Consider the following 563048-nt stretch of genomic DNA (forward strand, 5'->3'; position numbering starts at 1 on the left):
AAACACCTGAAAAAATAAGCATTCTTGTCTTTATAGAGATTAATATTCTGGTGGAAAAAACCAAACAACATACTTGCATGTAATGTGAACATTCATGCAAAGTCAGAAAATGTAACATAGGACAGTGGTGCCAAGGAACAATCAGGGGATGGAGCAAGGGAGAGTCCTTTTCATTCTTCCCATATAGAGGTATGGAACAGTTTTGCTCTTTTCAATAGAACAGAACTGACTCCCTGCATAGGCGCAAGTAAAGACTTCCTGAACAGAACTTCAGTAGCAGAGGAACTAATAGAAAGAATCAAATAGGATTACATTAAAATTTAAAGCTGCACAGCAAAGGAAACAATTAACAAAGTGAAGACACAGCTTACAAAATGGGAGACAATCTTGCTAGCTACTCACCCAACAGAAAATTAATGTCTGGAATATATTAAAAAAAACCCAACAAACAAACAAACAATACAAACAATATCTGGACAAATGAATTGAACAATCATTTCTCAAAATTAGTACAATGACTAAAAATTTTATGAAAAAATGTCCAGCCTATTTAGCCATCAGGAAATGCAAATCTATGATTACTAGTTTATTATAAAGGGTTACATAAAGGATACAGATGAGCAGCCAATAAAGATGTACAACAGGGTGAGGTTCAGCATGGTCGTGGGCACAGAAGCGTCTGTCCTCATAAAGGTCGGGAACACCATTCTCCTGGCATATCCCTGTGTCCACAGTCTGGAAGCTCTCTGAACTCTATGGTTCAAGGATTAAAATTCAGATTTTTAACAATGACAAAATCCTATTTGTGATGGGAAAAAGAATGCAAATTGAAATAAGAATATGATATTGCTATATATTACCTAGAATGAGGAAGAAATGAAGATTGGGCCGGAATTTAGCTCAGTGGCTCAGACACTTGCCTGGTAAGTGTGAGGTCATGAGTGTGATCCCTGGTACAAAAAAAAAAGATTGATAAAACCAATATTGGTGATGATATAGAATAACTTGTAGAATAACTGAGATTTTTAATACATTGCTGGCAAGAATATTTATAAGATCAATTATTTTGGAAAATGGATTTGGCATTGTCTACTAACAATAACTTATAAGGTAAAACAAATAGTTGGTGATAAATACTTCTAGTATTTGTCTCTTAATCTATGTGTAATTTTGGCTGCAGTGACGGGGGCAGTTCCAGTTCTCCTCATGGTGCCTGTCCGCCACCTCACGTCCATCTCATCTTTTTCCTTAGTCTGCCTCAGCACGTCTCTGGCATCTGTGGTAGCTTGTTACATAGACTGGCAATCTAAGCTCCAAAGTCCAGGGGCAATAACTCTGGGAAAATTCTCATCCAGTGAGGAATGGAATCCAGTAGATAAAAGCTGTTATAGTTTACATCCCAAATGTTCTCCTATATATCTCATGTGTTTGAAGGCGTGACCTGGTTGAAAGAGGTGGATTACTGGCGGTGTGACCTGGCAGGGTCTATTTTTGTCCCTGCCTCCTCCTCTCTCTCTCTCTGCTTTGTGGCCACCATGGGGGTGAGCAGCTATCTTCTGCCATGCTACGGACTAAGCAACCCTGGGCTAAACCCACTATACGCCAAAGCCAGGTAAGTTCTCCTTTAACTTATAAGTGGGAGGTATTTTGTTCCAGTGATGGTAAAATGACTGATACAAAAGCTCTCATCTTTCAGATAGTCTCTTCTGGGAGGTATCCTGCAGGCTTCTAGAGACCTTCAATAACATTTTATCAATTGGGTTTCCTTTTCCCCTGTCTAACTTTTGTTTTCTGGCATTATTTCTAAATAAACAATGTGTTTTCAAGTATTTCTCATGGGTTCTAAGTTTTGAGAGACCAAAACTTAGGCAACTATTCCAAGAGTGACCCTACATCTCTGCAACTAAGTCACCAATTGGAAGGCAACAAGGACACCACTGTTGATAGTCCAGCAGCAGTAACCTCTGACATACTGTACTATCACAATGGCTAGGGCTCTCCACAAGTTCAATCCCCAGCTGGACAGCTCAAAATGCAAAAGGGCGAGGGATGTAGTTCCATGAAGATGCCATGGGTTCAATCCCCAGGAAAAAAATAAGGCTCTTTATCTGTTGGAAAAGTATAAATGGAGGGACTACATTAAATTATGCAACAGCCTTAGCATAGGGAGTCTTAATTGTTATTCATTATTGCCCTTTTAGGGAGGAAAAATACTGTTTTCCTAGCCAAAGAAATGAAATGGTAGTAAGATTTTTTTTTCAAATTACTATTTGACACTTCAGAGGCCACAAATCATTGTAATATCTAAAATTACAATGTCTGAATAAATTAAAATATCCTAAATTCCTTTGCTTGCCTAAGTACCAATTTCCATTCTCTTGGGAACGCTCTCATCCCTTCCTCCCCATAAGAAAGCATGATCTAGCCTTTGAATAGTATGAGGAAAATGTCAATTATAACTTCATGGAGTTGGCTGGATTTTGTTAACAATCTTAAAAGCTTTGAAGAAAGAGAATTCAAGGTTTATGTCATTTCATCTATCAATTTAGGACATTGTGGAATCCAGAAGACTTCCATGAAAGATTTTTAAAAATTTCTATCCTTCTGCAGGTGGACAGTTAACTGTGCTGAATGTGAGACCCAGAATGTGGTAGTTAGGGCACTAAAGGTCTCTTTAATGTTCTCTTATCCTAAAGTCATTTCCTGTTGGTAGGAAGTGAGTCTCTTGAGACTTGGGATGGCACATTGGGATGGACGCAAACATTAGCAAGTATGCCCCTCCCATTTGCTAACATAAAGCAGCCCTGTCCTTGATTGGAAATTGCATTAGTTTCCCTTGGATAGTGTGATAAATTATCACACTGGTAGTAGCTTAAAACAATATACATTTTCAGAAGTCTGAAATGGATATTGGTAGGCTACAGTCAAGGTGTTGGCCAGGTTCTGTTTCTTTCTGGAGCTTCAAAGGAAAACTCATTTTCTTCTTTCCCATCTTCTGAAGTCTGCTTCCCAAGAACAGGGGAGTCCTCATCTCAAAATCCTTACTTTAATCACACATGCAAAGTCCTTTTGCTCATGGAAGGTACCATACTCAGATTTTTCAGGGATCAAATCTGAACATTTAGGAGGAACCATTTATTATTATACCTACCAGAGAGACCACACAAAGATGGTCTAGATTAGAATCAGTTTACTAGGTTATGAGCTTGAGTTGTTACTGAACTCCTCTGTGCCTCAGTTTCCTCAACAATAAGATGGAGAGAACAGCAGTACCCACCTCAAAGAGGTGCTTATTTATTTTGGTACCAGAAATCGAACTCAGGTAGGCATTATTTGTGCCACTGAGCTACATCTTGGCTCTCAAAGAGTTGTTTACAGATTTAAGGAGATAGTGTTTGTAAAGTGTTCACAACATTATGTGGCACTTATTACCTATGAGCATTTATTGGATATCATTTAACAACTGATTGCTACCATGTGTCAAGAAGCATTGCGTAGTTTCTGGACATGTGGGTAAGAGGACAACTTATTCTCAAGGAAAAGATGGAGTCATATACTTAAAGGCAGTTCCTACAAACTGTACCAGGTGCCTTAAAAGACATGGAAGTACCAGAGTATTACAGATCGTTAAGGCTCTAGGACATTTTAGAAATATTAGTTGAATAAATAAGTGAATGTGACTTCCGAGTCCAGCTTTGTAGAATGAATAGGTATTGGCCAGTCAGATAAGGAGGGAAGAGCTCAGTCATGAAGCAGTGCTCAAAGAATGTGAAGTATGTAGTATTTTGGTGTTGCTGAAGCAAAAGATACAGTGTAAGATAAAGCTAGGAAGGTTGGTATAAGCAGCTAGGTGGGAAGTCCCAAGTTAAGGAATTTGGACTTTTATCTTGAAAGCAGTAAATGCATTTCGAAAAGTGCTTCAACAGGGAAGGACATCATCAGGTTTGTGGATCTAAAGGACTACTCTACTGATGAGAGAAATAGATCCGATTTGGAGAGACTAAAAGTTTGTCCAGATTGCCTACGTGGTAGTAGTGAATGAAGAGAAGGCCAAGGACTTAAAAAAGTATGCAGGAACTGCTACCCACCTTGAAGACCAATCTAATAAGGATATTGACCGAGGAAGACTTGGCGATCTATATTTAGATTTCAGGCGGGGGGGGGGGGGAGCGCTCCTGGATGGAGGGCCATTGGCTGAGGTCAGGAAAGAACAGAAGAGAAACAAATATGGGAGAAATTGGCAAAAGTGATAGGCAACGTTTGAATAATACATGCTAAACTGCAGTCACTATTGTAGTAAAACAGAATTAGAGAGCTCTGTTAAGAATACAGTACTTACTAGTATGAAGAAATAAATGACTTATAAATTGTAAGGTCCTGTCACTGACATTCATATAGCTGATTTGGAGCAAGGCAATCTGATTCCAGACTCCTGCCAATAATGCTGTTAAGTTGTGGACAAGTCGAATTTGAGGTACTGTATAGGAGGGCAAGTTATATTGTTTGCCAGGTACTGGAAAGTCTGGACAAATGTTTGAGAGGAAAGTAGCCTCTATGGTAGCTGAAAAACAGGAAAGGGAGCCTATTTGTTCTTGTCAATTAAGGGCAGTTCAAACTTCTCCGTTATAATTTCTTTCCCCCTCTCCTCGCGCTCCTGCTCCGACTTCCTACCTAAAGAAAACAAGTAGAATAATAGCTGCCTAGATTTGAGATCACAGGAGATGGGATAGTTTTCAGGCTCAGTTTTGGGCAGTGAGCTAATGAATGCGGTGATGCTTTGTAACTTGAAGAGGACTCCAAGCTGCCTTTTTCGATCCCGAGTACACCGCGAAGTTTCCCAAAACTCAGCCAAATACCTGCCGGGACGAAGGCTGCTTCGAAGCAGACCACGGGCAGGTAGAGCGCAGCATCCTCGCGAACCCATGACGTCACGCGGAAGCCGGGTGATCCCCGGCCTCTTGCGTCAGGCGCGGATGACGTCATCGGCGCAGCCTCCCCTCGCGGGGCCGGCCTGGCTCACCGAGGTCCGTCCGGCGCTCCCCGCCCCCTCCCACCTGCGGGAGGCGGGGCGGGCGGGGCTCGCGGGCGCCGCGGCCTCTCGGGGAGGGGGCGGGGCCGGTGGGCGAGGCGGTCGGTGGCCGGCGGCGCACAATTGCGCGCTGCAGCTGCAGCCGAAGGTGCTGGCCGCGCCGTGGACGCCCCCGCCCCTCCACCGACCGGCCCGTCCGCCTGCCGCCGCCCGGTCGCAGGGCCCGGCCGGCCGCCTCCTAGACGCGTTCCCTTCACGCCGTCCCCGTCTCGGAGATTCTCCTCAGAGAGCTCCGGCGCCCTCGACTCCCGCCTCCTCCCTCGGATCCACCCGGCGAGCCGCTCGCATCCCCGCCGTGCTCAGCCCCGCGTGGCGCGGCTCCCTCCCGCCCTAGCTGTCCCTTCCCTCGCGGGTCGGCGTTCTCGAGGGGCCCCCGGCGCTTGCAGGAGGGAGCGTGCGGCGGCTACTCGCGCGCTCACCCCGGCCCGGCCGCCGCCACCGGGGCGGAGGAGGAGGAGGAGGAGGAGGAGCCGAGCGCAGCCCAGCGGGCGCGGAAGGTGAGACCCGGCCTCCCGCGCTCCCCGGACCCACGGCGGGCGGGGCGGGTGCGGGGAGCGGGTGGCGCGGGGCCGGGCCCGTCCCTTCCCGCGGCCGGGAACTGGGCGGCGGGGCGGGGGCGCCAGGTGAGCTGCGACGGGCGCCGCCCCGAGGCCGGCCGCTCCCGTCGGGCAACAAAGGCCCCCGGTGCGAGTGCGGGGCGCCCACCGGTCGCCGAGAGCGGGCGAGCGCGGCGAGGCGCCGGGCTGAGCCGGGAGGGTGGACAGGTACCGGACCCGGACCCACTCCCTTCCGAACTTCGCGGTCCTCCGGTGCTAGCGCTGGCCCGCGACGAGGAAACCTGGCACCTAGGCACGCGATTCACTCTGCGTGGAAAGATGACTCCACCCAGGCTTGGGGAATCACTTTTAGGGTTCAACTCTTGGAAAAATAAGACCCGAGTCCTTGACTTGAGCGGCCCCTCCCCCACCCCGCATATCGGTGCTTGTTGGGAAGTTAAAAACAGACTGGAAAGGAGAACCAGTGTCATTTCACGCATGCTACTCCCTTTCGAAAGATGTGATTATTGTAGCCTTCACTGTCTTGAATGTTTTAAAAGTAGATACTACTGAAAGAGTTTCGGAAGAACACTTGGAAACTGTTGGGTGTACTTTTGGTGTGAACAGAATCTTTCTTTGCTAAATTTTTTCGATAATTCCATTATGCTTGACTGTGTTCTGTGTACTGTGATTACTGGTAAAAGTTCAAATTCATTAGTCTTGCGTTTGTTTTAGGAACTATTACCTAGAAAAACCAATATTTTTGCCTTATGTGTCTTTGGGCCCTGAATTCTGTCAGGAGAAAACAGGAGTCACTGGTACCAGATGTCCCCTGTGTCTTACTTTGTGACTTATTTGCCCTGTGATCTTGCATAGGTCACTTCCAGCTTTAAAAGTTTCAGGACTTTGCTTTTGTGTCCCAAAAACAGACAAATAGCTTTTGCCTACTCAGCTTTGAAGATTACACTGAAGAATCTGTGTAATATTTGCTGCCTTCCAGCCCCTCCACCCTCTCAGGTAGAGCCTTCAGAGGCCCAGTGGGCTTTCTACCACTGCATTTAGAACATTTTTGTTTCTGTGTGGAATTGCTAAATCAGGTACTGTGAAACCCATTCCACTTCAGCTACAAACTCCTTCTCTAAAAGTGTTGGGAACATGGACTTTGCAACCTAGGTTATCCATCTACGTGGACTCATGGGTCTACCTGGTCAATTTGCCGATTTAGTCATTCTTTTATCTAGCGTTACTGGAGCCTGGACAGCTATTGTGATTCAGTCTTCCTGCAAAAGGCCATGAGGATCCACAGTCTTGAGACTTTCTCTCTTTCAGGAGCTCAAAGTCTAGAGGGCGAGGTAGACCTGTAAACAATGAAGGCCCTCTGGGGGACTCAAGTTGTACAGAGAGTAATGTACAATAATTGAGGTTGTTGGACCTGTTTTACGACTGTTGTCCTGGCCAAAGTGAACCCTGCAGGCAAGGTGACCGGCCCCTCATCTGTAAAAGGGCACTTGATAAAAAGCTCATTCAGTTCATTTCAATATGCATTTACTGAACATGTGTTTTGAGGCCCTGTGCTAGGCTAGGAAGAAGCAGTGCCTCAAAAGAAGGCGCTTATACATCCTGAATGATTATTATAAAACAAAACCTGATCACATCAATGCTTCTTCCCCTTAACTGTTCATTGTCAAAGGATTAATTTCAGAATCCACATGAAACAGAAGCTCTTGGGGGTCAGACTGTTACTGTCTGCAGCTGCCTTTCCCACATTCTGCTTCTACCAACGTTTTCACCTCTGCTTTTGCTTCCTGTGCTGTTTTGTTTACTTGGAATGCCTGCTTTCTACCCTCTTGCCTGTGGAGAAGTCTTTAATTTTTGGGAAGTAGCCCCTTAGTGTCTCCTTTTCTTCCCATGAAATGATTTGCTTTTCCATCCTCTGGCTCATGTTATAGCACTCTTACAGCCCTTTGTGCATTCTGCAGTTATGTTTGGTTTTGTTCCTTTTCCATTATTGTATGAATTTCTTGAGTTTTAGTGTCAAGTAAAGTTCCAGGAACTTTGAGTAAAATATTTGAATGAATGTATGAATGAACACTGAGTCAAAGCCCATGAGATAGATTATTTTGGGGGTGGAATAATTCTCAGGGTTGTAATCACTGGACCGGCAGTCAGCATAACATGGGACCTTGTGAGCGGATTAATGGGTCTCATCCCAGACCTACAAATGGAAAACTGAGATTGAGGCCCTGAAAATTCTACTTTATTGAGCCTTTCAAGAGATTCTGATGCTTGTAAAAGTTTTAAGAACTATTAGGTTAAAAGATCTGATCTTGATAAAACTATCATCTTGTCAGTTTGCTTCCTTCTTACATAGCACTTATTTCCTGACAGTCCATTCCATTCCATGCCCATCAGATCCAACCATCACGCATCCATCCGTGTATCCTTTCAACGGTCCACTGGAATGAAAGCTGCTTGAGAGTACAAAGTTTTGTTGGTTCATGTTCATTGCTTTAAGTCCAGTGTCTAGCATAGTGACTGCACATAGCAGGCATTCAAATATTTATTGAATGAATACATGGCTTAGTCATATTTACCACCAGCTGTTACATTGGGGTTTTAGTCAAGAATATTAAAGAGGAACCGCATTTTGGTATGCAAATTCAGGAAGATCCCAGCATTTGGGGGGGGTTCATTTTTAGCTTGATCTTTTCTTCTGTCCAGCCAAAGCCTGCAGAAGTTTTCAGAGTATGTATGTATATTCTTTTTCCTTTAGCCATACCCTAAAAACTGTTGAAGTACTCTAGGCCAAGAAATGTTTCTTGGAAATTTGCAATTTGGTTTTGCAAGTCTAAATAAGCACATTAACTCTTGTGTTTTTTTAAACTTGAAACTGTTTCCAGTCTCCTGTGGTTTTTGTCTTTTCTGTAGTGATACTTAAAACCATACAAGGGCCTGTTTGACTCCACACAAAAGTTTCTCTTCCTTATGAAATCCTTAAAATGGTTTGTTTCTTTCACTTTCTTATTAGCCCTAACATATCATGCCCATTTTCTCTTTTCCTAACTCCCCTTTGGGAGAGTGACTTCATTTGTTCATCTAATTAGTTATAAAGTTATTGAGCCATTTAGTATGTGCCAGGCCCTAGATAGGGTCAGAATGTTCAGCTGTACATAACTAAGCAGTCTTAAGTCCTTAAGGAACTAGGTTACTACAACATGGTGCGGTAAGAGCTAAAATGAAGGAATGCAATGGAGAAATATGATTATACAAGTGGAAGATGCTGCATTTTTTTTTTCGATTCAGAGATACTTTTTCAAACAAGTATGTTGATAAGACAAAAATAATGTGAAGTTACTGGATTTGTTTCTATCTGGCTTATCGAGACCACTAAAAAATTGAGGTAGAATTAGCATTTGCCAATTTGCAATAATTCTCAATTCCTTTTTTTCCCCCCTTTTTATCTTTTATTTTTGGGGCAGAGTCTTGCTAAGATTGGGCTTGAATTTGGAATCCTGCTGTGTCAGCCTCCCAGAGTACTAGGATTCCAGGTATATGCTACCAGGTCCAGCTTTCTGCTCTTTTTTTATGTGCTTCTAAGTTATAATCAGAAAGTGGGTGGAAACTTGTTTTACTGTGTATAATAAAGTGATGCTTAATTTCCAAAGATACTTTAATCCTTAAGAGATAATGTTATATAACTTAAGATGGAACAATAATGAAATAGTAGGGAAGTTATGAGACCTTAATTTAGTCTGTGTCACTGCATGACCTTGGGAAAATAATGTATCATTGTGACTTCTGTGCTAACTGCAGTGGAAATTTTAACAGTTGCTGTAACTTGTCACAGGGTTGTAAAGCAGTTGAGTAAAATATTCAGTAAAAAGAAATATTTAAGTAAAGAATAAAACATTAAACCCATTGAGAACCATAATTTGTTAGTTGTTAAGCATTAATAAACTTATTTACAGTTGGTTACATTATTGAGCACCTATTCTGTACCAGACACTATGCAAGGTGTTTAGTATGTTTTTTCCAGCCCTCAGAATAACAGTGTAAGAGTATTACCAGTATCTCTTTTATAGATAAAGAAGCTGAGGTTTGTATTGGTAAAGCAGATTTGTTCAATGCTTTGTTGCAAGTTGATGGCAAACCTCAGGGTAGTCTACGTCCACCTGACTAGCAGCTAATGCTATCTTCAGGTTCCTTTAATATTTCTGCATAGAATTTATAGGAATGTTTTTCCAAGGCCAGGCATGGTGTTATGCACCTGTAATTCCACCACTTGGGTGACTGGGATCTGCAAGGTCCAGACCACTCTGGGCAGTTCAATGAGACCCTGTCTCAAAATAAAAAGTTCTGGGCATGTACCTCAGTAGTGATACTGAGAAAAGGGGGAAAAAAGTTAAAATCTGTTTACCTGACTCTAAAAAATATTGGTGAAGAAAGATTGACATCATTTGCATTTATTATAGCCTCATGACAGCCTTGTGAGATAGGCAGTAAAATTTAATTAGGAGAGAGGATTACAGAAGTGTTGGCTTGCTCAGTGATACATCATTAGCAAATATCTGAATATTGAGTTAAAGCCACGTTTTAAAATTATAATATAGGTCTTCACTTTTGCCACTGTGTCATACTGACTTTTGGACTCTATCATACTAAACTTTGGGACCCTAGAAACATCCTTTGAATTGCTTCCTAATCTCTTTTGCTTCTTCCTTCATAGTCAAAGTCTGTGGTTTGAACTGGAAAAAAATAATTGCTGATAATTTGTCAGATGCTCATGATTGCAGACTTTGAAGGCAGCATTTCTTTATGGAAGCTGCAAAATCAGACTCTGATCCAGTATTCTGAGTCACCTGTGCCTTTTCCATCATAAATTTATTAAGATTACTGCATTTTTCTGCCCACATTTAAGCTTTTTCTCTCATGAATAACTGCTCTCTTACTCCATTTTTGAGGTGGGGGGGGATATTGTTTATGTTTTAGGATTTTCCAGGTTATCCTCCTACAAGGAATAGTGTAGTAATAAATCTAAACAAGGAACAAAGGTCCATCAATCCCTCATTAATACAATTTTGTGTCATATTGATTATTTCTCTAGAATTGATCGAAGCCTTAGTTATAAAAGTCCATTATGTCTTGGCTTTTATTCATAGAGTCAGGGTTAAGTAATTTGCATGTAGCATTGGGAAATCTATTCTTATTTATGGGGCTCTCTTTACCTGTCTACTTGCAGCCCTCTTTCGTGGCTCTTTCCCGATCAGACTGGGTAACTACCAGCTGAGGCTGGCAAGAACATTTTTCTTCTTGTAGAATCTGCCTTTTTAATCTTGTGGGATGATAGATGACATTGTCAACATATGTGTGGCTTTCACCGTCATCTGTCTGCCTGCGCTTGGTCTTTAGGCCCAGCTTTCCTTATTCCCTCCTTTGTTTCTATAAGGCTTCTTCATTTGAACCCTTGTCTTGTTAGCATTTTGTGTATTACTGCAATATTATCTATCATTTTCTAGGGGAGGATATGTAAGATTAAGAATATTAAAGTTGAAGTTATGCAGATCTCTTCATTTGGAAAAGAGAATGCTTAATTCACAGAATTGTGAAAATTAATAATATATGTGGAAAAGAATCATAAGATGTTGAATTATGTAGATATATTGGTAGAATAGTTGTAATTTCATGACTAACTTTATATAGTGTTTTAAATGTTGACTAAATTTGAACTTGTTAAGAGTTCTTTTTTTTAAAAAAAATAGCTGTTTGAGTTCTATCTAAAGCTTACTTAAAATCTCTCTCTCTCTCTCTCTCTCTCTCTCTCTCTGTTTTTTTTGAGACAGAGTCTCACTGTGTAGTGCAGGCTGACCTTGAACTTATTTGTGTATCCCAGGCTGACCTCAAACTCATGGTGATCTTCCTGCCTCAGCCTCTTGAGTCCTGGAATTATAGGCATACACTCCTACATCCGATGACATTTAAAATTTCTTGACATCTGTTTGTAAAGTTTTATAGGTAATTATAATATGCAATCAGTGTTTAAGAGCACTGCCAATACTTTGTATAAATGTCATATCTATTGTATGAAAATGATTCTATTGCCATTTAATTCATTCATTTCCTAAACAAATTAAGCATTAAATATTGGCTTGTGCTCTGAAGAAATAGATGAACCATACCTAGTCCCTATTCTTGAGTTTATGTAGTTTCCCTGAGAACAGTATGTAGACAATTATGCAACAAAAATGACACATGGAGATGCATGCAATGCTTTATGAACCTACAGGAAGACCATCTGCTGCACTTGAAGTGGGGGTGGCCTACCAAGTCTTCTTAACGAGACACCTCAGAAGGGTTCTGAAGTAGGAGCAGGGGTTAACTAAGCACAGTTGTAAACAGTAGTGGGAGGTGGGGCCTGTAAAAGGAGAGGAAAGACTTGTGAAAGCAGCTAGGAATTAAGACGCCAGGAAGATTTGAGGACCTGCTTAGGGAGCCCTGTGTTTTTGATGCTTAGAGGTTAGAGCCTGAGGTGGGGTGTGGAGAGAACAGTGAAGGAAACAGGGCCTAGATGGAAGAGCCTTTAGAGTAGTGGACAGGGTACTTTCACTAGGCTAATCTCTCTTTATTCTTTGAGCAATGGTTTAGGTTGGTTAGAACAGGTACTGTTTTCATTTTATAGAAAACAGAGAGGTTAATTGAATTGTTTGAGACTATGCAGCACAGCTGTGATTTGAAGGGAGACCTTCTGACTCCTGAGTTTGTCCTTTTCTTGCTATGACATAGCTGTCATATCTTTGTAGGTTTGTAAGAATCAGACAGGCCCCATGGATACACAACACAGCAGCTTATAAACTGGAAAGTGCTTGATGGATGTTGACTGTTAGTTGAAGGTTTAAAGTAGGTGACCTGTAGGGTACCTTAACTCTGGGACTTAGTAATCAATCACCTTACCCTGAGATCTTTTTTTTTTTCCTTTCATTTTTTTTCTAGGAGTTGGTAATAGACATTCACGAAGCTAAAATATTGTCAGGTAATTACACTTCTAATTTGTGTTTATTTAAATCTCCTTGTTTTAAAAATGTTGTATTTATGACAGAAATATTTTTTCTCATAGAAATTTGGAGAGAAAAGCTTTAAAAGCCAACAGATTTATCAGAATCTTATTGTAGAAAGAAAACCACTATTAGCATTTTATCTATTTCTTTTGTATCTTTTTAAATATGAGTTTAGGGTAGTGAGCTCTCTTTGTTCCCGAGTCACCGACAGTTCCTCAACACCATTGTGTTTTGAAGATAAAAGAGGTTAGGAACAAATTAGCATCAGTCATCAAGTTTATTACCATCAAGTCACTGGCCGTTTGTGTACATGGTAGACAGATGCTGTACTTCTGAACCCTTCCAAAAAACTTTTTACTATGGATTTTCTGTGCCAACCACTTTACTTTTGACTTTTCAAGTACTCTTCAAAATAATCCTACAGGAGCTACCATTTTACAATTGAGGAAGTTTAGGAGCAGAGAGATCAAGCTAGAATTTGAAGATATTTTAATGATTATTATAGTGTGACTACAGTGAGTCACTTAACCACCCTGAGCCTCAGTTTCCCTTAGCTATCATATGAGTTGTATTTGATGCCAACTTCCCAGCTCAGATGTTCTGACAGTGATTGTCAACCTGGTCTTCTGTCTACTCTTACCCTTTTCCAATAATACATAGTTCATCAGTAACAGTGATTCACTATGGTAACAATTCCCGGTGGGATTCAAGAACATAATTTAAAATTCCAGGTTGGGGGATGAGTGGAGAGATACCTGATTTCCCTTTACCTGCTGGAGAATTACTATTTTATAATGTTTGCTTTCATTTAACATATTTCCCATCTAGAATTATCTGGGCCAGTGTCAAGAGTCTGAGGTTTTTATTTGATATCAGTATAGGATTTTTTTTCAGTGCTGGAGATTGAATTTGGGGCCTCAAACATGCTAAGCATGTACTCTACCACTGAGCTATAAACTTCCAGCCCCTTCAGATAGATTTTGCTTAATTCAAAAAGATACTTACACAGTTTAAATAAAACACTGAGGAAAGTGGAAAAATCCGTAATGAAATGAAATGTCCAAGTTTCTTGAGCAATCTATTTATGTGTATATATATTTCACCTTTTTTTGTTTGTTTTTTGAGAAGGGTCTCACTATTTAGTTGAGGCTGGCCTTGAACTGTGTGTCCCAGGATGGTCTGAAAGTTGAGGCTGTCCTCCTGAGTGCTGGAATTGAAGGAGTATGCTGCTGTTTTCAAAAGTTTTCACTATTTTCAAAGCATTGTCATATACACTTGTATATAGCTGAATTCTATCTTTAAAATTTCCTATTTTTACAAATGATAAGAGACTTGATGGTTTGAATTTAGGTGGTTTGGCTATGATTTAGCTGAGATTGTAAATTAGAATATTTATTTACTTATTTATTTTAAATTGGACTCTTTGATCCATATCTTCTATCTTCAGATCTGGTGTTTGCATCTGGTCATTTGAGTGTGGTCAGGACTCGTGATACTTCTTTTTTTTTTATTTAAAAGGGAAAAGAGAAAAAAAGCAGAACAAAACAAAACAGTGTAAGTATACAAGTAATTGAGAACTACAAAACAAACAAACAAACAAAAAACAGTAAGCTATCACCAGTTAATAGATTACACGCTATCATCTTAGAAACGGTGTTTCAGGTCACAGGATCAATGCATACAAAGTGAACATTCAAACAGTGAGACTGCAAATAGTTGTGTTCAGTAATCCAATCAAAAATATTAATAAGGACTCATGATATTTCATTTTCCCTTGACTTTGAAAAAGTCTTTGAGGTTAAAAAAGAAAAATTGCAGGTTCCTGAACATTTAGTTGCCAAAGCTTTCCCTCAAACTCTCATCCTAGAGTACCAGAATGAAAAGATAATCTTGAACTTTTTTTTTTTGGCACTGGGGATTGAACCCAGAGCCTTTGCACTGAGCTACATCTCTAGCCACACTGCCTCATTTTGAGACAGGGTTTCACTAAGTCACGAAGTTACCCAGCCTGAACCTGTGCCTGTAATTCTCCTGCCTCAGCCTCTCAGTGCTGGGACTACCTGTGTAGGTGTGCACAACTACGTTAGGCTTGAACAACACCTTTAAGCTAAGTGTTTTCAGACAAGAAAACTATGTTTGTCATATCAAACAGACTAAAGTATTGATAAATAAATTTTTAATCTAAGTGGTTTTGCACCTACCTTTCAGTCTCTAACAGATCTAAGATTGAATTTCTCATTGAAATATCTTTCTTTAGATAAATTCATCTTGAAACATGTCTTTTGCATATGTTCAACTTGTAAGAATATTATGTAAGAATATTTTATGATCAAATACTTGGGAGGAATATGTTCATTAGCACTTACAGACTTGTTATTTAAATTTTGTGATACATTGCTGTGTCTACTTTATTGAATGTCTGTTTGTCCCTCAATTTGTTTGTCAATCCACATTATTTTGAAGCATTTCAAATTGCAAACATCAGAATGGCTCACCATTAAATAGGCATTCATATCATTAATTGTTTACAAAGAAGTATGATCTTCCTGATTTACAGCTTTGGTTAATGTCTGTCTGCCCTTCTAGACCCTGTCTTCTTTAAGGCAGGGCCACTCAAAGAGGATGATTTTTTTTTTTTTTTTTTTTTTTTTGGTACTGGGGATCAAACTCATGACTCCGTGCTTGCAAGGAAAGAGGATGAATTTTAACATAGAACCATTTTCTTTAAAAAGTATCTCTTTTTTGGTTCTCTGCTGTATTCCCAATACTTAGCATATGGTAGGCCCTCTAGATATTTTTTTGTTTCCTTTTTTTTTTTTTTTTATTTTGAGGCAGGGCTTGCCTCAAACTTGTGGCCCTTCTGCATCACCCAATACTTTTTTTTTTTTTAAAATGAAAAAGTACAGCCAGCATTCAAACTGTGGCCTATATAACTTCTTTACTAAGAATATTAGTTTGATTTTCCTCAAGTTCAACAGACGTAAAAGAATCCTTTCAGGGTCCTGTAGAGAGAGAATAAGGAAGAAGAAACCTCATTGCGTGTGCTAAATTTATATTTGCTTAGTGCAAATACCTCTGACCCAAGTAAAAGTTGAAGGCGTGCTCTCATGCTATCTAAGGGTGCAAAAAATTCCTAAACTGATCACCAGCACTTTTGCTATTCTGGGTGGTTCTTTATTTCATCTGAATTGATGAACTATATTTACTAAAAAATGGCATTGAAATACCCCTAAAAGGGGTATTTACTTTGTATCTGGTCTATTCTTTTTATTCACGACAATGTTGCAAAGTTGGTAGTAATTTTTTCTTTAATTAGAATAAATTTCTTTGAAGTGCCTCGAAATTCTAATAGGCCTTAACATAATGTTACTTCTGTTGAAATCAGCAAAACTCTTATTTCACAAACTTGTTACATTGTTAATAAAATTTAGCCATAATACTATCATTCTAACATTTTTTTTCTTTTTGGTACAGGTTAATTTACTGAAATAATTGTAATCATAATATAGACCAGAGTTTGTTGGCTCTTTTCTCTTTACCTGTACTAATTTTACTATGTTATTCTTTAGTCTTCGTTATAAAATTTCACATGATATTCTATAATTACCCTAAAACCGTTTATCAGGGAAGGGGAACCTACTTGGAAATTGTTTCTCAGGGAATCCCTAAATTTTGTTTTAAGATTTTGCAACTGAGTGAGTGAAATGCATGTGAATTATGGAGGATAAATTCATTTATCAACCACATGTACACTTCACAGCAACATCTGGATTAGAGTTAAATGATTAAGTGGATATGATGTTCTAGCCAAAGTGGCACATAAGAAGATTTTTAAAAATCGCCTAGTCTCAGTTGCTTTGCTATTAGCAGCAGAATAAAGAGTAAGTCCCTTTTCTTTTGATTTACTTATTTTGAGACAAAGTCTTGCTGTATAGTTTAGATTGGCTTGGAAAACTCTGTAGCCCATGCTGGTCTCAGACTCTCAATCCTCCTGTCTCAGCCTCATGAAAATTGAGATTACAGGTGTGTACCACCATGCTTTTCTTAAAATTCCTTTATTTTACAGTGAAAGAAATGAATCTCTTTCTCGGAAAGGCTATTCTGGCCTGTATGCTTTTGGGTTCCGTCCTATGGTTCTCACTTGGAAACTTTTCTTCACGCTACCTTTGATTTTTTTTTATTGAGTTATTATAGCATCATTAAGACATTTTAGGCAAACTGTTTACTCTTTCCTACCAAACTAAAGTGGTTCTGAGTTCTCATATCAGTCTTGAGTTAAACTCTGCTGTCCTTCAAGTCCAGTCTTTAAATGGCTATTTACAACTTCTGCTTCTAGTTCCTTATCTCCTATTCTGCAGCCTATTGTATTTCTACCCCTACCACTCCCATGACAGCTGTTCTTGTTAAGGCCACTGATGATTCCCTGGTGCCAGATCTCTTATAAAAACACAAGGAGGTCAGGGATTTAGCTCAGTGGCATAAGCACCTGTCTGGCAAGTGCAAGGTCGTAAGTTTGATCCCTGGTACCAACAAAACAAAACAAAAAGAAACATAGCCTTTTCCATACATATGTATTCCCCACCTTAAAATCCAGATGAGGTCTGCACCGAAATTTGTTGACATCTTTTATGTCTCGTCTCTTTTTGTAGTACTATGCTCCTTTTTTGCCTCTTACACCTGCCATTCTTCTATTTGTTGCCTTTCTACTTTGATTTTAAATGTTAGGATATCCCGTGGGAGAGATCAGTTTCTTGTCTTGTACGTGCTCTACCTACTTGATTTCATTCATTTTTCTACCGTTGAACACCATATATGTGGTGGCTCCTGTACTTTTCCAGACAGCACTAGCTTAAATCTCCTTGTGGACCTGATGCCTAGTTACCTGCTTGGTAGATCCACAATTTAATCTGCTCTAAAACTATATTCTCAATCTTTTCCTACAAACTTCATCTGACCCTATTTATCCTGTGTTAGTAAGTGATATCTTTTTCTAGTTGCGCAAACCAGAAATTTAAGAATCTTCCTTAGTATGTTTCTGTTATCTTCCATTTCTGCATGTATACTCCACTCCTAATTTTGCCAAATATACTTCTATTTTTTATAATTATTTGAAAGAGAATAAAACCAAGCAAAATAAATCAGAATAAAGCCAATTAAAACAAAACAGTATAACCGATACAGGATTTCAAAACAAGATAATAGGAAATCAATAATAGCTACCATAACATCTCTTATTGTCTTCAAAATAGTTGCCCATACCATCAGGCATAGTAAAATCAAACAAAACAACAGAATAAAGTCAACAAAAATAAAACAATGAGCATAATACAGGGTTTCAAAATGAGATGATAGTAAATCTAAAATGGCTATCGTAATGTATCTTGACATTTTTGAAATAGCAGCCCATGCTGTTAGATACAATAAAATCAAACAAGACAAAACAATCAAACCAAACCAAACAATGGAAACAATATGGGTTTTTAAAATAGGATAATAGGGAATTAACAATGGCCTCCCCTGGACTCTTCAGAAGGAGATCCTCCATAGAAGCTATACTGTGTATTATTGTCCTCTGCATAGGGGATCAGACTGCTGGCTGTAGGCCTACAAAGTCAATGAAACACTAATTGCTACAAGTATTAAATTGTATTCTATTTCAGTAGCTATCATCTCAGCCTGTGTTTCTCTGGACAACTGGGCTCCTTATGTATTTCTTGATACCTTCTCTTTCTTGTCTGTTGTCACCTCTTTAAGCTCGTAGTCTCTCCCCTGAGCTACCTTTTTTTTCCATCTTGAGAATTGAACCTAGAAGCACTTTAGCAATTTTTAATTTGAGACAGTGTTATGGATTAAAAACTGGTGGACAGGTTAACACTAGCTGAATTAAATCAGTATGGTATTGAGTATAGATGGCCTACCTGAGGAATGTTGCCAGCATAGAGACATGGGGAAGAGTGTGGCATTGTGGGTTCTCCTACGTATTACTGTTTTGAGCCATTGGTTCTCCTGGAGGAGCTTGTCGTGACTAGCTTCTCCAATATGAATTCGGCCACCATCATTGGAGGAGGTCAGGATCTTGTTGCTGAGAGTGGCTGTGGTTCACTTTGGGGAAGCTCTGCTCCTTACAGTGAGCATCCTTCCTGGCTCTGGAGGGGAAGATGTATGCTGTTTTAATTTTCAGGATAAGCTTGTCATGCTGTCTTCCTACATGTACTTGACTGTTCTCATTGTTGGAGGAGCTCTGGACCTCATTGATGCTGAGGGTGGCTGTATACTTTTCAGGGGAGCCTTGGTCCTTATTTTGACTGTTACTTCTTGGCTCCAATGTACAACTCTCAAGCTATTGGCATAGATCCTTCTGCTGGCGTTGACTTTCTAGCTTCTGTTAACCTTTGGCTTCCTAGTGCTGATCCCTAAACAGACTTGCATGAGTTATTGTTATGGGCTGTAGGCCTCCAGTTGGACTCATGGGAGGCATTGTCATGGGCTCTAGGTTTTCAGCTGGATTCTTGTAGGACATTGTTGTGGGATCCAGGCCCTCTGCTGAATTTCTAGGTCTTTAGTGTTATGGACAGATTTCCTGTCCTTTCTTGTGTTTAACTCTAGGTGACTATCATAAAATAGTATTATAAATTCTGTGTCCTATGTGTAGTTGTTCTCCCTGCAACCCCTAACTACAACAGTCTCACTATATTGTCCATACTAGCCTCAGACTTGAAATCCTACTTCCTCAGCCTCCCAAATAGCTGGGTTTGCAAATGTGTGCCGCTCCAGCCAGCTACACAAATCTTTTAAGTGAAATATTTGCTTAAAATCTTTAAAGGCACTTTATAATGCTTTGTGATGACATTTATAATGATTTATAATATTTTGCTAATTTGACTTTTATATGTCTAGACTCTCTTTGGTGGAGTCAAAGTTAATATCTCTTGTTTACCATTGTACTCTATTGCCTGGAAAAGTATGATAAATATTGCTGAATCAAACTCATACTACCAGTAAAATGAATGATCAAGCCTTGCAAGCTTTATCACTGAATTTTTGTTTTCTTCAGATTTGTTTCTATTTTTCTGTTCCTTCTACACAGGTTTAGACTATAATAATCTAAGCTTTTAATAGCCTCTTAACAAGTGTCTTAGCAACCAGTCCTTTTGCTCTTTTATTTACCCATTATTCTGCCTGGAGTAATTTTTCTGATCCTTTAACTGTTCTGTCCAAAGCCAACATTGCTGGTAGGATAAATTAGTTTGTTATTCAGGAAACTGCATCTTTAGTGTCATCTTTTCTGACTTCATTTCCCTAGAAAGATTTCCAGTTTTACTGAATTTCTTGTTATATCTTATTCCCTTAGCGTTGGGTTCTTTTTTCTGTTCTGCCATTAAAGCTCTTCATTCTTCAGGATGCATCTTGGATGCCATTTCTTCTTTGTAGGTCTCCGCAATTCTTATCCACCTGTTTGTGATTATAAGTTCCTAGAGGATAGTACTTGATTTTGTTCCTTGCTATGTCTTTAATACCTTGAACTGTGCCTGGCATATGGTAGACTCTTAGTATTTGTTGAGTGATTGCATAAAATAATTTATTTACTCCCTCAACAAATATTAAGTTTACTTGAATTCCTATAGCACTCTCCTCATCCCTTGCATTAAATTAGATGCACAGGAGTTCATTTGTGTTCCATGGGGAGTGATCACTTACAAAGTCAGGCACCACTCAAACATTTCTCTCTGATCATTATTAGAATCTGTCCTCATTATCCCTTTTGTTACTAAGTGCCTTTCGAATCTGACAATATGGTACTAAGGAGGTTTTAAAATGAATTATGAAGAATTTTATGAAGTTGAAATAAAGTGATAGTAGAGAATGATGAGCCACACACACAAACCACTAACAAACAATAATAGGTAAAATTGGACCGCCTTAAAACTGAAGGGAGCCTCATAAATACATACACTTTTGATGTATACATTTTGATGTATTAAAATTAATTTGAATGGGACTGGGGACTTAGCTCAGCGGCATAAGCACCTGCCTTGCAAGCAGGCAGTCGTGAGTTCGATCCCTGGTACTGATAAAAAGGAAAAAGACAAAAAAAAAAAAAAATTAATTTGATTTTTTTTTTTGGAGACAGGGTCTGTGTAGTGCAGGCTGACCTTGAACTCACTCTGTAGTCAGGCAGGGATCCTGGAGTCCCAGGTGTGTACCACCATTCCTGGTTTTAATTTGAATTTAAAACATAAGTGAAAATGTGGTTAACAACAGGAGATTCAGAAGATAATGATATAAGTAATGGGATTAAGAGAGCCCCCCCGGGGGTGGGGAATTGGTGAAGCTCTTGAATATTTTTACAAAATTGATCTTTTATTGATATGTTTTGGAAGCCATATGTGAAATGACTGATGTTCTTTACGAATTACCTTATTATCAGTTGCAACTTAAATTTTGTTAATAATTACACAAAATTTTTTTAGACTAACCCCCCTCCCAATTAAAGGCCCAAATCACCTTTGCGGGAGGGAGAAACATACTACTAAGTTTGGTCCTCTGTAAGTTAACTTTAGGTGGTATTTTGGGTACTAGTTAACCTCCAGTAACAAGAATCCCCTCTTTATGCTGGTTCCCTCATTAGATTTAATTCCCTGAGAGTGGGACTATACCTTATTGATATATTCCTGTGATGCCGAAGAAGTGCAGGCATAAAGGAAGAAATGAAAAATAATTGAAGGAATTTGCAAAAACTTCTCAAATATACAGTACTATATCATTCAGAACTTGTATGGTAGGTGTATGGTACGCTTTGTTAGGTCCAAAAGGAAGACCTCTCATTCTTTTTGCGGTTCCTGCCTAGTGTACATGTTAGTATTCAGAATCTGTTCTCTGCCTCAATAGCTCTTTTTCTCATTGTAATTCTTCCTGGAGATTGAGATGGAAATGAGAAAGGCTTTGGGCTGCTGCCTAGGCATCCACATTCATGAGAATTTAGAAATGCAGAGGGACCAAATGCTATGCCTGACCTAGACAGCACCAGGTCAGCCAATCATTGCTTTCCTGCTCTCCCTTTGTTCTCTGTGCCTGTAGCCTCCTGTCTGCTGGAGGTTTTTACTACAGCTGTTTCTATCAATTAATGCAATGCTAATGTGCCCCTTAATGAAGCCTTGGAAACACAAGGTCCCAGCCAGTGGCTGAGAACTCCACTGTGGTACCTTCCAGAGTACCTTTTCACTAGCATGGTTTAGGCACTTGAATATCTTTTCATATTGTTTTTGAAACCTGAAAGAAAAGAGGACCAGGACATTGGCCTTGGGAGTCTAACATCAAATTTCATGGCAGAGAGAAAGCAAGAAAAAAATAAGAATGAAAAAGGTTCACACTAAATGAATTCTGAATTCATACATGAAATGAATGTACTTCACATTTCAGCAAAGCTGGGTCTCATGTAAGTGTATTTTTATCCTTTATATTACATAGATGTTAAACCTTTACCTCTGACCTAACTTTGAATCCTTTAGCCCTAGCATTTTCTATGTGATATGAGGAAATTAATGTTTCTAGTTTTAGTTTCTTAACCTTAAAATAATACTATAGTAATAATATTTCATAGGGTTGTTATTAGAATTACATGAGGTAATAATTGTGCAACATTTAGCATATTTTGACACATAACAAGAGTTCAATAAATGTTGGCCATTATTATTCCAGAGTAGAGTAGCTAAAATGATCCTAAATGATTAGTGCTTTAATTACAGGCCTGTCTGGAAATCTTTGTTTCTAAAGGCTTACCTGACCCCTCAGGGATTGAACCCAGGACCTTCACACTGAACTACATCCTAGCTCTTTTTTTATTTTGAGACAGAGTCTTGCTGAACTGTCCAAGCCCAGCTGTAATTTTGCAGTTCTCTTGCAAGAGATTTAGGAAACCTTGTGAAGGTTAAGACCCTATCTGCTTGCTTCCCTGTAGCCTTGCACCTAGAACAATTTTTAGCACACAACTGATGATTTATGTTTTTGGTCAATTATGATTTGAATATTTACTTCACCATTGCATATTTATATGATTTTTTACTCTTAAAAAATATTTTTTGGGCTGGGGATGTAGCTCATCAGCACAGTGCCTGTCTGGCAAGTGAGAAGTCTTGAGTTCAATTCCCAGTTCCAAAAAATTTTGTGTGTGTGTGTTGTGTCCCTGATTTTTCCAGGTAACCTTTGTTTTTTTCTGAATTTTAAGCCTTCAAGAATAAGGGAAACTGACCTCTGCTATAACAATCTCCCCAAAACTTCCTAATATAGTATTTTTGTACACAGTTATTAATGCTTAATAAATACTGAACAACTGGTTGTAGAAATCAGTTGGGTTCAACATTAATTTATTGAGCAAATATTAGTATATATCATAGCATTATTCCCAACTCTAAGATGTTGTGAATTTGTGCATATAATTATTAGCTGCAGGAGGTGCCTTGTTGATTTTATCAGGGTTCTTCTCCACACTTGTAATTACTTTTCCTTCTCTCTCCCTCCCTCCAAATGATACACTGTGTATTTCTTTAGGACCCAGTCATTTCTGTCAAGTCTCTTGTTCCTATCCTCTGTGATCAGCTGCTCTTTATCATGGATGAAGTGTGTAACTTTTGCAAATTGGGTCATATTGAAGGGAATATTCCTTATCCAGGGATATACTGGTGCAGAGAAAACCAAAAGGGCCAGGTGTTATGGGACTATTGCATATTATCTTTGATGTGGGGTTGTGTCAGGTCAGGGTTGTGATTAATAGGGACAAGCAACAGAATCCATTCTAGCAGTTTCAAGCAAAAGTTTATCAAAGAGTATCAGAGATTAAAACTTGTCCTGAGGAGTAGGGGTGTAGCTCAGTGGTAGCATGCTTGCCTACTGTGTGAATTGAGCCCCAGCACAGAGGAAATAATTTTTCTAAGGGTTAAGAAAATGAAAGCCTGACCAAGGAGCAAACTTCCAAAGACTTGTGCTCCTAATGGAGGATACCATTTTTGCCGGACTCAGAAAGATATTGCTACAATGGTAAATCAAGAATTGTGCTGCCTCTGCTCTAAAAGTCAGTGTCTAGTCTGAGAGCATCTGTGTAGCAGAATTGAAATCACATTTATAAGATTCCTAGATACATACAAATTATCAAAGAAGTTATAAAGAGTCTAAATAACTCAGTATGTCAGTGAAATTGAAGATATAATTAAAGATCTACCAACAAAGAAAAGCCCCAGGTCCTGATGGATTCACTGTTGAATTCTATAAGAAATTTAGAGAAGATCTATTGTCACTACTTCTCAGACTCTAATGAAATTGAAAAGGAAGCAATAGTCCCAATTTCATTCTTGGAAGCAACCATCAATCACCCTGGTACCAAAACCAGAGAAGGATCGAACTAGAGAAAAGAACTATAGGCTAATCTCCCTAATGAATACAGATGCAAAATTCCTCAAGATACTGGCAAGCAAAATGCATTAAATTATCAAGATTTTATACCTTGACCAAGTAGGTTTCATCTCAGGGATGTAGGGACAGTTCAACATATACAAATTGATACATGTAATGCACCATAGTAACAGAGCCAAGGACAAAAGCCATATGATTATCTCAACACATGAAGAAAAATCATTTGACAAAGACCATCACCCATTGATGATAAAAATTCTACATAAAATTGGAATAATCGGGGCTGGGGATTTAGCTCAGCAGCATAAGCGCCTGCCTTGCAAGCAGGCAGTCGCGAGTTTGATCCTCGGTACCGATAAAAAAGAAAAAGACAAAAAAAAATATAAAAAAAAAATTGGAATAATCTTTGTCTCAGTCAGATAAAAACTGTCTCAAGAATGTCCTCTGTCACCGATGTTACTCAATATAGTTCTAGATACATTAGACAGAGCAGTTAAACAGAAAAGAAATAAAAGGAAGAAAGATAGGAAAGGAAAAAGTTAAATTATCATTTGTGAACAACATAATGCTCTACATAGAAGACCTCAAAAACTCCACCAAAAGACTTGCAGATTTAATAACCAAATTCAGTAGTGTAGCTGCATACAAAGTCAACACTCAAAAATCAGTAGCATTCCTGTACACCGACTCACTGAGAGATAAATTAGGGAAATGACACCTTTCACAATGGTGCTTCCCAAAATGAAACACCTGAGAATTTAATGAAGAAAAAGAACTTTGCAGCAAAAACTGTGGTCCCTTGAAAAGGATCAAAGAGGATATCAGAAAATGGGAAGATAACGCTTGTTCTTGGGTTGGAAAAATGAGTATGGTGAAAATGGCCATACTTCCAATAGTGTTAAATTTAACTTGATCAGCATACCAATAATGTATCTCACAGAATTAGAGAAAACAATCCTAAAATTCATTTGCAACCGTAAGAGATTTAGAATAATGAAAGCAATTCTGAGCAACAAAGGCAAGACGGGCCGTCACAATCTGTGACTTGAAACCATACTACAGAACTACTATGATAAAAACAGTATGGTTAAAATCCAAAACAAAAAGAGCAACAAAACCCCAGCATGGTACTGGCAAAAACAAAACAACAAAACAAAACAAAACTAGACCTAAGGATCAGTGGAACAAGTTAGAAGATAATGAAACCGCTCCAAACACCTTTAGACATCTTATCTTTGACAAAGTTTCTTAATGCCTTCACTGGAAGAAAGATAAGCTCTTTAATACATGGTTCTGGAGAAACTGGCTATCCACATTGCAAAGATTCAACTAGCCCCACATTTTTCTTTTTTTTTTTTTTATTTAAGAGGAAAAAGAGAAAAACACAAAACAAAACAAAACGGTGTAAGGGTACACGTAATACAGAACTACAAAAAAACAAAACAAAACAAAAAAAACATAACAGTAAGAAATCACCTGTTAGTAGATTACATATTATCATCTTGAAAATAGTTGCTCAAATCACAGTATCAAAGAATACAAGGTGGACATTCAAACAGGGAGACTGCAAACAGCTGTGTTCAATGATCCAAAAACATTGATATAGTCCGCTATTTAACACCCCTAAACACACTTGCTGTTATATCTGTTAGAGCTCTTTTTCTTTTTTTTTTCCCTCTCTTTTTTACAACAAAATTTACACATTTTGGATTTTATTACTCCTTAGTGCTTATTACTTTTTTTTGGGGGGGGGAGAGAATACAGTCAAATATGGCAAAACAAAGCTGTCAGTCAATACCAAGGATAGACATAGCACATGGTGTAGAACAGAGTACAAGGTTATCAACAATGGTTATCAACGTTGTCCCTTGTTTCCTTAAAAAGAATTGTCTATCTCATTAGATATTATAAAGTTGGACAAAACAGTAGAGAACAAGACCAATAAAACTTAGGCATTGTAAACATTACAGGACTTCCAAAGAAGACAATAGTCAAACCAGAATGGGTATCTTAGTGAATCTTATTGCCTTCAAAGTAGTTGCCTATGTCTTCAAACTTGATACTATCATATAGAATGGAACAGAGTCTAATCAGTCAAAACAAGATCGTGGGAGTACTACAGGACTTCAAAACAAGTTAATAGGAAATCATAAAGAGTTACTATTTATATATCCTAATTTTTTAAATTTTTTCTTTAATTAAGACAAACATAAGAAATGACTAAATAATTTTTTTTAAAACAATAGGGGGGAGATTGAGATAAAACAGGACATAACAATATAACAATAGAGGTCAAAGCATGACTGTTTCAGCAACCTAGTACTTCACCACCATATAACCCGACTTAATAGTAGTTACCATAGTGTCTGTCTTTTTCCTTGAAATATTTGGATAAAACTTCATATACTCTAGCTTCAAATATTTTCATATCAAGAAGCCCAGAATAAAGCCTTTCTAATTAATGAGTGAAAACTTTATAAGGCTTCAAGGCCACCTAATGGGGAATCATGATTACCACTTATTTTTATATATTTGAATCATTACTTACATTAGGGAAACTATTCGGTATTCATACATGCGAGATTGATTTATTTCACTTATGAGTATGATCTCAAGCTGCGCCCATTTATTGATAAATATCTCAATGTGATCCTTCTTTATAGCTGAATAATACTCCATTGTATAGAAATACCACAACTTTTTTATCCATTCCTCAGTTGATGGACACTTGGGTTGTTTCCAAGATCTAGCCCCACATTTTTCACAATGCACTAAACTAAAAGATCAAAGATCTAGATATTTAAAGAGATATACTAAATTTGCTGGAAGAGAAAATAGGGATTCTCTTATTTAGAGTAGAATATTTTTAAGAGAAAGGTTCTATCTGAGAGAGATGGAGAGAGAGTGACAGACAGAGAGAGTGACAACCCCCTTAGGTGGGTTGTGAAAGACCCTGCCTTTTCTTGGGATTTTTATAGAGCAAAACCACAAGGTGAGGCATGTCTAAGGTAGGGAAAAATAAGAAGTCATACGATGGGCATGGGATGGGACAGAACTGTGATCAACCAGTAAGGTAATGAGTATAATTGCTCAGATAAAATTGATTAAATTGGGAACAAGTGGGGAAGCTTGTCATGTAGCAAGTGGACATGAATACAGAACCGGGCCTTTTCTGGTAAGGGATTGTGTTAGTGGCACCTTGTGGCTTCTTCAAGGTGTTGATGCCTATTTAAAATATGAATTCCTGATGTTTATCCTTAGGGTATGAGTGCATTTGTTTTATCCTTTGTCTTGAGGTCTGGCCCATAGCAGGAGGTATTTGTTCCCCCAGAAGTTGCAAGGTATCTGGTCTTCTATACTGCTTAGCCCTATCTTACTTCCTTTAATATTTCTAACTTAGCTGCCTGTAACATTGCCCCCCCCCCCCAATTCTTGAAGACATTGGTGTGGGTAAAGAATTTATGACTAAAACTCTTAATTGCACAGAAACTGTCACAAATAATCAACAACTGGGATCTCATCTTATTAAAAAGCTTTTGTATAGCAAAAGAAACTGTCAACAGAGTGAAGAGACAACCCAAGTATGGGAAAAATTTTTTGCTTAGCTGTTCCTCAAAGGACTATTTAGAATATGTAACAAACTAAAAAAAAATCAGACCCTGCAAATTTAAAGGATGGAAATAGTCTTGCTCTCCCTTCCTCTCTTGTTGCTTTTGCTATTTTTCACCACCATGAATAGTTGCCTCTCTGCCATACCACCCTGCCTTAAGGCTGATTATGGACTGAAACCTGTATAAACTATGAGCTAAATAAACCTTTCCCCCTTTAACTTTAGGTGTTGGAAATTTTGTCTCACCAATGGGAAAAGTAACTAAAACACTGGTCATTTGAGAGATACAAATTAAAATAATGCTGAGATTCCATCTCATCCCAGAAAGGATGTCTATTATCAAGAAATCAACCAATAACAATGCTGGTAGAGCTGTGAGGGAAAAAGGAACCTTTCTGCACTGTTGGAGTGTAGACTAGTATAACCACTGTGGAAAACAGTGTGGAGATTCCTTAAAAAGCCAAAACTGGAGGTTCCATTCAGCTCAGCTATTCTTGGTATCTTACCAAAAGAATTAAAAGCATCATATCACAGTGATACATGCACATCCATGTTTATAGTTGCACATTTTGTTATAGCTAAATCTAGAAACAGTCCATATAGGGCTGGGGATTTAACTTGGCGGCATAAGCACCTGCCTTGCAAGTGTGTGGTCATGAGTTCGATCCCTGGTGCCAATAAAAAAGAGAAAGACAAAAAAAAATAACCCCCCAAAAAACCAGTCCATATGCCTATCAGCTGATGAGTGAATAAAGATGTGTTTTTTTATACAATAGAGTACTACTCTGCCATAAAGAAAGATAAACTTCAGACATTTCTAGGTAAATAGATACACCTTGACACCATACTGTCAAGTGAAATAAATCAGACACACATATAAATATTGCATTGTTTCTCCAGTATGAGAAACTGAAAGTGTAAGAACCAAAATGTATAATAAATACTGTGAAGCAGTGTAAGTGGAAATGCCTAGTTCATTTAGCATGCTAATAATTGAAGAATCTGAAAGGTGATTCTTGGCTGAAGTAGCTTGAACTTTATTCTGGGAATGTGGGAAAACATTCTTTGGCAATGTCTTTTAAGACAGTTTCCTTGTTCTCAGCCAGTGTCTTGGGTCTTTGATCATATTCTACTCTTGTGTGAATATGGGTTCTGCCTCTGTGGTCTTATCCTGTGGAACTATGTGAGTTATTTACTTCAGCTGTCAGTGACATGGAGGTTTCTTACTTCTTTTAAAACTTCTATGTATTCAGGCTGATGTGACCATACATGTTTTATGTTCTGCCTTGGAAGTAAAAACCATTACTATGTGTTTTCTTCTGTGACATAATTTTCATTTGTGCCATCATACCTTTCCCCAAAATTTTTATTTTTTATACATTTTGAATTCTGTAAATATAGAGCACTTACTAGGTTACAGTGAGAATGATGTTAAGAATCAGTTTGGACTCACATATTTAAAGAAACTAGGACAGATGGGGAATTTGTCTTATATATTCTACTTTTTTCTTGTTTCTTGGCAGGGAAAAATTTATGTCTGGGATTAAATATATTTTTTGTCTATATTAGTTAAACATTGTTTAAATCTGATGGGTGTTAAACTCTTGAGACTGGTCTGCTACAAGTGAAGCAGAGCTTATGTCCTAACATAGGAAGAGCTTTGTGAATAAAAGTATACATCCAGCAGAAGGATTAGAAGGACCCTGTTATGAACACACTTTTCAAAACTCCTTGGCCTACCTAGGGTATTTTTAGATATACCAATACTGTGTTATTAGGTGGCATGTAGCCTTTCTTCCTCTATACATTAACATCCTCAAAACAAACAACCAAGGAGTAACTGTTGTCTCAGTTTTAAAAAGGAAAAACTATTCATAGAAATTCAAAATCAAACAATACATAAGTGATAGAGCTGATTTGTAAGCAAACTGGCCATCTCCACTTTAAAGTAACTTTTTCTGCTGCATCTCACATTTTATTCTAATAACCTCATGAGGCAAGTAAAAGAGGTATCAGCACAATTCCATTTACAAAAGAGAAAACTAGGGCTTAAGGAAGTGACATTACTTTCTTAGGAACAGATCATTAAGTGGCAGGAACATGATTTGTACACTGATCTTCAAATCCATGCGCTTCCCACTAACTGCCCCAACTCCTTTTAAATTATGCTTTGCAGAGAGGTTTGGTAGAAGTATATTTAACAGGGAGTCAAGATGTGATCCTGACTGTTTAACTTATATAATATTGAATGTGTTGTTTTTCCTTGCTTGACCTGTTTACCTATCCGTAAAATTAGGATGTTGGGTTAGATAGCCCTAAAATCCCCTTCAGCTGGTTATCTAAATTTTAGTTACTACCAACAAGTTTATGAGAAGTGGTTTCCCTGATTTCCTTACCATACAGCAGTAGGTTTTTAAGAGAAAAACAAACAAGCTATTTCTAATATAAATAAGGTGGGAAGTACCTGGCTACAGAGTACAAATTATCCATTCAACTTCATGCCTCCCTTCCTTAAAATTCCTAGACGTAAATTAGTCTTCTCATTACTAGGTTTATGACTGAGGCCCCTATAGCAAGACAGGTTAACAAGAGAAAAGCATACACATTTATTTAATGTGTTACGTGACATGGGAACCTTCAGAAGGAAATAGGTAAAGTTGTTTATTGTTATTCTTAGGTTTGATGGATAAATGATTGGGCAAAGAGGATATGATTTAATAGTAATGAATTAGGAGAACTTTGCAAAGTCCTTTCAGATTCTCTCTGTCTCTGTCTCTGTCTCTCTCTCTCTTTTTGAGACAACATCTTGCTATGTAGTTCAGGCTGGCCTTAAACTCATGGCAATTCTTCTGCTTCAGCCTCCTAAGTGCTGGGATGACAAGTATGCACCATCACATTTTGGCCTGATCCTATATCTCCATGTCTTTGGTAAAGATATTTCTTTCCTCTAGGTATAGGGAGGGCATCTCTTGAGTGAGGGTCTTATTACCTGCTGCAGGGGAGAATAGAAAGGAGAAGGTAAGTGAGACTTTTTTGTGTCTGCTGTTTTTTCACAAGCTCAGGTACCATGTTTTGAGAGTAATGTCTTCTGAAGCCTATTATAAAGCCTTCAAAATGGTGCCTTCCACATAATGGGTGTTCAGTGTTTGAGATCTTCTCAGAAAACAGTTTTATCTTCTCAGAACTGTTCCTCTAAAATCTTAAAGATGGGAGACATTGTTTTGTGTCTTTATTCTCTCCCAGTGGTACTTGGGATTGAACCCAGGAGGGCTTTGCCCATACTAAACAAAATGCTCTACCACTGAGCAACATCCTCAGCCCTCCTGTGTAGTTTTGAAATGGTAGATGTAGGTGGTTTAAAGTGTGTGCTTTATCGTTAGGTTTCCCGTGAGATGTTTCTACTCAAGGAAGGGCCACTAGAGAGGGGAGGGATTAGAAAAGAGGAGGAGGAAATGTAGTTGGGAAACTTGGGAGGGAAAATGGAAATGTGAAAAGTGGTACTACTTCTGGTCACTATGCCAGGATGTTAGTAGTGAAGTCTTTGCATTGTAATCTCAGTTTGAGACTATAAATGCCTTTAAAGTTGGAACCATGTCTGTGTCCTCTGCTGCCCCAAACACCTAATATGCCAGTGTAGTAGTAGATATGCACGTATATTTTAATTGAGAGAATGTCTGAAATGGAGAATTACTATGGTTTACAGAGTTCCATTAATCCCTAGTGGCTCCCCATCTCTCTCCCTAGCACCGTGTTGCAGAAGTATCTTTATTTAAGTAAGCTTTTCTGGTCTTTAACCCTAAGGACTGACAGGGTTTCGAGACTTGGAGTTTAGACTTTGTTCTGCTGCTGATTTTCCTTTGCAAACCTGGTTAGGCCAGACAGCTATTTCCTTAAGCTACAGTTGTTTTCTGGGGCGTGCCAGGTTCCTTTTTCTGTTTTTTAATGTTGAGTTAGGGTTTCTAGTTCTAATGGGTAGAATCTGGGAACAAGAAATCTATATGATCTGGCAAATGACCTTTCCTCAGTGGCTCTAAGATTATGGGAAAACAATGCAGACATGTTCTCTGTTGCTTTCTGCCATTTTAAAAGATTATCTCATGTAAACCATTAATTTGGTAAATACCTATGGAGTATGTACTATAGATTAGACATAGTGTTGAGTGCTTAAAATACATTACTATGCCAAGTACTCACGAGTAATGCTTTGGGTTGGAGTGATGATACTGCTGTAGATTTCACAGAGAAGGAATCTGGAGTTTAGCAAAAGAAATTACTTACCTTAATTAGTAAAATGTAGATGTAGAATTGAAACCCAGAAGTTGATGACTGAAAGGTAATCACTGATTTCCGTGCCTGTGTACCTGACCAGAATGGGTCTCCTTAAAGGCAGACACTGTGAAAGTTCACGTTTATATTTCCTGTTTTCAGAATATTTTTCATTAGATGTTTAAGACATTGAAGAGTCATAGACACAAAGAGTAGTGCAGTTGAAGCCAGTATGGTGGTCTATGCCTGTAATGCTACCACTTGGGAGGCTGAGCTAGGAGGACTACCACAATTTTGACACCAGCTTGGGCTACATAGTGAGTTTAAGGCCAAGACCAGCTTGATCTACTATACAGTGAGACTGTGTCTCAAAAACAAAAGTAATGTAGTTGGTGTGAAGATATTAAGAAACTATTTCCTGGCCATAATATTTGCTAAGGGAAGCCCCAGTTTTCAAGGCAATTTTCTTTTTTGTAATCTGTGGGATCAAAAAAGGAAATACTATAATACTTTAAAGATCTTAGCTGGGCCTGCACTAGTAGCCTGAGCTATATTATTAGAATTATTATTATTAGAATTATTATATTATTAGAATTATTATTATTATTATCCCAGCTTCTTGGAAGTTGAGTGTGGATGATTGCTAGATACTAAGAAGAGCATCCCATCTTGGGCAACATGTGAGATCTCAGAAAAATTAAAAAAAAAGAGGTATGAAAACTTAGTGTGTGCCTAGCATGCATGAGGCCATAGATTCAATCCTCAGCAACTCCAATAAACAAGCAAATGAATGAAAAATCTTTATGTTCCATTGGGCACATGACATCTTTACTGTATTGTTTTGAGGAAATGCAAGTTGATACAAGTAAAAAAGCCTGCCAAAACTGTATGAAGTGTTTTAGGCCTAGTGCTACCTGTTCTGTCCCCTCTGGGGCTTCATTTTTAAAAATATATGATGAATCATTAGCTGAATGATCTGTTTGGCTCCTGATATATCAAAGATTGAGATTATGGTTGTGCAACTGTTCCATTCTTTAACTTCATTCATTAACATGGCAACACATAGTTGATGCTCTGCAGCCATGTTACCCCTTTTTCTTTAAGCCAACTGCCTAGTTTCCTTAGAGCACATTGCCTGTGTGTGGGCTAGCGTTCCCTTTTGAGGTTGAGTTGAGTTGTGCAAGTTCTCAGGAAGTGGCAGAAGCACCTTCCTCAAACCTGGTTGCACCAAGCCCATCAAGTAAAGTATGCTTCCCAAAGAGGAAGAGAAAGCTTAGGTTCTTTAACCAGTACAGAGGAGTTGCTCTCTTCAACTCTTGGGTTATTTCACCATTTACAGAAGGGACATTTCCTTTAAAATTAATTACATGACTGTGTGTATTGTACTGTGTTTTGTATTTAATTGCTGGTTCATATGTACTGTAACTCCATGAACATTTCTTTAGAACAGTGAGTCCTTCTGAGGTTAGTACCTAGCTATACCACTGTTAAATAAAAGAGGAAATTGGGCGTGATGGTTCACACATCTAATCCCAGCACTCAAGAGGCTGAGGCAGGAGGATCACTGGGGGTTTGAGGCCAGCCTGGGCTGCATGGTGTGTTCAAGGCCAGCCTGAATTAGGGAGATCCCATCTCAAAACAAACAATCAAAAAACGTGGGGGGGGGATTAGCATTGAATATCTGACTGCCATGCAAATTGCCAAATAGATATTTTGACTTAATCTCCACAGTAGTTATCTGACATAGATATTATGCCCATTTTACATATGAGATCATTGAAGTCCAGAGGGATAAAGTGGTTTATTGCCTTATATCTGATAATGGGAAATTCAGACTCAGGTTTGTTGACTCCGGCTCTTAACTGTTTAGAATGATTCTTCCTGCATCCAATTCAGTGTTCTTTCTGTACATAGCACCAACATACAAATTGAGTATACAGCTGTGTTTAATGTAGCAAATGAGCAAGCATTTAAATGGGAATAAGGTGAAAGGGGCAGCAAAAACTGGCACTCACATAATTGTTGTGTATTAGGAATTGCCTACACACACACACACATACACACACAACACAGAGGTATATTAAAGTGATAGTTCATGTAGTTATACTATTGATTTTTCTGAGGTCTTTGAAAAGTTTACACTAGTACTGGTCAGATGGTTGAATGCAGATGCCTTGTGCTCTGGATACTTGATTGGGGAGAGCAATGCACAATGTATGTACCATTGTTGTCTCCTGATTGTTGTGTTTTGAAATTTTGTTTTCCTTTGAAATAAAATTGATTTGGGAAAAAAAAAAAAGAATTGTCTTAGAGAGGAAGATTGCTGAGAGTTCGAGACCAGCCTGGGATACAAAGTGAGTTGAAGGCCAACCTGAATTGAAATGTATGGTGAGATACTGTCTCAAATTGACAGAGAGAGAGGGAGAGAGGGAGAGAGGGAGAGAGAGAAATTGCCCTAGAATCTTGAATGCCTTAAGTGGAATTGTAGGCAGTTTTATAATTTGGCATTTGAAAATGAATCTTTTTCAGCAGGTTAGCAGATGTAACAACACCTACCTCTGAGCATGTTTTGTTCTAAAAAGGGATTAAAATACCCTGCTTCTCCCACTACCATGGGCAGGTGGATGAGCTCAGCTTTGAACTGAAACAGTGTTAGTGCTTCTGAAATCTTTTGCTTCCAAGTGTTGTTATATTTTTTTCGTCAAGTACTGATAACCTTTTTTCGAGCTGTTATAGTGTCAGAAATGGAATATGGGGTTCTTAGGGTTCTTATACCTATAGCTTGAGGTTTTTTTTCTTTTACCAAGAAGAATCCAAACTCAATGGCTTTTTTTGAAGTTGATAAAGAAGGCCAAAAATCTAGACCTTGAGAAACACATACACCTCCTTTTTCTGTGGCATAGTCTCTTGATTCATTCTGTATTTGCTTTTTTTCCTCTGTCATGACACTGGTGATTGAACTTGGGTCCTCATGTACGCTAGGCACATGCTCTATTACTGAGTTACATTTCCAATCTTTTTTTATATTTTATTTTGATACAAAGTCTCAAAAAGTTGCTCAGACTGACCTCCAGTTTGTAATCTTTTGAATTTGAATTTTGCCAATTTGAATTAGCAGCTGTTAAAGGAATAGAAAGGTGAAGTGGCATTTATACTTAAAATTGGAAAAACTTCACCATGAAAGTGAGTGAGGAGATAGTAAATGTAGCTGACTTCCCTAAAGATGTTATTTGAGAGCAGTCAGTATAGAAGCTGAAATTTCTTTTCAAATCTGAGCAAATCTGAGTTCAAATCTGCTGCATTCCTTTAGTCATGTAGACTAACCCTTCTATTTGATGGGAGAGGGCTACACAGGATGCAAATACCAGGAATTAGGGATCATTAGAAGCTGGCTACCAATAGAGAACCTTTAATGCCTTCCTGATCTGCTTCATTTATTAAGGAGCGAACCTTCTTGATAAACAAGTTCTGATTTTGTTTTTATGATTCAGGCTTGGTGGATGTGGAGAGACATGTGTTTGTAAAGGATGGTTTCTGGGTATGCAAGGAGCACGGAATCCTTCAAAAGTCTCTTGGGTCTCATTTATCTACTAGCAGTCTTTCTAAGTTAGAAACATAATTATGTCTGCTTCTGCAAACAACCAGACACTTTAGTAAGGATTGGGAAACAAGAGAATTTCTTTGTCTTTGGGTGCTACCTGGTGCCATTGTACTCATAAGTCTGAGCATTTTGACTTTAATCTGTGGAGAAAATTAACTGAGGGAACACCATATGCCTCCAATATTTAGTGCTTCCAAAAACTCTTTCACATTCATTTTCATGTGACCAGTTTCAAATGGGTGTGATGAAATGGGAAGCTGGCTAGCCTTGGTGTCAGTTCATATAGATTTGACTTCTAGTTTGGCATTTCTGACTGATTCTAAATCATGTTCTCTTTCCTTCAAGTTTCCTTAAAACGTGGGGGTATTAAATGAGAGTCTCAGAATTTTAAAGTAGTCCCTGATAGGCTGCTGGGATAAGTTTGGGAAGTGGGAAGACCCTGAGGAAGTAAATTTGCCCACCTCCATGTCAACCAGAGCAGTTCTTTTTATCTGTTTAAATATTAGTGTTACTGTAAGATTTGATTGAAAAGATGTTGAAGCTTTAAAACAAAGCTGAGAATGACTAGACTGAATAGTCTGAGTAGTTTGAAGTCTTAAAGAACATCTCAGTGAAAGGAAAAAAAAATTTTAATGCCATCAGAGAATCCTCATGGGGTAGTCTAAGGTTGTAGGGATACTTTCCCCTGTACATTTCTAGAGACAGAAGAGCATTGGTGGGCTGGGATATCTCCTAAGAAATTGAGGCTTTTCCTCCCCCCTTATATAATTTGGTTTTTAAAAAAGGTATTGGAACAGGTAGGCATTAGTTGCCAATGGCTCCATCTGTTCCTAAAGTGTGAAAGCCTTTTCACAAGTCTGAATGTAGGTATGGAGGAGTAAAGGGCTTTGTCAGAAAGTTGGAGGTCATAGAATAGACCTGAAGTGGAGAGGGCTGAGTGTGTTTTCAGCAGGTAAGGAGGGGTGGTCTTCTAAATTGGCCTTTGCCTCCTTTGGGTTACTAGATGTAACATTTTTCCAGGTCTATGTGATACATCCTCCCATTTTTCTTTTTCTGCTTTAATACCTATAGTTATTTTCCTGCTTGTGGAAAACAGGTCATTGCCTGCTGAGTGAAACTAATCTCTACCCATCTTTTACCTATTCTCTGTTTTCTTACTTTCTAAATAAATATTCTACTTTGGAATAAAACCCTGGAAACTAATAGTTTGGTGGGGAGAGAATTTAAGATCAGAGCAATGTCAAGTTCTAGGTCTTCTACTTATCTATGTAACCTAGGGGACGTTTCTTAACTTTTTTAGTTTGTTTCATTTGTGAAATAGTACTGCTGTGAAGATTAAAGGAGATTATTAGCATGTTAAACACTGGACTTGTCCCTATAGCAGTGATGGCGAACTATTCAAAGACTGGAGTGCCCAAAATGCAATCCAAAACCTACTCAATTTTTGCAGTGCCAATACTGCAATTAAACCTGAATACTGAGATTTTAGTGTAGAAAAAGCAACTCATGTACTTGGCACAGAGAGAGCTCTGTGTGCCTATTGTGGCACGTGTGCTGTAGGTTCACCACCACTGCCTTATAGTAAGTGCTCAGTATTTATTATTTTGGTTTTTATATCTTTAAGAAATTTAGGATAAATACTAATTAAAAAATTAAAAACACCATGTTATACTACAGTACAAAATCAGTGTTAGAAAAATCTTATAAAATGTTCATTTCATACTTCGAGTTGGTTTGTTATATAACCAGAATTGTTTAGTCTCAGAGTGGAGCAGTAAGTGGCTCAGACATCCAGGGAAGGCACTCTTAGTTAAGCCTTTATGTAAGATACTACATTCTGTTGAATTCTCATGCTTTAAACTGTTTTGTAAATTTTTTTAGTTTTCTGCTATTTTTGCTGTAATTGTTTCAATTAAATTTTCTACAAGCAAGCTATTTTTATAATGCTTGATTTCTAACACCTCCCCCCCATCAAAATATGGAACACTCCTATTTCCAGACGCAACTCTGAAATCTTCACTCTTGAAGAGTTTTCTGACCATTCTTCTTCGCTTTTATGAAGTTTTCTGACCATTGTAGAAAGTTCTCATAAGTGTTTCTGGTGAAAAGAACATGGACATTTATTTGTCTTTTTTTTTTTTTGGTACCAGGGATTGAACTCACAACCACGCACTTGCAAGGCAGGCACGTATGCCACTGAGCTAAATCCCCGGCAAACATGGACATTTAATTTGGACAGCAAAGCTGGGATAGATGTTAGATTGGATCAGAATGCTAGGCACACAGTTCCTGAAATAATAGTTACTGTTACTGCAGTCATTGTTATTACTCATCCCTTATTTTCTCTCTGACTTGCCAATTTCTCTCAAGAGCAACGTTATTTTCAAACTGTAAGTCATGACCTATGAGTTGTAGGTTTAAAATAGAAGGGTGGACCAGCATTTTTAAAAAAGTCAGAATCCATCAAAGGAAATATTAGAATGTATTGTATGTAAAAAGAAGGAGGCTTGTTGATGAAACTTTCATCACAGTTTTGTATTTATTGATTTGTGTGTGAATGTGTATATGCACATGTGGGTACTAAGTCTCAGTGCAAAAATATCTTACTGTTGTTAGGTGAAATAGTTTAAGAAACCATATTGGGGAGGAGATTGTCTGATGTTTACATCTTTTATTCTCAAGACCTTGAACAGAATCCGGATCAACTCTGCACATGTAATTTAGATAACGCAGCCTGAAATTAATTTTCTTAATGCATGATACAAATGGCAAGTGTAATACACATTTCAAAAAGGGAGAAATTTTCTTTTAAAAGTTTGATATTCAAGTATCTAATCTCTAGGAAACATCCCTGTAATTTTGACTGCCAGTTATCACCAACTTTATTTTGGTATAATCCTGGCTAACGGTTATTTGCTAAAACATCTATGTCTTTTTTTTAATCTTAAAATTTCAAGTACTATTCATATACCAGTTGAATTTTTCTTCATACCTTTATCTTTTTATTAGTATGTTTGCAGTACATAACGAATACATTCATCATAAGGGATGTGTACATGTACATAGCACATTTTACTTCTTTTTATTTTTATAATTTTTTTTTTTTGAAATTAAGAGGTCTTGCTCTTAATTCAGGCTGGCTGTGAACTCACTTTGTAGTCCAGGCTGGCTTCAAATTTGCAGTGATCTTCCTATTTCAGATTCCTGAATGCTGGGATTATAGGGATCCTATCCCAGCTTAACTCTTTTTTAAAATTTTTAAATTTTAGTTTTCTTTCCCTCCTCTCCCTCTTAACTATAATTCCTTTCTACATTTATGAAAGCTCTATTTCCATTTTTTCTTTCAGTTCTCTTTTCTTTAAATCCCTTCTCTCCTCCCCATTTCTTGTTCCCCTTCCTGTTTGAACAAGTTGCTCTGGCTTTATATCATCTTTTCCCCATTTTTCACTCATTATTTATACTTTGGATTTCTCATACAAGTGAAGTAATATGATATTTAAACTTGTGTGCCTGATTTATTTCACTTAAAATTATGGCCTTGAGATATATCCATTTACCTAAAGTGCCTCGTTTATCCATCTTTATGCCAGAGTACTACTCTATTGTATGTAAGCACATTTTATTTACTTTTTCATCTGGTTTAGCTATTATGAAATGTGGTGCTATAAACATGAGTGTGAATGTGTCACTGTAATATGATGTCTTTAACTCTTTTGGGAAGATATCTTGGAGGGAAATAGCTGGGATTTCTAGTTTTGATTTTTTGAGTACTCTCTATACTGCTTTTCTTAGTGGTTATACTGGTTTACACTCTCTCCAACAATGGAGAAAGGCTCCCTGCTACCCTGCTTGCATTTGTTATTGGTTGATTTCTTGATGATAGCCATTTTTTGCAGAGATGGAATCTCAGTTTTGTTTTAATTTGCATTTCTTGAATAATGAGCAATGTTGAGTAGTTTTCATATATTTATTGGCCATTTGTATTTCATCTGATAAGTGTCTCTTTACTTCAGATGTCCATTTTTGTGTTGGGTCTTTAAATTTGGTGGTCTAATTTTTTGAGTTACTTGTATACTGTAGATATTAGTCCTCTGTATGAGAAGTAGCTGGCAAAAACTTTATCCCATTCTGTAGGTTGTTTCTTCACTCTTACGGTGTTTTCCTTTGTGATACAGGAGCTTTATAATTTGATGTAAACCACCTATGTCTTTGATCAAACTCTTAAGAGCTTCCATTATCTGGTCTCAATACTATATCCCCTTTTAGTGTCATTAACAGTAAGAGACTCTCCATTTAGTTAAACTAGTCTGCTTACTAACTCCAAGCACAATATTTCTTTCTCAGGGTTCTTTTGTTTATTTTGTGTTTTTGAGATGCAGTCTCTCTATGTTGTCCAAGCTGATCTAGAACTGTTGGGCTCAAGTGATCCGTTTATCTCAGTCTCCCAGCTAGCTGGGACTACAGGTAAGAGTCACTTCGTCTGGCTCCTCGGTGCCCTCAATTGGTTTGTGACTCATTTTGTCTGGGACTTCCTATGCCCACCCACCACAAAGCTAAGAAACAAGCAAAGATAATTGAAATTCTACTACATTCAAGACTACCTTAACCTAAAATCCTATGTTGAGTCTACCCTGATAATCTCCAGTAGAAAGTGTTCTTTCTTTTTCCTTTAAGATGTTACAGCATCTCACTGCAAGCAGAAAGAGTCAGGGGTATTGTCTTTCATATCTCTGACTTTGTTCATATGGAAGACATAATAAAAGAAGCAATATATAAGTAAGATTCAGATTTTGGTTAACGTTAAATAAACTTGAAGGATTTGGGAGACAAAAGGAAACAAATATATAAGAATTATGAGTTAGATATTGTAGTCAGAGTTTGCAAGGGAAACAATTTAATACAGGACACATAATTTATAGGATTTTATGGTAGTCACCCAAAGAGTCAAATACATAAAAAGGGGCAGGACATCTGTCCATACACTGAAGACCCAAAGAATTCAACTGAGGACCAGGATCCCATGGTAATGTCCTACATGAATGTAGTTGAAGACCTAGAGCCAATGACAGTGCCCCGCCATGAGTCCAGCTGGAGCCCTAGAGCCCACAACAATGTCTCGTGCAAGACTGTTCATGGATCTGTGCTGAGAAGGCCCAAGGGTCAGTGGTGGAAGCTAGAAAGTCTGTGCTAGCAGGATGAAGGATCTGTGCCAATAGCTGAAGGATCTGCACTGGAGCCAGGGGGTGATGCTAAAGGTAAGGACCAGAACTCCCTCAAAAAGTACCACAGCCATCCTCAGTGATAATAAAGTTCCAAGCTCCTCTGATGATAGTAGCTAAGTTCATATCAGGAAACCAGCATGACAGGCTTCTCCAGCAGATTGAGTGGCACACCATCTTCCCCTCCAGAGCCAGGAAGCGATACTCAAAAGAAGAACCAGAGCCTCTCCTAAAGTGAACTGCAGTCATTCTCAGTGACAACGTCCAGGCTACTCTGACAATATGAACAACTAAGTTTGTATCAGAAAAAAAGTTCAACAAGCTCCTCCAGGAGAACCAATAGCACCAGGAGAGCTAACAACTCTACCTCTTTCTCTCCAGTTGTCCTTTTTATGTTGCTGGCAACAATCCACATCCAGTACTACACTGATTCAGTCCAGGTGGATGTTACAAGTTGATCGTCAGTCAGTCCATCACAGATTATCTATAAATGTATAAATAATCTAATGAGATGTCAACATTTAATTTACTATTTGAAATATTCTAGACCCTCAACTTTAAGGTTTTAAGTGGGAGATATTTTTAATCATACTCTGCATAACAACTATTGAAAGTCCATGTAGTATGTAAAGCTAAATTGTTGCTTAAAAGTACATACAGTTTGGAAAGAAATTGTTTCCAATGATATTAAGTTTTTATTATTTAAATACATAATACAGGACCAGGCTTGGTGGCAGACACCTGTAATACCAGTACCTTGGAAAGTTGAGGCAGAAATATCACAGGTTTGAGCCCAACTTGGGAAATACAGAAATTTAATGAGACCTTGTCTCAAAATAAAATATAAAAAAGTGCTGGGTGTGTAGTTCAGTGCAGAGGTTCCAAGTTCATTTGCCAGTACCACATACAAAAGAAACGAAAAAACAAAAGCACATGGCAGTTTAGTAGTTGAGAGCTGGGACCAGTAAGATATCTCTCCCTACTCCTCAGTCCACTCCATTTTTATTAGAAAGAATTGAGTCACACAATTACAGAGGCCAGGTCTTGTGATTTGCCATCTGAAGGCTAGAAAATCCGGAAAGACAGTGGTATATTTCAGTCTGGTTTTGAAGGCCTGAAAGAAAGATGAGATGCCCCAGTTCAGTAAGCAGGTAGTAAGCAAAAGGGATGAATTTGTCCTTCCACGGCCTTTTGCTCTATTTAGGCACTAAACCTTTATTAGAGGGTCCAGTGATATCCTGAAGCACACACTCAAGAAATAATGTTTAATTTTGGCACTTTGTGGCCAGTTAGCTTGCTACATGAAATTAACTATCATAGGAGCTTAAGTTTTTGGTGTCTAAGATACAGGAAGACAAGAATGTCCACTGTCACCACTCTTATTCAATACAGTTCTGGAAACATTGGCCAGAGCAATTAGACAATAGAAAGAAATAAAAAGAATAATGATAGAAAAGGAAGAAGTTAAATTATCATTATTTGTAGATGATATAATACTCTGTATAGAAGACCCCCAAATCTCCACCAAACTCTTCTTGATTTAATACTCAAATTAGTGTAGCTGGATACAAAGTCAACACCCAAAAGTCAGTAGCCTTCTACAGAAATAACAGATAGAGAGAAAAATTAGGGTAATAACACCTTTTACAACAGCATCTTCCCAATCCCCCCAAAAAGAAAGAAAGACCTGGGAATGAATGAATCAATCTCATGAAGGGAATAAAAAGACCTTTGCATGGAAAACTACAGTATTTTTTTTTCCGTACCGGAGATTGAACTGAGGATCTTGTGCTTGTCTCACAGGCACTTATACCACTGAGCTAAATCCCCAGCCCTAAAAACTATAGTATTCTGAAAAAAAGGTAATCAAAGAAAATATCAGAAAATGGGAAGATGTCTCTTGTGATTATTATGTGTACCTAAAACATACCAATAAACTTAATTTAAAATTAGAATTAAAAGAATAAATGTTATGGTGGTATATTTCAGCTCTACCTATCATTTGTTGTTTCACCTAAGACCTGATTTCTCTAATTCTCACTTTCTTCATCTCTAAAATGGGAATAATAATCTATGAACCTGGTTATGAAGATTCAGTGAGATAAAGTTATTATAATGGCTTGTCTTAGTTAGTTTTCTCTCTCGTTGTTGAGATTAAATATCCAACGCTTAAAATTAGGGAAGGGAAGGTTTATTTCTTACAGGTTGGAGGTTTCAGTGCATACTCATTTGGCTCCAAGCGGCAAGGTGGCATGGCAGGCCACTGTAAACAGCATGTACAAACTGTAGAGAGAAAGACAGCCTTCTTCCCGCCTTTACACTGTATACTGGCTCCACCCCTGGCGGGTGTAGGACTCACACTACCAATCTGAACACTAGACAATGAACCAACCACAAATGCTAGATTCAGCCACGTCCATAATTGCATGAAACTTGGGGGCACCACTGACATAAACCGTGACAGGCTGCTACATAAACAGTACTTGCTTAGATTTTCTTTCTTTTTTTTTTTTTTTTAAGGCAAATATTTGTCCACAAAATATTGGTAGGAATTAGATGTGGGAAATATTTGAAATGCCTTATTTGTGAGTGGGTACTATGTAAGTCCTTATTGTCCTTTTATCTCATGTATTCTTTCTGTGTGTTTTCTCTCATGAAGATATTCAGTCTTTTTTCTCTTCAAAGCCACTTCCTGGGGAAAAACAGTGCATTGATTACAGCTTGCTTTTGTCCTTTCCCTCAACTGTGGTCTGGGAAAAGAAATTAATCCACATTGGCTAACCAAAGTTAAACTTTTCAGGCAGATGCCTGCTGCAGCTTGAGAGAAAGCAGCATGGTGTAGCTCTTTATGAAAGGGACTGGTAGGCACAGTAAGTGAGAAGGGTTGTCTGGGCTAAACTAGACTAGAGCTCAACAGGGCCCATCCTTTGGAATTTAGGCAAATGGGAGGGTAGGGAATGAGGTCAGCAATGTTTGTAACCTCTGATGATGCTAGAAAGGAAAATTGTGAAGTGGAGAGGAAGGCGAGAAGGAGAAAGTAGGGGAAATGCTTGAGAAACTTACCAGTGTACCTGAGACATCCTGTGGATTAGCTGATGGAAGGAATACCAGCCTGGAAGTCAGGAGACCAATGTTTTAGTGTTGGCTGTCTCAGTGAATTGTTGTTCTTTTGTTCCCTGGGGACAAAAAGCTTGATTGAGAATCAGTGATCTGTGTACTGTACATGCAAATTATGGGGACAGCTAAAAGATAATTACCACTACCACTACTACTACTACTTCTGCTACAGTCTCTTATAGCATATATTATCTGCCAGTTACATTTCTGAGCCTTTAAGCATATTCATTTAATTTCTATAAAATTTAATGAATTAAGTACTATCTATCACTTTTACAGATTAGGAAATTGAGGAAAAGTTTAAGTGAATTAACAGTTGCTAAAGTTTTTATAAGTATGTATCAGGGAATGTGCTAAATGCCTTACCTGTGCTATCTGATTTAATTCTTATAGTCACTCTGTTAGGTGGATTCTGATGCTTTCATGGCTTTACAGATGGGGAATCTGCTATATGCTTAATTGGCTACTGAGCATTGAAGTCATCCTGGAATAAAGGAATGATTTCTTTTAAGGATTTAGAATTATCTTCTTGATAAGATACTTAGGTTCATTCATTCTTTCTTTCTTTCAGTGGTGGTACTGGGGATTGAACTCAGGGTCTTGTGCATGCAAGGCAAGCACTCTACCACTGAGCTACATCCCCAGCTGGGCACTAATTTCCAGAATACTTTTTCCTTTTTTTATCCTCAGAACAATACTGTGAAGTAGGTAGTATTACTCCCATTTTGTAAATGAAGAAACAGACTCAGAGAGAAAAAGGGACTTGTGTTAGATTACATAATAACTGATGGAGCTGGCTTGTATTTGTTATACATTGTATGTTAATGTGTAGTAGACCATGATTTCAGCTATACAAAGTAGCAGGTAGTCAGGTGACATAATGAAAAAGAAATACTGAACCTTTATTTGTGATGAAGGGGACAGCTGAGAGAATCTACTTTGATTTGTAACCTGGGATTTATTAGTAAGATTTTCTTTGATATATGTGTTTGTGTATCAACATCTTTCTTCCTGATTTGTACTGACTGTATAATGCAAGTTGTAATTATGTTGTGATTAACGTATTTATTTCTTTAGGATCCAACCCCTGCAATATTCTACCCTGTAAGCTCCGTAAGTGTAGGAATTCTGGTTTGTTCACAGCATCCCTGCACAGTGTCTTACATGCAGTAGTTATTTTGTTTCTGAAAATTCAGATTCAGTGGGCACATTGGAAGGGAACATTGTGATGAAGAGAGACACGATCACTAGACAATTTGGCAGTAGTTCTGATTTTTTTCTACCCTTGAGTCCAGAATTCTTTATATGACTTTATGTGGCTTGACATATACTTATCAAGACTGGGGCTTTATGATCTTGCTATGTATCCATAAGCATGTTCCTTAGTTTTCTTTTTTAAAAACTCCCTTCCATATATATGAGGGAAAGATCACTAGAGAGGATTTTGAGAGTACAAGTTTCAGTGCTCAACTGTGTATTTAACTTATTGTGAAGCATTGTGCAAGTCAGTTCATTCTACTCATGCTTCAGCAGCCCAGTCCATCAAATTGGAATAAGAATAATACTTTTATTGTATAAATTCTCAAAGTCATATGAGACATAAATGATATCCTGGATGAATATAAAACTGTACACATGTGAATTATGTAATAAAGATAAGAGTTGCAAATAATGCAGCAAAATACTGTAACAATGCAAATATAAATAACAGTGTAAATTAATGTTACGGATACTATAAAATAATGCAAATAATATAGTAGATAGTGACTAAATAAGAATTACATGTTAGGCTTCTACTGTGTTTTGGGAATATTTGATAGGTACTTAAAACATTTTTTCAATACTGTGCTTCATAATAGTTATCCTTACTTTATAATTAAGAGCTTCTAGTTCAGGGATAATAACCAGCCCAAGGGGTAGAGTCAAGAATCAAAATTGGGTCTAACTCGAGTCTATATTTTTTCTATAATATTTTGCTTATTTTTGAAAAAGATATATTCTGTCTACTTCTTGGTTTGAAAGGTCTTGGTAATGACTCACATTGGTTCATTTTAGAAAGAGTAAAATTTGTTGTTGTCAACAGTTATCACTTATTCCCACAGCCTGAACAGGTCTGAACATTGGAGGAGACAGTAGGCCTGAGACTAATATAGCCACTGGTTACTTGGACACTCATAATAAGACTGAGCCATAATGAGATCAAGAAGTTTTAGAGTAAGAGTCATTGTATCGGCATGGAAGGAACATTTGAGGTCACTGAGCTTTGCATTGGTCAATCAGGGGAATCTCTGAATGTGTCTTCCTCACCAAAAAAACTGGTGTCCTCTAAGCCTTGGCTTGACTCAAAGGTTTGTCATCTTTTCTCCCTCATTCCAGACCCCTGATATTTAATCATTACCAGATGCATAAGCTTCTAATTCTTAGAAAATAATTTCCTTGGCATTCCATAAGCTATGTACTACAAAAAGGAAATTTGAGGCTCAAAGTTTGGCTTCAACTTTAACTTTTCTATGCAACTGTGTGACCCTGGAAAATACCTTTCTTCACCATTCCCACTGCTCGCTGCTTTATTCCAGATCATCATCTGGTTTCTTTTTCATTAAAAATGTTTTTGAAGCAAATTTTATTTTTTCTATTATGTGAAAATGACCTGCTGACATGATGTTTTATCAGCCCCAAAATCATTCCTACTTAGCAATCATCAGAATAAAGAAATTAGTATTGGTTTATTACTGCCATCTAAGAAACCCTCAGACCCATTCAAGTAATGCCACTTGTCCCACTGTCTTTTATAGTAGAATATGTAGTTCAGAATCACATGTTATATACATTTTAAATGCCACATCTTCTGACAGTCTTCCCTTGACTTTGATAACTATGACCTTTTTTGTGTTGTGTGTGTGCTGGGAATTGAATTCAGGACCTCACTTGCCAGGCAGGTGCTGTATGACTGATCTATCTCCCCAGCCAATTACAGGCTAGTTATTTTGTAGAATATTGGATGTTTCAGATATTTTGAAGAATGTTATCACTGGTTTCAGATTATGCCTCTTTGGAAGGAATTAATGCAAAACTGATGTCATGTTCTTATTGCATGCTTTCAGCTGTGATGTGATTTCATTTTGTCCCATTACTGTTGATGTTCATTTTAGTAACTTAAAATGATATTTAGGGCCAGGGATACAGCTCAGTGGCATGGCACCTGCTTGGCAAGCTGGTAGCAAAAACAAACAGAAACTGAAATATTAAAATATTGTGTGCTAGACCTCTATACTGTGAAGTTACTTTTCTTTTCTTAGTATACATTTTTTAGGGCAGTATTATATAACCTTTTCCTTACCAAACTTTCAATATATTATTTCTAGCTGCATGGATTTGTTTTATTAAATGGGTAATAAGCTATTGCTACCACAATTTATTTTAATATCCAGATTCTCTCTAATTTGGCTTGTAAACTCTCCAAGTCAGACTCCACTTTTGACATATCTGTGCCATTCTATGAACACTTGCTTGCTTTTTGGCCCAATAAGATGTTCTAGGTTCATAATGGATCTTCTCTGTGTTAGCCTTTGATCACCCATTTTACCAAAGACCCTTGGTTTCTTTTAGTGTTAGATGGTATTTCACATCCAAAATCTGGCTGCTAGATACTCTCATTGCTATTAGACTGTTGCTGCTCCCAGGGCTAATAACAGTGAGGAAATGAGGTTTTGTCACTCCCATTACAGGCTCTTCTCACTGGGGCCTCCATCATTCTTATCCTACTTGGACTTAAGAACCCTATCCAGCTGCTTTGCCATAAGAATTTCTTCACTGTGCTTGGTTTTTGACACAATAGGCCATACAATCCCTCCCTAGTCCAGATACCTTCTGCTGTACTTAGACTGATATCTCATACTAGCCTACTTATTAGTCCTTTTGTGGAGTTCCTTCTCACCCTGCTTGGACTTTCCTTCTGCCCATCAAGCTACCTTGCCCTGCCCCCTCCCATGTTAGGCCCTAGCCATAATTTTGGACTGCTTTCACCTGGAATCTAGGGTCTCACACATGCTAGGCAAGTACTCTACTATTGAGTTATGGTGTACCCTAAGCCCCATTTTGTCATAACTAGGTTATTACAACACTGTAGTTTTCATTTCCAGTCTTGTTCACACTTCTGATGGAGTTGTTTTTCTAAAATGTAAGTCAAATTATGTCACTGGTCTGCTTAAAAACTTTTTGGTAATTTTTTGCTTATACAATAAATTTCAAGTTTTATAGGCTGGCATCGAAGGCCATCTAAAAATTTAATCTAAATATCTTTCCTATTTTTTTACCCTCCTAATTCTCTAAACACCTTGCACTGCAGCCATGGCTACTGTTCTTTATACAGGTTGAACATCTGTAATCCAAAAGTCTAAAATCTGAGGTGTTCACATATTCAAAGGTTTTAGAGTACCAACATGATACTACAAATAGAAAATTCTACATCTGACCTAATGTGATGGGTGCACTAAAAGTATTATATAAAATTATCTTCAGGATATGTGTTTAAGATATATATGTGTATATATGAGACATAAATGAATTTCCTGTTTAAACTTGTGTCCTATCTCTAAGATGTCTCATTAGGTATACACAAAATATTCCAAATCTTTAAAAACAAATTGAAATCTGAAAATACTTCTGGTTCTAATCATTTCATGTAAGGTATGTTCAGTCTGTACATTTACCCTCCACATTTCATTTATTTTATTTTATTTTTTTTGAGACAGAGTCTTGCTGTGTAGTTCAGACTGGCTTTGAACTCGCCAAGGGGCCCAGGCTAGCCTTGAACTCCCAGCCATCCTCCTACCTTAGCCTCCTCCTGAGGGATTATGGATGTGTGCTGGCCTTTACCTCTTCTCCGTCTGGCTTAGCTAATTTCTTTACTATTTGACAAAAATCCCTCATAGTCTTAGTTTAGGTGTCTGGTGTGGATGCTAGAGCCTGAGTACAGTGAAAAACAGTATCAGTAATGGGAAGGAGTCTCAGTGAAACCTTTCTGGCTTTCATAGTTACAATGAATGCCTTTTTTTTTTTCCTATTTCTAATGGAATACTTACATCATTCTTGTTTTCATGGTTTTCTCTGTATATCTGTTGCCTCTGATACATTGGCTGTTTTTTAAATGTATGCAACACAGTATCACATCTAGCAGGCTCTCAGGGAAGCCTGATGGAACTTTTCAAGGGAGTGAATCCTGGGTAATGAAGCCACTGCAAGGATGAGTCTATTGCTGTCCTTTGGACTCCATTTATAGGTCTCCTGAGGTCTGAGAGACTCTTGACTGCAGGGAAGGATTTTGCTCCTGGTACCACTGGGTCTAGATATCTACCCTACCCTACCAGAGCTCTTTGCAATAAAATTATATATTCACATTGTCATAATTTTTGTAGGTTCCAAAGAGGTCTTTAAATTTTTTGTATATATTTTTTCTCAAAGAAAAGGATTCCTGGCTACAGGAATTTGGGTTCCTTTTTTTTTTTTTTTTTGTCTTTTTCCTTTTTATCGGTACTGGGGATTGAACTCAATGACTGCCCTCTTGCAAGGCAGGTGCTTATGCCGCTGAGCTAAATCCCCAGCCCCGGAATTTGGGTTCTTAAAGCTGCAAATAATAGCACCTATATCACCCTACCAAAAAATCCTGCCCCAAACTGTCTGAAGGCCAGCATTATGACTGCATGTGTCATCTGACAACCTATCTACCTTTCAGCCAGTCTTTGGAGAGGCATTTGGAGAGGAGAGTTGTATACCTACTCTGTGACTTAGACTGCCTTGTTCCTGACTATGTAGGAGATGAGCCGAATGGAGAACAGAAGCCTCATAGGCTAGGTTTCTTGCAGGATGTGGAGGTGTTTGAGGAGGAAGAAAAAGAGAAAACTATAATTTTTAGGTCTCACGGCCAACCCCACTTAATCCTACTATAGCAGTATGTTAAACTTCTCTTGTTTGCTTATTCATTTCTCCAGGCCTCTGTCCAGACTTTCCTTTCCATCTTGAGTTTGAACTGTTTGATTTCAAAGCCTGGTGTTCGTGTTTCATAATCATAGCAATAAGCGATAAAAAGTGGATGTTCACTTCTGCATTTCTTGTCAGGTTTTCAGTATGGTTAAAAATAATTAAAAAATTTAGATCAGAACATTTTCTCACATAACATACTCAATTTTTGCTTCCATAGGAATTAAGTCGATGCATACTTACTTACAAGGCTAATTCTTAGTTTGATTTGGTGTAAGATACCAAGCTTAGTAGTAATTAAAAGAAGTAATTAAAGAATAAAAGCTAAGATTCAATAATTGTTTGAGAAGTGACATAGAAGTGACATAACTTGGATGTGATGGATCTGAATTCTAATTCCAGTTCTGGTATTCACTACATTTGCAATCTTTGGCAAGTATTAAGCTTCCTTCCCTCATTTTTCTCATTCATTAAATGCAGATAATAAAGCTGATATTTTGGGTGGGGTACCGGAAATCGAACTCAGGACCTTGCACTTGCCAGGCAGGCACTATGCCACTGAATTATACCCCTGGCCCTTAAAGCTGATTTTTTAAGAGAGCTGTTGTTAGAAGCGGTGATACAGTATTCCTGGGATAGATTCTGGCTATAGAGTTGGCTTTGGGAATGGGCTTGACTTGTGAGGATAAGTCTAAACAGATTTCATGTAAGAATTAAATTGTGCAGTGGACATGGATGTGTTTTGTGCATTGCTCATAAGTGCATCTGTTTATAATTGTCATATCTCCTAGAAGATGCTTTTCTACAATTATCTGGTATCTAGTGAGGCTGACCCAATGGAATACCAAGGTTGAAGTCTACACTTCTTTGAAATAAGGAAGATTTTGGTAGCAAGAAAGACGAGGCTACTTTTTTTTTTTTTTTAAAGCGCATCTGAAGTATTTTGACTCTGGGAACCCTTGTCTTCTGCAGTGGTCACAGTGTGGATCTCTGGACTCTAAACTATTAGGGAGCTTACTAAAAAGTTATTTATTATCACATTTTTAAAAGGCTATTTGTGCCGATGCCACATTTTAAATATTTAAAAGAGATATTTAAGGCAGCCTTGAAATAAGCATGTATGTTGGAGTATAAAATGAATAAGTGCAAGATAGAAACTGAATGGCTGAGCCAAATCATATATAATATAGAGTATAGGGTAGAATAGTTTATTTGTTTGGGCTCAGTAGATACAATTGCTGAGAGATTACTATGCACTAAGCTTTGAATGAAGTCTAAGGAGAACAGAAATAGATGAAATATTTCCTAAACAGGGGGACTTAGAGTCTGGCTGGAGGTACAAGGCATCAGTGGTACAGGAAATGTTAACGTTTTTATAAGATAGCATAAGATCCAAACGGTGGAGGATTTACAAAAGCCTTTGGGTGAAGATTGCATTAGAAATGGCAAGTTAGAGTTGACAGTGGAAGATTAAGAGTTTATTGGGAAACAAAAGGATGTAATAAGAGATAGGTGTATCCAGGCAGAAGTAACAGCCTAAACAAAGATTTGAAAATTTACAGTAGTACAAGTTTGAACATCCTTCACCTGAACATCCAAAATTTGAAATGCTCCAAAATTCAAAACCGAGATTTGACTTGATCCCTTAGGTGAGAACAGGTGTACCAGGTATAGTCACCCATGCCTGTAAGCCCAGCTACTCTAGAGGCTGTGGCAGAAGTGCTGCAAGTTTGAGGCCAGCCTTCACAATTTAGTGAGACAATGTTTCAGAATGGAAAAGGACTGGGGATGTAGTTCAGTGAGCAAATCATTTTGAGTTCAGAGCCAGTCTAGGCTACCTGGTGAGTTCAAAGCAGGCCAAACTATATAGACCCAGACTCACAAAATCAAATGACAATAGCAAACAAGCAAAAAACCAAAACCACTACCACCACCATCACCACCACCATCAACAACAAAGGAAAAATAAAAACCCCATAGATATACTAAAAATATTATATAATGTTACCTTCAGGCTATGTGTATAAAATGTGGATGAAATGTAGATGAATTTGGGTCTTCTCCCCAAGATAGTTCATCACATGCAAATATTTCAAAAATTGAAAAAAAAATGCTGTCCGAAACACTTCTGGTTCCAAGCATTTCAGTTAAGGGATACTCTACCTGTGTCTGCCTGTACTTAATCCACTAAACAAGTAAGAAAGGAATTCCTCAGGGCTTTATATGAGGAGGTAGCAAATAATAAGACTTTGTATTCCCTTTCTGAGGAAATGGAAAGAGCATTTTTTAGTTTGGTAGAGTTAGTTGTAATATGTTGGACTAGAGCTTACAGCTAGGCACATGGTCTGTCACTGAGCTGTACCCCAGCCATGGCAGAAGCAGTTTTAAAAAAACAATATATGGGAAGAAAAGGTGCAAGTACGAGATAATCAAAATGGGAAGTTATCATTTATTTGTACTGCATAGCATTTGATATTCTCCATTTTATGAGTCTTTTTTTTTTTCATTTTATGAGTCTTATTAGGGACAAAGATGGCATCCCCTAAAGGGGAGAAAAATTTGGATATTTTTTTCCCAAATTCCCTGCTTTGAGGGTACAGGCACTGACCTAGATTTTACCAACCCCATGTCCCCATATTATACTTGAATGTAGGACTTAAAGACATAAAGGAAAAAAAGTAATAGGAAACGTAAGTTTTTCCTTATTAAGATGAAGATAGTAGCATCACCTACAAGACGGAGCTCTTGGTACTGAAGTGGCATTGGTACCAGTAGCTGTTTCATTGAGGTTGAATTCTTGGCCCAGAAATGGCAGTGATACCCATTCTAGCACCAAGGGATCAGAATTAGCTTAGTGGATGTAATGGTTTTTGTCTGGATGTCTCCCCCAAAGGCTTATGTGATCATGGGGGACAGGCTTTTTAGGGGGCAGCTAAATCTAGAATCTGTGATTGGTTCATTGTCTAGTGCTGGGATTGGGAATGTGCCTGCTACACCTGCCCTCGGTGGGTAGCCTGTATATAGTGTAAGGAGGAAAGAGGCTTGTCCTCCTCCTTTTTGCTCTAGTTACTTTTGTATTTTCCACTGCCATGAACTGTTGCCTCTCTGCCTTGCCACCCTGCTTTGGAGCCAGCTGATTTGGACTGAAACCTCCATAAACTGTGAGCTATAATTATTCACTTGGGCATTTCCTAACCTCCGTTATATAACCTTTCCCCCCTTAATTTTGGGCATCAGGTATTTTGTCTCAGCTGTGAGAAAAAAGTAACTGAAACAATGGACTAGGTTTTCAGCATAGCTCTGTGCTTTGTTCTGGAAGGTTAACTTTAAGCATGTTCCTTCAGCCTCTTCCAAACTTGTGAGCCACATAATAGTCTTTCCATGCATTATTTTTCTGTTTGATTAGCTAGAATGTACTGCTTATATTAAAAATTCTTTGTAGTTTTTTTGAGATAGGTTTTCCCTGTAGTTCAAGCCAACCTTGAATTCACTGTGCAGCACTGACTGACCTTGCATTTATGGCAATCCTCCTGCCTCAGTCCCCAAGGGCTGGGATTTCAGGTGTATATCACTGTGCCTGGCCAGATCAAATAATTCTTGAGTACAGCCTTTGGGACATACGTGACCTGATGCATGTTTTTGTAAGAAAAATTTTGTTGGAATGCAGCCACACCTATCATTTACATATTGTCTGTGGGTGCTTTTGTGTTGTGAGGGCAGAATTGAATAGCTGAGACAGAGATGATGCAGCCTGCAAAGCATAAAATATTTATAATGTGGCCTTTTGTAGAAAAACATTTTCCAACCCGTACTTTAATGTTAATAATTACATCTTAATAAAACATTTCCTTCATCAGAAATAAGTACTGGTTAGGTGATTAATTCCACTCTTTTTCCTTTTGATTTGGTTTGGCTTTCAGGATGTTCAGAGCAAAATTTGGTCATGAATTGCCGTAGCTACTGTTAGTGTCAGATGTTGGTCCTGTGCTGCAGTTTTCTTCTACTTTATCACCTGCATCCTATTGATAATATTACTGTCCTAAGTTATCTGTGTGTGTATTCCTATATGTGTGAGCAATCAGAAAGCCATTTTTGTAATAAGTCATACCATTGATGTGAACTTATGTACACATGGTGCAGCAGATGTATTATTGAAAACTCTAAAAGATTTGCCGTCATTGGGCCATACTATTATTCTGAGATACTTGTTTTAAAGACTTACTAGGGAGAGTAGTTTTAGGCTTGTTCAGAATGTACAAAATTGTGATGTGTGTTCTATAGTCTGGTGCTAATAAGAACTCACTTAGGATTGGGGACTAAGTTCATAAGGAATTAATGTTTTTGACTAGAATGCATTTTTCTCTTTTCTAGTAAGTTTTTTCTTTATATCAATTAGAAATATTTTCAGCAGTAAACAGTAGAAAACCTAATAGCAACTTGAAATGTAGTCATTAATTTTCTTTAGTTAACAAGGAGAGAGGTGACTGGCGGCTGGCATGGGTTTAGGGAGAGTACTCACACTTTCTTACAATATCATTTGAAATCCAGATTCTTTGTCTTTTTCTACTCTCTGAGCCATAGAGTGTTTGCTTTCAACCCTTGCTCTTATAAGATGGCCAGTGTAACCCCGAAAGAATCTCTGAAGAAGGAAGAAAGGAAGCCAGAATGAACACGTCACTACTCCTGTGTCCTATTTTAACTAAAGAATGATTTTCTCAAAATTTTTAGAAGCTAGAACTGTGTTACATGGGCACACAAATCTTTAAGGGTGCCTAGGAAAACTGGTACATACTCCTCTGTTATGGGACTATGTTCCTCCATAAATCATTATAAATTGGAATATTTTAAGTCAAAAGTATATCTGATACAGTACAGTTTACCTACTGCATATCATAGCTTAGCCTCACAGTATGCTGTACAATGCCAGTTGTTTACTCTTGAGATCGTGTGACTGACTGAGAGCTATGGCTGACTACCACTGCACAGCTTCATAAGAGTATCATTCCACGTACTGATGGATGGGAAAAGATAAACATTCAAAATGTGGGTTACAGTTTCTACTAAATATATGTCACTGTTGCACTATTGTAAAGTTGAAAAATTGTGAGTTGACCCATTGTAAGACAGAGACTATATGTAATTGTGTCATTACTTTCCAAGACAAAATTAGGATTTATTTAGTTGAAAAAAATAGACATTTTATAAGCATCTGAAAGTCTTTCAAATAATCACTCTCCTAATATGGTTTTTATTTATTTTTCTGAACTAGGAAATGCACTTGAGGCCTATGCACTAAACTATATCCCCAGCCCATTTTTAAAATTTTTGAGACAGGATCTTGCTAAGTTGCCCAGGCTGGCTTTAAATTTGACATCCTCCTGCCTCATCATCCCTGAGTGCTGAGACTATAGGTATGAGCCCCATTCCTAGCTTTATTTGGTTTTAAATATGTATGTCTCTTATATGTGGAATTTTAAAAAGTCAAATACATGAGTAGAGAGTGGGATGAAAGAATGAAAAATAGGGGCTAGAAATGTATTTGCATTCTGTACAGTATAATAATAATTATAATAATTCCATAGAAATGTGTGGTAGTTCCTATGTTATATTGAAGTTGCATTAATCTGGGCTGAAAATAAAGTAATGAAGAGGTACCACACTTACAGGTGAAAAGAAATATTAACAAATACTTTTAGTAAACTGGGATGAATGTTTGGGTAGACCACTCTCAAGGGCATACGAAGGTGTGGCTAGTTCTGCTTGAGGGATTCTTGGAAGCCCTCATAAAGATGATGACATCTGAGCTTAAGTCCCAAAGGACGGGCAGAGGGAGAAATGATGGGATGGTAATTTGTTACTGCATTTTCCCCGATGGGTTGGTTATAGACACTAATACCTCAGAGATTGCTGTAGATTTCATCACTGGATAGCTCTTATTAGTATAATGTTCTCTCATTCTTGTGCTCTGCTCCTCTCTCTTCTCCCTTGCCTCTCTTCCCCTGCCCCCACAGCCCCCTCTCCTGGGAATCAAACTCGGGAATACTTTCCCATTGAGTTACATCCCCAACCATTTTTTATTTTTTTAAATTTTGAGACGAGATCTTGATAAGCTGCCTATGTGGCCTATCTGGAACTCAAGCGTGGACTCCTCCTGCCTCAGTCTCAGTGCTGGGATTGTGAGCATGTGCAACCATGCATGCCTTGTATAATTCTTATAGAATTCTGTATCTCCTCGTTCCCTCCCTCCTTTGTCCTTTGTTCCTTTTTCCCTTTCTCCTTCCCCCTCTCCCTCCCTCTTCTCTTCCTCCTCCTTTCTCTGTCTCTTTCTGTCTCTGGAAGGACTTTTTCTGTCTCTGGCGGACTTTTATTTCTATGCCCTGAGGACAAGAGAACCAACCCTGTTTGTTCCATCCCTCACACATGTACTTTCCAGTATTTAGGGCTTTGCATAGTTTTCTGACTGGTCTTTCTGGCTACTCTTGTTCATTCTTTCATTCTGTTCTCTACTGTGAATTCGACTTTTTAAACTTCCATATGTAAGTGAGACATACAGTATTTGTTTCTCTGTGCCTGGCTTTATTTCAGCTAACATAATGTTCTCTAGGTTTACCCATGTTATCACAAATGACAGCATTTTCTTTTTATCCATTGATAGACATTTAGACTGTTTTTTTTTTCCTTGACAATTCTGAATAATGCTTCAGTGAACATGGTAATGCACATGTCTCTTTGACCTACTTATTTTAATTCCTTTGGTTGTATACCCAGAAGCAGAATTACTGGCTCATATGGTAATTCTATTTTTCTTATTTAGTGTTTTGAGACACCTTCATGCTATTTTCCAAAATGACTATCCTAATTTATAGTACCACCAAGAGTACAAAGAATCTCTTTCTCCATATCCTTGCCAACACTCATTATCTGTCATCTTTTGTATAATAGGTGGTATTTCATTATGGTTTTAATTTATATTTTCTAGCTGTTCATCATTTGTATGTCTTCTTTTGAGAAACATCTGTTCAAATTCTTTAGTCCATTTTAAAATAGGATTATTTGTTTTCTTAGCCCCTTATCCAGTGTGTGATTTGCAAATATTTTCTCCTTTGTGGATTGTCTTGTCACTGCACTGTTTCTTTTGATGTGTGGAAGATTGGCGGAATCCCATTTGTCTATTTGTGCTTTTTTGTGCTTTTGTGGTCATAGCCAAGAAATTTTTGCTTAGACCAACCAATGTGAAGACCTTTCTTACTGTTTTTTTTTTCTAGTAATTTTATAATTTCAGATATTATATTTAAATTAATCCTTTTTCAGTTGATTTTTTGGATCTTTTGTGTTTTTTTATAAATGATGATTATTATTTGTAAGTATCCTTAATGGAAAGGTAGCCTGCTATCTAATTATTCTAAGAGAGAATGGCAAGCTGAGTGCATTGGCACATGGCTATAATCCTAGCAATTTAGGAGACTGAGGCAGGAGGAATGCAAGTTCAAGGCTAGCCTGGGTAACTTAGTGAGATCTTATCTCACTAAGCTTAGTGGTAGAGTGCTTGCCTGACATGCATGATGCCTTGGGTTCAAACCTAGCACCATATAACACATGCACACACGCATACATGGAATTTGGGGTAGTTATTTTAAAGTTAAAAAAAATTATTGTTGGCTAATTTCCTTATACATTTATCTTGTGGTATCAGAAGATCATAATTTTCATTCAGTAAATTTATTATACTTGTTGCAAAAGAGTCAAATAAAAACAGCTGCTTTCAAATCCAATGGCATTTTAATCATATATGTATAAGCCAAACAAAGTTTAAACAAAACTAAATTTTCTAATTATTATTATTATTGGTCAATAACTTTTGCAACAGTTAGCATGCATTCAAACTTATATGCCTTCAGAGTCCAGATATGTGACCTAAACATCCTGGTTAGGCCTAAAGCAAAAGACAAAACAAAAAATAATAATAAAAAAACCTAATTCTACAGACAGAACATTATTTGCCAAAGTCTGAGTTATTCACTTTGTAAACTGAAGGACCGTATAAATAATGGAATGAGCCATTTTTCTTAAAATGAGTTGCCATATCAGGGGTTTGCAAAGAGAACAAGACAATATAGGACACATAATTCATAGTATTAATTTATGAAAGTCACCCAAAGATTCAAACACGGGAAGTGGAAGAAATCTCTCCACACACTAAAGAAGTAAAAAAAAATCCCCCTGAGGTCTGGATCCCATGGCAACATTCCGTGTAAGTACAGCTGAAGAAGCTAGAGCCCATGACAACGTCTCATACAAGTCTGTTTCATGGATCTGGTGGGGAAAGCCCAAAGGTCAGCAGTGGGAGCCAGAAAGTGTGTGCCAGCAGGATCAAGGATTTGTGTTAGTAGGTTGAGGGTTCTACACTGGAGCCAGGAAGTGATGGTCAAAGTTAAGAACCAGGGCTCCTCTCAGTGACACCCTCAGTGACAGTGAGCTTCTGAGCTTCACCAACCATGACAACAGGCGAGTTTGTATCAGGAAGCCAGAGTGACAAGCTTCTCCAGATTGACCAGCATATCATCGTCCTCTCTGGAGCCAGAAAGTGATGCTCATGGTGAGGACCAGAGCTCCCTCAAAGTGAACCACAGTCATTCACAGTGACAGCAGGGTCCTGAATGTCTCTGATAATGAGAGAACAAACAGCCACGTTCATATCAGAAAAGAAGCCCAACAACTCTTCCAGGAGAACCAATGGTAATGGGAGAACTAACAACACTACTTCCTTTCCAGTTCTCCTTTTTATGTTGTTGGCAGCAATCTTCAGGTGGACCATCCATGTCCAGCACCACGCTGATTCAGTTCAGCTGCTTGTTATAAGTTGACCACCGGTTGTCTATCCACCGCAAAAGTTAACTGCAAAATTGTATATGTTTTAACAAGTCATTTAGTATGTGTACAGTCTTCTTTTTTTCTTTGAATGTGTCACTTCATCCCTAAAGTTCTTTTTACTGTCTCCTTTGATTTTGCTTTTTCATTTCTTTAGCTAACAGTTTCTTTCTTGATTTTTAAGCTGTTAACTTTCAGTAATAAGTTAAACTGCTGGTGTCTTACCAGCATGCCTCAATTTGATCACAGTGAGTCCAATTTAGGCAAGTTTTCTTTAGCAGCACCCACTATTGAGAGACACAGAATAGTTAGCCTTTATAACCAAGCCAGCATTTGGTTCTTCAGAGCTAAAATAGATGTCTGAATTTGATCTTTCTTGCTAAAGACATTAGTGATTCTGCCTAGTATTATCCAGTAGATGTATTGTTGCTCCTTCTACCTCATCCTATTTTGTTTACTCAGTTTTCTAGTGCAGCACATTTTAGTTTTGTATATACCAACATCTCCTATTAGTGCTAATTTCCTGGATGTACAGGTCATTTCTTGGTCATCGTTAATCCCCTAGGCCTAGAATAGGTAAGGGCACATAATAAATGTTTGAAGAAATGGCATGCTTATTATATTTGCAGGTGACAATGACTAGAAGGGAAAAATTGCTGGATGGCAGAGAGCAAGCTTCAACACATGGGCTGAAGTGAAGGAGATGAAATTTAAGAACATGACAGTGAAGGTTTGCAATTTAAGTCCCTCAGAAATCTAGGACACTTAACATGATGTTCTTCTTATGAAAGTGGTGGTTTTGGCTGCTTAAGCTCAATGTCAGCCAAACGCATTGTAGTGGCTAAAAATCTAATGCAGCTCAGACTGAATAACTAGAAGTACTAAGTCTCACTGCATTGACAATTTTGATTAAAGATTCAATAAACATTGATGGGAAACTCTTGTATAGTTTTTATCTCATTTGGGTAAATTCCTAGGAGTTCAGTTGTTGGTAAGCATATACTTAGCATTGTGAGAAATTACCAATCTGTGTTCTACAAGGTGGTTGTAGCATTTTGTATTCCCATAAGCCATGAATGAGGGTCCTATTGTTTTGCATCAACACGAACATTTGGTGGTGTCACTATTCATTCTAATGGGTATGTGGTGGTACCACATTGTTTCAATTTACAATTCCCTAATGATATATGATTCCCTACAATTCCATAATGATAATGATTTATGACTATATGTTTGTCATGTATATGTCTTCTTTTTAACAAGTGTTCCGATCTTTTTACTCATAGTTTGATTAGGTTATCATCATTGAGTTTTATGACTTTATATTTTGGATGTAAACCTTTACTAGATGTGTTTTATAATTACTTTATCCTAGTTAGTGCCTTGATTTTTCTTTTAATGTTATTTTTTGCAGAAGCTTTACATTTTAATCCAGTGCAAACTTGTGAATTTTTTCATTTATAAATTGTTTTCGGTAATGTATCTAAAAAGTTATTGCCAAATCCAAGGTTATCTAGATTTTCCCCTACATTATCTTTTAGACATTTCCTAGTCTTGGATTTTACATTTAGGTCTGTAATCCATTTTAAGTTAATTTTGATGAAAAGTATGTGTTCTTCTGTTTTTGTTTTGGGATAATACTGTTCCTGCGTATGTTCCAGCAAACTCTGGAAACGATCTAGAAGAGGAAGTTGCCTGGGGTGTTAGATGCTACAGTTATTGATCATTTAACTTGTAAAGCTGAATGTAAGGCAGAGAAGTGTTTCTGGCTCTCATTCACCTTGTACAAACTAGAATGAAGAATGTGTATGAGATCAAAGGAGCATTTTAAAACTACTCAGAACACAGCAGATCTTGCTGTGTTATTGAACAAGTTTTTCTTTAATGTAGCTGTCTTCAAGAAATTCCTGTCTCCTTTACCAAATTTGAGACTTCTATTAATTGGAATAGAATAAGTATGTACTAAAGGCCTGGAAAGAGTGAATAATATTTAACAAAAGAGCTAGGTGTTTTCTCACAGAGTTTTTCCTCTATATCATCTGCATTTAGACTAATTTTGGTACATTGACTCAAAGTTTAGACGTCTGTCAAAGAAGATGGATAGTTCGCATAGACTAACTTGTTCTTTGCCAGGTTAGTGAAGATAGGCATATTGCAGTTAGTTAGAGACTACTAACGGTTTCTCTTATAAATAGCATGATAGAGAAAAGTAAGAGCAGCCTGCTTAGGGGTCAGTGCAGGGCATGAATGCCTCCGTCATTTACCACTGCTCTTTTACCTCTTACCTGCTGTCTTACGGCAGTTCTGCTGCTGCTTCTCTCAAGTTTTTTTTTTATCTTTAGGATATGCTTGTTTCTTTTCATCTTATTTTACATTAGTCTAAATCTTTACCATCTTCTCTTGTCTGTATCTCTAAAAGAATCTTTAAAAAATCTATTCCCACTTTTTTATTACGCAGTGATCTTTTAAAAATGTTACATTTTGTCACTGTGCGTAAAAACCTTCCAAAGTCTTCTCATTGCTAAAACTTGGAACAAAGCATAAACTCCTAATTATGATCTATAAGAGATAATCTGTATAACCTGATTCCTGTCATGTTTCTCCAAAACAGTGGGAGAGCTGGTTAAGTGAGGTGAGTGATGAGGTAATACTCTAGGGGAGCATTTGGAAATGTGTGAAAGCATTTTTTTGTTCCAGTTATCAGTTATTAGGAGTCATCTTTTGGGGTCTAGGCCAGGGTGGATAAATGTTCTGCAGTGTGGTGTTCTGCTCATGTTTCATCTCAATGCTTGAAATGTACTAGGTGCTTAAGAAATACTGTATGAGGTCACATTTTCCTTGAGCCTCAGTTTTGGCATCCTGTGTATGGTAGTGCAGTGCCTACTTCCTGGGCTGTTTGTGTGTAGACATAAGGTTTATAAAGCACATGGTACACAATAAATAGCTCCTCATAAGTGGCAGCTGCTACTCAGCTTTCTTTGCTTAGAAGTAGGTATAGATTCACTCAGCTTTTTCCTGTAGCACCTTTGGAAGGGTCAATGGAAGAAGTCCCGGTAATTTGATCTGATCTCATAGAATCCTGAGTCCATTTCTGCAAAAGATACTTTCTGTGGCATCCCACATAAAGTAAAGCCCGGAGGAGCTGTGGTGGTCTTCATTGTCGAGCTCACCCAGCATTCCTGACAGGCCCTGGAAAGCCAGCCTAGGAAGAAATTCCTCCCGCTGGAAGCAAAGTGCAGGAAAACTGCCCAGACCGTGGGAAGGCAGTGGCTCCCCATGCTCGGCGCCACTGTGCAGAAAGGAGAAGCTCGGCCTCCTCCCGCCCCTTCCCCCTCCTGCCCCGCCCCTTTTCCCCTCCTGCCCTCCGGGCTTTTTGGTTGAGCGCTGCTGGGGCGCTAGCGCGCTGCACCTCAGGAACTGGGCGGGCAGCTGTGCTGTTGGAGTCAGTCAAAGCGAATCCAGCCAAGCTGGTAGATTGGCTTTGTGCGAACCCGGGTGGGCGGGGAGAGGTGCGGCTCTGCAACGGAAACAATCTCCGGAGATGCCGGGGCCGGCTCTCCGCACCAGGTAATACACCCAGCCCAGGGCTCCCCAGGCTGGGTTGTGTTGTTTTGGGGTCTTTGCCGACTTCCGGGTGTGTGTACGCTGGGTGTATTACATTCCTTTTACCTTAAGGGACCCTGAACGAGGGAAGGGCTAAGGATGGAACCCTCAGATGAGTCTATCCAGGCAGGGCCAGGCCTGCACTGGAATCCGAGCTCTGGCTAGAGAAGGGTGTAAACGGGAAGCTGGGCTTTTGGGGGGAACTGCTGTACCGCAGGGGTCCTATGTCTGTAGTCAGCCTTTTGCGTGGTGACCAGGGCGATGCTTTCTTTCCTAAGCCTTAGCTTAGCTGCTGGCCTCCTGGGACCGGTGGGGGGTTGTTCACTGGTAAGAGGTGGGGTGAGCTGCAAGATAGGAGACCTGGGAGGTCCTGAGCATGTGGGCTCTGTGGGCCTCAGTTTCTTTATCTGCAGTTTTGGGCTTGGTACTCCATTTATGATAAACTCTGGCTTTCCTAGGCTGTTAGATTGTCTTTTGGAAAGGTGATCTACTTAAAGGGTTAGAATGGGCTGAGGAGATGCCTCTCAGGCTATGTGGAAAAGCAGACCTTGGTATCTTGTCTTCCAGCCAGTCTGTTGTTTGGCATCTTCCTGGTTTGTTTAGAAACGGATGACTTCACTAGCAAGATAGAGGCTGAGAATATTGATGCTTATTTTAGTGTTGTGTGTAGGTATTAAGGTGTAGGCAGAGGGGTTGAGAATAAGTAGGTCAGAATATCTTAACATTTTGTTTTTCCTTTCAACTGGCCAATTTTTCAACCCTGTACTTAGATATAAAGCTGCTTTAAAATAAGCTGTCTTCTTTGGAGCACTCGTTTTACTCTTAAGTAAATCACAGAAATTGAGGCTGTATAATGTGTTAACCACTATAATTCGTTCCTTTATTATCTGGCACCAAGACCTGCTACTAACCTACCTTGATATTTGCCCGCCCACCCCGTCTTTCCATGACTGTTCATCTGCTCCTTTCTTTTCTTCTTCCTCATCATCCACCCTCATTTTTCTATTCCCTCTTTCTCCTTTTTCCTGCTCTCCTCATGCTTTCTTTTACTCTCTTGTCCCCTGCATAACCAGTTTTTCCTTTACTCTTGGATTCTCTTCCTCTTGATTAAGCTTTCTTCTGTTTTGTTTTTGGTTCTAATGCTTCCTCATTATTGTAAGTTACTGGTTTGTAGGAACCTTGCTGTGGTGTTTGTCAGAGTCCAAACATTCTGTTTTCTACCAACCTTGCTTTTAGCTTTCACTTAAATTCTATTTATTGCAAGTGCCAATCCTCTCACCCTACTGCCTTAATGCTTTGTCTTGCCAGTAAGCAGTCCTTCTTCCTGATTTGTTTCTCACCTCCTTTCCTGGGAGTGGGGTTGGGGAGTAGGTAGACAGTAGGGAAAAGCAAGATGGGAACTGGGGGACTTGAAGGCTAGAGAGCAAGAGTGTTGAGAAGGGCTGGACAGAGGCTGAGATTCCCCTCCGTGAGATGAATAGCTGGGAGATGGTCAGTAGCTCTGAGGCAAAGCTGGCCTGAAAGTTGGTTGATCTGTGAGCCTATAGAGAAGGGAGGAGAACAGCAGTGAGGTGGAGGGAGAGGAGACAGACCAAGAGGGAAACCAGTGGTCCTTTGAAGAAGTGGGTGGTCTGTGTAAGGTAGTGGTTATTTGGAGGTTGAGGTGTATGTAGAAGGAAAGATGTGACAGGAAAAGGGGCCACATAGATTCTCCTCTTCTCTGAAGCTTAGCTCTTTAGACTGGTTTATTTCTCTTAGCAGACTTTTCTTGAGACATGTCCCCAAAGTGTGGGAGTGATAGGATAAGCAGAGACGAGAATGACAAGGTTGTTCTTTTATTGGTATTCACTGTTTAAAATGTGTATATATACAAAAAGCTTTCTGAAGCAAAAGGATTGTTGCAAGTTTGAGGCCAGCCTGGGCTACATAGTGAATTTAGGGGCAGCCTGAACTAGACAGGAAGATCCTGTCTCAGAAAACCAGACCAAAACCCTCTTAGTTATTTTAACTCGACGCTGAGACAAAATACCTGATGACCAAAGTTGGGAAAGGAAAGGTTTATTTCTTACAGTTTTTGGAGGTTTCAGTCCATACTCTGTTGGCTCCAAGGCAGGGTGGCATGGTGGAGCCATAGTTCATGGCAGCTGCAAATAGCAAGGCAGAAACGGGCAAAAGAGAGAGACACACCTTCTTCCTGCCATTACATTAAATCCTAGCTCCACCCCTAGGCTAGTGTAGCACTCAAACCCCCAATCCAAGCGCTAGACAATGAACCAATCACAAATGCGTAATGCAAATGCATGAGGCCTGGGGGCCACCCACATAAACCATGACAAAACCAAACCAAAAAACCTTTCAATATGGCATTGTTAACCCGTTAACAATTTACTCTGAGCATCACTTGGGCAGTGTGTTTGTCTATGTATTGACTATCTCAGGCATCATTTGGGCAGTTGTCATTTCAACCAGTCAATTCTTGTAGTAAATAAAATTTCATAAAATTATTATGTTTACATTTTCTGTAATATTATAAAAATTAATGAAAAATATGCAGTTTTTGGTCATCCCTGTATTAAAATAATTGGACTGGTAAGTAGTTATAGATTCTCTGAAACCTCTGTTTCATTCTAGTTATGGAACTAGATGCTAGAAAACATGGAAATCAGACTTAGTTGTTCCCCACAAAGCAGGTCAAGGAGTATATATAGTATCTCATGTATAAGTATCATAGAGGGGAACACAAAGAGCTATGATGATGTGGAGGAGGAAACTTCAGATTCACCAGTCAGTGGCAGAGTTTGGACCTAAACTCGTCTTCTTAATAGTGATAACTATTTGCTGATACCATGTTATTTCCTTACTGCATGTAGTATACAGAGAGTTTCTTCCATTCTTTTTTTCTGCTTACTTTTGCAGTTACAATCTAGATACTATTGAAATGAGAAAAGGACAGTTTCTTGTGGTAGGTCACTGTGCCAAATACTCATTACCTTGGAAAGGACATAGATTCTGTCCTTGTTACTATCTGGCTCTAGACCACATGAGTGAGTTGGTGCTGAGTTTCCTGTATCCACTTGATCTCTTCTGCTCCTTTCTCTTCTATTTTCTTAAAATCAATTTCTGGCAGGCCATGAAGTCCAGACATCATATGTAGCTAAACTGGGCATTTTACTTTCCTGGCCATCTGTACTTCCGTAGGGGTTTAGCACCTCACTGGTTTGGTGAGGATCAAATGAATAATAAAAGTGTAAAAATGCTTTATAAATTTCTGTAGAGATGTTACTGTGATTGTTCTTGGATACCTTCTCAGGCCTTGAAAAAAGTCTCAGGTGCTTTAGCCTGAAAGCATAGGGATGCCACTGACTAGTCTAAAACTGAGGTTCAGTTCTCAACAAACAAAGGAAAATACAGGGGCTAAATGGACAAGGCTCTGAAGGCTCCAAATGGAAGCCAAGAGATATACAAACACGCTTTATTAAAGTGGCAAGTATAAAATGTTATTTTTGGTGATGCTGTTTCATATAGTAAGAAAAAAGGGAGGGATAAAAGGATTAAAAGCCGATAGAATTCAATTTGAATCCTTGTTCTACCCTTACTAGTTACCTGATAGCTAATCTCTCTAGGTTTCATATATAAAATGGAAGATATTTATATCTACCCAGAAGAGTTACTATAAAGCTTAAAAGTAATGATACAAACAAGAAAAATAATTATATAGTAAATTCTTGATGTACTCAATGTAGTACATTCTTAAAAATGTACCTATTTTTATCCTGCAATACTCTGAAGTTCTTGAGAAAGTCTTTCTTGGCTCCTAGGCTATTAAGGACCCCTTTTCTAGATTGATGTAGCGCCTTTGTATTTCCTCTCAGCACTCAGTAGTACCACTTGCTATGCTGTATTGCTATTGTAGTTTATTATCTGCCTCTTCCATTACTGCCTTTTTTTTTTTTAAAGGGCAGAAACATGATCTGATAAATCCTAAAGTCTCCTATGTGCTGATTCTTCTGAGATCTTATTTAGTTGCTATGTGTACATTGGTTAATACAACACTTAGTTTCTACTTTATGAAGTTTACTGTATATTGAGGGAGATGTATAATAAGTAATCAAATGTAAGTAAAACTCGTGGTAGAGACTGAAAACCAAGAGTTATGTTTGTAGTGTTATGTTTAACTGTATATTAGACAGCTCACTTGCTTTGCTTATTAGTTCTTCAAATATAAGAGTAACGCAAGTGGAGTTGTCTAGTAGAAGCTTATTGGTCTGAGAGAGAGCTGTTTGGTTAAGAGATAGAAACTTGGGTATCATCAACCATCGATGGGGTATAAAGCTCTGGGAATGGATGAGATCACCTTGAAGAGAGTGCAGTGTAGGTGTAAAGGAGGTCCTGAGCTTTGGACGCGTGAAGTATAGCTAAAGAAGAGGTCTATAAAGGAGAAAAGAAGAGACAGAAAAAAAGGAGAGAAAGCCAGCCAGCCAGATTAATGTGCTTACCCAGAAGCCAAAAAAGTAGGGTATTTGAAAAAGAAGGGAGGTTAATTATGTTGAGTATTACTGAGGGTTATGCAAGGTGAGAACAGAAAAGTGACCATTTATTTGGCAAGATGGAGGTGGTTGGTAATCTTGATAGGACTGTTTTTGCTGAAATAAAAGTCATTTATCAATCAGAAAGGGAGGTGGTAGAGACAGTTGAAATAGACAACTCTTTTTTTAGATGCTTTGCTTATTTAGAAGAGCATAGAAATAAAGTGGCGTTTGGAGGAGATTGTGAGTTTCGAGAGAAAGGAGTGGGGTGTGTATGTGTGTGTGTGGTTGATTAGGAGACACTGCAGTGGGTTCATATTCACCAGTATTTCTTGGGTGAGGCCAAAAATTTAGATGTCATCATGAATTTTCCTTTTTCTCCTGTGCTGCATCTAATCTCTAAGCCATTTGACTCTAACTTCAAAATATATTTAACTTTGGACTACTTCTCTGTGCCTACTGCTGGTATCTGAGCCACCATCAATTTCTACCTGGATTATTGTAATCACTTAATAATGGTCTCTTTCCTACTCTTTTGTTCTCCTTACTCTGCTGCAAGAGTGGTCTGTCTAAAACAAATCAGATCACTCCTCTGAACTCTTCAGTGTCTTTATGTACTTGCTACAAAATCTAGGCCTGTCATTGTGACCTATAAGGCCTTGTACAATCTGACCTCTGCCATATCTGTAATCTCCATTTCCTATAATATTTTTCCTTGTTCACTCAATTCTAATTTCTCTGGCTTTTTTTTTTTTTTCTGCAATTCTTGTTGGCTAGTGTATTCTTATCTAGGACATTTGTATTTACTGCTTCTTTTGCTTAAAATGGTCTTCTAAATGTTGCTGTGATTTGTTGTCTTGTTTCACCCAAGTCTTCCTCAGAAAATCCTATAATGGTCAATCCCCTCTTCTTGTATTCACACAGTCATATGAACTTCCCATTGTGTATTTATTTACTTAGTTCTTTGTCTACTTCTTGTTCTACACTATATTCCCATCAGCATGGGAATTTTGTCTTATTCAACTAGATTATACTGATACATTGTAGATTTACAATAAATGGCTGTTGCATGACTGACTACATTAACAGGAAATTCATCATGTACCCAAAAGAGAACATTCCAGGTGAAAAGAAGTTAAGCAAAGGAGTACAGAATTATTTTGAATGAGAAGGAGAATGTGTTTGCAGGTATAGAGAAACATGTAGATTTTGGGGTAGGAAGATGATGTTTTCTGGGAGGATTTTAGTTTTCTCATTGAAAGTAAGCTCAGCAGGGAGGGAGAGGGTGAATGGGAAGTCTTATGGGGAGTTATGTAGGAAGTCTTATGGGAAGTTACATAGGAATCATAACTTTCAAGTGAAAGCATTTAATCAGGTTTTGTAATGTTCTCTGTGGCTTGGACTGTGTCATTGTAGAGGCAGTTGGGAGAGAGTTGAATTCAACTATCCCAAAGCTGGAATTTTGCTCATTAAATTTTGGAAAGGAAGGGAAAGACAAGGGCTTTTTGATGCTTGAATAATTTGGATAGCTTACAGTTTGGTAAAGAGAGACATAAAGGCAGAAGGACTTATGGATAGTTTTGTAGCAGAAGCTCCTGAGCAAGTGAGCTATTGTTTGGGGTATATATGATTCACTTGAGATATTGGAGTTGATGTACATTTTGGTGATTGGTCCAAGGTATAATTATGGAACTGAAGTCATAAAATGGAGTGGACAGAGTGTTGAGAGGATCATCATTGAAGTTGTTGAGGTCATCTAGAATGATAACTAGAAGGGTATAGAAAGGACTGAGGAACTAAACCCTTTGAGAGTCACCAGGAAATGAATAATAAGTAGGAAAGTGTGATAGCAACGAGTAGAGAGTACACAAGGAAAAATACAGTTTGTTTTTTTTTTTAAATCCATACCAGGGATCAAACTCACGACAATGTGCTTGCAAAGCAGGCACTTATGCTACTCAGCTAAATCCCCAGCCCAAAATACAGGTTTTTATAAGAGGAAGGTAAAGAAATAGTTTGCAAATGACACTAAAAATTAAGGACCAAACTTGTAGGCTAAGTGTGAGAGAAAAGACAGCATCCAGTTGAGAGAGCTGCTAGGGAAAATTTCTTCTAAGGCAAAGATGCAGAGGTAAGTGAGCCAATGACAAATGGGAAGTGCCAGAAAAAAATAGTAAAAGATTTCTAAAATTAAGAGAGGAGTAGGGAATTTGATCTATTTAAAAGGTATGTAGAACATGACGGGGACAAAAATTTGGTTGATTATACATGACTGAAGTAAATGGACACTGGAGAATTGACTTAATCCTAATTATTTTTTAGAGGAGGGAGCGTGGTCTGTTTTTATACTGTGGTTGTTAATACTGTAAGAGAAACTATTCCTTTGCGGCCGCATATGGCACTATGAGAAATCACAGGTTGTATTTAGGCAGAGATTGGTTGGAGGGTCAACCATTTAGGAGACAGTAGAATAAATATGTTTCCTGAGAGCTTGAACCGGGAGACCTTTGTGGTTCCTTTTAGCTCTTTGACTATAAATGCTTCAGGTTTTCGTAGTGCATATTATCAGCTGCTAGGTCTGGAGGTTTGAAGCTTAAATTTGAATTTTTAAGATAGGACTTTTAGAGGAGGAAGAGTAGTAGTAGTAGTAATAGTAGTAGTAGTTTCTGTTTTTTGAGAAGAGATCTTGTTATGGTGCCCAGGCTGGATTTGAATGCCAGGGCTCAAACCATCCTCTACTTCAGCCTCTCAGAAAACTCAAGGCATAGGTGCATACTGTCATACCTGGCAGCAATTGGAAATTTTGCTTTTAACCACTGGGAGTAACTGAACTGGGACTACAGGTCAGAAGTTTCTCAAGATGGTAGAGAGTATGTTACATGACCTGTAGTGCTAATTTCTGAAAGTAACTCTAGTGACTGCAGGAGTGTTAGGAGTGAAGATGTGTAGGGATATGAGTGTGTATGTTTATTGGATCAGCCTGAGTGAATTTAGGTCTCACTCCAAGTTGTTTGACCTTTCTGACTCATTCTGTTGCCTCTCATAGTTGTAGGAAGCCTCCCAGTATAGCTCTTTGTTTATTCTAACTCGGATTATAATTAATGTTGCAAATATGTTTCTAAGTGAATCACAGAGGCCAGACATGTCTTTATTAATTATTTTGTCCAGTGAAGTGAGGTAAAGTACATGCACCTATGGCTTCCAGGTTCCTATAAAATGAGAGTTTAAAGTTGGCTGATTCTTCAGGATCCTCCCAAGTTTCCGTATGTTTTCAACAAACCAGGCTGCCCTAGAAAGTTAACTGTTGCTAATTACTTGGTTTGTACCATGTCTGTGTTGGGTTGGCCATGAGGACGTAGAGATTAGTCACAGTTTCATCCCTTGCATTTACTCATGGCCTGGTGAGTACAAGAAGTATGGATTAGAAGTAATACAGGATGGATTTGGAAGTTGTATGGAAATATGGGTCAAATGTTACTAAATTTTGGGAAAAGATGGAATTAAAGGGCTTCTCCAAAGGTTCCATAGAGGAAATGAATCAACTTGGATTTAACAGTTTACTTGAAAAATAGGTTTGGACATTTTAGGCAAATAGAACAGTATGTCAAAGGCAGGAGCATGAAAGCATACAGAGCTAGAATGACAAGTTTAGGAAACAGTAGAGATGAAAGAGTAATGGGTGGGGAAGCAAACAAATATTTATTGGACATCTATTTTGTGCTGGATGGTATTCTGGGTGCTTCTTTTGGTGCATGTTTTTTTTTTTTTTTTTTTTTCTTTTTGGGAGAAGTAAATCATCTTTTATTTCACACCATTTTGTATTCTTGAAATTCTCCAATATTCCATTTATGTTACTTTTTGTAAAAATGTCAACAGCTGTAGTAACATTATCTCTTTTTCATACATCCCTGTATTTTAAAAATTATTACTGTAAATCAGCAGCATTTCAGGAAGAATAATGTCCACCAAGTGACTGAGCTTCTGTCCTCTCCTGGTAAGTTTATCCTGAAGATGAGGACACTGTGAGGTCATCATAACCATCCGGGTTTGTGTTCACACTGGTGTCACAGGTAACCCAAGCCTCTGTATAGCTTTTTGAAAAAGTAACCCTGGCAAGAACATTTCCTATCAGTGATCCCTATAAACCAAAGCCTTAAGAGTCACGTAAATTCTCTTCCAGATTAATTCCACACTTTTCGCTCAGGGTCTGTGGGGGGAAAGGAGCCCACACAGGATAACAACCTTGGGTTCTAAATCGAAGAAAGGCACCATGAATAGAACATAGAGGGTGAAAGGGACACTGATTTGCTGGCACAGAAGTACAGTTCAGTGGGTCTACAGTTAGGGGAAAAATAATCTCCTAATCCTGAAAGAAATTTTAGATCTTCTTTTTTTTTAATTTTTATTTTGAAAGTATACAACAGAACAAGTCAGAATAAAGCCAATTAAGATCGTACAGTGAAATTGGTACAGAACCTCACAGCAGGTTACCGGGATAACAGTAATAGGTATCACAGTATATTTTATTATCTTTATAATAGTTGTTCTTTCAATCCCGTATATCAAAATGAGATGAAATATAGAACACTAAAGAACTTATCAAAACAGAATATTGAATAGAGCAGTACCATTAATCAGAAAAGAGCAAAACAGTACTAAAAATATTTGCCTTCAAAGAAATGGTAGAAGAAAGTCCCCCTTATTTGCTATGGTCAATCTCCCAGAAGATGCTCAGATTTCTGGTTCCCACTTGCTAATGGGCGGGGAGGAGGAGGAGAAGGAGGATATGGGAAGTGGGATAATTGACTCTAGGCTATGTAGCAGTAGGTTCACTATTGCTAAGCAGCGAGGCAGAATGGTCATTTGTTTTCACAGTGTCCTCAGTCCCAACATGGCGTGGATCTCAGGAGACACGGCTAGTTCTCCCCCTGGAAGGGCTGCAGTGGGCCACACTACCGCCGCTTACCAGGGAGGGGAGGTGCTGGCTTGACTTCCCAGAGTCCTAAGTTCCAACCTGGTATATGTTTTTTAATTCTAATGAAAACTGTATATAAAGTAGTTAGTGTTATTTGTATTTTATGTTAAGAGGCAATGGAAGATCAGAAATTACTTCTGTAACAGCCCAGAAACAGCCTATAGTTTTTTTTTTTTTTTTCCTGCTTCCCTAACAGTTATTTTCTTGTTGCTAAACCTGAGCAAGTGGTTGGAGGCTGAATAGTGGGAGTGTCTTTGAGGCATTAGAAGGATATCTCTCCGCAAATTCAAGGCAGCAGTGTTCCAGTCCCTTGCCAAAGAAAACCTCTTGGCACAACTTAATTAAAGATCAGATTCTCATAAGCAGGAGTCAAGGGCATACAGTGTGCCCTGTTCCTGAGCGGAGTGTTGGTCATGCCAGTTGCAGCTGCCCTGGGTTATTCAAAGTATGTGTGGACTAGGTTTTGTTTCTCTTTCTTTTCTTCTTTCATTTAAAATAATGACCTCAGGATTTATCTCAAGATTGTATTAGTGGTTATTGAGTCTATTCCTTTACCACTACAGGCAAAAGTGAAGTGAGATGCAGTGGTTCTGTTACCACACAGACATTTCAGGTTCCTTCCTGTGCTGCCCACTAGTATGACCCTAGGTTATTGACAGCATCCCTCTCGCTTCCTCAGACTTGCTTACTGTTGATTTCCAGCACCTTGCCTAACTTGGCAAAGCAATAGATGCTAAATCTTGGTTTAAATGAATGAGAAAAATGATACTTCCCAAATAGATTTACAGGTTTTCTGTAAACTCCAAAATGTTATCTAATGCTTGTAATTATTAAAATGTCAACTCCAAATGATGGCAGAAATCTTAGTTGTAATTATTTCAAGAGGTTCTCTAGGGAAGTTGTTCCTTAGAATTACAGCAACTTGTTAGTTTAGAGAGCTGTCTGAAACTTCAAGTTGCATGCTGTGAGCTCTGGGCATCTCAGAGTTCTCAGTCCAGATGGTTAGCAGCTGGTTTTTTCCTGTAGGCAACACCTCTTTTCTCTCATTGTAATCTCTCCACAGCCTTGTTTTTAAATCAGTGTCATTTTATTTTTAACATCAGACATTTATTGCCCAGCTCTAGAACTGCTTAGAAAGGGCCATTTTTAGGACTAGTGTTATAGGGAGTTGTAGAACATGAAAGGCCTGCAGTGATCCACCGTGTCCTATTTTTCATGATCTGACTTAGTATTTTATGTTGCATTCTACCCACCATACCCTCCTATCTGTGTTATTCTGTGGTTTACAATGGTCATTTGTCATCATCTTTCTCCATCTAAATGCCTGGTTTTTTATTTTTTTATTTCATCTAGTTTATATAAGTATATCATATGATGGTTATGACACACCCAAGAACATACCTGTATTGTTAAGCAATGTATGACTATCACATCTATTATATTTTATATAGACATATACTGTTATATTAAATCCCTATTTACCCATTAATCATTTTAAAAAATGCATTTCTAAGCAAATTGTAGATATTAGTATACTTTTCCCTAAGCTCTTAAGAACTGGTGTTTTAAAAAGCTTACAGTGGATAATAATCCAACTGTGACAGTCCAGGCTACTAGTCTGACCTATTTGTTTTATAAAGTACTACTTTTTTTTAAAGCACCGAGCTACATACTCCATCCTTTTTGTTTATTTATTTACTTTATTTTTGAGACAGGGTCTTGTAAAATTGCCCATCTTGGCCTTGAACTTGTAATCTTCCTGCCTCAGCTTCCCAAATAGCTGGAATTACAGGTGTGTTCCACCATATCCAGCCTAAACTACTAATTTTAATAACATCCGTTTTTGTGTGTGTGTGAAACTTTACTGATCATTCCAGACCAGTTGTACCAGGGATCGAACTCACAACCTTGTGCTTACCAGGCAAGCATTTAAGCCGCTGAACTAAATCCCCGGCCCCAATGTAATATTATATTTCTATGTTTGGACATTTACTATTTGTTCTAGGGCACAGTTCACACAGTTGGCCTAGCATTGTGGTTTTCTATTTTGTGTATGTATGTATATATGTGTATACTTATGATTTTTTTGTGTGTGGGTTTGAGACAAAGTCTCACTGTGGTTCAGGCTGGCGTTGAGCTCACTAGATAGCCCCGGCTAGCCTTGAACTAACTTGTCTGATCTGCCTGCCTCAGCCTTCCAGTGCTGGGATTACAGGATGCACCATCATACCTGGCCTATTTCTGTTTTTGGTGTAGGGTCTTGCTGTATAGTTCAAACTGGCCTTAAACTCGTACTATGTAGCACAGGCTGATCTTGAAGTCACAGTGATTCTTCTATCTCAGCCTCTTGAGTGCTGGGGTTACAAGTGTGCTCTGTCATACCTCGTTATTGTGGTTTTCTAAATCCCTATTCTTGTTTAGTAGACTGAACGTCTCTAAGGTCAGTTCTTACCTTACTCGTTTATTTATCTATGTATTCATTTACTTGTTCCCGATTTCTAGTTTAGCATCTTATATATAAATACTTAGTAAAAATGTATTGATTTGAACTGCACTTCAATGAGGAATTTGGAGATGCATCAGAAGGTGTATATAACTTTTGTTAATTATATATGCTTACGTTTATGCTGTGTGTATTTTTTTGTTTGAGGAATAAGACATCATTTATATTCTCTACTAGACATGTAGTAAAGTCAGTCAAGTTCAGCACAGGTATGCTTATATATTTTTTTATTTGCCATTTACTGTATTTGGCTGACCTAAACGTGGAATTTAGAGAAGTAGTGGAATTTAGGTCAGAAGAGGTCCATGCACAGTGCCTAGAATTACCTTAAGAACAGTATAGTTGGAAAATCCTTTGGCAGGATAAATAGATGGGATTCGAAGGGCAGAAGATATAGCTCAGTAGAGGGTTTGCCTAGCATGCACAAGACCTTTGGTTCTACCCCCAGCACCACAAAAAAGACATATAAGTTTCACTTTAAAGGATGAATAAAAAGGAAATTTTAAAGAGAGTTTTACCTCTTATCTACTTTTGTTGTGTCAGTTTAGTCCATTTCTGTATTTCTTTGGATCTCAGTAGTCCTAATATGAGTAGTTCAGATTAGATATCTCTGTGGTTGCTTTTGGCTTTGGTGTTATGTATATCTTAAAATCTCTGGTTTCTGTATTATCATATCACTGGAACAGAATACCTGACAGTTGCAATTTAAAGGAGAGGCTTATTTTGACTCACAGTTCCAGAGGACTTAGTCCATGCACGGTCAGTTAGCTTCAAGCCAAAATATGGTTAGTGGAAGGTGATGGCAGAGAAAGCCACTCAGCTCATGGTATCCAGGAAGGAGAGAAAGCAAGAAGAACCAGAAAAGACAGCTCTGTGCCCTCTAAAGGGATATCTCCAGCACCCTACCTACTAATAGCACATTCAGCTATGAATATATCAATGGATTAACCCATTCAGTTTATTAATTCTAGATATATTCAGTGGACTCCAAGGTGGTAGAAGGGAAAGAGGTAGTTGTCAGTGAGCAGACTCCTTCCATGAATCCCTAACAAGTTTCATTTAGTATATAAAGTAACTTAGATATAATGGCCACTTGGAGAGTCTTTTCTTTCCTTCTGCCTTTTGTAAGGGAGTAGGAGGTGAGCGTTGCTGGGGATTCAGCTCAGGGCCTTGTACATGCTAGACAAGCATTCTCTACCACAGAGCCACACTCTCAGGCCTCTTTTCCTTCTTTCTGTTTAAGCATTATGTGCTTTTTACAGCATGCTCAAGCAACACAAATAACTTCTCCTTCATTGCCTTTTAAACTCTGTATCTAAAGAATGTGCAGTAGGAAATGTCAAATCGAATCTCACAGAGAAGGAGACTTTTATAAGTTAATAAATAACAGAGTAGGACTTAAATCCAGACCTCTTAGCTTTATCCCAGTCATTGCTTTTTAAAATTTATATATATATTTAATATATTTAAATTTATATATATATATATATATCTCACGCTGCCAGTAGCTCTTTTGATCTGACATTTATTATAGAGACATTCAGTGGATTTACAATTAACACTTTAGTATAATTAGTTGTTTATAAATTATTAGGTTGCCTGAGACAGTGGTAAAATGTGGTTAGTCTGTCTTTCTATTTGTTGTATTTCTTTGTTGTCCAGGATGGATAAAAAAGAGTGCTGGCTAAGCTTTCACTATAAATGTTGTCTCCAGGTCTGGCTTTTACACTGCAGCATGTCAGAAGGCATTGTTTGGTTTTTTAAATTTTTAAAAATTCTTCCAAACCAGTGACTTGTAGATACTAGTCAACGATTTAAGATGTATTTGCTCTTTTTAGTCTAAAAGTTAAGTGTACATCTTCTTTCTTCTCTCAGGATTGACATTTTGGAATCATTTACCTGTAAACTGATTTTAAAATGTGCTAGATATTGTGCTGAGAACAGCAAGAACAAAATGACCAGTGAGAGGATCTATGAGTGCAAAGACAGAAAAGACTTCTGCAGAAGTTATGGGAAAGGGCTTATTGAGGGACTGCAGGGAAATTGAAAACTAGTATACAAACCTAGAGTCCAAGTAAGTTCAGAAATCATTGATTAAGAAAGCACAAAATTGTGTTCTATGGGTACAGGTTGAAGGTACTAAAAATGTTTATCATTGAGGAAAATAGATTTGTGAGGTCCCAACAGCCTATTTCAAGCATCTAAAGTTCTGTCTGGGGGAGAGGTAGTAGGTTTTTTTTTTTTTTTTAAAACTGTGTATTTATTTATTAGAAAAGACAAGTATTACAGAACATAGTCCTGGGAAGTTTTTTCCTGCAGTGTATGTGATCTATTTTATCTTTCAAGAAAAATACCTGTCATAGGAGAATGCTGGGGATACTATTAAAACAAGAGTAATACTATCACCTTATTGCATAGCATTTATATTTTCTCATTTAGTCCCCATAACAATGCCCACCCCCAATCCATTTTATTTCAAGGATAAAAAGAAAAAAAAAGAAGAAGAAGAAAATAAAGTACAACAAAGTTTCAAAACATGTCAATTGGGGGCAATGATGGTATATACATTGCTCATTGTTATCTCCAATTCATTCACCCCGAGCACAAGACATCTGTGTTCAGTTGTCTGAACAATAGCAGTACAAATATTCCTCTTCAGTGAACTCAGAGAAATTAGTAGTATAACTATCTTAATTATTTTTATATACATATACATACACAAATACATGTTTTTTCTTTCAGCTTGTCACACTAATGAAACGATACGATGTTTACATGTGTGTGTCTTATTTATTTCATTAATGAATGTGTTCTTAAGTTGTATCCATTTACTTAGGTCTCCAGTTTATGGCTGAGTAGTACTCTGTTACAGAAAAATACCACATCTTTTTATCCATTCCTTAGTTGATGGGCATATAGGTTGTTTCCAAGATCTAGCTATTACAAACTGTATTGCTATAAAAATGGGCACACATATATCACTGTGGTATGATGCCCATAACAATGTTTTGAAAAACGTACTAGCCCCTTTTTAGAGGTGAAAGTTTGTTTTGGGCAAAATGAATTACCAAATAGTATTCACAAATATTACTTACCAGGACCAAGACTGAATCTCAGGTATCATGAGTTCACATGTGATCACTAGCACTGATTTTATCATTATCCCAAGACCCAGTAATAATTCATTACCACTCTGGCTGTGTTTCATATAAAATATTTTCTGTTAATAAATATTTTGAACTAGTTCCATTGACTTCTTATTGTCCTAACTAAAAACCATGTAGATCAGCCAAGCAAATTTTTTTAAGTAGCTTCTTTCTTCCTAATATAGCTAATTTTTGTATGTCACTACTTTTAAAAGACTTACTATAGTAAGTCTAATGTCTTCACTTGCAAAAAAATAAGATTTAGAGTGCGTAAGTGGTTTTTCTGAGATGAAAATAAAATTGTCACATAAAGCTGATATTCTGTGTTCTTATTCTAATCCAGCTACTATTCAATTTTGTTCATGTGTATTACCCAATAAGATAATCTTAATATATTACATATTTATACCTTACCTAATGTAATAGCCTAAGGAAATTATTACAGCCCACATTACTTTCAGGATCAGATTCTGTAGCAGATGCCAAGGCTGCAGTTTGTATTTTCTTTTCCCGTAGTTCCTGCTTTCTATCAAATATTTCTTTATGGGCACTTCTCACATGGGACCTTCAGTGATCTCTTGCTCCAAGGGACAGAGCGCATGGTGGAAGAGCCTGGTGGAGGAAAGCTGTCCACTGGTGGCAGGGTAATAATAGACTTTTCTGAATAGCTCCAAAAGATAGGGTTTAGGGCTCACAGATAAAAGTAATATTTTCCTTTGTTTATTTACTTTTTTTTTCTGTTTATTCATTTGCTCAACATATTTTTATTAATGACTTATTTTATACTAGGCCTGAAAAGCTGGAGATTTAGATATACATGAGATATGAACTTGTTTTTTTTCTTTTCTTCTTTGTGACAGGGTCTCGTTATGTAGTTCAGGAAAGGCTTGAGCTTACTGTGCAGTCCAGATTGGCCTCTAACTTGCAGCAGTCCTCCTCCTCCTACCTCCCAGTTGTGAGGATTGCAGGCATGTGCCACTATCTCCAGCTGTGAACTTTGCTCTGAAGGTGTTCACGGTCTAAGGTCTGGCAGAGGAGGTGAAGGAAGAGTGGCAAAGTGTAAACTAATTGTAGTGCACTAAGAAATAGGTAGAACTTAATGTAGGCCACAACTCTTTAAATGAGATGACCAAATATAGAATAGGCTGTCTTTTGAGAGTACAAGCGGCACATTGATTACAAGTGAGTTTAATTCTGTCCACGATTCTGATTGCAACGAATTGGTTGCAAACTTAATCAGATTCAATGGTTAGGTTCAACGCTAATCTTGTAGGGAAATTTGATTTGGTTCAGGACCAAATGGGTTTGCAATCAGAATCATGGAAAGCATTAAGTTTGTGAACTGAGATACCACTGTATAGGTTTCCTATTATTGGAGGTTTTCAAGCAAAGGTAAGATGACCTAGGCTGGAATGTGATAAGAAAGAAGTTCAAACATTAGATTTCCAGTTTTTTGGTTGTATGTAATTTGGAATCACTTTGAAAATGAGATCTACCCCCATAGAATTCTCTAAATATAGTTCAAAACAACAATAACAAAAAAACACAAAACAAAACAAAAAACCTCAAAGAAGTGGGAAAACAGCCTGTATCAGAAAGGTTGCTGAAACCTTTCTTGGTTCTGAAAGGGAGTTTCGTTCAGTGAAGCTGTTGCTTGAAAGACCTGACAGACTGACCAGGAAGGGCTTGATTAGGCTGTCAAGTGGCTGTAGGAGTGTAATTTTAGAACAGGGAGCCTTGATTGGTACACTTGAGAACTGAGACACTTGACCTTCCCTTGGGGGACCTGAAGGACTTGAATTGGGGCTGGGAGGGAAAGCAGGGACAAATTTGGAAAGTGAAACAGGAAGAAATGGCTCAAAAACATACCAGCCAGAGAGTCAATCTAACGAAATTCCTCTTGCTTGGGTGTGTTTTTTTAGAAAAGATGGAGTTCATTTGCCTAAGGTGGGCAAAGATGAATTACACAATGAAGTGCAGTTTGAGTTGGACCTTTTTAAAAGATGAGTAAGAGTCAGGCATAGTGGCACACACCTATAATCTCAGCACTTGAGAGGCTGAAGCAGGAGAATTGCCATGAGTGTGAGACCAGCCTGAGCTGCATAGTTCAAAGCCAGCCTGAATTACAGAGCCAGACAGGGAAAGTAAGATTTTTTATTAGGCAGAGAAGGGAGAAGTCAATGACAGGAAGCATGACCCTGTGTGTATGTGTGTAATAGTATTTAACAGGCTGGTAGTAAAGCTCAGTGGCAGAGTACATGATTACATGTATAAGCCACAGGGTTTGAGCCTCTGAACAAAAAGGAAAGAAGGAAAAGAAGGCATAATTGGCAAATTCAGGTGAACAGAGGTTTCTGGGGGCATAATTTGAATGTAGGCTATTTCTAGGTGTGATGGCTTAATTGGGAAGGTAGACCCAGTTAGAGTGTGAAGGACTGATGACTTCCATTTCTCCAACTAAACTCTTTAAAGGCAAGATATGTATCCTCATGCATCTTTATCAAGTCGCTGTAGTTAGATGCAGTACAAGGCACTGCTGGGTTACAGAGATTGCAAAATTTGGCTCAATATTTGAGGACTATTCTGATTCCTGGGGAAGATATACCTATAAACAATGATAGCATAATAAAAAGCAGTGCAATAACCTACAAAGGGAATCGCCATGCAATGTAAAGATCTACTTTGAAGAATGTCAGGACTTTTCCAGAGACTTTATTGAAGGAGCAGAAGAATTAAGCTATGAAGGAAGTGTGCATTCACACTTGAGGATTGAGAAACTGACTTTCTAGGCAGAGGAAGCAACTTCAGAGGAACGGGAGTGTGACAGCTATGGCATATTTAAAGAAGTTGGAAAAATTGGCGTGACTGCAGTGTAGGGAGGACTAGAGAAAGCTGTAGGGTGGAAATGAGATTGATAGATTAGCCAGGTCAGATGATAGAGGGCTTTTAAAAGATGCTAAAGAATTTAAGGTTTTACTCTGATATGCCAGTAAAGGTCTTTAAAAATGAAAGGAGTGGTGTGTTTTTAAGAGCAGTGATAGCCCCTGGAAAAGAGATTGAGGACAAGCTGGATGTAGGGAATCAGTAGCTTCATTTATTAGAAAATATAAGGATCCAAGTATATTTTGTTTATAACATTTTAATTGATTTCTGAAGCAGTAGTAATCACATTTGACTGGTACTGGAATAATTTTCAAAATACAGAATTTTGGAAGTGAAAGTTTAGGAGGGTCAGGCATGGCATCTAAATTTCTAGAAAGTTCTTGGTGATTACTGTGTTGGGATTTTTTTGAAGCCTGTAATCTCTATAGCACTGCTGTGTTTAATTCCAGGCAGCTTATATTTAAAACAAGCATGATTAAAAATATAATTTCTGCTATAGCATGAATAAATAATGAGAAAATATAAACACTGGGTACATTCATGTTTATTCATTGTTAAAGACAATTTTAAGGTAATAATATCTATCTTCATTAAAATTATTGGTAGTATGTAATAGGGATGTTTTTCTTTTGTATTTTATGCCTTCTATTTCCCAGAAGCATTGGAGATTGCCAATAACTTAAGCAGGATGGTTATTACATTGACCATCATATATTCATAGCAAGATAGGATTTTAGAGAATGGAAGCACTAGAGAGATGCTATAGTCCAGAGGGAACAGACTTTTCCTGTAAAGGGCCAAATAGTAAATGTTGTAATCTCTGTTGTAATTACTCAACTCTGCTAGTATACCTAAAAGAAGCCACAGACAATGTAATGAATGAATGTGGCTGAGTTCCAGTAGAACTATTTAAAGAAATGGCACTTTTCTTAACCCTTGATATAGTCCATTCCAGAAAGGAAAAGTGTAACTTGCCTCATGTTATAAAGTTAGAGGCTGTCATAGAACTCATTGTTAGCAGTTTTATTTAATGTTTGTATAGCTAAACTAGTGAAACCCAACAGGCTGGGAAAGGCATTTCTTTAAACCTAATAAATGTTATTAAGTTTCCCACCCAGTATTGCTAGGCCAAATTTCTGCTTTCCAGCTACATCATGATGGTTAACTATTATCTTCCAATATCTCAGATATGGAAATAGGGTGAAAAACAATAGGAATTTTCAGGAGTGTTTGGTGCATAGTAGGCATTTATATTTGTTTTTTTGAGTGAATAGGCTAGCAATATTCATAGTGTGAGTAAAAGGGCTATATAATTTGAAATCCTTAACATTTTTTACATGTATTTCCTTGTGCTCAAAAATAACTAAAGTTGTATTCTTCTGGTTCTAGTAGCTGCTGCTGCTGGTGGTGACAATGTCAAACAACGGCCTGGACATTCAAGACAAGCCCCCAGCCCCTCCCATGAGAAACACTAGCACAATGATTGGAGCTGGCAGTAAGGATACCGGAACCCTAAACCACGGTTCCAAACCTCTGCCTCCAAACCCAGAGGAGAAGAAAAAGAAGGACCGATTTTACCGATCCATCTTACCTGGCGATAAAAGTACAGTATTTTGGTTTTTCTCATCATTTTTATGCTGGAGGGTGGGAACAAAAAACTTCTTGTAATTTGGATAAAAGATCTGTCCTTCCTAGACTTAATTTTCCTTAGTACTTTTTTATTGTGTTAAAAATTTCTTTTGTCTTCTAAGGTGGTTGAAATCTCTGAAAAATAGATGTTTTGATCTTTATATATTTGATCTTTATATTTGAACAAAAGTCCAAGAAAATAATTATGCTCTTACCAGATCTTGGACAACTTAAAACCATTGATTTACTCACATTTTAAGCTCTTAAACTGTATATGAAATCACAAAACATAAGGAATTTTAAAATGCCTTTATTTGAATGTTTTCCCCAAAATTAGTTTTATTTGGAATGCTTTCTTTTCAAATATTCTCTCTCTCCCCTCTCCCCCTCTCCCCTGCTCCTACTATCCCTCCCCCCCTCCCCTCTTTCCCTTTCTCCTCTCTTCTCTCCTCTCTTGTTGAGACAGGGTCTCCCTTTGTAGCCCAGGCTGGTCTTGAACTTGAAATAATCCTTCTGCCTCAGCCTCCTGAGTACTGAGATTACAGGCATGCACCACCATACCAAATTCTTGATTGTCTCACTTTTATGCATATCTCCTGGTCCTCACATTGAGGTTTGGGGATTAAATGTCAGTAAGAATAACAAGGATTGGCTGAGAAAAGGAAGCAGGACTCATCATGAGTTCACTAAGAGTAAGTTATACTAGGCAGCCTCATTTCCTTCTTATTAAAAACTTCTGGATGAGTAGTCAACGTTTTAAAACACATTTGGAAAATCCTGGCATTTTTATGGAAAGGTAGTAGAAATGTGAGGTTTGGATATCCATATGGATAGATAGCTTTTGTTTGATCCCCCAAAAATGTTAACTAACCTCACCCAAAGTAAAGTTCTCAGTTTTGCTTGCAGAGCCCTGTTCTTGCAGGATGCTAAAGAAACTGGCTACCTATAAATAGTTACCATGAGCTTCAGATTCAGATGAACCTGATTCACTACTTATTGTTCTATAATCTCAGTATGTCAGTTAACTGTTTTGACCGTTAGTTTCCTTACCTTTCAATTTTAGATTATGTGCAAATTTCCTAGTATAATACCTTCCACACATAAGGAATTTAAATGTTAGTTCCTTTTCTCTTCATTCCTTTGTCAATGACTAGAAACTGGGAGACTGAGATTGTGAAACAGTGAGGTAAATATAAAAAGTATGATGATGAATTGTAGAACATATCTCACACTGTAGAAAAATACAGCTGCATAATTACAGATCAAGGTATATAGGTAATAGTATCATTAACCAAATAGGGAACATATGAAAAAATAGCAAATTAGGAGGGCTGGTACTTGAAGAGCAAGGAAGATGATGACTCTGGCTACATTACATTAACATGTGTACCAGGCAGATCTCACATGTGGCAAATATTTGTCAAATAACTGAAATGAGTACTTGAACTACTGAGGACTACTAATGAGTATTTTGGTTTAGGATCTACTTTCTGTTTCTCATAGAACCTTCTCCCACGTATGAAGACACTCTTTAACCTTTTTTTTTTTAAATTTTATTTTAAAAGTATACAACAGAACAAGATAGAAAAAAGCCAACTAAGATCGTACAGTGAAATTGGTACAGAACTTCACAGCAGGTTACCGGGATAACAGAAATAGGTATCATAGCAGATTTGATTATCTTTATAATAGTTGTTCTTTCAATCACGTATATCAAAATGAGATGGAATATAGAACACTATAGAACTTATCAAAACAGAATATTGAATAGAGCAGTACCATTAATCAGAAAAGAGCAAAACAGTAATAAAAATATTTGCCTTCAAAGAGATGGTAAAAGGAAGTCCCCCCTATTTGCTATGTCAACCTCCCAGGAGACACTCAGATCTCTGGTTCCCATTTGCTAATGGGCGGCGGGGGGCGGGGGGAGAGTAGGGGGATGGGGGAATGGGATATTTGGTTCTACACCGTGCATCAGCATCAGTAGGTTCACTATTGCTTAACAAGAAGGCAGCCTGGTTGTTTAGTTTCACAGCATCCTAAGTTCCAACATGGTGTGGATCTCAGGAGCTGCTGCTGGTTCTCCCCCTGGAAGGGCCGTAGTTTGCCAGACCACCACCGCTTACCAGGGAGGAGAGGTGCTTGCTTGGCTTCCCAGTGGACACTCTTTAATCTTTTAATTCAAGTATGTATTTATTTTTGATACTGCATTATGTTAGCCAGTGTTCTTGATCTCTGTACATAAGGCTTTCAGCCCAAGTTTTCACGCACAGGGAAAAAAGACTATAAATTAAAAAGTATAAATTGTTCTTAAACAGATTCAAGCTGGGAAGGATAAAATTTCTGCCTAATAGGCAACGTTAAAAGTTTTTGTGTTTCAAGGGGTACCATGAAGAAAGAAGACAGCCCATAAAAGAGATAGTTTCCCTAAATTATGTATTTTAAAAGATCTTGTATCTAAAATATATGAAGAATTAAGCAATCAAAAACCTAATTTAGAAATGGGCAAAGGATCTAAATGGACTTCTCTCCAAACAAAATACACAAATGGGAAATAGACACATAAAAATTCTCAAAGTTCTTAGCCCACAGGAAAATACCAGTGGAAAGCATAATGACATATCACTTGATAGGCAGTAGTATAGCTATAATAAAAAGATAATATCAAATATGGGTGACATTGTAGAAATATTGCACCCTCATAATCGCTGGTGGGAATGTAAAATGGTTCAGCTACTATGGATGACAATGTGGCAGTTCCTTAATAGGTTAAATGCAGGAATATTATATGACGTACAAGTTCCACATAGAGAATCGCAACACGTCCATGTGTAAAACTTGTACATGAATGTTCACAACAGCAGCACTATTCATAACAACCCAAAAGTAGAAACAAGTATCCATAAACTGATCAATAGATAAATAAAATGTAGTGTATCCATATGATGCAATATTACAGTGGTATCTTGATTCCAGAATGCTTCTTTTTGTTAACAATTTGATTCACAACTTTTTGACAGAATTTTGCTTCCATTTATAAACTTTATATCAGTGACAAATATGACCATGGCCATCTTCCCCAAAATTGTAAAACAGATTAAGTTTGTGAACTGAGGTAGCACTGTATTTAGTAAGAAATGGAAATGAAGTCCTGAGCCGTGATACACCATAGGTGAATCTTGCTGTTAAGTGAAGAAGCAAGCCACAAAGGATTACAAAGTACAATTCCATTTATATGAAATATCTGGAAAAGGCATTTCCATAGAGAAAAAATATGTTAGTGGTTGCCTAGGAGTACAGATGGAGAGAGGCAAGTGCAATTAGGAGGTGATGCCTGAGAAGTGGGATTTCCTTTTGGAGCGATGAAGATGCCCTAATTGTGGTAATATGAATGTGGTAATGTTTGCTTAGCTCTGTGAATTTTATACCCATTGAGTTGCATACTATTATGAATTTTATTGTGTACATATCTATAAATAGTGAATTACATCTCAGTAAAGCCATTTGTGGAAAAAAGAATTCCTGCCTGAAATAACAGAGCCTTCAGACATCACTGGAACTGAAAGGACAATTAATCTTACATGTTGAATGAGGAAGTGAGGGTATGATCTTGGTATCTGTGTTATAATCTTGGTTCTCTTATAAATTGGCTGCCTGTTTTGGGCCAATTACTTTTATGTAGATTTCAGCACCTTCATCTAAAGAAATGAGCGAATCAGAGCAGCATACATACAGTTTCTTTAAGCTTTGAAATCTATAATTATGTAAATGAGGAATTGCAAAGATACCATTGCATCAGGCTTGTCTATATAGGTGAACACAAATTAGGCCATTCTAAAGTGGTTAAATCAATGATAGAACTGTAGACCCAGAGATGCTTCTAGAAATTCCAGCTGAGTAACCTGAGGCCAAATCTGGTCTGAAAATAAATCTCACAGCATCAAGATGAAAGCTGCATCTCTGTAGATTTGAAAGCATAAGGGTAGAAAACAGTTACAAGATATTCTTGCAAAATGATCTAATAACCTCTTTCTCTAATTATAGATATTCTATAGCTTCCCTGAGCACATTGGTTTCATCTGTGCTCTAAGACCTTTGAAAGCTGTTATTAATGCAAATATCACAATGAAATAAGACTGAGGTCTTCCTTTTTTTGGAGCCTTTCTTCAATAAGTTATGCAACTTAGTCCTACAGTAGCAAGATATACCAGCAATGCTGATATGTCCTTCATACAGTATTTGAGAATTTACACCAGCTGCGTAGAGAAATGGTTTAGAACTGGATTTAGAGAACCTAGATTGGGTTCTGCTTCTGGCTGGCATTTAACTGTGTTATTTACTTTAAAAAAAAAATCCTTTAATTCCCATATCCTCATCTATAATGTGGGAATAATTGTAATTTCTACTCATCCTCTGTTGTTGGTAGGCTTTTCTCTGCCATTCGAGATAGTGAATGCTAAAACAATGTAATCCAAGTATGAAATCTGTTTATTTTTTAAAGAAAGTTTCATTTATTATTTTATCTGATAGCCATGCCACCTCATTTTCCATTGGGAGGTTGAAGCTTGGAGACTAGTAAGTTGCTGAAGGTCTCTCTCACAGGTTGAATATGGGAGGCATGGTGTAGAATTAAGTCTTCCTAAAATACTTATTCCATGATAACATATTACTGCATCTCTGTTAGTTGGTCTCAGCCCTGGTTAAAAACTGGAGTCACTGGCACATGTCTGTATCCTAATGCTTGGGAGGCTGAGGCAGGAGGATCACTGTGAGTTTGAGGCCAGCCTGGGCCACACAGTGAGTTCAAAGCTAACCCGAACTGCATAGTGAGACTGTCTCAAAAAAAAAAAAAAAAAAAAAAATTGAAGTCACAGTGATGCTTTAAAAAAATAAAACAAACAACAAATGCTTAGTCTCATCCAAACTTTTGAAGTCAGAATTTCTAGAGGGGTAGTGTGTGTCTACAGAGATGAGAAAACAGTTCTCTGCAGGCTGTGGTAGCAGTTGAGATCCGAGCTGCAGTGGGTAGGTTGTCTGTGGGCATTACCTAATGCTGACCTCTGGCAAGGCCTCCTTGTGTGCCTGAGGGATGCATAAATGATTGGAAGGGAAAGCTGTAATTGAAGGCCTATAATAGGTAGTGCTGAGTTGCAGAATTCCATTTGGGAAAGTCTGGTTCCTGTGGTTGGGATCTGGAGACTTTGGTTTATTCTAAGAAGTCTTGCAACATTTAGCTTGGAATCTTTTTCTGGCTGCACTTTTACAACCAAAGTGGAATTCTGTGAGCTTGGGAAGAGGTTAGCAAAGTTAATTTTAACACTGGACTACATCAATGTTTATCTCTCCCAAGTTTGGAACGTTTTACTGCCTTGTGCTCAGATTAGCTCAGCTGAGCCAATGAAAGGTACTGTTTAGAAATAATTAAAAAATAAAATGTGGCCAATGATTTGTGCTAAAATGATGGCTGTACTGGAACGGGATTTTTTTACAGGGTCAGCTGCTTTTCTCAAGCTGTCAGAAAGCCAATGGACTAGACCACAGATAGGATTAAAGTTAGGATAAGTGTGGTCACAATCTTTGTTTCTACTTTATTTTCTCAAACCTGAGAGCTCTAATGGTATGAAATCAGGGTGATTCTTTTTTACTTTTGTGTCCTTTATCATATTTCCTGTGTCCTAATGAATGGAGAATTTTTACCCTGATACTTTCCAATATTAATGATAATCCATGTTTGTAAAGCTCTTTAGTTTACAAACCCATATATTTTATTTACTTTATTGATTCTTAAAATAGTAATAAAAATAATAAAAGAGTAGTTATAACAGCATATAAAAATAAAATAGTAAAACATTCAAGCATTATTTATTTAATGCCCATTAAGTACCAGACATTATATTAGGACATTTGACTGGTAATGACATCAGTCATTTCAGGTAGATAAATACTTCATTATAGACAATAAAATGAGTTCACAGTGATTAAGTAATTAATCTGCCCCAGGTCATCTAACTAGAAAATGCAAGTGCTGTTTTGGACCTCTCATTCCAAGGACTTTTCTGCTGCAGCACACTTGTACTCTTGGCTATAGAGAATCAGTAATTTGTCCAAAGTCATATGCTGCACAGGTAGAATTCATCAGGTTTGAATTTGTACCAGCATCCTGATTTCTTGCCTATATATTTTCATTCTTAAAAGTACTTGAACACCATGTAGGGCTCAAAAGTTTTACAGCCAAAGTTGTTCTGGCCAGTGTTTACAGGAGAACTGATTTGGCTAGTTCTGTGCATTTATTTTTAAATGTGTTTCATTTAATAGCATATATTCTATCACTTATTGGCATATTCAGTTAGTCTGTAGTATGGATAAGGCATAGTGCATATAGAAGAACCTATGAAGCTGGGCACAGTGGTGCATGCAAACATTCCAAGCTACGATATAGCTCAGGGTGTCCTGAGGGTGTACTATGTAGCCTAACTAGTCTTAACTCACAGCAGACCTTCTGCCTCAGCCTCAGCCTCCCACTGCTGGAATTATAGGCATGTTTTATCACACCCAGAAGGAGGATTGTTTTTACAAAAGAGAGGCCAGCCTGGGTAACATAGCAAGAGTCTCATCTCTTTAAAAAAAAAAAAAAAGGAAGCATTTCTGCCTGAAGTTTGAGCTCGAGAGTGTTACCATTCTGATCTCTTACTTTGTGACCTTTCCTTAGCTGCTTTACCTTTCTTAGCCCCAGTTATTTTACCCATAATATGGGTGAGTAATAATATTTATCTTATAGAATTGCTAAAAGGCATATAATACTAAAGATACAAGTAGTGTTTTGTAGACTGCAATTGTTAATAATTGGTAGTACTTTTGGTGAGAGTCTTACATTAATATTTATTATTACTTACAGTCATTATTTTCTTTTATAATCTATGATTAACAGGATTGTTATGATATTTACAAAATGCCAAGTTTTTAACAGAATGCTTCCAAGTTAGGAATACAGAATGGCCCATTTTCTCCATAAATATAGGCTGCATTTCATGCTGGTTTGCAGAACTAAAGGGAATGCCAGGTTAAATAATTTTGGGCACAGAGACTCAGCAGACACAGGGGCAAGTTTGCCAAGTTCTTAAAAGTTCTATCTAATGTCAGAAGCAGAATTCTAAGTGTAGATATAGGCCTGGTCCTCTGGGATAAATAATATATTTGAAACCGAGGCCAAAAAGAATAGCCTCAAGACTACAGATCTCAAGTACTATTCATTTTTCTCCTGATTTAACTTTTTCCCATTTCCCTTTTCTTTCTTCCCCTCTGGTTTCTCATAATTCACCTATATAGTTAACAACTATTGGAAATACTGATATATGTATATAATACAGTAGGACTTAAGTTTAACTATTAGCTGTTTAAGATTTCTAAGGAAATACTCACTGAACCTCCCTGGGCTTCCATTTCTTTCTATCTATAAAATAAATCAAATTGAATCAGCTTCTGTAAGGTCACATAGACTATGATTCTTATAGGGTCTGCCACTGAAGTTTTGTTTTTTTATATAAAACTGCATACTTCAGAAGTGTACAATTTGAGGGGTTAACATTATCTGTTAGGATATGATCAAAATATTTGGTGAATGTTAAAACATTTATGACAGTAAAAGATATATTGTCATTAATTTCCCTGGAAGTACTCCCCCTTGCTTTAAACACCCTTATCCTACCATTTTTGCCATTTTCTTTTGTTTTTTTATTTTAATTTTTTATGAGTCTGTTGCAATGGTAGTGCATCAGACTCCATGTTTACATCCCTTGTGTGGAGTTGACACATGTACATAACACATTTTAATTACTTTTTATCCTTTTCCCTTCCTTTCCTCTCCCCTCCCTCTATCTCTTGATCCTTTCCCCATCTGAGAAAGATCTATCTCCCTACTTCCCACTATCTTTTATTTATAATTTGGGTTTCTCATAAAAGAGAAACCATGCAATATGTAATTGCATGTGTGATTTAATTCCTTAACATTATGTCTCAAGGTGCATTCATTTTCTTACAAATGCCTCAAGTTTTCCTATGGCAGAGTAGTACTCATTGTATCTACCACATTTTCTTTATTCATATATAAACTGTTTCCAAGATTTACTATTATGAATTGTGCTGCTATAAACGTGGTTATACATGTATCACTGTAATATAATGTCTTTAACTCTTTGGGGAAGATACCTGGAATGCAAATAGCTAGGTCAAATAAACTTTCTAGTTTTAGTTTTTTGAAGAATGCACCTACTGATTTCCATAATTGTTTTACTAGAGTACATTCCTACCAATAATGTAGAAATGTACCGTTTTCGCAACAGTCTCTTCAGCATTTGTTATTTGATTTCTTGATGAAGACCATTCTTTCTAGGGTAAGAGGATATCTCAGTGTTGTGGTGGGTTTTGTGGTTTGTTTTTGTTTTTGTTTTTTTGTCTGTTTGAGACAAAGTCTTGCGATGTGGTTCAGGCTGGCCTTGGGCTCATTTTGTAGCCCAGGCTGGTCTCAAACTTGAAAGGATCCTGATTGCTGGGATTACAGGAGTGTGCCACCATCTTGGCTTCTCAATGTGGTTTTAATTTACATTTCTTTATTGGCAAGTGGGGTCAAGCATTTTTTTCCTGAATTTTTGGCCATTTATATTTCTGTGAAGGGTCTATTGACCTCACCTCCCATTTTTGATTGGGTCTTTTAATTTGGGTGGTCTAGTTTTTTGAGTTCTATTTCTTGAGTTCTGTCTATATTCTAGATATTAATCCTCTGTCTGAGGAATAACTGGCCAAATTTTTTCCCTCATTCTATAGGTTTTTCTCTGTTGGTTATGGCTTTTGCTGTACAGAATCTTCTTAATTTGATATGATTCTCATTTGTTGAGTCTTGCTACTATATCAGTGCAACTGAGGTTCTATTTTTGTCATTGTTAACTTCATTGTCTCTTTTTAAGATATCTTTCAGAAATTTTTGGAATGCTGGTTTAGTGGTCTTGAATTTCTTAAGGTGCTGTTTAGCATGAAAATAACTTACTTCCTCATCAATTTTGAAAGCTCATTTTGCAGAATATACCAGTCTTGGTTGGAAATTATTTTCTTTTAGGACTCGAAAGTCTTCACTCCAAGATTTCTTGGGTTTGTATTTATAAGTGACTCACTGTTTTTAAGATTTAGTTCTTATATTGGACTTTCAGAACTTTATAACATGCCACGGAGAGATTTTATTATTTGTGGCTTTTGGGGGGTCTATGTGCCTCATTTATCTGTATGTTAAATTCTTTTCCCTTATACAAAGAATTTTTGGCTATTTCATTAAACAGATCTTTTATGCCATTTATGCAGTCTTCTGATTTTTCAGTTTCCATTTAATCTTAGTCTTTGCATCATCTGTGAGCTGTTGGATCCGTTTTTCATGTTCTCTTACTTTTAAGGTGTCTCTCATTAATTGGTCATCAATGGGCAGCCTTGTGTTCTAGTTCTGACACTGTGTTCTCACCTTGATTACTTCTACTTATACTTTTGGTAGAATATCTGATCTCCTGAATTTTGGGATCTCTTTTATGGACTCAGATTCTTTTTTGTGCTAGTCATTCGTATTTTGCATCATTTTATTTAGCTCTGCTAGTTTTTTTTTTCTCCTGGTAGTTTTTTTTTATTAGCGTTTCTGTAGATTCAGTGATCATTTTGTTTATTTGACCAAATATCTACTATTTATACCTTCTGTGAACTTGCCAGATACTTTACTGATTTACTTTGTTATCTCCCTGATACAATTTTAAATACTTTGGGTATGTGGCTTTTGGTTACCTCCCTTCAATGCATCATGGATCAACTTTGGCAAACTTGTGAGTTTTTGGAGGCGTTTTGCCTTCTCATGTTTCTATATTTTGTTTGTTTTTGTGTTGAGGCCTGTGAGTTGATTGTGGTAGAAAGCTTTGTTTCTAGTATGGAGACTTCCTTAGTTAATGCCTGCTTTTTTGGTGGTATCCTCTGGGCACCGCTAACTGCTGACCTTCGCCTGGGTAGTAGGATCCAGCCACTTTGATTTACTTGTGATGAGAGGTTGCTGCATATTTGGCCCAGCATCCAGTGCTCCAGGAATGGGCCACAGTATTGTTTTTTGTGGTTGTTGTTGTTGTTTTTTTTGGTCTTTTTTCCTTTTTATCAGTACCAGGGATCAAACTCACGACTGCTTGCTTGCAAGGCAGGTGCTTATGCTGCTGAGCTAAATCCCCAGCCCCTGGCCACAGTATTGTTAATGATCCCAAGGCAATCCAGATATTGGTCTCCAAAGAAAATCAGTTAATAGCCACAGCTTTGTCACATTGGCTATAGTAATAAAATTGGCATCAATTATAGTACAAATACATACAGAGTTTTGACATACCTTAATGACCAACGATATGCTACTGTTAACCATAGAAAAGAGATCTATAATTATAGTATGACCATGAAGACAAGCCAGACATTGACCTACCATTATGGAACAACTTTACCTCTAAAAACAATAGAACAGTATTCAACAACAATTGTGTAAAGTTAGCTAACTATCTAGAGATTCATAGTGCTAGTAGTAATACTAATAAAGGGAAGGGGGAACCAGAGAATGAAAAATTTGAGAAATTAGTCAATGAGATATATGGAGGAGAGAGAAAAGTGAAATAGAAAATCCTTTTGAAGAAAAAATGGAAATTAGTAGTGTTAGAGAACACTTGCAGGAAATAACAAACATGAAAAAGAAGAGAAAAGATATACAAAGAGCAAAATATAGGAATTAAATATAAGCAGAAGATGGAAAAAATTGAAAGGGTAAAAGAGAAAAGGAGAGGAGGAAGAACAGGGAAGAAACATGCCAAACTCAAAATCCCCAATGAAGGAAAGATATAAATAATTTAAAAAATTTTAAAAAGATTGAGTCAAGAAGAAAACTTCCTGTGGTTTTGAATGGGTGGTTTCCTTTCAAGATCTGCATCTTGGGATCCAGCCAGGCACGATTTTCTCTGCCCAGCTGTAGAGCCTTTGAGTTTCTGATGTGTCCTTCCTACACCAGAGACCCTTCTGTCCATTTACCGCAGATTGTGATTATTATCCAAATCAAGGCATGTCCTTGGTCCCACTTGTAGATGGGAAGCATGATCAGTCCTCTGTCTCTGCAGAATTTAGGTTGAAGGGCAGGGTTCAAGTAGACTGTTAGACCTAACTTCAACAGTCATGGGATCTGGTTGCTCCCTTCTTTTCCTGAGTGTTGTCCTTGTCCAGGATCAGGTCAGTTGGTTATTCCTTATCTCTGCTGCTCTGTGCCAGAAAGAAGCAAAATGTAGAGCTGTTTTGTAGTTGGTGGAGGACATCACCTTTTTGTAGGGGTGGAGCACGCTACATGTCTGTTGCAGGTCTGCTTGCTGGGATCACTGAAAGGTATCCTCTGTAGCCTGCTTACTTCTGTGTGGTGGGGCACACATATCTGGCATGGGCCTCCTTGCTCACATTTAGGGAAGGGTGCCAAATGTCTGGTGCAGGTCTACTTACTTGCACCAGGGTAAGGTTGCTATTCATCTGGCATGGGTCTAACACTTTGGAGGCTGAGGCAGAGAATTGCCAAGAGTTTGAGGCTAGCCAGGCCTATATAGTGAGTTCAAGATCAACCTCAACTACATAATGAGACTCTGTCTCTTTTTTTTTTTTTTTTTTTTTTGTCTTTTTTTCTTTTTTATCGGTACCGGAGATCGAACTCACGACCACAGGCTGGCAAGGCAGGTGCTTATGGTGCTGAGCTAAATCCCCAGCCCCGAGACTCTGTCTCAAAACAAAAAGCAAACAAACATTTCTGTCCTTCCCAAAGATAAACATGAGTTTGCCTGGTTTTGGCTTTGATATAGATAAATGATAGAATATATATTCTTTTGTTTGCCCTCATTTGGTCAAATTGTTTATAAGATTTATCCAAATATTTTCTTATAGAAATAGTTTGCATTGTACAACTGATAAACATTGATTTCAGTAATTGACTGTTATGAATAATGTTTTCTGATCATTCTTGTACATATATTGATACATGTGTTCATACTTTTTTTGTTTGTTTATTGAAACAGAATCTTCCTTTGTAGTGTAAGCTTTTTGTACTCACTATGTAGTTCAGAATGACCTCAAACTCAGGGTAATCCTGCCTCTGCCTCACAAGTGCTGAGATTAGAGGCATGTGCTACTATGCCCAGCATGTTCATACATTTCTGTTGGTTAAATATACATAGTGAATTTGCTAGATTTTACTTTTGTTTCTTGCTTAGTTGCACTGACTGATTCCTTCACTACTATGATGAATACAAGTAGTGATAGGGAGTTCTGTTATCTTGTCTTTATTCTCATGAAAAATTCCAGCATTTCAGAGTGAAATATGGTATTTACTCTCTGCAAATTTACATAATTAGGTTTTATTAGATTAAGTAAATTCCTTTGTAATCCTAGTTTGCTAAAAGCTTTTATTCACAATTGATATCATGGTTTAGCAAATGTGTTTTCTGCATTAATTTTTTGATATATAATTCATGGCTAGGGATTTAGCTCAGTGGTATAAGCACCTCCCTGGCAAGCACAAGGTTGTGAGTTCAACCCCCAGTACCAGAAAAATGATATATAATTCATATACCATATAATTCATCATTTACAGAATTGTACAGTCAGGGACTAGGAGTTCAGCTTAGTGGTAGAGTGTTTACCTAGAATACATGAGACCTTGAGTTTGAGCCCTAGCATAACCAAAAAAAAAAAAAAAAAAAACAAAAAAAACCAAAACTGTATGATCATTATAATTAATAGTACATTTTGATTATTCCAAAAGGAAATTATGTACTTTTTAGCAATCACTCTTCATTTCTATCTTCTCCCAGCCCCTAGAAACCTCTAGTCTAGTTTCTGTCCATGGATTTGCCTCTTTTGGACATTTTTTATAAATGGAACTATACAATATGTGGCCTTCTGGGACTGACTTCTTTCAACATAGCATGTTTCTAAGTTTATACATTTCGTGGGGTAAATCAGGATTTTGTTTCCTTTTATGGATGAATTTCACATTTTATCCACTCATCAATCTAGAACCATTTGGATTGTTTCCAGTTTTTGGCTGCTTTGAACATTTCTGTACAAGTTTTTATGTAGATGCCAGTTTGCATCAGATTCCTCTGAACTAATACTTCTCTCACCGTAAAATTTCTGCTGTCGTAGCTGTGGTCCCCAAAAGATGAAGTTTATGGGTATGGAACCATTAGCAGGATCCTGAGCTTGCTTTATTTTCTTCACTTTAATTTGTCCGTAATCTCAGACTCAGAATACACACCTAGATTATCGAATTTGTTTGTTTTTCTGGGCAGGTAGAGAGCTGAAAGATCATGCTGTTTCCTTCTTGTGGCCTTTGCTTATTTTGCTTCTTTCTGGAATGCTCTTCTCCATCTCTGCTTGGCTAGCTCCTGTTCATCTTTCCTGACTTTTTTCAGATACTATCTTCTTTATAAAGGCAATTTATTTTTTCCTTTATCTATATTTTGAGCATGGATCATTCTTCCCACTAATAGATTTCTTTAAATTCTCTAACCACGGTCTTCAGCTATAAAATGGAGGCCATTCCTGCTGTCCAGCATCTAGGTGTGTTACGGGAAACCAGAATGAGATAGGGACTGTGAAGGGCTGTGCACATGTAAGGGAAGTGGTTATTTCTTCCAGTAGCTTTAGGACTGCATGGCTTCTGCTTCAGTGCGTCGTACATTCCTGCCTCAGGAACCCTGTGTTCTACTGCTGGTCCCCAGCCTAAATTGGTGAGTACTCAGCCTAAATTGCACAGCACCCAGCTGTAGCTATCATCTGTATTTTCCTTTTCCCCCTTCTTGCCTCTTTTCCCACTTCAGCCAGGCCCTTCCTGTTTACAGGTCTGGTTTATGTTAAACTGTTATTTCAGTCAGCAGTTGTTTCCATTTAAATCAGTCACGAGGGATGAGGGTATAATAAAGAGTACAAGGCTTAATCAAATCAGTCAGAAAGGACGAGGATATAATAAAGAATAATATGCTCTGTGACTCAGGACAAGTCAGTTGACCTCCCAAGGCCTCTTTTTTCAGGGAGTGGAATTAAATAGTTTCTAAGGTCATTTGCTAATATTTTTTAGAATGTTCTAGAACTAAGTAAGCTCTGTACTGGATTCTGTTTGAGAATATTCACAATAATAACAATTTAGTTAGAATAATAATTTAATTAGGCTATGCCTCCATGAAGAACTAATACAAGCTTAAAATGTAGTAATGTTCCTTTTTAAAATTTTTTCTCTTCTCTATTTCTCTTGCAGCAAATAAAAAGAAGGAGAAGGAGAGGCCAGAAATTTCTCTTCCTTCAGATTTTGAGCACACAATTCATGTTGGTTTTGATGCTGTCACGGGAGAGTTTACGGTAAGTTCTGTGTCACAGAAACACCTTTGGTCTTTTAGAGTTGTGGGCTTTAGATTCAGTCATTTCTCATCTTCCTAATGTTTCATCTGAGCCCTTATTGGAATACTTTCCTAATCTCCAAAATTGTACCCAGGGAAGCTTTTTAATCTCTATTCCTTAAATAAACTTCTGTTAAAGGGCTCCATGATAGCAGATTGTGTATGGGGCACTGATGATACAGGAACAAGTCAGACATGTTCCCTGCTCTAAAGGAATGATAGTCTAGTGAAGTAACACACATCTTAAGAAATGACTAATCTAATAAGAAAGGTACTATAAATGAGGCTTGTGCAAACTCTGAGAGAATAAATAGGAATGACAAGCTTACCTTTGGCTGCTAGCAGGTATCAGAATTACATCCAGTTACAGGTTCCCTTGTAACTGTGTCTTCCTGAATATGCTGCATGTCTTTCTTATAGGGGATGCCAGAGCAATGGGCCCGCTTGCTTCAGACATCAAATATCACTAAGTCAGAGCAGAAGAAAAACCCACAGGCTGTTCTGGATGTTTTAGAATTTTATAACTCAAAGAAGACTTCAAACAGCCAGAAGTACATGAGCTTTACAGGTATGAGAATTATGTCCAGGAAAGGCAAGGCAAGAGAAGGCTTTAATCTGCATATTGGCTGGAAGGAAAGAAGAAAGTAGAGTGCAGGGGACACTCGCACTAAGATGGAATTTTGGGGTTTGACAACCAAGGTAATAGGTCTTTATATTAAATATGTCTTTATTCTGAAACTGTACATGTGTATATATATATTTCAGAGATAGTTTGTGTTATATAGAAAGAAGAAGGTCTAGATTCTGACATTTGTTAGCTTCAAACAGTTACTTTTTATTTTGAGCCTCAAAATGGGATAATGTTTTCTATTTCAAGGGGTTATAGTAAGAATAAATAAGCTCACTGATGTGAAAGCTTTTATGGGTTGTGAAACAGCGTCATGCATGTATAGTTATTGTTACCATTATTGTCAGTGTCATTACTATTTAGTATATCTTTTAAATCAGCAAGCTCAGTTAATTCAAGAAACTGATTTTAATCAAATGAGATCAAGCTAGTAATATAAGTATTTTTAGATGTACTCTATGTATATGTTTTTCAGAGTGTTTCGTTGTTGATGATTTGTTTGCTTTTTGTGGCACTAGGGATTAAATCTAGGGCCTTTGCACATTGAGCTATGTCCCCAGCCTTTTTTTATTTTTTATTTTGAGTCAAGATCTCACTAAAGTACCCAGCTGGGCTCAAATTTGCATTTTTTCCTACATCATTGTCTCGGTGCTGGGATTATAGGTGTGTGCCACTATGTCCAGCTGCAGAGTGTTTTTAATAAAAGAATTGAAATTAGAATCCAGGTCTCTTAATTCTTAGGCCTGTGTCTTGTTAGTTTACTATTTGCCTCTAGTAATTTTAATTTGGAATGCCTTCTTCCACAGTAGAGGAATTATTTTTCCTTGTGATAACTTATGAGAGCTCTGTATTTCTGGAAACTTTGTCTTTTATGTAGTGTTTTAGAACATTAGAACAAGAAGTGCTTAGTATATACCCGCTGCCCTTTGTTTTGCAAACATGAAAGCCAAAGAAGACAGGGCATGTGGCACATACCTGTAATCCCTGCTGCTAAAGCAGGAGAATCACTGTGAGTTTAAGGCCAGCCTGAGCTACATAGTGAGACATTGTCTCCAAACAAATAAACAAACAAAAAGCCAAAGATCTTTGTCATATGGTTTAGTTGTAGGTTAGTCTCTTACTTCCTGATCTCAGTGCTCTTTGCTCCTGCTGTCTCTTTCAAAGGATGATACTGTTGGGAAAGGGAGAATCGCGGTGAACTAGCTGATTTTTGAAGGATGTTTTCCCCAGCCAGTATCTGGCTTGTATCAAAGGGCACAGATGGTGGGGATGACAGACTGCAGCTTCACTCATGCTGCCATGGTAGTGCCCAGGAGAGGGCCATGCATCTTCCCAGCAGTGTGTCCTTCCTCTTGTCTGCCCTGCTGGCTCTGTTTTACTTCTACCATTGAGGGACTGGACTGTTCCAAGGAGTAAGTGAAGTGAGAGAAAGTTTTCTGCTAGTTAAGAAATTATGTTTAAGGAGTTTATTGTGGAGATACTGTTTTGTTTTGTTTTGTTTTGTTTTTAAACTTCAGCAGTGAATTCTTTGGAAGAATATGTTTTCTGTATGCATGCATATTCGATGTGTGCAAGTGGCATGTTACGTATATGGAGACAGCGTTCTAGGTTTGCATTTGTTTAAAATTATAGTCACCTTTATTCATGAATGAATATGCATATGCATATACATATGTTCTTCTGTGCAGGCATGGATGAATGATTAGTGCATATATATAGATGAGCGTATGTTTACTTTTGTGTGTATATATTTAATATGTACAGGATTTTTAATTTCCTAGAAGTAAAAGATAAGGGCCAATCCTAAGCAGAATTTTATATTGGCAACAGTGTTTCTTTTTTTGATTTTTTTTTTTTTTGACACAGGGTCTTTCTATGTAGCCAGGCTGGCCTTAATCTCACTATGTGGCGAGGCTGGCCTTGAACTCACTATGTAGCCTGGGATGGCCTTGAACTTGGGGCAATCCTGCCTCAGCTTCTTGAGTGCTGGGGTATAGGCATGTGCCACCACACCAGCTGGCATAGTTTAAAATCATCTCTCTCCTTTCTGTTTTTCTTCTTCATATACTGTTAGTGATGGTAGCTAATTCAATTTGTATATACTCACACATGAATTACCTTCTGTGATTCTTGAATTCTTGGGGGATTGGCCAGGCAAGGACTATTATACTGATTTTAAATTCAAGTTAATTAGGTATAGAGCAATTAAATGACTTCTACAAGGTGACTCAGCTGATATGTGATGGGAGTATGTTTTAAGCCCGCTGCTATGTATAACCCAGGCACAACTTTCATGCAATTTTTTGGTCAAGTTCTTTATTTTTCAATATTTGATTTTTTGTGCCAGTTAGTAGCTAGTGTGTGAGGGGAAAAAGTAGACCGTTAACTGGACTTCAGCCCTATTTTGTTACGGATTTGTGTAACCTTAAGCCCTTTTTGAATCTGTTTCCTTGTTGTAAAATGAAGAGGTTGAAAAAGTAATTTCGATTCTGTCAACTGTGCTTTGGAATTTGATTTGGTTATATAGAAATTTATATCATTAAATGGAGCAGTGCTCACTTGATTTTAAATATGATATAAGAGAAATGTTTGTAATCAGAATACTCTATCCTCAAAGATACTAGCAATATGTAAGATTCAGGGTAGTGCAAGGAAGACGTAGTGTTACATGCTGCCTGCTCTGATACTTGGATAAGAAAAACAGACTATGTTTAAATTATATCCTGAATTGATATATACAGGGCACAGCTGACTGTTCAGGATCTGTTTTAAGAACATATTGCTGAAGCTTGTTTTGTGAATTTTTTTGTTTGCTGTAGAGCCAGCACTTTCTTAAATAATGAAATTGGGCTCTGACGTTGTCTGGGCTTGGTCCTTGTTGGCAAGTATGTTAAATTTATCGGAGTATTTTTTATTCCTTAATGTCATTGGTGATGAAACTGGCAAATCCATTTTTGTAGGACCCTTAGGTACTAAAGAACAAAATCAGACACAATTTTTTTTTTTTAGGTACCAGGAATTTTTTTAGGTACCAGGAATTGAACTCACAACTTCTGTGTTTGCCAAGCAGGCACTTAATCCACTAAGCTAAACCCCCAGTCTCATGATACCTATTTTTAAAATTTATGTTCTTATGTAGATCTGCTTCATACTGCATTAAATCCAAGATATCATTGTAAGATGTACTATTTTTAAAAATATACCATTCAGGGAAAAAAACTGCTTCTCAAATCATAAAATGCTTTAATTATAGGAACTATGTCTAATTTTTTTTTTCTATGTGAAAAACTGTGTCTCAGAATCAATGAAATACAATTGACACATTGAGAGCATTTGGTCCTATTCTTAAATAACAAGCCCCTGCCTTTAATAAGATGTCACATGATTAATATCTTTTCCTAAGCCTTCATCTTCTGTCCCTATGGTCACTATACATGGACATAAAAAGATCCTTTCTTTGTCTTTTTTTTTTTGTACCAGGGATCAAACTCATGACTGCATACTTGCAAGGCAGGCGCTTATGCCGCTGAGCTAATCCCTGGCTTTTTTTTTGAAGCACTGGGATTGACCACAAGGCTATGTCCACAATCCTGCCTTCCTTTTTTGAGACAAGGTCTTTCTATGTCACTAATTGTTGCATCAGTGGATTTAGATTTGTGATCTTCCTGCCTTAGCCTCCTTGTGTGCTGGGATTATAGGAATATACCTATGCTTCTTTTATAAAGATCTTTTCTTTAAGAAAGCTGAAGCTGCAGGTTGGTCATGATTTTGCATGGATGGCTTAGGACTGTGCCATGTATTCTTGACTTTTAGAATACAGGAAATTTCCTTGAGTATTGAAAATTGAAACATGATGATACATCTGATGATGTGGATACGATTCCAGCACAGTATTTAGATTTAGATCATAATTTAGGTTTTGAATCCTGTATTTAATATATATGTATCCTGGGAAAATTACTTAATTTTTCTGAACTATAAAATCTATAAAAGTGAATATAAGCTGGACATGGCATTGTGTGTCTATAATCTCAACCAATCCAGAAGTTGAAAAGCAGAAGGATTGTAAGTTTGAGACCAGCCTGGGCAATTTTTTTTTTTTTTTTTTTTGTCTTTTTCGTTTTTACCGGTACCAGGGATCGAACTCACGACTGCCTGCTTGCAAGGCAGGCACTTATGCCGCTGAGCTAAATCCCCAGCCCCCAGCCTGGGCAATTTAAGGAGATCCTATCTCAAAGGACTGTGGATGTAGTTCGGTGGTAGAGTACTAGCATGTACGAGACCTTGGGTTCAATCCCTAACACAAAAGGTTAAAAAAAAAACCCCAAAAACTGTGTATAACCCTAATACTCATAGCTATAGTGAGGATGAGAGGAGTTGATGATATGTATAATGGGCTTAACATATGTGGCCCTTAGTACCAGTTATACTATTATCATAGTCTAACCCTGGGAGTTGTTTGACCAGATAGACTTCTTAGCTTTCAAGAAGGGATTAACTCAAACCAGGCATAGTGGCATTTGCCAGGAGGGTGAGGCAAGAGAATCACTGCAAGTTTGAGGCCAGCCTGGGCTATGCAGTGAGTTCAAGCTTAGCCTGAACTGTATAGCAAGACCCTGTTGCAAAAACAAAAAGCCAAAACAAAACAAAGTATTAGCTCCAATTGTTTACTAAATTCTTTGTCTTTCTTCCTTTGCAGATAAATCAGCAGAGGATTATAATTCTTCTAACACTCTGGTAAGTCTTTATTTACTGTATTCTGAAATGAGCAGGAGTGGAAGTAAGGATCAGGATAGTGTGGTACAGACAGAGCCTGGACTGGGAGGCACTCATTTTGTTTACTCTTCAGTGCTTGCCCTCAGGGTCCCATCTATCTCATAAAGGAATTAGATTAATGAACATATGTATCCTCTCCAAATGTTCTAGGTAGTCTAACTTTGGGACTAGAAGACATGTTTCTCTGCTTTTCATTTGTAGCTTTGAATATTTGGAATGTCAGTTTGCCTTTATGAATTTCAGATTCTTCCTCAATAAAGTGAGGATGATGTACTTTGTCTTATCTAGACATGTCTTCAGACACCTGAATTTAGAAGAGAATTCCCTCTCTTTCATAAATTGAGTCTACAAGACCAGCTGTTGTAGGGAGCAGAGCAGATTCTAGTCATTAAAGGTCATTCATTATGCCTTCTCACATTGTTGTGCTGCCCTGTAACTTCAACAGATGTTATAGTCATCAATTGACTACTTAATAAAACTAGATGACCTCAGAGATCCCTCTGTCTCTCTTAACTTATAACTTCTCTTTCCAGGGCAATTAAGAGTATAAAATGAGATTTTGAAATATTTGAAAGAGTTACAAATAGCAAAATATAATACATATAAGAAAATACTCCTGTTCTTTACATCTGATATCGTCTCTTAATGAGAGGGTGGTTGTGCCGTGTTGATTTTTACTAAACATTTTCAAAAGCTCCTACTGCATTCCAGCACCTGTATGGAAACACAAAGGTGATCAGACATTGTCCTGATGCCTAAGGACCTTCAAGGTTTATGGAGGACACAAAGGCAAAAATAAGTAGCTATAATTCAGCTTGCTAAACTTCATGAATGCAAGACTATGTGCAACCTGTTAATTTGCTGTGTCTTTGGCATCTGACAAGTTTAGGCATTCGTTAATCTATTAAATGAAAGATTGGATGTGTCAGAGAGCTTATTGATGAAAAGTCCATACTGAATGAGTGAGTTATCTGGGACAAGAATTAAGGAGAGATGAGAGTATTCCAGGCAGAAAGAGAATTGCATGTACATGGGCAATGAGGTTCACAAAGTATGCTTTACAGGGAATTGCAAGGAGTTTGAAATGACTGGAATGTAAACTGTGAAGAGCATATGTAGAGGAGAGTAATAAGGAGTGATAAGCAAGCCGAGTCATGTAGAAGTTTGATTTTTCAAGGAAATGAAAAGCCTAAATAATTTTTTTTGGTACTGAAAATTGAACTCAGGACCTTGCACTTCCTAGGCAGGTACTGTGCTGCTGAGCTATGTCCCTGGCTCCCTAAATAATTTTAAACAGGATAGTAGTAATATCTAAGGCAGTACTGAATCACAATTAAAAAACTAGTTTGTACCATTCTGCCAGTGCTGGGGATTGATTTACCCTGAGTCATTTATACTCTTAGCAATTACAAGAACTAGTTCACACGGTTAGTACTTTGTAGCACATTGGGTCCTTTTTGTTTGTTTGTTTATTAACTATCTCTTCTAATCTCAGTAGCTTAATCAGGTAGGCTCATTACCCTTGTTTTATAGATGATAAAGCTGAAACAGAAAAGGATTAATGTCAGTGGGCATCTGATCCTGATCTGCATTTTTGTTGTCTTCCTTCAAATAGAAGGGATGTGATTAAAAGAGGGGGTAAAATTTTACAATTATTAGATCTTTGAACAGTAAGTTATTGAAGAAAAGACCTAAACGAAGTTGAGTTGTGCCTTGTGGTTCAAACGAAGTTGAGTTGTACCTCATGGTGGACTGGGGGTTTGGCTCACTGGCACAAGTGCCTGCCTGGGAAGAATGAGGTCATGAGTTTGAGCCCCAGTACCGAATATGTCATGGTTTTTTAGGAAGAGTGACAAGTATCATTTATTGAGGGCATATTCTGCCAGTGTTAATAACTGTATTAGCATAATAGTCCTCACAATTATCTTCTTAAGGAATATTATCATCCCCATTTCACAAATAGAAAAACAAACTTCCCTAAAGACTTAAAGCCATATTAAAACTAGAGTCTTCTGAGTTGTTTTTTCCCCACTGTGGCAGGGAACAGAGACACATGTCAAGAGGTCTTATAAAGGTGACTGTAGTAAAGTCACAGCTATGTTGTTTGTTAGTGCAAAGGAAGAGCCCTGGGGCTCATGCCATATGGCAAAGAAGATGACACCTGCTTGGTAAAAACCTGTACTGATTTAATATCTATAATTAAAACTATCCAGACTGTCAAGGACATTTTTCTCCCTTAATTCAGATTATTGGTCCCTGTAGCTCACTGCTCTATATTTTACTGCTTTTATCTGGAGAGTATGATTTTTACTGTGGTTGCCTGTAATTGTTTTCCATATTGGTTTCACAGAGATCATTCTACTTGATTTGTGAAATAACCAAAGAGGAGTGTTATTTTCCTAAATTATGAAATTGTGACTCAGAAAGATTAATTGAGTTGCTTCCTGTTCTTGAGTTAGTACAAAAGAGTACAAAATTCCATTCTTCTGAACATTCATTTATTCACTCATACCATAAATATTTCCTTAGTACTTTTTTGTGCCAAATATAAGTACAAAAATGAATGTGTACTACCTCAGACCTTGAAGGAAAAAATTAGAAATAGCCTAGGGAGATGAGAGCTGGAAGAAAGGGGGATATGAATAATGTGCAATGGGTCATATTTGATGGAGTGATTTATTTTATGGTAATACAGGGAAGTTTGCATAGAGTTACTGGGTCCTAAACATTTGTGTATTTAACAAACATGAGTTGGTTGGTGTGTGTGCATGAGTGTGGATTGAATCGAAAGCCTTCACAGTGAGATATCTACCCAGCACTTTTTAAAAGTTTTAAATTTTGAGATGGGGTCTTGCTAAGTTGGCCAGGTTTGGCTCGAAGTTGTGATCCTCCTGCCTGAGGTTTCTGGAGTACTGAGATTGCAGGCATATACCACCATACCCGCCACAAACATGATCTTTAAAGTCTCTTCTAGATTTAAACTTTTGTAATCTGGGTTTGAGTTCTCACCCTGTGATTCCGTGGTATTTTAGTTCTTAATTCTCATTTATAAAATGAATACCTATCATGTGATAGGTTCTTTGGATGGTGAGGAGTCAGAGTCTTTTGTTTTTGATTTCACAATTTAGTAGTGAATCAGAACATGTAAATAGGATTTCTTACATAGTATCAATTGAACATTGGTACTGAGAAAGGATAGTACTTTTCTGCCTGAGGGGCAGCATGGACAAAAGTAAGGTTGAGGATTTAGTATATCAGGTGAGAGAACTTGGACTTTGTGTGCTAAAGTTAAGAATTCATTTTAAATAAAACATTGATATAGGTGAATGTGCATTTGAGTCTAAATTAATGTCATATGATCCCTCCAGGAATTTGTTTAAGGTAATAAATCCATCTGTCTTATTAGCTCAAATTTCTTTCTTTCTTTCTTTCTTTTTTTTTGGTCTTTTTCATTTTATCGGTACCAGAGATCGAACTCACAACCACCTGCTTGCAAGGCAGGTGCTTATTCCACTGAGGTAAATCCCCAGCCCCAAATTTCTTAATTTCAGAAAGATATATTAAACTAAAACCAGTGCTCCAAAACAGAAATCAGTTATTGTGAGGAATTCATGAAAGATCAAAAGTAGGTGAGGTTCTATTGATCGGAGTAGAAGCAATCATAGCTTAAGGGGAAGAGAAAACTTATAAGGTAAAAGTAGCTCTAGAGAAAAGGACTGTAGGGACTGTATCTAGTCTTTGGCCCCTTTCTCGTTGGGTCAACTCGGAACCACCATCAGTTAAGCAACTTTCCCCCACCATGCCCTTCTGCCATGGTGTCATGGTTTATGTCTGTGTCCCCCAGGCCTCATGAGTTTACATTGTTCATTTGTGATAGTTCATTGTATACTGCTTGGATTGATGGTGTTAGTGCTACACCCACTTAGGGGTGGAGGCAGGATGTGATGTAATGGCAGGAAGAAGGTGTGTCTTTCTCTTTGCCAGTTCCGGCTTGCCATGAATGGCGGCCCAGCCATGCCCACCTACCTTGGAGCCAACTGAGTGTGGACTGAAACCTCCAAAAAACTGTAAGAAATAAGCCTTTCCTTTCCCAACTTGGGCTTCAGGTATTTTGTCTCAGCGACGAGTACAAAGTAACTAAGACACATGGTGTGTCTTCTGGAACCTACCTTGAAACCACTTTAACCTTGAGGCAAAATAAACATTTCCTTCAAGTAGCAAATGTCAAATATTTTATCCTAGCAAAGGGAAACTTGATAAATACAATGCCTTCAAATGACATTGCTTTATTTTAGTTCTAATGAAACTTCAGGAAATAGATAACACATGTCAGTCCCTGGAACATTCAGTTATTTTTTCATTAGTACATGTTTGCAGTACATAATGTTTACTTTCTTTGTGTGGAGTTGGTACATGTACATAACACATCTTAACTCCTTTTTTCCTCTGTGTACTACTATTTTTATCTAGAGTTCATAGATAAATACTACTATGTATTATCTAGAGTTCATAATGAAAACAATGGTTTTACATATAAATTTTTAAAAATTTAATTTTTAAAATTATTCTACTGAAGTATAATTGATAATACCATGAAATTTCACTTGTCATAGCGTACAGTTTAATGATCTTAATAAATACGTTGAGTTGTGCAGCCTTCACTTCCTCCCCCCCCCCCCACATATATTTCTTTTGTGCCTTTTTAGTATGCAGACTCTCATGCTCAACCATAGGAAACCAGTGATCTACTTTCAGCCAATAAATTTGCCCTACCTAGACAGGTTATATAAGTAGTTATGTAAGTATATATAACATGACACAGTCTTGTGCATATCTTTTTTTGCTTAATATAGTGTTTTTGAGGTTGATCCATGTTGTAGCATGGACCATTTTTTTGGTATTTAAATACTATTCTCTTGTATGGATTTATTGCATTCTATCTCTTCATCAACTGATGAGCTCCTTGAGATATTTTTACTCTTTGGCTATTATGAATAATGCTGTTATGATCATACAAGTGCAAGTTTTTGTGTAGATAAATGCTTTTGATTTCTCTTGACCGGAAACCTCAGAAGTGGAATTGCTGGGTCACATATTAACTGTGAAGTTAATACCCACCTCTATCTTTTTAGAATATGAGCTGCCTAAGTGAGCACTATTTTTAACCTTTGGAAGAACTTTCAGACTGTTTTGTTTGTTTGTTTGTTTTTGTGGTACTGGTGATTGAACCTGTACCTCCATACTGAGCTACATATTCAGTATCTTTATTTTTTACAGAGTCTTTCTAAATTGCCCAGTTTAGACTTGAACTTGGGACCCTTCTGCACACCCTTTCCAAGTGCTGGAATTGTAGGTGTGTTTCACTGTGCCTCGCTTGCCAGACAAAGTGTGGACATCATTTTACATTCCTACCAGCAGTTAGGAGGGTTTCTAACTTGTCCATCCCTTCCTATACTTGTTATTTTCTGTCTTTTGATTATAGTCAGCTTGTGGATGTGAAATGGTACCTCATTGTGGTTTTATTTGCATTTTCTGGTAATAATGTTGAGCATCTTTTTGTGTACTGATTGGCCATTTGTATTACTTCTTTTGAAGGAATGTTTTTCTGTTGATCTCTACTTCTACTGTGTCAAATATATATATTGGGTGTGGCTTCAGTTCTTTTATATTTATTGAGATATGTTTATGGCCTAAGAGTCTACCTTGGATGATTATCTCTGTGTGGTTGAAAAGAATGTGTATTCTGCAGACAGCAGGTCGGATGATCTGCATATGTCAGTTAGGTCAGGTTGATTGACAGTGTTCAAGTCTTTTTTGTCCTTGCAAATTTTCATCCTTGCTCTGTTAATTATTTAGAGTGAAAAAATGAAGTTTCCAGCTATAACTGAAATCTATAATACAAATCTTTACTTTTACTTTAATTCTGTCATCTTTGCTTTATGTAAAACTGTTCTGCTTTATATATGAATATTTATGCTTATAATTGTTAGTTGATACTGTTATATCAATAGTAAAATTATGAAATATCTTTTATCTAATAATATTTCTCTTAAAGTCTTTCTAAATTAATGTGGTCACTACTGTTTTCATAGTATATATTTTTCATTTTTCCTCAACTTATTCATGTCTTTAAATCTATAATGCATTTCTTATAAATAGCACATACTTAGATCATGTTTATCATTTTGCATTCTGAAAATTTCTGCCCTTTTACTGGGTGTTTAGACCATTGATGGTTGTTGTAATAATTGTTTAGGTTGACCTTTGCCATCTGCTGGTTGTTTCAATACAGTTTTGATTATTTTTATTCCTCTACTATCTTCTTTGTATGAAGTACCTATGTTTATTATGTCATTTTTTAAAAGTATTTCTTAGTGATGGTTCTAGATATTGAAATATGTATTTTAATGTATTACAATCTACTTAAACTTTTATTGAAGTTCAGATTAATACAATATTAATATATATATACTGTCTCGTACAGCTTTATTCCCTGCCCTTTTTTTGTGCTGTAACTGTCATCTATTCATACATATTTAAGTGTATGTGAATATATGTTTAAACACATGTACAGTATGTAGAAGCCCAAGAATATAGTATTGTATTATTTTTTCTAAAAGTGATTAGCTTATTTTTAAGAGATCCATACAAGAAGTCCAAAACCTATATTTATAATCTTTTCATATTAATCCTTATATTTACCACTTTCTCTGCTCTTAATTTTTACTTGTGAATTTGAGTTACCTTTTATTGTTACAGTCTTTCAGTTTCAGTATTTCTTGTAAGTTGAGTCTGCTAGCAGTAAATTTTTCCTTTTTAAAAAATCTATGGAGTTTTGTTGGATATAGATTTCATTACTGGAAGTTTTCGAAAATTTTAGGTCTTGAATGTTATCCCAGAGCCTTCAAGCTTCCATTGTGTCTGATTGTATCTTTTTAGTGTGATAATTTTTAAAAGCATTGTCAGTCTTTCATATCTATGGGTTTCACATCTATGATTGCAGCCAACTGTAGATTGAGAATATTTGTGGGAAAAAGATTGCATTTGTACTAAAAAAGTGCAGTTTTTTCCTTGTCTTTGTTCCTAAAATAATGCAGCGTAGTGCCTATTTACATAGCATTTACAAGATATTAGTTGTTATAAACTTGGAGATCATTTAAATTAAAGTATATGGAGGGCAAGGGACTGTGGCACAAGAGTTATGCAACTTGCCCAAGGCCTTGCAACCAGCAAGTTTAGGTCATATGCAAAAACTGCTATAAAAGGAAGTTGAACATCCACAGGTTTTGATATTCGTAGCAGCTCTTAGAACTAATTCCCTGGAGATACTGAGGAACAACTGTATTTTGATCAGAACTCAGCTTTTAACACATTGATTGTCCTTGCCCATGATATTTTTTTCTTGCTCAAGATTTTCACTTTGGCTTTTAGTAGTCTAAACTATGTTCAGTGTGAATCAGTTTTATTTAATCTACTTTGAATTTATTAAGTTCTTGGATCTGTAGATTAATATTTTTCAGTAAGTTTGAAGGTTTTTTCACCCTGTTACTGCTTCAGATCCTGCTTCCTTTTTTTCTGTTCCTTGCGAGATTCCCATTTATATGTGCACTGTGTGTGTATGTTGTTCCAGAGTTCTTTGATGCTCTGTTAGTTTTCCCTCAGGCTTTTCATCCTTTCTGTTCTTAAAATTATAAAATTTTATAGGTTCATTTTCAAATGTACTTAGTTGTTCTTCTGCTATAGAGTCTGTTAAATTTCTCTAGTGAGGTTTTTCACTTATTATTTTTTCAGCTCCAACATTTTCATTTAATTATTTTAAAGTAATTTCTACTGAGAATCTATTTGATTAATTGTTATTCTTTATTTTTAACTCTTTTTTTTTCTTTCTTTTTTTTTATTGGTACCAAGAATCGAACTCACGACCGCCTGCTTGCAAGGCAGGTGCTTACGCTGCTGAACTAAATCCCCAGCCCCTATTTTTAACTCTTAAAATATGTGTTTTAGTTCTTCGACTGTATCTATAGATTATTTTTAATCTTTATTTTCTAAACAGAATATTTGGGGATAGGAGGTTCCTGTTTACTGCTGTTTCCCCTCTTACTGTGTTTCTTTACCTGCCTTATAATTTCTTTAAAATTCAGCATTGCAGATAATATACTATTAGCACCCTTGAACACTGAATTGTTCCTCCCTGCAGGTTGTTGGTTTTTTTTAAAGTTTTTTTTTTTTTTTTTATCGGTACCGGGGATTGAACTCATGACCGCCTGCTTGCAAGGCAGGTGCTTATGCCGCTGAGCTAAATCCCCAGCCCCCAGGTTGTTGGTTTGATATTAACTTACTAGAGATAAATCTGTGAAATATGTCTCTACTGGTATATGGATATTGATATCTCTGCTCAAAATTTTTTTAAAAAATTTCATTTAATGACCTGGCTTCCCAGGGCTTTACCTTACGTTTGCTTAACTTAATGGTCAGCCAGTGATTGGACAGAGATTGCGCTAAAAAAAAAAAAAAAAAAAAAAATGTAAGTGAATAAGGCTTCTGTGACAATTATTTGATTATGTCAATTTAAATAAGAAACACCTAACTAAATTGGATCTGCATAGTTCTGACTTGGCTGAGGGATTTATTGAAGACTGAAGACCCATCTTGGGTGTGAGTGACAGTAACCAATAGGCTTGCTGCCAGAGTGGAATAAAAGAGAAACACAGAAGGAAGGCTTGCTTCTTCAGAGGAGCTCTATTCTTCACCTTCACCTTAGATGTTGTCTCCTGGCTTCCAGTACAGACCCAGGCCTCCAGCACAGACTTTTGAGTCTTCTATCACAGACCCTTCAACCTCCTGATACTGGGCTTGCGCCAAACCTTCAACTAGATCCTTCAGATCTTTAGCACACAGATAGCACTTTTGCACTTTGCAACACCTGGCTCCCACCATTGTATGCCAATCTTATAAATTCTTACATAGTTGTATATCTTGCACAAAATCTGGTGTCTGGTAAACACTGCACAGACTAATGCATCTTTCCCCTACAGATGGATCTGTAGATAGGAGAGTACGTTCACTGTTGAGGACTTTTTCAGGTCTGTCCTGTCTTTACTTTATGCTGTATCCTTTTGAACCTTTTTCTTGCATGCATACAACAGAGAATGTGTGACTAGCACATAGGTCTTTTCCAGTGTTGAGGGTACCTGATAGAGATTTGTCTCCCTGCTTTGGGATAATAGAGCTGAACAGTTGACCTTCAGTGCTTCTCCTTTTGGAATTATCTCCACTGACAGTGCCACTGGGCTTAGGCATCGCATACAATCTTATATGAATCAAACACTCTCATACCACACAGTGATAGCCTGCACTACCCTAGTGGGACTTTCTCACTGCCAAAATTGGAGGTAGGATGCATAGGAACTGCCAATGCTGGAATTTCAGAGATTCCAGCCATTTTTACCTGAGGTCCAAGAGCTTTCCAATTAGAAACCACAGTATTTTATAGACTTTTGTTGGATTTCTGGCATGCTGAAATGGTTCTTATCAGTTTTGTCCAGGATTATAATTGCTTTTGTGAAAGAGGATCTGCTACTTTCCTCTGTCATCTAGCTGTCTCCTTATAATCTTTTTTAAAATAACAAAAGAAAAAAATTGGGCATGGTGTTACATGCCTGTATACCCAACTCAGGGATCAGACTGAAGCTGAGGTTGCAGGAATATAACTTTCTGGGCAAGACAGTAGGACGCCATCTAAAAAAAAAAAGGAAAGAAAAAGATGAAAGGCAGATAATTTGGGGCTATTAGAAAAATGCATGGTAGAGGCCAAGACTAGAGGCTTAGAAGGCAATGAGCAAGCTTCCATCCTTGTTCTTATGTTAAGGGAAGGTATCAAGTTAACCTTGTTCTAGGGTGGGCACAGTTTTCTTGCTCAGACAGAATGCTTAGTGATCACACTTTATTATCTCTTTGGGTTAGGTTGCCAAATTTCAGTTAGGTTGGTACTTTTCAGCTTATTTGAATTATATCAGCTGTTTAATGTCTTCACAGTTCTGTTCTCTAGTCATTTCCTTTTTTCACCTTGACCTCAATACTTTCATTGAGGGAATATGGCTCAGTGGCACAGCTCCTGTCTAGTAAGCATGAGGTCATAAATTTGACTCTCAGTACCAACAACAACAACAAAAAGTACATTCATATCTTTAAAAAAGAAACTTTTATTGAATCAGGCAGCAGCCACCTAATATTACTTTATACTTGTCCTCAAATTTAGAATTTTGGAGATGACCTAACATGGTTTTTAATGGACCTATCTATAGAGTTACTTTAGATCTATTTTAAAGATATAATAAAGCAAGTGAACTTTTATAAGTCAGTTACTAGTATAATCCTTTGTCATTTTGGTCCTTCCACAGTCCTGTTCCCATTAACTCCACCCCCTCAGTTGTTGAATATCCTGCTGGTTCATTCTAGTTCTGCCCCACTGTTACTCATTTAGCATTTTAGCAGTTTTGTATGGAGCAGTCTGTAATGATCTGGTCAACATTAATATCATAGCTAATATTGGAGTATTTTTAAAATAAATATTACAAGGATTATCTCCCTTATCTTCACACTAACACTAAAGTAGATACTATTACTTTTTTTTATGGGTGAGGAACCAAAGAGAATTTAGTATCTCACTTAAACCTTATAGTTTTTAAATGATAGAACCATGATTTGAACACAAGCTGCTTGGTTTCATGTCAACTTTTAACTGTTATTCTCTGTTGCCTGATAAAAGACAGTTTACAGTAAAATCTTTTTTTTTTTTTTTTTTTGGTACTGGGGATCAAATTCATGATCTTGTGCTTGCCAGACAGGGCACTGAGCTAAATCCCTGGCCCTAAAATAAAATCTTAATAACTAGAGAGAATTACGTAAGGAATGATATTATGTCAGCACTTCTAGTGAGGAAGAACAAAGAAAAGGCTAAGAAAAGACAAATTGAAAAGTCAGACCAGTGGAAAGGTATATGAAGTGTATTCTAACATAGTCTGTTTGAGGTCTGTCACCAGAAGAATAATTGAGGAAGTTGCAAGAAGGAAGAACTTAACAAAGTTTGTATGGAGAAAGAAGTAAGTTATTGTATTGATTCCTCACGTTCATCTGGTAGTAGGATAAGAATGCACCTTTTCTTTAAGCACTTGGAAAGATACAGCAAAGATAGTACTGTTCATTTTTATAGTAAAGAAAATCGAGTCAACTTAAAATTCAACATAATACAGCGTGGGGAGCCCCAAACAGAGGGAGATGAATTCTCTCATCCCAAGAAGAAATTAAGGTGAGAAGAACCAACCAAACATACAGTCCCGGTGCTATTATTGGAACAGCTAAAGGTTCAGTGCTCCCGCCACAGCAGGCATCTTGCCGAGCTGACTAAGGTCTCGCCGTGATTTGTGGAGCTCCTACTGCTTTGACTCACTAGAGTCATGCTTCGACTCACTAGGGGCGCAGTTACACTGAGACGGGTCGGCGAGCTGAACAGAGAGCTGAGTTGGTGGGGTGCCTGCATCGACCTGTGGTGAGTGACAGGAGTGGAGACATTCCACAGAAAGGGGGGCTTTGGTGGACGACATTCTGGGACATTCTAGGACCTTCTGGGACCGGGCAGGACGGGCAAGTACAAGGGGCAGCAGTGACTTCAGTTAGTTGTTCCCTTCTCGAACAGGATTGGTGGAGTGAGCTAGGCCTGGGTTACGTGACCTGGCTGAGACCCAATAGGTTATCCAAAATCAAGTCCCTACTGCGGTAGGACACCCTAACCCAGTGAAGCCTCAGATGTTTGACTGACCTGGAGGGGAGGTGGCGCAACAGTGCAGGCCTCAGCAGCTTGACTGATCCCGAGGGGAGGCGGCGCAAAGTAATACAGGGCAGGTCCACAGCAGCTTGACTGACCTGGAGGGGAAGCGGCGTAAAGTAATACACTATAGGCCACAGCAGCTTGACTGATCCGGAGAGGAGGCAGTGCACAGTAACACAGTGCAGGCCACAGCAGCTTAACGATCTGGAGGGGAGGGGGCCAGCATATGCTGTCCCTGTCTGCAACTCACTGCCACATGGCAGTAGGAAGGGTCATCTAGCCAGCACGCTTCAGAAGAATTGTAACCAACAAAGAAAGAAACTTGTTCCTGGAAGAAGCAAAAAAGGTGGGAAGAGGAAGCACCAACAAAAAGTCCCCAGGTCCCAACCCTGAGAACATTGACCCAGGACAGGAAAATACAAAGGAGAATGAGAACAACATACATGCAATATCAGACAGGGCACCAGTGGACATAAAGAGATTTCTTTGGGACCTCATAGACAAGTTCAAAAGTGAAATATTTAGCCAAGTAAAGCAAGATATAAGAAGATTAATAAAAGAGATACTAAGTACTCCTCAAGCAGACACAGATGGAAGAAGGGAGGAACTCAAACAAAGAAGAGAGCCATTTGATGAAGAATATAAAAAAATATAGAATACATGAAGCAGATTCAAAGAGATTACCAGAAATTAAAAACTATGGAAAAATGACAAATCTGCTTGAAAAAAACTAAGGATAGACTATCCAAACTGGAGGACAATTTTGCATTGTGGATTATGAAAGGGAAAACTTTTTAAAAATAACAAGGAAACAAGCAGTAACAATATAAAGGCTAGAAGATGACAAGAAGATCTCTAACTTGAGAATAAAGAATGTGAATGAAGAAGCAGGGGTACATACAAAGGAATTACAAAGGCTATTCACAGAAATAATTAAGGAAAACTTCCCAAACCTAGGAAAAGGAAATGATATTCTGATATATGAGGCATAGAGAACTCCAGCCACCTACAACCAAAACAGACCGACACCCGGGCATATAATAATCAAGATCCCAGAAATTCAATATAAAAACAATATTAAAAGCTGTTAGAGACAAGAAACAGATCACCTATAAAGGAAGGCCCATTAGAATAACAGCGTACTTCTCGACACAAACCATCAAGTCAAGAGGAGCCTGGAGCGAAATATTCCAAGCCCTGAAAGAAAATAACCTTCATCCCAGATTGATATGCCCTGCTAAACTGTCTCTAGAAATTAATGGAGAAACAAGATGCTTCCAAGACAAAGAGGAACTTGGGAACTTTGCAACCACCAATCCAGCTCTACAGAGAATACTGCAGGGCATTCTAGAGAAAGAGAAAAAAGTACTAGCATTCTAGGAACAGTGGCAGAGAGGCCTCAATGAATGGAGCAGAAAACAGAATGAATTAGATAAGCAGACAACTTATGGCAAAAAACGAGCATAACAGAAATGAGGCAGAGAAGATTTTATTCAAAACTGGTAAGATTGATAGTATTAAGTCTGAGAGTATAGGCAACTACACTGAAGATGACAAGACTACAATACACATTCTGGTTTGATAACTGCCTGTTTTTGAAGCTCTATACTACATACAAAGTTGTGTTTTTATTAATACTGTTATGTACTGATACATTCAATTATACTATGTCTGATGATATAGCCAATTCTATTGAAGATAACAAGAAACAACACAGGAACCATTCTTTGTACAACGGTCTTAAATGTTTTTTTCATTTCATGTGTTTATAGGAATATGTTTTGTTTTGTTTCTCCCTTTAATACAGAAAGGATAGAAATACATGTTAAGACTCATGCATGTGTAGAATCTATAAGCAGTTTATGAGAACGGATCTTATGACACATGATGAAATGAACAGATACTCTGAAGAAAAGAGACACTAAAGTACTCAGTGCTGATCCTGGAGGTTTATAATGTGAAACCGAGCAATAGTGTTATTCTTTGTTTAGAGTGATATTAGCCTGCTTGGGTTTGTTCAATCTCAACATAATTGAAGATATGGATAACTGCATGTATGTTTAAGTGTATAGGATTGATAACCATATTTCTAAGTTTTTGTTGGATAGTTGAACAGAACTGGTTGCAGTCTCACTGTTTAAATCTCTACTTTATATGCTCTACTTTAGTATCTTGAATAACTATTTGTAAGAAGACAATCGGTAATCATCAACTAGTGATTTCTTACTGTTTATTTTTTTCTTTGAAAGTATGTATTATTTCTACCCATTTTCTGTTTAGTTTAGTTTTTCTTTAAATTAAATTAAAAAGAAAAAGACACTACATTACAGTGCTGATCACAGAGTGTCATGATGTGAAATCCAGCAATACTATTACTCTTTGTTCAGAATGATTTTAACCTGCTTTAGTTTGTTTAAACATAAATGAAGATATGGATAACTGCATGTATGTTTAAGTGTATAGGATTGACAACCAGGTTACTAAGTTTTGTTGAACAGTTGAACAGAACTGTTTACAGTCTCGCTGTTTGAATTCCCACTTTATATGTTCCACTTTTGTATCTTGAACAACTATTTGTAAAACGACAATCTGTAATCATCAACTAGTGATTTCTTACTGTTTTTTTTTCTCTGAATGTATGTATTATTTCTACGTATTTTCTGTTTTGTTTAGTCTTTCTTTAAATAAAATTAAAAAAAAAAAATCCAGAGCTGGAAATGTAGCCCAGTGGTGGAGCACTTACCTAGCAGGCATGAGACCTGGGTTTCAATACCTGTCTGTCAGAGACAAAAGAAAAGAACATCCAAACTTGTGGATGAACTTGTAGAAATACCTTTAAAATAGTGTTGAACAGCTGAATTTCTCTGAAGAGAAACGTAGGTTATTTAACGTATGTGTTCTACTGTCTGTATGCTAGGATTTTATGTAAAAAAATATTATTATAGATTATATCTAATATTCTCTGCCTATTTACAGTTGAAAAGTTGCCATGAGGTAAATATTTTTGCATTTAAGACAGTATAAAAGACATATTTATATGTGCTTGAACATATAATAAGTAAAAATGCTGTCTGTATGCATTTCAGTAAGTAATAAATTTGGTACCCTTTATGAAAGCTCTGAGTATTTCATCAGATTACTTTTTTTTTTTTTTTTGTCTTTTTCCTTTTTATCGGTACCAGGGATCAAACTCACGACTGCCTGCTTGCAAGGCAGGCGCTTATGCCGCTGAGCTAAATCCCCAGCCCCCATCAGACTACATTTTAAAAGAGCCCAATTAAAAGCTATTTTTTTTTCTTTCTTTCTTTTTTTCCATTTCTTTTCTGTTTTAAATTTTTTTTTTTTTTTGGTACTGAGGATCGACCTCGCGTTTACCAGGTAAGTGCTTTGAGCCACTGAGTTAAATCCCAGGCCCCAGTATTTTATTTCTTGATGTTGGCTATTCTTTGATGATGTGTACACAGGGTCTGGAGTGGGGGTTAGGGGTGTTGTGATCCAGGAGTGGTCTGATTTTCCCTCACATATCCCCTAAGCACTGGATTTTAGTCCAGGTAGATTTTCTCTTTATTCATTCTCTCCTATCAGACTTTATCTTTTGCCCCTGCTCAGGGTATTTGCTTTTCTCCAGCACAGTTTTGGTAATACTCACCCTTGCTGTCACCCCCTAGGTAACTGTCTTCTGTCACCCCTAGCTAACTTTTGACTTTCTTGTCTCATTTCCTCTTGCTTACTTTATTATAGTCATATAGGTAAAACTAGAAGTCATAGGAGCATGTCAAGCATGTTCCCATTTCAGGTTCTCTGTACTTCCTCTGTTTATCATGAATATCCTTTTCCCCCAGAGCTTCTGGCTTCTTCAGTTCATTCAAGTTACTCCTTGTATGGCAATGCATTAGAGAGATTTTCCTGAGACTTAGTTAAAGTAGTGTGTGCCCCCCCCAATCTCTCCTCTCATGTATTTATTTTATTACTACCCAACACTTGGTGACGGTATCATCTCTTAAAAGGTGAACCTTAGAATAGGGATATGGGGATTCTGGTTTTTTTTTTTTTTTTTTTTCTTCAGTATAGCCCTAGAGGCTAGAATGGAGCCTGGAACTCAGTGAGGGATGGATAGATGAATGGACAAATGGGGAAGTGAGTAGATGGATTGGAATTTCTAGATTTTGCTTAAAAGGGGGATGTGTATGTGATTATTAAACACAATGATAATTTAGTTAACCCCTTGTATTTATCTAGCTCTTTATCATTTTCAAAGCATTTCTATATATTGTAATCCAAATATTGTATATTATATTTCCTTGTTTTATCCTCCTCGTGACTTGAGAAATTTTATATTTGTAATTCCATTTGAATGTTGTTGGAATCTTGGCGAGTTAATTCCAGTCTACTATTTTCAGTACAACCCACAGTGAGAATAGACACTAAGTCATGTTCAGAGTTACAGGTAGCCAAGGGGTCCTGAGTCTAGTCCAGGTGAAGACATACAGAACAAAGGCCTTGATCCAAGCTCTCATCCAGAATTTATTATCTCGTGAAGAAGGTAGTGGCTCAAGGATGAGTGATAGATTGGTGGGAATTACATGAGCATTGTAAGCTGAGCTGGCCAGGTGGAGAGCAAGCACCTCTGCAGTGTACAGGAAAAAGAATATGCAGAAAGACCAGTCTGCGTAACTCAATTGAGCTAGCAGTCGAATGATTTAAGAGGCTGTTGCTTTAGTTTCTGATATTTAAACTTTTGTGCTGTGGAAAGTCATAACCTCTTATCTTGTAGCTCAACCCAGTTGACATTCCTGGAGCATTGTGGTTGTGTCATCCTGCTGGTCTCAACTGCTTATAGGGAACATGGTGTGAGGAAACAGGAAACTGTCAGCTGGCTCCAAGGATTACATATCGGTACCTTAGTTAGCCTTATTTGCACTGCTTAGAACCGGTTGAAGAGAAAAGGAAATAGCATAGCTAACTCTGTACGTATCAGTACCTGGAGATAGGGCTTGGTTTAACTAATGCTGAAGCAATTGTTCTGCATTCAAGCGGAGCCCCTCAAGTAGTCTCCTGTATCTGTACCCGTATCACTTCATTTTCCCAGTGATCCTCTGTCTGAGGTAAGCAGCGAGCTGCTGTCATTGTCTCCATTTTCTTGGAAGAGAAATGTGTGGCTTTGAGGCTGTATCTTTTCCCAAGGACACAGGGCTAAGAAGTACAATTGTGGACAAAAACTTTGCTAGTTGTTAATGCCACCACCCCAAACTATCACCTGCAGAAAACAAAAATGTGTTATTGAGGAAGATAATGAATTGTCCTACAGTTTTATTTTATTTTTATTAATACATATTTACAATACATGACTACCGTCATCATGGGGAGTTGATCAGTGTGCATAACACATCTGACTTCTTTTTACTTCTCCTTCCCTTCTCCCTATTCCTTTCATCTCTACTGAGTTTCTGAAAGCAAACAAACCTGGGGCTATCTGGTGATAAAGGAGGAGCTACTAAGCCAACTTCTTTTCCATTTTATGTTCCTAGATAAATTTTGTTTAGTAAAATAGTGAAGAGAAAAAGAATTAGAGTAAAAGAATACCAAAATAAGTGCCCTGTTGAATTTTAGAATGGAAAGTGGCTCACAGTCACTTTCAAAATTATATCACCCTCAAATTATGCACTCCTCTTCCCTCACATTCCTCAAGTGATGAAACTTCAGACAAAGAAAATAGATATGTTGCCTCTGGTCATCACAGTTAGTTGTTTACATATTCCTGGCACTGTCATATTTTAAGTTACGCAGTGTAATGGAGGTCCTATTAGAATCTATCAGATTGCTAACTTTAAATAGTACCATGTATCAAATGTAGCTCTAGTCTAGTCTAGTTTTTTTTTTAGACCTTGTTTTTCTGACTCTTAGCTTTCCTTTCTCAGGAACTTCAAGTGGTAGGCAGGAGAGAACTCACCCGCTTGTCTGTCTCCTACACCAAAGAGCTACTTTAAGACATGTGCTATCTTTTTCATCTTTGAACCTTTCTGTCAACAGTGTTCTTTCCGATATCTTATTGAGCACAAAACAAGTGCTTTGAAAGTATCTGGAACTGTTTACTTACATGAGCATATATTGAAAGATCTTTTATTACCTCCGTCATCTTAATGCTGAAAAATCTCATCAAAATTCCCATATTTTAGAGCCACTTTGTCTCTGGAATCTGTGTGGTAAATAGTAATGGTATGTTGTTTTTGCCTGGACCAACCCTAAAACCTGTACTTAGAATCTAGCTGTGTTACACATGATAAGATCAAGTTGCTACAGATTACAAGTGGTGGTGTACTGGTAAGGCTTATTCCAAGGCCGTACAAAACTAACTTTAGTGACATAGATAGCATCCGTTCTCTGGGGAGAAAATCATTGTTTCCTTCAGAAAGGATGATCCTGATGTTGTGTTCCAGAGATTGAGACAAAGGTCCCTGAGGACCTACTAAATGGGCCAAGAGGTTGATAAGAGAGGAAAATGAAAGAATAAAAGCTCATTTAGATTTATGTTTACCATGTCAGGAGGGAGAAATATATTATAATGAGAAGTATTGAAAAATCAAAAACTTTATTTCTTCCCAACATTTGTACTTTTTAATTATTATTTTTGTTAGTACATGTTTGCAGTACATAACAATAACATCATGGTGAGTTGGTACATATATGTAACACATCTTAATTCTTCTTATGTCTCTTTCTCTTCCAACACTTCTACTTTATTATCTATTCTGTGTGAAGAGTAAAATTCATAGAGTAAGAAGGAAACTATGAGTTTGTTTTTAGGAGTTCAATGGGGAAGCTATAAGCTGACTTCCCATTCCAAAGTTAGCCTTTTGGTGGGAGAAGAAAGTCCCCCAGACTGAGTAGCTAGTTATGGCTAAAGAAAAAAGGGAAGCTGACTGAATGAGAATATAAAAGCAGAAAGCTTGAAGGCTAATACGGGTATCAAGAATAGGATTTCTTCTGGGGAACTGGTGGTTCCAGTATGTTAAGTTCTGTGTCAAGTGGACCAGATAAATATGATCTTTCTTTCCTATGTAGAATGTGAAGACTGTGTCTGAGACTCCGGCGGTGCCACCAGTTTCAGAAGATGAAGATGATGATGATGATGCTACCCCACCTCCAGTGATTGCTCCACGTCCAGAGCACACAAAATCTGTGAGTCTCTGGGAAGCTGGACTCTCTGATTTATTAGAGGAAGGAAGAGGGAAGGAGTGGTACTAAGTAATGCATAGAAGTTTTTCTGATAGGAAGCCTTACATTTTGAACCTGGTAAAATCCCTGAACCATCTTTCTGTATTAAAGACAAGAAGTGCTGTATTTATCATTGTTTGGCAGACAGATCCAAAGTATCCTAGTTAAATGGTACTTAAACCTGTCCACCTTTAGTTTGCTTAGTCTGTTTTCCACCAGTAGGACAGGGAGAATTGGTGCTACAGATTTTTTCTTCACTATTAAATGTGCAGTGTTCAGCCTTTTAGAGCATTAGTGATGATACCGACTCAGGAGATTTTATAAATACATTAGTGCTATTAATATGCTGGACATTGGGAGTGCACTTTGATGCCGGATGTTGGCAGTGACTTCTGTTTAAGTTCCTTTGAGATTCCTGCATCTCATAATAATCACAGTCCCTCTGGTCTCACTTAGCACAGTTTAGTCGCTGTGCTTTTTCCTGATTTAGCATTATAGAGCAGTGATCTCCCATCAGGTAATACATTACTGGTGTTTCTCTATTTGGGCTTTTTATTATAATGAAAAAGCTCAATAATGAAAAAACTTTGTAGGAGTTAAGCTCTGTGATAATGCAGAAACATTTTAGAGGCATATCTAAAATACCATATCTAAAGTCAGTTGAATGACTGTAGAAAATGCTGTGGAGGAAATCCAAGGGGATTAGATAGCCTCTGAGAGTGAGGATTTATAGACAGAATCTGTGGAAACACTTCACAAAAGTCACCTTAAGGAAAAATCTGCTTCAGAATTAAAGAGTTACTGAAAATGTCTCACACTGAAATGACCTTTTTTGATTTGCAAGCATTTTTATTTAAAATATTTTTCCTTATAAACTTCAAACTCATCTATCATAGGAAATTGACAGGTACGCAATTTCAGTGCCTATCATAGTTCTTTGCTAAGATCAGAGGGCAGTAAACACTGAATAAAGGGGCTGGGTATATTGGCATGTGCTTGTAATCCCAGCACTCTGGGAGGCTAAGACAGGAGAACTGCAAGTTCAAGGCCAGCCTGGGTACCTTAATGAGACCCTATCTCAAAATAAAAAAACATTTTAAATGACTGGGAACAAACAAAGGAATGGATTAATAAATTTGCTAAAGCATGTCTTTCTAAAAAGGTATCATTCATTGCTAATTCACAGAATCAGCAGCTGAGATATGGAAAGATAAACAGATCTACCTACAATCACTTAGCAAAAGAGCTAGTACCATATTTGCAAGTAGGTAATTAACTCCAAGTCAGGTGGATTTCCATCATAGCCCAGTGCCATCTCTGTGTGCACAGACTTGCAGTGGGAGCCAGATAAGAAGGATGTTAGATAAAGGCAAAATTAAGAAAGAGGAAAAGACATGAAAATGCAGGTTTAGGTGCCTGGCATATAGTTTGTCCATAGGTACAAGAATAGAAAATTGAAAGATTATGCTAGAATAACTGAAGAATATGAATTGTTTATTAATTGATTTCATCAGACATTTACCAGAATGCTTCTTTTTGTTAGGGAAGTGGCTAGAACTCAGGGATGAGTTCTCATATAGCTTATAACTATCCAGAAGATAATTGTGATATTTTTATGATACCATGAGATAAATATCTTCTAGGGAGGAAAGTATAACTTAGAGTTGCTTCTGAGCATCAGTACTGTATAATAGTTGTTCATTTCATATAACATTTATTCCCCCCCCCCTTGGGATATGGCTTTCTCACCTCCTTTACCAAAATGAGAGGAAAGGTGCATAATTGTACATAGGATTTGTCTTAGAGTAGATATTCAATAAATAATTGTTAAGTAGATGGCTGAATAGCAAATATGATGTTTGCAAAGCCAAAATTTGAGTGCTTAATGTGTGCTGGAGATGATTCTAATCCTATCACTTACATTAACCAATTTATTCTCACAATAACTCTGTGAGATAGGTACCGTTATTGTCACCATTTTACAGATGAGGCAAGTGAAGCGCAGAGAAGTTAAATAACCTGCCCCAAGTGATGCAGGTGATAAGAATAAGAGCTGGGATAAAAGTAAGAGGCAGGCAGTCAAGTTCCTGAGTTTTTGTTCTGAGTCACTATACTACTGCCTCTTGACAAACAAGAGTACTTCCTTCCTTCCTGGAAAGGGTTCATGGTCTAAAGAGGGAGTGATGCAGTAGAAGATTGTAGTATTAGCAGCACCGAGTGATATGGCTGTAATACAAGATTTCATCTCATCTTGGGGAAACAGAAAGGTACAGATGTGGGACATCCTCATCTAAAAATAGAATCTCTTTTAAATAATTTCTACTGTGAGTTACCTAGCCTTTGAACATCTTTAATGCTAGAATTATCATTAACTACTATGGCATATAATAAGAGCAAGGAAAGCCATTTCTCATAGGTGGGCCTAGGCACGGAGGAGCAATATAAATTCTGACGGAAGAAGAAGGGTGCATATTTAGGGAATTGTTCTGTGGATGTTCTAACCATCTAGAAGTAGTTCTTCTATACTGATAAAGACTGTCTACCAAAATTTTGTGCCACTAATATAGGTATATACACGATCTGTGATTGAACCACTTCCTGCTACTCCAACTCGGGATGTGGCTACATCTCCCATTTCACCTACTGAGAATAACACTGTTCTGCCAGATGCTTTGACCCGGAATACTGAGAAACAGAAGAAGAAGCCCAAAATGTCTGATGAAGAGATCTTGGAAAAATTACGTGAGCACTTTGTAGCTTTCTGAGCTTTACTTGGTCTATGACTGGTCAAGCATAAAGGTCCTGATCCTAGGGTGGGGATTTAGCTCAGTAGCACAGCCCCTGTCTGGCAAGCATGAGGTCCTGAGTTCAATTCGTGGTACAAAAAAAAAAAAAAAAATTCTTGATCCTAGGTTTGACCCTTGTGATTGGTTGCCCATGCTTTGGTACCTTAGTTACCAACTGTTCTTCTCCTCACCCAGCCCTCCATTTCCATTCTGTGTCTCATCAGCTCTGGTTGGAAACCACATTAGAATGGAATATAAAGGGAAAGAGTATATATAACTCACTTTGAGGACTGGTTATCCCTTTTCCCATAGGCATGGGTTATAGAGGTGGGCAAATACTTTTCATCTAGTGAATAGAAGATTGAGACATTGACTGTATCTGGTAGGAAAGAGTGCTGTGATTGATGTTTGCTACTGACCTAGGAAAAGACAGATCTGCCATCATAGCTGTAGGAAAAAAAGGGAAGGGAAACTAACAATTTGTGAACCTATATGGTGTACTATATGACAAGCAAAATATTTTCTTGTTTCTTTCTTTTTTTTTTGTCTTTAATACCTATATTTATCATGTCAAAACAGGCATTATGGTTCTCTTTTTTTGCAGTTCATATTTTTGAGGCCCAGAGAGGATAAATACCATGGCTCACATCATACAGACAGAAGGCTATAGGTTTGAGATTAGAACACAAATTTGGGCCTTTGTTAGTAGAGCATGTTGCCTGTGCTATCAGGTGGAAACTTGCATTTTACTTTATTTAGCAGGCAGAAATAAGAGTATATGAGAGTAGCCTATTTTTGCATTTCATTAAACTAAAGAATTACATTAGACAAAAAGATGCGCTTGATCTTTTGGCTTGGAAGTATCACTGGACAAGACCTTTGGTTTATTGTATATGTTTATTTATTTTTAAACAGGATTTGGTGTGACTGATTTGGCCAGGTTTGGAAACTGGTACCAAGTTTCCCTGTTTTCTACTTTAGCAGTTCTCTACTTCTTCTGGATCATTCCTGTTTGACTTTTAAGAGCATTTCACTCTCTTGCTGGGTGTGGTAGCACGTGCCTGTAATCTCAGCACTCAGAAGGCTGAGCAGGAAGATTCACACAAATTTAATGCCAGTTTGGATTGCATAGTGAGATCCTAGCTAAAAAACAAAAAACAAACAAAAACTGTCTTTCACTCTGTTAAAATTTGCTAGTGCCTGGAACCCTTGTAAAAAACCAATGAAGTAAAAATCAGTCACCCAGATTTGTTTGGAATTTTTTTTGAAGGAGGGTCCTGTTTTTGTTTTTACAGTCTTTCTTAGAATTATGGCAAACAAACTTGAGTTAAAGCCCCAGCTCTGCTACTGACTTATGTCTTAGACAGTTTTCTCCTGTCTTCTGAGCCTCATTTTTCCTTACCTTTTAAATGAGGACATTAATATCTTACTTCTTTGTAAATCAAATGAGATGATATGTGTGAAGTTACCCATTCTAATCGTTGGTATTAAAGAAAATGCACATTGGACTGGGAGACTGAAAACCAACCTCTTAACCTTAGATCTGATTCCAGTTTGCTATATGATCATGGGGAAGTCTTTTCCTTTATATGGGCCTCAACTCTCCATCTTTAAAATACATGTTGTGAAACCTAATGAGTTGTCTCAAACTTCTTTACCTTTATACTTAAAGTATTCCCTATTATAATTCTCTTTACCTGACTGGCATCTGCTTAATCTGTAAAAATTGGCCCAGAGATCTGTAAAAATTGGCTTAGAGATCACCTTTCTAAAACCTTTCCATTGTATTTTTCTGTACCTTTTTGTAACTATTTGACATTTATCACAGCAATTAATATATTTTTATAGCATCTTAAGTTTTCTTGTTTATCTTCTTCCATGCAAGTGAACTTGTTAAGAGCAAGGACTGACCTAATTGTGGATTTTCTGGTTCTTTTTCCCTAGCACTTAGTGTATTACTTGGTACATAATAAACAAGTAAATGTTTATTGAAGTAATTAATTCATTAAAACATGAATGAATGACTCTTAATTTAGAAACTATTAGATTACTCTGAATAAAAGCAATCAAGGAAATGAAACTTTTTGAGAAGCTAAGGGGGCTGTTTAGTGTGTTTTGTGGGCATTAGAGATAGATTCTTTAATCCTTGTCAATTCTGGGTAGTAGGGAGAACATAGGTTCTGTTTTTTTCTTTGTCTGGAAAAAAAATGATTCATGGTCTCTGTTTCTTTTAAAGGGAGCATAGTGAGTGTGGGCGATCCTAAGAAGAAATACACACGATTTGAAAAAATTGGACAAGGGTTAGTATGGATATTTTCTTTTCTTGGAGAAATGACTTAAAATTGTGACTTTGTTAACTGTTTTGCCTCTCATAAGCCTTGTTCTTTCTTTAGCTTACCCATCTGGAGGTGATAGGTTAGGCTAACTTCAACCTTGGCAGAATTGTGCTTAATATGAAAGATACGCCATTAACTGGCCATCTTGCTAAAAGTACTCTGTGGTGAGAATTAGAGAATCATCAGTTTTCTTAGCTAAAAACCAGCATCCCAGATTATAGGTTGGCTTTTCCGGATAAACCTTGTTCGCTCTAGTGCTGATGCACTAATATGAAGTGGAAGACTTACAACCACTTCTGCTAGTTAGAGTTACTTATTTTTCCAGGTAGATGTCAGACTTTATGACTCCTTTCAGGTTCATCGCCTGTAACTTCCATGCTACACTCAGTGTACTAGATTCTTAACTGAATTTCAGTTGTGTGCTAAGCACTGTGAAAGTGGCTTTGAATCAGATACAATCTCTTCAGGGATCTTGAAGTCAACAGAGTGAAATAACCAAAGAAAGAAAGTGAAATGTCTTGTGCCATCTTTTAAAGCTACTTGCTCATTGTTCTGAGCCAAAAAAAGCCAGACATAAAATGATAGATTTATATGATTTTGTTAATATGAAATTCAAGATAGACAAAACTAGTATATGGTAATAGAAGTCAGTAATAGTGCTTATTTCTGGGAGATGGGTGTCACTTGGAAAGAAGTATTGAGAGAATTTGGGAGGTGATCTTTGTGGTAAACATAGTGTACATATATATGAAAATCATCAAGTCAAACACTTCATAGTTATATATATTACTTTAGGTAAGTTATACCTCTATATAAAAATAAATTCCAACAGATTTACTAAAAAAACTGAAATTCAAACTAAAAAAATAAAAATGTCTAGCTTTGTGGTAGATTTTTACTAGAAGTGCTAGTGAAATGAAAGCATTGTTGCTCAAAGCTATTGAAATTTTCTTTTTCTGTTTTCTTATGCACCTATGAGCTTCCAAAAGTAGGATAAAGAATAAGGATTAGGGGTTTAGCTTTGTAGTGTAAGTGACTGCTTGGCAAACACAAGGTTGTGAGTTTGATCAGTGGCGTCCAAAAAAAAAAAAAATTTGTAATGCAGAGGTGATATAGTTGTACAACATTTTATAGTGTTCAGCTGTTACTTGTATCTATTGTTGAATTTAATTATTAAAACAACTTTGAGTTGGGCAGATGACATTTGTTTTTTTGCTAGTCTCATTATTTTTCCTACTAGACAGTTCTTTTTTGAATCTGAACTAGTAGTTAGCACTTTGTGAAGAAAGTTTTTTTGCTTGCCCCAGAGTAATGTAGATGGTACTTCCTTTAGGTAGTTAAATAGAGATATCAAGAATGTAACAAAAAAGTACATGAGCAAGAGTAGACAAGTCATTTCCTTTCTCAAGACTTGAATGTCTTCATCTATAAATTTAAAGAAGGACTGTAGATTAAGGGACTTTCATCTCCAAAATGCCTATTTTTAAAAATTGATGTGTGAAACCTCTAAATAGGCAACATCTGCAAAGGAATCATTCTTTCCTGATTATTTGACTGATCTATTAGTGCTAAGAATGAAATATTCAGCATCCGTACTTTCATGTCTTTATAGCCCATAATTTTAAAAATACAAATGTCGCATCAATTTGATAAATCAGGACTACTGTATTTTTTGCTGGCTGTTTTTCCTTTTGAAATCTAGAAATGGTTATGCTTTTTGACCTAGTCATTTGTCTACTTACATAAAAAATAACCAAGTACTAACTAGTGAGCCTGAGTAGTTTTCTAGAACTTTGCAAGCATGAAAACACAGTCTGAAAATGTTCAGTTCTCCGAAGCTTGAACATGTTTGTCCTTTTAAGAATATTTTGCATTAGAAGGATCAGAGAGGGGGCACGGGCAGAAGGATAGTAATCTGCTTTTTGACAGTACATGGATAGGGGTAAGACTATCAGGCAAGTGAAGAGATAACTGCCAGTGCATATAATCTAGTCTTTATTTGGTAGCCAATATTTTAATGATCAGAGTTTCCAGGCATTTATTGGGCTCTCAACTAAGGCATGGGGATTAGGGATCTAGTTGCAAGGCGTACTTATAAGAGACTTTTCCCCCTGAATTGACTTGTTTTATCTGGAAAGTATAATCTTGATGCTTGCCTGAGTGCATTCTTGCAAAAGACTAGAATTTTAAATGTCTTCAAATTGTATCATATGTACTTGATGTATGGCATGTTCAGCTACAAAACTTGAAAGTTACTCACCTATAAATATACAAAGTTGTGGTTGTAGGCATAAAATGAAGATTTTATTTTATTTTATTGGTGGCAGATACTAAGGATCAAACTCATGAATTTGTGCTTGCCAGCCACGTGCTTACACTGCTGAGCTAAATCCCCAGCCCCCTAAAATGAAGATTTAGTCATTTCAAATGGACACGATTATTTTTGTAGTGTTATTTATAGCTTTCCTTTTTCCCACTACTGAGTGTTAAACCCAGGGTCTTTGCACCAAGCTACATTCCCAGTCCATAGGGTCTGGCTAAGTCACAAAGTTTCCCAGTCTAGTCTCAAATTTGTGATCTTCCCTCAGCCTCTCAGAATACTGAGATTATAGAATGCACTACCATCCCTGGCTTATTTCTAGCATTTCTTTTTTTTTTCACTTTATTCATTTGCTTGTGTGAGTGTGTATATACATACATACATGTAAGTCTATATCTAATGCAGTTATTCTTACCTTAGAAATGGGATAGGAATAGTATCAGAACTGAAAACCATAAATTTAATCCTACACCCAACTTTGGTTTGAGGCTACAAGAAATTAAATAACTTGCTAAAGGTGATAGAAGATAGGAGGGTGAGCAGAACAAGAAACTAACGTATCTGAAGCTTGAACTGTTGGTGTACACCTGTAATCCCAATACTTGGGAGGCTGAGGCAGGAGGATTGCTGTGAGTTGGAGGCCAGCCTGGGCTACAAAGTGAGACACTGTCGCAAAAAGACAAGAAAAGGAAAGAAACTCTATAATGTATTTGAACACCTACTGTTTATTTTAGGCACGTGGCTAAGCACTTTACATAAACTAATTGATTTAAAGTCTCATATTCCTATGTTCATGTCACAAAAAGAGGAAAGTGAAGGTCAGAAAACTTACATGAGTTAGTCAGGATCTGATAGCTCAAAATATTTAGAAGCTCTGTATTAAAACTCAGGTCAGTGGGCTACTGCAGTCTCTATTCTACCTTTCAAGTAACAGTTGCATGGATACAAGTGGGGAGGGCACATGGGTTAGATTTGCTGCTATTATTGTCCATCCTTGCTTACACTGCCAGATCATGTGTAGAGCTGCATTTGACAAATTCATCGAACACCTGTGTTTTTTTCCCTTTCTCTTGTACCTGTTCAGTGCATCAGGCACCGTGTACACTGCAATGGATGTAGCCACAGGACAGGAGGTAAGTGTCCACCACCAACTGTTGTGTTTCAATTATACAGTCTTCATTTTAGGTTAGTTTTTAGCCCTTCTTAGCTCAGTAAAGACAGTTTCTATATCAGACCAGAATCAACTGACAAGACTAAGAAGTTGGGACTGAAAACTTTTAGAAAAGTTATTGTAGGTACAGTGTGGAGAACAGAGTGCAGCAGGTAAGAAGGGACCAGGTGAATCAAAAAGTCAGTGGGTAATTCCAGATAAGAATGTCTAAGGGAATAGCAGAGTATAGAAGAAGTGAAGTAGATGGATTTGAGAGATACTTAACAGACAGATTTGACAGGATTTGGTGATTGATGAGTGTGGGAGTGATTTACGTGATGTTATTCAAAGAGAAACTAAAAAGATGCAGGTGTAGGTATGAAGAAGTCAGGTACTGTCTGAGAGCTCTGACAGAACTGCAGATGGACAGTTGCTTAGGAAAGAAATCTCTTACCGACAAGATTTAAACTCATGTCTCCTGACTCCTAATCTACTGGTGCTACTGTTATTCTACATCTAGAATTCCACCAAAAATTGCAGTCAGTTATTTGGAAGCACCTCTTCATTTAAACTAGCAGAACTCTGACTTTATTGCAAAGCCTGCTGATCAAAGATCTTGTTTTCATGGGGCTGGGGATTTAGCTCAGCGGCATAAGCGCCTGCCTTGCAAGTGCATGGTCCTGAGTTCGAACGCCAGTATCTCCCCACCCCAAAAAGATCTTATTTTCAGTAGAAAAAAGCCATGAAGGAAGTAAATATAGAATTTTTGAGGTTTCTTTTCAGTCTGTGCTTTGGTTGATTGCAAAGCAGGAATGTTGGCAGGTGGGGGGTGGTTGGCAGCTGCCTTAGAGAAGTTCTTAAGAGAGTACCTGGACTTAAGTTGAAAGACGCTTTTCTGCTTCCAGTGAAGATAGAACTGGGGTCCTCTAAAGAAGGTTACTACAAATCTGTTTACATATTTTTAATGGTTGAAACACCCTGGTATGTTGGAGAAGTCATAGTTAATAGGATTGACACATATTTCACTGAGCTCTTATTAGTCTGTTACAAATGTTAAACCCACATTCTGTACCTCACTGAGGGTAAGTCAACCTTTAAAATCATTTTATGCTTAAGGATATTAATTATTCTTTGAGATAGGACTCCAAAGACATAGGTGCTGGCCGTCAACTATTTGTATTACCTTGGACAAGTCATTTGACATCTTGGGCTGAATTATACTGATTTATAAAATGTCCATTACAATGTATATTTCACACAAGTGTTGCAAGAATTCAGTAAAGCAATTGTATGAAAATACATCAATTTTAAGAATTAAATCTTTAATTGTATTTATTCCACAAACTAATTACTGAACTTTGGCTTTATATTACACTTTGTAAAAAAAACTATGTGAAAGAGTAAATCCTGTGCAAGCATTTAAACATCAAAATCATACAAAATCAAAAGAGCATACTTTCCATGGTGTACATATAAAAGTTAGTGTAGAGAAGAATATTCTTTAAAGTAAAAATAGTGGTGAGGAAGGAAATATAATATTAGTGTATCAAATTTAAGGTGGCAAGGGGCTGGGGATTTAGCTCAGTGCCATAAACACATGCCATAGGTGCAGGGTCTTAAGTTCGATCCTCACTAACCCCCCCCAAAAAAATTAAGGTGGAGAATTTGATAGAAATTAAAAAGAGAGGTTAAAGAAACCTTTGAGAAAGGTAATAATTTCTTTTTATTGTTGAGGAATTTATAACTCAGGGAATATAAAAAACTTGTTTTACAAGTTGTGCTACCAACAATTAGCAGGGACTGAGTAGAATCTTTTACTCTAAATCCTCAGCAGAGCTGAAGTTAGGCACTAGGACTTCCTCTGTCATGTTTCTAGTCCCTTACGTCTCACAGTCCTTGATATGAGGCAGGCAGGTAATGAGTGAGTGATTCCTGGAAGTCCTAGAAGCTGCCTTTGTGAGAAGCTGACCATAGGAAAGAGAAACTTGACTTCATTATATGCCTGACTTGTGCTTACAGAACTCTTAATAGAAGCAGGTCTATTAGGGTAGCTAACATTGTGGTCAGGAAGCCCTCATTTCCTGCCCCTGGGAATATATATCTTCGGTGGAGCTAGTGGATGCTGTCAGTCTTTGTGAGTGAGTAATTATAAAGGGTTATCCAGCTAGGAAGAATTGAGCTGTTGTCTGTCACAGATAGAAGGATTAGCATGTTAATACTGGAAAATATTCCTGTTACTGGTAAAAATAATCATTATTCAAACCTGGTTACTAATTGATTGATTAAGGCAGAGTATTGCCAAACATTTGAGGCTGTCCTTGAACTGACCCTGTGGCCCAGGCTGGCCTCAAACTTACAGTGATCCTCCTGCCTCAATTCTGGAATGCTGGAATTACAGGTGTGCATCAGCATGCCTGGCTTTTTGAAGCCTGTTTTTAAAGGAAAAGTGTGTAGAAATAGAAAGAAACAGACTAGAAGAGCATTTGGAATCATGTGACCTGGGGGAATGGTTATGACCTTAGGCAGTTTTCATATAACCCTTAGCTTCAGTACCCTTATCTGAAAGTATAAGTGATGATTTTCACTTTGCAGAATGGTTAGGTTTTGCTGAGGTGATATAGAGAATACCTAGCACAAGAGTCTGTACATAGTAGCCATTCAATAACGTAGTGGTTGAAGGGTGTTTGGTTGTTGCTGTTGTCTTATTGGTGCTGTTGGAATTCTTACTGTGCTGTGCAAATTATAATAATCAAATGCCTCTGTAAAGGTGATTTTTTTCCTTGTTGTCTTTATCAAATCCTTTATTTACATATGAATAGCTCATTGACCATTATCTTCGTACTCAAAACAGCCCCAACAGGAAGGGACTCAGAAGACACTGAAACTAAGAGACTTTGTGATTGGTCAGAGTCAGTAAGTGGCAGGCCCAGAGCTTAGGTCCTTAGAGTGGACCTAAGTTCTTTTTCTGATAGAGGAGTGCTCTGTTATCCTGAATAGGCTGAGTTTAATTAGGTAAGGACATTTAGCCTGGGAGAGAAGATGGAAAAGGGTTTCTGGTGTCCTGCCCAGCTTCCATGTTAGCCTCCACCTGCAGTAATCCCTGTCATGTTGATGAGCATTGTCCCTCATCTAGGATGATCTGAGGAGCTCCAAAGACATTCCTCTGGCTCCAGTCCTACTTATAAGGCATTCCAGTACTTAATAATGTTTTGCTTTTCAGGCATGGGGGAAAGTTATCCTCAATTGTTATTTATATAAAGCTGTAGGTAGACCAGAAGCCTGATCTGCTAGGAAAGTAGGTTTCTCACTTGCAGTAGAGAATGAAAGTGTGTAGATGTTAAAAATGATCATTTTTACTCTTCATGATTGACTGAGTCTCTTTAGAAGACTGTCCATATTTAGCTTAAATAATAGGAATTTTTCATAAAACATTGAACCCTCAATCCTTGTAATACCTGTTGCTTCTGGAACAACAACTTAGTTCTTTTAGATGCTCATATTCTTACCATAAACAGTAAAAAAGCAAAATACCTTGAGAGAGTAAGTACTTAGCAAACAACCTAAATGACACTCCTATTTGGATTTAGGAATTTATTGCTGATTTTTTTGTTTTTCTGTTTTTGTGGTTTAAAAACAAAGCAGTTATCAACCCACTGCTTTCTTTCTTTTCATTTTTCTTCTGCACACAAAAATTCTCTGAGTACCATGTATGTTGTGATTCTGGGATTTTAATCAAGTTCCGGATTGCTAGATACATACATGCACAAATGTACACACACACTCATAAACACATGCATGTACTCTTAACTAATACTCATACAAGGTTGTGTGTTCTAAGTTCTATAAAAGAGATATGAATATGTTCTCATAGGGCTTTTAAAAGAGGAAAACGTATATGTGGCTTGAGAGTGACTTCTACTTTGGCCTGATGTAAGCATAAGTAGTTTGGGCTGTATGGAAGTGACACAGTATTGTGAGTGGAAAGAAGATCAACAAAGGGAGGAAGACAGTGTATATGTGAAAGGATAGAATGGGAAGAAAGGGCCTGGATCAGATCATGAGAACTCTGAGGAGTATTTCAAGATAACAAAGAGCTATGTATGTTTTTGAACAGGGAAGAGAGTGAATGTGTACTGTGAGGAAAAGTTAATCTGGCTACGTGTTCAGTATAAAGAATAAAATAAAATCTTGAAGGTTCTAATTCTGACTTTTCTACTGATGGCTGTGTGTGCAAGTCACATACTCTCCTGGAATAACATTTTCTTCATCCATTGAAAAGTTAAGGGCCAGGGATTTAGCCCAGTGGAATAAGCACTTGCCTGGCAAGCACAAGGTCATGAGTTGGATCCCCAATACCAAAAAAAAAAAAAAAAAAAAAAAAAAAAAGTTACTCCTACTAAACATACAAGTTGTCTCTAAGAATTAAGTGAAATAGCAAAGTTGAGAGCCCCTTACATAATACCTAACACATGGAATGAATGAATGCAAAGTACCTTGGAAACTAAAGAACATCTTACATTTGTGTTAGGTGAAAATTTGTTTTATTGACCTATCAAGATCCTTTTCACACAAAACATAAGGATTTTGTCTCCTTTTATCTTCTTTCTTAACTAATCAGCTCTGATTTATCTTTCCACACCATGTTCAGAAAGTCACCTCCCTGTGGAAGTGTATACATATCTAGATTGAGAGTTCTTGCCCTAGTTTGTGTTTCTGTAGTGTATCCCCCACTCCAGTACTTGAGAATGAACCTAGAAACTCTGTATCACAGAGTTATATCCCCAGCTCGTTTTTAATTTTCAGACAAAATCTCTTACTCTGTTGTTTAGGTGGGTCTTCAACTTTATGATCCTTTTCTCTCAGCCTCCCCCACTGCTGAAATTACAGGAATGGGCCACCGTTCCCATCTTCTGTACCTCTTTGATGAACTTTTAAAAAATAATGTCTTTATTTATATTGTGGTGTTGGGGGGCTCGGGTTTTTTTGGTACTGGGAATCGAACTCACGACCTTGCGCTTGCCAGGCAGGTGCTTATGCCACTAAGCTAAATCCCCAGCCCTATATCGTGGTTTTTAAGTTTTTTCTACATTTATATTTGGTACTAAAACTTTGGTATATATCAAAATGATTTTGACATGGCTGATTAAAACAAGTTTCTAACTCAATAAGTTTTGAAGTAAGGTGTAAAATACTTTTAACCATTTCTCAGATGTTGATGCCGATGAGACTTCATTTTCAGAAGCATTTGTTTAACACTGATATATTATGAACTACTTGAGAGCTAAAACTGTGCCTTATTTGTCTTTGTTTCCTTAGTACTTTAAATGTTGAGTGACACTGGTCACACATTGAATGTTTTGTGATTTTAGGTGGCCATTAAGCAGATGAATCTTCAGCAGCAGCCGAAGAAAGAGCTCATTATTAATGAGATCCTAGTCATGAGGGAAAACAAAAACCCAAATATTGTAAACTACTTGGACAGGTATGAAATGGTGGGTCAGTCAGAGGGATGGAGTCTTTGGGACCAGTGGGTTAGAGGAGAAAGCAATACCAGCACCCATAACTGCCTCAGTTTAACTATCTTCTGTGGTGCTAAGGTGTTTGAATCCAGCCCTACATATTGCTAAACACTTCTGATTGCTGGAATACCTGTGTGGGTAAGACCAACATTTGATGCTAGTAATACAGTTTGTTTTGTCTCAGGGAATTCCTTCTGGCCATCTGTCTGAGTAAGACATCTTGGTTCTTAATTCATTCTCTATCAAAAGTCTTTCTTCACCCTTCTCATCCTTTAGAATAACCCATGGTTTGGCTTTATGCTTTTAAAATGTGATGCTTAGTAGTATTTTTTTAATACACATTTGCATTAAATTGGAACTTCTTGTCCAAGTTTCAGAGATGTCATAGGTAGATACTGTACTAAATTTTAGACCCTGATTTCTTTACTACTTGTACTACATTATCAACAACTTTTCTTGGTGTGGCATATTTCATATATGTCCTTTCTTGTGCAGCATGTAAAGTACTCTGGCGATCTTCAGATTCTTTAATGAGGAAAGGAGTTGGACTTTGACCTTCCTTATACATTCATGATGTTGTTAGCTATAAAGAATAAAACCTGCATGGAGATGAAATGTAGTCTTTTGAACATGGAGCTTAACTCTGGCTCTAAAGAATCTTCTAAAGTTATGATTCACCTTCTCACATCTTTTTATTTTTTGTTTTGTGGTACTAGGAATTGAATACAGGATCTTTACACTAAGATACATTCTTAGTCTCTTTTTTTTTGAGACAGAGTGTCACTAAGTTGCCCAGGCTGAGTTTAAAGTTGTGATCCTCGTGCCTCAGACTTCCAGAGTGCTGGGTTATAGGCATGTGCACCACACCCACTATGCTGGTACAGTATAAAAAAAGAATATATCTCCTCGTGAGCACAGAATAGGGTATCCTTAACCTCTGAGGAGCTAGTGCAAGCACTGCAAGTGAGAGTCTGTAGTTTTTGTGAGATGTCCTAAAGAACTGGTCCATATTTGTTCTTCAAATATGTGATATCCTGGGACTTTACTTTGAGATGAAATTTTAGAAGATACATTGACAGAGTATGTCCAACAAAATGTTTGAGATAACATGAATTTAGTTTGCATTGTTTTAGTTTGATGATGACATCAAATCCAGAAGTAGAGATTTTGCTTTGTCAGTGCTGAGAAATACTCACATGGGTCCTCGTACTCTTTCTTCACTCTATCTAAGCTAACAATTGCTTTCTCAGTGAGTGAGTGAAGGGCCATGAATTATATTCTTCATCAAGTAAAAAGTAACCTCTTGCTAGTGGAAGAATTTTGCCTAGTCCTGAATTCTCTTCTGATTCATGTCATAGTCCATTTAGGCGGTTACAGCAAAATCCCAGAGGCTAGGTAGCTTATAAACAATGCAAATTTCTTTTTCACAGTTGTCGAACCTAAGAATTTAAAAATCAAGATGCCAGTAAATTTATCGTTTGGTGAGGGCTGACTTTCTGGTTCCTGCATGGTGCCTTGTCACTAGTCTCACTCATGAGGGCTCTGTCTTTATGAACTAACCATCTTCCTAAAGCCCCACCTCCTAAAACCATCACAATAATTAGATTTTTTTTTTTCCTTTTTGAGACAGGGTTTTGCTATATAGTTCAGGCTGGTCTTGAACTTACTTCTTAGCTCAGGCCTGCCTCAAACTTGCAATAATCCTCCTGTTTCAGCCTCCCAAGTGCTGGGATTACAGATGTGTGTGTGCCACCATACCTGACCCAGTTAGATATTCAGTGTGATGTTCTTTTGGGAAATAAACAGTCAGACCATAGGAGTCCAAAAAAAGGCTACAGAATCTGTCTTGTAAGGGTTCTTAAACATGAGGAGACTTGGGCTGAGGATGTTGCTCAGTGATAGAACACTTACCTAACACATGCAAGGATCTGTGTTCTACCCCAGCACTACAGAAAAAAAGGAAAGAAAACACAAAGGAAAAAAAGAAAAAAACCCCTTCTAATTACAATGAATACAGTCAGATGGAAAGAGCAGTAAAGTAATAGTTAAAGGACTAAAATTATAATCTTACCTTTTGCTTGAGACCATTGTCAAAATTATTTAACAGTTTCCCTGTATGTCCATTAGAAGCTTTATTATCCAGGTGAAGAAAAGGTGACATATCTCACAACTCAAGACAGTCCAAGAAATGTTTTTTGAAAGCTAGCTTCTTTGTTCAAGGCTAGCAGAAGAGTCTTGTAGGGGCTCTGAGCTAACCTTGTTTCTTGTTTGTCACGAGAAAACATTGTTCTGACAGGTTAAATAACCTTTTATTTATCACAGAGCGAGGCTGAGTAATCCAGTCCCTGAGTGAGATTATCAGGTCTAACTCCTGTCAGCCCGAAAGTCCTCCAAGGAGTATGATACTGCACCGTAGCTTTGACTTAACAAAAGAGGCTAGAATCACAGACGTTAAGGTAGACGTCATTGTCAGCATAATGTCTATGTGTATAACATTTTATACCTTTTAAAGGACTTTTATTACCACCACTTCATTTAATATTTACAGTTATCTTTTGTTGTACTCATGGATTTATTCAGTAAGTATTGGCATCTCCTGTGCTGACCTTTGGGGATAGAGTCTTGGACAAGACCTTATAATTAATCTCACAGATTTTAGGTCTAATAGAACTCTGAGACAGTCACTCTCCTTACTGTTCATAACATGGGATCCAAACCTCATTTTTATCAAATGTTTGCATGGCTCCTACATGGATGCCTTAAGAAGTTTAGATTTATGCTAGTCTTTCTGATTTCATGAGTTACTCCTTTGTGTTGTGGTAAAGTATAATTTTATTGCATCTTCTCCATAGAACACGTATGCTTTGTTTTATCCAAGTGCATCCTTAAGAGATCTAAGGTTAGTACTGCCGTCCCATCATTCTGCTTTTCTCTAAAGTAAAGAACTTTAGGCTTTTCCAGAATTCACTGAGATGGTTTCACTAAGATGGTGTACAGTCTTTGTAACCTGAATCAGTGGCTCATTGTACTCTGATTATTCCTTTTCACTCTTGATGTTTTTGCAGTTACCTTGTGGGAGACGAGCTATGGGTTGTCATGGAATACTTGGCTGGAGGCTCCTTGACAGATGTGGTGACAGAAACCTGCATGGATGAAGGCCAGATTGCTGCTGTGTGCCGTGAGGTAAGGCCAAGGGCCAGGCAACCGTGAGCAGGAAGTACCTCCATGTTCCTGTCCATGAAAGTTTGTACCCAGAGAGGATTCAGCCCAGGCTTTGTGGAAGTGGGAAAAATTAGCATGGATACTATCATCCTCCTTCTTCTTTTTTCTTTTTTAATTTTTCCGATATTAGAGATCGAACTCATGAACTTGGGTATTTTTAAATTTGTGAATTTTTCTGTAAAGATAACTTTATTCTGCACATTATAGAAAAGTTAGAAAATAACCAGAAAGTGTATATGTGTGTACATGTGCATGTGTGTGTGCGTGTGTGTTTTGTGTGGGAGGGATACTGGGGTCAAACTCAGAACCTTTGCATTGAGGTACATCCCCGGGCCTTTGTGTTTATTTTTTTTATTTTGAGAAAAAGTCTCACAAAGTTGCTCAGGTTGGGCTTAAATTTTCAATCCTTCTGCTTTTGTCTTCCAAATAACTGAGATTCCAGGCATGCATCATGCCTGACCGAGTATATATTTAAACACATCATTTGTAACTTCAACCCATATTGATAACTTATAAATGCATTATATTTTTCTTTATCTCTTTTACATGGATATATATTTTAGTTATATTTTTATTCTGCTTTCACACAGAATAAAAAGTTCTCTAGAGCCCTTTCATGAGAAGCAGTATCCCTAGAATTCAGCCTTGTTTCTAGGTTTTTGTTAGAGCAAGAAGGTGAAGGGAATATTCAGACATTGAGGATATTGGGTGTTTTGCTCTTGAGATCTGATAGAAAAGTTAGAAAGTTGAGGAAAGAATAAAAGAATGAATGAGATTTCTTTCTCTTTTTTAAAGTAGTTCTTCTTGTTCTTCTTCTCTTCTTCTGCCTCTCCATCAACATCTTTCTTCTTCTTCAAGTTTTTATTTTAAGACAGGGTCTCACTAAGTTGTCCAGCCTGGGCTCTAACTTGTGATCCTCTTTTTCTCCAGGAATCTAGAGTGCTTAGGATCACAGACATGTGCTACCACACCCAGCTAAGATTCAGAATTTTGGAGGAATATAATGTGATTAAGGTTTCATGGTTCAACAGCTGGAGGCATTTATGTAGTTGTATATGTAGTCCATGTTGAAAAATAAAATAGTGTGAAATCTATACTGCTGTGGAAAATTTAGTCACCTTTGCGTTAACAACTTCGGGATGCAGAATGTATAAAAGTAGGTTAATGGAATCAATATCAGGCTAGAATTCACAATTAAGAGCTTACTAATGCAATATTTCTTAACTGTTTTTTTGTAGCTCCTCCCTAAAGAACCTTTTTAGTTTTTTTTTCTAGTCACATTACTCTCATGAAATTTTTATACTACAAACATATAATTATGTACATTATGCTCTTCAGGACCACAAAGTACTATAATATGAAAGTTGTTTTTAATTTCCAAGCCCAGTGACCAGCTTTCATTGGTTAAGAATATATGTACATGTGTATTTGGAGAAATTATTTTGCCTCAAATTATTCATCAGTAAAATGGAAATTGAAACATTCATGCTGTGTGCCTTAGGGGGGTACTACATGAATCAAAAAGCAGTTGGGTGCTAGATATGTGACTTAGTGGTGGCATGGTTGGATGGCACATGCAAAGGCCCTGGGTTTGATTCCTAGCATAGGGAAAAAAAGTTGATTTCACTTTGTGATCTGTGAGCAACTTGTATAAATTCTTCCAGCCTCAGTTTTCTTGTCTATAAAATGGGGATTGAACAGGTTGTAATGAGCATTAAATGTGTTATCACTCTAGACAAAAGCACTTGAAAAATTATCAGACAAACATGTTGTATTACTATTCTTAAAATCTAATAGAGACCATTACCTACTTTTTGAAATGTAGTTTATGTGCCATATAATTTACTCATTAAAGTATAGAATTTACTAATTTTTGATAGATTTCTAGGGTTATATAACCACCATAATAATGAATTTTAGATCATTTTTATCACCCTAGAAGGAAACTCCATATTGACATTTTACTGTGTCTGGGCTTCAATTTGTAATTTTTCTGCTTCAGACTCCCCAGAGTACAAAGGCATAGGCCATCATACCTGACTGATGTTTGGGTTATTCATTTATTATTATTTTTCTTTCCTCTGTCTCTCTCTCCACTCCCTATTATTATGAAAAATGCTGCTATGAATTTTCATATACTAGTTTTTGGGTAGACATACATTTTCATTTCTCTTGGTTATGTACATAGAGGTAAAATTATTGGTCACATTATTACTCTGTATTTAATATTTTGAGGAATTGCCAAACTTCTAAAGCATTGTGTGAGGGTTTCAGTATCTCAAGATCATCCTTTTGATCATAATTTTTAACATTCAGAGAACTGTCTCCTACTGATAGCCCTTATTTTGAAAAAAAAATCCAATTATGAAAATTGCTTTGTTTTTAATTTATCCATTAGGATGTTCTTAGAGAGTAAAGCATTGAATTAGGACCATTTAGATAGTAGTTTCCTGTTGAATTGTATCGCTAATAGTTTTTAATTGATAGAAGCTTCTAAAAATTTAGTTTCAGGCTAATACATTGAAATTACTGCGTTTAGGATAAGAGCTAAGATTATACCTGAGCCCCCATTTTTTAATTTAATTTAATTTAATTTTTTTGCTTTTTTGAGACAGAGTCTCTGCAGTTTAGGCTGGCCTTGAGCTCACTTTGTAGACTAGGCTGGTCTTGAACTCACAGTGATCCTGCTGCCTCAGCCTCCCGGGTGCTGGGATTACAGGCGTGAACCACCATGCCCAGCATATATTTTTTATTTTTATTTTGAAAAGAATAAAACCAAATGAGACAAAACAAAATGGAGTCAGTCAAAACAAAAGGAGGGACATAGTACATGACTTAAAACCAAAATGCTAGGTAATAACAGTGGTTGCCATAATGCCTCTTATATCTTCAAAAGAATTGCCCATGTCAGCAGGCACAATAAAATTGAACAAAACAATTCAGAACAAAACCAATAAAAACAAAACATTGGAGACATTGTAGGACTTCAAAAGAAAATAATTGTCAAACCAAAATGGATATCATAGTGAATCTTACTGTCTTCAAAGTAGTTGCCTCTACCCTCAGACTTCATACTATCAAACAAAACAGATTCGAATAAAATCAGTCAAGACAAGACAGTGATCAAACAAAATAGATTCAAACAAAATTAGTCAAAAAAGACAGTGAAAGCAGTATAGGACTTCAGATTAAGTTAATAGGAAATCAAAAATGGTTACCGTAGTATATCCTGCTATCTGTGGAATAGCTGTCTGTGCCCTCAAATCTAATACAAGTAGAAGAACTGGAACAGAATATAATCAAACTAAACAGCAGTGATGAGCCTCCGTTTTAAAGACAGGAAAACAGGATATCAGAGAAAGTGCTTTGGATGCTGTGGTCAGTTAGCAAGTAGCAGAACCGGGCATTTTAACATCACTCAAGTGTCTCTTTGTCACTCACTGTCTGATACATATAGATATTTTTTTAAGGTTCTTCCCTTTCCCATAGCCTTTACCTGTTTCAGCCATTCCTAAAACTTGTCTGGCTGAGGGTAAGACAGTACACTAAGTTATACAAAGTGTGCTTATTAGTGAATTACCCTGGGTCAGCTCCTACCACCAAAAACAAAACAAAGCAAGACCAAAAAATTTTTAAAACACACCTTAATGCAAATGTCTTATAAATATTTGCCTGTGTATGTAATTTAAGATTTAAAAATTCAGTTGCCTACTACACATTGGTCTTTGTGTTTCATAGGTCTGCTTAAACTATCCCCTTGGCAAACTAAGATCCTGGTAATCCACGGCTTCTAGGTCCGCTTTCATAGGTCTCCTTTGAAAACATGAAAATACACTGGAGGAACTCCTTTGCATACGGGAACTATCATCTGATGAATAGCATAATGGAGTTCTGTAAGAATGCTTATAAAAAGACGATTCTAGATATGACACTACCTCTGATTTAGGGCATGTCCTTTTACACATGGGCACCTTCCTTCATCTGAAAATCAGATTGGAGCTGAGTATGATGGCACACACCTGTAATCCTAGCTACTGTGGAGACTGAAGCAGGAGGATCACAAATTTGAGGCCTGGTTGGGTAATTCAGCAAGACCTTGTTTCAGATTGAAATAAGAGGACTGAGGGACACCCTGTGTTCAATTCTTGGTGCCACCCCTGCCCCCCCAAAAAGAGGAAGTTGAATTAGTCAGTTTTATCTTTTTTTGTTTTTTTTTTTGGTGCCAGGGACCGAACTCATGACCTCGTGTTTGCCAAGCAGGCACTTACACCCCTGAGGGCCTGTCAATTTTATCTTAAATTTTTGTATTTCATGTCTTATGTATCCTTTCTTTCTCTCTTTATCCCCCCCCCCCTTCAATAGTGTCTGCAAGCTCTGGAGTTTCTGCATTCAAACCAGGTCATTCACAGAGACATCAAGAGTGATAATATTCTATTGGGAATGGATGGCTCTGTCAAGCTAAGTAAGTAGCAGTGGTAATACTTCTGTCCCTGTAGGCTCGTGTCTCCTCTGGGATGGTAATCATATACATGCAACTTCTACATTCATCAGTCTTTATCATTTCTTGGGATAGTATGGCCTTTTATATTGCACATAAAGTGTTAATTATTATTATATTATTTTCCATTTTATACATTCAGCTAGTTCTTCGTTTTTTTCCCCCAAATCTATCCTTTGTGCTAGGTTCTGTGATTGGCCTTGGGTTATATTTTGCTGACTTTTGAGGAATTCTTAGTCTATTATGACAGACTTCTAATGAATAATTTGAAAGGAGTTTTATGGCATTTCATTCATTCAGTTACATGTTTGGCAAACAGACATTTAAAGGCTATTACATGCCAGCTCCTCTGGGAGTACAAAGATGAGTAAAAAGACAAACTCTTTACTATCAAAGTCTCCTGATTTAAATACATTTATAATTTTACTATAATATAGAAAGAACTGCAAATGGAGATTCTGTTCAAAAGTATGCAGACAAGTTGTCTAGACAAGCTGATTCAGGTAGACAGGCAGTTTATGAGAGGGCTACTAGCAGCCTCTGGCCTGGGTACTAGGTGAGGAAATGACAGATACAGGCCCATGCCTGGTGGTAGGTGAGGGAGATTGGGATCTAATTCAAGGACTCATGTCTAAGGAATAAGGCAAGGAGTTAAATGTTGTATGTTTAAATGTTGGGCAGGGAAATACTGATTTTCAAGAATAAAGCAGAGTAGGGAGAAAACAATCAAGGCCAAACAACTGTTTGGACTTTATTCTGAGTCCTTTTGATTTGAGAAGAAGGTAGGAAGCTAGAGATCATGTTCCTTAGGTATCCTGCTTCTCCTCAGGAACAAACAAGGAATAGGCTCCCAGACTAGACATGAAGGTGGCAGTCCAGTGTCTCCCACCGTGGTGAAGGAAGATTGCAGAACGGGGAGGCAGACAGGGTAACACCTGAGGGTAGGCACAAAGTCAGCACTCACTGAAGGCATATCCTAAATGTCTGTCTCTCCCCACCCCCTTCTTTTCTAGCTGATTTTGGATTCTGTGCACAAATTACCCCAGAACAGAGCAAACGGAGCACCATGGTGGGAACTCCATATTGGATGGCACCAGAGGTTGTGACAAGGAAGGCGTATGGGCCCAAGGTTGACATCTGGTCCCTGGGCATCATGGCCATTGAAATGATTGAAGGAGAGCCACCATACCTCAATGAAAACCCTCTAAGAGTGAGTGTTACCAGTCCTGTCATTTGGGGTGTTGTCTCTAGTTCCAGGATGTGAGACTCAGACTGTTACCTTTTTTGTGAATAAAACTAACCACTGTTGAACTTAAAATATAAATCTAAGAACGTACTTGTTGTATCCTGAAGAACCTGTGTCCCTGAAGCGAGAGAGAAGGTGTAGTGTGACAGTCAAAGTTAGAGAACTAGCAGTAGGCCAGTAGATAAGACCTTTCAGGCTATTGTGAGAACTTGGCTTTTACTCAGTAGAGTTGGGAATTCATCATAGGGTTTTGACTACTTCTGTGGAAAAACTGTGACAGACTTGAAGTAGTTCAAACAAGGGTGGTCACTTGGATGATATGGGTATGAGCAGAAGTGAAAAGTAGACTCAGGAAGTAAATGTCTCGAAAGAATAGCTAACAAGGTGAATAGGATATTAGAAAAACGGAATCAACAGTAACTGCAAGGTTTTATGCCACAATTGTTGAAAAATTCAACTGCCATTTATTGAGATGTTGAAGAACACTGTTGAGTGACGTAAGAAAGAGCTGACTTATTTCTTTTTTTAAAATTAATACATGTTTGCAGTTCATAATGATTACATGTGCTGTGAGGGTTTGTACATGTACACCCTTTTTCATCTCCTTCCTCTCTTCTCCCTGCCCCGCCCTTCATCTCTTGAACCCTGTCTCCTCATTAGTCAAGTGGAGATGTTGAGCAGAGCTGGACACATGAGTCTGGAGTTTAAGGAGGAAAGGTCTGAGCTATATGTATCTAAATTAACTAGATGATGTGTATGTAAAGCCAGAAGTGTAGGTAGTTGAGATCATTCATTTAGGAGTGAGTACAAAGTAGAGCAAGGAGTTGCCTTCTTAGCATAAGAGAACTAAGAGAAGTGTGTCTGGGAGCCAAGATGATCACGTCTCAGGGGAGTGGAGCAGTGTGTCAGTTGTGATGATCAACTGAGAATGATAAGATGGAGAAATCAACATTGGATTTGCCAATATGGAGGTTATTGATGACTGACAGTTATCGAATGATGGGGACGAAAGCTTAGTCAGGGTGAACTGATGAAAGTGCAGAAAGAGGAGATCGAGATAGCCGCTAGAAACAGTTTCTTTTTCTCCTGAAGTTTTGCTATGAAGAGTAACAGAAATGAAGCAGTATCTTGAAGTGGGGAAGGTGGGTTAACAGATAATGTTTCTTTGCTTTTGGGAATTTGGGACAGGAAGCAAATGGTCTTATACAGAAGAAAGTAACATCTTCAAGAGTGATGTCCTTCATTAGATGAAAGGCGTTGGATCAAGTAAAGGGCATTATATTAGATCATGAGCAGTTTATCCATTGTGATAAGAAAGGAAAGCAGAGTGCATCAGCAAAGACGCAAGTAGACTGGTAATGTGTGTGGGAGATGTGAAAGTTATTCTGATTGCTTTTATTTTTTCATTTAATCCAGCTTCCCATCCAGGGCATAAATTTCGTGTGCATTGTCACTACCATTGTGCCGTCTACACTTAACTACATGATTATGTCACTCTCGAGTAACTGATTCTTGGAGAGTACTTCAGTGTACCAAGCTGAAACTAATTTCTATAGTTTCTACCCTTCTGTTCCAGCTTTGTGGTCTGACTACGTAGAATACATTCTTCTCTGCCTTAGAATGGCCTTGAAGATTTGAAGGTGATGATCAGTGGGGTTTTGATGGAAATAAGACTGAAATTAGAGGACAGGCACACACATGAACAGTGTGATCCTAGGCTATGGACTTATATTTCTGAACCTTATCTGTGAAATGGAGGTGACAAATCTTGTCCTATTTCTCAGAATTGCTGTAGCACATACATTGTGTAGGTACCTCGTGAGTTAAAGTGCTGAGCACTTATAAAGGTTTATTGTTCTATGCTTTTATCTTCCCAAAGAGATGCTTCATATTAGAGGCCAGGGAGGCAATAGTAAAACAGTTTGCTACTTAGCTAAACATTCCTTTTTATAGTATCTCATACCAGAAAAGATCAGTTCTTGGATGACTATGAAGTGAAGGCACCAAGAATAATTTCTGTCTTTAGCTAGGCAGATGTTTAGCTAGTCCGTCAGGCTAAGTGAGTTATAAAGCCTTTAGATCAGTAATAAAAGTAATAATAAATCTTTAAGTTTGTAGCTCACTTTATATGTTCACAAAGTGCTTTCAACTATCCAGATATGCACTAAAGAGAAGTTGGATTTTAGCAGCATGCATATGATCACATAACCTTAAGCTCAATCCTTAGGTCATATTCTTTTCTAGAATACCACAGTTGCCTCTTTGAAACTACCGCAGCTGGCCATAGTTTTAGAGGGTGTGTCTGGGGACAAAAGAGAACGCCAGTTGAAGCTCAAAATGATTCTCCATTTATATTGCCAGGCCTTGTACCTCATTGCCACCAACGGGACCCCAGAGCTTCAGAACCCAGAGAAGCTGTCAGCTATCTTCCGAGACTTTTTGAACCGCTGTCTTGAGATGGATGTGGAAAAGAGAGGTTCAGCGAAAGAGCTGTTGCAGGTAACCACTCCTCTACAGAGAAAGCACATTTTGTACTTCATTTATGTCTGTAAAGTTCTGTTTATCATAGAATTAAACTTCTTTCCTATCATCCCATACTCTTCTGTATTCCTAATTTCCTTTCCTTCGCCCTGCCATCAGTCATAAAATTCCCTTGGTGTCTTCCTTAGGCTATTAAAGTTTTATACACCCTCCTAGGCTCGGCCCACAATCTACTTTCTGAGCTCATGTTAACCTGTGTCTATATCTTTCTTGTTTTGTTTTTTTTTTTTTTTTTTTGTCTTTTTCCTTTTTATCGGTACCAGGGATCGAACTCAACAACTGCCTGCTTGCAAGGCAGGCACTCATGCCAGCTCCGTCTATATCTTTCTTTAGCACTTCCTTTGGTTTGCCAAAGGAAGTGTAGGAGATTTTATTTGTGCTTGATGAGAAGCAACTCTCTGAAAAGTTAAATCTTGAACATTACACTTGATTGGGATAAACACAAAAGATATATTTTTAAGAAAGGAACATAAATTTAGAAAATAATGAGTGCAACTTTTGAAATCTCTGAAGTTTTTATCTTAGAAACCCTCAGATGGGGCAATGATATTCTGCTTGTTTGGGGTGAGATTCTGCAAGGGCACAGGGAAATTTAAAAAACTTTTCATAAAAACTTTGAAGTTGTAGCATAATTACTTTATCCAGTTGGAAAAACTGCCTACAGCAAACCATATCATTTGAATTGAACATTTATGTTTATATATAATTTTTTCTATCTATTATCATTTTACTTTACTGCTAATAGTATAATGCTAAGTATCACGTGCAACTTCGTGATAGTGACTGATCAGTAAGCATTGTCAGTTTGTTTTGTATCATGAGGCCCAAGATTGACTGAGCCGAGCAAGGCAGGACCTAGGGTACTGCTTTGTGTTTAAAGTGGTTCTAAATATCTCTGTCTTTACCACTGGATTATAAGCTCTATTTTTTTTTTTTTGTCTTTTTTTCGTTTTTATCGGTACCAGGGATCGAACTCACGACTGCCTGCTTGCAAGGAGGCGCTTATGCCGCTGAGCTAAACCCCCAGCCCCAAGCTCTATTCTATTGATCTCTGTGAGTCTCTTTTTGGGGCCAGGACCTGACCGGGAATAGATACTCAGAAAATATTTACTTATTAAGTTGAATGGAATTACTCAAAATATTTGCCTATATTTTTAACATCTTTCTGTAATTGAGACTACTAATTACAGAGCACTGGCCATTAGAAATAAGAAATGAATTCAGCCAAATGTAACCCATTAGTCTCTAGATTCCTTTGGGACCAAAAATCCTTTAGAACAGACAGCACAAAACAAAATCCCTTTTGACTTTTACATGTGAGTTGTACTCTGGAAGCCTTATGCACTAGAAAGCACACAAATGCTATTCTAAGCCTGTGAGAGGTAAAGATCCCATTCTGAATTAGGTACTAAACTGTAGTTAATGAGAGGTTAGTGTCTTCTAGAGTTTTATTCCCAATACAGTAATATAACTAATAATAAATGTATTGTATGAATATTTACCATAGTTTAGGCACTAAGTTCTATCTATTTATTTTCTTCACAGAAACCCTGTTATAGGTTCTTTTAGTCCCATTTTTTACAAGTGAGGATGTTAAAGTTTCACATTCCCATAATTATATAGGTGAAAACTAATAGATCAAGGATTTCAATCTGCATCTGTTTGGCTCTGAAATGTGAGTGCTTTTAGCCTCTTCAAAAAGTGTCAGAACTGAAAGATCTGTCAGACTTACCTAGTGTGCTTTGTTCAGAGAAGGAAACTGAGTTGGATATTGGTTGGGTATTGGTTGTTCTTGAGAATCATATTAAGTGTGATCTGAGAACATCAGCTCTTTAACTTGTTAGTATATATTATAAATACTCAAAGCTAAAACATTCAGAATCTTTTTTTTGTTTTTTTGAGACAGGGTCTTGCTATGTAGTTCAGGCTGTGTTTGTTTGCTTATTTATTTATTTTTGTTACCCAAAATTGAACTCAGGACCATGCACTTAGCAAGCAGGTGCTGTGCCACTGAGCTATATCCCTGGTCCCTTGAACTTAATATGTAGCCCAGAATGGCCTTGAACTTGCAGTGGTCATCAAGCCTCTCAGCCTCCTGAGTATTGGGGTTACAGATGTGTACCACCATGCATGGCCTCAGCATCTTAAATCATAAATTTTTCACGTTTCTCATGTCAGAACATATATATGGGCAGAAATACAGAGGATAATATATTGGAATTCCTATCTTCATGATTTAGCAAGTGCTTTTATTCCTTTCATAGTAATAGTAACTTCTTATTACCTTTCTTCTCCTTCTCCTCCTCCTCGTTTATCTCCTTCTCCTCCTCCTTCTTCTCATTATTATTATTATTATTATTTTTGGAGACCGCATCTCATTAAGTTGCCCACATTGTCTTGAAGTTCTTCAGTCCTTCTGCTTCAATCTCTCAAGTAGCTGGGATTATGGGCATGTGCTGCCACACCCAGCTAGAGTACAGTTTTTATGTATTTTCTCCTAAACTAACTTGTACCACTGGTGGTTCAGAGCTGCCCAAGAACAAAATTTATGAATTAGAGCCCGTCGTGAACATGTTAAACACTGACAAGTCCAAATTACAGCCTAGTGAAAATGATTTTGGAAAGGACCAATATGCATTAATTAGACTTACTGAACTCAAGGATAGAACAGCAGATTCTGAGCCAGTCATGATGATATGCTTGTGAAGTCTCAGTTACTAAGGTGGCTGGGGCAGGAGGATTGCTTGAACCCAGGAATTCAAGATGAGTCTGGACAACATAGTGATACTCTATGTCTCTTTTTAAAAAAATTCTGGGTCAATAATCCTGAAATACAGTATTGTATCTTATCAGTGGATCTTGATCAGTCAGTATCTTTCCCCACAGAGGATTGTTACAGTGGTACCTCAGTTCATGAAGTCAATTCTGCTCATAATTCTGGTGGTAAATCAAGTTAAATGAAAACTGAATCAGATTTCCCCATAAGGTCAACATTGAACCTAACCATTGAGTTTGATTCAGTTCTTTTCCAACTCAGTTTGCAACCAGAATTGTGGAAAGAATCACGTTCATGAACCGAGACATCAATATATTCTGATTACTACCATAGATTAGTCTTCCCTAATAAGAAATAGAACCATAAGATATGAGCTGTATGTCTGTAGTCTTTCACTTAACATGTCTGTGGCATTCACCTTTTCAATATATCAGTCTATTTTTATTGCTGTATACTTTTTTGTGTAGTAAATGTGAATATAACATTCATTTTCTTGGACATTTGAATACTTTCCAGTTACTGACTATTGTTAAGTAAAGCCTTTTATATATCTTTTGGCGGTTATATAAACTTGTTTCTCTTGAAAATATACCTAGGCCTTGAATTGCTACAGTATAGGGTAGAGTGTGTATATCCATTGGTAGTTACTGCCAGTTTTCCAAAATTATTATCTCCCAAAGATAATTTGAGTGTGGTCTGAAGCTGTCCTTGCAGCACCTGCTATAAACATTGATGCCCTGTGATGGTTATTAAAGAAAAATGGTATAGTTATGTGTTTTTTGCTTGTCCTTTCTAGCATCAGTTCCTGAAGATTGCCAAGCCCCTCTCCAGCCTCACTCCACTGATTGCTGCAGCAAAGGAGGCAACCAAGAACAATCACTAAAACCATGCTCAGCCCAGTCTCATTGTGCCAAGCCTTCTGTGAAATAAACGCTCATTTCAGAAATTCCAGCCCCTGGCACCCTCTTCTTGCTCTGCTTTTCCCATCTCCTGATCTAGGATTCTCAGGACTTTGATCTTTGGAAACCATGTATCCAGCACTGAAGAGAACTGAGACTGAATGACTAATCCGATGATTACTGTTGCTAAATGAGGAGGTTCCTTCCAACTTGTGAATGGGAGGTTGCTTTATGACCAAGGGTTTACAATGCAAAAATTTTGGACCTCTATTTCTACATAGCAAATTCTCAACCATTCCTGCTTACCTCTCCCCACAGTATAATGTTTGGTAATATTAACAGTTTGCAGTTGGTTGGAATTTCTTTAGTGCTAGCTTTTCTGTGACTGAATTGGCAACACACCTCATTGTACCTGAAAACCAGAACAGCTTGGGAATGCCATGGAGTTTGATAATCTGCCAGGGACATGAAGAGGCTCAGCTTCCTAGACCATGACGGGTACAGCTGATCTGAATATGGGAGAGCTACTACATTTTTCTTTGTGTATGCTTTTGGCAGCTGTTTGGGAGGACCTTGACCCAATAATGTTCCCCATGCTATTTCTTGTGAAGTGATCTTGGCTGTTGTAGCAGCTTCTGATTCCCTGCATCCCGTAGGCTGTTGCCCCTGTTTTATCCTTGTTTATAACACTGAGAAGTTTCCAAAGGCACATGCTGAGTGAGAACACAGTGAGAAGTCAAGAGGAAAAAATGCAGCTACTTTTAGAGCAAAGCTGGGCATCAGCACCTGTTCAACTGTGCTTGTGTGACATTTCAAGAACTCACCTTCTTATTCCATCTTAAATGGACTGCTGAAAGATTAAATTCAGAATATTTGGTGGCCTGAATATTCGGGTAAATGAAAGTGTCTCCAAATCCTATACTATATATATGTTAGTTTTGGTGGATTTGGTGATCTGAAATTATATCCTGCCAGCTCTAAGGGGACCCTGTTTTTAAGATGCATGGCCAAACTCTGCAAATGGAAATGCTTACTGGGTGTTGGGGATGTTTGCTACCTCCTGCAGTCTCTGTGGTTTTGGTCCTCCCACTGTGGTAGGATGCTTGGCCAACATTGTGGTTTGTTATAACAGCCCCCTTGACCACCTTGTCATGCTCTGAGGTACCACTACCTCAGTAGCACAAGTTTCTATTTCCTTCAATAAAAGGAGATGAAAACATTCTATTTAGAGTATGCCATTTTTTTCCTTCCTTTCTGATTTCTTACATTAAATAGTGAATAATGGTTCTTTCTGAAAATTTTGAGAGTAACTTGCAATAGGATGCCCCTTTACTAAATGTACCTCAATTGTATTCTTTCTTACTACTTTTATTTTAAATATAAATGAAGGAAAGAGGGAGTGTTTATAAACACTTGTGTATCTATCATCCAAGTCAAGAAAGCTCTTGGTATCTTAGAACCGTTTGCACCTTAGCATCTGCTTTCTCATCAAAACTGCGTTATCCTTTCAGTAAGATTACATTTTTGTTTCTCTATAGTATCACACTGATGTATTCCAGTAGAGTTTAATTCTGCTAGTTTTGAACTTTAAATATACTGTTCCACTCAAGATTATTTTTAAGAGATATATATGTAGATATTTGTAGCTCTCCTTTCATTTATTGTTGCTGTTGTAAGCACTTGAGAAGAAAGGTTTAACTTGTCCAAGAGTAATTCCCTAAGATTTGACTTCTAGAGGAGTTGACTTTCTCAGAGCATTTTTGAAAACTCCTATACCAAAATGCTTAAGGTAGTCAGTTTGATAGAGTTTCAAGGTGGCTAATCAGGCCACGGGCATATCCCATTACACAAGCATAGTAATTAAGAGAAATCAGGAAGACCATACCATTTACAATAGCATCAAGAGAAATTAAATACTTAAGAATTAAACAAGGAAGTAAAACACCTCTACAATGAAAACTATAGTACTCTGAAAAAAAGAGATTGAAGAGACCGTCACAAAATGGAAAGATATCCCCAGTTCCTAGATGGGCAATATCAATACTGTCAAAATGGCCAAAACTGATACCCAGACTTAGTGCAATTCCAATCAAAAATCCTATCATCCTTCTTCAGAGACCTACAGAAAATAAACATAAAATTCACACAGAATCAAAAGAGATTCAAGAGGAAAAAAAGACCCAAAATAGCAAAAGCAATCCTGGGCAACATGAATAAAGCAGGAAACATCACAACCTCATGCTTGAAGTTATATTACAAAGCTCTAGGATAAAAACAGCATGGTACTGGCACAAAAAAAGACGTGGATCAATGCCACAGAACAGAGGAGGTAAGAACAGTGTTAGACACATTCAGCTGACAGAGGGGTCAAAAGCATACATTAGAGAGAAGATAGTCTCTTTAACAAATGATACTGAGAAAACTGGCTATCCATGTACAGGAAATTAAATCTAGATCTACTAAAATAAAAATGGATCAAAGGTCTAAATATTATAACAGGAACAGTGTATTGGAAGACAGAATGGGTAAAATTCTTAAAGACAGGGATATGCAACAGCTTTCTAAACAGAATCCCAAATGCAAAAGAAAGAGTACCAACAATCAACAAATGGGGTTATATCAGATTAGAAAGTTCTACACAGCAAAGGAAGCAACCAACAGAGTAAAGAGACAATCTACAGAAAAAGTTTTGCCAGCAATTCATTGGATGGGGGAAATATCTAGAATACATAAAGAACTTTAAAAAAATTAGCCTCCCAAAATAAAAAGTCCAGTGAAAAATGGGCAACTGGAATGAATAGATGCTTTTCAGAAGAAGTACAAATGACCAACAAATACATGAAAAATGTGAATTGTCTCTGACCATTGAGAAATGCAAATTAAAACAACACTGAGATTCCATTTTACTCAGAGAAGGCTGTCATCAAGAAATCAGATAGCAAATGCTGGTGAGGTTGTGGGGGAAAAGGAATTCTTCCTTCTGCATTGAGGTAGCAATTTAAACTAATACAGTCATTATAGTGATGCCTTAAAAAACTAAAAATAATAATTCCACTCAACCCAGCTATTCCTTTCTAGCTATCTTCCTGAAAAAAAAATTTAAAGTCATATTATTACACTGCTACATGCATACCCATGTTTATAGCAGCAATACTCATAAAAGCTAAGTCTTGGGAACAGCCTATATGTCAGACGAATGGATAAAGAAAAGTGTAGTATTTGTACACAATGTTGTTTATACAGAATTCTCTGCCATAAGGGATAAACTTGAGTCATTTTTTGAAAAATGGATGTACCTTGAGGCCATAATGTTAACAAATAAACACATAAATATTGCATGGTTTCTCTTAGATGAGAAACTTGAAATATAAAGAGCAAAATAAAAGATAGATAATGGCAAATAAGGAAGTAGATCTTTTGTCAAAAAAATCCTGTAGTGGGAAGGAGGGGATAAACAAGATGAAATATATACATGTATCAACTTCATAAGGGATGTAATCATGTACTACAAACATGTACTGATAAAAGATTAAAAAAAACACTTGAGCCCTAACTCTGATCACACTTGAGAATGTGCTCTCTGAGGTGGTACACTTAGATCTAAAAGTCAGTGTCCCATCATATGGTACTATTTATTAAGCTGGTTCTTCCTAGGTATGCAAATTATGCCCCCACAAGGTCAGGAGTTCTACAGTATGACATCTGGGATCTACTAGATCTCTGCTCCAGAAAGTGGTGGACATAAGAGTTTCCACACGCTGGCAACTGTTCACATCACCATGAATTTCCCCCAATAAACTAGGTTCCAGAAACATAGAGCATATGTCTGGGCTGCTCATGAACCAAAGAATCAGAGAAGCATGACTCAGTGGGGGAAATTCTGTCAGGATTGAACCACTGGCCAACTGTCTTCAAGGACAGGGACTGTGAGCTACTGACTAGTTGCAGAAGCAAAATCTGCCAAGCCAGATTCTGAAAATGAAGACCCGGGAATGAAGGATATCCACCAAGATGCACTCCAGGAGGAGTCTTGGGGTCACCTAGGAGACTCCACTATAACAGAGATTAAACTACTAGTTCCTCTTAAGTTCCTCAGGATATACAGAGTAGATTTATTATGAGCCAGAGACTTGGGATGGAGGTAGGGGTTAGTGACCAGCTCTTCTGGAATAGAATTCTGTGGTGGTTACTAATGACATAGGAGGCAGAATCTAAGTGGATCAGTACAGCAGTAATTCAGTAATTCATTTTAATGAATTAAAATCTGATGTGCTGAATGTATCTCCTGGTGACTTGCCCTTTGTGGTATGAATAGTATATGAATAGTAAGAATGATATATGACCTGAACAAAGCAAATAGAACCTTTTTTTTTTTTTTTTGTCTTTTTCATTTTTTACCAGTAGCAGGGATCGAACTCACGACTGCCTGCTTGCAAGGCAGGCGCTTATGCCGCTGAGCTAAATCCCCAGCCCCTAGCAAATGGAACCTTTGTGTGATTTTTCTCCCCTGGCTGTGAGGAGCATCTTCAGATGTCACAGTGTCACAGTGTTGCCTGCTCTAGTTAAAACAGGAGCAAAGATTAGGAAAGATATGAAGATGATGGCTTTCACTCTATCATTTAAAGGGGTGGACCATAAGAGATACCTATTTGTAAAGAGATGTTGTATAAAGTATTGGCTTTCACTGTTATAGACACACTCAGAAATAATTAACTATCTTGGCAGTCAATGATCCAGTCAAAGTGACAAATACAATTATCCATCAGGTGAAGGAGATAATCATCGAGGGGACCAAGTGAGCTGATAGGTCTTAACACACTGTGGTCATGACTGTTACAATAAAGGATAAAATTGATGAGATGGGTGACCCCAGTGTTGCTTTTGAGGAAAAAGCCCACAGAGGGATGTGAACTTCTCCAGACAGTTGCTGAAAGGACAAGTAACTTGGACCAACTTGGACCAACTCGAACCAACTTGTGCACATGTCAAAAATGTAACCAGGACACAGCTAACTTCAGCTCAGGGCATCATCAGGCTGAACCCAAGGTGTTGGTTAGAGCTGGGGTTCACACAGCGCTTAGAGTCCTCTGTCAGCCTTGCTGGTTGTTGGCAGAATTCATTTCCTTATTAGACAGCCAAGTCTGGTTTAGAGAAAACAAAGTATTCTAATGTGGTTACAACCAATTAGCAGTGTTTCATTTTTAGCTCTGCCACAATACGTGTGTCCTTTGAGAAACTACTATTCTGTTTACAGATCTCTGAAATACAATATCTATCTCTGAGATTTTGAGGAAATAAATTATGCAAACTAATACAATCCCTGAAACACAGTCAGTGCAGCCCCGTTTTGTAATGCTTGCTGGTTTGGCGAAAGACTTTATGCCAACTCTGACTATTGGCACACAGAGCTTTCTCCTCTCCTCTCCTCTCCTCTCTCCTCTCCTCTCCTCTCCTCTCCTCTCCTCTCCTCTCCTCTCCTCTCCTCTCCTCTCCTCTCCTCCCCTCCCCTCCCCTCCCCTCCCCTCCCCTCCCCTCTCCCCTCCCCTCCCCTCCCCTCCCCATCTCTTCTCCATTTTGCGCTCTCTCTCTCTCTGTCTCTCTCTCTCTCTCTCTCTCTCTCTCTCTCTCTCTCTCTCTGTCTCTCTCTGTCTCTCTCTGTCTCTCTCTCTCTCTCTCTCTCTCTCTCTCTCTCTCTCTTTCAAGACAGGGTCTCACTATGCAGTTCAGCCTGACCTTGAGCTCACTTTGTATCCAGGCTGGACATGAACTTGCAGTGATCCTCCTGCCTCTGCCTCCCAGCTTGGGATTGCAGGCGTGCGCCACCATGCCCAGCTTTCTAAAAGAATCAGTAACTGGGAGTTTAATTTGTACTGACACATCTTAACCATTTTGGTCACAGAATCAGAGGTCAATCAAACATTGATGACTGTATCTATTTGAGAATACTCTGTTCAAAAGACTGATCCTCTTTTCCTGTCAAGTTGCTAAGAGATAAAGCACACAATATTAGTATTTAGTCCCTCAGGCTTGTAGTTTAATTTGTATTTACTAGGGTTGTGTTAAAAACAAATTTTAATTTCAAGCCCTTAAATTTTCCACTTAAATGGAGATTCACTGCTTTTAATAAAAGGAACCCTTATCATTCAGGAATACTTGACAGTGAGGTGCGCATTGATGCCCACAGGCCTTGAGTTTATTCCTTTGGGTCATTTTATAAATTTAGATAAGTCCCACTTAGAACAATCCTTGAGTATTTATTTATTCTTCAGTCCAAGCAGTAATAAGATTACTAGAATGAGTAACAAGATTACTGGAGAAATGGGACATTCTCTAACAGTGAGTGTCATGTCTGACCTGAGAGGAGACACTCTTAGCAAACTGCTGCCCTCTACAAACAACAGGAAACCATTAAAAGGGCCTCAGCAAACAGATGACCACAAGAAAATGTAGGACTAGACATACAGTCTCTGGCATCAGCAAGTCCAGCATTATCCACACACCTGGAACTTTGACCCCAAACATTCCATCTAGATTCCTTGGGATTATAACCACATCCACAAACTCTATATAAACGTAACTTCTCTTCAGGCCAGTTACTGAAATCATCCATGATCTCAGCCTGTCTGGACCCAGACAAAATAAATCCAGCACTCTGTTCACATAAAGCCTGTGTTTCCGGGTGGCTTCCAGTGCACTGTTGATAACAATGAGAATGCTACAAAAGGTGGGGATGGATATTTCCTTGACTTGAGGATAAAGTTAGTAATTGGCTGTGTTTTTATAATATTATTAACTTATTTTTCCTGAGAAACTTTTCCTATACACAAAGGCCTAGGTGAACATGTGCCACCCTAGATGTGTAAGTAACAAGTGGCTTGTGTGCATGTTTATGTGGATATAATTATGTTTGCCAAATATTTTAAACAGTCCTATAGACTATAGCAAATGGCAAACTCTTGTGTTATCTTTAGCAGAATTTGATGATAGTATATTGGTGACCATTAGAAAAACTTGATCTGAAGTTGGATTGCTCCTTATGGAAACCTGGATTAAGGGACCTGCTCTGCAGGAGGAAGCTGGAGTTCTGACGAATGACTAGTAAACTTTCAGTTTGTAATTTTGAAAGGTTTATGTCCACTTGGTTTTTTTAAGTTTCTCCAGCACAACTTTGAGTTCATCATACTTTTATTTTTCTATCTAGATTTAGATAGAACCTATCAGACTTTGAACAATATTCATTGTAAAAGGACAGCTTAATTAGATAAGTAATGAGTCTAAAAAATCAAATCAGTTTGTTGGGAAAACACAAAAAGTCTTCCAGATATTAGTGGGAACCTGTGGTTTTAAGATTACGTCATCCCTGATCCCAAAAACAAAAATAAAAACAAAAAAAACCCAAGTGTTAAGATTACATCAACTCTTCAGGTTTTTCTTTTTTCAATCAGTGTATGTTTGTGATACATATAAATAATGTTCATGTTGTGGAATTGGTTCATATGCATATCAAATCTTTTTTTTTTTTTTTTTTTTTTTTTGAGATGGAGTCTATGCAGTTCAGGCTGGCCTTGAGCTCACTTTGTAGCCTAGGCTGGTCTCGAACTCGCAGTGGTCCTCCCCCCTCAGCCTCCCGAGTGCTGGTGCATATCAAATCTTGGTCATTTTCACTCCCTCATACACATCCCATCTCCCTCCTTCCTTAGATCCCTTTCCCATCTCAAAAGGCTTTGCCCTTTAAATTATTTACATTTTGGATCTTTCATATTACAGAAATCATGCAATGTTTAACCTTTATGTCTGATTTATTTCGATTAGCATCATGGTTTCTAGCTCTAGTTAGCCATTTTTTTTTTTTTTACAAACATCTCAAATTTATCCTTTATAGCTGAGTAGTACTCCATTGTGAATGTGTATATATATTTATAATTTCTTTATCCATCTGTTGAGGGGCAAATGGGCTACTTCTATTAATTTAGCTATTGTGAGTTATGCTGCTATAAAATGGCTGTGTATATTATGTGATCACTTCCTTTTGGGAAGATACGCAGAAGATTTACAGCTAGGTCAAATTACATTTTTAGTTTTAGTCTTCTGAGGAATCATTGTACTGATTGCCATAGTGATTGGATATAGAGCCCTTTCTAGACCTCCTCTTGGTCGTAATCCCATGGAAAATTTACTGGAATTCTAGTGACTTAATTCCAATCTACCACTTCCAGTGCAACCCATGATGAGAATAAAGACACTAAGACATATTTATAGTTATGGGGAGCCAAGGGGGTTCTAAGAATAGCCAAGATAGTGGTTCACTGGAGCAAAGCCCTCAACCCAGGGCCCACACTGGATTTCATTAACTTGTGGAGAAGGGAGTGGCTTGAAGATGAGTGACTGTGAGAATGGCAGGAAGAACATGAATACTGTGAGCTGGGCTAGGTAGGAGCCCCGAAAGCACCTCTGCCATATGCAGAGAGAAGGATATGCAGACAGACTAATCTGCATAACACAATTGAGGTAGCTCTAACGTTTTGGGGCCGTGCTTCAGTTCTGATATGTAAACTTTTCTGCCCTAGGAAGTCATAGCTTCTTATCCGGAGGCTCATACAGTTGACAACTGTGGAGCAATGGGTCTTTATCCTGCCTGGCTCAACCATGTTTTTTTGGTGAGAAAACAGCGACTGTCCCTAGCCTGAAAGATTACATGTCAGCACCTCACCTAGCCCCATCTGCTTTGCTTAAAACCTGTTGAAGAGATAAAGACAATGGCCAAGCCAGCTCTGGTCATATCAGTACATGGAGATAGGGTCAGGTTTAGCCAAAATGGAAATAATTGCTGTTTATTCAAGGAGAGTTGTCCAGGTGGCCCTCCACAGTTGTACTAGTTTACATTCCCAAAAACAGTGTAGAAAGATTCCCTTATCTTCACAATCTCAACAGCATTTGTTATTTTTGGATCCCTTGATAATAGCCATTCTTACTGAAGTAAATGGATTCTTAAGATTGTTTTAATTTGCATTCTGTAATGGCCCAAGAGGTTGAAAATTTTTTATGTACTTATTAGCCATTTGTACTTCTTCTGAAAAGTATTTATTCATGTCAATTGTCCACTTTGTGCCAGGGCCTTTTATTTGGAAGGAGTCTGTTTTTTGGTTTTTTTTTTTTAGTTCTTGATATATTCTGGATGTTAGATATTCGTCCTCTCTCCAAGGAGAAGCTGGCAGAAACTTCTTTCCCATTCTATAAGTTGTCTCTTCATTCCAGTAGTTGTTTCCTTTTCTGTACAAAATCTTTATTAATTTGATACAATCACATTTGTTGATTGTTGGTATTATTTCTTGTACAATTGTTCTGTCCGAGAGTCCTTGCTTATGCCCATGTCTTCAAGAGTTTTAGCCATAATTTCTTCCATTAGATTCAGTGTTTTTATTTCTATATCTAGGTATTTGACTCATTTTGATTTTAGTACAGGGTGAGAGATATGAATCTAGATTCATTGTTCTGCATATGGATAATCAGTTTTTCCCAGCACCATTTCTTAAAGAAGCTATGTTTTTTCCAGGGTATGTTATTGACCCCTTTGCCAAAAATAGGTGGCTGAATGTGCTTGGAGCTGTTTCTGCATCCTTTATAGCACTAGGCCATTGGTCCATATGCCTGTTTCTGTGCCAGTACTGTGGTGTTTTTATTACTGCAGCTTTGTGACCTAAATTGAAGTCTGGCATTTTAAAACCTCCTTGCTTTGTCCTTGTTGCTTATGATTGTTTTGGCTCTTTGTTCTGGGTCTTTTCTGGTTCCACACAAAATTTTAGAATTGTTTTTGTTTGCTACTGTGAAAAATGCTGTGGGTATTTTGACTGAAACTGCATTAAATGTATCATTTTTGGTAATATGGATATTTTGACAATATTGGTTATGCCTATACAAGAACAGAGGATGGGCTTCCATTTTCTGATGTCTCTTCAATCTCTTTCTTCAAAGTACTTAAGTTTTCATTTTATAGGTTATTTGCTTTCTTGGTTATGTCAATTCTTAGGTATTTAATTTTCTTTGAAGTTATTGGGTGGCTGGAACTGTTTTCCTTGATTTCTTCCTGAGGGGTCATTGCTAGTCTATAGAGATGCTCTTTGTGTAGTGATTTTATATTTTGCTAACTTTGCTGAAATTGTTTGTTCATTCTGAGTCTTCTGGTGTCATTCGGGATCTTCTGTGTGAATGATCATGTCATCTGCAAATAAGGATAATCTACTTCCTCTACATATCCTTTTTATTTTTTTCCCTTAACTGCTCTTGGCTAAAAGTTTGAGTACTGTGTTTGACAGGAGAGGGTAAGAGTGGGTACACCTGTCTTGTTTCTGATTTTAAAGAGAATGCTCTCAGTTTTTCCCTATTTGATATGGTGTTGATAATTAGGGTTTTTTTCTTACATGGATTTTTTTAGTTTAAGATATGATCCTTCTATACCTTTCATCAGGGTTTTTCTCATAGAACTATGTTGGGTTTTATCAAAGGCTTTTCCTGCATTTATTGAGATGACCATATGGGTTTTATCCCATTTATTTGATGTATTACATGTAATGATTTATATGTGTTGAGCCATCCCTGCATCCCTGGGATGAGGCCAACTTGATCATGATACACGGTCTTTTTAATGATTTGTTGCATTATTTCTGCAAGTATCTTGTTCATGATTTTTATAGCTATGTTCATTAAGGAGATTTGGCCCACAGTTTTCTTTATTTTGTTGAGTCCTTGTTTGGTTTTGATATCAGGATAATGCTAGCTTCAAAGAACATGTTTGGCAGTGTTCCTCTCTTTCAATCATGTAGTTTAAAATCTGTTTGACATTTTCACCTTGTTATAAAATAACCCAGAACGACTGTGATATGTAGTCCTGGTGACAAGTAGGCTGGGATGTGGAGGATAAGAGAAATACAAAGGAAGGAAAGGAAGAGAAAAAAGTAAAGGAGAAAAAAAAAGAGATACTATCAAGTGAAATAGGACTTTGATAGTATTTTTGTAGTGGAAGGCGTGTGGAGAGGGGGTTTGAGAGGTTATTTGCTGGGGTGGGAAAAAGGAAGAAGAGGGAGGGAGGTACATTTGGAGACAGATAGAAGCTGGAGAAGGTCAGAACCAATTAATGTGTTGAGAGGAAGCTTGTGTTTGAGTCCCCTATGCACAAGTTTTGGTGAAGGTTAACCTGGCATGTCCATAAGAGATAATAGTTAAACTAAAGCACTAATTTTTCTTCTCCTTTTCATATAAACAAATACCACACACATATACACATACAAACACACACACACACACACACACACACACACACACATATACGTATGTCTGATAAAAGGAGACATAGAAAAGGAGACCATCCGCCCCCCAAAATACCCTCACATACATACAAAACAGGAGAAAAGTGTCTTCTTGGTTCTATTTATATAGCAGTCAGGATTTGGCCAGTGTGCTCTTCCCTCTACACTTGCAAGAGGAGAAACTGACTTACAGTGGTTGTGGAGGGGCTAAGTTCCAGTTTTCTGTAGTTGAGTGCAGGAAGTTTGTTATGTCTACTGGTGCTTGAAAAACTTCTACAGTTGTGTGTGTGTGTGTGTGTGTGTGTGTGTGTGTGTGTGTGTCTTTGCCTGCTAGTGAGTGATGGAGCCTACTTCTCATTTCCTCTACATGCAGTACTTTACTTGGTTTCAGTTGTGCTCTTGTGGGTGTGGCAAGCCAGCAGGGGGTCGTCTTGTGACCTTTAATAGTATGAGACTTGCGCAATAAGTCCGATCCTTCCGTGTCAGCCTCCTTAGTGTGAAGGGTCCTTCTTGATCTTTGCCCCTTTCCCTCCACAGTGATCCTGGCAGCTGCCTGCTGCTGCTCGGTGGGTCTTAGGGCTTGGAGAGCTCAGCAGCTTTTGACTGCTGGTAGAAGAGTTACCTTGCAGGCACCAAGCTCTGCAGCATCTAGAGAGTGGGCAGTGGCAGGATATCCCCAGGACCCAGAGCTCACTGGTTTTTGGGGAAAGCAATGGGAAACTGCTGATTTTGCTGTCTGCTATGCAAGTCACTAAGTCACAGCTCTCCCTGTCTGGTTCCAGATCTCTAAGCAGGACTGTATCTTTTTCTTTCCCAGGGACCCACTGGCCCTAACTCCACTGCCCTCTGAATGATCCACTAGCTTTCTGTCTCTTTAGTGCCCTGATCTGTAAATATCTCACTTGCTAATCTCCCTGTCCCTGTGAGAAGGGAGTTAGGACAGGTGGGCAGTGACACATGGCACTTCCTAGTGCAGCAACCCAGCTGCTACTGCTGTACTTAGCTTCCTCCCTGCTAAGGTTAAATTTTCCCCTGGATGGTGTGTTCTTGGATCTGGGGTGTAAGAAGCACTGGATCAAAGGTGACCCAGCTTTTTTCTCTAACTTCCCCTGATACTAGAATTCCTCTGGCAGTCTTCTTCAAGTTACCTTCCCATATTTGAGTTTTTGTTCCCCTCCAATTTGTAAGTACCTGCTCCTCCGAGTGAGTGACTTCTGAGTGCACCATGAGCACCGCTGCCCCTGGTCAGCCATGATGGGAAAACAAAGTACAAAATCAAAAAACTCAAAGTCTACTTTCATTACTAATTTTAAACACCCAAATTTTAATCCTACCGTAGAAATTTACTAAATATCTATATTCTTTGAAACAAAGTGTTCTAATTAGACTTATTTGATAGGCTCTTTGATATCTTTTTAAAAATTCCATTTTGCATGCTTTTCTTTTGTCTTGCTTGGTGGTGGACCTTTAAAATCAGGACCAGGCCTGTCTTTGTTCAAACCTCGGACCAGCCACTATGGCTTGTTTCATTAACTGTTGCAAAGAGCGAAAAAAGACTTTCAATAAACAGAAGGAGGTTTCAGAAAAATCTACCTTTCGCATAAGATTACTTAACTCATTGAGTGTTACCTAATCTCAGGAGTGCCAGTAGCTCAGGACTACTATGTTGAGGGTTAAAGGTCTCAGAGTGGAAGTTAGGAGGGTGGGTAAATATCTCAAGGGCAGCCTACATTTCTTCCTCTGCACTGTCACTACCTTAATTCAAACTACCAGTCTTTTCTGCATAGTGTCATATCTTCCCTCTAGTTACTAAGAGGCACACTCTAGGGAACTCGGGTCAAACAAGATGTATCCAGAAAATGTGCAGCTTAAGGGTTGATAGGTCTGTAGCTTCCAGGTATTTATTTAATCAATGAATTAACTGACATGTGACAAGCATCTTAGTAGACACTGTTAATAAACAGATGAGTTAGATATAGGTTAGCCAACAGTAACTAGATTTCAGAACTTCAAAACTAAGTAGGTAATTATCAATGCAGCTAATATAGTACTAAGGGGTTTATTTAGAGGGAGATTTAGGACACAGAGGAACATAGTTAACTGAGTGTGTTGGTGAGGAATAGGGGTATGAAAGACCAAAGAAGAGGTCTTGAACTGAGTTTCACGCTAACAAAAGGAGTTAGCCGGGTAGAAGTTGGGAGTGGGAAGTGGTTAAGCCGGCAGTAGAGACAGCTTGAATATAGACACAAAAAGGTGTAGGGGAGCAAAACAAGAGCCTGCAAGAAGCTGGGCTTTACTGGAGTTTCAGTGTAAGTGGGAATGAAGGAGACTGGAGGGAAGCTGCAACTGAAGAGAAAGCCAGGATCCAATTTTAAGAAGTTTTACCCTTAGCAAGGAATTTTAAGCATAGTCATATTTACATTTTTAAAAGATCACCAGCTGCTCTTTGAAGGTTTGGGGAGAGGTAAAGTGGAAGTGAGTTTCTCTGGGCATCCAGTGCAGTAACTACCTTAACAGCAGCGTCAGTATGGGTGCTGCGGACAGAGATGATTAGGGCTGCATGGCCACTGGAAAAAGAGAAGCGTCAAGAATAACGCAACCCTGATTTCAGATCTTGTCATTACTGATTGGGAGCTGCAGGAGATAGCATAAATTTGAAAGAAAAGATCATGAATTTAAGTTAACATTTTACGAGGCATCTACAGCTGGGTATTTAGATAAAGATGACTACCTACCGCTGTATATAAGGATCCAGAGGTCAGGAACGGGGTCAGAATAAGCAATATAGAAGAATAAAAGGTTAACCAACGAAAGCTAATGCTGACCTTTTGTGACTTTTCAGTACTTGAGATTTTTTTTTCTTTTGTGTCTGTTTCTGTTTTGATTGTTGTTTGTTTTGGATTTTGGGTTTGTTTTGCTATTTAAGGCAAGCTTCAGCCACGCATGTGGGTGCATGTCTGTAATCCCAGCTACTCTGAAGACTGAGGCAGGAGGATCGCAAGTTTGAGACCAGCCTGGGCAACTTAGCACCCTGTCTCAAAATTAAAGCAGCACAAGGCTAGGGGGATGTAGGTAGGTGGTTTCTGAGGAAGGATTTTCTCCTTTTCGGAAGAGAGGAGAAAATGAAGGAAGAAAGAGAAGAAGGAAAGGAAAAAAGGAAGGAAGAGGAAGAGAGAAAAAAGAAAAGAGAAAAAAAGAAAAGAGAGGAAGAAAGAAAGGGAAGGAAGGACGATGTAAAAAAAAATTAGTAACCTCAGTGCTCTGCGCTGACTCAGTCTGACTTTTAGCCACGCCCCATAGCGCCTGGCCACGCCCAGCGCACGAGACTTTGGACCGTGTGCTGCAATTCAGCCCCCAGGCTGACAGTTGCTGGTCTTCTCAGATGTGAAGTCCAGATTTGCGTTTGGAGCTGTGAGTCACTGTTGGGACTGTGAGTCACTGTAAGTAACAAGTCCGTCCCTGTCCCCCGTCCTGAGCATCACTGGAAACAGGAGGTTACTTTAGGATTATGAGTCGCATTTAAATGTGAGGCACCTTGATACAATTCGCTTTCACTACATTGTTGAGAGAGCTTTGCCCCTTCTGTTGTCACTGCCCAGCAGGGAAGGGACTGCGCCCCAGTCCACCCCACCAGGCCTTTCCCAAGGCACTGCACATGTGAAGGGCCTGTCAGGTGTTTTATCCAACTTTCTAGCTGTCTTTGGCAGGGGAGATTAGTCTACTCAAACTCCCTCAAGCCTGACCTCACCACCAGTTGTTTTTACTTAAACAACTCCGTAAGTGGCAGCATCCTGTAAAAGATTGGGGCAGACTTTGGGAAAATAGGTTTTAAAGGGAAATTGGTTCAGTTATGGACATCCTAATATTGAGGTGCATGTGAGAAATCCAAGTAGGGGTTTCTGTAGGCTGTTGGATACATGAACATGAAAATCAAAGAGATTTGGGAGGGAAACTATCGTTTTTTATTTGAAAGAGAAACAATAAAAACAATGATACCGAATTTCATTACAAGATAATAAATTAACAATAGTTAATGTATTGCATGTTGTTATCTTCAAAGTAGTTGCTCAGATTACTAGATAGAGGCATGCAAAATTAATCTAACAATATAAGCACAAACTGTCCTTTTCAGTGGACTTAAAAGAAATTACTAGTATAATTATCTTAGCTATTATACATGCATACATATGTTTTTCTATTTCTTCTTTTTTCCTTTCCCCCATCCCAGCTGTTCTGTTCTTTTTTTTTTTTTTTCCTTTTCATGACATATATTGTAGATTTTGGATCTTATTTACTCCTTCAGTTTCTTATACTAGGGAGACAATATCATGTTTGCACATGCAAGTCTGATTTATTTCACTTATGAGTGTGGTCTCTAGTTGCATCCATCCAAACCTCGAGTTTATCCTTCTTTATAGCTTTGTAGTACTCCATTGTATAAAAATACATCTTTCTTTTTTATCCATTCCTTGCTTGGTTGGTATTTGGGTTATTTTGAACGGGAAACAATACTGATTTGCTCCTTAAGACTGAATTTCAATGTGAACTTGGCTACCCTTAGAAGTGTATAAACTCAATCTGTAGGTGTATGGAAAATGGTTACGGTAGTGATGCTGGTTAGAAAGCTGCCTTTTATATAATGTTCAATCAGTTCAACCTCTTCCCAAAAAAGATAAAAAATTCTTCTGTCCCATGAAGCATACTCAGTAAGAGTTGAAGTGAAACAATAAACAGTAAATATACCAAAAGAGCAAATTATACAGTCATAGCAAATACAAAAGCACAAGATGGCCATGACTATAGTTTAGGCTGTAAATGGGAGTACCCAGGAGGCAGTGGGTCAGCAAGACTCCAGCACAGATGCATCTGTCAATTTCCTGGTGTAAATAACTTATGTGACCATTCGCCCCAAATAAAAGGTCTGGTACTGGTGGACAGTCACTATGTGTACACAGTGGCTGAGTACACAAGAGTGGTTAGACAGAGGATAGTGCTGGGTGGCTGGGCAAATACAGTGGTGACTGAGAATAAAAATGTCAATTTTAATCCATGGCTCTGTGTGTCTTCTTTGGGTTGCCCAAATATCAAGTCTGAATTAGTGAGAAAACAGTTGCCATGTTGTAGCAGGATTTTCCTCAGCGCGGACCATTGCAGAAGCCTCATTAAGAGAAAATGGCAGCAGGAAGTTGAAAGAAGAGGTATATGCTCCTCATAAATCATGTCCACGAAGAATGCGTGCTGCTGAGATAATGAAGCTCACCAACACAGACAGCTTGGGGGCTGAAGACATCAAGCTGCTTTGTTATACAAAGGCCCACTAGGTGGTGATATAAAAAATAAAAACAGAGAGCTATAACCCAGCAAGGTCATGAAGGTAAAGAAGGACACCAGCGGAGCCAGGATGGGGGTAGATCCGCTAGAAAGGCTTTGAGCTGAACATGGAGCACCCACTGGATACGCAAGTGGCATCTAAATCCAGGTTCAAATTAGAGCCTGAGGCAGGCGCAGGGCCCAGGCGAGGGCTGCTGCAGGAGGAGCACCCCATCAGGCCTGAGACCACGTGTTGATAGATTGATACGTGCAGCATAGTGGGTGGACTGGAGAGACTCCAGAGAACTGCTAGAAACTACGAGTGGGTGGCAGTCCTGGGCAGCACTGTACAAGCATGTGGGGGCTGAGCCTGGGACGCTTGCTGCCTAATGGCAACAGTGGAGGCAGTGGGCCAGTGGGAGTTGGGAGGAACTCAGCTGATGCTGCTGGAGCACTGGAACTGGCAGTCGCCAGGAACCAAAAGACAGCATTAAAGCTGGGAGTGAACCCAACACCAGGCAGAGGGGGCAGCTGCAGTACAGATGGGGCACAGCTGGCAGCACCGGGAGATAGTAAGGGCTGCAGAAGGGAGTAACTAGTTCAGGCAGTATGGGGCAGAGGCCCAAGCAGACTGAGAGAAGGACACAATAGGTGACCCATGTATGAATGTGGATCAGCTTCCTCTTGGCAGGTATGGACGGAGAAAAACTTGACAATCAGCCAAATGACATGCTCTTAACACTTTGAAGGCAATTATACCTGCTCTACAGTTCCAAAAGCAGAAGGCTCCACAGCAAAAGCGGGCAGTCCAGATCCAGGCCGTGAACTTGCAAGACTACGTGGCCTCTGTGGATGACACTGTGCAGGTGTTTAATTTTGACAAGGCCAAGGCCAAGATGCCCAGGCATGGGGGGCACTAGAAGACTGAAGGGCTCATGTTAAACTTGTGTTTCATTGGTCCCCCACAAGTGTGCAATGTGTGCTTATGTTAGTGGACAGCGGGACAGACTTAGTCTGATTTATGGCAATCCTGAGAAATTGCTGGGTAAAATGGCCTATGGAGATGGCCCTGGAGGATGTGCCATCAAACTGAAACAGATGCTCTACTGTCAGGCTGATGACAGGACTTAGCTGCATGATCAGCCCCACAAGAAGTGTGGTTATTTCATCCTGGTGGTTTTCGGCAGCATCTAGCAAAATACAGATGAGCCATCGGCAAGGTCAGGGGCCAGGGGTGTGTGCTCTCTGTCAAGTTTTTGAATGTTGTCTGGTTGGGTGGAAGAGGCTGTCACCAATGAGATGTGGAGGTGTCCTTGTCCTACCACAGTGAAACAGAGACTTTACTGGGGCATCTGGGATATTAGAGAGCCTTTATTTCCCCAATTAACCCAGATCTTTTTGTCCTTTTTTTATTTAATGAAAAACACTACATAACAAAATAATAGTTAAAACACTGTGTATCATTATTTTCAAAGTAGTTACTCAGAGTACAAGACAAACCAAAACAATTCTTGCAAGAAAGAATAACATAAAACTTTTTTTCAGTGAACTAAGATAAACTAGTAATATACAGGACCCTAATTAGCATTTATTAAAAATTTTTTGAAACAACAGAATATGTAATTTGGGGAAGTATTTGAATTTGTACCTACTGTCTGTTTATCTTTTTTATTTTGCTCTCTGTCTCTCTCTTTCTGAAACCATGTGATATTTGAACTTGTATGTCTTTCATTTAACATTACGTTCTCAACTTGGATCCATTTACATACGAATGCGCCAAATTTCTCTTTCTTTATGACAGAGGCGTGAGCACTCCCTTGTGTCTAAAACACATTTTCCTTATCCATTCATCTATTGCTGTTTCCAAGATCTAGCCATTATAAATTATGCTGCTATAGATATGATATGCATGTATCCCTGTAATATGATGCTTTTAATTCTGGGGGTGATACCTAGAAGAGGTTGGGTCAAATGAAATTTCTGTTTCTAAATCCTTGGGGACTCTTCGCACTGATTTCCATAGTGGTTGTATGGTAAGTTCTTGACTTCCAAATATTCAGATTGTGACCTTTCACAGATATGAGCAGACCTTGCATTATGAACTTTCAAAAACGCAAACAAATCATGGAATTAGTACATGTGTCTATCTTACCATGATAAGGTAATTATAAAAGTAAAAATAGCTTAATTACTACTGTTTGCCATGTATTTGGTTTTTTCATCCTTTACATTGTATATTTGTGTCAAAGGATGTAAGACTCACTTTGCCAGACTTACAAATGAATATGACTTACAAATGTTCAGGAAAGGAATTTGTAAATCAGTGACTCAGTGTACTAGTTTACAGTCCATCAAGAAGATAGAAAAGTTTCTTTTCCCCTGCATCCTGGTTGTACTCCAAATATTGTACCTCAAAAACGAGGCAAGATGTCATCCAAAAAGAAAAAAAAGTGCTTTATTTAGGCTGGTACCCAGTGACACAGTCACGTTGGAATTGTAGAGCTGTGCAACTAGATTAGGTTACTGGGAAGTTTAAAAAGGAAAAAACCGCAAAGCAAAGGCAGGGGGCTGAGGGGAAGGAAGGTCTTATGTCTCTTGATTTGGCGTGGAGACAAATTTTTTAGCTTTACAGGATATTAACTCATGGTTGGCTAGTTCCAGGAACAAGTTGCTGTTCTGGGAGGGGGGAAGTTCGTGGGAAACAGAAGTTGGAACAAAGATCAGGTAACGATGCTTACAGAACAGGGTGGCAGCGCTTTGGTTAGGTTACAACAAACCTCACTAGAATTTTGTTATTATTAGATTTTTTGATGGTAGCCATTCTTTCTGGAGATTATTTGTGTTAGAGGGTTTTATTTTTATTTTCATTTTAGTTCATATAGAAACTTATGTCTGTCATTTTTCTTTAGATTTTATAAACAAAAAGTTGATGTTGAAAATGTTGATGTTTATTATAGTCAGTACATATTAGAAATTCAACATTTTAATTTTATTGATTTTTCTAGTAAGTTACACATTGTAAAATATAATAAAACTCATAAAATTAAAATAAATAATTAATAGAAATATTCCTAAGAATTCCACCCACCTCATATGCACCTACTGTATGCTCCTTTTAAGGAAATTTAACCTTACACGTGAAGTTGATTTTTGTTTTTTGTTTTCCTGAAGGGTTTTCAAAAGAGCCGGAGAGCTAATGTGGTTCCCAGCTCTGGGTCAGCCTGGCTCCCAAAGGTGACTACATGCACGGGCATAAGAGAACAGGAGACTTCCCTGAGGGACACTTGTGTGCTGTCTCTGTGGCCTATGACGAGTTCACCTTATATAGTATGCTGTTGTGACAAACGAGTGCAAGATCAGTCCTGTGGCCCAGTATCCTCTAAGCAATCACATCGACAGCATGAAGGGCGTGGAGTGTAGGGAACATGAAAGCCCAAATGGCTATGACTATAGTTCAGGCTGTGAGGAGGGATATCCAAGTGGCAGACGGTCAGCCAAACTCCAGGGCAGGTGCACCTCAGTGGCCTGGTGTAAATAAGTTATGTAACTACTCACCCCATATAAGGGCTGGTACTGGTACTGGCAGACAGTCACTATTGTGTGTACAGCCATTACTGTGTGGCTGAGAGCTGTTAGAGTGGCCAATAGGGCAGCTGGGTGGCTGCGCAAATACGGCAGTGGCTGGTAATAAAGATGTCTACTTCAGTGAGCAGCTCTGCATCTCTTCTTTACAGTTTTAAGACTGGCCTTGAATTTTCTATGTAGCCCAGCTTCCCACAGACTTACAGAGATCCTCCTGCCTGAGCCTCCAAGGAGGTCATTGGAGGCATGGCCTGTAAGGGTGTATTCTTGTCCCTGGCTTCTCCGTTCTCTCCCTGCTTCCTGGCTGCTGTGGGTTGAACAGATTTCCTCACCACGCCTGTCTGCCATGCTGTCTTTGCTTTGGAATCAACCAGACATGGATTGACTCCTCTGAAAGCCATGAGCCAAAATAAACTTTTCCTCCTTTAATTTGTGGGCGTTGGATATTTTGTCCAACCAGTGGGAAAGTAACTAATACAAAGCCTAAACAAAAAGAGCAAGGCTGGAGACATGACAATACCCGGTTACAAAGTACACTACCAAGCCATGGTAATGAAAAACCAGCATGGTAAGGGCACAAAAACAAAAAAATGTAGACCAGTGAAACAGAACGGAGGACACAGAAACAAACCTACACAGTCATAACCATCTGATGCTAGCAAAGTATCCAGAAATACACATTGGAGAAAAGACAGCTTCTTTAACAAATAGTGCTGGGAAAATTGGATATTCCTGTGGCTTTCTGTGTCTGGGTTATTTTACTTTACCAAATGTGCTCCAGTTTCACACATAGTGTACAGATGGCGTAATTTCATTGTTTTTGTGGCTGAGTAGTATTCTTTTGTATATACATATCACATTTTACATTTTTCTTCATGTTGGCTGACAATAACCTACTGTATACTTTTATGGGTACTTTGATAGTTTGATGTATGTACATGTAATGGTCATTAGCGTAATTAGGATTTTCATTTCATTTATCATTTTGTATGTTGGAAAATTTTGAACTTAGTTATTTTGAAATAACTCAAATTCTTGTAGACTATGATCATGCTGTGCTTTCAAAGACTGTAACTAGTTCCTCATGCTTTCTTTATCCATTCATTAGTTGATAAGCTTCTCAGTTTATGCCATATCCTGGCTATTATGAATAGTTTGGCAATGAATTTCTTGTATATTCTGGCTATTAATCCCTCATTGGATGAATAATTCACAAATATTTCTTTGATTCTAAGGGCTGTTTCTTTACTCTGTTGATTTTTCCCCTTCGCTGTCATGCTTTTAATTTTAACCTATTTTTTAAAAAAGTTAAATTAAGTTTCACTTACACGTCCAATAGATCTTGCTTTTAAAACTTCAACTAAAAAGCTACCTTTTCAAAATAGGGGTTTTTGTACCACTTACATTAATTTGGTTATTTGTATGAGTCTGCTATTTGTTCCATGTGGTCTTCTGTCTTTTTCCTCTCTTTTGCTGCCTTCTTTTGGATTAAGTAACATTGATGATTTCATTTTATCTCCTTTATGGGCTTATCCCATTTTGTGGAGGTTACTTTGCAATATATTCAGATATACAGATATATCTGAATATATTTCTCTTTCTCCCTCTTGCGCTCTCTCTCTCTCTCTATTTTTTTTTAACACAGGAGCTTGCTATGATGCACAGACTGATCTTCAATTTGTGGAATCAAGTTATCCCCCCCATTTAAATCTGGAAAGTAGCTAGGACTACAGGCCAGTTCCACTGTGTCTGGATTATTGAATGGTTTTTTTTTGGTAGGTGTTAGTACTCTGAGCTACTTTTACTTTAGATCCAGCCTTCAAGTAATAGAGTGCTATTCACCTACATGATAAGAACCCTATAAAATTATATTTCCCCTAGACTTTGATCTGTTGTTCTCACTTGTTTATTTCTGCAGCAGTTATCAACTACAATATTCATTGTTACTCTCTGTGCTCTTAATAGTCGATTATCTTTTTTTAGGTTTGTATAAATTTTTTATTTTACTGGTCCAATGATTTATATATATATATATATATATATATATATATATATATATATATATATAAAATCATTCATCATAGGGAGTTTGTACCAGTACATGATGTATCTTTTTTCTTCTTTTTCTTCCATTCCCCTCTCTCTTTTTCAAAGCTTTGTTTCCATTTTATCTTTCTTTTCTCAATTGTCTCTTTTCCTTTCTCTCTTGTTTCCCTTCTCATTTGAACATTTTCTTTCCATTCCCCAATATCCATTATAGATTTTGGTCCTTGTTTATACTTTCAGTTCTTCACACCAAAGAAACCATGTGCTATTTTAAGCATGCATGTCCAATTTATTTCACTTAAGAGTATGGTCTCAAGGTGCATCCACTTGGCTAGAAAGGTCTCAAGTCTATCTTTCTTTATTGTAGAGTAGTATTCTATTGCATAAAAACAACCCCACATCTTCTTTATCCATTCATCAGTTGATGGGCACTTGAGCTGTGTCTTAAGATTTTGCTATTGGAAACTGTGCTGCTGCAAACGTGGCTGTACATATGTCGCTGTGGTATGATGCTTTTAATTCTTTGGGGAAGATACCAAGAGGGAGTGTATTTGGGTCAAATGAAACCTCAAGTCCTGTTTTTTTGAAGAATCTCTGCACTGATTTCCACAGTGGTTGCACCAGTTTATACTCTCACCAACACTGCAGAAATATTCCTTTTTCCCCACAGCCCAGCCAGCATTTGTTATTGGTTAATATCTTGATAATAGCCATTTTTTTGGAGTGAGATGGAATCTCAGCATTGTTTTAATTTACATCTCTCAAATGATAAGTGATGTTGAACATTTTTAATATATTTATTTGCTGTTCATACTTCATCTGAGAAGTGTCTATTCATTTCAGTTTCTCATTTTTGGACTGGGCCTTTAGCATTGGGTTTTCTGATTTTCTTTGAGTTCTTTATATATTTTAGATATTAGTCCTTTGAAGTATCCTTACTATCGGAGTTTTGTTCATAAAGTCTTTGCCTACACCTATGAGTTTAAGAGTTCTACTTATTCAGCATTCCAGCAGATTGTTTCTGTTTTAATATTTAGATCTTTGATTCATTTTTATTTTAGTTTAGTGCATGGTGAAAGATATGGGTCTAGTTTTAGTTTTTGGCAAGTGTATAGATTTTCCAGCACCCTTTATGACAGAGGCTATCTTGTTTCCAGTGAAGGTGCTTGACACCTTTGTCAAAGATTAGGTGGCTGACTCAGTATGTTTGGAGTTGTTTCTGCATCTTCTAATCTGTTTTATTGATCTTCAGGTCTGTTTTTTTGTTTGTTTGTTTTTTTTTTACCAGTGTCATGCTCTTTCTTTCTTCTTTCTTTTCTTTCTTTCTAATCACAGTAGCTTGTAGCTACTATAGGTTTGTAGTATAATTTCAAATCAGGAATTGTGATGCCAATTGCTTTTTCTTTGTTGTCCAAACTTGCTTTTGTCATTCTAAGTCTCTTCTGATTCTAAATGAATTTTAGGATTGTTTTCTCTAGTTTTGTGAGATATACTATTGGAATTTTGATCTGGAATGCATTAAATTTCTATCAACAATTTTGGAACTATGACTGTTTTAACTATATTGGTTCTTCCTACCCAAGAATAAGGGATATCTTTCCATTTTCTGATATCTTCTTTAATCTTCCTTTTTAGAGTACTGTAGTTTTCAATGTAAAGTTTTTTTCCTTTATTAGATTAATTCCTAGGTAATTCATTTTGGCGGGGGATGCAGTCATGAAAGATGTTGTTTCTCTAATTTCCCTCTCAGGGAATTCATTATTTGTGTACAGGAATATTACTGATTTTGAGTGTTGACTTTGTATCCATCCAGTTATGCTACTGCACTTGGTTATTAAATTTAGAAGTCTTTTGCTGGAGTGTTTGGGAACTTCTACATACTGTATCATGTCATGTGCAAGTAATGATAATTTAATTTCATGTTTCCTATTCTTTTTCATTTTATTTCTCTCTCTTGTCTAATTGCTCTGGCTAATGTTTCTAGAACAATTTTGAATAAGAGTGGTGTCAGTAAATATCTTTGTCTTGTTCCTTAATTTATATTGAAAGCTTTCAATTTTTGTCCAGTTAGGATAATGTTGGCTGCCCATTTGTCATAGATGGCTTTTATTAGATTAAAATAAGGGCTATCTATCCCAATTTTCGGTAGAGTTTTTATCACGAATGGCTGTTGGTTTTGTCAAATGCTTTTTCTGCATCTATTAAAATGATCATATGGTTTTTGCCCTTGATTCTGTTAACATGGTATATCACATTTATTGATTTGCATATGTTGAACTATCCCTGCATCCCTGGGATAAATGCTACTTGGTTATGGTGTATAACCTTCTTGATAATTTGCTGCATTCTGTTTGCCATATCTTATTGCATATTTTGCATTTATGTTCATTAGGAAAATTGGCCTGTAGCTCTGTTTTTTGACTGCGTCTTTCTCTGCTTTTGGTATCAGGATAATTGTTGCTTCCAGGAATGAATTTGGGAGTATTGCTTCCTTTTCAATTTCATTAAATAGTTTAAGAAGTATTCATATTGGGTTTTGTCTAAATTTATTGTAGAATTTAGCAGTGAATTCATCATGACCTGGGTTTTTCTTTGTTGTTAGTTTTTCTTTTTTTGTACCAGGAATTGAACTCAGGACCTTGAACTTGCCAGGCGGGTACTCTGCCACCGAGATAGAACCCAGCCTGTTGATAGGTTTTTAATTACATCTTCAATTTCATTGACATATTGGTTTATTTAGAATGTTTATTATAAAAAAATTTTTGATTCAGTTTTGGTAATTCATATGTATCAAACCTGCCCATTTCTTCTGCATTTTCCATGTAAGTATGAATTATTTTTGTATTTCTGCAAAATCTGTTATGATTTCAATCTTCATTTCTAATTTAGATGGATTTGGGTTTTTTCTTTCCTTTTTTTGATAAGGTTGTCTAAGGGTTTGTCGATTTGATTTAGTTTTTCAAAGAATAAACTCACTGATTCATTGATTCTTTGTATTGTTTTCTTAGTTTATTGCATTAATTTCTGCTCTGATTTATATTTATCTTTATAATTTCCTCCCTTTTATGAGCTTTGGCCTTGACTTGCTGTTCTTTTTCTAGAAGCTTGAGGTTTAACATTAGGTCATTTATTTGAGCTCACTCTTTTTCTCATATGGGAATTCACTGCTATAAATTTCCCTTATAAGACTGCTTTTGTGGTATCCCATAAGTTCTGATATATTGTATTTGCATTATCATTTTTTTGTAGATACTAATTTCTTCTTTAATTTAACCTGTGATCCATTGATTATTCAGGAGATACTATTTAATTTCTATGTGCTTATGAAATTCTTGTAGTTTTTTTTGCCACTGATTTCTAATTTCATTGTACAATGGTCTGGTAATATGGATGGGTTCATTTCAGTTCCTTTACATTTACTTAAGCATGTTCTGTGACCTAGTATGTGATCTATTTTGGAGAATGTCCCATATGCAGCTGAGGAGAATGTGTATTCTGATGATGTTTGGTGGAACACTCTAATAGACATCTACCTAATCCATTTGTTTAAAAGTTTGGTTCAGTTTTGATATTTCACTGCTTGTGTTTGTCTAGTTGATCTATTTGTGACAGTGGGATGTTGAGATCCCCCATTACAATTATATTAGTGCTTATTTGATTTTTCATATCCATTAATATTTCTTATATAGTTAGGTACACAGATATTCGCTGCATATATAGTTATGGTTATTATCTCTTCCACTTGGATTGCTCTCTTTACAAAGTTTAGTGACTTTCTTTGTCTCTCTTAATCAGTGTTGGAGAATAGAATAGCTACCTTGGTTTTTTCTGGGTTCCTGTTGCATGGAGTATTATTTTCTATCCTTTGACTTTTAGTCTATGAGTTTCTTTTTAAATTAAATGTTTCTTATATGCAGCATGTTGTTGGATTTTGCTTTTTGATCCATTCTGCAGTCTTTTTCTTTTGTTTGGTGAATTGAGACCATTAACATTGATGGTTATAACTAATATGCATTGATTTATTCTCATCATGTTATTTTCCTGTTGTTGGCTCCCCCCACCCTGCGTTTGCTTATTTATTTATTTTGATACCAGGAAACAAACTTATGACCTCATGCATGCCAGACAGGCAGTTACGCTGCTGAGCTAAACCCCTGACCCTCTCGCCTCTGTTTAACTGCTTGCTTACCTAGTGAAATCATCCTGTTGGGATTCACAGAGTTGTAGTTCTTGTCATTTCTTTCTAGAAGGTCCTTCAGAACATTTTGGAGGGCTGGTTTGGTACTCATGAATATCTTAAGGTGCTCTTTGTCATGAAAGCACCTTTTTTCTCCTTCAATTTTGGAAGATAGTTTTGCAGGGTACATAAATCTGGGTTGAAGATTGTTTTCTTTTAAGGCTTGAAATACTTCACTCCAAGTTCTCCTTGATCGAGGGTTTGTGTTGAGAAGTCTTCTGTGACTCTGATGGGCTTCGTTTTTCTTTCTTTTCTTCTTTTTTTTTCTTTTTGAATATCTGATAAAGCACTTAAAAAACTTTTTAAATGAATGTTGAATACTAGATTAATGGAGACTGTTTTACTTTCTTTTTTTTCTTAAAGTTGTTTCTCTTTTGTCTTCTAGGTTTTTGGTTTTCAACAAGATGTTATTGTTGTTGAAAGGATATTGAAAGATTATTTTTAGTTCCTCTGTATGTGCAATATTTTTTTCCTCTGGCTGGATTTGAGATTTTTTTCTGTTTATCTGTAATTACAAGACAACTAGAATATGATGTGTCTTATAGTTTCTATATGTGCTTTTTTCTTTGGAGTTTCCTTGTGCTTCTTGGGCATGTGGGTAATAATTTTTATCTTATTTGAAATTTTTCAGCTGTCAATTTTTCAAACAATTGTCTTTATTCTTTATTTTCTCTTCCTTTTTAGGGACTTTAGTAATTTTTATATTACAGTGCTTATAATTACTCTGTTCAAGTTGGTTTCTTTATTTTTCTAATTCACAAATCCTGTACTTTTCTTTCTGTGTTTTAATTTTTTAATCCTAAAAGTATATTCTATATCCCTATTATTACATTTTTATCCCTAGCATATGAAATATAGTTATAATTGTATTTTAATATTCTTGCTACTGTTTCTCGTTCTGTCTTCTGAGACATTTCTTTTTTATTGTTGCTTGACTGATTTTTTTCTCTTCACAAGGATTGTGTTTTCTTGCCTTTTATGGTATCCTGGTAATTATTTTTTCACATCCAAAAGTTTATTTACTTGACAAAAATATAAACTGATATTATCAGTAATGGAGAGACAATCCTGGTCAAATTTTATTATAAACATTATACATGCAGAAGTAAAAATTTCAGTGTTTTAATTAATACACCTAAGATCTCCTGTGGGAAACTCCCATTTTCTGTCTTTTACCCTTTATGTGTATTTGAGTTTTTCATATAAGAGAAACCTTGTGACATTTATCTGTTGCCTCAAGGTGAATCTATTTTCCTTCAAATGATTCAAGTTTATCCTTCTTTATAGCAGAGTAATATTCCATTTGTATACCACACATTAATGTTTTAGTTCATTTGTTGATGTACATACAGGTTACTACTTTTAAGATTTTATTGTGAATTGTGCTACTATTAACATGAGTATATACATATCACTGTACTATGATGTCTTTAATTATTTCTGGATGATACCTAGAAGTAGAATAGCTAGGTAAAATGACATTTCTAGTTTTAAGTTTTTTTAGGAATCTGCATACTAAATTCCATAGCAGTTATACTAGTTTATATTTCCACCAATATTGTAGGAGGATTTCCTTTTCACTGTAGCCTCACCAGCATTTATCATTTGATTTCTTGATGATAAGCATTCTTACTGGAGTAAAATGAAATCAGAGTGTTGCTTCAATTTGCATTTTTCTAATGGCCAGAGATGTTGCAAATAATTGGTCAAGACAAGTGTGAATGGTAGCAAGATTCTATGTTTATTAAAGGTAGGAAAAGAGGCTTGATAGGGTGAGTTCGGGCCAAGTAAAAGTAGGAAAAGAAGTACACCCTGGGTGTGAGGTGTACAAGCCCGTTTCCCATCCTCCTCGCATTCTGGGGAGTGTGCATTTGTAATCCATGAGAAAGTTTTGGAATTTTCGTGAGTTAATTTCAATCTACCGCCTCACGTACAACCCATGGCAAGTCTAAAGTCACTAAGACATATTTATAGTTACGGGCAGCCAAGGGGTCTTGGGTCTGACCCAGATGAAAGTTCAGGGGACAAAGGCCTCATCCCAGGGCCTCACCTGGATTTTATTAACTCAGGAAGAACAGAGTGACTGCAAGGTGAGTGACTGTGAGAAAGGCAAGAATTATGTGGGTACTGTGAACTGGGCTGGCTAAGAGGCCAAAAGGCACCTCTGCAATATGCAGAGAGGAGGATGTGCAGAGACCAATCTGCATAACACAGCTGTGGTAACATTTAATGTTTAGGCAGCAGTATTTTAGCTTCAACGTGCAAAGCTTTTTTGCCCTGGAAAGTCATACCCTCTTATCTCGAGGCTCAGACCCAGTTGACAGCCCTAGAGCACTGACCCCAAATCCCATTGGCGAAACAGGTCCCACTGGGAAACAGTGACTGTAATCTGGCTTTAAAGATTATGCACCAGTACTTTAGCTAGCCCTATTTACATTGCTTAGAGCCAATTAGAGAAAAAAAAAAGTAGCTTCCAAGCTATCGGTACACGGAAATAGGGCCAGGTTTATCTAAAGTAGGGTAATCCCTGTATGAACCACCCTGGTGGTCCTCTGCAGTGAAGGTGGACTACCGTGAGAAAAAGGGCACAGTGGCAGAGAGCCAACGGCAACTGCTCTTTTTATATGTTCCACTCCTCAAGCTAATGGCAGATTCAGGCCATGCTATCCAAAACTTCACATGAAGAAGACATGAAGAACTGAAAAACAACAAACTCTTTAAATTTAAAGACCTAATCCAGAAGTGGGCTTCTGAAATAAACGCACACTTCTCATGTGAAGAAATACAAACAGCAAATACATATATGAAAACATGTTCAACATCACTTGTCATTTGAGAGATGCAAATTAAAACAGCACTGAGATTCCATCTCACCCAGAAAGAATTGCTATTACCAAGAAATCAAGCAATAACAAACGCTGGAGGGGCCGTGGGGAAAAAGAATCCCTTCTCCACTATTGGTGGGAGAGTAGACGGGTGCTACCACTGTGGAAGTCAGTGTGGATATTTCTAAAAAAACTAGGACTTGAGGTTCCATTTGACCAAGCTATTCTCCTTCTTGGCATCTTACCAAAGAATTAAAAGCATCGTGCCACAGTGATATATACACACCCTGTTCATAGCAGCAGTTTGTAATAGCTAAATCTTGGAAACAGCTCAAATGCCTTTCAACTGAGGAATGGATAAAAACGATGTGATTTTTTTTATACAATGGAGTTCTACTCAGTCATAAAGAAGGATAAATTTGATACATTTATTGCTAAATGGATACACCTTGAAACCATACTCTTCAGTGAAATATATCAGACAAACGTATACATATCACAATATCTCTGTGGTATGAGAAACTGAAAATATAAACAAATTGTAAGATAGACATTATGAAAAAGGAAGAAATTGTTCAAAAAGAAAGAGGGATGGGGAGGAAGAAAGGGAAAAAAGTGAGAAAAGAAAGATAAAATGGAAACAAAGCTTTATAACTAGGGAGGGGTAGATGAGTTGAAGAGAGAGGAGAGGAATGGGAGAAAAAAGAATCAAGATATATCATGTACAGGTACAAATTCTCTATGATGAATGTGATTATTATATAAATCTAAATTGTACCAATAAATTTAATAATCAAAAAGCAGAAAACAAAATGCACATGTGAAGTCCACGTGCAGGGCTTTGGTGGTTCTGCACATGTGTCCTGGGATTTTGTAATGAACAGGTCATGCCTGCTTCCCCAGCCAGCTTTGCCACACCCTAACCTGTCATTCTGGATTCCTGTCCCTGGATGGGTTCAGTCCCTCTTCTCAAGTGACTGCCAGGATGTACAACTCTTCCTGCAGGGACTTATGTCTCTTCCTGGTCACCAAAAGTGTCCCGGGCCATTTAGGTTCATATGCTAGATTCATTGGCTTGCCACTGGCCAAATCAAAGGAGGCTATATTTTTGGGTAAAATGGAAAAAGTGTTATTTAAAACCAGCCCTGAGGAGATGTAGGGCTCTATTTGCCTCAAATCAACATCCCTCCCTTTACAGCTGGCCAAGGGTCTTTCAAAAGTAAGCGATGGGGGAGGGGGACCCAAAGAGTTAATGCAAATCTCCACACTGAATTCCTCACTGTTAGCCATCTTCAGTCCACTGTCCCATTTCCTAGGAGAGGAAACTGGGATCCAGGCTTCCTGGTGTCACATCTGCACACTTCATTCCTTCATCTTGGGTGAGGAGAGGTGAGAAAGCTGTCTATACCCTGGCCTTACCAAGAAGCCATTTGTCTCTAAAGGTTAAAAAAGAAATAACAACTAACCTTTAAAATTCCATTTTGCAGTGCTGGTTACAAGATTGAAAATGAGGAGTCAGACACCTACATGTCTGAATCAGTTATTAGTTAAGGACTGTGTTTTTCATAGATCTCACTTGTATCTCCAGCATGCAAGTTATTTCAAGAGCATATTACAGATTTAAAAGAAAATTTTATATGGTATTGAATTTAATGTTTCTAGCATCTGTGAATTGGCTAGGATGGGAATAAAGTTCCAGTTCAGTGATAAGAAATCTAAATCTGGCATGGTACAATGACTGTAAGGAAAGAAACACTCAAAAAGTCAGTGGAAAGGTAAGATGGAGCTTTTCTTTATTTTTCACCCCAAATCCAGGTAAGTGGGTTTCATTATTTGTTTATCTTCAGTAGGATTTTCTGCAGAATGGTGAGGTGGGGGATATGTTAATTGGGGCTACAATAGATCTGATTGTTTTATTTGTCCTTCCAGCAAAGGGGTGAATCATGCCTAGGAAGGTCAGCAGAGTTGAGTCCTGGACAGAGGAGACAGGGCAGCACAATTCATGGACTTCACGCATCTTCAATTACAAATGCTATATCGTCTTCCTGACTGGCTGTTATAGTTGCCACTGGAAATTCAGACGATGGGAAAAAACTAAACTGGGATCCTGTTGCTGCACCTGGGTATGGTGAGATGGGAAGCAGCTGGTTCACCTTTCTCAGAAGTGGGGGGCACAGGCTGGCTGCCGGCCATCAGAAAAGGCTCACTAGAGTTGTCTAAGGGAACTCCTCAGGTTGCAGTTCTTCCATGCTGTTTCTGGAGCCAGAGTTAAACTTACTGAAACATGTACTTGCTGTGTTCTTTCCCTTTTCCTTCTAATATTATTAACATTAAGCTATTTTATGGTGCTGGTGATTGAACTCAGGACCTTAGTTATGCCAACAAAGCACTGTTACTACACCCCAATCCCCACTTCTATTCCTTACTTTTCCATTTCTATACTATCTCTTTTATGTCATTCATTCATTCATTATTCACTCACTCACTTTTACATTTACTCATTAAGTGAACCTTAAATAAAATGAGATTTTTTTGGCTAGGAATTATAGCAATGCCCAGCTCTTTAATTCTCTTTTCTCTGTGAGTTCCAAGTAAAAATTTGTTTATCAGAAAAAAACAGCAAGGGGGAAACAAGACACTCCTTTATTATTAGTCAAGCTAGTGCCTGATTATTCCTAATGAAGTGCTCTAGTAAGGCCACATGGTGCCATGTGTGCTGGCCTCACGGAAGGCCTCCTCTTAGCCATGACCTGGGACTCTCTGGTGGCCACTCTGGTATAACATGTCAACTGATGAATACACTGGGGGTCCAAGATATTGAACCTTTGCTTAATGGTGAACATGGTCCCACTAAGGTCCAAGAATTAACTAACTGGATGTCTAATTTCTTATCCCTGGCATGGGGAGCACAAGGAAAGAGGTCAGAAATGGGAGGTGTTATGGTTTGTATATAGATGCCCTCCCGAAACCTCAAGTGGTCATAGGTGCGGCTTTTTGGAGGTGGCTGGGTCTAGAGTATATGATACTGGGATCTGGGATGTGATGCTGAGATTGATGCGTAGTGTGATGTGGGATTATCGGTGCCCCATCCTGGGTGTGAGTGCTGCTTGCTGGGTAGCCTGGATGGAATATAAGGGACAGAGAGAGGGCTGCTGGCTGCTTCTTTGCTACGTTGCTGCTTTGCCGCCCACCTGCTTTCTACCTGCCATGAACCGTTTCTCCTGTGCGATGCCCCTGTTATACCTCCTGGCCCTGGAGCCAGCCAATTATGGATTGAAGCTCCATGAACTGTGCGCCAAAATAAACCTTTCCTCCTTGAACTTTGGGTGTTGCATATTTTGTCTCAGCAATAAGAAAAGTAACAAAAACAAGAGGCTCCCCTAGAGTACACAGCTACGTTCTTCTTTCCCCTGTCCTTTCATGTCCACACTAGACATGGGGGATGACAGAGGTGGCTCAGGCATGGTTCTTACCTTCATGGAATTTGCATGCTATTGGGAGTTTCAAGTACACACAATCTTAACCTAGTGAGAAAAGTGCTTTAATTGTATGTACACGAACATAGGGATTCATCAAGGAAGGAGCCAAAGATAACTTTATTTAGAAGATGAAGGTGATAAAAATTTGATAGGTAGATAATTGTAGACGGTAGAAGAAATGGTATTGGGGGAGGAGTCAAAGGGCACGGTGAGTTTGGAGAGTGGTAGTTATTTTAGGTGAAGCAGAAGTGCCTGGTGAAGTGATAGGAATTGAAGCTAGAGATGGAGGTGAGTCAAATGCTACGTGGTTTTTAGGAACTGACTTCTGCCATACAGAAAATAGAGCATATGTGAAGAGGGTTCCCCAGCACCAGAGAGGGGAAAGTACTTAAAGATTTTAACCTGGTGATGTGGTCTGAGATATGTTTTCCAATTACTATTCGATTGTATGGAGGATGTGTTAGAACATACCGCACTAATGCAGAGAGGGCTCTGCCTCTTTATGTGCAAAGATAAAGCAATGGCAGTATTCCAAGTAAGAGATGCTGGTGCCCTAGATTGGACAAGTGATGATAAATACGGGAAAAAATAGATTCAATAGATCTTCATTACTTAGGGCTGAGGTAGAAAGTCACATGAGAGCTATTAAGAAGGATATAGAGGGAAAAGTAAAGGGAGAGACTCCAGAGGAAAAATGGCATTTAAAATAGTGCATCATAGTCCAGGAATATATATGGATCCTAATTATGACTGTGCTTGGGTTGGTTATGTGGTGTCTCTAAGCCTCTCTCTATCGTGAGGGAATTGAACTAGATACCTCTTAAAGTCTCTAGATAATTTTCAAGTCTCCGTTTTGGTCAGGGGAAGGAGTATAGCATATTGCATAAGCACTAATAAGATATTGTGCCTAGGGGAAGATTACACAGATTCAATTTATTATTACTGACTGTCTCAAAATTAGAAATCCACCACTATGAGAGCTTGGGCAAGTTATCTAACACCAACAGAGTCCTCGTTAAAATAACTAAGATGATAACAATAGGATCAGCTGGGGTTGTTAAGAGAATAGAAGAGGTAATTTGTGGAAAAAACTTGACTTCTGCTTGGCACACAATTAGCACTCAGTATATGTTATTACTGTACTGTTCTTAGAGTCACTGCCTTGTGGAAGTGACATAGAAAAGATGGTACAGGGGACTCTTGGAGAAGCAATAAGACGGGCAAAAGTCCAGAGATAGAAAAGCACAAGGATGTTTAGGGAGAAATGAATTTTCAGTGTAGATGTTAGGTACACGTAAGGGAATAAGTAATAAGAAGTAGGTTTGCAAAGGAATGTTTTGATCAAATTATGAAGCATCTTTTTGCCAAAATAATACTTTATCCTATAAACAGTGGGGAACTTCTGAGTATTTTCCAGCCAGAGTGGTGACCAAAATAGATTTATCCAACAACAAAAAATGTATTAAGCACTTAATATATACTATTATAACTGAGACACCATAGAGCCCTGGACCTTGTGGAATGACTTAGATAATAAACAGTAAGAGAAGAGAAATGCTTTCAGACAGTAACGACAGCTTTTAAGACAATAAAACAGGAAACTGTATTAGAAACTTGGATAGGAAGAGAAAACCTCTTAAAACATGTCCTTTGATTTATCTCCTAAATGAAGAGACAGAGCCAGCCTTATGTGTATCAAGAGGAAAAGCATTTAAGGCAGAAGAGCTAATAAATACAAAGCTCCTGAGGTGGGAACAAATTTGGTTGCGTGTTAGAAACAGAAAGGGGCCAGGGTGGCTGGAGCCCTGAAATAGAGTCAGAGTGTAAATACAATAGGGTGAGGTGAGAGATTAAATGGCTGACGTGGAGGAGTGTGGGCCAAGCAGGGTGACATTCTAACACAGCAGAAAGCTCGGGGAGGGTTTCAAGCAGGGAGTGACATTATCTGATGTGTGTTACTAAAATTCCACCCAAGTTTCCTGTAGAGAAAATGTGGAAGACCTCAGGAGTCTGCTTTTCACTCTCCTACACTCAGAGGATGGTAGTTTGCCGCCCAGATATGCATAAGGTCTCTTTCACCTTTTTGGAACGCCCTTTCTGTGTTTTTCACTTTATTTTCTTTTTATTATTATGTCTCAAAATAACGTCAGAATTTAGATGGGACAGGGAATATTCTTTCTGTTTTCAGCATATTAACATGGTATACAGTGAAGAAGTTTGTTATTCATGTGATCAGTCTTTTATGATTGTGAATCAGAGAGCAACCCAAACGTTATCTTTTTTTACTTTATAAAGGAAAAAAAAATACTCCAAAATTTCAAAACAAGTTAATAGGAAGGTAACAATGATTAATACATTGTGTATTGTTATCTTTAAATTTGTTACTCAGAATACAAGATATAGGCATTTAATTGTCCAAATAATATTAGCACAAGCTTTTCTTTTCAATGAACTGAGAAAAAATTGGTAGTATAACATATATATATATATATATATATATATATGCTTTTCCCTTTCCTCTTTCCCCCATTCCAGTTTCTCGTTTCTTTTGAACAGTTTTTTCCCATTTTACAATATCTATTGTATATTTTGGATCTTATTTATTCTTTGAGCTTCTCATACTAGGGAGACAATATGATGTTTGTACATGAGCATCTGGTTTATTTTACTTATGGATATGGTATCAAGCTGCATCCATTTGTGTATAAAAGTCTCAAGTCTTCTGTATAAACCATCGTATAAAAAGACCATGTCTTTTTTTTTTTTAATCTATTCCTCAGTTGATGGGCATTTGAGTTGTTTCTAAAAGTTAGCTATTACAAATAGTGCTGCTATGAACATGGATGAACATATATTGCTGTGGTATAATGTTTTTAATTCTTCTGGGAAGAGACCCAGAAGAGGAATAGCTGGGTCAAATGGGACCTGGAGTCCTAGATTTTTAAGAATCTCCACACTGATTTTCATAGTGGTGCACCAGTCTACACTCCCATCAACAGTGGAGAGAGGTTTCTTTTTCCCTACAGCCATTTGTTATTTTTTGATTTCTTGATAGTTGCCATTCTTTCTGGGGTGAGATGGAATCTCAGTGTTGTTTTAATTTGCATCTCTCAAATGACCAGTGTTGCTGATATTCGTATATTTATTTGCGATTTGTACTTCTTCATCTGAAAAGGTGTGTATGCGTCTCAGATGCCCACTTTTGGATTGGGTTTTTAAATTTGGGAGGTCTGATTTTTTTGAGTTCTTTATATGTTCTTGATAGTAATCCTTTGAGGAACAGCTGGCAAACATTTTTTCCTACCTTGTGGGTTTTCCCCTCACACTGTTGGTGGTTTCCTTTGCTGCGCAAAAGCTTTTTAATAAGATGAGATCCCAGTTGTTGATTCTTTGTGATACTACTTGTGTGATCAGTGTTTTAGTCATAAAGTTTTTGCCTATACCAATGTCTTCAAGAGTTTTACCTAAGCTATCTTCCAGCAGATTGAATGTTTCTGCTTTGATATTAATATCTTTGATTCATTCTGAATTTAGCTTAGTGTATGGTGAAAAGTATGGGTCCAGTTTTAATCACTGGCACATGAGTAGTCAGCTTTTCCAGCACTATTTTTAAGAAGGCTGTCTTTTCTCCCAGTGAATGTGTTATGCATGTTTGTCTTAGTGTGTCTGGAGTTGTTTCTGCATCTTATGATCTGTTCCATTGATCTCTGAGTCTGTTTTTCTATTTTTTTTCCAGCATCATGCTGGGTTTTTTTCACAGTACTTTACCTTTATAGTCTAATTTCAAGTCAGAGATTGTGCTTTCCCATGCTTTGCCTTTGTTACCAGAATCACCTTTGCTACTCTAAGTCTCTTCTGATTCCAAATGAATTTTAGGATTTTTCTCTAATTCTGTGAGATATGCTCTTGGAATTGCATTAAAGCTGTATAACAGTTTGGGAAGTATGGCCATTTTTACTATGTCGGTGTTTCCTATCAAGAGCAAGAGATAACTTTCCATTTTCTGATATCTTCGTCCATCTCCTTTTTCAGAGTACTGTAATTTTCAAGATATATCTTTTATATTCTTTGTTAGAGTGATTCCTAGGTATTTCACTTTTTTAGATGCTATTGTGAACAGTGTTGTTTCCCTTATTTCCCTCTCACTGAGTTTGTGTACAGGAAGGCTATTGATTTTTGAGTGTTGACTTTCTATCCATCTATCCATCTATGGAATTTGCTTATTAAATCTGGCAGTTTTTTAGTGGAGTTTTTGGGTCTTCTATGTAGAGTATCATGCCACCTGTAAATAATGATAATTTAATTTCTTCCTTTCCTATTGTTATTCCTTTTATTTCTTCCTCTTGTCTAATTGCTCTGGTTAAAGTGTCCAGGACTACGTTGAATAAGAGTGGAGAGCTAAATCTAATCTTCTTAGGAAGTATTTGGCAACATGTGTCATGGCTGATTTGTGATGATTTTCAGTATTGAAAGTTAACCTCAAGGCTCAGTTTGAAGACCTTTTCTATAAAAAAGTCCTTTATGATGGCTATGAGCTAAGATAGCTCTGGCCCTGTCACTTCTTGGCTTTGCGATCTTGAATCAAAAACTTTACCTTTAAGAGTTTTCTTAGGAAAAATGTTACCAATACCTAATTCTGCCCTTATAATGAGAAGTAAATTATGCAAAGCAACTTGTGAATTCTGTACCATTGTGTTATTATTAAATAGCTTCTCCAAAAATGTTTTTCTTAACTCTGATTCCTCCACGTTTCCCCAGTAGGTACATGGGTGACTAAATGAAATGATGAATGATAAATGAATGAGTTACCTAAGGAATGGATCATGAAAAAACATTTGGTGGAGAGAAAAGTGGAGGAACTCAACAGATGATTGTTGAGTGCCAACTACATCTAAGAAACTATAGTAGGACCAGACACGGTGGTTCGTGTCTGGGCCCAGCTACTCAGTAGGCTGAGGTAGCAGGATTACATGTTTGAGGCAGCCTGGGAAATTTAGTGATATCTTTCTCAAAATAGTACTCTAACAAAGGGCTGAGGATATGTACTGTTCAGTGGTAGTGTTTGCCTAACATTCTCTGGGGTTAAGCCCCAGTACTACAAAAAGAAGGAAGAAAAAACCAACAAAACAAAAACAGTGCTAGGTACTGGCTATTGTAAGATGTTGAAAAAGGTTCTTTTACTTATTGAAGAAACAGTGTAGCATCGGATGCAAACATAAACACATAATTACAGGTCAGTATAATAAATGTTGTACAGGTTAAAAATAGGCATGTACAGGATTCAGTAGGGGTAAAAACAAGAGAGTGATTACTTATGGCCCTGCAAGTATACTGACTGGAAATATATGCAGAAATTATTGAGGTAATATGGATAAAGGGAGCTAAGTTAGACAAATTCTTTCTTTTCCCAGAGAGAACAAGTCTTTTGCACGTTCCTGGTAATTGCATTTATCATGTCTGTGGTCATGCTCTTCACCTGGATAGAAACCTCCAATGAGTACTTTGGCTTTAACTGGTGAGTTTCACTTTTTATACTTTATTGTGTAAGGGCTCTGGTCTGATGAACACCTGGGTTTGCCTTAAGTTGAATGGACCTGTGACACAGTAGGGAGGGTGGACAAAACTGAACTTTCTACAGCCCGTGGGTGAGAGACCAGGCTCTGGGGCAGGAGGAGGATGCTTCGCACTGTAATCTTCCCCCCCTCCCCATGTGGCTCTCTGCTTCCAGCATTCCCAGGCCTTCTCAGATAATGCTTTCCTGTCATCCAACAGGAACTCAGTCTCTGTCTGGGTTAGTGATGCCACAACACTTGGTCATCGTGATCTTTGTCCCTGAACCTTATTTCTCTGCTTCTCCTACAGCCTTTCTCCTTCTGTCCTTAGCGTCCTCCTCCAACTCTGAACAAGGAACAGGTGTCGCTTTCATGGCTAACTTCCCACTCCTGGCCTACTCTCAGACTTTCCAGTTTTTCTGGCCTGGTGTTTTCTCACTTTGTTGCAAACTTTATCTATTATTTGGGGAAGGCTCTGTTTGAATACGAGGGGCCCCCCCAATAGAATATAGTTTGTTTCCTTTTATAGAACTAAAATATAGTTTGTTATTTTAAATGTTAAAAAATGCAAAAATTTGAAAATACTTGGTTAGCCACATTCTTCAATGACAATCACTTGGTATATATTTTATAGCCATCTACCTTTATTTTTATATTATTATGTTTGATCTGTTTATATACTTTTGCTTTCATTTTTCACTCAGAAATGAAATGAATTTAACAAATCATTGAAACTCTTGATGAATATTATTTAAAGTGGTTTCAGAAGCTGAGTGTGGTGGCGCATGCCTGTAATCCCAGGACTTGGGGGCCTGAGGCAGGAGGATCACTATGAGTTCAAGGCCAGCCTGGACTACTTAGTGAGTGTTCAAAGCCAATCTGAACTACATAGCAAGACCCTGTCTCAAAAAAAAAAATCAAAAGTTGTTCCAGAGTATTTCATGACATGAAGATACTGTAACACACTTAGTTTTTTTATTGTTATGCATTCAGTGTTTCTAGTATCCTTATTTTTGATAAAATAATAGTACAGAGAAATCTATATATCCTGACTAATGTTCTAAGAATAGAGTGCTACAAATAGCATTATTGAGTTAAGAAAAACAAACATTGTTAAAAATTCATTATAGCTTTAGCCAAAATAGATTATAGTAGTTTCTACTTACAACAGAGATATAAAAGTGTCTTTCTTTTAATCTGACAATGGCATCACTAAATATTCTAATTTTTATTGCCTTTGATGAATTTTATTACTACTGTGGAGAAAGGTCAACTGTGTGTATAAATAAGTAAAATCATTATTTTGGAACTAATAAAAATCCTTAACCTTATTTTACATAAAGTGCTACCGAAGTTATTTCTACTGTAACTTGACTGAAAAATTGATCTATGAGCTTTTTCTATGATGAATTTGTGCCAACTTTCCATCTAGTATATCATAAGCAAAACTTAAAAATTAACAGGATGTTGAAAGATAGAATTTTAAAGTTCAAAATTTCATTATATAACACGTCTATCCAAATTTATTTTACAAGTGTTGGCAGTAACTAATAAGCAGTGGAGGCCAATGAAATATTTCTTGTCTGAATTAAATATATATAATTGCATAACACAGCACAGACCAAGCATTTTTTATTGTCATTTTTTATCTCTTTTTCTTCACTTTTTACATATTAGGGGAAACGTGATATTTGTTTTTTCTGAGTCTGGTTTGTTTTGCTGAATATAACGGTCTACAGATCCGTCTGTTTTCCTGCAAACGACAGTTTCTTTCTTCTGTATAAGGAGTTCTACCATGGTCGCTGTGCTGTCTCTTGTTGTCATCAATAGAATTTGCTATATCGTCAGATAAAGTATAATTGAATACATCAGTACACAACAGTATTAATAGAAATACAACTTTGTAGATAGTGTAGAACTACAAAAACAGGTAGTAATCAAATCAGAATGTGTATTGTAGTGAATCATTGTCATTTTCAGAATAGTCACCTATACTCTCTGACTTGATACTATCAACCTAACAGTTTTGAATAAAATCTGTCAATAACAAGCAGCAATCAAACAAATCAGATTTAACTAAGATCAGTCATGATACAACAGTATAAGTTATACAGTGATCCAGATTAAGTTAATAGGAAATTAAAGATGATTACTGTGCTATATCATGATAACTTTGGGATAGCTGTCTGTGCCCTCAAATCTAGTGTTTGTATACAAACTGGAATGTAATAAATTCTAAGCAGAGTGGTACGAGTAATATGGGTTTTAATTCCTGATACACTATTAGCAATATCTTCTGCTATCTTTTTTAAGACTATTCCTCCCCTTTCACTTCCCCAGGGTGTGCTGAGTATTTTTGGGTCTCCCCAACACCCTCGGTTTTATATTGGGAGGGCAACCTGCTATTTACCTAAGTGTTCTGAACTTTTTCACTCCTGGATTTGATCTCTAGTTGTATTTCTTTGCTTTTTGAAGCCGGTCTTTCCATCCTATCCATAAATACTGGTCCAGTTGCCCCTATTACTCTCTGGTTCCCTATCACATAGAGTTCTGTTTTCTCATATTTGATTTTGGTCCATATACCCTTCTTCAAGTTAATTATATTTCCTATAAAGAGCCTCTCGGTGGACCCCACCTCTTGATCCACTCTGCCTGCGATTCTCTCTTTTTTCCCTTAAGTTAGTGTATCTAGGCCATCTATATTAAAAATTATATCCAACCTTCTCTGCCTCACTTCTGTTGTGTTCAAGCAGTTTTGCCAGCTTTCAATGGAGTATTTTATTTCCTGGTAATCTCTTTGAACCTGCTTCATGTATTCTGTGTTTTCTTTATTTTCTTTATCAAACAATTCTTCCCTTTTTTTGTGTTCTTCCCTTTTTCCATCTGTTTTTTCTTGAGATGTGCTTAGCATTTCTTTATTCTGTTTATATCTTGCTTTACTTGGTTAAATACTTCACTTTTGAGCTCATCTATGAGGTCCCGAAGATATCACTGAAGGCTTCACTTCGTTAGGGTGCACTGCCAGGCGTAGGGACTTAGTTTGGGCTAGCCTATTGGGCCTCAGTCCATGGCATCACCCAGGTCCAGCGCTCCCCACCAAGGCCGCTTGAGAAGGGAGCAGCTAGCTGAAGTCATTGCAGCTCCTTGTTCTGGCCAGTTTTCCCCGTCCCAGAATGTCGTCTGTTGGAGCCTCTTTGTCCATTGGAAGGGTTTCCATTCCTGTCACTCACTGCAGGTTGATGCAGGGTTGCCTGCCAGCTCGGCTTTCAGTTCAGTTTGCCAATTCCCATCCTTAGCGCAAATGCATCTCCAGTGAGTTGAAACAGCAGCGGCGGGCTTTCGGTAGCTTGATAAGTTTCCACTGTGTGGGTTCAAGTGCAGCAGCAGCAGGGAGTTCAAGCAGCGAGTTCAAGCGGCAGTACCAAAACTGTAGCTGTTCCAATAGTAGCACCAGAACTGTATTTTTAATTGGTTTCTCTCTGCTTAGTTTGTTCCGGTCGGGAAGGCCTATCTCCCTCTGTTCAGAACTCCCCATGCTATATTATTTTTGGAATCTAAGTTGACTATCTCTGGGAGCCTTTGTAGCCTGCTGTTATCTATCTGCCATCTTTTTCGAGTTTGACCCAAAGGCTCTTAACGAAGGAAAACTTTGGAGAAGGATCCAGATACATGGCCTAAAGTGTTTGCCTTCAAGCTTCCACTTAGTTTTCTCCCCAAGGATCCTCTGGCCAACTAGAAGTTTGGCTACATATTGAGGAAGAATTTAGAAATTGCTGGACACTTGGCTCTGAACTGATATACGATTCCTGGAGACTTAAAAACACCACTGTGACTCATCAGGCAGACTAGGTACTTTTGGATGTCAGGTGATCAGTGGAGTCTTGGCTTGGGCCTGTCTTCACAGTGAGCCTCATGAGTGCCCAAATCCATCTCATCATTCTCTATTTCTGAAATGCATAGTTTTATAAACATGCATACTCAGTAGCAGGCAGAAGCTCCATAGCAGCATTCTGTCTTCAAATAGAGGTTGTGTATATAAAAGTGAGATACAGCAGGTCCTAAAGCAACAAACAAGTTACACAGATAATTTTCCATTGTTGCCTTAGCCTTAGACAATGCCCATATATTATTTTACAGTTCTGTAAGTCAGAAGTGAGGCATACTCAGTGGGGTACTCCACTTAGGATCGCCTAACGCTGAAATTAAAGCACCAACTGGCCTGAGCTTCTCTCTGAAGTTCTGAGTGACAACTCATCCAGATTTATTCAGGTTATTGTCAGAATCCAGTTTTTTGTAGTTGTAGGACTCAAGTCTCTGTTTCTGTCAGGTGGGAAATTTTTTCATTTTCTAGGGCCAGTGAATTTCTTAGTTTGAGACTAGAAGTTATATGTGAAGTTCTTTTCATACTTCAGATTTCTTTCATTTTCCTTCTATCACTACTCACCTTCCTCTTCTGAGTTTTAAGAGCTCATTTGACTACATTGTGCTCACTCACTCTTATAGTTAGGGGTTGTGCAGAGAACAATTAGAATCAGGACATAGATTTTATAATATTATTTTTATAATGGTCACCAGGAGTTAACACAAGAAAATGCAGAAAATCTATCCACAACACCAAAAACATAATTAGTCAAGGGCCTAAAAACCACAGCAATGTCTCACATGAGTCCAGATAAAAACCCAGAGCTCATGACAATGCCTCCCATGAGTCCAACTGGAGGTCCAGAGCCCACAAAAAGGACTCACGCCAGCCTCTTTTATGGATCTGTGCTGGGAAGACCCAAAGGTCAGTGGAGGAAGCCAGAAAGTCCATGCCAGTGGGGTGAAGGAGCTGTGCTGGTGGGATGAGGGTTCTACACTGGAGCCGAGAAGTCACACTCACAACAAAGACCAGGGCTGTCCTGAAAGGCACCACAGCCATCCTCCGCGACGCGGAGGCCCCAAGGTCTCCGATGACGAGCACAGTCGGGTACGTGCCAGGAAGCCATCGTGACAAGTTCATCCTGGAGACCAAGCAGCACACGTCTTTTTTTTTTTTTTAATTTTATTTAAGAGGAAAAAGAGAAAAACACAAAACAAAACAAAGCGGTGTAAGGGTACACGTAATACAGAACTACAAAAAAAAAAAAAAAACAGTAAGAAATCACCTGTTAATAGATTACATATTATCAGCTTAGAAATAGTTGCTCAAATCACAGTATCAAAGAATACAAAGTGGACATTCAAACAGAGAGACTGCAAACAGCTGTGTTCAATGATCCAAAAACATTAATATAGTCAGCTATTTAACACCCCTAAACACACTTGCTGTTATATCCGTTAGAGCTCTTTTTTTTCCCCTCTCTTTTTTACAACAAAATTTACACATTTTGGATTTTATTACTCCTTAGTTCTTATTACTTTTTGGTGGGGGAGAGAATAAAGTCAAATATGGCAAAACAAAGCTGTCAGTCAAAACCAAGGATAGACATAGCACATGATGTAAAACAGAGTACAAGGTTATCAACAATGGTTATCAACGTTGTCTCTTGTTTCCTTAAAAAGAATTGTCTATCTCATTAGATATTATAAAGTTGGACAAAACAGTAGAGAACAAGACCAATAAAACTTAGGCATTGTAAACATTACAGGACTTCCAAAGGAGACAATAGTCAAACCAGAATGGGCATCTTAGTGAATCTTATTGCCTTCAAAGTAGTTGCCTGTACCCTCAAACTTGATACTATCATACAGAATGGAACAGAGTCTAATCAGTCAAAACAAGATCGTGGGAGTATTACAGGACTTCAAAACAAGTTAATAGGAAATCAAAAAGAGTTACTATTATATATCCTGCTAATTTTTTTAATTTTTCCCCTTAATTAAAACAAACATAAGAAATAACTAAATAATTTTTTTAAAGAATAAGGGAGAGATTGAGATAAAACAGGACATAACAATATAATAATACAGGTCAAAGCATGACTGTTTCAGCAACCTAGTGCTTCACCACCAAATAACCCGACTTAATAGTAGTTACCATAGTGTCTGTCTTTTTCACACGTCTTCCCCTTCAGAGCCAGGAAGCAATGCTTGATGTGAGTACCAGAGTTTCTCCAGGAGAACCAACAGCTCAAACAGCAACTCCTAGGAGAACCCACAATGCCTCAATACCTCAATCTAACAATGCATTAACACCTTCCTTCTCCTTCTCCACCTCTCTATTTATGCTGGCAACTTTCCTCAGGTGGAGCATCTATGCTCAGTGCCATGCTGATGTAATCCAGCTGGGGTTAAGTTGACCACTAGTTCTTAATCCATAACATTCACATAATCCAAGAGAGTCTCTTTTAAAAATAGCTGTGTAGAAAAATATCTTTGACAAAATCCAACATCCATTCACAAAAAACCAAACCAAACAAAACCAAAACAAAACAACCCTGGATAAAAAAGAATTAGAAGGACTTTGTCTCAAACTGATAAAAGCCATTTGTAACAAACCAATTCCAACCCCATATTACATGGAGGAAAATCTGAAAGCTTTCCCTCCAAAATCAGAAATAAAACAAGGACATCCACCATCACCACTCCAGTTCAATATAGTACTTGAAACATTAGCCAGAACAATTAAGCAAAAGAAATAAAAGGGATGTGTGTAGGAAAGACAGAAGTTAAATGATCAGTATTTGCAGATGACGTGATTCTCTACATAGAAGACCCACAAAAATTCTACCAAAAGGCTCCTAGAATTAATAACCAAATTCAGTGTTGTTATGGTTTTGGCTAAATGCTTCCCCTGCCCCCCAAAGCCTCGTGCAGTCATTGGTGGGGCTTTTTCGAACATGTCTGGATCTACAATGTATGATGCTGGGATTAAGGGTACGTGATTGCTAAATTAGTCCACTGATGGGTTTGAAGCACACTTTAAGTTAAGTAGCATAGACAGAATATAAAAGAGGCAGAAAAAAAAGCTGCTATTGTCACTTGCTCATTGTTATCTCACTGCTGGCTACCTTCTGCCTGCCTGGCTTTGCCATGGACTATTTCTCCTCTGCAATGCCCCTCTGCCATGCCACCCTGCTTGGAGCAAGCTGATTATGGATTAAAACATCTACAGACTGTGTACCATATAAACTTTTCTCATTTAACCTTAGGTGTCAGGTGCTTTGTTTCAGCAATACCAATAACTAAGACAAGTAGTATAGCAGGATACAGAATCACACAAAAATCAGTAGCATTCTTGTACACCATGACAAATTCACTAAGAAAAAAATGAGAAAAATAATACCACTCACAGAAGCACCACGAAAAATTAAATACTTAGGAATTAACCTAACCAAGGAAGTGACAGACCTTTACAACAAAAATTACAACACTCGGAAAAAAGTAATCAAAGAGGACATCAGAAACACATGAAGATACACACTGTTCTTGGCTAGGTGGAACCAATATTGCCAAATTGTTACACTTCCAAAACTGATACAAAGATTTAATGCAATACCAATCAAAATACCAATAGCATTCCTCACAGAACTAGAGAAAACAATCTAAAATTTGTATGGAATCAGAAGAGACTCAGAAAAGCAAAAGCAATCCTGGGGAACAAGAGCAAAGCAGGTATCATCACAGTCCCAGGCTTGAACTTATATTACAAAGCTATAGTGGTTAAAAAAAAAAAAAAAACAGCACAGTACTGCAACAAAAACAGAGATGAGGATCAATGGACTAGAATAAAAGATGCAGAAATACCCCAGGCCAACTCAGCTATCCAATCTTTAACAAAAAGGCCACAAACATGCACCAGAGGAAAGATAACCTCTTCAACAAATGGTGCTGAGGAAACTCACTCACACACTGCAGAAGATTATCTCCAGAACCATATGTTTCACCGTGCAGTAAACTAAAATCAAAATATATCAAAGTTGTAAATGTGAAGACAGAAACACTTAATCTGTTGAAAAATAAAGTAGGTAAAACTCTTGAAGATACAGGCATAGGCAAAAACTTTCTGAACAGAAACTCAAATGCACAAGAAATAACATCAAGAATCAGTAAATGGGAGTCTCTCAAATTGTTTCAGCACAATAATGGAAACAATCGACAGTGAAGAGACAACATGAGAAAAACACTTATCCAGCTATTCCTCAAGTGACAAATACTTAGAATATATTTTTAAAAACTCAAAAAAACTTAGACCTTCCAAAAAAAAATCCAGTTAAAAATGGGCAATTGAAATGAATAAACACCACTCAAAAGAAGAGTAAATGGCCAGTAAATATGCGAAAAAATGTTCAGCATCTCTGGTCATTGGAAAGGCAATTTAAAGCAACAATGAGATATTACCTTACTCCAGAAAGAATGGCTGTCATCAAGAAATCAAATAATAACAAATGCTGGTGAAGTCTCAGGGGAAAGAGGAACTGTCTTACACTGTTGTGTAAATTTGTACAACCAGTGTGGAAATCAGTATGGAGATTTTTCAGGAAGTTAAAAATAGAAATTCTGTCAAGAGATGGAGAGAATTGGGAGCTAGAGAAGGGGGAAAAGTTGAAAAAAGAATTGTGCACATGTACAAACTCCCCACAAGACGTATAATCACTATGTACTACAAACATGTACTAATAACAAATAAAGATGATAAAAGATGTAAATCCACAGACCCAGCCTGGTATAGAAGCAGCTGTTGATATACAGAACACATAAGAGAGTGAAATTGGATTAAAGTAGACAGAATTTCTGGCAGGACATATAGCTCTGTGTAGAGCCCTGTTTACCATGCATGAGATCCTGGATTCAATTCCCTGCAGTGAAAAAAGAAACAGAAGAAAGAAACTTGTTAATATTTCCTGATAGCTGTCATAAACGCCTCTGAGCAGATATAAAGTAATTCAAGGTTTCAAATTACTGACACAACTTTTTTTCCACTACTAGGGATTGAATGTAGGCCTTTTACACTGAGCTACATCCCCCATTATTTTTTTCTATTTCTTCTTTTAAGTCAGCATCTCATTAAGATGCTTAATTGCCAAGACTAGGCTTGAATATACAGCCTTTCTGCGTGAGCCCCCCAAAATGCTGGGGTTACAGGCATGTGCCATGATGCTAAGCTAATTGCACAAGTTTTAAATATATAATGTCCAACACTCAAGCAAAGATAAACCATATTAGTACTAGAAGCAATGGATAACAAAGAAAATACTAGCAAATCTAAATAACTGATAGCAAACGCACATAACAGAGATGTCAGATACAGACTTCTAAGTAATTATCCTTAACATGTTTAGACTAGTACAAAATTAAGGATTTCAATTAAAAATGATATGAAAACCAGGAACTTAGTTTGTCCCAGATACTTGGAAGGCTGAGGCAGTACGTATTTTATGCAATGTTTTGTGACCAATCCTATCTCAATTGTATACTGGGATAAAATTCTGAGAAATGTAGTTTCTGTTCATCTAAACTTGATCCTGTTCATATATCCTCTCAGTCTTCTGTCATCTTAATATATACACTTCTTTTAACTGTCCTTTCTTTCTGTCTAACATGATGAGATTATCTCTCATATGACTGAAAACACACCAACTCACTCCACAAGGAAGGACATAAAACTTCCTTTATCATGACCAAGTGATGTTTATTCCTCTAACTGAAGATTGACAGTTATGTTCACGTAACACATTTTCTTCAAAGTACAAGAATAGGAGGTTGTGTGTGTGTGTGTGTGTGTCTGTGCATGAACAGAATTCTGGCCCCTATAACTTTGTGGTGATGTTGTATTAGATGGCAAGAGAGAATTTGCAGATAAAATTAAGGTTGCTAATCAGCAATTTATTTTTACTTTTATTAGTACGTGGTTGCAGTACATAGTGATTGCATTGCTTGCGTGGAGTTGGTACATGTGCATAACACAGCTTCATTCCTTTTTCAAATTGTTTTCTCCTCTCCCTCCTCAGCTTATCACTGGATCCCTTTTCCTTTTGCAAAAGATTTATCTTTCCTATTTCCTATTATCTCTTTTTTATTTTGTATATTTTGATTTATCATTTGAGAGAAACTATGCAATATTTAAACCTGTGTGTCTGATTTATTTCACTTAACATTATGATCTCAAGATGCATTCATTTTCCTTAAGTTTATCCTTCTCTATGGCAGAGTAGTACTCTGATGGGTACAAACACACTTCCTTTATCATTGATGGACCTACAGACCACTTCCAAGACTTAGCTATCATAAATTGTGTGCTACAAACACTACTATGCCTGTCTTACTTTTTTATGATGTCTTTGGCTCTTTGGGGAAGATACACAGAGAACACCTGGGTGGAATGGAACTTGTATTTTTAGTTTTCTGAGGACTCCACCCTGATTTGCATGGTTGTGGTACCGCTTTCCTCTCCCTCTTTCCTTGCCCCATCCCCTATTCCCAATCTCACCAGCTGCTGTTATTATTTGATTTCTAGATAATTGCCATTCTTTCTGAAGTAGGATGATATCTCAGTGTTGTTTTAATTTGTATTTCTCTTATATGGGCAGGAAATAATTTCTGTTATCTTGAGAGGAAAAGCCTAAGTTCCTTGACATATAATACCAACACCAATAATAACACTGTTACTCTAACAAATTGTTATTAGTTTTCTCTCATACAATACTTTAGGAACAAAATAATCAGGACTATTTTTAAAGGGCCCTCATCTCTTACACAGAATATGGCAATTAATATGTAGTTATTATTGCAATTATGTAAGAAAATATATGTGTACATAGATAAAGAACCTGACAAAATAAAAAATTACTAGTTTTGTTAAGACAGCAAATCTATGTGGTGATTCTTTTCGCTTTTGGGATTAAAAAATTTCTTTATTGTACTTTAAAGAGGACATAATTTTTGAAGATGTGTTCTTAATAACTTTTAAAAACCCTACCACTTATAGAGAGCATATTGATGGACCCAGTTGCCTTAAGGAGAAAGTTAAAACTCAAGAAAATATCTCTAAAGCTTTCACAGATGTGCCCATAAAGTGCTTTTCTTATGTCCTTCTTATGCTTTTTGTAGTCTGGTCGTTCCCCCGTACTTGATGCAGATATCACTACTGATTTTAAGGATTGAAACAATTTTTTTCAGGGTCGTTTTTCTGCTAACAGGATACTGGTTCTTCTGGTCCATTCTAATGCTGAGTTTATTTGGGATACTGACTGCCTACACTTTGTTGCTATTGGTAAGTAGTGCTTCCTACTTCTCTTTCCTGAACGGCCCTGCAAGGTACTCCTACCTGTGCAAAAGTGTCTCATTGGCTTTGGGAACACCCAGAATCTAGGATCACTGTAGTCTTAGTAGGATTGGGGTTTGTGCATTTTATCCACAAGGTATGGTCAGCAGGGGAATGGCTTGTGCCATTAGGGGATATGCCTGACTGTTTGTCCTTTTCAAATGGTGGTAGAACATCTCTTCTCTCTTCCCCCATTTCATAGTCTGTCCAGTGGTTCACTCAGTGTTGCCATTTTAGATAACCCCCGTCTCGCATCCGCAGCGTTTCTGGGCCTCCCAAATAAAAACTATTCTAATGTACATGTTAGTCAACTAGCCCAGGTACAAGGTATGTTTTAACCAAAGTCTTTTAGTAATAGTATGACGCTGCTTCTAATGCCTGACATGGTAAGTAGTATAGCATCAGAAATTTATACCATGCAAGAAAAAGTCTGTGGAAAAAGGGAGCTTAATGAGAGGATAACTAATAATTTAATATTTTTTCTGTGCCTGTTTATACACAGAGCAGATTTCTCTGATTTCAACATTCTGTGTCCCAACTGATTTCCTATCTGATACAAAACAATCCAACCACACATCTATTGCCATCTGAATTAATTTTTTTCTTTAAACAAAATTTTTTATTATATAAATCCATTGTGACAAGTACTAAGTATATGGAAATTAGTAAAACATATGTGGTTTCTGTTTTCATAGAGATATGTATGAGATGTAAGATTACAACTGTTCATTCACTGAGTGTTTAGAATCTTGTAGGCAAATAAGTCATAGGCAAAAATAACTAACACAGATGGAATATTATAATTTCCATTAGGGAGGTCTAAACGAAGTGCTGCAGGAGTTCTGAGAAAAAAAGAGGATTAAATAAGATTTCTTAAAGGGGTAGGATTTTGAAAGGATGATGGGTTTGCTCACATGAATGGGGAAGAACGCTGCCAGTGTACATCATAAGAAAGTAGTGATGAGACAGAAGCATGTGAGATGTCTTGTTAAGAGGGACGGGTCAGGGCCCTTGGTGTACAGGGCGTAATGAGGAATGATGGGGAACTATTTCTTGTGACAAATTTTGGAAGGCCTGGAAAGTAAGGCTGAGAGACTTGGCATACATCAAGCTGCTATTTAAGAAAGTCATTCTGGAAGTTGTGGTGTGGAGCGTGTCTAGAGGCAGAGAGACCATTTAGGACTTCTCTTTTCAGTCAGGAAATTGCACAAGTATGTGTCCTAGGCCTAACTGTAGGCTGAATTGTACCACTTTCGCACATGATTAACACAAAATGGCATTGTTAGCTTCCAAGGTGAAAGTGAGCTCTAGTGTCTAATAAAGTAGTTGTATCTGAACAGACTTTCTACTCTACTGTACTTATTTTGAATAAATTTAATCAGAACTGTTGTGAAAAAGGAAGGACAATTCAGTTCTTTTGCAGCTCCTTCATTGGTATTTTGTAATCTTGGTCAAACTGTTTAATTCATCTCTCAGTTTCCTCCTTTCTTAAATGAAAATTATCATAATTCTTAATAAAATGGTACACAATAGGGCTGGGTAAAGAACAGATGAAAACATGCACATGAAATTATTTTGTTAAAAAGCTGAGCCCCTTATCCATTCAGCCTGTCATAAATATTCCAGCTTCTGAAGAGTCTAGCTTATAGTTTCTAACTTCATATGATTTGATAAATGACTAGACTTAGATTTAAATCTTAGATTTATTTATTTTCTCCTTTTTTTTTTTGGAGACAGGGTTACACTGTGTGGTTCAGGCTGGACTTGAACTTGCCCTGTAACCCATGTTTACTTCAAACTCGTGGTGATCCTCCTGCATCCATTTCCAAGTTCCGGGGTTGCATAGTGCACCACTGTGCCTGGCTCAAATCTCAGGTTTATTGAGCATATACCAGTGTAAGTGATAGTTTTATCATCAACACTTAAATTTCCCCCCAAAAGTACTTTTAAGTTATCCTTGGAAGGGCCAGCACCTGACCTTTATTCTCATGAAAGCAAGTCCACCATAAGTAATACCAAGAATGGAGTCCATCGTAGGGAAAAGAAATGGCTAGGAATTTAGGAAGAGCATCAGTGTGGTAATTATTATTAAATCCTAGAGGAAATTATAATGAATTCTTGTGGTGCTGATAAACATTACAACTAGGTGGTTTATTTAAGCTGCTTGTATGGGTAGAGAGGTGTTTTTTGTTTGTTTGTTTTTTGTTTTTTTCATGCAGAAGAACAGCATGGCAAGCTTCTGTAGGCCATAAGCACAGGCATAGAAGAAAGTACCTGACATATGTCCTTGGTTATGAGAGGCATTTTGAGCTATACAGCAGTGCTTTGGACAGCAACTTGATAATTTCAAAATAACCCTGTCTTCTGTCTTTGCTTTTCAGATACTTGGAATTTTGTTGTTTCGGGAAAGGATTGAGCTATACCTGCACGTATGTCATAAGGTAAGATGTCTGAGTCCTTGTGGGAGACTTTAGACCAGGGCTGAATGTGCACTTAGGCACTCAGGGTAACATATACCATCACTCTGTCTTTCATCATTCCCCTAGAGGGAAGAGATCTGCTTACACAACTTAAATTGAAATAGTTAAATTTCTAAGACTTATAACTATTTTTTGAAGTGGCTGAACTCAAGGAGAACCCATACTTTATCCCTTCTTACTGATTCATATTAAACTCAGCCTGTAGCCCTGTTATTTCTATTTATTTAAGTCTTAGGCAAATTTCTTACCTTTCTAGTGCTTTTCCATCATGATAAATTCTTATTTCAGTCATTAAAATGTTTTTAGTTCTTTGTAGTAATCTAGACGCCAACTTTATGTATCTCAAAATTTTCCCTCTCCTATTCGGGCCCAATCTAAGCCTGCAGTGGCGGAAAGGGCATGGTGACTCTTTCACCTCTCTGCCCTCCAAGTGGGGCCCAGGATTAACGGAGACAGACGAGAAAAATAGTCACACACAGAGGCACAGGACGAGCATCGGATGAATGCATAGTTGTCTCGTCCTTCCGTGGCATTTTTCTGTGTGTTTTCTACTTGACTGTCACTTTCTTCACAGGGTCAATGCTTACCTTCTTATAACCCCCTGAAGTGTCTACTTTGATGTCTTTTTGATGCTTTCAGGGTTTGAATTCCTTTAAAATGATACTGGCATGGCCCCTATCTTGTAGCCACAGAGCAAGCAACTTTTCTCTGTCATTTGTGGGCCTATATCATGTTTACAATATGGCCTTTCTTATTTTGTTCTACCATAGGATTGAGTAGCTCTGGAATAGCCTCTTGCTTTGTGTGTGTGTGTGTGTGTGTGTGTGTGTGTGTGTGTGTGTGTATGTGTGTATGTGTGTGTGTGTGTGTGTGTGTGGTGTGTGTGTGTGCTGAGGGGATCTGGGGATTGAACGCAGTGTTGTTACACTGAACTATATCCACAGCCCTTTTTAAATTTTTTCTTGTTAGTTTGGCCTAGCTGGGCTTAGACTTGCAGTCCTGCTACGTCAGCTTCCCAGAGTGCTGGGATTTCAGATGTGCACCACTACCCCTAGCTGCCTCTTTCTTTTTTATAGCTTTTTCTAGGCATGATTATGATACTATACTTGTGTTTCCCAAATTCAAAAACATGTCAAATGCTCCAAGTAAATTTCTTGTTACACAAATGAATTACAAGTTGAAAATATAAATTTAAGTTATTTAGAATGGATGAGATCTTCTATAGGAAGAATGTAATTTGCAAACTAAAGATATAGGCCTTATTGGTAACAACATTTATTTTGTAGTGGCAAGCACCATGATAAACTAATCACTACTGAGAATTCCTGTGAGCTGAGCCTTTCTGATTATCATTCCTATCTTGTGGCTATTATAGAAACTGCGTAAGTTACCTGAGCCAGTTGAGTACTGCTATTTGGCCTGTGTCATAGAAGGATCTCATCATCTGCTTTGAAACCAAGAAGCCCAATTCATTTGCAGCATCTCTTCTTCATTCAAACATAGAGGGGAGCCATTACAGTGCTTTTCAAGGATGCTGACACTTTAGTTACCAGTGTACCTTTCAGTCTCCTTTGAGATTTTCTAAAGGGCATTATAGGAGATAAAGAAAAAGTAATGTTTTTGTGGTCTAACTGCTCTTTCGCTGAAGTATATAGTGTTCTGGAGAGCAGATGTTTGAATATTTATAGATACTTACCGTATGTCAGACATTCCATAAGGCACTGAATATAATTCATAAATAATTCAATGATTATCCTTGACTTCATGAAGCTTTTAGTCTGTTGCAGAAAACATACATCAAAAAGGTAAGTACACATCTATAATCTCAGCACTTGGGAGGGTGAGCTAGGAAAATCGCAACTCTGAGGTCAATCTGAGCAATTTAGTGAGACACTGTCTCAAAAAAACTGCAACTACAAAATATCATTTACTTATATTGAATATACCACTGAACCTTAAAGAAGAGGTGAAGATTTGTAATGGCCAATGTTGAAACTGAATGAGATATAACCAAGCCATGCTGAGGGCCTGGCTGAAACTAGAAATAACAGATTGGTTATGATATCAAAACATGTAATCATGTGATTTCCCCAGTTGTGCTATATAGCAAACACTGAGGAGCAAAGAAAGCAAGTGATTGGGTCCACCATTAAAAAACTGATTGGGGATTTGCAGGATGGTTAGATGAAAAGGATGAGGAGATGAGGTCCCTGATATTGTGAAGATACACATAGAATTCCCAAGGACTGTTTCGATTCCAATCCAGTCCCTAGAAATCGGATCTTTTCTGTTTCCCTAGGTCTTGATTATGATAACGATCCTGCTGAATGTTTTATTAATGTTGATTTTATTCAGATTCTGGAATGAAAGGTGGCTGGTAGTTGGGCTGTCCCTGAAGGTAAGGATCATTCTGTAGCTCTTGGCATTGTTTGTCCTGATATATCTAGTCTGACTTTTGACTTTGTTCTAGATCTTTGCTCCTTATGTGCACCTGAGCTGCATTACTCTGATGGTTATCATTTCCTGGCCTCTGATCATCTACTTGGCACATTTGGAAAGAGAAAGTATGTCTTGCTGGGTAGAGCCTTCCTTGTCTGATCCCTCATCTCCGACTTTAACTTCCATATTCCACTTACAAAAACAAAAACTTGGTGGCTAGCCAACCTCATGTTTTATTTATTTATTTATGTATTTATTTTTGAGACAAGATCTTGATATGCAATTCAGGTTGACCTTACTATGTAAACTGGGCTGGCCTCAAACTTGTGGCAGTCCTCCTGCCTCCGCCTCAGAGCACTGGGATTTCACCAGTGCCACACCACAACCTCACATTCCGGGCTAATTTCTCTCTCTCTCTCTCTCTTTGAGATATATGGGATTGAACCCAGGCCTTTATATTTGCTAGGCAAGCTCTTGAGAGCTGAACTACATCCCTAGCCCTGTCTCTTTTAAATTCTTTTAACTTGTTAGGTGTGTTCTCACTAGCCCATGTAGACAGTCTTAGTATTTCCATGACCAAAAAGGCCCTTCTTCTAAGGTTTCTTCCCCTAGAAAAACAAGATTTTTCTCTGTGTTGTTACACATTGTCTATTCAGTGCCACATGGAGGTGTAGCGTGTACTTTTATTTACTTGTTCGGAGGACTGATACAAGCATAGTTCTTTCAGTTTACATTCAAACATCACTAATTCAACCAACACTAGGCCTAGAGTTTACTGATCACGCCTAAGTAAGTCAAAGCAACATTCTCTGTGAGGTCCTGTAATACCTAGGAACTTACAGTAGAAGTAGAAATATCTCTGTATGTTACTGTTTTCTACTGTAATGGAGATAAAAGAGAAAGTAATCTGTACATTAAACTGGTTTGAGAATGGAGTTCTCTTTCTGCACCCTACTGACTGAGAAACCAGTAGGATTTTCTCCCTGTTTCTTCCTTTTTTTTCCCTATTTGTTTAATAAAGGGTGTTTATGACTTATGGGAGATTATAGGCTAGAGAAATCTGGCTGGTTATGGTACCCTTGTATTTTTGTATTTGTGTGCTTCTGTGTGGAGGGTAACCTTTAGGAAATATTTCAGGGGAAAAACTGAAACAGGACAATAATGCGCTCTTCTTTTTTTTACTTTCTAAATTTTAGTTAGAATAAGAAGATCCAGGATATCATATTACGAGAAAGAAAGACTCAAGAAATGTAATATATTCACAAGGTTAAAAGGTTAGACATGAAGACCTAGATTTGGAAATCATGGAAGCATAGTTGGTAAATTAAAAATGTAGAAATGGGTAAAATCCTCAGAATTCTAAAATAGTCAATGTTAGGAAATGACTTGTAATAACAGGGATTAGAGACAGGCTCTGTATACGACTATGTGTGTGAACGTGTGCACAGGGAGCGGGAGGGAGGGAGAGATGGGGAGGGCAGGGAAAAGGGAAGCAAACAATCAATGTTTATTGAGTAACTATTATGAATCAATGCTGTTATAATAACTCTGTAGGGCTGATGTTCACAGAAAGATAGCCCTATTTTATAGAAGAAAGTGAAGACCAGAGTGGTTAAGGTTCATGTCCTTAGTCATACAACTAGGAAATGATAAAGCCTGGCATTTAGTGCCCTTTCCTCTCTACTACACTGGCCTAAATAGAGAGGCATTTTAGCATGATCTTTACGGGATTTAGGACTTTCTCAGAACTAGCCAAGCTCCTCCTGGGAAATGGCCCCTTAACAAGCCCTTTCTCTCCTTCTCTTCCCATCCTCTGTACTGTTCTGTTCCCATCATTTTTCAGTTCAATAACGCTACCTTAACACTAAAGCCTTATATTTGAAAAGTACTATACATTTATATCCAAGTCCCTGAAAGTAAGGAGGGATGTCACAGAAATAGGAAGTAAATCAGCCAATCTACAAAGTCAGTGAAACCCATGGACAGGACATTTACTCAGACTACTGCTTTAAGGTAGTTGCATGATATGATTTTTCCATCCTTCTTTTTCTTTTCTTTGGCTTTCTTCTCCTTCCAACAAATTTAGCTCTACAGTTGGCTGTTGGATTGCCATTTGTTTTTATTCTCTTGTGTCTCTATGCGATGCCACTGGGGATTTATTCTCCCTGCATTCAAGAGAGAGAAGAGTTGGGGCCTAAGCCAGTCTTCTTTGCACATAGAGGTTCACCCATGGTAGGTGTGAGCATGATGAACATGACTAAGTACAAGTATGTGGGGCAGGCATGTGGGTGAGAGTAAGAAACCTCAGTAATGTAGGAGCCTCTGGAAAGAAAATGGTCTTGTCTTGATATGACAAGAAAAAGGAGCTAATTATAGAGTTGAACTTAAACCTATTCATTTTATTCTCAATCTATTTCTCTCTACTATGTCCAATGTCAGATCAGATAGGGGAGAATATAGGCAGCCTTGTTGAAAAGAGAGCGAAGCCCTGCTTCCCAAAGTCCTTTCATTCCTAGATTCCATCCTTATTATAAAAGGGATATTGGGAGGAGAGATGCTGAGGCATAGGGGTCTCATCTTCTTTTCCTCCACAGGTGGCACCAGAGAATACCATTATGGCCTTTGAGAAAGCTGTTGAAGAAGGAGCTTATGGGCTGGAGACGGACGTACACATAAGGTAGGAAAGTAGGAACTGGGGCAGGATGTACGAGGATACATGTCCAGTGCCATGGAAGAGAACCAACATGAGCCAAGCTATAGAGAGGACAGCCCTGAAAAAGTCTGTCCTCTTTGCATGTGGCACATAAGCACATACCACATCTCCCTTTCCAACCATACCCCTTCCCTCCACACAGAGTGTTCACATGCCAGAACACTCTGTGTAATTTCCACACATAATTCCAGTTTGTCCTCTTTGTAAACCATACTTGCAATTTAACCCTTTTTACTACTTTAGTGATTTACTTAACATACACACTCTAGATACTACTATATTCTGAGCTTTCTGCTGAGTGCTTAGAAAATGTAATTGAGTAAGATATATTGATACCTAAAGAGATGTTCTCAGCTAGTGAAGATGTGGTATATTTAGAGATAATTTAACCAAGAATAAGGCCATTTGTGATAAGAGCCTTCCAGAGAAGAGTGCAGAGGAACTGCAGTAGAGGAAAAGGCCTCTCCTAGTCTATGAATGAAAGAAAAAAATCCAAATGATCCACAGTGTGTTTGGGCTGAGCTTTGAAGGAAAAATATTATTTAACCAAGCAGCGATAGGGAAAGAAAAGCATTTCAGACAGAAGCATAATTTTATTCAGTCATTTTAATCAGAAACAAGAAGTTTATAGATCGTTGAGTTGTGGGGACAAGAGACGGCCAGGTGAGGAAGAGATATGACTGCAAGTTTAACTGAGGGTGGGTCATGGAGGCTGCCACATGTACAACCATGGTAGGTCACCTCACTCGTTTAGGATGTGTTTCACAGAGAATTATCAGAGAGGTGGGTAGTATAATGTAGCAGTGGGCCAAAGAAGGGGAGATTTGGGTCAGAGCATGGATAGGGACAAAAGGAATGTGTTGCTATAGAATCTATGTATCTTGGCAGCTCAGGAAATAGAAAAGCTTCACTTCTAGCATGGCTTGTGTCTGTGTGTGTGTGTGTGTGTGTGGGTGTGTGTAATGTACAATGTTCTTTCACAGTCATTCTGTGAGGCAAACAGAAAAGAAATGAGTATTCTATTTCATAGGGGAAGAACCTCTGGGGTTGCACCTGGGTCCAGAGAAAGGAATTGTATTGTTCAGGTCGTACAGCTAGAATGGATACAATAAAGTCAGGGTTACCACTTAATTTTTTCACCTAGACACTGAGATTCTTTACATTACTTAGCAGTGACAATTTTTCTACATAGACTATATTAAATTGAGATTGAAGCTGATTATTCTATTAAAAGTCCTGGGATCATTCATGGAAGTACGTGGTGATTATGAGCATAATGTGGTAAAGGCACTGAGCCAATGAGCTCCCAGAAAATTGTCCTTCTCTATTCCCTTACTTCTGTGACTTCAACTGTGATGTGCATGATCCTCCTAGTTCCTTCATTTTGCTACTTGTCAATATCTTTGTTTCCAGCAATCATCTCCTCTACCTACCTCCATCACATTCATGGTTATACCCAATGCTTTACTACTGCCGCAAAACTGCATAGCTGTTGGGGTCCTATGAGAACTAAAATATGCGTCAGTAATGTGAACATGAATAATGTAACATTAGGAACTGCTAAGTAGTAAAATATGGTTAGCTACTAAAAGAGGCAAAAGATGAATACAAGAGTAGAAAATAATTCATTATTCACACCAAAACCTAAAAAGCCTTAACTTGAAGCAAAAGATAACAGGGGATCTCAACATCAATAGATGTTGGAAATACGTGAAAAGAATTTTAAAGCACCTGTCATCAAATGGCTTCAACAATATCTAGAATATATAAATAAATTCTTCATCTCAGTAACAAAGACAACCTGGATTGAATAGATATTTCTCAGAAAATAACATGCAAATAACCCATCTTGAAATTATATTCCATATCATTAATTACTCAAGAAATGCAACTCAAAACTACAGTAAGATATCACTTTGCCTCTGCCAATAAGGTTATACCTTAGAAGTGGAAATAACAGGTGTAAGTGAGGACATGGAGAAATTGGGTACCTTATACTATACAATGTGATATCAAATTTTGTTAATTTTGAACCAGCAGCCGCAGTGGACTGGAGACACTCCTAAGACTACGTAGATCCTTGTAGAAGACTCAGATGTAGCCTAGCTTAACATTACCATTGGGACACAGGTCTCTTTGTGATGCCAGGACAGGTCTACAGGCTCCCTCTGAAAAGACTGGCATGGGGATAGCTGTGCTGCCTGAGGTTGGTCACCAAGGATGTATGATAAGTTAGGATGGACTAAACAAACACTACCACAACCTTAGGCAGCATTACATGGAACAGTACTCCAATTTTCTGGGAATAGGAAAGGATAGTAAGTACAGGACTTTGCCTTGGAACTCAGTGCTAAGCTGGTGAAACATAATACTGTATAGATTCTAGCATCCCCTACCCCCTAAGCAGAATTCATCTGTGACTAATAACAGGCTGGTGCCTATGAATGAGGCATTGGGACCAACCTCACCACTAGGGAGAAGGCTGTAGGGATGGACAACACTTTCTAGATACTCCCCCAATTCATACTGAACAACAACTTTCTAGATACTCCCCCAGTTCATACTGACACCAACTGAATTAGGCAAAGCTGGGCATGGATTACCCTCTGGTGCTGAAACAATGATAACACACCAACAGCAGTCTCATGACAGACATATTTAGAGTGCCACTCTGTTAAAGTACCACAAGTGACTATAGACTCAGGTAAAATAAACAGCTTGCTTAGAATTTCTGGAAAAACATGCAGAAAGCCAGATTACAAAGATTGAGACAAATACCTAATGTATTACATGCCAAATAGCAAGAACTTTCAGGGAAATAGGACCTCACTTGACAGCCAAAATAAAGGACAGAAACTGAACATGTAGTAACCAGTAGAGACATCTGTAACAGGGAATTTAAAACACCTATTTTAAAGGACTCAATGAGCTTCAAAGGAACAAAGAAATGATTCAATACTCAGAAACTTAACAAAGAGATGAAAGCAAATCTTTAAAAGAAACTAATACTTGAGTTGAGAAACATATTAAGTAAAATTATAAACATGATAGAAAGCAGCATAGATCAGATAGAGGAATTAGTGAACTAGAAGGAAACTTATTGGAAAATACACAGTTTGAGAAAAAATAAGAGAAATGAAAAAATCTAATAAGAATATTGGGACAGCATTAAAGGAGCAAATATTTAGGTTATTAAGATTTAAAAGGCATTCAAGAATGCCAGACAGACAACTAACAGAAAACTTCCCAAGCCTAGAGAATGAAACAAATCTCCAGGTTCAAAGATCACTAGACAGTTTGAGCTCAACAGATACACCCCAATAAATACTATAATCATGCTCTCAAAGCTTAAAGATAAGGAGAAAGTTATCCAGATTGCAAAATAAAAGAAACAAAACAAAATTTTTCCAATTTCCGTGGCAGCTGAGTTTTCAGCAAAAATCACATAGGACAGAAGAGATGACATGACATTTTCAAAGTACCAATTCAAACAAACAAACAAACAAACAAAAACCAACTCTACCAAGCTTACTCTACCCAGTAAAACTATCCTTCGGAAATGATAAAAATAACCCTACACAAACAAAAGCTGATACGTGCCCTACAAGACCCATCCTGTAAAAAGTGCTAAAGGAAGTTCTTCAAACTGAAAAAGATGTTAATGAATAAGAAGAAAACATCAGAAGGTATAAAACTCACAGGTAAGAGTAAGTACATAAATTCATAATTCTCAGCCTGGTGTTGTGGCACACATTTATAATTCCAGCACCTGAGAGACAGAGGCAGGAGGATTATTGTGAGTTCCAGGCCATCCTGAGCTACAAAGTGAGCTCAAGGCCAGCCTGCATTGCATAACAAGATCCTGTCTCAAAAAGACAAACAAAAAAATCATAATTCCGTAATACTATAAACATGGTGTGTAAACCATTCATATATTTAGACTGAAGGCTAAAAAAAAAACATATTAATAAGTGACATAAGAAATATAGAAAGATATAAAATGAACATCAAAGTTTCAAAATTGGGAAGGAATGCAATGCAAATTTTGAGTTTATTGTATTTTCTCTTTTTTACTTCTTTTTTGTGATAATATTATGTTGCTATCATTTTAAAATAGGTTGATATAATCAAAAAATATTTTCATAAGCCTCACTGTGACCAAAAAATAAAAATGTAGAATATACAAGCCATAAGTGATAAACAAAGAGGAATAAAAACACTGTAATATAGTAAAATGCTTAACTACAAAAGAAAATTAACATGTGGAGAAAGGAAGGAACTACAATAAAAGTAGAAAACAAATTATAAAATGATGCAATAAGACCTTACTAATCAATAACTACCTTTGATGTACATGAATTAAATTGTTTGATTAAAAGACACTGTAATGTGACTGAATGGTTTATCAAGTACTATTCAACTATCTGTTGTTTACAGAAAACTCACTTCACCTCTATCTGTATGTATAGACTGAAAATGAAGGATGGATTAAGATATTTCATGCAAATAGAATTCTGTGAATGACTATATTTACATCAGACAAAATAGATTTTAAATCAAAAGTTAAAAAAATAAGAAAGAACAGAAGTAGTGTCTTGCCTGTTGGGTCTTCTGATATCTGGGTAGAAGCTGTAATTCTTGCATTATGCATGCATTTAAAACCAGCACTATGTGAATGATGCCAAGGTTTGCTGCCAGCTGGAGCAGTAGCTGGGCTTTCTTCATTTTGATTGTAGGAGTTGAGTGCCTAGATTGCTGAACACTCTGAACCCAATCCTGAGGAACAAATTCTCTAGGCCACCACTGTTCTGGAACATGGTACTCTGGAGCTTTTTTCTTAAAGACACGTCTTTCACCTTTACAACTCAGAGGTTGCTAAAGGCTGGAGTCCTGTTGGTTCTTGAAATGCTGTGTCCCCTTCCTTCTCACTGAATGAGTTCTCCTTTGCTCCGTCTTTGTAGTACTCAGCTCTATCGGAGCTTCCTTTCTGGCCAAACTCAAAACATTGTAAACCATTCTTCTGGGTTTCTTGCTCTTGATTATCAATATAAATCTGTCTAAAAGGCCCCCACAGCAGCCATGTCATAGCTTCAACTTTAGAATGTCTTGAAATTTCCTCTGCTGGATTAGTCTGCCGCCCTTAATCTCAGTCTTATGGAAAGTCTCTGGACATGAGCAAACTGCAGACAAACTTTCTGCCAAGACATAACACACATTGTCTGCAGTCCAACAGCTAAAATGCAGCCCTTCTTCCAAGCAGAAACCTTCCAAGCCTGGTATTACCAGTATCATTTCTGTCAGCATTCTGAGCTCTGACCAGCATCTCCCATTAGGTACAGCTTAAGGCATTCCAGGACTGCTTGTTTAGCCAGCATCTACACCTTTCCAAACTCTTCTCACAAGTTAGTTCTAAAGACTCCTATAACATGTGGCTGAGTAATATCTCAATAATGACCCCATTCTCAGTAACAGTTCTGTCTTAGTTACTTTGCTCATTGCTGAGACAAAATACCAACACCCAAAATTAAAGAAAGAAAGATTTGTTTCCCTCAATTTGTAGAGATACTCACTCATAGTTGGCTGGCTCCAAGGTAGGGTGGCATGGGAGAGGGGCATCATGGAGCAGACAGGCAGAACAGCTAGCAGCAAGTGACCAGCCACTTCTGAAAAGTACCACCTATGGCTGCATAAGGCTTTGGGGGATATCTAGATACAAACCATAACAGTTTATCAAAGTTGCCTACCCCTACCTCTTCTGGTCCTGCACAGAAAACAGGAGGCAAATTGGTATCACAGTTTTGTACAGGTCCTCTGTCTTCTGCCTCTAGACCAAATCCCACATTTACGTTTCCAACATCTATTGTCTATTTCTCCTGTTCCACAGTCAATAATACCTCTCTTACTTTGTGACCGAAATATGCTTAGTTTCTTCCTGCTTTCCAAGTCACACTGCAGCTCCTTGTTTCCCTGAAAATCAGACCTAGCTGAAAAATAATCAGCCTTGAAAACTAGATATCAAAAAATAGCAACCCAAATCAGCCTATCCTTGTCTTACCTGCCATTACTATTACTTGGCAAGGCAGGGGAAAGACAGTAATAATTTTAACGTGGACATATCCAAAACAATGACGTTCTTATAGCAGATGTGACACAGCTTCACTGTACCCTGTAGTTCATGTGTTTCTTACTGCTAGACCATGTGCTAGCAGATGCGCTTTTACTATAACAACTCTGATTTTTGATCAGCTTGCAATTGCTCAAGCTCTCTACACAAGCCCAGGCATCTAATCAGTCTCCCAATGTCTTTAACCTCTGATGCCTCATCTCCAACGTCCTAAACATCTACAAGAATCAGTGCACCTCAGAATATCACAGTCCCTATTAAATCTTTGATTAGCACTCTTATTTCATCATAGTCAAAGGTTACTACTCCAGTAGTTAAGCCAGGACCAATGTCACAACTAATCATATGGCAGCTTATAACTGCTGATAAGTAGCAAGATCATAAACCTGTCTCTCCCTAAAGTTTTCAGCGCTGGAGCCAGAACAGTCCATCTCCTTGTTCAAATCACACTTCTGGAAGTAGCACTGCAAAATAGAACTTCAAAAGTTAGATTTTTTTTTTCTTTAGAAACAAGTGGTTTCTTGAAGCCTAGGACATGAACGGCCTTCCCTACCTCTCCTCAGCCAAGATGAAGGAACAGAATATGCAGATGTTGATGCCAGGAAGCCTGGATTCCAGTTTCCTTTCATAAGGAAGGGGACAATTAACTAAAGGCAGACAACAGTGATGAAGCCAGTGTGGAGCACTGCATTAACTCTCTGTGCTTCCTCGCCTCTCTGTCCCTTACTGTTAAAAGCCCTTTCCCAGCTGTAAAAGGAGAGGTGATGATTTGAGGCAAAGAGGCCCCTCCATAGCCTCAGAACTACCTTCAGATGATCCTTTTCCTTTTTGCCCAAATGTATGGCCTCCTTTGTTTTGGTCACTCGTGAGCAGATGAACCTGAGAAACTAAGTGGCTTGTGACAGTTTGGATAACCATGAAGGGATGTAAGCTCGTGCACCTGAGAGCAGTACATCCTGGAAATCACCTGGGAAGAGGGACTGACAGCCATGGCTGGCTGAACCCATGGTCAGGATCCAGGGACATTCCAGCACTGCTGCAGAACCTTCATTCTTTCATGTTCATGGCATCAGTTGCCCATAAACTTTTATTGATAAAAGGAAAAAGATTTTGAGAGCTGACACGCTCCACTTGGTTTCCTGTTAGAAAGTACATCCAGAGATACACATCTCCACAATTTGGACCTTCTCTTAGGTTATTCCAATGGTGAAAGAAAAGCAGCTACATTTATTGAATAACATGGGAAGTAGTACTTAGGGCAGGTGCAAAAAAATGTGGCATGAACAGAAAAGAGGTGCTGGGATGAAAGGAAAATAAAGTATAGCACACAGATAAATCAGGCATGGTACTGGCATAAATATATACAGATATGTGAAACAAAATAGAGATCCTGGAAATAAACCCAAGTATCCATAACTAACAGATTCTAATCAGAGGTGCTAAGAACACGCATTTGAGTTAGGTTAGCCTTTTCAATAAATAGTGCTGGGAATATTGGGTATCCACTGTGCTTAAGGATTAAACTAGATCCCAATCTTGCACCAATTACAAAAACCAAGTGTAGATAGATTAAAGATTATTCAAAACTATGAAACTATCAGATGAAAACACAGGGGAAATGCTTTAGGACATCAGTGAGCAAGAATTTTGGGAGGACAAGGCAGCTAAAGAATAGAAAACAAAAATGGACATCTGAGATGTACACATATTTATTTCTTTTTTCTTTTTCTTTTTCTTTCTTTCTTTCTTTCTTTTTTTTTTGGTACCAGGGATAGAACTCACACACCACCTTGTGCTTGCCAGGCAGGCGCTTATGCCACTGAGCTAAATCCCCAGTGAACACACATTTCTCAGATGAGGATATACAAATGGCAAATAAATACATGAAGAAATATTACCATCACTGGTCATTTGAGAAATGCAAATTAAAACAGCATTGAGATTTCATCTCATTCTGGAAAGAATGGCTGCCATCAAGAAATCAACTGATAACAAATGTTGGCGAGGTTGCAAGGAAAAAGGAACACTGCTCCATTGTTGGTGGGAGTGTAGACTGGTGCAGCCACTATGGAAATCAGTGTGGAGATTTCTCAAAAAAACTAGGATTGGAAGTTCCATTCAATCCAGCTATTCCCCTCCTGTGTATTTTCCCAGGAAAATTGAAAAGGTCATGCCACAATGATACATGTTGCCCCATGTTTATAGCAGCACAGTTTATAATAACTAAATCTTGGAAACAACCAAAATGCCTATCAACTGCGGAATAGATGAAAAAGTTGTAGTATTTTTATACAATGGGATATTATAGGGCCATAAAAAAGGATCGTCTTGAGGTTTTATATGTAAATGGAGGCAACTTGAGGCTATCCTCAGAAGTGAAATACATAAGACTCATATTTGTAAATATCACATTGTCTCTAGTATAAAAAATAAAAACTGAAAGAGAAACAAGATCCAAAATGTATAATAGATACTGTACAAATGAAAGGGAAAGAAAATGCTCTAAAGGATATAACTGTATGTATGTTTAAGTGTATAAGATAGATAACCATACTACTAAGTTCTTGTTGGATCATCTAACAGAATGATTTGCACTGTCAATGTTTGATTGCCTGTTTACTTTTTATGCTTTGACTTTGTAACTTGAACAACTATTTCTAAGATGACAATATATAATTTATCAACTAGTGATTTCTTTTTTTTTATTTAAAAAGAAAGAAACAAACAAAAAAAAAACCATGGAGAACGAGAGGGTAGAAATAATACAGAATTACAGAAAAATAAACAGTAAGAAATCACCAGTTGATAAGTTACATATTGTCATCTTAGAAATAGTTGTTCAGATTACAAAATTAAAGTATGTAAAGTAACATTTAAATAGTGACACTGCCAACAGTTCTGCTCAATGATCCAACAAAAACTTAGTAATATGGTTATCAGTCCTACACACTTGTTTTTTATCTTAAAGAGGGTAAGATTAAACATATCAAAACAGAACAAAACAGTTCAAAAAGAAACAATTTAAAGAAATACAGGCTTCAAAGCAAGTCCACTGGAGATCTTCACTGTCTATCTTATTGTCTTTAGTTTTCTTCCAAATAGTTGTCCCTATCTTCACAGACATTGAATACATACTGCATATTATAGAACTAATCAAATCATTACAGGATGATGAAGGCTTTTTAAGTCTTCAAGATTTGATACTGGGGAAGACAATAATGACTACCATAGTGTCTCCCATTCTCTTCATAGTAGCTGCCCTTATCTTTACGTATGCTGAAATAGAACTTAAGAGACAGGACTAATATCACTCTGGACAGTGAATAATAGTATTGCTAGATTTTATATCATAATGCTACAGAATTAGCATTGCGTTTCTTAGTATCTCTTCTTCAGAGCATCTGTTCATTACATCTTGAATTATATAATCTGTTTCCATAAATACTTTTAAAAATTCTTCCCATGTGTGAATTTCTATGTGTATATCTATCCTCTCTGTATTATAGGGAAAAACAAATCATAACAAGACAGCAAAACAAATTCCTAGAAAAACATGCATTGAAAAAGACACGTAAGACCATAATATTAGGTGATCTACCATAGTTACTATGCTTTCTCTTGTTATTGTCAATAGACTTGTCCACATCATCAGGCTTAATATAGTTAAGCATAGTATTACATAGCTATTTTTATAAAAACACAACTTTGAAAGCATTGTAGGACTTGAGAGCTGTTGATAATCAAAACCGGAATGGATATCTTTTACATCTTGTCATCTTCAGAGTAGTTGCCTCTACTTTTAGACTTGATACTATCAAGCATACCAAATTCAAATAAAATCATCCAAGGCAAAACTGCCATCTAACAAATCAGATTCAAATAAGATCAGTCATAGTAAGATAATGTAAGTAATACAGGGTTTCAGTTTAAGTTAATAGGAAATTAAGGATAGTTACGATGGTATAACCTGCTATTTTTGGGTTAGATGTCTGTGCCCTCAAATCTGATATGAGTGGACAGACCGGAACAAATTAAATTCAAACTAAACAGGGAGATAAGACTACTGTGACTTTTAAATCCTGATACACTATTAACAATGACCTCTGCCTTTTTTTTATTCTAGTGTATCAAGGCTATCTATATTAAAAACTATAGCTTACCATCTTTGCCTCATGTCTGCTACTCCACTTTACTGCAATAATTTGTCCACCTTACTCCCTCATTCCACTGTCTGCCCTGTTCATTGAGGCCTCTCTGCCACTGTTGCTCAATCCTGGTATCCCTTCCTCTCTCTCTCTGGAATGTCCTTCAGCACTCTCTGTAGGTTTCAGTTGGTGGCCATGAACTCCCACAGTTCCTCCTTGTCTTGGAAACATCTTATTTCACCATTAATTTTGAGAGAGAGTTTTTTTGGATATATCAGTCTTGGTTGCAAATTATTTTCTTTCAGGGCTTGGATAATTTCTCCCCAGGCCCTTCTGAATTTGAGAGCTTGTGTTGATAAGTCTGTTGTTATTTTGATAATTTTCCCATTGTAGGTAATCTGCTTCTTTTCCCTGGCTGCTTTCAGTAGTCTGTTCTTTTGGTGGATTTCTAGAATCTTCATTATTATATGTCTGGGTATAGATCTGTTTTGTTTGTAGGTGGCTGGAGTTCTGTATGTCTCATTTATCTGGATATCATTTCATTTTCCTATGCTTGGAAAGTTTTCCTTTAATATATCTTTGAATATTGTTTGTAGTTCATTTTTGGTTGCTCCTGCTTCCTTGCTCACGTGCTTTTTTCTTAAGTTATGTATCCTTTTGTCATCTTCTAGCCTTTGAATTTTTTCTTTCTGGTTCCTCGTTATTTTTAAGAGGTCTTTTTTAATGATCATATATCATAAATCTCTCTTCAAGTTTCAAAAGGCAAACTTTAGTTTCTGTCAAGGCATTTTGCCAGTTTTCAATGGAGTTTTTAGTTTCCTGGTAATCTCTTTGGATCTGTTTCATGTATTCTAGGTTATGTTTAAATTCTTCATCAGAGGTTTCTCTTTCTTTTCTGATTTCTTCTGTTCTTCCATCTGTGTTCTCTTGGGAGGGGCTTATCATTTCTTTAATTAATCTCTTTATATCTTGCCTCACTTGGATCAGAAGTACAGTTTTAAATTCGTCTATAAGGTGATGGAGGTATTTCTTTATATCGGCTGATGGTGTGTCTAGTATTGGATGGTTACTGTGCTGGTTCTCTTCTGTATTTACTTCTCCTGGGCTTATTTTCCCAGGTTTAGCAGCTGGAGATTTTTTTTTATTTCTATCTCTTGTCATGTTTCTGGTTTCTTTCAGACTGGTGTGTTCTAGGGGTCTCTGGCCCTCTCTGTATTGCTTAGGGTCTTTCCCTAGTGTGCTGACTGGAGTTTTTGCTGCCCTCTCCAATTTGTTGTTATCTGAGGTAGGCAGGAATGTAGGGATGGTACAAATTAGGCTGTACCTTGTGGATGTCACAGAGTCGCGACAATTTTCTGTCTGCTTATTGGATCCCAACCAGAGGCATGGCTCAGCCCCAGCAGACCCTGCCATTTCTCTCTGCACCAGGGGTGGCTGACTGATGTCACTGCGGTGCAGGGCTCTGCCCAAATCCAAGCTGTTCTTTACCAGACCTCTCTGCACCAGAGGCAACTATCTGATGTCACCACGGCCCCAGGCTCTGCCCAATTCCAAGATGTCCTCCACCAGATCTCTCTGCATCAGGGGTGACTGTCTGATGTCACCATGGTGCCAGGCTCTGCCCAACTCCAAGATGTCCTCCACCAGTCCTCTCTGTGTCACTGATGCCGCTGTGGCTCCAGGCTCTGCCCAATTCCAAGATGTTCTCCAGTCAGCGATAGCAGCCACGGGGCCCAGTCCCTAGTACTCACCGGGACTCAATGCAGATCTTCCTATTTGGTCCACTGCACACTGCGCCACATGCAGTCACCAAGAACCAATACAGCTTTTCCCCTTGGATCCATTGCTCACTGTGCTGTGTCCTCCCATTAAGAGTCTGGGATTTGCAGACTCCTATTATTGGCAGCCGTGGTCTGAGCACGAACTTAGATCCTCCGGGTGCGCCTAGTATAGCACAGAACAAGGCTCGGTAAACACATCGGGCTGCACTCTCCAATTGTGCTTTTCCTTCCTCTTCCTAGTTTTATTTTTCCCTTCAGTTACTTCTTTGGTTAATAAGAATTGTTATCCATTCATCTGGCCCCTCTCCATGTTGTTATATTCTAGCATCTGATCTGATTTCTCCGGAGACTCTGCATCCAGCCCCCTAGCAAGCTGCCATTTTCCAACTAGTGATTTCTTAGTGTTACTATTTTTTTTGAAATTCTGTATCATTCATACCCTTTTTCCTTTATTCTTTTTTTTCTCTAAAAAAGGATAGAAAACAAAAGTAAAGGTAGACAAATGGGATTACATCAAATTAAATGTTCCTGCAGAGCAAAGGATACAATTGTTAGAATGTAGAGACAACCTTCTAAATGAGAGTATTGCAAAGTAAATACCTGAAAAGGAGCTTAATACCCATAATATATAAGAAATCCAAAAACTCGCTAACAATAAAACAGCCTAAATTAAAATATAGACCCAAATAGAGAATACATGCAAATGATCCATGGATCATTTGTTACTAATGTTACTAATAACAGAAAAATGCCACTCAAAAACACAATGAGCTATTACTTCACTCCAGTAAGGATGACTATTACCAAAAAGACAAAAGATAAACAGTGATAATAAGGATGTGGAGAAAAGAGAAGTTTTCACAGTGGTAGTAATGTGAATTATACTTATGTACACACTGGAATACTACTCAGCCATAAAAAGAATGAGAATCTGTCATTTATGACAACATGGATGGAACTGAAGATCATTATTTTAAGTAAGATAAGACAGAAAGACAAGTACCACAGGATCTCATGCATATTTAAAATCTAAAAAAGGTCTTATGAAAGTTGAGAGTAGAATGGTAGGCACCAGTGCTGAGGGGGAGAAAGGTAGAGAAGTCGATCAACGGAGTGCTAAGTTATATTTGGTAGGAATAAGGAGTTCTTTTGTGCTACTGCACAGTATAATGACTATGGATAATGATAATACCCAGTGTATTTCCATAATTTATGGAAAGAGATTTTAATGTTTTACGATAGAGAAATAATAGTTCAAGGAGATAGACATATTTAACCTGATGTTATGCAAGGTAGTCATGTATCAAAGAATCATTAATTGCCTATTAATATGTACAATTTGGGGGGGAGGGTTGTGTCCATTAAACATTAATATAAAATTTAATAAGGACACTAAATGCTATCAGACAAATTGGATCACTCAAACATTTTGCTGTTGGAAATGTAAAATGATACAACCATTTAGGTTAAAATTGGCAGTTTCTTACAAAGCTAAGTATGTGTTACAGTATTGTTAGTTATCTTTCCATAGCTGAGAAAAATAATCTGAAATAAATCAACTTAAGAAGGGAAAAGCTTTATTTTGGCTCAAAGTTTCCGACAGTTACTGTTTGGTGGATCAAAGTTGGTAGTGGAGTTAGCTGCTCACCTCCTGGTGGCTAGAAGAAGAGAACGAGGAAAGAGGAAGATGGAGAGGGAGAGGAAAGCAGAAGAAGAGGGAGAGGAAGACTCACGGACTTAACTACCGTCCACCAGATCTCACTTCTTAAAGATTCCGACCTCCCACTAGAACTGCAGGCTGGACCAAGCCTTGGCATACTGGCCTTTGGAGACATTCACGACTGAAACTGTAGCACCACACACCTAGAAGTTGTACTCCTGTGTCTTTATTCCGTATCAGGGAAAACAGTCTTCATACAAAAACATTTACTTATCATAGCTGCTTTATTCATAAAAGGCCAAATCTACCAGAGTCCTCCAACCTGTAAATCTTTAAGCAAAAAGCTATTGTTCATTCATATGTTATGAAATATCACTAAACAACTAAAAGGAATGGATGATTGAAACATGCTGTAATTTGGATGGATCTCATGGGAATATTTTTGAATGAATAAAGCTAGTCTCAAAAGGTTATATGTTATAAGATTATGTTTATGTATTACTTTCAAAATGACAAGAGTAAAATGGAGTTGCCAGAGGTGAAATAATGAGACAGGTGGCTGTAACTATCAAAGCAGTGTAAAGTTCTTATCTCTTTACTAGTATGTATCTGTACATGTGATAAAACTAACACAGAACTAAAGAAGTACATGAAAAGAAGTACACACAAAGTAGTACATGTAAAACCAATAAAATCTGAACAAATTCAGAAACTGATTAGTGCCAATTCTTTACAATAACCTTCTTCACTATAACATTATAGCATTGCTAAGGAATTGAATTTGAAACTTTGTTTTTAAATTTAAAAAAATTGGGTACTGAATTTGGGTAATTGAACCCAGGCCCTTGAGCTTGCTAGGCAAATACCCCACCATTGAGCCACAGCCTAACTCTATAGTTTACATTTGAAATGGCCATCGAAACTCACGTGCTAAAGGCTTGATTACCAACTGATAGGATTTTGAAGAAATGGCTAGAAATTGAGGACTCCAACTTAATCAAGTGGATTAATCATTGGTGAGGTCATAATTTGATGGCATTATTGTTAGGTGATGGAAACAGAAGGTGGGGCCAAGTGAAAGGAGGGCTTTTGTCTGGGCACTGACCTCTCCCTCACTATTTCTTTGACCATCTTTGATCCACTGTGCTCCTCTGCATGACCTACTTCACCTCACGCCCACACCAATGGAACCACCAGCCAGTTATGAGAAAATGGACAAAAAAACTCTATGCATAGGGTGGGATCTTCCTTTTTAAAGCATACAGCATATCTCTATTTCTTCTTCCCCAGAACTTCTCCATGGACCCAGACCTCCTGGGGCTAGCACCCATATTTTCTTTTTATAAAGATGCATTATTTTTCTGCAAATTAATTCATATGCTTTGCAGTAGTTAATGACAATCAAAGAAAAGAGGCCACCAGATGTTCTGGGTTTAAAAAAAAGATCACTAAATAGCAGTTAACATGCTATTTATTTAGGGTGAGACTTCTTTTTAGAGTTTACAATATGGGAAAAATTCTATTTTAAAAAAGTAGGGAGTTATGTTTCTATTTTTAAAAATATTTTTTATTTTACTAAAAAGAATTTGTCCAAATTCAAATATTTTGTCAAATTTGTTTTAAAGGTAAATTTTAAAAATAAGAAAAAGGCAGAAAGAGACCCATAAATAAGTATTGGGTAAAAGGGATAGGATGATAAAGAATTAGGGAGGGGAGGTCAAAATAATTCCACTGAGGATACCTTCCAGAGAGGGAGAGCTGCTTTGGTAGTTTGCTTTATTATAAGGTGATGAATCTTAAGCCTCAATTCTTGTGAGCTTCAGTGAAACAAGGGTTGTTAATGCATTCCTTCTCAACCAGCTTTTAAGACCCTGAGTTTATCAGATTTTCATCAGTATCTTGTCTCCACAACAGAAGAGACAAAACAGTTCATCCATGGGGTGGGCAACTCTGCAAAGAATAAACTGATGCAAAGTAGTTGCTAGCTGACCCAATTGTTATACATACTGCTTAATCCTAGCTTCACTTACTATTTTAAAAGGTGAGACACCTACCACAGAGGCTAGAAAGGATCTCCCATATACAATCTTAAAGCAATTCAATTCGAGCCCACTTCAGGGAGGTTATGCTAATTTAAGCAGGGCAGTAAGCAAAATTTTATCTCATTTTAAATGCATCTCTTGATAAAGTTTATTCAAACATTTTGTTGCATTTGTTTTAAGTATCTCTTTAAGATACGGTTGATTTTTCCCATGGAGTATGGTGTTTATTTTAAGTGCAGTTTCTACGTTATTTGTAAAGATTTACTAACTTTTGAGTAACTTCAAAAACTAACTCAAAATCACACTGACTAGAGTTCTGTAGTCCAAAACTGGCAATAATTTCCTTGAACAAGAATTTAATTACTTCTGTTGTTTTTTCAAGTCTAGTAAGGTATCCCTCTACTCAATCTGAGAAAATGTCCTAATAGAATACTAGTAGAAATTTAAACTTTCTATTTTGAGCACCTGAGTGAAGCTGATTTGCTGGTCTATAAGAAGACCTGGCCCTTTATGTTGTACCCTTTTACAGATAAAAGGTTTGGACGTTATTTTTTGTACATGCATAGCATCATTGTGTAAGCCTTTTCACACAGATTTTTTGAAGGTGTGGACTTCTCAAGTAAGGCTGTATTAAATCTGCTAGTGTGTCACTGGCATAATGTGTCCCTTCATGTAGTGTTTTAAAATTTGACACATCAGCTGGGCATAGCCACACACACCTGTAATCTCGGCACTCTAGAGGCGGAGGGAGCAGGATCATCACAGGTTTGAGGCCAGTCTGGGCTTATAAGAAGGAAAAAAATAAAACCCCAGTAAGTTCTTTCTCCTTAGCAGCTTGCTTTGTGCATCTTTTAGCTTTCTAATTTTTTCTAATCACTTGGAAGTCAAACCTCTAGGTATTTTGGATAATATATAGTAGCCACTTGGGCTGATAAAGCAATTCCTTCCAATAAGACCCATATTTTCATCAGACAATTGATGCCCTTATTTCTTTATTAGCCCTCTTTTGTTCCAAATAGATCAATGTGTATTCATTCCAATAATGGCATATTGGAATCAGTATAGGTATTTGCTTGTGTAAAGCCTTTGTGAATACACTTAGCTTTTGTACAGAGGTGCTGACTGAGGGGGCATAGGCTTCTAAGATGTTATCCAGCATTACTAGAGCATACTCAGATCATCGTCATGCTTCTTCCATGACTCTCCTCTCACTGTGTAGAGTTCCCAGCTGTATGCTGCTAGGGTTGATCTGTCAAATCCAGCTTGCTTGAATAGACTCCTTTAAGAATTCTGAAGCAGTTCTATTCCAAATCAGAATCAGTTTCCATTATTCAAGCAAGGTGACTGGATTTAGGAACAGTTTGCAAGACAATATTTGGTTGCCCAGCAAAATAAGCTGATGTTTATCCAATTGTCCCACCGTCATTCAGTATCCTCCTTTTTGTCCTAATTGAGTCAGTTTTTAATGAGGTACAAAAACTATGATAGATTGTTTCAAGGTAAACTTCTCTGTACTTCTAAGATACCAAAAATGGCAAAGGCCACTTGGAGGCAGAGTGGTTATCATCTGACTGTTCTAGTTGTTTGGAGAAATAATCTATAAATTGAGACTCTCTAAGCATCTGAAAAGTACCCCTAAACTTATTTTCTGTTTCTCATAAATAAACAACTTGGGCTTTGAGGGTTAGAGATCCCTGAGGCTGGCAATGACGTTAATTTTTGTGTGACAATGTTAAATGTTCATTGGCAGCAACAGGCCATTATAAGTGTTCCAAATCCAGCCCTTTTGAAATTTTGTAAAGAAGTTTAACTGTAAGTCCTAAAGTAGGAGACCGAATTCAACAGAACCCTGCCATGTTAGTTGCATCTTATTTAGATATTGGTGACTGCTTGTTCCAATTTGACATTAAGGTCTATTTTCTTTATATTAATTGAAACCCCTAGGTAAGTTACTCCTGGTTATAAATCTGAGCCTTACAGGATAGCACTTTGTATTCACAGAGTGTGGGGTAATATAGCACTCTGGTGTTAGATAGACATTTTTCATAATCATGTCTTGCTGCTAGAGGTTCCAGTTAGTGGTTATGGTGCTTGACAGCAAAAGGAAAAGAAAAAGAAAGAAAAAAAAACCTGGCAGCCAGCCAGGGAGGAGCAGTCACTCATGCCTGTGCATGCCAGTGAAATTTGTTGCCAGGCTACAGCATCCTCTGCACTGCAAAAATCAAACGAGGCAAGGGGCCTTATACTCTAGGTCTATCCTGTGTGACTTGAGTTTGCTACCCCTTTGTAGTCTCTCTTTTTGGGAGCTTCCTAGGAATGGTGGTCCTTACTCCTATTTTGCCAGCAGGAAACCCACAGGCAGCCTTGTGGGCTGGTTTATGGTTTTATAAAGTCCTGTGCCTAGGTTTTGTTTGATATACAAGTCTCTTATTTCAGATTAATTTTGGTATCAGGATGTATGTCCCTCCCTTTCTTCCAGTTGCCTGTGGTTTTAGTTGATTTCCTTGGAGAATTGCCAGTGCGAATCCTCCTTTATTCAGTCATGTTGGATCCAAGCAATCAGGTCTTGCTATCAGAAAATCATCAAGATATTTAATTAAGACCCCCTTTTCCAAGTGCAGGACTCTTAAATCTCTGGTTTAACTCTCACAAAGACTGGAAGTTTTCAGAACCCTGAGGCATTATAAGGTTGTAATTGTAAGATTGTTGTAGGCAGTTTGTAAGGTCTAAGCAGCAGTATTGTAAGGTGGTTGTTGAGAATGAATCTTGCCATTCAAGAGCAAAAAATAATTGAAATTTGTCCTCACGTGGAATATGAAAGAATGAGATCCAGTACTGAAAAACATTTTTAATTCTTAGCTGTAACAGTCAATAAAGGGTAAATATTTTTCACAGGAGGGTGAACATCCTGTACAATGTTATTAACTCCTGAACAAATCCATAATACACTCGATTATATGGGGTTTCTTTAAAAATTTTTTTGTAGTCCTGGGGACTGAATCCAGGGCTCTCACAGTGAGTTACACGGCTGCCCCATTTTATTTTATTTTTAATTTAATTTAGTTTTGAGACAGGTGTCATTAAATTGACCAGGCTGCTCTTGAAATTGTGAGCCTCCTGCTTCAGCCTCCCAGGTGCATGACTACTGTTTTGTGCCCCCATCCCCTCAGTATGAGTTTTCTTAACTAGCAGAATTGGAATATTATAAGTTGAATTACAAGGTCTAATTTGTTGAGAATTAAGAAATTTCTGCAAAACCAGCTGAATTCCTTCTAAAGTCTCTTTCTTGAGGGTGTACTTTTTTTTCTGAGTTCCTAACTACCCCTTTTAGATAAGTTTTAATGGTTGTGCACTTAGTGCTCAACCTGGGGTCCTGTCCTATACAATCTTACTTTGTTGATTTGTCAGTATGAACGACATTAAGGCTTAATTTTTGGTTACCCATACTGAGAAGGTAGAACATTTGTATTTTTGGAAAGAAAAAATTTGAGCATTTAGTTGGCGCAGTTTCTTGTCCCAATAATGGAATCGGGTATTCTAGCATGCAGAGGAACACTGGTTTTTCAGTGTAAGCCTCCTACTTGATACTTCATAGGTTGGAGGAAAGGTTTTTGTTGCATTTCGCGTTAGTCCTACAATGGACACTTTTTTCCTACTTTGAGTCACCTTAGTATTGAGAGTACAGAGTAAGTAGCACATGTGTCCCGGGGGAAGTCTTCCCTCCACTTCTCCACTGTTAAAGTATCTAGAGCTCCCTTGGGGAAATTACATTTGGCACAGTAAGCTCAAGGGGAATCATTGGGCCTCTCCATTTGTCATCTGAATCACTATCCTGTTCCATTATCTGGTTATGATTATTGGGGGTTCTTTGCCCTATAAAAGATATATTAATTGTCTTCATATTGTTCTGTCTCAAAACAGTATTCTTCCTAGCCAAACTGAATTCCCTATCAGGTCTTAGAGGAGGAGATTGTTCCTGTCTCCCTGTCATAATTTGAATGACACGCAATTCCAGTGGCTCTCCCATTGTCTGTGAGATCTGGTAGTGTCTTGGTTACTTTAACATTTTTTTTTTCATTGCTAAGACAAAATATCTGACACCCAAAATCCAGTCCATAATCAACTAGTTCCAAGGCTCGGTGACGATACTGGGGCAGCACTTGAAGGCAGCAGCCGCAGCAAAAAGGGAACAAACCTCTTCTTCTCCATTATATTGTATACAAGTCACAGCCTCACCTTCCAGGGCAGGTGTAGCGCTCACAAAAATCTGTGCTCTCCTCTTGCACAGGATGAGAATATTTACAAAATAAGGATCCTGGCTCCCCGCTGAGTCTCTCAGTTAAACTTCTCAAATTGATACAGTATATCAATCATAACAGGTAGTGCTATAAATTTAAAACATTTAAAAGACCAATTTCTTCATTTTCTCTTTCCTCCTAAGTCTTACTGTCCAGGAAGGGAGTGAAGTCTTTCTCTCCTCTCTGAACCATAAATTTAGCTCCCTCTTTCTTAGAATCATTAGAAAATAGCATGAAAGCTTGTATGTAATGGATTTCATCCTATTTACCTGATCTTTGACAAAAAAATTCAAGTTATAAAAGAGGAGGGTTTTTTTTTGGGAGGGGTGGAGATGGGGAGGCAGTACTGAGAATTGAACCCAGAGCCTTCACATTGAGCTGCAGCCTCAGCCTTTAATTTAATTTTTTTAAATATTAAGACATAGTCTCACTGAGTCACTAAATTGCTCAGACTGGGGTTTAATTTCCAATCCTCCTACCTTAGCCTTCCAACGTTCTCGAATTATAACAGGTGCATTCCACAGAAGAATATGATAATTTGAAGAAATATCAAGTGATCATCTTCCATTAAAATGTAATCCACACATAGGCACTGCACTGCTACAAAAGTATATCAACTGCTTTTTAGTCATAAGATCAATGCTGCATGCTGTCCAGTCAACTGGTATATAGCTAACAGGCCCCTTAGGTGGTATCAGAGCTCAGCTATCTCCCACACACCAACTAGTACTGCAAAAAATGACTTCAGTGAAATCCAAAAGGCTAGCTGATCTTCCAAAATGGGGAAGACAGCTTATCTTATATCAGCTAGTACTGCAAACAGGTCCAAGTGAGGTTCATATAAGTTTGTCAAGTCCCTAAAACAGAGGAGACAGATGATTGCCTTTGTGATCCACTTGGGGGATTGGTGGAGCATACTTAGATGTGTTGGGTGGGTCTTGGAGGTGTAGCCTTTGATTCTGTGTCAGGGGCCCTTTTTCTCTGACACTTTTCCTCTGCTGTGTATCCTGAGCCCAATGAACTAAGTAGCTTTGTCTTGCTTTACCCTTCCACTTTGAAGCCTTCAGCCATGAATCTTCTAAAACCATGAGCTAAATTAAACTACTTATCCTTTAAGTGGTGGATGTTGGGTATCGTGTTTTAGTGATGGGAGAACTGAATAATACACAATGCAAGCAGAAGGAAACCACATGAAACTTTCATTTTAACATATTTTTGATAAACATTTAAAATGCCGCTGGAATGTTTATTTCTTAGAAACAAATGCTTAGTATAATTAAGTGGTAATGCATCTGAGAGAAAGCCTTTGGGAGGCTCTGGTAAGATTCCATGCAAAGACCTTGTCTCCATTCCTGTAGTAAAAGTTGAAGCATCAAGTCCAGCCAGTCACATAGCTCCCTGGAGAACACTGAATTGGATTTTCTGTGGTTTGTTTCTGCAAGCCTCAGACTCTGAAGCAATGTTGACCTTCTTGTATGGACTAAACCGAGAAATCTTGCCAGCTTTCACTAGGAGTCCATAAAAACTAAGTTGGAATGCCATTCATTGTCTACACTAACTCAATCTTTTTTTTACACTTTAAAGGGAATAAATTTAAATGTTACGTCTAACAAGTATGTGTGTGTGGTCAGCAATTTCTCTAAGTATTGCCTGTCCTTCAACATTTAAACAAAATGTCAAGCATTCAATGATAATGTGCCATGTCAAGCCGTATTATAGCCTGAAATAAAAGGGAAAATCAGGAATATTAATCCTATTTATATTTAAATTTATAAATTATATACCATTGAATTTTACATTGATTTTTAAAAAAAATTTTATTTAAAGAAAGACTAAACAAAACAAAAAACACGTAGAAATAATACATACTTTCAAAGAAAAAATAAACAGTAAGAAATCTCTAGTTGATGATTACATATTGTCTTCTTACAAATAGTTGTTCAAGATTCAAAAGTGAAACATACAAAGTGGAAATTCAAACAGCGAGACTGCAAACAGTTCTGTTCAACTATCCAACAAAAACTTAGTAATATGGTTATCAACCCTATACTCTTAAACATACATGCAGTTATCCATATCTTCATTTATGATGAGATTAAACAAACCAAAGCAGGCTAAAATCACTCTGAACAAAGAATAATAGTATTACTGCATTTCACATCATGACACTACAGGATCAGCAATGGGTACTATAGAGTCTCTTTTTCTTCAAAGTAGTTGTTCATTTCATCATGCGTTATAAGATCAGTTCACATAAACTGCTTATAGATTCTATGCATGCATGAGACTCTACATGTATTTCTACCCTTTCTATATGAGAGGGAGAAACAAAACAAAGCAAGACAAAGCAAAACATATTCCTATGAACACATGGAATGAAAAAGACATATAAAACCACAGTACAAGAGTTCTACCATGGTTAGGTTACTGTGTTGTCTCTTGTTATCTTCAATAGAATTGCCTATATCATCAGGCATAATTGAATATAGCAGTACATAAGAATATTAATAAAAACAAAACATTGTAGATAGTATAAAACTTCAAAAACAGGTAATATTCAAACCAGAATGGGTATCATTGTGAATCTTGTCATCTTTAGGGTAGTTGCCTATACTCTCAGACTTGATACTGTCAATCATAAGTTTTGAATAAAATCCATTGATACCAAACAGCAATCTAACAAATGAGATTTAACTAAGATCAGTCATGAGAAAATAGTATAAGTTATACAGGGCTTCAGATAAAGTTAATAGGAAATTAGGATGATTACCATACTATATCGTGCTATTTTGGGGATAGCTGTCTGTGCCCTCAGATCTAGTGCTAGTAGACAAACTGGGACAGAATAAAATCTTTCTCAGCAGAGCGGTGTGAGTAATATGGGTTTTAAATCCTGATACACTATTAACAATGTCTTCTGTCATCTTTTTTAAGACTATTCCTCCCCTTTCACTCCCACAGGGTTCACTGAGTATTTTTGGATCTCACCAACACCCTAAGTTTTTAGATTTGGGGGGCAACCTGCTATTTACCTAAGTGGTTCCAAATCTTCTCCCTCCTAGACTTGATCTCTAGTTGTATTCCTTTACTTAGTAAAGCCTGTCTTTCCAACCTATCCGCAAATATTGATCTAGTTGCCTCTATTACTCTCTGGTTCCCTGTCACATAGAGCATTGTTTTCTCATATTTGATTTTTGGTCCATAAACCCTTTTAAAGCTTAATCATATTTCCTATAAAGAACATCTCAGTGGACCCTATATCCTGATCTACTCTGCCTGTGTTTCTATCTCTCTTTTTAGTGTATCAAGGCCATCTATATTAAATTATAGCCAACCTTCTTTGTCTCATTTTTGTTGTAATCGTTTTCTGCCATTAGTTGTCTGCTTTTCTCCTTCATTCCACTTCTGCTCCATTCATTGAGGCCTCTGTGTCACTGTTCTTGGAATCCTGATACTTTTCTCTCTCTCTAGAATAGCCTGAAGTATTCTTTGTAGAGTTGGATTGGTGGTCGTGAATTCCCCCAGTTCCTCTTTGTCTTGGAAGCATCTTGTTTCTCCATTAATTTCTAGAGACAGTTTTTCAGGGTACATCAATATGGGCTGGAGGTTATTTTCTTTCAGGGCTTGGAGTGCTTTGCTCCAAGCTCATCTTGATTTGATGGTCTGTGTTGAGAAGTCTGCCATGAGTTTCTGGGATCTTGATTATTATATGCCTGAGTGTAACTCTGTTTTGGTTGTAGGTGGTTGGAGTTCTGTATGCCTCATACATCTGAATATCATTTCCTTTTCCTATGCTTGGGAAGTTTCCCTAATTATTTCTGTGAATAGCCTTTGTAGTTCCTTTGTTTGTATCCCTGCTTCTTCATTCACATTCTTTATTCTTAAGTTATAGATCCTCTTGTCATCTTCTAGCCTTTGTATTCTTGCTGTTTCCTTGTTATGTTTAAGAAATTTTTCCTTTCATTGATCCTATATTACAAACCTGTCTTCCAGTTTGGACAATCTATCCTTAGTTTCTTTCAAGCAGTTTTGCCAGCTTTCAATGGAGTTTTTTATTTCCTGGTAATCTCTTTGAACCTGCTTCATGTATTCTAGATTTTCTTTATATTCTTCGTCAAATGTTTCTCTCCTTGGTTCTGTTCCTCCAACCTTCCACCTGTGTCTTCTTGAGAGATGCTTAGCATTTCTTTTATTAATTTACTTATATCTTGCTTTAGTTGGTTAAATATTTCACTTTTGAACTCATCTAAGAGGTCCTGAATATATCTCTTTATGTCCACTGATGCCGTGTCTGATATTGCATGTTTGCTGTCCTCAATCTCTTTTATATTTACCTCTCCTGGATCAGTGTTCTCAGAGTTGGAGGCTGAGGACTTTTTCTTGTTGATTCCTCTTCTCATATACTTTGTTTCTTCCATACAGGCATGTAGAGGAGGTCCCAGTCCCTTTCCTTGTTGGTTTTGGTTCTTCTGAAGCATGCAGGCTAGGTGATCCTGCCCACTCCCGGGTGTTATTGAAGTGTAAACAGGGGTGGCATATGCTGGCTCCTGCCCTCCAGATCAGTCAACCTCCTGAGGACTTCACTGTGTTAGTGTGTGCTGTGCATAGGGAATTAGTTTGGGACAACTTACTTGGTCTCAGGCAGGGGCGTGACCCAGTCCAAGCATACCCCACCAATCTCGTCTGGGAAGGGAACAACTGACTGAAATCACTGCTGTTCCTTGTTCTTGCCAGTCCTGCCTGATTCCAAAATGTCAACCCGTTGGTGCCCTTTTCCAATGGAAAGGTTTTATTCCCACACTCACCACAAGTTGATGCAGCTCCCTTGCCAAATCTGTTCTCTGCTGGGCTCTCCAGCCTCCAGCTTCAGTGTGACTGCACTTCAGTGTGACTGCGGTTCCAGTGAGTTGAAGCAGCGGGAATTCGCACACATGAGAGCACAGACTCTTACCTGCCTCAATAGTAGCCCCGGGACTGCATGTTTGACTGGTTCTTTTTGCTTTAGTTTCTTCCTGGGTGAGAGGATCCATCTCCCTCTGTCTGGGACTCCCCACACTGTGTTATTTTGGCATCTGAGTTGTCTGCCTCAGGGAGCCTCTGTAATTTGCTCTTATCTATCTGCTATCTTTACTGGAAGCCTTTATATTGATTTTTATTTTAAAATATTATGTTGAAAGAACATTTATCATGATTGTTGGCTTTTTATAGCGCCCCTCAATTATACCTCATGTGAATGGGGTACAATTTTATTATTTTTTTTCTCTTTTCCTTTGGAGCCATTTTTAGGACTTTGATCATAGTATTGGTTTATTAGCTATACTTTTCTTTTTGTAGTGATTGTGCTAGAATTTATAATACCATCTTTAATTTCTTCCTTTAAGACTATACATTAAACAAAATGTAAGTTGCTTAGCAGTATCTTATCATTTTATCTTTCCCATTGTTTAACCCAGTGTAGTCATGAAGCTCACCATACATTGTTACTTATTTTTGCTTTAAGTAAGCAATTTTATTTTTAAAAGACTAAAAATATTTCAAAACTTTTTAACATTTACTCATAAATTTTCAGTATTGACATTCTTAATTTTTATGTATAGATCCAAGTTTCCACTTGATGTCATTTCTCTTTTTGCCTAATAATTTCTTTTAATTTTTCTTACAGTGAGGGATTGCTAGAAATGAGTTATCTTTTTTTTTTTTTGGTACCAGGAATTGAAATCATGACCTTACATTTGCCAAGCAGGCAATTATGCCGCTGAGCTAAACCACAGCCCCGAAATGAATTATCTTGCCTCTGTATGAAATTGTTTTGACTTCCCTTCATGTCTAGAGAATATTTTTGCTAAGTGTATAAGTTGTTCTTTTCTTTCAACATGTAAAATATGTTCCACTAGAAATGAATTCCTGAATTCACATGGAAACACAAAACACACAGAATAGTCACAGAAATCCTAAGCAAAAAGAGCAAATCTGGAGGTACCCTAATAGCAATACCCAATTTCAAATTATGCTACAAAATCATAGTAACAAAAAAAGTATAGTAAGGGTGCAAAAATAGACACATAGGCCAATGAAACAGAATAGAGGACATAGAAACAAACCCACAACTATAACAATTTAATTCTGGACAAAAGAACCAAACATATACATCAGCGAAACAGACAGCCTCTTTAATAAACGATGCTGATAAAATGGAATATCCATTTATAGAACATTGAAACTAGATCCCTCTGTCTCAACCTGTACAAAAATCATTTCAAAATGGACCCAAGATCTATGTATACAACCTAACACACTGAAACTGCTAAAAGAAAACATAAAGGAAACAATTGAAGCCATAAGCATTGGCAATATTTCTTAAATAAAACTCAGCACAGAAAATAATAGCAAGAATCAAAAAATGGACTATGTCAAATTTAAAAGTTTCTGCACAAGAAGAGAAACAACTTAGAGAAGAGACAGTTACACATAGGAGAAAATCTTACCAGCTACTCATCTGACAGAGATTTAATACTTAGAATAAAGTAAAAAACCACCAAAAGCTCAAATAGTCCAGTCAATAAATGAGCAAATTGAATTGAACAGACACACTTCAAAAGAAGTACAAATACATATACTCTCTCTCTATCTATATATATACACACACATATATATATGTATATATATAGTGTTTAATACCTTTAGCCATTAGGGAAATGCAAATCAAAACTACACTGAGATTTCATCTTACCCCATTCAGAGTGGTAAGAATCAAAAGACACTGAAGGCTAATGAGGATGCAGGAATAAAGGGTCCTTTTTGTACTGCTGGTAGGAATGTTACTTAGTACAGTCAATGTGGAAGTTAGGATAGAGATTCCTTACAAACTAAAAATAGAACTCCCATTTGATCCACCAGTACTACTCTGAAGCAAAAAGTCATCTGCATATCCATTTGCAGCACAATAGCCAAGGTATGGAACCAGTCTAATGCTCTTCAGAAGATGAATGGATGAAGAAAATGTGGTGTATACACACAATGGAGTATTATTTAGCCAGAAGAATGAAACTGTATCATTTTCATGAAAATGGATGGATCGAGAGGTCATCATGCTGAATGCAATAAGCCAGATTTGGAAAGACAAATAGCACATGTCCTCTCTAATAAATGGACTATAAAAACTGACAAGAAAGTAAAAAGGAGGGAATAAGGGGGAGAGAAAGGGCTGGCAGTAAGGGAGGTGGATGTAATAAAAATATATTATACACCTTGAATCCTTCCCCATGTGAAACTGAGGGAAGCGTGGAACACAATGGGTGATGGGGAATGGAAAAGGTCAAAGTATGTGACATACATGCCTGAACCTTCCAAAATGTGTGCGTGTATTTATATGTGTGTGTATATATATGTACATGTATGTGAATCCTTTTATTAATATATATGTAGATATATAAAATGTTCTGTAGTTTTGCCTTGTTTAATTTTTTTATGAGAAACCTGTTATATGTTTCTCTGTCTTCCTTTCTATATATGACTATTCTCCACCCCAGCTACTTTTGAAATTTGTTTTAATCATATATTTTTCACTAGTTTGGTTATAATAATCCTTAATAAAGTTTGGTCTCCTGCATTTATCCATCTTGGAATCCTTTGATTCCTGATTTCCTTTATTTTGGTATTTTTTTAGGTGTTTGTGGTAAGGGGATAAATTTCTACCCTTACTTCCTTGTGGTCATTTTAGATCTTTTCTTCATGAATATTTTAATGAGCAAAGACAAGAGAACTTTATAAAATCATAGACTATCCAAAGCAAAATGTAGATGGCGGAACGAGGAACTTGTCTAGTGATACTATCTGATGTGGCAGGTCTAGGATTAGAAATACTCCGTGAAAATACCTCCCTGGGAAAGGGGTCAGAGAAACCCGGGAAAGACTGTATGGAAGCTCGCTTCGCACAGTCCTCTGGACATCAGGCCCTGCTTTGTCCCTTTGCCTTATTATTAGGCACTATTTTACCTGCTGCTCTCCTCATGCCACAGAGCTCTGAATAGCGGTTACTTTTTTACCATCAGTAATATAATTCTTACATTAAAGATTGGCCCCTGGGACAGAAAAATCACCATATCAAAGTTCTCTGGTGACATATGAGAAGGAGGAAAGAGCACTAGCAAGACCTGTGACTTTGAAGGGTTCTCTGGGGATTCTGCCTGCCAAGGTTCGGCTTACCCACCCCTTCACCTCTCTCCCTCCTCTGCCTGCAGTATAGATCAAGTGCCTTTTCTCATGCACGACTATGATTTGAGGAGAACAACCAATATCAGAGAGGTCATGCCAAAGGCTGCCTATCATCACCCTTCCTCCTTCCCTTGGAGTAACTTGTCAAAGCTGAATGCTGGCAAATGGTTCTTACGTCCAGAGGTAAGACACATTCCCTGGTTTCACAAGCTTGTCTGAATACCTGTTCTGCATGGGTTCATGTATGTGACTTGAGATGAAAAACACAGATGAAGATATACAAGTGTTTACTCCATTTCTTCCTAATTTTATAACAGCACCATAACATTGGCAGTGGGACTTTTCTGGCAATTCAATCAGTGACTATTGTTTTCTATATTCACTAGAAAGTGAATATAAACTTGTAAACTTATTCTTGTCATATAGTTATTTTTTACCCAAGCATTTGATAACCTTTGACATATGTCTGCCATGTAGGTACCATTTTCCTGGGCATTTTGAGCTCACACTTTTATAGCTGAGGCAGACTAGGAAATGTGCCATTCATGTTTCCTTATTGTCATGCAGCTACTGAGTCCTAGGCACATGGAATATAATGGTGAATGGGCACACCTCCATCCCTAATAGAATTCAGATTAACATAAGCAACAATTACAGTGCATTGTGGTAAGTGACACACTAGAGTTAATCTCAGGTTGCTTCAGGAGCACAGAAAAACATAGTCTAACTCAATCTGAGATGTGAAGATGAGAAATTCTGGAACAAGGTAAACTAATAAAATATAGATCATGTACTCTGTACAGTATAATTCTGAGGCAAGAGTGAATTGTTCCCCTTGAGAAATTCAGATAATAGGAACTTCATAGGAATAACTATTTGTGCTAAGTAGAGATCATTCTTCAGGGGAACCATGGGCAATGGTGGTTATGTTTCACAGATATGTTATACTAAATTAGGTGAGTGTGTGTGTGTGTGTGTGTGTGTGTGTGTGTGTGTGTGTGTAAAGGAGATGGTAGGAGAGAGAAGGAAAAGAGAAGGAAGCAAGATGACAAAACTCAAAAGAGGAGTGAGGAACCAACTGAAATCAGATTACCAAATTAGATACCAACTCAGTGACAGTAAAACCATAACCTTTGGAATTATCTTTTCTTCCACATAAAAGCATCTTTATTGGACAAAAATAATTTGGTTTTATCAGTTTTCTAAAGGTTAACATGTAACCTTACATGGTCTGAGCCCTAATCAGAAGTACAAAGTAATTCACACGAAGGTACTGTTTTAGTTACTTTTCTTGTTGCTGAGATAAAATACCTGACACCCATAGTTAAAGGGATAAAGGGATACTTAGCTCCATAATCAGCTGGCTCCAAGGCAAAGTGGCACATGGCAGAGAGCAGCAGTTCATGGTGGCAGAAGACAGCAAAAGCACCAAGGGAGAGGAGACAAGCCTCTCTAGAAGTCCCTCATATTGTATCCAATCTACCAGGATTAGGGCAGTGCCAATCCTCTGTGGACTGATCCTGCAGTCACCCACTCTTCACCCCAGCATTGCACTATGAACCAATAACACACTCTAGATGCAGCCTCTGAAAAAGCCCTCAGACCACATGAGGCTTTGGGAGGACATCTGGACACAAACCATAACAGGTTCTGATCAGAAGCAAAGGATGATTCAGACAAAGGTATGTTTCCCTGAGAGTGAGATGTGCCATAGATAGCTTTGAATAACAGTCCCACCTTGTGGTCATAACCTTTATTACTTGGAGAAGCTGGTCTAATTGATTGTGTTATTTGGCTTTAATTTATGCAGGTGCAAAAAGAAGTGTCAGCTGACACACATGGTTCTTGTATAATCAGCAAATTTAGAGATCAGATTGTGTTAAACAATTGCTGAGGCCATTAAATTATGTTCTAGACATTATAGCGAATCTAGACTTATTTGTAAGTAGTACTATTTCAGAGATCTTTTTTATATCTTTACAAAATTATAAAAACTCATTTTCACTGAATCTCATCCAAATACTGTAAATGTAGGCAAATTCTCTCTCTTTTTCATGACGGCATGTGACCTTCCTTATTACCTGTAATGCTAGAACAATGTACAACAGATGTAAGACAGTTTGCTTAGGAAAACTTGTCAGCATTTTCCCAGATAGTAGTTTATTTGTGTCTTTAATGAGGACAAGGGGTTTGTCATACTTGAGTAAGTGGAATATATTATCAAACATGATCCTCCAGATATGGCCTTGATGGCACAATTTGACGAGTTACAGCTTACTGAAAAGAGCAACAGATTTCTATGAAATCTGTGGAGATAACTACACTGCCATGAAAAGCAGAGAAGCCGTAGCAGTGTATGTTTCTGAATCCCTAAGGCTCAGTGAGATAAGGTGCTAATACAAAGGATATTTTCTGTGACCATAACATAGGACTTAGAGAAAGATTTCTTTTTAAAGTCTTGTTCACCTGAGGCAGGAGGATCACCACAAATCTGAGGCCTGCCTGAACTGCATAATAATCAAGGCCAGATTGAACTATATAGCAAGATCCTGTGTCAAGAAACCAAAAGAATGAAAAAAGAAAAGTAAGAAAGAAAAGGAAGTCTTGTTTGCATGTTCACTAGAAAGTAGAACATTAAAACAACACCATCAAGATTTCAAAAATACTTATGTGCGCACCTTCAGTCCGTTATAGTATCTTGCTATGTATTGGGTTATCAGTTTGCATTCACAAAGTTATTTGATCCAGATCTAAAATTCAACATGGGAAGTCATGATTCAGTCTCCAGATACAGAGGGAATGGGTGTTTTACTTGACAGAGCAATATCGGCTTATACTATCGGACCTGTCTTCATTAGTTTATTCTTTGCAAGATCAAGACATGTGGCACAGTATTTTCAACCAGGATTTTGAGTCTATTCTTCCGTTTTGTGGTCTGTACCTTATTGAAGCGTCCCAGAGACAGGCATGGAAATAAACAGGAACCACTTAATGTTATTAAACTGAATTAGTCTTGTTAATTTATTACAGTATGAATAGTATCAGAAGGGAGGAGAATAAAATGCTCTAATGATAGGTATAATACATAATTATTTTAAGAGGTGTTGGTCTGTTTTCTTTGAATGTAAAAATACTGTATGCAGTGAGCATATTAGCAGATCTGGTAGTTCTAGCCCACCCCTTAAAACTAAAACATTTACAACTCTGAAACATGCGTATCATTTTATATGCACAAGATTAACTGGGAATATGGAGCTTCCTTTTTTATAGTTTACAACTTCTTCACATTAACGGCTAAAAAACTGTATGTGACATTAAAAATCCACAGGGTGGAGGATATGATTCATAGTTTTCTTCTCAGATAATGTAATCTAGATTTGCTATTAGAGTAATGCTGTTTTCGTAAGATGAGTTGGAAGAGTTCTGTCCCCTCCTGTTTCCTACAACAGGTTGTATAGAATTGGTAAATTTTTTTCATATGTTTGGTAGAATTTAACTGTAGACACAACCTGGGTGCAGAGTTTTCTTTGATGATTTTTACTTATGATTTATTTCTTTGTAAGAGATATGGGACATTCACTCTAATTCAGTGATAGGAGAATATATCATTTGAGAAATTTCTCTAGATCACCTAAAGTGTCTAATTTGTGGTCATAAAGTGTTTATATTCCTTTTTTCTAGTTGGAACTAAACCAGGGAACACTCCAACAGACCTACATCCCTAGCCTTTTTCTTACTTTCTTTCTTTTCAAGTCTTGCTAAATTGCCTAAACTGGCCTTGTATTTGTGATCCTCCAGCCTTAGGCTCCCAAGTAGATGGGATTACAAGTGTATGCCACCAAGCCCAGCTGAAGTGTTCTGTACTATCCTTTTAATAACTGCAAGATCCTGATTGTGGTAATTTGCAACACCTTTCTCTACAGCTGATTGAAGATTTAACAATTATGTTGATCTTATTAAAGAAACAGTGATTAGTTTCATTGTTTTTCTCTATGATCCATTTTTAATTTAACTTATTTCTGCTCAAATTTTTATTTCTTTTGAGTTGAGTTTGATTTTATCTTCTTTTTCTAGTTTTTTGAAGTAGAAGCTTTGATTACTGATTTTAAATATTCCTTAATATAGTATTATTATTATTAGGCTTATCTCTTATACTCTGCTTTAACTTAATTTGTAGATTTTGGTATATTGTATTTCAATTTTGATTTGGTTAGAGCTTTTTTTCAGTGTGGGGAGTGAATCCAGGGCCTTTGTACTGAGCTACATCTCCAGCCTTTTAAGATTTCTTTAAATCATTAAAATAGGTGAGGCTTCATCCGGCAAATCTCTTGCCTTTTCTATCCAGAGTGCTGGGATTACAGCCATGTGCTACCTTGCCTCACTAGAACTATAAAATTTCCTTTCAGCCTTCTTCCTTAATCCAGAGGTTATTTAGGAATATTTTTCTTAAAATTTTTTAAAAATTTGAATTTTCATGTATTTTTATTATTTCTTGCTAATTTAATTCTGTTTTACCTGGATACTTATTTATGACTTCTGTTGTTTTATGTTTTTTAAGGTTTGTTTTACAGTTCATAATGTTTTCTGTGTGCAGTTGAGAGACAATGACAAGGAATAAAAAAGAGAGAGATTTTAAAAAAAGATCTTTACTGCCAGTGCTGGAGAACAGGAGACTGTGAGGACCCTCAAAGGAGACAAAACCAGGGAGTCACCTGCATGAGATTGAGATGGGGTGGACCCTATGTGAGTGGACAGGTCATCATGTTGGGAGAGGACTGGAGGACTTTATGGCGCAGTGGGTGGAGACTTCCTAAGTGAATGGTATTGAGAAGGGATTAAAGGACCTTGGTGCACAAAAGGGAGACAAAGTTTATTGTTTTGGGACCAGGAGATGAACACCGACACTAGTGTAGGAGAGATACGATGTTCTTTTAGGGGTGGGTGCACCATACCAAGCCTGGCAGAGTCTCATATAAGCAGAACTCATCATGTAATACGGCATGTACTTGACAAATATTCCAAGGATATGTGACAAGAATGTAGATTTTACAACTGTTGAGTACAATATTCTATAAATACCATTATGCCAGTTGAGTGATCATGTTACTGAACTTGTCTCTGTTCTTATGGATTTCCTGTCTATTAGTTCTCTCAGTTACTGGGTGAGGGATGATGAAGTTGATTTGTTACTTTACCTTTCAGATTTACTCATTTTTGCAGCATGCATTTTGAAACTTTCTTGTTAAGATAATACACATTTAAGATTGTTAGATCTCACTGAAGAATTTGTCCTTTTTCATGATGTGTGGTAAGCAGAATAATGGCTCCCAAAGATGCCCATGCCCTGATTCCTAAAAACCATAAATATGTTACCATTCATGATAAAAATGTCTTTGTTGAGGTAATTGAGATTAGGGACGTCATTCAATTTCTATACTCTACCTTCCGCAGTTTTTTAAAGGAGAAATGTTTGTTTTGGCTCATAGCTTAAGAAGTTTCCATCCATGACTAACTAGCTCAGAGGAAGAAACATCACGGTGGGGCATGGTGGAGGAAAGCTACTCTTTTCATGGCATCCAGGAAGCAGAGACATAAAAAAAATCAGAGGGGGTGGGGGCTGGGCACAAGACTACATCCTCCCAGGTTATGTTCCCAGGATCTACTTTCTGTAAGCAACTCCTGCCTTCTAACAGCATATTCAGCTATGACATGGCTGATAGGTTAACCTATCAATGAGATCAGTGCCCTCATAACGTAATTACCTTCCAAGAGCCCCACCTATAAAGACATGGGAGACTTTTTTTTTTGATACTGGGGATCAAACTCATGACCTTGCACTTGTCAGGCAGACATTTATGCCACCGAGCTAAATCTCCAGCTTGGGAGACATTTTTATCTAAATCATAACATTCCACACTATCCCCAAATGCTTAAATCTACCTCTTAATGCAAAATATATTTCATATATCTTCAAGAGTACCAAAAGTCTTAATAATTTTGACATTTCTCCAAAGTCCAAGTGCAAAGTCACTTCTGACTCAAGCGCACTCTTAGCTGCAAACCCCTATTAAAAAAAAAAATGAAAGTTACATACTCCAAGATACAGTGATACAGAGTTAACATCTCCATTCTAAAAGGAAGGAACAAAAGACTAGAAAAGAGTCATATCAACGCAAGATCAAAAACCAGTGTGGTAAACATTATATCGTGTAGCTCTCTGTCTAGCATCCAGGCCGTGTGTACATTCCAGAATGGATAGGCAGACTTGCCTCTGTGGCTTTCTGCTTGCAGCCCATGTCTCTTTCTTGGGCTGATTTTGCTCATTGCTTGTGGCTTTCCAATTTTCTGGAATCTCCATTGCAGCTTCAGCCTCCCACAGCTTCATGCATTGCCCTCTTAAGTTCTCCTGCTGGGAATCCAATACTGTCCCACATTACCTGATCCCCCACCCAGCCCTTCCTTTGAAATCTTGGTGGAGGTGTTCATAATCCCATAATGCTTTTGCATTCTATATGCCTGTAAAAACTAGGATCACATGGACAATGCCAAGGTACGTGGCCAGTTCGATCATTAAGTAGGCCTCTTTGGACCACACGTGAAGTGACTTTTGAGTGCCTGAAAGGCAGAACACAGGCAATCACTTCCCTACACACCCTTAAGTGAACAGGGCACTTTGGGGCCTCTTGTCAAAGCAACATCTTTCAAACAACTTTACAATTTTACACCTTTGAGCCTGCAATAAGTGGAGTCTGATCAATTCTTGAGATATCATTGAGGCATTTTTTTTCCTGCTGTCCTGGTACAAAGCACTAGGGTTCCTGTTTTTCCTTTTTTGTGTGTTTTATTTTTGTGGTACCAGGGCTTTTGTGCTGAACTGTGTTCAGCCCTTTTCACTTACTTTGAAACAAGGTTTTTGCAACGTCCCTAAGTTGCCCAGGCAACAATTTGTGATCCTCCTGCCTCAGCTTCCTAGATGCTACGATTATAAGAGTGTGCCACCATGTCTGGATTGGTTTTTTAATCAGGCTGATTTCTGCAGCAACCACTATTTCTTGGTGCCCAGCTTTACACAAACTAATTTTCTTGCCAAACTGAAAGTCTTTTTTTCCCCAATATTTGGGTCTTTTGTTCCCATGTCTCATTATGGCTGAGCGGCCATAATATTCTTGATACCTTTTAGCCTCACGTGAAGTCTTAGGATGTGAGAAAAAAATGTAGACAAATTCTTTTCCAGAATGTAACATGATCTAATCCAATTCACAATAGAACTCTCATTCCCATATGAGGACAGTCTTGACTTTTCACATTCCCCTAAGCATTCTAGTCATCTGAAACCAACAGAACTGCCTATCGGTCTCTCCTTATAGTCTTCTAGGATTTCTTTAGGCTGGTTCTCCAATCTCTTCTCTGAACAAGGTCAGGTTGACTTATAACAACAATTACACATCTGTTAACAATTTTCAGTTAGTTATAATTCTGTTGCTGTAACAACATACCTGATGAAGAGAACCTAAGGGAGAAAAGGTTTATGTTGACCCCCAGTTTCAGACATTTCACATTGGCTGGCTCTAAGGCAAAAACATCATGGCAGAAGGGCATAGCAAAGGAAAGGTATTCAGTAAAGAGGACTGTCCAGCATCTGTATGGGAGGATGTGACAATATATATGAGAATAGGTGGCTCATTTAGGAAGGTAATGGAAAGAGGAGAAGAAATGGGAAGAGAGGAATGAGAGTGATGGTGGAGTTGCATAAAGAAAAAAGAGAGGTTATTTGAGTCTTATGAAAATGTAAAGTAGCTACTGCTTCCTTCTCCTGGGAGAGAGATTCATCACTTGCTTCACCTATAAATGATCTAAAACTGACAAGTGATAATACAGTAGATAGCTATTAAATTTAATATAACATGTGTAGAACCTGACATGTATAAGGTGAAGTGCTGTACACTACAAAGAATATATAACAGTTCCTGCCATGGGAGATTTTTACTCCAGTAAGAATCAGTAGAGAATAAATGAATTGGGTACTTTTCTGCACATGAATCATGCTCTCAGGCCCTATAAATACTTTATAATACTTAGCTTTCTTCTGAAGCCTGCTGGCTATGGTTTTCTGCTCTCTCCAGTTTGCTATTGGTCACTGAGGTACAAACAGGGGCAGTGTGTGCTGGCCGCTCCCCTCCAGGTCAGTCAACCTGCAGGGGCCTTTACTACGTTAGTGTGTGCCACGAATAAGGAATTGGTTTGGGATGACTTATTGGGTCCCAGCCAGCGGCGTAACCCAGGCCAAGCAGATCCCCCCAATTTGGTCTGGGAAGGGAACAACTGACTGAAGTCACTGCTGTTCCGTATTCCTGCCAGCCCTACCCAATTCCAACATGCCATCCAGTTAGTCACCCTTTCCCATGGGAGGGTCTTATTCATAGCACTTACTGCAGGTCAGTGCAGGTCCCTGGCCGGCTCCTTTCTCCATTCTGACTTGCTGACCTCAGACTTCAGCAGGACCGAGGTTCCAGCGAGTTGCAGAGGTGGGAATTCGGGCAGCTCAGCAAGTCACAGCCGTGCCAGTTCAGGCACCGTAGCAAGAGCACCTTGGCCACTAATCTTAGCTGCTCCAATCGTAGCCCTGGGGCTGCATGTTTGACCAGTTCTTTGCCCTTTAGTTTCTTCCTGGGTTGAGAGGATCCATCTTCCTCTGTCTGGATCTCCCCACAATGTTATATTCCATCATCTGAGTTGTGTGTCTCAGGGAGCCTCTGTATACTGTTGCTTATCTATCCACCATCTTTCCCAGACTCCAATGGCCTACTTTTATGCTTCTATAAATGTATGTCCCATTGTACCTTATTTACTTACTTGTCTAATTCTTAGAACACAGTTCAAATCCTGCCTCAATATGATTCTTGCTGTATAAACTTTATAAAATAGTTTAAATTCTGAATCCTTATCATCTACTCCATCAGAATAGAAGGGAAATCTATCTACTCCTTAGGGTTAAAAGCTAAGTATTATAAAGTATTTATAGGGCCTGAGAGCATGATTCATGTGCAGAAAAGTACCCAATTCATTTATTCTCTACTGATTCTTACTGGAGTAAAAATCTCCCATGGCAGGAACTGTTATATATTCTTTGTAGTGTACAGCACTTCACCTTATACATGTCAGGTTCTACATATGTTATATTAAATTTAATAGCTATCTACTGTATTATCACTTGTCCGTTTTAGATCATTTATAGGTGAAGCAAGTGATGAATCTCTCTCCCAGGAGAAGGAAGCAGTAGCTACTTTACATTTTCATAAGACTCAAATAACCTCTCTTTTTTCTTTATGCAACTCCACCATCACTCTCATTCCTCTCTTCCCATTTCTTCTCCTCTTTCCATTACCTTCCTAAATGAACCACCTATTCTCATATATTGTCAGCATCCTCCCATACAGATGCTGGACAGTCCTCTTTACTGAATACCTTTCCTTTGCTATGCCCTTCTGCCATGATGTTTTTGCCTTAGAGCCAGCCAATGTGAAATGTCTGAAACTGGGGGCCAACATAAACCTTTTCTCCCTTAGGTTCTCTTCATCAGGTATGTTGTTACAGCAACAGAATTATAACTAACTGAAAATTGTTAACAGATGTGTAATTGTTGTTATAAGTCAACCTGACCTCGTTCAGAGAAGAGATTGGAGAACCAGCCTAAAGAAATCCTAGAAGACTATAAGGAGAGACCGATAGGCAGTTCTGTTGGTTTCAGATGACTAGAATGCTTAGGGGAATGTGAAAAGTCAAGACTGTCCTCATATGGGAATGAGAGTTCTATTGTGAATTGGATTAGATCATGTTACATTCTGGAAAAGAATTTGTCTACATTTTTTTCTCTATACACCAGTTTGGAAGAAACCAAAAACATGACAAGAGAAAGAAACAAGAAAAAGTCTTTAACCCCCAGCCCTGAGAACATTGATTCAGGAGAGCTAAATACAAAAGAGATTGAGGGCAGCAAACATGCAGTATCAGATACGGCATCAGTGGACATAAAGAAATAGCTTCAGAACTCCATAGATGAGCTCAAAAGTAACATATTTAATCAAGTAAAGCAAGATATAAGTAGATTAATAAAAGAAATGCTAAGCACCTCTCAAGAAGACACAGACAGAAGAATGGAGGAACACAAACCAAAGAGAGAAATGTTTGTTGAAGAATATAAAGAAAACCTAGAATACGTGAAGCAGGTTCAAAGAGATTACCAGGAAACAAAAAACTCCATTGAAAGCTGACAAAAGTGCTTGAAAGAAACTAAGGATAGACGATTTGTTAAAACTTGAAGACAGGTTTGCAAAGTGTGATTGTAAAAGGAAAAATTGCTTAAAAATAACAGGGAAACAGCAAGAATACAAAGGCTAGAAGACAACAAGAGGATCCATAACTTAAGAATAAAGTATGTGAAGAAGCAGGGGTACAAACAAAGGAACTACAAAAGGTATTCACAGAAATAACTAAGGAAAACTTCCCAAGCATAGGAAAGGAAATGATATTCAGATGTATGAGGCATACAGAACTCCAACCACCTACAACCAAAACAGAGACACACGCAGGTATATAATAATCAAGATCCCAGAAATTCAATATAACAACAGAATATTAAAAGCCATCAGAGGAAAGAAACATCACCTATATAGGAAAACCCTTCAAAAGCATGGCAGACTTCTCAACACAGACTGTCAAATCAAGAAAAGCTTGCAGCAAATATTCCAAGCCCTGAAAGAAAATAACCTCCAGCCCAGATTGTTGTACCTTGAAAAACTGTCTCTAGAAATTAGTGGAGAAACAAGATGCTTCCAAGACAAAGAAGAACTGGGGGAATTCACGACCACCAATCCAACTCTACAAAGAATACTGAAGGACATTCTAGATAGAGAGAAAAGTACCAGGATTTCAGGAACAGTGACACAGGGGCCTCAATGAATGGAGCAGAAAGTGGAATGAAGGAGAAAAACAGACAACTAATGGCAGAAAAAGAGCATAGCAGAAATAAAGCAGAGAAGGTTGGCTGTAATCTTTAATATAGATGGCCTTGATACACTAAAAAAAAAAACAAAAACAAAAAGGAAAGGAAAAAACACAGGCAGAGTAGATAAGGAGGTAGGGTCCACCGAGATATTCTATATAGGAAATATAATTAACCTGAAAAAGGGTTTACAGACTGAAAATCAAACGTGAGAAAACAATGCCGTATGTGGCAGGGAACCAGAGAGTAATAGGGGCAACTAGACCAGTATTTGTGGATAGGTTGGAAAGATAGGCTTTACTAGGTAAAGGAATACAACTAGAGATCAAATCCTGGAGGGAGAAGGTTTGGAACCACTTAGGTAAATAGCAGGTTGTCCCCCAATCTAAAAACTGAGGGAATTGGTGGGACCCAAAAATGCACAGTACACCCTGTGGGAGTGAAAGGGGAGGAATAGTCTAAAAAAAGAAGGCAGAGGATATTGTTAATAGTGTATCAGGATTTAAAACCCACATTGCTCACACCACTCTGTTTAGATAGATTATAATCTGTCCCAGTTTGTCTACTTGCTCTAGATCTGAGGGCACAGACAGCTGTCCCCAAAATAGCATGATATAGTATGGTAATCATCCTTAATTTCCTATTAACTTTATCTGAAGCCCTGTATAACTTATACTATTTTCTTATGACTGATCTTAGTTAAATCTCGTTTGTTACATTGCTGTTTGGTATCAATGGATTTTATTCAAAACTTGTGGTTGACAGTATCAAGTCTGAGAGTATACGTAACTACACTAAAGATGACAAGATTCACAATGATACCCATTCTGGTTTGAATATTACCTGTTTTTGAAGTTTTATACTATCTACAATGTTTTGTTTTTATTAATATTGTTATGTACTGCTATATTCAATTATGCCTGATGATATAGGCAATTCTATTGAAGATAACAAGAGACAACACAGTAACCTAACCATTGTAGAACTCTTGTACTGTGGTTTTATATGTCTTTTTCATTCCATGTGTTCATAGGAATATGTTTTGCTTTGTCTTACTTTGTTTTGTTTCTCCCTCTAATATAGAAAGGATAGAAATACATGTAGAGTCTCATGCATGCATAGAATCTATAAGCAGTTTATGCGAACTGATCATATAACGCATAATGAAATGAACAACTACTTTGTTTTTTTTTATTTAAAGAAAAGGAAACGAAAAAAAAATACATGGAGATAAAAAAAAGGGTAGAAATAATACTAAATTACAGACAAACCAAAGGTAAGAAATTGCCGGTTGATAAGTTACAAATTGTCATCTTCGAAATGGCTGATAAACAACTACTTTGAAGAAAAAGAGATTCTACAGTACCCATTGCTGATCCTGTAGTGTCATGATGTGAAATCCAGCAATACTATTATTTTTTGTTCAGAGTGATTTTAGCCTGCTTTGGTTTGTTTAATCTCAACACAAATGAAGATATGGATAACTGCATGTATGTTTAAGAGTATAGGATTGATAACCATATTACTAAGTTTTTGTTGGATAGTTGAACAGAACTGTTTGCAGTCTTGCTGTTTGAATGTCCACTTTGTATGTTTCACTTTTGTAACTTGAACAACTATTTGTAAGAAGACAATATGTAATCATCAACTAGAGATTTCTTACTGTTTATTTTTTCTTTGAAATTATGTGTTAGTTCTACCCTTTTTCTGTTTTGTTTATTCTTTGTTTAAATTTAAAAAAAAAAGAAAAAGAAAAAAAGTGGGCCATCCAGGCCTAAACTCTACCTTAGGAGTATTTAAGGTAAGCTTCATGAAGGGGGCAGCATTTGAGCAGGTAAACAGTTGGGTTTTATGTCCAATTTGCCCTTTCCATAAGCCTGAAGAAGCTGTGCAGGTCCCTGGAGGAGAAACAAGAGGCCAATTCACCCTTTCTGTGAATTCGCCAGCACACAGGCTGGGCGACAAGAACATACCTCTGCTCCATCTCATAAGCAACTGGCTTATTCAGTGGAGTGGAGGGTGAGTTGTTAGCAAGTGAGGTGCAAAAACAACTTAATGATTGTATTGCTTGATTGACTTTGCGGCCCTAGAGCCAGTAGTCTGAGCATCTGTTGAGGAGATACCAATATGTAATATAGCAAATATGGAAGATTTCCTTTTGTGTTGTCTTTAAAATCCAATATTCTTACTGTTTTGTTTTGTTCTATTGATTTGTTTTATTGAATGTTCTGTTATTGGTTTTATTCTTTTTTTATTTTATTATGTCTGATAGTATGGGCAGCAATTTTGAAACTAAAGGAAGCATTACGATAGCCATTGTTGATTTTCTATTATCCTGTTTTAAAATTCTACATCACTTACACTGTTTTGATTGGTTTTACTCTGTTTTATTTTATTTGGTTTTATTCCCTTTAAAATAAATTTTTTAGAAGCAGCCAGCCTTTCTGGTAAGCCATGCAAGCTGCCTGTGGTTTCCAGGAAGAGAAAAGTCAGTGCCTCCCATTGAACCTGCTGGTGTGTGGGCTGCGAATCAACCCCTGCCTTAACCAACCCCCTGGTTTGGAGGACAGACTGAGTTGATAGTAACTAAGGTGCATAAAGTAACTAAATGCTTATATTTTCTAGTTGATTTTTCAGGCCTGAAGCCAGCAGTCTAAGCATCTCTTGGGAGGATGATAGTATGCAATACAGCAAATATGTGGCTACCTTGCCTTTGAATTCCAAACTAATGAAAATCACTGTTTTGGTTTGTTGTGATTGTTTTGCTTTATTCAATATTTTGTTTTGATCAGTTTTGTTTTTGGTTTGATTTTGCTATACTGGATGGAATGGACAACTATTGTGAAGATAACAAGATATAGTATGGTAGCTATTGTTGTTTTCCTAGTATCCTGCTTTGAAGTTCTGTGCCAATTTTGCTGCTTTGTTTTGATTGGCTTTGTTCTGTTTTTTTGTTGTTGTTGTTGTTGTTATTGTTGGGTTTTACTATCTTTAAAATAAAAATTTTTTAAATAGGATTTCAGCAAATGGCTATTGGCAAAGAAGGCAAATAAGTAACAAGTATAACTAGGATCGAATCTATTTCATTTGGAAGTCAAAACATACTGGTAGGTTTTTTATTACACAAAACTAAAGCAGTGAGAGAACATGCATGAAGACACTATGACTGAAAGGGATGTATTAATCTGAATTATAGAATAAAAGGCTGTAGGAGAAGACCAAGACAAGAACACTGAAGACCTTGAGTGCAAATACAAGAAATCCTAAGGTATAGAGGAAAACATTCAAAGCACCTTAGTTACCAATGGAGTGTATATTTTCTTTCTCTCCTTGGTAATTCTTATCTTACAACTAGTATTTCAGAGGGTCTAAGGGATTGAGTGGTAACGGAACAAAACAGAGCTGGAGCTATGTGAGGCTACCAAGCAGAAGAACTGGAAAATACTTTTGATATGAATCAATATTTTTCTTTGATAAATTTATTTTTAGACCAGACCATATTTATATATGAAACCTATATCAGAGGCTGATAAAAAACGAGCAGGGAACCAGTCAATTCCACAACTGACTGATTTATTGGAACTTGCAAAGAAGGAAAGAAAAACTGTGATATTTGACCTTTTTGGTCCTCCACGACATCATCCTCTCAGACACACATATGTCCATCGGGTAGTAAGCGTGATCCTTGCTTCTAAAATTGAACAACATCTGGTATGTCTGTCTTTGTATTTATGGTTGAGATTGGGTGGTGTCGGTAGTGTGCCCAGGAGGACAGTAGTAGAAGTTAACCTACTTTTTCAATATTTTCTGGGATCCTTAAACAGTTTTGCTTTCTATAAGAATTAAGATTATACATGCATTTTTGAGACAGGATCTCACAATGTACTCAGGTGGGCTTTGAGCTCAGTAAACAGCCAGCAAATTTGTGACAGTCTTAATGCCTCAGCCTCCCACGTGCTGGGATTACAGACATGTGCCACACACTCAGCTGCAAGATTATTTTGTATACACCTACATGTGGTTATCCGAGAATGCCCTGATTGAATTCATCTCATTGGGGATAAATGCTGAAACTGTTTGCTATTCCAAACCAAGAAAACTATTGGCACCTCATTGAAGAGGAATATGTATTAATTATTACATAATATGCCCTCACCATAACCAACATAGATCTATTAGAGCTGCTAAAGTTTTGAGGATTAGCCTTGAAAAATGACAACTGGTCCTTAATAGATAGCTAGAAAGACAACTGGTTCTTATTAGAGGTCTGTTCATCATGATTTTAAGGACCAATACTACATCTGAATTGTCAGTTGTTCCACATCACTTAAATTCTCATAATATGAGTGCTATTAGTAAACAAATATACACATGTTTTATGAAGTGGAACTGTTTCCACAGGTGTTTAATAACAGCAACCCTAGAGGTAGAAAATAGCTCTTCTTAAAGAGCACTAACCAGAGATATTTTTGATCCCCGTCTTTTATCCATGTCAACCAACTTTGCCAACCTCTTTTCCCCCTTCCCTTCTTTGACTGGGGATTGAGTGTAGGGTGTTGTGCCTGGTAGGCAAGTGCTCTACCACTGAGCTTTGTCACCAGTCCTCATCTACTTTTTATACTGGGCTTTCTGTACACTTTGGGCTCTTACCCTTAAGGTTAACTCCTGGATAGAGAGGTCCTGGAAAACTTCAGCTTTGAGAAAACCCTGGGTCTCATCTTAAGAGCTTATTAGACAATATTAGGCTAGATTGACTTTTACCAAGGGCTAGAATCTCCCTATGCTTCTTACAGGCCACTATCAGTGCTAAAATAGAACTTCATCCATCTCTATGGGTTATTTGTAATTAGTTAATTATCCTGTTTCTCCTTACAGATTTTTTGGTTGCCAGGTCACGATAGGGACTACGTCAAGTTCATAGCCCCTGGTTTTCAACATGTGGGCCGTTTATTCCCTATTGACCGCCTTATAAAAGAAAATATCAGTATAATAAATGTTGACTACAAGAGGCTATTCTACAATGGGTTGAAGTAAGTAACTAGATCCCTCTTGGCATGAATCACGTTACTGGTACAAAATGTACATATCCCCTAAGTTCTTTAATTACCCCTTCTCACTTTAGGATTTCTTTGTGTGATTGTTTTTTGGTTCCTCTACTTTCTCCTTCCTGCCTCTCCATCTGTTCCTTTACTAACAAACACTACCAAGTATATTATTCTCCCCACCCCAGAGAAAGTAGATTTAAGTTCCTCCTCCTTTGTATTATAATCTCTCATTGTACATCACATTTAAAAACTTTATTAGTATACATTGCAGTACATAATGACTACATTCATTGTGGGACGTGCTATATGATATAGCACATCTTTTTTCTTTTTATTCATTCCCTTTGCCTCCTTTCAATCCCTCTGCATCCATATCTTGGTTGTTGTCCCTTATGCAAAAATCTAACACTCGATTTCCTACTATATTTTGTTTTACTTTATAACTTATTTATATTGTGGGTTTCTCATATAAGAAATCCATTTTCCTACAAATACTCAAGTTTATCTTTCCTCATGGCAGAGTGTTATTCCATTGCATACAGATACCACATTTTCTTTTTCTTTTCTTTTCTTTTCTCTCTTTCTTCCTTCCTTTCTTTCTTTCTTTCTTTCTTTCTTTCTTTCTTTCTTTCTTTCTTTCTTTCTTTCTTTCACCAGGGATTGGACTCATGACCTTACCAGGCAGGCACTTGGGCCACTGAGCTAAACCCCCAGCTTCTTTTCACTTATTAATGGACATATAAGTCTCTTCCAAGATTTAGCTATTATAAATTATGCTGCTGTAAATGTGGATATGCATGTATCATGTAATATATCTTTAACTCTTTCTTAAAGATACCAAGAAAGGGAATAGATGAGTTGAACGGAATTTCTAGATTCAGTTTTTTGAGGCATCTTCATACTGACTTCATAGTGATTGTACTGGTTTACATTCCCACCAAGAGTGTAGAAAGGTTCCCTTTTCACTGCAGCTTCACCAGCATTTTTTCTTCATATTGCTTATTAAAATATATTGACAAGTTATGAAGAAGTAACTTTTTACTATTATTTCCTAATTTTAAAATATTTATCATCAGGTGATCCTTAGAATTATGTTAGAGACAATACTTACACATTGAGTAATTACCACTATTCCCTGCAAAGGAGGTATTATTATTATTCTTAAATTTATAAACTGAGGCTAAGAGTACACTAATGTATGACAGAGCCAGGATTCAACACAGGCTTGCACAGAGCACTTTCCAATATGACACACCTTGTCAGGGTCAAAGATGTTGAAAGCATTTACCCGGTATTTTTGGTGAGAATTGAATTCTTCAAAGTAGTAACTTGACTACTATTATTTAGTGTATTTCTTCAGTTATTTTTTTTTCCTGTTTTATAGCCTGGGGAAAAATTGAGTTTTATTCATCTGACTCAATTCTTGTAAAAATTCTTTATATTTGAAATTTAAAATATTTGTCAGATTGATATTTAGTTTGTACCTCTAACTAATATTTTAGAGCTAGATATTCCACTAGTTCTATATATATAACAGTTAAGTAAGACAGTTTCTTAAGTTACTTGTAGTCAAGTATAAGAATAATGATGAGTGAACAGATGATTATGAGTTGGTAAAAGCTGGGATGCAAGTAAAGCTGGTGCTGCCTAGTGAACCAGAGGAGTTTATAGAAGCCAACTTCTACATTAAAGCATCAGGGACTATGCAAATCTGTTTTCCCAGCAGTAGCTTGAAATTGACTTGGAAATTTGCAGATGCTACAAATAGAGCCTGGCCTCCTGTCATTCTTTGTCCTCTTTCTTCTTTCTTTCTTTCTTCCTTCCTTCCTTCCTTCCTTCCTTCCTTCCTTCCTTCCTTCCAGTCTTCTTTCTTTCTCCTCTGTCCCTTTTTCTCCCTTTCTTCATCTTTCCTTCTCTCTATCTCTTCTTCTCTTTCATTAAATTCTAGCTCACCATTGTTGCTGCAGAAGCAGAGGTGCTAAATCCAATCTTTTATCTCACAGTATGAGCCATTGCTGTCACTGTGAATTATAAAGTGTCCCTGGATCAGTTCCTTCTGATGATTTAGTCATCACTGACTTTGACAAATGTGATATCTGTTCCTCTTGTAGATGTTGAGAGCAAACTGGGTCTAAATCCCCGGGGGGGGGGGGTGTCTGTTTTTGTTGCAGGGATTATAAAGCAGCTAACATCTATATCAATTTATACCTTGTCAATGAGCCTTGGATTTTCTCACTGGCCTGGTGTTCCAGAATTAATTCAGTGACAACAGACAACATTCCACTCCTGAGTCAGCTTAATCACCCCCACTTCTTCATGGTGAGCTACTTGCGCAAACTGTCTTTTTCCTTTTTATCGGTACTGGGGATCGAACTCATGACTGCCTGCTTGCAAGGCAGGCGCTTATGCCGCTGAGCTAAACCTCTAGTCCCTGCAAACTGTCTTTTAAGCCTGGCATCATGTGTTCTATGCTCTCCACCCCCATGTTAAAAACTGCACAGTCTTCTGGGGGCTACTTAACAGCAGAGATTTCCAAGATACTGGAAATGTGGCATTCTCTATTTTTTCAACCAAATCCTTCTGTGATTTTCATTTATCGAATTATTACAGTTTGCTTTACATATGGCATGTAACTTAAACCTCTAAACTTACCACTACCATTATTATTATCTCCATGAGGAGACTGAATCTCAAAGATATCTTTGCACATGATCTCATGATGTAAGATTCATAATGTGGTCTGACTCCAGAGTTGTGATATTGTAGCCCCACATCCCTAAAGATACAGCCACAATGACAATGGCATGTGATGTTGGAAGAAAATTAATTGTACTTGACTGTAAAGTCAGAACTGCACCCTGGATAAATGATCTTGAAGAGGTAAGCCAGTGTCTATTTGTCTGCCCTCGTGTCCTGTTCTCTAGCCTTTCTGTTCCTCATTCCTCATTGGAATCCCAACTCAATTCCATCACTTACTACCTGTGGAAGGAGCCTTGGCCAGCCAGTTACTGTGACAGAGCCTGTATTTCTTATCTTTGTGGAGATTAGGTTGACTGAGTGGGCCACAGTAGCATAGAGCAAAAAATGGGTTTTTCTGTTTCTTTTGTTTTGTTTTCAAAGACAGCATATCATTATCTTGTCCGGGCTGACCTTGAACTCTTATGCTTAAATGATCATTCTGCCTCAGTGTCCCGAGAAGTTGGGACTACATGCCATCATACTTAGCTAAAAAAAAAAAAAAGAAAGAAAGAAAGAAAGAAAGAAAGAAAGAAAGAAAAAGTTTAATTTTGCTCCTTTGAAAGTTAAAATTATAGGCAGAGAAGCCTGAAATGTGGGGGGTGGGAAGTTGGGGGTTGAGGGGTGGTCTTGTCTTCCTTATACCTCCACTCTCATTGGCCCCTGTTTCTGACCTGGTCAGGTTCTGGACCAGAAGACATAGGATCGGGGTCAGGCTCATGGGATCTGTACTGTGTTAAGGTTCTCTGGTAGAAATATGGAGTTGCTAACTTCTTTCTCTGGTGACTTAAACATCTGTCTGGAACTAACTATGAAGGAAGCCTTGAATGACAGATTCCTCTGTACAGGGAAGCCTTTCCACCTCTCTGATTCCCATACAACTTTCTTTAATGCATATATCATATATTTTAATAGCATTTTTGTCTTTTAGAATTGATTACAAAAGCAAAGTTATTCATGCTATAAAATTCAAATATGGAAATGTTCAATTTAGGAAATAACACACCTACCATAATCTTGTCTTCCTGAATCACTAATGTCTCAAATTTGGGAAGTATACTTTTACTTGTATGATGCTATTATTTCTGAAGGTACTTCTTTCATTTCAGTATTTGAACTGATAATAAATTCATATGATTCAGAGTTCAAAAAGCATAAAAGAATGTAAGTTAAAATAAAAAAGAAACTTCTACACCTAGCCTGGGCTTTTCTTAAAGGACTAGTGTAATATGTCCTTTTGTTTAGAGAGGTAGGGTTTTTCTAGGCAGCTAACAGCCTGGATTAATATTGTGTATTCAGGGGCTGGGGATTTAGCTCAGCGGCATAAGCACCTGCCTTGCAAGCAGGCAGTCGTGAGTTCGATCCCTGGTACCGATAAAAACAAAAAAGACAAAAAAAAAAAAAAAAAAAAAAAAAAAGAAAAGAAAAAAAAAAAAGATTGTGTATTCATTATGTGAACCTGGAGTTAAGAGTTAACCTGTTTGTACCTATTTTGTTGTTTTTAAGTTGGAGATGATAGTATAGAAGTACTTTTATCCAATACACTAGGATTTAACTATTGGTCTGTTAATTGAGAAAGCTAAGGTAAAAAAAATCATTTTAAAAGATAGGTTCTATCAGCTAGCTTTTAGTGCTTAACAAAAACCACCTAAAATTTAGTACCTTAAAATAGATTTTATTAGGCCTTATGTTCTGTATGATGACTAGGTAGTTCCTCTGTCCTAAGCTTGTGAGGCTAGGTTGAATGGTCTAGGTCTAGGACAGCCTCATTGATTTGTCTGGAGTCTCACCTAGGGTGACTCAGGTCTCTGTGGCCACACATCTTTAAAGAAGCCACCCTGAGTGTGTTCTTCTCTTGAAAGTGAGTTCCCAGCAGCAAGAGAGGGCAAATCCCAATGCATATAAGATTCTTAATGTTCCCCAAGTGTTTAACAATCTTCCACTGGCCAGAGAAAACCACATGCCCATGTCCAGAGACAAGATCTCTAGACGTCACCTTTTGATGGAGAAAAGTAGTGCAGCTAAGTCACATTGTTTAGAAACATGCATGTAGGTTTGGAAGAAATACTGTGGTCATTTTAGTGTTCAGTATATACGTACACCTCACCACATTTTAATTTAAAATTCATTCACCTTTTGACAGACAAAATCTTTTCTTGTATACTTTAGCTGATAGAGTTTTATGTCCTTTTGCTTATTTAAACATCCAAATGAACTAAACATAGCTATGGTTTTTAACTTTTGTTGCTGTAAAAAGGAACATGGCTAGGTGTGGTTGTGCACATCTGTAATCCCAGCACTTGGGAGGCTGAAGCAGGATTGGAGGATTGCTGTGAGTTCAAGGCCAGCCTAAACTGCATAGCAAAACCCTTTCAAAAAAAAAAAAATGTATAGTTACTGGGAGAAACAACCAGAATGAGGAATTCCTCTAGTCTCCTTACCTTAATTTGTCAATGTTTCACCCATATCCAATTCAATTGAAATATATATATGTATATATATATATGTATATATATAATTTTAAAGAGGAAGAAAACAAGAAAAATACCACAGAATAAAATCAATCAAATAAACCAGAATAAGTGATACAGGACTTCCAAACCTTGTGAAATCAACAATAATCATAATACCTTTGTTGTTTTCAAAATAGCTGCAGATGGCACCTTCAGATATATTAAAAATCTAGCAGAACATGAAACAATGAATGCAATAAAAGCACATCAAAATAAGCCAGTAGTAAATACATAATGGCTTCCATAACATGTCTTACAATCTTTTAAACAGCTGCTCTTGCCATCAGAGTTAACATAAACAAAATAAAATAAAAATCTAACCCCGCAAAAAAACAATGAAAATGATAGGGTTTCTAGGTGGGAATCTCCTCCCATAGGGCCTGGTTCTCTCCCTCCACAGTCCACGAATGACGCTGACTCATGGAGAGGCTTGGGTCTGGCTCTTCTCAAGCCAGCAGTGGCCTACGCCTGTAGTTTATATTTTTAATGACATATTTTGTCCTTATGAGTTTTTTTAAAGAGAACAAAACCCAACAAAACGTAATAAAGCCAATCAAAATACAGCAGTGAAAGTGATACAGAACTTCAAACAGGATGATAGGAAATCAACAATGATTTAATTCCTATCATAATATATTTACTATCTTCACAATAGTTGTCCATACCATTAGACATAGCAAAATCAAAACAGAATAAAATCAATCAGAACATAACACTGAATAAAATAAAACAATGGATTGTAACAAAACAAAACAGAGGGAACAATACTGCACATTGTTATCTTCAAAATAGTTGCTCAGGTTGCCAGACACAGGAATAAAACAAAACAGCAAAATAAAAAACACTAGATTTCAAAAACAAGACAGGAGGAAATGCCCACAGCTGACACAAAGCGCACTGCCATCCTCCAGGTGGATGACCAGACCACCAGCCCCAGGCCTGCAGAGTCAACCAAACAATGCAAGCATCAAGCTGTTCCCTTCTCTTCTGTCGCTGTTATTGCTATCATCTCACCCTGAGTTCTCCCAGTTAGCATGTGTGTGTGTGTGTGTGTGTGTGTGTGTGTGCTCTACTGGTTTTTCAGCCCATGTGCCTGCTGTTTCTCTTCTGGCTGAGGCTCTTTCTGACAGGCACAGCAACACTTACTTCACGGGAAGGCATAGTTTCTCTTCTATGTTCTCATGAATTTTAAAAATCATTTGACTTAGTTTTTTTTGGAAAATGACATACTTCTTTTCACTCATATTTTACAGACTTGATCAATATTTAATCACACTGCACAATTACAATAAGTTCAGTCATCCTGTGGTTAAGCCATTTGGGAACAAGGATAACTGATTCTTGGTGTACATTCAGCTTGTTCTGGAGGGAATCCTGGAGCAATCAGTAGACTAAAGCATTTTCCAGAAGGGACTAAAAGCCTCAGTTTAGTGAAAATTGGAATTAAGCATCTATTATGCTTACTTAGTAGAGTTATTGTGAAGATTAAATGTAAAAATACCCCTAAAGTGATGAAAATACTTGCCTACTGGAGAAAATAGCCTCAGAATACTTACTAGTCTCCCAGTAAACACTCATTAATTGCTATATCATTGTCATGATTTATTAGAGTTGTCATTAATATTATTACTCAGCCCAAAGAAGGCCATTAGGATAGGACAGAGAATGGTCTGAGAAAGAATAAAAAGTGCAAACCCCAGTGCTGTCAAGCAAAACTGGCAGAGGAGAAATGAGAGGGAATGGAGGAAAGACCAAACCAGGGGATTATCAAGTGCATATTAGCAGACTCAGGAGACACAGCTTGGGAAATAGGTGATTTGAATAAAGAGCATGGAGCACTGGGCATGCAGGTAAAGGGAATTGTAGTTCAACATATTTATTTGAAGACTGATTATTCAGAGCAATTCTTCACAACTGCTGGTTCACAGACTAGTTTCTTCAGCATCACTGGGAGTGCATGTTAAAAACAGAGATTTTGATTTCTTAGGTCTGTAGTTAGACCCAGGAGTCTTTATTACTAAAAGCTACTTAGGAATATTTGGCTGTATAGTCAGGTTTAGGAAGCATTGTCATGAAAACATAGAATACTGCAAGTCAAGAAACTGGGCTGGAATCCTGGTCCTGTATTGACTTGCTGTTTGATTTCTCTGAGACCTCCTCAGCTCTGTCTTGAGGGTTACGGGAGGTCAAGGTATGGTAGAGTGTTGTATTCCTTGGTGAGCCCCTGCACCCATGATGGTGACGTTAGCGTAACCACAGATAATCTGTATTTGAGGCTTTTGCACCTGTTCTGTTCCACTCCCTCACTGTCTCCAGCCTGGGCAGTGGAGCAAGGGACTTGGCCCATATAATCCACAGTCCTTCCGATGATAAAGGTCTTTCACCATGGTTATGTTTTGCAGACTCCACGGTACTATATGTGCATATGGCTTATCATGGATATTATTTCTGCAATTTTCATTTATGCCATATTTTGTTTTCACTGGTAAGTGTATATCTATAATTTTAAATGAAGTTTTTCCAAAATAAAAGCAATAAATATGTTCTTATAGCAATTTGAGAAGAAGAAAAAAAAACAGAAAAAAGTTACATTCTTTCTATAACTGTACATGGAAAGATGAGTTATAATGTGAACTTCTCATTTCTTCTAGTGCTGCCTGCAGCTCCTCACATTCTTTCCTCTTTTCCAGCACAAGACAATATTTTCGGGGTAACAAGTGTCACTGAAGCTTAATTGAGTCTGCGAGGATAGATTCACTGCCCCTAAGTTGCTGAGTGAACTTGAGAAAATCACTGTCTCTTCTGGGCCATTTTCTTTTTGTCTGTTCAAGATTTTGATTTTTGCTAATTCTTGCAGAGCAAATACTACAAGATTGCAAATTTTACGGTAGAAGAGTCAGGGAAAATTCTGGAAGGAGAAAGTTAAAGGAAACTATGGTTTTTTAGTTAGAGGAGGGTCATCATTTCTTGATTCATAACTTATCCTTTAAAGGAGCAAGCACAGGCCCTGTGCTTAAGTGAGAATTTGACAGGATAGAGTTTATTTTTTAAAATATTAAGTTTATTGGTATGCTTTATCTAGACGTAATGATCATATTCATGATAGGAAATTTGTACCCATGCATGATATATTTTGATTCCTCTTTTTTCCCCCAATTTTCTCCCTTCCTTTCAACCCCTCTTCCCCTCCCTATTTACAAAGTTTTGTTTACTTTATCCTTTTTTAAAATATTTTTTTCCTTTTCCCTTCCTTAATAAAGTTTTTTTCTGGCCATTATCTTCTTCTTCTTCTTCTTTTTTTTTTTTTTTTAGAAAGAGGGCTGTGAGTTTATGGGTGGTCTGCTTCCTTCTAGGTGGAGAGAGCTCAAAAATGAAAAATTGCTTGAAGCCTCCAGAATTTTCGAAGGTAAAGTCAGAGGCCTGGCCCTTCTTTTTTCTTCATTCCTACTCATTGCTTCAAGAAGACAGAGTTTACTTTTCATATCTCTGACAAGATCTGAGGGCATATGGGGAATCTGGGTTATGGGGCCAGGGAGAAGTTAGAAAGTACTGTATAGTCAGTCAGTCAGTCCCCCCTGTATCCGTGGGGCCCAGTTGAGGGCTCAACCCCCAAACACCTGTGAAAAATGCTTAATACAAGAAAGTCATGTTGTTGCTGTTGTGCGTTAAATGGGCCTGTGTTGGTTGTGTCTGCACTGAATGTATATTCACAGGTCTCATCCCACTCAAAGAAAAGGGGAATTATTATATAAGGAATATATACTAGAGGTTGGGAAACTTGTAGGCTGTCATAGATTCTGACTCCCACACTATATTTTCAACTTCACTGATGTTTTCTTCCAGAATATCTTACCTGGTGTTAATTTTTAACCAGTAAAATTTTAATTTCAAATACTATATTTTTCATCTCTAAAAGTTCCATTTGGTTCTTTTTAATACTTTCCATTTTCTTCCTTGTATTCATGTTTGTTTTAAATATATGGACATAATTACAGTAGCTGATTTAAGTCTCATTTGATAGTGCTATCATCTCTGAGTCTATTTCGATTATTTAATGTGGATCATACTTTAATACAAAACATATAGAAAACAAATTTCAAAATGACAGTTTCTTCCTTACTAGTAATTACCTTAAAGGAAATACATAAAACTCCTGTGATAGAAATTAGCTGAATGGATTTTAAAAGCATGATCCAACTACTGTATATGCTAGCTACATTTGCTTTAGATCCCAACACACAAACAGATTGAAAGTTATAAGAATACAAAAGATATTCCATGCAAACAGTAAGCCAAAGACAACAAGGGCAGTTATGCTAATAATGAGATTAAATAGACTCACCAAAAAGTTCTCTCAAAGGAAGAAGTGTGGTTACTGAATACCATAAAACTTTACTGAGAAAGAAGACCCAAATAATAGGAGTAATATGTTGTGTTCATAAGTTATAAAACCTAATATCCTAAGGGTATTAGTTGTCATTAAATTGATCTACATACAAATTTGATTCAATAAAAGTCCCCTTTCCCCCTGTGAAGTTGACAAAAAATGAAGTTATGTATGCTTTTGTTTCTTCCAGATTGAAATATACTGTGGAAAAAAGTAACTTTGGCATTTTGGGCTTCTTTGATTCTCATTTTTTTCTAGATTTTTTTGGCCTTACAGTTCCTTATAATATTGTAAACTCTTTGATAATGTTAAGATGTTTTCGTTTTTGTGTATCATCTAGTTTTTAATTCCTTGATAGGAGACTTGTTCTCAAATTCCTACCTCTATTACTAGAAGGACCTACTACCCCCAGTCATGATACAACTATTTATTTGGCATTTAATATGTGGCAGACACTTCTGAGCACTGTGTATATAGTGGCAAGCAAGACAAAGTCTCATTATTTATAAGGTGTCAATCTAATTGAGGGTATGTTCATTTTTGTGATTAGCTCATTTGTAACTGATGTCTGTGAAACACATGAACATTGGGCATATGTCAGTTTTTGGCTTCTGAGGCTTCCCTGGTAAGCTAGAACCTCACACTAGACTCTTAAGCACACCCCAGCCCTGGTCTGAATCGAGGGGTTATAATGAAGTCTGAGAGAGGTAGGGAAGGCATGCTTTAAAGAACCTGAGAAGGTAAGTGAGGTGCTAATATTTGAAAGATGACTTGAATTTCACACATGACCAGCAGGCTTGTCTAAGGAATCTGTGTTTGTGTCTTTTCTGTCCCATAGAGGAAAGTTTAAGTCTCTCAGTGGAACAAAGTGAGAATCAAGAAGCTTCACAATTACCTAAAAAGCCTTTTACCCGAGTTGAAGAACGTCCTTGGATTCTAGGTTTACTTGGTAACAGAAGGAAACAAACAGATGCTTCCCTTTTTGAAGAAACCCTTGAGAAGAAACCAGGGTCTATCAAGATTGTTCAGAGCACTGTTACACCAGAAGTGCCCCTGCAGGACTTTAAAGCTCGCCAAGCTGGTGAAACTGCTCCTCAAACTACCTTGCCTATTGCAGAGGCAAATAAATCAACAGTGCCCATCACAGGGGCCCCCCATCCTAAAATATAGCAAAATACACCCACATTAGAACCTTCCAAAAAATCTCATGCTACATCAGACATCCCCTTATAGGATGTTATTCAAGAGGAAGTAACTGACGCACCTCAACCCTTCTTCCTCTCTGTGGCTAAGAGTAGTAATGGTGGAGAGTGATCAAGAAGGCACATAACAGGGATATCGAGGCTGTCAGGAGTACCATTTTGGTCCAGCCTTTCTATAAAGAATGCATCTTATAGTACATGGAGAAAATAGTGGTGTGTGGTCTTGGATCTGGAGATCATTGTTCTCTGAGTTAACATTTTTGTAGTATTTTCTGCTAAAGAAGTGACTGTGGTAAACATCAACATTTAATAAAGGTAATCTTTCAGAAAGCCAGAAGAAGATAAATGTCTATTCTTTGGCTCTCTCTATTATCTATCACTCAGACTGATGGAGACAGCGGGATGGGCACTGTGGGGATGCCATCCTAAAGCCAAGGAATGAGAGATGACATGGGTATGAGTCAGGTCAAGGTTTCATCTAAAACACACACACACACACACACACACACACACACACACACACACCTTCTCTCCTAGTGTGCAGTGGAATGCTTCCTAATACTTTGTGGTTCACTAATTCCCCAGTGGTCTTAATCCCATGCCCATCCATGGCCCTTGGCCTTTGAAGAAATCCAGAGCCACATCATGTTCCTAAATCTCTATCAATTTGGAAGAACCCAAATAAGGCAGGTCTAGGGCCTATAATGTGAGAGAAGCAGTGAAATGAGATAAAAATTGAATACTTAAGATACATTATTAATGAAACCCATGTGCAAGCTCTAGATTCTGTCTTTCTGGTTGACACTAACAGTTAGATACTGCTATTTACCTCAAATAAGATTCAAATATTAATATTTGTAAGTACAGATATTTAAATCCTCAAGGCAATAGGAATAACATGGTTAATTGCCAAATAAACTCAGACAGTAATAGTTTTGGGGATCCAGAGACAAAGTGACATTATTTTAGAATTAGAAATCTGGGAAAAGTTATAACTGAATGGTATAGGATTTGGAAAACTAGAGTTTGGAAAACATAGAGTACATATTAAATAGGCTAAACAATATAAACAAGATTTTAATACCAATCTTAAACTCTTTTTACTTTCTGTTTAAAAATTGTGATAAATGAATATTATAATGGTTTCTAATTTAAAAAATTTTAAGTATAGTTCAAGGGCAGGAAGTATATTCACACTGTTGTGTAATCAATATCACAGTATAAATCCAGAACTTTCTCAACTTGTAAAACAGACTTTGAATGGATGAAAGACTGAAACTTCAAAATGATTAGAAAACATAAGGACAAAGTTTTTTGACATTGACCAGTGCAATGATTTTTTTTATGACACCAATATAGGCAGCAAAGGCAAAAATAAATAAGTAGGACTGCATCAGAATAAAAAGCTTTAGTACAGCAAACAGAATGAAGAGATAACCTATGAGAGAAAATATTTGCAAATAGTACTTTTGAGATTAATATCTCCAACTCAATAGTAAGAAACTCAGCCAACTCAATAGCAAGAAAGTTACCTTATAAAATAGTGATCCAACTATCTGATTAGACATTTCTCAAAAGAGAACATACAATAGCCAACAGGTATGAAAAGGTACTCAACATCACTAATCATTAGGGAGACCCTAATTGAAATCATGATGACACGTTAACTCATATCTGTTATAAAAGCAAAGAACACTGTTATAACCAGTGTTGACAGTGATGTGAAGAAAAGAAAGCCCTGTATTCTGTTGGTGAAAATTAGTACAAGCATTATGAAAAAATGTATGGAAATTCCTTTAGAAAAGTGAAAAACAACTACCATATGATCCAGAAATACTGTACTGGATATATGCCAAATAAAATGAAATCAATATGTTGAAAAGCTAGTGGCATGCACCTATTTTTTACAGCATTTTTATAATAGTCATGATATGGAGATAACCTAAATGTCCATCAATAAGATGAATAGATTAAGAATGCCATCTATTTGCATAATAGGATACTATTCAGCTTTAAAATATGTACTGACACTTATGGCAACATAGGTAAACTTGGAAGGCATTTTACTAAATGAAATAACCTAGATACATAAAAGCTCTACGTAATCTCGTGTGAAACTGAAAACACTGAAACTCAGAAGCAGAGTAGAATGGTGATTGTTAGGGGTTAGTGGGGCTGGAGGTTTAATTCAGCAGCACAAGTGCCTGCCTGGCAAGCACAAGGTCACAAGTTCGATCCCTAGTACCAAAACAAAAACAAAACACCCCCCCACACACACACACAAACTATCAGGGGTTAGAGAGAGGGGAAAAAAGAGGAGATATTGGTTTAAGAATATGAAGTTTCAGTTATGCAGATGATAAGTTCTGCAGATCTAAGGAACATACAGCAATATGACTATAGTTCATAACAGTATATAGATAGTATGTTAACATTTGATAAGAGGGTAGTTTTTTTTTGTCTTTTTTTGAGACAGGGCCTCACTACGCAGTTCAGGCTGGCCTTGAGCTCATTTTGTAACCCAGATTGTTCTTAAACTCACAATGATCCTCCTGCCTCAACCTCCTGAGTGCTGGGATTATAGGCATGCACCACCATCCCCAGCTCAAGAGGATAGAGGGTTCTCACCACACAAAAAAGGTATCTGTGGTGTGAGGGATATGTTAATTAGCTTGATTCTGGTGAGTATTTCACAATGTGAAGGTATATAAAAAGGTGAACACTTTCAATGCATTATATTCAAGTTTTGTATGTCATTATCTTTCCTCAGTCCCTGCCATTCACCATTCTGCTTTGTATGAATTTGACTAGGTGCTTCATGTGAGTAAAATCATAGAGTATCTGTCCATTGGTGACTGGTTTATTTGTCTTAGAATAATGTTGAGTTTCATCCATTTTTACAGGATGTATTACAATTTCCTTCAGGCTGAATAATAGTCCATCACATTTATATACCACATTTTATCATTTATCCATAAATGGATACTTCAGTTGTTTCTGTCTTTTAGCATATTATCATAATTAATGTGTAAAAAAAACTATGGGTATATAGATATCTTTCCTATTCTTTTGGATATACACCCAGAAATTAAGTTGTAGTATAATATAGTAATTCTATTTTTAATTGTTTGAGAAATCCCACCAACACACAAAAGGTTTCCAGTTTCTCTACATCTTGGCTGATGTTTATTATTTTCAGCATTTTTATAATAGCCTAAAGAATGTGAAGTAGTATCTCATTATGGCTTTGATTTTCAGTTTGCTAATGATTAGTGATGAGCATTCTTTATGTGCTTTTGGCTATTTGTATAACTTTGGGAAAATGCCCAAGTCTTTTGATCATTTTAAAATCTACCTGTTTTGTTGTTCAGTGTTAGGAATCCTTTATATATAGTATTCCTGATAGCAGTCCTTATCAGATATTTTCCCCCATTCTGTGGTTGCATTTTTAGTTTGTTGCTAGTGTATTTTGAAATAAAAAAGCTTTTAATTTTGATGAAGCCCAATGTATCTATTTTTTCTTTTGTTCCCTTTACTGTTAGTGTCATACTTCAAGAAATCATGGCCAAATACAAAGTCATGATCATTTTGGCCCATGTTTTCTTTTTCAAGTTTTATCATTTTAGCTCTTAAGTCTAAATATTTGGCCCATTAAGAGTTCATTTTTGAGTGGAGAGAAGATGTAGGCTTGATAGGTAGCTGGGTGGAGAACCTCTCTGAGAAAAACAGCTCAGACACTGGAATTTGACAACATGGGGAGGGTCGGGTGAGGAGAGAGGGATTCTCGTGACCCAGGAGGAAACTGAGGAAAAAGAAAAAGGGGAAGAGGAAGGAAAACGCGGATGTAGGGCTGGAGCCAGACGCGCTCATTGAGATCGGTTCCGTGCTGTGCTGGGCGAGCTGTGGAGTCGGACGATTCACAGTCACACTGAAGCCATGGCTGCTGATAACAGGGAGTTGGTGAGTTCCAGGCCCTTGGCGGGCAGACACGGTGCAGCATGGAGTGGAGCCAAGGTGGAGAACTGCATTAATTCATGGTGAGTACTGGAAATTGGGTCCTGCGGTGGGTGTGGCCGGCTGGAAGACATATAGGAGTTGGGCAGGGTAGGCCTGAGTCTGGTGCCACAGTGGCATCAGGCAGTTGCCCCTGGCCCAAAGAGAACTGGTGGGACCTGCTTGGGCTGAGTCACGCCCCTGGTCAGGACCCAATAGCCAGAGATGAAACTGTCCCGAACCTGTGACATCCACACAGCACAGACTAAGTTGCTGAAGGCACTCACTGGTTGACTGGCTCAGAGAAGTAGGGCCAGCCCACAGTCCCAGTGTGCACCTCAGATAACAGCAAATTGGAGAAGGCAGCAAGCCCCCAGCCAGCATGCTTCAGAAAAACCATAAGTAATATAGACAGGGCCTGAGACCTCCACCATGCACCTGTCTGAAAGAAGCCAGAAACATGACAAGAGAAAGAAATAAGAAAAAACCTCCAGCCACTGACCCTGGGAAAGTAAGTCCAGGAGAGGTAAATACAGAAGAGAACCAGTGCAGCAATCATGCAATATTGGCCACAACATCAGCGGACATAAAGAAATACCTTTGTGACCTCATAGACAAACTTAAAACTGAAATTCTAATCCAAGTGGGGCAAGATATAAAAAGATTAATAAAAGAAATGCTAAGCCCCTCTCAAGAAGACACAGATGGAAGAATGGAGGAACCCAGAAAAGGAAGAGAAACCTTTGGTGAAGAATATAAACACAATCTAGAATACATGAAACAGATCCAAAGAGATTACCAGGACATTAAAAACTCCATTGAAAGCTGGAAAAATGCCTTGACAGAAACTAAAGTTAGCCTTTCAAAACTTGAAGATAGATTTGCATGGTGTGATCATGAAAGAAAAGACTTCTTAAAAATAACAAGGAACCAGGACGTAACAATTCAAAGGCTAGAAGATGACAAGAGGATCTATAATGTAAGAATAAAAAACATGAGTGAAGAAGCAGGAGTAACCACAAATGATCTACAAAGGCTATTCACATAAATAATTAAGGGAAACTTCCCAAGCATAGGAAAAGAAATGATATCCAGATAAATGAGGCATACATAACTCCAACCAACTACAACCAAAACAGACATATAATAATCAACTACACCCAGACATATAATAATCAAGATCCTAGAAATTCACCGCAAGAGTAGAATATTAAAAGCAGTCAGAGAAAGAAGCAGATCATCTCTAAAGGAAAATCCATCAAAATAATGACAGACTTCTCAACACAAAACTATCAAATCAAGAAGAGCCTGGAGTGAAGTAATCCAAGCCCTGAAAGAAAATAACCTCCAACCCAGATTGATGTACCCTGAAAACCTCTCTCTCAAAATTAATGGAGAAACAAGATGTTTCCAAGATAAGGATGAACTGTGGGAGTTTGTGGCCACCAATACAACCCTACAAAAAATACTGAAGTACATTCTAGAGAGAGAGAGAAAAAAAAATACCAGGATTCCAGCAACAGTGGCAGAGAGGCCTCAATGAATGGGGCAGACAGTGGAATGAGGGAGTAAAGTGGACAAACAATAGCAGAAAAATAAAATAGCAGTGAGGCAGAGAAGGTGGGCTATAATCTCTAATATAGATAGCCTTGATACACTAACAAAAACACAGGCAGAGTAGATCAGGAGACAGAATCCATCGAGATGCTCTGAATAGGAAATATACTTAACCTGAAAAGAGGGTTAATAAGCTGAAACTGAAAGTCAAAGATGAGACAATGATGCTGTATGTGACAAGGAACCAGAGAGAAATAGCGACAACTCATCCAGCAGCTGCAGATAGGTTGGAAAGTCATGGCACTTTTGTGCAGTGGAGAATTACTCAGCTATAAGGAATGAAAACCTTGTGGCTTTAGTAAGTAAAGGAATACAGCTCAAGATCAAGCTCAGAGTTAAAAAGCTTCAAACCACTTAGATAGATAATGGGTTGCCCCCTAATCTAAAAACTGAAGGAGATAGTGGGACCCAAAATATACAAAGCATCCTGAGAAAGGGAAAGGGGAGGAATTGCCTAAAAAAGGAAGGCAGATGACATTGTTAACAATGTATCAGGATTTAAAAGCCACATTAATCTTATCACTCTGTTTAGTTTGACTCTATTTTGTTTTGGTCTGTCTACTCATGCTAGATTTGAGGGCACAGACAGTTATCCCAAAAATAGCAGGATATATTATGGTAAATATCCTTAATTCCCTATTAACTTAAACTGAAGACCTGTATTACTTATATTGTCTTACTATGACTGATCTTATTTGAATCTGTTTTGTTAGACCACTGTTTTGTCTTGACTGATTTTATTTGAATGTAGCATACTTGATAGTATCAAGTCTAAGAGTAGAGGCAACTACTCTGAAGATGACAAGATGTAATAAGATACCCATTCTGGTTTGATTATTAACTGCTTTTGAAGTTCTATAATGTCTCCAAAGTTGTGTTTTTATTAAAATAGCTATGTAATACTATGTTCAACAATATTATGTCTGATGATGTGGACAATTCTATTGAAAATAACAAGAGAAAGCATAGTAACTACTATAGATCACCTAATATTGTGGTCTTATATGTCTTTTTCATTTCATGTTTTTCTAGGAATTTGTTTTATTGTCTGTTTTGATCTGTTTTTCCCTAAAATGCAGAAAGGATAGGTATACATGTAGAGATTCACAAATGTGGAGAATCTCTAAACAGTTTATGGGAACAGATTATATAACACACGATGTAATGAACAACTACTCTGAGGAAGAAGAGATTCTAAGAAACCCAGGGCTAATTCTGTAGCATTATGATATAAAATCTAGCAATACTATTATTCACTGTTCAGAGTGATATTAGTCTAGTCTCTTATGTTTCATTTCAGCATACATAAAGATATGGACAGCTACTTTGAAGAGAATGAGAGACATTATGGCAGCCATTGTTGACTTCCCTAATGTCAGGTCTTGAAGACCTAAAAATCCTTCATTGTCCTGTTCTGATTAGATTAGTACTATAGTGTTCAGTATGTATTCACTGTGTGTGAAGATGGGGACAACTATGTGGAAGAAAATAAGAGACAATAAAGATCTCCAGTGGACTTCGTGTGAAGCCTGTGTTTCTTAAAATTGTTTCCTTATGATCTGTTTTGTTCTGTTTAACCTTACCCTCTTTAAAATATAAAAAAGTAAGTTCATTTTTGTATATGCTATAAGGATCAAATATCATTCTTTTAAATGTGGATATCCATTTTTCTCAGTGGCATTTGTTGAAAAGACTGTCCTATCTCCTTTGAATGTTCTTTGCACCCTTGTCCAATCCAAATTCAATTGGCCATATATATATGAGGGTTTATTTCTGAGAGTCTAAGCTATTCCATTGGCCTATATTTCTATCTTTGTGTTAATATCACACTGTTTTAATACTAGTTTGTAATAAACTTTAAAACTAGGAGGTTGTGAGTCTGCCAGTTTTGTTCCTTTTCAAGATTATTTTAGCTACTCAGGGTCTCTTTAAATATTCCATATGAATCTTTAAAGATTTCAATTTCAGATTGAAAAAAGGTCGTTGATATACTGATAGTGATTACAGTAAACCTATATCTATAGGTTTTAGGTGAACTGAAATCTTTTTTTTATTTAAAGAGGAAAAAAACAGAAAAAAGAGTAGAAATAATACAGAATTTCAGAAAAATAAGCAAGAAATCATTAGCTGATAAGTTACATACTGTCATCTTAGAAATAGTTGTTCAAGTTACAAAATTAAAGCGTACAAAGTGACATTCAAATAATGACAATGCAAACAGTTCTGCTCAATGATCCAACAGTATGAAACACGGATTTCAAAGCAAGTCCACTGGAGATCTTCACTGTCTATCTTATTATCTCTAGTTTTCTTCCAAATAGTTGTCCCCATCTTCACAAACATTGAATATATACTGAACATTATAGAGCTAATGAAATCATTACAGGATGATGAAGGGTTTTTAGGTCTTCCAGACCTGATTTTGGGGAAGTCAATAATGATTACCATAATGTCTCTCATTCTGTTCGTAGTAGCTGTCTTTATCCTTATGTATGTTGAAATTGAATATACGAGACTAGACTAATATCACTCTGAACAGTAAATAATAGTATTGCTAGCTTTTATATCACAATGCTACAGAATTAGCATTGGGTTTCTTAGTGTCTCTTCTTTTCAGAGTATCTGTTCATTACATCGTGTAGTATATAATCTATTCCCATAAATAGGTTAGAAATTCTTCCCGTGTGTGAATCTCTACATGTATACCTCTCCTTTCTGTATTATAGGAAAAACAGACCAAAACAAGACAACAAAACAAATTTCTAGAAAAACATGAAATGAAAAAGACATATAAGACTACAATATTAGGTGATCTACAGCAGTTACTATGCTTTCTCTTGTTATTTTCAATAGAATCTTAATATAAATCTAATTTACGAGCATGGAATATCTTTCCATTTATATATTGTCTTTAATTTCTTTCAAAAGTATTTTGTAGTTTTAGCATTCAAGACTTTATCCTTTTTGAAGCTATAGTTTGGATAAGAATGTTCCCCAAAGATCCATGTGCTGAAAGCTTGGGCCCTAACCATGGCACCCTTGGTAAGTAGTAGAACCTTTGGGGATAAGGAAGGAAGGTAGGTCACTGGGAATGTGCCCTTGAGGGAGATACAGCATTGAGATCATGGCCCCTTCCTTTCTCTCTCTGCTGCAGTGCGAGGCCCCCTTTGCCAAGCCCTCCTGCCATAATGCGTGGAGCAGCTGCAGGCTCAAAGCAGGAGGTCCAGCTGACCATGACACTTCTGAAATGCTGAGCTGAAGTTAACCTGGCAGAGGGCTAACACAGTTATTCCTTTTGATGCTATTGTAAATTGAGTATTTAAAATTTCTTTTTTGGATTGTTCACTGTAAATTTTGATTACTTATTCGTTCCCTTTGTTTTCTTTTTTTTTTTTTTTTTTTTTTCTTTTTTTGCCTTTTTCCTTTTTATCGGTACCAGGGATCGAACTCACGACTGCCTGCTGCCACTTAGGCTGCTGAGCTAAATCCCCAGCCTGTTTTATTTTCTTGAATCTGAATGTTACTGTCCCCTGTGTCCACCAACTTTTCTCTTTTGTATACAAGCTAATCTTTGTTGTTTTCTTCAATTTCATTCGGTTCCATTAGTTTCCATTTCACATTTTTCTGTTATTCTGTCTCTTCTCTGAGGGCTTTTATTTTGTTTCTGGTGTTTTGTTTTTATTTTTCATTTTTTGGTAGTAGTGAAGATAGAAATCAGAGCACTGTGTTCTACCACATGGCTAGACTCCCAGCCCTCTTCCCTGAGTTTGTAATGTATTTGATTCATGGCACTCTTTCACATATATAATTGCTTTAAAATTTTTTTAACTACCATACATCAGAATGTTACATTTTGTCTTTGCTTCATGGCATAATTTTTGGGCACATTTTCTTGTCCAAGTTTTTAATTTTTATATTTGAATTTTCACAATGTTCTTGTAAAAGTACAAATGCATTGGTGCAATTCTTCTCCATGTTAGTGCTCCATGGACCAAATATTGTTATCAGGGCAATTCTGTGATGTGATGGAGAAGACATTGATGGGCACTTTTCACTTTTCTTAGTGAAGTGTATCTTTCCCTGTTACTCAAACTGAAGACAGCTTCTTTAGCATACAGGCACGCTTTAGAGAAAGGCTGTACTTCCTCTTTCTGTCCTATCATGTTGTAATAGCATCCTTACTGCTGGTGCAGCTTTACCTCTTCTTCAGAAACTGGCCACTGCCTCCACAGGATGAAACCACCGTCTGTTGTGCGCCTTTGCCATCAGAGGCAGTGTGTGCTAAGACTTCCTTCCACAACCCTGCACTTTGAAATCCCTTTCTTTCAGTGACAATTCACTCACTGCCAGGATTCAGACATATACTGCTCATATACTGCTGATTACTGCTCAGTATGGAGTCTCCTCTTGTTTACTGGTGTTATCCAGATGCTGCCCTGTAAAAAACTCTTTGCTGGGTGTGGTAGCATACACCGTAATCTCCATACTCTGGGAGAATGAGAGAGGATAATAAATTTGAGCTCAGCCTGGGCAACTTAGTGACTTAGCAAGACCTTGTCTGAAACAAAATTTTTTAAAGGGCTGTGGACGTGGCTCAGCGCAAATGTCCTGTGTTCCATTCCCAGTACCCACACACACACAAAGAAGAAGAAGATGAGAAAAAACGAAGCAAACAAACAAAAAACCCTCTCTGCATTTCCCACTTTTGTTCACAACCATGCCTGGGCTCTCCTCACCAATGGAAACTCCAGTACCAACTCCGCTACTTTCTGGAACTTAGTTTTGTCCTTTTGCTTCACTTGAGGTTAATCTCTTCTTTATGTCTCTCCATAAAAGTGTTTGTGGGCCCCCTGTCCTGCTTTGTTGCTCTCCATACTGTTTAGGTGATGTGTGGGGCGATGTAAAACTAGCCAGCATTACCCTATAGAAATTCTTTCCTTAATAATTAAACATCATTTATCATTTGAATTCTTAGGGCTAGTTGATATCTTTTGATCCACCTATTCCTTAGAAAATAAACTGAATGATAACAAATCATCCAAATTAAATCTTTCCTCCCTCTTCCCCTCCTAGTATTTCATCTCCACACAGGCAACAGCGCTAGTTTTCATATTATGTCTTTGTTTTAGTCTTAGTGGCTAATTTTTTAAATAAATTAAGTGCTCAAAACAATCACTTTTCTGTAGTTTTTTTTTTTCCCATTAACTTCTTCTGGCTGAAGCACATGCTTCAACTGACTCCTCATAAAGGGTTCATGGGAACAGTGTACCCTAGTTCTTAGTGTTTAGAAATTTTACATTGCCTTTTAAATAACATTGAGGTTGGACTTGGTAACATATTTTTCCTTGGAGATTTTGTTGGAATTCTTTTACCATTTAGTATCCTATGGAGAAACCTGACATCTACTTGACTTCACCCTGTAAATCTGTATGCCTAAAATGGATAAAAGAGCTTAATGTCTAAATCAAAAATGATTCAGTGTTGATCATTCTGGGTCATTTTACCTGGGTTTCAGTGTATCTTTAAAGTCTCTAAATTTGTATCTTCATCAATTTCTAAGAGAAATCTTAATATTATCATGCCCAAGTACCTGAACTCTTGATCTTCCATTCCCAAAATTTTAAAAAATATACATCTTTTCAGTCAATGACAATCATATTTGTATCTTAGGTCAAAAACCTTGAGAGTCAATCCTTAATCCTCTCTCCTCATATCCCACATCCAATCAATTGACAAATTCTGTTTACTGTATCTTTAAAGTATATTTACATTCATCTGCTTCTCGTCTCCATTGCTATCACCCTGGACCTGTAGTTTCCCTTGAGCCTTTAGTCTCTAAATTTGTCTCTCTGCTTCCACCCTTACCCAGCCCTTCCCTTCCTTATTTCCACTAAATATGTCAGCACAGCAGCCAAAGTGATCCATTTAAAACCTAAGCAAACCAGGTCACCCTTCTTCTTACTTGTAACTTCCAACATCTGCCCATTTCACTTGCCATAAAGTCAGTGACACAACAACACCCTGGAAGGTCCTACTTAATCTTGTTTGCCTCACTCTTTTGCTCAAGTCGCATCTATCTCACTGTTCCTCTAAGATGCCCTTGGATGCAAGTTCTTTGTGCTTGTAATCTGCTACCTGGAACCATTGGCTTTGGGTACCCAAAAAGGTTCACTACCTCAGTTAATTCAAATCTTGGCTGAGGATATCCATTTCATTCTAGGAGCTGAAGGTGCGCCAGGTGATTCCCAGCATGTGAGGGAAGCTTTGGAATATAGCTCCCAGTGGCTAAGACCCCACCCAGCATCCTAAATCACTGGAGGACACACAGGAGGTCCCCATGGGCCTAACTAGGCCACACCCAGCAACATCCATTCCATCCAGGGAGGTGAAGGTGCGGTGGGGGAGGCTTTGGAACATCACTTAAAACCCAGAAATATAGGAAAATGACAAAACAAAAGAGCAAAATGCAATCTCAAACCTCCAGCCTATCTCAAGCAAGCCTAGGAGACATGGACATAGATGAAAATGTAAGCCATACTCCTGGAATTTCAGAAATGATAACAACTAAAGTAAAGAAACAACTCTGGGAAGCTATAAAAAACCTCAGATCAGAAAGAATCTCCCAGGTAAAAGAAGAAATGATATATGTAATGAAAGAAATGCTAAACACATCTAAAGAAGACAGAAATTAGAGGAACAATGCAAAAAGATAGAACCCTGAATGAACAATATAAGAAACAAACAGAATGCATGAAACAGATTCAAAGAGATATCAAAACAGATTCAAAGAGAAATCAAAAATTCCATCAAAAGTTGGTAAAACCCTCTCAACAAAAGTGAAGATAGAATTTCAGACCTCGAAGACAAGATTGCAGCTAGTGAACAGGAAAGGAAATATCTCTTAAAAATAACAAGGAATCAGGAAATAACAATTCATCAGCTGCAAGGTGATGCAAAAAAAACCAACATAAGACTGAAAAGGATATATGAAAAGAACACAAATGATATGAAGAGGCTATTCACAGAAGTAATAGCTGAAAATTTCCCAAACATGAGAATAGAAACTAACATATGGATCAGTGAAGCATATAGAATTCCAAATAGCCTTCCTAAAAGAAAACTATACCCAGACATATAACAATCAACATCCCAGAAATCCAACATAAGAACAGAATATTAAAAGCTATTAGGAAAGACAGATCACCTATAAAGGAAAAGCTATCAGAGTCACAGCAGACTTCTCAACACAAACAGTGAAGACAAGAAGAGCATGGAGTGAAGTATTTCAGATCCTAAAGGAAAACACCTTCCAACCCAGACTGATGTACCTTGGAAAACTGTCCTTCAAAATGGATGGAGAAATAAGGTACTTCCATGGCAAAGAAGAGCTGAAGAACTTCATGATCACCAAACCAACCCTGCAAAAAATACTGAAAGATAGTCTAGATATCCATAGGAAAAATCCACTAAGAAAGACAGACAAACAGAGTGGAAAGGTAAAAAAGCAACAGCAGAAAGATAATGTCAAAAGTGAACGAATATAGATCAGTTATAATCAGTAATATAAATTGCCCCAATACACCAATTAAAAGAAACAGACTGGCAGAATGGATCAAGAAACAACATCTGAACATATATGCTGAATACAAAAAACACATCTAACCCAAAAGAAACTCATAGACTGAAAGTTAAAGGATGGAAAGCAATACTTCATGCAACAGGAACCCCCCCAAAATCAGGGAGAGCCATTCTGTTTGCAGACAATGTGAACTTCAAACCAAGAATGATCCAAAGATTTGAAGACAGTCACTACATAAGAGTTAGGGGAAAACTTCAAGAGGAAGAGATAACAATCTTAAATATATATGCACCAAATTCTGGAGCACCCAGCTATAAAAAAAATTAACAGAAATTAAAAATCAAATAAACAATAACATAATTATAACAGGAGACTTTAACATCTCATTGACACAAAGAGACAGATCAACTAGACAGAAAATCAGCACAGAAATAGCACAACTGAATTACACCTGTGAACAAATGGACTTGGTGGATGTATACAGTGTTCCATCCAACAACATCAGAATATACATTCTTCTCAGCAGCACATAGGACAGTCTCTAAAATAAATCATACACTAGCCCACTGAACATGCTTAAGTAAATGCAAAAGAATTGAAATTATCCCATGCATGTTATCGGATCATAGCACCATGAAACTAGAAATTAATGACAAAAGAAACTGCAAAACCCCCACAAACACATAGAAATTGAATAATACCCTCCTGAGCAATCAGTGGGACACAGAGGAAATTAAAGAAGAAATTAAACAATACCTACAAGCAAACAGAAATACAAATACAACTTACTGGACCTGTGGGATGCAATGAAAGCAGTCCCCAGAGGAAAGTTTATTGCATGAATTCCCACATCAGGAAAACAGAATGAACACAAACAACCTGATGCTACACCTCAAACTTATAGATGAAGAAGAGCAAGTCAATCCCAAAGCCAAAAGAAGAGAGGAAATTATAAAGATCAGAGCAGAAATCAATGCAATGGACACTAAGAAAACAATCCAAAGAATCAATGAATCAAGAGTTGGTTCTTTGAAAGAATACACAAAATTGATAAGCCCCTAACCAACCTTATTTTAAAACGGAAAGAAAAAACTCAAATTCATGCAATAAGGAATGAAAAGGGTGAAATCAATACAGACCCTATGGAAATACAGAAGATCATCAACACTTATTTTGAAAATCTCTACTCTCATAGGCTCTATAACACAAAAGAAACGGACAGATTCCTAGAAACATATGAATTACCAAAGCTGGGTCAAGAAGATGTAAAACTGCTGAATAACCCAACTTCAAGTAACAAAATTGAAAATGTAATTAAAACCTTACCAACGAAGAAAAGCCTAGGCCTAGATGGATTCAGTGTGGAATTCTACAAGAAATTCAAAGAAGACTTAATGCCAATACTCCTCAAACTCTAAAGTGAAATTGAAAGGGAAGCAATTCTCCCTAACTCATTCCTGGAAGCAAATATTACTCTAGTACCAAAACCTGAGAAAGACCCAACTAAAAAAGAGAACTATAGGCCAATCTCCTTAATGAACAGAGATAAAAAATTTCTCAATAAAATATTGGCAAACAAAATGCAACAAATCATCAAGAAGATTATACACCACAACCAAATGGGATTCATCCCAGGAATACAGGAATGGTTCAACATATGTAAATAAATAAATGTAAACCACCATATCAATAAAGCCAAAAATAAGAATCACATGATCATTTCTATAGATGCAGAAGAAGCTTTTGATAAGGTCCAACACATTCATGATAAGAACCTTACAGAAAATTGGAATAGATGGTCTTTACCTCAATATGATAAAGGCCGTCTGTGACAAACCAACAGCCAGCATCATATTAAATGGTCAAAAACTCAAAGCCTTTACCCTGAAATCAGACACAAGACAAGGATGTCCCTTATCACTGTTCCTATTCCATATAGTGCTGGAAATAGTAGCCAGAGCAATCAGACAAAAGAGAGAAATAAAAGGAGAAAGGATAGGAAAAGTTAAATTATCATTGTTTGCAGATAACATGATACTCTATATAGAGGACCCCCAAAACTCCATTGAAAGAATTCTAGGTATAATAAATAAATTCGATAATGTTGCTGGATACAAAGTCAACACTCAAAAATCAATAACATTCCTATACACAAACAACAAACTCACTGAGAGAGAAATAAGAGAGGCCTCACCCTTCACAATAGCATCAAAAAAATAAAATGCTTAGAAATCAATCTAACAAAAAAGTAAATGGTGTATTTGGGGAATATTACAATACCCTGAAAAATAAATAGAAGAGGACCTCAGAAAATGGAAAGACAGCCCTTATTCATAGATAGGAAGAACAAATATTGTGAAAATGGCCATCCTTCCAAAATTGCTTTACAGATTCAATGCAATCCCAATCAAAATACTACTAGCATACCTCACAGATCTAGAGAAATCACTCCTAAAATTCATCTAAAGCCAGAAGAGACCTAGAATAGCAAAGGTAATTCTAAGCAACAGAGGGAAGGCAGGAGGCACCACAATCCCTGACTTGAAGTTATATTACAAAGCTATTATAATAAAACAGCATGGCACTGGAATAAAAACAGACCTGAAGATCAATGGAATAGATTAGAAGATACAACTACAACTACAAACACTCAGCCACCTTATCTTTGATCAAGAGGCCAAATTCATTCACTAGTCGAAAGATAGTCTCTTTAATAAATGGTGCTGGAAAAATTGGCTCTCCATATGCCAAAAACTAAAACTACACCCATGCCTATTACCATGTACTAAACTAAATTCTAAATGGATCAAAGATCTAAATATTAAAACAGAAACACTAAATCTGTTGGAAGGCAAAGTAAGTAAATATCTTGAAGACATAGGGATAGGTAGAGAATTCATGAACAAGAATCAAACTGCATGGGAAATACTTAACAGAATCAATAACTGGGATCATGTCTTATTGAAGAGTTTCTGCATGTCAATAGACATCTCCAGCATAGTGAAAAGAAAACCCACAAATTGGGGAAAAAATCTTAGTGAACTGTCCCTCAGACAAAGGACTTCTGTCTGGAACATATAAAGAATTAAAAAATCAGACCCCCAAAATTCAAAGACTCAATCCAAAAACGGGCATCTGAGATGAACACACAGTTCTCAGATGAAGAAATACAAATGGCAAATAAATACAGAAAAAATGTTCTTCATCATAAGTCATTAGAGAAATGCAAATTAAAGCCACACTGAGATTCCCTCACTCCAGAAAGAATGGCCAGAAGTAAGAAAACTACCAACAACAAATGCTGGAGAGGCTGCAGGGGAAAAAGGAACTCTCCTGCACTGGTGGTGGGAGTGCAGACCAGTGCAACCACTGTCTAGATCAGTCTGGAGGGTCCTCAAAAAGCTGGGATTGGAAGTCCCATTTGACACAACTATTCCACTTCTAGGCATATTCCCAGAAGAACTGAAAGCATCATAACACAGTGATATATGGCACCCATGTGTATAACAGCACAATTTGTAATAGCCAGATCTAAATTTGTAATAGCCAACTTAAATTCCCATCAACTGAGGAATGGCTAAAAAAGATGTGGTATTTTTATACAGTGGAGTACTACTATTTAGCTATCAAGAATGATCACATTGAGATATTTGTAAGTAAATGGATTCAACTCGAGACCATACTCACAAGTGAAATAAATCAAACTCACATGTGTAAATACCATATAGTCTCCCTAATGTAAGAAGAGTACATAAGATACAAAAACCTCAATAAATACAGTGAAAGGATAAGAATGTGCTCAAAGGAAAAAAGTAATATCTCATGGAAAAGGATGAAAAAGAAAAAGAGAGGGAAAAGAAAAAATATCCAGAATTATATGAACACAGGATGGCTAAGATGATTTGTGCTACAAATTCTATAAGATCGTGGAACAAAACAGTTAACATTCATAGGATTGGTACAGTTGTGCATGTTAATTTATGGTAATCTGAGAAACTCTTGAAGATCATTATGTAAAATAATAACCCTAGTTATGCTCCCACCACCTTGTTTTTAAGGTCTATACTGTCAGTGTTTTGGGCTCTTTGCTACTGTTATTTATTTGTCTTTTTTGTTTCATGTTTTCATAGTAATTTGTTTTGTTTTGTTTTTCCCGCTAATACAGAAAGGACAGATATACATGTAGAGACTTATACTTGTGTAGAACTTCTAAACAGTTTATGAGAATTGATTATATAATACACGATGAAATGAACAGCTACTTTGAAGAAAAAGAGACATTATATTATCCATTGCTGATTCTGTATTGTCATGCTGTGAAATACGCCATCATTCTTTGTTCAGAGTGATTTTAGTCTGTTTTGCATTGTTTAATTTCAACACACATGAAGGTATGGACAGCTATTTTGAAGAGAACGAGAAACATTATGGCAGCCATTGCCGATTTCCCTATCATCTGGTTTTGAAGGCCTATACTGCCTTCATCGCTCTGTTCTGATCAGTTTAATACTATTTTGTTTCATATTAATTCATTGTGTGTGAAGATAGGGACAACTATTTAGAAGAAAACAAGAGACATTATGATAGCCAGTGATGATCTCCTGTTGTCTTGCTTTGAAATCTGTGTCATTTACATTGTTTTCTTCTGATCGGCTTTGTTCTGTTTTGTTATGTTTAGTTTTATCCTTTTGAAAAAAAAAATTTGGCTGAAAAAAGACCTGCTGCTTCCATCTGATTTAAAACTGCAAACTCATTTATCTTGATCATTTTTTACAGCATTTATCACCTCCTACTATTGTGGGAAAAACTGAATCAACATTAGCCAGCAGCTCAGGAGAAGAAAAGAAATTTTATTGGTCCTAGTGGCCCCCTGAGGAACTAGCGCCAAATCTGAAGTGAAGTTCACAGAAAGTTTATCTTTTTATAAGTTGGCAAACAGAGGTTACAAAAAAGAGATAAGCTTCTAGCTGAAGGCCAGGTACAATGGGTACTTTGTAGTCAACACAGCTATATGTAGAAACATTTTTGTTTATATGTTTTAGCTGAGTTCAGAAGCAGAGAACAGAATGACTGCAACTTTATTAAACAAAGTCGCTGCAGTTAGAAGAGCTACTCTCCTACCCCTGGTAAGCAATGGACTGATTTGGAGAAAGTCAGGCTGATATGATAGCAGTTGAAGAAAAAATAACTTAATGCTTGCATTATTTGACTGACTTTGCAGGCCTAAGGCTGGCGGTCTGGGCAATATGCATTGTAGCAACTGTGGGGGATTTACTTCTGTCTTGTTTTTGAAATCCAATGTTTTGTTCCATTTAATTGTTTCAATGTTTTGTTCCATTTAATTGTTTAGTTTTATTCCTGTACTTGGCAACTTGAGCAACTATTTTGAAGATAACAATATGCAATGTAACAACCATTGTCAAATTCCTATCATCTTGTTTTGAAAACCTATATAACTATTGATTTTTGTTGTTGTTATTGTCATTTTGCTTTTGTTGTGTTTTTTAAAATTTGTTTGATACTTGATTTTTGGTTTTTTCTCTTTAAAATAAAAAATAAGAGGGTTAAATTATCCTTGTTTTCAGATGACATGATTCTTTATATTGAATAACCTAGAGAGTCCTCTAGAAGTTGTTAGAACTAATAAGTTAATTAAATAAGATTGCACAACAAAAATTCAATGTCAATAATTTTCTCTTTAAATACACAAAATCATAACAGAAGTACTGAGAAAAAAATCAGTATCAGTCACAGTAACCAAAAAAAAAAAAAAATTAACCAAGTACAAGAATTATCTCTACAATGAAAATTATAAAACACTGATTTAAAAAATTGAAGAGGACACAAAGAGATAGAAAACTGTGCCATGTTCATTGATTGGAAGAGTATTATTAAAATGTACCTACTACCCTAACTGACCTACAGATTCAGTGTAAATTCCTCATAAACTTTTTTTTTATTTTAAAGGGGGTAAAATTAAACACAACAAAACAGAACAAAATAGGACATAAGAAAGCAATGTAAAAGATATAAATTTCAAATCTAGATGACATGATATCTTCACTATCTTATTGTCTCTTGTTTTCTTCCATATAGTTGTCCATGTCTTCATTCTGAACAAAATGAGGAAGGCATTTTAAGTCTTCAAAACCAAACAATAGGGAAGTCACTAATGGCTGTCATAGTCTTTCATTCTCTTCAAAATAGCTGTCCATACTTTCATGTATATTGAAGTTCAACAAAACAAAACAGATGCGGGGGAGAGGGTTTACTTGGTTTCCGGGTGATCCAAGTTCCAGCATAGTGCAGGTCCCAGTAAACGCCGGAGGCTCCCATCCTGGGCCACTGGAGCCTGCCACACTCACAGCTGCTCACTACAGGGGAGGGGTTGCTTCAAGCTATTTCTTGAAGCCATTTCACTGCCCACGTTCTGAATGGCCAACAGACCATAGAAAGACATCTCTTTAGGCTCCTGCTTGAAACTAACAGCATCAGGAAGCTACCGGCCTTGATTCAGGACCAGGTAATTCCTATCAAAATACCAATGACACTCTTCAGAGAAAAAGAAATAACACCCCTAAAATTTTTATGTAACCATAAAAGACTCCAAATGTCCAAGCCATTTTTGAGCAATAAATAAATCTGGAGGCACTGATGCCTGATTTGAAAACATACTACAAAGTGATAGTAACCCAAACTGTGATATTGATGAAGAACAGTTGTGTAGATCAACAGAACATAATAAAGAACCTAGGAATAAATCCACATGTTTACAGCAACTGGGTTTTTTTTAAACAAAGGAAGAATGAATATATATTGGAGAAAGGAAAGTCTCTTCAGTAAGTGATACTGGGGAACTTGGGTATTCATAATTTGAAGAAATTGGCACGCTCTCTCTCTCTTTCTCTCTCTCTCTCTCCTTCCCTCCCTCTCTATCCATATACAAAAATAAATCCAAAATTGATCAAAGGATAAAGACCCAAGACAACTAGAAGAAAACACAGAGAAATGCTTCAGGATGTTGGTTTCAGAAAATTTCATTTTTGAATCTGACAACAAAAAAACAAACTGACAAGTGAGATTATATCAAACTAAAAAGCTTTGTATAGCAAAGGAAACAACACAACAAAGAGATAACCTCCAGAAGGGGAAATAAATTTGAATATTATTCATCTATGAAGTTATTAATTTCTAGAATGTATAAGGACCTGACCTCAGTAAATTACAGATAATCCAATTAAAAGTGGGAGAATAACCTGAACAAACATTTCTCAAAAGAGGGAATACAAATGGGTAACAAGTATTCGAAAAAATGTTCAACATTAGGTATACTAGTTACTCTGATCTGCTCATTACACACTGCATACTTGTATTGAAATGTCACACTGTACAATTACTGTGTGAATTAAAAATAAAAATGTATTTTAAAGAAATTTTAGTTTTCAAATATTAGGGAAATTTCTAGATATTTCCTTGGAGTTGGGCTGGCACTCTGACACTGGACTCAGGGCCTCACCTACCTTCTGCCACTGAACTACACCCCAGCCCCAAGGTTTCCAGATAGCTTTATTATTGTTTTCTAATTTAATTTGAGGTTATCAATGAACATCCTTTGCATGACCCAAACCCCTTATGTTACTGTGACTATTTTTATGCCTAGGATATGATCTCTCTTGGTAAAAATTTTTTAAACAATACTGGATATTTAATTCAGGGCCTTCACCCTGACCTACACCCCAGTCCTGTAAATTAACTATTTTTTAAAATTTTGAGGTAGGGTTGTATTAAGTTGCCCAAGCTAGGCTTGAACTTGTGATTCTTCTACCTCACTCTCTTAATCCATATATATTTGAAAACTATATTCTATTATTGGATAGAGTGTTCTTTAAATGTGAGATCAATAATGAAATGATCTTTGTTACTTCTGATAATATTGTTCTAAAATCTACTTGTTAAGACATCAGCAGCAACTCTGACTTTCTTTTACAGTGTCATATAATGTTTTTCTACTTTTCTTTTTCTTACAGTGCTGGGGACTGACCCCAAGCTCTCATGCATGCTAGATGAATGCTTTATCACTAAGCTATATCCTGGATCACTTTTTATTTGCAACATGCTGAGTTGCCAAGACTGGCCTTGAACTTGTGGTCCCCTTGCCTCAGCCTCTGGAGTAAATGGAAATACAAGCATGTGTCTATTCCCTCTATGTCTTTTTATTTTTAATCTGTTTGAGTCTTTATAGCTAAAATAGCTTCTGATAGGCAGCATCTATTTAGATCTAGGCTCACCTTCTTGGATTCTCTCACTTTTATTTGGGTTCAATTCCTTACTACATTGTTAACCCTTAAATGATTTTAGCAAGTTTTCCTTGTATTTTGACTACTTTTAAAGTTTGTCTTAAGCAGGTTATGTCTCAGTTCCTTTGCTCTCCATTACTAGTTTTTCCATCAGTAACTTAGTAAAAAAAGTACTTATTGAGTACCTGCTGTGCCGCACACATATTTTGGGTACTACAATTATAGTGATAAGCCAAAGTCCCTCCTCTTAAGAAACTCACATTCTAGTGGAGGAAAGTGTTCATTTTTCTATTTAAAATTGCTTGGAAGCACTTTGTATAAAATGTATAATCTAGAAGCCAGTGTTAGTCTCTCCCTTCTGAGAATTTCTTTGGTAAGCTTTAGCCTCTCACAGTGATCTCTCTTTGTGCTTGACAAAGCTGGAAAACCATCCATACCTTTGCACAAAATCTTGGGGCTGGAGGCCTAGAAGAATGAGATAGGAGTTAGGTGGAAGCAGCTTTAACACTTAAGAAATGATATGAGTTCACCATATTGCAAACAAAAGTGGAGGAAGTTGACACTTGGAAGAATCTACACTCGTCTTTTCTATCCCCCATGGAAATTCAGGAAATGGCACCTAATGAGAAAAAGTCATGGAAAGCTCTTGAACTCTGGCCATCTTCCAGTCAGCCTAGATCAAAAGGACCCTCAGATGCCTCAACTCTCTCCATTTCACAGCAGTCCTTGAAGAGACACAGCAGTCCTTGAAGAGATGGTCTTTAATCCACTGGGACCCCTCCAGAAGGAACATTTTTGTACATAGGTGTGTCAAGAAAAAACTAATATAATCTATGCCCCCAAAGTTATCAGTGTCAAAGTGTCCCCTCAAGGGATTATCAAGCCAAAAATATCCACCAAGGAGTTTATTATTCAAGTAAGGCTTGCCAAAAAGAATTCAAACCACCAGTGTTCCCCTCAAAGGAATGTCAAAACACCAGTAGCCACCAAATAGGACACTCTTTTGCCAGGGCTTTCAAAAAAAAAAAAGAAAAACAAAAAACAACTACCAGTGTCCCCCAAAAGGGATGTGAGGTCACTCTTACTCTACAATGGAGATTGTCCTCACTGATGTCCCCCAAAGGGAGTGTCAAACCATCATTATTCCTAGCCAGGAGATCATCAGATAGACCCATTACAACACTGAGATCACTCTATGGCTGAATCCTCCTGAAAATCTTTTAACATGATACAGTCCTCCTGTCTTCCTCCTGAACGTCTTTGGAGAAAGTTTAGCTATACCTTGCATCCTCATTCTTCCCTGTGCCTACGATTGGGAATGGTGAGAAGTGGTTAACAAAGTATAAAGAAGGATCAGTGAAGCTCTCAGCAGTACCATTCTCATCTGTAAAGAATGTCTATCAAGGGGCTGGGCAAGTAGTGTGTAGTCTTGGTTGCTCTCTGGGTTTACAGGGTTTCTCCTCTTAACACTTTCATAGTAGTCCTTGCTTTTAAAAAACTGACTGATGAGTATCAATATGTAGTAAAGGGACTCTTGCAGGAGGCCAAAAGATAAATGGAGTATTTTTGTTCCTCTCTAATCACCTAAGAAGGTGTTAGGTACATTAGTTACACCATCTTAAGGCTGGAAATTAAAAAGGAGCAAACATCTTATCTCACGCAGCAGTGTGAGACTGGACTAATGTTCAGTGGAATATTTCCTAATAACCTGTGGTTGGCTGATTCCCCAATGAGATGGTGGAAATGGCCCCTCTCAATAGATTGCTTTTGTCCTTGAGGGGAAACTAGAGCTGAGAACAAACATCTGAGAGCCCAAAGTTATCCGCAATGAGTTCAGGTCCACTGTGTGATCTTTACACAGTTACATTCACTCTGTGGGCCCAGCCTCCTCATCTGCATAATAGCAGGAAAGCGGGTCACTGCAGGATCTTCCTTTTGGCCTAGATTGATGGAGGAGGATGTCTTCTTAGACAGCACATTGTCATCCTAGAAAATGATGCCATCTAGTGTGAGCCTCTTGCCCTTCCTCTTCTTTACCAGCAGATCAGGAATAGCACTCACTGGGGTGTAGATAGACACACAGGTCTCTTGTGGCCCAGGCACTCAAATACGTACGGGCATGCAAGACCTGGCTCTAGTTAAGTAGTAGACTTCAGGCAGAACACAAACACTCCCACCTCAAGGGATTCCCCATTGTCACAGCTCTAGGCAGTCATTCTAACCACTGCCCAGAAGATGCCCCACCCAAACCATCCCTGCCTATCTGAAGCCCACACCTCCAGACTGACCCCAGTTATGCCCAAACTTGGTTGTCTCATCCTATTCACAAAGCAATATTTCACTGGATGCAGGATTTAACCCAAGGCAGTGTTCTGGGTATTCTTGGACATGCTTTGATGAACTAAGGCATTTCTAGCAGGGTTTAAGGGCCATTTGGGCTCCACTGACCCTAGTTAAGACCCAGAGGCTGATTTTCTTTGTAGATCTCCAGCCCATGACACTTAGCTTCCCAACTCTCACATCTAGTTCCCCCAAACCCTCTGACATCTAGTTCCCCCAAACCTATTCTAGTCCTTGAAGGTCCCTTTAAGCCACTATTAAGAACAACTTGGGCTCAAGCACTACAATGCTCATACCCAGATCAGCTTGGCCAGGCTGGCACAGAGCAAGGAAGTAGTTACAGACCACTCCCTGAAAGGTCCCCACACTCCCTCTCCCAGAAAAGACACTACATGACCAGAGGATGAAGTACATGCTTTATGCCCTGAGATGATCAGGGAAAGCTGAGCAAAGGCCCAGCATTCACAATACAATATACAAAAGTAGTGTATCCTCCTCCCCCCAGCTGCTTGACTTGGAAGAAGTAACCCAGTCCATTGTATTTCAGAGTGTCTGGCTCAACACACATTTGGTTTGCTTGTTCCAGAGTATTGAGAGACAGACTGTCCTCTGAATTCCTTTGTCCCCATGGTACACAGAAAGTCAAGGCAGGTATAGAGCTGGTCTGAGCATCCAAGGAGCATAGGCCATAGGCAGCTAGGGTGAGAACCAACCCAGGTGCCAAAGATGGACGGAGGAAAGTTCTGACTTCAATGGAAGTCAGGTCAGTGGCTCAGCAGTGATCAGGGGTAGATGGCCAGCCCAGCCTCCTTGCTTGGAGGGCAGAGGTCTTCCCCAGCTCCAGGGGCAGCTGATGGACCTGAGCCAGATGCTGCCCAGAAAGCAGGCACAGAGCCAGAGTCTCCTCCCCCTGTTCACTTGCTACTCCTGGAGCCCCGCTGTTTGCTCATGGCTGTGAGCATCTGGCTGATGTAGGAGGTCAGGAGGTCATCCATCTTGTAACCCTAGAAGCAGGGTGGGAGGAGGTAGAAAGGGAGTAAAGCACAAAGTGAGACATGACCAGTCACTCAGACCTGGGCTCAACTCCCAGGATGAAGGCAAATCCTACACGGCTCACGACTCAGTCTCCCTGTCTACATAGGCGAGGAGTTAGACTCATCCAGCCAGTTGGCTTAGGTACTAAGCTATCTGACCCCATATCAAGGCCCCAGTTTTGCGGTCCCTTAAATCCAGGATGCTTCCCTCTAGGAGTGACTGTCAAGGCCTCCAAATGAGCTCTACCTTTGAAGTTTGTGCTCAGTTCAGGAGGTCTCTTTGCTACTGGTTTGGTGGTTGAATTCAGGAACTAAAGGGATAAAACCACAAGCTACCAAAACAGTAATTGTTGAATGAGGAGTTTATTCCCTGACCCAGAATAAGTCCCTTCCCCAGACCTAAGCCAAGCCTCAAACTGACCTGACTTTGGCCCCGACCTAACCTTGACCCTGACACCCTGGCTGCATCCCACGCCTATGTGTTTCAGGGGCTGTGAGGAAAGCTGAGCTGCAGGAGAGGTGGCAGGGAAGAGCTCTCACCAGTGATGTCTCACAGAGCAGTTTGCTCCCGCGTACCAAGTTCCCAATGGTGATGTGGAAGTAGGTGTTGCCGCTGCTCCAGTTAGAGATCTTGGTGAAGGGGTGAGTAGTCAAGATGTCCTGGGAGGGCAGAAAGAGCATGAAGCTGCATGGCAAGCCCCACTCTCCCCAGCTCTAGCAGACAGGAACCACTTCATGGAAGACCTGGAGTCTTCAGAGGAAAAAAAGTACAATAGGAAGAGGCCAGCTCCGCATGGAGCTGCTGCTGGAAGTAGTTGCTTCCATGCCTTGCTTTGGACCAGCCAGATGGACAACCAAGAAAGTCCAGGAGGTGATTGGGCACTTTGAGTAAAAACTGGAAATTTGAGTGGTCTTAGTGCACTGACTTGTGGGCCTGGAGGAGATGGCCAGGGAGAGTCTGAGGAAGAAACCAATTAGAAAACAGGACAGAACCTCAAGGAACAGAGTGCACATGGGCTGGTAGATACGCCACAAAGATGTCTGAAAAGAAATGATTGAGAGAGAGAGAGAGAGAAAAGAAAATAATAACAACAACAACAAAATATGTGGCATGTGAAACCAAGCAGAATACGCTAGTCAGTAGTGCTTTTCACCTTCGGGAGACATAGTAGGATTGTGCTTTTCGGTCCCTTCGGCAGGACTGCTGTGGCCCTTAAACATGAAGCTATCCTGGCATAGGCTGCCATCCTGACCAGCAAGAGCAGAGAGCATTTTGGAAAGGAAGCAGCTTGCTGCAACCAGTGGTGCTGAAAGGCCAAACACTGAAAGGAGCTCATAGGATTTAGCACCTATAAATCTGTTAGAAACTCAGAGAGAGCAATTTTGGTGCAGCAAATGAGGAAGCAGACAAGGCTATCATGGACAAGCTTTTAAGATGTGAGGCAAGAAGGCTGCTAGCGAAGGCGGCTAGCAGGGCTTATGTCCTGGACAACAGAGAGGCCAGCCCCACCTACTCACTCACTCCCTGCTCACCTTGGTTCTGGGATCAATGAGGCTGACCCCATACTTGTTGATGGCAATTAAGAGGATCTCAGGGAAGTTTGGCTCCGTAGTTTGCTAGCAAAGAAAGATGGAAAAACCATGAGGTGGAGACCAAATTAGGAAAGCATTTAGGGGCAGGATGAAACCACTCAAGCCTACAGTCTACTTGGTGCCAGGGCACGCTCTGCCATGTCCTCAGTGCTGCCCCACATTCCTTTGTAAGTCTCCAGCAACAAGCCCTTCCATTCTCTCTTCTTCTCTAGGAATCTTTGCTATGTTCTTTCTCTCAACCCAAGATTCTCATCTGTAAAAAGCCCTTCCTGAACTTTAGAACTGCCTCCAGCTACATCTACCCCCTGCTCCTTGCACAGCCAAGTTTCTCAAGAGCCCACGTCCTCCCACACCAGCCTCTTCACCATTCCCCACTGGCCACGATCCTCAGCTCTGTCCTCCACCTTGACACTCTTGATCCTCTTCAGGGCCCTCTAGGACGCTGCCTATGCAGGCTCCCTACCGGAGCATTCCCTAGGGTCTCCCTGGAAAGCAGAGTATCACCTGCTCTAGGAACCCACCCAGACCACGTCCTTAGTCTGGCCAGGGCCTCCTAAACTTTATCTCCTGTGTGAAGGCTTCCACTGTCACAGCCCAGGCCACCCTCCATTGTTCTGGTTTGTCTGCATGTCTTTCTCTTCAGCCAGGCTGACCCTTTGGTCAGCTGAGCCCTTGGTTAAGACACTTAGCTAGATCAAGGCTAATGGTACTTTCCTCAACAGGGAAGTTGTCAAAGGCCATCGCTGTATGCCTCAGTCCTAGGGAAAAGTCTTGTGCCTTATCATCCCTCTCTGCCCTTCTCCTTCTCAGTGAGAAACACCCCATGGCATACCTTCACCTCAAAGAAAGCGGAGCCGAAGGTGGGCCACTTGAAGATGAGCTTCAGGAAGGCCAGCTTGGCCTCCTCCTTGGACTTTCCTGCATGCTTGTTGAAGTAGGCAACAATAGACTGCAGAAGGAGGTGGGTCAGGACAGACCACTCGCAGCCCTCCTCCCACCATTCCTGTCCACTTCCTGTCTGCACCATCAGGGCCAGGCAGAGGACAGGGAGTCCCAGAGAACCACAGGGATTCCCGCTTTTTATCCTGGCTAATGGACTTCTGATCTCCTTTCCCTCTCCTAAAAAGGGAGGCCATAAATATCAAGTAAAATCAAGTCACTTGGGTAACAAGAACAAATTACTATCATGTAGTCACCGAATCCTTTGCATGGAGGACTAGAGGATTAAGTAGGTTAAAGCAGAATGGCAGGTGGTCTTAATCACACAGAAGGGCCACAACAGGCATTCCTCTGGCCTGGCAGCCAGCACCTGCCACCTGGACTTGTGGTGTGCCCGCAGACCCTTTCCCGTTGCCTCCCCCATGCTCACTCACCCTCTTCCAGTCATCAGGTGAAATCTGTCGGATGAGGTCCTGGGGTACCAGCTCCCTTAGCAGCTTAGGGATACTGGGGAAATAGGATTTGTCTTCTTCAAATTTGACTCTGTAGATCAGAGCCCCCAGCTGCAGGACCTCCTCTCGTGTGCACTTGTGATATCCTCGGAGATACTTGGGCAACTCCTGCCAAACACACAGCCAGTCACAGGCATGGAGTAGGCTCCTCCCTACCACCCCAAGGCCAGGGATTCCATTTGGGCCTCAGATGATACTGCTTCCCCAGGGCAATGGCACAGGACAAGAAAATAGCAATATGCCTGCGGTTTCCACACTGTATCATTTCAAAGTATGGCATTGTCATACCATTGTCCATCTCCCCTCTTAACAGTCTAGTAAGGTGAGCAACCCAAATTCATACTTGAAGAAGCTCAGTCTGGCCAGCTAGTGGACCTGGGACTGTTTCATCCTCTCCTCTCTGGTATCTGTCCTCCCTTGGAAGAAGTCTGTTGGTCTGGCCACCTCCTATGATGTCCCCTTGGGATTGACTGGTTTCATTAGCACTACCAGGCCTCCCACCTCCTTGAACTTCTAGCCCCAGAACCAGAGCATCTGAGGAAGGGAGCAGACCTAAAGCACCACTGTGGTCCACATGGCTCCCTGAGGCTGTTTCATACACTACTATAAATGTAAAGGACCCGAAACTGGTGTGAGGACACACTGCTGATCAGAGGCCTGTGTCAGCCACTCTCCGTCCACCTTTCCATCTCCCCACCACCTACCCATCTACGCATTCATCCACCTGCTCCCCATTTGTGGGTCACAGATGGTCTCTGCTTTCACAAAGTAGAGCAAAACTGGTAGCAGGTGCAGGCAACAGGAGCACAGACGCTCTGGGCAGCTCACCTGGTAATAGTGGAAGATGGAATCAGCCATGGGGTCTTTGCCCGGCACGGTCGTGGTCCACAGTTTCTTCATGAAGAACACCTGGTAGGTGAGCGAGGGCACGATTCCTATGGCACAGGGCAGCTGGTCACCCAGAAGGTCCCAGCATAGAGAGCTCCCAGTGCCAGACCTAGAGGAGGGCTTTGCTTGGGCCCCACACAGGTGGGCCGGGAAGCGCGGCCCAGAGCCAGCACCTGCCCGCTCTGGGCCTTAGTGGATCCTAGAACCCAGCCTCATTACCGTCTTTGATGGGCCGCGCTTTCTTTATCCAGTCTGTCAGGTGTCGAACAAAGTCAAAGAAGAAGTCATTCTCGGGGACGCTGATAACCTATGGACATGTTATTGTAGTCCATTCATTTTAGTCCAAGCAATATTGGCTTTTCGGACTTTCCCAGCCAAGTGGTCCCTTCTCCAGAAAGACCACTCGCAACTTGAAGGAGTTTCCATGTATCAGACCTTTCCATATATCAGACTTTGACCATTCCTGGGTGTAGGACCTCACTGAGGTCACCTTTGGGTCCACAGTGCCTGGCACAAGTGGGGAAATAAATGTGGGTGTACATAGGATCATTTGTGAGCAATAGGAAGGAGCATCTAATTCTGCTGGAGATTATCAAGGAAGCCTTTCCTTGGGAAGGGCCCTTACAGCTAGGCACGTAAGACTTCCAGAGACAGAGGGGTGCGACCTCCTGACTCAGATGCACTGGGGTCTGAGTCTGCACCATAAGACCTTGGATTACTTACTTGACTCTCTGGGCCCTAGGTCTGTGATCTATGAAGTGAGAATAATCATGCTGCCCTTCAAGGCTCATTTCAAAGGTTAATTGGCCCCAGCATTGCAGCTGAGGAACCAGGGAAAGTAATTTGCAGAGTAGTAAGGGCTGATCAAAAAAATAGAGTATGCATTTAAATTTTTAAAATTTATTACAGTCAAAGCATATCACCATTAAGCACCCTCAAGTATCAAGGCAGCCATAACAGCACATGTAAACACTCAAGAAAGAGGACTTTCAGAACTGCTTTGGAAAATGGCAGGAAAGGGTGGGATGAGCATGCTGGAAGTGAGGGGAGGTTTTTTTCTTCTCTCCTTTTAAATTTTAGTTTCTTTTGTTTGCTTTGTTTTTGTCTTTTTGAGACAGGGTCTTGCTATGCGGTTCAGGCTGGCCTTGAGCTCTCTTTGTAGCCCAGGCTGGTCTTGAGCTCCTTAACAGTCCTCCTACCTCAGCCTCCCAAGTGCTGGGATTACAGGCATGTGCCACCATGCATGGCTTAATTTTTTTATTTTAAAAACAAAACAAGGATAGAAATGATACAGAATTTACCAAAAAACGTAGGAAGTTAACAGTAGTTAACATATTATCTTAGAAGCAGTTGTTCAGATTACAAGATATAGGCATGAAAAAATGATCAAACAATGAAAGCACAAACTGAGGGGAAATATTTTGAAGGGACTAATGGCAATGTGTCTTTTACTATCATTAAAATTTTTAATTTAAGCACTCTTCATATTTTTCAGTCTCACTTGGTATATTAAGAGGATCCTAGTATATTCAAAATATGCAGCTCCTGGGCACATAGCTCCCAAAGGGTGGAGCCCTGTGCAGTGCCTCAGAAGGGAGACTTAGGGGAGGTGCTCCCTTTAAGGGGAGCCGAGGGGAGTAAGAAGGAGGGGGGCACAGTTGGATGTCTGGTGCCAATGCTTCTCCCCCACCCCAAAGGTTCCAGAAAATCTCCCAAAAGCTGGCAGGCAGCTGACAGGAAGCCAGCCAATGACCCACCTTGTCTGCAATTTTGACAAAGAGGCTGAATCCCTCAGAGGACTTGAGAAGCAGCCGGGTGGCGATGTTCTGGCAGAAGTCTTTGGCCTTGGTGCTGGACTCCACCTCAAAGGCCTGGGGGGCGAGGCTCACTTAGCTCCTGCAGGCCTTTCCCAGGGGCCTGGTTCTCCCATTCCTCCCTGGCTACACCTTCTGGACACAGGTCCCTCCCACTGAAGACACCCTCCCTTGGAAGGGGCTTCTTGCTAGGTCCAGAGAGGAGCACAGCATTTTTAAAAAGGAAAAAGCAACTCCTGTCTCAGTTCCCTCAGGCCTCATCATCCTTGAGCTTCCAAGCAGAGCTTAAACTTGGCCTTGAACTCCAGTTCTGCACCTGGCTGCACAAATATGTGATGGCAAAGGCCAAGGCCCTCAGAAATGTGGTGATGAGAAGGAGAGAGACTTGAGGAAAAGGAAAAACAAATTCCACAGAGGGAGTGGGAAAGCAGCCCAGATGGATGAGAGGAACTGAGAGTAGCAGGTGGATTCGGGAGACAAACAGTAAGACACGTTTGGAGGCTAGGACCAAGGTGAAACAGGCCCTGACCACACCAGGTTGGCAAGGAGGAAGGGGGTCAGGGTCCTGCATGCAGGAAAGTGGGCTCAGGCAGGCAACTGGACACTTGTGCTCTTTTAACATAGCCCTGACTGGGCCAAGGGGCAGGAAGATGAAGCAACAATGTCAGGGTGGCGGTGAGGTATCAGGGCCACCCTCTGTATCTGCCAAGGGAATCCCACCCAATCAGAGGGGTGAGACCCAGGAGCCAGGGCTCCTCACCTCATCTGTGTCGTCGGGGAAGTAGACCTTGTGGAAAATCTGAGTGGTTTTGTGCTGGATAGCCTCCACCTCCACCAAGTGCGGAGGGTACTTCCGGGACCCGTTTCTGAAAATGGGGCGGAGGAGAGGTGGGGTGGGGGGAGATGGGTTCGTGGAACCATGGGAACTAGGGAAAGAGGGAACTGGAAACACACAAACCCCTCTACTGGCCATGCCCACTTACTACAGTGGAGCCACTTCACCCCTTAGAGCCCAGGGTTCTTGATCTGAGAAACAGGATGTGGGCACCACTGCCACAGAGGGCTGAGGAGGAAGTGCCTGGAGCACGGCCCTAGTGTGCAGTGTGTGTGCCTCCCCGGCACACGAGGAACCCAGGGACAGGTCCCTGTAGCTGTGAGGCCATGCTTTCATCCCCAAAGGCTTGTCCCACAAGCTCGGTGTGGCCACTGTACCTCAAGGCTTTCTGGAGCCGCTGCAGGCAGTCGATGGCCAGCGGGCAGTGCTTGCGGGACTGCAGGAAGCGCTGCACGTGAGGCAACAGGATGTTGCTGGGAGGGAAGAGGCCGGTGCACAGCCACAGCAGCTCCCAGCCCCGCTCCTCGCTGTACCTGCAGGAGGCAGCACCACTGGGAATCAGGGGACCTGTGCACCCTTGTGCCGCCCCAGCTCCTCACCTGATCTGAGCACGGGCGTGTCCCTAACAGACAGATGCAATTAGTGCTACGTGCAGTGTGGTGCCGTACTCATGCCAGGCTGCACACTATTCCTGTAAGTTCATGTGGAGACAGACAGGTGCTTGTGCCAGGATGGAAATGAGTTAAGCACTCCACTGGGGTCAGCCAAGATTTTGTTGTCAAAACAAGACTCCCCAGGAACAATACCACACAGGTGGTTTATATCCTGGCAGAGCTCATGAGCTCACCTACACTGGCCATGGCCCTACATTAGGTCAGCCAGGGCTGACCTTGGTCACCACCTGGACTCTTTGGGTATGGAGGACATCTAGGAAGAGGTAGTTTTGATCTAGGCTTTGAGAGATGAAGCAAACTCAGATGGGCACAGGAAGGGCTAAAGGTTCTGTTCAAGAGCAAAGCGTGCGCCAAGCCTGGAAAGTGTAAACAGATTGTGTGTGGTTCCTGGGTGGGCGTGTGCACAAGCCAGAGAACAGGAGTGACAAGCTGGGGAGGAAGGTGAGGATAGGTACGGGCAAAGGGCAGAGCATTTGTTTGTCTCCTAGTGACTCCCCCTCCTGCCTCAAGCTAACCCAGTGTGGGGAGAAGGTGATACTTTCTAGGCCCCAAAGCCCAAACTCATGAGGCTTCTCATCAAGAGCTTCCCACAGGCAGCGGGCTCGGCCAGAGCTAGGACTGCCAGTCCTCGCCTGGAAGTCCCCAGGGCTGCAGGGCTGTGCAGAGGCAGCTCGAACTGCTGCTAGGTGCAGCAGTGGCAGGAGCTGGGGCTGTTACTTAGAGGGTAGACAGATTCCAAGGGGTGGAGTCCCCAGTGTTGGTGCTTACAGGTCACCCTCAGGCCAAGTGAGGCCCCAGGAGTTAATGTAGCTCCCACTGCCAGGCAGAGCTGGTGCCAGGCAGCTGCCCCTGGAGCTGGCGCTGCTTACCTGATGTGGTTGTCTGTTAGCTGCTTCAGAATCTGCACGTAGGCCTCGTCCTTGAGGGGCTCAGCCTTCAGGGCCCCCTCAAAGATCTGATCAGTGAGCTCGTTGACAGATCGTGCCCTTTTGGAAGGATAGTCGCCCATGTACTTAAGCACAGGTGAGAGGAGTCAAGGAAGGATGTGTCACCTAGTGAGGGGCATGCTGGCCAGGGAGGCAGGAGGCTGCAGTGCCCCCTCCCATGGGCCTCAGGCTACTCAGTTACAGAGGGGTGTGATCTCACCTCCTCCCTGGGTTATCTCCCTACAGGTCCCAACCCTACATCTTAGGTCCTCACAAGAGACAGGGTAGACTTGCCACATCACCGGTTTAACTGTGTGCTACCTCCTGCCAGGGGGTCCTCTGGGCCTTGGGACTCAGCTCAAGCAGCTTCACAGGACTCAGAAATCTTTCCCTGACCCACATCTGCCCTGTGAAGGTGCTGAATTACTTTGTGCCCCTGACATGGCCCTGCTGTGTGCTCCAAGGCCTTTGCACCCCCCCTCCCACCATGTGAATGCGTCACACCCATCTCCCTTTGCTTGGGTAAGTCCAATCCAGGCTTTCAGGTTTCACCCCAGACACTGCTTCCTTTAGGCTGGGTCAGCTTGTTGTCCAGCCCATTCACAGTACAGTTTCTGGTCAGCTTGTTGCCCCCAGGGATCAGGGGATGGCTCTGGTCACAGTTCTACCTCTATACCTGGGCCAGCACAGGGTACATTTCTTATTTTTCAATCAAATGACAGGGTCACAGGAAGCAGTGGGGAAGGCAGTTCCTTGCAACATGTCCAGGACCCAACTTACCCCTCAAGAGGAAAGAGAGGTCTTGCCAAAGAGACAAGAACTCTGCTGCCTTGAGGTCCCCTGCTGACCCCTACCCTCCCCCTCCCACTCACTGCTGATGTGGATATCAATGAAGGCCATGCAGGCCTCCTGCGAGAGCTCCTCACTGCCCAGAATCTTCTTGAGCAGGGCTTGCTTGAGCGGCTCCCGTGTGTGGCTCCACAGCCGGTCCTTGCCTCGGGCCTTGGACACCATGACACGGCTCAGGGTGTGCTTGGGTGGGGGTCTGCCATGGCACAAGGACAGTCAGCACAGAAGCAGGGCATGGGGTAAGAAGACCTGTAGGGAGGGGTGAGACGCCCCTCTGCTCCTTGCCTGAAGCTGCTGAGCGCAGGAACAGGCTCTGCTCTTCTCCCCTCAGCCTTGCCACCAGGCATGCAGATGCCACTTCCTCCAGGTACCCCAGGCACACAGAGCCACAGCTGCCCATCTCCCCAGCAGGACTGAGGGTGCAGCCACACGGGTGTGTGTCAAGTGCCCCTAGGCTAGTCACCATCTCCAGGAGGGATGATACCCACAGGAGGGCCAACGTGCTGGACAGAAACTAGCCCTTGCTATCCCTGCCCAGGCCCTGCTCATAGGTGGGGCTGTTGCTGCCACCTCGGAGCTGTCACCTGAAGTAGTCGTAGGAAAATTCCTCCAGTGTGTAGGGCTTGCTGCGCACCTCGGGCTCCACCGTACGTAGCTGCAGGAGCCGGATAACATCCTGCCTCTGGTCAGGGGTCATGGTGACCAGAGCCTAGAAGCCAAGAGATGGTGATCAGGTCAGCTCTCCATTGGGATCAATATGGTAACACTTGATGCCTTCCAGATTCGGGTAGAGAAGACCACTTCCCTGGGGTGGAGCCCATGCCGCTACTGACCTGGGAGCCCTCTTCCTCCCTAGGAGTCTGCAGCCACTGCTGCCTCATCATGCTGGGCTCCTGACAGTCTGACCTGAGCCTGAGCAGCTGGGCTCTGGGGCTCCCCAGGAGAGCCAGGCCTGCCTGCCCACTGTGCCCTCATGCCCTCTCAGCCAGACAGATCATACCCTTCTGCCAGGCCACCCTCCTCCCTTCCCTTCCTCTGATGTCATCTCTAGGTCCCTGCTGTAGGACTGTGGTTCCTTAAGGCCGTCCAGAACATCTTTACAGAAGCTGCAGATAATTCCTCTATTACAATGCCTCACTCCACTTCATAGCTAGGAGAAGATGACCCAAGACTCTAGAGGAGCCTCCCATCCATCCACCACTGCCAGACCACATACCACAATCTCCCGCGGCGGCATGGTGACGGTGGGCATGACGTACACACAGTCCGTGGGGAAGTCCCCACGCTGCTTGGTCCTCTCATTGATGCCATTGGCCCAGCCTGAGTTCATGACCTGCTCGCCAGTGTCATGGTCCAGGATGATGAGATCTCCCTTGGCAAAGCTGAGGAAGCCCGATTCCTCCCCCGCTTTAGAGCAGAGGGGAGCAGGGCCACATGGAGGCAGAGAGAGAGGCTGAGTTGCAGCATCTTTATTTGGCTGATGATTTATAAGCCACTACTCTCCACTGAAGAGCTGAAGCCATTTGCCCTGTGTCTGCTTATCTGTCATCCTGCCTCTACCTTGTCATGACACACAGACAAAGCCACCTTCTGTGGCTCCCTGTGGCCCTCAGGAGAAAACCTAAGCTCCTGAGCCTGTGGTGAGCGGGCCGCCTGACTCCTCCCCCTTGCTTCATGCTCCTCCTCCCTCCCTTTGACCATTTCATTCAAACCAAACACAGCCCATTCCTGGACATCCCAGCTTTCTCTAGCCTCTGTGCATGGTTCGTGCTCTGCCCCCTGCCTCGAACATTGCTCCGCCAGCCTCTGGGCTTCCCAGTCACTGTCCCAGCTTCCTCCCCACTAAAGGTAGGGTCCACACTGTGGCTGGGCCTGGGTGGCCCAGCACATGCTCAGTCAGGCCGGTTGTTATGCTACTGTCATTTGAAGGCAAAGGATTTCAGAAAACACTGAGGAAGACCCCCGATGTGATTTGGAAGCTTACAGGAGATTTGTAATGAGAAACCTGAGAGGGAGAGGAAAGTTCCCCACAGGACATATAAAGGTAGAGTCATGCTGCCTTGCCCAGTGTCTAGGAAGGACAAGTGATAAGTCACTAAAGCCCTGAGTACTCGCCAAGCCCAAAGTGTACAGTCTGCCTGATGCCCCTGGTCACCCATTCTGGCCACCACTCACCAGGGTTGGGATTGTCTTGCAGGGCCACCACATACTTAGACCTCTTCCGGAGCCCCTCCAGGAAGGTGACCACCAGGTCACGGATGTCCTCAGCATTGCTGGATGTGAAGGTGTACTCATCCCCCTTGATGGTGGCCAGTGTGAAGCTGGGGGCTGTCAGTTTTGCTCCCCTGCAGGACCAACACGGAGAACAGGGCGCAGTCGGGGTCAGTCCTGCCTGGCCCAAGTGAGTCTCAGCGCAGCCCAGATCAGAGCAGCCCAGCGAGAGTAAGACACGACACTCCCTGAAGGAGACCAAGGCCAGCCAAGTGAGCAGCACAGCCATGGGAGACGAGGCCGTCAGAGCACAGCCTGGTCCGACCTGGGAGATGTGGCCAGGTCAGATGTGTCTCAGTACGGATACACATAGCCCTTGCATAGCCACATCCCCCTCCTCTCTAAGTCTCGCTCACCCTTCAGATCTCAGCCTAGATGTCATTCCTCAGCCTCCCACACCCCTCATGACACTCTTCCTGTTCTAAAATGGCTTATTCAATATGTGTCTCCTTGCTTGACAGAGCTCCAAGAGGACAAGCACTGTTTGTCACTACTGCGTCCTATGTGCCTGGTCAGAGCTGGACAGGGTCCAAACGAGGCCCCAGAGGACACAGCCCACAGACATTCTTACAAAGCCCATGTGGGACATAGGATCACCACACTCTTCCAAGAACCTTGCCCTCATTCTGTGTGCACTGCGCTTTTCAGTTTACAGAGAGCTCTCCGACATTTAGCCCAAAGCGTCTGCCCTCTATGACCACGGCAGCACCCTGTACCCTCTCCCTCCCCATTCGTCTGTCTGTGCTCCAGCCCCCTCCTACCTGCTGCTGGACACGGCCATGATCTCCGGGAAAGACAACTCCAGGAGCACTTGTTCCTGCTCATCCACAAAGTAGACCCCCGTCCAGTTGACAGCCACAATGACATCATTCTTGGGGAGGCTGGGGCCTGGGACAATGACAGAAGTACTGAGAGGGACATCCCCTTTCCTCCTCTCCCAATCCTCATGGCCATCAAGAAGATAGCAAGGATGAGAGCATGCTGGTTTCCAGTTCACAGACAGAGAAACTGAGACTCAGAAAGTAAGGCCACCCTACAGTCCAAAACCCCAGGGCAGTGGGAAGAGAACACTGAATCAGGAAACTCAGTTCATTCCATTGGTCTCTGTGGAGCTCTGGAAAGTGGCATAGGGGAGGGGTTGGAGAGTTCCCTCTGGCCCCAGTGTCTGGTGACTGAGCACTGGCCTGCCATAGAGCAGACGCCCAGTAACAATGGTCCACAGGACTGACCCCTTTACAGCAGGTGCTTTAGCCACTCCAGTTTTTATCCAGTTCAATTCAGTGAATGCCCTGGAGTCACTCCTGGACTGTGGCCCTTGATAATGTGACCTGGAAGATTGTGGCCCCAGATTGGGAGCCTGGCTGAACTCCCTCCCTCAGCCATGGGGCTCACGGGATGAGACGCTGAGAGAATGTGAGGCAGGAAGTACCTGAGAATTTGTAGGCTTCATAAAACCTGGAGAAGAGCAAGGGCCACTTGAATCGGGCGTAATTGACCACATCTTCTTTGACCTTCTGGGCATCAGTTCTCCTCTGTGCATAAATTCCCTGAGGAGGACAGAAGGACAAAGGACAATGTACAAGCTCTAGAAATCAGAGCCAGGGGTGGCCAGGGATACTGTACCCTGATGTGCACAATGGCCTTGCCGCCTCCACCACCCCAACCAGTCAACACAGTGAGCTTGTGGAAGGCTCTGCGTGCATGTGGGTCCCAAGGCACAAGCTGGACAAAACCAAAAGGCCACCCCCACCCCGACCCTCCAGGAGCTCCCAATTCAGCAGCAGCATAAATCAAGGAATCAAGTCAGTGTCCAGGATCCAGTGGAGGTTTGCTTCCTACTGGAGAGAGATGGGTGGGGGGGGATGGCATGGGATGTGGGAATGGCTAGGGGCAGAGAGGAAGGACCATGGCATGGAGAAGCTAGGTTCCAGTCACTGTAGTCACTGCAGGTGACTACAACTGCAAGAGTGGGCTTCTGTAGAAACACCCAGGTGGATCTAGGAGTTAGAAGATCAGATCAGAGGAGGGATCGGACCTGGAGCTAAGGGGAGTAGTGAGTGATTCAGAAATGTTGCTGGAAAGAAATAAAAAAGCCAGAGTTTTGTTTCTCTAAACTATTGTCCCAAGCTCTAGGAAGGACTCTATAGTGTTGGAGTGGAATTGGCGGTATCAGAAGGGGCTTGTGGTGTCGGCAGTACGTAGACACAGGCAGATGAGCCGAGCTTGTATGCTACCCAGAGTGCCATATTTCCTGCATGGAGAGAGCTGAGACAGCACCACGCTGGGAGGAGTGAAAGTTCAGGATGAGGGGCTTGAACATGAGCTTGCCAGCCTGTTTGGGGGAAAATATGTATGCAGAGAGAAAATCACAAAGCAACAATGAGAACCCAGGTGAAATGTGAGCAGCAGTGCTAAGTTTTTGAACTTGCAACTTCTCTGTAGGTTTGAAATGATTTAAGAATAAAATGTTTTAGGTTGCCCTTTGCCCCCACCTCAAATTCATCTGTTGAAGTCCTAACCCTTCAGGAACCAGGTGAACCTAAAGCTCTTTAGGGTGGGTTCTAATCCAGTAAGTCTAGTGTACTTGGAAGAGGGAATTTTGGGGGTACAATGTAATCCCAGCTATTCAGGAGGCTGAGGCAGGAAGATTCTAAATTTGAGGCTAGGCTGGGAAACTCAAAATGTCTCAAAAAATACAAAGGGCTGGGGATATAGCTTAGCTACAGCTAGAAGTGCTGGAGTGCTAGAAGACCCTGGGCTCAATACCCAGCAAAGAAGAATGAGAAAAAGAGGAGGAGAAAGTGGAGAAGGAAGAAGAAGAAGAAGGATAAGAGAAGGAAACCTGGACATAGATATTTGTGAGCACAGAAGAAAGAGCGAGGGAGAAGTCCGAGATCAGCATGCAAGGAGCGAGGCTTAGGAAGCAACCAGCCTGATCTTGGGTTCCCGGACCCCAGAACTGACATAGGCACTGGTGCTGTTCCAGCCGTCCATTCTAAGGCAGCCCACACATCTGTTCCCTCTGCGAGAGCCCAGGGACACACACACACACACACACCAAGGAGCTGTGGTCCAGCAGAAACACAACTCAGATGTAGATCCCAAAAAGATAGCAACTATTTCTGTCCCATTCATGACTGTGTCTTCAGGGCTGGACGTGGTGTCTGGCATCAAAATAAAGCAAACACATGAATAATGACACCCAACTTAGGATACACCACATGCATGTTCCATATGTCACATTTCATGATCGTAATGAACTTTGTGGCAGTTAGGGTAGAATGTCAGTGCACTGGCTTCGGAATCTATCTGGGGGATTGGTGGAAACACTTCTAGGTGGGTCTGGGGGGGTTATGAAGGTGTGGTCTTGGGCATCTATGTCTGTTCCTCTTCCCCTTCTTCTCTGGTGCTGTTCTCCTCTTCTGCTTCTTGACCACCATGAACTGATCAGCTTTCTGCCATGGTGTTTCTGCATTGGAGCCAGCTGACCACTGGACTCAATCCCCTTTGAATATGAAGCACATTAAATCTCCTTTTTTTTTTTTTTTGTCTTTTTCATTTTTTATCAGTACCAGGGATCGAACTCATGACTGCCTGCTTGCAAAGCAGGCAGTTATGCCGCTGAGCTAGATCCCCAGCCCCTAAATCTCTTTTTTAATAATTTGTGTGTTTCTGTCACTCAGGTCCTGGCTGGGCCCCGCCCAGCGACCTCCAGGTACCTGGGAGCTGTTGCATATGAGCTGTAGCCCACCACAGCGATGCCTAGCTAGCTGTGCAGCCATGGGACTTTGATCAGAATCTGGTAGGCTCCTGCCTAGTGTCCCAAACAGTCTGGGACCTCTGGGTCATCACTGGGGCCCTGACAGGGCCCCACCCAGACTCCAAGAAACCAGGGAGCTTTGGTATGCCACGAGGCATGAGCTGAAGGCACACACCATTCAGCCTTAGTATGCCACTCAGAGCCTAGTGGGGCCCTGCCCAGTGACCTTAGCCAGGGAGCTTTGATGAGCCATATGGGGAGTGCTACAGGTCCACCCAGTGCACCCCCCCCCACCTAGGGGGCCTTTGAGTGCTACTAGGGATCCAAGGAATACAGGAAAATGACAAAATGGAAGAGCAAAATTCAGTCTCAAACCTCCAGCCCATCCCACACAAGCCTAGGAGACATGGACATAGAAGAAAATATAAGCCATACACCTGAAATGACAGCAACTGAAGTAAAGAAACAACTCCATGGAGGTGTAAAGGAACTCAGGTAAGGAATAATCTCTCAGGTAAAAGACAAAATGATAAACATAATAAAACAAATGCTGGGAGAACTGTGGAGTTCTAAGCAAGCAGGCGGGTGCCCACTGTCCCCCGAGCCCAGCTTGTTTGGGACTGCGGAGTTCAAAGCAAGCAAGCGAGCGCCACGGGTTCCAGAGACCCAGAGGCCTGGGGGAACTGGGTGCCAGAGTCCCAGGACCTGCGAACAGAGAAGTGGATTTCCAACAGACCCTGAGGAAGCTTTCGAATAACACTTCAAATACAGAAATATAGGAAAATGACAAAATGAAAGACCAAATTACAACCTCAAACCTCCAGCCCATCTCAAGAAACCCTAGGAGAGATGTATATAAAAAAATATATGCCATACACCTCAAATATCAGACATAATAGCTACTGAAATAAACAAGCAACTCTGGGAAGCTTTAAAGGAATTCAAACTCGAAATAATGTCCCAGGTAAAAGAAAAAATGATAAAATAAATGAAAGAGATGCTGAACATATCTAAAGAAAACACAGTTAAAAAATTGGAGGAACTAAACAAAAAGATAGAATCCCTAGATGAGCAATATAAGAAACAAACAGAATACATAAAGCAGATGCACAGAGATATACAGGAAATCAAAAACTCCACTGAAAGCTGTAAAAACTGCCTCAATGAAAGTGAAGATAGAATTTCAGACCTTGAAGACAGGATTGCAGCTAGTGAACAGTAAAGGAAAGATCTTTTAAAAATAACAAAGAATCAGGAAATAATTCAACAGCTGCAAGATGACGCAAATAAAAACAACATAAGATTGATAGGGATTAATGAAAAAGAAGGGGACAACATAAAGGATGTCAAAGGATATTTAGAGAAGTAATAGCTGAAAATTTCCCAAGCATGAGATCAGAAACCGACATCAGGTTTAGTGAAGCCTATAGAACTCCAAATCGTCATAACCAAAATAAAACTACACCCAAACATATAATAATCACCATCTCAGAAATCCAACACAAGAATAGATTCTTAAAAGCTGTCAGAGAGAAAAGACAGACCACTTATAAAGGAAAACCTATCAGAATCACAGCAGACTTCTCAGCACAAACAATAAAGTCAAGAAGAGCATGGAGTGAAGTATTCCAGATCCTAAAGGAAAATGATTTCCAACCTAGACTGATGTACCCTGAAAAACTGTCATTCAAAATTGATGGTGAAATAAGATACTTCCATGACAAAGAACAGCTGAAGAACTTCATGATCACCAAGCAAAAAATATTGAAAGACAGTTTAGGTACACCAAGGAAAAAACCACTAAGCAAAGCAGATAATTAAACAACAGAAAGAAAAAAATGCAACAGCAGAAAGATAACATGTCAACAATAAACCAACATATAACAGTTATAACCATTAATGTAAATGGTCTCAATGCACAATTAAAAGAAACAGACTGGCATTAAGAATGGATCAAGAAACAAAATCCAACCATATGTGGTTTACAGGAAACCCATCTAACCCAGAAGGATACTCACAGACTGAAAGTCAAAGGATGGAAAACAATACTTCATACAACAGGAATCTAAAAGAAATCAGGAGTAGCCATTCTGTTTGCAGACAATGTGAACTTTAAACCAACAATGATCAGAAAAGACAAAGAAGGTCACTACATACTCGTTAGGGGAAAACTCCAAGAGGAAGAGATAACTATCTTAAATATATATGCACCAAATTCCAGAGCACCCAGTTATATAAAACAACTATTAACAGAAATGAAAAATCAAATTATCAGTAACAGAATTGTAACAGGAGACCTTAACACACCATTGACACCAAGGGGACAGATCAACCAGATAGAAAATCAGCAAAGAAATAACAGAACTGAATCATACCTGTGAACAAATGGGTTTGATAGACATATACAGAGTGTTCCACCCAACAACATCAGAATATACATTCTTCTCAGCAGTATATGGGTCATTCTCTAAAATAGACCATATATTAGCTCACAGAACATATTTAAATAAATGCAAAAGAGTTGAAATCATCCCTTGCATATTATCGGATCATAGTGCTTTGAAATTAGAAATTAATGATAAAAGATATTGCAAAAATCCCACAAACACATGGAAACTGAATAACACACTCTTGAATAATCAGTGGGTCACAGGGGTAATTAAAGAAGAAATTAAACAATAGCTACAAGAAAATGAAAATACAGATACAAGGTAACAGAATCTGTGGGATGCATTGAAAGCCATCCTCAGAGGAAAATTTATTGCATTGAGTTGCCACATCAGGAAAACAGAACGAATACAAATAAATAACCTGATGCTACACCTCAAAAAGCTAGAAAAAGAAGAACAAGTCAAGCCCAAAGCCAAAAGGAGAGAGGAAATTATAAAAATCAGAGCAGAAATCAATGCAATAGAGACTAAGAAAACAATCCAAAGAATCAACGAATCAAAGAGTTGGTTCTTTGAAAGAAAAATAAAATTGCTAAGTCCCTAGCCAACCTTATTAAAAAAGGGAAGAAAAAGCTCAAATTCATGCAATAAGAAATGAAAAAGGTGAAATCACTACAGACTCTATAGAAATACAGAAGATCAACACCTATTTCGAAAACCTCGACTCTCAAAGGTTTGGTAACACAGAAGAAATAGACAGATTCCTAGAAACATATGAAGTACCAAAGCTAGATGTAAAACTGCTGAATAACCCAATCTCTATTAATGAAATTGAAAATGTAATTAAGTCCTTACCTACAAAGAAGAGCCCAGGCCCAGGCGGATTCACTGCAGACAGAATTCTACAAGAAATACAAAGAAGACCTAATGCCAACACTCCTCAAACTATTCAATGAAATTGAAAGGGAAGTAATCCTTCCTAAATCATTCCTGGAAACAAATATTACTCTAGTACCAAAACCTGAGAAAGACCCAACTAAAAAAGAGAACTATGGACCAATCTCTCTAATGAACACAAAGGCAAAAATCCTCAATAAAATATTAGCAAATAGGATGCAGCAAATCATCAAGAAGATTATACACCATGACCAAGTGGGATTCATCCCAGGCATGCAGGGATGGTTCAACATACGTAAATCAATAAATGTAATGCACCATATCAATAAAGCCAAAAATAAGAATCACATGATCATTTTTATAGATGCAGAAAAAGCTTTTGATAAGGTCCAACATTCATTCATGATAAGAACTTTACCGAAAATTGGAATAGATGGTCTTTACCTCAATATAGTAAAGGCCATCTATGACAAACCAATAGCCAGTATCATACTAAAGGGCAAAAAATTGAATGCCTTTACTTTAAAATCAGGCACAAGACAAGGATATCCTTTATCACCACTCCTATTTAATATAGCACTGGAAATACTAGCCAGAGCAATTAGACAAGAGAGAGAAATAAAAGGGGTAAAGATAGGAAAAGAAGAAGTTAAATTATCATTGTTTGCAGATGACATGATATTCTACATAAAAGACCCCCTAAACTCCATTGAAAGACTCTTAGATATAATAAATAAATTCAGTAACGTAGCTGGATACAAAATCAATACTCAAAAATCAATAGCATTCCTATACACTAACAACAAAATCACAGAGAGAAATAAGAGAAGCCACACTATTCACACTAGCAACCAAAAAAATGAAATATTTAGGAATTACTCTTACAAAAGAAGTGAAAGACCTATACAGGGAAAATTATAATACACTGAAAAAAGAAACTGAAGATGATCTCAGAAAATGGAAAGACATCCCTTGCTCATGGATAGAAAGAATAAATATTGTGAAAATGTCCATTCTCCCAAAAACTCTTATACAGATTCAATGCAATCCCAACAAAAATACTATCAACATACCTCACAGATCTAGAGAAATTACTCCTAAAATTCATCTGGAGTGAGAAGAGACCTAGAATAGCAAAGACAGTTCTAAGCAACAAAGGCAAGGCAGGAGGCATCACAATCCCTGACTTGAAGTTATACTACAAAGCAACTGTAGTAAAATCAACATGGTACTGGAATCAAAACAGAACCGAAGATCAATACAATAGATTATAAGATACAACCACAACTACAAACACAACCACCTTATCTTTGATAAAGGAGCCAAACAGGTTCACTGGAAGAATGACAGTCTCTTTAATAAATTGTGTTGGGAAAACTGGCTCTCCATTTGCTGAAAACTAAAACTAGACCCATGCCTGTCACCATATACTACATTAAAATTTAAATGGATCAAAGATCTGAATATTAAAACAGAAACACTAAATCTATTGGAAGACAAAGTGGGTAAAAACCTTGAAGACATAGGGGTAGGTAGAGAATTCATGAACAGGACTCAAACCACATGGGAAATACTTCCCAGAATCAATAACTGGAACCACTTCTTATTAAAAAGTTTCTGCATGACAAAAAAAAAAATCTCCAACATAGTGAAACAAAAGCCCACAAACTGGGAAAAGATCTTAGTGAACTGTCCCTCAGACAAGGGACTTTTGTCTAAAACATATAAAGAATTAAAAAAAAAAGCTCAGACCCCCAAAACTCAAAGATCCAATCCAAAAATGGGCATCTGAAATGAATACACACTTCTCAGATGAAGAAATACAAATGGCAAATAAATACATGAAAAAATGTTCATCATCATTGGTCATTAGAGAAATGCAAATTAAAACCACACTGAGATACCATCTCACTCCTGAAAGAATGGCCAGGATCAAGAAAACCAACAACAACAAATGCTGGAGAGGCTGTGGGGAAAAAGGAACTCTCCTGCACTGTTGGTGGGAGTGTGGACTGGTACAACCTTTGTGGAGGTCAGTCTGGAGATTTCTCAAAAAGCTGGGATTGGAAGTCCCATTTGTTCCAGCTATTCCACTTCTAGGCATATTCCCAAAAGAACTGAAAGCATCATACCACAGTGATATATGCGCATCTATGTTTATAGCAGCCCAATTTGTAATCGCCAGATCTTGGAAACAATCCAAGTGTCCATCGACTAAGGAATGGATAAAAAAGTGGTGGTATTTTTATAAAATGGAGTACTACTCAGCTATAAAGAAGGACCACATTGAGATATTTATAAATAAATGGGTACAGCTTGAGACCATACTCATAAGTGAAATAAATCAAACTCACATGTGTGAATACCGAACAGTTTCCCTAGTGTAAGAAAGGATTCAAATATATAAAAGTATGTAGTAATCATGATTCCCCATTATGTGGCCTTGAAGCCTTATAAAGCTATCACTTATTAATTTGAATGGCTTTATTCTGGGATGCTTGATATTATTGCCTGTGATGAAATGAACAGCTATTTTGAAGAAAACAAGACATCCTAATTGCTAGTGCTGATCTAATATCTTGTTTTGAAGCCCTACCAAACCGTTGCTCTTCTGTCTCCATTGGTTTTATCATGTTGTATATTAATGGATTTTATTATATGTGATAGTATAAACAAAAATTTTTATAAGCAAAGAGATAATATAGAAACCGTTGTTCATTTTCTGTTAGCTGGTTCTAAGTACCCTGTAATACTTTCATCCACTTGAATGGTTTCACACTGTCTTGATATGTCTGATGCTATAGTATACGAAGTTATATTCAAATACTTCAAGGAAAAAGACACTATGGTAACTACTATTAAGTCGGGTTATTTGGTGGTGAAGCACTAGGTTGCTGAAATTGTCATGCTTTGACCTGTATTGTTATGTTGCTATGTCCTCTTTTATCTCAATCTCCCCTTATTCATTAAAAAAATTATTTTTTATTGTTTTTTAATTAAGGGGAAAAATCAAAAAAATTAGCAGGATATATTATAGCAACTTTTTATTTCCTATTAACTTGATTTGAAGTTCTGTATTACTCCCGCTATCTTGTTTTGACTATTTAGACTCTGTTTTGTTCTGTTTGATAGTATCAAGTTTGAGGGTATAGGCAACTACTTTGAAGGCAATAAGATTCACTATCCTACCCATTCTGGTTTGACTATTATCTTCTTTTGAAGTCCTGTAACGTTTACAATGTTTAGGTTTTATTGGTCTTGTTCTGTACTGTTTTGATCAACTTAATTATACCTAATGATAGAGGCAATTCTTTTTAAGGAAGCAAGAGGCATTATGGTAACCATTGTTGATAACCTTGTACTCTGTTTTTACATCATGTACTATGTCTATCCTTGGTTTTGACTGACAGCTTGGTTTTGACTGACAGCTTTGTTTTGTCATATTTGGTTTTATTTTCTTCTAAAAAAAGTAATAAGAACTATGGGAGTAATAAAACCCAAAATGTGTAAATTTTGTTGTAAAAAAAGAGAGGAAAAAAAAGTACTCTAAAGGATACAACTGCAAGTGTGTTTAGGTATGTTAGGATAAATGACCATATTATGGAGTTTTTGTTGGATCACTGAACACAACTGTCTGCAGTCTCACTGTTTGAATGTCTACTTTGTATGCTTTGATCCTGTGACTTGAGCAACTATTTCTAAGGTGACAATGTGTAATCTATTAACTGGTGATTTCTTACTTTTTTTTTTTTTTTTGTAGTCCTGCATTACTTGTACCCTTACACTGTTTTGTCTTGTTTTGTTCTGGTTTTTCTTTTTTTTCATTTTAAATAAAATTTTTTAAAAAATGCTGAACACATGTAAAGAAGATAGTTAAAAAAATTGACGAGCACTGCAAAAAGATGGGAACCTTGCATGAACAATATAAGAAAGCAATAGAAGACATGAAACAGATTCAAGGACGTATCTGAGTGGTGGGTGTCAGGTATTGTGTCCCCGCAATGAGAAATGCAAACCCCAAGGAAGGCAGAGGGATACAGGTTGAAGATGGAGACGGCAGTAAAATACAAGGCTTCAGCAGCTAGCCAGATGCAATGAGGGAGGAAACAATAGCAAAACAAAAAACAAAAACAAAACAGCAACAACAACAAAGACAGAGACGGCAGGCTGGATACTCCTCTTCTGGATGGGAGGCGAGAGTCGCACTTGGATGAAGATGCTGGTGCACGACACATTCTGAGCAAGTGGGCCCGGTGGGAGCGAACCAGGGAGGTGAGAGGGTAGACAGGGACAGCATGGGGCTCCAGGGGAGGGGGAGCACTGCTGTGTGGCAGAGGAGAGCAGGGCCATCTGCGGAACCTGGTAGCAACCAGCGTACAAGGACGGGTCTACTTAGCTGCAGCGGGGGCTAGGGGGTGGGTCAACTGTCAGAGCGGGTACCCCAGCCTCTTCCCCATCTGGATGCCTCTGCTCCACTTGGGCAGGCTCCACAGCTCAGGAAGGAACTATTCACACTGGTCGTAGGCCTCGGGTTCCAGGCCAGGGGTGTGGAAGGAGACTGCCTAGAGCTGCCAGGCAGGAAGGTGGTTGGGATTCTTTCAGGAAAAAGAAGTGCAAGTTTCCTAGACACCCCCTCCCTCCAGTGTCGCCCCCACTCCGGAACAGCAGCTCTTGGGAAACACAGCATTGTAAGCAGCCCATACAAGACCAAGGGACGTCACCTCAATACCCATGACCTCTGGGGCTCCCTCGCCAAGAGAAGGAGATAGAAGACAGGTGTGACTGATGTTCTGGAAGAGAAGCAGCTGCGGGAGGCAGGAGGTCCTGGCCCCAGCAGCTCCACAGACAGACACTGGGTGGGGGAACTCTGACCTTGATTGCTTGGGTCTTCATCCCTCCTCCAAGCCCTCTGCTGGTCTTCCTACCTTCTTATGGGCAGCAATGGCCAGCTGGGCCCACTTCTCAAGTGTCTTCAGGGGTGTGATCTCTCGGTCAGGGATGTAGGTGGGCACAAGGTTCAGGAGGCGCTCCAGGATCATTTCGGAGCCGTAGTCCACGAAGTACTGCTGGGAGGCCAGTTCAGCCAGATCGTCCTCCTAACAGAGGAGGCCTTAGTCATTTTGGTGGCTCAGTTCCCTTTGGGGAGTTCTTCCAGACCGCTGGCAGCCCAGGCCCTCCTCTGGCCCTGCCTCCTGTAGGTCTGGGACCCTAGTCTTTGCGACCCTGTGTTCTCACTGTTTCTCGTCTGCTCAGGAGACCTGTGAGCTTCCTAAGGGCAAGGCTGCTCTCCCGCCTTCTCCTGGTCCAGCTGTTGCACTGGCAGAGCTGGACTCTGACCAGGGGCAGGTGATTTGATCCAAAGAGGCCAGCTACTGCACATTCATCCCTATGTGACAGCAATTGGGCTGATAAACAAGAGAAGACATTGTGCCTGTTCTGGAAAAGGAGAGGTCTGGGGAGCCTCAGGGAAGGTCAAAGTGATGGGTGATTCACCATTACCATCTCTGCCATCAGTGCTATGCATCTGAGGGATAGTCAAGACTGCAGAGTGCCAGGTGGGTACTGCACACTGGCCTTTCTCTGCCTGGGCTGGTGAGTGACAGCCAATAGTAAATACCATCGGCATCATCACCATTTCCAACAGGAGTATCATCACTATCACTACCACTATAGCCATTAACATTACCATCATCAGCACCAAGAACACCAGCATCCCCAGTGCCATCACTTCCTCCACCATGATCACCACCCACAACAATCATCCTCTTTATGTCCTCCTCTCTCACCACAATCACCAACAGAACCATAAGCACCATCAGAACCACAACTACCATCATCCAAAACAAGGCAACCACACCGTTCCTGTCCATAGGGGATAAAATGATACACATGTGCAAAGTCCAGCCTAACTGACTGAATCTCTTTCTCAGTCAGAGCTTACTGGACTACCTCAGCATAGTACCACAGCGGTGTACTGAAGCATGTACCGTGCACAAACACTGCAGGAGTGTGGGGACACCTTGCAGGGGCAGTATCCAAGGTGTTCTTTAAAACTCCTGCTCCTGTCATATTACCACATCCTCACAACCCCCATGAGGAATGAGGGTTAATTCTAGGAGAAGCCTGGAGAATATCCAACTGCAATGAGTCCCAGCTCAGTCCCAGCTGCTGGAGGGCACAGAGAGTGGCGTGAAGCCCAGATTTGATAACAAGAGTGGCTGAGGGTCTAGTGAGTGCAGGAGATTCCTTCTCACTCACCTTTTCACACCTGTACTCCCCAAACTTGACTCCTCGCACCACCTGCTGGTAGATGAGGTTAGTGGCCACATTGTCTTCTGAAGGATTGTGCCAGGGTGTGAAGACCTCTTTGCGGAAGAAAAGCCTCCATGGCGCATTGCGCTCCTGGGCACCCTGCTCTTTGGCATACTGTTCACACTGGGAGATGGCATCCATGACATGGTCACTGCCACTGCCCAGGGAGGATACCTGTGGGCACAGAGGGCATGCTCAGAGGAAAAGCAGGCAGACACAGGGTCAGGGAAAGACTGTAAGGAACCATCAGTGGTGTCAATTGTTTTAGTCCTGATGAAAATGGAGTTCAGAGAAGCAGAAACATGCTCTGGGTCCCCAGAGCGCAGACACAAGAGGGAACTATGGATCCAGCCTTAGTATCAGAGTCAACATACTCAGTTATTATCTTTCTAGACCTCATAATGGGCATAGTAATGTGGAAATCCCAATCTCCAAGTGCAATCTCTTTTGTGAAACTTGTGGAAAAACTGCCACTGAAAACAGAGGTGTGTGTGAGAAAAATCCAGATCAACTGTGCCCAGCCACAAGCTCTGACCCTGGACTGGCCAAGGAGAGGTCAAAGCCCCAAAGCCCAAGGCCCAGTTCAGTGGAGAAGGCTGCAGGTCTAAGCTGGAGGTACTTACGTGTCAACTGGTGGAGGACAAGTGGAACGAATGACCACTTGCTGAGGAGCTCCCTGTGACTTACCATAGCAAGCACATGTGGAACTACATTCCCAGGTGGCACCCAGGAGCAGGGCTGGGCCACATGGGAGGATCCCTTCAGCTTGAGCACACACTGCCCTAGGAGGTTTGGGTCTCATCTTTAGTGCCTGAAAGACCTCCACCATCCTAATGAACTGGGCAGATTCAGGTTACCCTAAGTAACCTGCTGGACATCACTTGAGCTAGGAAGCAGCACACTGGGATGGGGTCAGTGGCCTTGCTGAATGGCACCAGGAGGTGGCCCCGTAGGTCACCTTACCTTATCAAATAGGGCGATGTAGAGCGAGAACCCAAACCGATCCTTGAGGGAGATCTTGTCAGCCAGGGCATTGCACAGTTCCTTGGCTGTGGTCGCCGAGTCGGTCAGCAGAGTCTTGGTGGTCCCATCCATGAATGTCACAGGCAACATGATGGGTTTCTTGGACTTAGTGGCCTTGAGGTGACCGAGAGGTTTTTGGGTCACTTCAGATCAGCCTATTCTCTGCGCTTTGGCTTCATGTTGTTTGTGTGGCTAAAGCAGCCCTTGAGCCCAAGGCCCTGAGCATCCCACTAGGACACTGCCTATCTCAGCCACAGGTGGCTGGGTCCCTGCTCTGCAGTCCTCCCACATGGGCTATCAGGGGCCCTGCTACAGTGCCCTGGCTGGGACATCAGGCACTGCCACAGCGGGGCTTTTGTGCTTACTGCACATAGCTGTTGTGAAACTCTGCAGGACAGCATCATCATCTCCAAGTCTCTGTGGAACCTCTGTGACACGGAGGGTGTCCCCACACCCATGTCTCTTTGGCATAAGGCCAGTGACCCTCTGAGGTTGTCCTGTTCCCAGGGCCTGGATTATAGAATTTGAAGGTGGACCCTTGAGGAACCACTGAATCCCAAAGCGGGGAGCACTAGTGGGGGGCACCAGAGCACAGTGAGTGTACACACACTGCAGGGGGGTCACCTGCAACTCCAGCCAGCTGGGGGGCTGTGTCCGTGTGCCGTTGACGAAGGTCCGCCTCAGACGCTCCTCACAGTATGGGGCGTAGCCAGGTGGTCCCCCGTGGATGAAGTTCCGCAGGTACTACACACAGGGGACCCGGTGAAGCAGCCCTCGGCCTCCCCCACCCGGACCACTGAGGTAACTCGAGCTCTGCTCATGTGGGCAGGACTGTCCGCTTCTCTCCCTTTCCAGCCATGGTTCCCACTGCACCCGGACCAAGTCCATGGACTGTGTGTTGGCCACAAAACCTGCTCTCCACAAGTCTCTTGCCTCGCCCCAGAGACCAGTCCACACCTCTTTCACTCTCACAGCACCAGCCAGCATCAGGCCTGACACCAAGCTGGATTGCAGTGACTGTCCCAAGACATGGCAGAGGGCCCGGGACATACTTCTGTCAGCTAACTAGAGTAGGGGTCAGGAAAGACAGCCAAGTGGTGCTACCGGGCAAAGGAAATCCAGTGTATGGGGCTGGGCAGGAGCCCCTGCTGAGCTCTTTCCTTGCTCTCTGCCACAACACCAGGACATGGCATGCTCCCTCCATGCCAGGCGCCTCTCTTACCTTAACAAACTTCTCAGAAGGGGCAAAGCAGCCCACACAGAGTGAAACAAGGATCCAGCCGCGGGCATAGCTGCTCTTGGATGGGTTGTGGGTGAGTTGCTTGCTGATCTGGCAGTAGATCTCATCCCTGTGCAGGACAGATTGCCTCAGAGGAGCAGCTGGCCCCGCTCCTAGCACCAGGCTAGCCAGCCTGTCCAACTTGCCCAAGACCATTTGGGAGGCCTCAGAGTGGGGCCAGGTGGGGAGGCTCAGCCCAGGGCTCTGGGAAGCCATTAAAGAAACAGGATGAAGCATGAAGCACATTTCTGACTCCAGTCCAGAGGCAACCCATCTGGAGACCCACTCTGGGCACAGTGGCCACACTGATGAGAAGCACACACCCAGCTCTGCCTCTTCCTGACCCTGTGGGTGTCCTGGACAGGTAACTTAGCTTTTTCAACCCCAACCCACAGTCAGGCCGGCAGGGACAGCTCCTACTATTGCCAGTGAGTAGAGAAGGACAAAGCCAAGGCCTGTCTTGGGGGCTAGATGAACAGGGACTGTGCACCTATTTTTGTAATTCTCTGATTTTTTTGGTTTTCATTTGAAAACGATCCTTGCATGCTTTCTGCATAGAAAAATGAGCTGAGGCTTAGAAAGTACCTAGCACAGGGCCTAAGCACAGTGAGCCTCCAGGAAAGGGCAGCTGCCATAGTCACTGCCTTGGTGACATTTCTTCATCCTTCTAAATTGGGAACTCTTGCCTGCCCAGGGACAAGAGCAGAGGAATAGTGACACGGTGACCACCAGGGGGAGCTCCTGTTCCTCTTCCTTTTGTAAGGGCAGTGCCCAACAGGAAGAGGGATTATCTGATGGTGGCTCCTAAATTTTGAGAGTTCATGGGCCAACAGACTTTAAATAAATTCTAGAAGTTGTCTGATTTTTATGGTAACAAAAACATTACACACATGCACACACGCGCGCACACACACACACACACACACACACACTGGGTACTACCTGAATTATTTCATGAAACGATAGCCATTTTAAATATTCAAAGAGTAAAAAAAGGTAAAATTACAGCAGAAAGGCCAATTCTTTAACTAAGTAAGTGTGGCTCTAGTTTTCAGCTTGTCGGATACCACTGAAAACCTATCCCCTTCCACTGGGGTCTCCAACCTGACCCTCCCACTTTACACCCTGGGAGATTGAAGCTAGGAAAGGGGAAGGATTAGCCTTCGAGGTGGGCACTATTATCATTTCCCTTCACAGCCCAGGAACCACAGGCCTGGAGGATGAAGGAGTCTGACTAAGGTCACAGGATGAACCAGCAGCACAGCCAACCAAAGATCTCAGCTTCATCTGGTGCTAAGGTGATGGAGCTACACTCAGCCACCCAAAGGCCTCCAGGCCCCATCAGGGGCTGCGGGGCACTCCCAGTACGGCATTGCTGCACCCCTCAAGCACTGACCTCAGCGCTGGCCGCAAGATGCCATTGCCAATGATGAAGTGCAGCTTCTCCAGGTTGGAGGTGGGTCGGTCCTCCAGCATGCTGTTACCCTGTACTGTGGACTCCCCGTCATGCAGCCTCTTGGTCACCTGGGTCAGGGGGACAGGCTTGACCAGGACTGGTGAACTTCAGGGTGCTGCCCTTGCTAACCAGGGCCCCTGTCCCTGAGTCTGTCACTTCCCAGAGTGCAGGGTCCTGCCTGGACTCTGCCATTGTCACTGCCGCACCACAGAACAAGAACAAACCCACATGGCTAGGAATCATGGGCTTGGTACCACCAGTTTTTGAGACACAGTTCATCTGCAGCCTGTTTGATCCCCTGTACCTCAGCCCCCACCCCCATCACAGCCAGGATGGGCCTTGCCCCTCAGATTCTGAGCAAGACCCCATATCTCTGGAATGAGTCCCCTCATACATCGATGGCACTAGAGTAAACCCTGGGCTCTAATCACCCACTCACTAAGGCTCCATCTTTGGAGATGAGTCTCCTCTGTCTGGTCCCACACAGTCATGGCAGCAGCCTCTACCCAGACGTGGTGACAGAAGGGGGGCAGGAGTGTGTGATGCAGATAGGATGGGCTGGGGAAAGTCCCATAGCTCAGTCACCACCCTGTGACCTCTTCTCAAGACCCCACAGACTAGATGATTTTTGCCTAAGACCCTCGGTATCTAGTTCAGAGCTGGGATTCAAATTTGACCCTACACGGGTGCATGACTGGATTTGTGTCCCAGAAGAGGACAGCACAAGGGTAAAGGAGGAGTCCCTGACTCTGAAGTAAGGGGTCAAAAGAGGCTTCCTGGAGAAAGGAACCCCCAGGCAGAGAAGGAGAGATTTCAGCTGTGTGTGAACATGCAAGCATGGGGAGCTGGCCATAAATACAACAGCCTATGTCTGTCTCACTTGGACCCCAGAAGCCCAGTCAGTCCTGGGATCGTGCCCAGAAGGTGAGGGGACTCAGTGAAGGGTTCAAAGCCACCAGTGGTCCTGATGTTCCATGAGCACTGTTATCCCAGAAAACTGTTTGGGTCTGAAAGGTCCTTGCTTGCATCAAAAGCCATGTGTGCCAACCCTGGCAGGAAGTACCCTCCCTCCTACTACCATCTGCCGCCAGACCCTTGCCAGTTCTGGCTTCCTGCTCAGGGAAGCCCCTCCGCTTCAGACCCCAGCCTCATTCACCACATGTGCATACACTTCTACCATCCAAGCATCCGCTATTGTGCTGGCCTTGGGTACAGGCAGTGTTGCCCACTCTTGCGGGTTTTGGCTCACCGGGCCACAGCCTGGCCTCCTGAGGCACCACCCCAAAGCTGCCAGGCCCCAGGTTTGCTCCCACCTCCTCTGTGAGCTTAGACTTCTTCTTCAGGGTCAGGTGCACAAGCTTATGCCTCACGCTGCTTTTCTTCTGCCCTTCAGAGAGCTGGGTCTGCAGGAGCAACAAAGGTCAGGGCAAGCGACTATGCAGGAAGCAGGGGAAAAAAATCGCTTGACAGTGGGACTGAGGCTGGGTATCATCTCCCCTCCGCACTAAAGTTTATGAGACACTGCACAATGCCACCCCCACCTGACAACGGGCAGATGGGAGAACTGAGACTCGGAAAAGTAGAGTGACCTGCCCAGGATCTCCTGGTGAGTCCCTAATGAGCTGGCTCTGATGACAAAGCCTGTCTGTCTGCTCTGCCATTTGGCCCCTCTTATGTTCACCACTTTACAGTTTGCAAAACTTTTACACTTTTGTTCCCACGAGTAGATAGAGGGTGTACGTTGGGGTTGAGCACTGAGGCAAGGGGGAAATCACGGGGTGCCCCTTCTGCCGAGGACTCCCAGGCTGGGTACCCCAGGCAGCCGTCCTCACTGGCCTGGGAAGGTCACCAGCTGGGGGCACCCTGGCCTCACCTCACCCTCGCCCTGCAGGGCCTGCAGCTCCCTCTTGTATGTCTTCTTGCCTAAGGTCTCGTAAATCTTGGTCATCACAGGGATCTTCTCGCTGCCGTCACTCATGGCTGTGTGGTACTTGGGCTCTGGGAGGTCCCCCATGAACCGCAGGATGGTGATCCATACCGCCAGTGCCGCCTGGGAGCGGAGCACACATGTCGGGGAGCTGGGGTTGAAGACACCCTCAAGCTGTGGACATAACCTGGGGTGCGGGGAGATAACTAGAAAAATACCAGCCTGGGTCCAACCCTAGGGCCCAGGGCCCACTGCCCTGGAAGCACCCACAATCCCAGCCCTGGCGCTGCTCAGTGGCCCAGCGCAGGCAGGCCTCACCAGCTGGTCGCCCTCGTCATCATGGTACAACAGCGGCTGTTTGAGTGGCCGCCGCGTGTAGGAGTGTGTTGTCGTGCCCTGGAAGTAGGTGGCAGCAAATTTGGCGAATTTGTACTCCGAAAGGTCCTCTTCGTCCTCGTCGGGCAGGGGCAAGGCTGCATCCAGGTCCTCCTCCACCATCTCCCTCCGCCCTCGCTCCAGGTCCTGATGGACACAGAGGAGCTCCCTGCCATGTGGGCCTGGCCCCAGGTAGGAGGGCCTGCGGCAGACTCAAGGCTGGGTTAATGTTTCCTAAACTGTCCCAGTCCAGGTCATCATTACTTTCAGCTCATCGGACCCTGGGGGGGCTTCATGCAAGGGGACACCAGAGGAGGGGAGGCCATCAACCGGGGTGCAGAGGAGCCTCTAGAGCCTGACCCCAGCCTGGTACCTCAAAGCCGCTAGGGGCCTGGCCCTCCTGGCCTGGAAGGCCACCCGAAGTCCCCAGGAAGCCAAACATCTTGTCCACCATGTCCGAATGGTTGATAGGCTCATGGCGGGCCCGCTCCATCCGCTCCAGCAGCTCCTTTTTCTGCCGAGCCTCCTCCTTCTCCTTTAGCTCCCGCTCTGCATCCTCACGAGCCAGCTGGGCCAGGCGCTCCTGAAGTTGGGGTGACACAGAGGAGATGGGATGGGCACCAGTTCGACAGCCCCAGGAAACAAGCTCCCCTTGGGATACCTGAAAGCCCAGTAGCAGCACTGGACCCAACTTCAACCAGGGACCCCAGAGCAAACGGAGAGACTGTGCCTCAGCGCCCCCTGCTGATCGCTCTGTGCTCAGCCCTCACCATCTTGGGCTGGTAGGCAGGTGCCCAGCACCTCTGAGCCACCAGAGGGTCCTGGACAAGCCCACGAGGTAACACTTCCTGTCCTCAGGGCCCAGCGGGGAACAGCTCCCCAACAGCACCCACTCTGTGCCACAATCCCATGGCCACGTGGCTCTGGACAAGCACTGTCCACGAGAAATATACCATCAGCTGTGCAAGTGATAGTCACATTTTAAAAGGTAAAAAGATATAAGCAAGCTTGCATTAATAATACCATTTAACACTTATCCCTCAAATACCATCTAACATATAATCAATATTTTGAAGATGACACTGAGGTGTTAGATATCCTTCCTCCTCCCTGGATCTTCAGTGTGTGTTTCATCTTACAGCAGCTCTGTGCCACTGAGATGAGCCACATTTCATGTGTAAGGAGCACTTAAGACTGTGGCCCCCATACTGGGACACATGGCCTTCACTGTTGTCCCTGGATCAAATTTTTTCTCCCCAGCATGGCAGCACTGTGGAGTGCAGACTCTTTTCTGGAGCTCCATCCCTCGGTCTGTTCACCTAGCTCAGACCCAGCTCTGAGAAACAGTTCAGCAAATGAGTGCTGAGTGGGCCTGGGAAGGGAGGAGGACTGCAGGGATGTGACAAGAGGCCAGCGATGGAGAAAGCCGAAGAGCCAGCGGGCGGACCCTGGAGGTGCCCATGTCCTTGGCTCACCTGATGCTTGCGCTCTGCCTCCTCCTTGGCCTTCTTGGCACTCATCTCCTTCCGGAGTTTCTCTTCCTCTGCCAGTCGCATCTTCTCTGCCTCAAGGCGCCGAAGGTACTAGGGAAAGAAAGCCAGGAGGGCGTCAGATGTAGCATTTGTTGCCGCACTTCCTGCCACCTCTACCCACTCCGAGTTCTGGACCTGTGAGTGACTTTGTCAGGTCCTTGGCAGATATGGAAACAGGCAGCTGAGACAGTTTCCGGGTCACCCGTTGGTGGAGATGCTAGGGACCCAAAGGCAGACAAGGATTTCCTTGGTGTCCTAAAGACACACTGGGGTGACTGAGGCCCTAGTCTTGCCTGTAACAGGAAGGTGTCAGGCAAGACACCGGTCCCAGTCTTATGTACTCAGGGCAGGATAGCTACAGGTTCCCCATGACTCTGGCCTTGGCTGTACACACTTCCGAGGACAGGGAACCTCACCTCAGCCCTGAGGCGCCGGTGTAGCCTGCGGGCAATCATGCCACGGGCATAGGCCTGCACGGTGAGCACGGCCCAGAGGCGGTGGCGGAAGGCCTTGCGCACCAGGTAGGCCCGGCATCGGGCCTGGAACTCAATGATGCGTCGGCGGGCCAGGTGGTACTGCTGGTGCAGCTTCTGGGAGCGATGCAGGGCCTGCAGCCTCAGGAAGCCCAGGCGCATCTGCAAAGACATGACATGCTCAGAACTATGCCCCAGCCTGGATGGCGCCTGCCACAAGAGCCTCCACTGAGCTGGCCTCTACTGGCAGACTGGCACCCCCAAGGCAAGGCTTAGTCACTGTCAAAGGAGACAATGGCCCCTCTAGTTCAGGATGCCTCCCATCGGGGAGAAGTTTCCTAGAGGGTAGTCCTGACTCTCTGAGATGGCTCCCTAAGGGACGCCACCTTTGAACCAGAGGCTGTAACCAACCAGTCCACCTCCCACCCCAAGTCCAGGCTCCCTGAAGAAGCCCCTCATGACCCATCCTCTTATGGCTGCTTCGAGTTCTTCTGTAACGCCAGTGTATTCACAGCCTGGCAAAACATTCCAGAAGAAAAGCAGTGAACATTGTTGCCCAGCTAAAAAGAGCCACAGAACTAGACCCAGACTTTGGCTGGAGGGAAGGTGGGGACTGGCTGGGGAGTCTTGTCTTGATACAGCTAAGTCCTGTTGCCATGGCAACAAGGCCACTGCAAAGGCCTGGCTGTGAGGAGTGGGCGATGGTGAGGCTCACCAGCTCATAGTTCCGTCTACAGTTGTGGCCCCGCCAGTGCCTCTGGATCAGTGTGGCAGCATTTTTCAGCTTCAGAAAGTTGGATCTGAAATGGTTGCAGTAATGGGGTGAATCCCAGAGCAGAGAGCTGGGGCTTGGAGGAAGCAGCATTCAGTGGCTTGGAATTGGGAGAGCATGCTCAGCCTCCGCTCTATGACATTTCAGCTGCGTGACCTTGGGCAAGGCACAGAACCTCTCTGTGCCTTAGCATCCTCCTCTGGAAAAGAAGGAAGCTTAATGCCTGTCATTCCAGTCTCACAGACTCGTTGCATAAACTCATTTTTTTTTTTTGTCTTTTTCATTTTTATCGGTACCAGAGATCGAACTCACGACTGCCTGCTTGCAAGGCAGGCGCTTATGCCGCTGAGCTAAATCCCCAGCCCCCGTTGCATAAACTCATTAAAGTAGATACTCAAAAGGCACTTAGTTAAATGAGTAAATGTATGAACAAATTAATAAATGAAATAATACAAAACTGAGAACTTTGAGCCATCAAACTTCATCATTTTATAGATGTAGAAAGTAAGACCCTAGTTTGGGATTACAGTCCACGTTTCTGACCCTGAGGAGCCCTGTTGTTCTGCAGGTACACATTACAGTGTACATGGCTTCTCCTCGTAACAGTCATCTCCAGTCTGTCTGATGGGTGTCAGAGACTCCTCACACTAGACAGCGGGTGTCTGCTAAAAGCTGGAAAAAATAAAGGAGGCGTGAATGATGGGCCCCATGAGTGCATGCCACGCATGCTTGTGCTCATTTCTGGGTATACATGTTTATCCTGGTGTTCATATCAGAAAGCAGCGGTCACAATGTGTGCATGCACGTGGGCCAAGGTGGCAGGAGCTGGTCAGGGCACATACCTGTCTTTGAACCCCCGGATGACCTTCTGGAGGAGGATGACCCTGTCAGTGATAGCCTTGTCCCGCTCCACCTCTAGCAGCATGTCATGGTGGTCCTGAAAGGCAGCGTCCCCAATGATGTCTCCCCCTAGGACACCAGCTTGGTCCCAGGTGAGTACTCAATTCCTTCACTCAGAACCCAAGTCCCAGTGGGGGCCCACAGGCTCCCAGGCCTTCTCAGGCCCCATGGAGTAGCCTCTGACACTACTAAGGGTTGGGGCTGTTTCCCAGGGCCCCCGGTGGGCCAAAGGAGCAAGAGGAGCTTCATTTCACTGGATACGATGAGAGGACCCAACGTACACATATCCTGGTTTCACCCCGTTGCCGTCTCTGCCCAGAGCCATCCACTGCTAGCTATCCCAGGGACCTGGGCCTGGCCACTGTCCTCTCCTCCAAGAATCCTGAAGGCAGCCTCCTCCCCAGGGTCTCCTAGCCCTTCTTACCTCCCCTCTGGCCCTCCCTTACATTCAGCCAATGAACCTTCCTAAACATGACCCTGATGGCAAGCCACTGATACCCACAGCACCTGGCTCAACATGGGCTCTTCACCCTGTCACCCAAGATCCCCAAGATCAGGCCTTGCTGATACTTCCAGCCCTTTCTCCTCCTCACCCCTCCCAACCCTCACTTCCAGCTGGACAACTTTCTTGGTCTACTCAGTAGATGTGTCTGGCACGGCTGTGAGCCAGCACTGACCTAGATGCCAAGGTGGTGTCTCAGTGGTCCAGGCAGATGGGGCCCTGCCTCTGGGCAGGTGAGAGTCTCATAGGGGAGCCATGTCTACCAAACCATCACAGACACACAGAGCACGGCAGAGAGGAACTGAATGAGTGAGTGAATGAGATTTGGACCTCTCAAAACACTGCCACATCGGAAGAGCCCAGAGACATAAGGATGGGGACACTTCTCTAGCTCTCTGGCACTAGATTCCATAACGCTTTCATCCTGCCTTCTTCTGCTGATATGGGTTGGGCATGAGAGCATCGAAGGCTGCAAGCCCTGCTCTTTGTTTCCCAGCTGCCCGATCCTGGGCACTCCTCTTCTCTGGCTTGAATTCTCCCTACTCTGCAGGGTTGTTGGAAGAAGCAAGATCACAGAAAAAATGCCCATTCAGACATGGTGTAGAGGATGTGCTTTCTAGCCTGCAGTTATGGGTTATCTAGTTTGGGGCATTGGCCCATTTATTCAATGAGGAGGTTAGGGCTTGGGGAGGTGAAGGACTGACTCAAAGCTCCTCAACTGTGAGGAAAAAGACCAGTTAATTCCCAAATGCCTGCTCCCACACCAGCCAGGAGTCTTGCCCTGCCACCAGGACAGGCTGAACTCTAGCACAGAGGAAATGGAAATGGGGAAGACCACACTTCCCCACTTCAGCTGCCCTGGCACGGCCCACTCCTAGCAAGTTCTCCAAGGCCATGACTCCCCAAGCCCAGCTTCCTGCCCCACCTCCATGACCCGGGCAGCCGTGGGCTCCAGGAACTTGAGCTGCTGAGCTTAGGGTGCCTGGAACAGAGCCCCAGACAGGAGGCATACTGCTGACCACAGCCCACAGAAGCCTGCCCAGCAGAAAACCATAGGAAGGGACCCAAGATACACTCTAGACCACCTTAAGACCATACCATTTTATTGACAGGAAAAGAAGACAAGGGCTAGTGACCTGTTCAAAGTCCCGGTGCTAATGACACAGGATTAGGATTTGAATTCAGTCCTCCTGCTGTGTCTCTAACAGATAGAAGGGCTCTGGCCTTTAGATTCTAACCTGGGATCAGGGCTGTGACTGGAGGGCTAACCCAGCCATGCAGCAGCCTCTCAGACCCCACCCATGGCCTGGGTCACAGTCGCAGGGCAGACCTGGACACAGCCTTTACTCACCTTCAGAAAGATCTTGGTTTTGCCAATCTGCCAGTCATCATGGGTGCCCAGCACCGCCTCAGCAATGCGCTGGCATGTCCCCCGGAGATCGCCCTGGAGACGGACACAAGAGAATGGGCAGTTTTGCCATCTGGAAAGCCTCTCGGTGTCCTTGCCGCAGCTCTGCCCCACATGTCAGGGTGACCGCAGCCAGGTCCCAGCTTCTCTGCACCTCTATGTACTACCTGTCACAGTCTGATGGTGACCACCAGGGCATTAGAAGATCTGTGATGTGTCCCACTGCCCAAGTCCCATTCCTTCCAGCAGTACTTGAGATATCATGGTCAGCTCACCATCTCAATGTGAGACCAGGCCCTTGCTCTGCCAGAGCTGGACCCTTCCCCTCCCATGATCCATACATTGGGCCCCGTACCTGTTTATAGGCCGGTTTCACCCCGGGCAGCAGCACGCGATACCGCTCCACAAACTCCACGAAGCTGTAGCGGATGGGGTAGCCAGCACGGCGGATCCTGATGGTCTCCATCATGCCCGAGTAGCGCAGCTGGCGTACGCACAGGTGCCGGTCAAATAGCTGCAGGTACAGGGCGAAGGGCATCAGGGCGGGTGGTGGTATTTTGCATAACCCTGGGGAGCACTTGCACGTGGCAGCCTTCATGGATGTGTAAGTTATTCAGACAACATTCTAGGATTTTGACCAGAGAAGCTGAGGAAAGTGTCAGATCTGGTTTGCCAAAGAACCTGATCCAACAATGCTTTCAATGAGAGGCACACTTTTCTAACTCACATGAAATTGTTGTGCTTGTTTGTTCATTTCTATGGTACTAAGGATTGAACAAAGGGCCTTGGTACTGAGCTACATCCTCGGCTTTTTTTTTTTTTTAAAGCAAAACAGAAAAAAGGATAGAAATTATACAGAATTTTAAAAAAATAGTAGGAAATTAATACTAGTTAATATATTGCATATTATTATCTTAGAAGTAGTTTCTAGCTTTAAAAATAAATTGTTTTTCCAGGCAGGATCTCACTAGGTTGCTTAGTTGCCTGGGCTCAAATTTTTCAGTTCTTCTGCCTCAGTTTCTTGGAGTACAGGAATTATAACATTGTTTGTTTGTTGTTGTGATGGTTGTAGAGCAGAGCCAGCCTGGAGTTCACAGAGGGGACGAGAAGAGAAGGAGAAGGCAGGTGCTGGGCTGCAGTGAGACTCAGATGCAGGGAGGGAGGCTGGGTTTCCTCCCTGGATGACAGAAACCAGAGAAGGTTTGAGGCAGGGAGAAACGATTGGATTTGCTCTTGAGAACATTGTCACCGCAGCAGAAGGGACAGTGCATGGCAGGGGGTAGGACAGGAAATAGGGAAGGCAGGAGACCAGTGATGAGACTGTTGCCAAGGTCCTGGCCACAGATGCCAAGTTCTGAGCAGAGAAGGGTTCCCGGCACACCCCACAGCCAGGGAACTGGTACCCAACTGTCCGTGCCTCAGAGCTTCGGGGCTCCCTGCACTGAGTTCACAAGAGCCCTCTACCCCTCAAATCTAAGTCCTAAAGAATCTCGCCCACACTGGAAAATGATTTCCTGTCCCGGACAGTGTGTGCAGATAGTCGGTTTCCGCAGTCTGTTTCCTCTCTCTCTCAGGGCCACTTTCCCCGCCTTCCTTCTCTCCCTCCCCAGACCAGGGCCCAGCTTCCCCTGGGCCTCCCCCCAGGCCTCTGGGTAAACAACACCTCTCACAGCCTGGCTGTGGAAAGAGGGGGCTGCTGGCGTCTGGTCTGGAACCCTTAACACCCAAGTCCTCATCCTGCATCTCCAACCTAGGGACATAATCTCCTCCTCATAGGCTGTTTGTAAACATGAGGCTGTCCTAGCCACACAAAAGGAGTCCAACAAATGTTATTTTTAAGAGTCAAAAATGAGGAGGGTGGCAGTTGAGAAGCCAGGGGGTGAGGGGCTTCCAGGAAGAGGTGGGTGGGAGGAGGAGGCTTTCAAAGGAGAAGCAGCAGCATGAACCACCTGGCCATCCACGGAGCATCTACTAGGTGCCTGGCAGTCTGTGTGCACCATTATATGTGGCATGCTCAGGAAATGGGTATCATGATGGGCCCCAGGAACTGAAGCCTAAGCAGAGTAAGTGGCCTGTCCGCAGTTGCCCAGCTTGGAAGTAGCAGAGCCAGCACTTAAGTTGCTCTCTCCAGTGCACTTGCTCTTCCAGTAAGTGAGATCTTTTATAAGCCCTGGGGTGCCCATCATCCCTCCAAACAGGACAAAGTCTTGCATCACCTGCCTACCTTCATCCCACCCTGACACATTCCCCACATCCCCTCACCCCTGGCTGGCCACAGCCACTCACCATGGGCTTCTTGAACTCATTGGGCTTGATGCAGCGCACGAAGAAGGGCTGGCAGGCGCCCAGTGTGCGCATCAGCAGCTCTAGTGACCGCTTGAACTGGCTGCTGAGTGTGGGAGAGCGCTTCCTTGTCTCGGCGCCCTGGGGGGACGGACAGACAGCAATGGGAGGGGCTGTGCCTGGCCCTCCCGCCCAACAGCTTCCCTGATATAAGGGAGGGAAGCTGGAGGGGAGGTCAGCTGGGTCAGCCTGAGGAAGAGAGCTGGGTAATCAGGGTGCCCTTGTGACCCCTCTTTCCCGCTCTGAGCTAGAGCTTGGACCCCAGATGCCCTGTTCCCAGGAAGTCTCCCAGGACCTCTCCAGGATCCCATAGGTCCTTTCTGCACTGCTATGCTGGAGCTCTTGGCAAGCCCCTCTCTAAGTTTCACAGGTCTCTGAAGGCACTGGGGTCATCTTGGAAATGGGAGTTATGCAAAGGTAAGTTCCAGTGCTGGCCCACAGTTTCCTAGCTGTGTGGGTTTGAGCAGATCACCAAATGTGCTGAGCTTTAGTCATCGAAGTAGAAAATAAAGTCATGTCCCCATCCAACAGTGCAGAGAAGAGGGTAGGGGTCAGGATATGTTTCAATAAACAACAGCTTGGGATGGTTCCTGGCCTCTAAGAACCATGGGGGAGGAAGAAGGAGAGAGGGTAGGCAGATGGCTGTGACCTCCCTGCTGTGGGACTAGCTGGGCAGCAGCAGGTTGGGGAGGAAGTAAGGTGGCCCTGGATAGTCCTCCTAAGGTGGCACACAGCTGGCCCCTCCAGGCTCTGTGACCCTAGGGTCCCTAAGGGTTCTGTGCTCTGCCAGCCCCTCCTGGGTAACCAGTCAGCCACCCCTCTGCACTGCTCTGCCTAATTAGGTTTCTGTTCCAGAATATTATTAAATAAAGGGGGCGAGATCCTAACAACAAACAAATAGGAAGGAAACCTTCTCAGCTGATAGAAACTGGGTCTAGAACTCAGGTTCTAGTTCACACATTTTCACGCCACTGATTTCCAGCCTTTCATTAGGGTGAAAATTTCTTAATAGTGAATTTGATCATTACTGTAAGATTTTATATTTTTAGAGCTGAAACTTCATCTCTTAACCCGTAGTATCAACTTAGGGGTACAGCTGTAGAAGTATGAGGTATTTGGGGACAAAGGTGTTTAGCCTATGCTAAATTTAGACAGTGTGCCCCAGACTAATGAAATCCACCAAGAAAGTGCAAATATTCACAATTCTCAAATATGGGTGTTTTGTGTTTTAGTTTTAGTTGGAAGAGGCCCCTAGGCTTTCAGTGAATCTGACCCAGCAGCAGCACCGGGTGACCTCCCTCCTGCAGGAGGAGCCCCCTGGATTGGGCTATAGCCAGCTTTTGTTATAGTACTGTTAGAAGTACACACACACACACACACACACACACACACACACAGCCTGCATGCTGCACCCCCACGCATGCACACATGCACGCACACACACATACATCTTCCTTTGGTTTCGCTCATGCTGGAAATACTGCTGCTTTCCACCAAGCCTTGTGCTCCTGAGGGACAGGCTGGTCAGGCTTACTGCTGTGGCACCAGGACCTGGTGCACGTAACAATCATCACTTCATGCAGCTGATGTACTGTGGATCTGGGACCTAGTGTTGTCTCTGGACTTGCAGAGACTTTTCACCTCCCAGCGGTTCAGGCCTTAAACCCAGGAACGTCCTCCATGCCTCTTTTTACATCCAATTTATCATCAGACCTCACCTGGCCCCACCTTTGAACTACCTTTAGAACTTGACCCGTCCTGGAAGTTCTCGGGTGATTCCCAGTTCACTCCTAGGAAAGCAAGATCCAAATAAGGGCCCACAATCCCCTCAGAGCATCTGTTCTCAGTGTCCTCTGTTTTCTAGTACCTGTTCACCTCCTTCCAGCTACTCCAGCTCCTGGCCCTGCCTAGGACACACCAGGTGGCTCAGTGTAGAGTGCCTCAGGGTTTCTGTGAGTGCCATCCTTCTCCTTGCAAAGCCCTTCCTCTGGAAGCGTGTTGGTGTCCTTGACTCCTGCCATCTCAGGAGAGCTTTGCCAGCTCCTGGGCAAAGCCTCAGGGCCCACACCCTCATTCCTGCCTCCCCAGTCTTTCCCATTTAAACAATCCTGCATGCTTCACTGATTCATTGATTTACTAACTGTCCCTTCTTCTGCTAGACTATGTTTCATAACATATGTTTTTTCCTAGTTTGTTCACTGCTGAGTCACCAGAGCCTAGACCAGGGTCAGACATATAATGGCCACTCAATAAGTATTTGTAGATTGAATGAACGAATGAGGGAGGGCATGAATGAACAGGATCTATGAGGCTACAGGATCTGCCCTCATATCTTTTGTCATTTGGGTTTCTGATTTAGTTTTATTTCTTTGAGGGAAAGGCCATTCTTATTTTGCATAAGAATCTGTAGGTGTTTGGGAATGGGATGAAGAATGAACCCATGATAAATGGCTCTGTGCAGAGAGCCACATGCTCACCTCTGAGCATGATGTTGGTATCTGGCAAGCAGCAGAAAGTGACAGGCAGAAAGCCATCTGTATAAGGAGTAGATGGATATTCTGGGGACAGAGAGCCCCAGGACACGTGACGAGGGTCAGCCACGAATCAGAGAAAACCCACAGTCCAGGAGAGCTGCCTTTTCCTGGGCTTCTCTGGTTCCTTCATCAGGGATGGGTGGGGTGGAGAGGTGGTGGTCCTGCGCACCTTGGGAAGGCACATGCAGAACCCAAAGGATGAAAACTCTGGGGTTGGGGATCTGTACCGATGGGCACTGAGGTGACAGGAACAGCCATCAGCTTTCATCCCAACAAGAGCATTGCGACAATGGCATGGTCATTGAATAAACTGTGACTCAGTGTTTCACAACTCACTAGGCTGATGTCCTTCCTCTTGTAGAAGGGTAACTCTGTTTCTAGCACTTACAAAGCATTTTCATTTCCTGGATGTGACACTTACAGATCTGGCATAGTATGATGCAAAGACTTGGAAAACCTCATTTCAGTCCTCACTTGTATGTCACAAGTCCTTGCACTGAGCTAAGATAGACAGACAGACAGAGCTGGGCTTCAATGCTTGTATTATGAGCTGTGTGACATGAGCAAAACCTTTTGCTTCCTTGCACCCCAGACTCCCTAGCTATAAAGTCAGGGCACTGGTATCATAACCCCCAGGGTCCAGTGGGATGACTGAGATGGTAATGTAAGTGTCCAGGAGAAGTGACTGCTACCAAATCTGTCACTGCTATCCTAAAACTTTGCCCTCAGGACAGGGGCCATTTGGGATGGCTTGGGCTCCTGTGCCTAGACCTCCACACAGGTCCTTGGAAGGTAAGCCCTCATCTCAGGGAGGAGGGGGCCTCAGAACAGAAGCACATGGAGAGGCCCCAGTGCTCATGGGAGCTTTAGAGAGATAGAGGAGAGAGGGCTGGGGTGGGAGAATAGGCAGGTTCACTCAGAGTACAAAACCAAAACCAAACTAGAAGAATGGACAGTGCAGAGTGGTAGGCTAGGGGAGCAAGAGGAGAACAGTGAGAGCCCAGAGCCAGCGTGACCCTAAACATGGGCTTTGGATCAGAACTCGCCTAGATGCTGGAACTTCAAATGCAGAAAGCCCTCTCCCTGTGTGTACCCCATTATCTGGCTGTAGGGGAGCTGGGACTGGGGAGGACCAGGGTGATCCTTTGGCTGAGAACAGCCACTGTCTAGACAAGCTCCCTGATCCTGGCGGGCTGGGTGCTCTGCTCTGCTGCCAGGGTGCTGAGAGCTGTTCCAGAGCTCTGTGAGGAGCTGGCAGCAGGGGGAAGAAGGGCTCCGCATCAGGGCAGTTGTAGGGGAATATCAGCATTGGGCAGAGAGGAAACTGAGGTTGAGAAAGGGAGGCATGCTCATGTTCTTGGCACCTTTGGGACCTGAAGCACTAGGGAACCACGACCTGAAAGCAGTGGTCAGGATGCCCAAGCAATGGTGGCTTCTGGTCCCATCATGCTGTGATTGGGGTGAATCACACCTCCTCCCTGACCTCAGTCCCTCACCTGCAAAATGTAGAAAAGACTACATGTGTCTGCTCTTTGCAAGGTTATCAAAGGACCTGACTAAGGCACCAGGGCTGGTAGGAGGTTTGGGAGACTCAGGGGAGTAGGGAAGCAGGATTAGGAGACCTGGATTCTAGTCCCAGCTCTTCTGGTTCACAGGGCACCTGAGCAAGTCCTGCCCCTCTCAAGACTCGCGTTGGTATCTTTCAGAAAGAGAGATGCCTGTAGCACACAACAACAACACCAAAGCCAAAACCACAACAAAAACCACTTCACCAAAACATAACAAAACAAAACACTCCAAAACAGTAGCAAAAGCTCAGCCGTTTATCCACGGAGGCTGGGCCTCTCCCACTAGGCCCCAAGCCAAGGCTTTTACCTTTGCAGAAGCCGCTGCTTGGCGGAGACTGCCGGATGAATAACCACAGAGAAACTACAAGGGGAACCACAGGCAGGTGAGATGGGAGGGAAGGGTTGAAGATGAGGGGGTCAGAAAACAGGATGAAATCTTCCCTGAAGGCCTTGGGTGAGATCTAGGGTCCTGGCCAACTGCAATGGCTGGCAGCCCTGTGATAGCTCAGGCACCTGCACAGAGGGTTGGGGGCCATGTCCTCCCCAAAAGCCTTTTCTTGGCACCTCTAGGAAGCCATGGGACAGGAAGAAAATATGAGATATAAAAGACAGGCTGAGTGTATGGCTCAGGAACATACACCTGCTGAGCATGTGTGAGGGCCTGGGTTTGATCTCTAGCACTGCAAAAAAGTAAAACTAAAAATTTAAACCCTGCCTAAGGAAGGTCCACCAGACACTGCCTGGGGCATAGGGAGCAAGGGTGGTCTTTCACCATGTACATGGGTCCAAGGAGGCACTACGTATCCCTAGTGTCAATGACTGCGCGCCACACGCATCCTGTTATCCTTGAGGCTTGGCCCTTTTATTCCTGTTAACTGCTGCAGGCTCAGGGGTAAACTGAGTCCTGACCAAGCTTGGCTCTGTGACCTTTCATGTGGCTCTTCTTTGGGGCTTGTGCCCCAACCACACCAAAATCAGCACAAGAGGAGCAGAGAGGCGCATCTTAGAGGCCTCTCCAGGCCCTTCCTGGAAAGCCTTATCAACCCTGTTCTGTGGCCCAGAGGCTCAGGTGAAACTATTAGACAAGGCAGGGTCTGACACAGGCCTGGCTTTGGGGGGCCCCCTCCCACCCAGCAGAATCCCAAGCAGCCTTACCATGGCAACATCTGCCTGGAAGATCTGCTTGATGAACTTGTTACGGGAGGAGTGGACCAGCTGGATGATGTCCCCATGCAGGGTGTCCCGGTTCTTCTCCAGGAAACCTGCACAGTGGCACAGAGTGGTCACGCCTTACACGCTCCAGCAGCCCCACCATGACCACCAGAATGAGGCCTCCCCCAGATCCACAATGTCTAAGCCAGGAGCATCCTCAGACTTCGCCTAGTTTAACCATATCCATTTCACAGAGGGGTGCACTGGGTCCTGGAAACATCTTGCCCAAGATCACACAAAAAGTAAAAAGCCATCTCCCCAGCCATACAGTCATCCTTGCAGGCCGGGCCCCAAAGGGCAGAGAGACAGGCCACCTTCCTGCATGAACCACCCCAAAGCATCTAGGGGTCTTCTGAGCTAAGATATCAAAGCACTTCTGAAGTAAATGTGTCTCCTGGGAGAGAGTCCACAGTGGTCCAGTGCCAGCTAATAGTAAAGGGACACATGACAACTGCCTGATAGCTGGAGAGTATATTATGTTTAATAAAGACCCTCACAGCCCGCTACATATGGTGGTGGGGGGCAGGAATTACCTTTCCCATCCTACAGTGGAGAAGCCGAGTGGGGAGGGAGTTGAGAGTTGTCCAACACCACCCAGCTCTCCATGCCAGAAATAAGATTCCAACCTAGGATACCTGAGGCCAACCTAGAGAAGTCCCCTGTGCCCAAGAGACTGCCATTCACAGGGACTGAGGAGTAGGAACTGATCAGCAGGACTTCTGCTAGGATGGCACAGAAGACGGGGTGCTCACTGCTGAGGATATCCTCTGGTCCCACAGAGCAGAGGACTTGGGCTGCTCTGGGTGGTAGGTGACAGGGAGACACAGCTCTTTTCCTAATGTCTAGATTTAAAATGACAAGGAAGATGCAGGTGCATCCCCTTCCATGCTCACACTTGACTGGGGGGTCTAGTGGGTAACAGAGCTCATTCTCCACCTGGCTGTGCATCCAGCTGGATATGCCAGGTCATATAAGGACAGTTAAGCCCCCTCTGAGCTGTTTCCTCATTTTCACAGAGCACTACCCCCAAAAGGATTGAAGGCAGGGATTCAAATAGACTTGGTACACCAGTGCACACAGCAGCACAGCTCACACTAGCCAAAAGGCAGGAACAAGCCAAATGCCAGCTAGAAGATGAACATGTAAACAAAATGCAGTATTGCCACATGATGGAATTTTACACAGCCATAAAAACAAAGGCTACAACATAGACGAAGTCATTATATAAGCGAAATAAGCCACACACAAAAGACAAATGCTGTATGATACCACTCATAGGAACTACCTAGAATGGTCACATTCTCAGAGATGGGAGTTGAATGGAGGTGGCATGGGCTGGGGAGTGGGAGAAGGACAAGAGTTACTGATGACGGACGCAGAGCTTCCATGCAGGGTGATGGAAAGACTCTGGAAACAACGGTGGCACACCATCAAGGTGTGACAGTGGCAACCTTGGAATTGTGCTTAATGCCACTGAATTATACACTTAAGATGGTTAAAATAAGCTGGGTGTGGTGGTGCACCCTGTAATCCCAGCGCTCAGGAAGCAGAGGCAGGAGAATTGTTCTGAGTTCAAGGCCAGCCTGAACTGCATAGTGAGACTGTCTCAAAAAACCAAAAAAAAAAAAAAAAAAAAGGTTAAAATTATATATTTTACAACATATATACTTTACCATGATTTTTAAATGCATGTTTTTAGGGCCATTGGAAAAACGACAGATGAACATTCAGCACCACATTTCTGAGCCCCTTCTCTTCCTCTCTGTACTCAGGACCTGGAGGTTGTTTTCTTGGGTTAAGTATGGGAAAGTCAGGCACAGGCAGACACAGACAGACAAAGAGACAGATAGACAGACAGCTTGCCCTCCTGTACCTTGGGTCTCATAGTAGACAACACCTGCAAAGTGGTTGATGCCAAACTGGGTCTCGTGGTTGTTCTTGGGGGGCACATAGTTGGCATTGAGTTTGTGCTGGGAGTTGAGCTTATGCAACATGGTGGTGTCAGTGCCCTGTGGAAGCAGAGGGGACACTGCTGAGCTGCCCCCATCCCCAGACCCTGCTGCTTTTCAACCCAAGCCTCTGTGCCCCTCTTATGAACTCACACCCACACCGGAGCTCTCTGGGCTCTCACTGCCCTGCCTGTTCAGCAGGTAAATTGGAGCCACACAACCCTGAAAACACATTCCAGTCTAAAACACTGATACCCTATGATTAAAATCCTGGCAGCAATCCTCCTTACCCCTTCTATTCTGCACCAGCTGTGTGCTTAGACCTTCATTGTTTGGCCTCAAACTGAGCAGACTGTAGCCAATTCCCACTTGTCAGATGGCTGCCCTGAGGTTGATCCAGAGGCACCCTGAGAGGCAGCTGCCATTGGTCTCATTTGGAAAGCCAAGACTCAAAGTGGAGAAGGGACCTGCCTGCTCCCCAACCAGTAGATGGCAGTGACAGTGGTGGGCCTCACCTTGGGGAACTTGCTCTCCTCGTCGATGAGGGAGATGATATTCATGGGCTTGTTGGCGATCATGTCCAGGGCATCCTGGTTATCTGTGAACTCGATGTGCAACCAGTCGATGCTCTCCAGGTCATACTCCTCCTGCTCCAGCTTGAACACGTGTCGCACAAAGAACTGCTGCAGGTGCTCATTGGCAAAGTTGATGCAGAGCTGCTCGAAGCTGGAGGGATGCAGGACGACATGGCATGCTGCTCAGGCCCCACCCTGCACTCAGTGCCCAGCAAGTCATGCCCATCTTGGTGCTTTCAGCCTCCAGGGTGGGGTGAGACAGTCAAGAGGACACTAGGGTCCAGCAAAGGCCAAAGATTTGCCTGGGTCACTCAAAGAGCCTGGGGAGAAGCAAGGCTGGAAGCTGGGGCACAGGCACTTTCCCTGTGTCACTTGGCCCCATGGGAAACCCACGAGAGCAGAGTGGGGAGTAAAGAGACAGCAAAGGGGTTGTTGAAAGACTGGCAGAGCCTGATGATTCAGCTAAGTTGGATGTGTTTTGGGGGAAGGGGTGTGGGCTATTTGGTTCAGGACAGGGGGCTCTGACATCTGAGCATTACAGGAATTGAAGTGATTTTCTAGGGGGTCAGACAACTGGGCAGTGGAGCAGGGCTGGCTGCCTCCAGTGCCAAGATTTACCTGTGCCAACTCAGTCCCTCATGTGGCCCCCAAAAGTGCTGTGCTCGGTGGTACTGGAGGTGACTAAGACCGTAATGCTCAGCTTGGCTCAGGCTTTGTGTGCCTTAAGCAGCCTGCAGTTGAGACACTGGGGAGGTCAGCAGGGACCATGGGGCCTGAGCACCGGAAGCTGCCTCCCATAGGGTAAGAGCCTTGCACCACCACCTTGTGCCTGGTGGTCTCAGCTGACCCCAGGGAGGAGAGGGAGAGTGGGGAGGGAGAGAACGGCAGAGAGCTCCCCTGGTAATCAAAGTCAAAATTCCCAGCAGCCCAGCAGTGAGTGCAAGGAGCCAGCTTGGTGTGGCTTAAAGGGAGACATGAGACATTTCCTACTGAGCAGGTCTTAGTACCTGTTCACAGCAAAGTTCTCAAACCCAAAGATGTCAAGGAGGCCTATGGACCGGCGGGAGTTCACTTCCTGGGAAGGCGGCTTGTAAATTGCCGCATTGATCTTGTCCACAATCCACACGAAGAGACGCCCATAGATGCCCTGAAAAGCAGCCTCGTTAACCACTGATCCCAGCTACACTGTCCAATGGGCACCCATAGTGGCCCTTGGACTCACAGTGACCTCGCTTTTGACCAACTATGAAGCGTTGAGCTGCTCTGGTAACCCCAGCACCCGCTTGTGCTTTGACAGCCCCTGCTCCCTGTCAGAGCTCTGTCCGGGTAGCAGCTCCTCTGAGCCCCTGCTGCAGCCCAGGAGGCTGGGAAGGAGCCACCTTTGGGCTCCCACCTTGGTCTGTCTTCCCATCTTCTCTGAATAACTCAAAGATCCCAGAGCCCAGCACAGGCCTGACTCAGGCTGGGGACTCAGGGAATGGCAAATGTGTGACTGCAGAATGGCGAAGACTGGAGGCCCTGCCTCCTGACCCAGCCCTCTCTGTGTCTTACAGTGAAGTCGGTCAGAATAGACTAAGGGTCAAGGGCCTGAGGGCAGAGTGCAACTCTAAGGGCCCTCACTGCTGTGCATCAGCCACCCCACCTCCAGAGGGGCAGAGATCAGGCAGCCACTCCACAGCAGCCCACCTTGACGAAGGCATCTCGCACATCCAGCGCCTGCTCCCTGCTGAGTGGGGTGGACACAGTCTCTCCACGGGTGATGAGGGTGCGGCTGGTCAGGCAGCTCATCAGGTCTGGGGGATTCACCTGGTGCAGACACATTTGGTAATCACCCTGACACCCATGGGCCTGTCCCTCCCTCTGTCCACAACTGGACTCTGTCCCTTTCCAACCTGGCCTGGCTCAAACCAACAGACTGTATCTTCACCCAGAATCCCCTTCCCATGGCTGCGGGCAATCTTCCGACCATCCAGGTATCTGCCTGGAAGGATTCCTCTCTCTGATTGCTCTCTTCACCTTCTCCAGCTGTTTCCTGCCTATCTAGAGTCCCCTGACTGAATTTATTTACCCCTGCTTTCCAACCCAGCTAAAGCCTAATGTTTGTTAAGTGACAGAGACAGACTGCATGTACTCGATCCACAGACACCACTGTTCTTTACCCTGATGTACAGGGTACACTGTTCTGTACCCTGATGTAGGGCCCAGAGAATAGGAATGACTCAGCCAGGGACACACAGCTCAGTGTCACAGGGTCCCAGCCCAGGTTGCCTGATCCACATCATCCCAAGGCAGCCAGGTTAGGACAAGCCAGTAAGGGATCCAGGACCTGGGCCTAGCACAGAGTCTGCATACAGCTGGTCCTTGACACTGAACATGACTCTCGCAGCCAGAGGCGCCCAACAACATGGTTCCCACACATCAGCCCCTCTGAGCTGGAAGTCAACATCATCTCCACCAGGACAGAGGTACGGTTGGGGAGAGACAGCAGACACTGACCTCCAGCAGGGATGCAGCAGTGGCCAGCGATGGAGAAAAGAGGACTTCACAGGCATCCAAGTTTTCAAATGTGCGGGCTGCCACAGCAAAGGGTGCAGTGTCAGGGTGGGGCGTGCAGACAGGTCCACACCTACTCTTGTGGCCCTGCCCTATCACAGAGATCATCGGTACCATGCAAAAATGCATCTCTAGGTCAGTGGATGTCAGGTTAATGCTCATGTGGGCACCACGTGAGTGAGGACTTATATGCCAGCCTCATTCCTGGCATCTGCTTGATTCCAATCCTTGCACAGCTCCCTCAGCCTCCACCCCAGACTGTTGGAGCTCTGGGTGGCATCCCTGGCTCCGTTGAGACAAGCTTTGGAACTTGCCCTTCCCAAACATGCCCTGCTCTCAGGCCTCAGGACATTTGCAGAACCTTTTCCTTCTGCTGGAAGAGCCCTTTCTCAGTCTTTTAAGACTCACTAGACTGATTCCCTTACTGCTGAATCACTGAGTGAATTTCCCAGAGCTCCCACTTTGCCCAAGACCCATGCTGGGGAACAGAGAAAGAAAGGAACGGGACTGACCCCAGGACCAGTTCCCATTTTTGTGTGTCTTGAGACCCAGTAAACATCAGAAAAGTGAGCATGTCCCTTTCCTGGCCTTCCCAATTTTAGAAGATGGCTATTTGGTCACTCACACCTTACTATTAGTTGAAAGGTTTACCTTTTCTCTAAGATGTCTGATGTAAAGAAGAAACCAGTGAAAGGGGACTTAAAGGGCCATACTCAACTCCCAGGGCCTCTGATTTGTGCCTCTACTGTGGAATTTCCATACAGCAGCACCACCTAGGTGGCTGTCAAGCTAGCTGACCTCTTCAAGTCTATCTGCAGAATTCTTTCCACTGAGGGTACATGCTAGGCAGAAGGTGCACTGCCAGCCCCCTACAGGCACCAGGTGTGGCCCTGCCCTTGGTGCAGGCAGCACACATGCAGCCTCACCCTCGTACTGCAGGTTGCCCAGGTGCAGGATGGCGGCCAGGAGCTTCGAGATCTCCCAGTTCTCTGTGTCGGTGAACATGAGCACCTTCATGGCAGATCGGATGTTGGCATACTCCTGGCTGTCCACCCGACCCTCACAGGTCGTGCAGTTGCCCTGGGACAGGTAGGGCAGTGAAAAGCTTGTGTTAGTGAGGCCATGGGAACCACAGAGGCAGTGGCTGAGCTGAAGGGCCCTCTGCCAGGCCAGCATGGAGCTCCAAGTCCTGGCCCTTGGCAAGATCAGCCTCCTCTAGAAAGCCTAGAGAGCTTCTGCCTGGGCTTCTTGAGAACGCACTTCTTGTCTGAGAGTCCTGAATGTCCCCTCTCCCCAAGAGTGAGAGGAGCACAGATCCCAGGCCTGCCCTGTCACTCACCTGGCAATCAAAGCCCTAAGGTCTCACAGTACCTTCTGCAAGCCCTAGAGAAGCCCACGCTTGAGGGCTTGGCTGTCATAGGTGCAGCTTGGTGTGGACATAGGTGGAGCTGGAAGATGAGTGGCTGCCCCATGCTGTGCACGTGTGTCCATGTGTGGCAGCCCACTGTGGAAGTGTCCACAAGGGTCCATCACACCCAAAATATGCTCCTTTTGGTGCCGTAGCACACACTTGCAGCCTTGGGCCCTGCTGCGCTCTCCCCAGGGATACAGAAGCAGTTCTCTCCCATCAGTTTGCTGTGTGTATGGCCCACAGAGCCCCAAACCCAGGACTGGTGGCAGAGATGGCCCTGACAGCCACTTCTCCTTGGTGTCCAGACAGTCATAGCAGCCTGCCCCGAGCCAGCCCTCAGGGCCAAGACCTCAGCAACCCACTTCCTAGGATCCTGGGAGGCCAGGCAGAAGGTCCAGTCCTTGTAGCCTCAAAGACTAAACACATGGTGTATGCGAGAGGATGAGTGGGTGCACGTGGACATGTGGGTGGATGTCTGTGTGTCCCTGTGTCAGGTGCTTACAGGTAGGAATGTGTGCATTGTAAGAATCTGGCTCGATGCCTGTGCCCAAGTCCAGTATAAACAGTACGACACCAACAAGGTGGGCTGGGCAGGTTAGGGAAAGGAGATCCTCAAGGAAGTTCCCACCCACCAGGCCTGCAGTTGGGGAAGGCAAGTGTAATGTGGATCACTTGCATCTATCTGCCTATCTGGAATCAGTGTTCCCTCCCTAGGCTTGGTGTCCCCTCCCCAGGTCTCCCATGAGTCTCACCATGGCCAAATAGTTGTAGTCGGTGGCCTCCCCCAGGCCCAGCTTCTTCTTCTGCTCCTCGCTCATGCCCTCTAGCATGCAGTAGAAAATGTGATAATTCCGTTCATCCAGAGCCTGGGAGTGGCACAGGGGTTGGGGGAAGAGGATGAGCTCAGACAGCTCCACAGAAGGCATCAGGCACTCAGGCGAGCAGGGGCAGCAGAGGGAGGGCACGCAGGGCAATGTGGATGGCAGTGCCCACCCACCCCAGGCTGAATCTGTCCAGGAGAGGAACCAAGCCTGATGCTGCACCCTGGGGCTTGGACCCACCTGGCGACAGACTCGAGACTTCTCCAGAAGGTACTGCTCAATCTTGGCCCCCTCGATGGCACCCCGCTTGTTGAAGTGGATGTCGATGTACTTCCCGAAGCGGCTTGAGTTGTCATTGCGGATGGTCTTGGCATTCCCAAATGCTGTGGGGATGGGGAGAGGACATGGCAAGCCCAGTCCATCCTAGCCTCCCAGCCTTGCCCTCAGAGCCCTGGCACTACCTTCCAGGATGGGGGTGGCTTCCAGGACTTGCTGCTCAATCCATGAGTGCTGCCCGCTGATGGCAGCCAGGAACTGCAGGATCAACTTCGTACTCTCTGTCTTCCCTGCTCCAGACTCCCCACTGCACAGAGAGGAGAGCCAAGACTGGCCTCAGTAGTCTGAGGCTGCCACTCCCAGTGCTCCCTCCCTTCCCTGCTCTAATCTGCAGTCCTGGCTGACACCTGGAACATCCAGGGCCAAGGGATGCCTAAAGAGCTCAGAGCTGACTCTATCATTCAGTTAGACACCCCTTGTTATGGCTTGCATCTAGATGTCCCACCAAAGCCTCATGTGGTCATTGGTGGGAGTTTTCGGAGGCAGCTGGATCTAGAGTGTGTGAGGCTGGGATTAAGGGTATGTGATTATTAAGTTAGTCCACTGACTGGTTTGGCAGTTTTAGGTGTGGATAATAGAAAGACCCAATGTGGATGTGACTGCTACCGCCTTAAGGGCATGTAGGCTGGATAAAATATAAGGAACAGAAAGAGGATCACCACTTGCCACTTGCTACTGCCATTTCTGCTGTGCTACCTTCTGCCTGCCATGAATTGTTTCTGTACTACAACGCCTGTCTGCCGTGTGCCACCCTTCCTTGGAACCAGTCAACTATGGCCTGAAACCTCTACAAACGGTGGGTGAAAATAAACTTCCCCTCCTTTTACTTTGAATGTCAGGTATTTTGTCTTAGCAAGAGAAAATTAACTAAGACACTCCTCCCTCCATACTTGTTATGGAACATGGTATATATTAGATGCTCATATTAGTGTTTTGGCCTGTTGCCCTCTGACCAAGAGAAATCAAAACCCTGAGACTTCATTTGATCATGGCCATGATTTAACAGGAGCCATAAATGAACAAGATTGGCCTTCAAAGCTAATATGACTTGTAGCACAACAGGACATTGGGAGGGTTCTACACTGCAACATAGCACAAAGTGGGTAGCTTGGTCCTTAGGAGCTTCCTGGCGTTTCCAGCAGCAAAGTAATTCCTAGCAGCAACAGCAGGAGCACAGAGCTGCAGCTCAAGAGGCCAAGCCTGCAGCTCCACGCTGGCGCAGGCCCCCCACCTAATGATGCAACACTGGTCTCTGCTGTTGCGTTTCATGTTGAAGTAGCAGTTGTCTGCGATGGCAAAGATGTGAGGCGGCATCTCTCCAATCTTCTTGTTGGTATACTGGCGGATATGCTCTGGTGAGTAGATGGAGAGCAGCTGGTAGGGGTTCACTGCCACCAGGATGGAGCCTGTGTATGTCTGTGGGCAACAAAAGAGAGTGAAATAATTCTCCCCAACGTGGGAGGCTCCGCCCTGCTCTTTTCTCTGAAGGAAGAGCACTGGCTTTGGAGTCACGTGGACTGGGGCGGAATCCAGGCTCCTTAGGAGCTGGGGTGGGGCTTGTGACTCACTTAGTTTAGGATCTGGCTCTGAGTAGCTGCTCAGTGGCAATGAATGAAGAAAGAGGAGGAAGGTAGAAAGGAGAGTCTCGGAGCTTCGATTTCCTACCTTTGTCTGTAAAATGAGTGTACTGTAACTGTTTATGAAGATGAATGGAAATGTATATTTTTAAGTCCACAGAGCACAGTAGATCCACCTCAAATATTACCTTCCATCTTTGCCCCTAAGCCCTGCATCCCTTACTTTAGAATGAAATTCCTAAACTGGACCGTGTCCAGAGGAGATATCAGGTTGGTGAGGAAGCAGGAAACTGAAACCAAGCTGTGAAGGACTGAAGGGGCTGGGACCTGTGGCTGAGGAGCTGGGACCCTGCAGCACCACCCTAGGGTGGAGTAGGGATGGGGGAGCCTCTGGCTGTGAGGGACAGAGCACCTCCAGCTGGCTGGTGGCTTGAAGCCCTCACAGTGCTTTCTCCACAGGACTCCTCTACCAATGCAGAGTAGCCAGCATGCTCGACTTCCTGTTGTGAGCCCAGAGCCCTGCCACACAAGGACAGCACAGCCTGTGCCCTGCCACCACAACAGGAGTCACTCCTCAGACTCCGACAGCATCTCCAGCTTGAAAAGGTCAGCCTGGAATTGATGATAGATGTAATGACAGAGGAGGCCTGGAGAAGCTGAAGAAAGATGTGTCCAGACAGGGGAGGTGACAGCCCCACCCGCCCCTTCTTCCCACCCAGGTCTCAGAGCATGAAAGCAGAGCCCGCTCATGCCCCAGCAGCCTCAGCCCGGTGTGACCATGCAGGGAAAGCATGGCCGCAGCACAGCATGCCAGAGGAAATGCCCACCCAGATTGGGGGCCATGCAAAGTGGCCCTGGGTTGGGTGCAGAGACTCAGGCTCAGTCACGTGCGTCCTTCCCCACCAAGTCTCTTGCCAGTCGCCCGCAGCCAGCCCCAGTTGAGCCTCACTGTGCCAGAAGCCCAGTCAGGAGGAAAAAGAGGTGGGCAGGGTAAGAGGATGATTGGGCCCAGCAGGCCAAGCCAACAAGCCAGGGAGCCTTCGAGGGGGCGCTGTGCACCACACTCACCCGCCCTCCACAGTTGGTCTGAGGTTGTAAAGTGCCAGAGAGAACAGGTGAAAGGGAAGCTGGTCAGTGGAAATGGGGACACATTCGCCACAAACAATACTACCCCAACAATTGGGCCAGGCCTGTCAGCTGTGGGAACCAGGGAGACTACTAAGGGCACGGGAGAACCAGCTCCAGACTGGGTAGGAGTCAGCTGCCAGCACTGTCCCTTTGGCAAGCCTCCATTTGCACACCTGTAACAGGGGCTGGTTAACACACACCTCCCAGAGCCATGGTAAAGACTAAAGGGCAAAGCTGTAACCTTTGCTAGGTGTCTGGGACATAAGTGGCCCTTCTCCTAATACTTGCTCAGGAGTGTGATGCTCAGCTCTCCGGCCTTTCACTGCTGCATGGTAGGAGGCTGACTCCATGCAGTCTCCAGCAGCTTTTTATGGAGGTCCCAGAGAGGCTGGGCTGGGGGAGCCCATGGATTCCTCCAGCTACAGGGTGGGAGGGTGAGAGCCCAATGACTCACCAGAGGGTACAGAGCTCAGAGGCATGAAAGGGCATGACATTTGGAAGGTCTGCTGGAGAAAGGTCACAGAAGAGAGTTGCAACCAAGCAGGCTGGGGGCAGACACACTTTACACTAGAGCAGGGGCCAGACAGGCTCAGGGGATGGGGACCCTGAGATGCCATGGGAAGACCACCCTTACATTCTGCCCCCATCTTTAAGAAGATCTGACAGCCACCCTCTACTGAGCATCCTCTAGCATGGCCTCAGGGCAAAATCTACAACCTTTCCCTGCCCATAGAGGCCCCCTGCTATCCTTCATCCCACAGCCAGGAGGCCCCCTCTGTGTTACAAAAGCCCTTCTGCCATCTCTGGCCCCATCTCCCTTCACCCAGCTCCTTGTCCTCCAGGGCCAAGCTGAGATGACACCTCCTCTAGAAATAGGAGCCCCCTCTGGGGCCCATCACACTCCATGTGGTCCTTTCAGTTGGCTTCCTGGACTCATCTATGGCTCTAGGTCAAAGCCTCTGTCCCCAAGAGCCTGGCTCTGTGCACAGCACATCAGACACCTTCTGCAGTGCTCACTGAGTGACTGCAAGAATGACTATATTAATGGGCTGCATGGACAGCATTTTAACTGCTGTTCCCAGGAACTAGCAGGGAAGGGATCTCGGGGAAACCTGTCCATAGCCCAAAGTACCTCGGTCTACACTACAGGAAGAATGGCTGGCAGAAAAGGAACAGAACAGTGTAATAAGAGATGCCATCTTCAGACAAGAAAATGAAAAACTATTCACACACATAGTTGCTTTCTTGGAGAATCAATAAGAGCCAGTAGCAGTGGTCCTGTCTTAGTTGGAAGGGAAACTTCCAACTCTGTAGTACATACAGCCCTCCTGCTTGATTTTAGTAGTAGACCCCATCCAGGAAGCATGGGAGGAGATAAGGACAATTCCCATGACTAGGACACAGTACCTGTGATCTGCAGGGGCCCCAGGTCCCCAGGCAGAGATGAGTGGCCTCTAGGAGGTGAGAGCTATAGCAGGAACCAGAGCTCCCCTCCTCCAGGATGCCTTAGGCCTACTGCCCAGGGGACTCCTCCATTAGCACTCAGCAGGCTGTGGAGACCAACAGCCGCCCTGGGACTCGTGCAGCTGCCCACAGTTGCAAGGGGAGCGCTCTCCATGGAGACTCTCATTGTGCCCATGGGAAGGCTGAGATCACACAGACCCAGGGCTCCCCTAATGCAACTAGCCAAGACCTGACCATGATTTCCCACCTCCCAGACAGGCTCTCTATCTCTGCTCGGCATCAGGGGCCCAGAATCCCCACTGCCCTGGCTGTCATCTGTTCCCCACGGGTCCCTGGGGCTACCCAGTGAGGAGTTGCTAGCTGTCCTCCTAGAACCCTCCCCCATCCCAGGGTGCCCAAGGTGGATCAGCAACTGTGGGATGGCTCTCCTCAACACGTGCATCCTGGGCATGCGCCAGCTGGAAGCAGGAAGCCCTGGGCAGACAGGGACAGAATGTCCACTCAGCTTGAGGCTGTGAGCTGGTCACGGTAACCTGAGGAAATCCTGGGTGTGTGGGGCTGTGCTCAGTGTAATTCAATCCATGAAATGACGGGGGTTGCCATGGCTAGGGACAGGTACAGTTTCTGGGTGGGACAATGGCCTAGATGGCTCTTCAAAGTCCTGCCCTAGTCTTCGTTCACCAAGTCACAAAACCATGGCTGCAGCAGGGTGAGGAACTCTCTCTGAATCCCCTCATATCCTCAGACCCACAGCCACTGTCTCAGGTCCAGGGACAAGATGAGCTGGGCCTTCCAGGTGCCACAGCTGGATTCTGGCCAGAGCCCCTGACAAGAAAGCAGCCTCACCTCACCTCCAACCCCGACATGGGCTGCTCTCCCTATCCCCCCAAAAGAAGTCAGAAAGGTTAGAGGACCCTTTATTCCTCTAATGGAGAGTAGGACTCGGGGTCAGGCCTCTACACAGGGATGATGATGGTGTATTCATCAACTCTGGCAGTGGCCCCCTGAGCAGGCAGGTGGGCTGGGGGGCTCCCTGCTCACCACCACAGAGACTCATCTGTGGCCACCTGCCCTCCAGGGAGAGAAGGAAGGATCGAGGTGCCACGAATGCCATGCTGATGCAAGTAGGACCTCCGGGATGCATGAGGTGTCCTGGCCCTGGGCTTGAGTTCTGGCTCTGCCCCAGTGACCCTGAGCGTGTCAGGAGGTGCCAGCTGTGCCCTGCCTCCGAGTGCAGGTGAGACCTGAGCAAGGGCATGGCAAGGGGGCTCCACAGTACAGAAGGGCTCCATGCAAAGCCGCTTGCTGGGCTCACAGGGTAGGTGTTACTCCCGGGGCAGTCTCCTCTGGGGAGCCAGAAACCACAGAGACTTGAGTGGGATGGTGGCCAGCGGCCTCTCTGGTGCTGAGGGCCCTCCTAATTCCAGCACTGCTGGGAAGACTAGAGCCCAGGTTGCTGGAGTGCTTTGCTGTGGTTCCTCAGGGCAGCTTCCAGGTCCCCCGCAGACTCCTCCAGCCTCTGGTTGCCCTCTGGGTTTGACGAGGCGGGTGACTGCCTGGCCTGGCCTCCAGCCTCCTACTCACACAGTGTCCCTTGCTGGAGGTGTCTCTGCCAGCTGGCCTCACCCAGGGGCTGCTATCACTCCCTGAGCAGGAGAGTCTCTCGACCCTGGCACCCTCAGAGCCTATCCTGACCTCTCTCTCACTCAGCACCCCTTACCTCCTCCCTGCCCACAGGAGCAGGCCACTTACACCTCTGTCTGGGCTCTGACCCAGTCACGGGGCTTCCTTCTGTGCCATTCTTATCACATACTTGGTTTCCTTCACCCTAAGTTGCTGTGGGTGGAGCACAAAATGACCTCAGAGCACAGCTCTGGACCTGGCTAAACCTGGTGGGACCTCGGTTTTTCCCTCTGTGAAATAAGGTTTTTGCACTACAGTGGTTCTCAGAATTCCCCGAGGGTCCCTCTCAGGAAGGTCTTCCCTTTCCATCTACAAGTCTGTGAGACCTTCCAGGTATAGTGCATACCTGTAATCCCAGTTACCTGAGACACTGATGTAGGAGGGCTTCGAGTTCAAGGACAGCCTAAGCAACCTAGAGGACTTAATGAGACCCTGTTCTAAAACAAAAATTTAAAAAGGATTTGGGATACAGCTCAATAATAGTATTTGCCTAATATGTGTGACGCTTTGAGTTCATTCCCCAGTAACATGCACACACACACACACACACACACACACACTATCTGTGAGCCATATGGTTTCCATATGGTCTGACCAAACAGCACATCAGATTGCATGGAAGCAGACATAAAACCCATCGAGCCAAAATTAAATAGAAACTTGTAAGCAATACCACTGTGCTTTGCTAATTTTTTTATGTTGACAAATATAGTTTTCCTCCCATTAAGATATGCTATGCAAACATTCATTGTGATTTCTTTTTTCATTACTGGATTATCAAACCCAGATCTCTTCATACTGATTTATATTTCCAATCCTTTTCATTTTTTAAATTTGAGACAAGGCCTCACTAAGGTACTAAGGTGCCCAGGCTGGATTTGAACTTGTGATCCTCTTGCCTCAGCCTCCCAGAGTGCCCCATGTCTAGTTCCTATTATGGTTATTTTTAAATGAATTAATAAATAGTTCTTAAATTTCTGTTCTAATTCATAATACAGTAAATCCAACAGATACAGTCTTATTCCCTTCCTTTTTCTTACCCCGCCCCTTTTAAATTCACCTTTCCCCATTTTCATTCTGGATTCTTGTGACCAAAAGACATGAGAATCTCGGCTTCTGCTACCCTCTGAGCCACCCTCTTGGATCACTGCTGTCCTTGCTGCCTTAGATGAGCTTTAGTTGACTCTTGGGTTTTGAAGAGCAGAAGAAAGGGCTGGCTGGCCTGAATTCAAGGTTTTGAGGTCCTGCTCCATCCCCTTCCTGAGGATATATGCTCCTTAGCTGGGCTTCTCTGGCCTTGAGGACTCAGTGTCAGCCCCAATCCCACAACAGACACACAGTGTTCGCAAATGTCCCCTTTTACTATCATCACCCTGCTCCTGACCCAGGTGCTAAGCTTGTCACTACCTGAGCCCTGACTTCCCAGTGGCTTCCAGCTCTACGGCAGTAAAGCAATCTCTGTGCTTACAGTCCCTTCCCTAGACATGTGCCACACCAGCGCTGCCTAGGATGAGCTTCAGGCTGAGGGGCTGTGGTCAGGGATCAGCTGCACAGCTGCGGCTGCAGGAGGCTGGCTCCTGGCGGATACTCACGTAGATGAGGTGGTCCCGGTAGCGGATGAGCAGGTTACGCAGGATGCCCGCCTCATTGAGGTCCCCCAGGCGGATCATGTCCTCCACACCTTGGATCGAGGTAGGGTGCATGGGTTTGATGTGCCTGGCATTCTGCGGGGAGATCCAGTGTTCCTGCAGAGACACACCCTAAGGTCAGCTTGCTGTCGGCCCAGGCTGTGCCGTGCATGGAAAGGGCCCAGGAGTATCTACTGAGGCCAAACACCATCAGTTCTAACAGGCGATCCTCCGGGATGGCACTTCCCACTGCAAGGTGGCAGGTGGGCAGGGCAGAGACTCTGGGCCCGCCTGAAGGTTGGCGTTAAGGTGCTCAGACCCCAGCCCCAGTCACTTTGCCAGGTGGAGTGTAAAGTGTAATAACCGCAGTCAGATGTGACCTCAAACCCAGTGTCCACTAAACAAGTACATAAAAAGTAATTTGGGAGAAGGCCAACAATCAACACACAGGCATGTGTGATGGGAACCAGAGAGGGAGCTAGTTAGGTAGGGTGGTGGGACCACCTCTCTGGGAAGGCGGCATTTGAGCTGAGCCGCAAATGAGGACAAAGGAACTCTGCAAGACGATGTGGGAACTGAATGCCAGACTCAGGGAACAAAAGGACAGCAACTTAGGGTAGGTGTGGCATGTCAGAGGGGAAGCCCACAGCCACAAGGGGACATCGACCTCCCGGACATACTTCACAGGGCTTGCTGATGACACCTGGAGCAACGGGAGAACTGTCTGCAAGCCGCGGGGAACCGGATGCCGGAGACCTTCTGCCGCTCCCATTCTTCCCTGCAATATTCCTTTCTGCCACCAGATGGCAGGCGGGCGCATCCTCCGCCTCGGAAAACCCTTGGTTCCTCCAGCCTTGGGAGCCACCCTCCCCTGAGGTCTCCAGCACTATCTCCATTCCAGACTCTTCAAAGAGTGAGACCAGTGCTCCAGGGTGTGGCTACAGCCGATGTGGAGCCCCACAGCCCTTCTATTCCCAAATGCCAGGACCCAGAAGCCTGGGAGCAGACAGGAACTGACATCTGAGGGGTAAAGGGGCCTCTCCACCACCTCGCACGTCAAGCCTTAGACTGAGTAGAGGTGATGCATGCTTCACGTCCTCCCACACTCGTGCCTCCTCCAGCTTTTCTCCAGAACCACCAGCCCCAACAGCTGCACACCAGCAAAAATTGGTCATTAGTCCCTCTCACCACCAAATGGTAGCTACACCTCAGTCCAGACACCGGCTCTCTCAGGGTCATCCCTTGCTTTTTGCTGTGGGGTGGTGGCCAGAACAGGACGCTCAGAGGGAAGGGCTCAGGGAAGGTCAGCCACGGCCACAACCCCAACTCCATGGTGTTGTGTGGCCAGGAGATTCAGTCCAGGTCAGGCCTTCATATAGCCCTCCCCCATCCCTGAGGGGCCAGGAGATGAGTTCAACAACCCTCCTGGACTTTCCAGTCCCATGTAGAATATTCCTTGCTCCCAGGCACCCTTCTTGATAAAAGCTAATCCACTTGGAAAATTCTCTCTACCTGTCCCCACTCCCACCTCATCCTAGGCACGGGTGTGGGCACAGGGGAACGGCTCTGCAGCACCCCCCTCTAGTGCTTGGTTCCTCCCAGATGGTTCAGTGCCCAGGTTAGGAGGTGGCACCACTATCAAACGCAGGAGCCCTGTGCCGGTCACTTGGCCTTCTTGAGCCTGCATGACCTCCTCTATAAAGTAGGCCGAGGATAATGCCTTCTTCCAGGAGATGCTGGAAGGACCCATGGACACAGCAACAGCCAGCTTCTCTGGACAGCCTTCTCCTGCCAGCTCTGCATCCACTGGGGCCAGGAAACACTCAACCAGTGCTGGGGATGAATTCTCTAATGTGTTTGGGTCTATAAAAAATGACATATGCTCGAATTCATTTCTCATAATGTTCAGTAACAGAATTACAGGCCTTGCTTTATGGTGACAAGTCAGACTCACGAGGTGAAATGACCGACCCAGCTAAGAAGCACAGCCAGCCACTACCCCCTCCTAGCTGAGAGCAGCAGCTTCGGGCCAAGGTCCACAGCACTGTGGCTCAGCTCGGGGCAAAGTATAACCAGGGAAGGGGCCAGGCCAGGCCCTGAAGGAATGTCAGAGACACTGAGGGGAGAGGGAGAAACAGGGAAAAGAACAGAAGGAAAGACAGAAATAAAGAGAGCAAGAGCAGCAGCAGAGAGAGAGAGAGAGAGAGAGAGAGAGAGAGAGAGAGAAATTGATTGAGACAGATGGACACAGAGACACAGAGAGACACTAACGGATCTCCAGGGGCTGAGGACATGCTTGAGACAGAGCTGACTGGGGCTGCAATTGGAGACCAAGTGCTTGTAGAGGAAGGGGACGAAGGAGGGCCCTTGGCCCTGCTGGCCTGTAAGACAGCTTCAAAGGTTCCAGTGAGGACCAGAACCATAACCTTTCACACAGTGCTTTGCCAGCCTTCCCTGCTGAGCTCTGGGAGCCAGATGTGACTTGCCTGGTGTCTGCCTCAAGTTTCTGGGAGTCCTTGGAAAAACCCAGTGTAGAAAACAATGGTTCAGACTGGGGGGGGCAAGGAACAGAAACAGAAAAAGGGCCAGAAACCAAGGGCTAGTGTCCCTGAGGCAAACCCCGGCCTTTCTAATGTGTCCTCTGCCAGCTATTGATGCTCCTTTTCCGCTCTGCAGCCCCCACTCTCAGGGCCTGGGGGGATGCAGCACAGGAGGGGATCCGGTGACACAGAGTTACGGGACACCAGCTGACATGCAACACAACCCAGGTGAAACCTAAGCCTGCAGCCAAAGTCCTTGGTCCCCACCCTGAGACTCCAGGCAGGTGCACAGGACTGACTACGCTGCCAGCTGTGCCCTGTGCCCCTCCTCGGTGATTGCAGCCTCACGGCGGCTTCTCAGAGGGTCCTGGAGCTGAAGCCTCAGGAAGGATGCAGTGGTCCCCTTGTTCCAAAGCCCTGGGGACAAAGGCATGCCTGACAGAACCTGAGTCTCACAGTGCCCACTGGGACGCTGATCGGGGAAACTCATGCATGGAAGCCAGAAGTCCTGGGTTCCATTCTTAACACCCTGGCTTCTGAGCTGTGTAACTACCTTCTCAGGGCCCATCTTCTCTATAGGATAACAGTTTCAGCCTACCCTGTCTTTTCCAAATGCAGTGAAGTTCCAAAGACAGAATTAGGGTCAAAAGGCTTTGCAAACCCTCAAGGGCCTTTGCAAACCCTTGAGGGCCTTAGGCCACCAGTAGGACCAGCTTACTCCACATCCAACACCCATCCTAGAGGCCCCTGAGCACTCCACTCCTGAGCAGAGCCTGTTCCAAGTCCCCGTACCCTATTTTTCTTTTCCTCCCTCAGACTAGGAGCTGACACAGGGACTTGTGTACATCTCAGTCCCCAGTGCCAGGCATGACACTGGACACAATCCAAGGTTGAAACTCCCTTGGGTCCTCATGTCCCTGCCAGGCTGCAGCAATTCTGTATCTACCTGCATCTACCTGCCCCCAGTGCCACACACATGCGCATGCATGCCGTTCACACACTCAGAGGCCCCCGCTTTCCTTGCACAGAACACTCATCTTTCCCTGGCTGGGCTCTGGCTTCAGAGCTCACCTGCCCTGCACAAAGCCCCATTATCACCGCCTATCAGGTTTACACTTCCTGTGTCCCTTTTCTTCTGGGCCCCAAGAAGTCCAGGGCTAACCCGTTAGCCTGATTCCCAGAGCAGCATCCTATTGGATAATGAATCCATCAGATGTCGCAACCAGAGAGAACAAGACTACAGGAATTTACAGGCCAGCTAACCCTCAGGCTAGCAGTAACTGTATGGAGGTGGTCTGCATGTGCGGTCTCAGGAGCCAATAGCCCCAAGAGAAAGGATTATCCACATCTCAGAGAGGAGAAAACCGAGATTTGGAAGGGAAGGAGATGTTGCTATGGTTCCACAGCTAGAAGGTGGGGATTTGAATCCACTCTGTCTCTCCTCAAAGGAGACCTGTGACATGATTTCTTCAGATCCCGTGCTGAGCAGATCAGGTGCTTGCAGAAGTGGAACAGGCAGCCTGGACAGAGAAGCAGGGGGATCCCTCACAGAAGAGGAGGTGTCTGAGAGGCAGAAGTGGGAGCACAGGCACTGAGTGGCTCCATCCTCCCACTGCAGGTCACTTCCTGGCCCTGTCATGGGGCACGGGCAGCCCTGTCCTCCCCAGACATGCAGACCAGCAGAGGGGTCGGCTACTCACATTGCCTTCGTCATCCACCACCTGGATCTGGCCAGAGTCGCAGAGCTTAACCACAGCCCCGATGGGCACGTCGAACTCCTGCCCGGATCGCAGGTCCATCCACACATAGTCCCCCTGTGGGTGAGAGGCCCAAGCATGAGCAGGGGCAGGTACCCTTCCCCTCAGCCCTCTGCCTAACCACAGTACCACAAAGAAGGAGAAAAAGGGAGCTAAGCTTTTGGGGCCTTCCATTGTCACACCCTGGGCTGGGACTTCCCTGATGTTACCAAGTCCTCTTGTGGAGCACCCATTCTCTCCCCATTTTAAAGAGAGGTAAGAAGAGGCTCAGAGAGAAAAGCCAACTGCACAGTAGGACAGCTTTGAACCCAGGCCAGCCCAAGGCCTGGCTCCCCAGGACCTACACCCAACAGAATCTTTGGGGCTTCAAACTCCTCCCTCTCTGTCTTCAGGAGGTGACCTAGGACTCCCAGGGAAGATTCTCAGGATCCTAGTGATGAGTCCTCTGCATACACTGGGTCCTCTGTACTGGGCTACACTATATCCCGTCTTGTGGGGACAGCCTTGACCTTGTGTGAGGGGGTGTCAGTTTTATGTCCCCTGTATCATGTGCCTGGGAGCCTGGCTTTCAGGACACACCCAACAGGGCAAATCTAAAACCTGAACTCAGAGAAATGAGCTTAGAATAACCACATCCAGGGCTGATGTGTTAAACATGTACTAAGCACCTACTGAATACAAGATGCTAATTGATCTAATGCCGGCGATGGAGCAGAGACTGTGGAATCTACATCCTAGTTGAAGGAAACTGAAACACCTGAGTAGGTATATTATTTACATGGTCCCTTTGGATACTGGTGGGCACTGGGAAAGCAGTAAGGATGCCAATGGTGGAGGAGGACAGAGGTGGCAAGCTACAGACTGAGGAACCTCTCTGAACTGAGACCTGAAGAGTAAGAAGCAGCCAGTGGAGGACAGGATAGTAATCTGAAGGGGGAGGCATGTGCAAAGGCCCTGAGACAGAAAGAAACAGCAAAGGGGCAGTGGTGGCAGGATCTGGTGAGAATGAGGAAAGTCAGAGATATGGACAATGATCAAGACATCAGAGACACAAAGATCCTTTGCCCTTGGGATAAAGACTGGATTTTATTTTAATACTAATACGATTTTGTGGGTAGTTCCCAAACTCCCAAGGAATGTGAGAGAATTTAGAAATCTTGGTAAAAATGCAACTTCATGTCAAGTAACAGAAATGTAACAGCTGATAAAACTCATTCATAACCAACACGCAGGAATGACCCAATGGAAATGGCTCTAGGCATGAGAAGAGAGTCGTAGGTGAGAGGTGCTAGGTCCTCCTTTACAGCCCTCGAGCCTCAGTTTCCCCATCCCACAGTGAGAGAAGGACTTAGTGAGTCACACACCAGCTCACAGCTGTTTCAGGCTTCTGTTCCTGTTAGGACCCCATTTCATAGCAGTGGAGACCCTAGCTTTCTGTCAGAAAAGAAACGGGAGGAGCTGGAGAGAAGGGGAGAATGCGGGCCTACTGAGCCTCCCACCTCGGGGCCTGGCGCCTTTCAGCCACAGCACTGCCTGCCACCCAGCCCTCCTGCCACTGAATCCCCTGGCCCTCCCTGGAGCTGTGGCTGGTCCCCCTCCCACCTGGGGAGCAGCAGGAACAGCCAGGAAAGGTGGCTCCCGGGGTGGGCAGGCCCAGGTACCAGCTAGACGAGCCAGGACAAGGGGCAGGCACCAGGTCACACAGCCCTGTGAACCCCAGGCAGGAGCCAGACTTCCTTTTCGGTATGACAAGATGCCCCTGGGAAACCGGATGATGGTTTGCATTTTCAAGCCCATCCATGCATCTACCCATCTGTCTATCCGACCATCCATTTTCACATCGGCTGCTGAGTGAGGACAATGGAGTATTCCCCCAGGGTTTCACAGCCCCCTACTCCCAACTCACAGTGCCTCCTGCACTAGAGCTCTGACACCCCACAACCCAGCAGGGAACAGGTCTCAGAGAGAAGGAGGGGCAGTGAGAGCGGCCTGAGTGTGCATGTGAAAGTGTGCGATGATACTGTATGTGAGAGGATGAGTGTTGGGGGTGGAGTGTGTATACTAGAGCGCCGACTCCACAGGAACTCACCACACCCCACAGTCTGCTCCACAGCAAGCTCCATGTCCCCTGTAATGAAATGTCTTCGACCTTCACCACCACCCTCATGCAAGGGATTCTGTCTCCACTTTAACTCTTCAAAGAGATCACGAATGTGTCCAGGTCACACAGATGCTTTATGGGGACAGCCGAGACCACAGTCCAGGACTAACAGAGCCAGTGCTCTTTCCCAACATTCCCTGGGCCCCATTCTGAGCAAAACAGGAAACACTGTTAAGGTCCCTGGCCCGAGGAGGAGTCACTTGTATTCCCTGACCCAGGACAAGCCCTGGAACATAGAAAATATTTGCTCCTCACTGAGAAAACATAGAATAGCCAAAATAAAACACCTCATGGCCAGGCATGGTGGTTCGGGCCTGTGATCGGAACACTCTGGGACCTGAGGTAGGAAACTCACAAGATTGAGCCCAGCCAGGGCGATTTAGCAACTTAGCGAGACCTTGCCTCAAAACAAACAAAACAGTTTTTTAAAAGGCTGGGATGTAATTCAGTGCACAGGCTCTGAGTTCAAACCCTAGTACTACAGTAAAACAAAAGTGAAAATTTCATGTGTGCAGCAAACAGAGGCTCAGAGAAGCTAGTGAGGTGCTCAGAGCCACACAGCAAGCAGCAGAGACTAGAACTCTTTTACTCTTCAGAAATGGCATGAATGATTTTCACTTTCAAATCCATCTCTTCATGTCTCACCGGTAGGGAAGTGATGACTGTCTCTAGTCCAGGTCAGAGTTTGGGGAAAGATTTTAAAAGAACAACTAAGGGGGCTTCGGGGAGATTCTAAGGCAAGATGATCTCTGACACACATTCTGCTGGTCTCAGGAAAGTCCTGACGTCAGAATGCAGCCAAGGAGCAAGGGTCCTCATTTTACAGGTGAGGAAACTGAGGCCCAAAGGGAAAAAAGAATCTGACACAGTCAGTCATCAAATCAATGACACCTCAGGGTCCCTGGCTAGGGGAGGGGAGAGAAGGAGAGAAGAGGATGAAGCTGCATTGAGGTAGGAGGTGGCCACAGGGACAGAGGACCCCGCTCCAGGCCTAATCCCCAGGCTGTGGCCAGTCTCCAGGCCGGCATGACATCTGGCCCCACTGCCCAGTGATGAGTTTACACACAGCAGGGCGCCCCTACAGGGACCTCACCGTGAATGGAAGGTCCCATTCGTGACGCGGCACATGCCATAGTGTGGTTCATGTATCTTGGGAGAAGTTCTAGTTTTTCAACTGTCAAATGAGTGGCTGGAGCACAGCAACCTTTAGCACCCTGCCCCCAATTTTGCAGGCTCCAGCCTCAGGACAGTGACGTCCTAGAATGGGCCCACCTAAATAGTCTCAAGGTCACCCCCAAATCCTAGTGCCTCTCACCATCAAACACACAGGAAAGCCAGCACACAGCCATAGCGAGCATGGAGTCAAGAAACTGGGGTTTAGCTCCAATTCTGCCACTGATGCTGTGTGACTTTAGGTAAGTCGTTCAGTCTCTTTGGGCCTCCCTTTTCAACAGTATTAAAAGTCAGTGAGTGCAAGTGGAGAGGAGAGACTTGCAAATGCAGGCCCCCTCCCAGATATCAGGGTAGCCCCGGATCAACGTCAGTTCCCAGTAGGGCCTTAGCCCTTTCTGCCTCTTCCCTCCTCTGGATCCTGGGTTGCATGGGGCACCTGCTGGTGGAACAACACAGAGTCTAACCCTGTACTCCTTTCTCCCCAGCCTTGTTTGTCTCCCTGAGTGCTCAGGAAGAGTGGTTAGCCTCATTTCACAGGCAAGGGTCTTGCAGAGGCACCTATGAGCAAAAAAGTGTCCAACTGCTCACCTTTGCTGCCAGAGGGGATCCTGCATGACCATGCTTTTCTGGCAGTTCAGCTGGCAGGCAAAGTTGGCTGAGACTTCCCTGTGCTCTGGGGCCTATGCCCCAGAAAAGACTGGAAATCTCCCCTCCTACCTGCCCAACCCACTCAGCTGGACTCCCTAGTGTTCCACATGCAAAACCTCCCTGCCTAGTGGGTGGGCCGGGGACAGTCATGCTGTTACAGGCAACTGAGTTAGTTAAAAATATTATAGGCAGTCAGACAAGGTTGGGCCCTGGAAGGAGCCAGTGCAAAAGACCAGCAACCTTGCAACCTGGGAGGAGACAAACACCTCCCGCTGTGGGCCAGATCTCAAGACAAAAGGCAAAGCAAATACACCCACAACCTAAGGATTGATAGTCTAAATAGTTTTCTATCACGCTGAGGAAGTCGGGAGTCACCATCCCAACCCCCTACAGGAAGAGTCCCTGCGGTTAAGCATGCCCGCTTACTATGTGACTGGCTTCCCCATTTGTACCTGATTTAATCAATTTTAGCTGAGCACTTAATGTTATAGGTTGACCATAGTGCTGTCCCACCTTATGCCCACCTCACCAGTTCCCAGGTGTCCCCCACCTTAGAACCCTCTCATCTTGTGGTTTTACTCTGTGAAAGTCCTTAGAAAAGACAGAGTCCTTGGTAAACCCCCCTCCCCCCGGGGACCCCTTCTGTCTCTCAGAAGCTTTCTTTCTCTCAGTAAACATATTCTGCCTTAACCTCCGTTGTTCCTAAAATTCATTTTTCGATTTTAGAGAACACGAACTGGTACTGGGACATCTAGTGGGCTGGGAGTTTCATTCCCCTGTATCAGTGCCATGGTCAGGGGCCCCATATGCACCCCAGGCTCTGCATAACCAGAGCTTTGAGTCCCTGCGGCCTGCCCCACTCCTGACCGGCGGGGAGACTGAGACCCAGCTGGCGGGGCGCGCCCTCCCACCCCTCTCACCGGAAGGACCGCGAAGGTCTTGAGCGCCTGGTTCAGGCTGCGCACGAGCGCCCACTTCCCGGGCTGCGGGGCGCGCGCCTCGCCGGGGTCACCGGGGCGGTCTGCGGGCTCCATGGCGCGCAGGGCCCGACGGCGGCGGTGGCGACGGCGAGCGGGCTCGCGCTCCCTAATTCACCTAATCCCGCTCGCGCCGCCCGCCCGTCCGCCCGCCCGCTAGCGCCCGGGGAACCCTAAACCCGGCCATCTGCCGCGGGCCCATGGCAACGGCGGCTTAGGTGACTCGGGCGGGCGCGCACGGTGGGGAGGGGGCCACGCGCGGCCGAACCCCGCGCGCCCCGCGGACCTCGATGGCCCGCCGGGGATTCCGGAGGCTTCCCTGGGGTCACAGCACGCGGCAGCCGAGCCAAACCCCGGGGATCAATCACCCAGAATGCAGTTGGGAGAAAATCAGTGTAAAGGAAAGAAATGCAGGAAGGTCACAGAATACAAGACAATAAATTCTGTCTTTGGGAAACTAAGGGACGTGGATGTCTCTGCCTGACTGGCCAACTCTGGAGACCACAGACATACAAAAATCTTTTCGCGGAAATGTGATGGGAGAAAGAACCTGTCTCCAGTTCTCCTCATCCAGTCCTAGGCCCAGCTATAGGTGATGTCCGGCCACAAGAATAGCTGCGGAGAGCTGGTACAGGGTCCCGTGGACAACCCTGGATACTGTGCCAGTCTAGTAGCTCAGAGCTCACGCTGCAGTGGGGTAAACCGGCTCTTGTGTCCTGGCATCCACACTGGACTGGGCACCTGACTCCAGCGCTGTGAGCCAGAGGACACCACGCCATGCAGGGGGCCTTGTGACCTTCTACCCACCCTTATTTCCAGCCTCCTCCCTTCTTTCTGTCTTTTCTCTCTTAAGGCCTCCTGGCTCCTTTTTTTTTTTTTTTTTTTGTTAGCTCTCTGCATTGTCTGGAATCCTGAAAATGCCTCCAGCAAATACCAACAGGGAGTGAAATAGGCGAAAGGAAGGGAAGGAGACCTGTACACTGTATAGGATGGACAGGTGCAGGCAGCCCAGCCTTAGGTCCCACGACTCTGCCACCCATCACAAAGCTGACTGATGACAGTGATTTCCACCCTTTCCTGCACCCTTTCCTGCTCTCCTTTGGGACCTTGCTTTCAGAGGACATCTCTCCTCCTGCCAAGCCCAGGCCAAGTGCAGCCTCAGTGTCCGCTGCTCATCCAAATCCATTGGCTCAGGGACCAGCCGCTCAGATACAAGAAAGCTTGGTCATGGGCCTGTGGTCATTTTCATCAGTCCTTACAACCAACCAGTCTTCACTAGACATCGGTGCAGACCAAAGCACCTACTGAGGACATTGTCAGGGTGACATGTCCTTGGAGCTCTGTGCCTAGTGGGGTGGACAGACCCAGACACAGATAAGGATGGTACCACCAGATAAGGGACAGACTGGCCCTGAGAGACAGGATAGTGTGGCTGCTGAGAGCTCAAATGCTGGAGCTGGACAGACAGCTGAGCTTCAATCCCAGTTCATTCACTCACTCCCTAGCTGTTACCTGGGGCAGGCTGCCCCACCTTGGAGTGCATTTGATGCCTATCAGAACAAAGGTTGAGTATGATGGCCATTCCCTTGGGGAGCCACCGTAGGGGTGACAGCTTGGGGTTCCGATCATGAAGGGAAAGGCATTCCAGCAAAAAGGAAGAGCACAGCACAGGGAATAACAGAGTGGAGAGAGAAGGCTTTGGTGGCTGGAGAGTTCCCTAGGGGAGACCCTCCAAGGGTGCTGAGGTCCTGGCCCTTCCTGCACCCAGATGTTGTGCATACAGATCTCCAAGTGGCAAAGGCAAAGAGAAGGTGAAAAGCAGCAAGACAGAGGAGACTCATATGTAAAGGAATCTTAATATAATTGTTTTTGGTACCAGGAATCAAGCTCACAACTTCACAGTTGCCAGCCAGTTCCTTTGCTGCTGAGCTATATCCCTAGCCTTCTTGTTATGATTCTTAGCTGATTTATCATCAGAAACTGTGGAGGTTAGAAGGCAGTATACTTAAAATATTGAAAGAAAAACCTGTTAACTAAGAATTCTATGTCTGGCATCGCTATCTTTCAAAAATAAAAGTGTGTCAGTTGTGCTGGCAATGTATGTCATCCTAGCTAATCTGGAGGCTGAGTCAAGAGAATTACAAGTTTGAGGCCAGGCTAGACAACTCAGCAAGATCTTGTCTCAAAACAAGGTCTGGGGATATACTCAGTTGTAGAATGCTCTTGGGTTCAATTCCCAATAACAAACACATACAAAGATAAATTAAAACATTTCCAGACAAATAAATGCTGAGAGAGTTTGTCACCATTTGACTTATCCTATAAAATTTCTGCACATGAAAGGGCGTTGAAGAACAACAGAACAACCCAATCAAAAACAGGAAAAGGACTTGAATAGTCATTTCTTCACAGAAGATATACAAATGGATAAGAACTACATGAAAAGATGCTCAACATCACTAGTCATAAGGGAAATGTAAAAGTTATCCTTAGAGGACTACTATCAAAAACCAGACAGCAAGCACTGGTGAGGATGTGGTGTGTGATATGGAACAGTATAGTGGTTCCTCAAAAACCTTAATATAGAATTCCTATATTACTATATGAGTCAGCAGCTCCACTTCTGGCATCTACAGTACTCAAAAGAGCTGGAAGCAAGATGGCAATACCCCTATGCTCTGGCAGCACCACTCACAAGAGTTAAAACATGGAAACAGGTAGTGTCTATCAGCGGATGACTAGATAGACAAAGCATGCTGTGTGCCTTCACAAACCATCATCCAGCCTTATGGAGGAAGGAAATTCCCTTACGTGCTACAACACGGATCGGCTTTGAGGATGTTTTACTAAGTAAAATAAGCCACAGAAAAATACAACTGTAGTGAGCCACTTATATCAGGCACCTGGAGTAGTCAAACTCACAGAGACAGAAACTATAGTGATTTTCAGGGCCAAGGTGAGAAGAGTTACTGCTTGATGGGTGAAACTTCACTTTTACAGTATGAAAATAGTTTGGAAGTAGATAGTGGGAATGGCTATCATGACATCAGGAATTTACTTAACACCACCGGGCTATGCACTTAAAAATAGGTCAGATGGTAAATTTGTTGTGTGTATTTTATAGCCACAACAATTTAAACAAAATTAAAGAATAACTCAAAGCCATATGAAGAAAAAAAAAACCCTCGTAAAGGCAACTATGTAAGTAAGGAGAAAGCCAGTATTAATTGAACTTTGGGTTTGTAATTCTTTTTTTCCTATGTGATAGCATAGAAATAATGATAAATCTATGCTAATAGACATACGATATATAAAGGAATAATTTGTGATAACAGAAAGGCAGAGAAATGTAATTTTTATGTATTTATTGAAGGTATTTTGGTCTTTGTGCTGCACATTTAAGATATTAATTGTAAACCAAAGGCTAAGCTTTAAAAAAATACTTTTAAAAAGTTTTTTAAAATAAAGAAAACAGCAAATCTTATACAAAGAAGAAATGAGAGGAGATCGAATCTGTACATAAAGATAAAGTCAATAAACACAAAAGAAAGCAGTAAGGAAGGAAATGAGAGAGGAAAATTTAAAACATAGAAAACGAATAGCAAAGCAGAAGTCCTTCCTTAGCAGCAATTACCTTACATGTAAATGGGTTAAATTCTTCAATTAAAAGGGGGTACTGAGCTGGACATTATGGTGCACACTTGTAATCCCAATACCCTGGGAAGCTGAGCCAGGAGGACTGCAAGTCTGAGCTCAACATGGTCAACGTAGAGAGAACTTGTCTCAAAATTAAAAATTTTAAAAGACCTGGGGATGTAGCTCAGTGTGAAGACCCTGGGTTCAATCCCTAGTACACCTCTTCCCACAAAAAAGTAGAGATGGCAAAATAAGTAAAACCCTATGATCCAGCTATGTGCTTGCTGCCTCCAAGAGGTTCAGTTTAGATCTCAAGACATAGACAAGTTCAAAGTGGATAGGCTTTGTGCAAATAGCTTTCCATGCTAATAGCAACCAAAGGAAAGCCAGGGCATCTCCTAGACCAAACAGACTTGAAGTCAACATCATTACAAGAGACAAAGGACATTATATTTTACCACAAGGGTCAACCCAGTTGTCACCAGCCCATAACACTTATCTTCAAACTTTCCTACCTAAAAATTTTGGCCAAGTACTTACAGTCCTCATGCTGACCCTACCACAGGGCAGGAAATCATGTCAGACTGAAACAAATAAACAGCCTTCCTCAAGGTCCTCAAAGAAATGGATTGTATGTGCACCACAGACCTCCAGGTTCTTGTTCCCAACCTGGCACCTACAAGTCCTCCTGAGCCCTCAGTTCCCATGTGCTTGTGAGGGGCAATTCCAACAGCCTCTCAGCTTTCCTTGCCCACATCCTTGCAGAAGCTCTCCCATTCCCAGCTCCTCACCCAACCCATGTGCCCTGGAGCCCTGGCTGTCATCGTTCTATTTGCAGAGGCTTTTTTTTTTGAGTCTCCCTCACCATCCCATCCTGCTGCTCTGGAAACTTTGCCTGGGCAGGGGATAGTCACTTTCTTTATGCATTCTTGGACCTCCACCTGACATGGAGAAAAGGGGCTCAGTGCTGCTTTACTTGGTGGATGAGATGGGGCCGAAGGATGCAGCCTCAGACACTCCAGGACTCCCCAGGAGCCCCTACAACACTCCACAGCCATACACACAGTGGGTCTGCCCATGCTGCCACAAGGTCCTCAGAGAGACCTGCAAATGCCACCTAGTATGGCCAGTCTGATCTGTTCTCCCTACACCTTTATGCCACCCTCTGCCCTGCACTGCAGCCTTCTCCAGGCCTCTTCTTCCTGCCTGTTTCCATTTTACCCTCCAGCGTGATTCCCTCCCATGTCCAGATGCACCCAGCTCAAGTTTCAATAAGCATTCTGAGCCTCGGGGATATTGTCCAAAAGGCACCTACCTCATAGTCTTGTGATAAAATGAGATCCTGTGTGGCAGGCCTGGCACATAGGAGGACCACCACAGATTCTGTGGTGCTGATAAGGTCCTTGCTAAATGAGTAAGTTTTCCTCATGAATGAAAAAATTTGAGTTTTTGGACCATTTTTATGAAGGTGTCTCTTGCATCTGGTACACTATGAGGTTCAGAGAGGTAGGGATGTTTGGTGGGTACATGGATGCATGAAGGGATAGAGAATGGATGAGAATGTCACTGGTATGTACCACAATGGGTGATTCTAGACATGAAGAAAGAACCACTGTTTCCTTTGAATCTCCTGAAATTTTTCATTCCAAATAAAGAGAGGACTGGGAAATGTCACACCCAGGAACACTGTTAATATTACTGTACTAGTGGTGGTCATGGAAGTCCCTATGGAGCCCTGCACCAAGCACTGAGGTAGTCATTTTATATGCACTGGCAATCTGGTCTCAGCTCAGTCCCATCATAGATTTTTTGTTACATAAGCAGAAAATGAGTGCAGCGATCTGCCCACAGCTGCAGGGCTGGAAAGTGATGGGAGTGGGACTCAAAAACAGCCCCTGGAGCTGATGGTGGTGCACTTGGTGTTCTACACACATTTGGCAGGGTGGACCCATGTGGCGGCTGAGGAGATGGGGAGAAGGAGGAGGAGGAGGAGGAGGAGAAGGAGGAGAAAGAGGAGGAGGAGGAGGAGGAGGAGGAGGAGGAGGAGGAGGAGGAGGAGGTGGTGGTGGTGGCAGCTGTCCTTCATTTCAGGGTTCCCTAGGAGACCCAGGATGGCAGAAGAAGAGAACAGAGTGTGATGTAGACCTGGGGTTAGCTGAGTAGGGAGAGCGCCTGAGGCCTAAACTGAGTAGGGAGAGCGCCTGAGGTCATCAGGCAAGAAGGGCAGGGGGATGGGGAATGATGAAGAAAGGAGAGATGAGAACAGGAGGAAGTGGAAGGAGTGTGGCATTTTGGGCTCACCACAGCAGTGCTGAGAAGAGGACTTTCAGCTTCACTTTACAGGGGAGGACACCGAGCTCAGGGAAGGCTAAATAATGTGACCCAAGCTCTCTGTCTTGTCAATAGCAAAGCTCAGGATGGAGCTAAGTATGTGGGCTCTGCCTTGCAGAACTGCAGAGCTAGGATGTTGATGGGACCAAAGGTGCTCTCTGTTTGAGGGACTGGCAGAGCCAACTTAGCTACAGATACCTGCTCCCTGCAGAGGCCCCCACAGGGTATATATGGGGGAGCATTTAGAGAAAGAAGTAGGAGGGGGACACAGAGGCTCCAGTCAGCCAGAGGCCTACCTGAGGGAAAACACTCATAAGAGGTAATGGGGTTCAAGCCCTCCTTGAGAGGCCGAATACCCACTGTGATCCAGCCCACAGGGGAAGTTACTTTCTTTCTTCATCTGTGGCCATCTTTGATGGGCCTTTGAACAAGCTATCAGGTCAATGGGCCCTGGACTAGAACCCTGTCTTGACCCTGCCTTCTTACACAGGAACACACTGAGTCCAGATGGCCTCAGACTGCAGAACAAGGTTGCTGAGTTGCCTCTGGTGGCCCAGAATGACAAGAAACTGCTGGCCAAGTCCCGATAGCACCCATCCTAGCAAACTGTGAGGCCCTGTGCCAGCCCCACCTGGCTTGGTGCCCACATTCCAGGATCCTGTTCTGGAGACCAGAAGCTCATTAGAGCCTCAGGCTGGTCACGGGGAAAGGCTGAGGACCTGAGGCCATTGTAGCCCTGAGGAGGAAGGGGGGCTGGAGGGCTTGGCTGAGTGGCAACATCCTCTGTCTCCTTCCACAAAACCCCTCTACTTGGGCCATGCCATCCTTGTCCACTGCCACTCAAGGCCCTCAGCACAAATCAGGCTCAGGGTCCTTCCTAAGCAACCTCGCCAACCCCTGCCACACAGACTTTCCACATCCATACCCTGGAATGCCTGGGATTCTGAGATGTGGGTGAATTAATCATTTCTTCCCAGTGGGAAGAGTCAGTGAACAGAGGAACCCCAGTGGGCGTCAGAGGGAGCAGGTCCCAGACAAGCCTGCAAGGGTCAGGAAAAGTTGTCAGCTGTGTTTTAAAGTGCACATAGGGATTTCCCAAGAGATAAGACTGGAGAGGGCACCCCACAGTGTAGCTTAGAGACAAGTGGTTGGGATGGCAACTGCTGAGCCACCCAACAAGGTCTGAGGTATAAGAAGCCAGAGGACTCAGAGGTGTGTGAGCACTCACCTGCTGAAGAATCACCATGGTTCTGTGCCAGAGCTCCAGCTACCTGCTGCTCGGCAAACACTGTTCTGCAGAAGACAGACCAGGTCAGCCTCTGAGCAGAGCAGCCCTGGAACCGTTGAGCCCATTAGGGGTCATCTGGACACCTCCCAAAGCCACAGCCCTTCCTCCCTGGGTAATCCTCCCTGACTCCTCTCCTCTGGCCTCAGGCCAGTCCAGGGACCCCAGCCTCATTCTCTGTCCTCAGCTCTGTTGCCCAGAGAAGCTGAGCCACTGTGGTTGTTCTTTCAGCCACTGTCATCCAGAGGTTCCCAATGGGCTCCCAAGAAGGAACAAGTATACTTGTTTGGACAAAGAAGCCCAGAGACAGTCCAAGACCTGGGTCTGTGTCAAGGTCACACAGCAGGACAGGGCAAATTCAGAGCTAGGACTTGACCTCTGGCCTCCTAGCTCAGAGATGCTGCAGAAGTGTAGGCGTCAGGGCAGCCTGGTCTGAGGGGACAATCTCAGGTTAAATATGACCTGTGCATGGCACACTTTGGATGATACCTTTCCCGGGCATCTTTGCCCTTGGAAGGGAAGCCTTAAGTCTCCACTTTTAAGGCCTAGCACAGGCTGGTCCCTGATGATGTCGGAGGCTTTTCTCTGCTTCCTCCTACAATGGAACCATTCTTAGTGATTCACTATTCCTGAAATACTGCAACTCTTCTCAGACCTCCTTGCCTTTGCTTATACTGCCCCTTCATCCTGGAATTCTGACCAGTAAAACTTCACCTATGGTTGATGGCTCCACTCAGGTGGCACCTCCTCCAGAAAGCTTTCCTGAAAACCCTGAGGCTGCCAAGAACCTCTGTGTTTATCTTTGCCCAGCTCTCACTATATGTATGGATCTGTCTGGGTCAGAGCCTGTCCCTACCTGTGTTTCTAAAGACAATTGATCAAGGACAGGATGATGGCCAAGACAGAGCCTGAGCCATGACCTTTTCTTCAGCCTCATACAGGCTCAGAGATGGATTTAGAAAGACTCATTGGATGATTGTGGCCATCAATGGCAGCTCTGGTCCACAGGCCCAGGCATGAGGCCCCTTGACCCCCAACCTGCCCACAGGATGGACATCAATTTTTCACAAGGGCCCATTCAGAGGTGCTGAGGTATTTGATCCTCTGCCCATGATACTGCCTGACACCTGAGCCCTGACCTCAGGGCTGGACGCCTGGAGATCTGGATCCCAGAGCATACATGGTCTTTCCTGGGAGTTGCATAGGCCTGAGTGCCTGGCAGGGAAAAAAATTCAGCAGTTTCCCCTGGGAGCTCAGTGCCAGGGCCACTGTGCTGGCACTGAACATCAGGACAGGCCATGAGAGCCAGAGGGAAAGTCAGAATTTTTATGAAAGTGTAAGGCCTTTAGAGGATAGCAAGAGGGTAGAATTTAAGGTCCATCCATTAGAAAAACTGTGAGGTATGGATTTTATTTCTAAAACTAAGAGCTAGACCATGCTTAAATCCTTCGCTTTTCAAATGGACAAGGGGGAATACAGTAGTATTTGTATTTCTAAGCTCATGCCTGATTCCATCTTGTCCCCATGACAATCCTGTGTGGTGGGGCTTCATACTCCCAGATTGAAGATGGGAGACTTGGGGAATAGAGAAAGGAGGTGACTTATTCAAGGAGGGAGATAAAAAGTGTCAAAGAGAGACCAAAGACAGACAGGAACAGAAGACTCTCTTGCACTCTGTCCTGCACTCTAGCATGCCTGCTACCCTGGCCCCAGGGTGCTCCACAACCAGGCCCCCACCCCAACTCAGAGATAATTCAATGGATGCAGAACTCCTTAGCCTTTCCCTTCTCCAAGGTACAAATCTTTATCTTCTCCAGCTCAGGACAATGTCATTCAATGGCTGCTGTAGTGAAGCCCCATGGGTGGCTGGAAATGCTCCCAAATCCAAATCCAAAATATCCTCTCCCAGTGCCAGGACAGGGGCAGCCCATCCTTACCTGGGTCCCAGCTGCACACTTTCAGTGTCCCAGGAGCTTGGCTGCAGCTGCTACCTGCTCGGTAGAGCAGAACTCGGGAAGCTGGGGTCACTAGTCTGGCACAATCTGAAGACAATGCTGCCTGTGCCTTACCCGCAGCTTGCCCTAAATACCTCTCTCTCTCTCTCTCTCTCTCTCTCTCTCTCTCTCTCTCTCTCTCCTGTTCCTTCTGCCCAGGCGACTGTCCAGCCAGCACTGCCACCCTCCCTTCTCACTCCAGAGCTTTCTCCCAGGAGGCGGAGCCCAAGGGGGCCTCCAAGGTCTGGGTGTGGCAACATCCACGTGGGGGGCGGGCTGTGCTGGGACTGCTGTCCAGAGGCTGCCCAGGGCTCTGCACAGAGTGCCACCAGCCAACAAGGAGGTAGGGACATTGCAGTCTCTGGCTGTGCTGCAGACACACATGGGGCTCAGGACCACACATGGAGGCTTCAGGTATCTCTAGTGGGGGAGATTTGCAGTACCACTACCTGCTGCCTCAGCACCTAGCAGGAAACCTCATTCGGATTCTGACCTGGTCACTGATTTGCTAGAGTCTCCACCCAGCCATTCTCCTCCAAGACACTGTTTGAGACTCCAACAAGGCCTGGCCATACAGCCAGGGCGGCAGTAGGGTGCGGGCGAGCAGTGTTCTGGCATGCTCTTTCCCACATGTGCCCCTGAAGCTTATCCACAAATTGCCCCCACAACTTGTTCAAGGGGTTGGGAGGTGTCTGTTCTCTTATAATCATCCAGAAACTTTGCCAAACCAGCTCACTACATTTATACCTGTACATATGGTCATATTCAAGTGCACTGAAACTTGTCCAATTTGGCATGACACACTTTAATGTGAAAATTGTGACCTAGTACTTGTCATGTATTTGGCACCCAAGTCAGAATTTGTCAGATTCGCTGCTCTTTCCAGCCGTTGTTTGGTACTCATCACACCTCTCAGAACCAATTAGCAACAAGCGCCAAGGTATATAATGGGGACAAAGTGAAACGTGCAATTGGAAGGAGCATACAAATCTTTATTAGCACTGGCAGGAAGCGTGGCTTGGAGGACTCCTGCAACCCGGTCTTTTCTCTGTCTTGCCCCTATCTGTGCACTTTTCCATGTATAGCTTTAGGTCCAGCAGAAGCAGTGAAGCTTTTCAATTCCAGGCCTCCAATGAAATACGGGTGTCCTCAGGGAAGCCTGAGGAGGATGGAGGGAGGGGGTGGGGACGAGGAGTGAAGAGGGCCGCTAGTGCCCCCTGCTGGGCAAGGCTCCATAGGGAGCCAGGCTCAGCGTGATGGGGTTATTTCAGAGTCTGCAGGGCCTGGCTTCCTCAGATTCAGGATGCTCAAGGGCCCATTAGCCCAGTGACCCCGGCAGGAGTTGCTCCAAAACAGCCCCCACCTCTGGGCCTCACCTGCAGCTGATTACTTACCACTAGAGCTCCTCAAATCATGTCTCTCAAAGGCTCCTAGCTGGACAGCACAAGTGGGGAAAATGGGCTCTCTGATTGGAATATGGGGTACCCACAGTGCACTGTGGTAGCTGGGGTGGAGATGCCAGTGGGAGCTGTTGAGCCAGAGAGAGTGGGGGAGGGCTGTGGAGGAAAAAGTGGTCTCAGATCCTGTGGTAACTGCTACACTTTCTGGACACCCACCATGACCCAGGCACTCTGCTGCAGGTCGCATAGTTCATTTCTCACACTGCCAAGAAGAAATCTAGGAATCTGTCCATTCTATTTTGTAATAACAGAATACCCGAGACAGGGTAATTCCCAAGGAAAAAAGGCTAATTAGGGCTGTTTTGGAGGCTGAAAAGTCCAAGCCTGGGTGGCCACATCAGGCAGTGGCTTCACGGTAATTTGGCAAAGGATGGCATGAAGCCGTGAACTACGTGTGGAGTAAACTCAAAACAGGTATTAGTGCCTCACTTTCTACTAACCTGCTCTTGTGGGCACCAATCCAGTCTCACAAAAGGCCATTTCTTCCTTCCTAATCGCCTCTCACTAGGTCCCTCACTGCTGTTCCATTGGGGACCAGGCTTCCAACACAACAGTCTTTGTAGGATGCCACATCCAAGCCACAGAACCAGTCCTGGTTCACTTTGCCCTCCTCCTACACTCATGCTCCCCTCCCACCCCAAACCTAAGCTATCACTGAGGTCTGCCAACTCTGCCTTCAAATTCCCAATCCTGTTCCTCCCCACAGTTTTGCTCTGGTTTCTCTATGCTCACTTGTGTCCTGCAAGCCCATTCATATGGCTGTCTGTTTCACTGGAACAGAACTTAGGCCTCCCTGGACCCAGCAGACTAAAAGACCCCCAGCAAGTCCTCTGGTGCCCTCTCAGCAACTCTGTGCTGTGCTTAGCTGGGCCGGAGGATATGGTTAGTTTTTCCCAGTAGTCCATAGACTGCTTCAGGGCAGGGACTGCTTTCAATCTCCCCAGGGCTCAGAACGGGGCTCAGCACTTAGCCCTGTGCTGATTTGCAGCATGGAGTGACTGAGGATCCTACTGATCTCAGCCTATAGACACTTGCTTGTCCTGTCCTTTTGACCAGAGGACAGTCATCCACCCCCCCCCCAACCCCCATCTCAAGGGACAGACAGACACAGGAAAGTCTTTCTGGAATTGCAGCAACATTTATTCTGAGAAGAGAGCAGGCTTCCTCTCCTCCTAATCCTATAGTGGGCTTTGAGAGGAGTGGAGCCCAGGGCTGCGTGGTGTGGGCTGCAGGCTCCCTAAGTTGTAAGGTGAACAAAATAATTGCTCTCCTTGACCCACCTCCATCCTCACCAACCAGTCTCCAAGGCCTCCTGGGGTCAGAAATTTCAGCACAGCCAGGAGCCAGCCTGGCCTACCTAGAGGGCTGTGGTATAGTTCTGCTGGGGGTGGGAGGCACACCTGGCACCCAGGCTGAAGCCTACACTGGCCTGTCACTTGGTCCTGATTTGCCCCTGTGTCCCTGGGGAATAGGGCTGAACAAAAGAACCATGTGTCAGCCCCAGGGGCCCAGGCTGGCTTACCTAGGGCTCACCTCTTCAGCCCTGACTCAGGAGTCCTAATTTCGAATAGACATCGAAAATTGGTGATTACGTGTATGTGTGTATAGTAAGCATTCAGAGATATACATGGAGACAGGGTATTCCCTTGCCCTTACTCAGCACTTGCTAGCAAGAGTGCTGACAAATAGAAACCATCAGTCCCACTTTGCAGAGGGAGAAATCGAGGCACAGGAGGTTTAAGTGACTTGTTCTTGGTCATGTGCAGAGTTCTAGTCCCAGGTTCTCATGGGAAGCTCTGACTTATGGAAGGAATCCTCTTGTGCTCCTTGTCTTTCAGGTCCTAACCCCTCCTGGCTCAGGGCCAGGACCCAGGAGCACAGCCAGCCATGGAGCAAGGAGGCAAAATCAGAGGATCCAGCACCTCCAGCCAGGTGACTGGCCCACACTTGAAGGTCTGGAGTCAAAGTTCAGGTTCCCAACAGGAATTTTGGCTCTTGAACAAAATGCACTTTCAATTTGCTTGCTGTGTTTGCTCTGAAGCCCAAGGCGGGCACTGAGGAGCCTCCAAGTGAATCTTGCCACCAGCAGGCAATAGTTCTCCATGGAAACAGTTGGCACCAGCCAACAGATGTCCAGATACAAATCTCTTCATCTTCACCCTCCTCCAGACCACCTCCGCAAAGGTCTGGCTTCATTCACATCTCTCCTCAGGTGAAATAAAAATAAAACCAGAAGACCAGCAAAACTGGAATTCAAGGAAGAAAAAAAGAGTTCAGGGTTTTCTTTACAAACCCCTGGTTAAAACTGAGATTTCTAAAACAGAAAGAATAGAAAACAGTGAGGACTAAAAAGACCATTTTGGTCCAGAGAACAAGAAGAGCACTGGCCTCCTTGGATCTTGGGGCAGTGCAGGCGGAGGGGCCTCTGGTCAGGCAATGGAGCTACCTGTCTCCTGCCATGCCCTCTAGGTGATACGATCCAAAGGCTGGCAGCATTCACACTGGAGTCCTTTCTCCTAGAAGCCTTGTGGCAGAGGGGAGCATTGCTTCCCCGTGGGCCCCTTTGGCCTCTCTGCCCACCTGAAGCACTAGCGGGACACATTCCTTCACACATTGGGCAGGAAAGTGCCTCTTCCTCATCCATGGCCACTCTCTCTTCCAGGGATCTCAGACCAGGGACTTCGTATGACACCGGAGTCTGGGCAAGCTGGCAGCTGCAGCTCATCTGTCTCTGAGAAGACCTAAGGGCACAGGCAAGGCCCAAGGCAGAGACAGGGCTCCATTCCCCTGCAGCCTCTCAAACGTGGCTTATGCATTTGGCAAATCTCTACTGAGTGAATAAACAGATTGGTGAGTGGACAGGATTAGAGAATAAACACATACCACTCACATGTTTCCCAAATTCTAGGCTGAGCAGGACCCTGGTGGGTGCCTGACAAGCCCTTTCAAGATGGCTTGAAAACTAGGTAAAGGTGCCACAGGAAGAGAGGGGGAGACTGGAGTGGGTCTGGGAGACAAGGGGCCAGGCTGGGGGTTGGGGACATGGCAGTTTGTTTGTAAACAAGTGACCTCTTTTTGGCACTCCTCAGCAGACAGTAGAGCCTTGGGAAATGTTTTCAACAGATAGAGTCCCTTAGCAGTAGTGATAACTGGGATGGGAAGGATTATTTTAAATCTCAGGCAGGTAGATTCCTTCATAAGAAAGGAATGCTTTGGGGTCCTCAGCATACTGAGGCTCTGAGTGAGTGTAGCAATCTCCCAAGGTCACACAGCAAGTCAGGGAAAGAGTGGGAAAAGGACCCCAGTGTTTGGCTCCTGGGCTGGTCCCAGGTCTCCTGGTGCAGACATGCAGGTGGTGTTCAGAATTATTGGGGCCAGGTAGACAGGCAGGTGTCAGATAGCCATGAGGGAGGCACGGCTGACGATGTGCACAGTAACGGTGCCTGGCAAATCGCTGGGCTGCCGACTGTTGCGGCCTCGGAGGTGGAGGGTGTGCACGGGCTGGAGGTCATCAGGTTCAGCCTTCAGTTGCACCTGGCCCAGGAACTCATCCTTCAGGACTCGGTAGTTCCAGATCTGGGAGGAGAGAGAGAGTCGTGGGAGGGATCATCCCTAAGACCAGGAATACAACCTATGGTAGGTGCTGGGGGTAATCGCTGCAGGGCCCAGAATCACCCCCCACAGTGTGGGCCTGGCAGGGACAGGAACCTGGAGTGTCTTCCTCACCACGAGCCTTGGGAAAGGATGTCCCCCATCCAAAGCCTTGGGCTCCCAACCTATCAAAGTGCTCTTCCACTCATAAAGATTACCATAGCTCTGTTGTTGACTCCCCACCTACCCTACATTCCCCATTACTAATATGAAGGTTTGATTTGTCCCTTGAGGTCCTTCTATCCCCAATAGCTATGGGTCTGTGATTTGATCTAGTGGGACCCAGAGTTAAAAAAACTTGGAAAATCTACAGTGGCTCCCCTGGGGTCCCCAAGTGTTTGTTTACAGATGGTTTCTCACCCAGAGAGATGTTGCTCTGGGCCTGGGGGACAGAAAGCTTCCTGCTAATGAGCTCAGAATCATCGTGCACCAGCCACCTTGGCCTGAGAGGAGAAGGAAGGCTGTGTCCAAGGACAGTGGCTTTCTATCCCCTGTTCTAGGTTCTTATAAAACCACCACAGCCCATACCATTTCAGTAGCTCTTGTTCAAATGACCCACCCACATAGGACTCTAAGGAACAGCTCCCAAGGTTTTGGGCAAAGCTGTCAGAGATGACCAATGTCCACAGCCAGGAAACTGACCCTGCGGGGTCTCTGAATCACACTGGCTAATCTAATCTCATATACAACCCTGATGTCGGTGCAGCAGGAGATGCAGGCAACAGAATACCAAAGCCATGCTGGGGAGTGAGGGACAGACCAATAACCACAGCCTAGCACCCCTGGGTCCCTGTCAAAGGCTCTTCTGCCCTGAGCCTGGCTGCCATGGGCTCACCTGGACAGTGATGGGCTGGGCCGGCTTCTTGCGGTAGAAGATGCCTTTCACATTGTACTGAGGCATTGAGGTCCCTTTCTGCACGGGCGACTGAACTTTTTCTCCCTCACACTTGATGATCACATAAGAGTTGGGCTCTAGGAAAGAGTGGGAGCTGGGCTGAGGGTGGGCTAGCTGGATGCCTAGGTGAGACACCTACCTGGCCTCAGTCATTTAAGGGAAAGCAAGATTGGAGCCAGACCCACCACATAGCCCAGGAACTTAAAGAGATAGGTGAGCCAGTAGTCTCTAGCCTCCAGACCTTTACCTCCGTTCACAGCACCTGTTACCCCAATTCTTTTCACCAGGCTTCATGCCTATTAGGGTATGCCTTCTCAGCCTGGAGAAAGGATGTCTCCCCCAGGAAGCCTTCCCTGAGCACCCGTGTCAGGTGTCTGTTCTAGGAAGCTACCAGGAAGGAAGCTACCAGGCAGGCAGTAGACCTGCTCTTCATTCTGTGCTCCAGATCCCCCGAAGTGGATACCAGGAAAATTTTGCTGGCCACTGAGTGTGAGCAGGAGAGCTCTGGAGGCTAGGGACTGCTGTGGAAGAGAAGGACTAGGGCAGCTACCAGCAGAACCAGGGCCTTTCCTGCTGAGCTCACCTGTTGTGGAGTCCTTCAGGCCAGTAGCCCCCACAACATGGACTTGGGTCACCTGCTGGGGGTAGCCACACAGGGAGCTCCAGCAGGTGCGGGGAGGCTCATCCAGGCGCAGCTCTCTGATGAGGAGGGGTGAGGGGGTGCCAGGAAGACAAGTGAGGAGGGGTTCTAATGGTGACATCTAGTCTGGGTCCCACACCAAGGGGGCGGGCGAGGGCAGTATGGGAACCCAGCAGGGATGGGGATGGTTTCAGTAGTCCCTGGGTCCCAGAGCCAGTTTCCACCCCATGGGATAGGGCATATGATAGCTAGATCTGAACGCTGGAATCAGACCAGACAGGGGGTGGGTGGTCAACACTCCCATTGACCATGTGCCCTCAGAAACCCTTCTAGCTTTGATCCTTATTTTCATGTGTAAAACGGAACGATCAGGCCTCCTGCTCAGGGGTATGGAACAATCAAGTGAGGCAAATAAAGCTGATTTGTAAATGGGAAAGTGCAGTATACATGACCCAGTGTTCCTAAGGGCTGGGATGGAGTGCAAGGGAAGGGAGAGGAAGGAGAGGGGTCAGGCCAGGATGGCTGGACAGCTGGGCTCCACGCCTCAGGCAGACACTTAGTACCACTTGGCTGAGGCTCCTCGGGGCCCAGTGTGGACTGCGCCCCACCAACCCTAGCCCTCACAGCTCCACACACCGGCAGTTAGAGGGCACATCTGTGAAGACTCGGAGCAGGAACTCGCCAGTGTGGCCTGGCTCAAAGGTGGTGGGGATGATAACATAGCGGCCCTCAGGCTGGTCCGTGCGTAGGAAGACACTGCGGGAATTGATGTAGATGGAGCTGGCGGCCTTATGCTGCAGGCTGTGCATGCGGTACTGGCGATTCTCTTCCACCTGCAGGAGATACACGGGCTGGGCCATACGCGAGCCCCACACTGCACCCAGCCCACCCATCTGCCCCTTGCCAGAATCCACGCAATTGAGCTGTCCAGAACAGGAAAGGAGATTAGTGTTCATCGGGTCCTGGGGCTGAAGGGGAGGAGGGCCCATGGAATTGGGTGGTGATGGCCTAAGGCAGCAGGATATCTTTGGTGGGTGATAAAAATGTCCAAAACTGACTGTGGCAATGGTTGTGCAACTCTGATAACATTAGAAGGCACCAGGTTATACACTTTATATGGGTGAATTGGACGGCCTGAGAATTTTACCTCAATGGAAGCTATTAAAAATGGAGAGCAATGGCCAGGCATGGGGCACACATCTGTAACCCCAGTAGTCTGGGGGTCGAGGCAGGAGGATTACAAGTTCAAGACCAGCCTAGGCAACTTAGTGACTTGGCAAGATCCTGTCTCAAAAAGAAAAGAAAAAAAAAAAAAAAGAACTAGGGATGCAGCTCAGGGCAAAGGCTTTAGGTTCAACCCTCAGTAGCAGAAAAAAAAAAAAAAAACAAATAGAAAAACCCACCAAAAAACAAAACAAAACAAAGAAAAAAGTTCCAAAGACACCCCTCCCCCCACAGCAGAACCAAGTACAAGTATCTGCAAGAACTTCAGATAAGTCCCACCCTTAAGGTTTCTACTTCTGATGGTTTCAGTGACTTGGAATCAACTATGCACTGAAAGAATTAATTTAAAAATTCCAGCAATTCATACATTTTAAATTTTACAATGTTCTTTTATACTGTGATGAAATCTTATACCATCTTGTTTCACTCCTCCCAGGAAATCAATCACCTTTTTTGTCCAGTATGTCCATGCCACCCATGTACACTACCTGCCCATTCTCACTGAGCACTGTGCTGGTTATCATCACAGTATATAGGGTTTGGTATTTGCCACAGCTCAGGCATCCACTAGGGGTCTTAGAACCCCATCCCCTCAAAAGGGGGAACCTATTGCATCTCCCCCCCATGCAAGGGGGGGACTACCTGCATAAGTCATAGCATAAATTTATGAAATGACATTGTCAGCTGCCAAGATAAGCTAGATAGTTCTCAAAACAAGTGTCACAGAATGCCAGTCACAAAAGTGAAGGTCATAACATACTGAAACAAAAACAAAGCGTCACAACACATCAGCACACAGTGCGTGTGCACCAGCACAAACATGGGCACACACTGCCTTGACATGATGCAGGACATCAAATGCCAGGACCTAGCATGGACCAAGTGTTTCACATGTCCATGTGTCTCCCTCCAGTTCTCAGGGGTCTGACAAGTATGTGGGGTCCTGCTGGGCCACATGTTACCACACACTGGGTATCACATATGGAAGCCGTGTATCCAGATCACAAGGAGGGGGACAATAATGAGTCTTCCTGGCTCTGTCAAGGGATGCTCCTCCCTTGCACAGGGGTCTCCAACACAGGAAGCTGCGCGAGATGAGAGAGGCCCTGAGCCTTGGGGACATGGAGCAGCGATGTGATGCTCAGGGGATCACAGAGCTCAGCCCCAACACCGACTCTTTTCCTAACCCATTTGACAGTCTACACTGTGAGCAGGAAGGAATCAGGGTCAGGTGCAGCATACTCTGTGGGCATCCCCGACAGGGACTGTGATACATCTCCACGATGTTAGCCAATGCAGCCATGATGGTTAGAGTGAGGACGGTGTCTGAGGTGTTCTAGAGTGTTCTCCCCAGGCCCAGGAGCCCAAAATCCACCTCCCCACATTCCTAACCCACAGCAGGGGGCCCTGCTGGCCTCACCTTGTAGATGTCAAAACCAATGGCCAGGTTCTCGCCTTTGCCCTCCCGGCGGGTGGATCGCTTGGGCCGCTGCTGGATGCAGATCAACACTTCATCTTCTGGCTTTTTGACCTCAAAGATGTACTGCAGGTTTGGCCAAAGAGAGACACTTCCATAAGACCATGTCACAGATGAATTCAAAAGCCAGGCCTCGGGGTTGGGGATTTAGCTCAGCGACATAAGCACCTGCCTTGCAAGCAGGCAGTCCTGAGTTCGATCCCCGGTACCGATAAAAATGAAAAAGACAAAAAAAAAAAAAAAAAAAAAAGCCAGGCCTCTGCCACCACGGGCAGCCTGAGCTTGGCCAGTCCTGTCAGCTCTGAGTCTTATCTCTCCTGTGACACAGGGCTGCTAATGCCTACAACAGCTACCCTGCATGAAGATTGGGAGAACTCAGGGAAATAATGGACACTCAGCCCAGAGCCTCACACGCTGTTGGTGCTCCATAAAGGCACATTAAGTAGTTGCCATGGCCTATGGCCAAGTTCCTCAGGAACCAGCAGAATCACGCTGTTGTAGAAACAAGGGGTGTATCCCCAGCTTGGCCTCTTAATATGCCTGAGACTCTAGGCAAGATGCTCAAGTTTCCTGGGAACCAGGTTCCTCATTTTTACCATCTACAGGTCAAACTATAAAGCTGGGCTTCATGACCTCTAGATATGTTAGTGTGCCCACCCCACTGTACAGATGGGTATGGTGAAGCCTAAGCACAAGCAGGGAGGCATGCAAGGTCATGCCAGAGCCTATGGTGAGACAGTGGTGGGGACCCACACAGGTGCTCAGGGGCAGGTAGGGACCCCTGAGCATGCCCACCTGTGGGTTTTGGAAGAATGTGTCCTTGTGGTTGATGCAGCCCCCACTGCGGTTCTGCTTTGGGTCCTCATGCCGTGTCCAGGCACCTCGCAGCCGGGCTTCTTCCCATGTCTTGTGGATGCTCAGGTAGGATGTGTTGAGGAGGCGGCACTTGATGATGTCCGTGAAATACCGGCACAGGTCCTCGAAGGTCATCCTGGGCACAGGGAGAGCAGGTGAAGTGGCTCCCAGGCCCACCTGCCCACTCACTCCATGCGCTCGGAACCCCAGCCACACACGGCACCGCACAGACCCTGAACCCTTTTTGGCTTCAATTGCCTCATCTGTAAAGTGTCGATGAATCTGCCAACAGCTGCCTGTCTCACAGAGCTAGCGTAGGAATGAACCCATTTATTCCAAAGATGGCAATCGTTTGTGAATGTTTGCATGAAATTCATGTATGTTACCTAGACAAAGTCAAGGAACAAGAATATGGAGAGAAAAATTTTATTACATTCCATGGTTCCGGGCATTCCAAAAATGGAACATTAGGCCTTGAAGGGTTAATTTGGGCAACAAAAGCAATACAGTATGGCTTTCAGCACAGAACAGCTGGTCTAGCTGCTGCAGCAACTGTTGAGAGAATCAATAACTAATATGTATAGCCCTCTACAGTTTGCAAAGTGTGTTTCTACCCACAGGATTCCACATCTGGTCTGAGGCCTCAATAAATGCGGTAGGCACCCATGGTAAGGATGCGGCAGTGGCCGGGTGGCAGGGTCACTAGGTGCTATACTTGCCTCTGGAAGCCTATGTGGAGGGCTAGGGAAGAGCATAGGGTACAACCCTGCATGAGAAGGGCTGCAGGGGGCCACTGTTTCCATGGAGGAGGGGTTTGGCTATGTTTTAATTCAACTGACCCCTAAGACACATTGGACAAAGTGTGCCTTTGGCCTCAAGGGCTGTGTAGGGAGCCCTTGAAGCTGGAGATTGATCACATGTGTGGGGCTAAAGCAAGGCCAGCCCAGAAAAAACAGAGAGACCAAAACAAGCTATGTAAACAAGTTATTTCAGCACCAAGAAGGCAAAGGGGCCCAGGCCAGCCAGGCAGACAAGTTGCTAGGAAGTGAAGTTGAAATTGACCTTCTTCAGGAGCCTATCTAGCATATAAATTAAAGTGCTACAGTGGTTGAGGAGTTCCTTTCCTCCCATCATCAGGATAAGGGCTCCACTTGACCCCAGCTTTGTCTGTTTATTTTCTCATCCTCTCACGGTCCTTCACCAAAAGAACCTAAAGAGCTACATGAGTCGTGGCAGGGCAGAGGCCAGAGGCCTGGGTGACCCCAGCAGCTTCCAAGAACCTGCAGGCAGGGTCCTCGACGGGGTGCCAGGATCACTGCCATCTACTCTGCTTTCTGGAGCCTACAGCATCTGCCTCACACAGGGAACCCCATACCTTCCATGGGGACCAAAGTCTCTAAACCAAGTGTTCTGCTGAAGGGTGACACTGAGTGTGGCACAGTTGGTATAGAACACAGGTGAACGACTGGAGGCAGGTTATCCCAGAGTACCTATTGGGCGCTTCAATCTCAGCTGTGGCCGTCTTCCCGCCCCTCCCCTTGCCCCCAGTTCCCTGCTCTTCTGAATTCACCCTTTCCAAACTGAGACAGGAGTACTCTCGCACCAAGCCAGGTCCCTGCACCCTGAGCCTCAGCTTTGGAACAAGCTCCTCCATGGTGCTTTTCTTCTCTCCCATCTACTCCTGGCATCACACTGCCCCTGCCCTCAGGTCAGACCCCACTTGCTAGCATCCTGGGCTTCTTACCAAGGGCTTAGTCTGGGCCCTGAGAAGCCCGGAGTCCCTCAAAGGGGCAGAGGACTACAGGATGAAAGGGCTCATTACTGCCCAACTCATTCTACAGAAACTGAGGCCCAGAGACGGCACGGCTTGTCCAAGGCCACGCAGCAGGGTGATGATGGGTCATGCTAAAACTGCCTCCCGTGCTCCCTGCGCCCACGCTCCCTGTAGGCTCTGGACACAGCACTCACCAGAACTCGCCATCGTCCTGCACGGTCACACCCATCTTTTCCCGCTCACTTTTGCTCACTTTCTGCCATTCCTCTGAGCTGGGAGAGGAGAGGAAGCAGTGTGAGAGGAGAGGCCCCACCAGAACTTTCCAGCCACGAAGAGAAGGCTGGGTGACAGTTCAGACCGCGGCCACCCTCAGTGGTTAGGGAACTGGGGCCATACCCAGCCCTGCTCTGTGCTCTCTCCCAGGGAACTGTGTGCTGTCCCCCACCAGGCCAGGAGGTCTAGAAGCAGACCAGGAGTGGAAGGGGAGGGCATGTCCCCACAAGGGAACTCCTTTACTAGGGGTGAGCTCCACTCCCCTCCTGGCCTCATCAGGCATGGCTCAGGGCATCGGCTCCACACACTCTCAGCTGGTGGCTGGTGGCCTCCACACCCCTGCCCGCTGTCTGTGTGCCCTCCCAGCTAGGTCCCTACCACTTCCAGGCCTTTGCCTTTGTTGGGGACCTCACTCCCTACCCCACTCCAAACTCAAGTCTCCTTTCTCTTTTCCTAACACCACCCTCCCCACATCCTTCAGGACCTACCCTCAGAAACCCCTCTTCTGGGAAGCCCCCAACCACCCTTTCCTGTCCCTGAGCCTCACGTATCACTCCAGGGTCCATTCCACTCCCGCTCGCCCCAGGGGTTGCGCAGGCGGATCATGTCCAACTTCTCTGACTTGAAGAAGGCCAGCAGGCCATGGCCCAGGCGCACCTTGCGCACGTCAGTGACAGCATACGCGTGGCCCTTCACTAGGCCGCAGGCCAGGCGTGCCTCCATGTCAGCTGCTGTCACCGCCTGTAGGAGGACCCAGGGGCTCAGAGAGGCAGGGACAGCCTGAAACCCTAAGGGTTCCCCCAGAGCACTGTCCCCTATGAGTAGGAAAGGGAACTGCACCCCCACAAAGGTGTGGGAAGGGAAGTGTCCACCCTGGGGACAGCTCTACAGTGTGTCAGGGCCAACTCGCCCTGGTTTGAGTGACTGATAAATATTCAGGAATTTTGAGAATTGGATATTAAGACATCGGTACCTGGAAACTGACCATGATGGAAATGTTTATGCCACCAAAATCAGGCCTTTTCTTTTTCTGGAGAGACAGCTTATCACGTACAACAGGACTGGCTCTACCTGGGTTCAAATTCTATATACACTGAGCTTTCTTATTAGACTCCACATAATTAATGAGATCAGACGAACCTCCTGTGGTACTAGCCCAGAGCCCACCTGCCACAGGGGTTCCAGCTGCCACTTAGCTTGATGCCTCATAGCTGGACTGAGGGACCTCAGGTGAGGTCACCAGGGGCCTGAGAGGGTCAGAAGAGAAGATGTTGGGTGTAGGGGGTTGGGGACACTGCACAGCACAGGATTAGCACAGTCTCAGGGCTCCTGTCCCCCAAAGGGTAGTCCAGATTATGAGCCGACTCCTGAGCCACCCCACTCAGGGCTGGAGAGCACAGAGTCCGTCTTGGGCCTGTTGAGCTCTTACCTTGATGGAGGCGCTGATGAGGCCTCCCCGGCTATGCACCTTTAACACTCGCTCAAACAGCTGGTTCCTCTTGGCCTCGTCATTCGCAAAATCACCTTCAGTCAAGTCGATGGGCTCCGAAACGCCACCTGTGAAGTCCACCAGCGCATCTGCAGTGTTGCCTCCATCCAGGGCCTGATAACAGCCCGCCAGCCTGGGAAACAATGCGGAAAGAATTCTGAAGTCATGCTCCCCAGCCAGTTTAAATCCTTTACCTTAGAGGACTTTCAAAAGTCAGAGAGGTCAAGCAAACTGCCAAGGTCACAGGGAAGGCTACAACAAGCCAACACTAGAACCCGGGAGATGACTGTCAGGCCAACATGTGTCTCACACTGTTTCATGTAATCCACACTGCTTCATGGCTCAAACTTCTCTAGGCCTCAGCAGCTACTGTCCAAAACTCTGGCAATTCTTTTCAAAAGTGTATATAATAACAGGGAGTTAGTTTTAGAAACTAATGCTATAACTATACCCTGGAATATTAAACTTCCATGGAAAAAAATACCTGGAAAAGAATTCCTGTGGTAGGGAAAATACTAATGTTTGCTTCCAATGTTTGAAAGAGCAATGGACCTGTTTTCCTATTATGCTTAAAAGGCATACAATAATTTATTTTAAAAAATACTTATTTGTCTAAAGGAATAATCATATGAAATCAGAGGGATCTGTGTTCCTGAGGTGAGAAAGGGAGGGACTTTAAAAACTTTATTATGGCTGGGGATTTAGCTCAGTGGCATAAGTGCCCGCCTTGCAAGCAGACAGTCATGAGTTTGATCCCTGGTACCAATAAAAAGGAAAAAGACAAAAAAAAAAAAAAAACCTTTATTATGCACTACTATGTACAGAATGCAAATTTGAGACGTGGAAAGAGACATATAACAATGCTGCTCATGTAAGTTGAAAATATTTGCCACAAAACAGCAACAAAATTTGGGTACAGGGATCTACAAACAAAAATGCATCAAATGGGCTGGGCATTTAGCTCAGCAGTGTAAGTGCCTGCCTGGCAAGCACAGGTTGTGAGTTTGATACCCAGTACCAAAAAAAGTTTAAAAAAAAATGCATCAAAGATGTTTAAAGAGTTCTCATTGGTGGGAGAACAGAAAGGAAAGAGGGGAAATCGAGGCCCAGGCCAGGGTGAGGCCTGGAGCTTTAACCAGTGATGCTGCTGGTGAACTCAGACTGCTCAGAACAAGAAGGGAGTGGGAAGGGGACTGATCTTCGTGCTTTCTTTTACTTCTTGGATTTGCTCTTGTAAACATGCATTCATTTTTATAATTTAAAAAGTAAAAAAAAAATGCAAAAACAAACAAGTATAAAATGGTGCAGCCACTGTGGCAACCAGCTTGGTGGTTCCTCAAGAAGCTAAACAGAACCGCCTCTGACCCAGCAATGCACTCCCAGGTACAAATATTTTTAAGTGAAAGCAAAGGCTAAAATAGACATTTGTACACCCATATTCATAGGAGGAAGCGTTATTCATATAGTCAAAGTGTCCAGCAACTAATGAGCAGAGACAAAAAAATGTAATGTTCACGTGCAACAGAAGAGTATTCAACCATAAGAGAAGGGAAATCTTGATAAGTACCAAAACATAGGTGGACTTTGAAGATATCATGCTAAGTAAAAGAAGCCAGACAGAGATGGACTAATACTGTAGAACTGCACTTACACAAAGACTTAGAAACAGGCAGACCTGTAGAAAGCAGAAGAGATGTTTCCAGGACTAGCTTGATTGGGAGGAACAGGTGAGGAAGTTACTGTACAATGAATGGGTTTCTGCTAGGGATGATATCAAAGTTTTGAGTACACAGGGTGGTGGTGGTACACAGCTTTGTGTTAATGACCTGCTGCTAAGCATGGTTAAGATGAAAAATACTGTGCTCGATACATTTTACCATAATAAAATTTAAACAAACAAATAAAAATAAACGAGGTGAGCAAGCAGCATGTGCTTATGTGTAGTCCTAGTGACTAAACAGGCTGAAGCAGGAGGGCTGCTTGAGCACAAGCGTTTGAGGCCAACCTGGACAACACTGCCAGACCCAGTCTCAAAAGACAAGTCAAATAGCCAAACAAGAGCAGGCCCAGAGGCAGCTCCCCAGGAGACTGAGAGCGGCTACATCAAGGGTGGTACATTCAGTGGCCACCAGGGGGCAGAGTTTGCATCTTTAGGATTAAAAATGGAACCTGCTAGTAAATTTTCTTGGGTTTGTTTGCTGCTAGGAGTTTTACTTTTGTTTTTCTTTCTTTCTGTACGTCCCCCACCCAAGAAGACTGATGAGTGGGCCTGGGAGGAGGAGCCTGGAAGCAGCTCCACTGAGCCGGCCCACTGATACTCCTATGATCTCAGATGTATAAGGGCCTGGGCAGGTCACTTTGCCCCCAAATCCTCCATGGTTCAGCAAATTCTGTGCCAGCCTTGTACTGAGTGCTGGGAACACAGGGCCTGGCACAGAGAAGAAAGAGGATCAGTAAAGATGGAAAGGATGGACAATCAGGCAGACACATGAATCAACAAGGGATACAAGCAAGATATCTGGTCTATCCCTCAAAATTCAGGCCAACTTCAGTCCCCAGGCCCCCAGCAGAGAAGGCCCAGCAGGTAGCGTGCACCTCGGGGCAAGGCAAATGACCATGCATGTGAGTGATGGTCTCAGCTACCTGTAGGACCCTTGCCCAGGTCCCACTCTGCTCTCTGAACAAGAGAAACTATTCCTTTTCCAGGGGTCCAGGCCTCTACCCCACCCAACATGGGCCCAGCTGAAGAAACATCCACTGGAGCCCTCAGTGGCACCACCCAGCTTGGCTACCTCCTGCCTGTGGTGTCACCTACTTGGCGTAGGCCTTCTCCACCAGGGCGCACCAGAACTCGTTGCGGGAATTGGAGTGGCAGTAGATGAGCTGGTTGTTGACTGTGGGCAGCTGGTCATCAATGACCACGTCCACCCACTCCCCAAAGCGCCAAAAGTGGAAGTGGAAGATGCCGGCATAGCTGTCAGGCTTCTCGGGGTCCCACTCCTGCTCCTTCCAGTCTGGGATGACCTGGATGAGGACAGCGGGGACAGGATGGGGACACACTGAGTGGCATGTCTGGCTCCTGTGCAAATGGGAGGTGTGCCTTTGAGGAATTAGCAGGGAAAGGAGTATTAGCTTGTGCCCCGTCTGGGTCATGAAGCAGTTGGGACTCAGCCTATCTCATCTCCTGGCATCAGGTTCCCCAAGTCTGCAGGTCGCTTCCAGTTGTGTCTCCCTATGAGCTCCCCCTCCCTAGACACCCCTTTGCATCTTCCCCCCATCTTTTCCTCACTGGCCTCCTTGCTCTCCCTGACCTCTCTGAGCGGGCTGCTCTAGTCCTAGCATTTTTCTGAAACCTGTCTCCTCCTCTCCATCTTGTTGGCACCATGTTGGCGCAAGCTCCCATCACCTCTGTGACAGCATCTGCAGTCCCAGGTGCCCTTGCCTCACACAGAAGCAGATTGATACAATCTTGTAACCACCTCCATGGCCTCACTTCTCTACTCCCAAGGGCAGCTACTCCTGCTGCCTGCTCCTTGAGCTCCCCACCTGTCTCCTCTGCCACTTCATCCACTTCAGTGTCTGTCCTCCGTCTCCAGGAAGCTCTCCCTGACTCCAGGCCAGGGCACAGCCCTATCCCCCAGACTCACAGCCCCTAGCACTTCTACTCTGAGATACATGAATTTACATTAAATACCCACATGACACTGTTCGACGTCTGAAATGATTCCTGGAAAATCAGTTCTCTGAGGGCAAGGCTCTATCAGTCTTGGTCACTACTATACATTCAGCATCTTGCCAGGCTTGGCCAAGACAGTGAATTTAATACATTGGTGCTAATTGAATGAATAAATTCACAGACACTGATTAGGACTCTAATAATATCTACTATGTATAGAGCATCATGTAAATGCTAGGTCCTGTGTCTGTGACTGCCATGGGTCACTTTAATTTAATTCTCACAATAACCCTATGAAGGTAGATCACTACTAGCCATCCCTACTTGAAGGTGAGGAAATCGAGTCTCAGTGAGGCGAAGTAACTTGTCTAGGGTCCCTCTGCAGAAAACATACACATTCCTCATGGAGCAGATAGACTGGGTCTGAAGCCAGGATTCAAACCCATGCTGGATTCTGAGCACCCAGATGTACCAGACTTGGTCCCTGCCCTCAGGAGAATCCCAGGGTGGCAGGAGAGCTGAACAGCTCCTTCTAGAAGAAAACCACCCGTGTATACAGAGCAGAGCAGGCCCCAAGCACAAAGACTGAGGCAGGTACAGAGAGGAGTTTTCAGTTCTCCAAGTCAGGGCCTAAGGCAGCCTGAGCCACCATCCCCACCCTCATGATCATTAAGGATATTTTTGTTTACACACCTCTTACTATCAACAGGGATATTTGGCAAAGAGAAATGCTCCCTAGTGGGACATTCAAGACCAAGAAAATAAAAATGCTAATCCAGGGAGAGGCATTACTGCCAGCAATGTAGCCTTGCTCTGTGTCAGACATAGGTCTGGGCTGTTTGTTTTGAGGGCGAGGCTAGCACAGTGGCCAGGAGAGGCAGACCTGGCACAGATGAAAGAGACAGGATCTAACCCTGGACTTCAGGGCCTCTGATTCTGTGTCTGGGACCCAGCAAGGCTCAAGGCCTGTTGCTTTCTGTCCTCCACTTTCTTCCAACGCTATGCCCTTTTAAAGTAACAAATCCCTTTGCTTACCTCTGCCCCGATTTTTTGTGCTCTTTCCCCTTTTCTCTGTTAAGACAAAAAACTGTATCAAAAATGAGCCCCTTGCAGGCTGGGAAGGATCATCCCGACTGCACATATGGGCAGGCTGAGTTACAGAGAGAAGCAGGAAGCTGTCCAAGGGCTCAGTTAAGCTGGGAGCAGGGGCCGGGCCCATGGCTCCACTTCGTCCTCCTCCCCCATAGACCTGTTCTAGTGCTTTGGACTGCATGGGGAGGGAGGGAGGCAAGCAGCCTTGCAGGGTGCAGGAGGTACTCTGGAACCTCAGAAAGATCATTAGACAAACTCAGGGCTTGGCCCTGAGCAGTCTGCAGCTCAAGAAGCAGCTAATGAGGCTCCAGGGTCTGGAGATCCAGAGTCAAGGATCCCAAGGGCCTCAATTTCCCCTCCTGCATCTCAACCAGTGAACCTGGCATGGCTTGGTTCCATAGCCTTCTCGCCGCTCAGCCCCTCTGTTGCCAGTGGGGTCCTGATCTGGAGGGAGAAAGACTATTCCGGCAGATGTGCTCCCACATGTACCCATGTCAGCACCCTCGCAGCGTACATCCGGCTATGTCAGAAGTTAAGGAAGCCACTAAACCTCCTGGGGTCATGTCAGAGGAGTCAGGAAGGAAGTAGCCTGTAGAGGTTCTCATCTGCCTCCAAGGCCATTCTAAGGGTCAGTAAGGATAAACAAACTAGAATAAAACACAGCAAACAGGATCACATTCACAAGGCCATGATAACCTAGGACAAATAGTCAATGCTGGAGAAAAATAAGGAATCAACTCGTCTTTCTGAAACTGGGAAATTAGAGGAAGGAATTTAGCAATGATCCTTTGTTCTACACACTGTGCCACAAGGAAACCAAAAAGTGGGTGATGTGAAGTCTCTATCTGAAAAGAATTTCAGCTAAGAAACAAGGAAGAAATGATAATATTGAGCCATTTTGCAATCACTGAAGAACTAATAAATTTAGCCAATGATCACTAATGGATTGTCCCATTATAAAAAAGAGGCAAAAAAGAGATATTCTGCACCTTCAGAATGAAAAATAGGACATCTATAAAGCATCTATGAAGAATCTATGAAACATCTATGAAGCACAGGCTAAAAACAACTGTCCTTGGACCTTATAAAGCCTCTGGAGCCAAACCCTAGTTTCTGGAAAATACAGAGAACACAAAACATATTAACACTGCAAGGATACAGTAAGTGAGATTCAGACAATGGGAAATCCAATTGGACCCATGACCCAGTTTCTTAAGAAAAAAATGAAAAGAAAGGGCAACCAACCAATTGCAATTATGGATCTTTGTATCTTATTCAAACAAACTACAATGTGTATGCATATTTGTGGCACAAATGGAAAACAAGAACATTTGTTGGGTATTTGATGATCATCCTTAATTTGATCATCTCTAATCCAAAAGTCTGAATCCTGAAATGTTTTGAGTGCTGACATCATACTCAGAATTTTTTTTTTTTGAGCACTTCAGATTTTGGATTTTTCAGAACAGGGATATTCAATAATGTTAAGGTTTGTATCCAGATGTCCCCCTAAAGCCTCATGCAGTCATGGCAGCAGGATTTTCAGAGGTAGCTGAATCTAGTTTGTTATTGATTCATGGTCCAAGGCTGGGGCTAGGGGTGTGTCTTAGTTACTTTTCTCTCCTATATTATGGAATTATTCAAAAATATCTCAGTTGAGTTGTGGTTATTATTTCATGAGCATTTATCTTTCACAGCTGTATCCAGAAATATTTACAGATGAACTGATAGGCTGCTGGGCTAGGGGTAGCTGATGATCTTTGTTGTGAAGCGTTGGGTACAGGGAGCACACTAGGTGGTGCTCTCTACTCTTATGGGGTCCATAGTTGACATTCCCCATCATCACAGACACCACACACAGTCTGGCAGTGAAAGCCCTGTGTGTAGGCTCTGCTGGTCCTTATCTCACTCCTCAACGTATCTCCTATGGGTCCTGCAGAAATCTACCATCCCTGCCAATCATTCCAGGATGCCCTGTGCCACCTCACCCCTTTATGTGTGGGTCCATCTGCCTTCACGTCCCCTTTTCTTGTCCCTTGAGGTTTAGTTCTAGGTACAGTTGGGGAGTTTCCTCCTGCATCTCAGCCTGGCCCCTTTCCTCTAGGAGCTCCATAGGGGCAGGGAAAGGCTGAACTCCTGCCCAGCCCCCAGCACACTGCAAAGGGTATGGCTCAGCTCCAAAGCTGACTTCAGTCTTGCTGAAAGGAAAATCCCCAGCTGATCACAGTGAGGCTCCCAATCAACGGGTGACCTTGACATTGCTTAAGACCACATTATCAATGTCTTGCATGAGAGGGACTTAAATTTAAACTGGGCCAACTCTCTGAATCTCAGTGTCCTCATTTACCTACCCTACCACCATGAGAACTAAAGTAGAGTGAAGTCAGAGGTGCCTGCTACACTATGGAGGGCTCTGCACATACGAAGCTGTCCCTTTGGTGTATGGAGTACCCACGTGGGCACCTGCACAATAAGCAGTAAAACTCAGGGCAGGGAAAGGGGAGAGATACCAGATCACCCTCCTTCCTAGAGGACAGTGTCCCATTTCCCTAGCTTCTGGGTTTTCTTGGGAGCTTCTACTCAGATCTCAGGGGCTGGACTTCAGTCCAGCCATAGCAGCAGATGCAAACATTGCCCAGGTCATGTGACAGAGAGGACTAGGGGTCAGGAGCCCAGGGTAGGCAACTTGCTTAGGATCTGTGTATGAACACACACCCATGAAATTGTGTGAGCAGATTCGGGGACATGCAGAGGGGACTTTCCAAATTTCTGCCTGGAACCTCGAATGCCAGCTCACAGCATTTCTGAGCGACACTGGCAGGGCTATGAGATGCAGGGGTGCAAGGGGGTTCCTATGTCATCCAAGTTGAGGGAGGTTGGCCACAGGACTGTCTGAGTCCTCAAACTCAGTAGGCTTTAGTTTGAGTCTCTGAGGCTCCTTGGGTCTCAGCTTCTGGCTCCAAGAGTCTCAAATTCCCCAGGGTTCAAATGCTGGGGTTGAGAGAGTCTGGAAAGACTTGGCGCCATTGCCATCTGCTCCTTAGGGACTGGGCAGCTGAGGCTGTAAACACTGCAAGGATTCCTATGCTGGCTGAAGCCAAGACCTGGGAAGGTCCTCAGCCTTAGGAAGACCCTTGCCCCGGGCCTCTCTGCTTCCCAGTTGCAATGTGAGGGCTAAGCACCCCCTCAGCTGCCTATTTGAGCTGGACAGGGCAGTGGAAGAGAATGCACCTCTGTGAATGTTCTATGGGACTACAGGGCCAGGCCTGGCACCTGACATCTCTCCACCCTACACTCCCTGCTGCCATAGGCACTGGCCTGCTATGTGATCTCTGGCAACTCTTTTTATATCTCAGAGTCTTCGGTTTCTGTTCACTTTACAAATTCTCTTGACCCTTAGAATAATTTGAAAAAAATTCATGAACTGGAAATGTGTACTAATAAAATAAAAAGCAAATTTCAAAAATAGGAGTTTAAAGTGTAACCACTGAGGCAGGAACAAACAACAGAGAGGATGTTACATCAGCTTTGTGGAGTTCAAGCGCTTTACACATAAACTCACTCAACTTTTCTGACTTCTTGAAGGAGCCTTAGGGACATTGCTAGATATCACATAGCTGGTCAGTGGCTGCACAGGACCGGGGCCCTCACCACTGTAAGCTTCTGGGTGGCAGAAGCTGAGAAGCGGAAAGTCTCTTTGGTCTACAATTTTCTTGTGGTTTCTAAGGAAAATGGGTGATTTCCCTATGATATCCTCTGGGGACTGAGCCAGGTCACTTCTACTATCCCAGGAGTGCTGAATTTCTCTGTTTTTGGGACCTCTCCTCTATTTCCCCAGGAGTGGCTGGGGGCAGTGGCTAGGAGACAGGCATGGGGAGGGGTGTGTCAAGGAAGCAGACTCCAGAGAAATTGGGTTGCTGGACTGGAGGAGTCTCTGGATGTGCTGAGGAGGGAAGTGAGGGAGACTCTGGGAAAAAGGAGAGAGACAGTGAGATATGGTTGCAGGGTTCTGAAGCAGGGTCACTCCTGGACAGAACCACAAGTGCAGCCTCTGACCTGTCTCTGGAAAGGAAGTCTCCTAGCTGACCCTGAGCCCACGACAGGAGGGACACATCCTAGGGGCCACTGTTGTGGGGTCAAAAGTGCATGAGCCCAGAGTGTGGTCCCTTCTCCTCTGGGCCTTGGTTGTCTCTGCCACAGAAGAACACACCTGAAAGATGCCAAAGGGAGAGAGGTATGAAGGACTGAGGGAGCACAAACATGGCTTGGCTTGTGACTATCAGAGCCCGTCTCAGTGTTACTGGGTTGTGCATTTAAAACTGCCAGAAGAGGCTTCACAGGACCCAGGCGTTTCCTCTGGAAGGTCTGGAGCTAGCATTGCGTCAAGGTCCATCAGAGGACACAGCCAATCAGTGACCACGTCAGGGGAGACCAAACTAAGCTGAGGACTGATCCCACCACACCCCTGGCCACCCTTTATGCTCCATCTGCCCCTGCCCAGTCTCCCCTGGCCTCCGCTGGTTCTCTCCACATCCCTGGTTTGGGCTACAGTTAGAAAGTCAGGAGACCTGTGAAACCCAATCCTGAATCCTGATGTAGGGTCCATAGTCACTTTACTGCTCTGGGCTCATCCTTGAAACCTGGCAGCAGGAAGGGGCAGGGCACGTGGGAGCTCAGAGAGGACTCAGTTTCTGGGGAGCAGCGCTCACAGTGAGAGACATACCACCAAGGCAGAGGCACACAGCCTTTATTGGGGACACACAGCAGGCACAGCAATAGCAGGAGGACTGGGGACTCCACTGGACAGATGAAGTGGGGATCAAGGTGGAGTCTGGACCAAGAGTATCCCTACAACTGCAGGGGGAGGCCAAGGAAAGAAGCAGAAAGTAGGCCCCTGCCCAGGGGTCTGATCTTTCCCAGTCCTCATTGGAGAATGAGGCAGCAATGGCCCCAGGCAAGGCCATCTCTAAGCATGTCCTTAACAGATTCAGAGCTGTAAAGAACTCACTCAACAGCCAAAGCCTGCCCCTCAGCATACTATACTAATGCCCTGGGGTTCACCCTCCAGTTGTCCCACCATCAGGGGGAGTTCCACCCCACCACCTCCCAGTTCTCAGCATATTTGTTCCCTAGACTAAGCGCAGCCAAAATATCTTGGACACATGTCTGGCCAAAAACATATGGCTGGCTCAGGCACACGGTGCTGGTGGCACTTGTTGAGAGGCTGTTAGCTGCAGCCAGGCAGCAGACCAGGCCCCTTCCCAGCAGGGGCTCTGCCTTGAATATTGTGAAGGAGAATGGAGATTGTGGCTGGAACTGGGTCTGCTGATAACTGTGCCCCTGTTTTTCTCTGGTGCATTGCCCCCAAAGATCTCAGAAGCCCGCGCTGCTGCCTCTGGCCCACTTTAGAACATCACCTATGGGAAGGGTGTGCAGGGCAAGTCCCTCAGGCCTTTTCCACTCACCTGCACTCCACCAAAGCATTCTGGGAAATGCCAAGAGAGGTGACAGGAGAACGAAACAACTGCATGTGCACCCACCCCCACTCCCAGTGAGCTGACAATCTGACTTCCCTGTGGGGGACATCTCTAGCTCCAGCTCCAGGTCCTGAACCCCTCTCTATGAAACTGTTTACCTTTCTCTGTACGAAGCACGAAGTCTTCCAGCAGGAATCCCTGCGCCAAGGGGGATTCAACCACTGTCATGTCAGCTAAGCCAAGAACCACATTTGAAATCAATTATTCAATGGCTAATCTAAAGGTTGCCATGTGTGGGTCAGACACAGACCTCTAATACATACCCATGTGAATAATAGTACACACAAATGCTCTCTCAAAATACCTACATGTATTGTGACTTGATATACTTCCCTTCATTTCCCTTTACCTGCTGTCACTCCCACAGGAACTCAAGCTCTTTCTGCAATGCCAGCCAATCCCCACCACCCAGACCAACCCATAGCAATACTGTCCCACGTCCTGAGGGCTTTGAGGTGTCACAGAATCACACCAGCTCAATGGTGGGAGCAGTCTTCAGGCTAAGTATTCGAATCTTGTGGAACTCAGCAAAGGTGCTACGGCCAACAGGCAGCAAACACCTGCTTGCTGAGTTCTGGAGGAGGAGGCTGCTCCTAAATCTTAGTCTCTCTGTCTCTGGAGGAAGCCAGATGGCAGGTGGTCTGGATCTCTCTTTCTCTCTTTCTCTGTCTCTTTCAGTCTATTTCCACCATAATGAAGCAGGGACAGTGGTCCTGTGGTCTTCCTATCTGCCCATGGTAGCACCGGCTAGGAATCTACAGCAGCAGTGGCAGTGAATGAATGGTCCAGCTTCTAGACTACAGAGCTGTGGGATCCTCCTGAGCCAAAGCACTGGCACCACAGAAAAGAAGGACATGGGATTTAGGGTGCCTCTAGTCAACCCCAACAGCTAGAAGAATGCCCCCAGAAATACACATGGGAAAAGGAGATCTGGGCAGCGGGAGGGTGGTGGGCCAGAGGAAGTTCAGCAGCAGGGAGTGGCTGCCATCAGAGCTGGCTAAACACCACAGAGGCCTTGAGGTTGTCAGGTTCAAGCCCCTCACCAAAGGTAATGAGGAAGTACATGACTTTGCGGATCTTGGCCAAATCTGACAGGCGCTCCCCAAACTCCAGGGCATCAGCCTCATTCCAATCCATCGCATCTGAGTCCTCCTTGCGCCAGAATATGGCAGCGGGGTCCAGCAGTTGGCGTGTCATGAGGTTGGTGAGGTCAGGTGTCCAGTTCTGAGAGGTGCCTGTGATAGTGACCTTGCCCGGCTTGTCCAGCACAACATTCCAGCGCTCAAACTGCAGCCTCTGCTGCTGGATAAAGTCGATTCGGTACACAGACTCAGCTGGCCTCAGCAGCTTCTCACCATCCTGGCGCTTCTCTCCACGCTGCTTCAGGCTCTCCACACGCAGCCGCATCTGCTTGGTCAAGCCTTGGTCCAGGACCAGTGGCATCTCCAGCTGCTTTGGCCCATCCTCTGCCATGGCCCAAGAGCTGCTCCGCTGTTCCCACCAACGTCAGGAGCCAAGTGGGCTGAGGCCTCAGACGCCAAGAGAAGAGGCCACCCCAGAGGACTCCACCTCCGTAATTCCCACCCTCTGCCCCAGTCACCACTCCACCCAGTTCTTCAAATGAGGTGTGTGAGAGGTGGGAGGCTCCAAATGCCTCCTCGCCACTCCTCATAGAAGCAGTAATGCGGCACTTCAGGCAAGCAGGAAGCTGACAGGCTCCTCAGAGACCAGTGTGCTGATGTCAACTGCTGTGGCAACCACCTTGACTACCATGGCTGGGCTGGGAGCTGCTTGTTTATGAAGTAGGGACTCCATTGAGCAGCCAGAGAGGGATGTGGGACCACACACCCACCACTGGCAGTAAGGATGGACTGGAAGATGCCTGGGGGCTCAGCCAGGACCAGAGAGGGCGAACCAAGGTCTGTGGATTCTGCTTATCACATGCTTTGGGAACCATCACCCCTCTGTTCCCACTGCCAGGATCTCATCCATGTCATTATCATTTCTGTCCTGGACCCAAGGTTCTCAAACTTCAGGGTGTACCAGAACTACCTGAGAGGCACAGACACAATGCTGAGAGTTTGCATTTTTAACTACCTCTTTCCAGGCGGCTGGTGCAGGGACTGTGCCTTGAAACTCACCGACACAGCTTCTTTTAACCTGGTGGTTCCAGACTCAGCCCTGTCCCAGGGCAGTCACATGAGCAAGTTTCCCTTTTACCAAAATGCCATCTCCTATTCCATCTATACTGACCCTCCTCCCAGGAGACTGGAGGTGGAAAAGAATCTGGCAAATGTTTACATACTCACTACCTAAGGTAGGCAGGAGCCCAGCCATTATGAGGGCATCGTGAAGGGTGACGGGCCACCACCATGATGTGCCACACCCAGAAAACAGGACAGTGGCACTGCCCAAGGCATAACAACTGAAAATAATCTGAAGGGCCTAATGGACCATAAGTGCAATTGATTGCCAGAGGCAAGTAAGTCAGTGGTATCTTGGGCTATGCGACCAACAGGGGAGCACGAGGAAGACAGAGCACCAGGTCTGCAGGTGAGGGATAAGTCAACAGTACAGTACTCACTTAGCACGTGCGAGCCCCTGGATTCCATTACCAGCACCACAGAAAATGAACCAACAGATATACTCCCTGAAGCCTGGGGTTACTTCTAAGGGCCCTTAGCAGGAACTGGAGGTGACTACACTATGGAAGACATTAAGCTGCCTGTTCTCAGAACCTTTTACTTTGTAGAGGAAAGGGCAGGGAAGAGAACAATTTAGCGGAGAAGCTACTGATGGAGGTTTCTTTTTCTCTGTGAGAAAGGAGAGATTCTATTCTTCCCAGCAGTAAATTTTGCATTTTATTCATATGTTTTCTTAGGTTTGTTTTGTTAGGTTTGTTTTGTTGTGGTTGTTGTTTTGTTTTGCAGTGCTGGCACTTAAACCCAAGTGTTTACACAAGCCAGGCAAGTACTCTACCGAAGAGCTACACCGCTAGCTCTAGTTTGCTTTGTTTTTGCTTGTGATGTCCCCACACTAGGCTGTAAGTCCTGAAGAGGGCAGGGACTGCTTGTCTTGTTCATCACATTAAGCCAGCACCCAGAATAGGACCTGTCACATAGGAGGTTCTCGGAAATGCTTGCTTAATAGTGAATGAATGAATGGGATGGATGGATGGATGATGACAGAACAGCTGGAATGATGAACTACAGGGCCCTAGCAAGAGGAAGAAGTGAAGATAGGGAGAGAGCACAGGGCACTTGGCAATGGCAAAATGAGACCAGGTGTGCGCTGGACTGGAGCGGGGTAAGAGGCCAGGAGAGGTAGGAAGGTGTGGGCAGAGTCTTGCGGTCTTAGGGGCAGGAAGAAGTCAGAAGACGCAAGTGGTGTCAAGCACTACTAAAGTCCACAGACCTCTGATCAGCTGCCAGATACCGGGAACACACAACAAAGGCTAAGCAGAGAATAAATTCAAGAAAGCAAGCTCCAAATTTGCATACACAACTGCAAAAAATGTGCATAAAAACCAACCAAACAAGCAAAATCCTCTTTAATCTCAAGTGGAAAAAAAAAAAAAAGACCAGAATGAAAATAGAATATTTTCAACTATGGCTGTTTTTGAGCAACAAGAGTTACTTGACAGTTTACCTTTCATAACTTTTTAAGTCTTCAGTCCCCAGTACTGAGTTGTGCACAGTGGACATGGATGAACACTGAATGAACTGCTACATAATGTGAACATGGATTGCTCACAAAACAGGGCAAGGACAGAGTAGGAAGCATTTAAACAGAACTAAGACAGTCTGCCCCCCAACCTGCTCAGGTCCTGCTTAAGCACTGCTCACCCGCATCCTTGCCCCTAGATGCACACATCTAGGCTCTTTCCACGGTCCCTGACCCCAGGCTGGACAGGAGGAAGCAGGTCTGACTCCTGCTTGGGCTTTAATAAACATTGAGGAGATGAGCTCATTGCAGACCTTGGATCTGGCCTAAGCCAGGCCTGATGGCAAATGCTCACCCACACTGTCATATCCTGGTTTTAGGTTTATAGAGCCTGATCACCTGAAGTCCACTGCCCTGATCTTATGAAACATGTAGGCAAGATGGGAGGCCATAACGACCAGGGATCCCCTGAGTTGGGGAACCCACTACCAAGGAGCATCTGATTGGGAAGGGATTTAAGTGTACCAAGAACCACTGCTACATGCCAAGGGCTTGTCCTCTTCCCATCACCTAAGGGTGCTGGGTCACAATGAGGCCAAAGAAGAATGTGACTGGTCTGAGGTTAATAACTAGCAAGGGACCCAGCCAGAATCGGACTCAGGTCTGGTTGTCTTTGAATCCTGTGCCCATGGGTCCCAGGCCCTTAAGGATGAGGAAAAGAGTAAAGGATGACTTCCGGGATCAGAGACATGTATATCCCAGGTGTGAGACACCTGTAGCTGAGGCTCGGCATCCAGACTGTGACCTGGAGGGTGGAGGCAAGGGTGCAGCTCAGCTTGACCATCTCTCACCTCCACTGCCCTTTCAGGGAGAGAAAGGTGGGGCTGGGGAGGTCCCACAGGGTAACAGGCCCAGAAAGTGAGGGGTAACAACAAACAGAGCCCAGTCAGTGGGGACAGAAGGGAATGTAAGCACAGTAATGAGCTCCGCAGGGACTGTCACCACAGCAGCACCCAGAGGTAGAGTGCAACTAGCCAAGAGCACCAGCCCGCCCCTTAACCTTCCCTAGCATCACCTAAGCTGCTGTAAGTCAGCCTCCTGGCCCTGGCAACCTTTAGACCCCCGGGCTGAGGTCCTCCTCTCCTCAGGAGGAATCTTCAGCCCTGGGATAAAAGTAAGCTTGCTGAAGGTGGCACAGTATCAAGGACAGTCTTAGCTGAGATGTGGACCCTTCCTCCAACAGCGCAGTGGGAGGCTGCTGCAGGGGACTACAAGCCAAGTTCAGCCAAGTTCAGGAAACCCCTTCCTGCACGTGAGCAGAGAGCTTCAGCCAACTCCAGCCCACTAATTGCTGCAGAGAAGGCAGCTGGTCAGGTCAGTAGCTGGGTCCAACAATCTAGGGCAGACCTTTCCTTCCAAACCTCTCTGGAGCTGTCTTTGTACATGCCACCACTAGGCTCAGTGGGAAGGGAAGGCCTGGCCCTGCTCTACCCTTTGGGAACTCACCTCGAGGGGAGATGGCAGATAAACAGGCAATTACCCAGAAAACAGAAGTGGGGAGCCAGTCCTCCAGGGCTCCCATGTGCTACCTCCAGTCCCAGGCAAGTCCTCATCTAGGTACCAGTAGGGCTCAGAAATAAAGGCCTGGTTCTGAGCTCAGATAATGGAGCTGGAGACTGCAGGCTGGAGACAGGTCTTTGCCCAGAGCATTACTCCAGATACAGACCCACTTGAGGCCCACAGGTGACAGAATCCCATAGGTAGCTCTCTGAGACCTACCAGCTTGGATATCCCATGAATTCCTACATCCTACACAGGATGCAGTAGGGATCTCCGCTAGGACCCTAAGGGATTATAGTATGCAGCTACCTGACTCCTACAGGACCATCAGGGCTCAGGCCCACGATGCTCATCCTGCTCAGAAGACATGAGGACAGGGAACCTACCACACAGTCCTAGCCTTGGCTGAGGACACAGCTCCCTCTGATGGCTGAAGGATGTCACGGAGGAAAAGGAAAAACCGTGCTCCACGAGAGCGCCCCTATTATGTTCTAGCAGTGTTAATTGGCCTAAGGCTAGTCATCAGGGCCACCTTTCCCTGAGGACAGTTCCAACCTCACACCTGCTGAGACGCACTATTCCAATTCTGCAGATGAGTAATATCAGGCCAGGTTCAAAGCCTCCAACTTCTAAGACTCGGTATCAAACCCAAGACTAGGAGACTCAAACACCTCTTATGTCCCTCTCCCATTCCTTTTGGAGGCAGAGCAGGAAGGGTTGAGGCGAGGATGGGACAGTGACTTGTATTTGCTAGGAGGGGAACACAGATCTCCCCTGCAATCTCTACCAAATGAATCTGGCCTCACTTTTTCCCCAGGAAAGAAACTTCAAGCTCCGGATTTAAGGCCCCAGTGCCAAGTGCTGCCACAAAAGACCAGGTGGCTAAGGCTGGGCTCATTCTTTCCAACTACAGCCCTTTGGCTCTGGTCCAGAACACCAGCAATGGAACCAGCAATCATGACCCTGAGAATCATCTGTACCAGTCCCACTGAACTGGGAAAAGCAAGGCTCAGAGAAGGATACCAGCCTGCCCAAGCCCACAGGAGGTTACTGGCCCTGAGCCCTGTTACTGGTGTCTCCACACTGAAAATGAAGCAAGAGGCTCCCACATTTCACAGGTACACAGGGACAGGAGACCTCCAGTGGAGGGGAGGAGACACATGAGAACAGATTCCAGTCCCTGCCCCTGGGGATTCCCAGCTGATGGGTTAGGAAGGTAAATCCAGTGCTCGATCATCCTGAGTGTCCCACTGTGACCACATCCCTGCCCTGGTGCCAGCTTTCGGGAAGCCTAATCTACCACATGAAAGTGAGAAAACCAGCTGCCATAAGTCCAGCCCACCCCAGCCCACCCCAGCTGCCCCAGGCCTTACCTTTTGCCACAGAGAATCCCGGGAGGCCAGTGATGAGCAGGCAGCCACAAACCAGCAGTTGCCCACCTGGCCCTGGTGCAGGTCGTGGGAGCTGATACCATCCACAAAGAGGCGAGGGTTCTCACAGATGTCCTGCAAGAAGGCAGGGCAATGTGAGATGAGGAGCACGAGGGCTCCCTGCAGCAGGAAAGGGACCTCAGAGTATGTGGGGGGTTGATCAGTCTGCCACAGATCAGGGCTCACATGGCCTGTCTGCTCTCCAAATCCAGTTCTCCCCCCAGGTCCTGCCTGGGACACTCTATTCTTCCCTGGCCCAAGCACTCTTCTGCCAAAGGTGTACTGATAAGCAAAGATAGTGAAAGGATGTCAGATGTGGGCCACTATCATCTTTCTCCTGTGGCCCTCCTATCCAAGTCCACACCGAGAAGCCCATGCTCACAACAAACTGGGTAGTAGATGTGAGACCAGAGAGCTTGAAGAGTGCAGAAAGAAAAGACTAGGGAGTTGATGGGCCAGGTCCTGTGTGACATGCCCCTGGTACACTCATCTGATCTTCTAATGCCTGAGGAGTATGGGGTTAGGCTGCTGTTTCATTTTATGGATGAATAACGGAGATTCAGAGAGGCAAAGATTAATCAAAGACACACAGCACACAAAGACCCAAGAGGGGCAGAAAACAATTTTGATTTTCCATAGCAAATGGCAGGCATGGCCAAAGGGGCTGCTCACAGGATGTGTGGGGAGCCAGGCCAGGACAGCTATCAGGCAGGAAAATGACTCATGCCCTCCTGCTGGCCCCAGGGCCCAGCCCTTCCTACTGCTGAAAGTCACTTGCTATCCACTGGAGAGGGCAACTGGGCAGCTCCAGAACCAGCTGTTCTCTGCACAGGTTTGAACCTGGCCTGGGTTCCCACATCTTCAGGGTTTTCCCTAAGAGTCCCCTGAGGCAGTGCTGGACAGGAGGGAAAACACTGGCTTTGGCCTATAGCACGAAGAGATACAATCTGCCAGGGGTGGCTCCTGGCATCCTCAGGGACATCATGCCACCCAGCCTGAGCTGGGTGCTGATCAGGTCAGCACAGGGCAGCAGAAGGGGTCTGCATAGCCCTGGCCCTAGCCTGGGGAGCAGATGTGAACTGAGGAGCCACAGAGCTCCTGGAGGGCCTGCCTGTGCCCCATGTAGACCTGATAGGCCATCAGTGGTGGGGCTGGGCATGAGGGTTCCTTTGCCCTTATAAGGCCAGGACTTGTCTGTGGCTGCAGGTGGCACCTGTGTTCATGGTTCTCCACCTCAGGCCCCTCTATTCCACCAGCACCTCACTCCACAAAGCAGACAGGGAGTGAAGATAGGGTAGGGGAGGCACTAAGTCATCTCCCCGTACCAGGTATCCTGCTGGCACCACAACCAATGCTCACCATGGCCCTGAGAGTTGGGCAGAACTCTTCGCTTACAGATGAGAGGCTGAATAGGGCAGGAAGGCCATGGTGCTTTCCTTCAGCAGCTTGGCTCCGAGCAGTTACAGCTATTGAGGCCTTACTTCAGGTGACAGGCAGAGGGCAGCAGAACTGTCAACAAAGAACTACTCCTGCTTGCCACTTACAGGCAGTGCAACTTTGGCCCAGTGGCCCAGGCTCTCCTCACTTCTACTTCCTCATCTGTGCAAAGGGAACAGACTTATCTTTGCAGGGCTGTGCGAGGCCTCCACAGGTCTCAGTGGTTGAGCATTCCACAGGGAAAATGAGGCTTAGGATATTCAGGTCCCATACAGTGCTGGGACTTCTTTGTCCAGAAAAACAAGTGTTACAGGACCAAGGAAAGGGATGTAACTCCTCAGAGGGCATACACGATGGCTCAAGACAGCACATTAGGGCAGTTTTCCCACAGCAGAGGTCACTTCAGGTTGTGGAAAACTCATGGACACAGTGGCCCTCATCTTGTCCCCAAGTTCATGCTTTATCTCTGGGGAAGCAGAGGGAAAAGCCAGAGCCTATCTCCTGCTGCCTCTCGTTTTTATCTCCCAGCTGGAGCCACAGGGTGCTATGACTTAGCATCGCTGTGCTGAGGCTGGGAAGTGGGTTGGGCAGGGGTCCTATCTGGAAGACTTGGCTACATATGCCACTGGAAGACACCAGGGCTTATGTTTGGGAACAGTGTTGAGGTGCCCCTCTACTTTAAATCCCCCAGCCAGCACTCTGCAACATAGACTGCAGGAGAAGAGCACAGGCCCAAGAGGAGGCAATGACATCCAAAGGAGGCATGGGAATGGACAGGTGGACAGTATGGGTCTGTAGGGATCCTCTGTGTGGCACTACTGAGGCAGACCTGGCAGTGCAGCCAGAACAGGACTTTGACCTGGACATCTCTCCAGCTCTTGAAAGGGAAACCAAGAACACTTGGGTTTGGGCTTCAGGGCTCTTGGGTTCCATCCAGGGCACAGGGATCTGGGGTGATCAACAAGGATTCCTGGCTTGGAGTCAGTAGTCTGACTCAGAGAAACCAAGTAAGGTCAGTGGCACCCAGAATTCAGAGGCCACTGTGTGGCACCTGTAAATGAACAGTCACAGAAATGGCTCCTGAGGAGCAGGCACCTGCTGTGAATTGGGCACTGTGCAAAACAACCCTGTTAGACCAAATTGCCCAGGGCTGCACAAGAGGCTGTGAACTGAGACTCCCGCTCAGGGAGCTTGGCTTGAGAACCTCTCAGTAGGTTAGTTTTCATGGTGACAAAGTCACCCTTCCTTTGCTGGCCCCTGCACTGTCCTCGTGGGGGTGGGGGGGCTCTAGCTACACAGGAGTGAGATAAAGTCCAAGCCTTCACCCTCCACCTTGGAGGCAAGTCTTCTTAAGACCAGCACTTGTCCTTCTCCTTTTCCTGGGCCACCACCCAGGACATAAGCCACTGAGTGGGCCAGGGTTGGTCTCAGGAAGAAGCAGGTCTGTGTGAGCAGAGCAGGGATGGCAGGAGCCCAGGGAGACCAGAGACACTGGCAGGGAAGCGGCACTGGCACTTTCATATCATATGGGCAGAGGGATGGTGGGCAGGGGGGTTCAGGTAGCAGAGGATTCCAAAGGCCTCTAAGACAGGGTCCAGCTACCCGCTGGAGATAGACACTGCTTCTGATGACATTTACAGCCAGCCACCTGCATCCTTCCACCTCTGCCCATTCTGGCTTTGCCTTTGAGTCTCCCCCATGCCCCAGCCATGAGCATTTCCAGGGCAAGCAAGACCCTGCAAGTTCAACCCCGAAAAGAGGGTTCACTGAGAGGAAAGGAGGACAAAGTGACACAGAGGCCTAGGCCAAGCCATCTGAGGGCTGGGGTGACCACTTTTTTTTTGGCTTGCCTCTAGGGCATGGCCTCTTGCACCTGAAGGAAACTCTTACCCAGCCTGCTAGGCTAGCTTCACAAGGTTCAGGTCACAGCCACCTCTCTCCTGGCACAGCAGGAAATTCAGGTTTCCAGTCCCGGTACATAAACAACAGGAATGCAACATGCACACGCACACACACAAAGCTGCACCAGGGACCACCCCCCCTCGGCCCCCCATCTCTCTACCTCTTCAGCCACTCAGCTTCACCTGTCAACTCTCCTGCAATCTCAGGTCACAGGAGCCCACTGTTTCCTCATCCCTACCCCATCTCTTCCTGGAGACCCCATCCTGGCTGTCTTGTCTAACAAGCCTTGCCTGACCTGAACTCTCTCAAGCAAGTGGTTGGAAGGAAGGGGCTCCCGGGCAGGAGAGCTGCCCAGCAAACCATCACCACCTGTGCTCCCACTAGGGGGCTTGAGTGCAGCACAGACCAGGAGCACAGGTCTTCCTGGTAAATGAGCACAAGCCCTGGGGGCTGGCTGGGGCCACAGGCTTGGGCTTGGAAATCCAAGGAGAGTCCCACACTGACATCTGTTCACAGGACTCCAGCTTGTCCTCTCTGCACTCCAGCAGAAGTAGTGCTGGGTGAGGGCACAGTGCAACCTACTACAACCCAGGCTCAAGAGGAAAAAGGAGGACCCTTCTCCCTGCCCCCAGGGTTTGCTGACAGTCTCTATCTGCCTCTTTATCCCTGAGAAGACTAGAAGAGGGTGGGAGACAATTAAGATCTTAAAAACAACAACCAACAACAAAAAAATCCAATAATCCTCTAGGGGTTGGGCCTGCAGTGGGTGCTCTGGGTGGAGACTAAAGAGGACATGCCCAGTCCCCCGGTGGGGGAGTGGGGGTGAATCAGTAACAGTCAGTATGAGAACACAGTGGCTTTGGGTCCTGTGTTGCCAAAGAGAAGGTGGGCAAGGAAGCTTTTCACTGTCCCCCATGTGTCTGACACCTCGGGCACCTCACTCACTTCAACCTTCAGAAATCAGAGTCACCCAGAAGCACTCGCCCCATTCACAGAGGAGGAGGCTAAGACCCAGGGAGTGAGGTGGTCACACTTGGCCTCGGGAAGGAGGGATCGAGGCTGGAACTAAGTCTGTGTGGCTCCAACCCCATTTTGGGAGAAAGAAGGGCAGAACGGTGAGAGGCCAGGAGCCCAATAAGGACCACCTCCCCTGACAGAGAATCCACCCAAACATCCCACACGCAGAGGAGGAGTTGGAACGGGATAGTGAAAAAGGGCTTCCCTGGGCTGTAGTAAAAATTGGCTTTTGATTTTGTTTGTAAACAGTTGGTCATCTGTGACCAGGAAGTAGGATTCCATAGAGACAAGCTAGCGCAGGCCAAAGTTTCACTGGCTAAAGGTCAAGAGGCTGAGAGTTAACAGTTTCGAGCTGGACCAACCCCGCCCTTGAGGTAGAAAGACTTGACTTCCACTTCCTGTTCAACAACCTCCCAGCCTGTGGGTAACAAAGCCAGGTGGTAATGGTGGGTTGTTCTGCTCCTTGATCACAGCTACAGGCAGTACCTGAATGTTTGTTTTGTTTTGTTTGAGGCACACACACTTGTGCCCGGGAGGTGCTGGGGACTGATTCAGGGCCTCCCCATAGTGCTCCATTCCCAGCTTGCTCCTTCATCCTTTCTTTTGTCCCCTGCCTCCCCCGCCCCACCTCTTTTTTCTCATTCTTTTAGTTTTTTGAGATAGGGTCTTACTATGTAGCTCAGGCTGGCTTCTAACTAGCCTTAGGCTCCAGAGTGCTGGGATTATAGATATGGGACATTATGTCCAGATTCTTTCTGAGGTAGAATCTTACTAAGTCACTAAATTGTCTAAGCTGGGTTTCAACTTGAAGGCCTGCTTCAGCCTTCCAGAGTACGGGGATTACAGGCTTGTACCACAACAACCACACACATATTTGTGGCAACCACACATAAATTTTTAAACCCACATAGTCGTCACCATATCACCCACATGGTTTCACATCCTGGCCTATCACTGTTCACCCATGGGGTTCAGGCCTTGAACAGCCTCCCAACTGAGAACTGATTTCCCTTACGCCTCACTCAGATGTCCCCCCATCACCAACCACCACATGCTGTCATGCATCCCAGCAGGGTACAGCTCTGCTCTTCCTCAGCCCAGGCTGCCAGTAAGGTCGAACCCAGCAGGTGCCAGGGAGGGAGGACACATGGCAGGACTTGAACCTGTGCAGCAAGGGATTCAGAGAGGGCAGTGTCTCTAGCAGGAGCACTCAGAGTCCCCAGCCTGCCCAACCTGCCCCAGCCAGGCCTTGCTGGCCTCCTTTCAGCACCATGGAGTATAAATGCCTTTACCTTTAGGTCTGGAGACAGCCAGGGACAGGAAGGGGGCAGGACCAGGGGGAAGAGCACAAGTGAGCAAAAGAGTTGAAGTATCCATGCTCCTCAGCGTACTAGGGACTCATAAAGGCCCTTTGAGATTGGCCTCCTTCCTCACACACTGGACCAAGGAGAGGGATGAAGGCCAGGACCCAAGAAGTGGAAATCTCATAGCCCAGTCAGGAGGTTTCAGGGAGCTCTGGAGGACCCAGGCCAAGGTCAGAGATTCTATCGAGCTCATTGGCACAAGACCAAAAGGCCAGGACCTCTGGGGTTCCGGGGGCTCCCTAGGTAATCACTGCCTGAAGCCAGATGTTCGAAGGCTCTCATGCCCTCAGAGCCAGTGCTGAAGCTCCTGTCCCATCCCATCCTCACCCCTAGTAGAGTGACCCTGCCATGGCCAGGCTTATGGGCCCCTATCTGCTAAGCAAATCTCCCCAGCACCTCTCACACAGGCCTTGTGGCCTTGGTTCTGAGACACCTATCTGAGAATCACACAGCAAGTTAACAGCTCCCTCCCAGCCTGGGTGACCAGAGCAAGGTCTCCTTATGAAAGTCCTTAAAGTGAGACTACTGTTACAATTACTGATTAATCACCTTAATGAATATTTGTCATTTACGCAGGCAGTTGCCTTCGAAATGTTTATAATAATCATGAAAACATGTTCCTTATACTTGAATATTACTCAACATTTTGCTAAACAAAGGTCACATCCACATCTTATTTTTAACCGAAAAATGACCCCAGGAGGGAGGGTGGCAGGGATAAAGGATCCATAGGATTTGGGTCCATTTTCATGTCTCCCCTTCCAGGTCAACTCTCACAGCAAGGAGCCTGTCAGGGCCACCCCAATGTCCCCGCAGACTCAGCCCATGGAGAGTCACGTCCACCCCAGTGGAAACCACACACTGACCTTGGGTCGCTTCCACCTCACTGTGGGTCCTGGGGTGCCCTTGTAGTAGAGCGAGTCATCAGTGGCAGGGAAGTTGGGGTCCTCGAAGAGCACCTTCCTGCGCAGACAGGCCCGCTTCAGGTCAGAGTAGTTCTGGTTCTCATAGGCTTTCACACAGGAGAACATGGTGGCAGCTGCCCCAGGGAGGGGAGGCAGGAACACCTGGAAGACAGGAAGGCAAGATGACGTCACCTAGAGGATACTGGGGTTCCTGCTGTGCCCCTATCTTGTGTGATTCCTGACAGCCCTGGGAATCGGGAAGCCCTATCTCCATCATACAGGCAAGGAGAGGAGGCTCAGAGAGTGGTGGAGGCTTACCCAAAGTCACAGAGCTGGTACCAGACAGAGCAGAGACAGGCCACTGGGATTCTCTCCTTTCTGAGAGCCGGAGATGATTCCAGGCCACAGGCAGTGAGCAGTGAGCTCAGGGCGTTAGACACAGGCCACACCCATCTCCCTCCCTCCCTTTGTTTAATCAGCCTCCCTAGACCTCCCCAGATTGAATCAGAAGAAGGCCAACCCCAGCAGGTCTCTGGCCAGTGTCACACCCACAGGGAAGCAGCTGCATCCCAAGGGGCCCACTTCTGCCCTGTGAGAAACCTTGTTTCAGGCACCCCTGAGCCATCACTCACACCCTCCCCAAGTGTTTCCTCCATCCAGGAACCTGATCCTCTAGAAAGCAAGCTCAGGCTCCTGAGTCCCCAACCACCACCCCCCCCCGCCCTTCACTCTCCAGGGGACACAGGGGTCCAGCTGGCACCCTGCCACTTGTACCCGCCTACTGACCAAAGTTAAGGGATATGGACAGGACCAATGTGGAAGGGAAGAACTTGAGAAAGAGAAGGAAAGCAAGGGCAGGAAATGGCACATCAGGGGTGCTGACGGGTGCTTGGACGGTATCACAGCTGAAGGACTGTCCCTTGTATGCCAGGCTGTTCCTCATTCTCCATTCAGGCTGCAAGAGCTCAGCTCCTCTTAGACCTGCTCACCCTGGGGCTTCCCCAGCGCAGCACTGCAATTTCACTGAGGTACAGGCCGGTTTTCCAGACCAGCCCTGAGGGAAACTGAGGCACAGTGGGTTGATTCCTGAGGTGGTTTGAGAGCAAGACTGGTATGGGTGCCAATCCCAGTTGTACCAAGCCATTTTACTTCTTGAGTCTCCTACTTCTCATCTCTACAATGGGAATGATGCTGCTTCAAAATCTAGCAGGCAAGTCAGATGTAGTAGCACCGGCTTGGAATCTCAGCACTAAGAAGGCTGAGGCAGGAGGATTGTTCCAAGTTCCAGCCTGAACTGCATAGTGAGACCCTGTCTCAAAAAGACAAAAAAAGGAGGAAGATGAAGGGATGGGAAGGGGGAGAAGGAGGAGGAGGAGAGGAAAGAGGAGGAGGAAGAGGAAGAAGAAGAGGAAGAGGAAGGAGGAGGAGGCCAGAAAGGAAGAATGGGCAAGACATGACCAAGTCCTATCTCACTCTGCTGGCTCCTACCATATGCAAGCCATGTGCTAGAAGTTTGTGTCTATCATTTGCAAACCCTGCTGGGTGATCACATCTGCCCCCAGAAAGAGGGCAGAAGTGACGTACCAGAGTTCCCAGAGCACCATTGCCCCTGATGACCCCACTCAGCTTTTTGAGCCTGCCACTCAGGATGAAGAACTAATCACTGGGCCAGTGGGGCTCCCCTAACACCCTACTGCACTGTGACCTTACAGGAGAGAAGAAGTGGATATTCTCCAGAAAACAGAAGAAACAGAAAGAAAATGAGGTGGGCCAGAGTGTGGACACAGATGGGTAGCAGGGACTGCTCATCATCCTGCCTGCTGACCGGTGACAACTGCCTTGTCCCCTGCACTATGCTGCAGCTGCTTCACTTCTGACCTTTTCATCCATAGAGGGCTTCTGGGTGACCTCAGGTCAACAAGTTAACCTCTCTGGCCGCCCCACCACCCTCTCCAGCCCTTGCCACACCTTTCAGGCCCAGGAGGATGGAGAGGAGGAACATGGAGAGCCTTCTGGCTCATAGGCACAAAGCACAGTCATTACAACATGGGTTTCCAGCAGCTGGGAGCTCCAGGAGCAATTTAAGTGCAAGAATTAGATTAGAGAAGCTGAAAGCAGGAGCCTAAAAGCCAATTCCATGTTTCAGAACCCAGAGGGCCCAGACAAGGGCAGCAGGCTGGTTGGAGTCACACAACCAGGCTGGTGGAGAATGACAGTTCAGCTGTGCTCCAGGATGTACCACTGACTGGAAGGCTCTGCTCCCAGGGAGGAGAGAGTGGGGTTATGGTCTCAGAGTTAGGGTGTTCTGCAGGAGACAGGTCCACTCAATCAGAAGCTAGGAGGCCCAGAGGTGCAGTGTGATTAGGACCTGGCTGAGCCTAGTGAGACAATGCAGATAGAGGAGTTAAATCAGAACAAGGGCACTGTACTTGCTGCCAGGAAACCCGCTCACAAGTCACTGAATCCCACAATGAACTGCTGCATGGTCTGGGACAAGTCATGAGCCCTCTGAGCTCCTGTCAATCAACAAGCCACCCTGGCCCTATTTGGTTCCAGCCCTCTATTGTACAGAGGACAGACAGAAAGTAGCATCTGACTCCAGGCCTGAACTCAGTCTGTCCTTGCCTGAGGATCAGTGCATATCCTGTTCCAGGAGCCCATGGCCTGGCCTGCTGCTCCTTGAGCCTGCCAGAAGTGGTAGAGATAGCCCAGCTATGCATGGACTGTTCCAGCAGTCCATGGTGCCTGGCTGCAGGAGGAGGCTGACACTTTGAGGAGCCTTCACTGGGCCTGACAACCACTGAAGCCATTTTGTACACAGGAGTACACAGGAACTTCTAAGTCTTTGGCTTGTTAGCTGGACTAAGCTACAGCTTCCCAAGCAGGGCCTAGGCTGATACTGTGATATTTTAGGGGAAGCTGACATGGCAATAAAGACATTTTTTGGGTCATCATTCCCCCTGCAATTCCCACTCATGGATCATTCAGTGTGGTTTAGATGTCTTTACCCTTCACAGCCTGCGCCCATCTCCTACCTACTACAACCAGGGAGAAGTGGACCAGCCTTCCATAAGCAATGGCATCTGGCTGGAACCGAATGAACTGTTTTCATTTTTCCTTTATTTATTTTTATTTTTTATGGTACTGTGGGTTGAATCCAGCACCCCCAGCATACTAGTAAATGTTCTATCTCTGAACCCACTTGTAATTGTACCCCTGCCCCCGCTTCCCCACTTGTACCATATTTTAAAAATTCTTCCAGTTGCCTTTTCTTCCTAGAAAGTGACATTAACTTCCTATTTATAGTAGATACACAATTTCTCCAGCCTCAAAAGGAAATGGAAGAAGAAAGAAGGAAGGAAGGAAGGAAGGAAGGAAGGAAGGAAGGAAGGAAGGAAAGAAAGAAAGAAAGAAAGAAAGAAAGAAAGAAAGAAAGAAAGATTGATTAGAAGTGCTTAGTGGCAGAGCACTTGCCTAGCATATTTGAGGTCCTGGGTCAGTCCCTAGCATGTGTGTGCACATATAGGAAAAAATGGAGGGAGGGAGGAAAACAGAAAGAGATAGACAGACAGACAGAAAGGGAGGGAGTGAAAGAGAAGGGAAGGAGAGAGAGGGGAGGGGGACTGGTTACAGGAAAAGGAAGCTAAATTGAAGAAAAATAAAATATTAAGTTGCCAATAGTGCAGGTGGGGCCCTCGATATTACACCAAGATATGATGGGTAGTGTGCTGCCAATACTGGGTTCCAGAGCTGTGCCCAAGGGCCTCCCTTTCCTTTCCTCTTCTTCCTGATGGCTGGGTGCCAGGCTGTATCCACACCCCTGTCCAGGCAGAGGTGGTGCATTCTGGTGCTCTCAGCTGTGACCCAGCCCTTCTATATTCCCTAGGGCCTGTCTAAGCTCTGAGGCCTTGGACATAGCCACTCTGATCTGCTGGACCTTGCCTGTAGGGAGAAGCCTCTGAGAATGGAAATAATGAGCCTCCTTGAGCCTCTGGAAGGAGAATAATGCAGCCAGCATCAGGGGCATCGTAAGAACCAAAGAACACTGCTGACCTCAAGTCCAGCAGTAAGAGGGCCTCAAATCAGCATACAAAGAGCCAGAAACAGCCAAGGCTACGGTAGATAACAGCTAGAGAAATCAGTTAACCAGTTAACTAGCCCTTATCACAAAGTACTAGTCATGGAGACAATACAGGGCTAGACAAACACAACAGCAGAACAGACCAGAACATCCAGGGAAGTCACAGGATGGGACGTCTGGTCTAAAACCATGGGGCACTGGTGAAAGGATCATCTTAATACATGGTGCTAAGTCAACTGGCTATGCAGGTGGGAAAAGACTCATCTTGACCTCTACCTCACACTGTACACAAAAACAAATTCCAGGAGTACTGAAAATCTAACTGAAAGGTACAACAATGCTTTTACAAGAAGATACAATAAAAAGAGCACATCCAATAAGTAAAAGGAAAAGAACTTAGTTTCATTGGTCATTAAGGAAATGCAAATTAAAACTCTAATGAGGTACCAGTTTATCCCCATGAGAAAGGCTAAAGTGAAAACCACCATTAACACAAAAAAAATTCTAGCACAGATAAGGCTCTGGTTTCCATCCTCAGCACCACAAAAATACACAAAGAAACAAACCAACGTGACCCAAGTGGAACTCTTCTATATCAGTGGTGGGACTATAAATTGGTACAGTAACTTTACAAACAGTTTAACTATGTCCAGTAAAGTCAAACAAATGCAAACTATATTACACAGTAATTCCACTCCTAAGAATAGGTTCAACATAGACAGAACTTCACAGAACATGCTGGGAGGTGGAGGAGAGGTGGCTGCCTGACCCATGCACAGCTATGCGCTCCTTCCTGCTTCCTCAACTCTGGCCCAGCCTGCTCACCTGTAGAAAATGGTGAAGGAAATCATTTACCATGCTTTGGGGGTCAAGCCCAGTACTTCCCAAGAACTGAAGAAAGCTTATAGGAAACTTGTTTTGAAGTACCACCCTGGTAAGAATCCAAATGAAGGAAAAAAGAATCCAAACGAAGGAAAAGTTTAAGCAGATCTCTCAAGCTTACTAAGATCTCTCTGATGCCAACAGAAGGGAATTATACAACAAAGGAGGAGAACAGGCAATTAAGGAGGGTAGAGGAGGTGGTGGTTTTGGTTCTCCCGTGGATATCTTTGGTATGTTTTTTTGGAGGAGGAGGAGGAGAAGGAAGGATGCAGAGAGAAAGGAGAGGTAAAAATGTGGCTCATCAGCTTTTGGTTACCTTAGATTTATATAAAGGTGCCACAAGAAAACTGGCTCTGCAAAAGAATGTGATTTGTGACAAATGTGAAGGCCGAGGTGGTAAGAAAGTTGAGAGGCACTGGAAGGCAAATAAGAATTCATCAGATAGAACCTGGAATGGTTCAGCAAACTCAGTTAGTGTATACGGAGTGCCTGGGTCATGGGGAATGCAGAAACCCTTAAGATAGATAGAAAAGCCCCAACAGTAGGAAGATCGAAAGAAGATTCGAGAAGTTCATATTGACAAAGGCATGAAAGATGACCAGAAGACAACATTCCATGGTGAAGGAGACCAAGAACCAGAACTGGAGCTAGGAGATATTATCATTGTGTTAGATCAAAAGGATCATGCTGTTTTTACTTGACAAGACCTTTTCATGTGGATGGTTATATAGCTCACTGAAGCACTGTGTGGCTTCTAAAGCCAATATCCTCTTGACAGCAAAACCATAGTCATCAGCTCCCATCCACGTCAAGTTGTCGAGCATGCAAACAGCAAGTGTGTTTTAAATGAAGGCATGTGAATTTATTGTAGACCATACGAAAAGGATAGTCTAATCATTGAATTTAAGGTAACCTTTTCTAAAAATGGCTTTGTCTCTCCTGATAAACTCTGTTGGAGGGGCTGAGGATTTAGCTCAGCGGCATAAGCACCTGCCTTGCAAGCAGGCAGTCGTGAGTTCGATCCCTGGTACTGATAAAAACGAAAAAGACAAAACAAAAACAAAGACAAAAACAAAAAACAAAACAACAACAAAAAAACTCTGTTGGAAAAACTCCTACCTGAGAGAAAAAAAGTAGAAGAGACTGATGGAAGTAGAACTGGTGGACTGGTGGATAGGTAAAACTAGTGGACTTTGATTCAAACAGGACAGAGACACCATTATAATGGAGAAGCCTGTGAGCATGACTAACATTACCCCAGAGGCAGTGTTCCGTGTCAGATCTCTTAATGGGGCCAGGAAATAATACTCACTGCTGGCATTTAGGGCAGTAATGAATGCGTGAATGACTATTATCACCATATGCTCACTCCTGGCTATTGTTATTGTTTCAGAGTTCAATTATAGTAGTGTTTTAAAAGTTAAATGAAGAATAAACACAAATACAAGAGCTCTGATTTTGCCCTGTATAGATGATGACTTCAGGATGCAAGACGAAATTTAATACCTGTAAAAAGTACCTAGCCCTGGTGTCTGTTAGGACACACCCTGTAACTGATTTCAGGTGTATACATGGACAAACTTAGTCTGAAATGCTAGGTAAATGTGTTGACTTCAGTGTATGATGCTTGTTAAGTTATTGATTAAAATAGTATTTAGCTAGCAATCAGAAAAAGGAATCAGTTTGCGGCAGTGCTGATCTATAGTTACTTGCATTGCATTAAGTGGGACTCATTGTGATGCCTCTTCATTCTACTGCCTCAACTATTACTTGAAGGTGGCATAAATATAGCATGTGGTATCAGTGATAGAAATGATACCTTTCTAAAGAAGAGTGTATCATAATAATGCTGCTTCTTAAGGGCCTGTATTTCTAGGATTGCATTCCCTTCTGTTGTGCCATCATTTTCAATATATATATATAAAACTGTGTTGACCATTCCTGGTTATATAGTTTTTCCCTTCTCTTTGGACCATGATAAGCCCTTGAGTTGTGATTTCAAAGGTGGGTAAGTTTGAAATTAAAGTGAAGAGACTATATGGAAAGGTAATTTGCATGCATAATATAAGAAGGTGTTCCTTAGGTATGTTACAGGCTTACTCTAATGCATTTGATCGAATGCTCCAAAGTAAATGTAATTTAATGGTAACAGTATAGCAAATTATGATGAATAGCTTTACCTGTATGTTTAAAAAGGTCATATGTTCACATGCTTAAATCTGGGCATCAAAATTTAAGCAATTGTTGAAATGTATGCACGTTTCTTTAATATACTGATTACCAAAAAGAGAAGAACAGGTTCGATGTAAATGCATGTTTACACATTTACCAAAAACATATTTGAGAACGTTTTTCACAGTGGTATTTGTCTGATGTTAAGGACAACCCAAATGTCCATCAACAAAAGAATAGACAGATACGTTACACATTCATATACCATAATACCAAACAATGATGAGAATGAAGCCAGGAATAGCAGTAAAGTCTGTAACCCCAGCTATTTGAGAGGCTCAGGTATTAGAATGGCAAGTTCAAGCACAGCCTGGACAACTTAATGAGACCCTGTCTCAAAAAGAAAAGTGCTGGAGATGTAACTCAGTGGTAAGCACTTGCCTAGCATGTGTGGAGCACTGTGTCAATCCCCAGTACTTCAAAAGAAAAGAAATCAGCAGTGTTTCTATATTAACAGAAAGATGTCTGAAAAAAAAATCAAGAAAACAATCCCATTTATAATAGCTCCAAAATCAAAATGAAACACTTAGAAATCAATTTAACCAAGAATGTAAAAGACCTTGAAAACTATAAAACACTGAGGAAAGAAGCTGAGGACAAAGCAAATGGAAAGATGTCCTGCATTTATGGAGTAAAAGAATTAATATCGTTTCAATGTCCATGCTGCTCAAAGTGATCAGGCTCAGTGGAATTCCGATCAAAATCCCAGATTCTTTTCAGAGATAGAAAAAAAGAACTCTAAAACTTATATGAAACAAGAAGAATCCTCAAATACAAAACAGACAAAGTTGCAAACCACAATACCTGGCTTTGAAATATACTACAAAGCTGCAGCAATCAAAACAGCATAGGCCGTGCTTATAGCTCAACAGCACAGCATCTGCCTGGCAAGCATGAGGTCATGAGTTTGATTCTTGGTACAAAAACAAAAACAAAGTAAAAAACTCCAGCATGATATGGCATTAAAAGATACATAAACTTGGTTTAGCAGTGTAATACTTGTAAGCCTAGCTACTTGGGAGGCTGAGACAAGAGGATTCTTAAGTTTGAAGCCAGTTTGGGCAATTTAAAAAATGGCTTGACAGTGTAGCTCTGTGGTCAATCACCCCTTAGTTCCACCTCAGTACTAAAAAAAAAAGAAAAGAAAAGTGAACTATATAGACCAATGAAACAGAATAGAGAGACCAATAATAAATCCACACACTTATGCTCAATTGATTTTTAACAAAGGTGTCAACAGAACACAATAGAAAGGACAGTTTGTTCAACAAGTAGTGTAAGAAAGCCAGACAGTCACTGCAGAAGAATGAAATTAGATTCTCATTTCATAACATACACAAAACTCTACTTGTGATTGCGGTGTAGCTCAGTGGTACAGTGTTAGCCTAGCAAGACAAGGCCCTAGATTTAATTATTAGCACCACTACTAAACAAAACCAAAAACAATATAGATTAAAGACTTAAACTTAAGGCCTGACACTGTAAACTACTAGAAAAAAAAAAGTAGGGAGAAGCTCCATGACACTGGTCTGGTCCATGCTTTTTTTATTTTTCATTTTTTTAGATATGATTCCAAAAGCACAGCCAAGAAAGCAAAAGTAAAAAATGGAATTACATCCAACTAAAAATTTCTGCACGGTATTGGAAATTCAACAGAGTAAAAGGTAACTCTACTGAATGACAGAAAACATTTGTAAACCATCCGATAGGGAATTAATATCCAAATATATAAGGAAATTGTATAATTTAATGATAAATGACAAATTGCCTAATTAAAATATGGGCAAAGAATCAGAATACTGACTAGACATTTTTCACACTAAGATATACAAATGACCAATAGGTAATGAAAAAAATACTCAGTATCACTAATCATCAGGGAAGTGCAAATTAAAGCAAATGGACATACTATCTCACATCTGTTAGAATGGCTATTATCACCATTACAGGTGGTGGTGCACACCTGTAATCCCAGCACTCTGGAAGGCAGAGGCAGGAGGACTGCCATGAGGTCAGCCTGTTCTACAAAGTAAGTTCAAGGCCAACCTGAACTGGATAGTGAGATCTTGTCTTAAATAAAACAAAGAAAGAAAGAAAAAAGGCTGTTATAAGATGAAAAATAACAAGTGCTGGTAAAGATGTGGAGAAAAGGGAACCCCTGCACCCTGTTGGTGGGCATATATAAATTAGTACAGCAGAGCCAAGTGTGGTGGCACATGCCTGTAATTAAGCTCTCTGGCAGGCTGAAGCAACTTAGCCTTATTTACAAGACCTTGTAAATAAAAATAAAAACAAAGCAGGCAGTGACCTGGGGATGCAGCTCACAAGTGAGAGTACCAGCACCATGACCAAAACAAAACAAAACAAAACAAAAAGCTAGTTCAGCCAGCATAGAAGATTCCATAAAAAATAAAAACTAGAACGTGATCAACAGCATGAGTGAGCCTGGAAGAAGGTTATGTTGTAAATGAAATAAGCCAGACACAGAAAGACAAATAAGGCATGATCTCACTAACATGTAGAATGTAAAACAGTCGACCTCATGGAGAGGAGAAGAATAATGGTTGCCAGGGGCTGGTAGGCTGGGGAGATGCGGTTAAAAGATACAAATAGTCAGAAACATAATTTCAAGAACTCTGTTGTAGAACATATGACTATAGTTAATAACAATTTTTTTTCTTTTTTGTAGCATAGGGACTGAACCCAAGGGCAGTCTCCCACTAAGCTTCAACTCCATGCCTATGTTTGTGAAGCTGAGAGAATGTCAGGCTTAGTTGACCAGGATATCCTTAAACTGGCAGTCTATCTGCCTATGCTTCCTGTATAGCTAGAATTAAAGCTATGCACCACAGTTCCTGGCTTGTATTGTATGCTTGAAGATAGCAATCTTTAAGAGAAAGAAAAAAAAAGGTCAAGGTTTAGGATAAAGCTCAGTGGTACAGCCCTTGCTTAAAAATGTGCAAGGCCCTGCTTTAGATCCCCAGCACCACCAAAGAAACTTGCTAATTAAAAGTAAAAAAGTGGGCTGGGGACTTCTGTTAGAATGGCTAGCATAGCACTTCAGCAGCATAGCACTTGCCTGGCAAGAGCAAGGTCCTAAATTCAAATCCCAGTACCCCAAAAAGTAAAAAATAAAAATCAAGCGGTAAGTATGTGGAGAAATGTGAAATTACTTAGTTTGACTTGACTGTTTCATATTGTATACTTATTTCAAAATACCATATTGTACATGATATATATACATATAATTTTGATTTGTCAATTTAAAAATTTTTTTTTACAAAAGGAAAAGCAGACAGAATTCATTTACAGTGAATGAAAACAGGATGCTGAGAACTGTGTTAACCAGTTTTGTTACTGTAAAAAATATCTGCGATAATCCACAGCTAAGGCTTATTTGGCTCACACTGTTGAAATTCCCTGGCCAGGGAATTTTGAATTTCAGGGAATTTTGAAGTGCCTGGCCGGGTTGACCCCTTGCTTTGAAGACTCAGGTGGAGCTGCTAGATGACCGTGGTGAGGGGCACGTGCTACTATGGCAAAACCACCAGCCTCATCATGGCCAAGAGGAAGAGATGGGGCCCCAAACTCCTCTCTGAGGGCCACTTACTAATGACCCAAAGCCCTTCCACCAGGTCCTGCTCCTAAAGGTGCCACCACCTCCCCAGAGGACTTCCCTGGCAGTAAGTGTTTAACACGTTGGTCTTTCAGGGAGGTTCCAGATCCAAACTGCAGCACCACTTCTGGGGAGTGGCCAGAAAGAAGGGAATCAGGGGGCCTTGGGAGCTCTGTAAAACTGTTCCTCTATCTGGGTGGTGTTACCATGGGTTTAGTCACTTTGAAAATCTACTCATCTCTGCACTTAGGATGTATGCACTTTGCTGTAGATCACTTATGCTTCAATGAAAACTTCAAAGAACACAACAAAAAGCTAGAAGTCACCCGAGGTGGAAGGGAGGCTGAATCTCCTGACCCAGGCCTCTCCAGAACTGGGCTTTTCACAGTGGTGGCCCTGTTGTGTTTGGTACTGCATGCATGCATGGCACTGTATGTTTGGGTAGAACAAGCTTGCCGTGGAAAGAGTGCCAGGCTGCTCAGAGCACTGGCCCTAGCCTGGCCTCATCATGCACAGGTTGTGTGACCTTCTACTCATCTCCACCTCCATCTGTCAGGACACCTGTGGCATTCAGAGTTCTCCAGTCCAAAAGAAGGTCCAGAAGGAGTGGTGTCCTTCTGCGCCATCCAACAGTGTAGTTTCTTCTGTGTCTGGGGAGGAGGTGACAGCCAGCCTCAGGCTGCCTTACAGGTTCTTGACCCTGAGAAGAGTAGGCACAGTGCTCAGAGGAAGGAGCAGAGCAGACTCAGAGAGGCGAAGGACATGGCAAAGGGTTCCGGATGAGCTGTGGAGAATCCCAGTTGGAGCTCCCGGTACATCCAGTGCAAGGATCAGGCTTTGTCCTGAGGAGATGGACTGCTGAGGAAGGTGCTGCACTGTTGTCAGAAGATCCATCTGTCTTTCTATTATTGCTTGAATATGGTTTGCTCCCCAATCTACTCCCCAAAAAACCCCTCAGGTTGAGGTTTCTTTCCTCCACATGGCCTTGGTAAGGGTTGGAACCAGGCGGGAGGTGTCACAGAAGTGGAGCCCTCATGAATGAATGCCTTGGTTGGGAAGATGGGCTCCCTACCCGAGGTGTCTGGCCCCTTTTCTGGTTTTCATATGTCTCCTTTCTCTCCTGCTCTTGGCTATGAGTTGAAGCTGCACGAGGACCACACCCAACGTAGCTGCCCAATTTTGGACTTTCTGGTCTCTAGGACCATAAACTAAAATAAACCTTTGCTTCTTTACAAATCACGCAGTCTCAGATGTTCTGTTACAGCAGCACAAAACAGACTAGAATACTGCCACATGGAGGAGAGGGAGAGAAGGATAAGGCTGGGGCAGAAACCCTAGAGGGGAGGCCACAGAGCCTGAACCAGCAGCTCACACCCTGATGGAGGGCAATGGGGCTACAGGGGCGGTAAACCCAGCACGAGGAGCCCTCAGGTGGTGGGTGAGGTGAAATGGAGAGCGTAGCAATGCCTACGGGCCTCTGTGCCCACTCCCTACAGTCCTCCGTACCAGAAGCCTGGCAGGAGGGCAGCATTCAGTGCCAGCTAAAGGAGCTAACAATGCCTCACATCCACAAGCTGACAATTGAGGCCTCCATTTGAAATCCTCACTGCTCCCCTCCCAGCAACACACACATACACACACACACACACACACACACACACACACACACACACATACACACACACCACTCTATAAACAAGGACTGCACCTTTATGCTGCTTTCACACTGTCATTGTCATTTGTACATGTTTGCTGACACCCTTTTTGGGCCAGCCCTGAGCAGCTGAAGGAGTGTAGTGATGGTAGTTTCAAGGCCACCCCAGTCAGTGTTTCCAAGAGTGAGGCAGGGATTTGGGTAGAGAGAATGCTGGTACCACAGACAGACCCTTAAGGGCCAGCTCCTGAGCGGTGGGAGGGTGAATGGGACTGGGGAAGCCAGGCTGGGGGCAGGGGCTTCTACTAGAGACAGAGGGAGCTAGGGGCATGACCAGGAGTCAGAGGCTGATATGGTGACCCAACTCTGCAAAGACCAGGGCTGCAAGTGTGATGGCTGACAGATCATTTGTGTTTTCGTTTTTGTGAAGGTATTCATTGCCTGTCACCCTTTATCCTACTCATTTCCCATCTTCCCCATGGCCACCTTTTTAACAGTGTTCTTAGTATGTCTCTTTGTCCTGTGGAGGGCATATTGTGACCTCCCAGGACCCCATGTTCCATGTGCCTGCACTGAGAAACTGAAAGCAGGATGGGGAGAGCTGGGCTTGGGCCAGGGCCACCTCAGTCTCCTGGCTCCTGGGCCGCTCAGGGCTCCAGGCCCAGGTTCCTGCTCGAGAGCCAAGGCAGCCTGGCTCCATGAATCACTCCAGCCAACGCCAGGCAGGCTGGCACCAGCTCTGGGAAATCCTGTCTTTCTCCTCCCTCCCCTCTCCTTATCATTTCTGTGTATGTCTAATTCATTCTCCACCCAGCTGTGGAGTGATTTTTTTCTAACATGCACAGCCAATCAGGTGGCTCCCTGCTAGCCAACACAGAGGACCAGAGGGCAGAGCCATGCACACGGCCCACAGGCCTCCAGCTGGTCCTGTGGAGATGGTGGGGGCTCTGGAGCACAAACGTCCCCCACAGCATAAGGAAAAGAGCTGGGCTCTGGGCCTGACTCTGTGTGGCCCTGAGTCACGAGGCCTGACTCCACAGCTGTTCCCCTTTTGGGTTTTGGAGCTGGGTCCTGCCTAGAATGTCATGCGGAGGAGGAAGCTGGAAAGCATCTGTAAGCAGGGTGGACAGGGGAGAGGAACCTCTAAAAGGGAGATCCCAGCCTAAAGTTCCAGTGGGACTTGGGCAGGAACAGGAATAAGCCAGGAGCCCAAAGGGCTTCTTCCTTAGGGTTAGCCTTGGTGACCAGCTTGTCATGGCCTTGGCTCTTAAAGATTTATATCCCAAGAAAGCCTTCAGTCACTGACAACCCAGGACAGTGGGTCACCCTAGGCAGCTCCTAGCCCTGGCCACATCCCGCAAAGAAGGCACAAGGTTGGGGACAGATGCACCTGAGGACCCCCAGCAATGATGTTCCTGCTCTTACCAGGGTGGGTGGAGATGTGATGCCTGGACCCCGTGGCACTGGTGCTGCTCACTCTCTGGCAAGGGACACACCTGACAAAAAGAATTGATCAGGTCACAGAGCCATTTCTCTGTCCTGCTGTGCAGTGTGACTCCAGGCAAGCCCTGCCCTCTCTGGCCTGTAGGCTCTCAGCATGAAATGGTGGTGAGGGAGACACTTCTCAGTCTTTTCCAATCTGGTGGGTTTGTCACCAGAATAGCATCTTTCCTCTTCTTCCTGGATGGTAAGTCTGTGATCCTAGCACACCTGCTTCCAAGACTCAAGGTGTGAAACCTAATGACCTATGGTGCCCATTTCTCAGACAGTGAAACTGAGATTCCTACCCTCAGCTTAAGCTCCTTCACAATCTTAGAAATGAGTTGTGCTGTTCTCACTGCACAGATCAGGGACAGAGGCTCTGAGGGGTAAGAGGAGCATTTAAGGCAGAGGCAGAAGCCTGGCCCACCACTCTTTCCTTAGGCCAAGACAGAGATGCCTCACACCTGGACTTTCTCTCTGCCTGGCTAAGAGGCAGTGAGGAGCCAAGCAGGTTCTGCCCTAGACCTCAGGAGGGTAGAAGATCTACTCTAAGAAGGAGGAGGTCCTTCAGACAGGGCCAGGAAAGCTGCATGGAGGAGGTGGCATTTGAGCAGGCCCCCACAGGGTAGAGTACAATTTTGAGATTGAGGTGGAAGGTTTTTTGGGGAAAGACATCATTTAGGCCAGAACGGAGGATGGGGTGCAGGACAGAAGGAAGAGAAAGGAGGGACTAGCACAGAGCTACTGCCACAGACAGGTGGTGGCAGATTCTGTAAGCCAAGCTAAGAATGTAGGGGTGTGACACTATGTGACAAATTCATAAAATACTTAACAGGAAAGGAGGCCCAGAGTCCACGCTGATACAGGAAGTGGGATCAGGCTGCAGAAAAAGGCTGAGAGAAGCATGGACCAATAAAGACTCATGCTGGGATGGGCCCATGGCATGCAGGTCTCTGCCTAAGGGGCTGGCTGAAGTCCCTCCTTGGAGGCTCACCCCTTCCTAGGACGGCAGACCTGTCTCAGGGTGAGCAGCATGTTGATCACCTTTCCAGGTTGCCTGCACTGCTCTCAGCCATGTCCTGTTCCTGCCCACAGTAGCCTTGAAGGTCAATGCCCCCTCTCTATGCCCAGGCAAGGTGACAATCAGAGACTCAGAATGGCTGGACGGCCTGGAGATGCCCTGTGCTGCCCACATGCCCATCCTTAGATGGCTGAGGGAGGAGCAAGGTGGTTAATTTCTCTGGGCTTCTGGCTTCTCCTCTGTGACATGAAAGCTTTTCCCCTCCACGGGCCCAACTTGTTCCTCTCACTGCCCTCCCCTCACTTCTGCTCCAAGCAAGACTGGGCCCCAGTAAACCTTAGTACTCTCATCTGTATCTTGTCAGGTGATGGTGAGGCTCCAGTGTCCCTGCTTGGAAATGCCATTACTGAAGGAATGTCCAAAATGAATCATACTCCACCCTGAAAGACCTAGTCAAATGCAGGTTGGGATCCAGTCACTGGGCAACCTATGGTCACACATCACCTCACCCCTTCTCCCAAACATCCCTGAGCTCTGGCCACCATGGCTCAGGCTGGGCCCCAGGGTCAGTGATGCAGCAGCCCAGGCCCTGCCTGCAAGCTTTCTGGCTGAGGGGGTAATGGGAGATACACCCAGACACACAGAGGAACCAGGGAACCAGGACTGCGGCTTGGGAAGCCAGCAGCTGTGGGCACCCTGGATTGGGGGCAGGGGTAGAAGACTGGGCACAGTGCCTGGATGACACTGCGTGATGCCTGCAGCAGGCTAAGGAATGGCCCCCAAAGATACATCCAAATCTCTATAGAACTTCTGACTGCTGTCTTATATGGCACTAGGGACTTGCAGATGTGATTAAGGATCTTAAAATGGAGAGATTATCCTGGCTTATCTAGATGGGCCCTATATGTAATCACAAGTATCCTCATAAGAGGGAGACAGCATGGTGGTACGTATGTATGTAGTGTCAGCCTGTCTGTCTCGGCTGGAGGGTACGTGCTTAATGAGGCCATGGGCTCAGTCTCCAAGGGAGGGGAAACAGAGGGAATCTGACCAAGGAAGAGAAGAAAGCAGTGTCAGAGGGAGCAGAGAGCAAGGTGAAGTGCTCACAAGAATGCCAGCAGCCACCAGAGCTGCATGAGACAAAGAATGCATTCTTGAGTCTCTAGAAGAAAACAGCCTAGGTTTCAGCCCCATAAGACTCGTTCCAGACTACTGACCTCGAAAACTCTAAGAGAATTAACTGTGTTGTTTTAAAGTAGTAACTCTCTGGTCTTAGGTTATAGCAGCAAAAAGCAAGAAATACTTTTTTTTTTTCTTTTGAGACAGGGTCTGGCTGTACACCAGGCTGGCCTCAAACTTCTGATCCTCCTGCTTCAGCCTCCCGAGCATAGGGTTATAGCAGTGTGTCATAAAACCCTAACTCAAAATACTGTTCCTGAAGAGCAGTGGGTGATGGGTAAAGGAGCCCCACCCCTCCTGCTCAGGAAAGCCACCCTGGGGATGAAGTCATCACACCTTGAATTGCTTCCATGTACAACAAAGTCCCCTTGGACTTCACATCTTGCTGTTATCCCACCTCACCACCAGCAGTTATTACCTAGCAGCGGGGGTCACCATGGCAGGGACTAGCTAAGCAGGGGCAGGGCGATCAGGCCGATAGGCTCTCAGTCCTTGTCCATCATCCCTGGGCACACCTGACAGTGCTGGGCAGCTGCGTACCAACGGATGAGCTTTGGTCTGTGCTGGCCACAGACCCTTCACCCGTAGCTGACCACATGTCCTGCTGTGACAGAAAACCCCAGGGCACACCCTCAGGGTCCCTGTACTTCAGTTGCTAGCACCCCATGTCCCCAGCCCTGGGAAAGCTGGAGTGGACACAAATGTCTGAACAGCGAGAATGGGGAGTGGTAACTCAGCCACTCCAGGGCAGCACACACACACATTCTGCAAATTTCATGTCCAAGCCTGAGGGCTGGCTTTTTCAGACATCCTGGATTTAAGGCCCAAAGGGACTTGGCCCATTTTGCCTTCAGCAAATAGGGAAAAGCAAGGCTGAGGCCAGAGGAAGTCAGCAGCTGCCTGGAATGGAATGAGGCAACCCCAGGACAGCTGCTGGCAGGCCAGCAGAGGATGCACAAGTGGGGGCCTTGAAGGCCACGCTGGGGGCCCAAGGCCTGCTGAGGAATGTCCTACCAAGGAAGGAAAAAGGGGCAGAAGAGGTGTTTGGGGGATTTGAGGGGAGGCTGGGAGGGGCTCTAAAAGCACTCAGAATGCCTGAATAAATGGGGACAGAGACAGGGAAGGGGTAACAGGACCAGCTGCAGACAGACCACCATCCAGACAGACCACCACTGTTGCCCGGCCACAAAGTTCCATGGGAAATGAGCCATGGAACCTGACCTCAGTAGCCAGGTCCCAAGTTTGCCACGGAGCTCCTCAAGGAGATGTTCACATGATATACTCTGGCATGCCCAGCTGTCCCATGCTGCCTCTTCCTAGGCAACAAGAGGCCAGGAGACTTGGTCAGGTACAGAGAGACCACTTGGGGTGTAGGCCTGCAGAGATCAGCAGCTCCCCTCACCCACTGAAGCCACAGGAGGCTCTCACCTCAATGGAGAAGACACCATTGAGTTCCACTCTTACTCTAAATTAGGCCCCTCTTTCCTCTTGGCCCTCTCCTCTGTGATGGGGCAAATGTGATGCTGATTGTCAACTCCTATTCATAACGGCTACCAACACCAAGTACTAGTGAAGTGTTTCTAGTAACTTGTTCTGACTTCATCATCATTCCCCAAACCCCTGTGCTAGGCAGCTTTCATCCCCATTGTGTACACAGGAGAACTGCCACAAGAGATGCACTACACCTCAAGGTTGCAGGTAGACAGGAGAGTCAGGGCAGGACTCAGAAAGAAGACAGGTCCTGCAGGTAGGAGGATGGTGGAAAGTACCTACCTATTTACCCTCCGGGAGATCCAGGGGACTCCTGCTTGGGGACAAGTGCTCAGGGCTATGCTGAGAACTTGCAAAGAAGGCAGAGACAGGACTAGCCTTAGAGCAGAGTCCCCAATATCCACCTCCTCGCCATACCTTTTAAACACTGGATCCAACTTTGAACTCATCAACTTCCCCAAGATCTATTCACCCAAAGTGGTGGTTCCTGTTTCAGAGAGCACTGCATCCATCCTTCCTCAACACTGGGGCCCTGTGTACTCCAAGGCACCTCTCTGCCTCCTCTAGAGGCCTCTATAGGTGCCCCCCTTCTCTCCTGCTAAGCCTATCCTGGGAAAGACACACAGAAGAGAGGACAGGGAGCCTTTCTCCTCTAGGGCCTGCTGCTCACTGTCCTGGACAGCAGCCCCATTACCACCACCATAACCATCACTATCGTCACCACCACCATCATAGCCAACGATAGCCTTGTCAGATATATACCTGCCTATGTAATTCTGACCCGCCAAGCCAGCCCTCAGTCTCACACCTCCAAGCCTTTGCTTGTGTTGTGCTCTGGCCTGTAATATCTCCCCCTTCGTTTCCCTTTGGTGAACTCCTTCCAGACCCAGCTCTAATGACTTCCCCCAAATCCCAAGCAAAGATGGGCTCCAGCCTAATTCCCTAGGGGTCTGGGTGGGGCCTTATTGCAGTCCCATACAGCTCTCCCTCAGGCTCCTAAGGACAGATCCCTCTGTCACAACACTCATTGCTGGCACCCAGTTCTGACCTGGCCAGGGGCAGCAGCAGCTGTGCCCACCTATCCCAGGATTCTGGATGAGGAGCAAGGACTGGTCCAAGGACTATGAAAAGTCTCAACCTTGCCCATTAGTGATGCCTCCAGGATCATGCTTCACTTAGTTGCCCTCAACACTTGTCTTTCCAGGGCTGGCCCGGGGAAGGATCCCAATTCTGCCTCCAAAGTCCTGGGAGGATGGCTCACTTCACCCCACAGTGATCCACTCTCTTATCTACGTGAGGGTCTGGGTGAATCCCCCACCACACTAGCCAGGAGGGACGTTGGCACCTGTTAGCGATGCCCTTCATCACCTCTAGTCCGATAGGTGGGTCTCCCTGACACCCAAGCTTGAGGGGTACAGGTGAGAACCAGGAGAGGATTAGAGAAGAGCCATTCTCTGCCAGATCCCACCCTATCCCGCCCCACCCCCAACACCACACACAGGCTTGCCCTCGCCGAGGAGAGGGGCCACCATCGAACCTAGGGAGGAGGGCGAAGTGGGCGACAGGGCTTGGACAGCCTGGGCTTTGGCCTTGTCCCCTTCCCCAAGCGGGGTGCAGAGGGTGGCACCCAGAAGGAGCAAGGGGAGGGGTATGGGCGGAGGGGTAACAGGAAGGGGACTTACAAGGAAGAGGAGGAAAACCGGTCTTGTCGCTAAGCGGGCCACAACAGCTTTAGGAAAATGACTCCGGAACACCCAGGGAGCGGTGGAAAAGGCCCCTTGCCGTGGGCTGAGGGGGAAGATGGGGTTTAGCACTGGGCATTGGGACCGATCTTCAAGGCCCCGCCTCCGCAGGCCTGGGGCCGCCGCTTACCTCCCGCCCCCGGCCGGTGGGATGTGCAATCCCCTACTCCGATCGCCTCCGGAGACTGCACTGGCTCGCGCTGCACCTGCACACACACCCCTGAAACACAAGCACGCGCGCTCGCACACGCCTCCCTCGGCGCAGCGCCTCCTACCTGCCGCGGCGGCTCCGGGGACGCAGGCACCGCGCGGCTGCTGGAGCGGACGCTGGACCCGGAACGCCGTGACCGCCTGCGCTGGCCAGAGATGCAGCCCAGGAGGCCCTGGGTGGGGCCGGAGCTCAGGCTCTCTGGATTCTGCCTACCCCGCCTCGCCCCACAGCCTCCGCCCATTGGAGGCCAGAGGCGTGGTCTTGGAAGCTGGCTGGGCTGCGCGCATGCGAGCTGGCGCTGCGCGGTGGGGGCAGGCGCGCAGCGAGGTGGCCGTGGAGTGGCTACCGCTGGCCAAGCTGTGCCTGTGAGTCTCTTTCCTCCCTTCAGCAGTGGCCAAGCATCCCCGGAAGCTCTCCCGGGCGGAGCTCAGCCTGGCAGCCACCCGAGGGCTGGCTACATAGCACCGGATAAGAACTGGAGAGACCTGCGCGGACCTGCAAGCCCCGCCAAGCCGAGGGTTTATCGAGGAAACCGGGTGTCTCTGGGTGTGGGTCTTGTACTAGGAGTCTCTGTAGCCGAAACAGGTTAGCCACGAGAAGAAGGACTCCTTGAAGGGAGCACCCCTGCCTTGCAGGGGTCTCCTAGGTCCCATCCACTCCAAGGTTTTTGACTGGAGTATCGGGAACTCAGGCCCACCTTGGGAGACTAGGAGAGGGTGGGCGTTGTCAGAAGAGGAAAGCTGGTTTCCTCCACCTGTCCTGAGCGTTTAGCTGTGCCCTGCATGACTAGAGAGCCGCAAAAGAAGCCGGGATCCTGGGCTTACTTACATTTGTGACTGTGGCTCAGTGGCTCCCAGAATGCCCTGGAAGGCACCAAACCTAGATTCCTAATGTACAAAATGGGACCTGTAATGCTCACCCAGATGGGGCAATTTGGGGAACTGCTGGAGAAGGTTTATGGTTGACCAAGCTGGCACACAGTAGACCTGGGGTGAGCGTCCTGTCTGCATCTCCGAGGTGCAGGTGATTATTCACCTGATCATGCAGGCTGCTCTCTGTCCACCTTGTAGGGGAGACCCTTCGACTCTGACCTACTCTCCCAATTTTCCAGTGTTACTTAATGGTTTCATCTACTTGGCAGCCACACAAACTTCTTCCACCTTTGCCTCTTCCTTTCTACCCATCAAGCGTCCTTTAAGTTTTAACACACACACACACACACACACACACACACACACACACACACACACACGCACACACGCACACACGCGCGCGCGCACACACACACACACACACACACAGCTTCCCACCCAGAGCCATCTATCCTGCTATCCTGCTAAGGAGAACTTTCACAGATGTAACCTAAGTGCAGTATTCTAGAGACTACCCTTGGCCCCTCCCCCACTGCCTGGAGCCTCTTTCCTCTGCCTGGGTCCTGGGTGCCACAGCCCCTGGCCAGCCCCTGGATGCTCATCTCAGGGTGTCTGCTGTCTCCACCCATCATGTTTACCATGAAAAGCTCATCCACACATGGCTCAGTCTTGCCCTGCCCCCATGGCAACTCCACAAAACTCCATTGCTCCCCTTCAGCCTCCCCACCCTCCCCACTCACCGTTCCTCCAGCATGCTGCCTCAATCCAGGTCTCAGTTTTCCCAGAGAAGCCCAGCTCCTGAAAGGCACAGCCAAGGCCACTCAGGGACATCGCAGTGCTTGGTCAATCCAAATAGATCTAGGCTCCTGTCTTCATGCAGCTAGTTACTTGCTGCGTGATCTAAATGCTGTGTCCTCTCCCAGCCTCATTTTCCTGATCTATTGAATAGGCTTGTAGCAGAAGTATGTAATGACTAGTTATAAGGAAACATGGGCTCAATTCGGGGCATGACCAGCAACTCCCTCACGTTCTAAGGTGAAGCTGGGGTCTTATCTGAGAAAACCAGTTTGATCTGTCTCTGCGCACAAAACACGGGGTTTGCAAGGATGCTCAGGTCCCCTTTTGTATCTCAGGGCCTTGGAGCCACAAAAGGAGTATTACATGGTGATTGTGTTGGCTCATCAGCTGGTAAACCTTGGAAAGGGCCCCAAATCTACCGTAGAGCCAGCACAGTAGCACCCATCCCTCAGTTGTGGGGACTGACTGAATTGATCCACCAAGAGCCCTTACAAGGGCCCTGGATGTTTCAGTCTGGCTCAAACTCCTCATGATGTAAAGACACTGGTCCCCAGAAACAGAGACCTGTAGACATGGCATTCTGCAGTGTTAGGACTGTGTGTTTGAGTCTGGAAGCTTTCAGCTCAGAATGATGAGACCAGAGTCCTAGAAAGAAACAGAATGACCTTTTCTGGGCACTCAGTGTACTGTGTGTGTCTGTGTGTGAGAGGGTGGCTTTGCTTCTGGGGGTAAGGTCTTAGGAAAAGCTAGCCCTGCCCAACAAGTTTGAGGAAGAGGTGGGGTCCTGATGGTACTTGGCCCGAGGATCCTGCTGGTTAGTTTTTATAAGCTTAGTCATTTAATGGTGCCATTAAAGGAGCTGATGTGTAGGTGTTTTTCCATTTAATCAACTACCCAGTGCAGGAGCCTTTATTAGTCTCACTTTGTAGATAATAGAACCGAGCCTTAGGTAGATGCCCCAGGTCACACAATTAGTAAACTGCAGAACTGGATCCAGAGCTACCTGAGACTCCGGTCTACTCTTGTGCCCCTTCCCTCTCCTACTTCCCCAGCCTTTAGGGAAAGGCCACTTCTGCAGGTTGCTTTACCGACTGGCCAACCTTTGCTCAGACCCCTGAATCTGGGAAGTCATTTCCTCCCAGGACAGCCCTTTCCCTCCCTCTACTTGGGAGAATATCTTGTCACCCAGAGCAGAGCCAACCTTTCTTCCTGGCTCTATAGGACTGTATACCCCTCAGCCCACCAGTGCCTGAGAACAAAATATTCTCAGTTGTAAGAGCAAAGGTCCAGGCAGTCACACAGAACTATTGCTTGTGAGTGTTGCTAGTGCCCTTCTAGTGGTGGAGAAAGGGCAGAACAGATGTTATACAAAAGAGATTCCGCTGTACAAAAAACCGCCTTTGAGTTGCGTAGAATTTCCTTCAAATGCTGCTTATATTTCATTACTATCTTCTGTATTAAAAACTCATCCAGAACTGGGGATGTGGTTTGGATGGTGGGATGCTTCCCCAGCACGCACAAGGCCCTACATTGGAAGAAAATAAAATAAAAAACTATGAGCTAAATATGAGGTGCCTATAATCTCAACTACTGAGGAAGCTGAGACAGGATGATCACTAAGTTAAACACCACCCTGGGAGATTATTTGCTTAGCAAGACCTTGTTTCAAAATTTAAAAAATAAAAAATTTCAACAGGATTGAGGTTGTAGCTCAGCACAAAGATCCTGAATTCAATAGCCAGTATTGGGGGAAACAAAAAAGACTCCTATGCTGCACCTAACAGGGGAAACTGTATGGATTAAGAATCTGAGTGTAACCAAACACCCGATATGTTTTAGCTCTGGCTGCTACAACAAAATAATGTAAACTGAAAATAGTGTAAACTGGGTGACTTATAAATAATAGAAATTTGTTTCTTCCATTTCTAGAGGCTGCAAATCTCAGGTGAGGATTCCAGGGCAGGTTCTTGTAAAGGCCACCTTCCAAGCTATAGAGGTCTGGTTTTACCCTTACATGGCTGAAAGAGAGCAAGGGGGCTCTCTGGCCTTTCTAGAAAGCACCTAGTTACCTCCCAAAGGTCTTACCTCCAAAACCTAGTTGTCCCTTGGTTTCCACTCAGGGTATTAGTTCCATGACCTCCTTAGATACCAAACTACAGTGATGCTTGAGTCCCTTAAGTAAAGCAGTGCAGTTTTTCATACAACCTATCTACATCCCAGGAATACTGTAGATGCTCTCTAGATTACTTACCTGATACAATATAACTGCTATATTAGATGTTGTACTGTATATTCTTTAGAGGATAATAATGAGAAAAAATATCTTTCAATATAGATGTAGCATATTTATTTGTTTATTAGCTCAGGGTGGCATCAGACTTGTAATCCCTTTGGCTTGGCAAGGGAGAACGTATTCATTTCATGGCACCGTACAAGGTTTGGAAGAAATGATGGATAAATTTTTCTTTAACTTGGATGTTGGGAAAGACTTTCTAACTGTGATTCAGATTCCAGAAGTAGTAAAAGACTGATAAATTTAACTACATAAAAAAATTGCATGGCACATATTTTTTGACATGAAGAGTCAAAAACAACTAAAAAACTGGGAGAATATATTTATAATACATACAAGTGGGAGTGAGGATTACCAATCTATAACTATTTTTTACTTCTTTGTCAGACAGAGTCTTGCTAAGTTGCCCAGGCTGGCCACAAACACACAATCCTCCTACCTCAGCTTCCCCAGTGCTGGTGTTACAGGCATGTACCATCATGCCTGACTGAAATAACCTTCCTGTTTTTCTTTCAGTGTTGGGGATCGAACCCAGAGCCTCACACATGCTAGACAAAGATGTGGTAGTTCATCCTGTTATCTGGCAGGCTGAGGCAGAAGAATGCCAAGTTTGAGCCCAGCCCAGGCAACTTAGTGATTTAGTGAGATCCTATCAAGAAATAAAAAAATTTAAAAGGATTGAGGATGTTGTTCAAGACCCGGGTTCAAACCTCAGTAAAGCACACACACACTTACGTGCAGAATCACTCCTCACTCCTCACTTCTCCCTTTGCCACAGTTTTTGGCAACCACTAATTCACAGTCTCTTTGGATTTGCCCACTCTGACATTTTGTATAATGAAATCATATAATGCGTACCCTTTTATTTCTGTCTTCTTTCACTTAGCATATTGTTTTCAAGGCTCATTCATATGGTAACATGAATGAGTACTTTATTCCTTTTTATGGCTAAATAGTAATTCATTGCGTAACTATTCCAGATTCATTCATCTATTCATACATTTAAGATTTTCCATTTTTTGCTTACTATGAATAATACTTCTATGGACATTCATGTAAAATAGACATTCTATTCAATAGTCCAATTCTCATGGGTATATCTAGGAGTTGAGTTGTTGGTCCTAAGGTAATTCCATGATGGTGGGGTGGTTTGTTTGTTTGTTTTTTGTGTGTGCCGGGACTTGGTCTAGGGCATTGCTGCATGCTACTGAGCTAGCCCCTACTTCCTGTGTTCAACTTTTTGAGGAATTGCCAAACTGTTTTCCAAAGCACTGGGAGTGTCTCCTGGATCTCCTTTTCTGAGGCCTGTGCAGAATCTGAGACCCTTGGAATGAGGGTGTCCTGCTCACTAGTCACATGCAAAAACCTTTTAAAGACAAGGAGATTATACAGAAACCATTGTTCATTTTCTGTTAGTCGATTCTAAAGGTTTTTGTTTATATGGAGCTGAAGTTGGTTTTTTGCCAAAGAGAGACAGTTGGGTTCCCATGATTCTGGAGTCTTGGGCATCAGAGAACCAGTGCCAGTGGACTGGGGAGGGCACTGAGTATAGGCATGGGTCTTCCTTGTGTATGTGAGACACAGAGGAGGTGGCACCTGCCCATGGTCCTCTCTGGGGTAGACACGGGTTCACAGTGCCCACTTCCAACCTGTGGGGACTGACTGGATCTGCTCTGCTCACTGGCTCAGCCCTGAGGATGCATATGAGGGTGAGGGCAGCATGCTGTGTAGGTGCAAGGAATCCTGGCTGGGTCTTAAAACATTTTGGCCTGGAAGACAACCAGAAAGAAGATGATCTGGTGTCCTCTGAGGGTCTGGGGACATTTGTCTCGGAAGCTTTTGGGTTTCCCTTCCTGTACCTTGGAGGCCTGAAGTGTGGGAGGAAGCACCTGCAGTAGATGGTTTCTCAGATACGCACTTGTGCTGGGATCTGATGGCATCTCAGCACCTAGCAGCTATTCATTACCCCTGAGAATATGCTTCTCCCCACTTCAGCACTCAAAAGGTGGTTGCATGGAAGTATGCTTCAGAACACTTCAGGTTGGGTCACCCAGAGAGGGTGGAGATTGGGGCTGTGAAAGCACAGAGGAAGGGAACTCAAGGAGGGACAAGAGTGAGGGAAGCTAGGTGACACCAATGGAGAGCAGGAAAGCATCCTGGAGACACCCAGAGGCCTCCTCCCACCTCTGCTAAAAGCTGGGGGACTGAGGTGAGCAATAGGAAAGGGGAGGGGATGTTGAGGTGGGGATAGAAAGGATTTCCCATGCTCTCCAGGAGCTTCCAGGACCCCTCACTCTCCAGCACAAGTCTCCAAGATCCAAGCCATAGAATCTGTCTTCTGTCTGCTGGATACTTTGAGTCACCTCAATGGTCAGACCTGAGCCAGCTTTCTTCTCCACCCTTTAAGAATCACCCCTGCCAAACCACAGGTCCAAGGCCACCTGCCTCCTTTTTTTTTTTTTTTTTTTTGTCTTTTTCCTTTTTATCGGTACCAGGGATGGAACTCACGACTCACCACTGCCTGCTTACAAGGCAGGCGCTTATGCCGCTGAGCTAAATCCCCAGCCCCTCCTGCCTCCTTCTTGTTCCTCTTCATTTCCCTGCTGATTCAGTGGGCTGAGACCCCGAACCTCTTCAGCTTCGGTCACCTAGGTTGGGAACCCTCCTTCCTCCTTCCCTGTCCTCCCTCCTGCCATTGAACTTTCCATGCTAGCAGCCAGTGACCTTGCACAAATTCACATCCAATCCCTTACTGTTAAAATTGCTGAGAGCAGGAGTAAAGATCAAGTATGTCATTTTTAAAAAACTGATGTCATTTCTGTGTTCTTGGGAGCATGGGGACTAATCTTCTGGAAAGAATATTCTTCTGTTGGAAAAATGTTAATGGAGCTGTTTGTCATTCAAAGGCTAGGCTGAGTGTAGTGTAGGGGAGGAATGGCCTTCCCCACAACAAAATTGGTCTGTAAATGACTGCCCCAAGGGTGCAGAGAGTCCATTTGTGAAGAAATTGTTAGAATGTTGACCTCACACCAAGAGATTGGCAGTTTTCCCAGTGCTATGGGGCAAACAGTGTAGAGGACTGACCCAATATGGAATTACCATTACCCCCTTTCTCTCTGAAGCCTGGATCGTTGCAGTCCTAACCTTTGGACTATGAGGTGATAGATGTTAGGTGTGGTAGCTAAAGCAGTGGTCAGTGCCTAGATCTAAGGAAGGAAGCCTGAGTCCTTAGTTGTAGATTTCTAGCACGTTTAGTCTGCGTGTATCAGGTGCCACATCTGCCACCCCATTTTCTGATGACGGTGAGAGTCCAAGGAAACCAGGGATTACACATAACTTTATAATATGGTGTCTCACTACATTAGTTTAAATGTTTTTTAAAAAATCTTAAGGATAGGAGTGGTGGTGCATGCCTGTTAATCCTAGCTACTTGGGAGCCTGAGGCAAGTTGAATCACAAGTTTCAGGCCTGTTTAGACAATGTAAGGAGATAATGTTTTAAAATGAAAAATAAAAAAGAGTGGGGAATATAACTCAAAGGTGGACTGCTTCTCTAGCATATGCAAAATCCTTGGTTCAGTCCCTAGCATTGACACAGACAACCATAAGGACAGAGGACAAACTCCTGGGCCCTTAACCTGTTACTTATTAAGCATTCAATTTGTGTTTTCTTCTGTGGCAGTGCTTTCTTCTGTACCCATAATGCATATTTTGGTTACTTTTCTTGCATGCTGGAACAAAATACTTGAAGCCTAAAATGAAGGAAGGAAGGGCTTATTTAGCTTACAGTTTTTCGAGGTTTCATTTCATACTCAGCTGGCTCCAAGGCAGGGTGGCATGGCTAAGGGGTAACCATACACTGCAAGTGACATGAGCAAAAAGGGCAAAAGGAAGAAGCAAGCCTCTTTTCCTTCCTTATATTGAATGCCAGCTACTCAACCCTGGGCGGGTGCAGCACTCATACCACCAATCTCCACTCTAGACAATGAACCAATGAACCAATCATAAATATTAGACTTAATTGTGATTGGTTCACTGTTTGAAATGCCTGTCCCCCCATGACCACATGAGGCTTTGGTGGGTGCTGTACACTAGCAAAAAGAGTTTCGTTATGTTTGTGTTATACCAAAGTACCTCGCCATACTGTTCTGTATGCATCATTTTTTCTGGGTGACCTAATTGATATGTTAATCAATGCTCCCCTCTGTAAAGAATTGTAAATCCCTGGGAACCTGACCTAATTGATATGTTAACCATTGCTGCTCTCTGCAAACAATACATGTTATCTAAAATTGAGTGCTAAAATAAGGTGACAAAGGATTGTTAATTCCTGTGAGACTTCTCTGTCCTCTGCAAAGGGAAGCAAAGGTCTTCCTCACTCCTTAGCAGATTTCCTGATCTACGCCCATAACCCCTTACTTTGTAAACCATGCTTTCTACAAAAAGTCTGGAAAGTTTTGAGAGAGACACATAGCTTTTGCAAACTTCAACTGCACTGTGTCGCTGGGCCCAGGATAAACAAATCAGCGCTGCTTTTTAAAAAAGATGTCTTGCCTCATTTTTTGGACTCGAGGTTGGGGGTATAAAGGGCTCGTTTTTGGATTACAAGAGTGGGGGACATTTAAACATAAACCATAACAGTGGATGAATCTACACTGTATGTATGTATGTTGGTGGGGTGAAAGATGCTGAATACAGGGCTCTGTCTTCTTTTTGGAGATTTCCTTAGACCCTGTTCAGTGACAGTGTTATCAGCTAAGTTAGGTAGAAATACTATATGAAAGGGTTTTGGCCCAGATAGGACACTGTAGCCAGGAAAGCCTCAACCAGAAGCAGGAAGCCCCTATCTCCCCTGCCCCTAGTAAGTTACCTGTGACGCCACCTTCCCGCCCCTGGAAATTTACATATGGCGCCAAACCTAGGACCAATGGGCTACCTGTGCCTCCCTAATGCCCGCCTTAGGTTCCACCCCAAACCGAGGCTATTTACATACCCCCATGCCATGTGTCCGCCAGAGAGATTGCCGGTCGCCAGTGGTGGGGGTGCCGGTCATCTCTCTCCATGTTCTCAGAATAAAGGCCGCTTTTTATTTTATACTTCTCATCTTTTGGAAATATTTTTCATCTTTTGGAAATAATCCTAGCATTTGGTGCCGTGACTCTATCGGTAGGCGATTGACTCCTGGGACACACCCAGTTGAGTCCCCTAGCCAATAACTAGATAACATCCTGGATTAATTCCAAGCTTTCCTCTCCTGAGACATCCTTGTCCCCAGCCGCCTGCACTCAGTATTGGCCAGATTGATTTCAGGTGAGCACTCCCCGGGGAACTTTTGGCACTGGGCAGCTCCAGTCGACTGTTCTTCCCATTCACGTGGGTCTGTGCATTTTCACGTCCTTAGGACAGCCCAGAGCAGGGTTCTTTCTGGGCAAACCTGTGTCTACACTCTATAAAATCTCTCACATTCTTTGGGTTCCGATAGCCCAAAGCAGAGATTTTTGGACCGCTCACACTGAAAGAACCACCTCAATTCCCTTAAAGCCTCGTGCTTTCACAGGCAAAACTGTTACTGACTCACGTGGGCTCCACTCGTAAATCTCTCAGTGACAACTGGAATATACAAGTTTTTGGAACCATAGCCGCCCACGTGGTGCCACAAATGAGTGATGGCTTGTTCTGGACCACCAGCTTTTTTCTTGCCTGAATCAGTCATGGGGAACGTATTTTCTAACTCCCAAAAGATGCCTTTACAATGCCTAATTTCCAATTTACGTACTCTAAAAATTAAAAGTACCATAAAAACTAAACAATTAACTTTTTACTGCCAGGAGGTCTGGCCAACCTGCCTGCTTATCGGCAAACGTTGGCCCAAAGAAGGAACATTTGACCCCTGCATTCTCAGGAACCTGTATGATTTCTGTCAGACCGGTGACAATTTATTAGAACTCCCTTATGTTCAGGCCTTTCTTGTTCTGAGAACACGCCAGTCTCTCATTAAGTCTTGTGCTCCCACTGAGATACTTTTAGCTAACTCTACCATGCCACAAACTTTTCCGTTTTGCCCTCAGGATTTGCTTGAGGATGTTCCTCCAGTGTTTTCCTGGCCGCCGCCTGCCTACCCCCATATTCATTCCCTGTCGTTACCTCCCACTGGACCATTCTCCCCTCCCCCTATGCCTGATTCTCTTAGCAGTCCTGGTCCCAGTGCGTTGCAGATACCTCCTGCTGTGCGATCATCTCCTTCAACTTCCAGGACCCATAACTCTCCCAGCAACACTAATCACTCTGTTAGCACTTCCTCAAAGTCTCCGATGTCTTGTTCTCCTGAGAATTCTCTATCCCCTACAGCATTCTCCCCTCCTGCCCACCATACTAGGTCTCAGTCGCTATGTCCTTCCAGCAGGCCACGTGATTGTTCCAGCTTGTGCTGGGAACAGTCACCATGTTGCAACCCTCTGCCACGTGGCATGGTGCCGCCATGTTCAGGAGGGTCACATGGTGACAGGGCACTGCCATGTTTTGGGTCACGTGACAAGGCGCCACCATGTTCCCAGGACCCTCACTGTCAATGGGTGCCCCCTTGTGGCTCCTCTTGTGAACTGCAACAGCCACCCTGTTGCAGTGCACATGATGCTTCACTGTGCTGCCGACAGCAGTCCTCTCGCTGCAAGGCACACAGTGAGACGCCATCTGCCTGTGTTTCCCAGGGTGACCGGCAGCAGCTCTGTAGCCGCTCTACAAATGATTGCTCACACGTGTCTGCTGGACGGATGGCTGCCCAAAGGCCCTCTGCTTCGGAATCTTCTCCTCAGGCTCTGCTACCACTTTGGGAGCAAGTTGGCCCCAAGGGACTTGTTAACATCCATGTGCCTTTTTCCCTTTCTGATCTATCTCAGATTACCCATAAATTAGGTAGCTTCTCTGTTGACCCACAGAATTATATCAGGCAATTTATTTATTACTAATTGTTATGATTTACATTTTAAGGATGTTTATGTGATTCTAAATACCACTCTCAGCTCACAAGAACAAAATCAGCTGTGGCAAGCAGCTCAAAAAGAAGCTGATCACAGACATAAGGTAAACACCGCTGATAATGACCCTGGGCTATAGCTGTGCCAGAGCAGGACAAACATACTAACTATAACAAACTTTTAAAACAGGTCCAGGAGGCTAATAAAAACCCAGCTGTGTTCCTAAATTGGCTTTCTAACCCTCGTGCCGCGTGAGCAGTTCCAGCTTCGCGTGCTGCGTTGGGCCACCTCCCAGCCCCTCCCCCATGTGCCGTCCCAGCCCCTCCCTCCCCTGTGCACCGTAATCGCCGCTGCTGCCACCTTACGCATTTCCAGGGGGCAGTACCAGCCCTCCCCTGCACGCTACGTCCCGGCACTTGCCCTACCCCATGCTGGGCGTGCTTTGCTAGAGCGCTGCAAAACAGCAGCTCAGCGGCTCTACTCAGGCATGCTTTTTTACAATTTGGCTCCGCTCAAGAGATGCTATTTTTTAATCACAATTCTCAAACCATTTAATCAAGGTTACTGGCCACCTGATAATTTTACCAGCCTTGTTTATCAATCAAAGCCTTCACCAATCTCCTGTTTAACAACTAAGGTTATAAATTCCTTTTTGCTGGGAACCACTAGCTCTATTTCAAGACAAGGGTTTTCTTCAAAGTTTTATTATATTTGTCTTGGTTCATACTACTGCAAATAACAACTTTAAAAAGTAAATGTGTTCAAAATTTGACAGTATTAGATCAGTTTTGATAGGTTTATTCCTAAGATTGCTAAACCTTTACTGCAAAATGTTTCCATTAAAGCCTTTTTGGGCAGACTAAAGCTTTTTTTGTTAATTCCACGTGGCACCCTATTTTAAAAAAAAGCGGTGTGCCATCCAGATAAAGCCTACTCTCTGATCTGAAATAAATTCCTACATACTTACTTAATTCTACTGTAGTCCAAATCCCAAACAAAAAGGCAAAACTTGACCTTCAAACCTTATAGAGATCTTAATATGATTTTTCATATTTTTAACACTTATGACACTTGGAGTTCTGAGGCAGGTAAACCTACACAAGGTGGAGCTGCCTGGCCCCCCATGGACCACGCTCAAATGCAGCAGAAGACATTGGGCAACAAAATGCCCCATCCTGGCGTTCTTTGAGACCTTACTTCAGGGCTGCTGGACTGTCCTAGCCACAAGCGTGGGTAAACCATCCTAACTTCTAGCCCTCACAGGAAATGTGGACACTGCCAGATTCACTGCTGAAAAAAATTGCTGCCGAAGACTGAGGGGGTTCAGGGCAACAACAGCCCCCTTTAAGGTGTCCGTCTCAGATTCCAAGTCACACGAAAGTCTCAAGTAAGACATTCTCTATATTTGTGGACATAGAGGCCATATATATAGAGTTCTTCCTGAGTATTCAGGCTGCTATATCAATCTCTATGACAGGATACTGAGGGTCAACCTATGCCATTTATAAACAGGGCCCATTTCATGCAGGTCTCAGTCCTAAATCTTAAAGTGCCTTTTATACAGGCTGACTTAGACACACTGAGGCCTCAACAGCTTCTACCTGTTATTGCTAGTAAACCTTTCCTCAGTGATATAAGGCCACCCCCTTCCTTTCTTATTCACCAATTTGTCTGACAACCCTGGTCAAGACTGACAGATACATTTTGTCTTCTCACTTTGTTTATACATTTTCAGGATACATAAAAGCCTTTCCCACAACCAGGTAAACTGCTGATACAACCAGGTTACAGTGACCCATGCCTAAATCAAAGTTGCTGGACTCCCATCCTGGTTTCACATCACTCAGGCTAAGAGGTGCCCTTCCAGCCCTAAATATGATCATTCTGAGTGGTCATCTCATCTTCTGTCGCCCACCTGTCTCCGTTTCACGAAGGCCTCATAGTTAACAGGCTAAGTCATGTTTTGTTATCCACTTTGGTTCCTAATTTCTTACATTCTATTAATGATCACTTTTACAGCAGGACTCTTTAACAGCATTGCCTATGGACTCCAACGTCATGCATACCAGAGGCAAGTCTTATACACCTACCCTTTTTAACTTTTATGCTTTCAGATGGGGGAGTAATCACCACTCATAACATCATCTCTCCTACTAACCTCACACTTAATTTTCAGAATTCTGCCTTACCATGGAACATGTCTAAATCAAAGACACCTTTTCCTCTACCTCACCTGGGTCCTTAAATATGACAGTACCATGTCTCCTCATAACATCTTGTCTCTTTGTTTTTCCAGTCTAACATACGTGCATTCACCAGTGAAGTTGTCCTGGCCAAAACACCTGGCACCAGAGTCTACCTGGGCATCAACCTTCATCCTGTCCACTCCCCTAGGCTCCAGTACAGCACCCTCTGCCAGCAGGAAGTAGTTAAAGAGAGAAATCTTCGCCCCTTTTCATAATAATAATCATAAGATGGGATATGAAAGGGTTTTGGCCCAGACAGGACACTGTAGCCAGGAAAGCCTCAACCAGAAGCAGGAAGCCCCTATCTCCCCTGCCCCTAGGAAGTTACCTGTGACGCCATCTTCCCGCCCCTGGAAATTTACATATGGCACCAAACCTAGGACCAATGGGCTACCTGTGCATCCCTAATGCCTGCCTTAGGTTCTACCCCAAACCGAGGCTATTTACATACTCCCATGCCACCTGTCCACCGGAGAGATTGCCGGTCACCAGTGGTGGGGGTGCCGGTCATCTCTCTCCATGTTTTCAGAATAAAGGCCACTTTTTATTTTATACTTCTCATCTTTTGGAAATATTTTTCATCTTTTGGAAATAATCGTAGCACTATAGGCAGTCAGACAGGGCTAGACCCTTAAAGGAATCAGTACAGAATGTAAAATGCATTACAAGTGTGACTGAAGACATATTGAAGGCCAGTCCTGATGCTAAAGATGGATTGACTATACCTACATACCCCCCTGAGGGATAAGCAATATACTATAATCAATATTACCTAGTCCAATAAAGTCTATATAGACATCAGTCACCAGGTGGGTGACCAGGACCTTCTGACTCATCTCTTCCCAAAAAGGTCCTTGTTCTTTCCATGCACACTTGCTATATGATTTACTTTCCCATTGAACCAATATTACCTAAGCAACTATACATATAAGCTTATTGGTTGATCATAGTTTTGTCCCACATTGTTGTACGTACCTCATGATTTTGAGAAGTGGGCTCATTGATAACCCATTTTCCAGGCCCATCCTGTGTCTCTTGAGAGCTGTCTCTCTGTCAACAAAATTTCCTACTCTTAACCTCCATTGTTCCATATAATTCATTATTCTTTTTGGGGGACACAAACTCAGTGTATCTAATTCCTACAGGTTGAGAGTTATACTTCCCCTTTATCATTTGAAGGTCCTACATCACCAGTACCACAAATTTACAAGGATTTCACACTAAGCTAGTCCCTAGTCCTTTTTTTTGGTATCTTTTTTTCTTCCTTCTCCTTCATTTTCTGTAGAAGATCATGTGGACAGCTCTCCTTGAAGGCAGAGCAATCACTTCTGCATTAGTTAAGCCAAACCCTATCTCCATGTACTGATATGTACAGAGCTGGTTAAGCAATTTCCTCCTCCCTTCAGTTGGCTCTAAGAAATGCAAATAAGGCTAGCTGAGACAGCTCCAGGAATGTCAACTGGGTTTGAACCTCAAGATAAGAGCTAGACTTCAAAGTGCACAAAAATTTACATATCATAAACTGAAGCAACAGCCTCCTAAATCATTCAAATTCTGCTCCAACTGAGTTATGCAGATTGGTCTTTCTGCATATCCTTCTCTCTGCATATTGCAGAGGTGCTTTCTCACCACCTGGCGGGCTCACCCCATATCACTCACGTAAGTCTTACCATCCTCACCATCACTCATCCTTGAGCTACTCCCTTCTTCATGAAATAATAAATTCTGTGTGAGGCCTTGGATCAAGGCCTTTGTTCCATGAATCCTTACCTGGACGGATTTATGAGCTCTTGGTTGCCCATAACTATAAATGTATCTTAGTATCGTTATGCTTGCCATAGGCTGCACTGGAGATGGTAGATTGGAATTAACTTGCCAGGATTCCAAAAGCACTTTCATGGGATTACAAATATAAATTTCTGGACTCTGAGGTGGATGGAAAAAGGTATTATAATATTTGGATTACAATATAAGGGATTACAATTTGGATTACAATAATCTTCATCTTCTCTCTCTCTTCCTCTTCTTCTTCTTCTTATTATGTTTGAGACAGGGACTCACTAATTCACTTAAAAGTCATTTTATTGAAAGCAACAATAACAAAACAAAAAGCAGTAATGCTTCACCTGGGTTTGTTATTGGATTGGGGGGGGGGGGCGGGCCTTGTCCAGATCTGTTTGGTTGGCTTTTTGACACTGAGGGGATTGAGCTGTCCAGGTTCTTGATGTCCTGAACAAAGAATACAGGACAGGGCACTCAAAAGAGCAGCAAGATCAAATATTTAGTGAAAGTATACTCCACAGGATGGGATCTGGCCAATGAGAATAGCTCAAGGCCCCTGGTAAGTGAAGTTAGAAACAAAGAAGCTAAGTGAATCACTATCTTGCCTTCATGTAAGTGTAAATAACACCATATGGTTATTCATACTTCCATTATCCCAAGACAGTTACAAAATTAAAGAGCAAAAGCCTAAGAGCCCTGTTCTAAGGGAAATTCAGTGGGAGGCACCTAAAACTAGAGGTGTCTGGACTTTAAGCTTGCTTGCTTGCTTGCTTCCTTCCTTCCTTCCCTTCCTCCCTCTTCTGTCCCTCTTTCCCCTTTCTTTCTTTCTTTCTTCCTTCCTTCCTTCCTTCCTTCCTTCCTTCCTTCCTTCCTTCTTTCCTTCCTTCCTTCCTTCCTTCCTTCCTTCCTTCCTTCCTTCCTTCCTTTGTGTGTGTGCCCGCGTATGTAAATGTGTGTTTTACAGGGTCTTGCTATTTAGTTCAAGCTGACCTTGAACTCACTGTGTAGTCCAGGCTGGAATCAAACTTCAGGGAATTTTCCTGCCTGAGCCTCTTGAATGATGGGATTTCCCCATTTTTCTCTTTTCTTATTGATGCTGCTGCCTTTATCATAATCTTCAATAAATGTAACTACTTACTACTTACTACTGGGTGTATGGTTGCCAATTCTTTCCTCATTCATACACAAGAACCTGACAAAGCAGCTGAACCCCATGTCAAGAACCACAATACACACCACAAGGTCGACACAAGGGATTTTAATCATAGGAAGCACAAGTGGCACTTAACCCAGCGGACCAGGGCAAGGTGCCCAGGGCAGGGCTAAGCAGGGTTTTTATTGTCAGGTAAAGGGGGGAGGTAGTATTGTTTCAGTCATGTGCTGAGAGCTGAAGCTGTGGGTGGCTCTTCTGTTTTCTATGTAACATGTCTTTCTCTGGAGGAGATTGGCAACAGGGCTCCCCATTACCCATACCCAAAGGGGTATTTCCTTGTTCTTGTGATTGGGCTCTTGTAATGTGGCAACGGACCTTTTTTCCCTATGTTTGGGTTTTTTTCAATGGGGTGGGGCTGGCCACTGTTGGCCAGATCTATCAGAACCTAGAGCATTATTGACCCATTTAACTGTAATATCAGGAGGCTTGGCACTGAGGGTTTTGCGCATTATGCTTTAGGGTTGGACTGAGGGATTGCATTGAGGTTCGGCTTAACTTTACTCTTCTGTCAGATGGTCAGGCAATAAGGCTTTTTTTTGACCCATGAAGGAACTATGTTCAAAATTCATGGCAAGTGGGACCCTACTATAGTCAGTGGTTGCAAGGAAAACAAGACAGTACAGGACACATCATTTATAGTATTACTTATACTGGTCACCCAAGAGTTAAATACAAGAAAGTGCAGGAAATCTGTCCACAACACCGAAGACCTAGCAAATCTAGCCTGGATCTCACAGTAATATCCTGTGTGAGTCCAGTTGAAGAACTAGAGCCCATGACAATGCCTCCCATGAGTCCAACTGAAGGCCTAGAGCCCATGACAATGACTCATACAAGTTTGTTTTACAGATCTGTGTAGAAAGGCCCAAAAGTGCACAGTGGAAACTAGAAAGCATATGCCAGTGGAATGAAAGATCTGTGCCAGTAGGTTGAAGATTGTACACTGGAGCCAAGTAGTAACACTCAACATAAGGACCAGGGCTCCTCTGAAAAGCATTACAGCCATCCTCGTGACAATGAGGTCCTGAACTCTTCAGTGAGAATAGTTGGGTACATATGAGGAAGCCAGCATGATAAGCTTCTCCCAGAGATTAGACAACACACATCTTTCCCCTTGTGCTCCCCCCACCCCAACCAGGAAGTGATGCTGAACCTAAGGACTAGAGCTCCTCCAAAGTGAACTGCAGCCACTCTCAGTGACAAGTTCCCAAGATCCTCTGATGATAATGGCTGATTTCATAGCAGGGAAGCTAGCTGTTGTAGTCAGGGGTTGTACACAGAGAACAATTCAGATCAGGACATAGAGTTTATAATATTTTTATAATAGTCACCGGGAGTTAACACCGGAAAATGCAAGAAATTTATCCAGAACACCAAAGACATAGATTATTTAGTCAAGAGTCTAAACCCCACAGCACTGTCCCACGTGAGTCCAGATAAAAACCCTGAGCTCAGAACAATGCTTCCACGAGTCCAACTGGAAGTCCAGAGCCCACAAGAAGGACTCATGCCAGTCTCTTTTACGGATCCGTGCCAGGAAGACCCAAGGGTCAGTGGTGGAAGCCAGAAAGTCTATGCCAGCAGGATGAAGGAGCTGTGTTAGTGGGATGAGGGTTCTACACTGGAGCCGAGAAGTCACGCTCACAACAAAGAGTGGGGCTGCCCTGAAAGGCACCACAGCTGTCCTCAGCAACACGAGGACCCCAAGCTCCTCCTCCGACAAGCACAGTCAGGTACGTGCCAGTAAGCAGCATGACAAGTTCATCCTGGAGACCAGGCAGCACATGTCTTCCCCTCCTGAGCCAGGAAGCAATGCTCTCCAGGAGAACCAACAGCTCAGATAGCAACTTGTAAGAGAACCCACAATGCCTCCTTAATGCCTCAATCCCTCTCTCAACACCTCCCTTCTTCTCCACCTATTTATTCTGGCAACCCTCCTCAGGTGGAGCATCTTCTCTCAATGCATGCTGATGTAATCCAGCAGGCGTTAAGTTGACCACCAGTTTTCAAACCATTAACACTAGCCATGACAAGCTATTCCTGGAGAACCAATGGCTCCAAGGAACAACACTCAGGAGATCCCACAGTGCTAACTCTTCCTCTCCTTTTGTGCTGGCAACTTTCCTCAGGTGGGCCATCTACACTCAGCACCATGCCAATCTAATTCAGCTGGTGTTATGTTGACCACTGGTTTTTAATCCATAAGAGACCCATTTTCTGTGGCAGGTGGCCAGGTGCGGTGGGTGTGACCTTCAAGAGGAGGCTGGATCTGAAGGTGATGGCATAGAGTCCAGTGGTCTGCCTGAGCTCCTGTACTGCTGCCTATATCTGGTAGAGAATAATGATCTGATATACTGTAGGTCAATATCTGGCTTCCCTAAATGTGCATGCCAAAATCATAGATGACTTTGCTTAGCTTAAAGGTAGTTCTTTTTGCTGTTGTTCTTTTTGAGATAGGGTTTCAGTATGCGGTTCAGGCTGGTCTTGAACTCACTTTGTAGCCCAGGCTGGCCTTGGACACCATACAATGGTCCTGCCTCAGCCTCCCAAGTGCTGGGATTACAGGAGTGCACCACTATGCCCAGCAAAGGGTGATTCTTATGGTCTGCCAGTATCCTGTTTATATTTGACAGTACGGTAGCTGTTGACTTTACTTCTATAGAGAAGGTGACAATTGATGCTGTCAACTGGTTTTTTTCTGTATACTAATATTTGGATTTCCTGGGGGTGATAAACAATACTACAGCCTATTCCTGAAGGACCAGGTACTATTCAGAATAGCTGCAACTCTCCTCCCCAAATAAATGGAGGAGCTGGATCCTGGGACCGAAGCAGAGGCCAATTAATTAGCTACACCAAGAGGATATCTGTGCAACAAACTACAGTTTATAATCAACTAGCAAACCATCGAACAAACAAACAAACCCAAAACACGAGAAGACAAGGCAACAAAATGTCCCCCCAAATTCCCAACTCTCCAAAACCAATGCGGGAGGAATAGAGGGAGAGGAAATCAAAAGATACACAACAGAAATGTCTGAAAAGATATAGCAAAGGTAACAAAACAGATCAGTGGGGTGGTTGGTGAATTCAAAGAAAATATAACTAAACAGATAATGATCCTAATGAAACAAATGGTCAGTGAGTCCAGAGAAAACACTAATAAAATGTGGACACAACCTTTTGTAAGGGTCTTCATTAGCAGGGGTCCTCAATAACTGATGCCCAAGATGAGGCAAGAATCCCATTCCTGCCTGCTTAGTGGAAGTTTTTGGTATGTAGAGTGCAGACGTTATGTGACAATCCCTTGGAGATGTTTGAAACAATAAATGTTAGTAACTTGACACAAGTAGCTTTTGATGGGATTAAAGGAATAGTGCAGTCTCAGTAGGGCAACAATGAAGTCAGCTACTCAGTATTTGTATTTTGATATTCAACTGTGGACTTTAACAACTGAGAGACAGTAGAGATGATACGGATGCTGTAGCCAGAATAGTAAGTCATGGAATGTCTGGTACCATCAATTTGCAGATTTACATGCTCAGGCTTGTGTACCTTCTCCATTCTTTTGACAGTTCAGTGATTTTCTACATTGTGCTGGACTTTCAGTCTCAGAAGTGGGCATTCCAATCAGTCCTTTACTCAGATTTTGCAAGAACCCTAGGACTCTGTAATCAATCTTCAGGGGGCTGTATACCACCAAATTTTTGATAGTCAAGTGGCAAATATTGTTATTTTTAAGTTGGCTTTTGAAAATGCTCACAATGATTATAAACATGGCTTGAATGCTGTCCTGTTTACTAATGATCTAACTGCATATGTTTCAGCCTGTCAAAATATTGGCTCTGCCTCTCAAAATTTGGCCTCCATAGCCCAGACATTTTCTCCATCTATCAAGAGTGACTCAACTTCTGTTACCTGTTTAAATTGTGGCAAAAAGGGACATGTTCATAAGTCATGTCTGGTCTTCACTAAAGCATCTACAACTAGGACAAATACTCCTGTCTCTAAAAAATAATATAATAAACCTCCTGGACCTTGTCAAAAATGTATGAAAGGCTGAGCAAAAGATTACTGTTTTAAATATCATAAAGATGGCATACTTCTTCAGCAAAACAGGAAGCAGGCCAAGCTCTGGGCCCAGCAAGCAACCGGGAATCAACACACTAACATTAGGTTAGTGTTTTGGTCAGTGAGTCCAGAGAAAACACTAACATTAGGTTAGTGTTTTGGTCAGTGAGTCCAGAAAAAACTCACTGACTCAGGTCCAACCCAATCAGCAGTTTCCTATTCAGACTTGCCAACAGGTGGAGCTCAAACAGGGATGGATTCCTAGTAGGACCTGAGCTCCCTCTTCTGTTGTAGACCTGAATATAGGATTGAACTTGTCAGCTACTTCCTATTTCATATCCTAGGAGGAGAAAAACCCTCTCTTATGCCTCAAATGAGTTCACTATATTTAATTATTGGTAAGGCTAATCTGTTACAAAATGGCCTTATGGTTGTTCCTGTTGTCATTGATGGTGATTGTGATCAAGAAAAAAAATTTTTTTTCTTTGCACCTCTGGAATTTGGGTTTGAGCCTGGTGATTTACTTGCTCAGATTTTATTGTTGCCTCAATCAGCCTTGCCTCATGAACTCCTGCTGCAAGACAATGTTGGGATTCTGCGCTTGTTCAAAGAGAAATTTTCTATTTCCAAGTAATTTCATCAAATTGTTCCAGTTGCCAGGTAAGATTGAAGGATTCACTGGCCTTATTGACATAGGGGTGATGTTTCTATTCTAGCTAGCCAATCCTGGCTTCCCCAGTGGCCCACTCTGTGCTGATAGCGTTGGGTTTACTGAAAACAGTTTTACAGAGTACTACACCCTTGTTCTGTGAAGGAACTGATGGGCAAATGTGTTTTTAACACCATATGTTTCATCTATTTCAATTAATTTATGGGGAAAGGGATTGTTAAAGGAATAGAAAGTAGTTATATTGACTGCACCATCACAGTACTACACTACACCATTAGAACTGATGTGCCCCTGGGAGAAAATATGACAGTCACCATAGGTTATTTTAAAACCAAAAGACTTGGCAAGAAATCCACAGGGCCATTTGATACCCACTGAGCCAATATCTAAAAATTACTACCATGGCATAGGTTATAATTTAGATCATCCAAATTTGTAATTGGGGCTATTGGTGCTTTGCCACCCCTGTTAGCATTGCCCATTGAATGGAAACTGTTGGGTAAAGCAATGGCCCCTAACACAGGAGAAGCTAAAACTTTGACCTCTTTGATTGAGAAATGGCTTAATTTAGGACACCTGGAATCTTTAGTTAGCCCTGAGAATACCCTAGTATTTGTTGTACTCCCCCAAACTGGCAAATGGTGATTTTGGCAATATTTGTGCGCAATAAATGCCTGCATGCTTCCAATGGGAGCTCTACAACCTGGGTTACCTAGTGCTACTGCCATTCCTTGAGTCTGGCCCTTAAAAGAGATAGATCTAAAAGACTACTTTTTCAACATCCAGCTGTTGCCAACCAGACAATATTTTGCATATAATTACAAATTCCAATTTTAAAGAACCTAGAAAGAAATATCAGTGGACTGTATTGCCCTAGGGAATGGCCAACAGTTCTACTCTTTGTCTCATGTGCATTGCAAGCTGTCATGGTTTATATCTGTGGCCCCCAGGCCTCATGAGTTTGCATTGTGCATTTATGATTGGTTCATTGTCTAGTGCTTGGATTGATGGTGTCAATGCCACACCCCCATAGGGGTGGAGCCAGGATGTGATGTAATGGCAGGAAGAAGGTGTGTCTTGCTCTTTGCTGGTTCCGGCTTGCTGTTTACAGCTGCCATGAACTGCGGCCCAGCCATGCCTGCCTGCCTTGGAGCCAGTTTTTGGACTGAAACCTCCAAAAACTGTAAGAAATAAACCTCTCCTTTCCCAACTTGGGCTTCAGGTATTTTGTCTCAGCAACGAGTAAAAAGTAACTAAGACAGAATTCGGTACCCGAGGAGTGGGTTCATTTGCTGTGACTATACCTGACCATGTTTTTCGAGAGGCTTTGGAAATGGCTTGTGGGCAGAGTTTGGAAAGGTTCAGACATGTCACCTGGATGCATAGAGCTGGAGAAGATTAGGCTGTTCTGTAGAGGAGATTCTAGTCAGAGCTCAGGAGACCAGAAGGCTGATAGAAAGCCACATGGTAAAGACCAGGGAGGTTTCTGCTGGAAAGAAGGACTGCATTGGTTGTCGGACTCCACATGATGTGTATTATGGCTTGGCAGAAAGTTTCTCTGTATTTTGCTCCTGCCCAGAGACTTTGCCTGAGACTGAGACAAAGGGCAATGGACTGATTAATCTTGAAAAGGAAATTAAAAAGCAATGGAACATTGAGGCTGTGGCATGGCTATTGTTGGGGGCTTTTAGCCAGCTTTATGTTGCAGATCAAGAGCAAAGAGCCCAGCAGGATAATTTAAAATGCTGTGAGTTTGGCCAGAAGGAAAATTCCAGGAAGGCTGTGTATTGTAAAGACAGAGTTGAGATTTTGATTGCTAAGAAGAAACAGAGAGATAAGAAAGATGGCCGTGGGGCATCTCAGGAAGCAGGTCCCCACCCTTTGCAGTCTCACTGCAAAGGTGAAAGAATTTGCTCAGAGGGAAAAGATGCAGAGTGCCATGTTCCAGAATGGCGACAGAGGCTACATGAGGTTCTAGAATGGTGGCAACATAGAGAAGCTTTTCCTCATAATCAGATAAACAGAGCCTGCCTGCAATCCAGGCAACTGATCCCTAGAGCCAAGAGAGAGAAAAGCCTGGCTACTGCTTCAGCTAGCAGCAGACCTTGGCGGCATCCACAAGGTGCTGATTTTAGGTGTAAGGAAAATGCACGAATTCTGAGGGTAAGACAGCTTCCACTTCGATTGCAAAGGGCCTGGGAGGCCAAGCAGTGTGTCCCTGAAAGGGCAATTTGTGAAGAGGTAAAGGTGAAGCCGAAGGTGCAGTGGAGACCCCAGAAGTTTGGAAAAGCCAGGAACATGGATGATCCAAGGAAAGCTGCAAAAAAGCAAGCAGAGAGGATTTAAGAGAAAAGCTGCTGGAGTTGAAATCACTGGAAGTGCCATGGGGGTGGAATCACCCAAGCCTTTTGGAGTTTGCAACCAGATTGCTTCAGATGCTGAGCATGGAACTCTGGGACTTAATGTTTGCCCTGCTGGATGTTGGACTTGCTTTGTTTCCAATGCTTTATATTTCCCTGTTTGTAACATTTGGAATGGTAATGTTTATCTTGTTCCTTTGCATTTCAGAAATGTTTAACCTTGTTTCATTTGTACAGGGGGTTACAGTTAATAGATAGATCTTGGAGGAGACTTGGGACTTGGACTGTTCAGCAATGCTGAAACTTAGGACTTTGGCAACTCTTGGAGGTGGACTAAATGTCTTTTGTATAAAGGATGTACATGAGTACTAGGGGCCAGGGGTGGAATGTCATGGTTTATGTCTGTGGCCCCCAGGCCTCATGAGTTTGCATTGTGTATTTATGATCAGTTCATTGTCTAGTGCTTGGATTGATGGTGTCAATGCCACACCCCCATAGGGGTGGAGCCAGGATGTGATGTAATGGCAGGAAGAAGGTGTGTCTTGCTCTTTGCTGGTTCCAGCTTGCTGTTTGCAGCTGCCATGAACTGCGGCCCAGCCATGCCCGCCTGCCTTGGAACCAACTGAGTATGGACTGAAACCTCCAAAAACTGTAAGAAATAAACCTTTCTTTTCCCAACTTTGGGCATCAGGTATTTTGTCTCAGCTACAAGTAAAAAGTAACTAAGGCACAAACCATTAGGGATCTTTTCCCTCAGGCTTATGATATTCACTATACGGACAACATTTGCTTGCTACTCCCTCTAAATAACTTTTGTTTCAAGTATTTATCAAAATGAAAACAGATCTTATATCAGTTAGCTTACATATTACCTCTGAGAAAATTCATTTGACTGCTCCTTATACATATTGGGAACCCTTGTGGCAATGGGGGCAATGTGTCCGCATAAGTTAAAAATCAGGACTAATAAACTGAATACTCTTAATGATTTTCAAAAATTACTTGGAGATATTAACTTATGAATTATAAAATCTTTATAATATCCTTCAAGATGATGTAAATTCAAGTTCTCTAAGACATTTAGAGAGGTGGCAAACCAAGAGTTACAATTACAAGAGAAATGTAGTCATGTCTGTTAGGTGTTTCAGATTAATCCTAATAAATACTTATACTTATGTGTTTTACTAAATGGCACATAAAACATAATAGGCACTCCCTATAATCCTCAAGGACAGGCTATTATAGAAAGAACTTCTTTAAAATTAAAACAACAATTAACAAAACAAAAGAAAAGGAGAATATTATTCTCGCCACAGATATGGTTAGATTTGGCAACTTATGTTTTAATTTTTAAAAATCTTGCTCTGGAATCTAACTCTCCCTGGGTTGGATAGATCCATCTACTCTTTGTTGGATAGATCCATCTCCCTCAGTCACAACAATGTGTGCTCCCATAGCCTGATGTAACCCTCAGATGGGTGCCTGGAATGTTCCTGCATCCTTAGTAAGGTGAGGATAAGCGTACACTTATATTTCTACAGACAATGGAGAGATATTTTGGGTGCCATTCAGGTGCATGTGACAATGGAGAGTTTTAAAAAAGGCTCCAGGAAAAGCATAACACAGCCCCACTTATGAGCTTTTTAGAAGATGTACATTGGTAACCATGAAGAATGAGAATTTCTTGATCCTGGAACTCTACAGTACTGCGGGCCCCAATTCAACATTGTCTGGCTCAAAGGAGCCTCAACACTGCACCAGAGATGCCTCCTCCTGCACACCGTCCCATGCTGAGATCTCCCTTGTCCAGATCTGTCAGGATGACATCCTCTGGTGGAGCAGTAGAGCTTACACATGCTCTCCTGGAGAGATTTGGATAAGACCATGCATGAAGCGTGCCATCTGGTGGACCATCAGGGTTTGATTTGTACCCCCGATCACATCTTTATTGCTTTGCTTGTCATTTTGCCTGCCATAGTATATTTCTCCACTCCAGGGAGCAGAATATTGAGTTTATATACCCAATGTACCTTTATTTAGACCAGTTTCTTGGATGGATAGACTCCCTGAAATCTTTCAAGTTGAGAGCATTGACCCTTAATACTCTCAACGTACAATATTGTCATCAAAAGATGACAAATCTGACTTCTCATTTTGTTCATCCTCCTCTGTGTGTAACCAAGATAAAGGATATCCCTAATCTCTGTATGGTTGCTATGGAACAGACTTGGAAGGTCCAAATTCTGGGAAATACATTTACAATCCTCACTCTTATTTCTACCCTACTTAGCGGAACTGATACATCTTCCTTTCAACCTGATTTACCCCCTTGTAAACCTGACACCTATGCGCCACATTTTTATGAAGGGAATTTGGGTCCTTCGGAAATTTGTAGAAAGCCTTTTAATGATCATCAACTAGATAAATTTGGTTTGTTCTTTGTTGATTGATCACTTTTGTGGATTGGATCTTTAAATATGGGGACTGATTTTTTGAGTTCTTTATCTGATAGTAATTCTCAATAGTAATTCTTTATCTGAGGTACAGCTGGCAAGCATTTTCTCCCACATTTGTGTGTTGTCTCTTTATTTTGTTGGTGGTTTCTCTTGCTGTGCAAAAGCTTTTCAATAGAATGAGGTCCCAGTTGTTGGTTCTTTGTGATAGTGTCTGTGCAATCTTGGCTTTGTTCATAAAATGTTTGCTTGCACTTATGTCTTTGAGAGTTTTACTTAATCTTCTACCAGATGTAATGTGTCTGTTTTAATATTAAGATCTTTGATCCATTCCAATTCTAGCTTAGCACATGGTGAAAGATATGGATCCAATTTTAACCTTTGGCATGTGTAGAACCAGTTTTTCCAGTACCATTTATTAAAGAGGCTTTCTTCCAGTGAATGTGTTTGGCACTTTTGTCAAAGATAAGATGGTTTAGCATGTCTGAAGTTGTTTCTGCGTCTTCTAATCTGTTCCACTGATCTTCGGGTCTAGGTTCCCCCCCCTCCCCAGTTCCATCCTGTTTTAATCATGGTAGCTTTATTTATTTTGGTTTTTTTTAAACACAGGATCTTACTATGCAGTTCAGGCTGGGCTTGAGCTCAATTTGTAACTCAGACTGGTCTCAAACTCACAATGATTCTCCTGCTTCAGCTGCCGAGTTGCTGGGATTATAGGCATGTGCCACCATGCCTGGCTATCACAGTAGCTTTATAGTATAATTTCAAGTCAGGGATTGTGATGCCCCCATCTTATCTTTGTTGCCCAGGATTGCCTTTGCTATTTTAGGTCTTTTTGATTCCAGATGAATTTTAGGATTTTTTTCTCCAATTTTGTGAGATAATACCGGCAGCCTTTTGATGACCTAATCATTCTTACTATGGGGCATATGCTCAGAGTATAGCTCCCTGTAAATTTAATTGAACCCTGATGTCTTTCTTCTACTTCTTTTCTTATACAAACACATAAAATGAGTTACTCAAAAGATGAAAAGAATTAGTCTTTTTGATAGCAGAAACAGTATTTCTGGTCCTCTTGATTGCCAAGGCAGTGACAAGATCAGTGGTGCTCGTCCATTCTATATAGACAGTCCATTTTGTAGCTAATGGGACTAATACTGCTGGTAACAGTTGGCAAATTCGGGAAGAAATTGATATCAAATTACAAACCCTAGTAAGCATATTAGAAACTACTTGTTTTATGGAAGGGGATTAAATTGAAAGCTTGCAATTGCAACAAGGATTTAAATGACTCTATAGTATCCGAGTTTTATATTACTCTATTACCTCACAGCAAATTTCAATACCCTTGGGAAAACACACAAAAAATACAGAAGGAGCTATGCAGCAAAACGTTACAATGGATATAGCTAATTTGCAGAGAGAGGTCTTACCCAACAAGCTGCTAATTTTGATTTTCAATTGAAGGACTGGGATAAATTTGTTGTAGCTATGGAACAATTTAATATCCTTAGTTATCCAAAGGCTCATTTTTAGTTTTATATTGGAATAGGATTTCTTATTCTCCTTTTTATTATTTTTAATGATCACAGCATGTCATGGAGGACTTGCTGCCAAGTGACGTTGAGATGTCATGCAACCTGTCTTCTTCAGCTACTCCAAGGTCTAAAAAGGAAAGGGGGAATTGTGGAAAACCACTCTGTTGAAGACCCATGCCTGCAGTCCCCTGCTACAGCCTTTTTCTTTTTTCTTAATAAATCCTGAAATGGTAAGTATAGAAGTATAGGCAATGCTAGCTGTGCACAGGTAAGTTTCTTTTTAAATGGTCTAGAGAATGCAACTGGAGTCCAGGTGAGGTACTGATGTGTTCCATGGAGGCAAAGTGATAATAAGCAGGCCAGCATCTCTTCCCACTGATGTCCACATAATAGATCGATAAGTGGACCCGACTGAGATATGCAATCATGACAGCACGGAAGCATTAAGACTCAGAACAAAGTCTTTTTCTCAGCAGTAAAAAGATACTTATAGCAACATAGTAAGTTATCCATTAAGCTGCTATGGAAGTTTGGTAGTTTTGTGGTTGATGCCGGAATGCCTTGTTCCTCTTGCACTAGCTGGTCCCAGAAGTGACTGTTCCCATGCATTCAACCATGACCATCTGCCCATATTCAGCTCATGTCTCTGTTCCTGGTATATTCAATAAAAGCTGAGAACTGCTGTGGAAAAAGGCCCTTTGTTTCACAATTTTCTCTTGTTTTCATTTTCAGCTGTTTACCACATTACTGAGTGGGAGACTGAAACTTTTGTGAGGATCTTCAGTAAGTGGGGGTCCCCAGTAATAAAAACCTAGTAGAGCTAAAGAAATAAACACAAAAGACGAACACTCAGCCAACAGAAGTACATAAAATGTTCCAAACAGAAATCCATGAGATGAAAAAAATACAACTATAAGTATGGCTAGCAGATGCAACTGACGTGAAAAGACAGTGTCACCCTTAGAAGACTACACTGTGGCTGGTCATCATTCATGATAAAACATTGAACAAAATGGCAACAGAAGGTCTTTATCTTAACTTGATAAAAGCCATTTCTGTTGACAACTGCCAACATCATACGAAATGGAGAGAAGCTGAAAGCTTTCCCTCTAAAATCAGGAACAAGACAAGAATGTCCACTATTGTCACTTTGTTTAATATAGTTCTTGGAACATTAGCTAGAGAAATATAACAAGATAAAGAAATAAAAGGGATCTTGGCAGTGAAGGAAGAAGTTAAATTATCATTATTTGCTGATCAATGACTGTCCACATAGAACACTCACAAATCTCTACCAAAAGACTCCTACTACTGACATCATAAACAGAAACAAGGACAAAAATAACATGATCATCTCAGTAGACACAGAAAAGGCCTTTGACAGAATCCAACATAATCTCATGAGGGATGTGGGGAGAGAAAATAACTACTAATAGATCTTTTTCAAATGGTTGAGGGCCAAGATATGAAGGGGGAGGGAGGCCAGAGAAAGAGGATGGAAAAAAGAATTAAAGAAAATTGAAAAGAACTTTTGTAAATGGGAAGGGGACCAAGAGTTGAAAGGAGCAGGAAGAAAATAGAGCCATAGGGGAATAAATATGAATTAAGATGTATTACATACCTGTGCCAACTCCCTGTAATGAACGTAGTCTTTGTGCGCTGTAAACATGTTACTAATGAAAAATAGATGGGGGTCTTGTTACATTTCCCAGCCTGGCCTGGGACTCCTATTCTAGACTTAAGCGATTCTCCTATCTCAGTCTCCAGAGCAGGAGAAAGGTTACTGTTTAAATGTTTTAGAGTCAGTTGTGTTGGCACAAGCTTGTAATCCAGCACTCTGTGAGGCTGAGACAGGGAGATCAAAAGTTCAAGCCCAGCCTGGGAAGTTTAGCCTGGAAATTTAGTGACACCTTGTCTCAAGATAAAAAATTAAAAATGGGCTAGGGTATAGCTCAGTGTAAAGGGTTCAAGTCCATGTACTGAAAAAAAGTTGATTTTTTTACATTGATTTTTGCGGCTGGAACATTTGATACTTAATTGATTTAACCAATTATCTATAGAGAGGTGTGTGTGTGTGTGTGTGTGTGTGTGTGTGTCTGGTGAGGTTTCTATGTAGATTAATAGTTCTTAAAGGAGGTATACTGTCCCCTTGTGGAAGATTTGGAAATGTGTAAGAGGTTTCTTGTGCCCTTAAATTTATATATCAAAATGCATATTACTTTAGTATGTGTATTTCTTTTTATGTTTTATGTGACAATAAAAGCATTAGATTTTTAAAAATGTGTGAACTGTGTGTGGTGGCATATATACTTGTAATCCCAGAACTCTGGAAGGCAAAGGCTTGTTTGAGCCCAAGCAGAAGGACTGAGACTTTGAGCCCAGCCAAGGCAACTCAGCAACTTAGTAGGATCCTGTCTCAAAAACAACAAACAAACAAACAAACAAACAAACAAAAAAACCCCAGCTGGGCATAATTCCAGAACTCGAGAGGCTAAGGTAGGAGGATCATTGCTAGTTGGAGAAAGAGCCTGGGCTACAAAGAGAACCCAAGGCCAGCCAGAACTGCATAGTGAGACCCTGTCTCAAAAAGACAAAAACCAACCAACCAACCAACCAAACAAACAAAAAAACCCAAAAAACAAAAAAGGCTAGAGGAATAAAAGGCTGAGGATGTGTACAAAAGTCATGTATGAGTTCAATCTCCAGTGCTGAGAAAAAAAAATTGAAACAAAAAATAAGTATGTATGTCCAAGCAGAGTACATCACCTGAGAATTTCCTTTTATGATATAAAGGTTGACATTAATTTTTATAGCAAGAATTTGGATCTAATATGACTGTAAACTTCTGAGGTTTTAAAATATGTCTTTATTTCCAATAATATTTTTGTATTCTCATTATGACAATCTTGATTGCCATCTTGATTGGCTTGAGAGCTGACTAAGCAGTTGTAAAGCGCACTTCTGGGTCTATCTGTGTGGATCATGGAAGTGTGACGTTGGGAAGTATGTCTGGTACCAAGTGCTTTTCCCCTGTTCCCTTCTTCCCTGCTGCCATGAAGTGAGCAGCTTTGTTCCATCATGTCTTTCCACCACACTGTTTCTGTATTGAAGCCCTTCGCCATGGACTAGAACTTCTGAAACCGTGAGCCAAATTAAACTCTCTTTAAATTGTGGAGATAAAGTGTTTTGACCTGGCAATGGAAGAGTGGCTAGTACATTCATTTTATGCTCTCCAGTGCTGGATAATGTTGAATAAAAGTGATGAGGAGCACATCTCATTCTGTTCCTAACCTGAAGGGAAATATTTTCACCTCTTACTAAGTTTGTCTTTCAAATCACCAATAGATGTTGAATTTCCTCACTGCCTCCATCTGAGATGTTCATATTTCCTTTGATCTGATGAACCATAGATGGAATTTCCAGTTTTCTTTTTCTTTTCTTTTTTTTTTTTTTAAGACAGGGTCTCACTAAAGTGCTCAGCTTGGACCCGAATTTGCCATCCTTCTGTCCCAGGTTCCCCAATGCTGAGATGTATCACCATGCCCAGCCACCATGTCGGGCCCTTTTTTGTCTTGTGATTGATGTTTTCCCTTTTTTGTGGTTTTGGGCATGGGACCCAGGTCTCAGGCATGTGACCTGGTAGCTAAGCCCCATACTGATGAACTACACCTGCAGCCTATGCATAATTTTCTTAATGTTAAACCCATGGATTTTCTGGGATAAACTCCTCTTTGTTTAATTTCTAGTATAAACAAAACAAAACAACCCCTCTCTGTCTTAAAACAGTCTCCTTTTTACTAACTGCTGCCTCCCCTGCTCCCCTTTTTAAAATACTACTCAGCCATCGCTTCCTTTGTTACTGGGGACTGAACCTACGACCTCATATATGCCAGCAAGCAATCTACAACTGAGCTGTATCCCAAGCTAGAGTTTTTATGTAGGATTTTTGCATCTATGTTCATGAGACAGGTGCATCAGTTTGACAGCTTGTGGCGTTCTTGGGATGTTTGAGTATCAAAGTCATGCTTGCCTCATAAAGAGCACTTACTGGCTGACTGCTTCTTGTTGTCCACAGGATTCAAGGGGTGTGTGTGGGGAGAAAAGGTCTGATAGTCCTCCCCAGAAATGTATAACGAGGGCAATCATAGCTTATGTTGCTCATCACCTCCCTAATATCCCAAGCATCCTGAAACCATCACTCCGAGGCCTCTGCCCCGTTCACCAACTTCTAGCCCTGGGAACTCAGAGCAACTACACAGCCCTACCGTGGCCGCCCTCTGGTGGCTGCAAGGCGCATGGGCTGCAGGAGCCAGGCTGGGTTGGCTGAGACATACCGCCTAAGAAGTGGAGGCAAGTGGAGGGCCAGGTGGTACCACGTGGTGCCAGGGTATTGTGGCCCACGCAGTCTTCCCTAAGCCTTTACATGTGAACAACCGAGCTCCGAAGACTGAACAGAACCTGGAGTCACACAGCTGATCCATAACTACAGCTTTCCAACCAAGCAGTGAAGTTTCTGACCTTTAAGATCTTTAACTAAAATGTAAACAATCCTCTGGCCTGCCTGGGAAATGGGAAGAAATTGTTGGTCACAGCAATAGGCAAAACAATAGCCTCTCCAAAGAGGGCTACACTGCAATCGCTTAAGCCTGTGAATATGTTAAGTAACATGGGAAAGGAAGGTAAACTTATAGATAAAGATTACTCATTAGCTGGATTTAAAATATACCCAGATGTGGTAGTACAGGCTTGTAATCCCAACACTCTGGGAGGTTAAGGCAGGACAACTGCAAAATCTAGCCCAACCTGGGCAACTTAGAAACTTTGAGAAATCCTGTTTTATTGAAAAAAGAAAAAAGATAACCCTGGATTATCCAGGTGAGTCCTAAAGATGATGTAGTAAGAAGGTTTCTAAAAACTGGAAAGGAAGATTGTTAAATTTGAGGGTAGTTTGGATACCTTAATAAGACTGTGTTTCCAAATTAAAAAAAAAACAATAAAAAGGGTTGGAGATACAGCTCAGTAGTGAGCTACATCCAGCATGTTTGAGACCTGGATTTGATACCCAGGACTGGGTGTCAGAGGAGTAAAAGAAGATAGAAGAATAGGACAGAGATTTGGCTACAGAAACGAGGCACAGAGAAATACAGCATTGCTGGTCTGGAAGATGGAGGAAGGGGACCTCTTGAAGTTGGAGAAAGCAAAGAATTGGATTCTCCCTTACAGTATACTCAGGAAGGAACGCAGTCTCACAACACCTTGACTTTAGGTCACTGAGACCCATGTTGGATAACATAACTGTAGAATAGATTTATGGGATTTTTTTGACACAGATTTGATTTGTAGTTCAGAGTGGAGATGACAAGTTATATCTGTACTTCACTTGATAGGTAACATTGATTGTGCCATTGCCTAAAGTGAGTGGATTATGACCTGGAAGGCTTGGGAAGCTGGGTTGGCCAGGATGAGTAGACATACCTAACTCAGTGGTCCTCAAATTGAGCTGGACATAGAATTACTGGAGGAACAACAATAACAAAAACTTAAAACAAAATGAACAAATTCTCGCCTACATAACTGGGGCCCCCCAGATCAGTAAGACCTGCTGAAGATGAGACCAAGAAAATAGACTAGGATGTAGTGTTTTCCAGAGTCCTCCCCCAAGGTGATTTCAACACACAACTGAGGCGCAGATGCATGCAGCTCGGTTGGATAAAATGTATCTGTGCAGGGCAGATACATTCTCAGCCAGGCAAACATAACAAGCAGTGGCTTGGGCACTGAAGCTGTTTCTCCGCCCAGCCCATGTGGCCTCACGAGCTCCTGTGTCCTCGGCTACAGCTCAGCGTGGGGCTGTGCAGTGCCTTCCACATAAGCAACATCTCGTAGGGTGCAAAGCGGTGCACGACCAGCAGCTCACGGTACAAGCAGGGGTCAAAGGACGGCTTCTGGGCTCCAGGCAGCTGCACTCCGTAGACCCGAATGCCCTCGTGGCTGCTGGGCTCCAGGTGGGCCTGCTCCAGACACATGCCCACGTAGGCGTCGTCAATGGGGAACAGAGGTGTGTGGTTCGCAGCTGTGCGCAGAACCTGAACTGTATGGCTGGATAGGAGGAAGCCACCTCCGCTGCAGTACGCCGGGTAGACCTCCCCAGGGAAGAGCTGTGGGGGTACAAAGTACTTGCTCCAGCTGTCACGGATGGGCACGGAGCCACGCATGAGCTGCCCAGTGAAGAGATGGCCATCAGGTGACTGCGCCTCCAGAAAGCTGAGCACGTTGGTGGTGTGCACAAAGACGTCGTCGTCGCAACTGAGTAGGAAGCGCACGCGCGGGCAGCGTGCTGCCAGCCAGTCTAGTAGGTGAACGTGCTTGAGCGTGAGGTTGAGGAAGGTGTCCACGAAGGCCCACTGCAGCACGTCGCCGTGTTCGCGCGCCTCCAGGCCCACCAGCTCTGCCAGCTGCGGCGCGCGCGCTGCCACCTGGGGCTCTGGGGTGCCCAGCAGGAAGAGGCGACGCACCTGTTGCCCGCGATAGCTGCGCTCCTGGCCCCACGTGCGCCGGATGAGCTCGCGGCGCTCATAATTCTCTGGAGACGACTTCACTGCCAGGAGCAGGAAAACGGCGTGGCGGCCCACGCACTTGGACGGGGCATCCCAGAGCAGTGGGAACTGGCGGCAGTGTCTGTACAGCAGGAAGTCTTGGATCCTCGCTGGCAGTTGCTCAAAGTTGGCCACGCTGTTCACTGAGGCATTGGCCACACACGGGGTTCCGGATTTCAGCGCCAAGGGCTGCGTGTTGGCCATGGGAACATCAGTGGAGTTCTTCCCCTTCTCCTCCTGCTGGGACCGCGGTTCTTGGAGGAGAAATAGGCACAGTGCTAAGAAACTCATGCTCACCAGCAGGAAGGTCACAGTCTTCAGATTCATAGACCTACGGTACAGAAAAGCCATCTGCGGGGAAACCAAGTCAGGGGTGAACCAGGAGTCATCTTTGACATCATAGGTAAAAAGGAACCAAAATTGAAGATTATACTGAGGTATCTGAGGTCTCTCACAATCAGGAGGATTTTTCTTTTATTTATTAATTATTTAAGATTAAAAAGACAGAAAAGAAAATCAAAAAGCAATACAGACACACAACAAAAAAACCCAAATATAGTAACAGTATAGGTTTCCAAAACAAGATGATAGGAATTTGACAATGGTTGTAATACTGTACAACCTGTAATACTATATTATACCTTCTGGAGGGTTGCTTAGATTAACAGATTTAGACATGTAAAATTGATCTAAACAGGGGCTGGGGATTTAGCTCAGCGGCATAAGCATCTGCCTGACAAGTGTGAGGTCGTGAGTTTGATCCCCAGTACCACCAAAAAAAATTGATCTAAACATATCAGTATTAACTGTTCTTTTCCAGTAATTAATACAATTAGTACTGTAGTCAGTTTAGCTATTATATATATAAATACACACACACAAATTTTTGTCTTTTCCCTTTTCCTTCTTTCCACCTTTCTCTTATTTTAATTACTTTTCCTCTTTGAATAGTTTCTTACCCTTACACAGTATTCATTGTAGATTTTGGAACATATATAATTTTTTAGTTTCTTACACTAGGGAGACAATATGGTATTTACACATGAGTTTGATTTATTTCACTTATGAGTATGGTCTCCAGTCATGTCCATTTAGTTATAAAAGTCTTAATGCAATCTTTCTTTATAGCTGAGTACAATGTACTCCATTGTATAAAAATACCACATCTTTTTTAGCCATTCTTTGACTGATGGGCGCTTGGGCTGTTTCCAAGATTTGGCTATTACAAATTTTGCTGCTATAAACATGTATCACAGTGCTGTGTTGTTTTCAATTCTGGGAAAATGCCCAGAAGCGGGTTAGCTGGGTGAAATGGAATCTGTAATCCTAGTTTTTTGAGGAATCTCCACACTGATTTCTACAGTGGTTTCACCAGTCTACACTCCCACCAACAGTGGAAAAGGGTTCCTTTTTCCCCACATCCCCCAGGAAGATTCTTCTGACAGACAAAGCTATGTTTCTTCTTGCCTTCTGATATCCCCTGGATGCTACCCTGGTCCAGTAGACTCCTCATGTCCAAAGTCAGTCTCCATCTTGCTGTGAATTCATTTGCATCTGTTTTTCTCACTACAGTGAATGGCACCACCACTCACCTTGTTCCCACAACAAGAAATGCTGACCTTCCCTGCCCTCCTCAGGTTATATTCACTCCTCATATGCTTTAACTTTGCATTCTACACTTCTCTGGTTCATTCCCTTTTCTCCATCTCTGTCCAGCCTGTATTCTCTCTAACCTCTTTTCCTCACTATGGTCAGTCACAGAAGCAGGTCATAGCACTGAACTATCTGATCCAGTCAGTTTAGATCTCTGAGTCTGAATGTTCTCTTCTAAAGTACAGATTAGCAGATTACTATTGTTTAGGGCTGTGAGCATTCAGTGAACATGAGCCGTGAATGGAAGATACGAATATTGTGACCTTTTGGCATCCTTCAGTTCCACTTGCTTCTCCTGTGACTAGTATTATGTGCTGTTTCTAACACCTGTGAGGTCTAACACCCTCTGAGGGGTTTCTAACACCCTCTCTTCTATGTAGCCTGACCAAGTGTACCCAAGTGTGGGCTTCATGAAGAATCCCTAGGAAGACACACATTTGCACATTTGTAATCTATGCATGTCCCCAGCTAATCTGCTAGCTTTTTGAGGGCAGGCTTGCATTTATGCTGTCCACTATTGGATTTCCAGTGCCATGCACAACATAGTGGGGCAACTGTTGGATTCCTGGGTTTGAATTTCATCTCTATGACTTGTAGGCTGCACAGTTGAGCAAGTTGATGTCCAGTGGTGATAAAGCTAATGGCACATATGTCAAAGCAGGCTATTTGTTATCACCAAAAGCTCTAAAAAGTTCACCATCACTAAAGTAGGCTTTTTAATACCTAACTCTTAAAAGAGTTTTTGTGAAGGGTAAGTGGTAATGTGTGTAAAGAATTTGGGCTGGGTATGGTGCTGCATATCTATAATCTCAGCACTGTGGGAGGCTGAGCCAGGAGGATTCATTAGTTTAAGCCCAGGTGGGACATTTTAGCTACTTTGTGAGAGCCTGTTTTTAAAATAAAAAAAGGGGGATGAGGGAGCAGGTCTAAAAATGTAGCTCAGAGTGAAGGCCCTGGGTTCAATCTCCAGTATGTAGGAAGAAAAAAAAAATTGGTATAGCGTTTGGCATACGGTAAGTATTCAGTGTTAGCTATTATGATTATCAAGGTGTCAATAAATAATGGTAAAATGACTTTCTCCAGAGTAGTAATTTGTGTTTAATTTGGATTCTGTTGTGCTCAGATGCACATTCAAGAAATATTTTCAGAATGAATACTTTGCACAGAGTAAGTGTCACTGGATTGGACTGTGTTCTTGTGTTTGTGATTTACAGTCCACACACAACACTGAGCTCAGAGTGGGCACAGATCGGGTGTTGCAGAATGGCAGCAAGTTACCAAGATAAAAGGGAGAACCCTACACATGTGTTAGTCCTCACTAAGCATGAGGCAGTGCATAGCCCTGTGCCTAGCTCACTTCAGGGAGGCAATAAATAGTTTTCAATCAATAAAAGAATGAAAATAGAACTTGAAGTCTGAAAAACAGGGCTGTGTTTCAGTTCCTTTCCTGAGTAAACCTCCTAGACTTCAGTTTTCTCATCTAAAAAACTGAGAAAGTTAATATTCACCTCTCAATAATATAAGAAAATACTTTTTAAAAAAATTCTAGTATCAAATGCTGGTTAAAAAATAAAAAATACTCTTCCCCACTCAATCATTTCCAGAGAGAAAAATAATTGGTTTTAATGGAACAATAAATCTCATTCCAAGGAAATATGCATTTACTTTGATAAACCTGAGCCAGGAACCTGGATCCTAGCCAACTTTTGACTGAAAAGAGGAAGAGGTGTAGGACCAGGCCTGCTGAGGGTGCTGCTGCCTTTTTCAGCTCTATTCTTGGGTGCTGTGCTATGTAGCCTGCGAGTTTTCACTTGCGGAGGTGCTGACTGTCTTCTCTGAGGTTCTTTTTGCTGGACTCCTTTTTGCTCAAAGCATTCTTCCATGTGCCCTGGACCTCCTCCACCTTCAACTTTGCTGAGCTCTGTTGGCCCTGATTCCTTGTGTCTCCAGACTGAACTCCAGCACCACCACCTGCTGGTAAGTACAGGTCAACAGGTTCTGTCTCCTTGGCACAGTGGCTACAGAATTAGCAAAGCTGGTGAAAAAGGGACAGACCTGCCACTAATTTGACTTGTTTGAATGGAACCCAGGCTCTTTATTTGGTTATTAAATAGCCTTAGGCAGGTTACTTATCTGTTTCATGATTTTGTGAATTATGTAAGGCATTTCCATCTATACTTGGTACTTAATGATACTTGGTACAGTAATGATAGCAATTAGTTTAGAGGGACAAGCAAATCACCTTTTTATGGGTGAGATCAGTATTTTTATGCAGTGTGGCATAAAGTTCCTTAGTAATTCTCTAATTGCAGGTCTTTCTCACTTATTACTCCACACTTTACAATGCTATTCACTCTACTCAGAATTCCCCCCCCCCCCAGGACCTACCTGTGTTATTTTTTCCTCTTGGTTGATGGTCCAATGGCTGGAACACAGTATTCTTGGGTCATTCCCAAGGTATATTACTATGCCTGGGTATTCTGAGGGGAGTACTTGTACAGCAGATGCTGCAGGAAAACAAGGCTTTATCACCTGCATGGCCAATGTGAAGCCCTAACCCACGGGAATGCACTGGACCCATATAGTACTGGGTCCTGGCTCTGTTCCCTTTGATTTCTCTCTAGTTCTTGCTTGGAGCTTGAAGAAGAGAGTGGGACAGGAGAAATTACACCACCTTCCTAATATGAAGAAACCCAGGCAGGCCCTCATCTTACCTTGAGTATGTGAGATAGAGGACATAGACAGGAGCCATCCCCAGACTGGGACCAACTCCTTGGTTCACACACTGGGATTTCACTTCCCAGATTGTGGCTAGTTCAGTATTCTTGCATTTGGCCAATCCATGCTTTTACTCCTCCTCCTCAGGGGTAAGGCAAAGACAGGGAGGGCAGCCCTGTTTCCTTAGCCAACACAACTTACTTAAGTACTGTGGTAGTTTCTTCTAGGACACTCTGACCCTGCTACTTACTTAACTGATGTGTGCTTTTTCAAGTAATATAGACACAACTGGATTGAAACATTCAATATTGCTCAGGAGTGATTGAGTTTCCTTGCTAGATTGAGAACTACTCCTAATTTAGGACCTGTTCTGTTAATATAAGGCATGATTTAAAGTCTTTTGTTGAATAAACTTTATGTAAGACATTCACATAGGAGTGCTTCTTCTATCTCCAGTACCCGGGATGGCCTTATGTACTAGATAAATGCTCATGCATATTGAGCTACACCCCCATCTCCAAGTATGCTTAATTTGGCAGCCAAGAGTTTCATCATACTTCTGTGAGTGGTCAGGATGCAGAGATAAATTGGACTATAAAATGATATGATGTGGACAGGAAAGAGAGAGGGATATTGGAGACGGGAATGTGAGTGAACCACGGGGACTTCACATTAGAACTGCACTGTATTAGGTATCCACTGCTGGGAATGAGGAATTCCACAATTTAATGGCTTAAAACATTCACCATTCATTATTTCTCAAGATTCTGTGGGTGATTTGGGAGATTTTTGTGCTGTCTCTGAGAAAGGATAGGAAAAAATAAAGATAGCTAAAAAGGAGACAAGGAAAACCATAATTTTAAAAATAAAACTGAACATTCAGGTATACAAGCCATTTAAAAACTTTTTTCTCCCAAGAAACAATAAGCCTGATGTCTGTTACGTTTATGTTGCTGAACACAATACCCAACACCCAAAACATAAAAGAGGAAAGGTTTATTTTGGCTTACAGTTCATAGAGGTTCTAGTCCAGTCAGCTGGCTCCAAGGCATGGCAGTGGAGAACTGCTCATAGTATAGCAGGCAAGTAGGAAAGAGATAGACCCTACCATGCCCCAGTGATCCACCTCCTTCAACCAGGCTTCACCTCCCAAATCACATCTAGCTATAAATTCATCGGTGGTTAGTCCACCAAGGAGTATCACATCCCACGAAACCAGTCACCTTCCAAAAGCCCCATCTGTGAGCACATGGGATTTGGGAAGGACTTCTAGGTATAAAACATAACACCCCCTGGGCAATTCCCTTTCATTTACAAAGGACTTTGGTCATTCTCCTTGTTCTTTCATCTGTGAATAGTCCTCTGGGTGGGTATGGCTGTTATCACCTATACTTTCCTTATGATCAGATCATCACCTCTCTTCCACCAAGAGTTATCACCCTTCATCAGTAAATTGAATCCCATTTCCATAGATTCACTAGTTCTATAGATTCACCCCCAAATCTCCCATAAATTTACTGGGGCCCAGATTATGACACACCTCTTTTGAGGGCCCATACTCGATATCAAGTATCTACTTCTAAAATTCTGGCTAAAGCCAGGCACGGTGGCACACACATGTAACCCCAGCATTTGGGAGGCTGGGTAACAGTAACAAGCTTGAGGCCAGTGTGGGAAACAGTGAGTTCAAGACCAGCCTAAACTACATAGTGAGACCCTGTTCCCTGCTTCTACAAAAAGGGAAAGTAATAATCCCTTTCAGCCTCTTACTGACACATCCTTAAAATTGTTTCTCCATGATGGAAGTCAGTGAACTTACAACCTATTCCACAGATCGAATGGGTTTAGGTTCTTCATCACTCTTTGGGAACCCCTTACAGCCCAGCCCAGTGATAAATCCCCCCGGACTTGCTCATGTGGCACTAGTGGTAAGTCAGGGCTGGCTCCAGCTGGGATAGTTGGGGATCCTAAGCCTCTGCTGTCATCCTGGGCTGCTTCATAGAATGGTGATCTCAGGTTTCCAAGGTGGTGAGGCCTGGGCTGCAGAATTTGTATAACATCATTTCTACTGTTACCTTGGGTTATGGGGTCTGGGGATGTGTTCCTGGTTCTTGTGTGCCACAAAGAACTAGACATAGCACATAATGACAACGTACAGCAGCAAAGTTTAAGTTGAAAATATGCTCAGAGTGAGTGGGCATGTGCCAGTGAAAGGAAAATGGCATGGGTGCCGAGAATATAGGGTGTATAGGTTTAATCTCCCACCTGTTTTACCTCCACAGCACGATCAACAGGGCTGAGTCATGTTTACTGTGTCTTTTTGGCACATCTTTTCCCATAATTCACTGTTATAGTTGTAAATATATAAGATGCAGTCCATATACAGGGACTGATGTCCCTGAGTGTGTGTGTGTGTGTGTGTATATATATATATATAAAACGTAGTCCATATACAGGGACTCAGTGAGCACCAGAGAAAATAAGGTTATTCTAGGTCATGCAGTGAGGTCTAGTCTGCATGCATCTTGTTTTGGAAGTGTTAGAATTTTCCTGAGTGGGTTTAGGATCCTTGTTGCCCTTCCTTGTCTCTACCACCTGTGGGTAAGCCTGAGGGCACTTGCCCAGATTCTGGTGAGTAGGAATGGTCCTAAGGGGAGTGGAGGGGGCCAGTCCCATGGCCTACAATTGTTCTATCTATATATACTATATTTTGTTGGTCAAAGTATCACAAGGCCACCCCAGATGCCAAGGGTGAGGACTAGTTCCAAAGATTCATGGCCACATTTACCCTATCACATGGATTTTGAAGATGGTAAGTTTTCCTATCAGGCAAAAGGTGTAAAGAGTGTGAAGGCATGTAGAGCTGAGTACAGAGAAGAAAGAAATGATGTGTCTGGGAAACATTCAAGTTTTAGTATAGTTTGAGGGATATCCACTGGGAGTAAAGGTGCAAAGATAAATTTAGAAGTGCCATGAATTTCATACCCAGAGATTTAATTGATCTTTTGAAAATTCTCTATTTTTGAGTCCATTGTTGCTGAATGTGCTGATGCATGCCTGTAATCCCAGCATTTTGGAAGACTAAGGCAGGACCAAAAGTTTGAGTCCAGCCTGAGCAACTCAGAGACCTAACAAGCTCCTATCTTTAAAAAAAGGGCTGGAGATGTAGATTGGTGTGAAGACCATGGTCTCAATCTCTGAGGATAAAAAAGTCCACTGGAGGCCAGGACTTAGGGTGGAGGTAGGCCAGTGGAGAGCTGTGGCCAAGGTCTGACTGGGCAGGGAGTGAGCAGTTATATATTGGCTATTCTCTATTGAGAATGTTCATGTCTCAGTCTCACCGTACTTAAGGGGGTTCAGGTGAGAAGAATGAGAGGTAAGGAGGTGAGGGGAGGGAAAGTAGGGGTCAACTGTAGATTTCACATAGTAAAATGTGTCTAAAGGATGAAGTCTGAAGACCTATTCATAGTGGGTGAAGATGAAGAAGGCTGAGAGCACCAATTAAATCCAGAGCAATTCAGAGAGCAGACTCAGGGAGGGATTGGATAACATTCCTCCTCAAACTAGATCCTACTCATATGTGAGAGGCTGGAACCTGGCACACAGCAGACACTACCAAAGGCTGCCTGGATGACTGACTGAATTTTAAATCATCTTTAATCCCCCTAAAACATATTTTCTCCACAGTAGAAATGCTTTGGGAAATTCAGGGATGAAATGAAGTGCTAAGAAAATTCAGTAGAGATAAGGCCACTGGAATGTAATGAAGACTAGGAGAGACAGCTGTGCCCTCTTTAGGAAATTTCTGAGTGGTCAGAGAGGAACTTAAATGGTGTGTGTGTGCGCGCTCGAAAACAGTGGTTTTGGAAAGTTGTGTACTGGACTGTTCAGAGGCATAATTAAAGCAATCCTGCTTTTCAAGTGTCTCCTTTATAGTGAGTAAAAAGTCTTGGTCCAATTTCTGGCACCTTAGTCTGAAAAATAAATGTGGGATAAGAAAGATCTTATCTCCACATCCAAAACAGGTTTTGTAGGCACAGAAGAAAGGAAACGGAAGGGAAGAAAAGTTGCTTCAGGTTGCACGGGTTAGTAAGAGGGATCCAGAAGACAGGCTGACTCCTCAAGCAGATCCAGAGGTTTTGAGACATGCCTGGCAGGCCCAGGCTAGGCATTCTTGCAGGAAGGATCCTGTTTAGACACTATTATAATTAGATTCATGCTATCCTATATCAAGCATTTATGAAAACCCTGTATTTCACAGATGTAGAGTCCAAATTTACTTGCATGGTCATAACCACTCTATAACTTTTCAGTGGAGGACCAGGATACTAACCCAGGTCTTCAGACATCCAAGAATGAGAAGATGTGTGTGTCAGTCAGTACCCTGCTAGGATTAATGTGAGTGGGTTGTAGCCTAGAGCCTGCTCTTCTGGGCTATGTAGTATCGGGGCTTCTGTCCTTGTCCCTCATATCACACAGTTACCTCTGTTAACAGCCACAATAAGCTCACTCCTGAACCCACAGACCCTGAGGTACAGGAACTCAGGCTATCACTTAGGATTCCTCCTCCACTGATGGCTAATTCTTTTTGGAATGAGTATCCTGGTTCTTCACAATTCTTCTACCTAATCCTTAAATGGTTTGACTTCTTGGACTTCACCTGAGATCGTTTCTTCCATGTACCTACTTCCATTTTTAGGTATGTTCACAATTTTTAATTTTGTTTTTTGTCTTTTTCCTTTTAATCGGTACCAGGGATCAAACTCACGACTGCATGTTTGCAAGGCAGGCGCTTATGCCGCTGAGCTAAATCCCCAGTCCCCCACAATTTTTAATTTTATGTCTTCAGCCTATATCTCAGCTGAGGGCCAGATCCATGTTTAGTATTTTTAAGTTCTATCAAGAGCTCAGTAAGTTCCAAGCTTACTTTTCCCAAGTAACTCTGATATATTTGAGTTTTCATTTGAAACTATCCATTGTCTTTCACTGGGACTACTATTCTCCTATCTGGTTTCTTTACATTCACACTGGCTTCCTTTAATTCACTTTCCAGTCTTTCCAGAGCTTCCCAAATTCAAGTTCTTCACATGGTTTTCAAAACAATATATGACTCAATTCCTAGGCACTCTCCTCTTGCTTCCTGTGCTGTAACTGGATGTTTTTTTCCAACCCTAATTCCTCTCATCCTTCAGTTCCTGACACAGATTCTCATCTTTTTTCCCTAGTTCAGGGCCCGGTGTACACTCGTTAGAGTTCTCTACTCCTTTCCTCCTTGACATCCCAAATGTAATTGACACAGGTATTTATTAGATACAAGGAGTGATGAAAAGTATCATGAATACCTAAAATAATTTTATTACACTAAAGACACATTGCCCTTAATTCCCCTCAAAATACTACCCCCCTTGCTTTGAACATACACAGTTCACCATTCTTGCCACTTTCTGAAGCAGTTGTGCAGTTTCTCTTTTGTGAGCATCTTTAGTTGCACTAACATGGCTGCAGCTATGGTGAGGCCACCCAACCAAGTGAGACAGATCTTGCTTTCTCTCTTACGTAAATAGAACCTTTGTAGATAGATTTAATCCAGCCAAAGGGAAGGGTGGAGTAGGGCACCCGAGACTGTGCTAGGAAGAGGCCCAGAGTGAGCTCATTAAATTGGCTAAATCAAACAACAGGTGCCTATTTGTAGGTGTGTGTGTAAAGGGGTTATAGAAAGGTGTGTACTGTTCAGAGTGTATTTAAAGCACTTCTAAATCCCAGGTTCTTATACACAAAGCACAGCCAACTGCTTTGCAAATTTACTTCTGGGTTTGGTTAGTCAAGGAAGAATTCCTGGTTCAACTCTTTGTCAGGCTCCATCTGTTGACAGATCCGCCCTGTTCTCTTCCCTGACACACAAAGGAGGGATGAACTGGTGGATCAATTATATGGTTGGTCATCAGTGACTGAAACTACCCACTCCACCAGGAGTTAGGAAAGCTAATATTTGAAAAGCTGTGGTTTAGCAAACTAGATGGCAAGATGTAGGAAATTCAAATTTGTACATGATTTATGTAATTGTCAAAGATGGAAACCACAGATACATATGGCTTACACAGTACTTTTCTATTTCAGTTCTGCCCTGCTTTATGGTATAAAGCTGGAAGGATCATGTGTTTAGTCCAGAGCTCCTAGAGTTGAGGATGATATATATTCAAAGATCACAGAGGTTTAATGAATTGCAAAGTTACAGTCTTTTAGCCTTGTAGCTTACCCAGGATTGGAGTAGAAAGGAGATATCAGGAGTCCAGTGGCAACTACCCACACTAATTACTACATGTCTTCTCCATGAGAAGGGTCACTGCTAGCCAGTATTCTTCCCCTAAGCAAATCAGCAAAAGGTTTGTCTCTGAGCCGCAGCCTTCCCAGGGCATGTACTTTGGCATTATTCTGTCAAGTCGAGCACACACTAGATTTTATTTTATTTTATTTTTTTGGTCTTTTTGAGACAGGGTCTTGCTATGCAGTTGAGGCAGGCCTTGTACTCACTTTGTAGCCCAGGCTGGTCTTGAACTTGCAATGATCCTCCTGTCTCAGTCTTCTGAGTGTTGGGATTACAGGTGTGTGCCACCAAGTCTGCCACACACCGGATTTTAACTCTTCCTTACATTTTGTGCCTCTGTGCAGGGCACAAACTGTACCATCATACAAGCAGCCTGCCTTTTATATGCATAGATATGTTAGATATAAAGCAGGGGTAAAATATTACAAGTTTTAATCAAGATAATATCATTTAATATTTTCCCTACAATAGTTATTGAATGCTGAAATATAGCCTAAATTATTGTAGATTAGATAAAAATATACTTTTTTTTTTTTGTGGTACCGGGGAACAAACTCACCACCTCGCACTTGCCAGGCAGGTGCTTATTACACTGAACTAAATCCCCAGCCCACTATTCTTTTTTCTATAAAAATGAGTATGACATAGGCAAATTAAATATAAAAAGTGAATAAGCAGATTTGATATTACCTGAGAATGGTTACTTTCTTGTACAGTTTCAGTACAATCTATGTTTATTACATAATTGCTAGTAGATAAAACATCTGCAAAAATATGAAACTAGAAAACACAGCTTGAATAGATTACCTGTTGGTCATAAGTGACTCAGAAATATTAAAAGTATAGAAATTCCCAATCAATATGTTAAACAGGAATTGATAAATGGCCTCTATTTTCTTAAAAGAGTCAACTTATTCAGTAGTATGAATGAGTCAGCTCTAAAAAGAAAAGCCCCCCAAAGAAACCAGAACTAATTATGCAAAAGACATGGACCTTTTTCTTTTAGGGGAGAAAAGTGTACATGACCAACGTAGTATATTTAGCCTTGACAATTCCCACACAGCTGTTTAAGGACATAAAAATATACATATAGCCAAAACAAAAGTGGAATGTAATTAGCATTTCAGATTTCACAGTATAAAACAGAATTTTTTTATAATGAAAACAAAACCATGGACTTTGCTCACAGTAATGTTTTCTTAGAGGTTTAGGTGTTCTGAAGTAGGCTGTTACCAATCCAGTAAAACTGATGTGAAAAATAGTTTTACAGCATGAATATTAAACAGTCCTATGATTACACTAACAAAGAACTGAGGGAAACCTTATGAAATATTTTCCTTCTGACAAATGCACACTAGAATCATCTTGCAGAGAAATGTGACTACTATACTTACACATAGTATTTGCTGATGGTCTAGAGCAGGGGAAGCAAATTCTCAGAGCCAGAGCCTGAGAATATGTAATTTCTAGCTCACATTCTTCTTGTTTGTTTATACAATACTTTCAAAATGTAGGTTCCATTTGTAGACTACACAACTGTAGACTGGATTTGCTATTGGAGCTATAGTTTGCCAACCTTTGATCAGAAGGCCTTTGATATTATAATAAATTTTCTCACAGGTGCAGATGATCTCAGAATGAATATTTACACAGAACTATCTTCATATGTTTAAAAGATTTCTCTAATGTGTTTTGCTGCAACTTTAGATTTGACATTGCCAGAAAAGTTTTGGAAGCTGTACGACAATTCTGTGAAAATTCCTGTTACTAAGGACTAAATCTAGTTCCAGTATCAACACTTCACAGCATTAAAGCAGGTCACAATGAGCAGAGCACAGAACATAACAGGTACTTAGTGCCATCATCCTGATAGCTGCTGAGCTGAAGAGAATGGGAGGGATTTAGGATACTTTGCAGACCTATAATTTAATTTTTTGATTTGGGTTTTAGGATTTTCTAGTGTTAAAAAATATGATGATAAATAATATGATAATTTGAGGATCAATCTTTTCTATACTAGCTGCCCATCAAAACAGGCTGGAATTTGCTGTATTTAATGATAATTACATATTTACAGTGCATTAAAATGAGTCAATACTGCTTTAGCTTTTACTCCAAATAGTTCCCTGGACATCAATAGCAGCAGAAATTCTGTAGCTAACAATATTTTTCCTCCCTAGTTGTTCTAGTGCTGTTTCCTCCCTAGTTGCTGTGATAGCCTGTCAGAGAAAAGACATGATGAAACTTGTTATCCTTCACAGTTTTTCCACTTTTCCTTCAATACTGTTAAGATTTAACACTTAAAAGAAAAGAATGTAGTCAAAGCCAGAGTTTTATCTTTAGTGTGACTTTCAGGTGAAGCAGTATCATTATATAAGGTTGAATGGGCTGACAGTTTTGGAGAAAAGGTTAAGTCTGGTGGTATGCTCATACAGACCTCAGCAACAACAGCAACCCTCCCACTGCAAACAGGCAAGGTCTGTCTCTGTGTTGTTCTATAGTTTCCTTAAAAAAACCACCACTGTCACTTCGGGTGGCTGAGAAGATTGCAAGTTCAGGCCTTGCTTGAGCAACTTAATGGAACCCTGTGTCAAAAAAATAAAAAAGGCTGAGGATGCAGAAGGCCCTGGGTTCATCTCCGCGCCGCCCCCCCCACCCAAAGAAATTCCAACTCTAAACAAATCAGCACTGAAGCCTGGCATGTAAGTTCGCACCCATAATTCTAGCACTTCAGGAACTGAGATTGGAGGATCTAGAGTTCAAGTGCAGCCCAAACTATATAAGAAGATCCTGTCTCAAGAATAAAATAAGAAAAACAAATACAGCATTGACATTTTTCAGTCTGATGGATCATGATGACCTCATTCTTTTTTTTTTTCATTTTACAGTTCCTGCCATAAAGGGTTTTAAGTATATTTGACCAGATTTTTGATACTGGCAATGATTAGAGCTCAGTGAATAAGCTGTCATTTTAGACAATGAAAAAAAGGCAAAGTGGTCAAACTAGTTACATCATTCTATGAAATGAAGTAAAATGTTAAGACACAGGTAGATCTGCCACACAGTTGCCAATTCCAATTATAACTGATTCTTCTTGAAATATCAGTATTGTATGAATGCTTAACCAGTAGTACAGCATAAACCACAAGAGTGTCCTGTCACTTAAATTTAAATTTGTGATAAATAGCTTTCAAAAGCAAAGTAATATGGAACCCATATTTAAGGCTTTCATAAGAAAGCCTTAAAGTAAGTTATACACACTTAGGAGCATTGCCTAAGCATTGGCTAAATTTAGAATGTGCTGGCATAATAGTAGAATGTAATTTTTATAGGCTCTCAAAATTTCCATGCACTGTGTACTGAAGTTTCTTTCACTCACATCTCTCTTTAGTGTAACAAGAACATTCCTTGTGTAAGGAAATCCCAGATTGTCCTGGAATTCTACCTTAGGTCTAAATTGTTACATATGAACTACTTCTATTAAAATAAATGACATCTGGGTTCCTGTTTATAGATCATTAAAAAACAAATCATCTCTCTGGTAATCATCAATCATCAGGGAATGGGAATATTTTATGAAGGTGCCAAATTTGCGAGGAAGTTGGTAAAGTGACCAATACAATTAGCGCAAGCACCTTTCCCCTGATTTTCCATTTAAAAGAAGTCAAATTGGTTTCAATTTTCTAGAGTGAAAATGGTAATACAGAATATTCAAGCATGCAAATAAATGACCTCTTTTATATCCTCACATAGTATTAATGTTTTCTAAAATGTAATTTGTTCTGGGTTTATAAATGAGCACCTTTCACATCTGGTGAGATGCAAACAAACAATTATTTGCTCAGTAGGAAATAAGCTCTAACTACACTGTAGTTAACAGGAAGCTTTCTAAGCAAACAGGAGGGGAGGGTGGGTAAGCACTTAACCTAGTTATATCTATGCCTAATCCAAGAAGGTAAAAACAAAGCCATGGAAATAAAAGTGAATTAGCTATTGCTAATTATGAGTTGTGACTCATAGGGCAGCAGTGATTTCTGTATAACATGGCACAAAGTTGTGAACATATCACTTCATTTTTAATAACAGAGCTATTGTATGAGGCACAAACTAACTTGGAAAATTAAACTCTGGGTTCATTTCTCCTTTCTGCTCAAAACATCTAAAATGTTTTACCCTGAGCTTTCATGCTGTCTGTACTCCCAACAGAAATAAAGATTTTTAAAGAATTGGCTGTAGTCTTACCTATCACTTGAGGATGCAAATACCTTTGTAAGTGAAGTATAGAACTGTTTTATTCAACAATTGACTGTGGGTGGTGGTATTTGAATTGCACAATCAACAAACTGCTCTAAATTGTGTCAGTCTCAAGGTGTATTCCATACTCAGTCTGACTTTAACACTGCAGAAATTCTGTTTTCCAAATCATATTGTCATGAGGGCTGTGGCTTTGTTCCTATTTATGGATTCTTTATACAGAAGAATATTTGAACAGTATAAAAATATAATGGCATAAAATGAATTAATTAAAAGTAATAACCCAAAGTGTTACAAGTAAACATAGTTGAAAGTCAGGATTTTGCACCTAAATAAGTTTGTTTTTATGTACTGAGGATCAAGCCAGGACCTTGTGCATGCTAGGCAAGCACTCAATAGGCAAGCACTGAGATATTCCCCAGACTTCCTTTTTATTTTTTGAGGTCTTACTAAGTTGCCTTGAACTCATAAACCTCTTGCATCAGCCTTCCAAGCAGCTGGGATTACAGGTATGTGCTACCACACCCAGATAACAAATCAGGGAAGTGGTTCACATGTCTGCTGGACATTGTCACAGTTGTGCTGCTGTGTGGTTACCATACAGCGTGTTAGTGTACTGCTGTAGAGAACAGTTCAGAACAGTCCAGAACTTTACTATATTTATATATATTTATGTTTTTCTTATGTTTCACACTGTATTTTTATGTCAAAAGTGTGTAAGATTCACTTTGTCAGCCTTATGAAGGAATCCAACTTACAAACCTCCCAAAATGGGGACTTATTGTATCAGGGTTTTTTTTTTTTAAATGATTCAATTTGTTATACACTCAAATTAGAACTAGCTGCTTTATAATGAGATTTTACTGCTGTTTCTTAGTACTCTTAATTTTTGGCTGTTCTTCAAATTATAAGTTAGAGCTGCTCTCAATGCTTGTATCTCCCTTAAAAATATGTTAGAGCTGTTCTCAATGCTTGTATTTCCTTTTAAAAAAGAAGATGCTGGAGCTGGGATATAGTCAATACTAGAGTTACATGTGTAAAGCCCTATGTTTGATTCTCAGTACCACAAACAAAATAACAAACAATTAAAAATGATGAGCAGATATTTTAATAAATTTTATGGAACTAGGATCCTCACCATTTTACTTCAGTTAATTTGACATACTTCTCTAGGTATAAACATGGCCTCTCTGAAAACTGGAAAATACTACATAAAAAGAAAACAGTTTTAGTTTTATGACATTCCCTGATAACTTCAAGTAAATTAGACTAGAAGAGTAGAATATAAATATTCTAATATTGGTGGCTAGACCAATTTTGTTTGCCTTAACATAAAAAGAGTGGCAATTTAAAGATGCGCCAAAGGAGACAGAGCAACCACCTTCAACTGGCTGAAGGTGTAAGATTTTTTAGATGTCCTGGAGGAGCTTCAGGAAGGATACTAGATCCATTGTTCTTAGTAGCTTCATTTGTTCTTGTGCCTTAGAACCCACAGCAAATCCTGGGAAATGACAATTATAGAACCTAGCGGTAGGTCTGAGCTTGCTTATGATACTCTGTGTAGCACTGAAAGACGACAGTGGAAAAACCACCTAGAATCCCAAAACTAGCTTTTTAAAAAAAATGTTGGGAAACCGTCCATGAGGTTAACATGACAACAGTATAAATCAAGGCTGACACACAGCTAAATGCTGGCTCACAGAAGACCATTTTGGACATCAGACTTTGCTAGTCCTTACTTATTTAATAAAATATTAGAAAAAATATAATTCACATGGAATCTTTATCAAAAAAGAGAAAAAAGTTAATTTCTTATAACCAGCACAAATTGTTAACCTGTTAAGAAAAGCCCAATTTCCCTAGTACTCTAGAACATAAATACATATAATAATCTGTTTCTTTACAAACATTTTAAGATGAGGACGAAGAGGACAAATAAGATACAGCCAGGAGCAGAACACCAACCAGTGTCAATTCCTCATTCTCTGTGTGGTTGGCAGCACTAGTTGGAAAGTTGCTCTTCTGTTGTGATGGTCATGGTGTATTTGAATATATTGACTTTTAGGGATTTCTCATCATCCTGCTAGACTTATGTAGATATTTTTTTGTTCTCTTCATAGAATAGCCATCAGTGCTTTCTGAGAGGCTCAAACATGATCACTGGCCAGATTCCAAAGAAAAACTGTGAAAAACAAGTTAGGACAAAATGAGAGAAAACTGCTCCACATTGTTATCCATGAAAGGAATAAGATAAAACAAAAAATAAAAAACCCCATTGGGCTGTGACTATAGTGCATGGTAGGTTTGCTAGTGACTGTCCTATTGTTATGAGGCCTAACCACAGCATACTCCTTCCAGACTTGCACTAGATCTTGGATACCACTTTCATTTAACTTGTTAAATGTATCAAGCATCTATAAATGTGTCAAGCATGGAAATGGACAAATAATCTCTATTCCTTAAAACAACTATACAATGTAGCTATTAGGAACTCCCTTTTATTGTGTAAGGAACTCAGGCTTAAGTAAGAGACTTGTCTGAGGTCATGCAGTCACACGTAAAATTCAAAGCTTGTGTTTGCTCTATGACTGACCCCTTTCTTCTCATCCATCCCATCCTCTCAATACCCTCCTTTACCAATATGCACACACACGCACTCTCTCTCTCTCCTTTAGGATGTGGACTTACTTTTACTTTGGGCCTGTATCTCAGGTACAATGTTCTTGTATATAAGCTGAAAGAGAAGGGGAAAGGGAAAACTCATCAGGCTAATTTTTAATGCCTACAAATTGGTTTACTGACAAATTTAACCAAAGTGCCTTTGTATATATAAGGAACAAATATTGGTATAAGTTTTGTAAGTTAAGTATTTTTTGGATTATCTTCCCCTGCAAAACATTTGACAAGATGCTAAGGAAGGCAGGAAAATAACCTCAGGATGTTTATAATTTAGTAGTGACCATCCCATTAATGCTTGGTATGTTCTATCCTTACTTGAGGATGAGAAAACAGCATGATGGTGTACAATTCTGCCATACAAGGATAAATTTGAGTCATTTGTAGGAAAATGAATGCACTTTAAAACAATAATGCTACGTGAAATGAATGACACAAAAGCTTAAGTATTACAAATATTTCTTTTATATGAGAAATCCGTAAATAATTTAAAAAGCAAAATTAAAGATGGATAATAAGAAACAGGGATAAGATCTTTTGGAAATGGGGGGGGCATGAGACTGGGGCAGATGCAGAAAAGGGAGAGGAAGGGGAAATAAAAAGAATTAAGATGTGTTATGCACATATACCAGCTCTCTATGATGAATGCAACCATCATGTACTGCAAAAATGTACTAATAAAAATAAAAAATAATTAAAAATAGAACCCAAATAAAAGGGACTTTCTAACGTCATCCAGTATCAGAGGCAAAATTGGAACATAAATTCCTGATACTGTGACATTTTATACTTAAACCATTCTTTTCAAAGGAGAAAAAAAGTAAAATACCTCCAATACCAGATTTAAATGTTTCATACCTGAAAAGGATGTGAAGATAAGAACCAAGGCCAGTTAAAATATGCCACCATGCATGAAACTGTGTGGTAACACCTAGGATAGGTGGCATCTTCTTTCGAAAGTTCCTATGAGGGGGTGGATCACCAAGTTAAATGCTGACAGTGTTAAAAGCATTTTGAAATACCATTCTTAAATATGTTAATTATTTAATTTCCTCCAGTCTGTGTTGTTTTTCAAAGTGTATTATGAGAAATATAATTTCTAGTAAGAACTTCTACTAGAAATAACTGTATTCAAATTAATGTAAGAAACATTATAAAGTTTATTGCCCTCTTAAAAAGATTTTTAATGTGCAGTAATAATGAAAGGCTTTGGAAAGTCCTACCATAAATAAAGGAGTTTATTTTTTTCAGGTAAACTACTAATACATGGAACTTATTTTTTTCAGGTCATACTTATTATCACTTCATGACACAAGTATTTTCTAGAATCCACTTTGGGAAACACCTGTCTAGTTAGCTAGTTAGCTATCTACTTGAGAAATAGGATATATGCTCTTTTTTTATCACCTTGGTATAGAACCACATATTCTATGAAATCCTTTCCTATCTGTCCAGTGGCACACACCTGCACTTGTGAGGCTGAAGCAAGAGGAATGCTGCAAATTCATGCTACCCTAGGCTATATAGTGAGTTCAAGGCCAACCTGTGAGACCCTGTCTCAAAAAAAAATCCTTTAATATTTATTATTTCATCTCATAGTCAGTGATTCTTTGAGAAAGCTATTATTAGCTTTGCTGAGCAGATTAGGAACTTAAAATTCAGAGAACTGAGCTATGCAAGTTACTCAGCTAGTGGCACAAGTATGTCTCACATTATAGATCTTTTTGATTAAGTGTATAGACTGTCTTAACATTTCTTAGAGGAGAGAAACCTATTCCACATGTCAAATTATTTTTCTAGATATCTCCATGAATTTTTGAGACAGTTACCATCTTTAAGAGCTTGTATTATATGCTAGTGGTTCTCACTTAGGGAATGATGACCTTCTTAGCAGTATGAAAGCTCTATTATTATTATTTTATGCGATACCGGAGATTGGTCTCTTGACCTCGCGCTTGCCAGGCAGGTGCTTATGCTGCTGAGTTAAATCCCCAGTCCCTAGTATGAAAGCTCTGATAGAGGTTCTGCTGGTTATTCCTGATTTAGAATTATATACTTAGATCTTAGTTTTCTAAGTAAGGTGCATTATTTGTCTTTTTTTTTTCTTTAAATATTTTTGAGATGAGGGTCTCACTATGCAGTCTGGGTCTCACTAATCAGGCTGGCCTTGAGCTCACTTTGTGGCCCAGGCTGGCCTCGAACTTACAACAATCCTCCTGCCTCAGCCTCCTGAGTGCTGCCATGACAGAAGTGCGCCACCGTGCCCCACTTGTTTGTTTACTCTTAAAGTCTAAGTTTACTCTTAATGTTTACTATAGAGAATTTCACACATGTGCCAAAGTAGACAAAAAATAATATATCTATTACCCAATGCCAATCATTATTAATTTAGGTTCAAACCTTTATCCATTTCTCCTCCCCATTTTACTTTGAAGTAAATCCCAGATAGTGTATTATTTTATCTCTAAATATTTGAGTATGTATCTTTAAAAGATAAAAGCTTCTTTAAAAAAACTTTAAAATATGACCACATAACCATAAAACCATTTTCACACCTCAGCTAAATAACAGTTCTTTAATATCATCAATATTTAGTTTACTGACCTGAGTTTCAAATTTCCCATAAGTTTTTATTTTTTTTATTTTTTGGTACCAGGGTTCAAACTCATGACTGCATGCTTGCAAGGCAGGCGCTTATGCTGTTGAGTTAAATCCCCAGCCCTATATATATATATTTTTTATAGTTGGTTTATTTGAATCAGGATTTTAAAAAGGGCTAACAATAGGGGCTGGGGATTTAGCTCAGCGGCATAAGCACCTGCCTTGCGCGCAGGCAGTCGTGAGTTCGATCCCCAGTACCGCTAAAAAGGAAAAAGACAAAAAAAAAAAAAAAAAAAAAAAGGGCTAACATTGCATTTAGTTAATACAGCTCTTAAATTTCTTATCCATATGTCCTGTTTTGTCCCCCACACCACCCTGTAGTTTATTTGCCACAGAAATCAGGTCATTTAATCTGTAAATGTTGCCAGTCTGAATTTTACTGATTTATACCATCCTGTGGTGCTATTTGATATGTCCCCATCCTCAACGTTTATGCAGAATTGTTGGATCACAGAATCTTTAGTGAGCATGACCCATTAATTTAATCTACTTAGTTTAGTACACTCATTTTAGGAAAGCCGAGGCCAGAAAGATAATCGTGGTTAAAGTCCAGAGCCCTAAGTTTAATATTCAAACTTATCAATACATAATTGCTGACAAGACGGTAAAAGTAATACTAACCTTTCTTAGAAAAGAACATTAACCATATAAAAGTGAAAATTTATATATATGTATTCAAATGCTTGTTACAAATCACTTTTTTTTTTGTACCGGGGATCAAACTCATGACCTTGTGCTTGGCAGGCTGGTGCTTATACTGCTGAGCTAAATCCCCATCCCATAAATAATTTTCTTTATAAATCATTTTTATTTACTCAATAAAGCAGACTAGGAATATGGGAAAGATGTGGTCAAAATGAGAATAATGTACAGTTGTAGGATGCATGCACACAAAATACCAAAGCCTTTAGAGGTAATAAAATACTCTCAGGTTCAAACTTTTAAGTAATTTAAATAGGCTATTTCTAGAATTTAACTTTATTGTGTTGTACATACCTTCTAAATATCAACACTACAAAAATTCATTTTAGGGTATTGATATTTCTATATGTCTATGAAATTCTGTTTAATAGAATGCTTCTAAGAATATTTCTCAAGGAATAAAATATATCTTACCTCAGTGAATCACAAAAGATATTATCTATGTTCCAAAATAAAAATCCCAATAAAAATATACCCAAGGATGTATAACCCAGCCCTCTAAGCCATGGATAAACCCTGTGGGGAAAAAAGAAAATCAAAATGAAAAATTTCCAAGTCATACCGTGATCAGAAATTGAAGCCAACATTTTCACGAGAAGGAAAGGTTTCTATTAGCATTAAAAGAAAAATCTATTAAATTCTTTAATGTATGTGTGTCTACCCCCCACATAAACACACATATTTTACAGAAACAGGGTCTTCCTATATTGTCCAACTTTGACCTTGTACTGCTCAAGTGATCTTCCTGCCTCAAACTCCCAAGTCTGTGTATCTGCTAAATGTTTTTAACCATTAAAAGATACTGAAAAAAAATAAGCCACAAAAGCTTTGCTCAGTATTTCTGGAAGATAATCCATAAGCACCCAACAATTTTTTTCACACCATGGAAGAGACAGAAGGATGAATGATTAGAAATAACATGCACTTAATAATATGTATTAAATGCTTACTATGTGCCAAGCATTGTTCTGAGCCTGTGAGACAGTAGCAGTGAAGACAATATCTCTGACTCGGTGAACATATAATATAGTTGGGGGAGGTAAACAAGTAAGTAGATACATAACTGGTTATAAGTGGTCTGCAGAAAGCCAAGGCCTGATAATGATACTCAAACACATATCCTCCCCTCACCAAATCTTCAAATACAACATTTGAGGCAGGTATTCTTTTTCACTTCACTGCTGGAGAATCTGAAGCATGGTGAGTTAGTGAAAACAGGAATAGCAGCTTATTTATTTTATATAGCTTCTATAAGATAAATTGTATACTGTATATTTAAAGTATACATCTGGTGAATGTATGTGTATATACCCATGAAACTACCTCGTAATCAAAATGTCTGTCACCTCCAAAAGTTTAGTTTGCATTATTTAAAAAAGGGAACTATAACATGTAAACATATTGTATATCTTCTTTCATTTCCTGTTTTGAAATTCATCCATGTTGTTATGTGTGTAGATATTTCATTCTCTTTTATTTCTGAGTAACATTGCACTATATGGTTACAGCACAATTTGTTTATTTGTCCAAATGCTGGTGGAGCCAGGTATGGTGGCACATGCCTGTAGTCCTAGTACTTGGGAGGGTGAGGCAGCAGGATTGCTGTGAGTTCGAGGTCAACCTGGGATACATAGTGAGTTCAAGGAGTCTCACTATATAGCAAGACCTTGCCTCAAAAATAAACAAAACAAGAGCCAAATACTGGTGGAATTTTTGTTTCTAGCTTTCAGCCATTACAAATAAAGAAACTATGAACATTCATGATTAAGACTTGTACAGAAATATGCTTTCATGTCTCTTGGGAAAGTGGAATGGCTGGGATGTACGACACATGAATATTTGACTTTTTAATATAATGCTGACTGTTTCTCCCTTTTATGTGGTCTTGGAGATGGAACCCCAAGATGTATTCCGTGCCTCCCCAAATGTTTTCCTAAGTACTGGCACCAATTTCCATTTCCATCAGCCATGCATAAACGTTTCAGTTGTTCCACATTTTCATTAACACTTGCTGTGTCAGTTCTTTTCACTTTGGCTGTTCTAGCAGTGGTATTCTACCACTACAGTAGTGTTTCACTGGGCTTTTAATATGCATTTCCCTAATGACTAATATTACTGACCAGTTTCTCAGGTACTTATTTGTTATCCATGTCTTCTCTGACAGTGCTTATCTGCCTTACTGAATTGTATAAGTTATATATTCTATATGTAAGTCTTTGTTGGGTGCACATTTTGTAGATGATTTCTCTATGCCTGTGACTTGCCTTTAATTTTCTGAATGCTGTCTTGAAGAACAAAATTTTGTCGTATTTTTATTTTTTGAGATGAAGTCTTGCCTTCTTTGGATTTAAGCCGTCCTTCTTTCCCAGTTGCCTGGTTAGCTGGTACTACCAAGTGCTCACTATTGGGACTGCCAAACATTTATAATTTTCATGAAGTTCAATTTTTCAATTTTTATTTTTTATTGTTCTCAAACATTGAATTACTTGGTTCTTTTATTTACTTATTTTTCTTTTTTTTTATCGGTACCGGGGATCGAACTCACGCCTGCCTGCTTGCAAGGCAGGCGCTTATGCCGCTGAGCTAAATCCCCAGCCCCCCATTACTTGGTTCTTTTAAAAAATTTTTTTTGGAGACAGGGTCTCACTATGTACCCCAGGCTGGCTTCAAACTCACAGAGATCATCCTGTCTCAGCCTCAAGTGCTGGGATTACAGATATGTGACACTATGCCCAGCTTTCAACCACTAGAAGGACATGCTGGATGGTTCTTGGTTTAGCAACTTTTTTTTTTTTTTTTTTTGATTTACATACAGTTTTGGTTTTGTTTGTTGTTTTACTCTGTAGTGGGACCATAAAGTTTTCTATATCATTTTTGGTCAAGGGCTGCAGTACAGTTGCTCTATAGTAAAATGAACATTGTTGGGGCTGGGGATTTAGCTCAGCCACATAAGTGCCTGCCTTGCAAGCAGGCAGTCGTGAGTTCGATCCCTGGTACCGATGAAAAGGAAAAAGACAAAAAAAAAAAAAAAAAAAAAAAGAACATTGTCCTTCTAGGATCTGTCTCCTCAGCATGGAAAAAAGAGATTTTTTTGGTTCTTTTTAACATGAGTGCTTATCTAAAGAGTGAGTACACTTAGGAGCCACTGGGCTTAAAGAAAGAAGTAAACAAGGCCCAAATACTTAGGCACTGGGTGCTTCTTTCTCCATTTCCCAAAAGCAGTCCTCTGCTCTAAACTCTATCCTCTTAGGGACCTGATAAAAGAACTAGTCTGGGGCTGGGGATACAGCTCAGTAGCACAAGCACCTGCCTGACAAGTGCAAGGTCTTGAGTCTGATTCCTGGCACAAACACAAAACGAAACAAAACAAAACAACAACAAACCCCTGCCCCCCAAATAAGAACAAACTAGTCTGATGGAGGTGTAGGTAACAGTCTGATAAACTGGATTTGTATACAGCCAATGCCAAACCCTTTGAGTTCCCAATGAGATACATCGAGCCCTCAGGAAATTGCTAGTTTGAGCTTTCTAGTATCTTGAAAGTGGTTAAAATGCCCATAAGCACCCAAATGGTTCCATCATACACACCATGGTAGCAGGTGACATGGACAGAACATTGCCTGCATGTACATGCTGAGGAGGTTCCTGAGAATCTCTGAGGAGAACCAAAGCAACTGCCAGCAGCACTTCTCCACCAGGAGATCCTCTGCATCCCATGTAAATGACAGTCTGTCTACTGCACGCTAGTAGTTGGCACTTGTCTAAGTAGTATCTGACTTGGTACAGTGAACCTCCCTGGACACTGCTCTGGTTACTTTGGCCATTGCTGCCTCTTCCAGTCCTGCTCAGCTCAATGGTCCACTTGAAATATCATCTCTGGTTGGCTACCAGGAACCCCTGGGCCACTGCTAGCAACTGCTACTTCCTAAAGCCAAGAAAGTCCTCATCTTAAGAAGTATCTTATTGCCAATGATTTTTATTTTTATGGTTTATATTTTTTGTATCCTAATTAACAAGTCATTATTTAATGGTTGCAAAAACTTGTGTTTTCTACAAGTCTTATAATTTTAGCTTTTATGTTCAGGAATATGATTCATTTTTATTAATTCAATTTTTGATTCACTTTTAGTAGTTAAATTTTTATAATGGAGTCTGGACTAAAGCTCAGGGGTATAGTACTTGCTTTACATATGCAAGGGCCTGGATTTAATTTCCAGCACCACAAAAACAAAGCAAAAAAAAAGATTTCCAAACTTAAGCAAAAATAAAAAGCTTATTGTTTTCACAAGAATATTCCACTTTTGGGGCCAGGGATATAGCTCAGTGGCACAAGTGCCTGCCTGGCAAGTGGAAGGTCCTGAGTTGGATTAGTTCTAAAAAAAAAAAAAAAAAAGGATATTCCACTTTTCCACAAAATTGTTGAAAAGGTGAATCTTTCTCCACTCCTTTGCCTGTTTACTAAAGACCATGGTGTACAGGTCTGTTTTTAAATGTTGTACTGATCTTAACTTCATCCTTAGTACCAACATTATCTTAATTGGTGCAGCATATAGTCACTTACATAGGGTTAAGCTCCTCTTCCTTTTTGTGCTGGAAATGGAACCTCGGTCTTGTGTGCTAAGCACAAGCTCTACTTCTAAACTACACCCCAGACCAAGTCTTCTTTGTTCTTTTAGCCATTCTAGATCTTTTGCATACCATGTAAATGTCAGAATGAGTTTTATTAAATGGAAAAATGTTTTGCTCCATATAAGTTTGGTTGACTCTAGAATTACAGGATATAAATAATTTTTCCTTAGAAATTTGAGATCACTGATCTATCTTCCAATTTCTAATGTTGCTTTGGCAACTTCAAAGCCATTCTGATTTCTGACCTTACAATATGTCCTCTTGCCTCTCAACTCTATAAAGTTGTGGGATTTTCCTTGTTACAGGATTCCACAACTATTATGGATCTATTCCATCAACTGTGGTGGGTATTCAATCCAGTAACTCATGTCCTTCAACTGTATTTTCTTGAGTCATGTCTGTGGCTTCTTCATTTCCATTTTATCTGTCCTCTGCTTCCCATTTATTTACTTATTTATAGCAGGTACCCAGGAATCAAACTCAGGATGTCTTGCTTGCCAGGGAGGTGCTGTACCACTGAGCTATACATTCGTGGGCCATGACTCCCTTTTAAAGACTGGTTCTTTTATTCTGGCTTAACATTATCTACTCATGGCCTGGGCAATGTAGCTCAGCGCTATGGTGCTTGCCTGGCAAGTAGCAGAGTTTGATTCCCAGTACACACACACACACACACACACACACACACACACACACCTATTTAGTAATATTCCTCAAGGATCTCTTCTATTTTCAGTTTTTTCCTCCTTCTATTGCTTTCTTTATTTTATCCTGCATTCATAGGTTTTTGTTTTTTTTTGTTTTTCCTAGGTGCTGAATGCAAGGCCTCACTCATGATAAGCAATTGCTCTATCACTGAGCTACATCCCCAGCTCCAAAGTGGATTTTTTAAACTGGACCTTTCAAATCCTTCAATTCAGTTTCTCATTTTTATCACGGTTATATTTTTTTAAATGTTTTGAGATTTTCTAAATCTTCCTTTTTAAAACAGCATCCTATTCTTTGTTTTTTATTTTTTTGAGACAGTGTCTGATTCTGGGTTGCCTTGAACTCACTATGTAGCCTAGGCTGCCCTCAAACTCGCAGCAATCCTCCTGCCTCAGTCTCCCAAGTGCTGGAATTATAGGTGTGTGCCACTATGCCCAATTTAGCATCCTATTTTGATTCACAGGAACAGTATTACCTGGGGGAATATTAATGGATTGATTTTTTCTCTCTGATATTTTCTTATTCCTGCATAAACTGGTTCTTCCAAGTTGATTTTTTTTCTTTGTTACTTGTTTTGGTCTCTATCTTTTATATTTGATATGCTTATATTAGGCATTTTCTCTTCACTTTTAGGAGTCTAAAAAGGGAAACTAAAAAGGTGATTATAGCCCTAAGCATGTGAAGTCTCTGAACTAGTAATCGTCACTATTTTGCTTGGCTAACAGTTGGGGAATCCCAATATTTAACCTTTTGGGTTTAAGACTCAACTTTCTGCTCAGATCTTGTCATACATTCCATAGAACTGATCAATTGCAAAAATCTGAAGTTTTACTTTAGAAATAGTAAATAATCTACCTAGATGTATTTTTGTCAGGCATTGTTGAACATGTAAGTACCACATCAAAATAAGGAATTTAGGTGACATTAGGCATTCCAAACACAGAATGCAAAAACTTCCAGGTGGTTTATATCACTGAGAGTTCCTGCTTTAGGATTGGCTTTCCTGGGGCAATTTAAGGAAGCTAACAGCAGTCTGCTTCCCAGCTTCTAAACATTTTTGTCTTTTTAAGCTTATGCCTTTTAATATTTTTGTAGTAATCTTAGTAGATTTAGAAGGAAGCAAAATTAGATACCAGATTACTTTAAAAACTGTGTTATCTCTTTCGCTAATTAATTTTTGCCCCTGATTATTTCTATTCTTTACTTTTCTTAAGTTTACTATTTCTTTCCTTCCCTCCCTCCCTCAATTTCTTGTTCTGGGGATCGAACCCAGTGCCTTCACATTGAGCTGCCTCCCATGCCCATTTATCTTTTATTTTTTGAGACGGGATTTGGCAAGTAACTCAATTGCTCATGCTGGGCTCAAACTTGTGATCTTCCTGCCTCAGACTCCTGGAGTACTGGGATCATAGGCATGTACCAGCATGCCCAGCTGGTTTCTGGTTCTTGAAGTTAGATGTTTAGTTTATTAATTTTCAATCGATTTCTAGTGGAAACATTTAGATTATAAATATCTTCAAAGAACCACTTTAGCTATGTCCAAATCTGATGTGTAGTGTTTTCATTGTAATTTAATTCTATGCATTTTTTCCAGTATTATTTCCTTTTTTTCACCCCTTGAGTATTCGATGTGAGGTGGTTTTTGAGACAAAGTCTGGCTGTGTTGCCTAGACTGGCCTTGAACTTCTTAGGTTCAGTGAGCTTATTGTTCCAGTTTCTGATAACTGGAGCTGTTAAGTACTGAGCTTTCAAACACATGGGCTATGATGAATGGTTTCATTAAGTTAACTACCCTGTACCCAGATAATGTGCACAACATCAACTGTTTAAAGTTTGTTGAGTTTGCTCTAAAACTAGTATCTGGTATATTTAACAATAATTCATGAATGCTTGAGAAGCGACTGACTGTGATAGTTAACTTTTGTATCAATTTAAGTAAGAAATGCCCAACTGATTGAATTAATATAGTTCTAGGTGTGGCTGAATGGATTTAATGAAGATAGAAAACCCATCCTGGGGTCAGTGATACCAGTCAGTTGGCTTGCTGCCTGCATGGAATAAAAAGGGGAAGAAGGAGTCTCACTTCTGTTTCTTGGCAGGAGTTTTAATCTTCATTACCATTTCCAGACCCTTCAGCCTCCCAGCGCACTCTTCAGCCTTTCAATGCTTCAATTCAGCCTCTCTTCCAATGAGACTCTGTAGTTAGCACCAAATCTTCCACCTTTGCCTGCACAGACAGCCCTTCTGCATTCTTCCACACCTGATCTTGTGGGCAGCCACTGTGAGCCTACTTTATATATGATATATTTATTGTATTGCTTCATCTGTTACTGAGCCTTGACTAATACATTGGCTTTCACTTTATTTTCAGTGTCTTGCTCAGATGGACCTTGAACTGATAATCCCCTCTGCCTCAGCTTCCCAAGGATCTGAGATTACAGGTGCACTACTGCAACTGGCTCCTTATGCATGCTTTAATTACTAAGAGTATGAGACAATTTGGTTATTGTTACTCAGATTTTATCTATATCCTTATTCATTTTTTTGGTCTGAGTCACTGAGATTGTTTTTCCTGTTACTGAGTTAGAAAAATCTCCACATAAAGGAGTATTATCTTTGTAATTCTGTCAAATTTTTGTAAGTTAAATATTTTATTACTGATACAGAGAACATATTTGCTTTAAATAATACCTTAAATTTTTGTGTATTATTAAAATTTCTAATCCAAATTTCTTTTGGATTCAGTTTTTAGAATCGCATTAACTCTTCTCTTTTCTTGGAAGATATTAGAAAATCAGTTACTTTTTAGTGGGTATTGAAATTGTACATGTAACAACTAAATAATAAGAGCTTTAAGAAAACTTTGGTCATCCCTTTCTATCTTACATGCTATTTTGCCTATCATTTTAGTTTCATTTTGTGTATTTTTCAGTCTCAAATTATACATTTATTTTAAACAGTTGCAATATTTTGTTCAAATATTCTTATTGCTTTATCATTTTTTATTCTCTCTTGTTCTTGCATCTCAGTTCTTGCTCCTTGTAACAGTTGATATATTGTGTCAACTTGTGAAGTTTAAAAATTTAACTAAGTGATTTAGCAAGGGGCATCCTGAGCTGTTGTATGAGGAGTGCAAGGAGATGGTGTGGGTGTAAAAGACCCATCCTAGGGGTGGAGGCTGCATACAATGTAACAGAAGAAAAGAGGCTTGTTCTGTTCCTATTCTTGCTCTTGTTTCTTCTGCTATTTTCTGCTGCAATGAACTGTTGCCCACCCTGTCTTGGAGCCCATTAATTATGGACTGAAACCTTTGCAAACTGTAAGCTAAACAAATCTTTCCTTCCTTATCTTTGAGTATTGGGTGTTTTGTCCCAGCAATAAGAGAAAAGTAACCAACACACACTTCTGAAGAGTATCTTTTAGGTCTTTTTAGTGAGGTACACATTAGTCTCCTCTGATATTCATGGGGTATGTTCCAAGACTTCTAGTGAAGATAACAGTTCACTGTGTTTTGGCTTCTACTGTTGCTGCTAAGTTTACAGTAGGTTAATTATTAATCCTTTGTTAGTAACTTGACTTTTATTTTTAGATGCTTTTATGAATTTGGGGTTTCAGTAACACCAGTAGATTTATTTTCATAAATATCAATCAGTATTCATTTGCAATTAAGAAAAACAACTCTTTTTTAAGCAGAAAGTAATTTATAGTTTCATTCACAACAAAAATGCTAACTGAGCAAAATCTTTCCTGGAATGATTCATGGACACAATTGTATATAAAACTTGGACAAATGAAATTTTTCTTTGTCATAATTAGGAAGCTAGAACATCAGAAAGCCTTGAACCAATTACAGTATCAGTATCACAGATAAAAGTAACTGCCATCACATGGTTTGCTCTAGTCATGAGGCATATTCTATATCCACACCAAAAGTGGATGTCTTACATATAACCACCTCTTCTTTCTCACTGAATTTGGTTTTCAAGTCTTATATAAATACATGTGATTGGCAGCACCAGAATGCTATCTGAAACCTTAACTGCAAAGGGGATACGGGAAATACTAGCTCTTCAGTATCTATAGCACAGGAAGACTGACTTTATGAGGATTGGAATGATGTTGGAGAGGGCTATCTCTCATATATGCTGCACCTCAGAAAGATTTCTTTCATTTGTCTTGCTGGAATTTATTGTTCTTGAAGATGGATTCATGGGTTTTATTGATTACAGAAAATTCTCTTTTGTTATCTCTTTGGAGGAAACTTACCCTGTTCTTTCTTTTTGAAACTGCAATTAGACATGTTATTTCTCTGATGTTTTGTGTTTTTTTTTAAGACTTGCTTTTCTGTTTATTCATTTTTTTTACCTGTGCTGATCTTTTTTAACTTATCTGTTGAGTTTTTTTAATTACGATTTTATTTTTCATGCCAGTTCTTCTTTTATATCTTGCCTTTCAATTTTTAATAATAATCTGTTACTTGACCTCATTTTCATTTTATCTTTTATTTCATTAAACACTTTCTAAATAGTTTTATTGTACGTCAGCATCTCAATTGAGGGGATTCTTTTGTTTTTTGTTTTTTTGCTTATGGTGGTTTATTTCTTCTGGTGATTTTGGGATTACTGATTATGTGTGTATATTTAACCTTCATCTACAGAAATTCTGAATAGCCTACAATTAGAATACATGTGCTTCTTTTTATGTATAATTAATTAACTAATTGCTTTGGTACTGGAAATTGAACTTAGTACCTCACACTTGCCAGGCAGGTGCTGTGCTATTGAGCTATATCCCTGGCCCTATGAATAATTATTTATAAATTATATAGTTGTATTAGTATATTTTATTATAAACCATAAACAGAAAGTCATATAGTAATTAAATAAAATAACATTAAAATTTTAATACTTTCTTATTTCATCTCAAGAGATATTCAGCTCAGCCTCTCACTCTATAAATGATCATCATACAGTGAAAAGTCATGATCTTCTGGATCATCAAAGGATAATTTTTTTCTAAGGAGACTGTTGTCATTTACTGAGACTGAGAAAATTAGAGACTGGACTGTATTTAGGATTCTTCTCCCTCTACTGCTGTTTTCTGACTTTTTTCTTCTATGTTTGTTAGGAAGGGGAAATGGTTGTTTTTTTTTTTTTTGCAATTAAAAATTATTTTAAAGATAGTAAAATCTAACAAAACAGAGCAAAGCCAATCAAAACAAAGCAGCAAAATTGATACAGAACTTCAAAGTAGGATGCTAGGAAAACAACAATAGCTACCATACTATATCTTGTTATCTTCACAATAGTTGTCCATTCCATCAAGTATAGCAAAATCAAACCAAAAGAAAACAGAATAAAAGCAATCAAAATAGAATATTTTTACAAAACAATCACATAAAGCAGTGAGAACAACATTGGATTTCAAAGACTAGATAGAAGGAAATCCCCCATATTTGCTGTAGTGTATATTGTCATCCTCCATAGAGATGCTCAGATCACTGGCCTAGGCCTGCAAAATCCACCAGACAATACAAGCATTTGGTTGCTTTATGCATCTCAGTTGCCACCAACTCAGCCTGTCCTCTGAACCAGCAGGTTGTCTGGGGGAGGTTGATTCTCAGCCTGCACACTAGTAGACTCATAGGAGGTACCAACTTTTCTTTTCCTAGAGGCCATGTAGCTTGCACGGCTTATCAGAAAGGCTGGCTACTTGGCTTCTTGTTGGATCCTCCTAGTCCCAGCATGAGAAATGGTTCTTTAAAATCACCTAAATTTGTTTTGTCCAAATCTCACAGGAAAATGGATAGATACTCCATAAAGATGTGCCATGGATATTTTGCTGTTTTTCATACTCCCTGCACAGAATTGGAATTATGCTCACTTTGGCTGGAGAGGCATGCAGTAAGTAGTACTTAAAGTTAATCTGAAAAACTGGCATCACTTGGTTTCTGCGATTAGGTGACTTGGGAACAGCCAGGCTCCCAAGGGCATGGTGGCATTTCAGAGGTACCATCCTTTATAAATTCTCAGAGAAGTCATTTTTTTCTACCTAAAACTGAAGTCCAAAGGACAAGTGGCACTGCTATCTTCTTTTACTGGAGAGCAAAACTTTTTCTGGCCCAGCCATTCATTGACTATATACCTCTTTGATGGTACTGGGCTTGTATGTATATATGCATGCATAGTGATAGAAACAGTTTCAGCTGCTGTAGTGGGGCTATTGAAGGTAAAGGCTGTGATTTCTTAGTATCTTCAAATGCCATCAAGTCAACTACGACTTAAGCATTCACTTGTCACTCTAGTCTGCAGCTGCTTCTTTAGATGTGATGCTCTGAAATTTTCTTTTGTTTTCCTCTCCTTTCCCTCCCCCCCAATCCCCACCTTTTTTCCCTTTTTTATATTACTGTGGATTGAACCCAGGGTCTTTGCATTGAGCTACACTGTAACCCTTTTTGAGACAGGGTCTCACTGAGTCATTCAGTGCCCAGCGTAGATTCAGTTTTGCCACCCTTCTGTCTTAGCGTCTCAGAGTGCTGGGTTACAGATGTATGCCACCATACCTGGATTGGAATTTTCTTTATATCTGAGTTCAGCTCAACATTTAAAGCATTATATTTTATTCAGATTTTTAAAAATTAGAATTAAAATGTATTTTATTACAGGAAGAATTTGCAGATATCTTCCCAGGCATATTCAAAAAACCAAACAGCAATTTTTAAAATTTCTAGTTGATATAATCCCAGTACTCAAGAAGCTGCATGCAGGAGGAATGCCATGAATTCAAGGTCAGCCTGGACACCTAATGAGTCTGAAGCCAGCCTAGACAACATAGTGAGACCCTGTCTCAAGAAATTATTTTTCTAGTTGACAATTTGGATAAGCAAAATCCTAGGCTCTGGGGATTACAAAGTGAACCAAGACTTTAGAAGTTTACAATGTGATTCAGCAGATGGCCAAGTAAACAATGAACAATGCTAACTGAAATAAATACTAAATACAGATATAGATAAAGAAGTGGTGGCAAGGCAGATTAAGGAATGCATCTCAATTTCTCATTTTCTGTTTTTTGGTGGTACTGGAAATTAAACCCACTGCTATGGCATCAAGCTAATTCCTATCCCTATTTATTACTGGGGACTGAACCCAGGGCCTCCACACTGGGTTACATCTGCAGCCCTTTTATGGGGAGTGGCTTGGAAAGACAGGTCTTGTTAAGTCATTAAGTTATCCAAGCTGGGCTTGACTTGAGAGCCTCCTGCCCCAGACTTTCAGAGTGCTTCCCACCCTCACCCCTGGCTCAATGCTAAATTCTAAGCAAAGAAAATTACCAGATGCATAGAGACATTATATGACCAAAAGGTCAATCCACCAAGAAGGCATAGCAAATCTATGCAGCAAACAATAGAGCTTCAAGGGACACAAAAACTCATAAAAGAAGATGGAGACAAATGCTAAATCATGTAAAGAGACTTCAACATGCCTTTTTCAATGACTGATGGAATTACATTGGAAAACCAATAACAATATGGAAGAACTCAACAATACCACTGTGCATTCATGAGTTAACTCACTGGGCTTTGAGCACAAACACTGCACATTCCAGAAGAAGGATTGGCCCTGGACCAACTCATGGGACATATAACATCTGATTCCTTGAAAAATGCTGTACAGTATACCTGAAACTTTGTATACTTACACTTTGAGTCATGCTACATAGTTTGTGCTAGTATGATTTAGAGTGAACACCAGTTTGTGTCTGATCAAAATCATTAAGTATAACAGCTTTACTGAGTTTTGAACAGAACAGTTCACTGAACATGAGGGTGGTCTTGAGGAACCCTGACATTTTAAGTAACAGGACCTAGTCAACATTTAGAGGAAATTTCCCTGAACAATACCTCAATACTTTTTTTTTTTGGTGGTAGTATTGGGTTTGAACCTAAGACCTTCACAATGAGCAACATACTCAGCCCTTTTCATTTTTTATTTTGGGGAGGCATCTTGCTGAGTCATCAAGGGTGAGCTTGCTTAACTTTGATCAGCCTCAGCCTCCCACAATCTGGCCAAAAATATAAATTCTTTTCAAGTATTCATGCAACATATACCAAGATATCCTTGGCATAAATATTCTTGGTATAGCTCTTGATCCATCAAATAAACCTCAAAAATTTAAAAGAAATGAAAGCATACACAATATATTCTCTGAGTATAATGTTATCAAATGAGAACTCAAAAAGAATGTTTACAAGAAAATATCCAAATGCTTGAATGTTAAACAGTAAACTTCTAAGTAATCAACAGATACAGAAAAAAATTTCATGGGACATTAAAAAAATACATATATATATTACCTAACTGAAAATTTAAAAATTAAAGTACAACGAAGTTATGATACACAGCTAAAGCAATACTGAAAGGGAAATTTATAGCACCCAAATTGTCATAAGGAATATGTAAAGTCCGAAATCAATAATATAAACTTCTACCTTAAGAACTTAAGAAATAGAAGAGCAAAACAAGCCCACAGAAGGCAACAGGAAGAAAACAATAAAGAGAATTAATGAAACTTAAAAGATGAAAAATATAATAAAAAAAGTGGGTGTTTGTTTGCTCTTTTTTTTTTTTAAACTTTTTATCGGTACTAGGGATCGAACTCACGACTGCCTGCTTGCAAGGCAGGTGCTTATGCCGCTGAGCTAAATCCCCAGCTCCTGTTTGTTTGCTCTTGAGACAGGCTTTCTCTATGTAGTTCAGGCTGGTTTGAACTCACTATGTACCCTAGACTGCCTTGAACTTGCAGCAATCCTTCTGCTTCAGCCTCTGGAGTGCTGGGATTATAGGGATGTGCCACCATGCCTACCAAAAATGTTTTTATAAAGAGCAATAAAATTCGCAAGGTTTCTCTGAACAACTACTGTGAATATAATAATATGCAATGTGTTTATTGTTATTCTCCTATTAGCCTGTTTTAAAATTTTTTTCTGTTTAAAATTAAAAAAATATTGAGAAATGTTTAGCAAGGCTGATGAGACAAACAGTACACCAGCAATAACATGAATGAAACACAGTATCACTAAGAGACCCTGCAAACTATCTTTATGAACTCTTTTTGTGAACAGTAAGAAAATAGGCAAAGACATGAGTAGATATTTTGCTAATGAGGATATTTTAATGGTACATCAGCACATAAAGGTACATTCAACACTAGTAACCACTAGGGAAATGCAAAGTGTAGAGCAGTGACCCACATATATTAGAATTGCTGAAATAAAAAAAGGTGATGACAATAAATGTTGGTGAGGATGTAGAGACTGGATCACTTAGACGTTGCTGGTGGAAATGTAAAAATGGTAATGCTATTCTAGAAAAAAAGGTCAGCAGTTGTGACAAGAAACTAAAATAATCTTTATATAATCTGGGAATTCTAGAAAAATGAAAATTTATATCCACACAAAAAAATAGACAGATGTTCACAGCAGCTTTATTTATGATAGTCCCAAACTGTAAATAATCTAGATGTCACTCTACAGGTGAATGGTTAAACTGTGATACACCTATACCATAAAATAATACTCAGTAATAGAAATGAATGAACTATTAATATATTCAGCAATCTGGATTAATCTCCAGAGAATTATGCTGAGTTCAAAAACAATCTGAAAGGTTATGTATTTTATGAATGCATTTACATAACATTCTTAAAATTATAAAATTATAAAAATGAAGAACAGATTAGTAATTGGCAGGGGTTAAGGAAGACTGAGGGCATGGTGAGGTGGGAGAGGAGTAGGCGTGGCTATAAAGAGGTACAGGGATCTTTTTACAGTAATAGAAATGTTTTGTGTCTTGACTGTATCAATGTCAAATCCTGGGTGGGATACTGTATTATAGTTTGTCAAGATATTACCAAAGAAGAAAATTGGTAAAGGGTACAGAGGATCTCTATTATTTATTGCAAATATATACATTTCTACAATGTTTATAAAGTGGGAAGTTTTTTTTTAAAAAAAGAAAACCAACAAAATAAAAAACAACAAACAACCATATCATACTACTTTCCTATTGATGAACTTGCTTGCTGTATGGGCAGGATTTATGTAAGGTATTCTCATGAATGTTATTTCATTTCCATAAACTCTTATGAAAGATTAGGGTTGTTTCTCAAATGATGTGTCATGTATTTCTTTGTAACATTAATACCCTTCCCTGAGAGGTATTATGTCAAACAGGTTTCCTAGTAAACCTAGTTTCAGGTTACCTAGTAAATTATAATGTTGCAGAACAACAAAAGTTGTTCAAGTAAATTGATTCACAACAAAAATTTTTTAAACTGTAGGACTGTTCAAAGTCTAATATCCTGGTAATAACTATATATGCTCAAAAAGATGCCATCACACACAGCTTTTCTCCAGTTTTTAAAAAATATTCAAACTCTTGTTTTCATATGCCGCCAATTAACAATTTGCCTGAAAAACTAGCATTCCACATACTATAATAAATGTCAAGTTACAGATTTTTAGCCACATCTCTGCAGGAGTTAGGTTTCATGTGTTATTTCAGTTCTGGCTAAATATTAACTGTTATAAAGTCTAGATACACTTTGATAGTGTTGATGGATGATGATCCATCCAAGCTACTTACCATGTAACAATATAAACAGATCGAAGTATTAATGTAAAGACCAACATTCCATACATCACCTGAACAAGAAAGAAAATGAAGTCAATACAATCATTTTTTGGCAAAGGAAGTATTTTGCGTCCAAATTAGCGTTTTCAACTAAATGTAAACATCTATTACCTTTCATTGACTTTTTTTAGAATACAGAAGTCTATTTTATAAAAAAGCTTCTGCAACTCTGTCTTATTTTAATCTGTAATAGCTTAGTCCACAGCAAAGGAAAACAGGTATCCAATCATATGTGTACATATTTTGATTTGAAAAGAAAGTATTTCAGAGTTGAATACTTGATTTTCTACTGTTGTCCTTTGTTATAGTGTTGGAATTACATTGAAAACATATTAATCATCATAGCAATTCATGAAGTTAAATAAAAAAAGAAGATATGACACATTACCAGGAATTGTCATTTCCTTAGCAATAACTGAAATTTCTTCACTTTCTCATTTATTCACTTGCTGCTATGCATGATAATATAGATTCTGTTCTGTTTTCTATGATAATACAGATTTTGTTCTATCTTCTACCATGTTTTGAAGGAAGTTTGCTTTCATTGGACTCCTCATTATATAAAGTATCGGGGGAACAAGGCTGTGCTTTCTAAGCCAACAGATAAAAGTTACTGTCCTGGCAGATTCTGGTTATCAAGCTCTGGAGGGGATGTCCCATTCACAGGGCAGGTTGCAGGTCTGATGACTTTCATCGCAAAAGAATAATTTCCACAGCCATTCTTGGACTGGGGGTAGAGAGAACAAGGTCACACCAGCAAGCAAGCCTAGTCTGGGAATCAGTGCGATGTGCAGGCCGCCAGTGGACTGGAACAGCCAGACCTCAGCCCCTTCTGATGAGTGGGCTGGCAAACAACAAGTACCAATCCTCCCACCCCACCCCACTCCCTGCTGTAAGTGACGCCCAACTTACTAGGTGAAACACAGGCTGTGATGATAGCTATGGAAGTGAAATGCAGTTGGATGCCTGTGGTGCTTTGTTGTTTCACTAACATAACAGGTGTAGGGCCAGTGGTCTGAGCATAAGTCCCGAGGATAGTGGTCTGACATCTAGGGGGCATCTCATTCAGAGTGGTGTAGCCGTTATTGATTTCCTATGGTCTTGTTTTGAAGCCCTATCTCATTTCCATTATTTTGTTCTGCTGGAGTTTATTTTCTTGTTCTGTTTGATTATGTCAAATCCGATGGCAGGAGCAGCTATTTCAAAGATAGCAAGATACATTATGGTAGTAATTTTGGATTTACTATTGGCTTGTTTTGAAATCCTCTATTGCATTCATTGTTTTATTTTTATTGTTTCTACTCTATTCTGTTTGACTTTTACTATGTCTGAAGTTATCTGCTGCTATTTTGAAGATATCAAAACGCATTATGGTAACTATTGCTGATTTTGTAATATTTTGAAGTCCTGTATCTCTTATACTGGTTTGTTTTGATTGGTTTTATTCTGTTTTGTCCTCTTTAAAATAAAATTAAAAAAAAGAATAATTTTCAGGATGTCTGTCAGTAAAGTTTATTAGGTAGAATGTAAAGTACACACTCAAAGAAAGCAAATTGTGAGTCCTCAAGAGAAGTGCCTTTCATTACTGTTTTTTTTTCCTTTGAGACAGAGTCTCATTATACAGTTCAGGCTGGCCTCAAATTTGTGGTGATCTTCCTGCTTTAGCTCTAACATGCTGGAATTACACATGTGTCCTATCACACCTGGCTCATTATATTTTAAAGAAGGGAGAGGCAGAGGATTAAAAAAAAGAATTAAGATGTGTTATGAACAGGTAACAGACAACTCCTCACAAGGAATGTAGTCATTATGTATTGCAAACATGTACCAATAAAAGTAAAATAGTAAAGAAATAATTGCCATTAAATAATTAAGTCATACTAACTTCTGAGGGAAAATTAAGAGCCTGCTTATAAAAATAACAGAAGTTCAACACCAATTTAAATTACACTAATTAGAATAGTATTGTATGCATTTGCTTTGTCTTGTCTTTTATGATTCACTTACATTGATTTATATGGCCATGAATCATTCCTTTTTGATATTACATACTATTTATACTTTTTCTTTTTTTTGTTCCATGATTGAACCCAGAGCCTAATGCATGCCATGCATGTGCTTTAACACTAAGCTACACTCCTGCCTTTATTTAATTGGTTGAAAATACATAGTTCATTTACCTATGGGGTATTTACCTGATTTTTTTTTTTTTTTTTTTTTTGTTCTTTTTGAGACAGGGTCTCACAATGCAGTTCAGGCTGGCCTTGAATTCACTTTATAGCCCAGGATGGTCTTGAACTTGCAAGGATCCTCCTGCCTTAGCCTCCTGAGTGCTGGGATTACAGGCATGTACCACTATGCTGGGCTCTGATAAACATTTTTGCTACCGTGAACTTACTCATAAATCATGATGTATAGTTCCAGAGTTTCTCTAGGATATATAAACAAGGTAATATGGGTCAGAGTATAGAGACACAGCATTATCAAAATTACTGAAAAAAGGCTTTTATTCTCTGAAGTGGTTATACTTTTTTTCAACCAATGTGTATGTCTATTTTGTTCCACTTCTATACAAGTTTTCTTCATTCTTTTCAATTCAGTAATTTTATTTTTCTTGCCTAACTAGATAGGCCAACACCCTCAGGAATAGAATTAGTAATAAAAGACACTGTAGCAGGGTATGGTGGCTACACCTGTAATCCCAGCACTTCGTAGGCTGAGGCAGAAATATCTCTGTCAGTGGGAGACCAGCCTGGACGACACAGTGAGTTTGCACCAGCCTGAATTGCATAGTGAGATCCTGTCTCAAAGAACAAAAACAAATAAAAGATACTTTTATTTCATGCCAATCTCTAATGTTAAGCTACAGTAGTTCTCCATTAAGTGTAATGTTACTATAGTTTTGTTGGTGCTGGGGATCAAACCCAGGGCTCATGTATGCTACAGATGTTTTCTATCACAGAGCAAATCCTCTAGCCTTATCATAGATACTTTAAAATAATCTTTATAGGGGCTGGGGATTTAGCTCAGTGGCATAAGCACCTGCCTTGCAAGCAGGCGGTCGTGAGTTCGATTCCTGGTACCAATAAAAAAAAAAAAAACAAAAAAAACCAAAATAATCTTTATCAGATTAACAAGATCTTTTCTAATTTTAGTTTTAAGAGATTTTTTTAAAAATAATGAATTGAATCCTTTTTTAAATGTCACTTTAGTCCTTTAATCTTTCAATAGGACATTCTAGTCTTGATTATAGCCTAATTTTTTTAAAAAAGGCTCTTGCTATATTGCCTAGGCTGGCCGGAAACTCCTACTCACATGATCCTCCTCCACCAGTTTTCCAAGTAGCTGGAACAACAGGAACATACCACCATGTCTGGCAGTAATGGATTTTAAAATATGGAAGGGCCTTCAGCTTAGTTCTTCTTTCTCAAGATTGTTGATTTGGCTATTTTGGGTCTTTTTCTGTTTCATATATATGTTAGAATTTTATCTCTATTTCTGTAAAAAAAATGCCTTGGAATTTTTATTGGGATTACACTGAATTTACAGTGATATTTTGGAAAGTATCAACACTTTTGTTTTGGTCTTTTTGAGACAGGGTCTCACCGTGCAGTTCAGGCTGACCTTGAGCTCACTTTGTAGCCCAGGCTGGTCTCAAACTTGCAACGATCCTCCTGCCTCAGCCTCCCGAGTGCTGGGCTTACAGGTACGCCCAGCTCAGTATAAACACTTTTAATAAAAATATTCTAACTCATGAGCAAAGGATGTCTTTCAGTGTGTGTGTGTGTGTGTGTGTGTGTGTGTGTGTGTGTGTCTTAATTTCTTTTACTGATGTTTTGTGTATATATTTGTAACTTACTTAGTGTATTCCAAGATTTTTTTGGTTCTAATATTATAAATCGTATTATTATCCTAAATTTCTTTTCAAATAGTTTACTGTTACTATATAGGAATCTGATTTAAAATTTTTTATTTTATGAGAAAATAAAACAATTCTATAATTAAGAGAATTGTTTATTTGTGTATTGTTATCTTCAAAGTAGTTACTTAAAGAATAAGACTTAAACCAAAAAGATTTCTTACAAAAAAGAAACAAATAATAACAGTGACTTTTTTTGAGATGGGGTCTCGCTATGCAGTTCAGGCTGGCCTTGGGCTCATTTTGTAGCCCAGGCTGGTCTCGAACTCGCAACACTACTCCCACCTCACCCTGCCGAGTGCTGTGATTACAGGTGTGAGCCACCACGCCTGGCACAACACTGACTTTTGTATGTTGGTTTTGTATCATACAACTGTATGAAATTCATTTATTAGTACTAACAGTTATTTCATGGAATCCTTAGGGGTTTATAATATTAGATCACGTCTGCAAAGGGACAATTTTACTTCTTGCTTTTCAAGTTCAATGCCTTTTATTCTTTTTCTTAATTTCTTTTTCCTAATTTTTCTGATTAGAACTTCTAGTACAACATGAAATAGAAGTGGTGACACTTGTTTTTGATTTTAAGAGGAAAAGCAGTCAGTTTTCATCACTGAGTGTAAGAGCTGAGGTCTTTTCATACATGGCTTTTATTAAATGAAGTAATTTTTCTGTTTCTAGTTTGATTTTTTTAAGTAATAAAAGAGCTTTAAATTTTATCTAACACTTTTCTGCATCTACTGAGATGACATGTGATTATCTGTACTGTTAATCCAGTGTGTCATATTAAATTATTTTCATATATTGAACTATCCTTGCATTCCAGAGATAAGTCCTAGTTCATGATCATTTGAATGCTGGAATTGGTTTGCTTGTGTTTTGCTGAGGTTTTTGAACCTATCAGGGGTACTGGCCTAAAGTTTTCTTGTGCAATCTTTGCTTTTGGTATCAGAGTAATTCTGGCCTCATAAGTTAGGTTGGAAGTATTTCCTCCTCAATTTTTCCTCCTCTTCAACTTTTTTGGGAAGAGTTTGAGAACTCATATGAATTCTTTAAATGTTTGATAGAATGTGCTAATAAATTTAATTTAGACCTGGACACTTTTTTGTGTGTGGGGCTGGAGTTTTCATTCCACATGCAATCTTCTTACTAGTTAAAGGTCTATTCAGATTTTTAAAAATGATTCAGTCTTAGTAAGCTGTGTCTTTCTAGGAACCTGAACATTTATTATACATTTTCCAGTTGGTTGGCATATGACTGTTCATAGTCGTCTCTCAACTTTAAGGCATAATGTGTATTATTTCTTTCACCTCTAATTTTGAGGTTTTTTTCTTAGTCTTAATTTTGCTCATCTTTTAAATACAACTTAGGTTTGTTGACCTTTTAAAAAAATTGTTTTCTATTTCATTTATTTCTGTTTTAATCTGTATTTATTTTCAGTCAGCCAAACTAGGGGTTGGTTTTTTCTAATTCTCTGAGGTATAATATTAAGTTGTTTATTGAATTCTTTCTTCATTTTTTCTTTTTTCTTTTAAAGAGGATAAAACCAAGGAAAATAAAACAGAATAAAATGAATCAAAATGAACTAGTATAAGTGATACAGGATCTCAAAACCTTACAAAATCAGCAGTAGTTAGCATAATGTCTTTTGTTGTCTTCAAAATAGCTGCAAAATATCTTTGAACATAGTAAAAACTGAACAGAACAGAAATAATAAAAACAAAACAATGAATGTAATAAAGGACTTCAAAAAAAGCTAATAGTAAATTCAAAATAGCTAACATAATATGTCTTGCTATCTTTTAAATAGCTGCACATACTGTCAGATTTAACATAACCAAACCAAATCAAACCAAACTGAACAGAATAAAATCCAACCCAAGAAAACAATGAAAATTATATGGTTTCCAGGCAGGGAGCACCCCTGGCTAGGCCTGGTTCTCTTCCCTGCAGTCTGAGAATGGCACTGACTCAAGGAAGGGGCTTGGGTGTGGCTGTCCCCACTCTGGCAAGAGGCCCTCGCATGGCACTGGTTTCCAGGTGGGGATCATCTTGTGAGTCCTGGTTCTCTCCCCTCTACCCTGCAGTTCACAAGCTGACTCATGGAGAGAGGCTTGGGTCTGGCTGTCTCTACCCAGGCAACGGCCTGCACATGGCACTAGTTTCCAGGCAGAATCACCTCCTTGTGAGGCCTCAAGTTCTTTTTTCTTTTAATGTAGGTATTTATCAGTGTGAACTTCCCTTAGTATTGCTTTTGCTGTGTTTTGTAAGTTTTGTGGTTTAGTTGTCAATTTTCTAATTTCCTTTTGATTTAATTCAATGGTTACTCAAGAATACATTGTTTAATTTCTACATTATTTATGAATTTTCTAGTTTTACTTTTGTCATTGATTTTAGTTTCTTTCTATCATGTCTGGAAAAGTTATCCATGATTTCAGTCTTCTTAAATTTGTTAAGATTCCTTTTGTGCCCTAACAGTCTATTTGGGAAAAAGATCTTGGTGTACTTGTACAGAATGTGTTTGTTGAATGTTTTATATGTATCTGCTAGATCCATTTGGTTTTCAGTTCAGCAGTTTCCTTACCAATGTTATTAAAGTCCCCTTTTATTGTTGTATTACTGACTCTTCAATGAATTTTTGCCTTACATTTTATATATTTTGGTGCCAGGTGCACATTTAGTTATATTATCCTAGTGAATTGACTGTTCTTTGCTTCTTTTTTTTTGGTCTTTTTCCTTTTTATTGGTACCAGGGATCAAACTCACAACTGCCTGCTTGCAAGGCAGGCGCTTATGCCGCTGAGCTAAATCCCCAGCCCCTGTTCTTTGCTTCTTATAGTAGTTTCTTGCTTCTGGTATACTTTGTCTGATTTAAGTAATGTTATCCTATTATATTCTGGTTACCACTTACAAAAAGCATCTTTTCTCATCCCTTCGCTTTTGTCCCATATGGTCTTTAATTTGAGGTTCTTATAAACAACATATATTTTTAAGAACTATGGGCTGGGGATTTAGTTCAGCAGCATAAGCGCCTGCCATGCAAGCGCATGGTTGTGAGTTGATCCCTGGTGCCAAAAAGAATACATTTAGGTTATTTTTTTCTGGTACTAGGGACTGAACCTAGGGATCTTTGCATTGAGCTACATTCTTACCCTTTTAAAAATTTTTTATTGAGAGACAGTCTTGCTAAGTTGCCCTGGTAGGACACACTTTCAATTTTCCTCCATTAGTCTCCCAGAATAATGGAATGACAGGTGGGCCCTTAACTCCTCATGTCTTTTTTTTCACATTAAAGTAATTGTTAACAGGGAAGGATTTGTTATTGCCAACTTGATAACTTCTTTCTGTTAGTCTTGTTCTTATTTTACCTTTTCCTTTCTTGCTGTCTTCACTTGTATTTTTTTAATATATTTTGCAATAATGTGCAACTTCCTTTCTTCTTTTATGTAATTTCTGTAGATACTGTTTCTCGATACCAAGGGCCTATAATAAAACATCTAATGGTTATGTTCTTTTTTTTCTTCTTCTTCAGTGTTGGGGAAGCCAAAGGAAAAATGCTCTACCATGGAGCTACAACCCTAGACCTTTACAAGAAAAAATGTTTTTAAAAAGAATTTTGCTGGGCATTAATTGAATAGCATATAATCTTAATAATCAGGAGGCTGAGAGACAGGAGTACAAGTTTGGGATACACACTTTATGTTATGTTACTGTTTTCATAATTTATACTTCTTTATACTGTCTCTTTATCTTATACTTGTTGTCATTTTTAATGCTTTTATCTTTTATTTTTATTTTTTGTCTTTTTGAGACAATTTCTTGCTATGAGGTTCAGGCTGGCCTTGGGCTCACTTTGTAGCTCACGCTGGTCTTGAATTTACAATCATCCTCCTACCTCAGCTTCCTGAGTGCTGGACTTACAGGAGTGTGCCACCATGCCTGGCTGCTTTTATCTTTTATATTAGAATTAAAATGATTTGCCTTGACCTATTATAATAATACAATAGTCTGTATCTGTCTAGACATTTACTCATACCAATGAGTTTCATACTTCCTTTGCTACTGTGTTGCAGTTTAGCATTTTAACTTCAAAAACTTCTTTTAGGGCAGAAGGGTACTTCTTTTAAGGCAGATTCAGTGGTGTTTAAGCTTTTCCTTAGCTAGGAAAGTCTTTACTTCTGTTTTTGAAGAAGAGTTTTACCATGAATAGTATTTTTGGTTTTTTTCTTTTCATTTACCTCTTTGAATATATCATCCTGTTTCCTTTTTGCTTTTAAGATTTCAAAACTCTGCTGGTAGTTTCATGAAGGTTCCCTAAAATGTGACAAGTGCTTTTCTTTTTCTGTTTTCAAATTTTTTGCCTTAGACTTCAGCAATCTTATTATGTGTCTAGCAATGAAACATTTTAGGAGATTCAGCTTAATAATTATCTTCCTCGCTTCTTAGAACTTGATGTTTCCTTTTTCAGTTTTTAGAAATTTCCAGCCACTATTTTTTGAATAGGCTTGCTGGTCCTTTTAATCACTTCTGACTCCCATAATGCATATGTCAATCTGCTTGTTAGTGCATATCCATAATTCCCTTAACCATTCTTTGCTTCTCTGACTGAATTATGTTTTGTGACCTATGATTTCTGATCTTTTCTTTTTTCGAACTAGTCTGCTGTTCAATCACTCTACTGAATTATTTAGTTCAGTTATTATCATCTTTAAACAAATGTTTTGAATTCTCTTTTTATTTCATTAGGGTCAGTTTCTGGAGATTATATTGTGCCTAGTTGGAACATCTTTGCCTGTTTCATCTTCCATTCTAAGTTCAAGACTCTCTGTTGATGTCTGCGCACTATACAAAACAGGTACCTCTCCCAGTCTTCTCAAACTGATCTGGTACTTCTCACCAACCTGCCCAGCCAGAGACTGTAGGGGCCTCTCCCAACTCTTGTCTTTCCCCAGGAAGAAGCAGGAAGTATATTTTTAGTCCGCTTACTTGATGTTGAGCTGGGACAAGAGGTGTTTACCAGTTTATGTCACAACCTCCATTTTCCTCTGGGTGCCTAACTTCAGAGCATGAAGATGGGCAAGGCAGAAACTAGATTTTGGGCATACTGGAGAAGGTGGGGCACTAGATACATGAATAAACTGTTTCATTACCCAGAAAAAATGCTGAGCAGTTGTATCCATCCATCCATCCATCCATCCATCCATCCATCCATCCATCTGTCCTATCTATCTATCTATCTATCTATCTATCTATCTATCTATCTATCTATCATCCATCTATCTACCTATTTGAATAGGGAGAAGGATGAACAGCGTTTACCAGCCCAAGCTGCTACCTGTGTTCTTTTCTAGGTCATTACATTCTACTAGACTAGTCAGAGCCCCAAATCTTGCAAGAGAGGTATGTTCTTTAAGAAGCTTTGAGTCTGGGAACCAGATATGTGAACTGCAGCTTTTCCTGGGTGAAGGTGGAATTGAGGAGGGTTTCTTCCTGACTGTTTGGTCATATACCACAGGCAAGCTCTCTGGCTAAAGTAAAGAGTGTCCTGAATCTCCAAAGCAGCTTTGATAAATCTGGTTTTGCATTCTCCTAGAGAGCAGTTCTTGATTGTGTAAAAAGGAAATCTGTGTGTAAATTACTGGTGGATTGATGTGCTTTTGGACAAAAGGAGAGTACAGGATTTTCTACTCTACTATGATGTCACTCCTTTGCTTTTACCTTCTTGACATATATTCTTTTCATTTTTTAATCTTCCCCACCTGAAATATACATTTTAAATATAGTTATTTCCTTCCAATTACTAATTTTGCTGCACTGTATGTGTTAATGTATTTATTTTCATTATGATTCTGTCTATCTATCTATCTATTTATTTATTTAGGGATAGGGTCTTGCCATGTAGTGTAGGCTGGCTTTGGATTCACTATGTTAGTGCAGACTGACCTCTAACTTATCCTCCTGCCTCTGCCTCTGGGTGCCAGGATTGCAGGTCTGTGCCACCACACCCAGTTTCATTATGATCCGATTGCTTTTGCTTAATATTTGCATGGTATATATTTTTACATACTTTTTCAACTTTTTGGGTTTTATCCAATTTAAAATGCTTTTAACTTTTATGATTTCTTTTGTCCATGAGCTACTGAAAATTATATTAACAATTTCAATATACTGCAGTATAATCAGAAATTATATTCTGAGTCTAATCCTTTCAAATGTGTTAATGCTTGCTTTACGGATCAAATATTTATACAGTGTATTTTTTCTCTGCAAACAAATGTTTTCTGGATATTTGGAAAAAATGTTTCTGCAATCACTGGGTGCAGTCCTCATCTTTCCCATGTCCCATGGCCTCAGTACTGGGAACTCTTCACACTGGGAAACACTCTTGGCCCTTTTATTTTGTTTTGTTTGAGACAGGGTCTTACTATGTAGCTCAGGCTGGCCTGGACTCATTATGTATCTCAGGTTGGCATTGAACTTGAGGTGATCCTCCTGCTTCAACCTGCCGAATGCTGGTATTACAGGCATGTGCCACCATGCATGGCTCCCCTTTTTATACTGAGCCAAGGTCTCACTAAGTTTCTTGGGTGGGGCTTGAATTTTCAATCCTCCTGGCTCACCCTTACAACCCATGGGGAGTACAGGCTTGTGCCACACTGTGCCCTAATTGAGTGCAGTATTTAATATTTGCTCTTCCTGTCAAATAGTTAAAAGTGTTATTCAAATGTCTGTATCTGCCGTCAATTACTGAGAATGATGTATTAAAACTGACAAAAATTACAGATTTGTCTATTTTTTCTGGTTTTATCAAACGACATTATATATGGCATTAGAGATCTATACAGATTTTAAATTATAATTTTCTGATGTATCTTTTAATACTATTCAAGTACTCAATCACTAAAAATGTTTTCCCCTTAAAAGCAATTCTACCATATTGCTTTTAATATTTGCATGGTATATATTTTTACATACTTTTTCAACTTTTTTGTGTTTTATTAGTACATATTTGCACTATATGAGGTTTACATTAATCTTGGAGAGTAGGTGCATGCATATAACATAGTTTGTCTTTTTTTAAATTCTCTTCTCCTTCCCAGCCCTTCTCTTCTCTTCATCTTTATCTTTTCTCTTCATCTCTAAATCCTCTACCCTTACTTTATCCTTAGTATTCTTAGATCATATTCATGACATATGATGTTTACATTCATCATGGGCATTTGGTTACCTATATGTGGCATATCTTAACTCTTACTACTTTTCCTTTTCCCCTCCTCTTTGGCCTCCTGGACTCTTTCCCATTTGTAAGAGATCTATTTCCCGTTTCCTTCTACTGATCTTTTATTTTGCTCTTCATACTTTACTCAAGTAAGAGATAATATGGCACTCAAGCTTGTGTGTATGCATCAACATTATCTTTTCATATTCTATTTTTTTTTCTTTTTTGGTATCAGGAATCAAACTCAGGACCTCCTGCTTGCTGAGCAGGCACTTATACCACTGAGCTAAATCCCCAGCTCCTCAACATTATCTTTTCCAGCTGAATCCATTTTCCTGTAAATGTCTACCTTTAATAAAATAATACTCCATTATGTAGAGATTCTACTTTTTTTTTTTTTTTTTTTTTTTTGTCTTTTTGAGACAGGGTCTCACTACGGAGTTCAGGCTGGCTCTGAGCTCATTTTGTAGCATAGGCTGGTCTCAAACTTGCAACAAATGTTGGGATAACAGGTGTGAGCCACCATGCCTAGCTCAAGATTCCACTTTTTATCCATTAGTCTGCTGACAGACATACAAGCTGCTTCTAGGATTTAGCTGTTATGAATTGTGCTGCTAAAAATATTGGTATGCATGTACCAATGTTTTTAGCTCTTTTGGGAAGATATCTAGGAGGGGAATAGCTGGATCAGATGGAATTTCTAACTTTAGTCCTTTGAGAAATTTACATATTAATTTCTATAATGGTTGTACTAGTTTACATTCTCTGCAACAATATAGAAGGGTTCCTTTTTCATCACAGAAGTGCCAGCATTTATTATTATTTGATTTGTTGCTGACTGTAATTTTTTCTGGTATAGGATAAAAATCTTAACATTGCTTTGTGTTTCTAAAATGGCCAGAGATGTTAAGTATCTTTTCATGTATTTGTTGAGACACTTTTATTTCTTTGAGACAGGATCTTGCTATGCAGTTCATGCTGCTCTTGAACTTACTTTGTAGCCCAGGCTGGCCTTGAATTTGCAAAGATCCTCCTGCCTCAATCTCAAGTACTCAGATTACAGGCATGTGCAACCACGCCTAACTGTTGAGACACTTTTGAGAAGTGTCTATTCATTTTACTTGTCCATTTCTTGACTGGGTCTTTATTGAAGGCAGAGTCTTGTTTTTGTTGTTAGAAATTACTCCTGTCTGAGAAATAGATGACAAAGTCCCCCTCCCTATTTTGTTGGTTAACTCTTTAATCTACTAACTGACTTCTTTGCTGCATAGAAGCTTTTAAATTTAAGATACTTTTAAAACTTTTTAAGTTCGGAGACCAGGTATTGCCCAGGCTGGCCCTGAACTCCTTAGGCCTCAAGTGATCCTCTTCTCTCAGACTCTCCAATGGCTGGGACTATAGGCATGCACCACTGTGCTTGGCCATTGTATTTATTAATTTTTCGTGTTGGGGATTGAATATGGGGCTTCATAAATGCTAGGCAAGTATTCCACCATTTGAGCTACATCATCAGTTTCCCTCTCCCCCCATCTTTTAAAAAAGTAATCTTTCTGAAACAGATTCCAAAGTAATCTGCTATAAGGACAGTACAGTATAGAAGGGCCATAAGCCTAGAAATAAAAACAAAGTCAGGTTCATTTTCCACTTTTGCCATTAATGAGGTCAGAAACAGTGAGCAAATTTTTAACCTTCTCAGTTACTGCACATAAAATGCAGATGTTTTAGTAAGGTAAGTTATAATTAATCTAAGCTATATGAATAAACATATGATATATTGAGCATCCCACAGATGCTCTTTTTCTTTTTTTAAAATATGCTTAGTTTCCTTATACTCCCATTTTATAGTAAAATGGCACAATGAAACAATTTAAAGAAAGTTATTTAAATTCTTGTTTTTCTATATTGTTTAGTGTGCTCCTTCTTGAAAATCTTGAGTATCAAATGAGAATCGAGAGTTATTAGTATTCTGATGTGTCATGCCCAAAACAATCTTTAGGAGACATCTAATTTGGCAGGGAGGTTTTAAGTACTCCCTCAGATATCAGATGACTTATCTGATATATTCAATTACAGATTTGTCAATTTAGCTATTAAAGAGCATTTGCTGACTTTTTAAACATTTTTTTAATCTACTTATACATTTTCTTTTTGTTTTCTTGCTTAAAATGGTGTTTCTATTGAATGTGTCACCTATATTGTTTGCATTTGGCTCTCCCTGGAGATGTCTGGATCACCTAGGACTTAATACAGTGAAGGAGATCTGTTACCAGCATTTTTTTCCCTCAGGGAATGTAATCTGATTTACCCAGAAATATTTCAGGCTATAGCAGATACTTTTAGAGATGTATTTATTAACCCTTTTCTTCTAACTTTATCTCATTACTTATCTCTCTAGGTGCAATTCAGATACATCCTTTCAAAGCTGACATGGTGATACATGCCTGTAATCTTACCACTCTGGGAGGCTGAGACAGGAAAGTGAAAGTTGGAGCTTGGTCAAGGCAATTTAGTGATTAAAAGAGATGCTGTATGAAAATTTAAAATAAATAAGATAAATTAATAAAATTTTTTTTTTTTTATCGGTACCAGGGATCGAACTCACGACCACCTACGTACAAGGCAGGTGCTTATGCCACTGAGCTAAATCCCCAGCTCTAATTAATGAATTTAAAAAAGAAATATTTCCTTTCTGAAGCTTTCTGTGATTATCATGGGCAGAATTTACTACTCAAGTTTCATTTTAATATGTATTTTAGTATCACACTTTGCTTTGTTTAATGATTTGTGCTTTGCATTATCTTATTTTTATATTATACTTGTGAGGTATTACTTATTTCAACATTTTTTTCAGATGAGGAAAATTAAAGAATAGAGACTGAGGAAAATTTTCCATGGGTAATCAAGTGGCAAGAAATCAAGATTCCAAACTGTCAAGCTATTGCTCCCCTGAAATAGACATCATTACTTTCTTCTTCTTTTTCACTATTTTTAGGGTTTGAAAATTATTTTAAATTTTGTCATAAATTTCAAAACAATTGTTTCTCGTTTTTTTTTTTTTTTTTGGTGATACTATGCATTAAACTCAGGGTAACTGTACCACTAAACTGTATCTTCAGCCTTAATTTTTTTTGAGACAGGATAGGTAGGCCTTTAACTTGTGATCCTCTTACCTCAGTTTCTTAAATAAATGGCATTATAGGTGTGTGCCACTATGCCTTGCTGAAACAATTTTTCTAAATTTCTACACATAGGTACATGAAGAATTACATGGAAGATTGAGAGTACCAGGCATGGTGGTGCATGCTGTAATCCCAGCATTTGGGTGGCTAAGGCAGGAGGATCACTACAAGTTCAAGGCCAGACTGGGCTATACAGCAAGTTCAATGCTCACCTGGACTACACAGCAAAATCCTATCTCAAGAGCAAAAACAAGAAACAACAAAAGATTGAGAGCAATACTGAATTTTGACAAAAGCACAAAACAAGAACCTGTGTTTTTAAGAATGTACCCAGTGTGCACTCCAGCAGCACATATACTAAAATTGGAACAATACAGAGATTATCATGATGCCTGCACAAGGATGACATGCAAATTCGAGAAGTGTTCCATATTTATATAAATATATATGTACATTAAAAAAGTTAAAATAGTTATTTTACTGATTTCTCTTGAGTTCACTGAAGAGACAGATTTGTGTTGGTATTGTTCAGACAACTGAATGCAGATGTCTTGTGCTCTGGATGAATGATTTGGGGACGACAATGTGCAATGTATGTACCATTATTGTCCCTGATTCTCTAAACTGTTACATCATTTTACACTTACCACATTTATAAGAATGAACTTTTGAGCCACCAAAATCTATTCTACTTATTATTATATAACTATTTTTTGGTACTAGGGATTGAACCTAACTCTTCAAAAATTTTTTTGCTAAATTTTTGAATTGCCAAAGGTTGGGCTTGAATTTGTAATCCTCCTGTTTTAGCCTCCTAAAGTGCTAGGATTACAGATATATGCCATCATCCCTGGCTACAAAATTCATTTCAAACAGAATAGTGAGAACTATTTTTCAGAACTGCTAGTTTGTGTAAAACAACAGTATTAAAGAGATGATTAAATATTAAAATGAAAGGTTATAGTAGTTTAAAATACAAAATAGAAAGTACATAATAAAGTATAAAATAAAAGGGCAAATATGGTCATTAAAAACATTTAAAGTTGAGTTGAATTCCCAGTACCACACACAAAAAAATTAAAGTATATTATCAAGACAATATATATGTAGGAATTTGAGCAGTAATATAAATTGGAAGCATACAAAGTCATGATACAAAAATGAATCATTAATGTTTGCTAAAGAATGACTAGAGGGGCTGGGGATTTAGCTCAGCGGCATAAGCACCTGCCTTGCAAGCAGGCGGTCGTGAGTTCGATCCCTGGTACCAATAAAAAGGAAAAAGACCAAAAAAAAAAAAAAAAAAAAAAAAGAATGACTAGAATAGAAAAATGTTTTGATTATTTTACCATGATATTATGCCTAGTTTGAAAAGCCTTTTTACTATATTATTTTTTTAAAGAGAAAAAAAAAAAAACCACAGAAAAGTCAAATAGCAAACAAACAAAAACAACAAAAGCAAAGTGACAACAACAACAACAAAAAGCAACAGGGATATAGGATTTTAAAACAAGATGATAGTGTTACAATGCATATTGTTATCTTCAAAATACTTGCTTAGGTTATCAGATACAGGCATAAAAATTACTATCAAACAATGATTTCCCTTGCAGCAGTTTCTCTCTCTCTCTCACTATATCTATTGTAACTTTTGGATCTCATTTACTGTTTCAGCTCCTTATACTAGTGAGACAGTACAGTATTTACATATGTGAGACTGATTTATTTCACTTATAATTATGGTTTCTACTTGCATCCATTTACCTATAAAAGCCTCTAGGTTATCCTTCTGTTTTTGTCCATTCCTCAGTTGATGGGCATTTGGGTTGTTTCCAAGATCTAGCTATTAGAGATTGTGCTGCTATATACACGGGGTACATATATCGCTATGGTATGACACTTTAAATTTTTTGGCGAAAATACTGAGAAGGGGAATAGCTAGAGAGACTGGAACCTCTAATCCTAGTATTCGGAGAAATCTCCACACTGATTGTACTAGTTTATACTCCGGCAACAATGGAGAAGTGTTCCTTTTCTCCCACAGCTCCTCTGGCATTTGTTACTTACTGCTTGGCTTATTGATGTCAGCCATTCTGACAGAGTGAGCTATCTCAAGTGTTTTAATTTACATTTCTTGAATGATCAATGATGTTGAATATTTTTTCATACATTTTCCATTTTATTTCTTCACCTGAGAATTTTGTATTCATCTTAGATGTCTAATTTTGTATTTTTGTAAGTTTCTTAAAATTTTATTTTAAAGAGGGTAAAACTAAACAAAACAGAACAAAGCTGATCAGAAGAAAACAACATAAATGACACAGATTTCAAAGCAAGACAACAGGAGATCATCACTGGCTACCATAATGTCTCTTGTTTTCTTCTAAATAGTTTTCCATATCTTCACACACAATGAATTCATACAAAACAAAATAGTATTAAACTGATCAGAACAAAGTGTTGACGGCATTATAGGCTTTCAAAAGCAAATGACAGAGAAATCAACAATGGCTGCCATAAGATGTCCAGTTTTGGACTGGGTCTTTGAATCTGGGGGGCCAAAATTTTTCAGTTCTTTATATGTCCTTTGTCTGAGGGTCAGTTGGTAAAAAAATTTTCCCAATTCGTGGGTTTTCTTTTCACTCTGTTGGTGATTTCTTTTGATGTGCAAAAACTTTTAGTGAGATGAGATCCCAGTTGTTGATTCTTTGATATACTTTCCATGCAATTTGGTTTTTGTTCATGAACTCTTTGCCTACCCTTTATGTCCTTGAGATTTCTACCTACTTTGTCTTCCAGTATATTTAGTGTTTCTGTTTTAATATTTAGGTCCTTGATCCATTTTGACTTTAGTTTAGTGCATGGTGATGGGCATGGGTCCAGGTTTAGTCTTCAGCAAGTGGAATGCCAGTTTTTTTAGCACTAGTTATTAAAGAGGCTCTTTCTTCTTGTAAACATGTTTGGCTCCTTTGTCAAAGATAAGGTGGCTGAGTATGCTTATGGCTATGTGTGTATCTTCTCTGTTCCTCTGATCCTCAGGTCTGGGTTTTTTTGGGTTTTTTTGCTAGTACCATGCTGATTTTATTATAGCAGCTTTGTAGTATAATTTAAGGTCAGGGATTATGATGCCTCCTGCCTTGCCTTTGTTGCCCAGAACTGCCTTTGCTATTCTGCATCTCTTCTACTTCCAGATAAATTTTCAGAATGTTTTGAAAAAGTTACTATTAAAAGCAGTAATTGTATAATGTTAGTTCTTTATTTTAAAAATTTCCATTATAAGCCAGGTATTGTGGCACACACCTGTAATCCCAGCAAATGAGAGGCTAAAGCAGGTGTTCAAAACAGCCTGGATTAGAGTGAGACACTAACTTTAAAAAAAAAGAAAAACTACCTATATAAACAAATTTTTAGTGATGACACAAAATTCTTTTAATATTAGGTGTTTCAGTAGGTTTCATGGAAGTTTTTGTTGTTGTTGTTATTGTGGTGATACTGAACCCAGAAACTTCATATTGAGCTACCCGCCATTACTACCTTTTTCTTTTAAAACTGGAGGTAGCATTTCGCTAAATTGTTAACCTGCCCACACAGGGACTGAACTTTTAATTCTACTTCAGTCCCCACACTGTTGGGATTCTAGGTTTATCCCCAGCTCTTGTTAAAATGGGGTCTTCTTAAATTGCCCAGGCTAGCCCTAAACTTGTGATCCTCTTGCCTCAACCTCCTGAGCAGCTGAGATTATCATCATGCCCATGTCATGAAGAAATTTTAACATATAAATATCCAATAAATAATTTCAAAGTATGTCAAGCTTCTCTCTTGATAAAAATGTGAGCATTTATTTGTAATTGACTATTTTTAAGTTATGAAAAAATTTCATAACCAAGAGAATAGCAATAATTATTATACCATGTATCTTTAACTTAAATATAGTTATTCAGAGTATAAGACATAAAAAAGATACTTATGAAAAAAGACAACATAAAATATTGTTTTTGATAAACTAAGATAAACTAGTAGTATAAATGAAACCAAGTAGTATATATATTGAAATATTTTTAAAACAGAATTTGTAATTTGGGAAGTACTTGAATTTCTCCCTACTTCTTATCTATCTATTTTCTATTTTGTCTTAAAATTTTGAGTTCTTTAATTTTGATGTTAGTCTTCTACCTGTGGGATAGCTGGCAACAGTTTTTTCCCATTCTGTAGATTGTCTCTTTACTCTGTTGGTTGTTTCCTTTGCTGAACAAAAATTTTTAAATTTGATCATCCCATTTGTTGGTTCTTGGTATTATTTCTTGTGCCGGTAGTATTCTGTTGCCTATACCTTCTGTCTTCAAGAGTTTTACGTATTTTAGCCTTTGGCAGATTAAGTGCTCCTGTTTTAAGATTTTGATCTTTGATCCAGTTTTATTTTAGTTTAGTACATGGTGAGATACATATGTCTTAGACTCAATTTTCTGTAAGTGGATATCCATTTTCCCAGCACTCTTTACTAAACAATCTATCTTTCCTCTAGTGTATGTTTTGGCTACTTTGTTGAAGATCAGGTAGCTGCATGTGCCTGGAGTCATTTTTGCTTCTTCCATTCTGTTCCACAGATACATATGCCTGTTTTTGTGCCAGTACCATGCTGTTTTAATCACTTTAACTTCAAGTCTGGCATTATGATACCACCTGCTTTGCTTTTGCTTCCTAGGATTACTTTTGTTATTCTAGGTCTCTTCTCATTTCATATAAATTTTAGAATTATTTGCTCTAGCTCTGAAAAGTTATGTTGGTATTCTGCTTGGAAATGCATTAAATTTGTATCTCAGTTTTGGAAATATAGCTATTTTGATTTTGGAAATGCATTAAATTTGTATCTCAGTTTTGGAAATTATTATTCTTGCTTCAATTTCACTGTTAAAGATTTTAAAGTCTTCTTGGTTTAGTTTTAGCAATTACCGGCAGCAGGAAATAGTCCTCCATTTTCTGATGCATTCCTTGACTTCCTTTTTTAGTCTGATGTAATTTTCATTGTATAGATCTTTTACTTCCTTAGGTTAATAGCTAAGTATTTACTTTTTGTATGCTATTGTGTGAATGGTAGTTTTCCTAATTTCTTTTGCAATGAGTTCATTATTAGAGTACAGGAATGCAATTTTTGTGTTTATTTTGTATCCTGCTACAAGGCCGGATCTGACTATCAATTTTAGGAGTCTTTCTCAGTGGACTTTTTTGGGTCTTACACATAAAGGATCATGTTGCCTTCAAATAATGATTCTTTGAGTTTTACTTTCCTATAAGTATTCCTTTTATTGCTTTCTCTTGCTCTGGCTATTGTGAAGACTATGTTGAACAGGAAGTGCTAGTAAAGGACATCCTTGTCTTGTTTCTGATTTTGGAAGGCTTTCAACTTATTTCCATTAAATATGATGTTGGCAGGAGGTAAGTCATAAAAGACTTTCATTATATTGAGATAAGGACCTCCTATACTTATTTTCTTTCTTTTCTTATGTAGCCCAGGTTGGCCTCGATCTCACAATGATCCGACTGCCCCAGTCTCCCAACAGCTGGGATAACAGGTGTGCACCACCATGCCCAGTTTTCTACTTGTTTTCTTCAGGTTTTTTCAAAAAAATTATTATTATCACAAATGGATGTTGGATTCTGCCCAGGGCTTTCTCTGCATGTACTGAGGTGATCATGTGATTTTTGTCCTTGTTTCTACTTATGTGATGCATTACATTTACTGATTTGCATGTGTTGAACTATTTTTGCATCCCTGGGATGAACCTGCTTGGTCATGGTATATCATTTTTTGGATAATTTGCTGTATTCTATTTGCCAATATCTTCTTAAGGACTTTTGAATCTATGTTGATTAGAGAAATTGGGCTATAGTTCTCTTTTTTGGCTGGGTCTTTGTCTACTTTTGCGATCAGGATAATGTTAGCTTCTGAGAATGATTTTAGAAGTATTCCTTCCCTATCAATTTCATTAAAAGTTTGAGCAGCATGGGTTAGGTCCTTCCTAAAGTTCATGCAGAATTTGGGCATGAATTATTCAGGTCTTGGGCTTTTCTTAGTTGTTAAGTTTTCTAAAAAAAATTATTATTCTTGCTTCAATTTCACTGTTAAAGATTTTAAAGTCTTCTTGGTTTAGTTTTAGCAATTCATGTGCCTAGGAACTCTTCATTTTTTCTGAGTTCTCCAGTTGTTTGGCATATATGTTTGTGAAGTAGTTACTAATAATTTTCTGTATTTTGGCAGTGTCTGTTGTGATTTTATGTTTTTTATTTCTAATTGTATATATTCGTGTCTTTTCCTTCCTTTTTTGGGTAAGATTGGCTATTTTGTTTTTATTATTATTATTTTTTATTTTGAAGAGAAGAAAACTAAACAACATGAACAGGAATAGTCAATCAAAAGGAAGCAGTGAACGTGACACAGGGCTTCAAAACAAGGTTACAGGGTATCAACAATGGCCAAAATAATGCCTCATTATCTTCAAAGTAGCTGCCTATACCATCCATCAGACATAATAAAATCAAACAAAACAGTATAAAATCAATCAAAACAAAACAATGAAAGCAATACAGGGCTCCAAAACAAGATAATAGGAAATCAACAATGGTTACCATAATATATGTTATCTTTCAAATAGCTGCCCATAGCATCAGATATAATAAAATCAAAACAGAATAAAATCAAACAAAATAGAATAATGAAAATGATATAGGGCTTCAAAACAAGATAAAAGGAAATTAACGATGGCTATCACTTTCCCTCTTTAGACATTTCCTTTTCTTTCACTTTCACAATATCTAGTAGTATATTTTGGATCCCACTAACTCCTTCAGTTTTTTATTTTAGGGAGACAAACATAATGTTCACCCATGTGACCTATCACCTATCACTCTTATTTCTCTTTGCATAGTCTTGCAGCTGATGAATTGTTATTTCCTGTTTTTTTGTTATTTTTAAGTTTCTTTCACAATTGCTAGCTGCAATCCGGTCTTCAAGGTTTGAAAGTCCATCTTCAATCTCTTTCAAGCAGTTTTGCCAGCTTTCAATGGAGTTTTTAATTTCCTGGATATCTCTCTGTATCTGTTTCATGCATGCATTCCAAATCTTTTTTATATTTTTCATACAAGGTTTCCCTCATTTTCCTATGCTCCTCTGTTTATGTATTCTTTAGATATGCTCAGCAATTATTATGGTTTTCATTTCTTCTTTTATATGAAAAAGTATTTCTGATCTAATTTCTTTCATATTCTCATGAAGTTGTTTCTTTACTTCAGTTGCCATCACTTCAGAAACTTTAGGGGTGCAACTTCCAATCTCTTTTCCATGTTTGTATCTTCTACACTTGCTCTGCATGGGTTGGAGGCCAAAGACTGCCTTTTGCTTCTGTGTCTTGACATTTTCCTGAGTTCTGCCATATAAGCAGAGCAGGTAGTGGAGTCCTAGGCACTTCCTGTGTTGGTTACAGTTTCTCTGAGGTACAGCTGGCTGTTCTCCCAGCTGGTAACTGGCAGGAAGCGTCCTGATGGCAGCTGGTGTGCATGCAGGGGCAGGACTGTGACTAGCTATTTTATTTATTCTTTAAAAAACCAGTTCTCCAATTCATTGATTCTTTGTATTGTTTTTCAGTCTCTATTTCATTAATTTCTGCTCCTTATCTTTCTAATTTCCTTCCTTGAACAAGTTCTGTTTTTTTTGGGGGGGGGAGGTTTCTTTTTGTTTTTTTGAGATAGGGTCTCATTATACATTTGGGCTTGCCTTGAAGCTCACTTTATAGCCCAGTCGGGTCTCGAACTCACAGTGATCCTCCTGCCTCAGCCACCCAAGTGCTGGGATTACAGGTGTGAGCTACCATGACCCACTAAACTCTGGGTTTTGGACTGTTTTTGGTTTTCTAAAACTGTAATATGTACTATTAGATTATTTGGGGTTGTTTGGATTTTCTGATGTGGCAGTTCATTGCTATAAACTTCCTTTGTAACACTGCTTTCACTGTGTCCCATAAACTCTGGTATATTGTGCTGTATCATTTAATTCTCGGAACTGTCTTATTTCTCCTTAATTTCCTCTCTGACTCATGATTATTCAAGACTGTGTTGTTTAATTTCCATATATTTGGATTTGGTTTCTCTTTTGCTATTGATTTCTAGTTTCATTGCACTATGGTCTGCTAATTGTCATGGTAAAATTGTAATTGTTGACTGCTTTTTCCCCCTTTTTTAAAAAACTAATTTTCCCAACATTTTACTTCAAAAAACCCTAACCCTACAAGTAAACCGAAAATATAAATACAATGGGCAGCAAGCCATGTACTGTATTATTTTTATTTTCTTTCTAGGTTTAAACCCGACTAGTTATCTGACACAAAAGCAGTGTTTAAATAAATACCAGATGTTGTCTTTTCCTGATTATAATACTCTAATTCATCCTTCATCTGCTAGAACTACAAATTTCTAATACACAGAGCTGATTGTATCTCTTCTTGGCTTATGTACTAGTAAGTTAGTATCTTTACTACAAATTCTGCAGTGTGACAAGCACATTATATACACAGTCTCATTTAATTCTATAATCCTATGAAGTACTATTATTGATCCCCATGTTTTTTTGTCTTTCCTTTTTGGTATCAGGAATTGTCAGGACCACATGCTTGCCAGGAAGGTGCTGTGCCGCTGAGCTATAGTCTGATCTTCATCTTATAGGTAAGGATATGGAGGCATAGAGGATTAAATAACTTATTTAGGTTCACATAAGATATGACAAATCCAAGCTCTGAACCCCAACAAACAAATCCCTGAATCCAGGCACTTAAGTATGAATTGATCATGTTTATGAACCACAGTGGGTGTGAATAGACCAAATTTTCATCTTTCTTTCCTTCTTTATCAGTAAATATTATTGCCATATATAGAGAAAAAAATATTTGTTACTGGAAAAACATTTGTATATTGCAGTAGCAGATTTTAATACTTTGTTATTTGTCTATTAATACTTTGTTATTTTCTACAGTATCAAATAGGTCTAAAACACAAAATGGAAACCTTATGGTCATAAATTTATATAAAAATTAACCCACAATTCCAAATTTTATTTGTTTCATGGTTAAGATTTTTCTCCCTTATAAATGCAAAGGAGAAATTTGTAAAACCTAACGATTCTTCATGTAACTCGACTTCATTTTTTTCACTGTGTAAATAAATTTAAGTAAAGGCATAATAATGACATGATTTCAAATTATAGTAAACAAAAAGGTCATGATGTCTTTTTCTATACAGCATTACTTTAGCACACCTGCTTCCAGCTGGCCTGGAGCAAAGCAATGTCCAACAGTGATGTCATGGAATTTGTTTTACCAGTTTTCACTTAGATGATTACTCTATAGCTTGAGTTTAAAAAGTTACAGGAGTACTTTTTTATATAAGCACACAGTATCTTAAAACTACAGGCCTCTGACACTCCTTAAAAGTGTGCTTTTTAATGTATTTATGTTAGCTAGTTTGTTCAAAGAATGAAGACACAAATCAGACAAATAAATCTAGGTTACAATCTTGACTCTGCTCCTTACTGTCATCCAGGGGCAACTTACTTAATATATGTCAGTTCATGTCCCTTAAAATATGCGTAATAATTTCTAATTTGTAGGATTGTTGATGAGATCAGAAGTTTGGGTAGTAATGAACACAGTACCAGGCACAAAGTTACACTTAATAAATAAAAACTCTCTTTATTTAAAGTCTGCAACTTTGGTTTCATAATGTCATATACCTAAATCATTATTTCCTATCTATAGCAAAGTTTCTTGTGTTTTCTTCCTTCAAACTAAGTAACTTAGCACATCAAAAAATTTAGGTAAAAGCATAGACTTGCAATCCCAGCACTTGGAAACAGAACTGTGAGTCTGATGCCAGTGTAAGTTATATTGTAGCCTGGAAAAACTGAAAAATCCTTGAATATTTCCCCTTTAATTTATTTCAATAAATTTTTGAGATTCTGTCTCAAAAAAAGAAAAAAAATGCCAAAATTATATTAAAATAAATTAAAGGGGGAAATTCACGGATTTTTCAGTTTGTCTTTTCTAAACTGTAATATTACAAAAAGACTTCACATATGTGTATACATGATGTTCACTTTTTTTCTGCTTGTAAGAGCAGTGTTGGATCTGAATCACTATGTATTAACAGCCAGCTGGACTTGGCCATTGGCTATTCCAGGTTTGTTGCTATACCTGGCTTCTATAGGCACCTTTGCAGCATCATTCATTCATTGATTTTATTTTATTTTAAGGAAATAGAACAGGAAAATGAAACAAAACAAAATAGTGATAGGTCAGTAGGAAATCCACAATTGTTACTATATTGCATATTGTTATGATCTAAATAGTTGCTTAGATTACTGGCCCCAGGCTTGCAAAGTCAATCAAACAACATAAAAGTCAGGTTTGTGACCTCTTTTGCATGTCATAGAGTTTTCAATCTCTGGGTTTGTTTTGTTTTCTTCCCTATTTTTTTCAGTATTAGAAGACTGAACTCAGGGCTTTGTGCATGCTAGGCAAGCACTCTGATCTCTGAGCTACATTCTACTCCCAGCTCAGAACCTCTGTTTGTTTACTTGTTTGTTCATTTATGGTGCTAGGGACTGAACACTGGTCTTTTGCACTGAGTTATACACATCCCCAACCATTCTTATTTTTGGACAGGGTCTTGCTAAATTGCCCAGACGGGACTTCAATTTGCAAACCTCTTGCCTCAGACTCTAAAGATTAAAGACATGCACCATCACACCTGGCTGCAATGTGGCTGTTTTAAATACTTAACTATTTTCTTGAGACATATTCAAAATTGTGTGTGCACACAATTGCTTGAGAAAAGAAAACACAAAGCAGTAATGTACTGACAAACAAATGGATGATAATTAAAAAACATTACCTGATGGAACACAGGCTCTTTTACCTTAAGATAAACCTGTAAGATATTAGAAAAAATGCATATGAATGAAGTGCATTATTGTGAGGGACATTCTAACTACTCTGTAAATTCTAAATCTTTCCTTTCCACTCATCCCACTTGGACTGACTCTAGTCACATAAAAACCAACCAGATTAGATGCATGCCACAAGAAGGCCAGTACGGGTGGCTCTTAGGCAGTGTTAGTTTTGCCATGATAAACAAAATATTTCAAATCTGTTGTTGACTACTTTGATCTCCTTGGTTTTTTTTTTTTATCATATCAAAGAAGGACAAGAGGCATGGATACTAATGTGGGGCAAAGATGTTGACAGTCTCTGTCCCAGATCTGTTCTACAGTAGCAGGAACACTGGGCTTAGAGTTAAGCAGCCAGTTTTCATACGTGCCACTTAAATGCAACATGCATTGAACAAGACTCATTTTTCCTTATCTGGATAATGAAGAATAACAGTAGTGAGGCATGATATGCTAAAATACATGAACGTGTTTAGCACACAGATGCACCTCAGGTACTTACCTAAATGCATCTCACATACACACGCCCTGGCTTTATGCTTCAATGTCATATGGGCAATTAAGTTTCATACTTCTATATTTTTAAATATGCTGCTCTTTACTTTGCTCAGAAATTCTACATCACTGGGAAATACTTGTATTTTAAGATTCAATTCTAAGTATACCTCTTTCTTGAAGCCTTTTCTGATCCCTTCTCTCTACACTGTAAATAACCATTCAGTTTCTTTCCTACCATTACTGTGTATGTGTAAACTTTTCGGTATTAGTTTGTTTATCTCGTCGACAAAGTTATTATTCCTTTGCTAGCAAGGAATGAGCTTATATAGCTATATATTCCATTTAATATAGTGATCTAACAAAGTTTTCTATAATTTTAACACTTGGTTACAAAGTTTATTTCTGGACTAAGTTTTCTGTACAAAAACATCAGATTATTTCCTTTCAAAAACTCTAAACTTAGTAAACTCAGTAAAAGAGAATGCTTCTACTCTCTGAATTCTTTATTTCAAAATACTAATATTAGAAGAAACACATGTGAATGAAGTGGGGGCATGCCTCTTCAAGACAAAGAATTATGGAGTCCCCCCATGTGCCAACTATTGATTTTCCCAATTAATACGAAACTTATACTATTATTATCTTCATTTTACAAATAAGTAAACTGTCCAAGGCTCTAGTTACTAAGTAACAGTGTTAAAACTTCTATCTGACTGATTTCAAAGCCTGCTTCTAACTATTATCTCTAATTTACAAAGGGGGCTAATCTTGACTTTGTCACTACTCTTTCTAAACCTGGCAGGCCAGATAAGTCACTAATACTCTTTTTAAAATATTCTCTTTTTAAAAAAATAGACTACAAAACTGCTCTCTCTTCTGATGCTTTTAAGGATTCCTTCATTATTAATCAGTATGCAGTTAAAAAAAGGAATACAGAAATTCAAGAAAATACAGTAGAGTATAATACTCTTTCAGTGTTATATGTTAACTAGTTGAGATCTAGATTCTGCTTTCATCAGCTTACTGTTAACAATATTCTCATTAAAATTACTGGCCTTCTAACTGAACATTTCTGTTAGTTCTCAGTCTTCACTATACTTAATTCATTGAGAGACAAGTAATACCAGTAATACTGGTAACTTACTAGAGGTTTTTTGTTTGGTTAGTTTTGTTCTTTGATATCAGGCTGTCTTTGCTTCCTAATTTGACTGCTTGTGCTCAGCCTCCTTTGCTTGCTCTATTTCTTCCATCTCTACGTCAAATAGCTGCATTCTATATAATTGTAACTTTAGTCATATTAACGGTCTACACTATTTCTGTGTCAGTTCATCTGTCCGCATATTCGAGTACTACGTACATTTTGCTAACTCCCAAATTGACATCATTAGCCTAGCCAAGCCTGTTAGCCTCCAGTGTTATTATTGCTGGGTATCTCAAACTCAACACATTCTAAACTGAATGTACTCACCCCTATGCCATGGGTGACAGACCTACTCATTATCTTTCCTGAAAAACTGCTCATCTTCGAAGTTTTTATTTTGGTTAAGGATATACTGTGTATGCTGACAGCTGGGCCATAAACTGGGCAACCATTCTAGACAACCTCTTTTTACTCTAATTCCACCATCTCTTAAGATTGCTCCCACTTATCATATACTTAATCAGTATTAAACCTTTCCCAATTCCACCAGAGATGGTGATTTAATGGAACAATAAATTTAAAGTGCTCAGTACAGTATCTGGCACACAGTAAGTAAACAAAAACATAATTCACTATGGTTCTTCCAAAGTTTTATGCCTCTGAATATATAAATGACTATTCAGATGTTTCGGGGGCCTGAAAAACTCTTAATCATCAATTAAAATCTCATTAAAGTTTTTCCTTTCTAAAGCTTTCTTTAAAAATATTTACTTTGATAAATAAAGATGCAAGTCATTTATAAAGTATCGAGCCTGTTCAAGCAGTCTTGATTGGCTCCACACTATCTCTTTATCATATAGCTTTCATTTCTATTATTGCAATTATCCTTTTTTATTTATTTATTTTTTTTGAGACAGGGTCTCACTATGTAGCCCAGGGTGGCTTCAAACCTACAACAACCCTCCTGTCTCAGCCTCCCAAATGCTGGGATTACAGATGTGCGTTACCATGTCCAGCTTTGCAATTATCTTTTGATGTAATTCACTGTGTACTGTCTAACTTTTCTAACAATGAATTCCTCATGAGTAGCAACGGCTTTTTAATTATCTTTGTATTATTTCTTGTGCCTGACATGTAGGTTTTTAATAACCATTTATTGAAATAAATATTTTCGTAATACAAAATGCAATTCATTTGAAGGAAAAAGCACTAGAGTTGGAACGAAAGTGATTAGCTACCACAATGTATTAGCAAAGGGTTAATCATTAAAATAGTCATGCTAGGCCCAATAGAGCAAAGCCAATCTCTGTTTTTAACAAATAGGATATAGCATGCACATTCATGAGAAAAGTTAGGTTTTTTTTTGCTGCTAACTAAATGTTTGTTTTTCAACCTTATCATTTTGTTATTTTGTTATTTTGTTATCATTGTTATTTTGACTGTAGAGAACATAACACTTGAAATGGAAACAAAGCAACAATCTCTAAAAATGAGATATTCCAGTTGTACACGGAAACATTTCAATTTGAACAGCTTGAAGCAAATACAGGAAGCAAATTGTGCCAAATTTCATAAATGTCAAATTCACATGCTCAATCTATTATAGACAAAATATGACTTACTGTGGTTACTATTAAACTGAATAGAACTAAGATAAAAAGCAGATGGTAGTTTACTGAGCTCTTTGTCTTGAAGCATTCAAACCTTAAAAAAGGAGAAAGAAACTTTCTTTAGAATATATAACTAGGAACATACACAGAATACTGCTTTATCAGTTGCCCATATGTTTCTGCACGCTAGTAATACCCATTATTTCTTCTTATCCATGTTCTCATCTCAGAAACCTTGCACTGCCTATAGTCCTCAAAATTGTGGAGGGACTAGTAATAAGACACCTGCCTTAATCTGGGATAATGAGAGGCTCTCTTTTAAAGTCTGGAGTTTGAGAGCCATACAATAAATCAATTAAGTATAGAATTATAAATCAGATAGGTTCAAGATCTGAGGCTGTTATTAGTGGGCAACCAAACTGAAGAATCAAATGGATAAGTGATCAGAGAAGTAATCTGCAGAGAGAAGAATAATGTAAATATAAAGACGCAAAGCTAAGTGGAGAGGAAGGAATAAAGAAAAGAGGGAGGGAGAAAGAAGCTCCCTTCCCTGTTCTATTGAGGTGTATTTAGCTACTGTGTATTATGTATTATGCTGCTATGAACATGGGTATACATGTATTATGATGTCCTGTGTGCAGGGATATAATCTAGTTTTTCATTTATCTAGTCATTAGGACAGTGCCCGATGCACAGGAGACAGTAAATAAGAAACTATGAACAAATAATTGGCCATTTGTAAGTACCCAACTTTTGAGGACTATGTCTTGGTACAGGTAACAGGAATATTTTACAGTTCACTAGGGTTGTGGGACTTGGATATGCCTATATTTCCTTAATTGTAAAGAACCTAGTTACCTAATTTTAAAATTCCCTTACTTTTAAATTCTGTGACATTATGGCTTAGAACATGATGAAATGTTAGGTGAGATACATGCTTTTATCTTCAAGTTATGAGTTTATGGCTTGAAAGGAAATAGAAAACTACTAAGTCTGATCTTCTCTATCATAGCTGTGCCTTACTGATCTCCTTAGGGCAAAGTGCCTTCTTCATTTTCTCTTGTTTTCCAACTCTGCTTAATAAATCAACCTGTGTCTCTCACTGACACATCCTAAAATTCTCTTCTGTAATAGTAAGGAAAGAACTTGTCTGTGCTGAGTTTAGATTCTTAACTCCTTTTTAGAGAGACTTCCTCAAACCCTTTTCAATGATACTATGCTCTTCCTTTTTACAAATGAAAAATGGAAACATTAAGTGACTTACTAGGGTCATGCAGTTAGTGTCAGAATTAGACACTGAACTAAAGATCCTTCCTTTCTTTCTTTTCTTTTTTTGTTTGTTTTGTTTTTTGGAGACAGGATCTCACCATGTACTTTAGGCTGAGCTTGAACTTACTTCAACCCACCTGCCTCAGCCTTCCAAGTACTGGGATTATAGGCGTGTGCTCTCACACCTAGTTAACTATCCTTACTTTCTAAGTAAAACCTTATACCTTCCTAAGAGTTTGCTGACATCATTTTTGAGGTATGATAGAAAAATACAGCAAATTTTTAAGTTTAAAAACTATTATAGTAAAAGACACACAGCCATTATTCCCCTTCAAAACATTCCCCCTTGCTTTGAGTGCCATCACTGTTGCCACTTTCTGAAGTAGTTTTGGAAGTCCACTTTCATGCATTTAGCTGTGCTGTTATGGCTGCTTTGATGTCCTGAATGTATTGAAAACTTACCTTTCACAGTCATCTTGATTTTGGGAAAGAGTAGAAGTCCATAATGTCAGACAAGGTAGGTGAAAGTACTATGTTTTTAAGAGCCTGCCTTTCGGTTGGATGGCATTCAGCAACAGCATTTGGCATTTTTTGGGCATAGTTTGATGAGAAAAGGTAATCATGAAAGATGACTTTCATACTCTTTACATATTTAACATCTAGAGGGACTGAATGTTGCAGGGCAAACATCTTTAATGTACCCAGGAATCAAGTGAAGCCCAAACTTGCATACCTTAATTTAGCAAAACTAAAGAGATGGTAACCTCTTTCAGTCTCCTTAGGAGGCACAGTTAATGATTACATGTTATTTATTTGTTTAAGTTTGGTTTTTTTGTTTTGTTTTTTGTACTGGGGGATTGAACTCATGACCTTATGCTTGCCATGAAGGTGCCTGTGCTGCTCAGCTATATCCCCGGCTATATGTTGTTATTTAAACATGCACTATGGAAGGGTCCCCCTTTCCACATATCCACCATTCTTTTGTGCCAATCAAAAAATTTTTGTAATCTCTCCTGGAGATTCTGACCACTGTAGTTTTCTCAATCGTGATATATTCCAAGGATATTGTAGTGTCCTTTAGAGATTGTTTACCCCATAGTGGCCTGGTTGGCATGCTTCTTAATCAAATTTTTTTTACATCCTTACAAAAGTTACTTTATCTCTCTGTTTCACTTTATTGTTTACAAAATGAGGACGAAACCACTTATTTGCTGAGAATTAGGGAGACTCATATGATGGTTTGGATCTAAAATGTCCCCCCAAAGTCTTAAATACTCAGATATGGGACTTTTGGAAGGTGACTGTATCATGTGGGCACTAGAATCATCAGTGGATGAGTCCATTGATGCGTTGATAGCTGACTGTGCTGTGAAGAGGTGCGGCCTGGTCAGGACAGGTGGGTCACTGGGTGTGTGACTTGGAAGGGTATATTCTTTTCTCAGCTCCTCCCTCCTCCCTCTACTTCTTGGTTGCCATGGGTTGAGCAGCTTTTCTCTGTCATACCATTTGTATCTTGCTGTCGAACCACAGACTGAATCCTCTGAAACGTGTCCCAAAATAAATGTCTCATTTAAGTTTCAGGTGTCAGATATTTTGTTCCTGCAAGGGGAAAGTGACTAACACAGTATGGTATACTGTCTAGCATAGTATAGTAGATAAGTATCAGCACTTAATAATGTTCTTATCTTAATCACTTTTGTATTTCAAGACTGATTATTTTTCTTGGCATCCAGAAAATACAAATTAACTCAATACTGAAATATGATCAGATTTTGGATTGGTAATGGTTGTAAGCTTTTCATTGCTCTTTTCCATGTTTCTAAATAGCTAATCAAAACAAGGATTTTTTTTGCAGCATTTATTATGTTTCAGAGTTGCAGCATTTATTATGCTTCAGAATTGAAAGGACACAAATACCTATTTAACAGATAGCTGTGAGGCAAAGAGAAGATTAAAATGATATAATAGATAAGTTTTTATGGCATAATAAATAAAATATCTAAATTTGTACATATTCTTTAAAGAAAGGCAAGTTGTGCAATTTAAATCAAATTAAGATCTTACCTAAATTTGTTACTAGACTTTGACATCATTGAAGTTAATGTGTAACTCCTCAAAGTCCCATGTTCTTCACTGATATAAAATTTATAATCTACATCATCTCAATTTCTTATAACTAGGTTACATTTGCTAATCTACAAGGCACATAGGAATTTAAAATACATCAAATAAAATGTAAATGTTAATACTTACATGCAGTACACAAATATGCAACAGCTGTAAATCATTGGGAGTTCATCCAATAGCTATATGAAACAAAGACATAATAGACTTGAACATGATGGAGCTGCAATTATAATACAAATAAAAATCAAACATCAGAATGATTACAATCATCATCTCTTGGGGTAGGGAATATAGCTCAGTGGTACAGTATATGCTTAGCATATACAAAGCCCTGGGCTCAATCCCCAGCCCCCCTCCCCAAGATTGTCATCTCTTATTTTCTTATATATTTATCATCATTTAATTTAATCCTTGAGTTTGTAGTTTGTTGCATTTGAACAGATTATTCATCCATCTATCCTAATATACATACCAAGTAGGCATGACCAGCTCATTGCAGAAGATAGCCATGTGTAGCCATCATTCAGTATCACAATTATACTATACTTCTAGGAAAGAACGATTTCATTATTGTCATGTCTCTAGGTCTCATCAGTATGCTTTTGCATTTCTTTTTGTTCTTCAACACCTCCAGTGGATAAACTATCCACTAACATAAATAAAAAGATGTATTAAAGGCCAAGGAAATAATTTTACTAATTCAAATGATTCTATGTCTCTAAAAAATGATATTATTATTAGCAGAATAGTAGTAATTATGGCCATTACTTATTAAACTGCATACTAGACATTAAGGTAGGTGTTATAGACAGGTTATTTCCAATCCCCCTATCTTTTTTTTGAGACAGGGTCTTGCTAAGTACTTCAATCTGGCCTTCAACTCACTATTTAGCCCAGGATGGCCTCAAACTCATGGTCATCCTCCTGCTCTGGCCCCACCAAGTGCTGGGACTGTAAGTGTGTGTTAACATGCCTGGCCTATTATTTCTAATCTTTAAGTCAATCTTATTGAGTTTATTTATCACTAGATACACAATTAATTCTTTAATAATATATCTACTATGTGCCAGGCAATGTGTCAGAAGCTGAGGATACAATGATAAATAAGGTACAGTAACTGTCCTCAAGGAATTCACAGATTAAAAAGGTAAGGGTAATGAAAAACATCTGATTAGACACAGAGTAATGATTCTAAAAGGAGTAAGGAGAAACTAGAAGAGAAATGGTTTGAAATTAAACAGTGAGAAAAAGGCGTTACAGTAAGTAAGTAGATTATGTAAAGTAAAAAATTATGCTGATAAGTTATTAGAATAGTGAAAATAATAGCATCTGTGTATGGTATTCTGGTTAAGTGCTTTTGTCGTTATGAAACTTAATTTTCATAATTCTAAGATGTTATCATTTGCATTTCAAAATGAACAGTACAAAGAGGTAATAATTTGCAGAGCCAGATTTTGAACTAATCTACAGCATATCTCTATGCTATGTGAACTTAAAAACTTTTTACTTGAATCACTTTAGACGTTAAAAAAATGCTTGAGCTGAATCAACTGCAAGTCTTATGATAGGCAGAATTTACTTAACTATTGGAACAGAATCTACTGGCTTTACTTAAATTCCTTTGTATTTTTGTCTTCTTTATTTCAGTTTTCATGTGTTAGCAAGTATTAGTATAGCTATCCAGTATTTCCAGAATTTACCAAGGTGCCTAAAGGGCTCATTTTTGTAGACCTTCTATTATGCATATACAAAAGGTGGTCAAAATATATGTAAATTTTAAACTTCAAAAAATTTACTACAGTGAAGGACATAATGCCATTAGTCTTTCTCAAAATATTCCCACTTGTTTTGAACACTCTTGTTCCATCATTCTTGCTATTTTCTGAAGTAGTCCTGGGAGTCATCTTTCATGAGTATTTTCACAAGATGTGATATGGCAAATGCTGCTGTTCAGTGCCACCCAAAAGAGAGGCAGGTTTTTAAAAACACTGTGGTTAAAATGTGTGGTATTCTCATCCCCCTTATTCACTGGATCTGGCACTGTGTGATTTCTGGCTCTTCCTTAAAATCAAAATTACCATGAAAGGTAAACATTCTGAATCAATTTAAGACATTGAGATAGCAATGACAGTGTAAGACGTATAAGACATGTAAGATCCCATGAAAAACCACTTCTAGAACTGCTTCACAAAGTTGCAAGAATGATGGGATAAGTGTGCAAGAATGATGGGAAGATATTTTGAGAGGGATTAATGGCAATGTGTTTTACTGATGAGAATGTTGGTGGCTTATTTGTTTAAAAGACTAAATTGAGGGGCTAGGGATATAGCTCAGCAGCACAAAGTGCCTGACAAGTGCAAGGTTGTAAGTTCCATCCTTGAACCTCCGCCCCCCACAAAAGACTAAATTGAACTGAGGATATGTGCAAAGAATATTATGACTAGTAAAAGAGCAGAGATGGGATATGTATCTGAAGATAATTCCAGAGAAGAAAGTAGGGGCCAGGTCACAAAACTTGTAACTCAATTTATGAGCCTGAACTATAGGTAGTATAGAGAGTTTTAAAAACTTTGTACTGAGGTAGGATTAAAAAAAAATAAAGATAGGAGGAAAGAGACAAGGGAGCTCACAGTTTAAAAATTGTACTTTTAAGAAGACCACAAATTCAGGACACAATCAGAGTTACCTAAGGTGACCCACATTTGTACTGCATAGGCTTATTTATGCTTTTTTTCTTCCAGGCCCATCACATCCAAAATCCTTCAGAGATACTCCAAGTCTACAAATCAGCTAAGTTGATGAAGACAGAAATCTGATCTTAAGAGAGACGGATTTGAAAGTTTCAAAGAATGTTTTTAGGCAAAACACATTATATCACCCATTAAAAAATACAACAGACTGGGGCTTGCCTGTGCCTTTCTAAAGTGGCCCATCCTTTAATCAATAAAATGAGCTATTACCTTTTAACTTATGCCAGCCTTCACTTTTCTCCAGTAGTAAACCAAGGCTGAACTTCCTATAGATTCCCAATTCCACGATTTCCATGGCCAAAAACACATAAATATTCCAGACTATAATGGACCTCTCTCTTAATGCACACTTTATTTTCTTGAGTGTGTTCTTTAAATTCTAATTAAAGACATCCTGAAAATTCTTCTTCTGTGATGAAGTCAGTGAACCCGTAACCCACCCTGCAGATGAGTTGAGTCAAAGTTCTCTATTTCTTTGGGAAGACTTTCTTAGCTCCTATTGAGTGAGAGTACCATGTTGTCTGGAGAGCAGGGACTGTATTTCATACATCTCATCCTTAACACTTGTGTAAGAACTATCAGTAGTGCTCAAACAATGAAAAAAAAATTTTTTTGAGATGAGAGTATTGCTAAATTGCCTCAAATTTGCAGTCCTATTGCCCAGCTTCCAGAGTAGCTCAGATTGCAGGTATGTGTGTCACAGGTGAAACCTCTGGTGTGTGTGTGGGTGTGTGTGTGTGGTACTGGGGATGGAATGCAAGGCCTGCACACTGAGCTACATTCCCAGCCCTTGATTTTTTTTTTTTTTTTTGAGACACAATTTCACTGTTGCTAAGTTACCTAGGCTGGGTTCAAACTTGGGTATCCTCCTGTATCAACTTCCCAGAATACTGGGATTGCATACTTGAGCCACTGTGCCCAGATGAGACTGTCTTAAAGAACTAATAAAAACTGGGGAAATAGCTCAGTGGTGGAGTGTGCATGAGGTCATAGCTTCATTCCTTAGTATCTCAAGAAAGAAGAAAATTTATCTATTTCTTTTTATCTTTTTGAAAAGTGTTACTAGAAAATCTTAAATTATATATATATATATATATATATATAGTCCTCTGATTTTATTTCTACTGTACAATGATGTTCTAGAAGTTTCTAAATTAGGATAAACCAGAAAGTCAAAAATTCAAGACTAGACACATAATCTCTCTAGAGCCAGGGCAAGAACTAAAAACTGTTACATGCTTCTAAAACTTTTCCAGCTAGGGAGACTAAACCAGTGAAATGTATGCCTCAGAGACATGAAAGAATACGAGCATCTAAGAATAAGAATATGTGATTTTGGTTATTTTGGTGATTAGGTAATTTTAAGATGTCTTCAATGTGACTGATACACAATGTTGTTCTAAAATTGAATATGGCAGCACAAGGGTCATCAAAAAGCTGCAGTGCTTTCATTTCTTTTTTTCTAAATAGAACTCACCTTGCTTCTTAATCGCTGTGACTGACTTAAAAGTTAAGAAAAAAAAAATCTTTTCTTAAATCTTCAGTGACTGATTTGGAGAAATAAGCATTTAGTCAACTTTGTTTTGCCATTACTAACCTGCATTTCGTATTTCAGAGTCATGTGGAAGCACCAGGATCCCATTCCTACCACTGAAATTAAAACAAATACAAAAAACCAATTAGCATGAAATTCTTCGGGGATGATCACAGACCTAACAGTAAAACATTTCAAAGCACCTAATTTTAAGGGAAATGAAGTTTACAAACTCTTCTGGCATACTTGATTAGCTACTTTTAAGACTTCCTCGGATTTCAACTAAAAACTGTATGCATACTAAGAGCTAATTGCTTATATTTGTTCTCAAATCTGTTAAACTAGTGACTCATCAAAAATACTGTAAAAGAAAGCCATCATTTGTATAAGAACTATTTAAAATACTTAGGATAGACTCTAAAAAAGTAAGTGGCTAACCAAAACTCCTGTTCAATTAGGTGTGGGTAACCTGTCAGTAAAAGTTTGGGGAAAATAGTGAAAATCAAAAAAAGAATCTATATTCAAGTTCTTCCTGAATACCTCTAATTTAAATTGTTTTTACTTTCAAGTTTTAAAAATGTATGAAATTCAAGAAAAATTCAAGAAAATCTAAGTAGAAAATTGGGATTTCATATTAGAATGATATGAGACCACCTGAGTCATCCTTGCTTTTTAAAAAAATCACTGTATGTATTGCTATTACATTATTTTTACTTCTCAAAATGAGATGGAGGAAATAGTTACTGTATTCATTTCACCAGAGAAAACACAAAGTGGGATGACTGGGGTTTTATTTTCAAAAGGGAAATTATGTTTGGGAGTGATAGCACATGCTTGTAATCCCAGCACTTGGGAGGCTGACCCAGGGATCAACATCAGTTTGAGACCCGCCTGGATACATGGACTGTTAAGGCCAGATTGAACTATGTAGCTAGTAAAAACAAAACAAAATAAAACACTAAGAATCCAAAACAAAACCAAACAAACAAAAATGGGGGGGGGGGAACGACTAGAATGTACAAAGTGGATAAACTACTTAATGGCAAAGAAAAACAAACCTATAAGTTATTTAAAGTCACACAAAATACTATAAATAAAACAATAAAAATGAGGTGAGATGACAATTCATCTTGAAAAGAGAATGGCCATTTCATGCCTCCCTTGAGGACTGTTCTCTTGCTATTGTTGAATTATATAGCATTAAAAGTCTGATTTTTCAGGCCTCTCTGAGCCCTACCCAGTGATTGCTTAGCTGCCTGCATTCCACCTGGTGTGAAAGAAAGTGCATGCAGCGGTATCCAGTCCGTGGAAGCTTTGGCACTTTCCTAGGAGACTGGTAAGACCCCACCTCACCTCCCACACCACAGGAGGATACACCAGGAGGCCCTTCTGGGCCTATGTGGGCCACACCCAGCAACTCCCCAGCTGCTGCCTTACACTGGCAAGCTGAAAGTGCACATAGCACTCTCCAGCCCAGCCCACCAGGAGCTTGGTGCTTGGCTCTTACATCTATAAGGCCCCACCTCACAATCCCACGTGGCCAGAGCCATCTGGTAAGGTCTGTCTAAGGACCAACACTAAACTGGGGAAACTCCCTACAATAGGAATGGATATTCTCAACCCAAGAAACAACTAAGATCTTGCATTTGGCTTCCTTAAGGGAATATAGGACAATGACAAAACGAAAGAGCAAAATGCAATTTCAAACCTCCAGCCCATCCCAACCACGCCTAGGAGACATGGACATAAAAGAAAATATAGGCCATACACCTGAGTCTCCTGAAATGACAGCAACTGACATAAGGAAACAACTCCAGGAGGCTACAAAAGAACTCAGATCAGAAATAATCTCCATGTAAAAGAAGAAATGATAAATATAATGAAAGAAATGCTGAACATATCTAAAGAAGACATAGTTAAAAAATTAGAGGAACAATGTAAAAATATGGAAACCTTGAATGAACAATATAAGAAACAGAATGCATGAAACAGATTCAAAAAGATATACAGAAAATCAAAAATTCCATTGAAAGTTGGCCAAACTGCCTCAATGAAAGTGAAGATTGACTTTCAGACCTCAAAAACAAGAGTGCAGCCAGTAAACAGGAAAGATCTTTTACAAATAATAAGGAATCAGAAAAGAACAATTCAACAGCTGAAAGATGATGCAAAGAAAAACAATATAAGATAGGGATAAACGAAAAAGAACATGACAACACAAATGATATCAAGAGGCTATTTACAGAAGTAATAGCTGAGAATCTCTCAAACATGAGAATGGAAACTGACATACAGATCAGTGAAGCACACAGAACTCCAAATAGTCATAACCAAAAGAAAACTACACCTAGACATATAATAATCAACATCCTAGATATCCAACATAAGAACAGAATATTAAAAGCTGTTAGAGAGAAGAGACAGATCACCTATAAAGGAAAGCCTATCAGAATCACAGCAGACTTCTAAACACAAACAATGAAGTCAAGAACAGAAAGAAGTTAGTATTTCACATCCTAAAGGAAAATGACTTCCAACCGAGACTGATGCACCCTGGAAAAGTATCCTTCAAAGTTGATGGACAAATAATACTTTCATGAAAAAGAATAGCTGAAAACCTTCATGACCACCAAACCAACCCTACAAAGAATACTGAAAGACATTCTAGATAGACATAGGAAAAACCACTAAACAAGCCTAACAACTAAACAGAGTGGAAAGATTGAGAATCAACAGCAGAAAGATAACATGTCAAAAATAAACAACTATATTTCACTTATAACCATTAATGTAAACGGCCTCACTTCACCAATTAAAAGAAAGAGATTGGCAGAATGGATCAAGAAACTATCCAACCATATGCTGTCTACAAGAAAACCATCTAATCCAAAAGGAAACTCATAGACTGAAAGTCGAAGTGTGGAAAACAATTCTCCATGCAACAGGAACACCGCCCCCCCCCAAAAAAAAGCAGAGTTAGCCATTCTGTTTGCAGACAATGTGAACTTCAAATCAAGAACAATCCAAAGAGATAAAGAAGGCCACTACATACTAGTTAGGGGAAAACATCAAGAGCAACAGATAACAATCTTAAATATATATGCACCAAATATGAGAGCACCAGCTATACAAAATAAATGATAGAAATGAAAAGTCAAATAAGCAATAATACAATTATAATGTGAGACCTTACCATCCCAGTGACACAAGGAGACAGATCAGCTAGACAGAAACTCAGCACAGAAATAACACAACTGAATCACACCCATGAACAAATGTACTTGGTGGATGTATACAGAGTGTTCCAGCCAACAACACCGGAATATACATTCTTCTCAGCAGCACATGGGACATTCTCTAAAATAGACCATATAATAGCCCAAAGAACATGCTTAAGTAAATGCAAAAGAACTGAAATTATTCCATGCATGTTTTCAGATCATAATATCATGAAACTAGAATTTAATTACAGAAGAAACTGCAAAAACCCCACAAACACATGTAAATTGAATAATACACTCCTGAGCAATCTGTGGGTCACAGAGGAAATTAAAGAGCAATCAAACAGTATCTACAAGCAAATGAAAATATAAATACAACTTACCAGAACCTGTGGGATGCAATGAAAGCAGTCCTCAAGAGGAAAATTTATTGCGGTGAATTCCCACATCAGGAAAACAGAACGAACACAAATAAACAACCTGATGCAACACCTCAAACATCTAGAAAAAGAAGAGCAAGTCAAGCCCAAAGCCAAAAGAAGAGAGGGAATTATAAAAATCAGAGCAGAAATCAATACAATAGAGACTAAAAAAATATAAAGAATCAATGAATCAAAGATTTGGTTCTTTGAAAGAATAAATAAACTGATAAGCCTCTAGCTACCCTTATTAAAAAAAAGGAAAGAAAAAACTCAAATTCATGCAATAAGGAATGAAAAGGGTGAAATCACTACAGATCCTGTGGAAATACAGAAGATCATCAACACCTATTTCAAAAACCTCTACTCTCATAGGCTTGGTAACACAGAAGAAATGGACACAGACCTAGAAACATATGAAGTACCAAAGCTGGATCAAGAAGATGTAAAACTGCTGAATAACCCAATTTCAATTGATGAAATTGAAAATGTAATTAAAACCATATCAACAAAGAAAAGCCCAGGTCCAGATGGATTCACTACAGAATTTTACAAGAAATACAAAGAAGACTTCATGCCGATAATCTTCAAACTCTTTAATGAAATCGAAAAGGAAGCAATTCTTCCTGTCATTCCTGGAAGCAAATATTACTCTAGTACCAAAACCTGAGAAAGACCCAACTAAAAAAGAGGACTACAGGCCAATCTCCTTAATGAACACAGATGCAAAAATTCTTAATAAAATATTGGCAAACAGGATGCAGCAAATCATCAAGAAGATTATACACCATGATCAAGTGGGATTCATCCCAGGAATGCAGGGATGTTTCAACATATGCAAATCAATCAATGTAATCTACCACATCAATAAAACCAAAAATAAGAATCACATGATCATTTCTATAGATGCAAAAAAAAAGCTTTTGCTAATGTCCAACACTCATTCATGGTAAGAACCTTACAGAAAATAGGAATACATGGTCTTTACCTCAATATGATAAAAGCCATCTATGACAAACCAACAGCCAGCATCATATTAAACAACCAAAAACGGAAAGCTTTTACCCTAAAATCAGGAACAAGAGAAGGATGTCCATTATCATCACTCCTATTCAATATAGTGCTGGAAATACTAGCCAGAGCTATTAGACTAGAGAGAAATAAAAGGAATAAGGATAGGAAAAGAAGAAGTTAAATTATCATTATTTGCAGATGACATGATACTCTACATAGAAGACCCCCAAAACTCCATTGAAAGACACCTAGGCATAATAAATAAATTCAGTAATATAGCTGGATACAAAGTCAACACTTGAAAATCAACAGCATTCCTATACACAAACAACAAATTCACTGAGAGACAAGCGAAGCCACACTCTTCACAATAGCATCCAAAAAAAATGAATTACTTAGGAATCAGTATAACAAAGGAAGTAAAAGACCTACTCAGGGAAAATTATAATACTCTGAAAATAGAAATTGAAGAGGATATCAGAAAATGGAAAGACATTCCCTGTTCATGGATAGGAAGAACAAATATTGTGAAAATGGCCATTCTCCCAAAATTGTTATACAGATTTAATGCAATTCCCATCAAAAATACCATAAGTATACATCACAGACCTACAGAAATAATTCGTAAAATTCATCTGAAACCAGAAAAGGCCTAGAATAGCAAAGGCAATTCTGACCAAAAAGGAAAGGCAAGAGGCATCACAATTCTTGAAGTTATATTATAAAGCTACTGTAATAAAATCAGCATGGTACCAGAATAAAAACAGACCTGAAGATCAATGGAATAGATTAGAAGATATAACTACAACTACAAACACACTCAGCACCTTATCTTTGATAAAGGGGCCAAACACATTCATTGGAAGAAAGATAGTCTCTTTAATAAATAGTATTGGAAAAACTGGCTCTCCATATGCTGAAAACTAAAACTAGACCCATGTCTATCACCATGTACTAAGCTAAAGTCAAAATGGATCAAAGATCTAAATATTAAAACAGAAACACTAAATCTGCTGGAAGACAAAGTAGGTAAAAATCTTGGAGACATGGGATAGATAAAGAATTCATGAACAAAAATCAAACTGCATGGGAAATACTACCCAGAATCAGTAACTGGGATCTCATCTTATTAAAAAGTTTTTGCATGTCAAAAGAAATTTCCAACAGAGTATAAAGGAAATCCATGAGTTTTCAAAAAATCTTAATGAACTGTACCTCAGACAAAGGACTTCTGTCTAGAATAAAGAATTAAAAAAAAATCAGACCCCCAAAATTCAAAGAACCAATCTAAAAATGGGCATCTGAGATGAATACACAGCTCTCAGATAAATACAAATGGCAAATAAATACATGAAAAAATGTTCATCATCATTACTCATTAGAGAAATGCAAATTAAAACCACACTGAGATTCTCACTCCAGAAAGAACGGCCAGGATCAAGAAAACTACCCAACAACAAATGCTGGAGACTGCGGGGGTGGAGGGGTCTTTTACACTGTTAATGGGAGTGTAGACTGGTGCAACCACTGTGGACGTCAGTCTGGAGGTTCCTCAAAAAGCTTGGATTAGAAATCTTATTTGACCCAGCTCTTCTACTTCTGGGCATATTCCAAGAAGAACTGAAAGTATTATATCACATTGATATATGTACACCCATGATTATAGTAGCACAATTTGTAATAGCCAGATCTTGGAAACAACCTAAATGCCCATAAACTGAGGAATGGATAAAAAAGATGTGGTACTTTTATACAATGAAGTACTACTCAGCTATAAAGAAAGATCACATTAATATATTTATAAGTAACTGGATGCAACTTGAGAGCATACTCATAAGTGAAATAAATCAAACTCACATGAGTAAATACTGTATTGTCTCCCTATAAGAAATGGTGAGAGTACCTAAGATACAAAATCCTCAATAAATACAGTGACAGGGTTAAAATCTTCTCAAAGGGGAAAAAATGGTATCTCAGGGAAAAGCAGGAAAAAGAAAAAATATCTAAATTTATATAAACACACAAGATAGCTAAGATGATTGTGCTACAAATTCAATAAGTTCATAAAACAAAGCAGTAAATATTCATAAGACTGGAACAATTTTGCATGTTTGTCAGGTGACCTGAGGAACTCTTGAAGATCACTATGTAAAATATCAACCTTAGTTCCGTTCCTACCACCATGTTTTGTAGGCCTGTATCATTACTGTTCTAGGCTCTTTGCTATTGTTATTTATTTGTCTTTTTTGTTTATTTTTCTAGTAATCTGTTTTGTTTTGTTTTGCCTTGCTTTTCACTCTAATGTAGAAAGGATAGGTATACATGTAGAGGCTTATACATGCCTAGAACTTCTCTTAAACAGTTTATGAGAATAGATATTATGTGTGATGAAATTAACAGCTAGCTTGAAGAAAAACAGACATTATGGTATCTACTGCTGGTTTCATACCATCATGCTGTGAAATCCAGTAATGCTTCTTTCTATTCTTTGTTCAGAGTGGTTTTAGTCTGTTTTGTATTGTTTAATTTCAACATACATGAAGATATGGACAGCTATTTTGAAGAGAACAAGAGACATTATGGCAGCCATTTATAATTGTCATATTGTCCGGTTTTGAAGGCCTGTAATGCCTTCATTACCCTGTTCTGATCAGTTTTATACTATTTTGTTTTGTATGAATTCGTTGTGTGTAAAGATATATAGACAATCATTTAGAAGAAAACAAGAGACATTACGGTAGTGACTGTAGATCTCCTGTTGTCTTGCTTTGAAATCTGTGTCACTTACATGGTTTTCTTCTGATCTGCTTTGTTCTATTTTATTTGTTATGTTTAGTTTTAACCCCCACCTTTTTGAAAAAATAAAATTAAAAAAAAAAGTCTGATTTTTCAGATACTTCTGGAATTTACTTCCTTTTGGTAATTTGGGCAATACACAAAATACTATTCTGCCTAAAAATTTATTCTGGTGGCTACTCTGAGATTTCAAGTTCCTCTGAAGGTAGGATAGCACTTGGTTTATTCCTTTACTATTTTTTTTAAGAATGGAATATATTTATTGAGGGAAAGCAAATTTGTCCGAGTGGTTGCCAAGGACCCTGTCTTTTCTAGGGATTTATATGGAGCAAATCCATGAGGTGAGGTGGATCCAAGGTAGAGGGGAAAATGGGAAATTGCAAGGTAAGCATGAGGTGAGACAAAAATAATGTCAACCAATAAGATTATGAGTATAATTGCACAAGTAAAATTGATCAATGGGATCAAAAATTGAAAATGGAATCAAATGGGAAAGCAAGTCATGTAGCAAGTGCCCATGAATACAGAATAGGGACACTTCTTGTAGGAGGCTGGGTTAGTAACTCTTCCTGGCTTCCTCAAGGTGATGATACCTATTCAGAACATCAATTCCTGATGTATATGTGTTTCATCTTTTACCATGAGGTCTGGTCCTCAGTGGAGGTGCCTGTCTCTTCCATAGTTGCAGTGTATCTCATCTTCTGCCCAAGCAGCCTTGAAGGCCCAGCCCTATCTGACTGCCTACAATATTTCTGTCTAACTTAGCTGCCTAAAACATTCTCCCCCTGAAGAATTACACTGAACTGCTGAGGACATAATGGGTGATGACTAATCTGGCTTCTTTAGGCTGAAGAGGGTTGCAGTTGTTCATCAGCTACAGAGGATCTATCTGAAGCCCCTCAAGAGACATCTGGCATTTTCATCTTGTATCCCTTTCTTTATTTTCCTTTTTTTCGCTGTTTTAAAAATTAAAAGACAGAATGAAACCAAAAACAAACAGAAGAAAATAATAAAGATCAGAAAACATAATCCCTTATCAAACTGTCACATCATTTTCCATATAGATTAACATTTTGATCCTTACATTTCTGTAAAAATAAAAAGACTAAACAACTTTGATAAACAAAATTAGAACTCCAGCCCTCTCCAATCCCAAGACTTACCACAAAGTTACACTAATCATGACAAAATGGCATTGCTATCAGGACAGACAAACCACCAAAGTACCAACATAAAGTCCCAAAACAGATACTCACATAACAATCACTTGATTTCTGGCAAAGATGTAAAAGCAATTAAGTGGAGAGAAGATTGTACCCCCAATAAATATACTGGAACAACTGGATATCCACATGCAAAAACCTCAAACTTTCCGGCGCACCAAAAATTTCTTAACACATCCAAAAGTCAACTCAAAATGGCTCACAGTGGGTAGTTAAAGTGAAGGCATGTTTGGCTTGAGTTGTTGCTTGGAACAAAATACAAAGTTTTTTCCTTATCTTACTAATAAAATAATGCAATGATTATGCATGCATGACATTTATTTCACTAATATGTATGCTTTCAAGGCATATCCATTTACCTATAAAAATGTCCAGTTTACCATTATTTATGATTGAATAGTATTCCATTATCTTTTTTAACATTCCTCCATTGATGGGCATTTAGATTGTTTCCAAGATCTGGCTATTATAAACTGTGCTGCTGTCTGGAGGAGGAGGGGTCCCGGGTTCCTGGGGCACCTCGGCCCGTACCTAGCCGCGCCTGGCCGTCGGTGTGCGGAGGAGGAGCTGCGCGGATCCGGAGCCGCCTGCAGAGGCCCCTTCCTTTGTCTGGAGGAGGAGGGGTCCCGGGTTCCTGGGGCACCTCGGCCCGTACCCAGCCGCGCCTGGCCGTCGGTGTGCGGAGGAGGAGCTGCGCGGATCCGGAGCCGCCTGCAGAGGCCCCTTCCTTTGTCTGGAGGAGGAGGGGTCCCGGGTTCCTGGGGCACCTCGGCCGTACCCAGCCGCGCCTGGCCATCGGTGTGCGGAGGAGGAGCTGCGCGGATCCGGAGCCGCCTGCAGAGGCCCCTTCCTTTGTCTGGAGGAGGAGGGGTCCCGGGTTCCTGAGGAACCTCGGCCTGTGCCCAGCCGCGCCTGGCCATCGGTGTGCGGAGGAGGAGCTGCGCGGATCCGGACCCGCCTGCAGAGGCCCCTTCCTTTGTCTGGAGGAGGAGGGGTCCCGGGTTCCTGGGGCACCTCGGCCCGTACCCAGCCGCGCCTGGCCGTCGGTGTGCGGAGGAGGAGCTGCGCGGATCCGGAGCCGCCTGCAGAGGCCCCTTCCTTTGTCTGGAGGAGGAGGGGTCCCGGGTTCCTGGGGCACCTCGGCCCGTACCCAGCCGCGCCTGGCCGTCGGTGTGCGGAGGAGGAGCTGCGCGGATCCGGAGAGCCTGCAGAGGCCCCTTCCTTTGTCTGGAGGAGGAGGGGTCCCGGGTTCCTGGGGCACCTCGGCCGGTACCCAGCCGCGCCTGGCCGTCGGTGTGCGGAGGAGGAGCTGCGCGGATCCGGAGCCGCCTGCAGAGGCCCCTTCCTTTGTCTGGAGGAGGAGGGGTCCCGGGTTCCTGAGGAACCTCGGCCTGTGCCCAGCCGCGCCTGGCCATCGGTGTGCGGAGGAGGAGCTGCGCGGATCCGGAGCCGCCTGCAGAGGCCCCTTCCTTTGTCTGGAGGAGGAGGGGTCCCGGGTTCCTGAGGCACCTCAGCCTGAGCCCAGCCACGCATAGCCATCTGCGTGCAGAGGAGGAGCGGGGTAGATCCGGAGTGCCCGCAGGAGGCCCTTCCTTTGTCTGGAGGTTTGTGGATATCTCTGCAAGCAGGGAGGGATCACAGGCTCCTGAGGCACTGCGGTCTGTGGTGAGTACCCTAACCCGGCTGCGATCCAAGAGCTGTGGATCTACCAAGGGGCAGGTGGGCGCACAGTGTCCCTGAGGCCCAGCTGGTCTGGAACCGCGGAGTTCTGAACAAGCAGAGAAGGGCCATTGGTTCTGCAGGCCCAATGGCCTGGGGTAGAGTGGTGCCAGAGTCTCAGTAGCTGCAAACATAGAAGGGGATTTTCAACAGATCCTGAGGAGGCTTTCAAATAACACTTGAAACACAGAAATATAGGAAAATGACAAAACGAAAGACCAAATTACAACCTCAAACCTCCAGGCCATCTCAGGAAACCCTAGGAGAAGTGTATTTAGAAGAAAATATATCCCATCCTCCTCATATATTAGACACAATAGCTACTGAAGTTGACAAGCAACTCCAGGAAGCTTTAAAGAAATTCAAACTCGAAATAATTTCCCAGATAAAAGAAGAAATGATAAAAGAAATGAAAGAGATTCTAAATATATCTAAAGAAAACACAGATAAAAAATTGGAGGAATTAAACAAAAAGATAGAATCCCTAGACGAGCAATATAAGAAACAAACAGAATACATAATGCAGATGCACAGAGATATACAGGAAATAAAAAACTCCACTGAAAGTTGTAAAAACCGCCTTAATGAAAGTGAAGATAGAATTTCAGACCTTGAAGACAGGATTGCAGCAAGTGAACAGGAAAGGAAAGATCTTTTAAAAATAACAAGGAATCAGGAAACAACAATTCAACAACTGCAAGATGATGCAAAGAAGAATAACATAAGAATGATAGGGATTAATGAAAAAGAAGGAGACAACATAAAGGATATCAAGAGGATATTTAGAGAAGCAATAGCTGAAAACTTCCCAAGCATGAGATCAGAAACTGACATCAGGATCAGTGAAGCATATAGAACTCCAAATAGTCATAACCAAAATAAAACTACACCCAGACATATAATAATCACCATCCCAGAAATCCAACACAAGAATAGATTATTAAAAGCTGTCAGAGAGAAAAGACAGATCACTTATAAAGGAAAACCTATCAGAATCACAGCAGACTTCTCATCACAAACAATAAAGTCAAGAAGAGCATGGAGTGAAGTATTCCAGATCCTAAAGCAAAATGATTTCCAACCTAGACTGATATATCCTGCAAAACTATCATTTAAAATAGATGGTGAAATACGATACTTCCATGACAAAGAACAGCTGAAAAACTTCATGAACACCAAACCAACCCTGCAAAAAATATTGAAAGACAGTTTAGATACACAAAGGAAAAAACCACTAAGCAAAGCAAATAATTAAACAGAACAGAAAGATAAAGATGCAACAGCAGAGAGATAAGAATCCTACAATTAAACAACATTTAACAGTAATAACCATTAATGTAAATGGTCTCAATGCACCAATCAAAAGAAACAGACTAGCAGAATGGATCAAGAAACAAAATCCAACCATATGCTGTTTACAGGAAACCCATCTAACCCAGAAGGATACTCACAGACTGAAAGTCAAAGGATGGAAAACAATTCTTCATGCAGCAGGAATCCAAAAAAAGGCAGGAGTAGCCATTCTGTTTGCAGACAACGTGAACTTTAAACCAACAATGACCATAAAGGACAAAGAAGGTCACTACATACTCGTAAGGGGAAAACTCCAAGAGGAAGAGATAACTATCTTAAATATATACGCACCAAACTCCAGAGCGCCCAGTTATATAAAACAATTATTAACAGAAATGAAAACTCAAATTATCAGTAACACAATTGTAACGGGAGACCTTAATACGCCATTGACACCAAGGGACAGATCGACCAGACAGAAAATGAGTAAAGAAATAACAGAACTGAATCATACCTGTGAACAAATGGGTTTGATAGACATATACAGAATGTTCCACCCAACAACATCAGAATACACATTCTTCTCAGCAGTACATGGATCATTTTCTAAAATAGACCATATATTAGCTCATAGAACATATTTAAACAAGTGCAAAAGAGCTGAAATCATCCCTTGCATGTTATCGGATCACAGCGCTCTGAAATTAGAAATTAATGATAAAAGATACTGCAAAAATCCCACAAACACATGGAAACTGAATAACACACTCTTGAGTAATCAGTGGGTCACAGAAGAAATTAAAGAAGAAATCAAACAATACCTAAAAGAAAATGAAAATGCAGATACAACTTACCGGAATCTGTGGGATACAATGAAAGCCGTTCTGAGAGGAAAATTTATTGCACTGAGTTCCCACATCAGGAAAACAGAACGAATACAAATAAATAACTTGATGCTACACCTCAAACAGCTAGAAAAGGAAGAGCAAGTCAAGCCCAAAGCCAAAAGAAGAGAGGAAATTATAAAAATCAGAGCAGAAATCAATGCAATAGAGACTAAGAAAACAATCCAAAGGATCAACAAATCAAAGAGTTGGTTCTTTGAAAGAATAAATAAAATCGATAAGCCCCTAGCCAACCTTATTAAAAAAAGGGAAGAAAAAGCTCAAATTCATGCAATAAGAAATGAAAAAGGAGAAGTCACTACAGACCAAATAGAAATACAGAAGATCATCAACACCTATTTTGAAAACCTCTACTCTCAAAAGTTTGATAACACAGAAGAAATAGACAGTTTCTTAGAAGCATATGAAGTGCCAAAGCTAGATCAAGAGGATGTAAAACTGTTGAATAACCCAATCTCGGTTACTGAAATTGAAAATGTAATTAAGTCCTTACCCACCAAGAAGAGCCCAGGCCCAGATGGATTCACTGCAGAATTCTACAAGAAATACAAAGAAGACCTAATGCCGACACTCCTCAAACTATTCAATGAAATTGAAAGGGAAGCAATCCTGCCTAAGTCATTCCTGGAAGCAAATATCACTCTAGTACCAAAACCTGAGAAAGACCCAACTAAAAAAGAGAACTATAGACCGATCTCCCTAATGAACACAGATGCAAAAATCCTCAATAAAATATTGGCAAATAGGATCCAGCAAATCATCAAGAAGATTATACACCATGACCAAGTGGGATTCATCCCAGGAATGCAAGGATGATTCAATATACGCAAATCAATAAATGTAATTCACCATATCAATAAAGCCAAAAATAAGAATCATATGATCATTTCTATAGATGCAGAAAAAGCCTTCGATAAGGTCCAACATTTATTCATGATAAAAACTCTACAGAAAATTGGAATAGATGGTCTTTACCTCAATATAATAAAGGCCATTTATGACAAACCAACAGCCAGCATCATACTAAATGGCCAAAAATTGAAAGCCTTTACTTTAAAATCAGGCACAAGACAAGGATGTCCTTTATCACCACTCCTATTTAATATAGTACTGGAAGTACTAGCCAGAGCAATTAGGCAAGAAAGAGAAATAAAAGGGGTAAAGATAGGAAAAGAAGAAGTTAAGTTGTCATTGTTTGCAGATGACATGATACTCTACATAGAAGACCCCCTAAGCTCCATTGAAAGACTCTTAGATACAATAAATAAATTCAGTAATGTGGCTGGATACAAAATCAATACTCAGAAATCAATAGCATTCCTATACACAAACAACAAAACCACAGAGAGGGAAATAAGGGAAACTGGACTATTCACTTTAGCAAGCAAAAAAATGAAATATTTAGGAATTACTCTTACGAAAGAAGTGAAAGACTTATACAGTGAAAACTATATTACACTGAAAAAGGAAATTGAAGATGATCTCAGAAAATGGAAAGACATCCCTTGCTCATGGATAGGAAGAACAAACATTGTGAAGATGGCCATTCTCCCAAAACTCTTATACAGATTCAATGCAATCCCAATAGAAATACCATCAACATACCTTATAGATCTAGAGAAATCACTCCTAAATTTCATCTGGAACCAGAAGAGACCTAGAATCGCAAAAGCAATTCTAAGCAGCAAAGACAAAGCAGGAGGCATCACAATCCCTGACTTGAAATTATACTACAAAGCAACAGTAGTAAAATCAACATGGTATTGCAATCAAAACAGAGCTGAAGATCAATGGAATAGATTAGAAGATACAACCACAACTACAAACACACTCAACCACCTTATCTTCGATAAAGGAGCCAAGCAGGTTCACTGGAAGAACGACAGTCTCTTTAATAAATGGTGCTGGAAAAACTGGCTCTCCATTTGCCAAAAACTAAAGCTAGACCCATGTCTATCACCATGTACTAAATTAAAATCTAAATGGGTCAAAGATCTGAATATTAAAACAGAAACGCTAAATCTATTGGAAGACAAATTGGGTAGAAACCTTGGAGACATAGGAGTAGGTAGAGAATTCATGAATAGGACTCAAACTGCACGGGAAATACTTCCCAGAATCAATAACTGGGACCACTTCTTATTAAAAAGTTTTTGCATGTCAAAAGAAATCTCCAGCATAGTGAAAAGAAAACCCACAAACTGGGAAAAGATTTTAGTGAACTCTCTCTCAGACAAGGGACTCTTGTCTAAAACATATAAAGAATTAAAAAAACTCAGACCTTCAAAATTCAAAGATCCAATCCAAAAATGGGCATCTGAGATGAATACGCAATTCTCAGATGAAGAAATGCAAATGGCAAATAAATACATGAAAAAATGCTCATCATCATTGGTCATTAGAGAAATGCAAATTAAAACCACACTGAGATACCATCTCACTCCTGAAAGAATGGCCAGGATCAAGAAAACCAACAACAACAAATGCTGGAGAGGCTGTGGGGAAAAAGGAACTCTCCTGCACTGTTGGTGGGAGTGTAGACTGGTACAGCCTTTGTGGAGGTCTGTCTGGAGGTTTCTCAAAAAGTTGGGATTGGAAATCCCATTTATTCCAGCTATTCCACTTCTAGGCATATTCCCAGAAGAACTGAAAGCATCATACCACAGGGATATATGTGCACCTATGTTTATAGCAGCACAATTTGTAATCGCCAGATCTTGGAAACAACCCAAGTGTCCATCAACTGAGGAATGGATAAAAAAGTTGTGGTATTTCTATACAATGGAGTATTATTCAGCTATAAAGAAGGATCGCATTGAGATATTTATCAATAAATGGGCGCAGCTTGAGACCATACTCATAAGTGAAATAAATCAATCTCGCATGTATGAATACCGAATAGTTTCCCTAATGTAAGTAATGATTCAAATATATAAAAATATGTGATAATCATGATTCCCCATTATGTGGCCTTGAAGCCTTATAAAATTTTCACTTATTAATTAGAAAGGCTTTACTCTGGGCTTTTTGATATGGAAATATTTGAAGCTATAGTATATGAAGTTTTATCCAAATATTTTAAGGAAAAAGACAGACACTATGGTAACTACTATTCTTTAAAAAAAATTATTCAGCTATTTCTTATGTTTATTTTAATTAAGGGAAAAACTTAAAAAATTAGGATATATAGTAGTAACTCTTTTTGATCTCCTATTAACTTGTTTTGAAGTCCTGTAATACTCCCAAGATCTTGTTTTGACTGATTAGACTCTGTTCCATTCTGTGCGATAGTAGCAAGTTTGAAGGTATAGGCAACTAATTTGAAGGCAATAAGATTCACAAAGATGCCCATTCTGGTTTGACTATTGTCTCCTTTGGAAGTCCTGTAATGTTCACAATGCCTAAGTTTTATTGGTCTTGTTCTCCACTGTTTTGTCCGGCTTTATAATATCTAATGAGATGGACAATTCCTTTTAAGGAAACAAGAGACAATGTTGATAACCATTGTTGATGACCTTGTACTCTGTTCTACATCATGTGCTATGTCTATCCTTGGTTTGGACTTACAGCTTTGTTTTGCCATATTTGACTTTATTCTCTCCCCCCCAAGAGAGTAACGAGAACTGAGGAGTAATAAAATCCAAAATGTATAAATTTTGTTATAAAAAAGAGAGGGAGGGGAAAAAAAAAAGAGCTCTAACGGATATAACAACAAGTGTGTTTAGGGATGTTAAATAGCTGACTATATTAATGTTTTTGGATCACTGAACACAGCTGTTTGCAGTCTCTCCGTTTGAATGTCTACTTTGTATTCTTTGATACTGTGATTTGAGCAACTATTTCCAAGATGATATTATGTAATCTATTAACAGGTGATTTCTTACTGTTATGTTTTTTTTTGTAGTTATGTATTATGTGTAACCTTACACTGCTTTGTTCTGTTTTGTGTTTTTCTCTTTTTCCTCTTAAATAAAAAAAAAAAAAAAAACTGTGCTGCTATAAACGTTGGTTATTTCCCTTTCTTGAAAAAATAATTCTTACAAATGACATTTATGTATACACATTTAAGAAGCAAAGAGATGTAAACAGAACAGCATCACCTTTCTTCATGTAATATTTTGTTTCTTTAAAGTAAACTAATGATTTTGGCTAAAGCCTTTCAACTTTATTGAGATATTTTATATACTATAAGATTCACTTGTTTAATATGTGCAATTTAACTCTGTTTAGTACACTGACAGTTGTACAAACATTTCAGTATAATTTGAGATCGTTTTTATTACTCCCCAAAAGAAACTCCATCCTCATTATCAGTTCTTATTTTCTCTGAAACCTTCCAGCTGACAATCATTAAAGCACATGTTTTTCTCATAGATGTCAGTGTAGTTGATAACACAATATTTTAAAAGACTCAAATATCAGTGTTTATTCTCTGGGTGGCATTGTCTTTCTACTATTTTAATGTGTCTGGAGAGCATCTGAGTTAATCACAGCCTAGAGAAATAAGCAGAATGCTTTTTCAGTGCTTACTTGTGAACTGTGGCGATGTGGCTGAGTTTCCTATGTCTGGTTCAGATTAGGGGACTGATCCTACTTTATTTACTGCTGTTCCCCTTTGTTGGTTTGCCTTCCTGCCCTTGTTTCTTTTGTCACTGCTTTTCTCTACCCTGGGCACAAAACAAGTATCATCCCTGACTAGACTGTTTCTTCCTTCCCCCGAACCCCCACATTTATTCATTTTTCAAATCTTAAGATTTTATCTTTATAATAACTGCCTCTGTTTTTATTTTCTTCACTGAGACCTTGTGTTTTTTCTCACTAAACTTCTTATAAACCTCACAGTGAAACACCTACATGAAAGTTCTATTCTTTTAGACATCCAGTCACAACCCCATACAACCTCATTAAATTCTGAAATGTCTCTTTTTGCTTTCAAGGGCGGGGCAAGGCAGAGAAAAGTTTTAGAGCCACACTTTGTTTCTAATATTAGTTCTACAACTTACCATGTGACTGGCTAATTTCTTAACCTTTCTTAATACTCCTTTCTTCCTATTCAAAACAGAACTATTGACTTTTATTAGGACTGTTCGATCTTTTGAAAAGTTTGGAAATATAGAGAGTATCTTACCCATCAGGTACAAAATTTTAAAAGCACTGTTTATACCCCTTTATGAACATTAGAATTTAACAATGATCTTTGGCTTTTGATGTACTTGTAGAATACAGATTCAAAAACCCACTCAACCAGGAGTTTCTGGACTATGTTAGCATTCATTAAAGCTGTGTAGGCAATGACAGTGTATAGCAAAACCTAGCAGCTATTGGCCTGGCTAAATATTTCTTGGATTCCTTATTTGATAGACTTAGTGTGAAAGGAAGAAGAAAACAATTTGATTTAAAAGGTAATGTTAAAATAGAACTGGGATACATACTGAAATATTCAGGGGGTAAAAATACTAAATGTATAACTTTAAAACAGTTCAGAAAAAAATTACATAGAATACACAAATACTAACAAATGTTAAAAATTTTTGAATCTCAGAACATATACAGAAGCTCACTATACCAATCTTCCAGTATGGAAGGATTAAGTATTACAGAAAGAAAGGTGAGCACAGGACAAGCAAAAGCAAAGCAGAACAGAGACCAAAGGCAGGCAGGTGTCACTGAACTGTAGGTTGCAATGGAAGAAATGAGTGGACCCAGATTATGAAGTTCCATGCACCATTCATTTATTCTTTTCCACTTAAAATCACATCTCCAGGGGTAAGAAAAATCATCTGTTGGTATATAGGAAGAAAACTTGTTACTTTTTTTTTTGTTTATGTTACTTTTTTTTAAATCCCAGTTTTCTAAAATTCTATTTCAGGGGTTTTAAAATATAGTACATTAGCACCACAGCATGTATACAATTTGTAAGTAAACATATACGTGAGGGTTAATTAAAATTTTTTTAGCAAAATTGGGAGACTATACATTTCTCTGCTTTGTAACAAGTGATTACTTTCTTGATACAAAACTTAGTCAATTTCTATATATGTGTATACTTTATCATTAAGTCTGCTTTGTCAAAATAGTCATATCTAAAGTGACAGAAAGGTTAATGGGACAGAAGAGGGGGGAAAATCTTTTAGCTATAAAAAATCAAAATTGCAAGAGCAAAGAGCAGTATAAAAATTTCACTGAAGTTAGTAATATCTACAAGATTTATTTTATAAAAAGATTTTAATTCACAAACCTTAAGTTGCAATAATGTAGTATACAATTCAAAATATCTGAAAGAAAGGATCTTAGACATTTTTAGCATAAAAATGATAAATGTCTGAAGAGACAGATATGTTTCACCTGATTTAAACTTACTGTGATGTATATTGAAACACTACATGTTACCTCATGAATGTGTACAATTTTTATGTAATGATTTTAAATATTTCATTAGATAAGTATGAACCATATACCAATAGTCCCACCTATTTACTAGGCTGAGGCAGGAATATCACTTCTACCCAGGAATCTGAGGCCAACTTGGCAACACAGCAGGATCTTAAATTAATCAATCAACAAATTAACTTCTTAAAAGTTATAATTTAAAGCTGTACATAAGTGTCACGATCTGACAGAAGTACTTTAAAAACTATTCCTTCAGTGAATAAACTTTAACAAGTCAGGGCCGATCTGAAACATAGGGGATGATAATTTTATAGTAAGTACATGAATCAAAACAAAATTAGAAGAAAATAATTCAAAAGTCAGAAGTGCAAATATAAGGCATATAGACTCAAACATATTTTCTTTAGATGGGTAGAAAAGTGAAGGCAAGATATATCACTTTAGATTTTTGTTATTTAATTCAGGAAAACACAAGGAAATATTTAAGATTATTTCTCTCAACTGAACTTTTTTTTTGTAATTATAGCAAAAATATCAAGAGAAAAATCTCCAAATCAGCTCTGGAAGCTTTTTTTCTTTTTAAATGCTGAACTACAGCAGTGGTATAAGAAATTTAGTTTAAAAATTTTCCCAGCCACAATGTTCTTCAAAACCTGACCCAGAAAGAAATCAACTGATGGTCTGAGATTAAGCAGCCTGATTACTCACTCAGACTTTAGATAGCTGAGTTAGGAAGAGTATAAGATCATGTTCCGCACAATGCAACATGCTAAAATTACTTAATATGTCTGAGCCTCATTTTCTCACCTCTAATATGTAAAATAATGTTTTAAAATTTTTCATTTCTGTGAATTACAATTATGACTATCATCTACTCTTTTTGGAAACTGTCATCAGATTTTTATAGAAAAGTGTATTTAATCTAAATATATCCATAGTTTAAGAAAACTCGTTGGTTCTATTAAAACACTAGTGATTCTCATTTCTGTCAGGAATCTATGTTGCCACCCTATCAGGAATAATACTTTCCTTCCCTTCTTCTCTGAGGCAGCTTGCTTCCACCTAGGAAGGGCCTATTCCCTTGTGCTAGAATGTCACTATCTACACAATTGCTCAAAGTAGAAACCTGAAAGCCAACTTTGAAAATCTCTCCTTTCTTTCACTCACACTCAATATCTGAATGAGTCAGGGACTACCTCCAAAACATGAGTCATTTGCTTCTCTGCAGTCTCCTCGAATTCCATCCTCCTAAAACAATGATCACCTTTCACTTAGGACACTGCAATGGCCTCTATGGATCTGATTCAGTTTTGTAAGCCAATCCATTTTCTACAAAGAAGCCAGACTTGCCTTTTAAAATATAAATAAAACAGACATTGTAGTGTACACCTATAGTTATATCTACTTGGGAGGCTGAGGCAGGATGATTGCTTGAGCTCAGCAATTGGAGGCCTGTCTGGGTAACATAACTACACAAACACAAATATACACAGTGATATCATTCTCTTATCTAAAGCACTCTACTGGCTTTCTATTGCTTATAGAATAAAACTGAAACTCTCAACTCTCTTTACCGTGTCTTAGAGTCAGACCTTTTGTGATGCTGCCCCTGTTTGAATCTCTGCATCCTCATATTTTGCCACTTTGTGCTTTGATTGTTAAGGCATAACACGGGAAAATCAGAAAGTACACAATATGTTACAGTGTGGTTTAAGTACTTTGCTAGAGATAGGCACTGTATTGAATGGGAGCTTGGAAAAAGAGTCATCTAATCCTGGCAGGAAAGTGAGGAATGGTTAAACTAAAAGAAGCAGACATGGCTAGAGAATATAGGTCAGTTTAGTAAACCAATATTTACTACTAACATACAATAATTTATCAGGAGGCACATATGTTTTTAAAATCATAATTTATCAGGAGGCACATATGTTTTAAAAATTATCCAAATGACCACAAAATTTTGTGGATAAGTTGTTTTGTGGATAAACCAAAGAAACAAACGTCCAATGTGTGAAAACAAAATAACATTTATTCATCCTTAATTTGCAAAAATTAGAACTTAAACCTTTTTTTTGACAGTGATTCCTGACACTCATGGTGATCCTTCTACCTTAGCGTTCTGCGTGCTGGGGTTACAGGCTTGTGCAACCACGTCCAGCCCTAAAGTTTTTCTTCTCTTCATTTTGCATGCCAACTAACTGATTCAGTCACAAAGAGAAATATAAAACATTTGATCAATATCAGGGGTGACATTTTAGCCAACATTTTGGCATGATATTTCATTTAAAGAGTTTCATTTATTTTGCTTGTTTAATGCATCAAAATTAATATAAAACAGTATTGAGAACAAATCCTCCCCATATAGCCATTATCCAAAATGAAATGATGCAAAAAGAGTAATGGAATTGGAATAAGGAGGTCAAGGTACCAAATGCATCTTTCAATTAGATATTCATATTCAAAACACTTTACTATAGTTTTAAGAAGCTGAGGCATATATAGAATCTGACTTCATTGGAACTTCTTAATTCAAGTATTTTGGCTAACTACCAGCCAAAATTTTTCAAGGTTACAACAGAACACAAATAAAATCAGAAACACATTTATTTTGACACATCTGACCACACTGGAAAGAGTACAAGGATTTGGGAATCAGCCCCAAATGAAAATCCCTGATTTATCACTTTTTAAAAAAATATATCAATTTTAAAAATTCAAACTGGGCATGGTGATACACACCTATAATCTCAGCATTTGAAAGGCTGAGGAAGGAATTTGTGGCCTGGAGTTTGTGGTCAGCCTGGGTTATATAGTGAGTTCAAGTCAGCCTGAACTCTATACTGAGACTCTGTCTCAAAAAGTCAAAAACAAACAAAAAAGTGTTTAAATTTTTTTGAGATTTAGTTGTCTCAGCTAAACAAAAAGGATAATATGTGAGGATTGCTGGCATAAAACAGGAACCAACACATTTTATTTTCTAATTCCTAATTCAAGCTATGAAAAAACTGATACACATACAGTAATTAGATTTTAAGAGCAAATTAGCTTATTTACCATGTGAAAAATTTAAATGCTTCCAATATATAAGTTCCTTTTCAATCACATCATGGTTTTACCACAATGCATACCAAGGGATCTAGAATAAAAAATACAATGAGAAGATCATATAATAGTCAAAGGCATAACAGCTTAATGTGTGATTATTTTAAAATATAGTTTCTTTAAGAAGACACTATAAAACTGGGATAACCCAGTAACAGGTAATAAATAAAAAAAACCTAACAACTAAGAAAATCCCAGGACCCAGTGGATTTGCCATTGAATTCTACTAGAACTTCAGGAAATATCTAACATCAATATTCCTGAAACCAAAGAAACTAAAAAGGAAGGGATATTCCTAAAGTCATTCTTGGAAGCTAGAATTATCCTGATTCCAAAACTAAACAAGAACCCAATATTTCAAAAAGAGAACTATTGCTTATAGTTCTCCCTTTAATGAACATAAATGTAAAAATCCTCTACAAGATACTGGCAAACAGAATATAACAAATCATCAAATGTATCATGACCAAGTGGTCTTCATCCTAGGGATATGGGATGATTCAAAATATGTAACTTAATAAGTGGTACATCACATAAATAAAAACAAAATCAAAACTCACATTGACCATCTCAACACACAGAAAAAGCCTTGAACAAAGGCCAGCATCTATTCATGATAAAAACCTGGAAGAACCTAAATACAGAAGGACTTTATCTCAACCTGGTAAAAGTTTGTCATAAATGACAAACTTACTGCTAATATATTAAATGGGAAAAAGCTGAAAGCTTTCTCTCTAAAATCAAGTACAAGACAAGAATGCCTACTGTCACCACTTCTCAAAAACAGTATAGTATTCAAAACATTAGCTGGGAACAATCAGGCATGAGAAAGAAATAAAAGAAATATGTATAGGAAAGAAGTCAACTATCATTATTTATAGACGACATGATTTTCTACATAGAAGACCAAAATATTCTACCAAAAGACTCAGAAAAAGGAGATTGAAGAAGACATCAAAAATGGAAAGATAGGAAAACAGCCAGACCTGCCCCTGCATGCCTGCCACCACTGGGGATGCTTGCTTCCTGTAGGCAGCCAGCGTGGGCAGAGAAAAATGGCCAGACCTGCCTCCACATTTGCTGCCATTGGGATGGTTGACTGCCTGATGTAACCAGTGCGAGCAGGGAGAAACAGCCAGATATGCTCTGTGTACCCACAGGCCACCATTGGAGACACTTGCTTTCTGTGGGCAGCCAGTGTGGGCTGGGATAATCAGACAATGATGAAACAGATTCAACAGAAATCCAGGAAATTAAAAACATCAAAAGCTGGCAAAACCACTTGAAAGAGACTCAAGATAAAATTTTCAGACCTTGAAGATAGGATTGCAACTAGCGATTGTGAAAGGATCTCTTAAAAACACAATGATGCTCATAAATTGTTAACAGCCTATCCTCACAAAGCCAAAATTTGAGTTCTTTCTTGTAAAATTCTCCTCAATTCCTCAAATAAATGACTCTCAGTTAGCTAGTTAACATATATATGTACCAGGTACAGTGATATAACTAACACAAAGGAAGAAGTCATCTGCTACCAGGGTTGGGGACAAGAAGAGATTGTTATATGAGCAAAAATATTCCTCCTGTTAGCACACTTCTGTTCCTATCTTTTATTTATCCTAGACCTCTTGTTCAATAGATTTCTTAGTATATAACCAAATATTTGAGACAGTAAGTTAGATAATTTTTAAATTAAATTTATTATTTTGATAATATCTTAATACAGAAACTAAAAAAAACATAATAAACTTTCATATGCTCTTATTTAGATTTACACATTAATATTTTGCCACGCTTTGTCTCCATATATTTAAAAAGTATATAAAATAAGCCAATAAACATATTATTGCTATTTTGCTGTACCATTTGAGAGTAAGTTGTATGGACTATGACTATGACTAGGTATATCAGCCCTCTGTATTAGGGGTTCTGCATCTGTGGATTCAAACCAATCATGGATTGAAAATAAATGGAAAAAACCCCTTGCACTGCAAATTAACATGTACAGTTTTTCTTGTAATTGCTCCCCAAACAATAAAGTATAAAATATAGCACTTACATTGAATTCATATAGCACTTACACTGAATTGAACGCTAGAATTAATTTAGAGATGACTTTATTCAAGTTTTGCTGATTTGCTCTATACTGCCCTCTAGAGCTTCTTGCCTGCATGCCCCATCCAGGACTACGTATACATTGCATTTAGTTGTCATGTTCCTTTCAATCTGAAACAGTTCTAGGTTAATTTATCTTTCCTGAAATTAACATTTTAGAAGCATACAGAATGGTTGTTTCCTAGAATGTCTATCAATTTAAGTTGTTTTCTTCATTTGATTCAGCTTACATACTTCTGACAGTAATACTGTGCAAAAAATGTTTTCTTTTCAGGCCTGGAGATATAGCTCAGCGGCATAAGCATCAGCCTGGCAAGTATGAGGTCATAAATTTGATCCCCAGTACCAAAAAAAAAAAAAAGGTTTCCTTTTCAGTGCATTATCTCAAGAAGAGCAGTTATAACCACTGTAAATGATGTTGACTTTAATTTTTTGAACAAGGTAGTATCTGCCAGATTTTCACAATTATTACCACTTTCCTTTTTGTAAATAAGGAGTGATATGCTAGGATGTAACTTTAGGCTAGAATCATCATCTTCCAAACACTTTCACTCAAGTTTTAACATTCATTGTAACTCTTGTTATTATTATACCATTCTGTTTTCATTTATAATATAGCATTCTATTTTTTCAAAGTTTCCCTTCTCATATTATTTGTTTGTTTTAGAATAACATAAATGCATGGGTTCTTTTCAAATAACCCATGCTAAATCTACTGTCATTCTATCTTTTAAAGTCCAGATTGTGCTGGTTTAGCAAAACTGCCTTCTGTGTCATTCTGAAATGAATGTCTCATTTTTTGAGCACTTTATTACTTTCTGACATGACAAGAAGTTTCTAGCTCACCTGTATTTTTCTTACATAAAACCAGCTACTTCTCTAAGAAGTTTTGGTTCTTTTCAGTGAAGAAAGTTTTAGAAACCAAGACTTGGGCATGGCACTAAGTGTATTCACTGCTACTAAAGAGCCATTAGTTCCAATGACAGAATATTTTAAACCAGCTTTTAAACCAGCTTTTAGATACTACCACTATCATGGTAGTATCTATAATTCCAACCTAATACCACAGGGGTTTTTCCTGCTTTTCTCCATCCAAATTTGTATCTTTTTGAACAGTGAGAATCCTATTATCAATAATTTCACATTTCCTACAATGCATAGAAAAATTAGCTTCAGAGCTGGGCATGGTGGTACATATCTGTAATCCCAATATTTAGGGTGCTGAGGGGGGAAAATTTTGAGTTTGAGGCCAGCCTGAGTTACGTAGTGAAGTTCAAGCCAACTTGAATGGTATAGCCAGACTCTACCAAAATAACTCAAACCAAAAGGAAGCCTTCCAAATTGCTATACCTGTACTACTACCAACAATAAACACAGAGTACATAAATTTAGCAAAAAAAGGCTCAAGATTTTTTTTGAATTTTCTTTTGCTTTCAGACTGGGATATGTACTGAGAATACTATGTCAAAAGTTACTTGAACATGCTCTTTTAACTCTATGTGGTTATGCTATCCGTTTCACATACAATACAGTTCATGTGTTTTCTCTCTATAAAAATAATACAAAGCTATTTGGAAGTGTCATTCCCTCCTCTAACTTTTCCACAGCATTTCCACTCACCTCTTATAGTCTTCAATTTTATTATTTTCTGGTTCATCTTGTTTAATTCTCTTTTTGTGCTGGTGGGGATCGCTCATGCTAGACAAGCACTTTACCACTGAACCATAATCTTAGTTGCTTTCTTTTTGAAAAACTAAGATATATGTGTATTTCTTGTAACTTTTTTTTAAAAACACATGGTTTCATATATTATTCTGTATAAAATATTGGTTACTTCACAATATATCCAGGAATCATCCTCCATAAGCTCAATGATATTCCTCATTCTTTCTATACCTAGATAGTACTTACTTTTATGTAGATATATCAGTTTATTTAACCAGTTTTTTACATATGGGGTTTTAAATTTATATTGTTGTATTATAAACCTATAATAAAAAGTATACTTTTAATTTTAAATTTTTGGTGTTTTATCTTCACAGAATATTCTTAAGTGTGACTGCTGGGTCAAAGGATAAATGCACATACAGTTTTGTTAAGTATTGCTAAATTTACCTGTAAAAAATTTATATTCTCATGAGTAACATATGAAGAATGTCTATTTTTCTGACAATACCATGTTAAATATCTGACTTTCGAGGCATGGTGGCAAATGCCTATAATCCTAGGACTCTTGGAAGCTGTAGCAGGAGGATTGCTGTGAGTTCCAGGCCAGCCTAAGCTACAAAGTGAGTTCAAGGTCAGCCTAAACTTTATAGTGAGACCCTGACTCAAGAAGACAAAACAAAACAAACAAAAATATTTGATTTTCTGCCAATCTAATATATGAGAAAAAATAAAAATTACTGTAGTTTTCAGTTGCATTTTCCTTTTGAGTAAACTTTTTTCTTATCCTATCAATTGTATCACTTTTCATTTCTGAATTTTTATTTATTTATTTATTTTGAAGGTGGTAAAATACAACAAAACAAGACAGAATAAAGCCAACGAGACAATGTAGTGAAACTGGTACAGAACTTCAGAGCAGGATACTGGGATAGCAGTAATGGGTACCATAGTATATCTTCACAATAGCTGTCCATTCAATCAAGAATAGCAAAATCAAACCAAAGCAGAACGTTATAAAATCTATAAAAACAGAATACTGAATAGAGCAAAACAATTAATCAGAAAAAGGCAAAACAGTGAAAACAATATTGGCCTTCAAAGACAAGACAGAAGGAAATCCTCCATATTTGCTATATTGCATATGGTCATCCTTCCAAGAGATGCTCAGACCTCTGGCCCCAGATTAGCATAATCAACCCAACTATACAAGCATTTAGTTGCTTTATGTGCTTTAGTTGCTATCAACTCTGGCTGTCCTCAACACTATCCGGTTCCTAAGGGGACAGGGATGGGATATTTGATTCTCAGCTGGCGCACTGGTAGGTTCATGGGAGAGGTTGACTTGTTCTCTCTGGTGCGCCCGTTGTTTACTCCTGCCACTGCTGCTTACCAGGAAGGGGAGCTCGTTGCTTTCTTGTTTGGTCCCCCAAGTTTCAACATGGCTGGAACTTGGAGATGCTGACTTGTTCTCTCCCTGGCGCACCTGCTATTCACTCTCACCGCAAACTTGCTTACCAGGAAGGAAGGCTCTTTGCTTTCTTGTTCAGCCTTCCAAGTTCCAACATGGCTGGATCTCAGGAGACCCTGACTTGTTCTATCCCTGGCGCACCTGCTGCTCGCTTGCGCCACCACCGCCTATCAGTCATTTCTGAATTTGAGTTTTTCTCTCTTTTTATTGTAGCTAAGATTTGCCAATTTTATTTTTTCAAAAAGCCAACTTGATTTAATTGACCTCTGCATTGTTTTTATATCTCTATGTCATTTATTTTTGCTCTAATCTTCATTCTTCCTTTCTTACTACTCTTTTTGGCTTAGTTTGTTTTTATTTTTCAGTTTCCTTGAGCTGTAATATTAGACTGCAGCCTTTCTTCCTTGTTGACGTTCCCATATATTGTTATAAACTTCCCTCTTAGAACTCCTTTGCTGTATCCTACACATTTTGGTATGTTGTATTTCCATTTTCATTTGTTTCAAGAAAATTTCTAATTTTCTTTTTAATTTTCTCATTAACTTCTGGTTCTTTAAGTTTCCATTTGCAAGTATTTGTAAAATTTCTGATTTCTGTTACTGATTTCTACTTTTACACTATTCTGCTCAGAAGACATTTGAAATTACCTGGATCTTCTTAAACTGTTTAGACCTATTCTATGGCTTCACACATGATCTATCCCAGAGAGCACTGCATATGCTTTAGAAATGTGCGCTTTCATGCTAAAGGCTAAAACTAGACCTACGTCTATAGTTACGTGCTAAACTACAGTCAAAATGGATCAAAGGCCTAAATATTAAAATAGAAACAACAGATCTACTGGAAGACAAGGTAGATAGCAATCTTGAAGATGGCAAAGAGTTCATGAACAAAATGCAAAGCAAACAGGAAGTATTTCAAAGAATCAACAATTGGGATCTTATTTTATTAAAAAGCTTTTTCACATCAAAAGAAATCAGCAACAGAATGAAAAGAAAACCCACAGAATGGGAAAAAATTTTAGTAAACTGTCCTGCAGACAAAGGATTTATATCCAGAACATATAAAGAACTGAAAAAAATCAGGCCACCAAATTTAAAGAACCAATCCAAAAAATGGGCATCTGAGATGAATATACAATTCTCAGGTAAAGAAATACAAACGGAAAATAAACATGAAAAAATGTTCAATGGTCATTTGAGAAATGCAAATTAAAACTCTAAGATATCCATCTCACTCCAGAAAGAATGGCTAACATCAAGCAATTAATCAATAACAAATGCTTGCAGAGCTACCTAGAATACGGAATCCTTTTCCAGTGTTGGTGAGACTGTAGACTGGTACAACCACTGTGGAAATTCCTCAAAAAACTAGGATTAGAGGTTCCATTCCACCTAGCTATTCCCTTTCTAGATGTTTTCTCAGAAGAATTGAAAACATCATACCATAACAATATATGTGCACCCACATTTATAGCTGCACAACTTATAACAGCCAGTCTTAGAAACAACTCAAATGTCTATCAACCACGGAATAGACAAAAACAGTATATTTTTATACAATGGAGTATTAGTCAGCTATAAAGAAGGATAACCTCAAGGTTTTTATATAGGTAAATTGATGCAACTAGAGACCATATTCATAAGTGAAATAAATGAGACTCACATGTGTAAATATTGTATTGTCTCCCTAGTGTTAAAAAAAGAAGAATAAATAAGATCCAAAGTGTAAAATAGATATTGTAAAAATGAAAGGGAAAGTATTCAAAAGGAAAGAACAACTAGGATACAAGAAAGGAGAAAAGAAAAAAGGGGAAAGATTATATACACACATATGTATACATACATATATGTAAATATATACATGATACATAACTATACTATTAATCTTTGTTCATCAAAAAGAACAGTTGTGGGGCTGGGGATTTAGCTCAGCGGCATAAGCACCTGCCTTGTAAGCAGGCGGTTGTGAGTTCGATTCCCGGTACCGACAAGAAGGAAAAAGACAAAAAAAAAAAAAAAAAAAGAACAGTTGTGTTTTCATTGTCTGACTGACCATTTTTTCATGCCTAAATCTTATACTCTGAACAACTACTTTCAAGTAACAATATGTAACATATTAACTAGTGTTAATTTCTTGATTTTTAAAAAATTATGCATCATTATCATTTTTTTTTTAAAGGTGGACTACATAGGAAGAGAACAAGAAGTCACCAAGAAGCAAGCTCTCCCTGTGAATCAGTGCCATTCAGGCTGCTGGGGTAGGGGGGGTACATGGGGACAGCCAGACCCTAGGATTTTCCTGTGAGTCAGCACCACTCACAGACTGCGGGCGGGAAAAGAACGGGAAGTACTGGTTGCTGTGGGTTGTGCCAGATGCCAGGCCCTTCCAGCATGTGAGCTGGGAAACAAGAAGGGTCAACCACCCCCTGCCACACACACACACACACACACACACACACACACACACACACACACACACTGTGCCCCCATACACGACTGACTGATTCAGAGAAGCACAGGCTGTGATGGTAACTATTGAGGTAAAATACAATTTAATGCTCATAGTGTTTAGTGTTTCTTTGACTTTTGCAGATCTAAAGCTGATAGTCTGATCATCTATTCAAAGGATAACAATATGCAATGTAGTATCTATAGGGAATCTCCTTCTGAAGGTAGTAGCCATTGTTAATTCCCTATTGTCTTGTTTTGAAATCCTGTATCATTTTCATTGTTTTGTGGGTTGGATTTTATTCCGTTTTGTTTGATTTTATTATATCCAATGGAATGGGCAGATATTTCAAAGATAACAGGATATATTATGGTACCATTTTAGACTTACTACTGTTTTGAAGTCCTTTATTGCATTCATGGTCATATTTTTATTGGTTCTATTGTTTGGCAGCTATTTTGAAGACAGTAAGAGAATTATGGTAACCATTGTTTTTGTATTGTTTTGAAGTCGTGTGTCACTTACACTGGTTTGTTTTGATTGGCTTTATTCTGTTTTATTTTGCTTGGTTTTATTCTTTAAAATTAAAATTAAAATAAAAGAAACACACATACATCCTGAAAAATCTATCATGCAGTTCAAATCTGCTATCTTTGTTGACTGTTTAGATGTTGACATTTCCTATTACTGAACTGCAATGTATTGCTCCCGTTTGATCTATGAGCAACTGCTTTATATATTTAGGTGTTCTGATGTTGGTTACATGTATATTTATAATCCTTATACCCCATGCTGAATTGATCCATTTATTACGTAATGACCATCTTTTTCTCTTTTAACAATTTGGTACTGAAGTCTATTTTACCTGACATCAGTGTAGCTACTTGTCCTTTTTTGGTTTCTATTTGCACTTTTGTCTTCTGTATTCTCTGTGTAGGGGTTGTGTGTGTGTGTGTTTAGTATTGGCAGTTGACTTCAGGGTCTTCATACTGAGTAAAATCTGCAGCTCTTTTTATTTTGAGACAGGATCTTGCTAAATGGTTCAGGTGAGATTAGAACTTTTAATTCTCCTGCCTCAGCCTCCAAAGTCCTGGAATCACAAGCTTACATCACTATGTGCTTCGCTATGTGTTCTCATAGTTGAAGTGATATTCTGTGGCATCATATACTTGGGTTTTGTATTTAATACATTTAGGCACTCTTTTTTTTTTTTTTTTTTAGACACTCTGTGTCTTTACAAAATTTGGTACACATTTGTAGAGCATGATTCTATTCCTTGTGAGGAACTGGCACATGTACTTAACACATCTTTTTTATTTTATTTTATTTTTTGTCTTTTTCCTTTTTATTGGTACCAGGGATCGAACTCACGACTCCCTGCTTGCAAGGCAGGCGCCTATGCCGCTGAGCTAAACCCCCAGTCAACACACCTTAATTAACTTTTCAACCCCTATACCTTTTCCCTTCCACTATCTCTGGTCCTCTTCCCTTTTATAAAAGATCTATCTCCCCATTTTTTATTATGCTATTTATATTTTGTTTCTCAAACTGTATTAAGAGAAACCAGGCAATATTTAAATTTGTGTGTCTTATTTATTTCACTCAACATTATGGTCTCAAGTTGCCATCTATTCTCCTAAAAATGATTCAAATATATCCTTCTTTATAGTACAGCATACTCCATTCTGTATAAATACCATTTTTTCCTTATCCATTCATAAGCTGATGGAGATATAGGCTGCTTCTAAGATTTAGCTATTATGAATTGCACTGATATAAACACAGATATTCATATATCACTGTAATATGATGCCTTTAATTCACTGTTTTTTAATTAGATAACTTAATTCATATACATTCAAGGTAATCACTGAGATAAGGATTTACTGTTGCATTTTATGTTTTCTCATCTTGTATATTCTTTCTTCTCTTACTATCTTTATGACATAGCGATTTTTATTTATTATTGTTTCAATTCCTTATTCTTAAAATTTTAGTGTATTAATTACAGGTTTTTGCTTTGTAGTTACCATAACACTTACTAAGAACATCTTATAGCCACCAGGAATATAATAAGCAGCTAAGAAGTTAAATTTGATGGAATAAAAAGAAACAACAAAAAAACCTTTTATACTTTAACTCTTTCTGTTACCGTATTTCAAATTTTTGAAGTCACAATTTATAACAGTTTACAATTTACATAATTATTGTATTACTTTAAAGTTTTTGTCATTTACCTCTCATACTAAAGATACTCTATCATTAGTAGAATGCAGTACGTGCACTCTTAAAATGATCCTCTTAACTCTTGGGCTCCACCAGGGTTTTGCAACATACAAACTGAACCCTGAATATCCCACAAATAGATTTTTAATTTATGTTTGAATGCATAATTCTTGTGTTTTTGGGGAATATGACCAGATGGTTTTATTCTACCACCTTGAGAATGTCAACTCTCACGTATTCTAATTTTTAATTTTTTGATTCATTTCTTTAAGGCATTTGACTGACTTAGGAAGATTTTGCAACAGTCTCCTGTTTTATATTATTTATGGGGAGAAATTACATCAGATGGACACAGTTTTGATCCCCACTGCTTTCCTTTAAAAGCAATTTTGTATGGAAAGACTTTTTTTTTGAGGGAGGGAGATCCATTTTACACAGTAGAGTTTTTTAATAGCTGGTCCATTTTAGTTTTCAAAACAAGATTCCTAGTTCAAGACTGCCCTCTGCTGTCAGAATACTGTTATGTGTGTGTATACGTGTAATTTTTATTTTTGAAAGAGAAGAGGTTTATGTATCCTTGTGTGTGTGTGGGGTGTGATGCTAGGAATTAAACCTAGAATCTTGAAAATATGCTAGGCAAGCATTCTACCACTGAACTGTACAGCCCCTTGTAATGCTGTTTCAGATGGAACTATAGTTCTCTCCTGTAACTTCCTAACTTTTGCTAACACAACTCCAAAGCATACCTTCTCCTTTCTGTTCATCTTTTTCCCTGAACAGATGCCTTTCCCAAACTGCCATTTAAGGTCTTGTACACTTCTAAGTCATTTACCTCTGGTAAGTACTGTGATCTCTTCCAGATCTCAGCTTTCTTTAGAGACTCTGCATTTATTGTTGGACATTCTCTTTCTATTGTGTTTTTGTCAGACTTAGATCCTCAATTCTTCTGTCCTACTTTCCAGTTTTCTAAACTTCCCTACATCTGAAACACCAGACACTTCTATAGGAATTTGGTGTTTATCTCCTTTCTAAAAAATTTGAAGTTCATCAATACAATAACACATTGCTTAACAACAGAAACATGTTCTGAGAAATGTATGGTGCAGACAGCACAGAGTGTACTTATATGAAACTAGACAGTATGGCCTACTATACCTCTAGAATATAAAAATACAATATAAAAGATTTTTTAAAAAGTATTTACAAGAGCTTGAGTTCAATCTACAATATCAGGGGGGAAAAAGATAAAAAGGATATACTAATACACAGTTCCTACCATTGCTCTGGGTGAATAACCAGTAGTAAGCAAATGTTAAATGTGAAGGCAAAGAACATCACTTTACAAACAATGCATACGTTGGTGATACTAAGTTTATAGGAAATATTTTTCTTTAATAATTTACCTACTTTGTTTTTTAATAAACTTAAAAAAGACTTTTGAAGTCTATTGTAATAGCATTTAGCTTTAAAAAATATTGTATGGATGTACAAAAATATTGTTTTTATATCTCTCAACATTTTTAAATTTATGAACCTTTTTATATTTTTATAAACATTTTAAAAAACTTTTGAAGTCTACTATAATAGCATTTAGCTTAAAACAAAAACATATTGTACAGATGTACAAAAATATTTGGTTTTTATATCTCTATGAACTTTTTTTATTTTAAAGCTTTTTCATTATATATTTGCTTAACTGTACTGGGGATCAAGCCCAGGGACTTTGCACTGAGCCAGACCCTCAGCCCTTTTTATTTTTTATTTTGAGATAGGTTTTCACTAAGTTGCTAAGCTATCCAGGCTGGATTTAGACTTGTAATCCTCCTGCTTCCTCTTAAGAGGGCTGAGATTATAGCTATATATCATGACGTGTAGCTTTTTTCACCCTTTAAACTTTTGTTAAAAGTGAATAGTCAAACTCATAACTCTATATAGCTTCACATAGGACAAGATCATAAATATCACTGTCTTTTACC

General features: G+C 40.9%; 7 protein-coding genes, 2 long non-coding RNA genes, 2 other non-coding genes and 1 pseudogene across 35 annotated transcripts in view; 5 read left to right on the forward strand and 7 right to left on the reverse strand.

Annotated features, from left to right (window-relative positions):
- Nucleotides 1–565: 565 nt before the first annotated feature.
- Nucleotides 566–5457, reverse strand: LOC134477688 (uncharacterized). The gene is made up of 3 exons (XR_010049831.1): nucleotides 4857–5457; nucleotides 861–950; nucleotides 566–753 (listed from the first exon to the last, which is right to left on the reverse strand). It is a non-coding gene; the product is annotated as an uncharacterized LOC134477688 (long non-coding RNA).
- Nucleotides 5446–151445, forward strand: Pak1 (p21 (RAC1) activated kinase 1). 6 transcript variants are annotated; one of them, XM_063256427.1, is made up of 15 exons: nucleotides 5446–5586; nucleotides 81769–81982; nucleotides 96344–96444; nucleotides 96903–97050; nucleotides 101810–101847; nucleotides 120776–120892; nucleotides 123496–123670; nucleotides 125951–126014; nucleotides 129455–129503; nucleotides 134890–135002; nucleotides 138105–138222; nucleotides 142624–142723; nucleotides 143773–143969; nucleotides 146367–146504; nucleotides 150119–151445. In XM_063256427.1, exons 2-15 carry the CDS (start codon nucleotides 81793–81795, stop codon nucleotides 150203–150205), a joined length of 1635 nt encoding a protein of 544 aa, XP_063112497.1. In that variant the 5' UTR covers nucleotides 5446–5586; nucleotides 81769–81792; the 3' UTR covers nucleotides 150206–151445. The 6 variants fall into 6 exon arrangements, with proteins under 6 accessions (XP_063112497.1, XP_063112500.1, XP_003468585.1 ...); XM_063256430.1 differs by having other exon boundaries at nucleotides 5455–5586; nucleotides 81772–81982; XM_003468537.5 differs by lacking the exon at nucleotides 5446–5586 and adding an exon at nucleotides 62113–62310.
- Nucleotides 151446–164857: 13412 nt separating this feature from the next.
- On the forward strand, nucleotides 164858–262890 carry Gdpd4 (glycerophosphodiester phosphodiesterase domain containing 4). The gene is made up of 14 exons (XM_063255658.1): nucleotides 164858–164964; nucleotides 181454–181647; nucleotides 188415–188518; nucleotides 199656–199749; nucleotides 202182–202241; nucleotides 204580–204678; nucleotides 207314–207396; nucleotides 235723–235879; nucleotides 250188–250409; nucleotides 251574–251728; nucleotides 253915–254062; nucleotides 259395–259477; nucleotides 260346–260398; nucleotides 262218–262890. The coding sequence occupies exons 2-14, from the start codon at nucleotides 181468–181470 to the stop codon at nucleotides 262547–262549; spliced, it is 1770 nt and encodes a 589-aa protein (XP_063111728.1). The 5' UTR covers nucleotides 164858–164964; nucleotides 181454–181467; the 3' UTR covers nucleotides 262550–262890.
- Nucleotides 262891–282156: 19266 nt separating this feature from the next.
- On the reverse strand, nucleotides 282157–282293 carry LOC111756411 (small nucleolar RNA SNORA2/SNORA34 family). Its single transcript, XR_002790893.1, has one exon. It is a non-coding gene; the product is annotated as a small nucleolar RNA SNORA2/SNORA34 family (small nucleolar RNA).
- Nucleotides 282294–286811: 4518 nt separating this feature from the next.
- On the reverse strand, nucleotides 286812–365168 carry Myo7a (myosin VIIA). 7 transcript variants are annotated; one of them, XM_063256434.1, is made up of 49 exons: nucleotides 364976–365168; nucleotides 362982–363041; nucleotides 350771–350884; nucleotides 346495–346647; nucleotides 340282–340466; nucleotides 339176–339297; nucleotides 338955–339097; nucleotides 338646–338759; nucleotides 337409–337562; nucleotides 336426–336502; nucleotides 335616–335735; nucleotides 334937–335076; nucleotides 333870–334080; nucleotides 333279–333414; nucleotides 331349–331455; nucleotides 326035–326172; nucleotides 324104–324262; nucleotides 323692–323784; nucleotides 321781–321875; nucleotides 320882–320966; nucleotides 320110–320328; nucleotides 319637–319744; nucleotides 318535–318744; nucleotides 318105–318308; nucleotides 317733–317909; nucleotides 317173–317262; nucleotides 315800–315927; nucleotides 314347–314473; nucleotides 313749–313868; nucleotides 313065–313238; nucleotides 312048–312275; nucleotides 310715–310885; nucleotides 300172–300289; nucleotides 299504–299630; nucleotides 298647–298930; nucleotides 297688–297878; nucleotides 297056–297180; nucleotides 296510–296667; nucleotides 295566–295719; nucleotides 294400–294555; nucleotides 293948–294053; nucleotides 293131–293244; nucleotides 291593–291680; nucleotides 291314–291420; nucleotides 290408–290593; nucleotides 289867–289983; nucleotides 288975–289058; nucleotides 287982–288101; nucleotides 286812–287411 (listed from the first exon to the last, which is right to left on the reverse strand). In XM_063256434.1, exons 2-49 carry the CDS (start codon nucleotides 362997–362999, stop codon nucleotides 287322–287324), a joined length of 6645 nt encoding a protein of 2214 aa, XP_063112504.1. In that variant the 5' UTR covers nucleotides 363000–363041; nucleotides 364976–365168; the 3' UTR covers nucleotides 286812–287321. The 7 variants fall into 7 exon arrangements, with proteins under 7 accessions (XP_063112504.1, XP_063112503.1, XP_063112506.1 ...); XM_063256433.1 differs by having other exon boundaries at nucleotides 362982–363046; XM_063256436.1 differs by lacking the exon at nucleotides 362982–363041.
- A 2442-nt stretch (nucleotides 365169–367610) lies between these two features.
- On the reverse strand, nucleotides 367611–422172 carry Capn5 (calpain 5). 7 transcript variants are annotated; one of them, XM_063256439.1, is made up of 14 exons: nucleotides 422009–422102; nucleotides 416244–416314; nucleotides 402315–402515; nucleotides 395672–395803; nucleotides 381586–381794; nucleotides 378711–378903; nucleotides 377829–378022; nucleotides 377203–377280; nucleotides 375175–375370; nucleotides 374323–374445; nucleotides 372315–372511; nucleotides 371622–371737; nucleotides 370979–371115; nucleotides 367611–370068 (listed from the first exon to the last, which is right to left on the reverse strand). In XM_063256439.1, exons 3-14 carry the CDS (start codon nucleotides 402477–402479, stop codon nucleotides 369886–369888), a joined length of 1923 nt encoding a protein of 640 aa, XP_063112509.1. In that variant the 5' UTR covers nucleotides 402480–402515; nucleotides 416244–416314; nucleotides 422009–422102; the 3' UTR covers nucleotides 367611–369885. The 7 variants fall into 7 exon arrangements, 6 of the variants coding, with proteins under 6 accessions (XP_063112509.1, XP_063112511.1, XP_003468586.2 ...); XM_063256441.1 differs by lacking the exon at nucleotides 422009–422102 and adding an exon at nucleotides 421864–421878; XR_010049832.1 differs by lacking the exon at nucleotides 416244–416314 and adding an exon at nucleotides 370504–370586 and having other exon boundaries at nucleotides 369924–370068; nucleotides 422009–422172.
- Nucleotides 385153–395663, reverse strand: Omp (olfactory marker protein). The gene has a single exon (XM_063256444.1). It carries the CDS (start codon nucleotides 390546–390548, stop codon nucleotides 390063–390065), a length of 486 nt encoding a protein of 161 aa, XP_063112514.1. The 5' UTR covers nucleotides 390549–395663; the 3' UTR covers nucleotides 385153–390062.
- On the forward strand, nucleotides 407269–408605 carry LOC100734062 (dnaJ homolog subfamily A member 1-like; annotated as a pseudogene).
- Nucleotides 422173–445997: 23825 nt separating the features above from the next.
- Nucleotides 445998–471656, reverse strand: B3gnt6 (UDP-GlcNAc:betaGal beta-1,3-N-acetylglucosaminyltransferase 6). Its single transcript, XM_013151180.3, has 2 exons — nucleotides 460177–471656; nucleotides 445998–456160 (listed from the first exon to the last, which is right to left on the reverse strand). Exon 2 carries the CDS (start codon nucleotides 456158–456160, stop codon nucleotides 455024–455026), a length of 1137 nt encoding a protein of 378 aa, XP_013006634.1. The 5' UTR covers nucleotides 460177–471656; the 3' UTR covers nucleotides 445998–455023.
- Nucleotides 459303–527726, forward strand: LOC106027392 (uncharacterized). Of its 2 annotated transcripts, XR_010049833.1 has the most exons (4): nucleotides 459303–459439; nucleotides 484507–484576; nucleotides 515784–515855; nucleotides 527520–527726. It is a non-coding gene; the product is annotated as an uncharacterized LOC106027392 (long non-coding RNA). The 2 variants fall into 2 exon arrangements; XR_001200989.3 differs by lacking the exon at nucleotides 484507–484576 and having other exon boundaries at nucleotides 459306–459439.
- The window catches only part of Acer3 (alkaline ceramidase 3), a 139332-nt gene continuing 48767 nt past the window's right edge, over nucleotides 472484–563048 (reverse strand). For 3 of the 7 annotated variants that reach the window (XM_063256445.1, XM_003468540.5, XM_063256446.1), the window contains 9 exons: nucleotides 529126–529178; nucleotides 524905–524957; nucleotides 521395–521476; nucleotides 518079–518114; nucleotides 492779–492837; nucleotides 477213–477314; nucleotides 474294–474398; nucleotides 473448–473493; nucleotides 472484–472941 (listed from right to left, as the gene is read on the reverse strand). In XM_063256445.1, the coding sequence (XP_063112515.1) occupies nucleotides 472888–472941; nucleotides 473448–473493; nucleotides 474294–474398; nucleotides 477213–477314; nucleotides 492779–492837; nucleotides 518079–518114; nucleotides 521395–521476; nucleotides 524905–524957; nucleotides 529126–529178 (590 nt within the window). In that variant the 3' untranslated portion in view covers nucleotides 472484–472887. Of the gene's footprint in view, nucleotides 472942–473447; nucleotides 473494–474293; nucleotides 474399–477212; nucleotides 477315–492778; nucleotides 492838–518078; nucleotides 518115–521394; nucleotides 521477–524904; nucleotides 524999–529125; nucleotides 529179–551096; nucleotides 551179–563048 lie in introns of all 7 variants that reach the window. The other 4 variants (XM_063256447.1, XM_063256448.1, XM_063256449.1 and 1 more) reach the window with 4 other exon arrangements.
- Nucleotides 507479–507580, forward strand: LOC111756400 (U6 spliceosomal RNA). Its single transcript, XR_002790884.1, has one exon. It is a non-coding gene; the product is annotated as a U6 spliceosomal RNA (small nuclear RNA).

The sequence above is a fragment of the Cavia porcellus genome, unplaced genomic scaffold, assembly GCF_034190915.1.
Source record: "Cavia porcellus strain 051 isolate PalLab524CR breed Dunkin Hartley unplaced genomic scaffold, mCavPor4.1 scaffold_9, whole genome shotgun sequence".
Classification (NCBI taxonomy): domain Eukaryota; kingdom Metazoa; phylum Chordata; class Mammalia; order Rodentia; family Caviidae; genus Cavia; species Cavia porcellus.

What these genes read in the sequence shown, in the direction of transcription:
- B3gnt6 (XM_013151180.3), bottom strand. Translation starts at nt 456,160, where the DNA reads ATGGCTTTTCTGTACCGTAGGTCTATGAATCTGAAGACTGTGACCTTC.
- Pak1 (XM_063256431.1), top strand. Translation starts at nt 81,793, where the DNA reads ATGTCAAACAACGGCCTGGACATTCAAGACAAGCCCCCAGCCCCTCCC. An exon ending in TTTGAAAAAATTGGACAAGG is followed by an intron (nt 126,015 to 129,454) that starts GTTAGTATGGAT and finishes GTACCTGTTCAG; the next exon opens with TGCATCAGGCACCGTGTACA. An exon ending in GGAAACTGAGTTGGATATTG is followed by an intron (nt 148,321 to 150,090) that starts GTTGGGTATTGG and finishes AAAATGGTATAG; the next exon opens with TTATGTGTTTTTTGCTTGTC.
- Myo7a (XM_063256432.1), bottom strand. Translation starts at nt 355,843, where the DNA reads ATGGAGCCCGCAGACCGCCCCGGTGACCCCGGCGAGGCGCGCGCCCCG. An exon ending in AGGCAGAGCGCAAGCATCAG is followed by an intron (nt 318,745 to 319,636) that starts GTGAGCCAAGGA and finishes CCCCAACTTCAG; the next exon opens with GAGCGCCTGGCCCAGCTGGC. An exon ending in AGTCTAAGCTCACAGAGGAG is followed by an intron (nt 315,928 to 317,172) that starts GTGGGAGCAAAC and finishes CCCCTGACCCAG; the next exon opens with GTGACCAAGAGGCTGCATGA.
- Gdpd4 (XM_063255658.1), top strand. Translation starts at nt 181,468, where the DNA reads ATGCCTAGGAAGGTCAGCAGAGTTGAGTCCTGGACAGAGGAGACAGGG. An exon ending in GATCCTGTTGCTGCACCTGG is followed by an intron (nt 181,648 to 188,414) that starts GTATGGTGAGAT and finishes TTCTTTTCCCAG; the next exon opens with AGAGAACAAGTCTTTTGCAC. An exon ending in GAGTACTTTGGCTTTAACTG is followed by an intron (nt 188,519 to 199,655) that starts GTGAGTTTCACT and finishes AATTTTTTTCAG; the next exon opens with GGTCGTTTTTCTGCTAACAG.
- Omp (XM_063256444.1), bottom strand. Translation starts at nt 390,548, where the DNA reads ATGGCAGAGGATGGGCCAAAGCAGCTGGAGATGCCACTGGTCCTGGAC.
- Capn5 (XM_003468538.5), bottom strand. Translation starts at nt 402,479, where the DNA reads ATGTTCTCCTGTGTGAAAGCCTATGAGAACCAGAACTACTCTGACCTG. An exon ending in TCATCAGCGCCTCCATCAAG is followed by an intron (nt 378,023 to 378,710) that starts GTAAGAGCTCAA and finishes GTCCTCCTACAG; the next exon opens with GCGGTGACAGCAGCTGACAT. An exon ending in AATGGACCCTGGAGTGATAC is followed by an intron (nt 377,281 to 377,828) that starts GTGAGGCTCAGG and finishes CTCCTCTCCCAG; the next exon opens with CTCAGAGGAATGGCAGAAAG.